The sequence below is a fragment of the Wyeomyia smithii genome, chromosome 3 (assembly GCF_029784165.1).
Source record: "Wyeomyia smithii strain HCP4-BCI-WySm-NY-G18 chromosome 3, ASM2978416v1, whole genome shotgun sequence".
NCBI classification, from domain to species: Eukaryota; Metazoa; Arthropoda; class Insecta; order Diptera; family Culicidae; genus Wyeomyia; species Wyeomyia smithii.
This window is the reverse complement of record NC_073696.1, coordinates 273,593,704-274,170,419: the sequence shown is the minus strand read 5'-3', so window position 1 is coordinate 274,170,419 and position 576,716 is coordinate 273,593,704. Positions and strand designations below refer to the sequence as shown.

At 39.6% G+C, this 576,716-nt stretch overlaps 3 protein-coding genes and 1 long non-coding RNA gene across 6 annotated transcripts; 2 read left to right on the top strand and 2 right to left on the bottom strand.

The window, feature by feature from the left end:
* Positions 1-94,476: 94,476 nt before the first annotated feature.
* On the bottom strand, positions 94,477-98,832 carry LOC129729307 (uncharacterized protein K02A2.6-like). Its single transcript, XM_055687815.1, has 2 exons — positions 96,281-98,832; positions 94,477-96,205 (listed from the first exon to the last, which is right to left on the bottom strand). Exons 1-2 carry the CDS (start codon positions 98,830-98,832, stop codon positions 94,477-94,479), a joined length of 4,281 nt encoding a protein of 1,426 aa, XP_055543790.1.
* Positions 98,833-172,499: 73,667 nt separating this feature from the next.
* Positions 172,500-574,743, top strand: LOC129731789 (probable serine/threonine-protein kinase MARK-A). Of its 3 annotated transcripts, XM_055692097.1 has the most exons (12): positions 172,500-172,625; positions 172,714-172,944; positions 340,593-341,633; positions 449,314-449,420; positions 462,773-462,889; positions 463,178-463,324; positions 528,018-528,090; positions 528,210-528,734; positions 557,785-557,886; positions 557,975-558,110; positions 558,186-558,384; positions 569,713-574,743. In XM_055692097.1, exons 3-11 carry the CDS (start codon positions 341,543-341,545, stop codon positions 558,313-558,315), a joined length of 1,428 nt encoding a protein of 475 aa, XP_055548072.1. In that variant the 5' UTR covers positions 172,500-172,625; positions 172,714-172,944; positions 340,593-341,542; the 3' UTR covers positions 558,316-558,384; positions 569,713-574,743. The 3 variants fall into 3 exon arrangements, with proteins under 3 accessions (XP_055548072.1, XP_055548073.1, XP_055548070.1); XM_055692098.1 differs by lacking the exons at positions 172,500-172,625; positions 172,714-172,944 and adding an exon at positions 225,951-226,858 and having other exon boundaries at positions 558,207-558,384; XM_055692095.1 differs by lacking the exons at positions 172,500-172,625; positions 172,714-172,944 and adding an exon at positions 225,951-226,858.
* LOC129731791 (uncharacterized) lies at positions 197,388-197,927 on the bottom strand. The gene is made up of 3 exons (XR_008729088.1): positions 197,842-197,927; positions 197,749-197,780; positions 197,388-197,531 (listed from the first exon to the last, which is right to left on the bottom strand). It is a non-coding gene; the product is annotated as an uncharacterized LOC129731791 (long non-coding RNA).
* On the top strand, positions 322,129-323,667 carry LOC129729305 (uncharacterized). The gene has a single exon (XM_055687814.1). The coding sequence runs from the start codon at positions 322,129-322,131 to the stop codon at positions 323,665-323,667; it is 1,539 nt and encodes a 512-aa protein (XP_055543789.1).
* Positions 574,744-576,716: the final 1,973 nt, after the last annotated feature.

Here is a 576,716-nt window from a genome sequence, read left to right as displayed (position 1 = left end):
AAGATACCTCGCTCTCAACTTAGCGAGTGCGGTGCATGGGCGACGCGTACTTGAGACAGCTTGCGTGCAAAATCTCGTGAGCTCGTCTCGCTTGGTTTGCGCTAATGGTGCGAGAAGGAAATTGATTTTGCGCAGAAGGATACAGACAGGGGATTTTATGTTTTTTGACGTTGACTAACGTCTATATCGAAGTTAGGCCCCTGAATTTGAAAATCTAGTAATTCAACCAGGGAAAACCAGAGAAAAGTGGTCAGGTTTTGAGCGCTTATTTTGCAGTCATCTATAATCAGGTTTTCGAGGTTTTGGCATCAATCGATCAGAAATTCTTTTACGGTTAAATTTATGTAACAAAAACAAACTATTGTTTGAGATACACTATTGAAAAATTGGTAATTAATATCGATTGTCTAAATCATACCGCGCAGCCAATTACTACCTCTCTTCCCAAGCACAGTCGACACTAACGGATACAATCGATCTGACTTTGTTGTTATTGTTGTTGTCACTTTCTGTTTCCGATGTTTATGCTGCTGCTAGCGGAAAAAACCTTGCAAATATGCATTTTTTTGTTGGTGTTAATATTACGACAGCGGCCGGCGCCCCATAATTCTGATTCCAAAACCGCACCAGTGACATGCGGACGCAAGGTGATAGCAGCTGAAAGGAGGAAATACAAAATAGTACCGGTCATCTCATGCCGGTTTCACCCGTTATGCTGGTGGCTTTAGTAGTAAATGGCTACTGCAAAACACTTAAATGGCTGGAATTCTGGACGGACTAACCAGGAAACTATAATCGGCAACTGGCATCTTTTGGTGCCTCGAAATTTTGGTACAGAAGCGGCTGGTTGAATTTTCTGTTTTACTAGCGGAAAAAACCTTGCAAGAATGCATGTTTGTGTTGGTGTTAATATTACGACAGCTGCCGGCGCAGCTTTCAAAAACATTTTTCTCTACCATTCCATCATCTATGTAGCCCCTCCTTCTTTCCAATTATCTGACGAAGCCTTGGTATAAAACGTATCGTTCGAACATTTCACCCCATCAGTCTCATTATTAAGCCGTACCGGATACATACGGACGCTCGGTGTTAGCAGCTAAAAGGAGGAAAAACAAAATAGTACCGGTCATCTCGTGCCGGTTTCACCCGTAATGCTGGTGGCTACTGCAAAATACTAAAATGGCTGGAATTCTGGACGGAAACCAGTAAACAAGAAATCGGCAACTGGCACCTTTTGGTGCCTCGCATTTTTAGAATAGAAGCGGTTAGTTGAATTTTATGTTTTACAATTGCTACTGCTAGCGGAAAAAAACCTTGCAAAAATGCATGTTTGTGTTGATGTTAATTTCACGACAGCGCTAGGTGTTAGCAGCTGAAAGGAGGAAAGACAAAATAGTACCGGTCATCTCGTGCCGGTTCCACCCGTTATGCTGGTGGCTGTTGGTAATAAATGGCTACTGCAAAATACTAAATTGGCTGGAATTCTGGACGGACTAACCAGTAAACGAGAATAATCGGCAACTGGTACCTTTTGGTGCCTCGAAATTTTGTTACAGAAGTTTTTTAAAAGAAGCGTTGCAATTCCCTCTACTATTTGGTTCAATGGAATATAAGAATACGGTAGTCAACGTCATGCGGACGACCGCATTGAATCTTGAATACCACCCTCCTACTTTTTTTTATTTACGGTGTTATAGCAGCATGCATCGAAACACCGTTAGAATTATCAATGATATAACCTAGTTCATTTATTTATCAATTCAAAATTCTATGATTAATTCATCCGACTTTAGTTAACATGAATTAAGAACGTTTTGTTACTATACTTATTATGCTAACGGAACGAAAATAAGTAATATTTTTCTTTTCACCGGATGCAGAGTATTACGTTGGTAAATAGAAGTGTTTCTTTCGTCGGTTTAGATGTCATTGACTATCTTATGATAGAACTCTGTTTTGTAGTTCTAAGGATAAAAAATGTGGTTTGAAATTACAACATAAGTTTTTCGGGAGTTAAAAATAGTAAAACCATTAAAATTGTTTATATTCTCTAGTACATGTTGATGTTGGATAGAATTTTCGAATTGAGTACACTAAAGTCGCTTTTTATGCGGGGGATACATGCCGCGTAAAAAACCGCGTAAATTCCGTAATCCGCGTGAAAAAACCCGCGTAAATTCTGCAATCCGAGTGAAGAGGAACCGAAATACGCACGAAAAAAAATACCGCGTAAATTCCGGAATACGCGTGAAAAAACCGCGTAAATTCCAGAATCCGCGTAAAAAACACCGAAAAAATTCCGGAATCCGCGTAAAAAGCGACCTTAGTGTATAGATATTGCAAATCAGGTTCTGAAGGTTCGTGATAATCTGATCTTAGTAATATAGTTTTGTGAATTCTTCCGATTAATACACCTTCAGAAGGGTTTGACGGCATATATCGTATGTAGGTACGGTAGGCAGCCTATACACCAGAGAGACGCAGAGACACTCACCGTTAAGGCAACTGCCAACATCAAAACGGATAACGGCAATGCAAAATTATACAGCTCGCCCGTTTTGATGTTGACAGTTTCCTTAACGGTGAGTGCTTTGTCATTTCTCTAATATACAGGTTCACTAAGGTACAGTACGGGCGTCTCGCTCAGTTCGTAGTGCGATGAAACATCGCCTTGCGCATCACAATCCGAACCGAAAGAGAAGCGAAAGAGCAACCTGCAAATTGCATGTGACGTGTCTCGTCTCGTCGCACATACATGGAAATTTTACGAGCGAGAGAAAGATTTCTCTCGTCGCTTGAAATAAAAGCGCGTGCACAGAAAGTCTGGCTTCCACAGTGCATGATGTCCGTGTATCTTAATTCCCCCAATGTTAGGGCAGCTCAAAGGTTGTAATTAGCAACCGATTTTGAACCGCAAAATGCTTTTTTCAAGGTAAATAAAAAAAAATAATTGAAGGTTAATAATTTTCTGGCATCAACACAAGCAGACATTCTGTGCGGGATCCTAGCAATCAAATTCTGTTGTAGGCTGCGATCAGCATAATCGACATTGAATAATAAGCTGTCCTCTTAGAACGCACTATGCAGAGCTAATATGAAGTCGATTCAATCAATCAGCATAAACAGAATTTCGTCGTCTCCCAGCTGCCAAGTTGAACATGATGCAACACGCAACAGCAAGCAAACGAAATCGCTTGATGTTACAAACCAAAATTAGATACGGGTTAAAACCGTTGCGTGTGTGAGAGCACCATCGGTGTTTATTCGCTGGATAAAAAAATCAAATGCGAATTGAGGAATAATTCGTCTAAAGAACATAAGGAAATGGTAAACCTGAACTGAAAGGCGTGGCCTATTACGTAGCACCCTTCGGCTATAAAAGAAATGTTCTGGGAAAACTAGCTACATTTATCAGTCGGATGATGAGCTGGATGGACCGTCCACAACGTTGACAGCAGTAACAGAAGATAACAGCGGGTTGCGCCTGTGGCTGCCTTCAAGTTAAACAAATCACTTGCCCTGTGGTTGGTCACCACGTCTCAGGCCTCTGCCAGGCTGACTTTCGTACGATAGCGGCGGTATTAGCGGTTGATGCATTTGCCAACACTTACTCCAGTAAAGCCGTGTCTAATTTTCAATGTGAAAACACCTTTCTATTGTGGTGGCCGTGCGCATTAGGCCTCTGCCAGGCTAAACGCGAAAAGCGGCGCGAACCGATTCGCCCGGCCGTAGGTGAATGTACAGTCGTAAGTAAAGCTGTGTTAAAGTATTCTACTTCAACCTTGCGGTCGTGGTTTTGCACACAACCCTCCTGTGATTTTTTTCTTTTTCGCTTTGAAGAGAAGATCATTTGGTTGGATTTGTCGTCAAATTTTATTCCGTAACCGTGAACGATGCGCGCGATCTATTCCATCTGAGTATAACAGCACGTTACTAGGACGAAAATCTAGTGTATCTGAAAGAGTGCTGCGATCATTGGAAGTGAAAATTGAAAATGATTGGCTGTAATTTTCGAAGAATTTTGCTGGGGAAAATGACTTTTATCAGCACTGATCCGGACAAACGGCAGACCCTTCGGTTTTGAAAATATCAAAGTACATTCTGGCATGATAATAACGACAGCATCAGCAGCTTGTTGCCTTTTTGCTGGCAGCAGGCGTGAGAATGCGCCATGTGTCGGTCTAATGACGAATGGGGGTTAGCGGACTGTTTTTGTTAATTTTCCCTATTTAAATAAACAAGAATGGATGCATTGAATAGAGATAAAAACATTTAGAGTTTTTTTTAACAACTTGAACTTTGCTATCATAAAAAAAATACAACAACTGGTCTACTTCCGATTTAAACAGAGCTAGAAAGTTTCATATTAAAAGATATTTTTACTGACAGTTTATCGCAGCTGGGAGATCTGAATCATAAACAACGTTTGTTAATCTATCAAAAAGGTGATTTCCACGGTGATCAACGTCTTTTAAATGTTTTTGTTTCGGTGTAGCACACAAAACCCACACCGGAAATAGAACTGAAATCCCAGCTCCTCCAATAACCATATTATTGCCGCTTTGTTGGGCCTGTTTTCTACCCATGAATTTGTTTGTTGTATGTTCCCTCCATATTATAGCATTCCATTCTTTTACGAAGTCTATTTACTGAAATAGTCTGCCTTAACTACTGGCGAATGTCGGCGGTTATCACTTCGTTTTGGCAAGCAATTCGAATGGAAATTCCTGTGGCTTATTTTTTTCTCGTTTTTCGGTTTCCTCGTTCGTTTTTTTCTTCAAGCTTCTTACAAGATTTTCATAACTCTATGTGTCGGTATGAGAAGCTTCTGTTTGTCTGCAGTATCAACCGGGCAATAGGACTCGAAAAAATAAGACGCAGTGTGAGGTTTGGCACAAAATGGTCGAACGCCGTTATTCGTCCTTTCTACTCTATCCATGCTGGAAGGTTCTTTAAGAAAAAAGGAACGAGATTGTTGAGAACAGAAAGAAATGAAGCAAGCGCGAGTCTCGTAGTCTGCGAAAGCTTCTTTCGGAACGAAATGTTCCTCATGCTTCATCTGGCTTTGGCTCCGCTGTAATCGTCTTATGGAAATATTTAATTTCTTTCGTGGGATTGATGAACCAGGTCGGAAATAATTCATGGCATTATTATGATAAGGGAATTTACCTTTCTTCATTGGCCAATCAACGAGGGCTTTGAACAATCAATTTGCATTTAATTATTCGGACAATCAATATTTTTTTAACCTCACAATGTTCACGTGCGTTTTGTTATGGGTAGAAAAATGCTTTGCCTTTTCATATCCATTTGATTGTACCACATCTAATTTTGAAATACGTAATTGGCATTTTTGCCTTCCTCGATGTCCGGTCATCATTTCAGGTGGCTCACATGAAGACCGAGCCTGGTCCGCAGTTGAATTGTCACAGTGATTTTGACGAGGGATAATCGAATAATTTCGGCTGAATGCGCTTCGTTTATTTTATTCGGAACAAAATTTAATTCAAAATGAATATTTATTGTTTCCATCGTGTTTCAATCGTGTACTAAAGTAGTTCAACTCATGTTACATGTCCGAAAGAGTTCAAACCGGGTTCCAAAATCATGATAAAGAACGATCAAAGTCATAATGTTTTGTAAATAAAAAAGGACAGTTGTGGGTTGTCCGACGAGAGCAGGTAAATCATACGCAAAGTAAACTGACAACACAGCGTAGTGGTAGGATAAACGGATAATGGAAAAGTTTAGAGGACTCCGGTTAGTACGCATCACAGCCAACCAAGGTTCAGAGCAAATAGCATAACTTCAAAGGCAGCTGTGATAAAATATGATGAAACATGTTCCCCACCGCTTCCATCTCTCCCGACAGCAGCAGCATCAGCAGGACTCAATTATCACTTTATAAAGGAACCAATTCTGGCCCCAATCTGCGCCGATAATGAGAAATCTCGGCCTCCCACAATGACCCGGCAAAAGTGGCCGTCGAGATCGATCGAAGTGTAATAGGCAGAAAATATTCACCCACCCAGACGATCCCTCTCGGGAAGGGTCTATTTCCTTTCGAAAAAAAAAAAAAAAAGAAACGAAATCAGCCTTCTCGAGAACTGCGTCTTTGTCCTGTGCCGGCAAGTGACAGTGCAAAACAATTTGCTCCCCGCTTCTGCCAGTTTTACTTTCTTGATTCTCTCATCCGCCCTCCTGCCAAGAAACAGTGATTTTACCTCTCGTTAGAACAGATGACAGCCGAACGGTGAGATTTCAATCTTTTTCCCACAACAGGGCAGGAAAATGCCAGCTATTGTTGATGAACGTTTTGTTTTCTCGCTTGGAAAAAACGCCAACCCAAAAAAAAAATACAGTTAATAAAGTGGAAATCACCGAGATTGACTGGCCCCTCAATTCTGCTGATGTTCCGTGATGGGTCGACATCGACAGCGAGTGGGTCTCGTAAGTCTTCTGCTTCAACTTACTGCTAAAAGTGAAATGGGTGCTAATCTAGCAAATGTGTCTGTTCCGGATCTGTTCTCTTCTGTTGACGGAGAGAGTGTCTCAAGAGGGGACGCAGTAATGCCGGAAATGGTAAGGACTGTACTGTTTGAAGTGCAAACAAGAAGAAAAAAAAACCTAAATTAATCCAACTATCGGTCAGACCCAGCCTTTCTCATTCAAACTTATTATTTGTAAAAATAGATTTACATGAACGCTTCAATTCAATAAATGTGTATTCACTTTTTGGGTTCTAGAAAAATGATGTTGTAATATAAGTATAAAATATGAAATTTGTCGTAATGTAAATGCTCAATAAATAGCGAAATAAAAGTAATAATTCTTAAATTCGAACAATTCAATCACGAGCGATATTGGGAACATTTAAATGGTACGATAGCACATTCAAATTATATTGTGGCCACATATATTGATCAAAGCAGGTATAGTTTTAAATAGCCTTTGAATTTCTTTTCTTTTTATAACTTTTGAACCACATATCAAATTGTTATGAAGTTTGTTATTTGTAAGTTTGAGAGATGACTCGTTCGTATGACCCTAGTAATGTTCAAATAAGTCGTGTAATCTTTGAGATAATAGAATTTCGTTGTTTTACTAATAATTTAATACATAACGGTTGCTTAACTTCGATTATAATCAAATGAAATAGGAACGTACAGGGCAGCCAAAATTTTTCGAAACCACGTGTTCAATCATAATTCATCAGTTAACTCTTAACTAGCCCGCTCATCTGATAATAATATTAATCAAATCGGTTGTGTAGTTTCAGAGATAATGAAGTTTCGTGATTTTCACAATTCGGTACATTACAGACGAAGTTAAAGTTCTATTACAGTAAAATTCAATAGGGTTTTATGAGTCAGCTAGACCTTTCATTTGCCATCTCTGAGAAAAGTTAGTGAGTTTTTGTATTTTTCGGAATATGTTTAAAAAAATTATTAATTAGGAATAAAATATTCGTGCTGAAGAAATAGCAAAATAAAAGAAATGACTTTGAATTTCGTACACTTGAATCACAGTACCGGGAACGTACGAATAGCACAATACCAAATTTAAATTTTGTTGAGGCCATATGTTTTGATCAAAGCAGTTACAGTTTTAAATTGTCTGTGAATTTCGTTTCTTTTCATAACTTTTGAACCACATATCAAATTGCTATGAAATTTCTTACTTGTGCGTTTGAGAGACAACCTGTTCAAATGACACTAGATATGTTCAAATAAGTCGTATGATCTTTGAGATAATAGACTTTCGTTGTTTTTATAATTTAATACATAACGGTTGGAATAAAGATACGATTATAGTCAAATAAAATGGGAACCTATAGGAAAGCCAAACTTTTCATTTGACACTCAGATTGTTGAATTTAGTCCAGCCATTTTCGGGAAAACGAGTGAATTTGAAAAGTCACCGGAACATGTTTCTTTTCACAATTTTTGAACCACGTGTTTAATCACTATAAAATTCATCAATGAACCTTTAACTAGCCCGTTCATTACCAATATTGATCAAATCGGTTGTGTACTTTCTGAGATGATGAAGTTTCGTGATTTTCACATTCTGGTACTTTACAGACAAACATGAGTGAGAATAAACACTCTCCAGAACACGTTTCTTTAAATAACTTCTGAACCGCACGTTCAATCTTTCTGGAACCTAAAAGTTAAGGGTTTTTAAGTAGTTCGTTCATTTAAAACCAATTTTGTTAAAATCGGTTGAGTAGTTTCTGAGATAATAATGTTTCGTAATTTTCACGTTTTTGAACGTAACCTCTAAACTATAATCCGATTGCAATGAAATTCAATAGGGTCTTATGAGGCAACTAGACCTTTCATTTGCAATTAATTTCATAAAGATCGGTCCAGCCATCTCTGAGAAAATCGATTGAGATCGGGAGAGCGTTACACACACACACACATACACACACACATGAGCACACACATACACATACAGAAAATGCTCAGCTCGTCAAACTAAGTCGATTGATATACGAGATTCGACACTTTGGAGCACTTTTATACCTTTGGTTTTTCCAGTGATTGCTATACCTTTCTAGGAGAAAGGCAAAAAGAAAAGGAATATTTGCTCGAGACAAAGAAATTAAAGGAACGGTTGCCGTTTCCCGCAGGGAGAACGTCAACGCTTGTTGACAAGAAAAGTATGGAACGAGCTTTGAACAAACATTGAATTGATTAGAAGGTTCAAGTTATATGATATTTACTGGGCTCGAATTTTTGCCGTTTCATCAAAATGGAGGTTTCTACCGTTTTGTTAAAGTCTTTCTCTGGTGTCCACAACTTTGTTCAATAAATGAATTTGAAACATATAAGGATTCATCAAACGAAAAATAACATCAACGATTTTTGGCACAAATTATAAAACATAGTATGAACAGGTTTCAACAACAATAAACATAAAACTTTTGACATTGAAAGTTTTACGAAAATGAATACATTTGTGAAGGAGAAATTCATATATAATAAAACGATCTCTCATGTTGATCGATCTATTTCAATTCATAGCATCACTACAACTAAAATGCGCAATCACTGGTACCAGAACTGACAAAAATGCTATTTATTTTTCAAAAATGTCATAAATATAAAAAAAAGGGCAGCGTTGTCAAAAAAGTTCCTCCTTCTCACGAGCAAAAAGGTTTAAAACCCCTTAAAACGCTTCGAAATGCTCCGGTCGTGAAACAATAGGGTATTGTTTTCGAGTGGTGAGAAAATTCTGTATCGAGATTCGGTTGATAATTCTTGTACTTTCTTTAGTCTTTGGCTTTGCCTCGCGTCCGCAATCATCATATGGCTGGACAAGATATCCACCTCGGATCTATATCTTAGTGGGAACTGATCTCGAGGGTCCATCGGTAAGATAAATGGATCAGGTAGCGAACAGAAATTGCCCGAATGGCTGTATCTAGAGCGCTTACTCTTTTCACAATTGCTTGCTAATGCTGAAATTTTTACGAGAGGTCTTCATTATGACACTCTTTTTAAAAAATTTGCAATATAAATTCTCCTACCTTGCAAATCCTCAATTTTTTGTTTTGTTTATTTATTCTCCTATTTGATTATCCAACCATTAAGGTCATGATGGTTTTTCTGGGGTAGGTAAAAGCCCACTTGCGATAACCTAGAACCAGTTTCAAGCGGTCGGTAGAACCCAACCAGAAACACTAATCTTTGTATATACAATCCCATTTGACAATAAGCTTTCATTGTTTAGCATTCAACATTCGACATTTAACAATTAGCATAAGCATATGTTCGAATTTAAAATATGGCTTATCCTATTTTTGAAAGTAATACCAAATATACAAAAGTCAAAATGCACATACAAACTATTAAATAACCTACGTAAGGAGATAGCTTGATTCTGTTACGCCAAGGTAAAAATTGTGCACCTGTACAAATTAAATTCTGCTGATCCATAATTTAGCGTGCGGACTCCAAACAGATGATTCCAGTACTGCACGTACAAGCTAGAAGTTTAAGATGAAACGGTGTTGGAGCCACAAATGGCCGACTTCGAGCCATCACTTCGAATTTTCGAAGGCTGTGGTGAAGCAAGTATAAAATAGTGTTTTCATAGGGAACGCATTAATCATTTCCAAATCTTGTGGGTTTGAAAATTCAAAGTGGTGGCTTCAACGCCATTTCACCTTAAGGCTTTTATGTAATATAGTTTTCTGGAATCGCTAGCGTTTTGCGTTATCAAACACAAGTTTATATTCATACACATATTCAAACACACTAACATAAGAGGAAAGGGAGCTTAATCTAACTTAGCCTATTCAAATTGAATGTTAAGCACCGTTTACCCGCGGTAACTCGGGATTAGTAAGTAATACAGCCGAAGAAGGGAAAAGTTTTAGCCAAAACTTTCCTTACTATTGTCTAAGCGTATATACAATTTAGGTTCGCAAATTCAATGCATTTACAATAAGGTACAGTAGACCTCCGACAGTCACGAAATGACTGATATTGAGGTCTTTGTTATCACGGTTTGTTTGCATTCAGGATAGTTCAATGAACAAGATATTACTCAGTTGATTCAATTTACAAAACATTTGACAAATTCAATATGTAAGCTTTAAAAGCTTTTTTAAATTTATGGAGAGGAACAATATTTGAAATATTTGAAGGTAAGTTAATGAAGTTTACTATTGCACTGTACATACACCCTAATCGTAAGTAGTTTGTTCTTGGTGCAGATACTCTTAAATTAATAATTGCTCGTGTCTCATATCTATGGACGTCTCGATTTCTCAGAAGATTTATATTATTCTTGATGAGATTATTTTTGACTTTGTAAATAAACAGTACTGCTTCGTAAAATTTAATTTGATTGAAATTAAGCATGTTATTATTCAAAAACAAGTCGGTTGTTCTTGTATCAGGATTATTGTACTGCTTCCAAAAAAGAGTTCGCATAAACTTATTTAATGTAACTGTAATTTTGTTGATAACGTATGCTGGAGCATTCTGCCAGACAATATTCATGTAGGTTAATTGCGAATAAACATGAGCATAGTACAAAGATTTTCTCTCTCTGGGTGGCAACATGTAGCTAGTTCTTCTGAGCATACCAAGGAATTTAACTAATTTTAAGTGAATACTATCTATCTGATTATTCCATTTTCAATTTTGTTTTATCAGTAACCCTAAGTAAGTATGAAATTGAACTCTTTCAACTCTGTTAGCACCTGAAACAAGATTAAAATTTATTGACTCAAAGCGGTCAGTGCTAGAAAAGATCATGTACTTAGATTTAGCTGCATTTATTGTTAATCCGTTATTATAGAACCAGATATTTACGATGTTCAGATCATCATAATTGTTCTAAACTATCAGTATTATATATGAGAACGGAATCGTCTGCATACATTTTGAGCGTACCTTTCAAAGGAAGTTTGAATATGTCATTGACGTATATTATGAACAGGAGCGGCCCTAATGTTGAACCTTGAGGCACTCCAAAATTTGTCCTATATTCCTGACTACTGTGCCCTTCCAGTTGAACTACTTGTGTTCTTCCTTGTAGAAACGATTTAACTAGACTGTGAGCATTTCCTCTTATTCCATAATTATAAAGTTTCAATAGAAGGTTGTAATGTGGAACACAATCAAAAGCCTTAGAAACATCTAAGAAGATTGCCGAACAAATCTTCTTCTGATCTACACCTGTCTGAATATCATTAACCAAACTTGCAACAGCGCTTGTGGTATTTGAACGAGGCTGAAATCCGAATTGGTGTTGATCAATCAAATGATTGATAGTCAGAAAATTAAGCAATCTTGTATGAATAAGCTTTTCGAACGGTTTCGATAAGTTTGACAGTATGGAAATAGATCTATAGTTTTCAACATTTGACTTGGTTCCTTTTTTGAAAACAGGAGTAACTCGTGCTTTTTTTAGCTGATCAGGAAAAACACCTTCTATTAGAGATTGGTTGAAAAAGGTGGTTAAAGTAGGGAGACTGAAATCTGCGTTTTGTTTCAAGAACTTAACCGGTATCAAATCTAAACCAGTGGAACAGGAACTTTTCATATCACAAATATATTTCCCTATTTCAGTAATCGAGGCTGGCAGCATCACAATTGGAAGGCGTGATCCCAGAGATTTTTCGCCTCAGAAAATCTCCCGGTGTCGGCTAGGATTGAATCTAGACCAGTTGGGTTGGTTGTGAGTGGATCACGCCACCTCACAACCATCGACACCTATGTCGGCGGTGGGATTCGAACCCAGGCGTCGAGCGTGGTTGGCAAAGACGTTACCAACCACGCTAGGCCCCCGCTATACGCGTTGTTGAGGAACGAATATCCATTCGACTCAACCATCGACTGATACTGAGTTGAAGAAGGACTCAATAAATTGATATTATAATCACCTACGCATAACATTCTACTATAGTTCTCTAAGAAATCAAAAAAAAAATTATACTAGATGCTAAGTCGGCATGAGGTGGTCTATAAATAACTGCTATTTTAAGTTTTGGACATCGAAGCTCCACTACAATCAAACTACCCTCAAGAAACTCTTCGCTTTTTAACGTTTCAAAATCAATCGATCGATGTATAAATATACACGCACCACCACCAGTTCTGGATGTTCTCGGACAGCGTACTTCAATATAATTTTCAAGTTTACAAAAGTGCAACTCTTCAGGTTCTACGCGTATCTCAGTAATACAAATAACATGTATAGTCGTCTGGTAATTCGATACGTATAATTTTAACTCATCGGTTTTGTTTCTGATAGAATTGATATTGATTGATAGTAGATTCAAGGTAGAATCAGTAAATATTTCATTATGCGTCTTATAAGTAACAATAAGATTATCATTTAAATTAACATTGTGCAAGAAATCACTTTCGCTTGTATTCGTGTTGAAGAGGAATGAAAAAACAGCAACAACAACGTCGCCACAGCAGCAGCAGCAGCAATGCCAATCTACGATCGTCTAGGAGAGCCCAGTTTGTTTACATCCTCCACAGTATCAATAATGTGCACATTAGCATTCTCATCCTTCTTGCAGTAGACGATTCCCTTGTTGCACCAAACATACTTGTAGTTATGCGAAGAACGGAGAGATTTGGCTGCATGAAGGATCATCCTTGTACCCCTGGTAAGGTTTTCGTTGACGTAGACTTGAGTGTGTTGAATTTTATTAGGAGACGGTCGGCTTGATCCCGCACCCGCAGTTGTGGAATAGTCGAAACCAATTCCATCCAAGAAAAGAGATTTTCCTTTGCGTGCTCTTAGAATATCGTTGCGGACTTTGCAGTTGTTGAATTCAACATGTATCATGCCATTTTTCATACGTCTGGCCTATTGATTAGTTCACATTAGTTAGTAGTAGGATTGATTAGTTCACCGATAATTGTGTAGGTAGTTATAAATTATTGGATTTTCTTTTTGGGAATCCAATAATTTTGAAGATTTTTGTAGCATCGCAGAAAAGGTCAACGTATCTCTGCAGCTTACGGCAGTCAGTAACTGATCTCATTGCCAAACATAATTTAAGATCATCGGCATAAATCAGCCTGCATTATAGCGGCAAAACAAATCAGATATCATTGAAAAATAACAATAAAAGAAATGGACCAAGCTTGCTCCCTTGAGGCACTCTAGATAAATTTAAAAAAACTGTAGGACTCAGCATTTCCCAATTCCACCGATAGAGATCGAGCTTTGTGATCTTGATCCACGCAACAAGAGAAGATGCAACTCCAAATCTTTCAACTTTCGCTAATAGGATAACATAATCAACGCGATCAAATGCTGGCTTCTGTGTATATTGCATCCACTTGCAATCCCAGCTCCTTCGCGCATGGTTCGTTGTTGTCGATCTTCCTGGCTAGAAGCCATGCTGGTCCTCAGGAATAAACTGTTTAGTAGTATGTGACAGAAGGTTTACGAATAAAATTTCAAGCATGTTGGAACCTGCACAAAACGAGGTTAAACCACGACAGTTTAGAATTTTCTCAATGTTTGAGCACAGTTGTTAATCATTATTTAAAGTAAATTATTCATATTTCTAGTAGATAACATGTTTACTTCAAGGAGAACGTTTCTGGGTTCTGCGCCCCAGTGAGCCATCTAGAAACAGTACATAAATACGGTATAATAAAACATGGTCAAACGAACGAACAAAACGGAAAAAAAAATTAAATTAACAAGGAATTGCCAAACTGAGAACTGTTATCCGGAAATGCTACCCCTCTCCCACCTAACCTTAGTTGACTACCTCAGCCACTTTCCAGTCTATCGAAAGCAGCCTTTCTCTTTGTCATAATGGATTCCTGCGACCCAGGAGTATAAGCCCTATGGACCTGGGAAAAACAGACAGCAACACCAGTTCAGATCAAGAAATCGCAAAAAGATCTGTTGCATACACGAAAGTAATAAATCGCAAAACCAAACATAAGAAGCAAAACTCTAAAGAACTATCAAAGCCAAAGATGCATCGATGGACACTGATGCGATAGAAATCGAATAATCAGTGCAACAAACCATTGAACTGCCTTAAAATTTTCCCCTAGTTACTCCTCGCCCTGAATCAATTCCCAAACCCTGCAATGTTCTCACCTATCAAGCCCATACGCATTAGGAAACATAAAAGAAGGAAACTGTAGAAAGATGACGACCAGGACGAAAAAAGCATTATTGCCTATCGTCGTAAAGCACGTTACAAAAAGAGTGGAAGACCAGCTGTGGCATCCAGAACCCTCGCCTGACGGGACCCGCAATGTTGTTAACATCCGTTCACCGTGAAAAAACTAAGGATTAAGGAGGGAAAAAATGAGAAGTAGAACGAAGTCCCCGAATGAGAAGTAGAAGCAGGAAATGCACCAGATAAAAATAAGTAGTTCGTTGAACTCGTCGAAGTCGCAAACCAAGCTAAACCTGGTGGTTTAGCATTCCCGTACAGTCTCAGATGGAAGCTCAGCGGATCTGTTTAGGCCAGCATGACACTCTGGAACGTCAAAAGGCAATATTAAACTTGAACCCTCATGGATCTGTATTCCATCCAGTAAAAGGAATCGGCCACCCTTGGCAATTCAGTGGAACATTAACACAATGCCCTGCACCAGTCTTTGTGTTGCAAGAAATCCACCGAGTTTCTCCAAGTAGCATGGACAGAACTGTAGATGCAAGAAACAGTTAGATCCATAGACAAACTAACAATATTTACCACTCGGTTGTCCATGGAATTCTAGCTAGAATAACAAAATCGACACCGATGTACCAATTGTTACAACAAAAACTTTCACACCACTAGCACTTATGATTGCCAGTATCTACTCACCATTCCAAAGGACATTGCGAGAGGCAACCCAGCAAATCCCTGAGGCTCGTCTTCGCCTTGTTGACTTTAACAGTCATCCTCTACAGTAGGGTAACATATAGGTGAACAAACGCGGATTGATTGTTGCGGATGCAGTAGAGGACGCCAATCTTACTGTATCAAACGAAAGCTCTTCTAGATTATTCGGCTAGGGTGGAAAACTTGCGGAAACCTGATGGGGGAGCGTCTACACATCGATTTGCATCCCTACCCAGGGTGGGGAAATGTACTGGTACGCTACAGTATTCACACGACAGCAGCAAGATTTTTGTAGTTACCACTGTGGAATGAAACACTACGCGACAGTAGCCGCTACCGAAGTTTCATACGATCTGCTTTATCTCTTGCTTTTTGTCACGAATTCAATATGAACAACAATTCTCTCGCTCACTTATCTTTATATTGTTGTCATTGTATAGACAATCTTTGGCTCGGGTGTTATTGACTGTAGCTGTCTGTGCTATTTATTGCATTTACTACAAATTGAAGTAACATGAATTTACTTAGCATCGATTTTTGTTTGGGTCCGAGGACGTTAATTGAATTTATAAGATTCATGCTTTTATTGTCCAGCTTCTGCCTAAATATGCTAAATTTGGATGAGACTTTCGCTGCAGCGAACTAGGTATTTTCGAATGAAAAAGTTTAGAAGTTGGGATTCAAATCTTCTGGTACAAGATTGATGATATTTTTCGGCAGTACATTTATAGAAATTATTTATTTTACATCTTATTACTGTACTAAACTGTCGCATGATTGCTAATTATTGTCATTCACATAATGCGACAGTCGAGATATCGAAGCGGCCGGAGATCGGCACAAAAGAGAATCGTTAACCATCCGTGTTGGCTTCTAGTTACACGATTCTCTCAAATAGAGAAGCGTACAGTTCAACGCTGCTGTCGCAGTTTGCAAGAGAGGCAACAGTACTTTTCGATACGGTGTCATGCAAAAATGTCAACTGTTCGACATACTGTCCCTACCAACAATGGTTATTTGACCAAGGAGATTGGACCCTTTTTGGTAACCACATATCAACTGAAATTCGAGACAACCAACCCGACAGCTTTCCCTACCGTTCATTCGAGCAGAAAAACTAGCGATTCCTAAAAAAACTGGCCATTAATGTTCCATTCGTCATTCAAAGAACGGTACCCCGACGGGTCGTAAACGGACATTCTAGCAACCGTGAACGAGTCAGCAGTGATCTTACTACCACCTTTAACATGATGTCAACTATAACTTCGGGACGCAACGTGCTAAGCTTTATGGAAGTCCTCCATTCGTTCGACCCAGTCAGGCCTTTCGCAGCCAGCGATCAACATAGCCGTCCCGATCCTGCGGTCGGAAAAAGTGTTGGGATTTTCCAGGATGCCAGCTCCGGCAAGTGTTCTTAGCAAAACGTTCGTGGATTACGCAATAAAATCGACGAAGTGTTCATCGGTGTGGTTGAATCCGAATTCGACATTATCGTACTGACTGAAATATGGCTAGACGAAACAATCTACTCAGCGCAATTGTTTGGCGGGAATTTTTCAGTATTTCGTTGCGACCGGAGTTAACAAAACAGCAACAAACCACGTGGCGGTGGCGTACCTACTAATTGCTGTATCAGTAAGATTGAGTTCATATCATGTGTCAGTAAGATTGAGTGTATATCGACCCTATTCCTATCTGTAACACGTTCGAGCAGATTTGGATCAGAGTGAAGCTACCGCAACAAACACTGAGTGTTGGCTTCCCAACCGCATAGGTGACCAAATTTGCATCACGGACCACATACGCACTGAAAATATTTTTTCGTTATTCTCTGCACGCACATTTCGTAAACATGAAATTCGTAGATTGTACAGCACTTTTGCTGGATGTATAAAACATTCGTACTGCAAGTTATCAAATAGAATTGCAACTTTACGCATAATTTGTACAATTCACGAATGTACTTTCATACGGACGTGGATAACAACGAACAAAAAAAACGGGAGCACGAGTATTTACTTGAACGAAATTTTTGTGTTCTGTTATTTTTTATGCAGCGTTATGCAGCGTTTGTTTGTACGATTGATTGCGTTCATTTCTTGAACTTTTCGTTACGTATACAAATAGAGATCTGCAACCATTTTGACAGTTCTAACGAAAGTATGTGCCTTCATATTTAATACTCATTAAAGATATACCACACTGCAAATATTTTTTTCGTTATTACACTCACGCACATTTCGTAAACATGGATTTCGTTGAGTGTACAGCACTTTTGTTGATTTTATAGAACATTCGTATTGCAAGTTATCGAATAGAATGGCAACTTACGCATAATTTGTCCAATTCACGAATGTACTTTCGTATGAACGTGGATAACAACGAGTAATTACTTTTTTTTTTATAACTCTAATATTTATTTAGGCCCAACCGCGAAGCATAACGGGGCCGAATGTCTTTTGGAGTAGGGAAAAGCCAGCTTGAGTAGAGCCTGTATCCCGACTGCTCATAAAAGAGCTAAAAAATGTTTTTATGAAAATAAATTTCGATTTCGAATATCATACCTCAATCATAAGAATATATTAGTTCGTATTAAGCCTTTGGAGCCATTAAATCAAAGGTCCAATGTGTCGCTAATATTTACTAAGAGACCAATCAGAAAGGTCCTATGTGATAAGGAAAACAACATAGGTCCTATGTAACAAAACCATCAATAAAACCTGGAAAAAGGATTTTAAACGTTAGAAAAAGCATTGAAGGTGCAGACAACATTCTTTCTTTACACTTAAGACCATAAAAAAGATTAAATTTTATTTCTGTAGAAATTGGCATTTGAAAAAGATCTACAAAACTTCAAGTTCATTTTTCTCTGATTAGCATCGATGTCAGATAGGACCTTTTGAAATGTTTCTCTAGATATCTGCTGCTTGCGCATCTCTCCTGGATGGTTTTGTGAGCTTCGTGCAGGTTAATCATGTTACAAACAGAAATTCTCGCCTACTTGACTTAGTCTTGGTCAATGAATGTACGTTTGCGGCGTTCGGGAAACTGCTGAGCCACTTGACTTCACTTGATGCTGACCACCCCGCAATTGAAATGACTGTTCAGCCCTCCGCACCTATTGAATTTGTTGAAACTCTGGACGCAAATAACCTGTAGAGCTAATCTCACGTCCCTCAGTGCGGCACTCATGCGTGTCGATTGGTGTCGCTTAGAGTTGTTCGAAAATGTTGACGATGCGGTTAATCACTTCACACATATTTTGGAACAATTGATATCAGACTCGGTACCTGTCCGCCAACCTCCTCACCACCTTGGGGCAATGCATATTTGCGACGTTTGAAACGTCTCAGATCTTCTACTTTACGTGCCTATAGTAGATGACGCTGCCCACTCTCTAAACAGCAGTTCAGCTTGGCCAGTAGTAATTACCGCTCTTATAATCGTTTCTTGCACCGACGACATACCTTGCACAAGCCAGCAAGCCTTCGTAAAAACCCGAAACTGTTCTGGTCATTTGTGACTTCTAAGAAATAAGAGGAAAGTTTACCAGTATGCATGTTCTTAAAAGACGAAGAAGCAAGCACATCGCGCAAAAAATGCGAACTTTTTGCCGTGCATTTCAAAAATACGTTTGATTCGGTCATCGCTTCTGGCGCAAAGATAAACGCTGCTATCGAAAACACTCCAAGTGCTCTCCTGCAGTTGTATATCTTCCACGTGACCGATCGTCTAGTTGAAAAAGCTATAAAAAAAACTGAAATATTCGTGTTCTGCTGGACCTGATGGGATTCCCTCTTGCGTTCTCAAAAAATGCATGGCTGCGCTTATTCAATTTCTAGTTATTATACTGAATCTTTCCTTTCAGCAGAAAACATTTCCAACGATGTGAAAGAAGTCGATAATGTTTCCAGTACACAAAAAAGGAGACAAACGAAACATTGAAAACTATCGCGGAATCACGTCACTTTAAGGCATTGTTTGTTTGTAACTCCCAATACATTTCCGTGGATCAGCATGGCTTCTTTCCCAAAAGATCTGTAGCAACGAATTAGACTCAATTTGTCTCATTTTGTTTGAGCGGTCGGAGAACGAGTAGACAATGTTTACACAGACCTGAAAGCTTCTTTCGATCGAGTCGACCACGGAAAACTACTGTGTAGGATCAAGTAATTTCTGGGTTTCTGGTGATCTCATGAAATAGATCATACCTGACGGACCGCGATCTCTGCGTGAAAGTTGGTTCGGAAGAGTCGGAATATTTCACTTTTCTCTCCGGCGTCCCACAAGGAAGCAATATAGGTCCCCTGCTTTTCACTCGTTTCATCAACGAAGTCTCCACTTTACTGCTACCTGGGTATCGCCTATATATAATATAATATAAGTCTTTAGCACACTATATGAAATACCAATCTTTGGCAAAGTTTCAGATAGTGTATTTATAGTTCCAGAAAAAAATATCACCGCATGCTGAAAAAATCCTCTTGAGATAAAGTTAAAAGAATAATTGTAAATTACAATGTTTTCAAAAGTACAATTTCTAACTATTTAATTTTTTTACAAAATAATGTACATTAGTAGCTTAATATTGATTCTTGTACGAACATGGTAGAATTGAAAACAAAAAAATTTAAATTATAAGTTAACAACTTTTTTTTTTCCTAAAATTTTTTCTCAGTGAATATTTTTTTAGAGAGGACAAAATTATAATCCAGAGCTTCACTGAAGACACTATACCAGTTAAACAAACCGTTTAGAGCCAAAAATATTTTTTATCATCAATAGATACTTTGCGCATCCCATAACTTAATGTCCTGGATTTTGTGGTGACGTAAATCAAACGTCAGAACTATTTTCTGCCCGTGCAGTGAGCAACGCGTGAAAATCGTCAAACGACAGAGGGTCCAGATCCCGTTTCTCTGGACCCGAGACAGAGGTTGGTTTTTCCCTTGACAGACGGCTCAAAAGCATGCCAAAGGATTCGATTCGGCATTCATGAGAAACTTGAAAACAGACTTTGCCATCTTCCGGACATTATAGACTGTTCCGAAAATTATAAATACATCTTCTTTCGTGAATAAAACAAAAAATACAGGATTTTCCGGGTCATTTTATTCTGAAATATAGATATTAAGTGGTTTCTTTCCAGTTTCAATTCAAGTTGGGATTATTTTTCGTAGGATACGCGAGTTCTCTAACTTTTCTCTTAACACTACTCATAAGCTTTTGCACAGTGTGTTCTCCGACCATTTTTACCATTTAAAGCCAATCTTTTTTAAATTTTTCAACATTGTCCGCTGGTTTGACATATTTCCTCAGCTTTGCCTTGGTCAAGGCCCAAAAAGTTTCAATAGGGCGAATTTCAGGGTAGTTTGGAGGATTCATCTCCTTTGGGACACATGTGACATTATTTGTTTTATACCACCCTAGTGCATCCTTAGAGTAATGGCAGGAAGCAAGATAGGGCCTAAAGATTGGAGGATTGTTATGCTGCTTAACCATGGGTAACAACCTTTCCTGCAAACACTCTTTCACGTAAATTTTACCATTCATTGTGTCATTCGTAGTGAATGGACGAGATATTTTCCAACATTCACAAATGGCCTGCCAAACCATTACCTTCTTGCCGAATTTTTCGGTGTAAATGGCTTTCACTGGTCCAGGGACATCCTATCCCTTCGGTGATGTATAAAATTGCGGTCCTGGCAGAGTCTTATAGTCCAATTTTATGTAGGTTTTGTCATCCATGATAACACACCTCATTTTTTTGGTCAGAAGTTTGTCATAATGCTTCCGAGCTCTCGGTTACACAGATTCAGCTTGTTTTGGATTTCGTTTTGGCTGCTTCTGCTTCCGACGGGTCTGCAGACCCATTCTTCCCTTGGCACGCATAACGTTACTCGCCGAGGTTCCAAGCTTTCTCGCCACATCTCGTACTGATACTGAAGGATGCCGTTTGTAGTATTCCTTAACCTTTTTGTCCATTGTGGAATCAACAGGCCCGGGTTTCCTAACACGTCTTGGGGCATCAGTAAATGTGCACTCTTCACAATACTTCCGCAATGCGGTTTGAACTGCTCCGACACTTATACCTTCTTCTCTGGCTAATTTTCTTATAGAAATACCACTCACGGTGCCCCATTTGTGCTCAATCCGCTTTCTTTGCTCGGTAGAAAAGCCACGCATTTTCAAAATTTCGCACTAAATGTTAGAAAATATGACAGCATCTGTTTCTTTTGGATGTAAACAACAGGACGCAGCCAACGTTTGGTTGAATACTGCACGTTATTTGAAATGACGGTTGATCGTAAGTGTATTTATAATTATCGGAACGGTCTATACCTCGGTCTTCACAGCGGAATTAACGCAATTTTTGCAGCAGCTATAACACCATCTAAATAACTTAATGCCATTTAGGCACTCGACACCAGCTCTGCCTATTATCCTTGGATCAAGGCAACTCAGAAACAAAACCGGAATGCAAAGATATCTGGGTACCAGGGTAAAATATGATGTATACAAAGGAAATCCCGTGCGAGGACGTAAAAAAATGGCTGAAAAACAAATTGTACAAAATTCTGAAATTAAAACAACACTGGATTGACTGGAATGACCAAAAAAGCTACAAAAAAAGTTAAATTTTGTCTCGAACTTCGAACGGGGCACATTCGCATCACGCACAACATAGGTAGTACCGGAGACTTCAGGAAAACATGCTTCATATGTAATGTAACAACAACGACAGAACACATCCTTTGCGTCTGTCCAGAAAACGAGGGACCTTGGTGTACACACAACATATCCAGAAGTATCAGAAAAACATTGAGCAATGATACAACAGCGGAACTCCTAAATCCTCATCCGATTCCTAAAAGATTCCGGATTATACGAATCTATAAGTGTAAAAGAAAAAAATATGATTAAACTAGATTAATATAAACCTTCATTCTGGTTCTGGCTGAAAACCTCGAAAAATACAAACAAAAATATGCCAAAAATGTCAAATATGTTAAAATGCCAAAAATGTCAAACAATGCAATAATTTTGGAACTGTTGAATGTCTATTTTATGTTTAAGTCAAAATTCTTAGTTCAAATTGGCGTTGCAACAAGAAAACCTAATATCCATTATGACATCCATCAACGAGTTGAATAATGACACAAATTAGAATTTCCATCTAATTCACACGTGGCTTGTTTTAAATGATCGTGGGACGATCGAATGCCACATTTGCTATAACCTAATACACCACTTGCTGGTTTGCTTGTTCATTCGATTATGTCACGTGTCGGTTTGGTATGCATTCTAGTAAACAAACATTGCGGCTTTTGCGGTTCACTCCACCATCCAACAGCAATATAGTTTGGTTTGGTCAACCGTTCGTGACAAATTACCCACTCGAGAATACCTCCAACACAACAATTGAGTCGCTCGGCAATCACCCGAGTCGAGCAAAAGTTCGATTTGTTTGAGGTTTTCTCGATACCTCTCACTGTTAGCATTTAAATGGCCAGATTAGCATCACAAAATTGTTATTCTTGTGTTTTTTTTTCATGGGCATGGCATAAAAAGCTTTTATTGCCTGCTGAATTGACTCCGAGCGTAGACAGACATCGAAAGCAGTCAAAGATTTAAGTCAAACATTAAACCAACTATCAACATCAGTAAAAGTTTATAATCACATTCTAGCGAAGGGAGGGGGTGGGGAGTTGAAACGACCGCCAGTAATGAAATTTCCCGTCGAGACAATAAAAATGAAAAACAACCATCCCGCAGTAGATTGCATCAATTTGAGCTTCTTATCGAATTTCGTGCAAACGCGGAAGAAAGGCAAAAGTTTGAGAGTATTGTTTTTTTTTTTCAGTTTTCCCCTCTCACTTGCGTTTCCCCAGTAACGGCGATAGCGATAAGAAGCCACATTAATGTACACAAGCGAAGAAAAGAGGATTTTCGAGCCAGGCGGAAACTTAAGAACAACAGATTTCACATAAATATAGTTGGACGGGAGATTTCTTTTCACTTTTTGCACCCCAAAAGACCTGCATGGGAAAAGTTTTATTTATAGTTTTACCTTTCATGTAACGTGCAGGAAAAAAGAAAATAAAAAAAAATGCCAGAAACGGTGCGTTTTTCAAACGAAGTAGTTTTACTGCAGCTGCAGGAAGGAAAACTTCCTAATGCTGCGCTATAATTTCGCGATTCTTTCAGTTTAAAGGAATTGTTTCATAGAGTTGGGGAATGATTCAATTTAAATAGTCAGTTTCCAATGCTTATAAATGACGTGCAACTGGACTTTGATTGATAACAGTATTAGAGTGTAGTAAATCTACCGATTGTTTTAGACCGAATTCACCTCAACTGAATGCCCACAAACATATATCGCACAGTCACTAGTCGGAGCAGAGCGGATTGAATATCTTCTACCTACACCAGCACTCGAATGGCAGGGAGAAGAAAACTCAAGAAAACCTCCCGAAGCTCCTCGAATGATTGCGAATGCATAATTCATCATAGCATCTCCTTTGGCTTATGAGACCAACTGCCTGCAAGGGATCCGATATTACTATTTGAGAAGCGTTCAGGGATCGATACGAATAATTCAATAGATTCTAATTTCCAACTCGTCCGAGAAGTTGCACCTTTTCCAAATATATAATACGACGCATTTGATTGCAGCACCACCGCCTACGGTAGTTTATCAATTCGCAATTAATCCAAGAGGAACCGCTGCATGATAATTAGATTGTGGTCTAATCTCAGCTTCCTACACTCGTGGAAGCATTGTGGGCGAAGGAAGGTATTCTGGTGACATCTCGGGGTGCTGTGATTAGGGTGGATCCAAATTGATTTTTTCAAAGTGATCTCTACTGATTGTTCAGAGAAATGGAAGAAAATGTTAATCTTACAGTCCCACCCGATGACGGCGTTGATGATGATGAGTGTCCTTGCTGGTCTCCGGTGCTGACCACCGCAGACGTGATTAATGCTAGTGGCATACACAGTCACGTTTGTGCGGAAGACATACGCAGCCTATATTTAGCTAAGCTGTAATAACACACTTGGAGTAAGTCGTCATTATCGAAACCATCGAAACTACTCAATTATTGCCGGACACGGGAAGTGTGTCAATCTCACAGCAACCGGAAAGATAATAATAGCAATTCAAAGCAGGGTCAGTAATCTTAAGCCACCAATTGAAGTAGTCCTTCCAGCATTGAACTTAATGAGCAAGTTCACTTGTTTCGGATCTGAGGCTTCATGTTTATCTTTCTTAATTAAATGTCCGTTGCCTGTTGTGAAGCTCACATGGTTAGGTAAATTGAAAGATTAAAGCTTTTTAATCCAGCGAACAATTTCTATGCGAACTCTCACCTAAGTAGACGCCTTTTGGTAATGGCTAGAGGCACCAAAATTCACAAGAATGGCAGTACTTTTCTCGCTTTTGTCGACCAGTGTTATTAGTTGCGAAAAGAACCAACCAAGAGTTTAAATCCTGAATTTGACTACATATTTGCTGAATTTCAGATCAAAAACAAGAAAATCTAAATGGCAGATGCGACTCTATTATGCGATGTGATCCTTAAATAATCTCAAAACGCTCTCCTTTATTTCTCAACTTATCGAGAAAGAAGCATCAAAAAGGCAGTTAGAACAACTAAAAAATGACTCAGACTTTCGCGCCGTCCTTCCAACTATGTCCTCGATTGCGTTTTAAAACCTTTGCAGCTCACCGATTAATGCCTTCAAACGACCGTTCGTCATCCGGTCGGTCATTGTGATACTAAGAAGTTTGTCCATCTACAAGAAAACCAATGAACCGTTCCATGGGAGTCCTCGTTCCTCCGCATTCTCACACAGCGACGCGGGAAACTTTCGCTCCCAGTCCCGGGTCCGAGTGGCATCAAAGAAATGCGGTCAACCGTATCGACGGGAAAAAAATGCGAGTTTGAGCAGTCTGGAAGCGAGAAAAGTACCTTTGGACACGGGTTCTGACAAAGTTGGGTCCATCGGGTTTTTCCAGCCCGGGGATACTGCGGGAGTGACATCGGGACCGGACTTCTCCGAGTGAAATGTTGCAGAAAATCGAACGTCTAAGTTTCTCGAATTACGTCCGGTGGATCGATGTCCGATTCGCACAAGGTGGAAGGAATAAGTTGCAGAGCAAATCTCCCAACAAGTCATTATTAATTAAATTTGCAACAGTAAAACAAGCTACTTATAATTAAAATTCATTCTAATTGCAGTACTTACACAAGGGAAGGGTAATTCGTAATACTTTTCCGTAGGTTCGTGTACAAACAGCCATAGTCACTACCGGAGCAAAGATAGACGCGTTGGTGAGAAACGAAATTTTCGCGCAATTTGCTTGCTTTCCATGTTTAACTGCAATTTGCGGCACTGCTTCAGTGTTTGGGAAAACGAGTGGAAATGCATTCACCAGATGGTACGCCATCGGATTTGCTTGTCTCTGGTCGTCTTTCGAGTTCCCCGCTTCCCGCGGGGAGAACCGTAACAATGAACGCTCAAAATTGCGGTAATTTTAAGCCTTTTGAACCTTTGCGTGGGTGATTTTTTTTTAAACCCGAAGACAACAAGAGTAGCAAGCGATTAAAATTGAAAGTCTTTTGTTTTTTGCTCAAATTGCCAACGATTCAACGATTGCTTCCGCCCGGTGGCGTCCTGTTTCGCCCAGTGAAAATGTAATTTCCGTTTAATTTTGCAGCCTTTCGCCTTTCGCCTGTGCAGTGCAGCTTAATTTTCGACACTCAATTACGAAACGGAGAAAGCGAACCTAACCACCCACACCCACTATTAGTGGAAACGATCTTGCAACACCATTTATATACGGCTTCGACATGCCGCACATTTTGGTAGAGTTGTCGTATGTGGAGCGAGTTTTTCTTCTAATAATGGCCAGTCTTGCGAGAAGCGAGAGCAATCTGAGGGTTGCTATGCCATGTTGCTATGTGGCGCGTTGGCTTCACATATTGTAGAGAACGCTGAGCTTTACCAAGACTACGAGGAAAATGAAAACACATTTCGAACAGGTTGAATGTTGGAACTGTCTCGAAAGGGGTGTTGCTTAGCCTTGCTTCTAACTGGTGTATTTTGAATTCATAATATCGAGAGGAATAAACAGAATTGGATTGCATTGGAAACCAAAAATGGTTATATTTTAGGTTCACCATTATTGGAGTCTTTTTCAACGCTAAAAAAGATTTTTCGGAAATTCCGTTGGCAAATTGTGAAAAAGTGTTGTCAGCAAGCACGATAGTCCCGAAGGGAAGTAGCGAAAAGTTAATTTGCAGTAGTGACTGATGTTAGTTAAGATGGACATAAACCGGTTACCTAGCAAACCAGAAACTGGCAGCAGTTGCTACTGACCGTTTCGCTAAAAATCCAGAGCATTCATCACATCGGTTATTTTTTAACCCCGACAACCGTCAGCCAGTCGCTCGAGAATAATCTATTTGGAGAGTGTCTGTTTACTATTTTCACCTTGCCGGGGAAGTGAAACAAACATGCTTCCTTTCGCAAAGTAATTACTTAAAGTAATAGGAATATATATAGTTTGCTTGTCTTTCAGTCACGCGCACGACAAACGAAAGTAACTCAAATTGCCTTTTCCCAAGCAAACTCTGAACCTGAGGTACACTAAAGTTTGTTATTTTTTTTAGTGTAGCAACGCAAACACTCCTGTTCTGACTACAAGTTACCTTTGCTTTTAGTCCTCCACTCACCTTCTCTCGCCTGGTATGCAGAAAGTCGCAAGGAAATCAAAGCTAACTGCGTCTTAACTAATATTCGGCACACGTGTTAAATCAGCACATGGCTATAGGTTCTGATGCAGGTGCATCGACAAAAACCGCCGAAAACGTAATAAAGGGCGGAAGGCAGTTTTAAGATGTAAGAAAGACATACTATCAAAGATATAAAGCATGTAAATGAAATTTAAAGTTAACCAAACCACTGTCAGTTGTTTATGAACGTTACTTTAGTTCTGTAATGTCAGGTTTTAGGTTGAAATAAGGCAGTACTCGTTGTAATTCGTTGATGATAGACTATGAAAAAGTCAAGAGCATGGTGGGGATTATAAATCTTTTTGATCGAGAAAATAAGCAGTATGGATTTTTTTCAAGTGTGTAGCAATTTTTATATGAATTGAAATTGTATTTTTCAATAGTACAGTTATTCGATAGTAAAAAGGTTTGTTTATTTAAAAAATCAATTACGACCGAAGACGTTAATAACGAACATTTATAAAAATCTTAAGAAACCGACTGTAACTTTGCAGAGCCATTTTATGTAAAACACCATATCGAGTTTCAAGTTTAGCTTATGGCGCCGTGAAGAGCCGCACTTGAAATCTATCCAACTTTCTCCATATTACTCAAAGCTCTAGCAAAGTTTAAAAATAATGTTCTCAAGAAGTTGTATTAATTAATTTTTTTCGGTATATTAAAAATTGAAACGACATTTAACCTACACAAGACATGCTGAACATATTGTACTCCAAATTAATCCAGACTACGACGTTCAAGATGTACGGGGAAAGTTATAATTATTTTGCTGATACGTGAAAATTTTAGCTGTTTTAAAAAAATCTACAGTATAAGATAAACCCATTCCCGACGGCTGACACTCAAACTTTGATTCAAGCTCAACAATTATACTTTGATGAAATTATTCAGTATGGTTAGAGAACAGATTGATCTTTAATATGCAATACAGTTTGTGTCAATTGTATATATTGTTGATGAGTAATAAGAGTTTGAATTTCTTTTTTTTAAATTAAAACTGATTTCTCTCCGCCGGGATCGGGTTAAGCTATTGGTCATTATTTTTAAACACTATGTAAAATCTGAACAACTGTTTTGATTCAAGATATTTTGGAATATCGACATAACCGAAATTTTCAAGGTTTTAAAAATTAAACATAGGTTTACCTATTATCCTGCAAATGCGCTACAGTAAGCCAACTTTTTTTAATTTTTTTTTATCAAATAATATTTGCTCCTTTATATGAAAGAAGACGAAAATAAACAAGTAGACAAAGGTTGTGGTGATGGGATGAAGATTGTTATGTTGTTACGCAACACTAGAAAAGGTTTCTGTGATGGAACGCAGTTTTTTTTTTTTTTTTTTCTTCACATAACATTTATTTGACACGGCACAAATACAATTTAATGTTTAACGGCGCCAATTATATCTGATGACTTAAAAACTAAAGCAAATTTTTTATCCTCGCTGCCGACTACGAGCTGAAATTAAGTCTAACTTAAAACTAGCATGGGATTTCCAATCAGTGTTTTGTTGTTCAATGGTCGTCTGATAATCGTCGAATGGCATGTATGGATTCGTTCTGCTGAGCCACGATGTCGTGAGTTGGGACAGAGGCTCGTAGTCCTTGGGTCCTGGTTCTATTGTGCGGGGTCTGGTTGCTGGTTTTGTGCTTAAGGTTCAAACGTGTTCTTGTCGTTTTGTTGGGTGTAGACGGAGGGGAACGGGACTAGACTGGGGCGTGGATGGATTTCAGGAAAACGTATATAAGGGACATGTAGGATAGGTCACGGCTCGCCAAGACATCACGAACAGGAACAGCCGGCTGTCTACCCTCGGCCTGCAGGGAAGCTATTAATTTAGACCTGGCGTCACGGTGTACAGGGCATGACCAAACCACATGCTCTATGTCGTGATAACCTTCACCACAGGCACAGATACCACTTTCCCCGAGCCCAACACGACGGAGGAGCGCGTCAAATCTATAGTGATTGGACATAAGCCGGGACATCACGCAAATGAAATCCCGACCTACATCCAACCCCTTGAACCACGGGTTCGTCGATACTTTGGGGATTATGGAATGTAACCACCTTCCCAATTCCCCTCTGGTCCAAGCATTTTGCCAACTGATGATCGTATTCTGACGTACAAGTGCGAAAAATTCATTAAAGGCAATTGGTCTTTCATAAATATCACCGTTTGTTGCGCCCACCTTAGCCAAAGAGTCCGCTTTCTCATGACCCGGTATCGAGCAGTGAGAAGGGACCCACGCTAAGGTAATCTGAGTAGATTTTTCGGATAAAGCACTCAGATGTTCCCGTATTTTCCCCAGGAAATACGGAGAGTGCTTAACATCTTTCATCGATCGGAGAGCCTCAATGGAACTGAGACTGTCCGTAAAGATGAAATAATGGTCCGTGGGCATTTTTTCGATAATCCCTAGGGTGTACTGAATTGCAGCTAATTCTGCGACGTAAACAGAAGCAGGATTATCGAGCTTATGGGAGACGGTTAAATTGTTATTGAAGATACCGAAGCCAGTGGACCCATCAAGAAGTGATCCGTCAGTGTAGTACATATTGTCGCAGTTGATGTTTCGATATTTATTGGGAAAAATTTTAGGGATCTGCTGCACGCGTAAATGATCCGGGATTCCACGAGTTTCTTCTATCATGGATGTATCGAAAAACACAGTAGAATCAGAAGTATTTGATAAGTCGACACGATTTGGAATATTCGAAGAAGGGTTAATATTTTGGGACATGTGATTGAAATACAATGTCATAAAACGGGTTTGAGAATTAAGTTCGATTAACCTTTCAAAATTTTCAATCACGGGACGGTTCAAGACCTCACATTTGATTAGAATACGAGAAGACAGGCTCCAGAAGCGGTTTTTCAATGGTAGTACTCCAGCTAAAACCTCCAAACTCATCGTATGGGTCGACTGCATGCAACCTAAGGCGATACGCAAACAACGATATTGTATTCGCTCCAGTTTGATCAAATGTGTGTTTGCTGCGGAGCGGAAGCAGAAACACCCGTATTCAATAACAGACAATATCGTTGTTTGGTAAAGCCTTATAAGGTCTCCTGGATGGGCTCCCCACCATTGTCCGGTTATTGTACGAAGAAAATTCACTCTTTGTTGACATTTGTTCATCAGATACCTCACGTGACAACCCCAGGTGCCTTTAGAGTCGAACCAGACACCAAGATATTTGTGTACCAAAACCTGAGAAATCGTTTTACCCATTAATTGTGTTTGAAGCTGAGCAGGTTCATGCTTCCTAGAAAAAACTACTATCTCAGTCTTCTCCGGAGAGAATTCGATACCTAGCTGTAAAGCCCAAGCAGACAAATTGTCCAAGGTATCTTGCAATGGTCCTTGCAAATCGGCAGCTTTGGCTCCTGTAACAGAGATTACACTGTCGTCTGCAAGTTGTCTTATCGTGCATGAATTTGCCAGACATTCGTCGATGTCATTTACATAAAAGTTGTAAAGAAGGGGGCTTAAACATGAGCCCTGGGGAAGACCCATGTAGCTAATGCGAAAAGTTGCCAAATCGCCATGCGTAAAATGCATGTGCTTTTCGGACAACAAATTGTGCAAAAAATTGTTCAAAATTGGAGAAAATCCTTGTCGGTGAAGTTTACCCGAAAGAATGTCAATAGAAACGGAATCAAAAGCCCCCTTAATGTCCAAGAACGCAGACGCCATTTGTTCTTTACGAGCATACGCCAGCTGAATATCTGTTGAAAGCAACGCAAGACAATCATTCGTCCCTTTGGCACGGCGGAAGCCAAATTGAGTTTCTGATAGTAGACCATTTGATTCGACCCAGTGGTCTAAACGACGGAGTATCATTTTTTCCATCAATTTCCGGATACAGGATAGCATTGCAATCGGCCTATAAGAGTTGTGATTAGAAGCTGGTTTCCCTGGTTTTTGGATGGCGATCACCTTCACTTGCCTCCAATCCTGCGGTACAATGTTTTGCTCCAGGAACTTATTGAACAAGTTCAACAAGCGCCTCTTGGCATTGCCGGGTAGATTCTTCAACAAGTTGAATTTGATTCTATCTAATCCAGGCGCGTTATTGTTACAGGACAGGAGGGCAACTGAAAGTTCTGCCATCGTAAAAGGTGATTCTATCGCGTCGTGGCCCGGAGACGCATCGCGAACAATATTTTGCTCAGGAACAGAGTCCGGACATACTTTCCTGGCAAAATCAAATATCCACCTACTTGAAGACTCCTCGCTTTCGTTGACCGTTACGCGATTCCGCATTCTTCGGGCTGTGTTCCAAAGAGTGCTCATCGATGTCTCCCTCGACGTCTCGTTCACGAACCGACGCCAATATCCACGTTTCTTTGCTTTAGCCAAGCTTTTAAGCTTGGTATCAAGCTCCGAATACCGTAAATAGTCGCCAGGTATACCTCCCGTCTGGTAGGCCTTAAACGCGTCGGATCTTTGCGTGTAGACATCGGAGCACTCTTGGTCCCACCACGGAGTGGGAGGCCGTTCTTTGATCGTTACGCCGGGATATTTCTTCGTTTGGGCTTGCAACGCGGCGTCGAGAATCAAGCCCGCGAGGAGGTTGTATTCTTCAAGTGGTGAATGATGTTGAATCGACTCGACCGCTTTTGAAATCATTTCCTCGTATAACTTCCAATCGACATTTCGTGTGAGGTCATACGGAATGTCAATTGGTCGCATGCGAGTTGACCCGTTAGTAATTGAAATAAGAATAGGCAGATGGTCGCTACCGTGAGGATCGAGGATTACCTTCCATGTGCAATCCAACCGTAGCGACGTCGAACATAAGGATAGATCCAAAGCGCTTGGGCGCGCTGGAGGTTTCGGGATACGTGTCATTTCACCGTTGTTTAAAATAGTCATGTCGAAGTCATCGCAAAGGTTATAGATTAAAGAGGAGCGGTTATCATTGTATGGGGAACCCCAAGCCACGCCATGAGAGTTGAAGTCTCCCAAAATCAAACGTGGCGAGGGAAGAAGTTCTATTAAATCAAAGAGCAGCCGTTGCCCAACCTGTGCTCTGGGGGGAATATATATTGAGGCAATACAAAGCTCTTTACCTTGTATTGTCATTTGACATGCGACAACTTCGATGCCTGGAATCGAGGGGAGGGTAATACGATAGAAAGAATAGCACTTTTTAATCCCTAAAAGTACTCCTCCATATGGGGTGTCTCGATCAAGGCGAATAATATTAAAATCATGGAAGTTGAGATCAATATTTGAAGTAAGCCAAGTTTCACAAAGGGAAAATGCATCGCATTTGTTTTTATTTATCAAAACTTTAAACGAATCAATTTTTGGTAAAATACTTCTACAATTCCACTGTAAGACAGAGATAGAATCCTTCATATACGCAGTTGAATTAGGCATCGAAGGATACAATCGCTGCAAGGAGAGGCCATTGGGCAGTCAACTGCTTCAAAAATGATCTAACTGTTGGGAGGAATGCTGTAAGAAAAATTTTAATTGGATCGGGTACATTGAAAGTTTCAAAAATCCAGTCCACAATGTCAGAAAATTTCATTAATCCAGAGTTTGTTTCATCAACTGGGAGTGTAAAAGGAGCAACTGGGGTTTTAGATGTTCCTGGCAGTGCTGGGAACTCCTTCTGGGACTTTAAATTTGCCAGCCCAGGAGGAGTTTGCTTCGGTTTTTCCGCAGCACTGTTTGGTTTGTTTGTAACTTTCATTTCACTTTGAGAAATCTTAGGACCTTTTCTGGGAAGTTTAGGAGAGGAAATATTTTTCCTCTTTCTAGACTCCCCAGGATTGGCATAGGATGTTCCCGCTGGTGAATCGTCAGAATCGGTTTCCTCAGAGGGCAACAGATCGAAGGGGTTCGAAGTAACGGGAGAAGTGGTAACGGTCTTCTTCAGCATGTCAGCGTAGGAACGCTTTGAACGCTCTTTGAGAGACCGTTTTATTTTATCCCTGCGCTGCATGTACACCGCACATGTCGAGAGCTCATGCAGATTTTCTCCGCAGTGAATACACTTTTCAGCGTTAACACTGCAAGAATCTTCCGCATGAGACTCCCCACACTTGCCACAACGTGCCTTATTGCAGCAGTAGGCGGCTGTATGGCCTAACTGCTTGCAATTCAGGCAGTTCATGACGCGGGGCACGTAGAGCCTCACAGGGAGACGAACCCGGTGGATCGAGACGTGGCTTGGTAGTGCAGACCCGGCGAACGTAACTCGAAACGAGTCTGACGGAGTGTATACTGTTTTGCCACCGATGATCGATGCTGACCGCAATTGCTTGCAGTCGAGCACCTTTACTTCGGGACACGTTTTGTTCTTAAAGCACCCTTTGGCACTTTGCAGTATACACTCGACGGACAGACTCGAATCGGTTATGACACCGTCGATCTCCACGTCTCGTGCGGGTATGTAAACGCGATACTCGCGTGTGAAGAGCTCAGAGCAAGCTATATCGTTGGCCTCTTTCAGGTTACCGACCACGACACGGAGCTTGTTAGGCCGGACCTTGGAAATTTCGGTCACGCCCTTGTACTCCTTCGTCAGGTCTTTAGAAATCTGCAAGAGGTTCAACTGTTTCGATTTCGGTCCCGCCTTTGGCCGAAAATAGACAGTATAGCTGCCCTGGGCTCCGTCTGGGTAAAGCCTGGGGCGAGGGGGGACTGAAGAATGAACAGGGGAGGGGGTAACAGAAGGGTCAGGGTCAGAGGGGTTCGGGGATGGTGGCGCGGGAGGCGAGGGATCTACATCCATCGCGCTATGTTTAGCGCACTAGCGCTGACAAGAACACGTACCTTTTTATTTCTCCCTTCCAGTAAGGTTGGTTGTCCGATCGTTCGAAGTAGCAGCCGTTACAGCCAGCAGCACCAATACAGCAGCACCAAACAGCCACCAGCAGCGAGCCAGGTGTGAGATCACTCCACACAGCGATACGACTCGCTGACACTGATGGCTTCTTCTTTTTCCTCGTTTGTGTCTCGTCCACTGCTGTAGCACAATCCAGCCAGCAGCCAAATCGGCTTACGCACCAGCTGGCAGTCACGATGCGAAACAGTTGCACAAAGGAACGACCTTGAACCCGGATTTATTTCACTCGACCAGGCAAACAATGCCAACACTTGTTCACACGTCTTTTGTTTTATACTCTATCGGACCGATCACCAAACACGTCCAGTACTGATGCGTGTTCGGCACAGAATGTTGGAACGCAGTTGACAGATGTTTCATGCGCGTCATTGATCATGGGTGAAGTTATATCGGAGTATTAGAGAGTGATTTGATCTACTCATCAATGATTAAAAGAGGACAGTACTCAGCTATTCAAAGCTTAGGTAATAAAAAATTGCAATGACAAACTTTTGCATGTGTGAATATTTTTTTGAGCAATCCAGTATTTTTTCATAAGCAAGCAATGGTTTTTGTAAATTTTTTTTTCAATTACATTTATTTTAATTTATTTTGAAAGCTTAGTTTAAATATAACATATTCAAGTTATAAAATTAAAAAAAATAAATCTTTAGAAAACAATTTCCCGAAAATGGAGAAAAAGTCTTTAGATATTGGAGAAAACAGTGGACCCGTAAAAAAGCGAGATGCAGAATCGTTTTATGGTATGCAATCAATCCACGCGTTTTCATGATCTACTGAACGATTTATCGCAGTTTAGATAATTTATTAAGTTTTAAACCAGCGTTGGCCATCTGCATCGAATTGTCGATAGTGTCATAGTTTCATATTGAACTTCAATTCGATACTTCAAAAAATAATTTATTGTTTTAGATTAAATGCAAACTTTTAATAATCCAAAATGCATTTGAAAGTGGCTAGCCACTACGGGCCAACTAGTTACTTAATACTAATAACAAAGTACACAACAGATGCACTGCAGCTGCTTCGCCCGTTCGGGTTTATACTTTTCCGACAGGTTTGACGGCTCATTACGAACCTGGAGCGAAAGTTTCGAGCTATTATAAATGTATTTACCAGCCATTTGACTTGTTAGCTCTATAGTGCAGAATGCTTTTAGTCCGAACGGCGGTCTCTGAAGAAGGTATAAAGTTTTATAGTTGCAAAAACGTAATTTATTCCAAAGTATACCTACAGAAATCACAATTCCTACAAAAATAAAACCCTTGATATTAATGGTTCAAAGACAATTCTAAGTTAACAAGTTTTTAAAGTGTAAGTTTTAAGTATATTGAGGTTCTCGCATACACAGTTATGACGGTCAGAATACATATAAATTTTTTTAAATATTTGTGAATTCAAAGTTACAACTATCGAAAATAAAAGAAAGACTTGTGTCTCAAAGGATCTTGAAATAAAAAAATAGAAAATTTCAAAGAATTAAATAAATCAGGTAGGCAACAGAAGATTGGAAGATGAAAAATACTTTTATTTGTCTGCATCGGGATCGAAGAACGATAACGAATGGTTCAAAGATCAATGCGCAAATCCAATCAAGAATGCCAAAGTACTCAATAAGTCAACATATAAAAAATAAAAACGAGAGATCAAAGTAAAAAATAAATTAAAAAAGACTAGTAAGTAAAAAAGAATAGACAAAGAAGTCTGAATAGTAAAACTATCAAAAAAGCGAAAAAAAGTTCCGAAAATCGGAAGAAAGTCCGAAAGATCGAAATATCAAAAAAGATCGCGAGAGTCTAATCTAAAACTAATCGAAATCTAAAGAAACATAAAAATAGAATATCCAAATGGTCAATGAGTAAACAACGGCAAAGGAGTCAAAAAAGCCTGCAGATAAAAACAGTTGAATATGTCATGAGACTGAAATGAGAAGTGAAATTACGCCAAAGATGTCAAAAAAGTATAGGAAATCAAGAAAATAAACATCAGGAAATAGCCGAAACGATGAAAATAAAGAGCAAGATCGCGCCAAATGACCTATGGTCGAATATCGACCATTTTTGATTTGAATGAAACTTTGCACAACTTTGCACAGAATGATTTTTGCTGAAAAACAAAATAAAAAAAAATTCAATTTCAAATTCAAATGTTTATTTTTAATTTTTTTTGGCCAAAAATTTTTTTTTCGTACAGTGTATATTTTTATCAGCTTCCCCAGCTGGTCTCGAGGTACGATGGTGGCCTAACAAGCCAGTTGTCGTAGGTTCGAGTCTCGGCTCAGGAGAGACTGTTAGTGTCAGTAGGATCGTAGCGCTAGCCCCGCAATTGTCCTGTACACTCAACAGTTGGCTGCGAAGTCTGTGTATAGTAAACAGAAGGTCAAGTTCCGAATCGGAATGTAGCACCAAGGCTTTGCTTTTTTTATATTTTTTTTATAATGCATTTTTGATTCGCTACAACTCATTCTCACACCGTTTTTCTATGCAACCAACGGTTTCTGGGCTACAATGCTTCGAATAAATCCAATGCCAAAAGGCATACGTCCTTTTAGAATGTAACTCATGGGTGTAAAAAATTTCTCCACCTGTGAAAAATGCTCATTTTGCTAAGCCAAATACGGGTGCAAAGTTTCATTCAAATCAAAAATGGTCGCGTATTTCCAGACGAATTGAAATGATTTTGCTCTGAAGTCAAAAAGGTTAAAAAATCAAGAATGTGAAAAACGAAGAAAAAAATTGAAACTATTGGAAATGTCAAAAAAAGCAGGAAGTCAAACGAAGGTGAAAAAACTTATCTAAAATCAAAACATGGAAACACAGAGAGAGTTAATAGCGACGAAAAAATACAAAAAACGCCAAAAAATAATTATAATTTTAGGGGCCGCGAAGCCAAAAGGGTTCAGAGCCACTGCTTTAGATGCTTTCAAGTTTTTTCCTTGTTTTTAATTTTTGGCCTGCCTTCATCATTTGTAACTTTGAAGTTTTTTTTTACTATTTTATCATCCTTTCGGACTTTGAAAAAATTTGTCGTTCCATTATAAAAATAGAAAAATATACTAAAACGCCGAAAGTATCAAAATCTGAAATCTTCGACTCATTATGTCGAAGAAGCCAAGAAAGCTAGAAGAAGCGACAAAAACTAGAAAATTCATGCCAAAAGATGAAGGTGCAAAATAATCAAACAAAAAACTCCCTAAAGTGAAAATAAGAAGTCAAAAATAATTAGAAAGTCAAACAAGAGAGTTAATAGCGAACAAAAAGTACAAAAAAATTCGTCCAAAAATGTCAAAATAAGTAAACCTTGAAAAATAAAACAATGTCAACAATAAAAGGTAAATTAAACAAATAAAAAACATGCATAAAGTAAAAAAATAAAGGCCATGCAAGTAAAAAAACATATTGAAAAACCAGACATGTGAAGAAATAAAATATATCTTAAAAACTAAACAAGAAAAATATGACAAAATAAAAACAAAAAACTCATATGAGTCAAAGAAGTCAAGAAAGCTTGAAAAGACAACGAAAATTAAAAAAAGTTTAAAAAGTCAAAAACACCTGGAATATTTGAAAATTTTACATCAAAATAATTGTAAAAGTTCAAAAAAGGACCATAAAAAAATTTCAGAAAAAAAATATAAAATTAACATTTCTAAAAATCCAGATCCCCAAAATTTTTTCCAATAAATATCGAAACATCAACTGCGACAATATGTACTACACTGACGGATCACTTCTTGATGGGTCCACTGGCTTCGGTATCTTCAATAACAATTTAACCGTCTCCCATAAGCTCGATAATCCTGCTTCTGTTTACGTCGCAGAATTAGCTGCAATTCAGTACACCCTAGGGATTATCGAAAAAATGCCCACGAACCATTATTTCATCTTTACGGACAGTCTCAGTTCCATTGAGGCTCTCCGATCGATGAAAGATGTTAAGCACTCTCCGTATTTCCTGGGGAAAATACGGGAACATCTGAGTGCTTTATCCGAAAAATCTACTCAGATTACCTTAGCGTGGGTCCCTTCTCACTGCTCGATACCGGGTAATGAGAAAGCGGACTTTTTGGCTAAGGTGGGCGCAACAAACGGTGATATTTATGAAAGACCAATTGCCTTTAATGAATTTTTCGCATTTGTACGTCAGAATACGATCATCAGTTGGCAAAATTCTTGGACCAAGGGGTAACTGGGAAGGTGGTTACATTCCATAATCCCCAAGGTATCGACGAACCCGTGGTTCAAGGGGTCGGATGTAGGTCGGGATTTCATTTGCGTGATGTCCCGGCTTATGTCCAATCACTATAGATTTGACGCGCATCTCCGTCGTGTTGGGCTCGGGGAGAGTGGTATCTGTGCCTGTGGTGAAGGTTATCACGACATAGAGCACGTTGTTTGGTCATGCCCTGTACACCGTGACGCCAGGTCTAGATTAGTAGCTTCCCTGCAGGCCGAAGGTAGGCAGCCGGCTGTTCCTGTTCGTGATGTCTTGGCGAGCCGTGACCTATCCTACATGTCCCTTATACACGTTTTCCTAGATCCATCCACGCCCCAGTTTAGTCCTTACCCCTTTCCGCCTACATCCAACCAAACGACAAGAACACGTTAAGACCCCGGATCCGGAAACAGCAACTAGACCCGCACGATACTCTCAGGTCCCGAGGGAGACAACCCAATAGTCCGTAATATCTTGGCCCAGCAGCGGAACATATTCAATATGCTGCTTACCTATGGCGATGGAAAACCATCAAACAACAAACCAGTGCTTTTCATGCAAAACATTCTAGCTTAAGTTAGATTTAGTTTCAGCTCGTAGTCGGCAGCGAGGATAAAAAATTTGCTTTTAGTTATTAAGATACTTTAGAAAGTAAGCTACCAGATATAATTGGCGCCGTTAAACATTGAATTGTATTTGTGCCGTGTCAAATAAACTATAGATGAGGAAAAAAAAAATTCTAAAAATCACTTGTGCTGTGTCAAATAAATGTTGTGTAAATAAAAAAAAATCCTTAAAACCACAAAGTTTGGAATAGCAAAAATAACAAATTAAGCTGAAAATTTTACAGCGGGGGTCTAGTGTGGTTGGTAACGTCTCCGCCAACCACGCTCGACGCCTGGGTTCGAATCCCACCGCCGACATAGGTGTCGATGGTTGTGAGGTGGCGTGATCCACTCACAACCAACCCAACTGGTCTAGATTCAATCCTAGCCGACACCGGGAGATTTTCTGAGGCGAAAAATCTCTGGGATCACGCCTTCCATCGCATGAGGAAGTAAAGCCGTTGGCGCCGGTCCGTTAATAAACGGGTCGTGAGTTAGGGACCTGGGTGTGGAGTCGCCTCCCTGGGCGTCGGTGATTGGCCACAACAGTGGCGGAACTAGACCGACGGAAAATAAGCGAGAATAAAAAAAAAAAAGCTGAAAATTCACAGAAATAATATGAGAACAAAGAGCAGGAAAAAAAAACAAAGTCCAAAAATTCACAAGAATCCAAAACGATCGGAAATATTAAAACAATTATAAAAGTCACCGAGCTAGAAAAGGCAAATTAGTTAGGACAAGTAACAAATGTCATTAAAGGCTATCAGGAGAACAATATTATAAAAATGGCAAAAGCGCTCATGAATTTAGAAAAGCTGGAAGTGAGAAAGTACAGACTAAATGGCCATCCACATTCCACGTAGACAGATTTTTGACGGTTACCCTCCCTCCGAGGGCAATCGTCCAAATAAATTTTAAAAATTTGGTATGAACTGTCGACATTTAACAAATCCTCTTCCATCCCCCTAAGCTGTCCACGTGGAATGTGGATGTGCCCTTATTGAAGTAAAATTCAAGAGCTCAATGAGCAATGAACAATGAGCAAGAAAACTTATGAAAGCCAAATAAATCAAGGAAATGCAAAAAACCAAAAGTAGAAAAAAATGTGAATAAATGCTGTAAATGAATCTAAAGCGTCAAATGAAGTCAACAAATTCGTGAAAGTCAAAAAGTCAAACAAAAGTAGAATAAAAACTTATTATAGTAGAGATTAAAAAATCTATTAAGCAAACAATGTGTGCAGTAGGAAAAACGAAAAATAAGCGAACTGGAAATATGATACAGATTTGGAAAAATATATTTTATATTTTTTTAAATCTAAATCATTTTTCCAGTTTGCTCATTTTTCGCTTTCCCTACTGCACACATTGTCTGCTTAATGAACTTGAATGTTAACGGGTAAAAGCTGTTGTTAAAAATAGAAATTTAGTTCGAAAAATTTAGCCCTACAAAGCACCTTCCGTTGTGTCGCACTTGTAAGCACGACTCAAACTGACTTTGGTCTCGATCACACAGGTCTATGAGAGTTATCAGCATCAGCTAACTCTCCTGTGTGTGATGAGACATTCCTTTCAGTCGTATAAATAACGCTTGAACAGCAGTGTGTGTAGTTAGGGATGAGCAATAGAATAAGTCGGCAGTGGAATGTGATACGCATATAGAATGTGGAACAGTACCACCGTCCCCCGTAGTTTAATTGGTCAAAACACCATGCCGGAGACAGGGAGATTGCGGGTTCAAGTCCCGTCGGGATGCGGTATATTTTTCCAATGACGCGGTCATATTTGACACAGGTCATATTTTCAGTTCGCTTATATTTCGCTTTCCCTGTGCAGTTTGTCTGAAAGTCAAAAACGTCAAAAAAATTTGAAAATATTTGAAAAAGGTAAAAAATTCAGCAAGCAAGCAATATAAAAAGTATATGAAAAAGTCAAACTAGTTTCCAAAACAGAAACCTAGGCTCATAAAATATCTTAAAACAATCATAACCGCCACAAAAGTAGAGTATGAAACAAATTTAGAAACAAGAATGAAATAAATAATATATGATGAGATATACATTGTTTTTTCTCTTCATCGGGATCAAATACGATAACCGGAAGTTAAAATTTTATTCAAAAAATTTAATCGCAGATGCCAAAGTACTAAGTGAAGTCTTAAAAATAAAAACGTGGCAAAAAGTCATAAGAGTAATAAACTGAAAAAAAAATTGAGCATGACAAAACAGTAATAAAAAGAAGTAATAACGTTTGAAATTCAAGGCTTGAATAAAAAAAATGGAAAATTTAAAATTTTATAATATATCGAAACATTGAAAAGGTAGCGAGAATCAGAAAACGTCAAAAAATCATGGAAAAATCAAAAATGTAAAAAACTCAAAAATTGAATAGAGTCAAAAATTTATAAAAAATCAAGAAGGTTATTGATAAAATAACATAAAACAAATGAAAGTCTAAATAGAACAGTTAAAAATCTAAAATGATAAAGAGAAGTTAGCTTCAAATCAAGTAAAACAAGCAACAGTATTGAGAAGTCACCCATTTGTGATTAGCCACACAAACTCATTATTTACTAACGCTTATCATAAATACTTAAGCTACTAACAAACCCCCCTTTGAAAAAAGTCAAACATTTTTTTTTTAAAGTCTGAAAATAGTAAAATAGTAAAATAGTAAAAAATAAATAGTAAAAAAAATCTTCAAGGTTACAAAAAATAATGGCAGGCCAAGAATTAAAAACAAGGAAAAACTTGAAAGCTTCTTAAGAGCACAAAAATACGTCAAAAGTGTGAAAATAAGTAAAAATCATTAAAATCCAGTAAGGTAAGAGAGCAAAATAAAGTAACAAAAAATAAAAAAAAAGGAATTAAAAATCCCCAAAAAGTTGAAAAGCTTTAAGCAAAACAGAAAGAAAATTGAAAGCGTAAAAAAGGACAAAGATTCTTCAATTATATCAATAAATAAAAAAAACTACTAAGAAAACAACGGAACAAAAATAAGATAAAATTCAACAAAAAACCTCTCAAAAAGTAAACAAAAGAAACATGAAAGTGAAAAAACTGAACAATAAGAAATGTGAAGAGATAAAAAATAAAAAAATTAAACCAGGAAAACATTGACTGTAACAAAAAAGCGTAGTACAAAATTGTCAACGTATGTAAAAAATAAAAGTCATGTAAGTAAAAAAAGTAGAAAAAAGCAACAAAAAGGAGAAAAAAAGCAAAAAAGTGTGAAAAATGGAAAAATCAAAAACAGCCACAAAATTCGTAAAGCCCAGAAATTAAAACAACTGAACAAATTGGAAAACGTAAAAAAAACTCCGACACTTAATAAAAACAAACATCGTAAAGCAATTCTTGCTCTAAAAATAATAACGAACAAAAAAAAAGTTAAGTCAATTAAATGAAGAAAGTGAAAGAAGTAGTGAGAGGAAAAAAATGTTTAGAAAAGAAAAAACGTTGAAAAAGTTTAACAAGCCTGAAAGTCAAAAACTTTGAACAAGTACAAAAATGTCGAACAGAAGTGTTACGAAACATTTAAAAAATAAAAAAGACAAAAAAAAATCAAAAATTAAAAGAGGTAAGCGGTCAAAATGAGAAAAAAAAACCTCAGAAAGTTAACTGAATCAGAGAATAATAAAGGGTTAACAAAAATTAATGAAAATTGACTAATAATAAGTCAAAAACATCTGATGAAGTGAAAAAAAATGAAAGTATAGTAAGTCAAGGAAGTAAAAAAATTTAACGATAAAGAAAAAAAAAGTAAAAAAGCCAATAATACCAAAAAGAAGTCAAAAAATGAGAAAAATTTGAAAAAATCAAACAGTAAACAAAGCTAAAAATCATGAAAACGTTGAACATGTTTTTCAAAAAGGTTTTTGATAAAAATAAAAATTATTAAAAAAATCGCACAAGCCACAAAGTTAGTGGATACAACAAACATGAAAACAAAAGTAAAACATAAAATGAAATATATATAAAAAAATTGATTTTAATCTGGATGAAAAAACGATAACCGAAAGTTTAAACATTATTGAAAAAGTTTTATCGAAGATGCCATAGCACCAGAAGTCCAAATAAATTAAAAGATGGCAGAAAATTCATCAGAACCATAAAAGTCCAGTGAGGAAAGAACAATTAAAAAAGCATACAAAAAAGGATATTTTTAACGCAAGAAAGTTAGGTATACTAGAAGAAAAACAGGGAGAACTTTGAAAGCGTCAAAAAGGTACCAAAATAAAGGTTTCTATAAAAACCATGGAAGAAATGAGAGGTAAAATAAAATACTTGAATCCCGCAGAAGTAAAAAAATTGAAACCAGGGAAGTAAAATAAATATTGGAAAACTAGAAGAAAGAAAATGTAACATAAAAGTTGCATAAAACATAAAAAGTAGAAGAAGAAACTGCATTGCAGTGCAAAAATGTCAAAACATCATAAAAATCAAATAAATCAAGGAAGCTAGAAAAAGTAACTAAAAGGAGAAAAAAGCATGAAATCAAAACAAATGGAAAGTTCAAAAACTTTAAACAAAAACACTCAGGAAAACAATCAATTGTCGTGAAAGTCGCTTAAGTTAAACAAGTAATGAAATGTTAAAAAAAAATAAAAAAGAGCAAAAATACCTAGAAAACAAGCCTGGATGTCGAAATGTCAAACAAAAGTAACATGAAAACTCTTCTAGGTAAGAATAAAAGCGCAAAAGAACTCAAACTGTAAAAAATTGATAATTATCATAAAAGTCATGCAATTAGAAAAGAAGAGGTTAAAATAGTTAAACAAAACTCACGAAAGTCAAAAAATCAGCGAAATAAATAAATAAACAAAAAGCCTTTTACTAACACCAAGTCGATAATGCTTGAAGAAATGAAAAATATTGAAAAACTAAAGAAAAGCAGAAAAACCTAAATTAATCCACCTAGCGGTCAGACCCAGTCTTTCTCATACAAACTTTTATTTGTAAAAATAGATTTACATGAACGCTTCAATCCAATAAATGTATATTCACTCTTGAAAACCATTGATGTTGTAATCTATATATATATAAAAATGCAATCCGGTATGTCTGTCTGTCTGATCCATATAGGCTCGAAAATTACCGAACTGATCGGCGTGAAAATTTGTATGTAGGGGTTTTTGGTGCCGATAAAGGTTCCCATGATAGTTTGAGACCCCTCCCTCTTCTGGAAGGGAGGGGTCCCATACAAATGAAACATAAATTTCTGCACAACTCAAGAACAAACCAAGCAAATGAAACCGAATTTGGCATGTGGATGTTTTAAGGGGTAAAAAATATGTCCATAATGTTTTGACACCCCTCCGTCTTTTGGAAGGGAGGGATGCCATACAAATGAAAAACACAAATTTCTGCACATCTCGAGAGCTAACCAACTAAATGGAACCAAATTTGGCAGGTGAATGTTTTAGTGGTAAAAAATATGTTCCATAATCGACCTTAGGCAACATTATGGATTGTAAGATGGCAACTTCCGGTTTCTGGAAATCAGCCTAAAATGGACGATTCCCATTAAATATGAGTATCTCCGGAACCAGAAAGATGCACAGCAGCTAAAAATTGATCACAGACACAATCTTGAATTTTAAGATGGTGACTTCCGGTGTCTGGCAAACAGCCGCAAATGACAGAAATACCATTCAATATGAATGTTTTCGAAACCAGAACTACGCCCAGATGACAGAAATTGATTTCACAGGCAATTTTAATGTTCAAAATGACGACTTTCGGTTCCTGAAAAACAGCCTAAAATAACCAAATACCATCCAATATGAGTATACCTGGAAGTAGAATGATGCAATGAGCTAACAATTGACCTAAGGCACCGCTTTGAATTGCTAAATGGCAACTTTTAGGAAACAGTCGAAAATGACCGAATAATACTCAATATGAATATTTCTGTAATCAAGATAATGCATAGAAACCAAACATTGACCCTGGACACCATTTTGAATTTAGAGACGACCACTTTTAGTTTCTGGAAAACAACAAAATAACTAAATACCTCCCAATATGGGTATTTGCAGTGCCAGATTGATGCCAGAAAATCTGCTAAAAATGACCGAATACCACCCAATATGAATATATTCAGACTTAAGGCGAAGTACAGAAGCCAAAAGTCGAGGATATTGTCATTTCGATAAACCCAATAATTTCAAACGATTTGTTATTTGACTTTGATCTTACCCTATGGCCGATTCGTCGTGCATTTGCAGACTTTTAACACATCGCAAGGAATCAGTTAAATTGGAACGTTCAAATAGTACGATACTACATTTAAATTATGTTGAGGCCACATATATCGATCAAAGCAGGTATAGTTTTAAATAGTCTTTGAATTTCTTCTCTTTCCATAACTTTTGAGTCACATATCAAATTGTTATGAAGTTTGTTATTTGTAAGTTCGAGAGATGACTCATTCGTATGACACTAGTTATGTTCAAATATGTTATGTAATCTTTGAGATAATAGACTTACATTGTTTTATTAACAATTTAATACATAACAGTCGCTTAAATTCGATTATAATCAAATGAAGAAGGAACGTATAAAGCAGCCAAACTTTTAAACCACGTGTTCAATCATAATTCATCAGTTACGCCTTAACTAGCTCGTACATTTTATATCAATATTGTTCAAATCGGTTGTGTAGTTTCTGAGATAATGTAGTTTCGTGATTTTCACATTTCGATACATTACAGACGAAGTTACAGTCCGCTTACAGTAAAATTCAATAGGGTGTTATGAGGCAGCTATCTATTTCATTTGACACTAATTTTGTGGAAATCGGGTCAGCCATCTCTGAGAAAAGTGAGTGAGTCCAAGTAGTCTTCGGAATATGTTCCTTTTCTTAGCTGGATTTCACATTTTTAAACATAACAGGCAAAGTAATAGTCCGATTGCAAAAAAATCAATAGGGTCTCAATAGGGCAACTAGACCTTCCATTTGACGCTGATTTTATGACAATCGGTTCAGCCATCTCTGAGAAACTTGAGTGAGATGAAACAGTCTTCAGAACACGTTTCTTTTCATAACTTTTGAACCACAAGTTCAATCTTCATTAAATTCAAAAGTTAAGAGTTTTTAAGGTAGCCCGTTTATTTGAAATCAATTTTGTTCAAATCGGTTGTGTAGTTTTCGAGATAATGATGTTTCGTGATTTTCACATTTTGATACATAACCTCTAAATTAAAAATCCGATTACAATAAAATTTAATAGGGTCTTATGGGACAACAAGACCTTACATTTGCAATTAATTTCATGAAAATCGGTCCAGCCATCTCTGAGAAAAGTGAGTGAGAATAAAAATCTGCACATACACACACACACATACCCACACACACATACAGAAAATGCTCAGCTCGTCGAGCTGAGTCGAGTGATATATGCCATTCGGCCCTTTGGAGCACTTTTATACTTTCGGTTTTGCAAGTGATTGCTATACCTTTCTAGGAGAAAGGCAAAAAGTCATATAACATTCATTAAAGTAAAAATTAAAAAGTCAACAAATCAACAAATTTTTGGAAACAAATGAAAAAGCTTATCTTGGCCGGGGACCTGTGGGATAAGCGATGTCGATCGGCTAGCTCTCCCACACGGTTGTGATATCGGGTTCAATTCCCGATCAGGTTCGAGGATCCTTACGAGGAGAAAATTTTCTCGACTCAGCACTGGGGCACGATGTATCGTTGTACTTATCCTACAGTATGCAAAATGTACCAAAACCAATTTTTTTCTTCATTCAATACCAAACCAATATCGATAACGAAAAATGTCAAAATAAGGGAAAGAAACTCATAAAAGTCAAACAAGTCAAGATAGTAAAATAAACAATAAAATGTAGAGAGAAAAGTCAGAAAGGAGTAAGTGAAGTATGAAAGTACAAAAAGCCAAATAAAGTAGGAAAGAAAACCAGAAAATAAGGAAATCAAAAAAGTTTGAAAAGTTACAAGCAAAACAAAACAAAAATTGACAGCGACAAAAAGTACAATGATACTAAACTAAACAGCGGAAACTGACGAAAAAAACAATAGAATCATGTCAAAAATGTAAAATTAAACAGAAAAAAATTACAAACAAAGATAAAAGAATACATATAGAAAAATATTTCGAAATTGAATACTACTAAAGTAAGCAAAAGTATCAAAAATAAGCAAAGGCAGAACATGAAATTTTAAACATGTCTAAACAATCCAAAAACAAGTTCTCATATGACATATAGGTCAACAAAGTGAGAATGTCAAAAAAAGTAGAAAAGAGATGAAAATGTTATCAGATTGAAAAATATTCATAAAATTCAAAAAAGTTTAAAAAGTCAACGAATTTAAAAAAATAGAAATAAAATACATAAAAATATCAACAAAGTAACCGAAAAAGCAGGAAGTTAGACGTGGTAGTGAAATTGAAAACAGAAATAGAGTTTCAATTATTGAAAAAAAAAACAATATTGAAAATGGCCAAATAGGTAACAAGTTTATAGAAGTCAGCAACAGTCAATCAAAAAAGTAAGAAAAGGAGAAAGGAGGAGGAGGAGGAGAAAGGCAAAAAAAAGTAAGAAAAGAAAAACAAAATTCAACGGAAAATAAAAAAACAAGATGAAAACAAAGCTAAAATAATCAACAACACTGAAAATATTGTGGCCAAAAATCGAAAACATCAATTAAGTTAAAGAAGTTAAAAAATGTCAATCGGAAGTGGGATAAAAACCTTAAAAAATTTAATAAAAAACTCATTGAAAAAAGCAACCAAAACTATGAAAAAATGAAAAAAGGAAGAAAAGAAAAAACTGAGTTTTAAGGATTCATCAATGCCAAATGTCAAAAACAAATAGTAAAGATAGTAAAAATATGAGAAAAATTCACAAAAATCAGAGGAGACATACAAATGACAGAAAAAGAAAGTTTTCGAAAGTTAAATTGTGTATAAGAAGAAAATAATGAAAATATCTGCTTAAAATGTTTCAAAACTTAATTGCAAAATAACAATCATTCAAATTAATTGTGGACAACAATAGTTTTTTTCAGATTGCAACTGCATCTATTGAACAGTCGGAATATATAGATTCGGTTTAATGCCAAGTTACCTATCGGTATCCGTTGTTTCCGTTTGCTGCCACCAGCAGACTAACAACACGATAGTATGCAATCCATTTTAGCTACAAAAGAAGGTAGATAGGTAAAGATTTTAGCGATAGAAAACTCTCCTTTGTTAGTGTTGGCTGATGATTAATTATTTCCCAAATGGAGATGCACGAAAGTTATTCCCTGTATTTCCGTTGAAGGGTGCCAACTTGAGTGATTGACTTTTAATAGTCTTCTTTACTACAAGCCATGAAATCTATACGAGAAGTTTGTAGAAGAACCTTTGCACGATTATTGATTAGTGAAGTGCGGAAACATAAAACCGTGTCGTTAATAATACGAATGATGAGGATTGTGTGGAAAATTTCAGCTCTTGGAGCTGGTTCGAACATAGGCAAAACGGTTTCTTACTGCTACCAACAGCGATACAAAATATAAACGAAAATCAGCTACACCATATGAAGTTCATTCATACATTTCGGCATTCATTACGCTTCGAGAAACCAAGTTTGCTGGTGTGAAATGCAATTTCCCCAAAGTCTTTCATCCAACCAGTGAGCAGAGTTTTCCTGTAGTTGAAAACTAATTTACCTCCCTTCGTCGTGCCACCCTGCCGTCATCGGCTGAAACAAGTGCTCCTGGGGGATTGCAGCCACGTAATCTTTTGTTCTACGTTGAAAATGAATTTCAAGCTTCCGGCTTCGGTTTACTACTCTGAACTTTGAACCGCGAGCACCGAAAGCTAATTCGATTGGGACCGAAAACTGTAATTCAATTCTCGGTTTCAAATCCTTCGCGAAACGGTGAAACTAACTCTAGCATCGGGGTCGGGTCGGTTCAATCAAGTGAATAAATCGAAGCACAAAAAAGGCTTGCCTCGCAGCTCGAAAAATGCTAGCATCTGTTGCTTACAATATAGGTGGGGAGGCGTATGCTGAAAGGCTATACAAGTGCAAACAGATAATATCGCAAAGTTACACTCCAAACACGGAATGGGCTCGTTTCCAGCAAAATGTCCAATCAGTGATGATGATAAACATCCGCGCCCAAACACCGCCCTTGATTCTGACAGCTTCGCGGGATAAACTACATCCACCTGTTTCAACCTGGGACCTGGGCTGCTGCTGGCGGCATACACGGAACACCAAACGCAGTGGGACTTGATACCTTCATCCCGGTGGAATCTCACATCGGCCCCGGCCGTTTTGAATATGCATTAGCGTAGTGCGATGTCTGTGGGTGGTGCAAAACCATCAGCCACCATAAAAATATACGTAGTAATAGCATTCTTTCTGCATATCTAACGGGCGCAATCGATCAACGGAGGTGCGGATGGGGGTGAGGAAAGCTGGTCTGCTGGAGGGTAAAAATCATAAAACCATTCACTGTGCTGTGCTCTTCAGGATGTGCAACAGCGAAAGCGTGTGCACGCCTGGCTTCAATCGGAACAAACGGAAAAGGAAATGTGAACACATGCTGGCAGTGCCCGGACATCCAAGCCAACCTTCGCCCGGAAACGAAACTATTATTGTATGCAAATGTCTTGCTGTTGGTCTGTTTATTTTTCTACCATGTGTTCCTTCCCCGGAAGGAAGAGGCTGCAAAACATCGGTTTTTGTGTGTGTGTGAATTTTTTGTTTTATGCTACTCAACTGTACGCTTTGAAACAAGATCGAAACCAGAAGCATCATAGATCTCCTTCAGAGAAAGAAAGGAAGCGGGGATGAGATGATCCTGTTAGTGATGATGATGACGACGAAGCTGGTGGTAAAGTAGTTGTTTTATTTTCCGTGTTAGCATAATCGAAACTTTTCTGCTGTTTCAAGTGGGACCGAAGATTAAATGGATTTTAGATAAATTCGATTGCTACTGGTTTAATTTGAATACCTAATTGTGTGTGCTTGATGATTGAAACTTCTCCATGCATTTGCTGATGAATTTTGTGAAATGATCAACGCCAATTATTTATGCGAGATGAATAAAATTTATATCTTGATAATGTTATCCGTGCACCGTAGAATTAGATTCGATAAATTTATTTTTACTGATGGAGCTGTTTTGTTTATGAAATAAATACAAATGAAATGAAATAAATGGCCACTGAAGCTTCCACAATTCCGTTCAATATTAATTTCATTCTTATCATTGAATTTTTGAAGATAATGGGAGTCATTTCCTTAATGACCTTTAGAATGTAGGCAAATTCCGCTAGACATAACGTTGTCGTAATAAAATATTACGTTATTTATTATGTAATTCACAACATCAGGCTGCGAGTAGAAATTAGATACCACTGTAATCAAGATATGCTCCCCGGAGTCGCCCCAAGTAATTTAACATTGATAGTTTATTAAAATTAACTGCCACTCCTGGAGTGAGACATCGGAAATCAGTGTGCACGGGCGATAGTGTCCGGATAGATATGTCCCACCAGTGACCAGAGAAGCTCGGTTTTCCCATGCATACAAATCGAAAGCCGTAAACTTTGGCTCGTACACACACACACATAGTAAAACACAACACAACACAGTCCATGTCAACCGTGGATAGTCTCAGTATTGGCTACAGTATTAGCTGAGAAATGACAAAAATCTGCATACCGAGGCTAACCGGCCATACTTCAAATATTAATATTGTAGCTCAGTTGAAATTTATCATCGAAATTTATTACATGGGAAACGGTGGCGGCTACGGCCATCGTTTGGACTTTGTCTATCCGTTTTGAGACTGCTGGACTGTACACTGGAAACATTCAACCTGTATAATTAATCATTCAATTCGATTGCATCTAATCACTCGCCTGTATAACTTGAAGGAGAATTAATAGAGCTGCTTATCACATCCGTTTCGACTACATTGTGAGAAAGAATTGAAAATATATCATTGATGGATTACCGCTCGTACCAGAACGGATGACACACAATCGAGCACTTACAATATTGCACCGATAGAGGGCGCAAAGAGCGAAAACAATTTCACACTTCAACGGATCAAATGTTTGCTATCGGTACCTGGACGCTCGGATGCGCTTTTTCCGTTTCAGGAAGCTCCGATGATTTTTTCCGGACTTTTCGGCTTGGTGTTGTGTTCTGGAGGTTGCTGATGGCCGAAAGGATGCAGCTTCTGTTGTCTGGGTTACAGTATGCGCTCACAACAATAACACCTACTATTTACAGAAGAGTTTTCCGCTACCCGTTCGAGCAACGCTATAGCAATGGCTTCTTCCTGAAGCTGGAACTTTGGACACAACTTTTCCGCTCCACTAGCGGTTGTTGAGATGGAAGTTAGAACGGGAACAAGTGACTGAGGGATATTACAGTGTCAATCTAAACATCCTGACAGGGTGAATTCTTTCGTAACGTCTTTTGGAGCTCCTTCGGGTCTGAACAGTTGAAAGTTTAATATTTTATTTACTGTTATGCTTTTGGGATATAAAAAATGTTGTTAAGTAATTTCCGGCAAACTTGGTGCACGAGCTGGGATCGTTTTGAGATTTTTAAATTGACGCAGTCAGATCACACTTTGAAGCACAACTTGTAGATAGTTTTAAGCAAGAAACAAAACCATCGAGCTTCTCTCAATGTCCTAGGTCAGAAGGAATTTCTTCAGCATTTACGAAAATGAAGTTTATTTTATCTGCGTAAATCTAATTTGTCACTGAAATCCGTAAAGCTCTTAGAAAGATATAATAAAGCAGGTTTTAAATATTGGAATTACGAGTTCTCTTCATCTTCTTGTAAATTTCAAAATTCTTAAAACATCTCAAAAGAATTTATAAAATTGAAAAAGAAGCCAAAAGGGTAAATTTTTTTAGAAAAAACTAACCTAGAAAACATCACACTTTTTAAATTTTTTACAGCGTATATTTTTTGAAGAAAACTACATTATCTGCATCTTTGTCGTAGACACTATTCCGATCAAACAAACCTTTTAGGCACATTTAAAAACATTTTTTATTATTATTTATTATTTATTTCTACCATTTATCTGACCAATGTCTTAATAAATACTACAATATTAGAGTTAAGTTCATAAAATGTTCGTTCTTTTAATCTTCTGCACGAATTTATTCACGGATTCGTTGAAGTCAAACAAGTGCTCAACACAAGCAAATGCTCTTACACAGGCGGTGACGGGCTCATTATAACCGAACGATGTGCGATGAAAAGGGGTCTGCAGAAATCCAGTTGAACGCAGAGCGCGTTGTGATGCACGAAAGTTCACGAGAGACAAAAGCTTCGGTGAGTCGATTTCTCCATGGAGTAGTTTAGCTATAAACACAGCTTGATGCAATCGGCGACGGTGCTCAAGTGTATCAATTCCGATCAAGCGGCAGCGATCTGGATACGGAGGTAAGTTAGCAGGATCACGCCAGGGGAGCTCACGTAATGCAATACGGGCGAAGCGTTTTTGGATACGCTCAATCCGCAAGTTCCAAGTAAGTTGGTTAGGAAACCAAACCAGATTGCAGTTCTCGACTAGTGGGCGTACTAATGAACAGTAAAGCGCTCTTAGGCAGTGCGGATCATTAAAATCACGGGCGAGTTTAGATATGAAACCAAGCTGGCGTGTAGCATTCGAAATTATCGTTGCGTGATGTAGGTGGAATGTAAGTTTAGTGTCAAGAAGAACACCTAGATCCCTTACATGATCAACCCTCCTCAGTTCCAATCCGTCGATGCGATAGTCGAAGATAACAGGGTTTAAAATACGATGGAAGGTTATAACTTCGCATTTGGTTATACTAACCACAAGCCAGTTTTTTCGACACCAGCTGGTAAATACATTCAAGAAATTTTGTAGACGACGGCAGTCTTCGATAGTTCGAACTTCCAGAAACAACTTCAAATCATCTGTATACACCAGCTTGCAGCCATCACCCAGCAGCAGTGTCACGTCATTGAAAAAAAGTGCAAATAGCAAGGGCCCCATATTACTTCCTTGGGGAACTCCTGACTTGTTAGTAAACTGCGATGAAATACTAGAACCCAGTTTTACGCGTAGAACTCTTCCTCGTAAATACGAGCTCAACCATGCAACGAGCTGGTGGGAGGCACCTAGGCGTGAGATTTTACGCAGGAGTATTGAGTGATCCAAACGATCGAAAGCCGCTTTGAGGTCGGTGTATATCGCATCAACTTGAGCTTTTTGTTCCATCTGTGAGATGCAAGACGAAGTGAACTCCAACAAATTGGTACAGACTGAGCGGGCCGGCATAAATCCATGCTGAGTGGTTGAAATATAGTGCTTAGTGCAGGAGAGCATATAACCGCTTACTATGATCTCGAATAGCTTAGACCCAGCAGAAAGGCTAGTGATGCCACGATAATTTCTAACATTTTGCCGGTCGCCGGATTTTAAAACGGGAAACATCAGCGACTGCTTCCAAACTGCAGGAAACTTTCCTTGCGTAAAAGACTTGTTAAAAATGTGGCATAATGGAACAGCAAGAGTGGTATCACAACGACTAAAAACAACAGCAGGAATTCCATCAGGACCTGCCGAATATGACCGTTTCAATTTTTTTGCTGCAGCCAATACCATATCGGTCGTAATCGTAAAGGTACTTAGGTCGACTAAACCGGGGGGAACACCAGATGCCGCTGATTCAGCCTCGGAGTCAGAGGCAGCTTCATCAGCAAAAACGGAAGCGAAGAACTTTGCAAACAGCTCACATGACTCGGATTCCGATGTTGATTCATCATTGTCGAAACGTACATTCACAGGTACGGAAGAACATTTCCTTTTGGTGTTAACGAAGTTCCAAAAGTTTCGCGGATTCCTTCGAAGGTCGGTCTGCACCCGTAGCACATATGACCTGTACAGTGTGCGATTCAAACGACGATATTCATCACTATGACGTTTAAAATCAGACTTCGTAAGCGCAGTTTTCAATCGGCGATATTTGCGCTGAGAGCTATTCTTTAGCCGTTTCAATTCACGTAACCAAAGAGTTCCCCAAGCAGGTGAATTAGGGCGCTTCACAAAAGGCAGATTAGAATGTAACCACTGAACAATTACATCACAAAAACGGTGAGTCAATTCGTCAATATCGGTGCAGGTTAGCAGACTCTCCCAATCGAAGTTTAATAAATAATCAGACAGCGCAGCAAAATCTATCCTACGATAATTTAGCGATCTATTTCCTACCTCAACACGTGCACGAGCTATATCGCTACTGCAAGTGACAGGCAAAGTAATAGTGAGGGGCGGATGGTGTAGATCGACAGGAAGCAGTGGCACAACGCTGCGTTCAGTCGATACTCTGCAATTAGATGGACAAAACACTAAGTCGAGTATGCGCCCTAGATGGTTTCGCTGGAGATTTGTTTGGCATAAATTGTAGAAATCCATGCCGTCTACCAATGTAGCACTAGTTGCAGGGAGATGAGCTGAAATAACGGCAGAGTCGACAGTCCATTCTAGTCGCGGTTGATTGAAATCGCCACAGATCAGTACGATACTGTTATCACCTCTTTTATCGTACAGCTCACCCACAGAAGCGATGTGCTTCTCGATGACGTCAACTTTGTGACTTCTGTCAGGCGGAATATATACACCGCACAGTAGCAGCTTCGTTCCTCTTATTGTGGTGCTAACACATACTTGCTCTAAACAGTTACCATTCACCGTCTCGATCAATGAGCTAGCATGACAATGTGCCACCGCAATTAATACTCCACCAAAGCTAGATTTGTTACTGTTCTGGGAGCTGCGGTCACAACGAAACACGTTGAATGATGATCCAAAAAGCTGAATAGAATTGATCCGATCGTCCAAGCCAGTTTCAGTTAGAATTATAATGTCAAGATTACAGTCACGGGTAGCCAGAAATAGCTCATCAATTTTTGTACGCAGTCCGCGCACATTCTGGTAGGCGATTTGGATTCCGCTTTCATTAATGACGTCACGCTGCAACACAGCATTTTTCAGTGCAAAAGAGTTAGAACTAACAGACAGATACTCGCCTCTGGTGGAAACCCGAAGGTTCCCACCGTCCACAAAAGTACGCATTAAATCTATATCACATCCGTCCTGAGTCAACGGTACGAGTTTTTTGGTTGGTCAATAAACTCGCGGAATAGTAAGCCTGCGGGCCACGAAGCTGCATTCAGAGCTCGATCCTTCAATTCGGGATCCAAGCTAACTTTGGAAGAAACGAAGGACAGTGTGGTGACATCTTTGTCCTTGGGTACAAGCCGTATAACTTCTACAGAATCGGGAACATCCAAGCAGCGAGAAACAATTTTCTGAATGTCATTATTCGAGGCAAGCGGATTTAAACCCGAAAGATACAGCCAAAATTTATTCGAAACGGCAGCCGGGAGAATAGAAGGAACAGAAAGATCACTCAAATTTATTTCTTTTGTTCCACAGTCTGGAGCAGCCGGGATGGATGGCTCGCGCTCATCTCGTCGACGTTTTGCACTTCGTCTTGTTGGCCAAATCGGCGTGTCGCATAGAGACGGAGTAGCGGGGGGCGGTTTTGGCCTAGTAGCAAAATTATAAATTTTATTGCTCAATGCTTCAACAACACCGCACAGCTGTTGAAACTGCGCGGACAGATCAGGCTGAGCGAGTGGCTGTGATTGTGTTTGCATAGTTTCGGTTATATAGGAGCTAATGCTGCGGCCTTTTAACTCATTCCTGCAGGTGGAGCAAACCAATAAAATTTTCCCAGAGGCAAATGCGTCTTTCAGCCCGCGAGCGTTAATGCCACAACACTGCTGGTTAATATGCAAGTAAGCTTCGCAGAATCCGCAGCGTAGTGGCTCGAGGTCGTTTATATCACCTTTGCACTCGCAGCATTGTTTTTTCTCCATTGCGCTTTGTGTGGTATTTCGTTGCTGTCGAAGAGACACAGGCAAGCAACTAAACTTGACGATGAAGCTGGTGCTAACGGTGATCGAGCGCGCCGAAAATTCAACAGTATGCATAAACAATCAGCTGGTGCTGCCGAAAAACACTGTATAAACTCAAATTAATCCACGAAATGTTTATATTCCACTAAAATCGGATAGCTACTGAGTTTAACTGTACGTTTCAAAAACTTTTTAACCGAAAACAGTAATTATTCACCGCGGAAAAATGAACTTTTAACGCATCAAAAACAAACGAACCGTTGTGTAACAGAACGAACGTTGGAATTTTTAGCATCATTTAGTTTGTTTGTGCGGTATGGTGTCTTCGACGAAGTTGTAAATAGTAATTTTACCCCTCAAAAAAAAAAAAAAAAATAAAAAATAAAATAAAATAAATAAATAAATACTGTAAAAAAAAAGAAAAAAAAAGTTTTTCTTGGCAAATTTAATTATTTTTATTTCCTATTTCTCCAAGACCAGTAAACTGTTTTTGGTCAACTTATATTGTGTAATTGTGTAAATATTTAATTTATAATTATGTTTGTTTCTTTTTCGAAAACAAAAGCCTTGTTATCTCACGGTGTTTATTTTTTCTGAAAGGACAAAAATACTGTCTACAACTTTGCTGAGATATAAGACTGATGAAACCAAACGTTATGGCTTTATTTTATTCTTTTTGTGGAATTTTTTTTTCCATTGAAAAATTTAACGAAGAATACTTGCTCACTTTACCAGGAGGTCAGCATCTAAATGTATTGAAACTCTTCAATGCGCAGTTTGCACAAATATTCGCACATGTGAACTTAGCGGCTCCATCGCTTCAACAATGAATGGAGACGGACGGTTAACTTTGGGGAAAAACGTGGTGGCAGCTTTGGACGCATATCTAGCTGAACTTCTGGCACTTAAACTCACAGGAACGGTTCAAGCTGGGCAATCATCTTTCATTTTCTTTAATTGGTTGTGCTCTAACACAACACAAAAGCTTTAGTCAGTCAGTTATCATGCGGTTCAGTAAAATATCTCTAAATCGGTTAATTGGCAAGGTAGCTGAACCTTTTTGCACAAAGTTACTTAAAATTCTCCCAGCTGGTCTCAAGGTGCGATGGTGGCCTAACAAGCCAGTTTATATAGGTCAAAGTCCCGGCTCGGGAGAGATTATTAGAGTCAGTAGGATTGTAGCACTGGCCTCGCAATTGTCCTGTGCACTTAACAGTTGGCTGCGAAGTGTTTGTATGATAAACAGAAGGTCGAGTTCTGAATCGGAATGTAGCACCAAGACTTTACTTTGCTTTGCTTATAGACTGTTCCGAAAATTATAAATACATCTTCTTTCTTGAATAAAACAAAAAATACAGGATTTTTCGGGTCATTTTATTCTGAAATATAGATAATAAGTGTTTTCTTTCCAGTTTCAATTCAAGTTGGGATTATTTTTTGTAGGATACGCGAGTTCTCTAACTTTTCTCTTAACACTACTCATAAGCTTTTGCACAGTGTGTTCTCCGACAATTTTTACCACTTTAAGCCAATCTTTCTAAATTTTTTCAACATTGTCCGCTGGTTTGACATATTTCCTCAGCTTTGCCTTGGTCAAAGCCCAAAAAGTTTCAATAGGGCAAATTTCAGGGCAGTTTGGAGGATTCATCTCCTTTGGGACACATGTGACATTATTTGTTTTATACCACCCTAGTGCATCCTTAGAGTAATGGCAGGAAGCAAGATCGGGCCAAAGATTGGAGGATTGTTATGCTGCTTAACCATGGGTTACAACAAATATCTTAAAATAATAATATAGTTCACTCTCGAATTCCCCATATTTTTCCGTGAAGACAGACAGGGAAGACCCCCTCTTGTGGTGAAAAAGGTAACTAAACTCATTGCACAGTGGTACAGTGAGGCAATTTAGGCGGACATGAGCTTTTCGTTGCGATTTTGGTTTGCGGTTTAAAGCCATAGTTTTTGTAAAAAGTTGTTTCTTATACACAGTCCTCTATTTATGTGCAAATGAAAATTAGGGTGGTCCTAAAATCAACGAAATAAAAACAAACTAACTTGTTTTTATTTGCATAAATAATTGTAAACATTCTTGGCAAACTTGTAGATCAACTAATTCTAAGTAACTTTGTAAAAAACCTTTTTGTAGACATTAAATTTGGTTTCCAAAAACAGTCTTTTCGCTCTATTTTTTCAATTCAAATTTAGAAACAAAGTTTTCTTCGGTAACTTTAATCAAAAATACGCCAATTTTGACGAAAAAACATTGTCGATATTTTGTACAGATGAAGAGTTTTCACTATTTCTATTTTAAAAATAGGCCCTTTTAAAATATTGATGTCTCCGTTTGGGGCAAACATAAATAATATTTTGTGGTATCATTTGAAAGAACAAATATTGTATAAATATTGTGAAGAAATTCCGAAAGTTGCTTAAAATTAGTTGATCTACTACTGTGTCGATGAATGTATACCTTTATTTCTGCGAATAAAAGAGTTAGTTTTTTTATTTGGTCGATTTCAGGACCACCCTAATTTTCATTTGCACATAAAAAATAGACTAAATATAAGAAACAAGTTCTTAGGAAAAAATTTTACTCTAAAACCACAAAATCCCATCGAAAAACTCATGTCCGCCTACATTGCCTTACTGTACCACTGTGCATTGTTGTTGAATTTCTGTGAGTGTGTGACATTCTCACACACGAAACTGAATTTACTCAATTTTAGATTTAGTTGACTCAATTTCATACTTTCACAGAAAAAAATATGTTGTAGATTTCGTGCGTATATTGTTTGTATGTAAAACTAACGCCATTCCGGGAGTTAAATATTGATAATATAATAGATGTAGCTTATCGAGGCACTAAGAAGAAATATTCAAATAATCAGGCCACGACGTGTAAATGGTAAACTAATCCCAAGTTGCTATAGACGTGGTTCCCTGTGTAACTTCACTAGCTCAGATCACGGGATAGCAACTACGAAATGTGCGGCCGTCAAGCCCAAGCTCAATAATCAGGCCACGAAGTGTACAATTAAATGAATGTTTCAATTACCTCGTGGAAAAGATAAAAGGAGAAACCGCACAATGGTTTTCAATAGTCGTATATGGTTGTTGTGCAACTTTTAGCTTAGATAACACTTGAATGTTCTATCAATTTAACAATTTTAGTATGGATTCATATAATGTTGTAATTGGTTTGAAAGCTTTATTATATTATATATAAAAGATATTCAACAAAACAAACATAATTAGTGATAACAACTGTTATGCAAAAACTATTATTTAATGTTTAGTTTTCTTCGTTTTGAAAGTATTTTTTGTTTTTTTTTTCCCTACGAATTTTTTGCTCTCGAGTTCTAATCTTCGTATTCATCACTTGCTTTAACCAGCATATTTATGTATTTACTAGCTGACCCGGCAAACTTCGTCCCGCCTATTTTTGTGTTCAATTTAATAATTTTCAACATTCCAAATTCATTGATTTCTTGCGGTTTTATCGGAATGACAACAACCTCGACTTTTGCCTTTAGTACATCACCTCTATTCCGGAAACACTCATATTGGGAGGTATTCAGTTATTTTCGTTGTTTTCCAGAAACTGAAAGTGGTCATCTTCGAATTCAAGATGGTGTCCAGGGTCAATGCTTGGCTTCTATACAATATTTCGTTTACGGAAATATTCATATGCAGTAGTATTCGGCTGTTTCCCAGAAGTTGAAAATTTTTAGCTCCATGCATCATTCTGGTTGAAGAAACTCTCATATTGGGTGGTGATTGGTCCCTTTAGGCTATTTTGAAGACACCGGAAGTCGTCATTTTACAAATCATAATGTTGTCTGAGGTCGATTTGTAGCTTCAGTACATCATAACAATCCCGGAAATACCCATAATGAGTGTGATTTGGTCTTTTGCCACTGTTGTTTAGGAACCGGAAGTCGCCATATTGGATTTCAAAATGGCATTTGGAGACAATTTCTGGCCTCTGAGCATCATTCTGGTTAAAGAAACACCCATATTTGGTTGTTTTTTGGGTCATTTTCGGCAGTTTTCCAGTCACCAAAAGTCGCCATTTTACAACTCAAAATGTTGTCTGAGGTCCGATTTGTGGTTTCAGTGCATCATCACGATTTCGGAAATACCCATATTGGGTAGTATTTGGTCATATCTCACTGTTTCTCAGAAACCGGAAGTCGCCATCTTGGATTCCAAAATGGTATTCAGAGACAATTTCTGGCCTCTGAGCGTCATTTTAGTTAAAGAAACATCCATATTAGGTGGTATTTGGTCATTTTCGTCTCTTTTCCAATCACTGAAAGTCGCCATCTTACAATTCAAAATGTTGTCTGAGGTCGATTTGTGGCTTCAGTGCATCATAACAATCGCGGAAATACCCATATTTGGTCATTCGCCGCTGTTTTTCAGAAACCGGAAGTCGCCATCTTGGATTTCAAACTGGCATTTGGAGACAATTTCTGGCCTCTGAGCGTCATTCTGGTTGAAAAAAAAAAAAAAAAAAACACTTATATTAGGTGGTATTTGGTCATTTTCAGCAGTTTTCCAGTCACCGGAAGTCGCCATTTTACAACTCAAAATATTGTCGGAGGTCGACAAACGTACAAACCGTGGAACACCACCCATGGATTGCCTCATACATAGGCGAACTTTATTATTATAAAATATTCGGCCGAGTCCACTTCACAATAAAATGTGCATTTTTTTTCAGTGTACCCATTAGGGTAATATTATTGTCAAAAGTAACTCTTTTTCGCATGTCGTGTAGAACAAAATCAGAAGTGGCGCACCTAGCGGTCGAAAAGGTGACTAACGCTTCTGTCATTTTCAATTTGTCTTCATAATTTCACGTAAGTGAACTAAATTAAGATATTTGGTAACAACCTTTTCTGCAAACACTCTTTCACGTAAATTTTACCATTCATTGTGTCATTCGTAATGAATGGACGAGATATTTTCCCACATTCACAAATGGGCTGCCAAACCATTACCCTCTTGCCGAATTTTTCGGTGTGAATGGCTTTCACTGGTCCAGCGACATTCTTTCCCTTCGGTGATGTATAAAATTGCGGTCCTGGCAGAATCTTATAGTCCAGTTTTATGTAGGTTTCGTCATCTAGGATAACACATCCCATTTTTTTGGTCAGAAGTTTGTCATAAAGCTTCCGAGCTCTCGGTTTCACAGATTCAGCTTGTTTTGGATTTCGTTTTGGCTGCTTCTGCTTCCGACGGGTCTGCAGACCCATTCTTCCCTTGGCACGCATAACGTTACTTGCCGAGGTTCCAAGCTTTCCCGCCACATCTCGTACTGATACTGAAGGATGCCGCTTGTAGTATTCCTTAACCTTTTTGTCCATTGTGGGATCAACAGGCCCGGGTTTTCTACCACGTCTTGGGGCATCAGTTAATGTGCACTCTTCACAATACTTCCGCAATGCGGTTTGAACTGCTCCGACACTTATACCTTCTTCTCTGGCTAATTTTCTTATAGAAATACCACTCACGGTGCCCCATTTGTGCAAAATTCACTTTCTTTGCTCGAGAGAAAGGCATTTTCAAAATTTCGCACTGAATGTTAGAAAAAATGACAGCAACTGTTTCTTTTAGATGTAAACAACAGGACGCAGCCAACGTTTGGTTGAATACTGCACGTAATAAACGGGGTTGCAATGTAGAAAAACTTTTAATCACTCTCGAATCTGTGCTAACATGGAAATAATCGCTTTATCATATGAAACAGCATCGCGTGTAGAAGAAAGTATTTCTCTAGAATATTGCTATCGATTTCTAAATCCGATTTCCCCCTAAATTCGTTCCCTAGCAAGCGTAAACTTGGCGCCTCCACCTGTTCAACAGTGAAAGGAGACGCAGGGTTAATTATCGGGGGAAATGAAGTGCTTGCCTAGTGCTTTGTTTTACTGATTTCGTGCTAAGTTAATAGTTAAGTCAATAGCGTCCTCAAATTTGATTTTAGTTATACACTTTATTTGGAAAAGTTTCTAAGTATTTTATTGCGCTTTTTTCCGAATGGACTATTGAGTGATCAATTCACTTAAAAGTGTTAGGAAAAATTTATTTTTTTAGAACAGCGAGATATTCAGCCAGTGTCTTTGAGAAAGTTGTGGCAAATGTTTCTGCCAGCAACTTTGTGGAAGGTGTCGAATTTGTGAAGCTGTGACAAAATTTCATATTTTTCATTATAACTCTTTCCCATGATTTTCTATGTTTTTATGACCTTCTACAATATTGTGTGATTTTTATGGGTTTATATTTTTGCTGAAGCATATAAAACTTTACACATAGAAATAACAAAGTTATTTGAAAAAGTACGAATTTTTATGCAAAAGAATGTTTTCAATAAAACAATCAAAAAGACTCTTTTAGACAAATGGTTTTATATTCTTTTGGAAGTAAAAAAGACGTGCTTTCACAGTGTCAAATAGTTATCTGCGTATTTTCGCGTACGAATAAGTAATTTAAAGTTAAACTAACCCTTGAAAACCCGTTAATGTTTGAATGAGTTTTGAACTATAGCTAAATCAATTGTTCAGCAGAAATATGTATTTTTGTTTGGTTAATTAATTTTTAGAAGGTATAAAATATGTAGAAAATCCAGGTAAAAAGTTATATTGAAAATTATGATTTGAGTGAACTTTGTATAAAAAACTTTATATATCTTTTTTAACATAAGAGTTTGATATTAGACACCTTCGACAAAGTTGCTTGCAGAAACATTTGCTACAATTTTCTCGAAACACTGGCTGTTCTCACTGTTCTTTAAAAATAAATTTTTCATATCACTTCTAGGTGAATTATTAACTAAATCGTCTATTCTCAAAGAAGCGCAAGAAAATACATAGAAACTTTCCAAAGAAAGCACATCAATAAAATCAAATCTGAGGACGCTATTAATTTAGAGCACGAAATCGAGAAAAAAACACAGAAAAAACACTGTAGCTTGGTGTCTCCATCAGTTCAACAGTGAAAAGTGAAAATCGTGCGGCCGAATAACTTACCCATTCGACAAAATAAAAACATTCACGCCTTCTGATCGATAATAAGCTGAATAGGTTATGAACTTATTTTCCATAATCAACCTAGTTTGAAGGTTCTACGTTTATGTTTACGTACAATCTGTCAAGAATACTTACTTTACTTTTAAGGCTTTAAATCGCTGCGATCTAGAGTGGTTTACCGGTAAAACAATAACCGGTAAAATCGTTAATACAGGTATTTTTCTCAATACCGAAAAACCGGTATTGGAGAGACGAAAAAACCGGTATTTTCGGTATTATATTTAATCATTTTTCAGGTTTATGTTTAAATAGTACAGAGAGAATGACTTGCATTTTTTCGCGGACATGATTGTCATTACTTCCACAAACTATGATTTTCAGAATTTTGTAGTTGAACAAGTAGGTTCAAAGACTACGAGCCGCCCCTGGGTTGTATTAACCCAAAAAAAAAATACCGGCTTTTTACCGGTTTTCATTTTTATGAATACCGAAAAACCGGTTTTTCGAAAAGTCGGTAATACCGACCACCCTACTGTGATCCTATGCCGAATCCAGAATACGTCTCCACATAAATTGGCCTTGGGCTGCTGCTCTCCAGTCTCCCAATACACCCGCTGCTTTGGCATCCTTGTCGACAGTACACATCCAGCGCGTGCGAGGTCTATCTCGAAGTCGTCGGCCTCTATCCGGTTCTCTGCTGAATATTATCTTTGCCGGTCGCTCATCCGCCATCCCTGCTACGTGGCCAATCCACTGTAACCTGCGCGTTTTATCAGCTTGATAATATCAGCGTGTTTGTATACTTCGTACAGCTCGTGATCCTTGCGCCCGCACCACACCACATTTTTTAGCTTGCCACCGAGTATTGATCGCAGGATTATACGCTCGTTGATTCCAAGGGCTCGTTGATCGGCCTCGTTCCACGTCCACGATTCATGTCCGTAGAGCGCCATCGGGAGGATCAGGGTCCTATAGAGTGCAAATTTCGTACGGATCTGTAGACTACGGGACCTAAGCTGGCTACGCAATTCGGCTCTTCATCTCGCGGCTCACCTCGCTGTCACATGTCACGCGAGTACCAAGATAAACGAATTCGTCGACCACTTCTCCATCGCAGCACCAACACCCGCGGAACTACCACATTCTCTGTTAGCCACCATGTACTTCGTTTCGGCAGTGTTTATGGTGAGTCTAATTCTTGCAGCGTCCCTTCTGAGAGCCGTAAAGGCGAAGCCTAGAAGCATGTGAAACTTCGTGATGATGGTGCTGCTCCTCTGCACACCTGGCCTTCGTATTGCACCTTCTGAAGCTATGTTGAACAGCAAGTTCGAGAGCCCGTCACCTTGCTTCAGACCATCTAATATCACAAACGCGTCCGGAAATTCACCCGACCCGAATGCGGCGGAAAGAAATCAGTTTCCTTCTTAAAAATGATGTCTTCATTTGAGCAGACCTGTTGCTCAGCCAAACCATATGCTCGCGATATCTGGTGAATATGACGGGTAAGGTTCCCATTTGAGCGTTTCTATGTAAGTTTTAACGCCTTTGGCAGTATGAGGCTAAGAGTTGCCTTGCAGTAGAATCATTTATTCGTGCCTCTGCTCGGATTGTGGACGTCGTTCGCGCAACCAGTGTTATGAAAATGGCTGCAAGACAATGACAGCAAATTTTTAACTAATCCGGCTCTCATTGTATTGCACAGCTCCCTCTGCTCCCCACACGTTCGGTGAACAATCCAACTAGCATTGGCCGATATCGTATCGATACTCTCGGTATCGATACCTTTGTGACTTAATATCGCTATTTTTTATCGATGCAAGCGACTTCGAAATCTAGCTGGATCGATACTTTTGCCCCGATATTTTTCTGATACTGAAGGGAAGCCACAGAGAACAGACGTTCATCTTATTTTCAAAAAAAGTGTGTAAAAACTTGCAACCGTCATTTACCAGCAAGTGGTAATGCTCCCGCTACGTGGCGCTCTCGTCACTTACAAACCAAGCACTGATATCGATAAAACATCGATACGGGAATATATAGGCAGTGCAACGGGGGAACTAAAAGACAGATGTCGTTAGTGTATTATCGTATTTTTATTCAAATTTTTACCCACGATTTTCAAATTTCTTAATATGAACATGAATGTCTGTTCTCTATGGGGAAACCATAAAATCGAAAAATTTTGTTGATTGCTACAAATTGTCTAGCAGATACGACCAGGCGTGTTCATGGGCTCTGCAAACAGCGCGGAACTTTGATCTGCGTACTTTTTCTAAAAAACACCAACAGGATTGAATATACCCACGGACTTCTAGACGGTTTTTATGCCTCTTGCGAGAAAATTTTTCCCGCAGTTACAATACTGTCTATACAGAACAAAATCGGAATCGCCGAGTCGTTCAACCTACAAGAATTTTGTAATAAATCGCGTAGTATCCCAATAATTATTTAATGAAAATGCAGCAACGCAGCTCCAAAACACATCCAGTTTTGATTATGGCAATCGTGGTTTAAATACACCCAAGTCTCTTTTATCTTTTGGGTTTTGTTCCTAAATTATATGAAAACGCGAAAAAAAAAAGACTAAACTGAATTCTAAAGATAACGTAGAAAACCGTTCTAAAATGTATGAACTATGTTCAGTCATAAGTTCTTGTTGCCTATTTAAAGTATTGTTAATATTGTTGAGCTGTAACTTCTTTCTGTAATAAATCATCTCGTCAACTCTGTAGAGATATTTTTTGCAAAAAGGTTGACAATAAAAATTGGCCGTATTGAAGAATTAGAAAAAAATCACAAGAGAGTTATGTGCAAAGCCATGACCGCAGGTTGAAGTAGAATACTTTTACGAGAAAGATAACCCAGCTGCTTGCATGTCAGTCATTTTTAATAACCATTCATTATGCTCTTCCAAATACATTTAGTAGCTTTGAAAAAGGCTGATTGCTGCAATTGCAATTTTCATTCAATTATTGCATAAATGCTTCATGGTCAGATAGCGTGCGGTATCCGCTCTGACATAATAAATTATTCGAACGTTGTGGAATGATATAACTCGAAAAATAGGTGTGACTTAATTATTTCCAGTTATACCATTCTACAACGTTCGAAAAATTTTATTTCGTATGTCGTAATACTAATGTACGGAAAATACATCTCATTCATTCTGGCTCAGAGCGATCGTTTGATAAGCCCCGCCTTAATTTTCAGTTCCTACAGTTTTTCCTCAGTTTCGTAACACAGATGTACAAAAATGATTTCTTATGGACATTCTGTCGAGCCGGACTGATAGAGCTCTCATTAAGGCAAAAAAATAACATGTACTGTGTCGTGTTGTGCGGCTTGGAAGAAGAAAATGTTCCCGTCCCCGTGTCGCATGAAAACAGATTGTTGCGTGTTTGATATTGCCGATGGTAGACATGAGTATGAAGATCGAAATTCTGCTGTGATGTCAAACTTTAACTGTCTTCTTCAAGACGTTACATCGTTGTTAGTAAAGTGCTGTGAATTTTCTAAAACAGACTCAGCATCGTGAGCAGAACGTGCCGAACTTTTCTGTTTGAAATTGGATTTGTTTCGTATATACCGCTCGTTATGCACAGTATCAACAAGTCATAAAAAACATCACACTGCTGTGCATTTGCAGCAGCATCAAACCTCAGTGGCAGTTTATTAATAACCATTCATTATGCTCTTCAAAAAACATGTAGTAGCCTTGAAAATGGCCGATTGCTGTAATTGAAATTTTCATTCAATTATTGCATAAATGCTTCATGGTCAGATATACCCGCTGCAACTGCTACGCTATGCGTAGCCATGCCACAGTTGTGGCCGCTATACGCTGCCATTGGTATCCGCTGTCCCTGCATCCGCAGGCCTAGCTGCTATCGATGCTGAAATCCGCTGCAACTAGTGCGCTCACACACACAACATTTATTTGACACGGCATACTAGTGCTAGTGCTATCGCTGGTATCCACTGCACTGCTACTGCTGCTGCTAAGGGGGGACTGCTGTTGTCGCTGTCTAGAACTATTATCGTCGGCTTCGTGCAACACTGGCACAACTCAAAATTTTGCATTTTTGAGTTTTTGATGGCAAACGATGCGAAATCTAATTAATTTTCATCCCACGAAACCTTGTTTCAAAATTCTCTAAAAATGAGTACAAGTGCCTTTGCTGCATAAATTGAAATTTCTCCATGAAGTTAGTAAAACTAAGGTTTTAACTTGGACAACGTGCTCATAATATGTGCATAATAGACCTAAAAGTGTTAAATGAGGATTGATAATCTTAAACTTTAACCCTCTAGTGCCCAATGCCGCCATTTGGCGGGCTTCAGTCAAACCTCTAAAAAGCATCAATAAATACTTAAAAAGTGTTTATAATGCTTCATAGTGATTTTACCGAAGCCCGTCTAGAAATTAACTTGGGCACTAGAGGGTTAAAGTTTTCTTGAAAATCGAAAAATAAATTTTTGACGCAAATTTTTAAACGCGTTTTTCTCCAAACTATGATTTTTGAGTTGTGCCAGTGTTGCACAAAGCTGACGTTGAGAGCTGCTTCGGCTGATACAGGCTCTTATATAGGCCTAATAGCATGTTTTCAATTGCAAGGTATATGATTCAGTCGACCGTGCTTGGGAAGCAATCATATAACGACCAATCAGAGGTCGATTTTTCGTTTTGACAAGGCTTGACTATTTTCAATAGAACAATAGTTTGAATGATAAAATTACAATTATCTTCATTTGAGAAGAATCTTAGAAGATTTTCCAATCTATAGCTGGAAATCCATCGAATATTAACCGATTTATTAGCATTTGAAATTGGACATATTTTTCACTTTTTTCGGTTTTAGATTTTCATTTCACATCCCTATGTAGCCGAACTTCCTGAGAGAAGTATTCTACTTCAAAACGGCAGGTAGAGTATCGATACAGCTGGTATCGATGCTCCGTGCTCGATATCAGCCTGGCATCAATGCAACAAGGGGAAAAATATCGATACTTGAGTATCGATACTTTTGAAGGTTTTGGCGCCCGACAGCAACTGACGACAGCACACATGCAACTCCAAACGGGCTGTTATTTTTCATCTCCTTATGAATGTTGGTTCTTTCTAGCTGTGGCAAATGACAGTCTATAATCTTCCGACATCCTTCAGCACGAATCCGAGCGGGATATCAGGTGATTGTGATTCACGACAGTAAGACGGATGAAAGAATGAAAGTGAGATGGTGCGAAGCACGTTTGTTCGTACGTGGGAAATAATATCAACAATGGAAACGGTTTGCTTTGTATTCAATATGACACCGGCCTGTGAAAAAGGAGAATCTAAAAAATGCGAGTCGATGACAGCCGCAGCCGATCAGCAGGCTATAGAGAAAACCCTTCAAATTATCTTGGTTTTTGCATCAACCGATTGGAAAATCTTTTACGGTAAAGTCTTTGTAACAAAAACAACCAATTGATTGAGATACACTAATGAGTAGCTGAGTAGCTCTAGCTTGCAGAAATTTAGTCTCAATTGTATGACCGATTATTGGATCGAGAGGACAGTTGATTATAACTGGAAACTGGTTCAACCCGCAGCCAGCAAAGCAGCAGCAGAATTTAGAGCTGCAAGGCTGAACAGGCGACTTATTCGATCGCAGCGTTCCACCGCAGACGGACAAACCAGTGAACTGCAGCATTGCTGAACATGTCCGGACATGTTCATAATATTGTCCGGATCTGTCGCGTCGTGATTGATTTGAGCAGCAGCGTTCGTTATTGTCTTGTTTGCTTACTTGCAGTGCATGCGAATAATAACAACAGAGCTGAAATCACGCAGAGTCATTGATAAATGGCAATCGAAAATTATGCTGAATCAAACGAACTTGTCTCTGTTTTGAGAAATACCAATGCATTTTGAAACGTTCTAAGTCATATTTGAATGATAGGTCACTCACCAAAACTTTGACAGCGATAACAACTGCGTAAAAACTTTATAATTGAGTTCTTGTTTTTTTGAAGTTACTGAATTTATCATAGTTTCCTAAAATACATGAAGTTTAATACTGGGTTGGAGCTTAACTAGTATGAGTTTCATCCGTTTAAGGGTTAATATCCAGCAAAAAAAATTATTTTGGCCTTTTTTTTGTTGGCTTAAATCATGCTAAAACTATCCTAGAATTAAAATCTACATCGCCCAAGTACTGATCTTAACACAAAGCTCGTTTGAATAATTTTTTACCGAACAACTTTGAGGCTAACCCCGGATCCGGAAACAGCAATCAGACCCGCACGATACTGTCAAGGCCCGAGGGAGACAACCCAATATGCCAGTCCGTAATATCTTGGCCCAGCAGCGGAACATGTGCTTACCTATGGCAATGAAAACCATCATACAGTAAACCAGTGCTTCTAATGCAAAATATTATAGCTTTAAGTTACATTTAGTTTCAGCTCGTAGTCGGCAGCGAGGATAAAAAATTTGCTTTTAGTTATTAAGATACTTTAGAAAGTAAGCAACCAGATATAATTGGCGCCGTTAAACATTAAATTGTATTTGTGCCGTGTCAAATAAATTATAGATGAACAAAAAAAAAAACTTTGAGGCTCCAAAATCATATTTTTTGTTTATTTTGGCGATGCTCGTTTTTTTTTAATTTTGAGGCTTTGTAAAATAGTAAAAGTTACCTATGATGGATATCGTGTTTCAAATTCGTCGCTACATCAAGTTTCGACCGTTACACAGTGGTTTAAAATACCAATTTCGCGAACTTAATTCTGTAGTGCTTTACTTTAGGACTATAGCAAAAAAAATAAAATTTCAACTTTTTTGTTTCTGCATGAAACTCAAAGCTGTCCTCAGCAAAGTCATAGATAATTTCATTACAAACAACTTTGCTAACGAGACATTTGCTCTATGTACTACAGATTTAAAAAAAAATTAAGTTTCGTATGACAATGTCCTTAAATTCAGTTTTTCGCTTCTAATATTTTTTTCTAAATACAATGTTTTAGAAAATTTTAGGCCTTATCATTTTCAAAAAATTAAAATAAAAAGTTTTCAGAAGAAATTTGATTTGAAGAAATTTGAAGCCTTTTCGGATTCCAGTCGGTCCGATTTCGAATATTGCTTCGGGAGGCTCAAGAAAGACGGTGAGACACATTGACTAAACTTTGCACAAACTCTCGAGGATGATAGCATTCTTTTGAAACTCCTGCTAAAAACCCGTCTTTATTTATTATTCTATTTCCATCTGACCTTATAGGTCTCCATGAAAGTTAGTGGATGGGGAAAAGCCTATTTGAGGCCGTCCTCATGTAGGCATAAAAACCCCATCATCTTTTGATAAATATACATAAAATTTTACGTTACAATGAGTCAATAACAAAACGACAAACAGTTCATATCTAACATAGAATTAAATCAATAATACATTGGGTACAACTTAGTCATTACATAAAACATTAATCCTATTATTAAACAATATGGTCAATTATAAAATATTCGACATGTACACTTTCTGAAGAAATTTATGTGACGGTTCGCCGAACTCGAAGATCTCCTCTACTGGAGCGAAAGCTCGAACACATGCAGTGACAGGTTCATTATATCCGAACAAAGTGCGATGTACATTGGGTTGAAGTAAACCAGCAGATCGAAGTGACCGTTGCGGTGCACGAAAGTTCAGCAAAGAGAGGATTCTCGGGGAGTCGACTTCGCCATTTAAAACCTTGGCCACAAACACGGCTTGTTGAATTTTCCTGCGTCGCTCAAGCGTATCAAGATTAATAAGGCGACACCTCTCGGAATACGGAGGGAGATTAGCAGGATCACGCCAGGGAAGATTTCTCAAAGCCAACCGGATAAACCTCTTTTGTACTCGTTCGATCCTTAAAGTCCAAGCAAGTTGATAAGGAGACCAAATCAAACACGCATTTTCCAATAATGGTCTAACAAGTGAGCAGTATAAAGCCTTTAAACAGTACGGATCCTTAAATTCACGTCCTATTTTACTAATAAAACCGAGCTGTCGAGTTGCCTTGGAAATAATAGATGAGCGGTTCAAGTTAAAATTCAGCTTAGCGTCAAGTAAGACACCGAGGTCATTCACGTGATCAACTCTTTTGAGTACGTGTCCATCAATCATATAATCGAATTGAACAGGTTTCGCAGTGCGATGGAATGTCATGACCTGGCATTTTGCAATACTAACTATGAGCCAATTTCTGCGACACCAATTAATAAAAACATCCAGCAGTCTCTGTAATTCACGACAATCATCTACGGACCGCACAGCCAAATACAATTTTAAGTCATCGGCGTAAACCAGCTTGCACCCAGCTCCTAATAGCAATGTCACGTCGTTAAAATAAAGAAGAAAAAGAAGCGGCCCCATATTACTGCCTTGTGGTACTCCAGAAGTGTTAGTAAATTCTGAGGATAAACAGGAACTTAGCTTTACTCGTAGTGTTCGACCACATAAGTAGGATCGTAGCCAGTCAATGAATTGTTGCGACACACCAAGTCGAGAGAGCTTCCGTAAAAGTATTCGGTGATCAATCCGATCAAAAGCTGCTTTTAAATCCGTATAGATCACGTCAACCTGTGCCTTCTGCTCCATATGCGATATACAAGTCGAAGTAAAATCCAAAAGGTTTGTGGCGACAGAACGTCCAGGCATAAATCCGTGTTGTTCGCAGGAAATGTAGTTTTTCGTACACGAGAGGATTCTTGAGCTTACTACAATTTCAAACAGTTTGGACGAAGCGGAAAGACTGGTAATGCCCCGGTAATTTCTTATGTTTCGTCGATCCCCACTTTTAAACACAGGAAACATGTAAGACTGCTTCCAAATCATCGGGAATCTTCCTTGTTCGAATGATCGATTAAATATGCGACATAAAGGTTCAGCTAAAACGGCCGCACAGCGGGTATAAACCACTGCAGGGATACCATCCGGCCCCACAGAAAACGAAGTTTTAAGTCGTTTCGCAGCAGTCACTATCATATCGGCAGTGATTTCGAATGTGCTTAGGTCAACTAGGTCAAGCGGTACATCCGCAGAAGCAATTTCAGCATCCAACTCGGAAGCAGTGCTGTCGGCGAAAACAGAAGCGAAAAATTTAGCGAACAACTCACACGACTCCGGGGAACATGCTGCTTCAGTGCCATCGAGGTGTACATTAGAAGGGATTAGTGAACATTTTCGCTTCGAATTTACAAAATTCCAAAACTGTTTAGGGTTCCGGCGGAGGTCTGTTTGTACCCGCATTACGTAGCTTTTGTACAAACAGGCGTTCATTCGACGAAACTCGATGCTGGATCGTTTATAATTACATTTAGTCTCAACTGTTTTAGTTTTTCGATATTTACGCTGCCAAGCATTACGTACACGCTTTAGTGCATGTAGTCGCGGAGTAGCCCATGGAGGGGAAGCAGGCTTATTCACTAGTGGCAAATTTTGTCTCAACCATTGGCATAAAGTTTCACTGAACGAGTTGGCAAGATCGTCAACGTCATTGATTTCGTACAGAGTCATCCAGTCGAAACTTTGTAAAAACTCAGTAAGAGCCGTGAAATTAATTTTACGGTAATTCAAAGTTCTCATACTGTCCGCTGCCGAAACCGCTGTCGTCATTCTTGACTCAGATGGCAATGATATAACAAGCGGGGGATGATGCAGATCAACGGGAACAAGTGGGGCAACACAAGTATCGACCACACATGTTTTCTCGATAGGACAAAAGATAAGATCGAGCATGCGGTCGAGGTGATTCAACTGCTGGTTCACTTGGCTTAGGTCTTCACAGCCGTAACTATTTAATTTTTGATATTTATTTTTCTTTTATCTCACTTTTGACAAGTCTAATTCCGACAATCCTGTTCTGACAATTTGTTATATATTCTATATCCAAAATAATCCTCAAAGATAGGATCGACAATCCGTTCCGCCCATTATCTAGCAATCTAAATTGCAATGATTAATATACATTTCATTCATAAACAGGAGCAGTTCTTCAAAGTTCTTTCCTCTTTCCCCTTCTGCCGTAATAAAAACAAAACAAAACAAACTTTCAAGCCCACTTCCGCATGGAATGCGAAATCGGTGTTTGCGGAACGTGACGAATGGTAATTCCTGGGGATCCCAGCTGCTTTTCGCGGCGTTGATTTGCATGCCATCCAAAAGGAGGGTGAAGTGGTGTGTGCATGCGCGTGTGTGAACAGGCTCGACGCGACGTGCCATCATCAATCAAGATTGCCAAATGATGATCCCGAAAGATTATCGGAAATTGACGTTTCCCGAATGAGTTTGTTGGTCGAATCGCGGAAAGGCGGGTGGGTTTTTGGACTAGCTGCGTAGTCTAATGTCATTATGTTGTATCGCCTAGCAGTTAGTTAATGGTCATAGGAACGATGGTCAGCTATTCGCACTTTGCTAGTGTTTACAGTGAATGAATTCTGTCAGATAACGGAAATGATAATCCAGATAAATGATCTGACACATAGCATCCAAACCGTTTTCCCACAGGACCGTTTGGAACCCTACGTGAGTTAATAATACGAACGCACTACGGGTGGGCGTTTGATAGTTTAATTGAACCCATTAATATCTCTCTGGAAGGGTGCCAAAAGATGAGATACGATTTGTGTTTGCAAATCCGTTGATTTTCGTGCAACAAAGAGCTTTGAACCGTAGGTTGTTATGATTTTCAGTCTCCTAACTCGATTCACAGTCTAATGGATGACTAAAAAATTGATCATTTTTTGTGAGTACGCATGACGACCCCTTCCCGGAAACCAAGTGAATTCCCCAGACAAACAACCGCATCGACAAAGTGTACTCGAATTGAACAAAACATACCCGGTCGAAGCCTCTCCCTCGGAGCCCCTTCTTCATATAAATACGTTTGTTTTCGGTAATTGTACTCACCGAGCGAACCTGCAGTAATCTTATTGAAGCTCTCCGAACCAAACCGGATCGAATATGCACCAAAACCCTTCCCAGTTGCAAGCATCGACTACGGAAAGCAAACTGACTCCCGAGCAACAATAGCCTCAACCGAATCGCTCTTGTTTCGCTTGATTTCCAAGCATCACAAAGTCAGAGCGAGGCTCCAAACAGCAACAGCACAATTTCAGTCGTCACGGTTTTGGTACGAAACCCGGTTTGCCTGTTTGCGGTTTCGTAAACAATGAGACAACAACTTGTGCGATGTATTCACAGGCCGGGTGATGCTCTCCACAGCCCACAGGTAGAGGTAGTTAAATTGTTTATTTGGTTCGAAACATTGCCGTCATGTAGATGTCCTGCAGCCGGTTAAGGTCGAGTCAGGCCGTTTATGTCCTAGCAATGTTAATGCAGATAAGCTCATTCGAGTCGGTCGAACTTCGATTCAACTGACACAATCAAATTACGACCTCATTCGATGTTGCTTTGAGAGTTCGAGAGATGGGCACTTTCATCGGGGGCTTAGCCCAGAGATACGGAAGACTTTATCGATGCGTAAGATTGCCGGTATTATTGATTCCTTTGAGCAGGAAGACATTAGCAGGGGCTGAGGGACACTTATTGATAAGCTATTTTGAGAAACGAGCTGCACAGTCGTTTGACAGTTGCTGCTAGTATTGAGACAATAATGAGTGTTAGTTGCAAATTGGTAGCTTTTGTTTGTTAAAATTGGGCATTTTTCCTAGAGGAAAAGCCTTCAATGGATTTTGGATATTGAGAATGGCAGTTTGAGAATGAAAATTGTTCAACTTAATTCAGGTACCCAGAATATGTTTTCTGCATGCTGAAAGAGGAAAAATTGACAATCTGAACAGAGAGATAACACGAATGCATTTATAATGTAAAGTGTCTTAAATTAGTAAAAAAAAGAGAGACAACAGACAATCACTAGAAAAAGTGGAAGAGGTTGTTTATAAGAAACGACCGCAAGGTTAACGTAGAATTACGACAGCCTGTCTTATGTCAATAATTTTTTGCAATAGTTTTGGAAATACACTCGATTAGGGTTAATCATTTCAATGGTGTGAACCGATATATTTTTCCGTATATGTTTCGTATATTATTTTTGCTTTAATGGAATGGAATGGACTAACTGGAAAAATAGGTGTAACTAAATTATTTCCAGTTATACCATTCTACAACGTTCGAAAAAAATTACATCTCATTCATTCTGGCTCAGAGCGATTATTCGATAAGCTCCACCTTTATTTTTAGTTTTCAAGTTTTTCCTCAGTTTCGTAGCACGGATGTACAAAAATGATTTCTTGTGGACATTCTGTCGAGCCGGACCGCTAGCACTCTCATGAAGGCAACAAAATAACATGTATTATTTCGTGTGGCGCGGCTTGGAAGGAAAAAATGTTTCCTTCCCCGTGTCGCATGGAAGCAGATTATTGCGTGTTTGATACTGCCGACGGTAGACATTAGTATGAAGGTGGAAATTCTGCTGTGATGTCGAGCAATAACCGTCTTCTTCAAGACGTTACATCCATGTTAATGAAGTGTTTGAATTTTCTAAAACGGACTCATCACCGTGAGCAGAACTTTTCTGTTTGGGATCGGATTTGTTTCGCATATACCGCTTGTGATGCACAGTATCAATGAATTGAATATACATCACACTGCTGCACAATTGCAGCAGCATCAAACTGCAATCAAAGTTGCAGTTTAGTAATAACCATTCATTATGCTCTTCCAAATACATTCAGTAGCCTTGAAAAAGGCTGGTTGCTGCAGTTGCAAATTTCATTCAATTATCGCATAAATGCTTCATGGTCCAGAAAGCACGCGATATCCGCTCTGAAATAGATTTTTCGCACGTTGTGGAATGGGATAACTGGAAAAATTGTTTCCAGTTATACCATTCTAACAACAACAACATCGCACGCTTAGTCTTGGGGCTAATAGCGGTCTCGATCAATTAAGATTAGTTGAGAGAGTTCGTTATCCATATTGTTTTTGGTACATTTTGTGTGTGTAGAATAAGTACAACGATACACCGTGCTCCAGTGCTGAGTCGAGAAAATTTCCAGCTCGAGAAGATCCTCGACTCGATCGGGAATCGAACCCGATATCACAACCGTGTGGGAGAGCTAGCCGACCGACATCGCTAACCACAGGGCCACGGGGACCACGGTTATACCATTCTACAACGTTCGAAAAAAAATTACAGGAAGGTTGTATGCAAAGCCACGACCGCAAGGTTGAAGTAGAATACTTTTACAAGAAAGATAACCCGGCTGCTTGCGTGTTAGTCATTATTTCTAGCAAAAAAACGTTGACCGTTCATTGGCAGTATTGTAATTTCTTTTTGTTTGATATTTTGAATGAAGTTCGTGGAATATTTTTAAATTTTGTGCAAATGAGAAGTTGAAGTGCTGCCGAATTGTAATATGCACATTTAGTACGACATCATTATTCGGGGACGGAACAAAGTTATGCAGAACGCGAATGCCGGCGCGATGCGGTTCGCCTTACCGTGGTGAAATGTACAGCTCTTTTTAAGGCGAAGTAGAGCTATACATTTCAACACATTTCGTCTTGCGTTCTGCATGACCGTAGCCAAACACTAAGCGACGCAATCACGTAATAATAATCAGAGTATGCATGTAGATGAAGATAATTAACTTTGGATTATAGCGCAAAACGAGAAAATATTAACTCTTCAAATAATCATTTGTGTTCTTCAAATTTCAGTTGTTCAATTTAATATCCGATGAAATGTTTGTTTATTATCTGATGAAACTCTTATATAGGCCAAATGATGCATTCCCAATTTACTAGGTCCATAACTCTGCCGACCGTGCTTGGCAAAGCGCAGTATAACGACCAATCAGAGGTCGAATTTTGTGTTTTGACAAGGCTTAAGAATTTTCAATAGTACAATAGTTCGAATGATAAAATTTCAATTTCGTGCATTTGGTAGGAATCTTAGAAGATTTTCTAATCGATTGCTGCAAAAACGAAGGAAATCCATCGAAAACTAACCGATTCATAAGCATTTGAAATTTTTCTCACTTTTCTCACTTTTTTCATTTTTAGATTTTCATTTCACATCCCTATGTAGCCGAGCTTCCTGAGAGAAGTATTTTACTTCAAAATTAAATCTTCATTAATTCATTTGTTGTCCTTATAAGTACAATTATTCAATTTATCATAGGATGTAGTGTTTATCTTACATCTCTGTGTTACCTTGACAGTAAGGACTAAAGCGCACGGTCAAACACAATAAGAAAGGTGTTTTTACATTGAAAACTAGACACGGCTTTACTGGAGGAAGTGTTGGCAAATGCATCTACCGCTAATACCGCTGCTATCATACGAAAGCGCGTAACATAACCCGAACTGTTTCGCCGTGCTGCTTCCACTTACTTCCACATCGGCCTCAGGGAAGTACCGGCTGCATCTGCATCTACCGCTGAGGCTGTCACTATACTGCTATTGGTACCAAAAGCTATTAACTCTTCAAATAAGTGTTTTATTTGTTCTCAAAAGAACAATTGTTCAATTCAAAATTGGATTTACGCAATCGCATCTCTGTAATATTACCGACAATAATATTCTCCTGAAAAAAACGATACAACTTTCCCATTAGGCCTCTGTCATAATAGACGCGAAAAACGACGCGAGCCGATTTGCTCGGCGGTAGGTTAATGTACAGCCATCAGTAGAGCTGTACATTAACCTACGGCCGAACGAATCGGTTCGCGCCGCTTTTCGCGTCTACTATGGCAGAGGCCTTAGAGAAAGTTGCTGGCTGATGTATTCACTTCATGCAAGCCTGCTGCTGCTACCACACTGAAACAGCATTTTAGTGAAAGGAGTGTCGTTGCATCAGCTGACCCTGCTACTATCGATGCTGATATACCCGCTGCAACAGCTATGCTATGCATAGCCATGCCACAGTTGTGGCCGCTATACGCTGGCCCAACTGCTTAGCAACTGCAACGCTATTCGCAGCCATGCCACAGTTGTGGCACCCACTGCACTGCTCCCGCTGCTGCTAAGGGAGGACTGCTGTCGTCGCTGTTCAGAACTACTATGAGCGGCTTCGACTAAAACAGGCTCTTATATAGGGATGGAAATAGGAATGATTTATTTTACGTACGTGGTGGAATGATATAACTTGAAAAATATGTGTGACTTCATTCTGGCTCAGAGCGATCATTTGATAAGCTCCACCTCTTTTTTCAGTTTCTAAAGTTTTTCCCCAGTTTCGTAGCACGTTTGTACAAAAATGATAACTTGTGGACATTCTGTCGAGCCGGACCGATAGCACTCTCATTGAAGCAACAAAATAACATGTTTTGTGTCGTGTTGCGCAGCTTGATTGAAGAAAATGCTCCCGTTCTCGTGTCGCATGGAAGCAGATTATTGCGTGTTTGATATTGCCGATGGTAGACATGAGCTGCTGTGATATTAAACTTTAACCGTCTTCTACAAGACGTTACACCCTTGGTAATGTAGAGTTGTGAATTTTCTAAAATAGACTCAGCATCGTGAGCAGAACGTGCTGACTGCTGTACATTGGCAGCAGCATTAAACCTCAGTTGCAGTTTATTGATAACCATTCAATATGCTCTTCAAAATACATTTAGTAGCTTTGAAAAAGGCCGATTGCTGCAATTGCAATTTTCATTCAATTATTGCATGAATGCTTCATAGTCAGATAGCCAATATCCGCTCTGACATACAAATTGTTTCGAATGCTGTGGAATGATATACCTAACTTGAAAAATATGTGTGACTTAATCATTTCCAGTTATACCATACACTACAACGTTCGAAAAAAAAATACATCTCTTCATTCTGGCTCAGAGCGATCATTTGATAAGCTCCACCTCTTTTTTCAGTTTCTAAAGTTTTTCCCCAGTTTCGTAGCACGTTTGTACAAAAATGTTTTCTTGTGGAAATTCTCTCGAGCCGGAACGATAGCACTCTCATTGAAGCAACAAAATAACATGTTTTGTGCCGTGTTGCGCAGCTTGGTTGAAAAAAATGTTCCCGTCCCCGTGTCGTATGAAAGCAGATTATTGCGTGTTTGACATTGCCGATGGTAGACATGAGTATGAAGGTCAAAATTCTGCTGAGGTATCAAAATATAACCGTTTTAATTTAAGACGCAAGAGCGTAAGTGCTGCATTTCTGTTAGCTGCTGCCATTCAGCACGAGAACAAGTGTAAATTATAACCGGTCCTTCTCAGGGCCACCAACACGTTCTTGAGGCAATGTTGAATTTTTACTCGCTTGCAAATGCTGAAATTCGCGGTTTTCCGTCTGTTACACACGATGAAAAATTTTAACTACTTCAATCACATAGTTGAAGAGCACCAAAAGGTGCTATTATATTTCACAACAGTAACAACACTGGCAAGTTTGTTCAATTATCATCATTCCGGATTCTCTAGTAGAATTGCCTGCCATTTCCAATAATTCTGCAGCTACCGAAAACTCCATAACAGCCGCCAGATAGACAGGTGCTTAAGTATCCACGCGCCCAGGACGATCAGCCAGAAATTGAAACCCGGCTTTTCTTTCTTCTTCACGATCAGCAACCAACGTCCGTGTGGTATCGGCACAATCATGAAATGAATTATACATAAAACAAAAAGCGCGCATTCTTAGTCAACTAGATATATTCTGTCGACCTTGTTAGGGAAAGAGCATTGTGCGACCAATCAGAGGTCGACATTTGCGTTTCGACAAGGCTTGACAATTTTCAATAGTACAATCGTTCGAACAATCAGCTTACAACTTTCTGCACTTGGACGGGTGCTCGATTGATTTTCCAATCGATTACTGCAAAAATAACGAAAATCGGTTGGAAACTGACTGAGTTTGAAACGGTTGAAAATGGACAATTTTTGTGACGCTCTCGATGTTTTTGGTTTTTGAAATTGGATCCCTGTGATGAAATTGGTTCCCTGTATATGTTGCCGTAAGACGTAATTCTACGTCAAAAATTGCCAACATTTTTAAATGAATTTAAATAGTTGGTCAAAATTATGGAGAAGGTAAAATAGAAGATATCCAATCTGGCATAAGAAAAGTTGTCTAATTAGTGGTTAGGATATTACTAGAAACATTTATTATGTTAAATTGTGCGATTATAACTGAATGGGGATGTGATTAGCAAAAATGTTCATCATTATTTATATCTTTTTTTTTTTTTTTTTTTTTTTTTTTTAATTTTTATTTATATCGTTATCTTTCCAATTGAACCAAAAATGTAATGCTAATGTAAGGGATGAGTTCTTTCTGTAAACTTTCTCTGCTGCCTATTGTTCTCCTAATTTTCTCGGACAGCATGCTAAAGTAAATATATTACGAACAATTCCGAGAAATAATGGGCATCGAAACAATTGGAATAGAGCAGGCACTTAGAATGTTAGTACTCTTCGTGCAACTAGGGACCCAAATAAAGCATTTTGTATGGTAGAGGCCCATAATGATCGTTTCTGCGTATTGGGCAGATTCTTCAAACAATAAAACCGACGTCGTAAAGGAGAAGTTCCACGAGTGGAGAGTGGCTTGAGATTATTGAACATCGCTGCGGTCAGGGGAATGGCCATCCGTAATACCTATTTACCCACGGAGAGGCCTGCTCTCATATGAACCGCATAGTGATCGACGGCTGGCAATTTTCTGACGTCATAGATGTGTTCTTTTCGGAGCCGAACGTCGATTTAGATCACTATCTCGTGGTAGGCAAGATTGGCACCAGGTTGTGCAATGTATTTAATTCTGGATCAAAAGAACAATACGTCTAAACATCCAAAGGCTATCAGCGAAATAAGTTGATGGATCGGTGAAACTGTTGAAGTATCCCTGAACGAGCGGTGAGTGCTCATCGACGACGCGATCAGTGAAACAGCACGAGAGGTATTAGGCATGGCAGTGAAAGCCATGTGTACTGGGTGGTATGATGCTGAATATCTAGAAATGACGGAGCAGAAGAACCGGGCCTACGCGCCTCCACGGATCTAATATTCCTCGACTTCAAATCGGCGCACGACACAGTAGATTAAGGTCAGATTTGGTAATTGATAACGGCCTGGGGGCCTCCGTAGATGACGTGGCTGCTGAGCTACAGATTAGGAGAACACAGCTACAGATTAGGGAAGCTAGAGTTGCCAAAAAAAGCTTTACCACCGTAAGAAACGTGAACACTACGATTGCGTCCTTGCGGAGGTTGACAATTGCTTCACTAGACACTACTAGAGGAGCTTGTATAGAGCGATTAACGGACCGTGCCGAGTCCTGTCATGTGTAATGAAATGGAGAGGAATCTGATTACCGATCAGTCGCAGGTGGTTAGGTGTTGGAAATAACGCTTCGAAGTAACGTTAACGGTGAGGCTCGTAAGAGAGTCGTTGTTGCAACTCATGCAGCCTTAAGAACTCCGTTGGCGAATAAAGCAAAATTGCCAGTCTCTGCGCCGACAGCTTTACACTCTCGTTTGCCTCCCAACCATCGAGACAGAACCGTCAGATATGATGACTAATTGAATTAGAGCAGTTGTAACCCGCACCCGTGAGAATTGAAAAGATTTGAGAGCAAGTTTGCGATCTAATAGTTTAATATCAGGCAGTATTTAAAATTATAATCGTTCAGAGCAACACTCGCGAGTAACTAAATTAAATAAATAAGTCTATAGAAATTCATTAAACTAAATTTAGTATAGGGAAAGACAGACAGTAAAAAGGAAAGTGCATACAAGAGGAAGTGATAAAAGAAACTTGTTATTTGTAAGTAAATTAGAAACATTTAAATTGATCCTTGAGCTAGAATAAATTTATTTGCAGTTGAGCTGCACTAACCAGTCCGCTACAAAAACCTCGTTTCGTTCTCCGTGTATCGAACAGTCGTCAAAGGGAGCAAAAAAGAAATTGGGGAGAATAACGTTGGACAAGGTTAGAAACGCTGGCGAAGAGTCTGAGGAAAAACTACCTACGGACTGATCAAAAGGGCTCATAAGCCCGATCCATAAAAAGGACATAGACTCGACTTTAACGACTATCAAGACATAACCCGCCTCAGTTCCGCGTATAAAATTCTCTCTCGTGTCCTGTTCCATGGACTGAGGCCGTTGCACGAAGCCTTTGTTGGTGAATGCGGTGAAGTGCGATTGCGATTGTTCGTGTCCTTGTTAAGTTGCGAGAACAAAACTTGCCGACAAATTAGCTGTTCAAAAACTTCAAGGCGGCGTACGATTAAGTGTAATGCTTCTTGGAAGGTGTTATAGAGCAAAATCGTTTGCGTTTTTGACTTAGAAAACTGACTATTTTTCTAAAAGAGCTATTTTCTAAAAGAGTGTATGGTTTATGGCATGGGATTTCATTTTAGACCATTCAAATCATGGTAGTTCACGAACCGTTTTTTTTTGCAAACTAATACTCAATTTTATTTACAAAAAAAAGAGTTGCATTTAAAATAAATCTCCGTGCATGTGAACATATTTCTGATGCTCTCTTGGCTTAAAAAAACTAGGAGCAGCTTCTGCGATCGTGCAATGGTTAAGTTTCGTTTTGGTAGATATATATATATATATATATATATATATATATATATATATATATATATATATATATATATATATATATATATATATATATATATATATATATATATATATATATATATATATATATATATATATATATATACGTTATACGTTATATATATACGTTATACGTTATATATATACGTTATATATATATATATATATATATATATATATATATATATATATATATATATATATATATATATATATATATATATATATATATATATATATATATATATATATATATATATATATATATATATACGGATTCGATCACAGCAATTGTTTGTTTTCCGAATATCCCGGGCGTTCCACAAGGCAGTAATTTAGTACCACTGCTTTTTGCGTTGTATATAAATGACGTATCGTTGGTAATACCAGAAGATTGCCTTGTGTGGATTTGCGGACGATGTTAAGCTGTTGAAGATTATGCGGAATATCGGAATAACTGCTCAGCGACTAGTCGACATTCTTCACGAGTGATATTGTAAAGCTATAGCATGTTTGGTCAAACTTTGACTAGAAATCACCAGGTTCGAGATTTGGGTGTCACATTGGATGCAGCGCCATCGCACAGTGGGGAATCGCTGGCCATCGCCTCAAAATCGAAAATGCGAATTTCATTTCAATTACATTTTTTCTTTAGTTATATACTATTGAAGTATCAGAATCCAAATTTTTAGAGCGTTACGACAAAATTTGAATTTTCTATGTTTTTTCGAAGTGTACCGAGTCAGCGTTTTTTAGCGTTTTTCTTGAAAAAAATGCAATGTTGCGAAATTTGCTGGAGCCTCAATGGTAACTTGAATCTTGATGACGTCCAAGAAAAAGTTGTCCGTAAAATAGTGGAAAATAAATCATCATCATTGGATAATGTATAATCTCATTTTATACTCAAAATAATTAGGCGGAATCAGAAAATTACGTATTTTTTGCAGAAAAAGCGTTTAAAGTTTGGACGGCAGGGTTTGGCACTATTGGCACTAGTTTTAAAAGATAGCTTGGAACAAATGCTTTCAAATGCATCTAGTCCGATCCTGCGCAGAGTACCCTTCTTTCGAAGAGAAACAACGGGTGTTCGGCACATATCGTATTTTAAAAATGTGAATTTAAATTGCACACTGCAAACCGTCAACAGAATAACCAATGGGTCGCATTAGTTCGATAACAACAACGTTTTCAAACATGTTCCAGTATGATTAATCACACTATTTGCATATTTACAAGTTTAACTCATCAATATTCCGATATTTAACGCAATATCAAAAACTAATCATTGTTTATGTTTTGGATCACCAGCACTGAGTATGAAAATCATGTTTTAAGTTTGTATCATACCAGTCACATGTAAAAACAATCGTGTAAACACAAACCATGACCTAATAAATCGCCTGGTAATTTCTACAGAGAGAATAGTGAATTATTATTTTGACGTTAGAAATTACATTTTGAAAACTCTCCTTGGGGATATTAAAACTGTAATAAAACTGAACACAAAAATGAAGATGAAGGTGATAAAAAGAAGCAATGTGAAATGTCACTTCAAAAAAAAAAGTCATAAATAATTTTCAACTTGAAGCATTTTTTTAAATGTTATTTTTTTTTTATTTTCTCAATAAACTGAATAATATTTTTATGTTTTTTTTATATCATATGAAAGTCTTTCAACCATCATGCATTTTGTTTTCCAAAAAGACCGACGTAAAATTTTCCTCATATAATATATTTAAAAAACATGAAAATTCCCCTGGCATCAAAAATACGCATTTTCATGCAAAAATAATACCGAGTTCGGACTCAGCGTCCCAAAATTATATAAAAACCATGTATTTTCCATGATTTGAAGAAATTTTTTTGCGTGGCCAGCATTTGTATGGAGTCGCCCCACTGTGCATCGTTTAGACCGTACCGCACGATCATAAAAACATATTAAAGGCGAATCGTCAACTTGAATTTATTCTTAAAAAGGCATCGGAATTTCGCTTTACTACTTTCTGGTGTGATCTGTTCTTGAAACTAATTCTGTAGTGCGGTATTCTTACAAAACAAATTGGATTGCAAGAAGAGAATCCGTGCAGCGAGAATTTGTACACTACGCCCTATGTTTTTTTTTTGTGCCGAAATCTGCCCATGCCTGCAAATGTGTGCAAAGTTTCATTCAAATCAAAAATGGTTGATTAAATTTTCGAGAATTTTTAGATCATATGGCGAGATTTTGCTAATGTGTGTAGAATCGAGGTATACCTGTATCTGCAACTTTGCTGAAGACATAATTCTGAAGCATTAATAACGATGCCACGTCCTTGACATCAGGAAAGAAAAAAGGGGTAATAAGGTCTGTACTCGATAAAAAATCACCATTCTAAGACGTGTGAAATTTTTTTGCCTTTGGGTAAAAATTGATGAAAAGCGGGCTGTAACTAGTTAGGAATGTATTATAAACATGTGAAAAATGTCATAACAATCGGTTCAGTGGTTTTTCAGATGTCATCAAAACAAGAAGAAAATCGTCAGAGAATTTTGCGCGTCGTCATGGGCAATCCAACAGCGATCATGAGATGGATAGGAAGGCAACTGGGAATCACCCATACAACTGTGTTTCAGGTGGTAAAGTCGTTTAAAGAGTTCTAGACGACCAAATGGAGGGCTGGAAGTGGAAGAAAATCGAAGACAGCTGACTCTGTGAAGGCTCGGAAGGTGTTGAATTATTTCAATAATCCGAACCTTTCGATTCGTGACGCGGCTTTGAAGGCAAAGTGTTCCGCCTGGTTCGTTCAGCAAACCATGAAACGAGCTGGGCTTCGTGTATTCAAGGTCCGGAAATCGGCGTGATCAACAAAACACAGCGGCCAAATCCCGCGCAAGGAAGCTGTATCGAGAGTGGTCAACGAAACAGATATGTGTGGTTATGGGTGACGAAAGCTACATCAAGGCAGACGCAAAGCAGATACCGAGGTTGGAATTCTACGTTGCCAAATCACGGTCCGATGTTCCGGAAGACACAAGAAAGAAAAAAGTGGACAAATTCGCCAAAAAAATACTTACTCTGGCACCGATTGCCTCCAGAAGCGTCTATTGCTCTTCCTGCGTCTCCATGGAGGCAAGACATTATTTTTCCCGGACCTGGAATTCGCCAGAGATTCTTCCGGTGGAAAGATTTTAGCCATAAAAAAGGTCGAAGAAATTGAAGAAAGAATGGATGAAAGTGACCAAAAGGTCGGTTCCACCTTTGCACAAAATGTAATGAGAGGCCTTAAGGGAAAGGTGCGGGCTTTCAGCGATGGAAAAAAGTTGAATAAAGTAATTATGCCGAAATAAATATCCAAAGTTTATAGAAAATCCGACTTAAAATAAATCTTTGACGAACACTTTTGCCTGGAGCGTGTTATTTTGCATCTTTACAATGGTCACAGGAAAGACATTTTCGTCAAAAGGGAAGGGAACATCGTTAGTAGGGAAAGTAACGTTAGCTTATTTACCGGTACCAAAACCGGTTAAGATCAATAGACGGTAGGAATGCTGTTGGGGCAACGCACAAGTGTTTATTTTGATAGAGCACAATATTGATGATCTTTCTGATTCGAGACCGATTTAAACCAACAGGAACCCAGAATGTTACTGGGGCCACGCACATGAATGTGTGCATTTCTCGCCAACTTGACTGAGAGACTGGCTACAGGTTCAACAAAACTTGTTGGGTGCTAAGGCCTTACTACCCTAAGCTACTTTGCAAATTTTTTGAATAATTTATTTGGAGTGCCTAACATTTAAAAAAACGGAAGAAAACCTCTTTTTCATAAATTGATATATCTAAACAATAATGATAGATAGAGAAAAATTTTCAAGGGATGACTTTCAGCAAATTGTGAAAGCTCTGTCACATGAAGCACTTTCAACTTGAAACAGTGTTAGAAAAACTATTTTTTTTCTCAGAGTGTCACTTAAGTTTGTTCAGATCAGTTTTAACCAACCTAACTCTCTATTTGACTAGGTAGTCTGATAAGTAAGAGAAAAATGAAACGCGACGACGTTTTGTTGGTCAAAGTCGGTTTTATTTTTCGACATGCTCTCCTTTTAGGTCGATACAACAAGTCCAACGATTTTTTAATTTTTGATACCATCCGAAAATTACTCGATGGAAGGTCTCCAAAATACCTCAGTTTCAGCTATGAGCTCGTCATTTCAGTAAAAACACTTTCCGGTGAGCCATCATTTCAGGTTATGGAACAAGTAATAGTCACTGGGGGCCAGGTTTGGTGATACGGTGGCTGAGGAATCAATTCGAAGCCGATTTCATGCATTTTTGCTAGTGCAACTAAGCATTAATGAACAGGCGCATCGTCGTTTTTTTTTTCTAATGCGGTCGTTTTTCGGCGATTTGGATTTTCAATCAATCCAATAATGATGAATAGTATGCTCCGGTTATGGTTTTATCATTTTCGAGATAGTTCACGAATATTGTGCCATGTGCATAACAAAATACGGAGGCCATAACCTTTTCGACGCATTGTTGCGTTTTTGGACGCTTCGGAGCCCGTTGGCCCGGTTAACCCACTGTTTTGCCTGTTGCGTTGACTCAGGAGTGTAGTAATGGATCCAGGTTTCATCCATGGTTATGAATCGGCGCAAAAACTGGGTCGGCTAACGCGAAAATAATGCCAAATTCTACTGGGAAGCCGTCACACGAATTCTTTTTTTGGTGCACTGTGAGCAAACGCGGCATTTATCGCGCGCAGAGCCTCTTCATGCCTAAAACTGAATGCATGATATTTTCCACGCATTTCAGTGACATGCGTACAGCATTAGCTACCTCTCTCAATTTCACTTTGGGATCATTCAACATCATGTCATGGATTGTTTTCGACGTTCTCTGGTGTAGTGACCTCCTTTGGGCATTTGTTCAGCATCATCTGTGCTCGTACGGCCCCAAGGAAACTGGGTAAACCACTTATGATCGTTCCAATCGACGGTGCAGAGTCCGGGTGATACTTATTCAGCTTGGCCTTGGTATCGGATATTTCTTGGGTAGATAGTAGTGTTTGATCAAAACTCGAAACTCAGATTTTTCCATATTAAAAAAAAAACTCGGAGATTAGTCGCTTCTCAGTGCTGTAACTTTAAAATGCGTGAACATAAATGGCTGGAGTTTTGTCGGGCGTCATTCGAAGGATTAAGCTCGACAAAAATTGTTCACTTTAGTGAATACTAATGCCATCTCTTAGAATTTTCAGGTACTTATCAGACTGTCTAGTAGCAGATTATTTTGAAAAAAATCTAAGATGACTGACTTTTTTTAAAACACATTTGGTTTCAAAATCAATTATTTCTAGTGTAGGATATAAAATTCAAATATTATATTAATCGTAACTCTAATGACAGTTAAAATAATTAACTAGAAGTCATCCGTTGACAACTTTTCTCTATCTCTTGCTTGTGATTACACACTCAGTTTAGAACACCTAAGTCGACAGAAATTTATTGAGTCTCAATCAAGTCGTAACTGATTGCGTTAACCGAAATCAGTAAATTTCAGTAGCTAGTGATGATATTCTTGTTAAATTTTTTTATGTGTTCAGTGAAAGCTGTTGGTTGTTTAATTTTTTTGTTTGTTTTTTTTATTAAAATTATTGAAGGGTTAGGTTACTCTCAAAGTTTTATTCATAAAAACAGCAACGAAATATCTCAACTCAGACTGCATAAAATATTTTCACCAGCTGTAGTTGAATTTCCACTCCCAGCTGGTCTCGAGGTACGGTGCTGGCCCAACAGGCCAGTCGTCGTAGCTTTGAGTCTCTGCTCGGGAGAGACTGTTAGTGTCAGTAGGATCGTAGCACTAGCCCCGCAAGTGTCCTGTACACTTGAAAGAAATACAAAACTCAACATCTTCTTATTTTTGGAACCGAGTCCAACCAACGAATAATAACAAGTATTTCTAATCAAATAGTGAAGTTCGAAAAATTTTGTGATGAGAAGAAAAATCGGAAAACGTGTTTTTTTTGTGGCGGAAGCAATAGGATGAGCTCAACACTAATCTGTTCGGTGTTCGGTACAATAGTAAGAATGCAGACCACGAAACTGCAAATCGAACGAAGTATAGCAAAGAAAAAGCAGTTGCGAAATTTATGACACATTACATGATTGATGAGTTTTCCACTTTTTCCTCCGTACCTATCTGAAGTAAGCAACCAGGTTTGTACCCACCGGAATTTGAATTCAATTATAGCACTGCGAGAAAATACCTGAATGGAGAGCCATGCGCCACCCCACCAACCCACGCGGTTCGGTAGCTTCGGAAACAGTTACCAGGTCTGTGTCTGCAAACGGTCAGCACAGGTTCACAGAGGGATGTATGAAAATAACAGTAAATCAAATGGACTGGGCGCTCTGTGTGGAAGTTAAGGCGTTTCGGAAAAGCTGTTTGAACAAATTCCGAATGAAGGAACGCTGCAAAGGGGGACGCCCACGTGCGCACTGTGCTGTGCACTGTGTTCAGCGGTGGCCCCCGCATCCACCCGGGTGCCTCCCGAGTGCAATGATTTATGAACTGCCAAGACGAAGTCAGTCAATTAATTGTGTTTATGAAGGTAGCCGAGCAAACATTTGCTTATTTGCAAGTACAATCAGTCAGTTCTCGTTTGATGCGAATGTAATTTGAAACATAAATTCAACTGTGTTTCGTGAAGTATTTATTTTTTCATTTCAACTCGCTGGTTGTAATAATTTTGTTCATTCTTTTTCATCACAAAGTTAAACGAAGTTTTGATTTCAAATCAGTGACGTTGATGTTTCGATAATGTGTTTACTTGTTAAAGTCTGTTGGGGACAAAGTGACTTATTATTTAATATTTTCTACAATTGTTTTTTTTCTGCAAATTAATGATGTTTATGAGGTTGCGCTCTGGTATTTTTATTTTATACATTAATTTGTTGAGTAATTCATTCCATTACCCTAACTTTTCTTTACCTCATTATGGGGTAGCATTAAATTCCGTGCAATGTTGAAGTTTATTACTGGAATTTCAACCCTCCGTAAGCTATCACTAATAGAAATACCCCAGAGTTTCCATTTCGAATGCTAATTTAACAACTTCATCTAAAAACATCGACCCTCAAAGGGGGGAAACGACAAAGTAATATCGTTAAAAATACAGAAACCCCAAAACTTTCCCAGGCATCTTGTATTCTACTCACAGACATCCGTATGTTATCGTCACTCATCAATTTAATAAAGTTTTTTATTATAGGCATGTTTTCTTTGTTTAGAAAAAATACAATAAGGGTGAGGGTGTAAAGCATTCGAGAGAGTGGTATGAAATATTGTTTTCAAGTTATCCCGCCTAACGCCATGATCCTTCAGCAGGAGTAGGCAGGATTGCACCAGTACAGTGTACAGTGTGGTCCCGTAAAACGCAATGATACATTGTTCACCATTTGGCGAAACATTAAAGTTTCATCTGGCAGGCGGATGAGCATCACGCCTACGGAATAAATAATTCAATATCATAAAACATACAAACAGCTGGGGACCAAACACAAAACATTCACTCGCGCACACACACACACACATGACCGAACCCACAGGCACGTAACTGCATTCAACAAATGGTGCCGCAAACGCAACAAAACTAGCTACGATGAGAAAGAGAGAGGTTAAGATCGAAGCAGCACGTAATCCCTATAACGGAGCAGCAAATCGTAACCCTTGACGGGCCCGACCACTCGGAGGTACTTTTTGCCTCGATCCTGTCCCACTGTAAACTCTGGCAGCACCGGTGCCGCCAGCCGCTCACCGGTGAATCATTGTTTTAATTAACGAGCTCCAAGCTCGACGGTACTGTCAGCAGGCACTTTAGATGCGATGGAAATGAAATCATAGCACTAAAGCTTCGAGAACGCACGAGAAACAATGTCATCCGGCGATAAAGGGGGGTGACGGGACGATTTTACGATTTTAATGAAATCCTATTTCGACGAATAGAGGCAGACAGGCAGGCACGCAGGAAAATAGAAATGGAAATGCTAACATTACCCGACTAAACCCCGATTCTCTGGCTGGCTAGCGCTGCTGACTGGGGGCCGACGACGTGCCTCTACCGGTATGCATCATTGCCGTAATCGTGCTCCAAAACACATGGCCCCAGCCCGGTCAGTTTCGGCAAGACCCGGGACAGGACGGGTTATTTTAATTCTAGATGTGATTAAATTTTCACAAAACTTATGTATACCATGATGACTGCTGTTGTGCGTCCCCCGAGTGTGACCGTCCCGGGTTTCGACGGCTAAATGGGGTACGCCTCGTGACAACGCAAATTGGAATTGATGGGCATTATCTGTTAATGAAAACTGCGAAAACCAGCCGGATGTGGTTTGGATAAATTCGCAAGTTGGTATTGTAATTCGCTTTCGGAGAATTGTTATTACTAATTCAGTTTGTCATTGTTGTGGTTATTGGGTTGGAGTCTCTTTCATGGTAGGTCACATATTTTCAGCTTATTTCCTTTCTGTAAGATTTCAAATCTTTCACCACGATGTTGTATAAGACATACCTTATTTCCCGTGTAGAAACGTGATGTTTGCTCGAGTGTCGTAATTAACACCAGCCACCCAATCCAATGGAGAGGCCAGATCCTACAATCATCAGTTTGGAGTAAAAAATTCACACTGTCGTAACTTTTACTTCCAAGCCACCAGAACGAGGACAGGTGAGGAGAAGAAAACAAACTGGCAGTGCCTTTTTGAAATTATTCACCTCTCGGACGAAGACAGCTTGTGCTCCCAACAGTCTCGACACTCGTCCCAGTCCGCGGTGGAAACGAATTGAAACTTTTATTTGACTTGAATTTTCTTTCGAGCTTTCCCAAGCAATTGTCAACTGAGGAAATAGCTACTCACTCGACGAGAATGATAATACCCAAACAGTATCACGGCGTCAAATCTGGTCCAAAGAAGGATCTGTTATGCTGCCCGTTTCTAGGAAGGGCGGTGGGAAATTCGAAGGAAAGTTTAAAGCTCGAAAAGTCTAAATGCAGTGCCAGCGTATTATTGCACAGTTAGGTGAATAAACTCGATGCGCGATGGCCGCCAGGTTCTCCAAATTCAAATTTAGAAAAGTTTTTTTTTTAATGGCATCACGTAGAGGGCATACAGAAGAGAAATACTGGCGCGAGTTTAAACCTGATTGAGTACACGGCAATGCTGTTAATACAAGTAGAATACGGAGCTACAGATAATCGTAAATCGTTGGGAAGATGCAATAAAATAAACAAAAACGATAAATTTAGACAGTTTTATTTGAGTGGTGAAATAGGTTGGGTTTATAAGCATGTTATTAAAACAGAAAACAAACAGACAGACAGACAGACAGACAGACAGACAGACAGACAGACAGGCAGACATAAGGGCGTTAAGTCTATAGAGAGTTAGATGATTAGGAAGCACTTTCGAGCTAGCCAAAACGTGGTGACGTCCAAAACAGCTAACTTGACTGCTAGTCGACCAATAACCCCCGTTGAAGTTTCAACAAACGCTTGATTAAGTCTTCCGTCCTTTCCCGGGAACATTTTCTCGATCCGTTCTCGTAGCCATTTATTCCATTGGTGCCTCTTGATCGGTCGACTCGAGAGTTATGAAAGTGAGCGGTCTGTAATTGGTTATAGCTTCTGCTTCAAGAATAACAATTTCTAAGGTCTCGTCATCTGGTTTGCGATCTAATTCCAAAACTGCCACAATTGCTACTTTGACCGATCGAGCAAGTCTCCCATACGGGACGCAGCCGATGGGATAAATTACCTACTAGTTTCTGTACTTGTGAATGTCCAGGTCCGATTCCTCCGATCAATTTCTTCTTCGAGCTCACGTGGATGGCGATTATCCGTTGAAAGTTGCGATCAACTATTCCACTTGGTGGCTTGGTCGTCGACATTACTATTACAATTTACTGGAGACCCATCTCAACTCCGTGGGATCGGTGGTTGTTAGGATATCTCATATTCGACAGGCAATGAATTCATTGTAACTTCGGTGATCGGATCAAATTCAGGGTAATACCTTAACTGAATCTCTCCAGAGAATTCTTTGAGAAATCGGCTGGTGGTAGTTTTGAAGAGTTTCCAACAGTCGAGTTCTAAGAACCATGGCTTTCAATTCGAGTTTTAGCAGGGCGACCTTCGTTTTCCGGGGAAATTCCGTGTAGTTCCTGGGCCGAGGAACAAGTCGTCCTGAAAGTGGCAACGACCTTGATATAGACTCGCGGAATATAAACCGTTCAGTCTGGCAGTCAGGAAACAGTATACTAATCTGGTGAAACATCTCCATTAAGTCTCGGCAAAGGACTTTCGGGAGTGGAGTCAGTAGATTCGATCCCTTTGGGAAGTTTGGAATTGAAGGAGGTTTCCCTACTTTCGTCTTTGCGTCCAAAATTAGCCTTACCTTGTCCTGCTTCTTTGAACTAGCTACGACACCTCCCAAGCAGCAAAATTTGTTTCGATTATGAATTTTGTGCATCACAGCAACAAATTCTTATGCGAAACCAAGTTGCAGCTACGTTTAAGTTTCTTATACAATAACAAAAAAAGCGCAGGAGGCGGAGCCAACTGCAACATTTTCGTTGTTTCAACACAAGTTACAAGAATGAAACAGAAATGTGTATGAACTTATGCGTGGAATTTGATAACAACATGGTAACTGCTGCATGGTCAAATTTTAGAAACGAAGATGTAGCGTAGCAGAAACTTGGGCGAAATAATTACATGGCGTTGTTGTAAACAAAAGATTTATTGTATAGCGATTGATCTTTGATTATTTCCAAAAATTTGATGAGGATTCAACTCCAGTTATCAATTTCTATTAAATTTTTACGTTTCTACTATTTACGTCGTTTGCTGTAGAAACTCTTGCAAGTTTATGGCTCAGTATTTATTTTGCTGCTCTAATTATGCTCATGCTCATTCTCACTTTTTAATTTTGCTCCTTGAATGCATCAGCACTTCATCGTGATAGTAAAATTCAAATCAATTTATTTCATTTGGTTTTAGAGACCAACATTTTTCTGCTAAATTGTAAAAATGGTTTTTGGATGACTTCTAGTCCAAGTATCAGAGGCGCGATAAAATAAAAGGTCATTGGTTAGTCACCTGAGCAATGTTAATATTTTATTAACATTTTAAACGTTACAAAGGTGTAATATCACCCTCTCGAGTGTTGTAAAGATAACAATATTTGCAAAAAGTGCTGTAATGAACCTGGATGTGATGATAAACAGCAACATTCCCGTATGTGAACTGCTCGCCTTGCCTTGAAGGACATCAGTATGAACCTCAGCAAAAAGTTACAACGCAGTACATAATCTCATCTCAGAAACAAATATAAGGCGAACGATCGACCAAAAGTTGCTGTTACATGACTTGAGAACGTGACAGCAACTTTTAGGAGTATTGTTGTGTGTTTGTTTTATGTATCTGGCAAGCATCACGTTGGCAACTCATATGCTCCGCCCACTAGGTCACTTGGTCTATCCAGTAGATTTTCAAATGACGTTTCCACGTTCCAACAACAAATTCAACATCGCGAATTACGTTGTTGGTGTAAAGATTTTTGAAGCAGCGATGCAATTTCATTAGTGCAACAAATGATTACAATTTATTGTTTAATCATGTTTCAATTGTTGCTTGGGCTAGAGGAAATCTGGTCCCGCACTCGTCTAGCCAGCAGTAAGGTTTTCGTTCAAGAGCTTCCAGTTGCCGAACAGCCATCGGATCGTCCACCTTACAAAGCAATCCCATTTCGAAGCGAAAGCCATTGATCGTTCGTCGTGTAGTCAAGCGGTTCTCAACCTGGGGTACGCGTACCCCTAGAGGTACGCGAGAGCCTTCAGGGGGTACGCGATAACGAAAAATTCGATTCATGCGTTTGTCTTCCTCAGACTCTAGTTTTTCATTCTGTTGGGATACTCAACTCGTGATTACACACAACACGAGAAAATATATCTTTATTTAAAATTAACGAGGTGTAACGAGATTAACAAATAGGACATGTGTCCTTGTGCAATGCGGATATCAGAGTGAGTTTATCTTTACGCTTACGATGACATAGCCACATCCGGACGTCTATCACTCTGACGGATGGTAATTGCGTTTTGGGTAACGCTTGTCGCAGCTAGGGTGGTCCCTGCAATACCTCCCCCTTTTAGTAGTACAGATGGTACAGATGGATGGTATCTCACGGGACGCCTCCGGCTGCGCGAGGATTGGCGAGTTACTGATGGTTGACGTTGCAGTTTCTGTTTCCGGTTAGGGCGAGGATTAGAGTTCGGGGGCAGTCCCTCTGGTTGCACTGGCTTGTTTCCGGGAGGCGCATACGGATTCGATTGGAAGATCGATTCAGTTTCGTCTGCTGAACTTCGATCCAGGCCCCATGACTCTAGTAGAATGTCGAGTGGGACTTGCGTAGGCTGCCTCTCATTAGCTGTTTCGGCTTCATCCGACTCACATCGCTTACGGAGTTGGTTACAGTGCGATCGAATTAGCGTCTTCTTATGCTCCAACCAAACGTTGTAGATCACGTTCCCAATGCGTTCGAGAATCTGACCAGCTTCCCAGCTCCAACTGTTGTTCTTGAAGACCTTGGCCCAAACCAGGTCCTTAGAATTGTACCTGATTTCTTTACTTCCATGCTTGCGGTTGTACTGGTCGTCCTGCTTGGAGTGATCTGTTTTGTGAAATGCAGTTGGTGGTCTGAGCAGATCGAGCGAAGTGCGTATCGTTCTACCAAGCATTATCTCGGCAGGTGATTTTCCCTCGGGAGCGCTTCGGCAGGGCGTAGAACGGTAGCATAACAAGAAGGTGTTGATTGCTTCGGTGAGACCCTCTCCTCCCGCCGTAATTTTCTTGAGAGTTAGCTTGAACGTGTCAACGAATCTTTCTGCAAGTCCATTGGATTGTGGGTGGAAAGGTGGCGTCTTCAGGTGCAGTATGCCTTTGGTGTCACACAACCCCTCGAACTGCCCGCTGATGAACTGGCGTCCATTGTCGCTAACCAGTGTCTCCGGGTTTCCGAAGCGAGCGAAGATGCTCTCCAGAATTTCAATGGTAGCTGGTGATGTCGTTTGACAAGTTCGGACGACCTCCGGCCATTTCGAGTACGCATCGACCAGGATGAGGTAGTACCAACCGTCAACAGGACCAGCGTAATCAATATGCAGTCTCTGCCAGGGCTTTTCGGGTACGGGCCAGGACTCCAAGTTGGTTCTAGTGTTGGTTTTGGCAGCCCGAGCACACTCGGTACAGGAAAAAACAAGTTTAGCAATGCACGCGTCGATTCCAGGCCAGTATACGTAGCTACGTGCCACCGCTCTCATTCGCTCGACACCTGGATGGCCCTTGTGCAACAACTGGAGGACCTTCTTCTGGTACTTCGAAGGAATTACCAGTCGCTCACCGTAGAGAAGGCAGCCGGAAATGACTGACAGTCCGTCTTTACGAAGATAGAATTGCTGGTATGAGTCGGTGACGTCTGTCTTCTTGGTCGGCCAGCCTTGCTGGACGTGCTGAAGCACTTTTTGGAGGACCGGATCCGCTCTGGTTTCTGCCTGGATCGACTTGAATGTGAGCGGGAAGACTTCCAGCGATTGATTAACGACATTGTGGAACGTATTTTCCAGCTCGATCGATGCTATCACGTACTCCTCATCAGGCCGAATGTGGGTGTTTATCAGCCTCGATAGAAGATCTACATAACCAAAACTATCGGTCGACACGTATTCGATGGAGAAGTCGTAAAGGAGAAGAGTCAGCGCCCAACGTTGCAGCCTGTTGGCGGTTTAAACGGGGATTCCCTTTTTAGATCCGAATATGGCCAACAACGGTTTGTGGTCTGTCTCCAACGTGAAGTGTCTTCCGAAAAGCATTCGATGGAAGCGCGTTACAGCGAAGATCAAGGCCAACCACTCCTTCTCGATCTGGCTGTAATTTGTTTCGGCTGGGGTTAGGCTTCTGGAGGCGTGACAAATTGCCTTCACGGTGCCGTCGGGAAACCGGTGTGCGATTCTGGCCCCGATACCGATTGAAGATTCGTCGGCAGACACCACGATGTCCAATTGAGGATTGTAGTGGGTCAGCACCAGCGGAGACATCAGCAGTTCCTTAAAGCGATCGAAAGAATCTTGACACGCCTTGTTCCATTCCCACTTGGTTCCGGCTTTCAGGAGTTGGTCCATGGGATACCGTAGCTTCCGCATTCCAGGAACATACTTGCCATAGTAATTTACGGCTCCTAAATACGATCTCAGCGACGGCAGATCGATTGGTGGTGGCATGTTGGCAATGGCGGCGACCTTGTCTGGATCCGGTCGAATGCCATCGCTATCCAAGATCTGTCCCAGATATTTGATTTGACGCATGCTGAAGCTGCATTTCTCGATTCGAACGGTGAATCCGTACTCCTGGATACGATTAAGAACCAGCTCAAGATTTCGATTATGCTCCTCCTCTGTTCGGCCACCCACCAAGACGTCGTCCAAGTACCCACTGGTGCTTTTGAGTCCAGCGAGCATTGCGTCTACCAGTTGCTGAAACGCCCCCGGAGCTGATTCGATGCCAGGAGACAAGCGAGTGAACTGATAGAGCCCCTTGTGAGTGTTGATGGTGAGAAGGTTTTGGCAGCTTTCATCCACCTGGACCTGTAGGTAGGCATCGGATAGGTCGATATGGCTGAAATACCGACACCCCGACATCTTCGCAAAAATATCCTCAGGCAGCGGTAGCGGATATTGGTTCGGCTCGAGGACGTCGTTCAAACCAGTAGAGAAATCCGCACAGATGCGAATCCGTCCGTTTGGCTTCCGAACGACCACTATTGGCGCCGCCCATTCGGAGTAATCAACCGGTTTTAGCACGCCAAGTTGATGTAGTCGTTGGATTTCCTCTTCGACGGCTCCCTCCATGCTGTAGGACACGGGACGTTTCGGCCGGAATATCGGCCTAGGATTTCCTCGTAGTGGTAGATTGACCTTGGTTTTGCAGCACAGTCCCATACTGCTGGTGAAGACGTCAGGGAACTTTGATTGAATTGCCCCTACGCCTGGTTGGAACTGGCTACTGATTTGGTTGCAGAACGAGTTGATTGGAACGTCCCATAGGCCGAAGTTGTCCATCCAGTCGGCACCTAGAACTGATAGAGAAATTTCCGGAACCATGACACGACACAAACCTCGTTTGGAGACACCGTTGATTGATACGTCACACCAGAACTCGGATGCGATGTTTAGCGGTTCTCTGGATGCTGTCACCGCTTGGCAAGAAGGCGGAGATGTTTCTGGTTCTCCAATCTTCTTCCACATTTCGGCGGTGATAATGCTGATGTCCGACGCCGAATCAACTTGTAGTCGGCCCGGAACATGGTTTATCCGCAACTCCGCAAATTTCCTCCCCCGGCTAACTGTGTTTACGGAGACCACCTTGGTTGACTTCTGGCTCCGTGCATTCTTTTTCGCATCGCCAGATGATGATTTTGCAGCGAAGCAGGCACAGTAGCCCTCTTTATGCCCCTTCTTTCCGCACTCTCGGCATTGATGACCCCGAAACTGGCAGTCCTTCGAATAGTGCACTCCTCCACACGACCAGCACGGAGAACGTGGCTGATCTGCCCTGGTTCCATTACCCGCAGCAGCCGATGAATGACGTGACGGCTTGACAGGTTTGTTGGTGTTGTGCTTCACAGCTCGCACTGTTGCTGAAGGTTTTTCTACCAGCACGGTATCGTTTTTGAGGTTCGTCAGGGCTCTGCAGTCCTCCACGATCTTCGCCAACGTTATCTCTGACGATTCGTTCAGCTTCGTGATCAGCCGCATCCGAATATCGGAGTCCTTCGAGGACTTGAGGCCACAAACAAAAACTAGGCACTTAAATTGCTCCTCGGATAGGTCGGCAAGTTTTAAATCCACACAAGCACGGTTTACCTTGCAGGAGTATGACACGATGTCCTCTGTTTCATCTTTGACGGTCTGCAAGCACTGATACCGCTGATGAAAGATCGAGACGGTAGATCCGAAAAGCGCTTTTAGCTCCGCGGTAGTTTCGGTGAAGCCAAACTCCTTGGACAGTTTTGGGAGTATGAAACTTGTGTACCGCTCGTGCGCCGCTGGGTCGAGTTTCCTCATAAGGAGTCGAACTTTGGCGGAATCGTCTAGCTTACTGGCGTCTTTATCGAATAGCTCCTCGTAACGTGAATACCATGAATCAAAAGTGCACCCTTCGTCCGGAGCGTATCGAAATTCGGTGATGTTGCCGGCTAGTGCATCCAGTGCTACGTCATCGCGGGAGAACTCCTTTAGGCATTTTTGGGTTGCTGACATCTCCTGAGATAGATGAGCGATCAGCTGCTGCTGCTGCGTCAGGATCTGCAGCAGGGACTCCTGGAACAACTCTGGCGTCGTCATCGCAGCTAACCTCCAACTTGATGATCAGTCTCTCGTCGACGAAAAATCACTTTTTTACGTGCAAAAACCCGCAACTGACTCGTTTTTTTTACTCGTCGCCAAAATGTTGTGATATTCAGCTCGCGATTACACACAACACGAGAAAATATATCTTTATTTAAAATTAACGAGGTGTAACGAGATTAACAAATAGGACATGTGTCCTTGTGCAATGCGGATATCAGAGTGAGTTTATCTTTACGCTTACGATGACATAGCCACATCCGGACGTCTATCACTCTGACGGATGGTAATTGCGTTTTGGGTAACGCTTGTCGCAGCTAGGGTGGTCCCTGCAACACATTCGAAGCGGACTCTCCTGCACTCTCTAGTGCGAACTAATCGCTCATTTGCTTGTTCATCCTCTGATCATGAGAAGGCACCCCCGCTACGTGGAAGTTGACGAGAACTTGAGGGAATACACCCGTAGATACTCCATCCTAAACGGCACTTGGTCCCAAATAGAATAATTTTTACCCACCTCATGTAGTTTAAGTGGACAACACATAGCCCGAGATGGTCAAGCCCCGTTGAACTTCGGTTGATGAAGCTCGTAAACGTTTACTGGCAGGTGTAAAAATCGTTGAGAGAGTTCGCGATTTTTAAAAGTCTATGATGAGTTTATCTACTAACTGTCCGGGCACGGACTAATGGATACCTGGAAGTAATTATTTTTCCCCGAGATTTTGTTTCGATTCTCTTGACATTTTCTGTCCATTAAAGAGTGAGTGCTTTCTTAGGACCCGACACACCAACATTGTCAGTGACGGAATCTTCTATCAGTTTGAACGATAAAATCCCATCGATAAAGGCGAACACCATTAGTGATTTCCCTTTTCCCTTTTCCGAAGAGAGTGACCGCTAAAATGCAGAAGAGCGGCCACAAAATGTTACGTGGCTTGCCAATACGTTGACGAGATCTTTTTTTGTTGTTTATTTTTTGCTCTCTTCTTTTTTTTTTATTTCGGTCTTTATGACAGTTCTGCAGTCAGCGAGCTGAAGTGGCCAACAATTAATCAATTGAAGCGTTGCATTTGAACAGCGCTACTGCAACGGGGGGTCCGTCACCACATTGTTCATAGCTCTGTGAGCTTTACCCACGAAGAGCAAATATAGAATTCTGAGATCTATCGTTTTGTACTATTATGAAAAAAATTTCAACTTTCAACATATTGTCATCGTAAAAAAAGGTTAATAGACTTACCAATGATAAATCAACTTCTAACTGTCACTATCTATTACTATTTGCTCAAAATGTTACAACCGTCTCCGCTTCAATGACGGGATTCTGTTAGTTTATCTGTGATGCTGTTAAATATGGCCTTATAACTTGAATCAGGAATGGTGATAAAATTAAAATTGAAGAAAAACGCAAAGCTCGCGAGAATTATTCCGCCAAAGGTAGGTTTCACTGTCGCCGTTTCCGTTTATATCCACATTCAGCCATATTATTGGGCAATAATTTCAGCACACGCCGATAAGAGCACATTCGTGCTCGTTAAGATTTCAAATCATAGAAACGATATCAAACAGAAAGCCTAGGCTACTTTCGATTACTCATCATGCCATTGTTCAATTGACAGACTTTATTGGACCCTTGTGACAATCAAAACTCGTTTAAGTCCTATCTTCTGAGTGGCACTTTCTGACATTTAACCGAGTGCTCTCGATAACGAAACAGAGTCCATGAATTATCAGTTCCGCCGAATAGGGAGAAAGGCAAACGTAGATCCTAGCATTTACCCACCTGCCTCTCCCTACAACCCCTACATCAACCTACACAAATAGTACAACAACATATGAAGCAATTTGAAAAGAAAGCAAATTCATCGTAGTCGGATCCGATGCCAGGATAGTGCTTTGATATTTCAAGAGCCGTTCGCCTGTTCACCGGCTGGAATCCATTGCGTGTCGACCCGGGCAAAACTGATGTCAACCATATCTAAACACACACACACTCATGGCAATGCCAATATTTGGCTTTGTTCCATCTTGTATCAACTGTTGCTCCATTGCAAATTGCTGCTGAAGCTCTTGTTTCTCTTTCCCAACGAGCGATGAAACGTCAACGTGCGATGTGGGTTCTAACTATGAGACTCTATTGGTTCGGTGTCCATCGTCCACGCACCCTCACACGCACGAGTGACTGACTGACGGAAGATTGGATGGCTCGATAAACGAATGATTTATAGTGGGGGGACCTTACTCGACTCTACTATGGTCTCACAAAAAGTGCACGAACTGTAGAACCGCTTGTTGTTTGCGTTCTCGATGAGGACAATTGGCGCTGCATGGAGACGCTCCGAGGATGGATTGGTAAAACTGAGCTCAGAGCCCTGGGTACGGGAGGGGTTTGAAATTTTTCCACAAAAGAAGTTAAATATTGGTTGCACTTCGAGTGATGATGAGAGTTATAATAAACAGAAAAAAACGTTTAAAATCGTTTGAATTCAAAAAAACCCCTCCTCATCGCACGACCGTGACAGATTTCGTAAGGCATACTGTTAAGGTTCCTTTCCAAAAAAAAACAATCTCAATTGTACTGGAAGCTAGTTTAAGAAAATACAATGTATTTAAAAGCATGTTGACCTGAAAAACCCATTACAGATGTGATTTCCGCTCTTCCCCCTGAGAGTACAACAATTCATCAGCCATATTTCCATGCTTCGAAGGATGTTTATACCCTTGCGTGGCAGCAAATGGTAATTTACAATAAATCTAGCGTATTGACGTGAACCTGATTCCACCCCCACAAGGTATGAGCTTCGGTCGCTTGCCTGCATGCGGAGTCTTAATAGTTGTCTTTGTTATTTCCCAGGTGGTCTTCGAAAATGATATTTTTTTGAATGCCTGCCCCGCTTGCGTTCGCACGCTCGACTGCAGCGTTACCCCTACCTTCTCTACATATATGCTGCTGCTGCTGCTGGTAATGCTACCCGTGAGGACCACCGCAAAACATGATGCCAAGAAGGATTCAATTTTGCTCCCATTGACAATGGCAATAACTTTCAATCGCCAAGAGTTATGGCTTCGATCGGATAAAGCGCTAGAAGATCAGCTCGGCATCTCCGGTCTTTGTTTTGGAGCAGGGAATTCCAGGCGGTCGTATTTTGCGGACTGTTTATGGCCCGGGAAAAGAGTGATATGCACGACGTCTTCTTCGTATGAATTCCCGTGTAGTTATGGGCAAACATGATTGCGCTGCTTTTTCCAATTTTTTAGGGGATAGAAAATTTGCGAGCTGTGATTACAAAGTAGGATCGTTTTACGCGCTGCTTATTTTGGCCATAAGAAGAAAGTTGTTGTTTAAGCTTCAACCGATTTTACCCAGTCGATTTGGGTGTCATCATCCTGAGCACCGGAGAAACTATATACAATCTGCATTCTTTCTACACCTGCGGTGCTTTGTCTGCAAACAAGGAACGGAAAACAGCGGAACGGGTGGTGGGTGGCTTCCAAAAAGGTATAGATAAGAAATTCAATATCCTGTCGATTGAAAGCCCCGGACAGATGAAATATACGCTCTGTTTTCCCACAATTTGGCGCCGTTGGCATCGTCTCTTGTTCACATGCACTCAGCTGCTTGGTTCCGACCGAAAACGGTTAGCTATGACGCTTGGTGTGGTACGTGAAAGGTAAGCTGCTGCTACTGCTACTGCTGCTATCCAGAAGACAGTATAACAACGCCGGCTAGTGTGTTCATTGTGGAAGAGCGAACAATTTACTGCTATTCCTCCCCCTCCCGTATTTTCACACACACACACAGCACCCACCCACGGGTACTTGTACGTGCTAATGGACCGTTTGTTACCCACCAATGGCGCTTTGGTTAACCGATCGGACAGGGAAAATAAAACGGAAATGCGCTGCGAACCTCGGTTCCCTACTTCCGATGGAGTGTGGTGAGTAATGAATGCTTGGATTTAAAGTGTCTTTATCCGCTGCTCACTAGAGATAAAATAAGGACAATCACGGTGAAATGGGATATCCTTCATTTACTGTTCTCGAAATTATAATTGGAGGTTGAGTACACTTATCGACAGTCTAATCCTCTTATGATGCGGTGTCAAATTGGCAATTTAAGAGGCCTGACTTTGACGATAATGAGCCATTAATGTGATTAGCCAGGTAAGTCTCGCTCGTGAACGATGGACATTTCTCCCGGTGCTGTAATGTGTCGGCCTTTTAAAGCTGAAGTCAATTATTTACTTGTTGATTTAATCTACTTACCTGATTGCAGCTTAATGAAGCCGTAATTGAGAGTAGAGGCTGGGAAGGTAGAATTAAAATATTTACTCAACAGGTTCGACTGGCGCCAATTTGGCGCTGACGGCTTCATCAAAATTGATTGCCTTTAATCTCAATCAGCAGTCCGTTATAGGGAAGTTCACCAAACAGTTTCATTTCACCAAAATGAAAAACGAATTGATACAAAAGTTATGAAACAACAGTTTTTCCACAAACTAATCCATATTTGAAGTAAACAATTCCTTGAAGGTCATTCCGCGTCGAACACTCGACAGAAACGGACGTGCAAAGTGGTCGTTCTATTACAATCCGGTCCGTGTGTACGAATAGCCAAACAAAAGAGTGTATTATTCGCGCTAAAGGCCAACTAGATTGTGAGTTGTGTCGATACGTTCTGTACCCGGCTCACAACTTTGGCTGTATTGGTGCAAAATACCAGCTGCAGTTTTGATCTGCGCACCGTGAATAGATCTTTTTAATCCAAGCCCATCAGTTGACAGTCGAGTCCGTGTCGCTGTGCTGAGTGATCTCACACCCGGCTCACTGCTGGTGGCTGTATTGGTGCTGCTGTACTGGTGCTGCTGGCTGCTTTGGGTGCAGCTTCCACTGCTGGAAGGAAGAAGTAAAGAGGTACGTGTTCTTGTCAGCGCAAGTGCGCTAGTGCGCTACATTTAGCGCGATGGATATAGATCTCTCGCCTCCCGTGCCACCATCCCCGAACCCCCCTGACCCTGACCCTTCTGTTACCCCCTCCCCTGTTCATTCTCCAGTCCCCCCTCGCCCCAGGCTTTACCCGGACGGATCTCAACAGGGCAGCTATACTGTTTATTTTCGTCCAAAGGCAGGAGTGAATTCAAAGCGTTTAAACATACTGCAAATTTTTAAAGACCTGACGAAGGGGTACAAGGCCGTGACCGAAATTTCCAAGGTCCGACCTAACAAGCTCCGTGTCGTGGTCAGTGATCTGGCACAGGCCAATGCTATCGCTTGCTCTGAGCTCTTCACACGCGAGTATCGCGTCTACATACCCGCACGAGACGTGGAGATCGACGGTGTCATAACCGATTCGAGTCTGTCTGTCGAGTGTTTCCTAAAAAGCGCAACCGGTTGCCTCAAAAATACCGAAACACATGTTAAGATTTTGGATTGTAAGCAATTGCGGTCCATGTCTCTCGTCGGCGGTAAAAAAGTTTACACTCCGTCAGACTCGTTTCGCGTTACGTTTGCCGGATCTGCACTCCCTAGCCACGTCTCGATCGACCGGGTTCGTCTGCCTGTGCGATTGTATGTACCCCGTGTTATGAATTGCACCAATTGCAAGCAGTTAGGCCTCACAGCCGCCTACTGCTGCAATAAGGCACGATGTAGCAAGTGTGGGGAGACTCATGCGGAAGATTCTTGCAGTGTTAATGCTGAAAAATGTATTCACTGTGGGGAAAACCAGCATGAGCTCTCCACATGCCCGGTGTACATGCAGCGCAGAGATAAAATCAAGCGGTCACTTAAAGAGCGTTCAAAGCGTTCTTACGCTGAGATGCTGAAGAAAACCGTGACCACTTCTACCATACCATCGAACCCCTTTGATCTGTTACCCTCTGATGAAACCGATTCTGACGATTCATTAGCGGGAACATCTTATGACAATCCTGGGGAGTCTAGGAAGAGGAAAAATGTTTCTTCTCCTAAACTTCCCAGAAAAGGTCCTAAGATTTCCCAAAGTGTAATGAAAAGTACGAACAAACCAAACAGTGCTGCGAAAAAACCGAAGCAAACTCCTCCTGGGCTTGCAAATTTAAAGTCCCAGAAGGAGTTCCCAGCACTGCCAGGAACATCTAAAACCCCAGTTGTTCCTTTGGCACTCCCAGTTGATGGAACAAACTCTGGATTAGTGAAATTTTCTGACATTGTGGACTGGATTTTTGAAAATTTCAATGTACCCGATCCAATTAAAATTTTTCTTACAGCATTCCTCCCAACAGTTAGATCATTTTTGAAGCAGTTGACTGCCCAATGGCCCCTCCTTGCAGCGATTGTATCCTTCGATGCCTAATTCAACTGCGTATATGAAGGATTCTATCTCTGTCTTACAGTGGAATTTTAGAAGTGTTTTACCAAAAATTGATTCGTTTAAAGTTTTGATAAATAAAAACAAATGCGATGCATTTTCCCTTTGTGAAACTTGGCTTACTTCAAATGTTGATCTCAACTTCCATGATTTTAAAATTATTCGCCTTGATCGAGACACCCCATATGGAGGCGTACTTTTAGGGATTAAAAAGTGCTATTCTTTCTATCGTATTAACCTCCCCTCGATTCCAGGCATCGAAGTTGTCGCATGTCAAATGACAATGCAAGGTAAAGAGCTTTGTATTGCCTCAATATATATTCCTCCCAGAGCACAGGTTGGGCAACGGTTGCTCTTTGATTTAATAGAACTTCTTCCCTCGCCACGTTTGATTATGGGAGACTTCAACTCTCATGGCGTGGCTTGGGGTTCCCCATACAATGATAACCGCTCCTCTTTAATCTATAACCTTTGCGATGACTTCGACATGACTATTTTAAACAACGGTGAAATGACACGTATCCCGAAACCTCCAGCGCGCCCAAGCGCTTTGGATCTATCCTTATGTTCGACGTCGCTACGGTTGGATTGCACATGGAAGGTAATCCTCGATCCTCACGGTAGCGACCATCTGCCTATTCTTATTTCAATTAATAACGGGTCAACTCGCATGCGACCAATTGACATTCCGTATGACCTCACACGGAATGTCGATTGGAAGTTATACGAGGAAATGATTTCAAAAGCGGTCGAGTCGATTCAACATCATCCACCACTTGAAGAATACAACCTCCTCGCGGGTTTGATTCTCGACGCCGCGTTGCAAGCCCAAACGAAGAAATATCACGGCGTAACGATCAAAGAGCGGCCTCCAACTCCGTGGTGGGACAAAGAGTGCTCCGATGTCTACACGCAAAGATCCGACGCGTTTTTGGCCTTCCAGAAGGGAGGTATACCCGACGACTATATACGGTATTCGGAGCTTAATACCAAGCTTAAAAGCTTGGCTAAAGCAAAGAAACGCGGATATTGGCGTCGGTTCGTGAACGAGACGTCGAGGGAGACATCGATGAGCACTCTTTGGAACACATCCCGAAGAATGCGGAATCGCGTAACGGTCAACGAAAGCGAGGAGTCTTCAAGTCGGTGGATATTTGATTTTGCCAGGAAAGTATGTCCGGACTCTGTTCCTGAGCAAAACATTGTTCGCGATGCGTCTCCGGGCCACGACGCGATAGAATCACCTTTTACGATGGCAGAATTTTCAGTTGCCCTCCTGTCCTGTAACAATAACGCGCCTGGGTTAGATAGAATCAAATTCAACTTGTTGAAGAATCTACCCGGCAATGCCAAGAGGCGCTTGTTGAACTTGTTCAATAAGTTCCTGGAGCAAAACATTGTACCGCAGGATTGGAGGCAAGTGAAGGTGATCGCCATCCAAAAACCAGGGAAACCAGCTTCTGATCGAAACTCTTATAGGCCGATTGCAATGCTATCCTGTATCCGGAAATTGATGGAAAAAATGATACTCCGTCGTTTAGACCACTGGGTCGAATCAAATGGTCTACTATCAGATACTCAATTTGGCTTCCGCCGTGCCAAAGGGACGAATGATTGTCTTGCGTTGCTTTCAACAGATATTCAGCTGGCGTATGCTCGCAAAGAACAAATGGCGTCTGCGTTCTTGGACATTAAGGGGGCTTTTGATTCCGTTTCTATTGACATTCTTTCGGGTAAACTTCACCGACAAGGATTTTCTCCAATTTTGAACAATTTTTTGCACAATTTGTTGTCCGAAAAGCACATGCATTTTACGCACGGCGATTTGGCAACTTTTCGCATTAGCTACATGGGTCTTCCCCAGGGCTCATGTTTAAGCCCCCTTCTTTACAACTTTTATGTAAATGACATCGACGAATGTCTGGCAAATTCATGCACGATAAGACAACTTGCAGACGACAGTGTAATCTCTGTTACAGGAGCCAAAGCTGCCGATTTGCAAGGACCATTGCAAGATACCTTGGACAATTTGTCTGCTTGGGCTTTACAGCTAGGTATCGAATTCTCTCCGGAGAAGACTGAGATAGTAGTTTTTTCTAGGAAGCATGAACCTGCTCAGCTTCAAACACAATTAATGGGTAAAACGATTTCTCAGGTTTTGGTACACAAATATCTTGGTGTCTGGTTCGACTCTAAAGGCACCTGGGGTTGTCACGTGAGGTATCTGATGAAAAAATGTCAACAAAGAATGAATTTTCTTCGTACAATAACCGGACAATGGTGGGGAGCCCACCCAGGAGGCTTTACCAAACAACGATACTGTCTGTTATTGAGTACGGGTGTTTCTGCTTCCGCTCCGCAGCAAACACACATTTGATCAAACTGGAGCGAATACAATATCGTTGTTTGCGTATCGCCTTGGGTTGCATGCAATCGACCCATACGATGAGTTTGGAGATCTTAGCTGGAGTACTACCATTGAAAAACCGCTTCTGGAGCCTGTCTTCTCGTATTCTTATCAAATGTGAGGTCTTGAACCGTCCCGTGATTGAAAATTTTGAAAGGTTAATCGAACTTAAGTCTCAAACCCGTTTTATGACATTGTATTTCAATCACATGTCCCAAAATATTAACCCTTCTTCGAATATTCCAAATCGTGTCGACTTATCAAATACTTCTGATTCTACTGTGTTTTTCGATACATCCATGATAGAAGAAACTCGTGGAATCCCGGATCATTTACGCGTGCAGCAGATCCCCAAAATTTTTTCCAATAAATATCGAAACATCAACTGCGACAATATGTACTACACTGACGGATCACTTCTTGATGGGTCCACTGGCTTCGGTATCTTCAATAACAATTTAACCGTCTCCCATAAGCTCGATAATCCTGCTTCTGTTTACGTCGCAGAATTAGCTGCAATTCAGTACACCCTAGGGATTATCGAAAAAATGCCCACGGACCATTATTTCATCTTTACGGACAGTTTCAGTTCCATTGAGGCTCTCCGATCGATGAAAGATGTTAAGCACTCTCCGTATTTCCTGGGGAAAATACGGGAACATCTGAGTGCTTTATCCGAAAAATCTACTCAGATTACCTTAGCGTGGGTCCCTTCTCACTGCTCGATACCGGGCAATGAGAAAGCGGACTCTTTGGCTAAGGTGGGCGCAACAAACGGTGATATTTATGAAAGACCAATTGCCTTTAATGAATTTTTCGCATTTGTACGTCAGAATACGATCATCAGTTGGCAAAATTCTTGGACCAAGGGGGAACTGGGAAGGTGGTTACATTCCATAATCCCCAAGGTATCGACGAACCCGTGGTTCAAGGGGTTGGATGTAGGTCGGGATTTCATTTGCGTGATGTCCCGGCTTATGTCCAATCACTATAGATTTGACGCGCATCTCCGTCGTGTTGGGCTCGGGGAGAGTGGTATCTGTGCCTGTGGTGAAGGTTATCACGACATAGAGCACGTTGTTTGGTCATGCCCTGTACACCGTGACGCCAGGTCTAGATTAGTAGCTTCCCTGCAGGCCGAAGGTAGGCAGCCGGCTGTTCCTGTTCGTGATGTCTTGGCGAGCCGTTACCTATCCTACATGTCCCTTATATACGTTTTCCTGAAATCCATCCACGCCCCAGTTTAGTCCTATCCCCTTCCGCCTACATCCAACCAAACGACAAGAACACGTTAAGACCCCGCATCCGGAAACAGCAACTAGACCCGCACGATACTCTCAGGCCCCGAGGGAGACAACCCAATATGCCAGTCCGTAATATCTTGGCCCAGCAGCGGAACATATTCAATAAGCTGCTTACCCATGGCGATGGAAAACCATCAAACAACAAATCAGTGCTTTTCATGCAAAACATTCTAGCTTAAGTTAGATTTAGTTTCAGCTCGTAGTCGGCAGCGAGGATAAAAAATTTGCTTTTAGTTATTAAGATACTTTAGAAAGTAAGCTACCAGATATAATTGGCGCCGTTAAACATTGAATTGTATTTGTGCCGTGTCAAATAAACTATAGATGAGGAAAAAAAAAATTCCTTGAAGGCCTTGAAAAAAAAAAACATGCCTTGGGCTTAACGTGAAAAGATGCACACCACAAAAGCTTTTTCTCAGCCGGCCGACCCTCTTCGTTTTTTGCTGAAGGGTTATTATCGGAAAATGATTGACATAAAATATTAGACATAAATATTAGCGAAATCTGGAAGATAAATTCATCTAGGTTAATTTAAGTGAACTATTGCAAATAATAAGGTTGTAAAAAAAAAAACAAACAAAAAAAAACGCTTGCATATTTTTCCAGTTTGACCTCTAGGATAAAACCTGTGCTGACAAGTGTAAAAAATATTTTTATGGAAAAGTGTACCTCTTTTTTAAACTCCCAATTCGAACAACCTTCTTCAATGTATTTTAACAATGTGTAGTTTCAATGGAAAAAATCAGTTTGTAAAAAGTGTGCTTTTTGAAACATGCGTCATTTTAATGGGAAGTGACCACACCGATCATCACAGATTTTGCTCAAATTTGGGGTGTTCAATAGATTGTTTAACTCCCTCATTTTCTTATCTAGATTAGATCGTAAGCCATGAGTTCTAGATAGATTATACTATCTTGAGATATTGTAATTATATTGATGATCAGTGTGTTTCCGGTTGTGTGGTATAAAAGAGAGAGTGGTGAGAGGCTCAGCCTCTTTTTCTGATTGGACGTTACTAAATAAAGTTACTTAATAAAGTTATTATATGAAATAAGAAAATAAGTTGTTCGAATACGAGTAAGAAGAAATTATCATTGGCGACGAGGAAAAAAAGCAGCAAAAGCTGCAGGAAGCGCGTCACATCGTATCGAAGTTTCAATAAAGCACGTCATTGTGAGTATTGCTGGAATCAACGGTCGCTTAATAGATTAAGATGACGACCAAAAAAGAAGATGGAGAAAATTCTTCACAAGCCGTAAAACTGATCGGGACACTGAAGAACTTTATACCAAGTGCGGACTTCGACGATTATTTGGAAAGAGCGGAGAACTTCTTTGAGTTGAACGATATCAAGGATAATACGTTCAAACGAAAGCTAATCGTGCACTACATCGGGTTGCCAGCGATGAAGAAACTACAGCAGCTCCTATAACCCAAAACGCACAAGGAGGTCACATACGAAGAGGTGATTGAAAAGTTGAAGTCATACTTCAGTCCCAAAATGAACCGCATGGCCCAATCAGTGGAATTTTTCAAGCGAACCCAGAATGAGTTTGAAAAGGTAGCAGATTTTGCGGTTGAGCTACAGGCACTCTCAAAACATTGTGAGTTCGGTGAGTTTCTCGATAAAGCGCTGAGAGACAAGGTCATAGCAGGCCTTTCGAACGCCAAAATCCAAGGGGACCTGTTGAACAGTTCAGACGACACCACGTTTTAGAAGGCAGTGACGGTAGCAAAAAATCTGGAGTAGATCGAAGCGGACATGATGAAGATGAAAAGCGAACAAGAATACGCCAATCGGATCAACGCTGGACAGTACTCGCGACGCAGCCGTTCGAAAACAGGTGGCCAGGAAGACGGCAAGCGCAGCCAGCATAGAAGCCCGGCGGCGTGGGCACAATCCAGGAGAAAGACAAAAAATCGTGGCAAGAAAGACCTAACCTGCTACATCTGCGGTAAGAGGGGACACTTCGCCAGAAACTGCTGGGGGAAACGAAATATGAATGGACTGATGAGCAGCGACGAGGAGGCGGTCCAGTGGGGACCGACAGTGAGGCGGAGATGCACCACGTGGCTAATCATCCACTGTTCCGAAAGATATGACTAAACGGTAAGTGGCTGAATTTCGAAATCGACTCAGGCGCTTCATATACAGTTTTGAGCAAGTACCGTGCTGGATCGAAACCCGTACAGTATCGAAATCCGTACACCTTGACGTTTTTCTTCAATTTTAAGCATTATAAAAATTAAAATTCATATGTTAGTTACATGTATATGTCCGTTGAGCTGTTGGCCTTCTGTTTGTGGTGTACAGAAAAAGACCAAGTCAAAGGCTAAGGCCGATCAGAATTTTGATTATGTAAAACGTACAGCGTGTTTACCAACACGCGCGAAAGCAAAGCAAATAAATACCGCTGAGCTGGACTCGAGCGGCAGAAGATTCTTGATACAGTTCGTTGATCTCTGATCCGAAATCCTTGGAGTTCACTGACCTTATTTTACCTAGTTGTGATATATTAAAATTGGCGACGAAGTCAATTTGGTACGCGTGTGCAAAAATTTAGTAGCTAGTGAAATTGCTGATTAGTTGTGCAAAGGCACGCAAAAGTTTGGATTTGTTTGATATTTGTGAGGCACGGCAACGGCCGTAAGTGATTTTATAGAAGGAAAAAAGGGGACAAAAAGGTCAGTTGTTGAAAATTTGAAAAAATTCGGGCACAACGGTGCTAATTTTTGTGAAATGAATAAAAAAAGTGTGATACTCTGAGGGAAAAAAAGTGCTAAGGCAAAGGTCTTTTAAATAATGTGCAGGCGAAGGTCTCGATTTTAATTGCAAAGGCAAAATATAGTGCAAATTTAACGAAAAGAAAGCAAAGGTTTTAAGAAGAAAGTGATTTGAAAAGTATTAAAAAAAAAAAAGAAAGTGTGTGCAATTTAAAAAAAAAAATCATTGGATTCGCTGTGTTCCTCCAGCGGGAGAAGTTTTATTTTAATTTCATTACCCGTCGGCTGTGTTGCTCAAAGTGCATTGAGTGCCAGTACTGAAACATTACGGCAACGGTGTAAGCGAGATCGACTGGAGAGCGTGTGAGTTCTGCGCGCTAAATCTAAAGGTTCTACGGGAGATTTGTCTATTTCGATTCTGCTTTGCGCTCCTGCTCCGATTCTACAGCATACAACACTATATCGATCGTAAACGGAGAGCGTGAGAAGGTTTGGTAAATTACATCGACTCTGGTAAGCGACTTTATTTTTCTCTTTTGTGACTCGTTAGGGTGACTCTACTTTTCATTAGTGCTGCAGATTTGGTTGAAATGGCTTCGAACATTGTCGGTTCGATTGAGCCCTACGTCCCTGGTGCTTCATTCACCAATTATGTTGAGCGGTTTGGGTTCGTATTTCAGTACAATAATGTACCGGAAAGCTCACAGAAAGCTTTATTTATAACGCTTAGCGGACCAGCAGTGTTTGAGGAACTCAAACTGCTGTATCCGGCGAGAGACTTATCCACCTTGCAATACGCTGAGATAATTAAGAAATTAAAAGAACGTTTTGATAAAAAAGAATCAGATCTTATACAACGATTTAAATTTTACAACCGCGTTCAAGGGGAAGATGAGTCCGCAGAGAATTTCGTTTTGGCTGTCAAGCTTCAAGCGGAATTCTGTGAGTTTGGAGAGTTTAAAGACACCGCGATTAGGGACAAGCTTTTGATGGGAGTTTTCAACAAAGATTTACAGCAGAAAATGTTAAGCGAGGAAAATTTGACGTTGGCTTCGGCGGAGCGCATGTTAGTGAATTGGGAGTTGGCAGGATCGAGAGCAAGAATGATAAGTGGTAGAACAGAACAGGTGGCTTCGGTAAAAAACAGATTGGGTAGGCGAGATGAATATTTGAACGAACGAAATGGTAGAAATAGAAACAGAAGTAGAAGTAGGTCAGGTTTTCACATGAGAAATAGAAGCAGGAGTAATAACAGAGATAGAAGTAGGAGCAGATCGAAAAAATATAATTACAACAAACCGGTAGTCTCTTGCTATTTTTGTGGAAAACCAGGACATATTTTGAAGAGATGCTTCAAATACATCAACAGTCAACGCAAACCAACTGTTCGTTTTGCCGATGAGCCTCAACCAGGCACTAGCGCTGAATCTAACTTGGAACAATTGTTTAGCAGATTCAAGCCAATGTTGGACGATTCTTCAGATGACTCAGGTGAATTCACATGTATGATGGTTTCAAACAAAACAAATTTTAATGAGCCCTGTTTGATTGATGTAAAAATTCAAGATCGTTTTGTTAAAATGGAGGTTGACTGTGGTTCGTCAATCACTCTTATGGGAAAGCGTTTATATGCAAAATTTTTTGATTTACCATTAGAAAAATGTGAGAAGAAATTGGTCGTTGTAAATGGGGCTGAATTATCGATTTTGGGCAAAGCTTTGGTTGATGTTGAAATTAATGGTGTTCATAGCCGTTTGGAATTGATTATTTTAGACAGTCAGAATGATTTTCTTCCTTTGTTAGGGCGCGTGTGTTTTATTCTGATTGGAGAAAATCCTTTAAAAATTTTTCCGCCATAAACAATGTTGGTACCATAAACCAGTGGGATAAAACAATTTCAAATATTAAAAGGCAATATCCTAATGTTTTTCTTAAAGATTTTTCATCTCCTATTGTTGGGTACGAGGCAGATTTGGTGCTGAAAGAGGATACACCTATATTTAAAAGGGCTTATGATGTGCCATACAGGTTGCAAGATAAGGTCATAGAGCATTTAGAGATGTTAGAACAGCAAAAAGTTATAACACCAATTAAGACTAGTGAGTGGGCCTCCCCTGTAGTAGTAGTGATGAAAAAAAATCAGGAGATTAGGATGGTTATCGACTGTAAGGTGTCTATAAATAAATTAATCATTCCCAACACATATCCGCTTCCCGTAGCACAGGATTTGTTCGCCAAGCTTTCTGGGTGTAAGGTGTTTTGTTCTCTTGACCTTGAAGGCGCATATACTCAGTTGGCTTTGTCAAAGAATTCCAGGAAATTTGTAGTAATCAATACTATTAAAGGTTTGTTTACTTACAATCGTTTGCCTCAGGGAGCATCGTCTAGCGCGGCAATTTTTCAACAGGTAATGGAGCAGGTTTTGGCTGGTTTAGAGAATGTTTCGGTTTACCTTGATGATGTTTTAATTGCTGGAGTTGATTTAGATGATTGTCATAAAAAACTTTATACCGTATTGGATCGACTAAACAAGGCAAACATTAAGGTGAACTGGAAAAAGTGTTCGTTTTTCGTATCAAATTTGCCTTATTTGGGACACATTATAACTGATAAGGGGCTGCTTCCTAGTCCTGATAAAATTTCTACTATTAGTAAAGCAGCCACCCCAAAAAATGTTACGGAGCTAAAAGCTTTTTTGGGCCTTATTAATTATTATGGCAAATTTGTTCCACATTTGTCCTCTAAACTTTTTTGTCTGTATCAGCTACTTAAAAAAGACGTAAAATTTGAGTGGGATAAAAAATGCGAAGAGGCTTTCGTAGATAGTAAAAAGGCTTTGTTGGATGCAAATATTTTAGAATATTACGATCCAAAGAAACCAATTGTAGTTGTGACAGATGCATCAGGATATGGACTAGGTGGAGTTATGGCGCACATAGTTAACGGTGTAGAAAAACCAGTTTGTTTCACTTCTTTCTCTCTAAACAAAGCACAACGTTCTTACCCGATCCTACATTTAGAGGCTTTGGCTTTAGTAAGCACAATAAAAAAATTTCACAAATTTTTATATGGTCAGAATTTTACGGTGTACACAGATCATAAACCTTTGGTTGGAATCTTTGGGAGATCTGGTAAAACGCGATTTATGTAACTAGATTACAACGGTATATTTTGGAGTTGTCAATTTATGACTTTAATATATGTTACAGACCAACTGCTCAAATGGGTAATGCAGATTTTTGCTCGCGTTTTCCTCTTGACTTAGGTACTCCTGAATAATATGATAGAGAATTCGTTAAAAGCATAAATTTTTCTCAGGAAGTTCCCGTAAATTATACCAAGATTGCTAAGGAAACGAGTCGTGATGTGTTTTTACAACGAATTATCAATTATTACCAGAATGGTTGGCCTGAGAAGATAGACAAGGAATTATTAAATGTCCACTCTAATAGACACGACTTAGAACTGATTGACGGGTGTCTGATCTTCCAGGACAGAGTTGTTATTCCAAGAAGCATGCATAGAGATATTTTAAAACTGTTACATGTAAACCATTCAGGAGTTGTAAAAATGAAGCAGATGGCACGTAGATCTGTGTACTGGTTTGGTATCAACGCAGCTATAGAGGCTTTCGTTCAAGCATGTGTATCGTGTAATAAGATGGCAATAGTTCCCAAAAGCAAGACACAAACGCATTGGGTTCCTTCGGTTCGTCCGTTTAGTAGAATACATGCCGATTTTTTTTATTTGGGTCAAAAGATATTTTTGTTAATTGTTGACAGTTATTCTAAATGGATCGAAGTAGAATGGATGCGTTATGGAACTGATGCAACCAAGGTTATTAGGAAATTTGTTTCTCTTTTTGCAAGACTTGGTCTTCCGGATGTGGTAGTGACGGATGGTGGTCCACCCTTCAATTCATCTGTTTTTGTATCATTTTTGGAAAGGCAAGGAATAGCAGTCATGAAAAGCCCTCCTTACAATCCCTCTAGTAATGGGCAAGCCGAAAGGTCGGTAAGGATTGTTAAGGAAGTGTTCAAAAGGTTCCTGTTTGATGAAGATGTTAGGCAGATGGATACGGAGGATCAGATTAACTTGTTTCTGATAAATTATAGAAATTCTTGCTTGCCAAAGGATGGAACTTTTCCATCAGAGAAAATATTTACATATACACCAAAGATTTTATTGGATTTGATTAATCCAAAGAAAATAAATAAACCAAAGATTAATGACGATTCTGTTGATGATAGAAAAATAACAATCTGTGATATTCCTAGTTTTAAGCAAACAAATTTGGTTGATCCAATTGCTCGATTGAAGTTAGGAGATAACATTTGGTACAAAAATCATAATATTAAAGACTCTTCCAGATGGGTAGAAGCAAAATTCATTAAACAGTGTTCTCCTACAATTTTCCAGATCAGTATTGGAAACGTGGTGCTTAAGGCGCATCGCGAGCAATTGAAGGTCCCAAAAACAACTAGTGTAAGGCATAATTTGACTGTTCCGTGCAGGAGGACCTGCAAACGTGAAAGATCCACTTCAGGTTGCGAGTTCTTTGGTTTCTCTGACGATGTATTAGAGAACGACCTTAAGAGATTGCGAATGGATGATGGTACTAATAGCGCAGCAGGATCATCGGCTCCGAGACGGAAGTACAGAAGAGAGAACATGAAGGTAAAACAAAAAAAAAAATGAAAATTAAAAAGCTAAACTGAATGATTTTGGTGATGTGTGTCAAAGGACACAAATGAAAAAAAAAAATAAAAATAAAATTAATTGTTAATGAAAAGATATAGGTGTCAACGGGCACTATCTGAAAATAAAAATAAATTGGTTAGAAAAAGATATCGGTGTCAATGGACGCTATCTGAAAAATAAAAATTAAAATAATTAAACAATTATATCTATTAGCATATTTTACAAAAAAAAAATTGTATTATAAATAAGAGTGTCAATGGACACATTCTGAAAATTAGAATTGTATATTGTGTCAATGGACACATTTTGAAAATGGAATTATTATTATGTAACAAATTTTACAAATTAGAGCGTTAAAGAACGCAATTCAAATTATATACAAAAATTATTTTAATTATATTTTTTTTTAATTATTTGCATTGTAAATGCATTCAAAATCTAAAAGAGGAAGAATTGTGGTGTACAGAAAAAGACCAAGTCAAAGGCTAAGGCCGATCAGAATTTTGATTATGTAAAACGTACAGCGTGTTTACCAACACGCGCGAAAGCAAAGCAAATAAATACCGCTGAGCTGGACTCGAGCGGCAGAAGATTCTTGATACATTTCGTTGATCTCTGATCCGAAATCCTTGGAGTTCACTGACCTTATTTTACCTAGTTGTGATATATTAAACTGTTAAATTAAACTATGCGTCAGTAGGCCATGAAATAAAAATAATAAAAATAAAAAATCAATCGTGCATCGGTTTCAGTTGTCATTTATTTGTATCGTTAGAGAATTTACTAAAAAAACGTTCTTCGGATGAAAAAGTTTTTCAAGTGGGATATACGTGTTTTACTCTGTGAATCTTCTTAAAATTGATGGAAAAGGTAAGTCTTCGTCATTTTCGAGCTGTATATTGTCTGGTGAATAGGGTAAATTGTATTTATTCAACAAAAACTGTGACGTACGGATTTTGATCCTTGTTAATTGCTTGAATCGAAATCCGTACAGCGTGTGTATCATGCATATATTGTTGAACTTTCTTCTTGCTTTCAGCATATAATGAAAGAAAACAAGTATAAATATACGGCAAGCAATGTCGAAGGAGCTGTGACTGAGGTGCGCTAGGGAAAGTCGTACCGGGAAGCTTCGAGAGGCTCCGGCGTTCCGGTTGCTACAATAAGGGGTGCCGCAACGAAACGCTACGAAAATTGCGCTATTTCAGCTGATATAAAAAAATAGAAAACCGTGTGAAACTTTAGGAACCAATTGATCCTCAAAATATATTTATTCGTAAATTTAAAGATAAATTATAAGTAAAAGATGTTCATTTATGTACTTCTATATCTATACGGATTTTGATTTATTTCTGTATGGACTCTAATCCAGTCTATGTCGCGTGTGTGCGAATTTCGATTCAAAAGTGTATGGGTTTTGATTCAGACAAAAAACTGTGTACGGATTTCGATTCAAAACATGTTCTATTTAAACATGATTTTTTCGAGTTTCAGAGTGATTTTAATCATTTTGCTTGAAAATAGTGATAAAATATAAGTAGACCTATAAGTAAACATGTCAGTTAAAAGCAATATGTGATTTCTTGATTTTATATTGACCGTCGAAGATTATCATGTGCTTAGGTGTACGGATTTCGGTCCAGCACGGTACGATTATTCAGAGAATTTTTCTAATTTGCGACTTCGAAGAAGTGAGGTTAAATTGAAAGTGATTACGGGAAGCGTTTTGAAGATCGCGGGGACGATTCAAGTTGAGGTTAAGTGTGATGATAGTCGATTATTCGTATTACCGTTAATTATTATCGATGGAGATAGATTTTGTCCGTTAATGGGTCGATACTGGTTAAATGTATTGTATCCCGAATGGCGGAATTTCTTTTGTTCACGGATTGGGTGAATGTGTAAAAACAAGTGGAACTGTGAGTGACCAAGAGATCGATCGCGAGAAAAGTAGATTGTTCACTGTGACGGTAGTGTGAGAATTTGTATGGATTGTAGAGTGACAGTGAACAAGGTCATTTGTAACGAGCATTATCCGTTACCCAACATTAACGACATTTTCGCTTAATTAAGTGGTTATAAGTCTTTCGCTAAATTGGATTCCCAGGGTGCCTATATGCAGATCAAGGTCACCGAAGAATCTCAGAATTATCTCGTAGTTAACACCCACAAAGGTTTGTACGCGTATACGAGATTGCCGTTTGGAATTTCGAGTGCCGCTTCTACTTTTCAACGGATTATGGACGAGATACCGGCGGGCATAGAAGGTGTTAAGAGTTATCTAGACGATATTTTGATTGGGAGTGAGACTATTAAAGGATTGTTTGAAAATGTTTATAAAGTGCTTGATCAGCTGCTAAAGCACAAAGTAAAAGTTAACTGGAACAAGAGTAAGTTGCTAGTGCAAGAGATTAAGTATTTAGGGCACAAAGTTTCGGAGAAAGGTCTCAGTCCGTCAGATGAGAAGGTCGAAGCCATCGTTGATGCCCCACGTCCCAGAGATGTTTCGCAACTAAAATCGTTTCTAGGCATGATCAATTACTGTTCGAGGTTTATCCCTAATTTGTCAGTGAAACTTAGTCCTCTTTATATGTTGTTGAAGAAAAACTCTCGTTTTGAATGGAATGAAAAGTGCGAGCAAGTGTTTGGGGAGTGTAAGAAGCTCTTGCTAAGTAACAACCTGTTGGAATTGTATAACCCTGAGTTGCCTATCGTGGTCATTTATGATGCGAGTTCAAATGGGGTGGGCGCTGTGTTGTGTCACAGAGTAGGCGAGATAGAAAAGCCGGTGTTCTATGTTTCTAGTACTCTGTCTGCGTCGAAAAAGAATTATCCGAATCTTCATCGGGAAGCAGTTGGGATTGTATTTGGGCTAACTAAGTTTTTCAAGTACATTTACGGTAAAAGATTTAAAGTCGTTACCGATAACAAGCCGTTGGCTAGTATCTTCAACTTCAAGAAGGGAATTCCGTCATTAACCGTAACGAGATTGCAAAAGTACGTTCACATGTTGTCTATTTTTGAATTTGAAATTGAGTACCGACCGGGTTCGAAAATTTCTAACGCAGATGCTCTCCGTAGGTTGCCGATTCAGAGAGAAACAGGGTTAGAAGATGTCGCTGATCTGCGTTGGGTGAGTGACGAAGCGGAAATCGTCGATCTAGAAATGATCGGTCGCGCCACTCAGGAGGATCCGAGAATGAGAGAACTTTTTACGTGTATCAGAGAGGGATGGAAAGAGAGTTCGGTGCCGGCCGAATTAAGATTTTTCTTTTCGAATCAAAGCTGTTTGTCACTGTACAAGAACTGTGTGATGTATTCTGAGAGAGTAGTTGTTCCAAGGTCTTGTAGGATACGAATCTTAGAGTTGTTGCACGGATGCCATCTCGGTGTCGTGCGCATGAAACAGGCAGCTCGAAAGTTTGTGTTTTGGCAGGACTTGGATAAGGAAATCGAAGAGTTCGTCCAGCAATGTGAGGTGTGCAGTAGTATGGGAAGATCTGTCAAGAAAAAGTTTTCAGAATGGCCCAAAGCTCTCCGTCCCTTTGGTCGTGTTCATTTGAACTTTTTCCAATTAGCCGGGAAAACGTGTTTAATTTTAATTGATGCTTACTCCAAATGGATGGATATTAGGATGATGCCGGAGAAGGATGCGGAAGCATTGATCGACGTACTGAATTAAGTGTTTAGGGTTTTTGGCAAATGTGATACCCTTGTCAGCGATAACGGTCCTCCCTTCTTTAGTAAAGCCTTTTCGATGTTTGCTAAAATGATGAGAATACAGTTGTTGCATAGTCGCCTGAGAGCAATGGACTTGCAGAGAGAGCAGTACAGACTGCTAAAAGTGGAATTAAGAAATTACTGGTCGATCCGAAGTTTATCCATCTAAAATCGAGTAAAATTATAGAAATGTTTTTGTTTAGCTACCGTAATCGCTATAGTCAGGCAATGGATTGCACCCCTGCTAGTTAGGTTTTCGCGTTTACTCCCAGAACGGATCTTGAATCGAATTTGAAGCCACAAGATGGAAAATTAATAAGTAAAGTTACCTTTAATTTGGATATCAATGACAAAAATTATGTAAAAGAAACGGGTGAAAAATCTAAATTTAATGTAGGAGATCTCGTATGGTACAAGAGTGAGTTCAAAAGCACCAGATCTTGGCTTGAAGCAAAATTAGTTGGAATCAATATATATCAATATATCAATATATTGGAATCAATATACGTTTTATATCGATATTAATGGGGTAGTAAAGTTAGCTAGCCGAAATCAGTTGAAACCCAGAGTGGTGAAAAGAAATGATTATATTTATCCTAAAGTTGAGAGAAATGTGAGCGAATTAAAGCAATCTAATTGGAGCTCACGAGCTTTTATTGTCGATATACCCGAAAAACTGAGAACACTGGAAAAACACAAGAGCAGTGTAAGTGCGGAACCACCGAGAGTTCCCAGAACCAATATAGAGATTCGAAAGAGTAAAAGAGTAGGGAAGAAACCAGTACGGGACGCTAATCTGACGTAATGGAATTTAGGCAGGGAGGTGTTAAATAGATTGCCTAACTCCCTCGTTTTCTTATCTAGATTAGATCGTAAGCCATGAGTTCTGGATAGATTACACTATCTTGAGATATTGTAATTATATTGATAATCAGTGTGTTTCCGGTTGTATGGTATAAAAGAGAGAGTGGTGAGAGGCTCAGCCTCTTTTCCTGATTGGACGTTACTAAATAAAGTTATTATATGAAATAAGAAAATAAGTTGTTTGAATACGAGTAAGAAGAAATTATAAGGGGGAAATGTTCATCTGGTGTCACTTTGGAAAAATCCCAATTTTGGTGTCGATTGGAATATCCCTCGCTCTGTGGTTGCAAAATATCGCATAATTTGGTCAAAACCTCCCTGTCCTCTGTTTTACATTTTATAGACATAAGATGTCCGAAAAATACTTGTTGGTGATTTTTGAAGAAAATAAACCAAGGAATCTAGAAAAAATAATATTTTTGGTCGGAAGTGTTGCCAGATTTTTTTATTTGAAAACTAAGTTTATATTTTCGGCAAAACAACATCAGTGTAATCTTTCAGCCATATCGAAAATGACAATTTATAAAATAAAATTAAAATTGGGACATTTTTTGGAATTGCTCTGAAGTGGGGAGGCTAGTGATATTAATAAGATGAAAATAGTAGTCTAATAGAATACAGTCTACAGTGTTTTTTCGTTATTGCACAGATTGATGGTAGGATTTAACTTTTTATATGAATTTATAGTTTATCGAATTAAAAATGAAAACCTTTTTTTAGATGTTGATCATTACACCATGACTAGTTTATCATACATCGTTGAATTAAAATCAATGCTCAAGGGAGGTCGAAGTAAACCGCGACCGCCTATGGATGCGATTTTTGTGTCAGTTTGGCTATTGAAAATTTATTAGGAAAAAAGGTGACAAACGCCATCTGCATTGGTGGATTGATCAGTTTGTTTCTGCCCTATAGGCAGCGGATGGTTTGTTCTCGCTGGAAGATTTCAGCGTTTTCAGTAAGCACACGATTAGTCGACAGAAAAAAGCACGAAATCCAAAACGTAAGCAAAGTTGCCAAAATCTGCAGAACAGGGAGGTTAGATTTTATTATTATTTGATAGGATTGTCTATTGTGGAGCGCAGACTGGAAAATTATTGGGAGCTTGTGATTCTCTTCTCTTTACAATCGTGTGTATTGTAGTCTGGATAGACGGCAATGTCCTGTCAAGCGCATTCAGTGTTTGTTTTTTTTTGTGATTTTCATTGTGACAAGATCGGCGTATATTTTTACAATCGTGCAATCGCCTGCTAAAATTATTTAAATACGATATCAAGTGTGTTTTCGTTTCCGGAATTGATATTACAAATTTTACAAATTATTATTATAAATATTTTAAGTAAGATGCTTCAGGTGGTGGATCGTTTTTGCCCGCACCGCTCAAATAGATTAGCGGTATTTGGCCATAAAGATACTCATCGTTCGTTTTCGTAATGAGTTAACCTAGTGCGCAACTTCGACCTCGTCACTTACCACGGTCACATAACTCTTCTTTTCGGTCGCAGTCGTGGAGATTCAGAGCTAAACTAGATCTGCGACGAAAACGAATATTACAACTGTTGACTGTAAAATTCTTGCACATTGAAGATGGTAAACTAATCTCAAGTAATCGTACACGTGGTTCTTGTGCAACTTCACTAGCTCAGATTCATCACGGAGGAGTAACTTCGACATGTGTTCTAAAGTTTAGTTCAATTCCAATTCATTTTCAATGTACAACAATTCAGTAGTTTACATTTTGTTCAGATCTATAACGGCGTCGAGATCATAAGGAAGGAGGTGTAACAGTCGTTGTTGTTGGAGACCGAGTTTACAGTCTGCATCTTCACGGCTGCGATGGATTGGAGGGGTTGTGTCGCCGTGGTAAGCAACGGAGTCCAACGATGTCTGTCTGTCTGTCTGTCTGTGTTATTGAAACTATCAGCGTAAAAATGTGTATGTAGGGGTTTCTGTGGGGTCTTACGATGGATTGCGACCCCATACAAATGAAAAACAAATTTCTGCATAACCCGAGTGATAATCAAGAAAATGCAACCAAATTTGGCATGGGGATTCTAGAGTACAAGAAATGTTTTCACTCCAAAAGGACCTCAAACACCATTCTGAATTTTGAGGTGGCGACTTCCAATTTCTCGAAAACAGCCGAGAATACTGAATACCATTCAATACAAGTATTTTCAGAACCAAAGTGGCACCCAGAGGCCCGAAATGAACTTTACTTGTCATTTTTATTTTGAAGATGACCCAATACCACCCAATACGATTTTTGCGCAATCGAGATGATGCAGGGAGGCCAAAAATTCACCTCAAATACCATTTTTGCCTCCAAGGTGGCTTTTTCCGGTTTCTAGCAACAGCCTAAATCGACGCTTAATTTGTTAGCTGTGAACGTTATATTGACAATCAACAAATTTCATGCAGTTCATTTCACGTTGTGGGCAAACCATGGGCTATGGTTGTCAAACCGATGCTATTTAGGGGCCATCCACATACCACGTGGACAGATTTTTAACGATTATTAAAAATTAATCATCAAAAAGATTTATCTAGTTTCAGTTACACTTCAACTGTCGGTTGATAAGCAATGTCAAAGTAATTTGATAATAAAAATACCTTCGAAAAATCAGGTTCTTCACAAAAAGCACGAGAACTGTTCTGATGCTCCGCATCCAAATAAATTAGTTGAAGAAGCGCTGCGAAAAAAGTGAACCATTAAGCCTGTCGACCTGTCCGGTCCGGTCCGGTTGCGAAACGTGAGGTGTATTTTCTATTAAATAGTGGCAGTCTTCTCGGGTGCCACTTTCCAGCGCAGATTATCGCAACCGTTTGCGCTCGCAGTTTACTCGGAGTCTTTTTGGAGAGGTGTCATCCGGTAGTCGATACGTAAGAGCGCAATCAGTCGTATAAAATACCCCAGCTTAGTGGTGGAGGGTTTGCTCGTCCTTTTGGCTGCACGCGAACACTTGCTGTCACAGAGTGAAAAGCAAGTTTTCTAAAAATTGCCACTTTCAATTTAAATCAATTTCGTCTGCCGTTCTCCGGTGGTTCGATAAAATATTTACTCGTGGTTCTCAGCCTGAGACCTGAGATAGATGCTGCTGTAAGATGTCTCCTGGGGATGTTATAAAATTGATGGAAAGATTTTCACTCGCTCCGCTTTTCATGATAGAAGTGTCAATGTTCTGTAGCTAACAGACAAAATCAGTCTGCAGATATAATACAGGGATATAATTACAACACCGTGCTTCTTTATTACCACTGGCATGTGCTTTACAAGCACGGGTCGTATCGATTTCATTCCGAGGTACTCCGTATAAAAATACTGTGAAGCCACAACCCCAACCCCCCAAGAGCACACATCCATGTCGCGAAATAAATTGTAATCTAACTTTGCGTCTAATTTGTGAGCGTACAATTTATCATCGGGCAGAGTATGTAATTTTGAAGTCTATAACTTTAAAATTAATGCTATAATTCAGTTTTAAAATTACTGCTCGCTGCTATGCGTCTTAATTTGTTTCATCCACCGCATCGCAAAATGCCACGATGGAGTGCCACTCGCACTATTGTACCCGGCTAAGCAAGCCTCAAACGCACATGCCGGAGGCAGACAAACGGATGAGCTCCTACTTAGCACATGAGGAAGTCTCGGGACATCATCATCATTTATACACGCACGATGTATTGTATTCATTCGCGACTCGCCGTTTATGGCCTCGTTCTGGAACATAAATCTGCGTAGCTGACTTCCGGCTTTCCGCACGTGTGTTCGAATAGCGTGTCAAACGCCGCTGCTCGAGTGGAAAATGGTTACTGACTAATATGCGATGTCTTCTAGCACATAGGGGGAACTAGATGAAAAAAATTGGGTCCAGCTGAATTTTTCTCTGTGGTATAGTGGGGCATCGAAATGTCAATTTTTTATACCAGCATTAATACTACCGAGGGGCTATACAACGATGCAATAGCATTTTTACTTTTCTAAGTTCTTACAACATTTAGTGAAAATTTTAGGAAGAACCCAAAGTCGAGCAATTGATGATAAGGCTAGTATATGTTCGCGAAACTTGTTCATACTGTTCATACAGAACAGTCACCAGACTATTGGATAAAAAACCAAAATCTTTTAGTTTTATTACAAGTGCGGTATAGTATGTACTTATAAACGAAATAATAGGATGTAGGTACTTATAGCAACTTAGAGTTGCATTTTCGGGATAACCATGACTAATTGGAAGGAAACATTTGCATCTTTTTGAAAAATGAAACAAAAACCTGTCGAAACACCCATTTTTGGGTTAGCATGTGGTAGAAAACAGCAAAAAAACCCTAAATAAAGTAAAGAATACTTTGAGCCCAGTATGTTTTGAAGGTTTTGAGTAAAACAGCGATGTTCACACATAACGCGGTTGTAGACCTTTTCGAACTTAATAAATTTCACGCGTCAGCCGCGGAAACAACACCAAAAGCGTGAACATACTCATGCATTAAATACATCTTAGATTTTAATCTCCTAACAATATTTGTGCTCACTAAATTTACTTATCAAAATTAATTTATTGGAGAATTGGAATTTGGGTTTTCAAATAAAATCTCAATTTACAAACTTATATAGTTGTCGATGGTACTAGAGTTTCCAAATACATAACCCTTTATTTCATTTCAACATCATACCACAAGCGGTACAAAAATTTAAAATCAGTTTTCTATTTTCGGCAGTATTTCGATGATTAATAAATCAGTTTATGGAAATATTTTTTAGCAAAGTTATTTTATCGAAAAGATGAAAAAAAAATCAATTTTTGCACCCCTCAGATGGTTGATGCCTTCAAGCACTACTGAAATATTATTCAACTTGCAAGCAGTGCCGCCAGATTCACAGAATTACTTATACTTAACTGATAGTTCAAAACCAATAATGATGACTGTTATTTGTAGCAGATGACGTTTACTGTATACGGATTATAAACTACTTGTAATCGTTTAAGAGGTTAAGCTGAATTGATGTATCCTAATTGGGTGCTTCATAGCTTATAGAACTACTGTATAAATGTCCAAAAATATGGAGATAAGTCGTCTAAGTCAATCAACAAATCTTGCAAAATCAGAGATTATCCCGCCTGATCACCAGACATATATAATGCACTTCAGTATTGGTTACATATGCCTAATGATAATGGTTACTTGAGTTTTAATGAATAGGCAAAAACAGTACATCACTTTGGACTTAGAGTAAAATAAGCTTAGGAGCTCTCAAAGATTTTGCATCGGGTGCACCGATTTATTGAGTTATATTGATGAAATCTACAAAATGCTAAGTACTCAAGTATTGCCCGTTGCAACAATTTTCAGACTATCACGCGACTTCGTACTGATAATTTATTATCCCGTGCTCACCAATACATTGAAACGATGATTGTCGATAGTAAATATTTGTTTATGTTTACATTCGTTTTGTTTTTTTATCTTCTATCAGTTTCAACTCATATTTTTTGCTAATGGTTTATTTATTTTAATAAAATGGATAATATTCTACAACACGTTTCTGGAAAGCGGTCTTCCGTTAATACAATATATCATGTATTGTACGGATACTTCTTCCTTGGACTGTCGAAGACAACTGGCCGTTATTTATAAGAAACACAAATCAACCATAACAAACTGGATCCGTAGTTTCCACCAAAATGGATTTCTCTCACGAAAGGACTACGAAACGGATGCGAAAAAGTTCGGAAGTGAAAAGCGGACGTGGTTGGTCGAGCTATATTCTTCTCAGCCTACCCTTTACCTCGATAAATCCAAGAAACTCTTTGAGCGACATTTCCGTTTGTCGATTTCGACCTCTTCCATACGCCGTATTTTACACCAGGAGGGAATGACGTACGAAGTTCTGGGATGGAGGGCCATACAAATTCGATCAGAAGAAATAATTCGGCTCTGTAAGGAGCTTCAGCTTATCAGATGGGACTACCATAATCTTATTTTCTTAGATGAAGTAGGTGTTGACAACCGATCAACGCTTCGATCACGCGGATATGGAGTTCGCGGCCAACGGCTGATTTGCAGAGGTTAATTCATCCGACAACCGAGAATGTCCTTGCTTTGTTTCCTCGGAGTTAATGGAACCAAGGAAGTTTACAGTACTGAAGGTACTTTCAACAGGGTCAAGTTTTTCGAATGTGTTCGCAAGTTCTGCCTAGAATCCGAAGAAATATATCGATATCCCGGATACCACTCTGTCTGGATTTTGGATGGCGCGCGTATACATTGTGATGAAATGATTATTTCTTATTTGCGCTCTTTGGGAATCTACACCGTATTTCTTCCGGCTTATTGCCCCTTTTTTAACCCTATTGAGGTCGTATTCGGAAATGTTAAACGGGCAATGAAGAAGGATAACCCGGAGAAAGGAAAGCGTGAATACAAACTGTGCATTGCAGAGACTTTTCAAGCATATTCCAGTATTGATCTTTTCAAAAAATGTGGATATATTCGTGGTGGAAGATTTGATCTCAGTTTGGGACTTGAACAGGATCTCATTCAACTCGGATTTGAAGACAACGCAGAGAAAAAGCGTAATTTGTAATGTTTTTCTATTAGCTTACTAGCTAGAATCGGTCATCATAACCAAATCAAACCACCATGATAAAACATTTAATTAAAAAAAAAACATCTTTGATATTACAAACAAGAGTCCTGAAATAGTTAACAATACCAATCCAATCAAAGTTAATTTTTTTTTACTCTAAATTCAACCATTTTTCTCCGTGTTCATAACATGTGGTCCACATCCTCTACGTCTATAACTTTGCTAGCCAATGAAGCACTAAAGGAAGATTCATCGACTAGCACCGTCTGCTCCGCCGCTGATATGAATGATTCTCCCATTGCAGCTCGCGATTCCATCAACTCGATTTGGTTCTTCAGAAGTTTCATTCCTTTGTTGACATTCGATAGCATGCCTACCAACTGGTCATAACTACGCCTAATCACCAACACATCGTCCTGGTAACCTTGATTAGCACTGTGGGCCATAGAAAAATTCCTGGCAACAGATTGTAAACGTGGCTGCTCCTTCGTTTGAAACAGTTTGATTTAATGAGCAGGGGGTGCTTCGTGAATCATCGTTTCTTGAACGTGCGATTCCGACACTGAAATTACATTGGCCCACATCATCCACGCAATATGATGGGCTTCCCAATAATGACCATGTATATCACGTAGCTTTTTAGCAAGAGCATCTATTGTGGAGTTGGATGCAGCACCGGATTTGTCAGCTGAGCCTTTTCCCAGCAAAAGTTCCTGATCAGATTGAAATACAGCTTTGTTGTTCACAGATGTTGAATAAACATGAAGTAGCAAGTGTATTTCCTTAGTTCTCCAGTTTTGGAGAATTGTCTCTGTTAGTTGATCAGGACGAAGGGTTCTGTGGCTGGTTTTATCGTTAAAAAGAGGCAAATTTCACAAAATCTTCTTCTTCCGGGCCTATCATTTCACTCCAAACTGGTTTTCCAATGCCACTTTCATCGCAGTTAAACAAACCTTCCCGTTTAAGGAATTTCTGTGACAGCTGCCAGCAGTTCTTGATGAATTCTATAACAGAATTACCAGCGACACCCCATCTTCCGACCTCTTTTCCCGAGCTGTGTCCCTTGAAATTACGTGTGGCCACTAACAGCCAGCAACCATAAAGACCAGAAGGTAATTTGTCTTGGGCGAATCCTTCACGCAGCGGCTCGTTCTCTTCCTCATCCGATTCTGATTCCAAAAACTCCGGATCGTAGTCGACGATAGTTGAAACTAAAGGATCGTTAGTTATCTCTTCTGCCTCTCCAAGGTAATGTTCATCGAGAAACAAAATTTTCTTGGAAACGGAAGTGGAGCGGCTGCTGGGTCCAGCTGCTGCTTCCTCATTTTTCAACCGTTGGTTTTTCGAGCTTATTTTTCTGAAAAAAAAAAAAAACAACTGCCGCTTGTAAATTTATAGTAAAACACATTTTGTTGTATACTTACTGTTATAAACTAAGTAAAGTGTAGCAATCAGCACTCATTTACGAAATTTTTATAACCTCCAAAAACAGCACGACTAGCCCGGTTAATGCCATCGGAGAAACGTCAAACAACTTTGTGTGCAATATGCAAACAGCGCATGTTTGTGTGACACGCGGAAAAAAATCACGCTAATAATTCTCGCGGTGGAGTCTAAAGAGGTGGAATTTGCGCAATATATCGTTTAACTTTTTTGCGTGTGGCACACACTATTGCACACTTTGTACAAGAACCGGTTTGTTTAAAATTTTAGTATAGCTCATTTCGTTAACTTTTCCCGCTCCTGAATACACCAGCACAAAGAAGAAAACCACCAATACTGCCAGTCAAATATTGTCAACGATGGTTTGTTTTGACTCTCGTTCGGCTGATCCATCATTTTTAAAGGTGATTATTTATCTTCTACTGTTGGTAACAATCACCGCCATTCACTGTCAGTTCAAAAAACTTCGTTTTTCGTTAAAAACTGAACATATGATAAATTTGACAGCAGCTTTACTAGAGTGGTTCGCGAACACTGCATGTACAGAAAAGTTGACCCACAAAATCGAAAACGACATTAGTGATGTACTTATGTTTGTAAACATTTCTTTTTGTTGAAATTAAAACTGTAAAACCCAAACAATATTCTTTCAGTTTTCAAAAAAATATTGTGAGCAACACTGCTCTTGAACGATCAACTTCAAAAGACAAGTATAAGGGCATCTTCAGCGGTGGTGCAAATCGATGTTTTGTTCTATTTTTTTTTTGGAACAAACTCAAATTCACTGAAGCACCGCTATTGCAAATTTTGTTTTAAAGGTATCAGATTTAAACTGGGGTGACATTGCGCATCTCGTTTCGAGTAAATCGTACCATTGATGAGCGTTATGTTAGGTTAGAAAATAGAAAAATTCGTTCTAATCGAGCTGCACAATGTCACTCCTGAAAAACTTCAAAACTCGTATACGTTTTGATCTATTTTTGTCACTTTTTGATCTAAAATTTGAAATAAATCGTTCTAAAACCCTTTGCACGCTACCACCGATTGCGGGTGTGCAAAATGTCATATTTTAATTGAATATTACATTTTCAGCTATTTCCATATAAGCGTTTTGCGAGTGATGTGGGATAAACAAAACAAAAATTTTTCACATCAATTCACAATTCATTTTTGTGGTTTTTCCTAAGAAGACGATGCACAGCTCACGCCTTGGTTCAACTATTTGGTTTGCAACCATCAGCCACTAGGTAGCCAAATACGTTGGCTATCTAGCCTTCGTTAACCGCCTCAATTGTAGTGTGACTACCAAGAACGATCAGTGTCGAGAGGCCAAAAAAGTGTTCCCCGAAGACACTGAAATGAAAACTTTAAAATGCAGGCTTGTTACAATATTCTCAAAAACGAACCCAAGTTTAAAGAACTGCAATATTCGACGAGATTGATGAAACAAAAAGGGAAGTCGATTTTCTACGCGATCAAATATTTTTCGCTTACCTTCGAAGTTCACTTGCAGCAGATATTTTTCGATTGTACTAATCCATCCTGAAAAATTTCACTGACATTTGGCTTAAATCATCAAATCCATTAAGTGGATATAAAGTGGCTTGCCAAAGTAATCGCTCAATGTACGTAAAAATTATCGAATTTCCGTTTGTTGAATATTGAGTGCTTTTTATAACAACTCTCATGGGAAACTAATAGCATGGGGTATTGAATCATTCACAGGGTGTCTGCGGTTTTAAACAACAAAATATACAACAGCAGAGAACGTAAAGTTGGTCTATATTAGTTGGTTCTTTTCAGGTTTCGCTGGTTAAATCTAGTATAAAGTTGTAACGAAAATAGACCGCTGAAGATGCTCTAACAGGAACAAGTGCTGCATGTGAGTGTTTTTTGTCACAATTCAAATTGACAGATCGATGCCCCGTTATACTAGTTATACCACTTTCATAGGTTTTAAAAGAGGCCAGTTTTTGAATCAATTTTTGTTAGCAGTTCCCCTTATGTGCTTCTAGGCTATTGTTATCACGTTTGTGTCGATGAAATCGAAATGTTTCTTCAAATAGTGTAATTATTCGAACCGTATTTTATAGATTATCGTTTTCCATTAAAAAGAGTACTCAAAAGTCTATTTTCTTACATCATCCTCAACTAAATCCTTCTTGCAGTGCTCCTCTAAAAGATGTTACCATAGAGACCCTAATCAAAGATCAAAACTTGGCCCGCAACACGTGTCGACTTTGCTAGCGGCTGCCACAGCCAACAGTATCCAGTGGCTTCTCAACACAATAGCTGCTAAGCGTAAAATTTATTTCACCCGATGCTGTGCGGAGAGAGAAAAAAATCTATGCTGTGCATGATAGAAGAGAAGCAGTAGAAAAAAAAAACTGCCGGTAAACTTTTCCAATGATACTTTTTTGACACTCGTTCCGGTTGGCGGGGGGTGAAGTGAAAAACCGTAGAAACATCCAATAAGAAAGTTTCCTGAGTGACCTATAAGCGAGAAATTCTAGACACAGACCAGTGCGGTTCGAACATTCTTCTTCGCTCTCTAATCATTACGGAAAAGGTCATCTCAGAACTTTCTTAAACCTACATATCAAGCGAGAGCTCTCGTTAGGCGGGAATTTTGTCAGCACGGATCTTCTAATGACACGTACACGTACTTTCGGAAGGAAGGAACGTACAAAGTGGCTATCCCGAATTAAAAGGGTCGGAAGAGAAGATTTTTCCACAATTTGTGAGTCAAGAAAAAAAAGAGAAGATTGTGTCATAAAGTTATAAAATAACATCGGTATTACAACTCGTTGGAAAGAAGAATTCAACTGTCACTGAGCATGGACCGAAACAGCACAACGACGACTGGGTAAGTGACATCAGCTGGGGCTGCACATCCCGGCAGATGAAAAACCCCTTCCGGGCGAAATGTGTTAAAACGAGTGTCTTTCTTGAGAATAGAAAGGTACACAAATTTCAGTCCCGTGGGAGCCAGCCCCTCGCAGGATGGCTGTTGTTGGTGACATGAAGAGGTGCGTGTAATATGGACCGGTTGACGCCTAATCGGACAGCAGAGATATGACGCAGCTACACCAGCATGTCTTGCAATACCAGAGCAATGCTCAAAGACAGCGTTAGTGTGAAGGGGCAAGCGGGTAGAAATGAGTTATGCTGTAATTCAAGATCGTCCTTTCAATTTCTTGATTCTGTGTTTATTGATTTCTCGAATCCTAGATTTTTCGGTTCTTTGTATTGTGATTAATCGATGTTTTCACGTTTAGTTTTGTGTATTAATGTCTTTTTAAATTTTGACTTTGTTTATAACTTCTTAGTTTTCTCTCGCTCTCTTTGACTGTTCAGCTTTTAGGCTTTTTTCAAACATTTCACTATTGAACTATTTTACATTTTACTAGGTGGAGGCTCTTCCCCGAACGGAACTAGACGGAAAATAAGCGAGAAAAATGACTTTTTAGTTGTTTAATTTTTTAACTTTTTTGTCTGTTATTGATTTTTTTTTGGATTTTTTGACGTTCTTGATATTTTTGGTCATTTTTTTACTACATTTTCAAAATACTTGAGGAAGAGTCATTGAGTCGATGGCTTTTAATTAAGTAATTACCGTGCTTACGCCACGCTTTTGGTTGTTTTTTTTTTTACGTTCTGGGCTGTAGTTTTTTTCCACTCTAGACATTTTGCCTTTGTGTTTTTTCACTCTTTAACTTTTTACTTTTTGATTTTTTAATATCGAAATTCAACTCTAGGACCTTTAAACTTTATTACTTTTCGATTTTAAATTTTTTTACACTTTTTTGGTGTTTTTGGTGTAGCATAATTGAACCCATTAAATAATAACATTTCCTTTCCTAATTTACGATTCTATAAACTACACACTAAAATCAACAAAATAATCAGTTTCCATTTTATATATGAATTATAATTTTACATTCGAGGTCTATTTCAACTGTTACAATTTCAAATTTATGGTGTTTCGGCTTGCAGTCTTTTCTTAAAAAATCAAAACAGAAGTTTGTCTACTGTCCTACGTTTCGGCTGAGTGTATTTAGCCTTCTTCCGGGAATTAGAACCTATAAATCCCGGAAGAAGGCTAAATACACTCAGCCGAAACGTAGGACAGTAGACAAACTTCTGTTTTGATTTTTTAAGAAAAGACTGCGAGGCGAAACACCATAAATTTATAACTTTACGCGTTCCAACTGCATAGCTGCATGACGCACGCACTGGGCGACGTTCGGTCATGCACCAATATCCACCAACCATTATTGGAATTTTTAATAAACAGACTAGAGTTAACCAGCGACGAGAATGGTGTCTCAATTAAATGAAAATGTCCTATGATTCTGATATTACAATGTTGCTTTTGATTTTGTATCGTTTTTGCGTTTTTTTTGCGTCTTCTGTACGTTTTTGACTTCTTGAAGGTTATTAATTCTTGATTTCCGTTTAGCTTTTACTTTTTGACTTCTGAATATTTTACTCTATAACTTTTATGTTATTTTATTTTGTTTCGGCTTAGCAGTCTCAATAAACACAGCGCTGATCTCTATGGGATCATCGCCAACGTTTCGATCTGGTTGGTTGGGATCTTCATCAGGGCCTAATATGAAAAATTTTCCATTACATAAAAGCATAGTAAATCGGACATAGATTACATTTAGCTAACAACAAAGCAAAAAAAAATCACTCGACACTAATCAGCTTGTACAGGAACCGCAAATATCCTACGTGTGGAAGTCAGGTTCTAAAGGGGGGAATTGCACTGCGTCTGAAACATCTATTCCAGCTCTATTCTCACTTTTTTAGCTAATTTAACACTTTATTTAAATGTTTTATTGTGTTAATTAGCGGCTGCGTTTTGGGTCCAACTGTTTCCCGCAAAAGAAGGTGTACGATGAGGGGGTTGTGTTTGTGTTTGTGTTGGGAGGGGGGTGTTTTTTAAATTAGCACACATTTTTGTTAGCTAAATGTAATCTATATCCTATGTTTTTATGTTTCTATGTTTTCATGTAATGAAATAAATTTTTAAATAGGCTCACAACCAACCGGATCGAAACGATAACCCCATAGAGATCAGCGCTATTTTCATTGAGATTGTTAAGCCGAAACAAAAACAAATTTAGTGTCACTCTCGAGTCCCCGTGTAATATTTTATGTTATTGGCTTTCCGAAAACCAAATTTTTATTTTGAAGACTGCTTGGCATTTATACTTTTTACGCAGTCTGTTGTTTTTGAACTTTGACTTTTTGTCTTTTCTGACCTTTTGTCATTTCTAACGAGTGAATGTTTTGATGTTTCTGGTATTCTCGACTTGAATTTCTGAATTCGAAAATGCGTGTTGTAAATTAAGGCCATAAATTTGAGTTTGGGAATTTGGGATCTAAACGAATAATTTGAACTCTAAAATGCTCGTCTTTGGATTTATCAGCTTGGGAACTAAAAAAGTGACGGTTTGGATTAAGAGTTTCCAGGCCGAATGGCCTATCGATTAATTTTGAGTGGCTTCGATTTAAGTGAAATTTTGTTCACGTATCAGGTTCGGGAAACTGAGTATTTCTCACAGGCGAAATTTATTTTAGAGTCGAAACAATTCCCTTGAATATATAGATGAAGTTATTTTTTTAACAATAACATTCATGTATAATAAACGCAACAATAAAATTCAAAAACGAGAATTGGTTTTTTTGTGAAATATTCCTTGACAAATAACACTGGGCAACCGGGTGTGGCCCAACGCTCACACTGGAAAAAATAAAGATTTGGTGCCCCTTTTCAGGAGACCTAAATGAGTTTTTCTCGTAAACATAACGTTGAAGAGACGAGCCCGGCGTACAATTACTATGCGACACTTTGACGTAAGTAGACGCATTTCTACACTGACTAGAGGCACCAAATTTCTCCAGAAATGGTTAAGAAGATATAACCGTTCTAGGGCAACTAGTTTGAGCTTTAGGGCAGCATTTTTTCGCTTTTGTTAACCACTGTTATCCCTGGCGAATGTCAGATATAGGATTTCTATTGCTAGATTAAGAGATTTCAGTTTAATAAGTCTCTTAATTCTCTCGATATTTGTATCTGAGATTGACATTTTTGGGTCAAGGAACTGAGATTGGCATTAAAATATGCAACTGACTGCTCGGTAGGAGAAGTGAGTGCTTCTTAGATAAACTTTCCCGCGATAGTAATCCATGAACAACCAAGCTAGGATAGAATGAAAACAACCTGACAAGCAGATCGTTTAAAATTTGATTGTGAAATTTGATTTCATTTTTACAGTGTCTTCAGCGAGTTTATTCCATTAAACAAGGCCTTTCTTTTGCCGTTTTCGGTTTTATGTTCAACCCCCCTAACAGTTAGATATAAGAATTATTTTTTCTCATTTTCAAAATATCAGATTACTTTCTTCACCTAAATTGCGAATTGCTGAATATTGCAATCCCCTATCTGTTCTTTGGATTTTTTAGAGGAACACCCTTCAAAGCTGTCTTTTCTTGTTCATAACTTTTTCTGTAAGCGTCGAAAAAATTCAAGATGTTCTTTATGACGTTATCATTTTGTATCTGTTATTATTCATCTGTTGTAAATTAAGGCCATAAATTTGAGTTTGGGAATTTGGGATCTAAACGAATAATTTGAACTCTAAAATGCTCGTCTTTGGATTTATCAGCTTGGGAACTAAAAAAGTGACGGTTTGGATTAAGAGTTTCCAGGCCGAATGGCCTATCGATTAATTTTGAGTGGCTTCGATTTAAGTGAAATTTTGTTCACATATCAGGTTCGGGAAACTGAGTATTTCTCACAGGCGAAATTTATTTTAGAGTCGAAACAATTCCCTTGAATATATAGATGAAGTTATTTTTTTAACAATAACATTCATGTATAATAAACGCAACAATAAAATTCAAAAACGAGAATTGGTTTTTTTGTGAAATATTCCTTGACAAATAACACTGGGCAACCGGGTGTGGCCCAACGCTCACACTGGAAAAAATAAAGATTTGGTGCCCCTTTTCAGGAGACCTAAATGAGTTTTTCTCGTAAACATAACGTTGAAGAGACGAGCCCGGCGTACAATTACTATGCGACACTTTGACGTAAGTAGACGCATTTCTACACTGACTAGAGGCACCAAATTTCTCCAGAAATGGTTAAGAAGATATAACCGTTCTAGGGCAACTAGTTTGAGCTTTAGGGCAGCATTTTTTCGCTTTTGTTAACCACTGTTATCCCTGGCGAATGTCAGATATAGGATTTCTATTGCTAGATTAAGAGATTTCAGTTTAATAAGTCTCTTAATTCTCTCGATATTTGTATCTGAGATTGACATTTTTGGGTCAAGGAACTGAGATTGGCATTAAAATATGCAACTGACTGCTCGGTAGGAGAAGTGAGTGCTTCTTAGATAAACTTTCCCGCGATAGTAATCCATGAACAACCAAGCTAGGATAGAATGAAAACAACCTGACAAGCAGCTTGTCGACAGGGGAAAAATAGTCGGTGATTACGGTTGACGTTGGTTTTATGGTGTTTACAATGTTTATTACTGCTGGAAAAATGCTGTTTGGGAAGAAAAATGCTTCATGGATAAAATTTGAATTATTACACCCATGGTATAACAGAACAGATTTTCTACATCAAAGCAAAGTCTTGGTGCTATATTTCGATTCGGAACTTGACCTTCTGTTTATTTATACACCGACTTCGTAGCCGACTGTTTAGTGTACAGGACAATTGCGGGGCTAGCGCTACGATCCTACTGGCACTAACAGTCTCTCCAGAGCCGAGACTCGAACCTACGATGACTGGCTTGTTAGGCCAGCATCGTATCTCGAGACCATCTGGGAGATTTTTTTTTTACTCAAATATAACAAAAATTTCGTATTTTTTTCCTGTATGGACTTACATCACTGCAACTAGAATCGTTGACCTATTGTGCATTTCCACAAAAAAACGGGTAACCAATTTAATGGTCCATTTTTTATTTGGCTGAAGCTGTCATTTTGTGCTATTGCATGCAGTGGTTAAAATTCGAAAAACCAAGATCGTTTAAAATTTGATTTCATTTTTACAGTGTCTTCAGCGAGTTTATTCCATTAAACAAGGCCTTTCTTTTGCCGTTTTCGGTTTTATGTTCAACCCCCCTAACAGTTAGATATAAGAATTATTTTTTCTCATTTTCAAAATATCAGATTACTTTCTTCACCTAAATTGCGAATTGCTGAATATTGCAATCCCCTATCTGTTCTTTGGATTTTTTAGAGGAACACCCTTCAAAGCTGTCTTTTTTTGTTCATAACTTTTTCTGTAATCGTCGAAAAAATTCAAGATGTTCTTTATGACGTTATCATTTTGTATCTGTTATTATTCATCTGTTGTAAATTAAGGCCATAAATTTGAGTTTGGGAATTTGGGATCTAAACGAATAATTTGAACTCTAAAATGCTCGTCTTTGGATTTATCAGCTTGGGAACTAAAAAAGTGACGGTTTGGATTAAGAGTTTCCAGGCCGAATGGCCTATCGATTAATTTTGAGTGGCTTCGATTTAAGTGAAATTTTGTTCACGTATCAGGTTCGGGAAACTGAGTATTTCTCACAGGCGAAATTTATTTTAGAGTCGAAACAATTCCCTTGAATATATAGATGAAGTTATTTTTTTAACAATAACATTCATGTATAATAAACGCAACAATAAAATTCAAAAACGAGAATTGGTTTTTTTGTGAAATATTCCTTGACAAATAACACTGGGCAACCGGGTGTGGCCCAACGCTCACACTGGAAAAAATAAAGATTTGGTGCCCCTTTTCAGGAGACCTAAATGAGTTTTTCTCGTAAACATAACGTTGAAGAGACGAGCCCGGCGTACAATTACTATGCGACACTTTGACGTAAGTAGACGCATTTCTACACTGACTAGAGGCACCAAATTTCTCCAGAAATGGTTAAGAAGATATAACCGTTCTAGGGCAACTAGTTTGAGCTTTAGGGCAGCATTTTTTCGCTTTTGTTAACCACTGTTATCCCTGGCGAATGTCAGATATAGGATTTCTATTGCTAGATTAAGAGATTTCAGTTTAATAAGTCTCTTAATTCTCTCGATATTTGTATCTGAGATTGACATTTTTGGGTCAAGGAACTGAGATTGGCATTAAAATAGGGAATGAGCTTAGTATGAGGATCGCGTTTGTTAATGGAATCAGTATTGGAAATATTATTGGAATAGGATAGAAATTGGAATTGAAATTCGGATTTGGATTCGATTGGGATTGGAATTTTGTTTATTTGAAATCCAAATGTAGGCTGAAAGCCCGTTACCCATTCTTAATAAAAAAAATTTTTACAGTCCATTCTTAATAATAAATTTCTCGATACACTTATACTGGTTAGTTGCATACATAAATATAATTATAAAATTAATAAAATTACGTAGACTAGTCAAACATAAAAGAAAACACTAATACAGTTATTCAATGAAGTATATACAAAGCCCATGTTTCAACACTGAGGTACTCATGTCGATACTGATGATCTGCTGCAGTGTGTTGAAGGTATTCATAAATCGAGTAGTTGGCTCGTTCTGCGAATAGTTTCTGGATCGGAAAGGAGGGTCGAATGTTCCTCGTTGTCGAAGCGTGACTTGGCTGTTGTAAAAGATCAATCTTTCAGCAAGAGATCAGTACGTCCGGATGGGATTAGAATTGTAGTTGGTATTGGGATTGAGATCGAGATTGGGATTGCAATTCGGATTGAGATTGAGACCGGGATTTGGATTGGAATTGGAACTATAAATTGGATTGGGATTGGGTTTGTGGTCGGGATTGGGATTGAGATCGGGATCGGGATGAAAATTGGGATTAGGATTGGGATGGGAACTGAGATTGGGGATGGGATTAGGATTGGGACTGAAATTATAATTGGAATTGGGAATATGATTAGGATTGAGATTGGCATTCGAATTGGAATTAGGATTGGGATTGGGACTGGAACTGAGACTGGGATTGGGGATGGGATCAGAATTATAAATGTGATTGGGATTGAGACTGGCATTGTGGCCGGGATTGCAATTTTAATTTCGTTTGGGATGGAGAATGGGATTCAAATTGGAATTGGGATTATGAATAGCATTGGAATTGAGGTTGTGATTGAGATTGGGGATAGGATTGATATTAGGATTGGGATTGGGATTGGGATTGGGATTGGGATTGGGATTGGGATAAGGATAAGGATTTGGATTAGGATCTGGATTGGAAATGGGATTGGGGTGTGGATCGGGATTGGGATTTGGATTGGGATTGGGTCTGGAATTGGAATTGCGATAGCTGAAGCTTACAAAGGCAACGAAGCTGTCTTGTGTTGCATGGATTTTGTTCGTTCGAACAGGACAGCCCAATTTGATCATTTCGAGGATGTCCTATTGATTTGGCCTGTGCTGTTGACGGCCTGCTGATCGGCTGCGGCTGTCATCGATGATATTGGCGCACTCCTTCGTTTCACAGTTTTTCAGGGGCCGATGCCATAAAGAATATAAAGCAAACAGTTTCATATGTTTCCCCATTGTTGACATTTGACGTGTTTCGCACCACCTCGCTTTCATTATAGTATCGGGGATGTCACGCTGTAAAGGGTGTCATTAGCGACAGCTTGAAAGAACCAGCAAGTTTAAGCAGTATAAGAAGATGAAAGATAACAGTTCGTTTGGCATTGCATGTGTACGCTGTCGTCAGTGGCTGTCGGGCTGTGTACCGAACGTATGGGAAGCAAGGAGAGTTCTTTTGAACTGTCAGCTGAATTGCTAACATTTTACGTTTTTAGCTTTTCGATGTTCTCGTTGTTTTGACTTATTTTTTTTTAAATTTTTTTATTGTTCAATTTTTCGATTGCTCGACTTTTCGATGTTTCTGTTTTTTTTATTACTTTTTGAGTACTAATTTTTTTAATTTTTATTTTGTAGCTTTTTGGCCTTTTATTTGCTTTTGCTTTTTTTATGTTTCTGATATTTTACGTTTTGATGCTTTTTTCTTTTTGAAGTTTTTGATATTTCGACTGTTTGACTTATTGACTTATTGATTTGTTTGGCTGTTCTTTTGTCATTTTGTCATTTTGCTTTTGTCACTCTCTGAGTTTTGATTTTTTCACTCTCAACCTTATTTTAACTGTTTAATTTTTTATTATTGTTAAACATCCATGAGTCGATGTTCTATGTGTCGATATTTTCCTATACTCGATGATATTTTCAGTCCCTGTGATCTACCATACAAACTCAATCCCTGAGTCGATATTTCTATTACTTGATGCCTCCTTCGCTCGATGGTCCTGCATGGTAATTTTGCTAGTTGTTTGGTTTCTATGAGCCGATGTTATTTTTAAACTCCAAGTTCTTCTGACTTGAAAGAGTAAATGACATCTCAATTCGCGCTGAGGATGAAGAAAACTAATAAATGAAGAAATAATGTGCTGACTGTTGTCCAAATATGATAGGCTAGACCGTATTTTTAATAAATTTTGTTAGCGGAACTAGACGAAACAACAACCTCTAGAGCAATTAAACCGGAAGCTTGACAGTTAGCAAAAAATCTTGCTTCTTAGTAGTTAAGGGGCCATCAACATACCACGTGGACAGCTTAGGGGGGGGGGGGGTTTGTGTAATGTCCACGGTCCACACAAAATTTTTAGAATTTATATGGGCAGTTGTCCACGGGAAGGGGGGGGGGTTAACATCGTTAGAAATCTGTCCACGTGGTATGTGGATGGACCCTAACTGAGTTTATGATCCGGACAAGAAATCATTTAGAAGCAGAGGCGAACCAGCTGGAAGCCTCTCAAGTAAAGACATTATTAAATGCAACTCATTTCAACATCTGCAAATTTTGACACATGATATCAGAAGATGCTAGATTTATAGTCAAAAAAATCAAGGGATATATAAAAACGGCCCTATTTCTTATAATTATTTTTAACTTCCACTACCAAAGAAAAAGTTATTTTTTTTTTAATTATTTAAGAATTCCAAACGATCAACCAATATCATAAAATAAAATTTTTGTCAATATCAAACAAATTCGCAGCTATATTAAAAACAATCGGTCCGGATCGATTCGCAAAGCGACATGTACTGACTCTAGACACCAGTTGCTAATGAAATTGAATAAAAATCTGAGTTTGAAATAACAAAAAATAATGTACACTACTGCATTCTATTGTATGAATCATTGACGCCTTAAAAATTCATTCTATAAGTCGATATTTCTTTGAGTCGATGGTCCCTTCGATATCGACTCCTGAAGGTTTCACTGTATTTAAAATTTTAACTTTGGCTTTTCAATGTTTCAACTTGTTAAATTTTAAATTTTTTTATTACCGGTTAAATTTTTAGATAGTTTAACATCATGATTGTTTAACATTGTGACTTTTTGTATTTGTCTTTTTATTCTTTTACCCGTTTACCATTTCAGTTTTTGAGGTTTTGTCATTTTGTATATTTGACTTTTCCACGTTTTGATTGTTTGACTTTTTAGCTGTCGATTGTTTTTGAATTTTCTGATTGATTTTCTTCTGACACTTGATTGTTTCAACATTCATGACTTATTGAGTTTCGACTATATGATTTTTTTTTGATGTTATGATATTTGTTTTTTGTTTTACTTTTATTGACTTTTTGGTTTTTTTTAATTATAGAAACTTTGACGTTCTGACATATCACATTTTGACTTTTTTACGTTTTTGATGGTTTCGACTTTTCCGTTTTTTGATTCATTAACATTTCGATTTCTTGACGGTTTTGTTTTAACTTTCTGACTTTTTATTTATTAACACATTGTCGTTTCATTCATTTCTTTATTGTTTCAAAATATTTCACTTGGGGAGCTTCGTAGCCGCAAAGTTACAGAGTCAGCTTTGATAGGCGGTTGGTCGTGAGTTCGAATCTTAGTAGAATCAGGCCATTTGGTTGTCAGAGGACTTAAAAATAGGTTCATTCTCAGGCTACTCCACTACATCAAGCTGAATTCTATAGTACCCCGGCTGAATTACATCCTAACAAAAATAAGTCCCTCTTTATAATAAAACTGGTCCGAGTAACGTATAGTAGTACTCTTCAGGGAATTGTAATTATGGTGCGGTCTTGGCTGGAGGAACAAGGTTTTGATAAGGCTCCTTCCTCTAGACCAGCGGTTCTCAACCTGGGGTACGTGTACCCCTAGGGGTACGCGAAAGAAAAATCAGTAATGGCGGATAAAGCAATTTTTCTTATAATACTTCATTTGTTGTTCAAACTTGCTCTTAAATCATGAGCATAGTAATCAAACAAACTATAATTCAATTTGAAATCTGAATTAGACTATTACAACACGATCTACCACTACTCTATCCCACTGTGCCAGTATATTCCGAGTGGAGGGGGGGGGGGGGGTTGCAATTGATTTGAAAAATATCGCCAAGAGGTACGCAAATAAAAAAAGGTTGAAAACCGCTGCTCTAGACAAAATAAGTCCTTCTTATAATAAAACTGATCTCAAGAATATTTATCCTCTCTAGGGAATTATAATTGGTGAATTATAATTGGCGATATAGGCACGGGGAACGAGGTTTCGATAAGACTCCTTCCTCTCGACATACTAAGCTCCTCTTAGAATTAACCTCGCCAGAGAGGAACGTTGGGTATAGTCTCACTCCAGGGAATTGTAATATGGCGATATTGGCAGGATAGAAAGAGGCTCGGTATAGTAGAGTAGCAAGCTTGAAACGAAAGGGTAAACTCTCACACACAAGCACGGATATAAATGAAAAGCATATCATTTACTTCAATAGTGATACTGCCAATAATATGAAGTGCGGAGTACAGAAAACACCTGGAAAATATCACAATAGATCAAATATCTCTGGTCGCAGTGATGAGTTCACACAGAAAATAAAAAATTTGACTAATTTGTTTGGCCAGATTTTTGATGATATTCTTAATGTTTGACTTTTTCATGTTTTGGACATCTGATATTTTGATCTTTTCAACGTCTTGAATCTATTGGGTTTTTCCATCTTTTGTTTTATTTTTCGCTTTTTAACTTATTGACATTCTGATTTACCTTTTTTAATATTGAATTTTCTGACTTTCCGATTTTAGACCTTAAAAGTTTTCAAGTTTCGAACGTTTTTTTCATACTCCTTGACTATTCTCGAAATTTGTATTTTTAAGACTTTTGTCAAGTTGATTCGTTATTATTCCTTTGAAATTTCAAATTTTTAAATCTTTAATTTTTTTTGCTTTTTGATGTTTTGTTTTTTTTTTTTTTGATATTTTTATTGTTTTTCATATTTTTCATCGTTTTTTACAATATATCGGATATTTTTGACTTGATAATATTTTGAATTTTTTATTTTGTGACTTCTCGACTCTATGATTTTTTTCTCACTTTTTGATTTTTTAACTTATTGACATTTTAATTTTTCGGCTTTGTGATATTTTAGCAGTTTTGGAAACGATTTTTTTACGTTCAATCATTCCAAAATTTGAAAATTTGTTACCTCTATTTTTTTTAAGAATAGAGGGCCCCACGATAATATCTGCCCCGGGCCTCCCACCACCAAAATTCGGCCCTGCCTACCGCTCAAACTGGAAAAATATGAAAGATTACGGCTTTGTCATGATGTTTGTGAATTTTGGTGTCGCTAGTGAACTCGAAAGTGTGTCGGAAGACCGTAGAGTTATTGCTCCACGGGTTCATCGCTTCTAAGTTTGCTTATGAGAATTTTTCATCCATCCAAAGATTATAGCTTTTTAACCGTTTCCGTGTGAATGTTTTTTTTAGCGAAAATGCGTAAAGTCTTCAAAGACTTATATGATATTTATTTGTAAGTAAGCAAACGTAGAAGCGACAAGTCCGGCGAGCAATTTCTCCGCGGCCTTTTGACGCACTTCCAAGCTCTCTGGGGGCGCCAAAATTCACAAAAATAGTTAAAAAGGTATATCCTTCCTCTTTTTATTTTGTGCTCAAGGGCATAATGTTTTTCGCTCTTGTTAAATAGTGTTAAACTTTTTTGTTCCATTCTTGGATTTGATGGTTTACAATTTATGCTTAATTTTTTTATTATATTTTCCAATTTCTACAGTTTTTGAATTTATATATTCTTCATTTTTAGATTCTTTGACTTTTAGTCGTTGAAACTTGTTTGTAGTTAATCAGTTTGTTTTATTTCAGCTTTATATTTTTAAGCTCTTATATTTTTATGTTTTTGATCTCGGGGAGCTAAAATTTTAATTCCAGCTATAAAATTTTATGAGTTGGTTTGATTTTTACTTTAATTTTTTTCATCTTGGGTAATCGCTCTAATATTCATCTCAACTCTCATAACACACTTTTCATAGTAAAAATAATTTTAATTTTACCTCTCGATTCAACCAAGTAGAAGAAAGTTTTACTTTGGAAATAAAATAGTAAATTTTGACGGTGAATTGGACAAATAAGAGTGATGAGATGAATACATGTGTTGAGATGAAATTAGAAGCGGTTCCTGCATTTGTTATATTGTAATTGAAGAAAATAATCTGTTCTCATTCACAGATAACCACGAGCCTCCATCATATCACGTGCAATGGAAGCGCATGGTACTTGAATAAACGATGAAAACCGGTTGAAAATTAATTAAATTTATTGTTCTCAAATAACCACGCGCCTTCATTACCTGACATGCGATGGAGGCGCATGGTACTTTGATGTACAAAATATTGGCAATACTTCGATTAATAATAAATTTCAGTTCAGATCTTAAGTGATTTCACGGAACCTAGTTTTACAGCTAAGTTTCTTAAGTTCAGATCAATTTCGCGTGGAAAAAAGATTTTGTTTACGAAGTTTTACATCCGCCTCAAAACACATTTGCCCCTTTAAAATCGTAACTCATCGGCGACTCTGTGCTATCTGTCTACCGGCAGAAGTATCCCCGTAGGCGAAGTGAAAAGAACGTACAAAGGAAGCAGATAAACAATCCTTTATGCTTCGTTAGGTGCGTCTTAAAGAAGAGAACATGGGTATTAACGTCATGTTCAATGGAGAATATGTTTTATTCATGGGTGATATCCCCGAAGAGACTCACTGTTATTGAAATAGTGCATTAGTCATCGTTTTAGTCGAACATGACCCAACAACAGGTGTGGCATGTTAATTTCCGGATCCAATCCTGTAGGTAGAGTGCTTCGTTTGTTCTCGACAAATCAAGCCAAGCTTACACCTTCTTTTATTATTCTACGCTCACGTCCATATTTCAGATGAGAAGGATTACACCTAGAAGCGAGAACCCAACGAAATGACTTTTTCTATTCACCGACTATTACCACTTCATCTTGCATGTTTTGTGAATTCGCAGAAAACTTTACCCATAGTAATACAATCCGATGCCATTCATCAGCACCGAGGCAGTGAATCGAATTAACTCCTCCCGCGTCCCGCTCGGTTTACAAAGACTTCAACTTAGCGCGGAACGATTGCAATTAAATTTCAATGATAGCGCTTTTGGGATACTTGTAGTTCGCTCTGGTCTTGTTTTTCGCAGTCACGCAGTGGGAGTACGCCAAAGTTAACAGAGAGCAACTTTTCCGACACTTTCCAAGTATTTCGCCTTCTTGCGGTGGCAGACTAGCCAGAACTTGAATGGGTTCATGAAACCACTAATAATATTTTGTAACAAACTTCTTTACATTAAACATCTTCAGGTTTCAACAATTACAAAATCCCGATTTACGTTCGAGCAATTGAAAGAAAATTAATCATACCGAAAGCACGAGCTAGCTACAAGTTAAAAGTTTCCCAAACAATACCAAATGTTTTCCCATGGTTGGCTAAGGCCAAAGCACCAGCGGATTGCAGGATAGTACGCGCGTGTTAATCAAGATATAGGAAGACGCGCTAATGACGCGACCGACATCGTAAATTTTAATTAAGTACAAAATAAGCGAAATATTACCTCCTCCTCAGTGATGCTGGCTTTTATAATTATGGCGGTTAGGATGATGGTAATGATGATGACGATGATACTCGTCGACAACGATGATGGCCGTAATGATTATGGTGATACTGATGATGATGATGATTATGATGAGACGCACGATGCAGTGGTTTATAAGTTTATAAGTGGGATGGGACAGCAAAGAACTGTCATAATTGCCAAACTAATTTACTTTAACGAGAAGAGGACAGGAAAATAATAAGACTGGCCCCTGTTGGCGGTGACAAAGTGGGCGAAAGGGCGAACTTCAGAATTTCAGTTATCGAGTTACTGCTATATTTCTAATATCTAACGTTCTTTTTAGTGTTCGTTGTTTAGAATTAACTTGATGAACTTATCCATTTCAGAGAAATTGAAAATAGATCACAATTTACACTTCTGGTTTGAAAATAAGATGTATAATGTTTTTTTAATATGTTGTGTAGTAAAAGGTTTATAGTCTTACACACGCTTGAAACAGATTACCACTCGCCTCCATCATCGAAAATGCGATGTAAGCGCATGGTACTTGGATGTACGATACAAACAGGTTGAAAAAATGTTTCCTTGCAAATTCATCAACAATTTTCAGAAATGTTACAGAACCGAGTCTCAATATTGTTTTTGTGTTGCAAGAAGCAGAACTTATTTGCTAAAAAAACAGTTGACTTTACAAAGATTCAACAAATTTGATAAATTCTAAGTTAGTTAATCTTTTCCAACAACAAAAACCGACTTGCTAATTTCACTTCTGAATGATGGAAGCTATCCAAACGGTAAACCAGCGCCACTTTGCATCGTCTCATATCGTTTTTCATCGTCATTCCAGAGCGGTTAATAACTTAATGTAGCATATTACAACACCAATTGCTCCCACTTGCTCTCAACATACAAACCGCTTAAGCACACATGTTAAACTAAATACTTCTACTGCAATAACTTTCCATCGTAACTTTCCAAACGATCCAGAAACAAAACTTTTGACCCACATAAAGTTTCTTCCCTGCCGTCCAGACCCGGACCTAGTGCTTGACACTACAGAAAGCAGCAACGAACGGAACGGAGGACATTAGGGAAAATCAACAATGACCAGTGTTATTCTGGAGTTTATCATTTAATTGTTCAGGATGACCATCATTAAACTTTACTCCACAATTAAGTTGAAAATCAAGCAGGTTGCATTCGAATATTCCGAGTGTTAAAATATCCGTGTATTTCAGTAGGGAAAGTTTTCCTCATCAAAAGACAAAAAAACCAAAGCAGCATCCAAGCAGCCATTGACTGCTGGTTTCTATGCAATGCGTTACCTCACCCATAAGACTCCGTCACACACACACACACATACACCCACGCACACTCACACAGCGCTTTGAACCTTGAAGTAACTGTGCGGTTTGTGGGTTGTAATTTTATCAGTTTCGTTCGTTCCCACGTTCCCCCGTTCGTGCGGATGGCGAAAGTTTCGGTTGCATCGTCTACCGGTTTTATAGCTATCTACGGTGCAACTTTGTCTCACTCAACTGACGAAAGCCCTTTTATTTCTAATAGTTACAAGCTGTAGTAAGCTAACTTTCCGCTGTTGTAAACTCGAGCTGGCACCACCGGTTTGGGTGCTGCCGCTCGAACAGGTTTGGAAAAAATGCTGTGCTGCTTATTACATCTTTACTCTTATAATGTAAAAAAGTCACTCTTAGTGCACATAACCAATCAGGGGTGAAACGAATTCGATCTGAGGGTGTTTTTTTTGGGATAGTGATTATCATCGTAATCGGGTTACCGACAGAAGTGACCACAGCTGTGCGCGAAGGAATGTTTTGTTGGGGGGTTCAAGTGTTAGTGTTGACTGGAAATCGGAATTGTTTTTTTAAGCCTAGAATTGAAAGAAAAACAAATACTGCAACTCAAAATACAGTAATCATCCGGTTTCTCACCAAATTTTAAAAGCTTCAAAATATTCAAAAACGCCTTTTTTATTGTACAATGACGGATGACAAAACCATCAAAACCAGAGAAATGACTCAGTTTTTAATGTAAACTATATCCAGAATGATGTTATTCTACAGAGATTTGTTCAAGAGTTTTAAAATAATGAATCTAAATAGAAAACCAGCTAATTGATGATTGTTCTCTAGCTAATGAGTCACATTCTCTTCGATTCCACAGTGACCAGGAACTCAATAAAAATCAATATGGTTTTTCTTAGTCAGCTGTCGAAGCGATAGGATGCATTCCCACACTAGTTGAGAGTGGCAGAAAAGATTCGGGCTTCGAGTGCTGCCTGACTATCGCAAAAAAGCAATTATTTGTATATCGGTACTTTCTTTCTAGACACGTACACGCGCATTCCATTATCATGTATGTTTTCGCCTGATATACTATTGTTCAGTGTCCCAAGGAGAAATTATTCTATTCATTCCTGGACCTGTGAATCCCGCTCTCGCGGAATCATCCATTTTAAAACCGCCTGTGTAGAAGCAGCCTTTCCGAATCCTTGGCCCATTTTGTTCTCAACTTTCTCGTCCCTTCGCTAAAATTCTGTAGGAAATTTCGAAGATTTATGTGAAGATCTTTCAGTATTCTTAGGTGTTATGTTAAATCTTCCATTTTAGGTTAGCTTGACGATTACCCCCTCTCGCTCACAAGGTTTATCATTAAAATTTATAGCTTCACGAGAAAATTCAAGCTGAACACTTTGTAGACTAACTAAAGTTACTGTCAACTGTAGTATTTTGAAGAAAATGCCCAGTGATGCTCTGAGGCAGCATATAAAAGTTTATGGTAAGCACAACAAACTATTTTATGTCAATATATGATGATTATAATTCTTAGTGCTTTAGAGTCACCATGAGCGGAAAAGGGTTAACCTGAGAGCGCTTTTTTGCATTTGGGGCTTTCTATGCAGTACTTCTCATAGCTCCACAATTTGGGGCAAATCTATGGATTTTACTTAGCTTAGCTTGAGCGGATAATCCAGTCGTTTTGATTCACCATACTAACGTGGCGTAGGTTATTCTTGGTCTGAAACCCCAGACTTTTTTAATGGTGCCTTCAAGCCGCAGTTTAGGAATAATGCATTTTTTGACGTTGGACTAACGTCTATATTGAAGCTAGGCGCTTGAATTTAAAAATCTAGTAATTTAACCAGGAAAAATCAGCGTAAAGCGCTTAGCGCTTATATATTAGTCATTTCTTTTCAGAGTATCGAGGTTTTGGCATCAACCGATCAGAAATCCTCTTACGGTTCAATTTATGTAACAAAAACAAGCTATTGCTTGAGATATACTATTGAAAAATTGGTGAATAACATCGATTGTCTAAATCATATCGAGCCACCGATCACTACCTCTCTTCTCAAGCACAGCGACACTAACGGATACAATCGATATGACTTTGTAAACGATTTGTTGTTGTTGTTGTTTTACTCGAGTTCACTGTTTCCGATGCTTTTTTACTTTCCTTACCCGTCTCTATTCTTCTAAACTCCTCCCTCTTTTCATATAACTGACGCAACCTTGATATATAAGGTACATTGCACCCAGAAATACCAGATGTGCAGATTAGTCTGCAAAACGCAGATTTTTATTGATTTGCAAATAGTTTCTGCAGTTTTGTGTCAGAGTCTCCCTATATTTGCGCAGAATTTCCTCAAAAGGTGTGCAAATTTTTGCAGACTTTTGCCTCTGCGAGCAAAAGTTGTTGAATCGCGGAAAGTTTCTTTTTTGATTCCAAGCAGATTTTTCCGGTTTTTCGAGCAGTTGCAGACATTCTTCTACATTCCAAAACTTTACCGGTATCATACGCAGGCCATCGAGTTGAATTTCTCATTTGTGCGTTGACCGGTAAAGCGGGCTGTTCTTTCTGGAGCAGCAGAAAACGGGTGGTGGCAAATATTAGTTCCTTATAACTTTTAAAAATATGGATTAAACTAAATGGCCTCACGGCTTTCGGAGGTGTTTTATCCCGTCTTCCGGTTTTTGGTATGAAAATAACTCTAGTTTGTATGTAATTTAGTATTAGACTTACCTTATACATCTCCGTAATAATTGGAAAAAAACTGCTTGCTTTTCTGGAGAATACCTGGCCAGAGACTTGTTTAATTGAAAAGAGTATATTGTCAATTTTGCCTGACTATGGAGCAAGCAAGTTCTTGGGATTTGGACCGAGTAGCATTTGAGCTTAGATGTTCTCCAAACTGATCTTGATCCTCATTATTATTCGAATATGATCCTGGGAAAAGATTTTCCATCATAACACTAAATAAGTGTTTGCTGAGAATCTGTGGTGTAAGGGAAGTCAGCCTTTCTCAGACAAACTAAACCATTTTATTTTTGTTCTTTGAACAGGGCTTTGGCTCCTGCGTGAGAGCCACGTTTGTATTTTCTTTGGTAAATCTTTGGGAGAGGAAGTCAGTCGCTACTCTCGCATGGTGCAGATTCACCTGTAGAAATTTAATGTCTGTTTTCATTGATGTGTTCGGATTCTTTGAATTTATCCGATTCCCTAGATCGGAATGACTTCTATTTCCTCCTTTTTCTCGCGTTTCGTTTCAAGTCTAGTTACTTCTCGACTTGACCTTTCTTCCTTGTCAGATGCTTATTTACTTCACATACTTTTCTTCACAGTTAGAAAAATGTGTCTAAATTTATGTCGAATCGCATATAAAGAAATTCCACACAAATTTAAATGATATTACTTATAATTTTCAAACACAATCTTGGTTTACGTCAGAAGCAACGCAATTTAAATGAAGGTCAGTGGTTAACCCTAATCTTTTTGATGCCGGTTTATCCAAACTTGAAGTGCAGCTTAAGTCCCCAATCAGATAATTTGCGCTTAGATGCGTCGTCCACTGACAGTACTGAATTTCTGGCTTAACAAAATACCAGAACCATTCACGATTGTTAATCAAGCAATCCAAATGTTTCTCCTGACTAAGACACAGCACGAGACCAAAAATGTATTTTCATCGCAAGACACGATGTCTCTGGTAGAAGAAACTAATTCGAAAAACAAAATAAAAAATAATATCGCTCTAATACTCCTAATTCAAAAGCTTGAGTTGTCCCTTTCGAGATGCTACTGAAATTGAAATATTCAATCGTTTTTTTCTAGCGTTTTAATTACCAAAAAAAAAAAAATGTCGGAAAAAAATTGTTTTAGACCCGCCGATAGAACATTTCAATTTTGGAAGCACATTGGAGGGGGCACTTTAAGCTTTTAAAAAACGGGTATTAAAGCAAGACACTTTGAAAAGCTATACTTTTATCGCAAGATACGTGACGAAATCCCGCAGGAGTAACGGGGCTGCCGTTACATCTAAACCCCCTCTGAAAGGCTGATCGACCTCTAGAAGAAACGACGGTTAGATGGTCCGTCATGCTGCTCGCTAGATGTGCTTTGCGCTTTTTATAACATCTGTCCAAAAAGGAAAGGGTTAGTCTGGCCGCCGAGATTCTCATCGGTTGGTAGTGATGTCATTCTCGCCAAGTCAAGTCAAAATCGAGGCTAGTTGTTTACAAGCGGTAAGTGTTTGTCGTTGATTGGCGGTATTTTGTTTGGTTCATGTTATCATTAGTGCCACCGGATTTATTAAACAATGTGGTCACACTTAGCGCCCTTGACCGTATGGGCAGGGTAAATTTATAGTGACATTTTGCTTGTTTGGTTTTGTTTATGTGTCGTATCTTGTGGAAATTATTTCACCTATCGCTTTGCAGTTTGCGTTATTCGTCTTCGCATTAGAATTGTGTTTTGGCTCGACCGTGAGCCGCATTGATTAAATTTTGTCGCTTGTAGTTGACTTTGTTGCACTTCTGGCCTCCTCGCGGCTGACAACTGTAGTATGCTGCTCGTCTCTTCTCGGTAGCATCGTGTTCCTGAACCCCATTGATCATCGACACCCACCGTTCAACTCCCTTCGCAACCATCTGCTTCGTTCTGGCCGCTCCATGCTAGTCATCTTAAACATCCTAATTGCATAGATCTGGATCGTGCTTTTGTTGTCGTTGTAGTCCTGGGTTGTTTCTTAAACACACTAAATGTTTCCTAAACTTAATTTTTTTCGGGTTAATAATAAATTTTTCTTTTGCACATTTTCTCTCTTGCTATTTAATTTTAGTTAGTTTTATTTTCTACTAGCTGACCCGGCAAACTTCGTTCCGTCCATTTTTGTGTTTAAGAGGTAATATCTACCAAATGCTCAAAAAAGCAAGGCTTTTTCAAGAATTTTTCTAAAGGACATTTGAGATCCAAGATATATAAATAATATATCGTTGGATTAAGCAACTCTTGGAGAATAGAAAAAAAAAATATTGCTGCTTATTTTACAAAATGGCGGCTGTGCAGCAATTGCCGTAAACCGCTTTTTTTAAAGTTGTTCCGCGGCGAGCAGTAGAAGTCGTGCCTCCACCTATCACTAAAGCAAAAATTTTCTCATTATCTGCATAAGTGTCGCTAGTGAAATACACATGATTATATTTTTAGAATTTTTTTTCGCAAAATGGCAACGGTTTGAAAAAAACCTAAATTAATCCACTTAGCGGTCAGACCCAGCCTTTCTCATTCAAACTTATTATTTTTAAAAATAGATTAACATGAACGCTTCAATCCAATAAACGTGTATTCACTTTTCGGGTTCTAAAATAATGATGTTGTAATAGAAGTATAAAATATGAAATTTGATGTAATGTAAATGCTCAATAAATATCGAAATAAAAGAAATGACTCTTAATTCCGAACAATTCAATCACGAGCGATACAGGGAACATTCAAATGATACGATACCACATTCAAAAAAAAAAAAATTTAAATTCGGTAATTTTGATAATTTTATAGTTACCAAGGTAATTTAAATCATTCCACAGAGCGAAAATATTAAAACAGAGTCAGTAAAAAAACTAAAACGGTTAACATTTCCAGCAACTTTCTTATTCAGATTAAAAGCAACAAAAAGTTGATGGTCAATAAAATAGGTGTGAGACCTTTGCTAAGGCCTATTATTAAAAACAGTATTTCAAAACGACAGTATTCAAAACGAAATTAGTATCCAGTATAACCGTCATTATTCTGAAGCACTTCATGCACTCTCCTGCGCATAGAGTCTCACCAGCTCCAAGTAAATATTTCGAATGCCATGCATTGATTATCGTACACCAATCAGGCCTTTTAAGGGCCAACTAATTGATACTCGAAGAAGCATTTGAATTTTTTATGTTATTTGATCGTTATTATTATAGTCGTTATTATATAGTCTACCAATACCTGACACGTTTTTAATTGTATTGAATACCATTCGTCCTGAACTTTCCCCCAAAGTTTATCCTTGCTAGATAAAAACTGACCTGAAAGCTTTTTCTTCAACTCATTTCAGAGGTTTCTATCGGGTTTAGATCTGGAGACTGGCTTGGCCAAGGAAGAACTGCTACTTTATTTGTATCAAACCACGATTTTAGCAGCTTCGATGTATGTTTGAGGTCATTGTCTTGCTGGAAAAGCCATTTAAGAGGCATATTTACCTCTGCGTAAGGAAGCATTGCTTCCTCCATGACTGTCTTGTAATCGACAGCAATCATTGTGTTTTTAATTCGGAATATAGGACCCACACCATACAGAGAAAAATTACCCCAAACCATGATATTACTCCCATCATGTTTCACAGTTTTCTTCGTGAAGCGAGGATGAAATTCTTTTCCTGCAGGTCACCGAACATTCCGTTGGGAATCCAAACCAAATAAGTTTATCTTGGTTTCGTCGCTCCACGAAATGTTCCGCCACTTTTTCGTACCTTCTGCACCTTGCCAGGTACGATGTTCTGAGGCAAACTGTTTCCTTATTTGCAAATTTCTTTTTTCTCAACAATGGCACCTTCCTAGCGATTCGCCCAGGTAGTTTCGCTTCTTCTAATAGGCAACGAACTGGTCTAGCACTTACAACGTTGTCAATTTGAAAGCAAATCGATCTAGATGACGCAAATGGACCAGCTTTCGCCAGAAGTACTATGCGATGGTCTGTCCTCAGTGTGGTTTTCCTAGGTTTGCCTCGCATTTCCGTCAATTTAGCTGGCTTCAAGGTGTTGGTGACGAAATTTTCGGATTAGCGATAGTTTTATATGTTTCACCCGCATCACGAGGTTTTCCTACCAAGTCTCTTTCCTGAGAAGTACAGTGGCGATTTCTGCCCATTTCAGTTATTCTGACAGCGAAATTAGAAATTGTTGACGTTGAAAATGAAAAATTTAAAGCTGCAAGATTGATTAATCCTACCAGTAACAGGAGATCAATTGAAAACCAGCTAAAATCAAACACACACCTATTATTTTGACCATCAAGAACTATACTGGTGATGAAAATGGCGTCATTTCACTTGACACCATCAGATGAAGTGCCACATACACAGCGAAAAAATCAAGCGGATGGATGGATGAAGGTACGGTGCAAACATGACGGCCGCTGTGATAGTAAAAGTTTGAGTGCTGCAAAACGAGTGAATTTGAAAAGTCACCGGAACATGTTTCTTTTCACAATTTTTGAACCACGTGTTTAATCACTATAAAATTCATCAATTAACCTTAAACTAGCCCGTTCATTTGAGATAATGAAGATAATGAAGTTTCATGATTTTCACATTTCGATACATTACAGACGAAGTTACAGTCCGACTACAGCAAAATTCAATAGGGTGTTATGAGGCAGCTAGACCTTTCATTCGACACTTATTTTGTAGAAATCGGTTCAACCATCTGTGTGAAAAGTGAGTGAGTTTATGTAGTCTTCGGAATATGTTTCTATTCATACCTGGATTTCACATTTTTAAACATAACAGGCAAAGTAATAATCCGTTTGCAAAAAAATCAATAGGATCTTATGGGGTAATTAGACCTTCCAAATGACACTGATTTTGTGGAAATCGGTCCAGCCATCTCTGAGAAACATGAGTGAGATTAAACTCTCTCCAGAACACGTTTCTCTAAATAACTTCAGAACCGCACGTTAAATCTGCATGAAACTCAAAAGTTAAGGGTTTTTTAAGTAGCTCGTTCAATTAAAACCAATTTTGTTAAAATCGGTTGAGTAGTTTCTGAGATAATGATGTTTCGTGATTTTCACATTTTAAACATAACCTCTAAACTTAAAATCCGATTGCAATGAAATTCAATAGGGTTTTATGGGGCAACTAGACCTCTCATTTGCAATTAATTTCATGAGGATCGGTCCAGCCGTCGCTGAGAAAATCGAGTGAGATTGGGAGAGCGTTACATACACAAACATACACATACACACATAAAGAAAATGCTCAGCTCGTCAAACTAAGTCGATTGATATACGAGATTCGACCCTTTGGAGCACTGTTATACCTTTGGTTTTTCCAGTGATTGCTATACCTTTCTAGGAGAAAGGCAAAAAGTTCTTCTTTGACAAACAAAATCGACTTTAATTGTTTATAACTTTTGTTGTTGTTAATCAATCGCCAAATTCGTGTGTACTTCACTAGATAATCTAATGGAGAAGCTACGGTTAAAATTTCAAGTCAATCGGATGTAAACGCGTTTAAAGTTTCAAAATGCTATAAATCTCAAGAATCGCCGAAGATTAAGAATAAAAATTGACTTCATATTCAACCACTACTCTCTTCCGATCCTTTGTTAGCGGTGTGAGTGTTGTGTGAGATTTCCCATGTTGGATTCGTTTCTTTTTATCATAAATGGCTTGTATGGTTCTTCTGTTATATCCATTCTGCTCACCAATATCAAAAATATATTCCATTTCGTTTTTCTTACCTTCATTACTGAGAGACAAAGATTCCATACGGTGGATCATATGGTAGAAAGAAGCCATTTTATGCTGGGAGGAGTGGTTATAAGTGTTATTATTACTCGCTTAGTGTTATTATTACCCGCTTAGTATAAGTGGGTTTCCTAAAGATTTCGAATTCAAAGTGGTTGGAGTTTTTAACAACGACTACATCTAAAAATGGAAGCCTGTTGTTTTGTTCAATTTCCAAAGTGAACTGGATATTTTTATGACTACCATTCAAAATTCCTAAAAAACTTTCCAAGTCACCCTGTTGTAGAATATAAAAACCTAAATTAATCCACCTAGCGGTCAGACCCAGCCTTTCTCATTCAAACTTTTATTTGTAAAAATAGATTTACATGAACGCTTCAATCCAATAAATGTATATTCACTCTTTAGGTTCTAGAATATTGATGGTGTAATCTATACATATAAAAATGCAGTCCGGTTTGTCTGTCTGTTTAATCAATATAGGCTCGAAAACTACCGAACCGATCGACGTGAAAATTTGTATGTAGGGGTTTTTGGTCCCGATAAAGGTTCCTATGATAGTTTGAGACCCCTCCCTTCTCTGGAAAGGAGGGGTCCAATACAAATGAAACATACATTTCTGCACAACTCAAGAACAAACCAAGCAAATAAAACCGAATTTGGCATGTGGATGTTTTAAAGGGTAATAAATATGTCCATAATGGTTCGACGCCCCTCACTCTTATGGAAGCACATGTTCCTGCACAAATTTCTGCACATCTCGCGAACTAATCAACTAAATGGAACCATATTTGGCAGGTGAATGTTTTTAGTGGTATCAAATATGTTCCATAATCGACCTCAGGCAACATTTTGGATTGTAAGATAGCAACTTCCGGTTTCTGGAAAACAGCCAAAAATGGACGATTCCCACCCAATATAATAATATCCGGATAAAGAAAGATACACAGGAGCTAAATTCGACCACAGATACCATTTTAAATTCTAAAATGGCGACTTCCGGTTTCGAGAAAACAGCGGCAAACGACCAAATACCACCCAAAAAGGGGGGTATTTTCGGAATCGTAATGATGCACTGGAGCCACAAATCGACTTCAGACACCATTATGAATTGTAGGATGGCAACTTGTGGTTTCTGGAAAACAGCCAAAAATGGCCGGTGTCCGTCTAACTTGAGTACCTCCGGATCTAGAATGATACACAACAGCTGCTGAAATCGACCAAAGACCCCATTTTGGATTCTAGGTTGGTGACTTCCGGTTCCTGGGAAACAGCGGAAAATGATCGAATTAGACCCAATATGGGTGTTTCTTCAACCAGAATGACGCTCAGAGACCAGAAATTATCTTTTATACCAAATACCATCCAATATGAGTATCTCTGGAACCAGAATGATGCAATGAGCTAACAATTGACCTCAGGCACCATTTTGAATCGCTGAATGGAAACTTATAGGAAATAGTTGAAAATGACCAAATAATACTCAACATAGATATTTCCGTAATCGAGATGATGCATAGAAACCAAACATTGACCCTTGACACCATTTTGAATTTAAAGACGACCACTGTTATCTTCTGGAAAACAACCAAAATAACTAAATACCTCTCAATATGAGTATTTCCGGTGTCAGATTGATGCCAGAAAATTTGCTGAAAATGACCGAATACCACCCAATATGAATATATTCAGAATTAGGGCGATGTACAGAAGCCAAAAGTCGAGGATGTTGTCATTTCGATAAAACCAATCATTTCAAACGGTTTGTCTTTTGACTTTGATCATATCCTATGGCCGATTCGTCGTGCATTTGCAGACTTCAAACAAACCGCAAGGAATCAATGAACTTGGAACGTTCAAATAGTACGACACCACATTTAAATTATGTTGAGGCCACATATATTGATCGAAGTGGGTATAGTTCTAAATAGTATTTGAATTTCTCTTCTTTCCATAACTTTTGAGCCACATATCAAATTGTTATGAAGTTTTTTTATTTGTAAGTTTGAAAGATGACTCGTTCGTATGGCACTAGTAATGTTCAAATAAGTCATGTAATCTTCGAGATAATAGACTTTCGTTGTTTTATAAACAATTTAATACATAACGGTTGCTTTAGTTCGATTATAATCAAATGAAATGGGAACGTATAGGGCAGCCAAAATTTGAAACCACGTGTTCAATCATAATTCATTAGTTAACCCTTAACTAGCCCGCTCATCTGATAATAATATTAATCAAATCGGTTGTGTAGTTTCTGAGATAATGAAGTTTCGTGATTTTCACATTTCGGTACATTACAGACGAAGTTACAGTCCGATTACAGTAGAATTCAATAGGGTGTTATGAGGCAGCTAGCCTTTAAATTTTACACTCATTTTGTGGAAACCGGGTCAGCCATCTTTGACAAAGTGTGTGAGTTTAAGTAGTCTTGTGAATATTTTACCTTTCATAGCTGGATTTCACATTTTTAAACATAACAGGCAAAGTAATAGTTAGATTGCAAAACAAATCAATGGGGTCTTATGGGGCAACTAGACCTTCCATTTGACACTGATTTTATGAGAATCGGTCCAGCCATCTTTGAGAAACATGAGTGAGATTAAACAGTCTTCAAAACACGTTTCTTTTCATAACTTTTGAACCACAAGTTCAATCTTCATAAAATTCAAAAGTTAAGGGTTTTTAAGATAGCCCGTTCATTTGAAATCAATTTCGTTCAAATCGGTAGTGTAGTTTTTGAGATAATGATGTTTCATGACATTTTGATACATAACCTCTAAACTAAAAATCCGATCACAATGAAATTCAATAGGGTCTTATGGGGCACCAAGACCTTTCATTTGCAATTAATTTCATGAAAATCGGTAAAGCCATCTCTGAGAAAAGTGAGTGAGAACAAAGATCTGAACATACACACACACATACATACAGAAAATTCTCAGCTCGTCGAGCTGAGTCGAGTGATATATGCCATTCGGCCCTTTGGAGCACTTTTATACTTTCGGTTTTGCAAGTGATTGCTATACCTTTCTAGGAGAAAGGCAAAACATCATCAACATACCTCCACCAACGATCTGGTAAGCAGTCTTTTTCATTTAGTTTATTTTCTAAATGTGCCATAAAAAGCTCACATAAGAAAGGTGAAAGCGGATTCCCCATCGGTGCTCCTTTTGTTTGTTTGTAAAATTTCACACGAAATGAAAAATAATTGTCTTCCATGAAAAGTCGAGTTAACTTCAAGTAACTGCGTACTTTAGTTTTCCAACATAGGAAATCTCACACAACCCTCACACCGCTAACAAAAGATCGGAAGAGAGTAGTGGTTGAATATGAAGAAAATTTTACACGTCGACTACGAAAAAAATTTAGAAAATTTGGTATTGATATTATCTACAGTAGTAGAAATAATCAAATTAAAACAAAGTTGGGGTCTACTGAAGACACTATTGACAAATTGCATACAGCGGGTGTTTATAAAGTTGCATGTCCACATTGTGATAAGGTTTATATTGGCCAAACTAGAAGAAATTCAGACATCCGGTTTAAGGAACATACTGCAGAACTTATAAAGGCTGAAAAAGACTCAGAAAAAAGAATAACTCACCATTTCAGATCCAAAATAGCCGAAAATATTTTTCATGAAGATCACGCCATGACTACCGACAACATTAGTCTAGTTCGATCAGTAACATCCCCTTGGAAATTAGATGTCGCAGAAAGTTTATAAATTTTCAAACCAAACCCCGCTAGCCTCCTTAACAGAAATCAGGGTAATCATTTCTCTTGGCTTTTTAAATTACTACCTAAAACTCCCAGACAAGGCATCACCAGGCCGCACATTTCTTGTCCCATTCGTTTACCTACTTAGGTATAAAAATTTAGGAGCTTCGCTATTTTCTTTTTCATTTTCTATTTCTCGCAGTCCAAATAAGCACTGACGAAGGCGCTAAGTAAGCGTTGAAATACGTATATGCAAGTGATAGGTGAAAAGTGATAGAATTAAATCGTGAAAGTGGATAAAAAGTGTAATATGTAGCAGAGCTGTTTGCCACCTGGCTACAGTGGAAGTATTTTCGTTACGTTCACACATTAGGTTTTTCCTCTTCTTCAGATTTCTTATTTTCTTGTTGTATTTTGTTAGTGATTTTCAAAACAGGTTCCAAATATCTGTTTTCCTTTATCAAACAGTTTTCTAGAGGCCTTTCTAAGTTATTCTAGAATCTCACTTTCATCGCGTTCGACTCGAGTCTAATAGCTCATCGTCTTTGCCTTTTTTCGTTGTCGGATTGTTCTATTAGGTTCAAAACCGTTTTGTTATCATTCACCACGCTCTTCTGAAAAAAAAAAAACGGAGATAATTACTAGTTTTGGGATGTTGTTTTCATCCACCACCATCAGTTCAACTGCTTCCTCATTTTCAAGGTTAGGTGTGATTGCCTTAAGCCAATCCGCTGTTTATATGTCCTAGCATCTAACAACTATACGCTTATATATTCGGTATCATCTGCTTTCTCCTCCATAACCATAAGCTTTTCTAGGATAGATTTTGCTATCTGTTTGGTTATGGAGAGTTCTGTTCTGGGGTAGTTTATCGGGAGAATTCCTACTATGACATGTTTTAGCGTTTCGCTGTGAGCTGCAGGACAATTAGTTCTGGCAGCTGGTCCTTTTGAAGTTCCAGCTGCTCCTATTTTTATTGCCTCCAACCTTGCACCAACCGAACTTCAGAAAAGGTTTGCTATCATTACTAGAGGTAAGAAAAATGGTTCACTAAAGTGAGCGAATCGGAGCGGAAGAACCAGTTCTTCTGAGAGCGATCAAAAGATTTCGTTCTTTCAAAGAGCTGACTCTTCTGACCAGCGGTTTGTTTACATCTATGCAGATTCAGAAGATCAGTGAACCAGCTCTTTCGTTCCACTTTTGCCATCCATTCTTGTGCGTACTCGGCGTTGGTTAGCCCGTAAGCCTGTGTGAATTGTGGCAACGTATTTTTTTTTTCTTGCTCTCGCGGCTGTTAAATGGCTTATGCATAGGAGAGCAGACTATCGTGGTCCCCGTGGCTCTGTGGTTAGCAATGTCGATCGACTAGCTCTCCCACACGGTTGTGCTATCGGGTTCGATTCCCGATCAGGTCAAGGATCTTCTCGAGCTGAAAATTTTCTCGACTCAGCAGTGGGGCTCGGTGTATCGTTGTACTTATCCTTTGGCAAAATGTGCCAAAAACAGTATCCAAATATCCAAAAAAAGCAGGGTTACTTCACAGTACCCGTCCATCGTGCCAAGGTAAGGTTAGGTCTAAAGACATATAAGAAGCAGAAAAAAGACATATAAGAAGCAGAAAAAGACACTTCGAGGAAAATCGGTGCGCGTAATAATGGACGATAAGACCAATTTCAAAGTTGACTACAAAATCGCTTCCGGGTGGTCACGGTTCGGGATGACTAGACTGTAGACGAGGCGGGAAAATCAATGTGTACCGAAAAGTTCGCTAAAAAGACAATTGTGGCATGTTTTCCGAGCCATCAGACACAATGAATACCACTGTTCAGGTCCGAGAGTGTCTCAATCAGCGTTTGCTGCCCATGATCTCTCATCATGACTATCCAGTGCTGTTTTGGCCGGATTTGGCATCAGTGCACTTTTCAAAGGACGCGGTGCCCTGGTACCAATTCACCGTAGTTATTTACATGCCAAAGGAGATAGATCCGCCAAATTGTCCCCAGGTAAACCCAATCGAGACTGTTTGGGCTCTTGCCAATTAACTCAGAGCATCAATTAAGATTCCATCTATAAATTCGCATGAGACTCATCGCTAATCAGTTTGTGCTGAAGCTGATGGGCAGTCTTCGATCAAAAATTCGATCATTGTCCTACGATTGAGTAGAATCAAATTTTGAATCAATGCACTGTAATAGAAAACCTTGGAGAAAATAAAAGTGAAATAAAAATGTAGTTTGCTGTTAAATTGTGTTCATACTATTTATTTTAAATCGGGTCGAAAAATTGTCCAGAAACGCCGTCAATGATCGGAGAGGGCATAATCTGCTTTTCGACTCGGTGCTGTTTCACGTAATGTATCCAATTCACAATTTTACAATTTTTCCAAAACTACCAAGAAAATATTGGCAGCAGTGTCTGAACTTGCAAACCAACAAGGCAAGCTATTTAATAATAATTTAGCTGCCATCAACAGAGTGGTTGAAGAAATTTCCGCTAAGACATCCTGAAATTTCGAAGTAGAACCGCTGAACAACTTCGGAGATATTTTGAGCTCGTATACAGCTTGTTTGAGAACGATGGAAAATTGGATCTTCTTAACCGACCAGTACTTATTTATAAAAAATTTCCTGATCATAGTAAATTCAGTGAATAATTAATGTGAAATGGCTATACAGGTCGGACTCGATTATCCGGAGACTCTATTATTCGGGGGCTCGATTATCCGGGGCACGATTATCCGGAGTATTTTTTTCATCTGTATTTCTATAATGTAGTTTTGTCTTCCAGGATATTGGGAGTTTCCGGGAGTCATTGGGACTACCGCTATTGGTCAACCGGTTTCGGATTTATGGCCGGAACATATTCCAGTAATATGATGGCCATAATCAATGCAGTACTAAACCACAAGCAGGCCTGTCCCGGTTGTGTTCCGGATACTCCTGGATTATTGAACCAAAACACATCAAGCGAAATCAATAACGATTTGAAATCCGCAAAGTTGCCCATTAGTGGCCAAATCGGTTGTTACAGGTCACTCAAGAAATAGAAAAAAAGTCATAAGTGTTATCAAAATCGAACAGGGTCTGCATATGAGACCCCTCAAATCTTCTTAATATTCAAGATAATAAAAACAAATAAATACATAAATCATATCTAATTCTATTATATTTTCTGGATAATATTTCCTTTAATCTCTTGAAGCAAAAGCTGTCTTTTTAATGGTCGTTTTGGTATATTTTATTTCGTTTTTACATCTTCGAGATAATCAATATAACATAATTCATCATTACGTATATATAATTAACAAACGCCGACAAGCAGTATGAAGACAATTTTCAATTCATATCGTCTGCACATGTATTGCGTACCATACATTATATTAGAAAACTCACTGATCTAGATGAGAGATATTATAAATAAAAAAAAATAAAAATGTCTCGATAATCCGGTGGGTTCGATTATCCGGAGCGAAAAGTTTTTCAAAACTCCGAATAATCGAGTCCTACCTGTAGTTACAAAAATCTGAGAAATGTAAAATTAAAATTTTGTTTACTGCTTGTTTACTGGTTGGCCTAAAATAGTATAAACCATGGATTCGTAATTTTTGATGATAACAACATTACAAATAACGGTTGTTGATTGAAAAGTACTTTTTTTCCTGTTGTTGATATCAAAAACCGACGGTCATGATGAACAGCTTGAAATATTAAACCTTTTTTGAAAAATTTGAATGCATTCATGTATATCTTTATACTGAAGTTAACAATATGTATTTGGTTGAAACCCTCCCCACAATAAAAAACCTATCCACGACCACGGTAGCCACCGTCAGGAATTCAGGTAGAATCACACGGGACTGCTGGCGGAACGCAAGCCTAGTCCTAAACAAATTGGAAATTTAATTCAATTTCACCTTTCTTAACGGGGAACCGGGTACGAGAGACGAATCGAATATTGATGGCACCAAGAAAGCCTACACGTATTGCTCGGGAGGGGTTATCCGTCCGAACCGAACGGATATTGGTTTTATCCGTTGAATGGAATTTGAAAGAGGTTCGCTGGTCCGACAATATTAGCAAACCTGGAGTTAGGATATTGGACATGATTTAGAAATCATTCGCAATAAAACAGCAATTAGAAGCTGCCAGCAGCAAACAAATCAAACGAAACAGACTTCCTTTGAGGATTTAATAATGCTAGAATGTAGAACGACAACTTTGTAGTGCTTGCGAGGAGCATCACCAATTGGTATTCCCATGACGTTTTACGCTTTCTTTCTCTTCTTTCACATCCTGTTTCCCGTTAAGCGTCAAGCATCAAGTACCATCACAACTCTTCCCCACAGGGGATGCGTGTTTGTTGACTGACGCACATAGGAGTATTTGACCCAAAAAGTTGGTCAAAAGTCCGAAATACAAAATACACGATTTCCATTATTTTTAATTGATTTCAGTTGAACCATACCCTCATGCTATCCCAGAACCGATTGGTGTCTTATCACATAAACTGTTATATTTCTAATTTATTCCGCAGTGAATTGGTCAGTTTGGAAAATACGTGCTACTGCTCGAGTGGCGTAAAAAATTGAAAAATTTTGTCAAATAGTTTTTCCCTCTCACAGGACATAATCTACAAGATAAGTAAAATGTTTTGCAATATTTAAAACGTTGAATGCATAAAATAATCATGGATTGTTAACGAAATAAGTGATTGTGAAAACCGACCGCGAAAAATCCATAATATTGTGAAATTAATTATATGATTAAGTAACCTTCCGCGCAAGTCCCGTCGAAGCTTTATTCATTGACAGAAAGGTCAAAGCCTCCTGTAAATATACGAAAAGAAAAATCTTCCTCCTGGTTCCTCTTATTTTTTTATTGACATTTTATTAAATAAAGATTTATATGGAAATTTCTAAATCTTTGTTTTATATAATGTGTAAAAAGACACTAAAAAATTAAGTAAGCGAATTTAAAGTAATACTTTATATGTTAGGTGACGTTTTGAATGGATGTCACCTTTTTTGTGTTGAGTATATGAAAATAACACGTTTTTGATATAAATCTATCCAATTACTACCAAAATAGAGCGACTTGGACTTTTGGCCAGTTTTTTGGCCCAAATACTCCTTATGTGACGCTACGTTTTACGGAGACTAAAAGTTTCACTCAGACGAGCAAAAAAAAAAATCCAACGAATCTAGGATCGATGTAAGCGCATGTTTCTTACTTCTCCGAATCTGTTGCAACTTTACAGCGCGGAAAAACAACACCTGGCCGTATGCAGTATGGAACACATAAATTTCGCCCTCGGAGAATTTCATATTCATGTGTGCAACCCATAGTTGGTGGATGCCTTGTGGGAAATTTAAACATTCATCTGCAGGCAGGAGAGTGACGATGGGTGACGGTAAACTTTCGAACCACTCACCGGGAGCCATGAGGGAGCGCATCAAGTTTCAGGATTTATTATTCAAACCCTGCACTGTCATCCGGTACGAAGGGTTCCCGGTTTGTGCATACGATGGTAGTACACTATCGACTCGGATTTTCCCAGCCTCAAAAATGATCAGCATCGTAGTGACAAACAACAAACATCTTAAAGAAAATTTTGTGCTAGTGAATTGAAACTCAATAATACCTGAAACATTGTAACATAAACTTACTGCCGGTTATGTTTCTGTAAAAAAGTTCTCCAACTATCGCACTGTTGGATGCTTCCGACTCTGTTGCGTGCCCCCCAGCAGAACTGAGGGTAAAACTTTTCGCGAACGCCGAGCTGGATACAATTGCATACGAGCTGGATACAAGTGCATACGATAGCTGCAATCAAACGGCACGGAGCTCGGATCCGCCCTTCTGTGACTGTGTCGCGACAGGAAATTGTCTCATTAACGGAATGAGAAATGTTAAAATGTTTGAGTTGCTGACATTGTTGCCGGTTGCCGTGTGCCTCATGGAGTGTACACACAAAGTAGACTGCACCCGTGTAATGTAAGCTGCATCTCGTACGGTTACTGTGTGGAGCGTGCACTGCAGTTGGAACGGATCACAAAAATGGGGTTTTTTCCTTTTATCTGCTGTTCGTCTGAGAACAAACTCATTTTCGGATGTGAGAGTGTGCTGCTGCTCTGCTGTGACTTTGACTGTTTTACTGGAAATGGGACCCCGGGAGTCTTTGATTGTTATGCACCAGGAACTTCAAATTAACTCAGCGCGTAGAGTTCGGTTTTAAAGGTAAAGCTTGAATTTTGAAGTAGAATACTTCTCTCAGGAAGTTCGGCTACATAGGGATGTGAAATGAAAATCTAAAACCGAAAAAAGTGAAAAATATGTCCAATTTCAAATGCTTATAAATCGGTTAGTAATCGATGGATTTCCTTCGTGCTTGCAGCAATAGATTGGAAAATCTTCTAAGATTCTTCCCAAAATTAGATAATTGTAATTTTATTATTCACACTATTGTACTATTGGAATAGTCAAGCCTTGTCAAAACGAAAAATTCGAACTCTGATTGGTCGTTATATGCTTGCTTCCCAAGCACGGTCCACAGGATCATATACCTTGCAATTCAAAACATGCTATTTGGCCTATATAAGAGCCTGTTTCAGCCGGAGCCGCTCATAATAGTTCTAGACAGCGACAACAGCAGTCGTCCTTCCTTAGCAGCAGCACTGGCCCTGTGGTTGGTCACCACGTCCCAGGAGCAGCGCGGTTTTCTCAGCGTGTGTCCCCAGACAGCCATTATTCCCCCCGTGTTGGGGCAGCATGATGATTGCCATCAGGAAATCCAATTTCGGAAATCAAAATGCCTTTTTTAAGGCAAATAAACAATTCATTGAAAGTTAATAATTTTTGTCAACGCAAGCAAGTATTCTGTGTTGCATCCTAGCAATTTAAATTTGTCGCACCCGTCTTATTTACTGAATGTGAAATAGCTTCCACAGTGCATGTTGTCCGTGTATCTTAATTCCCCCAATGTTAGGGCAGCTCAAAGGTTGTAATTAGCAACCGATTTTGAACAGCAAAATGCTTTTTTGAAGGCAAATAAAAAAATAATTGAAGGTTAATAATTTTCTGGCATCAACACAAGCAGACATTCTGTGCGGGATGCAATCAAATTCTGTTGTAGTTGTCTAATTTTTACTTTATTTAGTAAACTCCCCACTGTAGGGGCAGCGCAAACGCTGCGATCAGCATAACCGACATTGAATAATTAACTGCCCTGTTAGTACGCATTCACAAAAGCAGTTAGTTCGACTATGCAGAGCTAATATGAAGTCGATTCAATCAATCAGCATAATCAGAATTTCGTCGTCTCCCAGCTGCCAAGTTGCAACATGATGCAACACGCAAGAGCGAGCAAACGAAATCGCTTGATGTTACAAACCGCAATAAGATACGGGTTAAAACCGTTGCGTGTGTGAGAGCACCATCGGTGTTTATTCGCTGGATACACTATCTACTGAACGCAATAATCTGCTTACATGCGACATGGGGACGGGAACATTTTCTTCAACCAAGCTGCACAACACGACACAAAACATGTTATTTTGTTGCTTCAATGAGAGTGCTATCGGTCCGGCTCGACAAGAAATCATTTTTGTGCATCCGTGCTACGAAACTGAGGAAAAACTTTAGAAACTGAAAAAAAGAGGTGGAGCTTATCAAATGATCGCTCTGAACCAGAATGAAGTCACACATATTTTTCAAGTTATATCATTCCACCACGTACGTAAAATAATTCATTCCTATTTTCATCCCTATATAAGAGCCTGTTTTAGTCGAAGCCGCTCATAGTAGTTCTGAACAGCGACGACAGCAGTCCTCCCTTAGCAGCAGCGGGAGCGAGCAGTGGGTACCATCGATAGCGGATAGCGGCCACAACTGTGGCATGGCTGCGAAAAAGCGTAGCAGTTTCAGCGGATCTCACCATCGATAGCAGCAGGGCCAGCAGATGCAGGTACAGCGGATACCAATGGCGGCCACAACTGTGGCATGGCTACGGATAGCGTTGCAGTTGCTCAGCAGTTGGACCAGCGTATAGCGGCCACAACTGTGGCATGGCTATGCATAGCGTAGCTGTTGCAGCGGGTATATCAGCATCGATAGTAGCAGGGTCAGCTGATGCAACGACACTCCCTTCACTAAAATGCTGTTTCAGTGTGGTAGCGGGAAGCATCAGCAGCAGGCTTGCATGAAGTGAATACATCAGCCAGCAACTTCCTCTAAGGCCTCTGCCATAGTAGACGCGAAAAGCGGCGCGAACCGATTCGCTCGGCCGTAGGTTGATGTACAGCTCTACTGATGGCTGTACATTAACCTACAGCTGAGCGAATCGGTTCGCGTCGCTTTTCGCGTCTATTATGGCAGAGGCCTAATGGAAAAGTTGTATCAGTTTGTTCAGAAGAATATTATTGTCGGTAATATTACAGAGATGCGATTGCGTAAATCCGATTTTGAATTGAACAATTGTTCTTTTGAGAATAAATAACACATTTATTTGAAGAGTTGATAGTTTTTGGTACCAATAGCAGTATAGTGACAGCCTCAGCGGTAGATGCAGATGCAGCCGGTACTTCCTTGAGGCCGATGTAAGGGTAAATGGGAGCAGCACGGCGAAACAGTTCGGGTTATGCTTAGACGCGCGTCATTTCTCGTTGTTGATATTCCCCACATGAAACGACGCGCTTTCGTATGATAGCGGTGGTATTAGCGGTACATGCATTTGCCAACACTTCCTCCAGTAAAGCCGTGTCTAGTTTTCAATGTGAAAACACCTTTCTCATTGTGTTGACCGTGCGCCTTAGTCCTCACTATCAAGGTAACACAGAGATGTAAGATAAACACTACATCCTATGATAAATTGAACAATTGTTCTTATAAGTACAACAAATGAATTAATGAAGATTTAATTTTGAATTAGAATACTTCTCTCAGGAAGTTCGGCTACATAGGGATGTAAAATGTAAATCTAAAACAGAAAAAAGTGAGAAAAATTTCAAATGCTAATAAATCGGTTAGTTTTCGATGGATTTCCTTCGTTTTTGCAGCAATCGATTAGAAAATCTTCTAAGATTCCTACCAAATGCATGAAATTGCAATTTTATCATTCGAACTATTGTACTATTGAAAACTCTTAAGCCTTGTCAAAACACAAAATTCGACCTCTGATTGGTCGTTATACCGCGCTTTCCCAAGCACGGTCGGCAGAGTGATGGACCTAGTAAATTGGGAATGCATCATTTGGCCTATATAAGAGCTTCATCAGATAATAAACAAACATTTCAACGGATATTAAATTGAACAACTGAAATTTGAAGAACACAAATGATTATTTGAAGAGTTAATATTTTCTCGTTTTGCGCTATAATCCAAAGTTAATTATCTTCATCTACATGCATACTCTGACTATTATTACGTGTTTGCGTCGCTTAGTGTTTGGCTACGGTCATGCAGAACGCAAATAACGGCGCGATGCGATTCGGCAAGACGAAATCTGTTGAAATGTATAGCTCTACTTCGCCTTAAAAAGAGCTGTACATTTCACCACGGTAAGGCGAATCACATCGCGCCGGCATTCGCGTTCTGCATAACCGTAGCCTTTGTTCCGTTCCCGTGTAATGATGTCGTATTAAATGTGCATATTACAATTCGGCAGCACTTCAACTTCTCATTTGCACAAAATTTAAAAATATCCAATGAACTTCATTCAAAATATCAGACGAAAAGAAATTACAATACTGCCAATGAACGGTCAACGTTAATTTACTAGAAAAAATGACTGACACGCAAGCAGCCAGGTTATCTTTCTTGTAAAAGTATTCTACTTCAACCTTGCGGTCGTGGCTTTGCATACAACCTTCTTGTGATTTTTTTATCTACCTAAGGAACGAATGAACTATTCTATTTTGTTACTGTGCTGTACAATCATTACAATAAACGTTGATAAACTTATTAATTTAACTATATATTTTATTAAGTGATTGTTTTTCTGCTGGAGCATAAAGTTGCTCTTGAAAAAGAAAAAAAATTATGTGGTAGAAAATAAACCAAAACAGTTCTTTTCAGGTCAGCAACAGCTGCGTCCTACTGATTCGTTTTACGTTAGTAATAAAGCTCTGTAGTACGCTTGTGAAACTCGCTGAAATAACATAATTTGGTACTAACTTGATTCCTGGCATAATAAATCTTTGGGATTACTTTTCGACATACTTCCCCGGCCGAAAATTTCTTTCCCCAGAACATGGCAAATCGAAACCGAATTCTACGCGGGAGCAGCAGCACCGTTACCGAGTAATCAATTCACTTTTATTCCCGCCCGATAATGAAGGGCGAAACGCTCGACGCTCGACTTCAACCCCTTTTTTTCCGCTTGCTGCTCACGTTTGGTGCCGGCACACAATATCGGGTTGCAAGCACAGTAATGTCGAAGTTTCAGCTCGAATGGAAATTATTCGTTGAATATTTATGACTTGCCTCGTGTCTGTCAGTGACTAGAGAGAAAGAGAAAGGCTACGGTCTGCACGTGGGTGACAGTAAAGGCACACTCTGCGGGATAATTATCATAATTTTCATCCATCCTAACAATGATAGTAACGATCTGTCTGCCCGGTAATAGGAATCTAATGCGATTGTTCGTCGGGAAGGAAAGTTTCCCTGGAAACGGCAGTGCCGTTGATGGTGAGTGAATTTCGGCTTTCATTTATTCATTTGATTAATCAGTGTAATGCTACGGATCTAAATCGGTCCGTTTTGAGAATTACTGTGATGCATGTTGTGGTTGCTCCATGCAAGGAATTTTTATTGCTCGGAAAGCGATTTGCGTATAAGAAATTGGCAGATACTGGTGAACAAACAAACTTATAAATCTTGTTAGCAATACATTAGAAACATACTAATCCTAGCACCTTGCGTCGCCAAAAAAGTTGGCCGAATTGCGATGGAAAATCCGGGTTGAAACAATGTGATTAATTTCTTTCCGTCTTTATTGCACGAATTTATTTTCAGCTAATTTAATTCTCTTTCGCTAACAGTCCTGAGTGGCGGATGGGAGCAAAAAAAAACCTTTCTCGATTCTTCCACCATCAGGCATTCTCCTAATTACATAAGTATGCCATTGTGCTAGCGATGAGCGCCCGTTTCGAAAAAGGAAAGCTTTTTTCCCTCCTCGTACCAGACACAGTTTCCGGCTATTCATTCAGCTCAGCTCCAAAAACAGCTGGCCGGCAGCGGGTAGGTGAAGCATTTATTTTTCCTCTTTTTCGGCGAGTCGCCAAAAAAGTCTGCGCTTGCTTTCTTCGGCGGTGGGATCTGCTTTTACTGTTATTGTTGTAGTGGTTGGTGAGGGTCGGAGGAAAGGTGAGAGGAAAAAATCACCCAATCACCGTGGTGATGCAGCAGCTAATGCGCGGTAATAAAGGAGGTTCCCCCCAGGCCACTGAATGCCATCCCACCATCATCATCATCCATTTGACTGTGTGCCAGAGAGGCCCTAAATAGGCGAGAAAAAGAAAGTCTCAATGAACAGTTTTCGCGCGACCACCGCGGAAGAATAGGCTAATCGCAGAGGATTACTTATAGAGGATGCTCTTCGAATTACGGTGAGACGAGATCCTTACGAGCCATTGACTATTCACAATTGGTGGCAATAAGTCGCTAGGCAATGTTCAGCTACAAAGTCGTGCGCAGGATGTTTTTGAAAAGGGGAGGAGGGATTGGTTTATTCTACAATGATCTAATTGCTTAAAAGTTTTTTTCAATGGTCTGGTTTTGTTTTTAGAAACTCACAAACCCCCCCTTCCATCACGGATATATACTAAAAGGTCTTGAATATTAATTAGTTAGATGACTTTTCGCCTTCTTCATTGTCTGACATACACACAGTAAGTACCGAACTTACTCACACGAAATCATGCAACTTGCATAAGGTAGCACAAAAAAAGACATTTTCCAAATATCGATAAGACACATTGAACAGAGCCGCCTGAGGGTGTGCTTTTTTCTCTCGGGTGACGGATATCACCAGGATTTTATTATGAGCCTTAAGAGTCGTACTTGCCATGAATGATGGGCAATTGAGTGTACGAAGTGCGAGAACTGATAAAGGTATACCGTTTTCCAATCGGTAACGAAGAGCTTACCTGCACAGAAGAGGGCAAAATAAAATGTTTAACCGTACAGAGCACGGTGGTTTTATTCGTCCTCAAGCTATAATAAAAAAAGAAACGATTAAGGCCGTGAAAACATCAAACATCGCGCACTTTCGGCTGAAGTTAAACGAAGATGTTTAAAGCAATAAACAGACGACATAAAATCCTGCCATCCGCGAAACGAGCATGAATAACTTAGCAGCAGCAGCAGTAGCGCCACTCCAAGTACCATAATCCCAAAAGAGTCTGTCAGCTTGAGGGGAAGCGGAGGAAATCGCTCCTGATGACATTTTCATTTCACCAACTGGACCGCGAATAGAGCGAGCAAATATTCGCGGGAGTAAAAAGGGCCTCGAAAAATGGCTCAATTCAGCAACTCTTCTGCGTCGCTAAACGTTCGCAATTAATTGCCCGGACCAGGAACGATGGCGACGGCGTACGTTGGCTTTGGTCAGCACCGGGTGATGCCACACGGATGCAACTGACTGCTCGGTAGGAGAAGTGAGTGCTTCTTAGATAAACTTTCCCGCGATAGTAATTCATGAACAACCAAGCTAGGATAGAATGAAAACAACCTGACAAGCAGCTTGTCGACAGGGGAAAAATAGTCGGTGATTACGGTTGACGTTGGTTTTAAGGTGTTTACTATGTTTATTGCTGCTGGAAAAATGTTGTTTGGGAAGAAAAATGCTTCATAAATAAAATTTGAATTATTATACCCATTGTAAAACAACAAATTCTCTACTATCAAATCAAAGCCTTAGTGCTACATTCCGATTCAGAACTCGACCTTCTGTTTATTTATACACCGACTTCGCAACCGACCGCATGTCAAACAGTGGGAAGAAAAGACCACCACAACGATGCGGAGATTCAAGCAGAAGAAATGAATGATAGAAATATCAAATGCATTCAAGTGAATCTGCACCACGCAAAGGGAGCAACCGTTGTACTTTTGAAGCGATTCACGGAGAGCAAACTGGATGTTGCGTTAATCCAGGAGCCATGGACATATAACAGTAGGATACAAGGATTTCCTTCAAACGTATGTAAGCTAATTTATGACGATTGTCAGCCCTCGCCGAGGGCCGCAATCGTAGTAAACAGGAGAGCTAATTTCTTTCCAATTACAGAATTCATTTCAAGAGACTTGACAGCAATCACGTTGGAGGCACCAACGACCCACGGCAAAACTGAAATTTGTATCGCGTCGGCATACTTTCCAGGTGACGTGGGAGAAGTTCCTCCACCAGAGGTCACTAGATTGGTTTCTTACTGTAAGGAACAAAACAAAGCTTTTATAATTGGATGTGATGCAAACGCCCATCACACGATTTGGGCCAGCACAGACATCAACAACAGGGGTGAGTACCTTTTAGACTTTATATCATCACAAGGGATAGATATATGTAATAAGGGGGATAAACTAACTTTTGTAAATGTATTAAGACAAGAAGTTCTTGACCTTACACTATGTAGTCCGGTGATATCCGGCAGAATAAAAAATTGGCACGTATCAGATGAAGAATCTTTATCTGACCACAAGCAAATCTTATTTGATTATGAAGCAAATCAAGAACGCACTGGGAGCAACAAACTGGGAGCTTTATAATTCAAAGCTAATGGCAGCTTTGAACAGCTTCGGAGGATGTTCCAAATCATACAGAGAGTTGGAAGAAAATTCCAAATATCTCTCAAATTTGATCCAACAGTCTTACCTTGATTGCTGCCCTGCAAAGATACGCTCTACAAATAGAGAAGTACCTTGGTGGAATCAATCTCTACAAAAACTTCGGAAAAAAACTCGGAAACTCTTCAACCGGGCTAAACGAACCCAACAGTGGGACGAATACAAGCAATCCCTCACCGCCTATAATAAAGAAATAAGAAGATCTAAAAGGATTCACTGGAGGCATACATGTGAAAACATTGAAAATACTCCAACAGCCGCCAGGCTGCAAAAAATCCTTGCGAAAGATCACTCAAATGAGTTGGGTACTCTAAGAAAAGAAGATGGTTCTTGTACTAGCTCTGCTAGAGAAATATTAGAGTTAATGATGAAAACACACTTTCCTGGGTCGATCATTAACTCAAGTGAAGACCAAAGTACATCTGTATCAAGTACTGGAAATCTTATAACCAGGACAGAAATTCACGAAACAGTGAATACGATGACTGGGCTAGTAAGAACTAGGGATGATGCAATTACTTTGGCCAACCAAATTTTTACCGAAAGTAGAGTTGAATGGGCAATAGACTCCTTTGAACCCTTCAAGTCACCTGGTAGAGACGGAATCTATCCGGTACTACTACAGAAAGGTAAAACAGTTCTGATGCCCATTCTAACACAACTCTTTCAATCCAGCTTAATTCTAGGCTATATTCCGGAAGCGTGGCGACAAGTACGGGTTATTTTTATCCCTAAGGCCAACAAAAGGAACAAATCTCTGCCAAAATCCTTTAGGCCAATTAGCTTATCGTCAGTCGTTCTCAAAACAATGGAAAAAATAATCGGTGAGCACATCAAATCATCATATCTTTCTAAAACTCCTCTTAGTAAATATCAATTTGCTTACCAGGAGGGAAATCGTCGGTAACTGCACTCCATACTATAGTTACAAAACTAGAAAAATCTTTTGCTGCAAAAGAAATTTCCCTTACGGCGTTCCTTGATATTGAAGGGGCATTTGATAACTCGTCTCATGACTCAATGGCTGCTGCAATGGAGAAACGTGGTTTTGACAATTGCATTATTCATTGGATAAGCGAGATGTTATCAAAAAGAGAAATAGCAGCAAGCCTTGGTAGCTCTAATATAAGTGTAACAGCTATAAAAGGGTGCCCACAAGGAAGGGTGATATCTCCTCTGCTGTGGTCATTAATAGTTGATGATCTTCTAAAAAAATTGATGGAAGAAGGCTTTGAAGTAGTTGGATTTGCTGATGATATTGTCATTATTGTTCGTGGCAAGTATGATGATATCATCACAGACCGAATGCAAACTGCCTTAAACATTATTTCCTCGTGGTGCGATAGGGAAGGCTTAAATGTAAATCCTTCAAAAACCACTATCGTCCCATTTACACGTAGAAAAAAGACTAGGCTTAATGATATTATGCTAAAAGGTGAGCTTCTTAAACTCTCAGATAACGTCAAATACCTTGGAGTAACTCTTGACAAAAAACTTAACTGAAATACACATCTAGAGCGACAATAAAAAAAGCTACAAATACTCTATGGATATGTAATAAAACTTTTGGTAAACAATGGGGACTCAAACCGAAAATGATCCATTGGATATATTCGGCTAAAGTGAGACCCAGAATTACCTATGCTTCACTAGTCTGGTGGACAAAAACAAGGGAGAAAGGTGCTCAAGATAAGTTGGAAAAACTTCAACGGCTAGCCACTCTCTCAATAACTGGTGCAATGAGGAGCACACCCACCAAGGCATTGGAAGCTCTACTGTTTATGCTTCCACTGCACCAATTCATACAATTAGAAGCCGAAAAGAGTGCCTTACGGATCAAAAGATCATTAAGGCTCTTTGAGGGTGATTTAACGGGTCATCTAGGTATTCTAAAAACTATTCGTATCAATCCCCTAGTGATAAACAATGAAGACCGGATGGAGAAAAGATACAATTTTGAAAGACGATTTCGAATGTTTGAACCTGAGCGTGATGTTTGGGAACGCGGTGGTCCTGATCTCCGCCCAGGATCAATCATTTTCTACACAGATGGTTCAAAAATGAACAATCGAGTGGGAGCAGGAGTAACTGGCCCAGGAATAGACCTGTCAGTTCCAATGGGCCAATGGCCAACTGTCTTCCAAGCTGAAGTCCAAGCAATACTAGAATGTTCTGAAATATGCCTACGCAGGAAATACAGACACTCAAACATTTGCATGATGTCCGACAGTCAAGCAGCGTTGAAGGCTTTGAAGTCTGCGACATGCACATCAAAACTAGTTCGGGAGTGTGTTCAATCACTCCAAACACTGGGTTGTAATAATCAAGTAGACTTATACTGGGTTCCTGGTCACTGTGGAATAGATGGGAACGAAAGAGCCGATGAATTGGCAAGACTTGGATCGTCTCATCAGTTCATAGGACCAGAACCCTTCTGTGGTCTATCCGCTTTTTCCCTTAGAATGGAACTAAAAGCATGGGAAACTCTGAAAGTGGAATCCAACTGGACAAACACCTTCATCGGTAGGCAGTCGGAACGGTTCATCACTCCGAACGTTTCTATGACTCGTAAAATACTGGATCTTTCAAAAAAAGATCTAAGCACGTATACTGGTTTAATAACAGGGCATTGTCCGAGCCGTTATCATTTGAAGGTTATAAAAAAACTTCAAGATGATACATGTCGAGTATGTGGCATGGAAAAAGAAGACTCGGAACATCTGTTATGCCGATGTCCGGCAATTTTCATCAAAAGATATAAGTTCTTCGAGAGAGGTCTTCCCTCTGAAATCTGGAGAACAAATCCCAGTACGGTTGTGCGCTTCATACGAAGTATAATACCGGACTGGACTAATGCTATTGGCCAGACTATAACGACCACTTCCAATAGTGATACGTTATCCTGACTAAGCAAAATTAAAAAGGGGGAATATGTCACAAAATATCAAAAAATTGGTCGCAGTGACGAAAATACCCAACACGAAAAAAAAAAAACCGACTGTTTAGTGTACAGGACAATTGCGGGGCTAGCGCTACGATCCTACTGGCACTAATAGTCTCTCCCGAGCCGAGACTCGAACCTACGATGACTGGCTTGTTAGGCCAGCATCGTATCTCGAGACCATCTGGGAGATTTTTTTTTAAATTTTTTAATTCATTATGTGTTTTTTTTACTCAAATATAACAAAAATTACGTATTTTTTCCTGGATGGACTTACATCACTGCAACTAGAATCGTTGACCTATTGTGCATTTCCACAAAAAACGGGTAACCAATTTAATGGTCCATTTTTTATTTGGCTGAAGCTGTCATTTTGTGCTATTGCATGCAGTGGTTTAAATTCGAAAAACCAAGATCGTTTTAGATTTGACTGTGAAATTTGATTTCATTTTTACAGTGTCTTCAGCAAGTTTATTCCATTAAACAAGGCCTTTTTTTTGCCGTTTCCGGTTTTATGTTCAACCCCCCTAACAGTTAGATATAATAATTATTTTTTCTCATTTTCAAAATATCAGATTACTTTCTTCACCTAAATTGCGAATTGCTGAATATTGCAATCCTCTATCTGTTCTTTGGATTTTTTAGAGGAACACCCTTCAAAGCTGTCTTTTTTTGTTCATAACTTTTTCTGTAAGCGTCGAAAAAATTCAAGATGTTCTTTATGACTTTATCATTTTGTATCTGTTTTTTTTTTTTTTATTCTCGCTTATTTTCCGTCGGTCTATTTCCGCCACTGTTGTGGCCAATTACCGACGCCCAGGGAGGCGACTCCACACCCAGGTCCCTAACTCACGACCCGTTTATTAACGGACCGGCGCCAACGGCTTTACTTCCTCATGCGATGGAAGGCGTGATCCCAGAGATTTTTCGCCTCAGAAAATCTCCCGGTGTCGGCTAGGATTGAATCTAGACCAGTTGGGTTGGCACGCCACCCCACAACCATCGACACCTATGTCAGCGGTGGGATTCGAACCCAGGCGTCGAGGGTGGCTGGTGGAGACGTTACCAACCACACTAGGCCCCCGCTCTGTTTTTGTATCTGTTATTATTCATCTGTTGACAAGAAAGTTCCAGTTTTTCTTTAAAAATAGACATGTTTTGAGTCCATTTTTTTTTTTAAATTTGCAAATAGTAGCAAATCCGACTATATGCATTTGAAAGTTTGTCGAAATAACTGCGTTACTCATATGAGCTCAACAGTTTCTGCTTGTATCCAACCGAAAACAGAATGAAAGGAAAACGCCTCTTTTAACAGCCAGATTGAACAATAATGTCGTTTAGAGTTGAAATATTTACTACAATTCCTGTTGCCTTTATGTTTGTTAGACTTGATAGTTACAGAAGACGAATATTATATATATAGGCATATTACCGAGCAATCACGGTTTAATGGCAATTTACTGTGTCAGCAAAAAAATTATGAAAGCCATGTTTAACACTACCGAGATTTTAAATATCGTGTGTGGAATTTTTAGTTATGTTGAACTAAGAAGATTTATGAAAAAATGTGGAAACTGTCATTTTTTTCAGTGGTGCCGTTCTCGGCAATGATTTACGGAGACTCGGCAGTAAATTCTAAGTGTAATAAGATAATTGTTAAATCTGGCTGTTACGAGACGGAGTTTTTCTCCGATCAGTGTTCGGTTGGATATAACTATAAACTGTTGAACTTTTATGAGTACCGCAGTGCTTTCGACAAACTCACAAATGCATATAGTCGGGTTCGCTACTATTTGCAACCTTCGGAGAAATTAAAATGTCTATTTTCAGCAAAAAAACTAGAAATGTTTGGACAACAGATCCAAGCAATATATTCTTCAAAAATGCGGGGTTTTACAAAAAGAATAAAATCTTAGAACATCTTGAATTGTTCCGACGATTACAGAAAAAGTTATGAACAAAAAAATTATTTTGAGGGGTGTTCTTCGAAAAAATCTATTTTTTCTTGTCAGACGTACAGACAGAAGACAGAAAAAGCAATGTGGTATTTCAAAAATTATAAAAAATAATTTTTATATCTAACTGTTAAAAAATAAAAAAGAGCGTTAAAAGAAAGGCCTTGTTTTATAGAATAAACTTGCTGAAGACACTGAGTACATGAAATCAATGATTCACCGTCAAATCTAAAACGATCTCGATTTTTCGAGTTAAGACCACTGTGTATTAGTTAAAATTTTTAAAACACGACTCATTTTTAAGAAACTATTAAAAAAATTTGGGCATGTATTGATGATTACAACGGTTTGTTAGATCGGTGAGACGTCTTTCGAAAAGTTGCAGATAGTAATATTGTCATTCCATAAAAACTATACACACTAAAAAATATTTTTTTCTCTGTGTGGACTTATCGCTGCGACCAGAGACTGATCTAATGTGATATTATGCAGGTGTTTCTGTACTTTTTACTTGATATTATTGATAGTATCACTATTAAAGTGAATCATACACTTTTCATTTATATGCGTGCTTGCGTGTGAGGTTTTATTCTTCCGTTTCAACTTTGCTGGCGCTACTATACCAAGCCTCTTTAAATCCTACTGAAAGGAAGGGTATGTAGTGGAGAGCCTGAGAATAAACTCATGTTGAAGTCCTTTAACAAACAAATGGCCTGATTCTACTAAGATTCGAACCCACGGCCATCTGCTTATCAAAACGGACTCTCCCCTCAAGAGAAAACTTAAAAACAAATTTTTTCAAAAAGCTCATATTTTTTATATCTAATTTTATTTTCATGAAAACTACAAAAAAAACGACCTAAACATTGAGAACTGTTCGATCATGGAGAAATCAGGAAAAAGTACGTTACAATTTAAAAAAAAAAATTCTTATATTTTTTTTTGGAAGAACAAAATTATTATCAACAACTTTGTCAAAGATATGCTAATCAAACAAACCGTTTTGGCTGTAGAAATATTTTTATTACAAGTAAAGGTTCTATGGTTATAATATGGCTAAGATTTAAGATTTAAAGATTTGACTCCACGACCATTCGATTTGAAAGCGGACTCTTCAACCTTGTGACTACTCAGCTCCCCATCACGGTTTGTAGGTTTACTATTGAGCATTCATAAAATAATAGTAGTTTCAAACTACTAAATTAGTTGGTTTCAAATACTTATCACTTGGTTAGTTACTAACGAATTTTCTCCATTCTTGCAACAATTGGTTGGAAAATTTGCTAATAACCCACTCAAATGTAAAAAAATGTAGAACAGCGACACAATACGGGGTAAATTGTTACGTGTATGAGAATTCCATCGGTCTTCTCCAGTTGTTTACCAACACAAAATGAAAATAATTTTTCGTACATTAGTATAACATATGGGTCATTCCATGTCAAGTGTCCGAGGAAACGCATCGACCATCTCCAATTTCGACCAAAATTTGTGAGTCGATGTAATTTGGGCCAGAACTTATAAACACAAAGTGCTGTACCGATTGGTGGACCCCTCGGTCAATGGGACTACCTCTATTTTTTGCGAATTTAACCCTTTAACCTTTTTCAATTTGTGGATATCTCGGGACCCTGAAGAGCTACAGGTGATATTGGCATATCATTTTGAAGAGTTCAAGATGTAGAATCGAACTACGTGGTAATTTTTTTTCTGCAGTGTTGCCAACATTGTGTTTTTTTCGATTCAAAACTTAATTTGCAATTTCCTCGAAATACCCCCCCTCCGATTTTAATTTTGGCCACACCAATGTGAGATACAGCATTTACAAAATTGCAAGATTTTGGTTTTTGTCTACGCACGAAACACTTTCTACAAAAATTGCTGCTATCTTAATGGTATCCTAGCAGGCGTTTGTGTTATCGAAGAGATGTTCCTTAGAGGAGCATCCGTTAATGATGTAACGCAAAAAATACCATTCTAGAATTATTTTCACAAAAGGTTACAGGTTGTATCTCTGGAACGCGACATTTTGTTTTTTCACTAATAAGTGATTCCTATGTAAAATCGTCTGCTAAACACATTGGCGTGGTCAAAATTAAAATCTAAGAGGGGGTATTCCGAGGAAATTGCAAATTAAGTTTTGAACCGAAAAAAATGCAATGTTGGCAACACTGCAGAAAAAAATTTATCACGTAGTTCGATTCGACATCTAAAACCCTACAAAATTGTATGTCAATATCACCTGTAGCTCTTCAGGGTCCCGAGATATTCACAAAATAAAAAAGGTGTTTTGCTAAATTCGCAGAAAGTGGAGGTAATCCCATTGACCGAGGGGTCCACCAATCGATACAACACTTTGTACTTATAATTTTCGGCCCAAAATACATCGACTCACAAATTTTGGTCGAAATCGGAGATGATCGATGCATTTCCTCGGACACTTGACATGGAATGACCCATATGTAATAAAATTTCTTTGCGCCTTGTGAAACTTGGAAGAAAACTTAAAAAACTTAGAACTTAAAAAAAGGTGGGTTAACTTACAAAAAAAGTTAAACTGCTTACAACATGTGCCTAGAATAAACATCAGGAGCAGAAAGTATACTCGTGATTGGTTAGGCGCTGCTTTTCCAATTGATTTTATTCTTATTCATGTTTAGCTGGTAACTTCAAGTCGTCAGTCTTCTTGAAAGCTCGTATATCTTCCTCGAAAGTGTACAACCATTGGGTGCGGGGCCTACTCCGAAAACTACGGCCTCTTCCTGATCCTCTGCTGGGTATAGTTTTGGAGGCTTCTACGTCAGGCATTCTGGCTGAATGCCCAGCCCAATATGTCTATACGCTTGGCACAGCTCGTGATTCTAACTAGTAGTCAGGTATTAAGCTCAGCACGACACTCTCAAAAACACCGGTTCCCGTTAGCGTTCACAATTCATGACCCCAAAAGACAACTGAGAGCATTAGTGTTCTATAAAGCGCCAAATTTGTGCAAGACTTCAGTTGGATTAGACTCTGAAGAAAGCCCTATTTGCAACTGCAACTCGTCGTTTGACTTCTCACCTCATGCTGTTGTCATATGTCACGTTCTCTGCCAGCTACCATGTATTTTGTTTTGGCGGAGTTGATGATGAGCCCCAACCTCGCCGCTTGGCTTCTAAAGGAACTGAAGGCCTCTTTCAGAGCTTTACAGTTTATCCTGATTATATCGATGATATCCGCAAAGCCAAGAAGCATACGAGATTTTGTTATGATGATACCGTCTTTCCACAGACAAACGCTGACCTTCCGGAGATAGCATTTAAAAAGGCTTGCCTTACGCTATCAGACAATGAATAAACTAAACTAAACTAAACTAAACTAAACATTTGATTTTCGTACTGCACCTTCCGAAGCAATGTTGAACAGAAGCTTTGGAAGTACGTCCCCCTGCTTTAGTCCTTTCAACGTCACGAAAGCAACTGTTGTTTCGTCCGCTATTCGTACACATGATCCCACCACCGTCATTCATGTCAGCTTTAACAGTTTCGTCGGAAAACGTGTTCTAGTATTAACTGCCACAGCTCATTTCACTTAACTGATTCGAACGCCGCTTTGTAATCCACAAACAGATGGTGAGTCTGCAGGTTGTAAGATTTGATCCACCGTGGAGCGTCCCTTTCTGAAACCAGCCTGGTATGTACCGAGAAAAGGTTCTTTCAAGGGTCTCAAGAACAGTAGCACTATGTACGCTAAATGCAGCAATATGATACCTCTATAATTTATGCAGTCGAGTCGATGGCCCTTCCTTTAGATAGGGAAAATTGGGGTTTCCAACTAATCGTTTGGCAGTGGTTCATCCATCCTGATTTGTAGAAACATTCGGTGGATCATATTTGGCAGCTGCTCACCTCCCGCTTTCAGAAATTCTGCGGAAAATACAGAAAACTCATTGCTTACAATGTTGCAATACTTCAATGAAGATGGTTAATTCGACTATACAACAGCATTTAGAACTCAATGACTGCCACCAGTCAGTTTGTGGTTGTGCTCTAGTCGCACAGCTGCAATATGCAACACGCAATAGCATAATGAACTGTTGCGTGGGTGAAGGTGCGTTGAATCTTCTGCTGTCTGCGTTCATCCAACATGAGAATAATTCAGTTGTCTCCCTTCTTAGGAGCAATCCATGGATGATGCCATGAAAAATTTGAAAAAAGTTGACTTCCTCTGCTTCTCCTTGTCATAAGCTGCCACAGTCTTCACAATCACGCCAAGGCTTTATTAACTCATTGATGATTATAATAACCTACAGTTAGGAAACCTTACAAAAATGTATTTTTATTTGAAATTAGAACAATATTACTGAAAATTACTAAAAAACCAGTATAATGCAAGGATTCTGTTGATGAAATTGCATATAGACGTCAGGAAAACCCGAGTCAGTAACTGCCACATCAGTGACAATTTCTGAAAGATCATTCAATTTATTCGTAATCCAAATCTTTTCCACATGTTTCATTCTCGTAAACGTTTTGCCGCACTTTTTGTCCTAACCCTATTGTCAAAAGTAATCCTTGATGCATTGAGGTCAAATAAGTCAAACACATTACTAAAGACGTTACATATCGCCCTGATGGGTTCGTTTTGACCATATTTTGTACGATGGAATGAGAGGCACAGAAAGTTTCGCATTCTTCAATTTCTATAGGGCACATTTACGTTCATTTCAGAAAGGATTTTGGAGCGTCGATTTCGATAGTTTACAGTTTTCCTACGAATACGGCTCTGGACACGTCTCTTCTTTTTGCTAGTGTATCAATGCCAAGTGAGCGACATCGATTGACATAAGGCGGTTTTTGGACAGGATCACGCATTGGAAAAAATCTCAAAGCAAAACGTAGTAGCTTGGCTTGTATCGATTCAATTCGGTTGGTCCAGATATCAGTGTAAGGACTTCATATTATGGCAGATGTTTCCAAAATAGATCGAACTAGTGAGACATATAGCGATAGCAAGCAAAACGGACCAACTTTTTGGCGATTGTCATCATGAAGCCGAGCTTTCTGTTCGCTTGTGCAATGATATTAGAATAGTGTTGCTTTAAGGAAAGCTGTGAGTCAAGCAGTACGTCCAATTCTTTTAAATCATCAGCATAGATGAGTTTACTACCAGGTGGAATGACATTACAAACATCATAGAAAAAAAAAGGTTGAAAAGCAGTGGTCCGAGGTTGCTTCCTTGAGGAACACCCGACAAGTTAATGAAGCTATCTGACTCTGTGTTGCCTAATTTAATAAACGGAGTTCGGTGTACAATGTAGGAATTTTAACCACTGAGAGACGTTCAACTTTAGCCAACAGAATATTGTGATCAACACGATCGAACGCTGCTTTTAGATTGTACACTGGGGTCGCTTTTTACGCGGGTTGTTTTTATGCGTTTTTCTAAACGGGATATTTTTACGATAACGCGGACTATTTTTACTCGATTCGGAAGATTATTTGTACACGGTATCAAATAAGTTTAGCCTGCCCAGCTGGTCTCGAGGTACGATGCTGGCCTAACAAGCCAGTTGTCGTAGGTTTGAGTCTCGGCTCGGGAGAGACTGTTAGTGTCAGAAGGATCGTAGCGTTAGCCCCGCAATTGTCCTGTACACTAAACAGTTGGTTGCACCAAGGCTTTGCTTTGCTTTATCAAATAAGTTTAGTATGAGTGTATCTATTCTAATCTTTTAAATGCGGTACAACCAACCGCGTAAAAAACGACCCCAGTGTATATCCACTTGCATCCCCTTCTCTATGTTTTTATACAATGCGATGAAAACTCAAGTAAGTTAGTCATAGTCGTTCTACCTGGGTAAAAATCATGTTTTGTCGTCGACATAAAAGCAAAGCCTTGGTGCTACATTCCGATTTGGAACTTGACCTTCTGTTTATTTATACACAGACTTCGCAGCCGACTGTTTAGTGTACAGGACAATTGCGGGGCTAGCGCTACGATCCTACTGACACTAACCGTCTCTCCCGACGTTAACCTAGGAAAAACATATAATCGAAAAACAAACCGAACACGGAATCCAATTTCCAACCTCAAGAAAATGCCTCCACTTATCCACTCAAAACATAAGTACAAAAAGGACGCAGGTTACACATGGGTGAATTCGACTCCCCTTTTTCGTTCGAAATGCGTGTCCGTTTGATGTTACACTAGTTACCGCTGCTCTGATCAATAGCCCCTCATTGAAAAACATACCCAACACCAACCGTTATGAACAGCGTTTAACAAGATCTTGTTTATATTCAGGAAAGCAGACTTCCTGAAATCTCGCTCGCACAAAGAAGAGACAGTGTGCTTAGCGCTACAAGTCTCGTTTCTCATTCAGTCGCTTCGTGCTGTGTGCAGCGTGCGAGCGAGAAAACTTACCATTCGTACGAGCCATGTCTCGTCGCATGGGAATTTTTATTGCGACGTACACGAAGATATCTCGTCTCTCAACTTAACGAGTGCGGTGCATGGGCGTCGCGTACTTGAGACAGCTTGCGTGCAAATTCTCGTGAGCTCGTCTCGCGAGCTTGCCTCGCATGTTGCTTTGTGCTAATGGTGCGAGAAGGAAATTGATTTTGCGCAGAAGGAAACAGGCAGGGCATTTTATGTTTTTTTTCATTTACGGTGTTATAGCAGCATGCATCAAAACACCGTTAGAATTATCAATGATATAACCTAGTTCATTCATTTATCAATTCAAAATTCTATGATTAATTCATCCGACTTTTGTTAACATGAAATAAGAACGTTTTGTTACTATACTTATTATGCTAACGGTACGAAAATGCACCGGATGCAGAGTGTTACGTTGGTTAACAGAAGTGTTCCTTTCGTCGGTTTAGATGTCATTGACTATATTATGATAGAACTCTGTTTTGTAGTTCTAAGGATAAAAAATGTGGTTTGAAATTACAACATAAGTTACTCGGGAGTTAAAAATAGTAAAACCATTGAAATTGTTCATATTTTCTAGTACATGTTGATGTTGGATAGAATTTTCGAATTGAGTACACTAAAGTCGCTTTTTATGCGGGGGATACATGCCGCGTAAAAAACCGCGTAAATTCCGGAATCCGCGTGAAAAAACCCGCGTAAATTCTGCAATCCGAGTGAAAAGGAACCGAAATACGCACGAAAAAAAAACCGCGTAAATTCCGGAATCCGCGTAAAAAACACCGAATAAATTCCGGAATCCGCGTAAAAAAGCCGCGTTAAAAGCGACCTTAGTGTATAGATATTGCAAATCAGGTTCTGAAGGTTCGTGATAATCTGATCGTAGTAATATAGTTTTATGAATTCTTCCGATTAATACACCTTCAGAAGGGTCTGACGGCATATATCGTATGTAGGTACGGTAGGCAGCCTATACACCAGAGAGACGCAGAGACACTCACCGTTAAGGCAACTGTCAACATCAAAACGGATAACGGCAATGCAAAATTATACAGCTCGCCCGTTTTGATGTTGACAGTTTCCTCAACGGTGAGTGCTTTGTCATTTCTCTAATATACAGTTTCACTAAGGTACAGTACGGGCGTCTCGCTCAGTTCGTAAAGCGATAAGACAACGTGTGGTGCGCCGCAGTCTCTTACCGAAGAAAAAAAAAGAAAAGAAACCTCTCGTCGTTTCAGCGCGTGTACAGGAAGTCTGTGTACACGAGAAAGTCTCACGAGCTGTAGCGCACGAGCTGTATCAAGTATGTACAGTACGGGCGTCTCGCTCAGTTCGTAGTGCGATGAAACATCGCCTTGCGCATCGCAATCCGAACCGAAAGAGAAGCGAAAGAGCAACCTGCAAATTGCATGTGACGTGTCTCGTCTCGTCGCACATGCATGGAAATTCTACGAGCGAGAGAAAGATTTCTCTCGTCGCCTGAAAAAAGCGCGTGCACGGGAAGTCTGCAGGAAAGGTACATTTCCCGGAAACCCTACAGTTCATTGAAGCTTCCAAGTGGGCACACAAGTGCAAAAAGCGCAGAATAAGGATTCAAAAGCTGCTGGGAACAATAAGGAGGGTCAATAAATAATATTATCCCATGCAATAAAACTTTTGTTTATGCAAGAGTGTTGAACGAGATAAAACAATTTTTTTTCTCTAAATAATAGATAATCTCATTGGAAAAAAAAAGTAGGAGGGTGGTATTCAAGACACGACCGCATGACGTTGGACTACGGTATTCTTATATTCCATTAAAACAAATAATAGAGAGAATTGCAACTCTAGTATTTGCTGCAATTTTATCTAACAGTGCATTTCTGGATGCTGAGACGTTAAAACGTTATAAATAATAATATATACTAAAAGAATGGATATCTTTTATTTAATCGCTGTCATTTCATACATATTCGAATCAACCCTTTGTTTGCTGCACTACCAAGACAATCATTTAATTGAGCGAATTGGTAAAATTTTCCTATCTAAGCAAAAAGCAAACTTTACGAAACTATCTGAAATTGGAGCCCAGAACGATTCAACCGAAAATTTTAAATTTGAAAATTGTTTGACATTTAATCGATAAAACTCATGCTAGTTCCAGCCCAGCATATAACTTCATGTATTTGAAAAAAAACGTTTGGTTCAATAACTCAATATAGCAAGAGCTCAATCACACGTTTTTCGGTAGTTGTTATCAAGGTTTGGGCGAGTGACAGGAAAATATCTTAACTTCTTCAGTTGTGATTTAGAGCATTTCTAATTGTTTTGTTATTTTTCACGATAGCGACAAGTCTGTTTCTTTCTCTGTGTGCGAGAAACAAAATCAAAATAGCGTACCGAGAAACAAAAACGAAAATTTAATGAATGCTCATTGAGAAAACTTGCAACTCTTTTTACCAATAATTTATGATACTCAAAAGAACCCGTTTTGATCTAAATCAAATTTCTAGTAAATAAGTGTTGATCATTCATAGGTAGTAATTTTTCCTCGATGAATAAAGACTGGCTGAAGAAGCTAAAATCGCTGCTGTAAAATCAAATTCACAACTGTGTTCGTTAAGACGTTTTAATATTTTCAATGACAATAATAATCTTCGATAAACTCCCGCTATAGTTATTCACACACATGCTATAACTATCTAAACACGCGTTAAAACTATTCATACACACGCTGTAGCTATAGCTATCCATACACACGCTATTCCTTTCCATACATTCGATACAACTATCTATACACACGCATAAGCTATCCAACCATGTGCTATTACTATTCATACATACGCTATAACTAATCATTACACACGCAGCAGCTATCCACACACAAGCTATAACTATCCGTACACACGCTGAAGATATACACGCAATAGCCATACACACGCAACAGCGCCATCCCTATCATCGCAAATGTCATAGCAATACAGATGCACATACGCTATATGTGCACACTGCACACACACCCAACGTTTTCACCCAACGATATCTGAATTGGATTACCGCTGGTGGGGTCCAACTCAGATCGAAGGAGCACCGAACTGAATGAAGAAATGCAGCTTCCCACTACCTCCGCCGCTGCTGCCTGATACGCTCTGGTTCTGCTGCAGCTCAGTTTGGCCGCTGGAATCAGCCACCGCTGCTGATTATACAAGACCGGCCTGGTGGCCTTTCACTTGTTAACTGATGACTGCTATGAGACGACACAGGCTATTATATAGCCCAAAGCAAAAATCCATCCGCGAGCAAACAAGAAGCGAGCTTGTGATTGGTTGAATGTGCACGACTTTTAACACAACTTTTAACTAGTTTAGTATCGAAAACATATTTAAATTATTATATGACAATCTTGCGCAATATTTCCCCTATCAATCAAGCCATTGGTGTTTAGAATCTGTTCAGTGGTAATGATAAAAGAAGCATTTTAAAACGGTGTTGAAACACCTGTTGCAGCTACCGAAAGCGAGCTCGTTATTGGTTGAAAGCTGTGAGACTGTTTACAAAGTCAGATCGGTTGTATCCGTTAGTGTCGACTGTGCTTGTGAAGAGAGGTGGTGATTGGTTGCTCGGTATGATTTAGACAATCGATGTGATTTATCAATTTTTCAATAGTGTATCTCGAACAATAGGTTATTTTTGTTACATAAATTCAACCGTAAAAGAATTTCTGATCGGTTGATGCCAAAACCTCGAAATTCTGAAAAGAAATGACTGATGTATAAGCGCTCAAAACCTGACCACTTTTCCCTGGTTTTCCCCGGTTGAATTACTAGATTTTCAAATTCAGGTGCCTAACTTCGATATAGACGTTAGTCCAACGTCAAAAGAAACTAAATCACAGTGAACCTCCATCAGCTGCAGTCATCAATACCGTAATCATCCGATATGTCCATATTTATTATCGAAGGAATCCTCTGCCAGCTCAAGGACCCTCCACCGAAGAAGTTCATTCGAAGACGAAGACGACGGGCGAAACCTTCCAACGCGTGCAGCGCCGGAGATCATAACAGAATCATCCGGTATGATAGAGTGAAACCTCAATCTTATCAGCCGGCTATCAACGGCTGACGGTCTTTGTGTTTCACAAGCAAGTCGAGGCAAAATACGTTGTTACGAGAGGATACTATCATGTTCCGGCCAATGAGCTTCGGCCCCGTCAGACAGAATATGTGTATATAAAAAGAATGTGTATATAAAAACACAATACACCCATCCAGCGGAGAATCTGACGAGGGTCAATATCCTGTCAGTTCGAATTGCTCCGCCGGCTAAACTTGCCCACGACAACGACCACTTCGATGGCGACGACGACGACGACGACGGGGCCGGCAACGAAAAGAACCATCCGTTGCTGGTCAGCGCGGAATTGCAATGTTGGCTCATCTTCCGTGCGGCGGGAAATATGATTGAAAAAATCGGACCTTACTGGCCACGTCGTCGCACGCGAAATGTAAGAACAGGTTCGTGCCAAATTGCCTGCGAAAAACAATGTTTCTGATTGTTGAACTTTTTTTTCGGGGTGGCTTGGTTTCTTTCGCTTGGATTCTTTCGGGGTTTATTAACTGTTGTAATATTATGTGTATTTGTAATATATGTTTATATATATTTTGTTACGTCTTTCTTCGCTATACTGGATTACATTCCATAAAAACTAAAATTCAAAATTAATGTTGAGAGGAGCATATTTCAAATGTTTTTTTAAGTTTTAAATAGTTTATTTGACACGGCACGATACAATTTATGTTTAACTGAGCCAAGTACATTTTTTTTTTAATTCTAAATTAGCAGGGAAAAGAGGGAGGCCTTTTCTTTATTCTCGCGGCCGACTACGAGCTAGTGGGGATTTAAGGTGAGAGGAGGGGTGTTACAATTTTGTTTTTAATTATTTTATATTACAGAATGTATTCATTTGTACGTGGCTAACCAGTGATGTTCTGTTTGAGCAGTTTTGGTCTGAGGTGTCTGCGTAAACATAGAGATGCCGAGTCTTCATTTTAGTGTCTCCAGCCGGGTGTATCATTCTCTTTCAGTTTGTGACAGAAATTGTATTCTAGCAAATAGATAAAAGAAATCAAATTTTAATGCCAGCATTTTTTATAAACCCGTATAGTTGTGTCATGTACTGGAGATCACCGCTTCCCAGAATGTCTCTAACGGGTACGTTCGGTTGTTTTCCTCGGGCCCGAAGGGAATCTATAAGCTCAGACCTAACACCACAGTATTCGGTACACGACCAAACAACATGCTCGATGTCATGGTAGCCATTGCCACAAACGCAGTGATTACTGTCTACAAGCCCTATACGAAAGAGATGCGTGTTTAACGTATAGTGATTGGACATAAGTCTGGACATCACGCGAATGAAGTCCCGACCTACATCCAACCCCTTGAACCATGCTTTCGTCGATACCTTAGGAAAAATGGAATGTAGCCACCGTCCCAGTTCATCTGAGTTCCATGATGATTGCCAACTGTTGAGTGTTCTCTGACGCAAAATGCTATAAAATTCATCAAAAGCAATTGGTCTTTCATAAATATCGCCGTCAATAGCACCCACCTTAGCTAAAGAGTCAGCCTTTTCGTTACCCGGAATCGAGCAATGAGAAGGGACCCACGCTAAGGTAACCCGGTAATTTTTATCTGTTAAAGCACTTAAAAACCGCCGTATTTTCCCCAGGAAATACGGGGTGTGCTTCACAGGCTTCATTGATCGCAGAGCCTCAATGGCACTGAGACTATCTGTGAAGATGAAGTAGTGGTCTATGGGTAGGGTTTCGATGATTCCAAGAGAGTACTGAATAGCAGCAAGTTCTGCGACGTACACGGAAGCAGGAGCATCGAGTTTGTAGGAGGCGGTAAAATTTTCGTGGAAAACACCGAAGCCAGTGGACTCATCTAGATTAGATCCGTCAGTGTAAAACCTTTTATCATAACTAACATGTTTAAACTTATTGGAAAAAATCTTAGGGATCTCTTGGGGTCGCAATTCATCCGGGATACCAGAAATGTCTTGTTTCATGGTGGTGTCGAAGAATATAGCATTATTAGAAGTAGCTAAAAGTGCGACATTGGAGGAATCGTATGAAGAAGGATTAATATCTTGAGCCATATAGTCAAAATATAAAGTCATAAATCTGGATTGAGATTGAAGGTCGACCAACCTTTCGAAATTTTCAATTACTAATGGGTTCATAACTGTGCATCGAATTAGCAACCGGTAAGAGAGATTCCAAAAACGATGTTTCAACGGAAGAATACCCGCTAACACTTCAAGACTCATCGTATGGGTCGACTGCATGCAACCCAAGGCAATACGCAAACAACGATATTGTATTCTCTCTAGTTTTATAATGTGCGTGTTCGCGGCGGAGCGAAAGCAGAAACAGCCGTACTCAAGAACTGACAATATCGTTGTTTGGTATAACCTTAGAAGGTCTCCTGGGTGAGCACCCCACCAAGTTCCGGTAATCGTACGAAGAAAATTAATCCTCTGTTGGCATTTTTGTGTCAGATACCTAACATGACAAGCCCAGGTGCATTTAGAGTCGAACCAGACCCCGAGATATTTAGCGACTAAAACCTGAGAGATCGTTTTACCCGTTAGTAGGAGCTGCAGCTGAGCTGGGTTATGCTTCCTAGAAAAAACGACCAGCTCAGTTTTCTCCGGAGAGAATTCGATACCCAGCTTAAGAGCCCATTCAGACAAATTGTCTAAGGTATCTTGCAATGGTCCTTGCAGATCGCTAGCCTTGCCACCAGTAATGGATACAACGCTATCGTCTGCAAGTTGCCTTAGCGTGCATGAATTTGCAAGACATTCATCGATGTCATTGACGTAAAAATTATATAAGAGAGGACTTAAACATGAGCCCTGGGGGAGGCCCATGTAACTAATTCGGGAAGTTGTCGAATCGCCATGTGAGAAATACATATGCTTTTCTGACAACAAATTGAGCAAAAAGTTATTCAAATTTGGTGAAAGTCCCTGCGAATGAAGTTTCGCGCTTAAAACTTCTACAGAGACAGAGTCAAAAGCCCCCTTAATATCCATGAACGCAGAAGCCATTTGCTCTTTTCGAGCAAAGGCAAGTTGAATTTCAGTAGAAAGCAACGCTAGGCAATCGTTCGTCCCTTTGCCCCGGCGAAAGCCAAATTGAGTATTTGAAAGTAAACCATTTGTTTCGACCCATTTGTCTAACCGTAAGAGGATCATTTTCTCCATTAATTTCCGGAGGCAAGAGAGCATCGCAATCGGCCTATATGAATTGTGATCAGAGGCAGGTTTCCCGGGTTTCCTCCCTCCAGTCATGCGGAACAATATTTAGCTCAAGAAACTTGTTGAACAAATTCAACAAGCGTCTTTTTGCAGAGTCGGGTAGATTCTTCAACAGGTTGAATTTTATTCTATCCAACCCTGGAGCCTTATTGTTGCACGACAGGAGAGCCATTGAAAATTCCAACATCGAAAATGGAGGCTCTTCCGTAGTTACTAATAACGCGTCGCGAAAGGTTTTCTGTTCCGGTACAGAGTCCGGACAGACCTTTTTGGCAAAATCGAGTATCCAGCGATCTGAATACTCCTCACTCTCATTCGAAACGTCACGGTTCCGCATGCGCCTGGCGGTATCCCAAAGAGTGCTCATCGCTGTTTCCCTGGACAACGCGTTTACGAACCTTTACTAAGCTCTTCATCTGCCTGCCCAGTGCCTCGTACTTTCGAAGCAGGTTGACAGTGCCGTACTCCCGGTAGTCCTTATACGCCGCGGACCTTCGCGCGTACAGCTCAGAGCACTCTTCGTCCCACCATTTGTTGGGAGGGCGCTGTCTAATCGTTACCCCGGGTATCGGTTTCGTCTGAGCTTGAGTCGCGGCGTCGATTATCAAGCCAGCTAAGAACGCGTATTCTTCCTCCGGAGGAAGTTCCTCGTGAGTCTCGATAGATTGCGCTATAATAGACTCATAACACTTCCAATCAATATTACGTGTAAGGTCGTAGGAAATATTGATTGGGCTCGGGGAAGTTGAACCATTAGCAATTGATATAACGATTGGAAGATGATCACTACCGTGGGGATCGTTGATTACTTTCCACCGGCAATCTAACGCTAGTGATGTCGAGCAAAGGGATAGGTCAAGCACGCTTTCACGTGCTGGAGGATTAGGTACACGTGTCGCTTCCCCAGTATTCAAAACTGTCATATTGAAGTCGTCGATCAAGTTACAGATTAAAGAAGATCGGTTGTCGTCGTACAGCGACCCCCATAGCGAACAGTGAGAATTAAAATCTCCCAATATCAAAAAAGGCGCGGGAAGCAACTCTGCTATATCAGTGAGATGCTTCTGTTCAACTGCGCGGATGGAGGCATATATAACGAAACAAGGCATAGGTCTTTTCCATTCATATTCGTTTGAATGGCAACGACTTCAATATTCGAGATCGAGGGGAGGTCGATTCGGAAGAAGGAATAGCACTTTTTAATCCCTAAAAGTACCCCTCCACCGTGTGAGTCTCGATCTCGACGAATAATGTTAAAATCGTGGAAATTGAGTTGATCGTTTGAATTGAGAAAGGTTTCACAGAGCGCAAATGCGTCACAATTGTATGTATTTATTAAATGAGAAAATAGATCGAATTTGGGGATGATACTTCTGCAATTCCACTGTAATACAGTGATAAAATTCCTAACCTCTTTCGCCGTATTAGTCATCGAAAGATATGATAGCTGAAATGAGGGGCCAAGTTGCTGCTAGTTGCATCAAAAAGGTTTTCACTGTAGGAAGAAGGGCAAGAAGAATATTTTGTAGGGGATCTGGTATGTTGAATGTTTTAAATATCCAGTCCACAATATCAGAAAATTTTATGAACCCTGTTTCTTTTTTATCTTCTGATCGAGAAATGGGTGCACGAGGGGTTTTTGGTGCCCCAGGAAGCGGTGGGTACTCCTGGTTTGATTTAAAATTAAAACCGGGAGGTACTTGCTTCGGTTTTTCTTCACCGCTTCCTTTTTGTGTTGGCTTATTGGTCATTCCGCTAGGGGTTATCTTGCGACCTTTGCGAGAAAGATTAGGAGAGTTGATCATTCTCCTCTTCCTAGATCCTTCTGGCATGGCATAAGAACACCCTTCGAGGGGATCGTCAGATGTACCCTCATCGGTTGGCAAAAAGGAAAAGATGTTTCCTGTCGAGGGTGGCTCAGCACTCTTCAGCATTTCTGCGAAAGAGCGCTTTGATCGTTCCTTGAGGGAACGCTTTATTTTTTCCTCGCGCTGTTTGTACGCGGGACACGCCGAAAGGTCATGCCGAGTTCCCTCGCAGTAAAGACACTTTTCAGTATTCTCACTGCAAGCGGTCTCAGCATGATTGCCTCCGCACTTGCTGCAGCGTGCCTTGTTGCAGCAGTAGGTGGCTGTATGACCTAACTGCTTGCAGTTTTGGCAATGCATGACCCGCGGTACGAACAGGCGTACAGGCAGACGAACCCTGTCCAAAGAGATGTAGTTCGGCAGTGCGGATCCGGCGAATGTTACACGGAAGGAATCCGAAGGGAAGAATTTCTTCTTCCCTTCTTCGATGGATACTGAATGCAATTGCTTGACATCCAGTATCTTTACATCTTGAATCAGGGGGTTCTTGAAGCAGCCAACCCCGTGACGCAAAATGCCATCGACCGTGAGGCTTCCTTCGGTAACCACACCGTCGATCTCCACGTCCTTGGCAGGGATGTACACGCGGTACTCTCTCGTGAAGAGCTCGTAGCTAGCAATTGCGTTTGCTTGCTTCAAGCTACTCACAACAACTCGCAGTTTGTTCGGTCTAACCTTTGTAATTTCGGTTACGTCCGAAAACTGTTTTGCCAGGTCCTTGCCGATTTGAATTATATTTAGAGGCTTCTTTATGGGCCTGAAGTAAACTACGAACGGACCTTTCGAAGCATCTGGGTAAGCTTTCACCCGTGTTGCCGGTACCCTTGGTACGGGGCTAGGTAGCGGGGAAGGTAGAGGGGAATTGATGGGGGAGATCTCAATCTCTTCCCCAGTTGTTTCCACATCCAGGAATAGTTGCACCTGCATGTCGTCCATTTTGCGGGAGCGTTACGCTCTACCGCACACAAACGATAAATATTCGAATGTGAGGGGGGGTCAAGTAGTTGCTATTAAATTTTAAAAACAATTTTTCAAACTACAATGGATCAAAATAAAAAAAAGGCAGTAATACTAATACTAATAACAATAGTAATAATAATAATAATAATAATAATAATAATAATAATAATAATAATAATGATAATAATAATAATAATAGTAATAATAATTATAATAATAACAATAATAATAATACTATTAATAATAATGATAAAAATTCTAAAGTGAATACTTCACCGAACGTCTAAGTCACGACCTCACGGCTGATAGTAGGATTAATCGAGCGTCTCCGCAGAACAAACAATGACGATCCAGCTTCGTGTTGTGACACAGTGGCCGTATCCTACACGCGACCTTGTAGATGCCACTTGTAGTTGACTTCCACTCGCTCGATCGTATGGTGGTCCGTGCTGCTAGCGGGGTAACAGCGGTGCGGGAGAATTATTCTTGCTGATATATCAGCTGCGTATCGGATCACTGGCGGGGTAGCCTGCCCCTACCAGTGTGCAGAAGATGTTTCTGCCGATATATTGCAGGCTATTGTTATCGCACACAAGAACTAATCGAAAAAAAAAACACCCGTACGATAACTCGTGTATTGTTATTTTGCGAATCAAACGGAGATAAACAATCTGCGTCTAATCAAGACGAAAGCAAAACAACGAATGATATTTCAAATGTTAATAGCTTTCAAAAAATTATACGGATTTTTCTTCTCATTACATATTATCACATTTAATTATTGCTGTTTATTCATTAGTTTACATTCGGACAAACAGTCTAAATGAATACTTAGCAACTAATAACTGAAATTATATCTGCAACAAAAGATTGTAGCACGACCACAAAAAAAAAATAGAGGTAACATAAGAGTCGAACATATCGTCAGTTGGATTCAGTACAACTCAGCACAACTAAAAATTTTGCAGCTTGAAGTTTTCAACGACAAACGATACTGCCCATAATGCAAAAATTGGCTAATATGCCATTTTTACCAAAATCGAGAAAACAGTTTCTCGTGATGGTACACACCCTAAACAAGGTCCCTACGGATGCCGATTGTCGAAAAATGCATTTGGGAAGGCAGCAAACGTGAAACAATTTTGGCTAATATCCAAAATAATTGAGAAGTTGGATAGTATCCAACATCCAATACGAACCTGTGGCATGTTTACGAACCAGTGTATTATTACTGAACTGTGTTTCTTCTAACTTTCGAAAGTCAACTTTCGAAATCAAATTTGACGTTTCACGAAGAATATTTGAAGTTACAAGAATTTATTTGTTGTACTGAGAAACCCAATGATCAAAACGTGTGACTGTTTCCTTCTGTCATAAATCTTTATATTTGAAAAAATGATATTTAGCTCTTTGATTAGGAGTAACATTAATAAAGAGAAGATTCAGATTTCATTTTGGATTTGATGAGAAAAAATAGGAAAGTGGATTGTGAGATTACCGTGAATAATAATATTTTCGTTATATTATTATATTGCTGCATTGTCTTGTCGTCCTTTTCATCCTCACCTGTGCTTCCGTGTTGTTTTATTAAATTTAAAACCATTTTCATCACCAACGAGTACGATATAATTCACATCGTATGGATATTAGCCAAATTGCACACCGTTTTGTCAACTGACCTTTCGTTTATAATTGAAAAAACGGCTACTGTGTTAAAAATACGTGGCGGATGGAATTTTTCCTGCAGATTTCTCTGTTTCAACTGAACGGCAAGGTTCCAGCATATTTGAAGGGTGATATCTATTTATATAAAAGAGAAGTTTTGTATGTATGTATGTATGTATGTTCCAGCATAACTCTCGAAGGCCTGAACCGATTTCAACCAAACTTGGCATACGTGTTCTTTGTACAAAGGAAGTGGTCATAGAAATATTGGATAGGGGGAGGGGTCACCCTTAAAGAAGAGGGGGTCAAGAGTAATGAATTTTCATACATAAAGGAAACCTTTCATTGAAATTTGATGATTTTCGGGCTCTTGGTCATATTCGGAAACCGGAAGTTGGTGTCCAGAGACCGGAACATGATGTTTGATGCCATATTCAATCCAAGATGGCAACTTCCGGTTTCTGGGAAGCCGTTCAAAACTGTGGAAAACGCTCACAAACCCCCCAGTGTTGGTAATTTCGGAGCAAAAATGACTCCTAAGAACCGGTTCTCGGTGTCTGACGATACTTTGAAACTTGGGTTGCCGACTTCTGGTTTCTGGAAATCTGCGAGAATCAATAATTGAATTATATACTCGACAATATGGGTATTTTCGGAATCGGAATGACGTCGTCATACGAAAATCGATCATATATTTCCAAATATTGGCCTTTTTTTAAACGTAGTGACGTCTGTTTGCAGCCGAAAATCGGTTTTCGTGCAAATGTTTCTAGACAGGTGTTTCAAAACATCCAACCTGCTTTGATCCGTTTTTGGAACGATTTCTTGACATATTTCTTGCATAATTTGATAACGGAGAATCCAATCTAGCGTTTTGGACAAAAAATATGTTTGGAAAAGTTGCTGAAGCTCAACTATTACCGAATAAAAAATTTGGTTAATAGCATCGATCAAATAAGAAAAGAGCTCCTGAAATCCAGCTATTTATTTAAATACTACAAGGTATACAGCCCTAGGGTTGTATGAAATGGTGACGTGGGACTAAACACTGTAATTAGGGGATTTTTTGTTACAAAATATACAGAGTCTGCAGACAGAATCAATGTGTTTGCTCAGCGACTGTACGTATTTTTATTTTCAGCCTCCCTGGAAATCAATATTTGGAATATATTCAACAACACTCAAAAGAATATCATTTATATTTGGCGATATTATGCATGTAGTATTCTTTTTGTGCAAAAAATATGTATTTGACAAGGCACAAGCATATCGTGCTTGTTGAAGAAGCACAAAGAATTTCTCGTAATGCGTCAAAGTCAGAATTAACACTATATCCTCAAAAACAAAATCCAATTATACTTACGTTATCATAATGAATGGTTTTGTTTTATTTAACTGTAATTAAATCAAATCTATAGTATGGATCTTACTTTCAAAATAATATGGAAGCCCTTACAAAGGTTCATCAATTAGCAAACAGAAGACAATATTTTAAACAAAATTATTTACAAGTTCCAGCAAAAAATCGTAGCAATCCACAATTACATTTTTTTTTTGCTTGACAATTTTGTTTATTTGCCTACAACTATATTCGCTGTATTACGGAGACAGGAAATATACGTTTATTATGGTGAAGCTTTGAATAATCATATATCATCTAACAATTTTGAAATGTTGAAGAGATTCTGTACGAATCTCACTAAATAAACAAAAAAAAAATCACAAGCATTCGCAGGCTCTTACTCTTCTATAAATGTATATATTTAGGAATTTACTCTTTCGATACTATCCGGTCAAGATTATTTAGTGAAATCGAAGATAAAATTAAATAAATATCCGTTGCAAAAATTTACAATTCTTGCTGAGTAATTTATGGCAATCATATTTATGAGATAAACTTTCAATCACCATCAACAGCAGCATTGCAGTTTTTCCTCAATTGCATACTAATAGAAATGTACGAACAAAAGTGTACCACTGCAATACGAATAGTACCGCTGCAGTACGAATAGAAGTGTACCGCTGAAATGTACGAATAGAAGAGTACCACTGCAATCATAGACGACGAGAGACCTGCGGTTCTTTACTCCACTGGTACTGTTGCTTTTACCGGCATCTTTTCTTTCAAGACATCAGTTTTTATTAGGTTCTTCAGAACCTAACGCGCAGGTTTAGAAATTGTTCAAGGATGGGTAAAATTGTTCAAGGAAAACTTTTACCTTCGAGACATCACATTAGTCTAAGCTCATGGAAGCAAAAATAAATTGACCTATTGGGACGGGGAGACTCTGTCAATTTTTATTTCGAAATTGATACAGGGAATATCACAGGGAACGGATGGTGTCCATTCACGTTGTCTGTGCTAGGAATGCTCGCATGTAATTGGTTCACTATTGACGTAAATTTGTTATTGAAATTTTTCATCAATTTTACCGCTTAGCAATGAAATTAGAGTGATAATTAGCAAATTAGAAAATTGTTATACATTTTATCTATCCAACAACATATTGGTTATTATTATCCATCATGTGGTTATGCTGTTATTAGCGTTTGAAATCTGACGCAACATTTGCCCGTTTCATTTCCAATTTTACAGAATGCATCCCAGTATAGTAAACAAAGACGTGTCCCACGTCAAAAAAAGTTTGTTTGTATGTATGTATGTATGTATGTATGTATGTATGTATGTATGTTACAGCATAACTCTTGAATGACTGTACCGATTTGAACCAAACTTGGCATACGTGTTCTTTATACAGAGGAAGTGGCCATAGAAATATTGGGAAGAGGAAGGAGCAACCCCCAAAGGAGGAGGGGGTCTTAATTGGTCAGAAAATGAATTTTTTTCATGCATTACGGGAACTTTCTGAATGAATGCGATAGTTTTCAGGCCTTTGGTCATGTCTGGAGACCGGAAATTGATTTCCAGAGACCGGAACATGATGTCGAAAAGAGAAAGGGGCAGTTATCAAAGAGGGAGGGGGTCTTAATTGATAAGAAAGTCAGGTCTTCTAGTGCCCTATGGGAACTTTTTGAAAAGGTACGATAACTTTCATGCCCTCGGTCGGTCATGGACAGAAGTTGATGTCTAGGGACCGGAATATGATGTCCGATGTTTTTCTCAAACAAAGATGGCGACTTTTGGTTTCTGGGAAGCTGTATACAACTGTAAAAAACGTTTACAAACCTCCAAACATTGGTATTTCCGGAACCAGGATGACCTTTAGAAACAAAAAAATAAAAGTCCAACGACATTTTTAAAATTCAATATGGCGACTTCCGGTTTTAGCATTTTATGAAACATGAATATATGCTCTGCAAAATGTATATTTTCGATAGCAAGATGACGTCCAGAATCCAAATATTTATGTCCGGTGCAAATTTTTCAATCGTACATGGCGGATTACATTTTCTGGAAAGGTTACTAGAATACAGAAGAAGGCTTGGACGTAATATAGAAACGTTTTGAAATCAATTCCGCGATTTTTCCTTTTTGTCAAGCTGTGTAAAACTGAGTAAAATGGTTAAATAATGTCAATATTTGTAGAAAGAGGATTATGTTCAGAAAATGACCACGGGTGTACAACGGTATTTTCAAATTCAAGAAGAAAAATATTCAAATACTCCCTGACATTAGGTTCATAGGTCAGAGCTGACTCCCCGAAACCGAAAATTGGTGTCTGAACGTTTAGTATAGTGAGGGTTGTTTTTCTGCATTGGAAATTATTCAAAACTTGAGGAAAATGTGGAGATAGTCCCCGTATCTTCAAATTGTTAATTAATTCATAAATGTTCAACTATGAGGATGATATTGATATTGTTTACGCAAAAAAAGTAAAACGAGAAGACATAGCAAGCAATAATTTTAACTATCAGAGGTCAGCTTAGGCTATTGATTATGTAATTTCAGTGTAATTTGAGTTTATTGTAAGTTAATCGACACCGTCGAAAATGCTGATAAGGCAATGCATTTTCCAACAGAATTTTTGAACTCATTCGACCCAGCTGGAATACCTCCGCATCAATTGTTAATCAACGAAAAAGGTGGTATATAAGCAAGTTTGTAACTAAAATAGAAATATTATTTAAAATGATGGGTTGGAAAAATATATGGAAATATATAAAATTATAGATAAAGCAGAACTTTTTACACGAGCAAAGCCGGGTACATTCAGCTAGTACTCAATAAAAAAGTTGTCATGAACAGTCAAAATATGTTGTACCGACAAAAAACTTTAAAATGCGTTTTTCTCGATTTGATGCCCATGGCATATTAGCCTTTTTTTGAATTATGGGCAGCGTAGACTCCGGAGCCAGTGTTGGATCCTATTTTTGACCAATCTGTATAGAAACAAATGATGCCTGAATCAAGCTCCGCTTCTTTCTTTACATGACGATGTAGAGGTAGTAATCAGAGCATGGCCTCCAAGGCTTCCGTTGGTGTAGTGCGCATGGCGCTGGACTTTGTTAAGCTTTGACGTATGTCACCTCATGCACCTTTGGACATCACACGAGAGCGGCGTGGGTATTTCCTGGTCGTGCAAAAGTTATGTAGGACCAAAGAGCCAATCGTGGTTTCAACCCCCAGGTTTTACTGATTAGTGTGGTGCAGGCCCAAATTGCCGTTGTAGTTTTTTTGACTGTGTAGTCAAATTCAGCCGTCCAATTGAATATTCCCCAGGTGGTTCACATTTTTATAGAAGTTCAGTAAGAACCTATTCAGTGAAGGAGAAGACAGGGCGTGTTTCCTCTGTTTGGTGAAGGGGACAGTTTTAGCGGAACTCGTGTTAGGCCCCTCCTAAGTGCACCAACTTAGTGTAGTGTCTAGTGCCGTCTGAAGGGAGCTTGACATTGTTGAGTCATATTTTCCGCGAATTATGAGGACAATATCATTGGCATAGCCAACGATCTCATAGTCAAGCTGGGTTTGCTTGCTTGATAACGCATCGACCACCAGAAACCAAAGCAACGGGGAGAAGATTTCCCCTGGTTGTCAATTCTTCTATTCAGAAGAGCTGTATTGATTGAAACATAGGATGTATTGTCGTAAGCGCCTTCAATATCAAGAAATGCGCATAGCGCTGTCTTTTGATAGTTCGGCGACTTTTCGACGAGAGGAACTATGCCATGAAGAGCAGTTTCCGTTGATTATGTTGTGCTGTTCTTTATGTAGTGGTGAGTTCTTGAGGAACTCATTGCGTATATAGCTATCTGCGATTCTCTCCGTCAACTTCAGGAGTGTAGATGTAAGGCTTATAGGCCTGAAGCTTTTGAGCAAAGTTTTATCTTCTTTCCCTACCTTCGGAATGAAGATCACCTTGACTCACCGCCAGCTATCTGGGATATAGCCTAGGGTGAAGCTTGCACGGAACAGATGTATCCGTTCGGGCATTATAACACCATCTGATTTTTGAAAAAAGATGGGTAGAATGCCATCTGGTCCAGGAGACTTCATTGGTTCAAAGGAGCTTAATGCCCAATTGATTAAAGCCTCCGTGCACAGCCTTCCAGAGATCAGAATCGATATAGTGGTTAACTCTGTCAAATGCCGCTTTTAAGTTGGTATAGACTGTATCAAGTTGATATCCTTGTGGTATACAGGTGAGGCACAGTGATGTAAATTGTAGTAGATTTGTTACAATAGATTTGTCAGAAAGGAATGTATGTTGCTCATGCAAAATATATGATTCTGCTGCCCGCAAGAGTTCTCCGTTCGTTAGTATCTTGCAATGTTTTAAGCCAGTGCATGGTGTGACTTTTGCAGGCTTTTTTTTTAGTTTTACAACTTAAGGTATAAATTGAGGAAAAAAAATTAAAATCTTTTCTCAACACAGACATCAAAAAGATAGACGATCCAAATCCTGTGCACTTATGTGTCTTGAAAACTTTTTCTTCAAGTAATGTGGGTGTTTTTAAATCTTTTGGCTTTCTCAGTCTTCTTAAAAAGAAGTACATGACAATTCGACGTCTGATAAACTTCCAACGTTTCGGTCGTTCTGGTGGCCTTTTTCAAGGGCAATTAGTTGTGCCTCATTTATAAAAAAATTCGTTTTTCAAGTCTGGTTGTCGGTTCGGCCATCTCCATCAAAAAATTGCTAATTTTGGTCTCTCCAAAATAGTTTGTAGGCCGCATTTGCAATTTGAAACCCCATTCAGAATTATTTATTCTAGAAATTTTGTGTAGCTTCGTGTATCCTTAGTTTTAAACCAGATTTAGGACTGTCATTGATATCTGTCACTTCTGGCCCTGGGAAATGGTTTCACACTCTTTCGAGTTTTTCGAAGGGTATTATATCATTTCGAGCATAAGCTGGGGTAGTTTTCTGCATGAACCTTTTCCAAGCTGTGATATTAAGTCGAATTGGAAACACTTTGGGAATTTTAAGCAATTGCTTTTTCTTCTCTAGGTGAAATTTGAAATAATGATTTTAGCTGTTGATATTGTTGTCGAAATTTTGGGCTTAATTGGTACATTTTTTCTTAAAAATTTTCCGGTCTCCAATTTCAATCTTAAAAAGCTACTGTAATTTTCCGCAAATGGTGGAATATAGACTAGCAGCAAGCAGAACTGTTGCAAATTCCAGCACAGCAGGCGGTGATTTCAGAACAAAGGAAATCGGCTAACCGCGATCTAGTGATCTTAGATCACCTGTCGCAGCGCTAGATTTGGGATCTATCGTCTGTTATACAGGCATGTCCCCAGCTTTGTCAAAATCAAAACCAATTATCCTTTTAACCCTATCCCCGAGAAGAAAAATCAGATTTCACATCGAAAAATCATATTCAAACTCTTATTACTCAGCAACCGCATAATTAGTACAAACTATATTGCATGTTGAAGATCAATCTGTTCTCTAACTGCATAGAATATTTCCATCGTTAGAAATTTTAAGTAGGTTGAGAGACGAAGAGTGAAACAGTGGTTTCGTGCACTCGAATCACTCATCCTCAACCCGGGTTGCGTTGCAGTAGAGAAATGAGTGCAAAAGAATATTGAAGAAAGAGAATAGAAGAGACTCACTTAGGAGATGAAGTGTTTTACTGCTATGATTAGCGATGCCGCTTACCGTGCAACGCACGAGCTGTTTAAATTAACCGTTGCGTTGTTTGTCTTCTCGAAAAAGCCCCCATGCAATATTTTGGCTCAATTGTGCAGCAGCATTTTCCCAGAAGTATACCGCCGCGCTTAGCAAGTCAGTCAGTCAGACAGGCATTTTCAGCAAACCAAGAAAAACGCTTTTTTATGTAATTCCATAACATTGCTTCTTACGAGATGGGACAATATGTTTGGATGTTTTCCCGAAGTTTTTCGGAACAAAGTAATTGAGTTAATTTATTGTTACGATGCTTCGCATAGTTAGCTACCATTCCCGCTTATAACTCAATTTTGGTGAAAATGCAAATGGGACAGACCTGCTATGCGCGGCAGTATAGTCACGAAATTCCATTCCCACATACATATACTTGATGTAACTTTCTGTTGCATAGTCTATATTGTCCCGACATTCTTTCGCCAGAGAGTCATTTCATGCTACTTTGCGCATCGATCCTGATCGACCATTTTCGATTTCGCTGAAATTTTTCACAGTTGTTTCGTTTTGATAAAGAGGTCATTTTATGATATCAGTTCTTCATGTAGACTCGCGACTGCTGCTTCAAAAGGGCCTATTCAAAATGGTGACTGACAGATAAAAATTTCTATATCAGGAAAACGACTTGTTTGATAGAAATGGTGTCTTCAGTAAAGTTGTAAGTAATAAAATTGCGGTTTTCGAAAAAATACATACAAATTTTTTCCGTGCTAAATTTTCCAAATTGTCTCAAAATATTAAATAAAAATCAAAAAGTACTTTTTTTAACAATCTATTTTTTACACATTGAAGATGACAATATTAAGCATTAGTTTTGAAAGTAGCGTGGACTACATCAGGCGCAACTTTAATAGCGAAACCTGTTTCTGCTCACTATCCCAGCTCCCGGTTCTCTAAATCTGGATTTACTTGATATAGAAACGCACTGTATAAATTGGTTACCTTGTGTGTTTGTGTTATTTTCACAACCTTCTTATAACAGGGTTAGCCGGTGAGTTATGCATATTCAATTTTAACAATATAAAAATGCTCGATTATGGTACGAAAAGATCGCGTTGGATTGGTATCACGCTATTAGCGATAAATTTTTAACATTGTTATGTGTAGTTAGAAAAAACACCCAAAAATAAGTTCAGATTGAATATGTCAAAATACTAAAAGGTTCATAACTATTTTGTTTTTCATTTTACAATCTTAAAATTTCGACCGATAGTAGTACAGGTCGGACTCGATTATCTGGAACATCAAAAAAATTTCATTCCGGATAATCGAATCACAGAAAATACCTCGTTTCCCACGGGACAAACAACGACGACCGCATAGCAGCAAAAAAGAATAGCAATAAAGTTTTCAAAGCCAAGAACGAAAATAACGAAATGACCACGTGGTCTTTTTTCCAGACTTATAATTTATAGTTGCCACCAAGTTAAGAATGAAGCTTTTGCATTTTAGAAATATATAATGTACTGAAAGTTTATACCAAAAGACCACGAAAGACCACGGGGGCTAAAGAAAGTGATCAAAATATGACCACGTGGTTTAGGAACGGCCCCATTAAAAGTTTACTTTTTCGGCAGATGAAACAAAACATAAAATTTTTGATATCGAAAAAAAAGTTTATGCCAAATGTTTTAGCAACGGATCATTGAGTCAGTAGGTTTTCGAACTAGGAAACAAAAAGCCGAGAAGCTTTTCAGCATCCCAAAATCTTTGAATTGAAGTAGCTTTCGCTAAAAAAGCAAACGAATGTACATTTTACGCAAACGATGGAAGCAGACAACAGAAGATGCAGCGCACTCTTAGTTACGCTACATTTTGTAGCGTGTTGCATATTTCAGATATGCGACTGGAGGACAGCAAAATTTTGTTCCGGTTGCCAGGCATGAGGATGGAGCTTGAATTACTGCTGTAAAATCGAGTTTGCAACCGTCTTTGTTAAGGCGTTCTGCAGCATTTAGAATTAAGTATATTGAAAAGTATCATTATCATTTATGTTTACGGCACCGAAAATTATTTAGAAAACGTAAAGGTAGAAAAAAAAGATTTTTACCGAAAACTAATTGTGTGTCACTACTGTGTGTAGATGTCGAAATTTTTTCATAACATGATCAGCAGCATGCTTGAACTTTTTTTCAATACTTACATTCCAAAGAGGAAATGTCAGCTCAGATCTAGATAGGGTAGGGTACCTGAATGAAATAAGGTAACAACTTTCAAGGCATCTGAATAACAAATTTTGGCATTTTGTAATCATTTTGTTTTCCTCTGTTATCTGAATGTAGGATATGGGGTTTTGGGCTTTTGCTTGCCTGATAACTGGGCATCACATCATGTTATCATTTTGTTATCCAACTTTACTCGGGTAAGGAATGGTATTTTCGGCAGTGATAAGAAAAAGAATCTGAGGGGTTAGAAACAACCTACGAAGCTAATTTTATAAAAATTATAAATAGAGACGTAGTAAAAAGTAGGATGGTGGTATCCAAGACATGACCGCATAACGCTGCACTACGGCATTTTTCATTCCATTAAAATAAGTAGTAGACGGAATTCTAACTCTAGTATTTCCTGCAATTTTATCCAACAGTGCATATCTAAATGCTGAGTCGTTAAAGCGTTATAAATAATAATATATACTAAAAGAGTGAATGTTTTAAATTAGCGCTGTGAGGAAAACCTTAGCTCCAGCCCAGCATATAACTTCATGTATTTTAAGAAATTAAGTTTATTTAAATAACTTAAAAAAGCAAGAAATAAATAACATGCTTTTTGCGTAGTTGTTATCAAGGTTTTAGCGAATGACAGGAGAATATATATATTACTTCTTCTATTATGTATCAGAGCACTTCTATATGTTTTGTTATTTTTCACGATAGAGACACGTTTGTTTTTTTCTCTGTGTGCGAGAAACAAAAACAAAATCGCACACCGAGTAACAAAAACGAAAATTGAATGTATGCTCATTTAGATAACTTTACCGATAATTTATGGTACTTGACAGAACCTGTTTTTATCTAAATGAAATTTCTAGCAAATAAGTGTTGATCATTCATCGGCAGTAATTTTTCCTCGATGGAATAAAGACTGGACTGAGAAAGTTTCATTGAAAATAATAAAACGTCTCAACTAACACTGTTGTAGGTTCGATTTTACAACAGCGATTTAAACTTCCTCTTTTTTTCCCTGTGTGGGCTCATCACTGCGACCAGAGATTAGACCTGTTGTGATATTGCTTAAGTGTTTTCTGTACTCCGCACTTCATATTATTGGCAGTATCACTATTGAAGTAAGTGATACGCTTATCATTCATACCCGTGCTTGTGTTTAAGTTTTACCTTTCCGTTTCAAGCTTACTACTCTACTATACCGAGCCTCTGTCCATCCTAACAATATCGCCCACTTACAGTTCCCTGGAGAGAACTTTCATACGTTACTCACACCAGTTTTATTATAACAGGGACTTATTTTTGTCAGAAGGAGAGTCAACAGAGGTACTGTAGAATTCAGATTGAAGGAAAGGTACTTGGTGGGAAGTCTGAGAATAAACCCATGCTAAAGTCCTTTGGCAACCACCAAATGGCCTGATTCTACTAAGATTCGAACCCACGACCATCCGCTTACCAAGGCGGACTCTGTAATCTTGCGACTACGGAGCTCCCCTCCGGTGCTTATGATACCGGTAGAGTTTTGGAATGGGGTGAAATGTTCAAATCGTACCTTATATATCAAGGTTTCATCAGTTATTTGGAAAAAAAGGAGGAGTTTAGAAGAATAGGGAATAGTAAGGAAAGTAAAAAAGCATCAGAAACAGAAAGTGACCTCGAGTAAAACAACAACAACAACAACAACAACAACAAATCGTTCACAAAGTCAGATCAGTCACTTTAGTGTCGGCTGGGAAGAGAGGTAGTGATTGGTTGATCGATATGATTTGGACAAGCGATGTTATTTACCAACTTTTCAATAGTATATTTCAAACAATAGGTTGTTTTTGTTACATAAATTTAACCCTAAAAGAATTTCTGATCAAATGATGCCAAAACCTTGATATTCTGAAATAAAATAACTGATATATAAGCGCTCAAAACCTGACCACTTTACCCTGGTTTTCTCTGGTTGAATTGCCAGATTTTCAGATTCAGCCGCTTAACTTCGATATAGAATGTAGTCTAACATCAAAAATACCGTACTGCATCAAATTTCGAACACTCAAGTTATGATGCAACTGCTTGCACTAAAAAATCAAAGAAAACCCTGTTTTCTCGTCGATCGTCGGTCTAACATGTTGGTTATTTTATTTTTGTTGCAATTGAGTGCTATTTATATAGATTCAAACATGTTTTGTTTATCAAATTAACGAGAATTCAAAAATCTGCTTTGATTCAAATTTCGAACACTTCAATGTAATCACTAAGAGATAGATAGGTAAATCGTCTCAACACTGATTGTCACTTTTTTCAACGCCTGCTGATTACCTGGAAGTGGTCCTGCAGTGAAGAGTAACACATCACTGGGTAAAGGACCTTCCGAAGAACGAAATGGTATATACCTTATACTCATACTTTTGATTACTCAAGCTATAACAACGTGATTTTTATTCTAAAGTGTTCGAAGTTTGAGATTGTTCCAAGTTTTAGACAGAACGGTACACTCCTGATGGTATGATTTGTTGTTTTTTCACAATTTATCGCTCTTACAAAATTCAACTAGCAAAAAATTACCCCAATTTTGTCATATTAGACAAACGGTAAAATGAAATTGTGTATGCCCATTTAGCATTGATTTTTATATATAAATATGTGTGTGTGAGAAAGCAAACAGACAAATGTTCTTACTCCAGACCCGGAGCAGCAAAAGATTCAATTTGTCGTCCTTTACACAAACAGGGCAGGCAATACACATTACTAAGATTGCCCGTTACTATTGATGACATTAGGTGACGCTAGTGGCTACTAGCCGTACGCTCGGTTCCAGTCGATAAAAGTCAGACTAGCCGACCCGGAGAGCAACCCGTTATCGTCACAAAATGGCGATAATCGTTTGTCCAATCAGTACCTACTGATCGCTATCGAAAAACAGCCAATATCTATTCATTCGAACGAGCGCCGTGCGACAATCCTGGCTTACTTTGTTCGGCATATCGGGTAGGTAAAAAACAATCCGCCTCCTTTGCGAGTCTGGTCTGGCAGTTCATAAAAATAACCGTTTTCATCGCATTGTTTGTGCATGTAAGGTATGAGCTTGCTGTGGGTGTGTGTGCGTAGACGACGGTGTGCTTCGGTTCAGAAGAAGCAAATAGTAGCATTTCGAAACGATTGTTATCGTCACTGCTGACTGTTCTTCGGTTGGGGGGAGATGGAGGAGGTCGATCCTTCTGTCGTTTTATTCTACGATTATTGGAGCCAACCTGGCGCGCCGCACCGCACCACTCGCTGCACTGAGGGAATACATATTATATCTATATATGTATTTTTTGAAATCATTGCACATTTGCTGTCACTTTTTATTCGCCTAGCTATGCACTTAACGGGAAACAGCTTGGAGTTATGTTAAATTTTATTAAACGTCTCCATAAATTAAATTATCTACTTCTCGAAGCTAACATATTTTTTAAAACAATTTAATATGACTAAATTACTACTCTCAACACTCGTCCAATACTGGAAGATGTATAAAATTAGAAGGTAATCGGTGGAAGAATCGACGAAAAATGACACAATTAGGGAAGACAAACCCGTAACCCCTGACATATAAATCGGACGGCATCTCCATGGCAACAGAATGTCGCTCAGTGTGAAACAAAAAAGGAACGTAGATTTGCAGGTTGTTTGATAAATTGTCATCCCGGATGGACATTATAATGATGGAGATGCTGGGATTTGTTCCCCGTTGGACTGCCCGGGGCGAGGTGACATTTTGTTGACAAACAAAGCACTTATCCGGTCATGCTTGTAAGACCGACCTGGGCTCGATTTCGTTGTATTACCATCGATGCTATTGACAGGCTTTTTTTCCCGGCCGCTGGCTGGAGAAAGTTTGGGTGAATCTAAATGCAAAGAACGATGATCTGACATTCTGGCGTCCCCGAAACGAGACGTTTTCGACGTTTTTTTAGATGCCCTAAGGTTGGCTAATAATTTGTTTGTCAGTCGTAAATTAAATGGCTGTATTACTTCATCAAGCGTTTCCTATTTATGTTGGCTATTTCATGATTTGTTTTTCCATTAGGAAAAAATCAGTCACCCAAAAAACCAGTCAATCAATTAAAAGTTGAATGTTTTTCTTGTTGCTCTGAGACCCGAAGCTAAACTGTAACAACAGTTCGAACTGTTTTATTCACTATAAACTTTTTTTGTCCATTCCACACCACTCTCATTGAACAAATATCGATGGAAGTTCGATTCTCCTGCCCCTGGTGTCCATGTGTGTGCAACAAAGGGTAATATCCGTTTCGGGCAATCGAATTTTAATGGTTATTTCCTCGATACATGTCGTCTGCAGAATGCAAGCACAAGAACTGTGGCCAGTGCACTGTGTTGCTGCACTTTTCGAGCGATCGTTTCGATATGCCATAAAGGATGAACTAAAAATTGGTTCGTTGGATTAATTCTGCTGAGCTTGCAGTTATACTGAAAGCCTGCTTTTGGATTTTTACCAAGCGATAGCTGGGATTTTTTCAGAAAATATGGTAAACTATATTTTTGTGATTCCATTACTACTTATCAGTTTGTGGGTTAAATTGTCCATACTGGTTTAAGTGGTTATCTGATAAATTAAATAGTGCAAGCCATTTATGCAAAGTACCCATGCAATCGTTCAATTACCACGAAATCAACATAAACTGAACTCGATGCGTGTAAATCAGACAAGATACAGAAATAAAATAAATAATCATCATAGCATAAAATCAAGCATTACAGAAGTCAAAAAAGTAGCAAAGCAAATGAAATGACTCTAAAGTGAAATAGAGGAAAAACTGTCAAAAATGTTAAAAATGTTAAAACGAAATTTCACTTCTCAGAAAACACACGATTTATTCTGAAATTTAATCTCGATCCATTTCAAATATTAAAATTGCTTCTCTTTTTCCGGTTCACCTTGTGCAGAGTCCGGCATTCTGGTCCGTCTAAAGTGACCACTTTAAATCCCTTTTAATCGTCTTCATTGCGGGTGCAACTTTACTTCGCACATTTTTTATTCTCCATTGCTTGGACTCGTGCCCTAGAAGGGAGGAAAGCGGAATTACAAATAGCTAAGAAAAAAATGAACTAAATTTTCCTTTTCTCCCCGCGGTAAATTCAATCAGCTCTGAGAGCTTTGAACGGTAGTCCTGCCATCCTCTGCCGTACCCGGCAGATCCGTTGGCGTTTTTTTCCTCCACTTTGGTCGGGCAACGTTCGGACATTCCAGGGTACACATTCCAACGGTCAGGCAAGCCCAATACCCGAGTTGACTAGCCGGTTGCCAATGCTGCCCGGCCACCAATGTGGGACGTGATTGAATTCGTGTCCATTCCGGTCGAATCCGTTGGTAAATTTCGCAACCGGAGAGGGCTTTGTTGTGGTTGTGAAGTTTAGAAGCATTCACACTAAATACACGTAAAACCATGGGGACGGGCTAGTGATCCGCCTGTTGGGTTCGATATCGTAGGATTACCTTTAGTTTTTCATTAAGCAGCTTATTGTGTTTACATTTTTTTTATCCTATAAAAAGTTGATTTTTGATTGAGCGTTTAGTTTCCATGGAGACTCCATTTTTAGAGCATCGTTGAGCTCGTTGCGGTAATCGTCAACTTCCTCGTGTTCATTCTGTGCCGAACACGCATCAGTATAGGACGTGTTTGGTGATCGCTCCGATAGAATATAAAACAAACGACGCGCGAGCAAGTGTTGGCATTGTTTGCCTGGTCGAGTGAAGGTTCAAGGTCGCCCGCCTTTGTGCAACTGTTTCGCATCGTGGCTGTTTGCTGGTGCGTAAGCCGATTTGGCTGCTAAGTGATTTGTGCTACAGCAGTGGACGAGAATCTCAACACAAAGGAGAAAAAAGAAGAAGCCAACAGTTGACAGCGAGTTGTGTCGCTGTGCTGAGTGATCACACACCCGGCTCGCTGCTGGTGGCTGTTTGGAGCTGCTGTATTGGTGCTGCTGGCTGTAACGGCTGCAGCTTCGACCGTTCGGACAACCAACCCTGCTGAAAGGAGAAGTAAAGAGGTACGTGTTCTGTCGGCGCTAGTGCGCTAGATTTAGCGCGATGGATGTAGATCCCTCGCCTCCCGTGCCACCATCCCCGAACCCCTCCGACCCTGTCCCTCCTGCCAACCCTTCCTCTGTTAATTCTCCAGTCCCCCCTCGCCCCAGGCTTTACCCGGACGGATCTCAGGGCAGCGTTACTGTTTTCTTTCGGCCAAAAGCAGGACCGAAATCGAAACCGTTAAATATCCTGCAGATTTCGAAAGACCTGACGGAGGGGTACAAGGCCGTGACCGAAATCTCCAAGGTCAGACCCAACAAGCTCCGTGTCTTGGTCAGCGACCTGGAGCAGGCCAGCGCTATTGCTCGCTCCGAGCTTTTCACACGCGAGTATCGCGTTTAAATACCCGCATGAGACGTGGAGATCGACGGTGTCATAACCGATTCGAGTCTGTCGGTCGAGTGTATTTTGGCAAGCGGTTTTGGCTGCTTCAAAAATGCTTTGTGTCACGACGTAAAAGTAAAGATCATAGATTGCAAGCAATTGCGGTCTGTGTCTCTTGTCAACGGCACAAAGGTGTACACTCCGTCAGACTCGTTTCGTGTTACGTTTGCCGGATCTGCTCTCCCTAGCCACGTCTCGATCGATCGGGTTCGTCTACCTGTGCGATTGTATGTACCCCGTGTTATAAATTGCACCAATTGCAAGCAGCTAGGCCACACAGCCGCCTACTGCTGCAATAAGGCACGATGTAGCAAGTGTGGAGAAACTCATGCGGACGATTCTTGCAGTGTAAATGCTAAAAAATGTATTCACTGCGGGGAAAATCAGCATGAGCTCTCCACATGCCCGGTGTACATGCAGCGCAGAGATAAAATCAAGCGGTCACTTGAGGAGCGTTCAAAGCGATCTTACGCTGATATGCTGAAGAAGACCGTGACCACTTCTACCATAACATCGAACCCCTTTGATCTGTTGTCCTCTGATGAAACCGATTCTGACGATTCACCAGCGGGAACAACTTATGCCAAATCTGGGGCGTCTAGAAAGAGGAAAAATATTTCCTCTCCTAAACTTCCCCGAAAAGGTCCTAAGATTTCCCAAAGTGAAATGAAAGTTACAAACAAACCAAACAATGCTGCGGAAAAACCGAAGCAAACTCCTCCTGGGCTTGCAAATTTAAAGTCCCAGAAGGTGTTCCCAGCACTGCCAGGAACATCTAAAACTCCAGTTGTTCCTTTTGCACTCCCAGTTGATGAAACAAACTCTGGATTAGTGAAATTTTCTGACATTGTGGACTGGATTTTTGAAACTTTCAATGAACCCGATCCAATTAAAATTTTTCTTACAGCATTCCTCCCAACAGTTAGATCATTTTTGAAGCAGTTGACTGCCCAATGGCCCCTCCTTGCAGCGATTGTATCCTTCGATGCCTAATTCATCTGCGTATACGAAGGATTCTATCTCTGTCTTACAGTGGAATTGTAGAAGTATTTTACCAAAAATGGATTCATTTAAAGTTTTAATAAATAGAAACAAATGCGATGCATTTTCCCTTTGTGAAACTTGGCTTACTTCAAATATTGCTCTCAACTTCCATGATTTTAATATTTTTCGCCTTGATCGAGACACCCCATATGGAGGATTACTTCTAGGGATTAAAAAGTGCTATTCTTTCTATCGTATTAACCTCCCCTCGATTCCAGGCATCGAAGTTGTCGCATGTCAAATGACAAAACAAGGTAAAGAGCTTTGTATTGCCTCAATATATATTCCTCCCAGAGCACAGGTTGGGCAACGGTTGCTCTTTGATTCAATAGAACTTCTTCCCTCGCCACGTTTGATTTTGGGAGACTTCAACTCTCATGGTGTGGCTTGGGGTTCCCCTTACAATGATAACCGCTCCTCTTTAATCTATAACCTTTGCGATGACTTCGACATGACTATTTTGAACAACGGTGAAATGACACGTATCCCGAAACCTCCAGTGCACCCAAGCGCTTTGGATCTATCCTTATGCTCGACGTCGCTACGGTTGGATTGCACATGGAAGGTAATCCTCGTTCCTCACGGTAGCGACCATCTGCCTATTCTTATTTCAATTACTAACGGGTCAACCCGCATGCGACCAATTGACATTCCGTATGACCTCACACGGAATGTCGATTGGAAGTTATACGAGGAAATGATTTCAAAAACGGTCGAGTCGATTCATCATCATCCACCACTTGAAGAATACAACCTCCTCGCGGGCTTATTCTTCGACGCCGCGTTGCAAGCCCAAACGAAGAAATATCCCGGCGAAAGGATCAAAGAGCGGCCTCCAACTCCGTGGTGGGACAAAGAGTGCTCCGATGTCTACACGAAAAGATCCGACGCGTTTTTGGCCTTCCAGAAGGGAGGTATACCCGACGACTATATACGGTATTCGGAGCTTAATACCAAGCTTAAAAGCCTGGCTAAAGCAAAGAAACGCGGATATTGGCGTCGGTTCGTGAACGAGACGTCGAGGGAGACATCGATGAGCACTCTTTGGAACACAGCCCGAAGAATGCGGAATCGCGTAACGGTCAACGAAAGCGAGGAGTCTTCAAGTCGGTGGATATTTGATTTTGCCAGGAAAGTATGTCCGGACTCTGTTCCTGCGCAAAATATTGTTCGCGATACGTCTCCGGGTCACGACGCGATAGAATCACCTTTTACGATGGCAGAATTTTCAGTTGCCCTCCTGTCCTGTAACAATAACGCGCCTGGGTTAGATAGAATCAAATTCAACTTGTTGAAGAATCTACCCGGCAATGCCAAGAGGCGCTTGTTGAACTTGTTCAATAAGTTCCTGGAGCAAAACATTGTACCGCAGGATTGGAGGCAAGTGAAGGTGATCGCCATCCAAAAACCAGGGAAACCAGCTTCTGATCACAACTCTTATAGGCCGATTGCAATGCTATCCTGTATCCGGAAATTGATGGAAAAAATGATACTCCGTCGTTTAGACCATTGGGTCGAATCAAATGGTCTACTATCAGATACTCAATTTGGCTTCCGCCGTGCCAAAGGGACGAATGATTGTCTTGCGTTGCTTTCAACAGATATTCAGTTGGCGTATGCTCGCAAAGAACAAATGGCGTCTGCGTTCTTGGACATTAAGGGGGCTTCTGATTCCGTTTCTATTGACATTCTTTCGGGTAAACTCAACCGACAAGGATTTTCTCCAATTTTGAACAATTTTTTGCACAATTTGCTGTCCGAAAAGCACATGCATTTTACGCACGGCGATTTGGCAACTTTTCGCATTAGCTACATGGGTCTTCCACAGGGCTCATGTTTAAGCCCCCTTCTTTACAACTTTTATGTAAATGACATCGACGAATGTCTGGCTAATTCATGCACGATAAGACAACTTGCAGACGACAGTGTAATCTCTGTTACAGGAGCCAAAGCTGCCGATTTGCAAGGACCATTACAAGATACCTTGGACAATTTGTCTGCTTGGGCTTTACAGCTAGGTATCGAATTCTCTCCGGAGAAGACTGAGATAGTAGTTTTTTCTAGGAAGCATGAACCTGCTCAGCTTCAAACACAATTAATGGGTAAAACGATTTCTCAGATTTTGGTACACAAATATCTTGGTGTCTGGTTCGACTCTAAAGGCACCTGGGGTTGTCACGTGAGGTATCTGATGAAAAAATGTCAACAAAGAGTGAATTTTCTTCGTACAATAACCGGACAATGGTGGGGAGCCCACCCAGGAGACCTTATAAGGCTTTACCAAACAACGATACTGTCTGTTATTGAGTACGGGTGTTTCTGCTTCCGCTCCGCAGCAAACACACATTTGATCAAACTGGAGCGAATACAATATCGTTGTTTGCGTATCGCCTTGGGTTGCATGCAGTCGACCCATACGATGAGTTTGGAGGTCTTAGCTGGAGTACTACCATTGAAAAACCGCTTCTGGAGCCTGGGATCTCGCATTCTTATCAGATGTGAGGTCTTGAACCGTCCTGTGATTGAAAATTTTGAAAGGTTAATTGAACTCAATTCTCAAACCCGTTTTATGACATTGTATTTCAATCACATGTCCCAAAATATTAACCCTTCTTCGAATATTCCAAATCGTGTCGACTTATCAAATACTTCTGATTCTACTGTGTTTTTCGATACACCCATGATAGAAGAAACTCGTGGAATCCCGGATCATTTACGCGTGCAGCAGATCCCCAAATTTTTTTCCAATAAATATCGAAACATCAAATGCGACAATATGTTCTACACTGACGGATCAGTTCTTGATGGTTTCACTGGCTTCGGTATTTTCAATAACAATTTAACCGTCTCCCATAAGCTCGATAATCCTGCTTCTGTTTACGTCGCAGAATTAGCTGCAATTCAGTACACCCTAGGGATTATCGAAAAAATGCCCACGGACCATTATTTCATCTTTACGGACAGTCTCAGTTCCATTGAGGCTCTCCGATCGATGAAAGATGTTAAGCACACTCCGTATTTCCTGGGGAAAATACGGGAACATCTGAGTGCTTTATCCGTAAAATCGTATCAGATTACCTTAGCGTGGGTCCGTTCTCACTGCTCGATACCGGGCAATGAGAAAGCGGACTCTTTGGCTAAGGTGGGCGCAACAAACGGTGGAATTTATAAAAGACCAATTGCCTTTAATGAATTTTTCTCATTTGTACGTCAGGATACGATCATCAGTTGGCAAAATGCTTGGACCAGAGGGGAACTGGGAAGGTGGTTACATTCCATAATCCCCAAGGTGTCGACGAACCCGTGGTTCAAGGGGTTGGATGTAGGTCGGGATTTCATTTGCGTGATGTCCCGGCTTATGTCCAATCACTATAGATTTGACGCGCATCTCCGTCGTGTTGGGCTCGGGGAGAGTGGTATCTGTGCCTGTGGTGAAGGTTATCACGACATAGAGCACGTTGTTTGGTCATGCCCTGTACACCGTGACGCCAGGTCTAGATTAATAGCTTCCCTGCAGGCCGAAGGTAGGCAGCCGGCTGTTCCTGTTCGTGATGTCTTGGCGAGCCGTGACCTATCCTACATGTCCCTTATATACGTTTTCCTGAAATCCATCTACGCCCCAGTTTAGTCCTATCCCCTTCCGCCTACATCCAACCAAACGACAAAAACACGTTAAGACCCCGGATCCGGAAACAGCAATCAGACTCAGATCAGATACTCTCAAGGCCCGATGGAAACAACCCAATATGCCAGTCCGTAATATCTTGGCCCAGCAGCGGAACAAATTTAATATGCTGCTTACCTATGGCAATGAAAACCATCAAACAGCAAACCTGTGCTTTTAATGCAAAATATTCTAGCTTTAAGTTAGATTTAGTTTCAGCTCGAAGTCGGCAGCGAGGATGAAAAATTTGCTTTTAGTTATTAAGATACTTTAGAAAGTAAGCTACCAGATATAATTGGCGCCGTTAAACATTAAATTGTATTTGTGCCGTGTCAAATAAATTATAGATGAACAAAAAAGAAAAAAAAACTTCCCCGTGTTAAAAAAAACCTGACTTAATTGAGTGTAAATTTTCGAGCTACCACTTGCTTCCGCTCGAGTAAAAGTCGACGGATATTCAACTCGTTAGCAGTCACCAATTGAGCTTTAGCCACCGTCAACTTTCACGGTCCTGCCCCGGAGCAGAAGCAGCAGCAGTGCTTTGGGTGGAATCCTGAAAATTGTTAGTTTGCTTTGGTCGGAGGCTGTCTACAATTTAATTTATCCTCTTTCACGGCAATTGGGCGGACGGGTTTTCTGGCCGGTAGGTAGAAATCCCATCAAAATGCTTGGTGTTGAGTGTTCGTCGTGTTGCACGAGTGATAAAGTTTCACGTTTTGCCAGCGGACATCGGTGCGCTAATTGTTTCTGCTTCGAGGCTGCGTCTGCTTTCGAGAAGTTTTAGATTAGCGACTGCCGAAAACAATTGCTACATTTTTGTGTCTTACGAGCTTGAAAGAGTTGTATGCACGAGATTTATTTGTGGTATTGTTCTGCTATTATCGTATAAAACGCTTCCTGATTGAGAAGTTGTTTAAAGGTGGGAAAGATGCTATAAATATTTTTGGGATCGTTCTTCGACGGAAAAGTTCAACCTGATTAAAATAGAGTAACAATACTGACTGAAAAATAGGCAACAGAGAAAGAACATTAATATACGATTAAACGGAAAAAGGTAATACCACCGGAAAGAATTCATTAACTTCTGCCGAATTTTAGTTTGCGCATACATCTGATGTATTACATCACTGACCAGAAATGCAACAAAAACTATATATCGCAAACAAGTTTCAACAGTCAGAGTGCATGCAGAATAAAATAACATTTTACTTTAAATTTTAGCCCAAAACGAAAAAATATTAAATCTTCAATTTGTTATCCTTATAAGGATAATTGTTGATCAATTTCATATTGGATTTAGAGTTGATCGCATCTGTGTGCTATACCGACAGGAGAAATAAGGTTTTCTTCTGGTAACACAGTTTAAAACTGTTTTAACACTAAACTTTGACGACCCATTTATTCCTCAAACCGTTTGTGTGTTGTCAAAATACGACCACTCTTCATTAGAGGAACTGCTGGTTAATGCTGATGCTGGTTAAAACTGATGCTTCCCGCTACCGCACAAAGGCAACTTTTACTAAAGGATGTGCATGTGCATCAGCTGGGCCTGGCTCTATCGATGCTGATACCCGCTGCAATTCTACTGTTGCTATTCGTTAGCACAGCTGATGCTGCTGCTGTTATACATTGCTATCCGCTGCAATGCTGCTGCTGCTACTGCTAAGTAAGGACAGTTGTAGTTGTTGTTTAGAAGTAATGTGAGTAGTTTTCGCTCAAACAGGCTTTTATATAGGCCAAAAAGGACATTCCGAATTACTTGGTGTATATTCTGTCGACCGTGCTTGGGAAAGCAATCATATAACGGCCAATCAGAGCAATCGAAATTTGCGTTTCAACAAAGATTTTCAATACCCTTGCCATATAAAAGCTAGACAGTTTTCAAGGCTTGATAATGTGAAAACTTAATTTTTATGCAGATAAATGAAGGAAAAGATAATTCAGTACATTTTGAGGTATGGAGATGAAATCACATTTATAACTGTTCCATAATTTAAAATGAAGAGTTATTAATTTAAGAGAAAATATTAACTCTTCACCTACACATTTGATTCATTCTGAAAAGGATAATTTGCTGTTGATTTCAGTATCGGATAAGATGCTGATAAAATCTTTGCGTTATCACTGACAGTGCGAATAAGGTATTCATTGTAATAGATAACTCAGTGAAAAACTGTTTAAACACTTATAACTTGACACCTTATATATTTTGAACGCCAACTTTACAGAGCGTTAATGTGTTGTCAAAATGAGGCAACTTTTCATTGGATGCATCTACCACTGATGCTGCCCGCTACCGCACAAAAACAGCATTTTAATTTTTTTTATAATGGCGCTGCCACTATCAATGCTGATACCCTCTGCAACTCCTGCTGTTTCTGCTATCCGCTGTTGCTGCTGCTGATGCTATGTAAGGACTGTTTTAGTCGCTGTCTAGAACTAATATGAGCAGTTTCAGCTGAAACAGGCTTTCATATAGACCAAAGAGTATATTCCGAATTACTTGGTCTATAATTTCGACGACCGTGCTTGGGAAATCAATCATATAACGACCAATCAGATTTTCGTTCGTTCCGTTGTAAAAGGCCGTATCCAAAGGCCTCTAAGTTTGCTTACGGAAAACTTCATTTTTCGCTTTTATCGATTATCGATCCAGTGCCGAAACTAGAATACGTCGCCATGTAACTCGTTCTTGGGTTGCTATTCTCCAGTCGCCGTTAACACCTATGAAACGAGCCTACTCGTCGACAGCACACAGATAAACGAGTGCGGGGTCTACCCTGCTGAAATCACCAAGAGCTCGCCGTTCAGCCTCTTTCAGTGTCCATGCTGCACGGCCATAGAGGTCCACCGAGGGAATCAGTGTTTTATGGAGTGCTAGTTTTCTACGGGCTGGGCTACGGGCTGTGTGACCTCAGGTGGTTTCGCAAACCTCATTTATTACAACTGCAGCACCTACATCGGATACGCTAAAGCGTTCTCTACCAGCCACCATGTACTTCGTATTGGTAGAGTTTATGACAACCGCACCTTGCCTCTTGAAAGGCCCAAAAGCCTCTCCCATCGTTCCACGAATAATACCAACGATGTCAATATCGCAGCAAAACCTAGGAGGATGAAAACATCATTCGTAATGATGGTGCCACTTCTATGCACGTCAGCCCTCCGTATAGTACCTTCCAATGCGATATTGAACAATAAGTTTGACCATCTAACGTCATGCAACCTTCAACGGTGGCACGAATCAGTCTAATTAACTTTACTGGAAAACCATGTTCCAGAATAATACTCATAACTCTTTTCGTTTAACTGATTCGTACGCTGCCCTGAAGTCCATGAACAGATGGAGAGTCTGTAAATTGAACTCTTGAAATTTACCGAGGATTCGTCGCATGGTAAACATTTGGTTCGTAGTGGAGTGTCCCCGTCGGTAGTTGCCAACAAAGTTTAATTTAGATAGTATTTTGTCCTTCCAAGGAAAAATATGCCTTCAAAAAAAAAAAAAATGAATTTTTTTTCAAAAAATGATAGCTTTTTCTCTTGATTTCTAAATGATCGGACGGGTTTCATTGTTATGGTAATATTTTGTGGGTTTTATTAGAAAAATCAGATTTTTTAAAAACGAGCTTTTTCATTAATTTTTAATTTTTTTCCTAACTTATTTTTAGTAAATAATTTTTTTAAGTGTAATTTTTCGGGAAGACAGAATTATTATCTACAACTTTATTGAAGACGCCACACTAATCAAACGAACCGAAGCGCTTGTTTTTTATTTTATACTCATTTTTCACAATATTACGAACCACCCTATGCCGAATAAATGAACCACCCTAATGAAACATAATGTACTCGATGCAAGTTATAGTGTATATCATTATATAGGCTATTTCGAGAGACTAGCGATTAATTTCATTAAATAAATTTTAAAGATTTTAAGCTCCGCCTCCCACAATTGAAAAAACGACTAAGTCTCAGATAGTCGATTTTTGCAAAAAAAAATTAAACTCAGATGACACCAATTCTCGACGTTTCATGCGTTTTTGAGTCTTTTGGCATCAAAAAAAATTTTCGAAAACCGAAATTTCACGAACCCCCCCCCCCTTGGGTGATTTTTCGGTTTTCAAAAAGGCCAAACTTCAATCGCTTTGCGCAACCCATACGATGTTTGGCACCCTACTGAGCACCCTTCATCACACATTAATGACACATCGGTTTCCGTGGCCCTCTTAATGACACATCGGTTTCCCAATTAGCTGCAGTGGATGTGGTACATCAATGACGTTCTCCCGTGTTCAGCTACCTCTCCGCCTGAATAGCTGCGACCTCCATATTCACCATCCACAGCTGTCTCTAGCCGAGATAACTACGCGCGCTGGTTCGAGTGGGGTCCTTACCTTTCAAGTACCGAGTTTTCAATAATCGTTGACCTTTTTCGTTCGCCTGGGCCTATGCCAATAATTTCGTTCTTTTCTATTATCTGGATTGTTCGTAGTAGTTCAGATTCGGTATGCAACCTGTATGCCAAGGCTGCGAAACATAGTCTCGCGACGGGGCTGCCGCATTTCATGACTCAGCCGCCCACTCCGAATCAGACAATGTTGTACGCCGCCCCTAACATGGGGACAACCGCTTACGACCTTTTTCCAAGTCAGCAAACGACCAAAAGTTTCACCGGATGTTGGTTATACGATCTTCATTAGAGTTACCCATATCCCAGTCGGCACCTCGGGAGGTTGGGATAGGAGTTGCTGGACAGAGGTGACACGTGTTCAGCCATTCAGCAACCATCTATGTCGTGTTTTGTTTTAAATTCACTTCATACTTCAGAAAATTTAGGAAGAAATTTCGTAAAAATCAATAAAGCATTAATGTTTTGACTAATTTTTGATAAAAAAGCAAAAGGTTGAATCCAAAGTACGACCGCATGAGTGGCGTTGTTTGAGTACCTAAGTAAGTACAAAAACTGCAGAAGTACTTCTGTTTATATTTCAATAAATTAACGAGATGAACAAAACATTATCGCGAGACATCAGCTGGAAGAATCGTTCTGAGGGTGGAAAGGGTTATGTGAAATAAAGCTTAAACACTTAAATCATTTTTATGCGTTTTTTGCGGTTTTGGAAAGGGTTTGTGTTCATGCCCTTTTTTAGTAGATGACAGTTCTTTCGCTTGGGTTTTAAGTTTATTTCCAAATTTAAAGTCGTGACTATTCACGATTTTTTCCTGATTTTCATCGTGATTGTACCCTTTAGTATTTTTCAAAATTATTCAGGTCACATCTCATTTTACATGTTAAGGTTTTTAGCGATTTTCAAATTTTGTTTCGTTTTTCTGGCGGATTTCAGAGTTTACGTGTTTTATTACTCGGATTTAGAAATTCACGCGCACTTTATTGTTTATGCGTTTCGTTACAAGCCATGTAGCCTAGCGAAAAAAGTGACTCAAGTGGTCAAATGTTACACATAAAACTATTCGTAGAAATTGTTTTCAAAACAAAACTTCCACTACAGATTACAAAATATTTTAAATTTACTGTTCCGCGAAATATAGGACGTCAAAGAACAATTCGAAACTGATTCGATGGCGTGCACTTTTACGAATGAACATTCGCGGTTTTTGCTGGAGAACCATGGACAAATTAAGAAAAACGTGTATTTTCCGAAATATTAATAATTTTTCGAGCTTAAATTTGAAATAACTCGAAAACCGATGCCTTTAAAATGTTTACTACCAAGAGCTTTTTGATTCAAAATAACTTTTTGCATCTTTTAAAATCATCAGAATACAAATATTTTGAAAATTGCTTGAATTAGAATTTTTATAAAAAAATTAATCTACCATAAAAAAATTATTTTTCATTTCTCCATCCTGGACTTTTTTTTTAAAAGTTGCGTATTAACGTCAAGTTTCTTTAAAAAAAAAAATCAATTTTTTTTTTTTTAATTGAAACTTAATGTTTATTTTTAATTTTTTTGGGCAAAAAATTTTTTTTGTACAGTGTATATTTTTTTATGGTGCATTTTTAATTCTCTACAACTCATTCTCAGATGGTTTTTCTATACAACCAACGGTTTCTGGGCTACAATGCTTCGAATGAAACCTGTGCCAAAAGGCATACGCCCTTTTAGAATGTAACTCATGGGTGTAAAAAATCTCTCCACCTGTGAAAAATGCCCAGTTTACTAAGCCAAATACGTGTGCAAAGTTTCATTCAAATCAAAAATGATCGATATTCGACCATCGGTCATTTCGCGCGATTTGTCTCTATAGCAATACACGCAAGTCTCTGCAGCTTCGCTAGCTTTGCTCTCGTTATTGCCTGTTTTGTTTTGGGCCACCAGACAAAGGAAGCGTATGTTATTTTCGGGAGTATAATAGACTTGTAGATCCTTCTTATCATTTTTGGTTTTAGTCCCTTCTTCCTACCAACCGTTTTAGAACATAACCAGAAAGCACTGACCGCTTTGCTTATTGCACCATCTAGGTGCGCGTTCCAGTCAAGCTTCGCATCAAGGATTAATCCTAAAAATTTAACCCTTTCGCTCAATTGGATAATACTTTCCTTAAGCCTAAGGGGCATTAGGTTGAGTCTTCTCCTTTTAGTAAAAGGTACTACTACAACTTTGGAAGGGTTTATGTTTAAACCTTCTTTTATGCACCATAAATGGGTTACGTTCAGGGCATGTTGCATTCTTTCCGAGACTATGTTGTCAAACTTTCCCCTTACCACAATGACAATGTCATCAATGTCATCCACTAAAGACCATAACAGCAGCGAGAGTACCCCCCTTGAGGGCATCCTTTCGGCTAGCTTAGGCTCTTTTGAACAAATGTACTCGATGTGTTCTCCACTTTTATCAATGAGATCCCCAAGACAATTCCGGAAGAAAAGCATGCCTTCCGGACGCAGTCCTCCAATATCGACAACCACGTATGCGTTATAACAGACTTCAAAGTCTTCAAACTAGGATGAGACGTTTTGAAGGACCAAAACTTTATGTTTCCATCAGTCATCGGAGGGGTCCAATTTGACTTGTTATATGGCATTCCATCCGTCAAACCTCCAAACCAAACAATATCCACCGGATGTTTGATTGGGAATTTAATTATCAATTTCCTCGGAATATCCGCTAATTTCTTCCGTGAAATGAACCGGTCTGGGCGGACACACCATCAATGCTGAACAGTTTTGAGTCGGAAAGGATTATGTTTTTTTTTCCTTTTTCAAAAATAAACAAATCTTTTAGAAAGAGTCACTCGTAGCCTTTATTCGTTCCGTAAAAAAGTGGTATTTCATTCTAGCTCTGGAACACTTTGGTGATGTCTTCTATGATGATTCCTTGTGTCGATTTTACAGAAATGTAGGCTTCCTTGCAAAGTTTACTAATGGAACGTACCGGGCCGTGAAGAATCTCTGTTCGGACCGATTTGATCACGTTCAGCGTACGTATAAACGAAACGTCCACTTTTCGGGTTCCACTGCTTTAACCATCCTGTAGAGCCTTTTTGCTGTGATAAGCTGTGTCCAAATGACATCTCATTTGCCTGGAAACCTCTTCGGCGTCTTCAGGGTGTGCAACAAACCTGCAATACCTCCTTTGGTGTTCATTTTCTCAAATTTGCGATTGAATAACTGCGATGTTCTAATGCAGCACTTGAAAGTAAACGTAACGAAATTCGCTGTCAACAATACTAAGCTATTATTTTCATAAATTAACCCAATAATAAAGATCAAACTTTTTCGCATATTTATTCTGCCGCATCCTGTAAGCTTCTTTGAGATTTCTATAACTTCTTTGGTAATCAAGAACGAAACCCGGGTTAATCACTTCACACCCGAGACAAAAAATCAATCAAAAGGCTGGGCCCAAAGAGAACAAAAGTTTTTGAAGAAGGGGAAAACCGTTCCATTTGCTGGTAAGGGCATAGCATCAGTTTCCTGGGATTAGAGTACTTTCTCGTGTATGCAATTCACCTGATTTATCCCTTCCGGTTCTTTTTGGGCAAATTCTCTTGCAAACGAAATAAGGGGCTGTCCACATACCACGTGGACAGATTTTTAACGATTTTTGGGTTCGTCGCTTCTGCGTTTGCTTGCGGGAAAAGAACTTTTAAGTCTCTGCCGATTTTACGCACTTACGATTTGGCCTCCCAAAAACAATTTACAGGAACGGTAAAAAAGCTAAAATCTGTAATTTTTTCCAGTTAAAGCTCTAGGGCAATTTTTCGAGCCCAATAATTATACCAGATGCCTATCTATACTTTTTTCATGTCATGTGAGACAGTTGTAGGGATGGTTGACAACACAAAAATATTGATATTTCGTATCAGTTGATAAAATGTGATTTTAATTTGTATACATTTATTTACTTATTCTGAACTCATCATATTTGAGCCTCCCTCAAACAAAAAATTATGTACAAAATGCAATCACTCGAAAAAAGTTCGACTCGTTACCTACTGACTGAATGTTACTACAGTCAGGCACACAATTAAAAACTTTTTGATTCCATCCCGAGAGCAATAATAAAATAAACCATACAACGAGAACGCGATGAAACGGCCTAGTCTCGAGTTGGAAGCAAACTCAGCACACAACAATAATCTCCGAAGAAATCCAATTCCGATGAAATCACTGAAACGAAAATCCGGTGTCGGCATCCATCTCTCGCTATCCACACCACTTAGTCAGCCTCGCTTAAGGCTCCGAGCTAACGATTCGGTCCGTTTGCCGAAAATCGAACCTGAAGTGTCCGAAAATGCCCAGGCCGGAAGTAAGCGAAGCGCGAGTAGAGAGCAACAGCATATCGTTAAGGGCTAACGACTGCTATTCCGCGTCAGCAGTCAGTCAGCCTTAATGCTTCGTTTCCACTCTTCCTCTCTGTATTGGGTTTGTAACACGGCATGCCAAACGGCGCGACAAGTCAATGGAATGGCAAACCAAAACAACACTTCTCCGGTGGGGAGTTTTAGCCAAATTCACCACTTTTCCCAGAGCGAGAGAAATGAGAGAGTAAGTGAGCGCGCTCTCACAGCATCCGGCCTCCCACGCAGTTCAACAGATCCTTTTTGTGAATCACAACAGCATCCCGATTTCCGTCGAATTGGTTCCAACAGTTCTGTTTGGTCCTTTGAGCACACTGGATGCATCTTTCGAGTCTTTAAAACTATCCACGCAGTACTGTACTGGGCCGGTGTTTGTGTCTGTTGAGTTGAGCTAAAAAGGAAGAAGCAAACGATAAGGGCTAATTTACTGTTGAACGCTGAAAGCTTCCCAGTTCCCGCAGGTGCTGAAGTGCTTCTGCCCGTTCCGGTGTTGCTGGGGGACTATCAGGTGAAAGTGTTGCATCCGCGCTGTTTGCGTTTCGGAGAAGGGGAAAGAAACACGCGCTGTTGTGTTTTTCGCTTTCCGGTAGTAAAGGGTTCTGTTTGTGCCAGCTGTTTGAGGTGGAAATTTTTCGAACAAAAAGGCACCAACCAGAGGGTTGGAGAAAGAAATTGATTTATTCGCTAGCCGGAGACAAATCGCAAACAAAAAGGCGGTAAGGCGTGCTCCGCTAGCAATACTGAGGGTTACAGAATTGGGGGTGTAAAGTGTGATGCATGGTTGTTAGTTTGCCGGATTCCGTGCACAATCTGCCGCTTGACGCGAAAACGAAACTAGGCCAAAAGTGCAAGTGAGGGCGCTTTCGCTCTAGGAATGCGAGGTACGTGCGAAAGTCGGCGACATTCCGCTACGTAGTGTGATTGAAGAGTGGTAAACAAAAGTAGCAAAAAAAAAAAAAAAAACAAAATTCCCAAAACGGAAGCACAACAACTGGAATAACTAACGCTTTAGAGTGTGATCTTCACGAGCGACACCACGGCGACGACGACGTCGTCGATGAAAACGAGTGAACTTTGGTCGGAGTAGTGAAAACATTTAGTGCTAGTGGGGGAATTTTTTTTTTTTCGCTGAAGCTGTGAAGCATCACGGATGTATTAATTTTCACCACGACTGGCAGCAGCAGCAGCAGTGGCAGCATCGGTTGGGACGCAAGGTGAATTTAATTTAGATGCTAAATCTCGCTTGATAAACTTTGCAGTTTGTATTTGATGGCTCACTCAACTGCTGAGGGAGGGTTTATTATCATAATTGATTGTGCAGTTTGAGAGTGGGAAAAGTGGTTAATTCTTCAGTTTGGTTTGAAGAGTTTTATATCCAGTAAAATTAAAGATACTCACTCGTATCAACAATAATTCGTCAAGTAATATTCATTTTATTGTAGATGGAAATACTTCGATAGAAATAAAACTAAATTTGAAGCTATAACTTATTTTTAATGCTGTTAAAGTTATAAGTCAAAAGTTCTTTAATTATCTGTTTAATTCAAAGTATGCACCAGGTCGTAATTCAAGTATTCATGTTCATTCCATTTTACATAAACCCAACTAAAAACAACTGAAAAATCTGCATGAAAAAGAATGCCCAACAGAACAGAATTGCAACGTTGCTGGTGAAAAGTTTTGGGTAAGCGGAAAATGTAGGTTATGAATTAACATACCTTTGAATAATGTACATTATGATTCTACCGGTGGTACAGACATTTCTTCAGACATTCCTTACTTTCGGATTCCGAGAAATGATTTAGACGGATTTCGTGCCAACTCAACCTGATGTTCTTAGAAATGAATGAAATTTCGGGGGTGTGTCGATCTTACTAAACAAAGCCACTTTACATATCTCAATTTTCAGAATTTTATCTAGGCTAGCAGTTGAAAAGAGTTGAAGTTTCTCGAAACTTCTTGAATTTTCATTTAAAAATATTAATAACTACTGCACTAAGAAAAACTTTTGTTCAACAAACCATGCGTTTCAATGGCAGCACGGTATCAAAGCTCTATAACTAATCCATGAGAATTTTTATTTACCAGGTATTCGTTTACTTAATCTTGAATAGTAATTATTTTCTCCTATTTCACTGGGTTAACTGAAGAAAGTGAATATTTCCGGGTTATCCTCTAAGATAGAATATTGTTTGGCTCTAACTTGAATGTGAGAAATAGGAGGGAAAGGATAAAACCTGTGTGTTCCGACATTTTATTATATTGCTAATAAGAAATATAACAAAAAAAAGTGGTATTTGTATCTGTTTGTTTAAATGACCAGTGCTAGAGCACTGATAGAATTTCAATGGTATTTAAATTGTCTCAAGCAAGACTTGCTCGTTTCATCGTTCGCCCATCAACGGACGAATTTCATTATCGACTTCTCCGAATCGTTCGCGTTCACGCAGTCATAGTAATCAATTTTGTTATTGGCTCAGGCTTCTCTAAAAAACAGATATGAGACCAGAGACTGCTATAACCATCAAAAGGAGTGAGTCTTATTGAAACCTAGTTCCTCCTGCCAATATCGCGCCATAATTACAATTCCCTGTAGAGAACTAATATCCGTCTCTCTGGCCAGTTTAATTATAAGAAATACTTATTTTGTTGATAGGAAAGCCAATAGGGGTACTTTAGAATTCAGCGTGAAGGAAAGGTATGTAGTAAAAAAGTTAGGAATAAATCCATGCTAAAGTTCTATGACAACTAAATGGCCTGATTCTAGAAAAATTCAAACCCGCCTGTAAAAGCGGACCATGTAACTTGAAGCTACGAAGCTCACATCTATATCACATTTACTTGTTTTCTATTTTATTTTTGACATTCTTTTTAGTTATATGAAACATTTATGTATTATATTTGGGTTGTGACATTGTTCTCCTGAAAAGGCAGCATGCCTGAGCGTTTGTTCTCCATATTAGGGGCGGCTCTAACAGCGTCTGATTCGAAGCGGACGGCTGAGGTATGAAATGCGGTGTCTCACCAGCTACACCCAAGACGACAGCCCCGTCGCGAGACTAGGCATCGTAACCCTAGTAAGGCAGCATGCCGAAACAATACTATTACGAACAATCCAGAAATAATTACCAATCGGAACAATCGGTGTCGACCCAGGCAAGCGAAAAAAGACAATGGTTGGAAGGACAGGGAACCTGATAACCGATAAGACATTGGTGGTCATGAACGGTATTGAACGGCAAAGAGAATAGAGCAGTCGACAGAAACAGGGGAAAACTAGAGGAGGATGGACAAGCTGTTGATCCGCCGAGCTTAGACGAGGTAAGGGAAGCTTCTAAAGAGCTAAAAAACCACAAAGCTGCTGGAAAGGACGGCCTCCCAACCGAACTTTTCAAAACCGGGAGTGAGAAGCTGTTGCGTGTTATCCATCGGCTCAAACTACCAGCGGACCGGTTTGACGGATTCATTTTTCCAGTCTACAAAAAGGGCCATCGACTGCAGTAACCATCGACTCCTCAATTGTGCGTATAAGATTCTCTCCCGCATCCTGTTTCATAGACTGGGGCCGTTGCAGGAAGCCTTTGTTGCAGATTACCATCTACAACGGACCAAATGTTCACTTTGCGTCAAATTCTTCCTCCTCCTTCTTCTCCTTGTTATCTTTAGTAATTTTTTCTATGCTTTCAACGATGTGCTTGGTGACAGTGTACAGTTGACGAAAAACTAATGTACACTACGTTTGTCTGTATACCTGCAAACAAAGTGCAGCGCAGTCTGTCCTCTTTTTTGAATTCTCTCATTACATCACCTACACCGCGCCGCCTATGTTGCACAGAACTTAAACAAAAATCAAAAAAGTAATTTTTTTATTAAATTTTTAAATTTTTTAAATTTTTTCTAAACTATCACAACATGCTGCGAAGATAATCTATTCCAAGACTGCCCACATTACCGATAAACTACTGATTAGTAGTGGGTGTTGGAACTTCATATATAGCTATGGCTAAAACGTGTGCAAAATGCTCCGATGCTATTTCGGGCATCGATTTTGTTACCTGTCGTGGTTATTGCGGAGCGACATTCCACATGAGAGCAATTCTCGCTGAAACTAGGCCACTAGGTGCACAAGGTTTTTCAAATTTGATATAAATGCACTTAGTTATTAGAAATAGAGAAAAAATGATAATGCCTTTTTTGATTGATCGAATTTTTAAGAAAAGTTGAAATTTTATCAATTCTTGATGTATTCTTTGAGCTATATCTCTTCGTTATGTAAAGTTTTACAAGTAGCACTTTTCTGTAAAGAGGAATGATAGGGCTTTCATTTGAAGTCATCTGAATCCAGACCGCCATCTTGAATTTGGCCGGCATCTTGGATTATATCAGAAAAATGCAATTTTGACCGCGTTCGCAACTACCGATTTTCGATCTGAGACCTGCATTGGAAAGCTGAGAAAGACAGGTTAATAGAGTAGACAGGTTACTACGTTGATCGCGCGGTGTACGTTGAATATTTTAATACTCAGCTTGGAAAATAGGTTCAAGTGATGGGATAACACTGATGCTAACCAGTTTTTTTCTTGCATCTTATAGCATTTTTTCTCAGCTTTCCAATGCTGGTCTCAGATCGAAAATCGGTAGTTGCAAACACGGTCAAAATTGCATTTTTCTGATATAATCCACGATGGCGGCCAAATTCAAGGTGGCGGCCTAAATTCTGATCACTTCAAATGAAAGCCCTATCATTCTTATTTACAGAGAAGTGCTACTTGTAGTACTTTACAAATAGTACTTTACAATAATACACAATAATACAAATAATACACCAAGCATTGATAAAATTTCAACTTTTCTGAAAACTGTTACGCCCTTTGGTGACCAAGGGGTCAACAAATTCGATCAAATGAAAATGGTATTATCATTTTTTCTCTATTTCCAATAACTATGTGCATTTATATCAAATTTGAAAGACCTTGTGCACCTGGTGGCCTAGTTTCAGCGAGAATTACTCATGAGTACCTGTGCTGGCGTGTCACGCGCGCTACTAGGGTACTTTACTTCGCACAAAAAAAAATCTCTTTTGGATGTGTAACAATTGTGCCGAGTTGTTCGAGAATTCCCATTTTCGTATGCTGTCATCTAATGCATCCATTGCCACAGATGAACTCGCTAACTAACGCGATCAGTGAACTACGCGGCGAAATAAAACAACTACGCACGAAACCGAGTACCCAATTTTCATCATCTCTACGGAATCGTTGGCCTGCAGTGGATCAACACAAGGCTTTCAAGCGACCTCGAGAATCAGATGCGGCCCCAAGATCTTCGGACAACTGCACTGCCGGTAGTAAGTGGACTCTGGATAACTTCGTCGTAGCATCCGTTACCAATTACATCGAAGAAAAATTCTGGTTGTATATATCTAGGATTCGACCTGATTTCTGTACGGAATCTATGTCAACTATAGCGAAAGCCTATCTCGAGACCGACAACGACCCCGTTGTTGTCAAACTTGTCCCGAAGGACAGGGATATAAGCACACTTACATTCGTGTCCTTTAAAATTGGAGATGATTCATCCCTAAAGGCCAAGGCACTAGATCCGGAAACCTGGTTGGAGGGTACTCACTTTCGCGAATTCGAGGATTATAAGGCACAAAAATTTCGCGTACCGCTGAAAACCAAAAAATCAACGACACCGCTATTGCTATCCTAGGCTTCGTCTCCAGTAACGCCCATGATGGGTCTGAGCTAAACCCGGAACACCCCCTCGCAATTACACAACCGATAGAGAAATCATCATATTACTCCAAAGGAACCACTGAGTTCACCTATTCAACCCGTAAATGCCACAGTGACTGAGCCACCATCTTCGAGCTAGCGACTTGTATGGCTATACCGGGACGCACGCAACAGGGTTTAATGGGAGTCCCCTTTGACTCTGTCTCGGTTCTACCATCTTCGAGAATCGATAATGTCTCCGTTCTTCGTCAATGTTCCAGCCAACAGAGCCGTCCCGGTACTGAGTTCAGAGCAACAGAGGGGGTCTTTCAGCCTGTTATCTCAGGCAAATATTCGACTCAGGCGCCATTCGATTGCTCTTTGCTTCCCGACACCTTTTTAAATTTCAGCGCCGATAACGAGCCCTCCAATATTGGAATGCAGCTGCAACCGGGACGCAATGTGGAAAGCAATATGGAAGCCCCCGATTCCTCTGCCACAGTCGCGCCTATTGCAGCCAGCGCTCACCACAGTCGTCTCGGTCCTGAGGGCAGATGTGGATCGGGGGTCTTCCAACCTGCTTCAGCAGGCAAGTATTATTACGAATTCCCGTTTTAACTGCATTTCCGGCACTTCGAGCAGCACATCAACAACACGACCAACAAACAGCCTGCTTTCTAGCCGCCACCAAGAGGTCACCGTGTACTACCACAATATCGGCGGTATGAACAGCATTGTTGATGATTTCCGCGTTGCCGTCTCGGATCATTGCTACGATATCATAGTTCTTACGGAGACATGGCTGGATTCCCGCGCACTTTCTCGTCATGTGTTTGGAAATAACTACGAGGTTTTCCGTTGTGATAGGAGCACCGACAATAGTCGCAAATCTACTGGTGGTGGCGTTCTCGTGGCTGGTAATTCCAAGTTCGAAACCAAAACTTTAGTTGATGCTGCCTGTGAATTGATTGTTGCTCATTGCCAATCAGTCTTTTCAGTGTTGGAAACCGCAAAAGCAACAGACGAAGTTATGGTGTTCGGCGATTTCAATCTTCCCCGGATTTCATGGAGAGAATTTCGAAACGGGTTTCTTTTTCCGGACTTGGATCATTCGAGCATCCATCCTAACGTAGCTTTACTTTTGGATTGCTAGAGCTCAGCCACACTCATTCAAATTAACCATATTACCAACCAGAACAACCGTATTTTAGACCTCTGCTTTGTGAGAGATCAGGACACGGCCCCATATTTATGCGAGGCCCCTGCTCCATTGGTTAAAATAGTCCCCCACCACCCACCATTATTAGTAACTATAAACGCCGAATTGAAACGCGACCTTGACACTGCATCCGCTAGCGTATCTTACGACTTCCGCAAGGCCGATCACTAGAAAATCGCTGAGTTTTTCTCCAAGCTCGACTGGAACTCTATTTTTGACTCCGTCAATGCCGATGACGCCGCTCAAACTTTCTCCAACGTATTGGCCTACGCCATCGACCGATGCGTCCCAAAGAAGTGCCAGCAACCTGCGCTCCGATAGCCGTTACAAACGAGAGAACTTCGGCAGTTGAAGTCCCAGATGAGAACTGCCTTGAAAAAACCTACGCACTTCATAAGCACTGACCACTGACCGGATTCACAGCCGGTCGCTCCACCGCCACTGATTTACTTTGCCTCACTTCGTACATAAGTGACAGTATGGTGAAACGTGCTCAGACGGATGTCATTTACACTGACTTGACAGCTGCCTTCGATAAACTGAACCATCGCATAGCCGTTGCAAAACTTGACAATCTTGGAATCAACGGGAATCTTTTACTATGGTTTCAATCGTGCCTTACCGGTCGCCGTCTAACCGTTGCTATTAGGGATTGCCAGTCCTCTTATTTTGACGCTACGTCTGTAATCCCGCAGGGAAGTCACTTAGGACAGCTAATCTTCCTGCTCTATTTTAATGACGTGATCCTAGTTATTGAAGGACCACGGTTGTCTTACTCGGATGACCTCAAACTCTATCTTCTAGTTCACAAAATTGAAGACTGTCACTTTCTTCAACGTCAGCTAGATGTTTTTGCCGATTGGTGCCATCTGAACCGTATGGACGTTAATCCATCCAAATGCTCGATTATATCATTTTCGCAACAAAAAAAAAAACAGACTATACATTACAATTACGCTTTGCTAGGAACTGAGATCGAGCGCGTAAACCAAGTTAAAGACTTGGTGTTAATTTTGGATTCCCAGCTCACTTTCAAGCCCCACATTTCGTTCACTGTCGACAAAGGCTCTAGAGTTCTGGGATCCATCTTCAGGATCGCTAAGGACTTTACGAATTTCTACTGCCTTTTTTTTTGGCGGGGAAATCTGCAAACAGACACCTGAGAAGAGAACTCAGGGTGTGGGGATGAGACTAGGGAAGAGATGCTGGGGTAGTTACACTCGCCCAGACACCTACTGATCCCTGTCCCGACCCACTAAAACCCCTCCAGTCTCCAGCCCTGGTCTTCCCGGAACGACGGTTAAGTATTACGTCGGGGAGTGGCTTTTGTGCGTGATGCACCCTCTTTACTCTTATAACCTCCTAGCTAACTACCTGGAGACTGGTAATTAGCTACCACTGGCGTGTTGGTGGTTGACCCGCCACACACGTTGCAGCTCCAGAACAATCTGAGAGGCGGCCGCACAGACCGCGTTCCAGATGTCCGGGTCGTCGCACATCCTCCGGACTAGATTGTCCGGAGTAGTGCCAGGCCCGCTCACAGCCATCATGTTGCTCCTCGCTCTTGCGAAACGGGGGCATACGAAGAAGACATGCTCAGCAGTCTCCTCCTCCTCCACGCACTCGGGACACATGGGGGACACCGCGTGTCCGAACCTGTGCAGATATTGCCTGAAACAACCATGGCCTGACAGGATTTGTGTCAGGTGGAAGTTCACTTCACCATGTCGTCTCCCGACCCAGCCGGATATCTCCGGTATGAGTCGGTGCGTCCATCTGCCCTTTGTGGAGTTGGACCATTCCCGCTGCCAGCGGAGCATCGAGAATGACCTTCTGGTACCTCGTATGCCCCTTGTGTCACGTTGGTCGAAACACTCTCTGTCCTCCTTGATGGCGATGCTGATAGGCATCATGCCGGACAAGACACAGATTGCATCGTATGACACCGTACGATACGCACTCGCAACTCTCAGGCACATGAGTCTGTAGGTACTTTCCAGTTTACCACGGTAACTGTTAGTACCTAGCGCTCTGGACCACACTGGCCCACCATACCTAAGTATGGACGAAACCACGCTGGCAAGAAGTCTTCGCTTGCTGCCATAAACCGCTGAGCTATTGGACATCATACGAGATAGTGCTGCAAAAGCCGATGAGGCCCTCTTACAGGCATAGTCGACGTGACTCCCGAACGTGAGCTTGTCGTCCACCATAACCCCCAAGAGCTTCAGGGATCGCTTCGAGGTGATGGTGCAGTCTCCGACTCTGACCACCGCCTGTTGCTCCGATTTACGGTTGTTCACAACCGTGACCTCCGTCTTATGATGCGCGAGCTCCAGTTTCCTGGAGCGCATCCAGTCCTCGACCTTGCGTATACAGTGCGCCGCCGTCAACTCGACCTCCTCGATAGACTCGCCGTAAACCTCCAGCGTTATGTCGTCTGCAAAGCCGACGATCACAACCCCTACAGGGAACTTGAGTTTCAACACTCCGTCATTCATGACATTCCACAACACCGGGCCCAGGATAGAACCTTGCGGAACTCCTGCGGTAATTGGGACGCACTTCTGACCCTCCTTCGTGTCGTAAACAAGTACTCGATTCTGGAAATAATTTTCCAGAATCTTGTACAGCGACACCGGTACATGGATGCTCCTGAGCGCGAGCGCTATGGAGTCCCAACTGGCACTATTGAACGCATTCTTCACGTCGAGCGTGACGATTGCGCAGTAGCGTATTCCCCTTCTCTTGCGCTGGATTGCTACCTCCGCCGTATTGATGACGGAAGAGATTGCGTCCAGCGTGGACCTGCCCTTCCGGAAGCCGAACTGGTTACTTGCCATACCGTGTACACCCTCCATGTACCTCACCAGTCTGTTGAGGATGATCCTCTCAAGCACCTTGCCCGCGGTGTCCAGCAGGCAGATAGGCCTATATGCCGATGGGTCCCCTGGCGGTTTCCCAGCCTTCGGCAATAAGACCAGTCTCTGCCGCTTCCACCTGTCCGGAAAGAGACAGTCATCCAGGCACCTCTGCATGACTGCCCTGAACAACCCGGGGGCCGTTTTTATCGCCAGCCTGATCGCCAGGTTAGGGATACCATCCGGTCCCGGTGCCTTGCTCACCTTTAGGGATTTGGCGATCACGATGAGTTCCTCATTCGTAACCCTTGCCTCCTCCCCTGCCTCGACACGGCTGTCGTCGCTCACGGATTGGATGCTCGGCAGGTTGGCCGACCATCTCTGGTCTATGTCTGAGATACTGGAACGTCGGACGTGAGACTCGACCGCCGGAGGCCATTGGCAGAGCTGCATGCCACCACGGGTCGGCGCGTGGCGACCGCCGAGGTCACGTTATATGAGGGCGACCGCTGACAGTACCTAACAGCCCTGGACCAGCAGCGGGAGATTGCTTAGGGGTGGTGAGGGTCGGACGCCCCCTCGTTCAAAAGACGCCCCCTCGTTCGCGTCGGTCTGCTCCACGGGGCAGGTCGCTAAGCGAACGAGGCAGTCCCCGGGGGAAACCGCCCCCGGGAACACCAAGAAACGATTGGTCGTGCTACTCCCACGGGAACACACGCCAACCGGTTCAAGGTCCACCGCGGAAAAGGCACAGGTGGAGGCTACGGGCAATCCTTGGACTACCGTAGAGGGTAGGAAGCGTCGGGAAGGTGCGACGCGTCATGATGGCGGAGCAGCCAGAGGACCAAAAAAGGTCAAAAAGGCGCGGAGTAGGGGTGATGCCCTCATACTCAAGACGGATGGGTCGAAGTACTCAGAAGTCTTGAAGAAGATGAGGGGGGAAACCCAGCTCAAGGATCTGGGGGCGGATGTGCGGAGTATCCGCCGATCTCGCACTGGCGAGATGATACTTGAGCTCCGGAAGGACGCCAAGAACAAGGGGGCTACCTACAAAACGGTAGCCGAAAAGGTCCTAGGGAAGGAGGTGCAAGTGCGGGCACTCACCTCAGAAGTGACTCTCCAGCTTAAAAACCTGGACGAAATCACTGAGGGGTGCGACATTGCACAAGCCCTTAAAGCGAAGTGCGGGGTGGAGGTGGCTAAGGAGTCAATCCGCCTCCGCAAAGGTCCGGCGGGGACCCAGGTAGCTACCTTCCGACTACCGTCGGCGGACGCTAACCTGGCCCTGAAAGAGGGCAAGTTGAAGGTCGGCTGGTCGGTATGTCCTCTGGGCATACTACAGCAACCAGACATTTGCTTCCGGTGCTTCGAGGGCGGACATAAGTCCTGGACCTGCAAGGGGCCCGATAGGAGCCAGCTGTGCAGGCGATGTGGAGGTGCAGGCCATAAAGCAAAGGACTGTGGGGAGTCTCCCAAGTGCATGGTATGTTCCGGGAAACGGGACGCCAAACACTTTATGGGAGGCCCCAGGTACCCAGCCGGTAAGCCGGCTGCGAAACCACGGGCGTAAGGGTGACGCAACTGAACCTGAACCATTGCTTCGCGGCTCAGCAGCTGCTACACCAAGCAGCCACTGAGTCGTTGTCGGACATCGCCGTCATATCGGACCCCTACCGCATCCCTCCCGGAAACGGTAACTGGGTTGCGGATAAGTCCAGATTGGCGGCCATATGTACGACGAGCAAGTTCCCGGTTCAGGAGGTTGTCTCAACCTCAGAAGAAGGGTACGTAGTTGCTAAGGTGAACGGACTGTTCTACTGCAGTTGCTATGCTCCGCCACGTTGGTCTACCGAAAGGTTCATCCAGATGGTCGACCTCCTATCCATGGAGCTAACGGGCCTAACGCCGTTGGTGGTGGCGGGCGACTTCAACGCTTGGGCTGTTGAGTGGGGAAGTTGCTTCACGAACCAGAGGGGCCCGATCCTGTTGGAGGCTTTTGCAAAGCTCAACCTAGATCTGGCCAACGTTGGGAACAAAAGTACATTTAGCAGAAATGGTGCGGAGTCGATCATCGACGTGACGTTCTCCAGCCCAGGACTGATCAAGAACTGGAGGGTAGACGATGGCTACACTAATAGCGACCACCAGGCGGTCTGTTTTAGTGTAGACAACAACGAGAGGGGGCAAGCGACGGGTAGAGCCAACACTCCGACCGTTCGCGGGTGGAAGACATCGCACTTTGATGCCGAGGTATTCGAAAAGGCAATGAGAAGGGAGCGCGAGGGGGGCAGTTGGCTTCGCCCGACTGCTGACCAACTAGTTGCTATGCTATCGCGGGCGTGCGACGCCACCATGCCTAGGACTCGCCAACCTAGGAATGGAAAGCCACCGGTTTACTGGTGGACGGACGCGATAGCCGACCTTCGCAGTGCGTGCCTCCATGCAAGACGGAGGATGCAGCGTGCGCGAAACGAAGAAGAGAGGACAGAGCGCCGCGCAGCATTCAGTTCGGCAAGATCGATGCTAAAGAGTGCGATAAAGGCCAGCAAGAGGGCCTGCTTCGATAGGCTATGTGCGAGTGCCAATACAAATCCGTGGGGTGACGCCTACAGGATCGTAATGGCCAAGACTAAAGGCGCGCTGGCGCCTGCAGAGCGATCACCAGCGATGCTGGAGCGTATCATCGAGGGACTCTTTCCACGCCACGAGCCAAGTCCTTGGCCTCCGGCGGTCGAGTCTCACGTCCGACGTTCCAGTATCTCAGACATAGACCATATTTCCAGAATCGAGTACTTGTTTACGACACAGAGGAGGGTCAGAAGTGCGTCCCAATTACCGCAGGAGTTCCGCAAGGTTCTATCCTGGGCCCGGTGTTGTGGAATGTCATGTATGACGGAGTGTTAAAACTCAAGTTCCCTGTAGGGGTTGTGATCGTCGGCTTTGCAGACGACATAACGCTGGAGGTTTACGGCGAGTCTATCGAGGAGGTCGAGTTGACGGCCGCGCACTGTATACGCAAGGTCGAGGACTGGATGCGCTCCAGGAAACTGAAGCTCGCGCATCATAAGACGGAGGTCACGGTTGTGAACAACCGTAAATCGGAGCAACAGGCGGTGGTCAGAGTCGGAGACTGCACCATCACCTCGAAGCGATCCCTGAAGCTGTTGGGGGTTATGGTGGACGACAAGCTCACGTTCGGGAGTCACGTCGACTATGCCTGTAAGAGGGCCTCACCGGCTATTGCAGCACTATCTCGTATGATGTCCAATAGCTCAGCGGTTTATGGCAGCAAGCGAAGACTTCTTGCCAGCGTGGTTTCGTCCATACTTAGGTATGGTGGGCCAGTGTGGTCCAGAGCGCTAGGTACTAACAGTTACCGTGGTAAACTGGAAAGTACCTACAGACTCATGTGCCTGAGAGTTGCGAGTGCGTATCGTACGGTGTCATACGATGCAATCTGTGTCTTGTCCGGCATGATGCCTATCAGCATCGCCATCAAGGAGGACAGAGAGTGTTTCGACCAACGTGACACAAGGGGCATACGAGGTACCAGAAGGTCATTCTCGATGCTCCGTTGGCAGAGGGAATGGTCTAATTCCACAAAGGGCAGATGGACGCACCGACTCATACCGGAGATATCCGGCTGGGTCGGGAGACGACATGGCGAAGTGAACTTCCACCTGACACAAATCCTGTCAGGCCATGGTTGTTTCAGGCAATATCTGCACAGGTTCGGACACGCGGTGTCCCCCATGTGTCCCGAGTGCGTGGAGGAGGAGGAGACTGCTGAGCACGTCTTCTTCGTATGCCCCCGTTTCGTAAGAGCGAGGAGCAACATGATGGCTGTGAGCGGGCCTGGCACTACTCCGGACAATCTAGTCCGGAGGATGTGCGACGACCCGGACATCTGGAACGCGGTCTGTGCGGCCGCCTCTCAGATTGTTCTGGAGCTGCAACGTGTGTGGCGGGTCAACCACCAACACGCCAGTGGTAGCTAATTACCAGTCTCCAGGTAGTTAGCTAGGAGGTTATAAGAGTAAAGAGGGTGCATCATGCACAAAAGCCACTTCCCGACGTAATACTTAACCGTCGTTCCGGGAAGACCAGGGCTGGAGACTGGAGGGGTTTTAGTGGGTCGGGACAGGGATCAGTAGGTGTCTGGGGGAGTGTAACTACCCCAGCATCTCTCCCCTAGTCTCATCCCCACACCCTGAGTTCTCTTCTCAGGTGTCTGTTTGCAGATTTCCCCGCCACCTTTAAAAAAAAAAAAAAAAAAAAAAAAAAAAAAAAACCGCCGGAGGCCAAGGACTTGGCTCGTGGCGTGGAAAGAGTCCCTCGATGATACGCTCCAGCATCGCTGGTGATCGCTCTGCAGGCGCCAGCGCGTCTTTAGTCTTGGCCATTACGGTCCTGTAGGCGTCACCCCACGGATTTGTATTGGCACTCGCACATAGCCTATCGAAGCAGGCCCTCTTGCTGGCCTTTATCGCACTCTTTAGCATCGATCTTGCCGAACTGAATGCTGCGCGGCGCTCTGTCCTCTCTTCTTCGTTTCGCGCACGCTGCATCCTCCGTCTTGCACGAAGGCACGCACTGCGAAGGTCGGCTATCGCGTCCGTCCACCAGTAAACCGGTGGCTTTCCATTCCTAGGTTGGCGAGTCCTAGGCATGGTGGCGTCGCACGCCCGTGATAGCATAGCAACTAGTTGGTCAGCAGTCGGGCGGAGCCAACTGCCCCCCTCGCGCTCCCTTCTCATTGCCTCTTCGAATACCTCGGCATCAAAGTGCGATGTCTTCCACCCGCGGACGGTCGGAGTGTTGGCTCTACCCGTCGCTTGCCGCCTCTCGTTGTTGTCTACACTATAACAGACCGCCTGGTGGTCGCTATTAGTGTAGCCATCGTCTACCCTCCAGTTCTTGATCAGTCCTGGGCTGGAGAACGTCACGTCGATGATCGACTCCGCACCATTTCTGCTAAATGTACTTTTGTTCCCAACGTTGGCCAGATCTAGGTTGAGCTTTGCAAAAGCCCCCAACAGGATCTGGCCCCTCTGGTTCGTGAAGCGACTTCCCCACTCAACAGCCCAAGCGTTGAAGTCGCCCGCCACCACCAACGGCGTTAGGCCCGTTAGCTCCATGGATAGGAGGTCGACCATCTGGGTGAACCTTTCGGTAGACCAACGTGGCGGAGCATAGCAACTGCAGTAGAACACTCCGTCTACCTTAGCAACTACGTACCCTTCTTCTGAGGTTGAGACAACCTCCTGAACCGGGAACTTGCTCGTCGTACATATGGCCGCCAAACTGGACTCATCCGCAACCCAGTTACCGTTTCCGGGAGGGATGCGGTAGAGATCCGATATGACGGCGATGTCCGACAACGACTCAGTGGCTGCTTGGTGTAGCAGCTGCTGAGCCGCGAAGCAATGGTTCAGGTTCAGTTGCGTCACCCTTACGCCCGTGGTTTCGCAGCCGGCTTACCGGCTGGGCACCTGGGTCCTCCCATAAAGTGTTTGGCGTCCCGTTTCCCGGAACATACCATGCACTTGGGAGACTCCACACAGTCCTTTGCTTTATGGCCTGCACCTCCACATCGCCTGCACAACTGGCTCCTATCGGGCCCCTTGCAGGTCCAGGACTTATGTCCGCCCTCAAAGCACCGGAAGCAAATGTCTGGTTGCTGTAGTATGCCCAGAGGACATACAGACCAGCCGACCTTCAACTTGCCCTCTTTCAGGGCCAGGTTAGCGTCCGCCGACGGTAGTCGGAAGGTAGTGATCTGGGTCCCCGCCGGACCTTTGCGGAGGCGGATTGACTCCTTAGCCACCTCCACCCCGCACTTCGCTTTTAGGGCTTGTGCAATGTCGCACTCATCAGTGATTTCGTCCAGGTTTTTAAGCTGGAGAGTCACTTCTGAGGTGAGTGCCCGCACTTGCACCTCCTTCCCTAGGACCTTTTCAGCTACCGTTTTGTAGGTAGCCCCCTTGTTCTTGGCGTCCTTCCGGAGCTCAAGTATCATCTCGCCAGTGCGAGATCGGCGGATACTCCGCACATCCGCCCCCAGATCCTTGAGCTGGGTTTCCCCCCTCATCTTCTTCAAGACTTCTGAGTACTTCGACCCATCCGTTTTGAGTATGAGGGCATCACCCCTACTCCGCGCCTTTTTGACCTTTTTTGGTCCTCTGGCCGCTCCACCATCATGTCGCGTCGCACCTACCCTCTACGGTAGTCCAAGGGTTGCCCGTAGCCTCCACCTGTGCCTTTTCCGCGGTGGACCTTGAACCGGTTGGCGTGTGTTCCCGTGGGAGTAGCACGACCAATCGTTTCTTGGTGTTCCCGGGGGCGGTTTCCCCCGGGGACTGCCTCGTTCGCTTAGCGACCTGCCCCGTGGAGCAGACCGACGCGAACGAGGGGGCGTCTGTCTGCACCTCTTTAGATGCAGTCGCCCTCCCGGTCCTGGCCGCTTTCTCGGCCGCCATTTACCCGAGCTACGAGTTCTTCGTGCTCCTTTCTGGCTTCATCAATGGTGCTCCGAAGCAGGAGGATGCTCTGCTTCAGGTCGCCAGCGATGTTTCGCCTGTTCGCCAAGAACTCGATTATGGCATCGAGTTGTTCAGACAGCGCCGCCACTCTTGGCCGCGTGTCCATACACCTTTCGACGGCCTTGACTAGCAAGGGACCGTCTACCGAGATGTCTGGTGTGGACACCGACGGATTCGCCGTTTTTCCACCTCCAGACTTCAATTTCTACTGCCTTAAATCATTGTATTGCGCATTATCTCGCTCTCTACTGGAGTACTGCTCGGTTGTCTGGACTCCTCATTACAACAATGGCGTGGAAAGAATAGAATCAATTCAACGGCGCTTTTTGAAATTCGACGGATCGCTTCCGTTTACCAAGCTATGAAAGTCGCTGCTTATTAATTCGTTTGGAGCTTCTATCTATCCGTAGAGACACGGCCAGGGCATTGTTCACCACAGACCATTTACAAGGCCGCATAGACTGTCCCGCTCTTTTGAAACAAGTAAATAGAAACGTGCAACCGCGTGCTCTGCGAAACATATCGATGCTACGACTGCCTGCTCAACGAACTAACTACGGCATTTTTGGCGCAATGGTTGGTCTCCAAAGGTTATTCAACAGAGTATCTGCTCTATTCGACTTTAATTTATCTCGAACGCTTCTTCGTCGGCGATATCGTTAATTTTTTTCAGGATCTGACTAGTTCAAATGTCATATTGTTTGTAATATGTAATATTGTGTTGACTCTCTGAAATTATTTTAATTGTTATCTTTAAGTTACACCATTTAGGCACCCGCTCGCCTGTTGGTAAATATACCAAATAAATAAATAAACGCGAGTTTCACCCACATCTTAAATCTTGATTAAATTTTTTACTTACGTTATTTTTTTTTTTGTATTTTGCTATAAATTACGTATCTGCCTTTGATGTACATTTAGTGCTTGTCAATTTTATTTCGAGTATTCATTTAGCTTTGTAATACCAATTATACTTGCGTATCTTTTTGTAGATACTACTTATTTTTTTGACGTAGAGTAGCGTCTCCTAGGAAGTTCCGCTACAGGAGTGTAAAATGAGAGTCTAAGAACAGAAAAGGAGATGAAATTTGTCCCTTTTTAAATGCTTAGAAGTCGGTAGATTTCCTATGTTTTTACAACAATCGGTTGGAAAATAATCTACGCATTGTCAACACGAAAGATATTCAAAACAAAGCTAAAAAGAGAGATGGAGCCTCTCACAACAACTCTCCAAAATAAAAATCGGAAAAAGAAAGTAAGCTCGTGATTGGTTAGCCTCTGCTTTTCTTATTGATGATTTCCCCTTTCTTTGAATATTAATTCGCTGTTATTTTCAATCATGTTTAGCTGGTAACTTAAAATATGGCAATAGAAAACCGTTTCGAGAATGTAGCGCACATGGGAGCTCTACGTAACTTGCGTAACATGTTTGAGGCACGGGGATCAGTTAACAGTTTTTTTTTGCCGAGTAAATTAATGTTGAAGTTTTGAATATTCAGTGACAATTCGAACTAAATGCTATTAAGTTACAAAATTCAATAAAAATCCAGAGATCCAAGTGGACGTACCTTTGGAGCTCAAATCCAAAATATCATAAAAATGATGAAAATATTGTGTTTCGACTTGCTAATAATATACGCTTAATAAATACAAATAGGTTTGTTGAGAATGAAAAGTTTTAAAATTTGAAGTTTTCGCGGAAAGAAAAGGTAACATTTTTGACACTGATTTTCAAACACGTTTTTCTCTAGACAAACGATTTTGAGTTGTGCCAGTCTTGAATTCAACTGACGATATTATCAAATTATATCAAGGTTAGGTTGCAAATGTGGTCAAAATCTGCTAGATACACAGTGTCTGTAGCCTTACTAGTCGCACACCTGCAATATGCAACACACAACCGGCTTCGAATGCCAGAATGCAAGTGATGTTACAAACAGCTTTACATAGTTTCACGTCAACCTTACGGTCGAGACTTTGCACACTAGCTTCTGTTATCTGTGTACATCAATTATTCTTCACTATATTTATGAATTATTTGTCAAGCCTGCACGAAAATTTTGGATGGTGGGAAACCACATCAATATTGTGTGAAATTAGCGCAATTTTGGATTAAGTTTAAAACCTGGATAACGACGTGACTTGACCAGTTTATGTTCTAGAGAATTTTCGTAGTCGTAAGGTTACAGAGTCTACTTCGACAAGCGGGTGATCATGGGTTCGAATCTTTGTAGAATAAAGTCTTCTGATATCAAAGGACTTGAGCATGTGCTTGTTCTCAGGGTCCATACGGAAAAAGAAGCCAGGCTGAATAACTTTTATTTAATCTAATTCCAATAGCTTGTTTGAGGCGATGATATGGTCAATAAAGAAGATAAAAGTACAGTAAGTCTGAGGAAATACAAGCATTATAACACGTAGCAGGTAACTTCTCAAAATGTGCAAAAAGCGGAAAATAGGGCGAACAGCAAGAAACATCCGGACAATGCTACACAAAAATTAAAAATAACTAGTCGCAGCGGGGTCACTAATATTAGCAATGTTTTCAGTAGTTTTCAATCGTTGAACAAGTGTAACCAGCCATCGATACTAATAGTTTAGGTATACTGTCTAGGTAAATGGAAATGGAAATTGCTGTTTCCGTTACGGGCGGTGTTATAGGGGTTACGTGGACGGCTCAAAATAAACCACGATTTTTTCGGCGTCCCGAAACTGATTGTTCGCCCGAACCCGAAGTTTATCGGAACATTACTGCTTTGATTTATATTATACTAGCTGACCCGGCAAACTTGTGTTCAATTTAATAATTTTAAACATTTCAAATTCATTGATTTCATGCGATTTGTTTATATCATTTGAATTGATTGGTTTTATCGGAATGACAACATCCTCGACTTTTGGCTTTTGCACATCACCTCTATTCCGGAAATATATTGAATGCATTTCAGTTATTTTCGTTGTTTTTTAGAAACTGAAAGTGGTCATCTTCGAATTAAAAATGGTGTCCAGGGTCAATGCTTGGCTTCTATACATAATTTCGATTTGGCCATATGTAGTAGTATTCGGTTGTTTTCGGCTGTTCCCCAGAAGTTGCCATTTACAATTCAAACTGGTATCTGAGGTCAATTTTAAGCTCCTTGCATCATTCTGGATCCGGTGATACACATATTGGGTGGTATTTGGTCACTTCAGGCTATTTTTCAGAAACCATAAGTCGCCATTTTGGATTTAAAATGGCATTTGGAAACAATTTCTGACCCCTGAGCGTCATTCTGGTTAAAGAAACACTCATATTGAGTGGTATTTTGTCATTTTCGGCAGTTTTCCAGACACCGGAAGTCGCCATCTTACAATTCGAAATGTTGTCTGAGGTCGATTTGTGGCTTCAGTGCACCATAACAATCCCGGAAATACCCATATTGGGTGGTATTTGGTTATTTGCCGATGTTTTTCAGAAACCGGAAGTCGCCATCTTGAATTTCAAAATGACATTTGGGGACAATTTTTGGCCTCTAAGCGTCATTCTGGTTTAAGAAACACCCATATTGGGTGGTATTTGGTCATTTGCCACTGTTTTTCAGAAACCGGAAGTCGCCATCTTAGATATTGAAATGGTATTTGGAGATATGCCAGAAGAAGGAAGGGTGTCGAAACATTATGGACATGTTTGTTTCACCTAAAAACATTCACTTGGCAAATTTGGTTATACGAGTTGCTTGATTGGTTCTCGAGCTGTGCGAAATTTGAGTTTCATTTGTATGGGACCCCTCCCTTATAGAGAAGGGAGGGTTGTCAAAGCATTATGGATATATTTGTTACCCCTAAAAACATTCACCTACCAAATTTGGTTCTATTTGCTTGGTAAGTTCTCGAGATGTGGAGGAATTTGTGTTTCATTTGTATGGAACCCCTCCCTTCCAGAAGAAGGAGGGGTGTCGAACTAATATGGACATATTTGTTACTCCTAAAAACATCCACATGCCAAATTTGGTTCCATTTGCTTGGTTAGTTTTTGAGATGTGCAGAAATTTGTATTTCGTTTGTATGGGACCACTCCCTTCCAGAAGAGGGAGGGGTCTCAAACCATCATAGGAACCTTTCTCGGCCCCTAGAACCCCTATATACAAATTTTCACGTCGATCGGTTCGGTAGTTTCCGAGCCTATATGGATCAGACAGACAGACAGACAGACAGACCGCACTGCATTTCTATAGGTATAGATGTGTTTCGATTTCAGTCCTTGTCAGTGCATACATTCTTTGAACAAAATTTCTGAATTTGAATTTGAAAAAAAAAACATTTCATTTTTCTAGTTTAAAAGCCAATTTGCTAGTGATACCATACGAAAATCAATCCAACTTTGAAGAGTAGATATAACCACGGGTTCTAGTTGCGTCAGCGTGAATAATTTCGTAGAAAAACGACGAACGTGAATAGAATAACAAGAGTTGATGCTGGGTGATGCTTTATTTTTTTGAAATATATCCTTCGAGTGAAATAAGTGCTACATTTCAATTTATTTTCTTCGAACTTCACTCTTCAGATTATTTAATTGAAGTTCTAGAACTACCAAACAGACTCAAACATACAGTTATTATGAATCACTGCCCCTTGATAGGAGCATCCATAAGAGACCTGGTTCTTCACCCCCACATAAGATCACGAATACTTAGGGGAAGCAGAGAAAACTCATATGCATTCAAACATTTTTCATTACTGAACGTGCAAACAGAGCGAAATCTGGTGTTTGCTTTTTGCTACTGTAATTTTCAAGTTCTGGCTCACAACAAAGGCAAAACTATATCATTCTTTCCGCCTCGAGAGCATTGCATTTCCTCTCACTTACACACTGGAAATGCTTCCCAGCGGAGGCTCGAACTTATGACGGCTGCCTCATAAAGCTTGCAAATCAAGAAGGACTAGTTCATATTTAGTTTAGTGCGGTAAGTTAAATTTTGCTCTGACACAAAATCTCTCTCCAGCTGACATTTTATGGCAGTAAAAAGTACTACCTCGGCAACTGCCATCATTTGCCGGTGAAACAAGTAGAATAAATGTTACTAAATTGCAGCAGAAAAAAGAGCTCCTATTCATCACGCCCGCTGGTGAGTATTCCAAAAGGAACCGTTTTAGAGACGTTCAACATTGCGGCTGCTGCTGCCCAAAGTTGGTCCCTAGTACTCTAACAGCACAGCAGAGTACGACTAGGAACAGACAAAAAAATGTAGATCGTAACATGACGCTAAATTGGGAAAGTCGAGTGTAGGCAAAACGCACCAGCTTCTCGGTCTAGGCTGGGGAATAATCAAACCACCCAAAGCAGAAGAGCCATTTTTGCGAACTTCTGCAGGAACATTTGCCAACAGGCGGCGGGACTTCCGGATGGAAAACCTTTTTCCCCCTTTTTTTGCTGACAACACACGGTAAAAGATGACGAAACGAGCAGCCAACGTGATTTACGGCTCATCAATATTTTTCCAGCGTCGTGCCGATGAGCCAGTTGTTTCAAAATAGCAAAAATGCGAAGAATTTGGCTGCGGTGGCTTTTTGGCCGCAAGACAAACTTTGCGCTGTGCTGAACACACTCATCCTTCCACTTGCTGGGGTATACATAAAAATGATAGCATTCGCTGATGAAAACGAGCAAACGGTTTTCCGATCGTAGAAGATGGATTCCGAATCAAATCAATGGCTCTTGAGCGTGCCTGATTATGGCCAGGTTGAGTGATTGATTTTCGCTCGCTTGTCTTGCAATAATTTGTGTTTCAGTAACATTTCATAAAAAAAAAAATCAATCTAAGAGTCCGTCATAAAAAAAAACTTTTTCACCTCTGTAGTCTTGAGCTTCAGCTCATTATTCTGAAAATATTTGCATGTTACGCTCCACTGAAACTCACTCTACGTCGATGTAACTTCAGGTTATTAATCGAGCAACTTAACTTGTAGCTTATAATTCACCCGCAGCAATAAAAACACAGACCAAAAGTAAACTCCATCCTGTGCTCAATGAGGTCGGCAAGAGCGCCATTTCCTTTTTTTTTTTGGTGCGCAAAACGAAAGATGAAGATCGACCACTTTAAAAGAAGGATGTAAAGGGCAGCGTTTCGTTTTTTTTTTCTCATCAAATTCTAATAAATTTTTCCATCAGAGAATATTGCTCTTCAGGAAGCACGAAACCACCGAAACCGACAGACGCAGGCAATAGCAAATACTGGCAAATGGCGCGGCTTCCAGTTTCCGTCCGTTTCTCCTGCATAATTAATAATGATTAGTAGCAGCTTTGCCCCTCGTGGTTGAAAAATGAGGAAAATTTTATCATCGTTCGACAGTTTCCGTGGAATTTGGCGGTTGGTGAGGGGGAGGGGGGCTGCGCATACAATAAGACTTTAAACTCATCGCTGTGTTCCATAATTTTGAGGTAATTCGCAGCACTTAATTAATCATAACGATGCTCCTCGACTTGTGGTGGGTTTTCCTGGCGAAGGAAGTTTTTTTGCTCCAGTGCCCAGGCTAACGGATTCCATTCCAGCGCATGGTACGAGATTCCTTTTTGGAAGAGCAGCTGGAAAACTGTAATAAAAACTTTAGCAAATTTTCAGTCCTGATAAGCCAACGACGGAAGATGGTGTCAGCTGAAGAGGGTTTAAACGCGAAATGCGTTTATACAGTTTAACTTTATTTTGGGAGCGCAGCGCGTCTTGGTGTTACATTTCACTACGGTGGATCCGGTGGAACGATTAATAAATGAATAATTTGGAGTTTGAAATTAAATCTTTAATTGAAATTAATTTTGATGTGCGCGTCATTTTTGCCTTTCTCCTAGAAAGGTATAGCAATCACTTGCAAAACCGAAGATATAAAAGTGCTCCAAAGGGCCGAATGGCATATATCACTCGACTCAGCTCGACGAGCTGAGCATTTTCTGTATGTGTGTGTGTGTGTGTGTGTATGTGTGTGTGTGTGTGTGTGTGTGTGTGTGTGTGTGTGTATGTTCAGATTTTTATTCTCACTCACTTTTCTCAGAGATTGCTGGACTGATTTTCATGGAATTAATTGCAAATTAAAGGTCTCTTTGTCCCATAAGACCCTATTAAATTTCATTGTGATCGGATTTTTAGTTTAGAGGTTATGTTTCAAAATGTAAAAATCATGAAACATCATTATCTCGAAAACTACACAACCGATTTGAACAAAATTGATTTCAAATGAACGGGCTACCTGAAAAACCCTTAACTTTTGAATTTCATAAAGATTAAACTTGTGGTTCAAAACTTATGACAAGAAACGTGTTTTGAAGACTACTTAATCTCACTCATGTTTCTCAGAGATGGCTGAACCGATTTTCATAAAATCAGTGTCAAATGGAAGGTCTAGTTACCCCATAAGACCCTATTGATTTGTTTTGCAATCAGATCATTACTTTGCCTGTTATGTTTAAAAATGTGCAATCCAGCTATGAAAAGGAACATATTCCGAAGATTACTTGGACTCACTCACTTTTCTCAGAGATGGCTGACCCGATTTCCACAAAATTAGTGTCAAATAATGAGTCTAGCTGCCTCATAACACCCTATTGGATTTTTCTGTAATCGGTCTGTAATTTCGTCTGTAATGTACCGAAATGTGAAAATCACGAAACTTCATTATCTCAGAAAGTACACAACCGATTTGATCAATAGTATTACCAGATGAGCGGGCTAGTTAAGATCTAACTGATGAATTATGATTGAACACGTGGTTTCAAAAAATTTTGGCTGCCCTGTACGTTCCTATTTCATTTGATTATAATCGAAGTTAAGCAACCGTTATGTATTAAGTTATTAGTAAAACAACGAAAGTCTATTATCTCAAAGATTACAAGACTTATTTGAACATAGCTAGTGTCATACGAACGAGTCATCTCTCAAACTCACAAATAACAAACTTCATAACAATTTGTTATGTGGCTCAAAAGTTATGGAAAGAAAAGAAATTCAAAGACTATTGAAAACTACACCTGCTTTGATCGATATAGAGGCCTCAACATAATTTAAATGTGGTATCATACTATTTGAACGTTCCAAATTCATTGATTCTTCGCGTGTTTAAAATCTGCAAATGCACGACGAATCGGCCATAGGATATGATCAAAGACAAATAACAAATCGTTTAAAATGATTGGTTTTATCGAAATGACAACATCCTCGACTTTTGGCTTCTGTACATCGTTTTAATTTCTTCGGTCATTTTCTGCAGATTTTCTGGCATCAATCTAACACCGGAAACACCCATATTGGGAGGTATTTAGTTATTTTGGTTGTTTTCCAGAAACTAAAAGTGGTCGTCTTTACACTAGTAAGTAAGAGCAATAAGTGTTGTTGTCTGGTCCCGTTTACGTGTCCGTTCTATCAGTGTTGTATGGTCGTCTTTAAGTTCAAAATGGTGTCCAGGGTCAATGTTTGGTTTCTATGCATCATCTCGATTACGTAAATATCCATATTGAGTATTATTCGGTTATTTTCAACTGTTTCCTAGAAGTTGCCATTTAGCAATTTGAAATGGCGCCTGAGGTCAATTGTTAGCTCCTTGCATCATTTTGGTTCCAGAGATACTCATATTGGATAGTATTTGTTTATTTTAGGCTGTTTTCACAAACCGGTAGTCGCCATCTTGGATTTCAAAATGGTATTTAGGATAATTTCTGGCCTCTGAGTGTCATTCGGGTTGAAGAAACACCCATATTGGGTGTTATTCGATTATTTTCGGCTGTTTCTCAGAAACCTGAAGTCGCCAACCTAGAATCCAAAATGGGGTCTGTAGTCGATTTCAGCTGCTGTGTATCATTCTAGATCCGGAGGGAGATACTCATGTTAGACGGAAATCGGCCATTTTTGGCTGTTTTCCAGAAAGCAGAAGTTGCCATCCTGCAATTCATAATGGTGTCTGAGGTCAATTTTTAGCTTCTTGCAACATTCTGGCTCCGGAGATACTCATATTGGGTGGTATTTGGTCACTATGGGCTGTTTTTCAGATACCGAAAGTTGTCATTTTGGACTTTAAAATTGCCTGTGAAATCAATTTCTGTCATCTGGGCGTAATTCTAGTTCCGAAAACATTCTTATTGAATGGTATTTGGTCATTTCCGGCTGTTTGCCAGACACCGGAAGTCACCATCTTAAAATTCAAGATTGTGTCTGTGATCAATTTTTAGCTTCTGTCCATCTTTAATGGGAATCGTCCATTTCAGGCCGTTTTCCAGAAACCGGAAGTTGCCATCTTACAACTCAAAATGTTATCTGAAGTCGATTTGTGGCTCCAGTGCATCATTACGGTGGAAATACTCATATTGGGTGGTATTTGGTCGTTTGCCGCTGTTTTTCAGAAACCGGAAGTTTGGATTTCATGATTTTGACTCCATTTCGGATTTCATGATGGCATTTGAAGACAATTTCGATCGATTTTAGCTCCTGTGTATCATTTTAGATCCGGATATTATTATATTGGGTGGAAATAGGCCATTTTTGGCTGTTTCCCTAAAACCAGAAGTCGCCATCTTACAATCCAAAATGTTGCCTGAGGTCGATTATGGAACAAATTTATTACCACTAAAAACATTCACCTGCCAAATATGGTTCCATTGAGTTGGTTAGCTCTCGAGATGTGCAGAAATTTGTGTTTTATTTCCACTTCCAGAAAAAGGAGGGGAGTTCAATTATTATGGACATATTTGTTACCCCTTAAAACATCCACATGCCAAATTCGGTTTCATTTGCTTGGTTTGTTCTTGAGTTGTGCTGAAATTTATGTTTCATTTGTATGGGACCCCTCCCTTCCAGGAGTGGGAGGGGTCTCAAACTTTCATAGGAACCTTTATCGGCATTAAAAACCCCTGCGTACAAATTTTCACGTCGATCGGTTCGGTAGTTTTTGAGCCTATATGGATCAGACAGACAGACCGGACTGCATTTTTATATGTATAGATTACAACAACCATGTTTTAGAACCTAAAGAGTGAATATACATTTATTGGATTGAAGCGTTCATGTAAATTTATTTTCACAAATAATAAGATTGAATGAGAAAGGCTGAGTCTGACCGGTAGGTGGATTAATTAAGGTTTTTTATTTCCATTCAAACATGTGAGACGAGAAAGTTACGCGTCCGCAGTAATTTTACATTTTTATCGTTTCAGTATTTTTGACTTCTTTGGCAGTTTTGAGATTATTGAGATTTTTGACATTTTCAATATATTAGATATATTCGACTATTTGTCTTTGTTTTCTATGGTGCGGTACATTTTGTAAAATTGAAAATGAAACTGGCAAATGTCCGTGTAGATTTCATATCGTAATAACGGCATGGTTGTACGCGAACGCAAATGTACGCGAACAATGAACCAATCACGTGCGAGCATGTCTAGTGCAGACGACATCAATAAACACTAACCGTTTACTGTGATATCCTCTAGATCAGTATTAGGAAAAAATAAATAGAGATTTCTCGTTCCAGCGGGTCCATTTTTAATTTGATTTGATTTTTATTAGAGAGCCTCTAACCTGAAGCAAATTTCACAAATTTAAGAACTCTCTTTTCCTTGTCTTCATCATATTTTTCTTCTGATAGTTTCGTATTCTTGGCACTCGATGAGGGTGGGTTTCACCGAAAACTATGTACCGTAATGCCGGTATACATTCTGTTCCTGACTTTCTATCAGCCATCCATGAGTCAGGCGTGTATGTCCAATCCTCAATCGGGTTAATATCCCGTCCTTACAGGCCTTCGTAGATGATTCAATTCTTCTAAGTTTCACTTTCCGGGCTTGGTACCATTTCGCTTTCCATACTTCTTCCAAAACTGTCCTATATCACCGAATCATGTCCACTACTGAAATCATCCGATCGACTACTTCGCATACTCTACCTTTATTGGCCATCACATCTGCTTCGGTATTTCCTGGGATGTCAGTGTTTTGTCCTCGTACTTAATTGACTTTAGAGTATTTGTATTTTTAACGTTCTAAAGCTGTGAAGAGTACTCTAGCTTTACTTGGTGCTTCTCCGACTTCAAATTGACTCCTAATCGACTAGTCTACTACTGGTACCTTAAGATTCCAATTCCGGCTGATTGGTAACGGAAATGATTCTACCGATGGTAATTCCATGCCTGAAAGATCCATAAACCAGTGTTCAGCACGTTTGGTAACCAGCCATTTATAATTGAATTTGGATAGCACCCGATAGTTTCTGGTTCTGGATAGCAATTAGTTTCTGGTTTCTGGAAGCTATCCGGATTCAGCACACAGGGCTGGCAACGGACTGTTCCGGAAGGCTCCGGAAGTTATCCGTAGTAGAAGTTCTTCATCGTCGTAGACAAATATTTTTGCAATTTTTGGAATTCTGTTGAAGATCGAGTTAGTCCCTATGACAAAGAGAGTCATCGCCATTGATTCGTTCCATTTGTTCAAAAAGCGCTCCTCCGATTGCCACTAGGAAGTATCTCTGCTTGAGGAAGTTACGCATATAATTCAACATGCGCCCAAATAAGCTGTCAACAGCAACCAGTTAACTGTGTTTCCTTTTAGTTCATGCAACATCGATACTACCTTCGAGGTCATCCAGGTAGCGATCCAGACCTATACCCCGCTAAAACGCATATCGACGGAGCGAGGGTCCAATAGATGTCGTGCTTCAATAGTTTCGACCAACCTTTCATTATTGATCCTTTCCATAGTCTTTCCGGCACAGCGTGATAGGACGTTGGTCACCACCCATCACGGGGTCCTGTCCAGTTTTCGGTAACGAGATCACATTTCCTTCCTTTCATTCCTTAGGGATGCTTAATTCAAGAGAAACGGTTTTCGTCTTGAATGAAAAGGTGTCTCAGCATAGGGTATCCGAGCAAATCTGGTCCAACGGAGATTACATTACCTTGATCAGGGAAACGCCAGAGAATGCTCACGCATTTTTTTCCTTGTTACTTTAAAAGCAATAACGCAAAATAGCCCTTTAGGTAACAAATCTGTTAATCAAAAAGCAATAAAGTTTTTCTCCAGTCGAGTAACAACACATACTGTCATAGATTTTGCACGTGTTACGGAAGTACGACTATCTAATATGGTCGTTTCAATCACAGACAAAATTTACTCTGTCGAAAAATGCTTCCATTCCATCTCCAGTCAAGAACAAAACATACCGTCGCGTGTGTGGCACATGTCACTAGTTTCCTCTATCTCAAATTCATCCGGTGTGCGTGTATTAGTTTGTTCGTTGTACGCATACAGAGTAGAGAAAAGAATAAGACAATGGCTGCAAAGCAGCGTTTTTTTTCCCGTCATAGCGTATGCAAACGTCGAATGTGTCTTAAAATCACATCACGATCTGTAAACTGCGTTAGAGAAAAACACAAACATCTGCTTTCGTGCAAGCTATCTAAAACACACACTCATCTGGAATGAAATTCGCAACTCCTGGAAAATCTGGTCAAATGGTCACGGTGTTCCAAATACCGTTATTATAAAATAAAATACGCCATCAAAACTGTGAATGTCAGTTGGTTTGTATCACTGTCCTGCCCTTCTGAGCCAGATCGAGTCTCGAAAAACTGATTTTTTTTTCTATCCCACGTCTACGTCTGTGTGTATAGACTGTTTTACGAGACTTAACTTCATGAATGAAATTTTCAACATGAATGAAATTTTGAAACACTGAACAGCTGATGTACCGCACATAAAAGTTGATCAGCAGGTTCAGTGACAACTGTTTGTCAGTTCGTAAAATGATCTACAAACCACATGTAAATCATTTCAATGTTTATTAAAATATGACGCGCCCTTCTAATTAACAAACCATCAGGTGGGTCTACCCACATATATTGGTAATGCCTTGAACTTATGGTGGCTTCAATATACATATATATGAACAAGATTTACATGGTCGGTTCTTTCAATTCGATTTTTCCATACATTGCATTGCCACCCTAACATACTTCTTCAACCATACCTCCGGAACGTCTTGACCGATATTCACCAAACTTAACATACCTGTTTCTTACATACTGGAAGTACTCGAAAGTGTACGAGGAATGGGAGGGCAGACACTGAAAGGAGGGGAGAGGATTAATTCCGAACAAGTCCATGTACAATTTCCGCTTTTCAAAATGTGATCGTGATACAGTCACAAATGTTCTTAAGCAACTTGTTTTGATCATAATAAGCAGGAAAAATACCAAAAAAGTATTGAAAAACTGAAGAAAATATTTTTGTCCGCTTGCTTGCGTGAGAATGTCCCATAGTGCAGAGGTCACTGACACATAGTCCTGTCACTTCTGCGTAGAAAATACGCTTGATACCATGCTCCAATTCTGCGAAGAACACTTCCAATCGACTGTTACGCGTGACGAAATGGGCCGCTACGTTGGTCGTCTGCCACTCAAGGGAGACAAGAAGATTCGAAGATTCCAGCGAATGGAAAAAACGGTTCTTCACTAATGAATATCTTCGTAAAAGCTATTATGAGTTCATGGTGGAGTATGGAAGGTCGCCTGTCGTGGAGCTGCTTTCTTGTCGCCTAATGATTGCAGCTCTGTTTGCCACCATTATAAACTTCCGTCTGCAACGGCTCGCCATATCCGCCGATGCAGAGAAGATGTTCCGCCAGATGTGAGTGCACCCAGATGACCGTAAGTTCCAGCAAATTCTCTGAAGCAAGAGTCCGTCAGAACCAATCCACAAGTATCAGCTGAAAACCGTACCTTTCAGCAAATATCTTAAAATAACAATATAGTTCACTCTCGAATTTCCCATATATTTCCGTGAAGACAGACAGGGAACACCCCCTCTTGTGGTGAAAAAGGTAACTAAACTCATTGCACAGTGGTACAGTAAGGCAATTTAGGCGGTCATGAGCTTTTCGTTGCGATTTTGGTTTGCGGTTTAAAGCCATAGTTTTGTAAAAGGTTGTTTCTTATACATACTCCTCTATTTATGTGAAAATGAAAATTAGGGTGGTCCGGAAATCAAAGAAAAAAAAACAAACTAACTTGTTTTTATTTGCATAAATAATTGTAAACATTCTTTGGCAAACTTGTAGATCAACTAATTCTAAGTAACTTTGTGAAAAACTTTTTTGTAGACATTAAATTTGGTTTCCAAAACAAGTCTTTTCGCTCTATTTTTTCAATTCAAATTTTAAAACAAAGTTTTCTTCGGTAACTTTAATAAAAAATACGCCAATTTTGACGAAAAAACATTGTCGATATATCTACAGATGAAGAGTTTTCACTATTTCTATTTTAAAAATAGGCCCTTTTAAAATATTGAAGTCTCCGTTTAGGGCAAACATAAATAATATTTTTTGGTATCATTTGAAAGAACAAATATTGTATAAATATTGTGAAGAAATTCCGAAAGTTGCTTAAAATTAGTTGATCTACAACTGTGCCGATGAATGTATACATTTATTTCTGCAAATAAAAAAGTTAGTTTTTTTATTTAGTCGATTTTAGGACCACCCTAGTTTTCATTTGCACATAAAAAATAGACTAAATATAAGAAACAAGTTCTTAGAAAAAAAATTTTACTCTAAAACCACAAAGTCGCATCGAAAAACTCATGTCCGCCTACATTGCCTTACTGTACCAATGTGCATTGTTGTTGAATTTCTGTGAGCGTGTGACATTCTCACACACGAAACTGAATTTACTCAATTTTAGCTTTAGTTGACTCAATTCCATACTTCCACAGAAAAAAATATGTTGTAGATTTCGTGCGTATATTGTTTGTATGTAAAACCAACGCCATTCCGGGAGTTAAATATTGATAATATAGAAGATGTAGCTTATCGAGGCACGAAGAAGAAATATTCAAATAATCAGGCCACGACGTGTAAATGGTAAACTAATCCCAAGTTGCTATAGACGTGGTTCCCTGTGTAACTTCACTAGCTCAGATCCATCACGGGAAGCAACTACGAAATGTGCGGCCGTCAAGCTCAAGCTCAATAATCAGGCCACGAAGTGTACAATTAAATGAATGTTTCAATTACCTCGTGGAAAAGATAAAAGAAAAAACCGCACAATGGTTGTCAATAGTCGTATATGGTTGTTGTGCAACTTTTAGCTTAGATAACACTTGAATGTTCTATCAATTTAACAATTTAAGTATGGATACATATCATGTTGTAATTGGTTTCAAAGCTCTATTATATTATATATAAAAGATATTCAACAAAACAAACATAATTAGTGATAACAACTGTTATGCAAAAACTATTATTTAATGCTTAGTTTTCTTCGTTTTGAAAGAATTTTTTGTTTTTTTACCCCTCCGAATTTTTTGCTCTTGAGTTCTAATCTTCGTATTCATCACTTGCAGCTTTGCTTTAACCAGCATATTTATGTATTTACTAGTTGACCCGGCAAATTTAAAAATTTTCAACATTCCAAATTCATTGATTTCTTGCGATTTGTTTATATCGTTTGAAATTATTGGTTTTATCGGAATGACAACATCCTCGCCTTTGGCTTTAGTACATCACCTCTATTCCGAAAACACTCATATTGGGTGGTATTCAGTTATTTTCGTTGTTTTCCAGAAACTGAAAGTGGTCATCTTCGAATTCAAGATGAAATCCAGGGTCAATGCTTGGCTTCTATACATTGTTTTGATTACGGAAATATTCATATGCAGTAGTATTCGGCTGTTTCCCAGAAGTTGCCATCTTACAATTCAAAATGGTGTCTGAGGTCAATTTTTAGCTCCATGCATCATTCTGGTTAAAGAAACTCTCATATTGGGTGGTATTTGGTCCCTTTAGGCTATTTTCCAGAAACCGGAAGTCACCACCCTGGATTTTAAAATGACATTTGGAGACAATTTCTAGCCCCTGAGCGTCATTCTGGTTCAAGAAACACCAATAATAGGTGTTATTTAGTAATTTTCGGGTGTTTTACAGAAACCGGAAGTCACCATCTTAGAATTCAAAATGGTGTCTGTGGTTGATTCTAGCTCCTGTGTATCATTCTGGTATCGAAGCATCTCATATTGGATGGAAATCGGTTGGTTGAAGAAATACCCATATTGGGTGGTATTTGGTCATTTTCGGCAGTTTCCCATTTACCGGAAGTCGTCATTTTACAATTCATAATGTTGTCTGAGGTCGATTTTAAGCTTCAGTGCATCATAACAATCCCGGAAATACCCATAATGAGTATTATTTGGTCTTTTGCCATTGTTGTTTAGGAACCGGAAGTCGCCATATTGGATTTCAAAACGGCATTTGGAGACAATTTCTGGCCTCTGAGCATCATTCTGGTTAAAGAAACACCCATATTTAGTTGTTTTTGGGTCATTTTCGGCAGTTTTCCAGTCACCAAAAGTCGCCATTTTACAACTCGAAATGTTGTCTGAGGTCGATTTGTGGTTTCAGTGCATCATCACGATTTCGGAAATACCCATATTGGGTGGTATTTGGCCATATTTCGCTGTTTCTCAGAAACCGGAAGTCGCCATCTTGGATTTCAAAATGGTATTCAGAGACAATTTCTGGCCTCTGAGCGTCATTCTAGTTAAAGAAACATCCATATTAGGTGGTATTTGGTCATTTTCGTCTCTTTTCCAATCACTGGAAGTCGCCATTTTACAACTTAAAATATTGTCGGAGGTCGACAAACGTACAAACCGTGGAACAGCACCGATGGATTGCCTCATACATAGGCGAACTTTATTATTATAAAATATTCGGCCGAATCCACTTCACAATAAAATGTGCATTTTTTTCAGTGCGCCCATTAGGGTAATATTATTGTCAAAAGTTACTCTTTTCGCATGTCGTGTAGAACAAAATCAGAAGTGGCGTACCTAGCGGTCGAAAAGGTGACTAACGCTTCTGTCATTTTCAATTTGTCTTCATAATTTCACGTAAGTGAACTATATTGGTATTTAAGATATTTGCTTTCAGTCTTGCAAGTTCGTTATTCATGCTGCTCGCGTTCTAAACCAATAAGCTACCGACGAAGGATATAACTTTCCGGCCATGCCAGTGATACGAAAAGGCACCTACGTAGACGACGTTCTCTTCGACGTTCGACGCCATGATACGATAGTCAAAAATTGCAAGCAGCTGAGGGAGATGATAAAGTCTGGTGGCTTCGTTCTTCCGAATGGGCTTCCAACTGCAAGACAGTTCTCAGTCACCTCCAAGAAGAACTCTCGATTGTTCGCAAGCCGTCAAAGCCGGGGATGTTGTGGTTTCCTCACCAGCAAGACGTCTTCAAAATCAAAGTTCCTGTCTTACCAGAGCAAGAGGTTGTCACCATGCGGATTGTCGTGTCAGAGATGTCCCAACTCTTCGACCCGCTTGAACTCCTAGGACCCGGGGTCGTGAGTACCACAATGTTCATCCAGTCTCTCTGGACAGCACATATGTCATGGGACTCTGAGCTGACAAAAAAAGCAACAGTTTGGTGAAAGAAGTATCTTGTGAATGTTAAGAAACTTTTGCCGCTACAGGTTCCACTAAGGGTCCTGCAGAGCAAGAATACGGAACGCCAGTACTCAATACACTGCTTCTGCGTGTACATCGTATCAGCAGATGAATTTGGCCAACTCCATTTGCATTAACTCACGTCGATATCTCCTGTCGCACCTCTTCGTGGACAGTCAATTTCACGTTTGAAGCTTCGCGCAGCTCTTCTGACTACTACAGCCTACTTGACTTGCCTGGCCCAGAGCCAGGAATTCCCAACAGAAGTTCAATTGCACACTCAAAAGCAGTCCGAGGTCGCAGTCAGGGTCACATCGAGTTCGGCACTACAAAACTTGAACATATTCATGGACCATTTCGCACTACTTTGGATGGCGGAAGGTTGAAAAACTTAAACGCCCCGTTCGACACTCTTTTCCGATTCTGCTTCCAGCAAAACATAGTCTGAGCGTCCTCATCGCCAGGTAAGTACATCTACAGATGTTCGCTACCATCCATCAACGATTCTGGCCACTTCGAGTTCGTGGTTTGGCTCGTAAGTCCGGTGCAATCCTACCACAGGAAATCAGATTATGATACTTTATCCGTCGTTTCACCTCAAAATATCTCGAGCTTTTACGTACTCGGGGATAGATTACTGTGAAACGTTTCTGGTTGGTCCGTTAATTCGGAAAGATTCGACCGTTAAGGTTTGCCTGCATGGTGGTGAAGGCCGTGCATCTCGAGGTCGTCGCTGACTTGTTGTCCACCGCGTACATAAACGTCGTCAAACGCTTCGTCGCCAAATGTGGTCGGATTCTTGAGTTACACTGCGACAATGCAACCGCTAGCAGAATGAGTATCTGCGGCAGTTTCAGTCGGCGGAATAGAGTCTCTACTGTGCGGATAGCGGTATCACCTTCCGGTCCATTCCAGCCCCTTCTCCACACAAGGGTGGCACCTGGGAAGCTGGAGTGTATTCGTTTAGGTATCATTTTTGTCACGTCAGGGGAAAAAAAAGCTTGCACAATGGACCAGTTCCTAACGGTCCCTGCTCAAGTAGAAGTAGTCCTCAACTCTCGTCCACCTGTTCCTGTTTTTAATTCACCTGACGACTTCTATGTTCTCATATACAGAACAAAATGAACTACCTTGGGATACAGTTCGCATTCCTACAAACTCATTAGTTGTTGGTACAAAAACCATTTTTACGTAGTTTTCTCATCCCTTTTGGTCGGTCAAGTTTCTACAGTACCGGGAAGTGTCCACCGTCAGTTCGGTTAAATTTCGTCTCGATTTACCCCCGAAACGCACATATTAGACATTTTTGACATATTTACCATTTTCGACATATGGGTCATTTCATACAAAGTGACCACGAATACGCACAAACTTGAACACGACCATCACAGATTTTGCACAAAATTGGGGGAATTATTCATCTAGTGTCACTTTGGGAAAATTCTACTTTTGGTGTCGATCGGCATACCCCCCGCATTTTTTTTATCAAAAACACTTTTTACAATTTATGGACGAAAATCGTCCGAAAAACACTGATGGTTGATTTTTGAAGGAAATGAAGCAAAGAATCCAGAAAAAATATTAGTTTTGACGAAACACTCATCACCCTGAGGTAATATGGGCCAATCTTATGATATAATATTTTCACGAGAATAGTTTTAAATTTCGTTATTAATTCAAGGAGTGAGAAGTGTTTCTCATATTGTCATTCTCCTCAGTATGTGGAAAGAGCGGAGAAAAAATTCGATGCGCACTTCCCTTTCAGTAGGGTAATCGCTCCTATATTCATCTCATCACGCCTGTTTGATCAATTTAACGTCAAATTTTACCATATTTTCAACGTAAAACTTTCAACCACTAGACAAAATCGAAAAGCAAATAGATTTACTTTCAAAAATTTGTAGAAATTAAACGGAAAATTGGACAAATGAGAGAAATAAGATGAATATAGGTGCACCTAGCTGTTGAGAAGAATAATGGAGCGATTACCCTATGTGCCTGCGTGTAGCAATTGCTTCCACCAAACTGCTTCTTTCTCCACTCCAAAGTGTCTCAACCAACTTACAGAGAGACAAACACACTTCCAGCTCAGCCCACATCTGATAGAAACAAGAGGGGTGAATAACTCTACAGAGAAAACGCAGAAGTACACCACAGTGTCCACTGGCGAGTAGTCCGGAAGGTGAAAAAAAAACATACCGGGCAAAAGTGTAGTTCTCGTGTAGCTACACCATGAAAACGAATTCGACCAGAGTAAACTCGACCGGCATGAGCAACGTAGTCTATTTTTTTCTCCCAATCTCTTTTCCTCTTCTGCCATGCTCACGAAACAAACTGTAAAACGCACCGCAGATAGCTCTGCTGTGTAATTATTGTGCGTGATGTCCATACGTGTGAGAAAGTACACCATAGTTCATTGTCTCGCAAGAGAGAGATTTCAGATTTCACCGCGGTGCCTTCAGGAAGCTCACCAGATAAAAATCATCCGTCGTTCTCTTCTAGCTTACTTACTTATTTTTATGGCGACAGATCGTTGAGATCCTATGTCGAATCCAGAATAAGTCTCCACAAAACTTGGTCTTGGACTGCTACTTTCCAGGCTCCCCTCACTCCCGCTGCTCTGGCATCTTCGTCGACAGCACACATCTAGCGCGTGCGCGGTCTGCCTCGAAGTCGTCGGCCTCTATCCGGTTCTCTGCTAAATATTATCTTTGCTGGTCGCTCATCCGCCATCCGTGCTACCTCGTTGTCACCTGTCACAAGAGTACCAAGATAAACAAATTCGTCGACCACTTTGAAAGTATCCCCATCCATCTCCATTGCAGCAACAACACCCGTAGAACTACCACGCTCTCTGCCAGCCACCATGTACTTCGTTTTGGCAGTGTTTATGGTGAGTTCTCTTCTAGCATGTGCGTTGATTTGCTCTTTAGTGTGAGAGCAGTTGTTTTCGCAGTGCAAGATGTTCTCCTGCACTATGGAGGTTTGCTGAGGAGAAAAGACAAACATGCCACTCCGTTCTCACACACAGAACAAATAGAACTATCGTAGAGTAAAATTCGCAATCCTACAAACTTTCAAGTTGTTGGTGCGAAATCCTACTTTACGGTTTTTCGCGTCCCTTTAGGTCGGACAAGTTGCCACAGTACCGGGATGTGTCCACCGGCAGTGCGGATAAATTTCGCATCGGTTTACCCCCGAAATGCACATATTTGACATTTTTGATGTATGGGTCATTCCACACGAAGTAACCACGAATAAGCACAAACTTGGACATGATCATCACAAATTTTTGCTAAAAGTTGGGGGCAGTGTTATGAAAATGACTGTAAGACAATGACAGCAAATTTTCAACTGATTCAGCTCTCATTGTATTGCACAGCTCTCTCTGCCCCCCACACGTTCGGTGAACAGTCCGACAGCAATTGACGACAGCACACATGCATGGAGTCATACGGACTGTTAATTTTTATCTTCATATGTCTGTTGGTATTCATATGTCTGTTGGTCAGCCGATCAGCAGGCTGTCAACAGGAACAGGACATCTTCAAAATGAGCAAACTAGGCTGTCATGTCCGAACGCACAAAATACATGCGCAAGAATGAGCTGTCGTATGTAACACAAGACAGTTTCTTTGCCTTGTTTAAGCTGTAGCTGTATGTGAGCTCTCATGAATAGCTCATGCATGAGGCTGTTAGAGTGAAGAGAGAGAAATGTCGTCAGTATAGTTTCGCTCTCCGGTCATTTTCCTAAGCTCGGTTGGGGGAATTGTTTGTCTAGTGTGACTTTGGAAAGATCCCAATTTTGGTGTCAATTAGCAGATCCCTCGCATTTTTTGTCAAAACCACGAAACGTCCGAAAAATACTGATTGTTGATTTTCGAAGAAAATGAAGCAAAGAATGCAGAAAAATATTATTTTTGACCGGAAGTGTTGCCAGGTTGATTATTGTAATTAAAAGCCAAATTTGCATTTTTCGGCAAATGTAGCAAATTTTATTTTAATTCAAGGAGTGAAAAGTCTTTCTTTTGCAAAATTTTCCGAAAAATACGATGAAACTATAAAATCTGAAACAAAATTAACTGCATTTCCCGAAAAATGCAAATTAAGTTTTAAACACAAAAATCACTTACACTCACGGTCGGAAATATTATTTTTTCTAGATTCTTCGGATTATGTTCTTCAAAAATCACCTATCAGTATTTTCCGGGCGTTTTACGTGTAGGAATAATTAATTACGAAATTTTTCAACTATTTTCGTAAAAATGTTACATTTCGAGATTGGCTCATATTACCTCGGGGTGATAAGTGTTTCTCAGGTAAAATTTTCCGAAAAATACGAGGAAACTATCAAATATAAGATAAAATTGTATACATATGCGAATTTTTTTTTTAAATACAAAAATAATCTATCTGGTAAACCTCCGGTCAGAAATAATATTCTTTCTGGTTTTCTTGCTTCTTTTACTTTAAAAATCACCTATAAGTATTTTCCGTTATAGACGTCTTACGTCTATAAATTGTAGGAAATAGGAAAAAATGGTTTTGACAAAAAAAATGCGTTATTTTGCAACAAAGAGCGGGGGGTATCCCAATCGACTTAAAAATTGGGATTTTTCCAAAGTGACTTGAGATGATTTTAGATGAATAATTCTAAATTTAAGCAAAATCTGTGGTGGTCGTGTCCAAGTGACATTTGGTCGGCGTGCGACCAGACCGAGCCAAGCGCCTTTTTTTTAAAAAACTGAGTTATTAGCACCAGTGGATGTGCAAACTGATGATCTATGTTCCATTTAAGAATGAAATCATTTGAACAGTTCATAACCGTGTTATAGTAAAAAATCTCTGTTGCACTTTGTAAAAAGAACGAAATTGCGTTCGACCAGAGTGAACCATAAACACAGACATGGTATCTAAATAAAGCAATTGTTTGTGATTTAAAAGTTAACTTTGCGCTTTATTTTAATCAGTAACTGATTTCTCCGCTTCGGACAGCTCGTTAATACGACTGTCATCAGAATTAGAGAAATAAACAGCCAGGTGGTTTTTGTAGAGCCGAATTTCGTTTCAAACCATTGGTTCATTTCGAACCAAGTGCATTTTATTTCCATTTGATATTTTTCAAATAATATTAATTTTTTTCTTGTAACAAACGTCAGGACTGGGTCAATATACGTTAAATCAATAAAATTAGACAATACCCGCTTCAAAATACCAGAGCATTTCATATTGACACTTATCTTAACACTTAGCACTTGGTGCGCTTTGGCACCAGGAAATAGAGCAACAGAAATAAAGCTTTGCTTGTCTATCAGCTGTATAATTTCTTATACAGATTGAACTAAGAGATAAAGCAGCGTTGATATCTATGTATTACGTTTGACTAGTGAGAAAAATAAGCTTGTTAAATAGGCAAGTTGATTTGTTGTAGAAAATACGTTTGACCAGACCGAACTGAAGACCAACTTTTAAAATTTTTGTTCGACCAGAGTGAACTGAGTGCGTAGGTGTCAAAAATAAAAACCAAATATTTTAGCAATCATTGCTATTTTTCGTGTATTTATGATAAAAGGACATTCATTAAGCCCTGTTCATTACATATTTGCATTGAATTAATGATAAGTTCAAACACGATTAATTTATGGGTGGTCAAACTTCAAATGCTCATTACTCAAAACAATGTGTTTGGCGCTTGGCTCGGTCTGGTCGCACGCCGACCATTTACACTTCGTATAGAAAACTTATATTTGACCTTTTCTACACTTGACATTTTTGACATTTTTGACATCACATTGACATTTTTGTTATTATTAACAATTTCAACATTTTTGAAATTTTTGACATTTTAGACATTTTGAAATTTTGGACATTTTTGAAATTTTTGACATTTTGAACATTTTTTGTCATTTTTGATATTTTTGTCATTTTTGTCATTTTTGTCATTTTTGAAATTTTTGTCATATTTGACATTTTTGCCATTTTTGACATTTTTGCCATTTTTGACATTTTTGACATTTTTGACATTTTTGACATTTTTGACATTTTCGACATTTTTGACGTTTTTGACATTTTTGACATTTTTGACATTTTTGACATTTCTGACAATTTTTGCCATTTTTGCCATTTTTGACATTTTTGACATTTTTGACATTTTTGACATTTTTGACATTTTTGACATTTTTGACATATTTGACATTTTTGACATTTTCGACATTTTTGTCATTTTTGTCATTTTTGTCATTTTTGACATTTTTGACATTTTTGATATTTTTGACATTTTTGACATTTTTGACATTTTTGTCATTTTTGTCATTTTTGACATTTTTGACATTTTTGACATTTTTGACATTTTTGACATTTTTGACATTTTTGACATTTTTGACATTTTTGACATTTTTGACATTTTTGACATTTTTGACATTTTTGACATTTTTGACATTTTTGACATTTTTGACATTTTTGACATTTTTGACATTTTTGACATTTTTGACATTTTTGACATTTTTGACATTTTTGACATTTTTGACATTTTTGACATTTTTGACATTTTTGACATTTTTGACATGTTTGACATGTTTGACATTTTTGACATTTTTGACATTTTTGACATTTTTGACATTTTTGACATTTTTGACATTTTTGACATTTTTGACATTTTTGACATTTCATGACATTATTGACATTGACATGAAAGTTTTTGGATTGTTGACGTTTTTGAAATTCCATGACGTTTTCAACAATTTGGCATATTTAATGTTAATATATCAACATTCTTGTCTTTTCGGACATAGGGTGAACTAACCCTCTATTGCCCAGTGCCGCCTTTAGACGGGCTTCAGTCGAATCTCTAAGAAGCGTCAATAGGGTAATCGCTCCATTATTCAACTCAACAGCCAGGTGTACCTATAATCTTCTTATTTCTCTCTTTTGTCAAATTTACCGTCAAATTTCTACAAATTTTTCAATGTAAATCTATTTGCTACTCGATTTTGCCAAGTGTTTGAAAGTTTTGCGTTGAAAATATGGTAAAATTTGACGATAAATTGATCAAAAAGGCGTGATGAGATGTATATAGGTACTGAGATGAATATAGGAGCGGTTACCTTAATTACTTAAAAAATGATTATAAAGATTCATAGTGATTTTACCGAAGTTTGTCTAAAAATTAATTTGGGCAATAGAGGGTTAACCTATAGTGACTCAACTTTTAACCTTTAACCTTCAGGTTAACTCAACTTTTGCGAAAACTCGTGGGATTTTCAGAAAAATTCCATCAAAACATCTCATCCAGTAAATCTGTTTCAGAATCACGAGAATCTATATACATATAAAAATGCAGCTCTGTCTGTCTGTCTATCTGTTTTATATAGGCTTGAAAACTACTGAACCAATCGACGTAAAATTTTGTATATAAGGGTTCTAGGGGCCGAGAAAGGTGACTAAGATAATTTGAGACCCCTCCCCCTTCTGGAAGCGAGGGGTCCCATACAAATGAAACACAAATTCATGCACATCTCAAAAACTAACTAAGTAAACAAAACCAAATTTGGCAGGTAGATGGTTTTAGAAGTAACAAATATGTCCATGTTGATTTGACACCCTTCCTTCTTCTGGAAGGGAGGGGTCCCATACAAATGAAACACAAATTTCTGCACATCTCGAAAACTAACCAAGCAAATGGAACCAAATTTGGCATGTAGATGTTTTAGGAGTAGCAAATATGTCCATGTTGATTTGACACCCTTCCCTCTTCTGGAAGGGAGGGGTCCCATACAAATGAAACACAAATTTCTGCACATCTCGAGAACTAACCAAGTAAATAGAGCCAAATTTGTTAGGTAGATGTTTTTGGGGGTAGCAAATATATCCATAACGGTTTGACACCCCTCCCTCTTCTACAAGGGAGGGGTCCCATACAAATGAAACACGAATTTCGCACAGCTCGAGAATCAATCAACCAAATACAACCAAATTTGGTATGTGAATGGTTTTAGAGGTAACAAGTATGTCCATAGTAGTTCGACTCCCCTCACTCTTCTGTGAGGGAGGGGTTCATTACAAATGAAACACAAATTTCTGCTTATCTCGAGAACTAACCAACTAAATGGAACCAAATTTGGCAGGTGATGGTTTTTAGGGGTAACAAATATATTTATAATGGTTTGACACCCCTCTCTCTTCTGGAAGGGAGGGGTCCCATACAAATGAAACTCAAATTTCGCACAGCTCGAGAACCAATCAAGCGAATATAACCAAATTTGGCAGGTGAATGTTTTTAGATGTAACAAACATGTCCATAATGTTCCGACACCCTTCCTTCTTCTGGCATGTCTCCAAATACCATTTCGAAATCCAAGATGGCGACTTCCTGTTTCTGAAAAATAGCGGCAATTGACCAAATACCACCCAACTTGGGTATTTCCGGAATTGTTATGATGCACTGAAGCCACAAATCGACCTCAGACAACATTTCGAATTGTAAGATGGCGACTTCCGGTGTCTGGAAAACAGCCGAAAATGACCAAATACCACCCAATATAAGTGTTTCTTCAACCAGATTGACGCTCAGAGACCAAAAGTTGTCTCCTAATGCCATTTTGAAATCCAAGATGGCGACTTCCGGTTTCTGAAAAATAGCGGCAAATGATCATATACCACCCAATATGGGTATTTCCGGGATTGTTGTGATGTACTGAAGCCACACATCGACCCTAGACAACATTTCGAATTGTAAGATGGCGACTTCCGGTGTCCGGCAAACAGCCTAAAGTGATCAAATAACATCCAATACGAGTATCTCTGGAACGAGAATGAAACTGAAAATTGACCTCAGACACCATTATGAATTGTAAGATGGCAACTTCCGGTTTCTAAAAAACAGCCGAAAATGGCCGATTTCTATACAATATGAGTACCTTCGGAACCAGAATGATACACAGTAGCTAGAATCGACCACAGACACCATTTTAAATTCGAAGATGGTGACATCCGGTGATGGTGGGCTATTTTTATGGTTCCTGAAAAATAGCCCAAAGGACCAAATACCACCCAATATAAATTGACTTTAGACAACAGTTTGAATTGAAAAATGGCAACTTCTGGAAAACAGCCGAAAATAACCTAATACTACTACATATGGAAATGATGTAGAGAAGCATTGACCCTGGACACCATTTTGAATTAGAAGATGACCACTTTCGGTTTCTGGAAAGCAACGAAAATAACCGAAATGCACCCAATAAATATCCGGAATAGAGGTCATATACAAAAGCCAAAAGTCGAGGATGTTGTCATTCCGATAAAACCAATCATTTTTAAATGATGTAATCCAATCGCAAGGAATCAATAAATATGAAATGTTTAAAATTATTAAATTAAACACTAAAATAGGCGGGACGAAGTTTGCCGGGTCAGCTAGTCATTTATAAATTTCAAATTAAGGGTAAATTATTCTATAGTTGACCACTTCCCTATAGATTACCTCAATTTCTCTTAACCTAAATCAGATTTTTTTTTTAAAGTTTCTCATAATTCTGATGCAGATTGGCTGGATAAGATGTTTTTCAATGAAAGTTTTTTGAAAATCCCTCCAGTTTGCTCATAAATTGAGTTATCCTGGCCGTTGGCCCACATCTCTTTCAAAAATTCAGTTGAGCTCTCAATTGGAACAAGATTTTTTTGTTGATGTTTGTTTTTTGCCACTTGGGCTTCAAAAAAAAATTTTTTATGCTTCCGCTAATCGTACGTTCACTGCGGTGATGGGCTTATTCAATTTCATTTAAATGAATGTCTGATATTTATCTGCGGAACATGAACCACAAAGCAAATTTATATTCCTGTTCATCAGCTAGCTTCAACGTCGTAAATCATTATATGCCTCAAATAAGCTACCTTTATCTACCAGTTGCCAATATATTTGGCTGATTGTAAGGAAGTAAATTGGAAAAATATTCAGGAATGGGCGCTTCAAATTATTGTTTTATCTTTCCCATTTGAAAAATATTGCAGGAGATCATTAAAAAGTGCAATTAAATCAGTAAATCAAAGAAACACTTTCTGGTCAGTTTTCAACTGACATGAAAAAACTTTACCAAATTACAATCTCTCTCGATGCACCAACTGGCACTTTATAGATTTCCGCTTTTAAAAAATAGCATTTCCACTTGAACCAAATTACATGCACTGACTGCTCCATTTCTGTTGGTTGTTTCAATAAAGCATTTTATTGCTTTCGCTAAAGTTAATCAACATTTTACAAAAATAAAAAAACGGTACTCGTACTTGGCTGGGATGAATGGAGTTTTCCACATTGAACCCCGGTGATCGCAGTGCGCAATTAAAACTGCATTTTCCATGGAACGCAATAAATCCATTCACTGTAGCACGGCCAGCCAATCAGTGCATCTTTTGCAACGCGGAATCTGTCCGAGCGATGGGGAACGAAAAAGTTTAATTAAAATTAATTTCCCAATGGGGCACAGTGCAGCAGTACGGCATCCTGGCTTGCGGTAAACTGTGCCGTGTCTTTCGCTTTACCTTCCGGTTAAGGAGCGCTGAGATTCGCTTTGCAACCTAGTGCCAAGACACCAGCGAATATCGAGAGAAACTTGAAGCCGGTGTCTTGATCCGGATGTAATGGATGGGATCGTTGACTGACAGCCTACCTCTTCCTGTTTTGCAAAGGTAAAGTATAAAACCATCCGCCATTTATCACCGCATCTCGCAGCAGCAGCTTCATAATCCAGGGGGAACCGACTGAGAGTGCATTCCGTAAGCTGGAAGTGAGCAGTGAAGCCGAGTTTAAATTGATATAAATTGAAAATTGCTATTTTATAGAGGGTGATGCATCTCGTCCGCCCGCAAATCTATTCGAATGCGGCTCGCTTTCAGAAAGCGTCCGTATTGTAATTTATCTCATCAGATTAATACTTTGTAGAGCTGCTCGATACCGTTCAAGTTCCGGCTTTAAGTCCCACCGCAAAAACCCCGTTGTCCGGTTCTTGAAATACGACCGGTGCACTAAATTTGCAATGGTCCGAGGGAGAGCATAAAAAAACAGCAATAACCCCAATGTTGCAGGTGTTGAAATTGCATCCAGTCCGAAGTCGACAAAAAGTGGAACGATGGAAACGGCATTTTCCCTCGGGTGGGATTCCGGTACCTGAATCAGGCCGGTGGATTTTACTACGAGATTACATAGTATAGCACTGTACGGCGAACGCTTCGTTTGGGGTTTCAGTCGTGCGGAAGACAAGCGCGAAGGAAGGCGCTTCTGCCCCGTCCGGTGCCTTTGTGAGATTTATCATTAATTCAATGCTACACAGTGAAGTGGTCCTCGACCGACTCTCATCAGCGCAGTAATTGCTTGAGACTGTGTGCCGAGTGTTGAGAGTATCGAACCAGTAGCAGGGCTCAGGTCCAGAAGATGAGGATGACTATCGCTATATCCTTGTTCGCTTTGAGCTGCTGGAAGTTGTACTCATGAATAAAGTATACACAACTTTGTCGAGTGGTCTAGTTGTTCGTTTCGAGCTGCCGGAGATGGTGGTGAATCGATTCGATTGATACTCCAGTCCTTGGCATCGACTGGCCGGGCTGTTCAGCTGTCAATCGGTAATGTTGGGACAATTAGATTCGACCGAAGAACACGGAACGAATTCATTTCGATGGGTTTGGTGTGCTTTTGCTTTTCATCGGAACAATAGGATGGTTGTCGGTGGACGGAATTTAAATTCTTTTTGGTTTGGGTTTTCGTGAAATCCCTGTAAATTTGATGCCTACAAATAGTACATTTCGTCGATTGCATGGTAATGTATTTGCTTAAAGAGTGATGTTTAGAACTATTATATGGCGTAGCCAACATAATATTGATCAATATTAAAAGAGACAGGCCCATCTCTACTGCATTGAACTTCTAAGGAGCTAAATTACTTTATTTATTGGCGGCGACTTAATGAAGCTCTCATGAATATTGAGTAGCCCGAAAAGGGTGAGACATGGAGGTAGTGTTTTATCTGACAGATAAACACCATAAATTGGAAAGATATATAATTATTTCTCATCATAATCTCTATTCAATGATTCAATGCTCTTGTGAGTTAACATAATACTCATCGTTGATTATTTTTATCTCTTAAAGTTGATCTGTTTTCTATTTACTATTTTGGGTACAGAAATCAATGTAACATAAACTTTATGAATAAAAAAAATAAATACGGTCCGAGAAAATTCCTTCACGGTAGGTATTGTTAGCTACAATTCACGTGAGACCGAAAGCAACATTCAGCGCACGAAAGAGCGATTTCACCTTTCGTTCAGGTAGAGCTGGTTTCACTTCAATCGGATAATTAGCCTGATGAATTCAGTATCAATTAGTAGAAACGCTCGGCCAATCGAACCAACATGTTCGCCCAGCAAATTACATCCAACTAATTATAACGGCCTTCGACTGGCTGAGTCTGACAAGCAGCGATAAATTTTGCTATTTAATCAACAATGTCCGAGAACCAACCAAAAAAAAAAACCAAACTTGGGAAGTAATTTACGAGATTGCGCCCGGCGGAAAGCGGACCGTGCAAAAACTTTGGAGCGAGTGACGTGACCTGCTATCTGTCATGTACCCTAAACGTTACATGCCACAGACGTCGGGCCTATCGGAAGCACGGAATGATTGAGAGCCTCGGGCAGGACCCACATTGACTTGGGCTGGACTGAACGAAACAAATTCGTCTGCCAATACGTTTGTCCCGTTCGTGTTGATGTCACAAACACGAACCTAGGACGAATTTATTGATTTGGATGGTTATCAAAAAACGGGAAATTAGTTTAGTACAGTTTAAATACTGCTTGATAAGTCTATTTACCACACCGGGAATTTCTTTTATACCCTATTGCGAATCTTGATATCACAGCACCACTTTATGGTTAATTCTAGCTTCGAACGAGAACATTTCTATGAAAATCCCTCGATCTGCACGCTTACGCCCTAAGTCTCACGCCACATCAACAACAGCAATGAAACACGGATTCAAGTAAACATAGAGAAAAGAACTGAGAAGTATAAAAAAAAACAAGAACTGAAACTCTCCTCCCACGAAGCCGGCGGGTGGCGAGCTTAGAGCAAATATCATCAAACGTGAACACTTGTTTTCGTTTCTAGAGTTGAAGCCATTCAGTTTTATCGTTCTTATTACTATTGGGTTTTGAAAAACCGACGCTTTATTTGTTCGATGAATCAGTTCTCACTCGAAATATTCTTCCTCTTCCGAGAACCCTTGTGACATTGGTCGTTTCGGTCTGTTAGTTGAATTTAATATATTTTTTTCACTCTTATCAAACAGGAACCCTATTCCAGTTGTGTTGTTACAAAAGCAAACAAAATCCCCACGCTTGGCACTCGTAGATACGAGGTAAGGCTTCTCTCCACCCACCCACCCACTGGCAAGTGCTTTTTAAAGTTCACTCAACCTACATGCCACCCACGTGCGCTGCGTTGTTGTTACCGCTACTGGGGCTTCATTTAAAGATCATATTACACATTGTTGCGTCCCTTTTGTTGGCAAACTAAGTGAAAAAGAAAAAAAGTGAACTGGGGGATGGAAGAAAGCTTTGCCCAGTTTCATGGCTCAGTGTTCGCGAAACCACCCTGAAACAACAACGCAACGCAGTAACAGTAACAGTAACCGGGTGGGAAATGTTTAATCTGCTCGACTGATCTTGTTTGCCCCGTATGAGAGCACCAACCAGTTGATGGTGAAGCATCGCTGAATTTTCATCGATGCCAATTATCCTGTTCAAATGGAAATAAAATTTTCCGCCAGAGTTGGCTGACCATACCAGACGAGCTCGGGCCAGAGGCGATTATATTGTGTAGTCAGAAGTTTTATAATCATTGTTTTAACTGTTAAAGTATGGCATTTTCACACCAAACAATACAATGATAGGAAAACTTGACTGATTTAATATTTCAATATTTTTTATCTTCTTACATTTGAATTAAATATTCAAAAAAGCGGAAAGTTAGTGACCATCAACACTCACAAAGGGCTGTATCGATTTAACCAGATCTCCGCCGGTATCAAGTGCGTACCCGGTGCCTTTCTGCAGATCAAAGTCGCCATGTTCAGTGACCTCCCATGCACATCCCCGTACCTTGACGACATCCTTGTCGGTGGCCGCATCGCCGAAAAGCACAATCACAACTTGAACTGTGTCCTGCAGCGTCTTCAAGTGTACAAGTTAACGGTCGAATTCAGAAAATGTCGATTTTTCATGCGACAAGATGAGTACCTGGGCCAACTTCTTGATACGAAAGACATTCGTCTAGACCTGGACAATGCGAAGACAATCGTGAACCTTGTTCTGCCTCATGATGTTGGCCTAACGCCTGCCATATCCAGGATAGCCAGATAGAAAAGAAAGCTTTGGGTCTAGTTTGTTCGTCAGACTGATCACAAACCGCTCTTAGCAATCTTCAGGTCAAAGCGTGGAATTCCTGCAAGCTGCAGGTAGCCGCTCACCATGCTTCTGTATGAACACATATCGACGAACCATTCCGAGCACGCGGACATCCTCTCCCGCCTAATCAACTCACACATCAAGCCATTATTGCGTCGCTAGAAATCGAAGAAGCCCTCTGTAATAAAGTCTGCCAATCCATTTAGCGGAAGAGACCAACCTGGACCGAACATTGCAGAAGGTTATCGAGTCTATCTCCGGAACAATGCAGATGTTCAGCAGTTAGTTAACACGTCCCTAAAAACTGCAGCCAAAAGTGCTACAACGACTGCACAGGGGTCATCCTGGAACCGACCGTATGCGTTAACTGGTACGACATTGACAATCAAATCAGCGTGCTAGAACGTGCCTGCTAGGAGTGTGCCTCAGTCGCAAAATGATGAAGCTCGAATCATGACCGATCCCCGAGAAACCTTGGCAAAAGTTACAGGCTGATTTAGCTGGTCTAATCGATGACACATACTTCCTCCTAGTGGAGGATTCATACTTCAAATGGCCGGAAATCGTTCCGACCAAACACACCACTACCGCTGCTACACTAGTAGCGTCTAATTATTTTCACTCTCGTACAAGTTTTTCATAGAAACGCTGCTGATTGTTTTTCGCTTCTAAGTGTTCCGAATACCACAGAAGGAGACTGAATGATTATTTACCTTACCAATCAGACGAGAGCCGTGGTGGCTCGTGCTGTATCAAGAATTTGTCGCCATGTTGCTCGGTTTTGGGCTGTGTTTCGCCAGTTCCCCAGGCGTCTCATCACCCGCAAGTCTCCTTCGACCTGATCGAGCCATCGTGCACGCTGCGCCCCTCTATATCGGTGCCGGTAGGGTTGCCGAAGAGAAGTGATTTCACAGGGTTGTCGTCCGGCATCCTTACGACGTCACCGGCCCACCGCAACCTATTGACTTTCGCCAGGTGTGCAATGGGATTTTCTCCAAGCAGCGCGTGCAGTTCGTGGTGTTTGTGCGTCGTCGCACTCGATTCGATCGAAGTGTCTTCCGAAGTGAAAAGTATGCACAATTTCCTGCCTGGATGCGTCTCTGGATCTCTTTGCTGGTGTTATTGTCGGCGGTCACCAGTGACCCCAAATAGACGAGCTCATCGACCACCTCAAGCTACCGTCTACAGAGACTAGAGTTGGGAGGCTGATATTGTTCTCCTTGGAGCCGCTCGCCCGCATGTATTTTGTTTTCGACGCATTTATCCGCGGTCCGATCCGTCCAGCTTCGGCCTTTAGTTGGGCGTAAGTTTCCTCCGCCGTCGCAAAGTTACGCGATATGATGTCGAAGTCATCCGCGAAGCCCAGAAGCTGAACAGACCTTGTGAAAATTGTGCCCCTCGTGTCGATGCCCGCCCTCCGGATCACACCCTCAAGGGCGATGTTAAACAGCAAACAGGGAAGTCCATCACCTTGTCTCAACCCTCTGCGCGATTCAAAGGGACTCGAGAGTATCCCCGAAACACGCACGTAGCACATCACTTGCGCCATGGTAGCTCTGATCAATCGAGTTAGTTTATCCGGAAATCCGTTGTAGTGCATGATCTGCCATAGCTGTTCTCGATCGACTGTATCATAGGCCGCCGTGAATTCAATGAAGATGTGATGTGTGGGCACGTTGTACTCGCGACATTTCTGTAAGATCTGTCGGATTGACAAGATCTGGTCCGTGGTGGCACGGGCTCCCATGAAACCCGCTTGGTACTGACCCACGAACCTCCTGGTTAAAGGTGATAGACGACGGAACAGGATATGTGAGAGTATTTTGTAGGCGGCATTGATAAGCGAGATACCGCGGTAGTTGCGGCACTCCATTTTGTCGCCCTTGTTGTAGATGGGACAGACGACTCCCTCCATCCACTCGTCTGGCAGTTTTTCCTCCTCCCAAATCCTGGAAATGACCCAGTGCAGCGCTCTAGCCAGCGCCTCTCTTCCATGTTTCAAGAGCTTGCTCGGCAGTCCGTCTTTGCCTGCGGCTTTATTGTTTTTTAGCTTCCCGATCTCACAAAGAACTTCGTGAATATCGGGAGCTGGTACTCGGTCATCCGCTGCTGGTGCTCCTAGGTCAGTTCCTGCTCCGCTTCTGTTTACTGTTTCGCCATTCAGTTGTCCATCGAAGTACTCCTTCCACCTGTCGACCACCTCGCTGGCATCCGTGAGAAGGTTCCCATCCGCGTCGTTGCACATGTCGGCTTGCGGCACATAGCCTCTGCGGGACTGGTTTACCTTCTCATAGAATTTCCGCGTTGCACTGGCACGGTAGACTGAATGATTCAAACACGATAATGAGCAAAATCATTTCAAATCGCCTGGAAATACGCGAAAATTTAATCGACCATTTTTGATTTGAATGAAACTTTGCACACGTATTTGGCTTAGCAAACTGAGCATTTTTTACAGGTGGAGAGATTTTTTACACCCATGAGTTACATTCTAAAAGGGCGTATGCCTTTTGGCATAGTTTTAATTCGAAGCATTGTAGCCCAGAAACCGTTGGTTGTATAGAAAAACTGTTTGAGAATGAATTGTAGCGAATCGAAAATACATCATAAAAAAAATATACACTGTACAAAAAAAATTTTTTTGACCAAAAAAAAATTATAAATAAACATTAAATTTCAATTAAAAAAAAGAGTTGAATTTTTTTTTATTTTTTTTTAAAGAAATTTGACGTTAATACGCAACTTTAAAAAAAAAGTCCAGGATGGAGAAATGAAATATAATTTTTTTGTGGTAGATTAATTTTTTTATGAAAACTCTAATTCAAACATTTTTCAAAATATTCGTATTCTGATGATTTTAAAAGATGCAGAGAGTCATTTTGAATCAAAAAGCTCTTGGTAGTAAACATTTTAAAGGCATTGGTTTTAGAGTTATTTCTAATTTAAGCTCGAAAAATTATAATTATTTAGAAAAATACACGTTTTTCTTAATTTGTCCATGGTTCTCCAGCAAAAACCATACGTTCATTGGAATGCTTGAAAAATATACAATTCATTTTTTGACAACAAAACGACTGGGAGAACGGTTCTCAAGAAATGAGTTAATTGTTCTAAGTGATATAAATATATATAAGAATCAAATATTTATTTTCGAGTTTTATTATCTTAGGAACATATTTTTTTATGACATAGATACTTTACAGAACTAGTTTCACCTTATATATTATATACATCATAAGTAAATGATTCGTCATCTTTTGAAAACAGCTTCGTTTGTATCTTATTTTCTGAAATCGGAACGAAAGAGTAATACTTTTGCGTGGCAGCTATTATTATAGATTTTTTGAAAATATTGCTCCATTCTGTTACTCCTTGTTCATATTCTTTATATGATACCCAACTAAACGACATTTTTGATGAATTTTTATTACAATCATACAATTCTTTTGCGCTTGTAATGGGATGTTCATGTTCTTTAGCTAAACTTGCATTTCCTGCCATTCGTTTTAATATGCCACCAATTGCATCGCATGGGCCTTTACCATGAGAAGTCGCAAAAAAATGCCACTCTGCATCGACGTTATATTTTGTTTCAAACTTGCAAAGACTTGCAAAGTTTTTTCTATTTTTATATTGTGAGGCAGCTCCATCAGACATTCATATCGCTTTTTTCAACTCTATTGTTGTTTTCAAAAAACTCATTAATTTGGCAATGAACACCTGAACCGCAACAGTATTATGATGGAGTACTTCCGATATTATGATGAAGCTGATATTCTTAAGTGTTCCAGATTCTGAATAGTAAACAACGAAGGGATGAATGGTGGCTTGACTATCATTCCAATAACTACACGAATCACAAATTGATAAAGACGTATTAAAATGAGCTTTACTGTTCAATATTTTTAATTTTGCAATAACGTTTTCGTTTAATTTGCGTAAGCTTGATGAGCACCGATGATCAGGAAAGGGTTTACAGCATTTGGGCTTGGTGTATTCCATTTTCACTTTATTCATCTTCACAAGATGCAAACTGTTACTAACACATCTGGAGTAGTGCAATCGTATTTATATACGAAAACAGATATTATAGGTAACCCAGTAGTTATTAGTTGCGTACTTTACAAACAGTTATTATTAGTAAACAAGTAGGTAGTGTTGCACGACAAACATATTTTTTTATAAAACATTCGGCAAGGGGGAACGAGTAGGTAGGCTAAGGTTTAGCGCTTGAGTTATTTATCCAATCTTTTTGTTTTCAAACAATGAATTGTATATTTTTGATCAAGCATTCCAATGAACGTATGGTTTTTGCTGGAGAACCATGGACAAATTAAGAAAAACGTGTATTTTCAGAAATATTAATAATTTTTCGAGCTTAAATTTAAAATAACTCGAAAACCGATGCCTTTAGAATGTTTGCTACCAAGCGCTTTTTGATTCAAAATGACTCTCTGCGTCTTTTAAAATCATTAGAATACAAATATTTTGAAAAATGTTTGAACTAGAATTTTCATAAAAAAAATAATCTACCATAAAAAAACTACTTTTCATTTTTTCATCCTGGACTTTTTTTGAAAAGTTGCGCATTAACGTCAAGCTCCTTAAAAAAAATAAAAAAAAATTCAACTCTTTATTTTTAAATTGAAATTTAATGTTTATTTTTAATTTTTTTTAGTCAAAAGAATTTTTTTTTGTACAGTGTATATTTTTTTTATAGTGCATTTTTAATTCCCTACAATTATTCTCAGACAGTTTTTCTATACGACTAACGGTTTCTGGGCTACAATGCTTTGAATAAAACCTATGCCAAAAGGCACACGCCCTTTTAGAATGTAACTCATCTCCACCTTTTAGAATGTAACTCTTTCAATCTGTGAAAAATGCTCAGTTTGCTAGGTCAAATACGTGTACCAAGTTTCATTCAAATCAAAAATGGTCGATATTCGACCATAGGTCATTTCGCGCGATTTTGCTCTAATATTTATTGTATCCAGATTCACTTGCATGCAACAGTTTCGCGAGAATTTTTGAGAGATTATCGCTAATGATACCGTGCTAGATCGAAATCTGTACACTTGAGCACATGATAATCTTCGACGGTCAATATAAAATCAAGAAATCACATATGGCTTTAAACTGACATGTTTACTTATAGGTCTACTTATATTTTATCACTATTTTCAAGCAAAATGATTAAAATCACTCCGAAACTCAAAAAAATCGTGTTTAAATAGAACATGTTTTGAATCGAAATCCGTACACAGTTTTTTATCTGAATCAAAACCCGTACACTTTTGAATCGAAATCCGCACACCTTTAAATCAAAATTGGTATAGATATAGAAGTACAAAAATGAACATCTTTTATTTATAATTTATCTTCGAATTTACGAATAAATATATTTTGAGGATGAATTGGTTTCTAAAGTTTCACACGGTTTTCTAATTTTTTATATCAGGTGAAATAGAGCAATTTTCGTAGCTTTTCGTTGCGCCACCCCTCATTGTAGTAACCGGAACGCCGGAACCTCTCGAAGCTTCCCGGTACTACTTTCCCTTGCGCATCTCAGTCACAGCTCCTTCGAAATTGTTTGCCGTATATTTATACTTGTTTTCTTCCATGACATGCTGAAAACAAGAAGAAAGTTCAACAATATAATGCATGATACACACGCTGTACGGATTTCGATTCAAGCAATCAACAAGAATCAAAATTTACACTATTTACCAGACAATATACACCTCGAAAATGACAAAGACTTACCTTTTCCATCAATTTAAAAAGATTCACAGAGAAAAACACTTATATCCCAAATGAAAATCGTTTTTATCTGAAGAACGTTTCCTTAGTAAACTCTCTAACGATACAACGAAATGACAACTGAAACCGATGCACGATTGCTTTTTCATTTTTAATATTTTTATTACATGGCCTACTGGCGCATAGTTTAATTTAACAGAAGGCCAACAGTTCAACGAATATGTACATGTAACTATCATATGAATTTTCATCTTTATGCTTAAAACTGAAGAAAAACATCAAGGTGTACGGATTTCGATACTGTACGGGTTTCGATCCAGCACGGTACTTCACTAGCGACACTTATGTAGATAATAAATTTTTTTTTCTTTTTTTTGGTTTCTCTTGGAGTTGGGCACGACTTCTACTGCTCGCCGCGGAAGAAATTTAAAAAAAAGACGTTTCACGGCAATCGCTGCACAGCCGCCATTTTGTAAAATAAAAATGGTTTTTTTTTCTATTTTCCAAGAGTTGCTTAATCCAATAATATATTATTTATTTACCTTACATTTCAAATGTCCTTTGAAAAAATCATGAATAAAGCCTTGTTTTTTTTTAACATTTGGTGGATATTACCCCTTAAAACGTATCAATTGAAGTCGATACTGTTCTCCAGGAATGATATCGTCAGATTTTAAAAACCTTCGCAGTGTGTATTTTCGGCCGAGCCGACGCCGCAGAAGCATGACCGGGCTGTCCCAAAAACGTCGCAGTAATCATTCTACTTTTCGTCAGCCGTTACGATGCGACGTAGAAAACCCTTCCTTTTTTGTCGCTGGAACAGTTGTTCACAGGCGAATAAAACACGCTTAACGACCCTTAGATCAAAATCATAAGGGATTCGAGTTCTTTGTTTTTGAATTTGTTGCTAGTCGGCCAGAAGGGCCTACTATTCTAAACCCCCGCTCCCTGGTCGTTTCTCTGGAGACCGATTAGGGTGGATAATCATGACCTCTTTTATGCTCAAGCGTGAGGTCCTCTCCCTCAAGGTCGGCGGCTGATTGATTTTAACGTTCTTTTTGCACTTGTTTTGCCGTCTCTGTTTCCCGTCTCAACCCGTCCACTAAAATGAAGTCGTCCCGTTTATTTTCTAGCAGTTTTTCGAGTATAGTGTACTGTGAACTATTGGCCAATTTAAATACACTAAGCACACAAAGGGTTAATATTACCCTTTCTGTGCTTAGTGTATTTAAATTGGCCAATATTGGTTTTATCCCATGGGACTTTTAATATTACGGAGGTTTCTTATTTTATATATACACTACCCGTCATAAGTTTGGAATCGCTTTACTGAGTATTGCAAAACCCAGCTTGAATATTGCAACACCTCGAAAAGTTTAGCATCACTTAAAATGGTGAGATTTATGTTACTCTATCTTTTGATTCTGAAAACCTAGAGAGTTGTGGTCTTCAGCGAAGTTGCTCAGGAGGTTAAGAGCGTGTTATTGGCAGACAGTATAGTACGGAATTTAGCCGCAACACCGCGCTAGTGTGCATGTAGTTTAGAGTGTTTTGTTCCGAATTGACCTCGGCTGCAAACAGTTGCAGTAGACATACCTCTTATCCAGTGATGCCTCATTTTCGTCTGTATATCGGAGCTCAAAAAATCTTGTCACCTTGGTAAAATTTAAAAAAATCTGTATAAAAATTTGCATATGTACTGGACATATCCTTCTCGAAAAAAAACGCATTATAGCTTGTTTAACATTTTCCCCGTGACTCATTCATGCACATGTTTATGCGTAGCATATGAATATAGTATAACCTCCGACACGCTGAACCGCATTTGAGTTAATTTTTGTTTTTCAACAATTTACGACCCCATGGAAACCAGAAGAATCTGTATAAATCTGTATTGTTTCCAGAAAATCTGCAATCTGTATATGCAGATATCTGTATGAAAAATACGCAAAAAATCTGTATAAATGCAGATAAATATGTATATGTGGCATCACTGCTCTAATCCGATGTTGAAGGATTTGAACACCACAGAGGGTATTTCATATTACTGAGATCGCAGCAAGCTGCGACCGCGAGTGAATGTAAAAAGATTTGGCTTGTGATTTTTTTTGTGTCAGTTCGCAATTTTTTGCAGTTTCTCGTGCTTAAGTGCTTAAGAACTTAAAGAGAATTACAATCCCCATTTTATTCGTTGTTGTGCGTGGATTATTTTCGTTTATCACTGTTTCCGGACCGTCCATCTGCAGAGAAAGGGTGTAGTTATGAATATTGTTATGCAGTTTGAAATAAGGGCTGCAAACTAAGGGCAAGTGATGAAAGACGTGACCTGGAAACTGCAATCATAAATGTGTGAAGATTAGTGTACACTGTGCCAGACATGATCCAGTAAGATTGTGTGATGATTCCTGGAAGCAGCCATTTCATCCGGTGGCGGAGCGCTTCCTCGAAAGTGGTCACAATCACCAAGGAAGCGATGTGATTGTTTATGTACGAGTGGTGAAGAATAGTAACGGAATGCTTTGTGCGCTGAATGCTGACTCGATGTATAAGATAGATGCATTGTGTTTATATTTACAAAAACATTTATACTATAATTTCGCTCAGTGGTTGAGTGATTCTTTTTCGAAACTCGAGTAGATTTTTCGTATCTTCCGTGAAATATTAAATATAAGCTAGTTTTTTAGAATCTTTGCTAATATTTTCAACATTTGAATGACTTAAACTTTCACATAGTTTTGTGAGTATTTCGTTAAGCTTCATTTTTGAGATTGTTCTAGCTTTTGAACAATTATTGATTTTTGAGTGACTATTACAAAGTTTTGTAAATCGGGATTACATGAAAGCACGACTGTATAACTAAGTGTGTATGTTTCACTTTTTCGATTTTTCTAGCTTTTGGGCGGATGGTTTATATACTATGTTCCAATTATGACTAACTCGGCATTTTGTCAATAAACTCAATACTATATACCGGACAATTTGGATATCTGCGTTTTTGGATAGTTAAGGCTTTGTATGCATGACGCTTTGCCAATTTTTCTATTTAATGGGTAACATTCGCATCGAAATGTCGTGTCCCCGAGCGTCTGCGTCGGTAGAAGGGAAATTAGCGGTCGTGTGCAATGCTTCGGTGTAGACCGCGTTTCCGGCTCGGGAGAGTTTTTCTCATATGAACGTTTTCGAAATGAAGTGATTTCGCGGCCTACCCAGATACTTGTTTATGTCTCACGGTGACCATTTAGCCGAAAATTTCGTTCGGTAGATAAATGTCGTGACTAACGAAAGCGCGATTATACCGTCCAAGGAATCACGTCAGCCGACGTATACTCGGGATTGACAAATGGCTGGTTGCTACGAGTGGCAGGGGCTACTTCACGCGCGTCGTACGCAGAGGACCGTGGTGTTTGGTGGGAAAGATACTCATAGTTCGTTTCCGTAGTAAGCGCGCAACATTTTTATATTCCGTTTTTCAGGTGTGATTTTCATGGGTTCGTTTTCTTTTTAAAGCAGACGAGGTGAATACGAGAGACGTCGTTGGTCGATCTGTTAGATAGAAGATGTCCGGTTGACCGAACCCCTAGAGGTCCCGCGTTTATACCTTTAATGAGGCCGTATTATCTTCAAATAGATCATCAACGCGCAATGGCTTTCGGTATAAAGAGGATCACCCTACGAGGAGATGTCCAATCATTTGAAGTTGTCTCAATTCGGTCAAAGATCCAGTATCCTTGCGTACGATTTATTGTTGCGGTGTTACATTGTCAAACTGAATAAGTTCGAATTGCATTATGAAAATCATGGCGCGACACTTGTTCTAAAGAACCCGTAGCTCTAAATCAGCGCATCGTTTACCAAAGCGAACCCTGCTGTATACCTTGCCCTTTCTCCAACATCCCAGTGGTTTCTCGTGGAAGTGCAGAGGTGTTCTCGGCTTCCATAAAGCGAGTGTCACGTCAACATTTTCCTATACAAACTCCTCCTTTGACCTGCATTCGGATGCGGCCGGCGCCGATATTGCCTAATAAACAGATTAAGGTCACCAGTTTTTACACATTGAGGATGCATGTTAGTCCCAAGCATCATCTATTGGTTCTCTGTGTAATTACTGCTGATCTGGCAATAACGGAGTAGCAACCGCGGGCGGTCAATCATGCTCATGCTACTGCTCATGCTCACAGAGGGTATTTCATATTACTCTCCGCTGCAAGCTGGAGACCGAACACATAACGCCGTCGGCTTATATACAAGCCGAGTGGTTGTGACTTCAGTACATGGTGCGTGTAAGCCCAGAGTGTACGAGCAGACACCCGAAATGTATACACGAAATCAAAAACACTCGCCCTGGTGGTTGTCGAAGTCGTATTTCAATTAGAACACTGGGTGTTTTCGATTTGTGTTGACACTGAATTGTAATGAAATTAGAAATTAGATAGAATAGTTTGGAACACACATGCGGCGTATTTCGACATACTTGACCAGACCTGGTAGCACTAGCCGAAAACCGCAACTTTGTTGGTAGTAATAATCACGCTATAAGATGAAGTCTAAATACGAAAAACTGCATGCACCCTAGCGCCGCAGAGCGGGGTAGTTCAGTATTAAATACGAAAGTCGGTCGGTTTGTAGTGACAGCGATGGCCGAGTCGGTGAGTACAACGATTGGGTAAAGCTCAAGATCTGTCCTTTCTATGAGCTGATATGTTTGGTATGCCTGGTGTTTATGCTGGGCTACGTTCCCAAGAGAAATTCCAGGCTGCGAGTTCAATGTAGTCTCCGTTAGACCGCGTCTGAGCCAGAATACACACCGACGATCGCTTAGTCCTCCTTCTTCGTTTACGTACTGCATCAGTCTTCGGTTGATCATTCATTTCATGCTTTTTGGATTCGCAACAAGTTAGGGATATTGGTCGGTAGTGGGAGACTTCGCATCCAGGGGTATCAGATTTTGTAATAGAGGGGATCAGACTTCCATCTTTTGGGAATGGTTCATTCATGGTTTATCTTTTCCAGGAAAATTGAGAAATTCTTTTCACCGTAGACAGAGCAAAACGTAGTTCTTCTATCCGAAATGGTTGATTTACCTTCATTGCAATCCTGTCGGTAGGTATGCGGTAGGTAAGCTGACTATCCTATACCACGTGGCACACGTATCTGAATCTGAGTACATGCGGTTTTATCTTAGGTCTATACACATGCTAGTTATATACAATATCTTGGAAGAACTCTACTATCGATACTGGCTGCTCGGAAGCTCGGCAACCCATGCCGTCACATCGACGATACCGCTGTCTGTTGGCTGTTTCCGCATACCTCCTCCTCCCAGGCCGCAACCATTTGGGAATTCAGCGAACCTTCGTCGTCACACGGCTCGTTCGCTCGTCTCGCTTATCGGTCCGGATCCAAATGACTTCGCTGGCTGACGTACCATCTACGCTTGGTGTTGATGGTAAAGATGGCGTAGCTTGTAGGTCGATCGCTCGGAGGGCTTGCACGTGGCCAATGTACTTCCTCTGCGAAGAAGCGATATTCCAAATTCTGGGTCCTGATTCACTATCCTCATTTGGTCTTTGAGGTTCACGTGGTTTTTAATTTCACTTTCATTTTGTTCTAAATCTAGGTGGTACGACAGTGCGATATTCCTATGCCCCCTGTGGTAACTTTAGCAGTTATCTCCGACGGCTTCTAACCGAAACGGTTACAACGAGTTAATCATCCTCCTCCACAAGTCGTACTTCAGTGCGCTGGTTGTGGCCTCCTGTGGTATAGTGTTCCTAGCAGATCATCGGGGAGGAGCTGCATGTTTTCGCTGTCGTTAACTACCATCACACGCTAAGGGGTGTTCGCTTTGCAGGTTACGGTTGGCCCTAGACTTTCGCACTAGTGCTGGGACTTTTAACCGGATATATTCGTGATCCGGTTAGCCGAAGCTCGGATCACGGGTGTGTAAATGAATACTATTCGGATGTCCAGATATCCGGATACGGATAATCGAATAGTTGGATATCCGGATGTACTATCCGGATATCCGGATTTTTTTTCTGTCTTTTAAGCCCGTTCCAATGAAATGTAACGCGAAAAATGGCTTTTTCCACAATCCCTTATCGCCTCATAAGTAAATATTTACATAATTCTCATTAAACTATGTTTGGATACCAGATCCGGATATCCGACTATCCGAAAATCCGGATATCCTGTCAGATAATATCCGGATATCCAGCTGATCCGGATTTTGGATACTTGTCGGATATCCGCATATTTGAATCCGGATAGTCCCAGCACTATTTCGCACTAGAAGGGCCCTGTCCAAGGGCCGTCAGAGATTTTGGTTCCCACGTTATCCTACGAGTGGTATGGGGATAAAATCCGTGGGTCTGTCTCGCTGTTGTCCATCAGGTGTCAGGAGTGGCTGGTCCCGGTCTTCCAGAGACTTCCGCGCCGGCATTGGCCCGGTTACCCGGTTACCCAAGGTCATTTCGTTGTTATTTTCATGGAGCTGCCCCCATTTTGTGGGGTTATGTTGTTCTCAGCTGATCGGCTGTCATCGACTCGCACTTTTTCGTTTCTCCTTTTTCTTAGGCCCGTGGCATATTGAACACAAAGCAAACCGTTCCATATGTGTTTCCATTGTTGATATTATTCCTCACGAAATAGAAAACGTGCTTCGCAGTGCAGTTTTTATGGAATTTGCGAAGTTCGCACCATCTCACTTTCATTGTAGCATCGGCCTTACTATCGTGAATCATAATCACCTGACATCCCGCTCGCTCGGGTTAATGCCGAAGGATGTCGAAGATAATCTATTATTTGCGACAGATTGGAGGAACCAACAGACAAAAGGAGATGAAAAATAACAGCCCGTTTGGTATTGCATGTGTGTGTTGTCGTCAGTTATTGTCGGCTTATGTACCAAACGTGTAGTCTTTACATCAAGCCATCTGTTGACACGGCATCTCCGGTATATTGGCGAGATCTCCGCAACACACGCTTACGGGTGTTTATTGCATAGCATCGAGGTTGGATAGAAGGCGTATACGAACCTTGATCCATCCGAAAATTATGCTCCATGGTACTATGGTTCCGTCGACGGTCAGAGTAGGGACTTGGTAATCTCCATTTTTCCTGGTGATTCTCATCAGATCTTTCACGCATTGGTCATTCAATTATCAAAGCAATTTATTATTTGAGTACTCTGTAGACTCAGGACAATACACGACGCATCGACGCTCCTTGTACACGTGCACTGAGGTACGTCTGTAGTCGCAAGACTTGTGATGTCTGTTCGTGATCACCACTGAAATCTATATATGAGGTTAAGCTCCGGCAGGCATAAATTCGGTCGACTAACTAAGATATCCGTTATCTCCGTAAAGAGTGTAAACGAAATGACTTTATATATAGTTATTGAAAGTCCACTCCGAAATCACTTGGTTTACGTGAAAAATCTTTTCCGTATACACACTGCGTGTTATCGCGGCAGATCTGAACTCACGAGTTGTCACGGAACCCTCCCTTGAGAGTTTTTTTTTTTTTTTTTTTTTTTTAAAGGTGGCGGGGAAATCTGCAAACAGACACCTGAGAAGAGAACTCAGGGTGTGGGGATGAGACTAGGGGAGAGATGCTGGGGTAGTAACACTCGCCCAGGCACCTACTGATCCCTGTCCCGACCCACTAAAACCCCTCCAGTCTCCAGCCCTGGTCTTCCCGGAACGACGGTTAAGTATTACGTCGGGGAGTGGCTTTTGTGGGTGATGCACTCTCTTTACTCTTATAACCTCCTAGCTAACTACCTGGAGACTGGTAATTAGCTACCACTGGCGTGTTGGTGGTTGACCCGCCACACACGTTGCAGCTCCAGAACAATCTGAGAGGCGGCCGCACAGACCGCGTTCCAGATGTCCGGGTCGTCGCACATCCTCCGGACTAGATTGTCCGGAGTAGTGCCAGGCCCGCTCACAGCCATCATGTTGCTCCTCGCTCTTGCGAAACGGGGGCATACGAAGAAGACATGCTCAGCAGTCTCCTCCTCCTCCACGCACTCGGGACACATGGGGAACACCGCGTGTCCGAACCTGTGCAGATATTGCCTGAAACAACCATGGCCTGACAGGATTTGTGTCAGGTGGAAGTTCACTTCACCATGTCTTCTCCCGACCCAGCCGGATATCTCCGGTATGAGTCGGTGCGTCCATCTGCCCTTTGTGGAGTTGGACCATTTCCGCTGCCAGCGGAGCATCGAGAATGACCTTCTGGTACCTCGTATGCCCCTTGTGTCACGTTGGTCGAAACACTCTCTTTCCTCCTTGATGGCGATGCTGATAGGCATCATGCCGGACAAGACACAGATTGCATCGTATGATACCGTACGATACGCACTCGCAACTCTCAGGCACATGAGCCTGTAGGTACTTTCCAGTTTACCACGGTAACTGTTAGTACCTAGCGCTCTGGACCACACTGGCCCACCATACCTAAGTATGGACGAAACCACGCTGGCAAGAAGTCTTCGCTTGCTGCCATAAACCGCTGAGCTATTGGACATCATACGAGATAGTGCTGCAATAGCCGGTGAGGCCCTCTTACAGGCATAGTCGACGTGACTCCCGAACGTGAGCTTGTCGTCCACCATAACCCCCAACAGCTTCAGGGATCGCTTCGAGGTGATGGTGCAGTCTCCGACTCTGACCACCGCCTGTTGCTCCGATTTACGGTTGTTCACAACCGTGACCTCCGTCTTATGATGCGCGAGCTTCAGTTTCCTGGAGCGCATCCAGTCCTCGACCTTGCGTATACAGTGCGCGGCCGTCAACTCGACCTCCTCGATAGACTCGCCGTAAACCTCCAGCGTTATGTCGTCTGCAAAGCCGACGATCACAACCCCTACAGGGAACTTGAGTTTCAACACTCCGTCATACATGACATTCCACAACACCGGGCCCAGGATAGAACCTTGCGGAACTCCTGCGGTAATTGGGACGCACTTCTGACCCTCCTCCGTGTCGTAAACAAGTACTCGATTCTGGAAATAATTTTCCAGAATCTTGTACAGCGACACCGGTACATGGATGCTCCTGAGCGCGAGCGCTATGGAGTACCAACTGGCACTATTGAACGCATTCTTCACGTCGAGCGTGACGATTGCGCAGTAGCGTATTCCCCTTCTCTTGCGCTGGATTGCTACCTCCGCCGTCTTGATGACGGAAGAGATTGCGTCCAGCGTGGACCTGCCCTTCCGGAAGCCGAACTGGTTACTTGCCAGACCGTGTACACCCTCCGTGTACCTCACCAGTCTGTTGAGGATGATCCTCTCAAGCACCTTGCCCGCGGTGTCCAGCAGGCAGATAGGCCTATATGCCGATGGGTCCCCTGGTGGTTTCCCAGCCTTCGGCAATAAGACCAGTCTCTGCCGCTTCCACCTGTCCGGGAAGAGACAGTCATCCAGGCACCTCTGCATGACTGCCCTGAACAGCCCGGGGGCCGTTTTTATCGCCAGCCTGATCGCCAGGTTAGGGATACCATCCGGTCCCGGTGCCTTGCTCACCTTTAGGGATTTGGCGATCACGATGAGTTCCTCATTCGTAACCCTTGCCTCCTCCCCTGCCTCGACATGGCTGTCGTCGCTCACGGATTGGATGCTCGGCAGGTTGGCCGACCATCTCTGGTCTATGTCTGAGATACTGGAACGTCGGACGTGAGACTCGACTGCCGGAGGCCAAGGACTTGGCTCGTGGCGTGGAAAGAGTCCCTCGATGATACGCTCCAGCATCGCTGGTGATCGCTCTGCAGGCGCCAGTGCGCCTTTAGTCTTGGCCATTACGATCCTGTAGGCGTCACCCCACGGATTTGTATTGGCACTCGCACATAGCCTATCGAAGCAGGCCCTCTTGCTGGCCTTTATCGCACTCTTTAGCATCGATCTTGCCGAACTGAATGCTGCGCGGCGCTCTGTCCTCTCTTCTTCGTTTCGCGCACGCTGCATCCTCCGTCTTGCACGGAGGCACGCACTGCGAAGGTCGGCTATCGCGTCTGTCCACCAGTAAACCGGTGGCTTTCCATTCCTAGGTTGGCGAGTCCTAGGCATGGTGGCGTCGCACGCCCGCGATAGCATAGCAACTAGTTGGTCAGCAGTCGGGCGGATCCAACTGCCCCCCTCGCGCTCCCTTCTCATTGCCTCTTCGAATACCTCGGCATCAAAGTGCGATGTCTTCCACCCGCGAACGGTCGGAGTGTTGGCTCTACCCGTCGCTTGCCGCCTCTCGTTGTTGTCTACACTATAACAGACCGCCTGGTGGTCGCTATTAGTGTAGCCATCGTCTACCCTCCAGTTCTTGATCAGTCCTGGGCTGGAGAACGTCACGTCGATGATCGACTCCGCACCATTTCTGCTAAATGTACTTTTGTTTCCAACGTTGGCCAGATCTAGGTTGAGCTTTGCAAAAGCCCCCAACAGGATCTGGCCCCTCTGGTTCGTGAAGCGACTTCCCCACTCAACAGCCCAAGCGTTGAAGTCGCCCGCCACCACCAACGGCGTTAGGCCCGTTAGCTCCATGGATAGGAGGTCGACCATCTGGGTGAACCTTTCGGTAGACCAACGTGGCGGAGCATAGCAACTGCAGTAGAACACTCCGTTTACCTTAGCAACTACGTACCCTTCTTCTGAGGTTGAGACAACCTCCTGAACCGGGAACTTGCTCGTCGTACATATGGCCACCAAACTGGACTAATCCGCAACCCAGTTACCGTTTCCGGGAGGGATGCGGTAGGGATCCGATATGACGGCGATGTCCGACAACGACTCAGTGGCTGCTTTGTGTAGTTGCGTCACCCTTACGCCCGTAGTTTCGCAGCCGGCTTACCGGCTGGGCACCTGGGGCCTCCCATAAAGTGTTTGGCGTCCCGTTTCCCGGAACATACCATGCACTTGAGAGACTCCACACAGTCCTTTGCTTTATGGCCTGCACCTCCACATCGCCTGCACAGCTGGCTCCTATCGGGCCCCTTGCAGGTCCAGGACTTATGTCCGCCCTCAAAGCACCGGAAGCAAATGTCTGGTTGTTGTAGTATGCCCAGAGGACATACAGACCAGCCGACCTTCAACTTGCCCTCTTTCAGGGCCAGGTTAGCGTCCGCCGACGGTAGTCGGAAGGTAGCTATCTGGGTCCCCGCCGGACCTTTGCGGAGGCGGATTGACTCCTTAGCCACCTCCACCCCGCACTTCGCTTTTAGGGCTTGTGCAATGTCGCACCCCTCAGTGATTTCGTCCAGGTTTTTAAGCTGGAGAGTCACTTCTGAGGTGAGTGCCCGCACTTGCACCTCCTTCCCTAGGACCTTTTCAGCTACCGTTTTGTAGGTAGCCCCCTTGTTCTTGGCGTCCTTCCGGAGCTCAAGTATCATCTCGCCAGTGCGAGATCGGCGGATACTCCGCACATCCGCCCCCAGATCCTTGAGCTGGGTTTCCCCCCTCATCTTCTTCAAGACTTCTGAGTACTTCGACCCATCCGTCTTGAGTATGAGGGCATCACCCCTACTCCGCGCCTTTTTGACCTTTTTTGGTCCTCTGGCCGCTCCGCCATCATGTCGCGTCGCACCTTCCCGACGCTTCCTACCCTCTACGGTAGTTCAAGGGTTGCCCGTAGCCTCCACCTGTGCCTTTTCCGCGGTGGACCTTGAACCGGTTGGCGTGTGTTCCCGTGGGAGTAGCACGACCAATCGTTTCTTGGTGTTCCCGGGGGCCGTTTCCCCCGGGGACTGCCTCGTTCGCTTAGCGACCTGCCCCGTGGAGCAGACCGACGCGAACGAGGGGGCGTCTGTCTGCACCTCTTTAGATGCAGTCGCCCTCCCGGTCCTGGCCGCTTTCTCGGCCGCCTTCACCCGAGCCACGAGTTCTTCGTGCTCCTTTCTGGCTTCATCAATGGTGCTCCGAAGCAGGAGGAGGCTCTGCTTCAGGTCGCCAGCGATGTTTCGCCTGTTCGCCAAGAATTCGATTATGGCATCGAGTTGTTCAGACAGCGCCGCCACTCTTGGCCGCGTGTCCATACACCTTTCGACGGCCTTGACTAGCAAGGGACCGTCGGATTCGCCGACGGATTCGCCGTTTTTCCACCTCCAGACTTCGCCGCATCCGTCTCCGCCTTCTTCTGCGGAGACCGCTGGATGCCACCTCGTGCGAAGGGATTTGGTAACCCCTCCGCACCCGTCTCTTTTGTTTTTGAGTTCAACATTTTTGTTTATTGGGTCCCCCTACCAGCCGCTATCCTTATCCATAATGGAGTAGTCGCCTAAATGGTCCCAAGGTAGTCTATGCCGGAGCAGTGAGGCCATGGCTAGGGGCGGCTGCCATAGCGCCTTATGGGCAACTATGACACCCCCGACCGGCGCAAGTCAGGAAAAGACATCTGATCCTACTCCTGCCGGGTTCCCACCCGGCAATGGACTCGGAACGTACTGGAAGGCCTGCCAGGTTTTACGGGACGGAGACCCCTGCACCGGTTGTAATCTCGCCGTTTCAAGCCGTTATCACACGACATTACTAAGGGAGCTCGGCGCAGGTGCCAGCCCAAAATCATGGTACGAAAACGAAATCCGACTCTTATCCTACAGTGATGCGACCAGTTGCCGTAATTGGGAACATTATTGGCATCAGTCCCAATGGGCGGTATAGTGCATTTGGGTGGTGGGAGCGGCACTACTCGCTCCGTCGGAGCTGCTTCCGGCCAGTGTGGCTTTGTGAGAATTCAGCGGCCCAGTGCCTGAATCTCGCCACGACCTAGGCTAGCTCCCGCTGATGGTCCGGGACTGCTTGCTAGCAGTGAGCACTTCCGTGGCCTTCGGTAATCGCCAATTACCGACCCGTGGTGGCATTCAGCTCTGCCCTTGAGAGCTTCAAATGCTTCAAATGTCTTCTTTTTTTGAAGATTCTTGAAGTTCTTGTTAAGAAAAACATTTTGTCAACATTTGCCTACAGTATTTCAAAAATTTAAAACGCATATTTTTTAGTCAACTAGGGTAATCGCTCCATTATTCATCTCAACAGCTAGGTGCACCTATATTAATCTTATATCTCTCATTTGTCCAGTTTACCGTCAAATTTCTACAAATTTTTAAAGGTAAATCTATTTGCTTCTCGATTTTGCCAAGTGGTTGAATGTTTTTCGTTGAAAATATGGTAAAACTTGACGATAAATTGATCAATAAGGAGTGATGAGATGAGTATAGGTACTGAGATGAATATAGGAGCGATTACCCTATGATGAATATTTTTCACTTTATTTCAAAACGAGTTGTTAATCTATCAAACTCACTTATTCATAATACCAGAAATACCGTCATGAACAACTCAATTCTCAAAACTAAGAACAACTTATTGATTGATTTTGTTTCATTTCTATAACTCTCTCTTACTCATCATATCAACTTTCCTCATCCTTCGCTTATAGAATGATTATCTTCCCAGACAGGATAAAATCCAGGAAATAGATTCGTTTTTTATTTCAGCAGCGTAATTTCAAGTGTAATCCTCGCGTTCTCGTTTATCTTGACACCGAGATAAACTGGATGAAACGTTCAATATAGAGCTAAAAAAAAATAACTTCGAAATGCATTGAAATTAAAAACTGTCGGAAAGCTATCACGTTCCCGGCATTCGAACGAAGCGAACGAACGAACGAACGGAACGACCGGAGCGAACGAAGCGAACGTCTTTATTTGCAATGACTATCTCTATCCTCCCACCACCAGAGCCCGGTTTTCGGTTTACCCACAGCACTCACGTGTTATAATCAACTTTCGATCGTACTGCGCGAGGCATCAGAGGGCCAACAGCTGGGAACTAATAGCTCCCGTCTGTCACAGTCCCGTTGCACATCCGCGGGGCGTTGGCATTCCATTCCAGCCTTCTGCGAGTCGCTTGCTGAACAAGCTCTCATCACCTCCTGCCGTCGATCACGGGTTAATACGTGATGGCAGGCAGCTCAGCAGCTCGTCTGCTGGAATTGGATATGAGAGTCCGGATGGAACGGTTGGATTACCGTACGTTTCCGCCAGTCCCGTTTAAATAAAGGGTGCATAACTGATGATTAAATTAGAATAACCAACCATTAGTGAACTACATTACAGCACTAAATTTCGCTGGTGCAGTCCGCCAGAAGGAACCATTTTACCCCATACCGTTAGGTTATTTCCGTCGGCCGAATGCCACTGCTTACGCCGCGGGTCATCTGCTTGCCTGAAGAGGTCTTTTCCTGCCAGCCAGGCAAGCGGGGAATAAATATTTTCCCTTCTCTTGCGACCTGCACCAGAATGCCACTGTGACCCACTTCGGCTGCAATCAGTTAGTCATTGGCAACTGGTGGAAGAATCGAGCAAATCGGGTGCACCAGCAAAAGCCAAAACCAAAACTAAGTGACAACGTGGTTTGTCGTCTTTCTCAGTCTGGTCAAGGGTCGGTCGGGCTGCTGGCTGCTATCAGACTTCAATGTAGCAAAACGTAAGCAGCAGACTCTGCCGCCGGCGGGGAAACTCGTTTGAGCAGATTTAGAGCGTCGTTCGACGCCGTGCATGGCAAGCAAGTGCATGGAATTTATTCCTTTCAATATCAAATTACAGCTCGTTCCGCCCTCCAGGTGGTGGCAAGCGGAAACGATTTCCAGCCGGCGAAGGATCTTCTCGTTCGACTTCCACACTGGCTGATTCCTGCTGGACTAGACTGTCGAACGACGAGATGGCGACTGATGATTGCGCAACTGTACTTACCATTGAATAAATTTTGACAAAATCACTGCTTTCGTGAGCAAGTTTTTTCCTCTACTGGTTTCGGTAATCCGTATCCGCACCAGAAGCTGAATTACGTGGTTAAAGTGGCGGTGGTCTGGATCAAATTCAATCTTTGTTATTGATTTTCGTATCGACTGAGAAGAAACAGGAGGGCCAGCAGCACCGCTTCGGATGCAATTTCAGAAGACGCGACAAGTTGCGACGCGATGGTTGGCCGGATTGAATTTCGCCTACCGATAATTCCGGACAAATACTGAATGTTTGACTGGCTGGTCGGAAACAAAGGGCAGAAAAAGAGGCAGGGAATTCACAGAGCACAATTGTGCGACATTATTTATTCATCACGATTTCCCAGTGGTTTGTTGGTTGCTGTTTTGTTCGATTGATGCGATGAGAGTATGTATATATGTATGCTGGGAAAATTGGATTTCATTAACGATTATAATGAAATTGGATTGTCGTTCGGTTGATGACGTTGCGGATAGCGGCAGTGTTTTGATGAATCTGCGGTTCCTACTTGTTGCAATTTGATTTTCATTGTTTAACAATGCTTGCATTGTTGTGTTCTAAAGTTTTTCAAATTTTATTCCCCGCAAATAAATTGTTCGTTGGTAATGATGAATATTGTCCAAAAAGAATTTACCAAACTGCATTTTTTATAAATTGCACCGTGTTATTGGTCGATTTTCATTGTCTTCGAAATTCATAGATAGGCTTCATGGTTTTTATCATTCATTATACTGAGAATGAGATCAAAGCGTTAGAATTCGAGTATAAATTGGAATAGAATAATATTAATAAAATAATAAAGAACTGGAAATTGAATCTTCATAACACGCAGAGCATCTTTTTTTTTTCAAATGAAGAACATCAAAATATATGAAATAAAACACAAACGCCAATAATACAATTAACTATCTTGAATCAATATATTTATGTCAAAAATTGATTGACAGAAATTTATTTTTGACGTTGAACAGAAGATGATAAGGCACAGAAGCAAGAAGTTCCACGATAATGCTCCACATTTTGTTCGTCGCTTCAGCTGAATACCGGGAACATTACCGATTCCTTTAAACTACGGGGAAATTTATAACATTGCAAAGAAAGATTAAAAATTGCAGCAAGCGGTGATATCAAAGTTTCAATATATGTTTTCAAAAGAACAGTTGGAATACAATCAAGTCCAGGCAAGAAAGCTTGTTTTGGATTGCAGCAGGTATCGTTAGCAACATCTTCAGGTACCTAACACAACAACAAATAGGTTTGAGACGAGGACGAATTTTAGAAATATATTGGAGTCTAAGTTTCTGGATTATATCGGTAAGTCCTCACAAGTTTTCAATCAAAGAGCATCATAATTTCATAGCATCATAAATTCCTCGTCGAAAATCAAAGCTGTTAGGGCCAAACTCTTCAATAAACTGAGTTTTAATAGGTCTGTTAAGGGCAACCATTCTTGGTGGATGGTGAATGTCAATATTACAGAGAGGATCGGGAGCAGTGATGACCGAGCATGCTGGCAAACGTGCCGTTCAGGTTACAAACAGAGCTGCCAGCATTTCCAGCTGAATGTAGATTTTCGACAAATACATAGATAGTTGGTCGGCTGCGCTGCCCAAGATCCAGAGCGATTTTCTTTTCCTGTACGGACTTATCACTGCGACCAGAAACATAGATCTTTTGTTATATCGCCCGGGTGTTTGTATCCGCACTTTTATTATTAACAACATCATTATTGAGAGTAAGTGACATGATTGTTTCAATTCGTGCTTGTGTGTATGCCCTTCCTTTTAACGCTTATTATTCTGAGCCTCACTACCTCAGGCCAATATTATCTCCAATCACAATTTCCCTGAAGAGGTTTGAACTGAATGGCCCTCTGACAAGTTTTATTGTGAGAGGAATTCTAGTTTTGTCGAAGGTATTTGTGGATGTTTTGTAGAATTCAATGTGGAGGCTGAGAATAAACCCATGCTTAGTTCCGTTGACTTCGAATGGCTCTGGTTCTACTAAGATCCGAGCTCACACCACCCGCTTGTCAAAGCGGACTCTGTAATCCTGCGACTACGGAGCTCCCGATCGATTATAGTCTCCAAACAGTAGCAGATAGTCGTTTATATCAGTCGATTTAACAACTTTTTCAACTGAGTCTGTATGGCGATCAATAATATCAACTTCATTCCGCAAATGAGGTGGAATGTAAATAGTGCTGATTACGAAAATTAGGCGAAAATGAAACGAAAATAAGACGATTTGGTGTGAGTTGTTAAAAGTAAAATGTTAGTTGTTTTCCTGGTACTTTCCTGTTGATTGTTGTCAGTTAAATTTTTTTCGCCAAATAAACTTGTAATTTTGTTCAACAGGAGAGAGAGAGGAGAGATAGAGAACAGGAGAGAAAGATAACAGAAGAGAGAGAGAGAGGAAAGGGAGAGAGAGAAAGAGGGAGAGAAAAAAGGGAGAGAGAGTGAGAGAGAGAGAGAAAGAGAGAGAGAGAGATCGAAAAAGAGAGAGCGAGTGGGGGAGAGAGAAAGAGCGAGAGAGAGAGAGAAAGAGCGAGAGAGGGAGAAAGAGCGAGAGAGAAAGAGCGAGAGAGAGAGAGAGAGAGAGAGAGAGAGCGAGCGAGAGAGAGCGAGAGAGAGAGAGAGCGAGAGAGAGAGAAAGCGAGAGAGAGAGGGGGAGAGAGAGAGAGAAAGCGAGAGAGAGAGGGGGAGAGAGAGAAAGAGCGAGAGAGAGAGAGCGAGAGAGAGAGAGCGAGAGAGAGAGAGTGAGAGAGAGAGAGCGAGAGAGAGAGAGAGAGAGAGAGCGAGAGAGAGAGAGAGAGAGAGAGAGAGAGAGAGAGAGAGAGAGAGAGAGAGAGAGAGAGAGAGAGGATAGCGAGAGGAAGAGAGAGAGCTGCTTTTCCAATTTTATCAATTTTATCAACAGTCGTTTTTATGACTACTCGCCAAATTCACGCTCGATCATGCTTTTTTTTAAATTATAAATCAAGTATAATGTAGTCGTACAAAGTGTATGTAAAACATCATTTACACTTGTGCCGTGTGTCTTTGCATGTGTGTAGTTTTATGAATTCAATTTATTTAATCTTTTTCCTGGGGCAACCATGTGTCTCATCTGTTACAACCATGAAATACGAATTTCATTGACTTTGGAGTAAAATTTATGTATAATTGAGGAAGAAAATCTGTTTACAAACAATAAAAATAGCCCTACTCGTGGAACGTGGGTTTGGAAATTATAAAATCTAGCGGTTCTACAGTTTCACATAAACAAGCATTAGACTCTCCCAGCTATGCTAAAGAATGGGCAATACAAGTCATATTTATATTGCATGCTTAACTGCCGTGAGAAAGTTCGCGAAAATGCTATGGAAAAAATATTATGAACTAACTTTTTTTTGTTTATTCATTTTTATCTTGAACTTATATTCCATTGAACTATGGAAATACATCATTTTACTCAAAATATTATAAATTTCAATTGAATATAACTAAAATCTAACTTCACTAAATTCACGCGAATTTTTTTTACCGTAATAAAATCAAAAAATCACTAAATTCCGTGAGCTTCGGTCAGTCAGTCCTAATACTCGATGACAAACAATCAAACAGAGGAAATTTTCGAATCAAACCAAGACTCGGTTAGGCATTTACAGTTGTTAAACGCATCGAACACTTCTAGTGCAAATTCTGGGATTTTGCAACGTAAATTACGTATCGAGTATCGAGTGACGCTAACTGTTTAAAGCAAAACAGAGCTGGCTATCCGCTGTTCTCCCAAGAGTTGTACACAACAAAAAGAGGTCGCAAGTGCACGAGTCAACTGAGGGGGGGTTTCGCAGCTGTGGGGGCATAACGAGCTGCATTTACATGTACCTAGTTTTCAATCGTGTCCTTATTTCATCGCCTAGCACTGGGTCGATTGTTGCGATCCGTATTTTTTAACAAAGCTGCTACTTCAGGCAGTAATGTGTACATGGCACTTTTAGTGAGAATATATATTAGGGTTTATTGACCTAAAAAATGATTTTTGTAAAATTTCCGCTCAATCGGACATGATTTGGGAGTGCCTCAAAACGTTCAAAGTTTCGATGTTTTGACCCTCGAAAATGGACATTCCTAATGAAAAATCTAGTTTAAGATGCCTAATAAACGTTGAAGTAATTCACCAAACCACACAATTAATTTTTATTAGGCATTTTAAACATAATTTAATATTAGGAATGTTAATTTTCGAGGGTCAAAATAATGAAATTTTGAGCGCTTTGAGGTTCCCTCAAATCATGTTTGATAAGGATGAAATTTTACACAGGTTATTATTTTGGCCAAATAAACAAAATGTACATGGTCGGTTCTTTAAATTCGATGATGATGTTTTTTTCCAAACATCGCTTTGCACCCCCATATAAATAGATGGTAAACAAAAAATACTCCGGCTGTAGTTAACTGAAGAGTTGTTCAATAATAGGAGTACTAGAATCACCTCGTGTTATCGATAAATGAGAATCCGTAATGATGATAGATTAAACAAACTTGCAAATGTCAGAGTTGCGACACACCAATGGTACTTTTTAGCGCCTCCAAACTGTTCAACTGAAGAAGTTATTACTTTTTTGCCACTCGTCAAAACGTTGCCAATAGTTAATAAAGTGGCTTTTTTCGAAACCATTTTCTTTTTCAAAGTAGAATTCAGTTACACCCACACTGTTCTACAACTTTAAATGGGTGATTTTGGGGCTCTTAAAAGTGCCATTGGTGTTGTAGTTGATGATAGTGGCACCCGCATAGTCTGTTAATTTTCTGGTCCGAATGAATAAAAACAAATCTGGTAGGAAGAATGAAACAATTAAATTTGATAACTTGTACGTAACAACTTTAATTTTGCTTTAGCTTAGGATGCAGCGTGCTTGGCTAGCTCTCCTGACAACAACAGCGTACGAGAGTCCGAACTTGTTTGCTTTACCGTTTAACTGTGTCATTTAAACAAGATGCTTGTTGACGGTTGTTTCCAAGAAAGCAAAGGAACTGGCAACTTTGCTCGCCGTTAATAAACGGCTAATGCCGTGATTGCTGATCGGGGATCAGCTAATCTCCTTGGCTTTGAGAAGACAACGTCAGATTAGAAGGTGGAGTAGGTTAGCTTAGAGTAATTATTTGTGAATAAGATTGAATAATTAAGAGTTCATCCTGCGCGTAAATGAATAACATATTTACCGTTCTTATTATTATAAATATAACGTATATTTCTATTAAGCTAGCGCAGATAACTCATTTATAAAACCAATACAGTTTTCCGGATACAAGTGTGTAGGGCTCACTGATTTGTAAGTACAGGTCGGACTCGATTAAATATAGTCTCCGATTTTTTTCACTATATATAATCGAATTTTATATATAATCGCTTCAGAGAACAAAATTGTTGTATATTCATTTTCATAAATTAATTTGTTGTTTTAGAATAAATGAGAAGAATATTATTTTTGATTCATCACCCTAAAAGTTAGAAAACACATTTCTTACAAAAAAAATACATATCTTGTAGTTATTCCTGATGTAATTGCAGTCAAATTTAAAGAAAAATAATTGAAAAAAAAAATAAAGGTATATGTAGAGGCAACTTGTTTGTATTTAATTTCTCGAATTTTTAAAAATTAAAATTTTTCAATTTTTTTTAAATTTTTTTTTTATTTTTGAAATTATTTTTATTCAGTTATTTTTATTTCTAAATTTTTTTAAACAATTTTTAGGAATTCAAATTTTTTTTCTATTTTTTCCCCTGCTCATAAAGCGTTACGTATTTTGTAGATATTCTCTTACGATATATTAGCTTTAGATAAGTCATATTTGAAATTCAAGAAAAAAATTTTGTTGCTTCTATATATAATCGAGTCTAAAACTATATATAATCGAATCATATATAATCGAGTCAATATATAATGGAGTCTCTATATAATCGAGTACGACCTGTACTTACATATTTCTACTCGACTTAGCACACAACATTTATAAATTTATATTTATAGCTTTAAAGCTTTTTCTATAATTAAACTGCTACAAACATCAGTGCGGGCTCTTACTTTACGATCCGAAATAATAACGTTTATACAGTTGACAAAAAAAACTAATTACCTTGCGCATAGCGTTCATTCCTTTTTTCACATGCCTTCATTCCATCACCTACGCCGCGCTACCGTGTTTCTGCGTTAGTTCTTCTCGTAGGTATTCAAGATAATCACACGGCTTTGTTCATCATACATGCTGACGTGCCACTCGATGACGATTTCATCGACCCGAGAAATAACGATTGTTTTGAAATTTTGCGCGTAAAAGCGTGTAAATTCATTATCAAAGACAAAACCATCAGTAATTTTGATTGATTTAAGCAAGTGTGCACACCCATTAGCAAAGTCAAAAACCGTTTTACGAGAATAAGTTAGTAGGCAATAAACTCACATGATGGCGCATGAGTGTAAAGCAAAGCAAAGCCTTGGTGCTACATTCCAATTCGGAACATGACCTTCTGTTTGTTATACACAGATTTCACAGCCAACTGTTTAGTGTACAGGACAATTGCAGGGCTAGTGCAACGATCAGAGCTGCGATTAATCCAAGCAACATGCTGACTATGATGAGAGAGAAAATATCATCGCACTCGTTTCTTTCTCTCATGAATAGCCAGCAACCATCACAGTAAGCGTTGAGATCCGACAAGTGATTCAATATCTTGTCTCTTTTGTTGCCATTTTCGGCTTTTCATTGTCAATCGTCGTGAATATACAGAGTTCACTCGGAAATATCACTGCAATGCAAATCAAGGTGATTTTTGGAATATCAGAAATCGTTTCAGTAGCGTGATTATGTCAGTGCCAGCTTGAAGTTTGTTGCTATCAGGATTTAAATTTAAATTTGATCTGCTTTGCGGTCCGTGACGATCCCAACTCAAGATATGGCCACCAATGAACTAGGTTAATAATTTCAAACCAGTGGTTATGGGTGTCGCTTGATGGGCTGGCACAACAACCCCGAGTATTCGGAACACAACCGAAACAGGTCCGCATTTTTACATTTTTCAATGAGAGGCATGGTAGGATTTTAGGCACTTCTAAGCACTGCTTTGATCATCGTTGCCATGTTACTGAAACATATTCCGGCTATATATCCGAAACCAGTCGATTAACTCCGGCCATCCTCTTCGTTTAAAGAAAATATGAATGAAAACTAGGAGAAAAGCAAAACCGTTCCGAACCGAAATTGAACAGTTTCAAAGTTGAACCGTGCCAAAATTTAACGGGATCTGTATATAAATATACATACCCATACATATTTAAAAGTTTTATGTTTTACAACCCGCGATTCATTTTTTGCCGCGAACTAACACTGTTTTTAGTTTAACCTACAACAAGCACAATATTCAAGAATCAATTTAATAAACTCATGCTGTCAAAAAACAAATAAAAATGCAATATTAATATATGAGATCATTTGAAAAATATTAATAGAATTCTTTTTATTACAATTGGTGTTATGAAGAAGCATATTCTCTACTGAGAATAAAAATGAATGATCATACAGATTCAAAATGTACCAAACTAAAATACGCTCAGTTACAAAACGTATTAATAGTTGTTTATTGACAATGCTTTTAGTCGGCGTGTTATCAAATGCTCGAACGATTTCGTTATTTCATAATAGATAGATTATTACTTCTCATATCCACTGGGTGTCAATAACTCTGAGAAAACGGCGCTTAGTTCGGTCTGATCGCACGCCGACCATATATCAATATCATACATATCAACTGAAGAAAAATCATTGATTTTATGTTTGGTATCCTCATAACATCATGCTGTCAAAATGAAGTTGATATTTCTGCTGGTTCAATCTCAGTACAGCCATACCCGAATAATCGAGAAAGATAGCAAGAAAAAAATGAGAGTGAGAGTTGACGCTAAGAGAATCATTGTAACATCGCAAAATCTTTTGTAATGAACAATGCATCGTAGTTGGCTGATTCTGATGTTGCATCATTTTGGCGTAATGTCAGTAGAATGATATTGACTTTCCGCAGCTCTGGCTACGATCCTACTGACACTAACAGGCTCTCCCGAGCCGAGACTCGAACCTACGACGACTGGCTTGTTAGGCCAGCATCGTACCTCGAGACCATCAGCGGCGGTGAGTGTAACGTTTCTAATAAGGACGAAAACTTTTCAGGATTTTTCTTCGAACAGGCATGTCTGTTTATCTGTGTTACGGGTATCAGTTTTGTTCAACGTCACATCGCTTTTCCGTTCAATGGAATTTGTAAGTTACAAGGGGTGGAGCCAAGGGAAAAAAATTGTAATTGCAGAGATGTTGGAATCGATGGGGAACGCTAGAGATAATAGAACAAGGCGTCATCTGCAATTGGCAATCCGCAATGACGAGGGATTGAACAAGCTTTTATCCAGTATTACTACTGTCCAGGGAGATGTTTTAGAGTGGTACTTCACCCACAACTGTGTTTTAGCAGCTGTCAGCATTATTTCTGGTTGACTTTAAGCCAATCAAACAACGCTTTTCTTCAAGGTTACATATCATTTAGGGTATTATTATAAAAAGAGTTGAAAGAGAACTGAAATTTACCACTTTACAGCATCAAATTGATAAACCCCAATCGAGAGTAGTCCCAAACCAATTGTAAGTAATAAATTGCCATAAGAAAGGCTGTCGTAATTTTACGCTAACCTTGCGGTCGTGTCTTATAAACAGCCAACTAATTTTGATCTCAGATTTGTCTCTTATTATTTGTTCTCATTTTTACAATCATTATTAGTTTATTTATTGTATTTCTTTGCATTCTTAATGAGTTTATTTTTTTTGGCGTAGGACTACATCTTACTTTCGTTGAGCGGCATGCTGTGGAAAGTGTAGACCAAGCATTCATTAACTGAGAACAGGTTGAGTGTCCAATCGTACGTGCCATGAGCCGTTATAAATGTATGCATTATTATTTTCACTAAAAGTATCTTGAAAACTAATCAAACACCTTTAGGTGTAGGTGAAGATTTCCCCAATTTTCCGGTATACTATAGAATTTTTTCCTGATTGTAAAAAAATAAACTGAAAATCAATAAGTGAAGCTGTGGCTAACCAATCACATGCTATTAAAGCCGAAGGTCGTCACACGGGGTATTGAAACTATGTGAGCCAGAGGGGTGGATATACTTTGTTTGCCTTAATTTATAACTTTTTTTCAATTTGCTTGAATTGGTTTAGTTTTTCCTTAAATAAAAAAAAAACTAAACAACAGCCGTGTTTTCAGCTTCTGGTTGGTTTTTAGATGCTTTTTTTCATTGTGGATAGATAAACTTTTTTAGCATACTGTATAATTAACCCTTCTCGCTCATGATGACTCTAAAGCACCAAGAGTTATTTCATCATATCTTGACATAAAATAGTTTATTGTGCTTACGATTGTTCCATAAACTTTTATATGCTGCCTCAGAGCATCACTGGGCATTTTCTTCAAAATACTATAGTTGACAGTAATTTTATTTAGTCTACAAAGTGTTCAGCTTGAATTTTTTTCGCGAAGCTATAAATTTTAATGATAAACCTTGTGAGCGTCAGGGGGTTAATTACGTCAGGTTAAACCTCAGGCAAGACAACATCATTATTTTTGCTAAAATATTGGCTTAAATTGTGAAAAAATATCTTTTATCGTCGAAAAGTTTACCATCTATCGTCGTAAGTTATTCGGGTGTAGATTTTGCCTTTTTTTTTGTTCATCTATAATTTATTTGACACGGCACAAATACAATTTAATGTTTAACGGCGCCAATTATATCTGGTAGCTTACTTTCTAAAGTATCTTAATAACCTAAAGCAAATTTTTTATCCTCGCTGCCGACTACGAGCTGAAACTGAATCTAACTTAAAGCTATAATATTTTGCATTAAAAGCACTGGTTTACTGTATGATGGTTTTCATTGCCATAGGTAAGCAGCATATTAAATTTGTTCCGCTGCTGGGCCAAGATATTACGGACTGGCATATTGGGTTGTTTCCATCGGGCCTTGAGAGTATCTGATCTGAGTCTGATTGCTGTTTCCGGATCCGGGGTCTTAACGTGTTCTTGTCGTTAGGTTGGATGTAGGCGGAAGGGGATAGGACTAAACTGGGGCGTGGATGGATTTCAGGAGAACGTATATAACCCTAGTAACAATATTCGTTTTATCAAAGTTTTATAGTGCTTAATACAGCCAAAACAGCACTATAAAACTTTGATAAAACCAGTTTTGTTTCTTGCGAAGGGACATGTAGGATAGGTCACGGCTCGCCAAGACTTCACTAACAGGAACAGCCGGCTGCCTACTTTCGGCCTGCAGGGAAGCTATTAATTTAAACCTGGCGTCACGGTGTACAGGGCATGACCAAACAACGTGCTCTATGTCGTGATAACCCTCACCACAGGCACAGATACCACTTTCCCCGAGCCCAACACGACGGAGATGCGCGTCAAATCTATAGTGATTGGACATAAGCCGGGACATCACGCAAATGAAATCCCGACCTACATCCAACCCCTTGAACCACGGGTTCGTCGACACCTTGGGGATTATGGAATGTAACCACCTTCCCAGTTCCCCTCTGGTCCAAGCATTTTGCCAACTGATGATCGTATCCTAACGTACAAATGAGAAAAATTCATTAAAGGCAATTGGTCTTTCATAAATTCCACCGTTTGTTGCGCCTACCTTAGCCAAAGAGTCCGCTTTCTCATTGCCCGGTATCGAGCAGTGAGAAGGGACCCACGCTAAGGTAATCTGAAACGATTTTTCGGATAAAGCACTCAGATGTTCCCGTATTTTCCCCAGGAAATACGGAGAGTGCTTAACATCTTTCATCGATCGGAGAGCCTCAATGGAACTGAGACTGTCCGTAAAGATGAAATAATGGTCCGTGGGCATTTTTTCGATGATCCCTAGGGAGTACTGAATTGCAGCTAATTCTGCGACGTAAACAGAAGCAGGATTATCGAGCTTATGGGAGACGGTTAAATTGTTATTGAAGACACCGAAGCCAGTGGACCCATCGAGAAGTGATCCGTCAGTGTAGAACATATTGTTGCAGTTGATGTTTCGATATTTATTGGAAAAATTTTTAGGGATCTGCTGCACGCGTAAATGATCCGGGATTCCACGAGTTTCTTCTATCATGAATGTATCGAAAAACACAGTAGAATCAGAAGTATTTGATAAGTCGACACGATTTGGAATATTCGAAGAAGGGTTAATATTTTGGGACATGTGATTGAAATACAATATCATAAAACGGGTTTGAGAATTGAGTTCGATTAACCTTTCAAAATTTTCAATCACAGGTCGGTTCAAGACCTCACATTTGATAAGAATACGAGAAGACAGGCTCCAGAAGCAGTTTTTCAACGGTAGAACTCCGGCTAAGACCTCCAAACTCATCGTATGGGTCGATTGCATGCAACCTAAGGCGATACGCAAACAACGATATTGTATTCGCTCCAGTTTGATCAGATTTGTGTTTGCTGCGGAGCGGAAGCAGAAACACCCGTACTCAATAACAGACAGTATCGTTGTTTGGTAAAGCCTTATAAGGTCTCCTGGGTGGGCTCCCCACCATTGTCCGGTTATTGTACGAAGAAAATTCACTCTTTGTTAACATTTTTTCATCAGATACCTCACGTGACAACCTCAGGTGCCTTTAGAGTCGGACCAGACACCAAGATATTTGTGTACCAAAACCTGAGAAATCGTTTTACCCATTAATTGTGTTTGAAGCTGAGCAGGCTCATGCTTCCTAGAAAAAACTACTATCTCAGTCTTCTCCGGAGAGAATTCGATACCTAGCTGTAAAGCCCAAGCAGACAAATTGTCCAAGGTATCTTGCAATGGTCCTTGCAAATCGGCAGCTTTGGCTCCTGTAACAGAGATTACACTGTCGTCTGCAAGTTGTCTTATCGTGCATGTATTTGCCAGACATTCGTCGATGTCATTTACATAAAAGTTGTAAAGAAGGGGGCTTAAACATGAGCCCTGGGGAAGACCCATGTAGCTAATGCGAAAAGTTGCCAAATCGCCGTGCGTAAACTGAATGTGCTTTTCGGACAACAAATTGTGCAAAAAATTGTTCAAAATTGGAGAAAATCCTTGTCGGTGAAGTTTACCCGAAAGAATGTCAATAGAAACGGAATCAAAAGCCACCTTAATGTCCAAGAACGCAGACGCCATTTGTTCTTTGCGAGCATACGCCAGCTGAATATCTGTTGAAAGCAACGCAAGACAATCATTCGTCCCTTTGGCACGGCGGAAGCCAAATTGAGTTTCTGATAGTAGACCATTTGATTCGACCCAGTGGTCTAAACGACGGAGTATCATTTTTTCCATCAATTTCCGGATACAGGATAGCATTGCAATCGGCCTATAAGAGTTGTGATCAGAAGCTGGTTTCCCTGGTTTTTGGATGGCGATCACCTTCACTTGCCTCCAATCCTGCGATACAATGTTTTGCTCCAGGAACTTATTGAACAAGTTCAACAAGCGCCTCTTGGCATTGCCGGGTAGATTCTTCAACAAGTTGAATTTGATTCTATCTAACCCAGGCGCGTTATTGTTACAGGACAGAAGGGCAACTGAAAATTCTGCCATCGTAAAAGGTGATTCTATCGCGTCGTGACCCGGAGACGTATCGCGAACAAAGTTTTGCGCAGGAACAGAGTCCGGACATACTTTCCTGGCAAAATCAAATATCCACCGACTTGAAGACTCCTCGCTTTCGTTGACCGTTACGCGATTCCGCATTCTTCGGGCTGTGTTCCAAAAAGTGCTCAACGATGTCTCCCTCGACGTCTCGTTCAAGAACCGACGCCAATATCCGCATTTCTTTGCTTTAGCCAGGCTTTTAAGCTTGGTATTAAGCTCCGAATACCGTATATAGTCGTCGGGTATACCTCCCTTCTAGAAGGCCAAAAACGCGTCGGATCTTTGCGTGTAAACATCGGAGCACTCTTTGTCCCACCACGGAGTTGGAGGCCGCTCTTTGATCGTTACGCCGGGATATTTCTTCGTTTGGGCTTGCAACGCGGCGTCGAGGATTAAGCCCGCGAGGAGGTTGTATTCTTCAAGTGGTGGATGATGATGAATCGACTCGACCGTTTTTGAAATCATTTCCTCGTATAACTTCCAATCGACATTCCGTGTGAGGTCATACGGAATGTCAATTGGTCGCATGCGGGTTGACCCGTTAGTAATTGAAATAAGAATAGGCAAATGGTCGCTACCGTGGGGATCGAGGATTACCTTCCATGTGCAATCCAACCGTAGCGACGTCGAACATAAGGATAGATCCAAAGCGCTTGGGCGCGCTGGAGGTTTCGGGATACGTGTCATTTCGCCGTTGTTTAAAATAGTCATGTCGAAGTCATCGCAAAGGTTATAGATTAAAGAGGAGCGGTTATCATTGTAAGGGGAACCCCAAGCCACACCATGAGAGTTGAAGTCTCCCAAAATCAAGCGTGGCGAGGGAAGAAGTTCTATTAAATCAAAGAGCAGCCGTTGCCCAACGTGTGCTCTGGGAGGAATATATATTGAGGCAATACAAAGCTCTTTACCTTGTATTGTCATTTGACATGCGACAACTTCGATGCCTGGAATCGAGGGGAGGTTAATACGATAGAAAAAATAGCACTTTTTAATCCCTAGAAGTACTCCTCCATATGGGGTGTCTCGATCAAGGCGAATAATATTAAAATCATGGAAGTTGAGATCAATATTTGAAGTAAGCCAAGTTTCACAAAGGGAAAATGCATCGCATTTGTTTCTATTTATTAAAACTTTAAATGAATCCATTTTTGGTAAAATACTTCTACGATTCCACTGTAAGACAGAGATAGAATCCTTCATATACGCAGTTGAATTAGCCATCGAAGGATACAATCGCTGCAAGGAGGGGCCATTGGGCAGTCAACTGCTTCAAAAATGATCTAACTGTTGGGAGGAATGCTGTAAGAAAAACTTTGATTGGATCGGGTATATTGAAATTTTCAAAGATCCAGTCCACAATGTCAGAAAATTTCACTAATCCAGAGTTTGTTTCATCAACTGGGTGAGCAAAAGGAACAACTGGGGTTTTAGATGTACCTGGCAGTGCTGGGAACTCCTTCTGGGACTTTAAATTTGCAAGCCCAGGAGGAGTTTGCTACGGTTTTTCGGCAGCACTGAGAGGAAATATCTCTCTAGACGCCCCAGGATTGGTATAAGATGTTCCCGCTGGTGAATCGTCAGAATCGGTTTCATCAGAGGACAACAGATCAAAGGGGTTCGATGTTATGGTAGAAGTGGTCATGGTCTTCTTCAGCATCTCAGCGTAAGATCGCTTTGAACGCTCCTTAAGTGACCGCTTGATTTTATCTCTGCGCTGCATGTACACCGGGCATGTGGAGAGCTCATGCTGATTTTCCCCGCAGTGAATACATTTTTCAGCATTAACACTGCAAAAATCGTTCGCATGAGTTTCTCCACACTTGCTACATCGTGCCTTATTGCAGCAGTAGGCGGCTGTGTGGCCTAGCCGCCTGCAATTGGTGCAATTCATAACACGGGGTACACACAATCGCACAGGCAGACGAACCCGATCGATCGAGACGTGGCTAGGGAGAGCAGATCCGGCAAACGTAACACGAAACGAGTCTGACGGAGTGTACTTTTGTGCCGTTGACAAGAGACACAGACCGCTATTGCTTGCAATCTATGATCTTTACTTTTACGTCGTGACACAAAGCATTTTTGAAGCAGCCAAAACCGCTTGCCTAGATACACTCGACCGACAGACTCGAATCGATTATGACACCGTCGATCCCCACGTCTCGTGCGGGTATATAAACGCGATACTCGCGTGTGAAAAGCTCGGAGCGAGCAATAGCGTTGGCCTGTTCCAGGTCGCTGACCACGACACGGAGCTTGTTGGGTCTGACCTTGGAGATTTCGGTCACGGCCTTGTACCCCTCCGTCAGGTCTTTCGAAATCTGCAGGATGTTTAACGGTTTCTATTTCGGTCCTGCTTTTTGCCGAAAGAAAACAGTAAAGCTGCCCTGAGATCCGTCCGGGTAAAGCCTGGGGCGAGGGGAGACTGGACAATTAACAGAGGAAGGGTTGGCAGGAGGGACAGGGTCGGGGGGGTTCGGGGATGGTGGCACGGGAGGCGAGGGATCTACATCCATCGCGCTAAATCTAGCGCACTAGCGCCGACAGAATACGTACCTCTTTACTTCTCCTTTCAGCAGGGTTGGTTGTCCGAACGGTCGAAGCTGCAGCCGTTACAGCCAGCAGCACCAATACAGCAGCTCCAAACAGCCACCAGCAGCGAGCCGGGTGTGTGATCACTCAGCACAGCGACACAACTCGCTGTCAACTGTTGGCTTCTTCTTTTTCCTCCTTTGTGTTGAGATTCTCGTCCACTGCTGTAGCACAAATCACTTAGCAGCCAAATCGGCTTACGCACCAGCAAACAGCCACGATGCGAAACAGTTGCACAAAGGCGGGCGACCTTGAACCTTCACTCGACCAGGCAAACAATGCCAACACTTGCTCGCGCGTCTTTTGTTTTATATTCTATCGGAGCGATCACCAAACACGTCCGATACTGATGCGTGTTCGGCACAGAATGGGGTGTAGATTTTGCCTTCTTATTTAAAGAAGTTTTCCAATCAATATCGTTTACGTAAAGTTAAAACTTAAATCAATTAGATCAATTCGATAACAATAATCAACCGCTAATTATGGGAGAGATTAACATAGTAGGTGCAATTTATGACTACACTAGCTGAATGTACCCGGCCTTGCTCGTGTAAAAATTTCTGCTTTATTTATAATTTTCTATATTTCCACATATATTTTCCAACCCATCATTTCAAATAATATTTCTATTTTAGTTATAAACTTGCTTATATACCACCTTTTTCGTTGCTTAACAATCGAAGCGGAGGCATTCCAGCTGGGTCGAATGAGTTCAAAAATTTCGTTGGAAAATGGATTGCCTCATCAGCATCTTCGACGGTATCGATTAACTTACAATTAACTCAAATTACACTGAAATTACATAATCAATAGCCTAAGCTCACCTCTGACAGTTAAAATTATTGCTTGCTATGTCTTCTCGTTTTATTTTTTTGTGTAAACAATATCAATATCATCCTCATGGTTGAACATCAGTCTTCATGAATTAATCAACAATTTGGAGATACGGAGAGTATCTCCACATTTTCCTTAAGTTTTGAATAACTTCCAATGCAGAAAAACAACCCTTACTATACCACATGTTCGGACACCAATTTTCGGTTTTGAGGAGTCTGACCTATGAACCAAATATCAGAAAGTATTTGAATATTTTTCTTTTTGAATTTAAAAATAGCGTTGGACGCCCGTTGTCATTTTCTGAACATAATTCTTTTTCTAGAAATATTGAAATTATTTAACCATTTTACTCAGTTTTACACAGCTCGACAGGAAGCAGAAATCGCGGAATTGATTTCAAAACAACGTTTCAATATTACGTCCAAGCCTTCTTCTGTATTCTAGTAACAATTCCAGGAAATGTAATCCGCAATGTACGATTTAAAAATTGGCGCCGGACATGAACACACTAAAGTCGCTTTTTACGCGGGGGATACGTGCCGCGTAAAAAAACCGCGAAAATTCCGGAATCCGCGTAAAAAAAACCTGCGTCAATTTTGCAATCCGAGTGAAGATAAGCCGAAATTCGAGCAAAAAAAAATACCGCGTAAATTCCGGAATCCGCGTAAAAAACCGCGTAAAAAATCCGCGTAAAAAACCGCGTAAAATGCGACCTTAGTGTATTTGGATTCTGGACGTCATCTTGATACCGAAAATATGTAAATTCTGAAACCGGAAGTCGCCAATTTGAATTTAAAAATTGTCGTTGGACTTTTATTTCTGGTTTCAAAAGGACATCCTGATACCGGAAATACCAATGCTTGGAGGTTTGTACCTTATCGTACCTTTTCAAAAAGTTCCCATAGGGCACAAAAAGACTTGAATTTCTTATAAATTAAGACCCCCTCCCTCTTCGACAGCTGCCCCTTTCTCTTTCAGGCATCATGTTCCGGTCTCCAGACATGACCAAAGGCCTAAAAACTATAGTATTCATTCAGAAAGTTCCTATAATGCATGAAAAAACTTGATTGACTGACCAATTAAGACCCCTCCTTCTTTGGGGGTTGCTCCTTCCTCTTCCCAATATTTCTATGACCACTTCCTCTGTACAAAAAACACGTATGCCAAGTTTGGTTGAAATCGGTACAGTCATTTGAGAGTTATGCTGGGACATACAAACATACATACAAAGCTTTTTTTTCAAATAAATAGCTTGATTTTAGGAGCTCTTATCTTATTTGATCGATGCTCTTAACCAAATTTTAATTCTGTAATAGTTGAACTTCAGCAACGTTCCCAAACATATTTTTGATCCAAAACGCTAGATTGGACTCACCGTTATCAAATTATGCAAGAAATATGTCAATAAATCGTTCCAAAAACGGATCAAAGCAGGTTGGATGTTTTGAAACACCGATTTGCGGCTGCAAACAGACGTCACTACGTTTCAAAAAAGGCCAATATTTGGAAATATTCCGATTGCGAAAATACCTATATTTTCAAGTATATAATTCAATTATAAATTTTTGCAGATTTCCAGAAACCGGAAGTCGGCAACCCAAGTTACAAAGTATCGTCAGACACCAATAACCGGTTGTTAAGAGTCATTTTTGCTCCGAAAATACCAACATTGGGAGGTTTGTGAGCGTTTTCCACAGTTTTAAATGGCTTCCCAGAAACCGGAAGTCGCCATATTGGATTGAAAATGGCATCGAACATCATGCTTCGGTCTCTGGACATCAACTTCCGGCCTCCAAATATGACCAAGAAGCCGAAAATCAACAAATTTCAATGAAAGGTTTCCATCATGTATGAAAATTTATTACTTTTGAACCCCTCCTTCTTTAAGGGTGACCCCTCCCCCTATCCAATATGTTTATGACCACTTCCTTTGTACAAAGAACACGTATGCCAAGTTTGGTTGAAATCGGTTCAGGCCTTCGAGAGTTATGCTGGAACATACATACATACATACATACAAAACTTCTTTTTTATATAAAAAAGATAGTATTCTATTATATTAAAGGGAAATAATCAAATACAATTGCAGCACTGGTGCAGCATAAGCCTAGCGTAGGATAATTCATTCGGTACAAAAGGATACATCAGTGTGGCAATTGATAAATGTTATTTTTTCTTCTACAATTTAATTAACCAACCGGCGTTGCATTTCAATAGAAACACACACACATCTAAAAGCGGCTAATTGGCATGAATTTCCAAAACCGCAGTATTCAATTGATGTTTCGGTTTTTTTTTCTATGGAGGTGGTTCTGGTATTCAAAACTATTGCAGCAGTATTTCGGCTTAGTCGAATATCGAATTAGAGCTGAGGTTCCGCCTCCTACTGCTGATTTCCGCTGACAGAGTAATTTATTGCCGTCAAATCAATCAGCTTAGTGACAGTTTCCATGGCTGTTGAATTCGGTGGAAATTGATTTATTGCGAAAACAATTCGCTTCCGAATCGTTTGTATTCATATATTTGAATAATCGGGCGCCTGTCGGTGGATGATTTAGGATCAAAGTCGGGCGAAAAATGTTCTACCATAGTGCAAAATAAGTAATTTGTTGGTATGATTATTTTAAGACTCACGTTTAATCAATTTATTATTTTAATTCAAGCTGTAAAAACCACATTGAATAATGCATGTTATGCAACTATAATTGAATAATTAACCAGTAAATATCAGCCAAATTTAAACTGAAAATTCACTCAAAGTTCGATAGGTTTATATATTAATATAATACATTTGAATGAATATTACACACAAAAGTCATCGCTGAAAATCATTTTACACCCCCTAAACGGATCAATCGTCTGTGGAGAATTCGGAAGATCAAAGTCCAAACACCGAAGGTTAGGCCGATAAATCCTCCTCGGCGGGCTCAGCTGTACAAAATGAGATGAAATATGAGATTTGACCCTCGGGATCACGGACCGATGGATAAATATCAGCTTTCCTGTTTTGTTTGCACGTATTTCATAACAGCCAAAACTTTTGACAAATGCAACTGCCTGTGCTGTATTAATAAATTGCCTCCGGGCAAACAACTTTCCCGAATAAATCAGAGCTAAATTGTTACGCGTTGTTTCGGTTGGGTAGTGGAACGGAGAGCAAAAAAAAAACCTTCCGTTTGTGAGAACGCTAAATTATGCAGCTCACCGTTGAGGCCACATACGGGGGACAAACTTTTAATACCGCCAAATTGAGTGTAACCAAACTGCTGTCGGTGCAGCAGCTGCCGATAGCGGGTCGGCTTTTAGTCCTTCTGGTGGTCCGGACAACATTCGCCGTACCCTGCCAGCCAGCCACGAGGCACGTACGGCCTTTCGGTATTCGCAGGTGAAACGACCAGAACCGAGAATGCCATTACGAGGCATTCCAACGGCACGGTCGATAAAGCGTCGAACGGCTTCCCGCCTAGTGCTCGGAATGACTTTAATTATTTAGAGTTGCCGTGGGACCGCGGAGAGTTCTTCGAAAACCGCCGTCACCGTCCCGGAAGGGGTCCCAAGGGTAAATGACTTTCCCGATGAAAGCTGCAGCGCTTCCGGCCGAATAATGTTTTAAGTTTGCATTAAATGTTGGGCCCAGATTGCATCTCGGTATGTGTGTATGTGTCATGGTGAGTGCGCCCGCGTGAGGAACTGCGAGGAATATTTTACGGTCGGTAACGGTAACGGTTAATGGTTTTTGTCGTGGCGGTCTCAGATATTTTGACGATACAAGCAAGCAAGCGAGTGGTTGTACGACCAAACTCGAGCGTATTTTAATTGATGATTTTATCGGAAAATTCGATGCGAATCACTGATTGCAGCTTCGAGAGAGCATCTAATGACCTCGTTATAATGCATTCAATTTCCTTGGGTAAATTTCAGGAATCTCAATTATTGAGCATATTTTTAACATCGACAGATTTTATTCGGAATGTTGGGTTATTTAATGATCAATAAACATTTCCGAAGCCAACAAAAAAAAAAAAATTCAATCGTGCCCCAATCATTCGGCTTGTTCATTCCTTTTCGCAAATATTGCCCTTTCAAATCAAATTTAGGCTCCATTCCTGCTTCCATTTGGCAGGCAAACGCCTACAGGGAAAGAAACCCGGCAGGATAGTTGTTGTCGTGTGTCAATACGTACGGCAAACAGTCCAAAGATGGGCTGCTCCAAATGTGCCACCAGTACATCGAGAGGATGCCATCGAAAATCAATATGACAATTTGGACGGCATTCCAAACCACATTCCGCTTCCGAAATGGCCAAAAAACCTAACAAGATGCGCTCGCTTGATCCGATCCGGTTCCTGGGGGTGTTTGAATGGAGGGGGCGGCTTTGATTGGAAAGTCCCAGGAGCGGCACTGTTTGGTGCAGAAAAGCGAGCCGAATTGATTTTCACAACTTTCCATTTCCGTTCCGATCGGGACGGTTTTGAATAAGCCTGCTGTCGCCGTCGGTCTCCGGATCTGATTGGCAGCGGGACAGGTTCATAGTAAATTTAATTTAGTCCCAGTTGGAAAATTTCCTCCATTCCATCGAGTGGACCGTGGCTGACTGGGAGAAGTCCAAGTCTATTTTCTGTCTCCTTATGCTTCGTCCGCTCCGACGTTGGCTTTAAGCGAGACGAACATTGCTCATATTCGGATGCCGGCTGAGTTCACTTACGTGTTGGGGCTATGGTGACTGGATCGGAAGTGGACAGAGGACCCTGATGAAGGTTTATTGTCACGACTCAGCTATTTTTTTATTATACGCTTTATTGTTTCGCTTTCGCTTGTTTCAGCATTTCCTTTAAGATACATTTTTGTTCGACAGGCAACGAAACTTGGCTTTCACATTTCAACCTGTAACAAATTGGAGAACTTTGAAACACAGCAAAAGTTTCTAAGCTGAAAATTAAAATGAAAACTATAACTCTTTCTATTGTTATTTAAACTTTGCTGCAACTAAATTGCACCCGGAAAAGTGTTATAAACCGGTCGAGTAATAACTAAGTTCTCTTGGGGTGGAAAACATTGCAGCGTTCGCGGAAATGTGCTCCTATAAACGAGGACAATAAAGCTTTTCTACCGTCTCCGTGAGTTTGAATGACAGTCCTACACTTGCTCGATGTCAGCGGATGAGAGGAGGTTTCATTTTCCTGACCCATAAACCTAGCCAATCAAGCGTGGAATTAGGTGGATTTAGGACTTTATTATTCAGTACGGAGTACGTTTCTTTTTTTTGCATTTATGGCAGATGGCAGCAGTTATTTCACGGGAATCGTTCTCTGGATAGTATTTGACCAAAGGTAGAAAGTTACGATCGTAATCTTCGACTCTTGCATGAATTTTAATTCTATGGAAGCAGATAAAAAGCAAAGCCATGGTGCTACATTCCGTATCGGAATTCGAGCTTCTGTTTTATTATACACACACTTCGCAGTCAACTGTTAAGTGTACAGGACAATTGCGGGGCTAGTGCTGCGATCCTACCGACACTAATAGTCTGCCGCAAGCCGAGACTCGAACATACGACGACTGGTTTGTTAGGAGTTACGATACCTCCTGGAAGATTAGATACAGATACAGATCCTAAATTTAAGATTATCATTTCGATAAAGGTAAGGTTGTAGACACTAGTGTTCCACTTAAGAGATCAAAATTCAGACTTCAAAGCAAAATTTTTGGAGTTAAAAAGTCGAAATTTAAATTTGAAGTTAATTGATCAGTGTTACGATTAGGGATATAGTGTTCTCTTTGGGGACCACAATCCAAAATGCAAAGTATGGAGTTGATACATTTAGAATCGATAAATTTAAAGTTTAAATTTGAGTTCGAGAAGGTCTCAAATCGATGATCGAAAGTCATAATCGGGACCCATGGTTTATAGTTAAAAGTTCAGAATTTAGAGAATCGAAATGAGGAGTCAGGAAACGAAACTTTGAGTTGAGAATTTTATCTTCGGACTTAAAACCCAAAATATGAATTTAATTTTAGAATTTGGTGTTCATATACTCATATACTGAATTAAAAAAAAAAACACGAAAAACGAACTAAAGATCCACAGATATTTGATTATTTCAAAACCTTAAGTTATACACACCTATTCTTGAACTCAGAAATAATAAAAAAATCCAGTTTGAATGCACTTGAATTCCAATTCACAGATACAGAATCATAAAAATCGACCACTGATGTATTGCTATAATAATTTTCGTTCAATAATGAGAATCACTAAACACATCTTCCAACTGTCGAAACCAAGACGGAGTTACTGTGCACAAGCTGTGCTTTGGTTCATATTCCGCTCTTCGTCAATTTAAAGCGAGTTAGTTGAAGAAGTTTTTATACACAACTGGTTGTAAATTGAATATTTTGTGTTAATTAAGTATAGTAATTTTTGAAAACAACAAGAATTTTTAGCATTTCCCATTTAATTTTTGCCTCTAAGACAAGGTAAAACAAAGTACCGAATGGATTATTTTTACATCGGAATTGACTATTGTCATCTAGAATTGTGTTGACTTAAATCAAATTTTGGGAAGTTCTCCTGAGCCTAGTGTCCGTTAACGATAAAAGATATTTCTAGTGTCTGAACGGTTTGTTTGATCTTTGATAAAGTTATAGATATTTTTTTTGTTTCGTTTTTCAAAAAATCTTTTTGTATTTCTTCTTACTCTATCATTTCCGAACAAGCATAAACGTTTAGCTAATAACGTGCTGATGCTGTAAGAAAAATTAGGTCTTAAAATATTACTTTTGGAGATATTCAACCATATTGAGGTGCGTGTCAAACTTCACACTTAAAACGTACTGCCGCGTCTCGATAATTTATTACCCAGAATGGCATCACTATGTGCTCGGTTAAAAGAAAAGATAGCTGTCACATTTTCTCGTGCATCTCGGTTCACCTAAAAACCAACATGTCAATTTTGCCCCAATCCCCCTACAATACTTAAATAGTATTATCTCGACGTTAGATTAACTTATTTGAAATCTGTTGATAAGTATCTGTATAAGTAAGCGATACTCAAAGATACTGTGTTATTAACATCAACAGACACAATTTGGCTCTAATGATTACACTTTGAAATATTCAAAAAATTGCTGCTAATCCTAGTGCGAGGAAGATGGTAGTCAAAACCAATAGATACACTATCGAAAACACGCTGAAGCCTCGTTAGCACCATAATTTGGACGACGGAAAGCTTTGCCGAACCAAGGCTTACGAAAAAATATGACAGTCGTAACATTTTGTTTACCGAGCCCTCGGTGGTGCCGTTATTGGCTATAAATTACCGAGATTCGCCAGAAAATTCTAAGCGTGTTTGAATGTTTAGGTCCTATCCGTTTGTGTTTTCGGTTTCGGGCGATGCTTGGTATTCCAGAACTTGCTTGAGTCCATATAAGGCTTTCTCAATCCGCTTACCTCTCTTGGATTGTTATGATCTTGGAATCCCTCGGGCTGTTACATGTATATCTCCTCACTGTTCAAATCGCCTACCAGAAATGTACTTAATTACAGTATCCATTTCGAAAACAAGGAGATTCAATAGGACGGCCAGCGCAAGCAGACGTTGCGCCCGACTGGCGAGTAGTTTCCATTATGGTCCACTCGCTTTGCTTGTGAAAATCCTTTTAACTATCATGAGTCTCGCCTTGTGACGCTCGATGGTACCGTCCGGTTTGCGGCCCTTTGGAAGATCCTTACATGGTTACATGTCTCGTTGATCTTCAACGTGTTGTACTCGGACTTCATTGCCTCAAACCACTGGTCACGGTCGTCCTGGCCTAATGCCTCCTGCGCTGCTTCAGGATCTTTTCACACCTGCGAAAAATCATTAGGCGGGAGATGGTTGACGCTTGGATGGTAGGAAATAATTAACCTTGGACTGAGTGCTGCCTGGCTATCGAAAACTTGCTTATTTCTTTTCGGTTTACATTCGGGAGGTCTTGTGATTGGCCAATTGACCAATTAGAATGCACGGTGTTGACTTGGGATCCAATTTTAACCGTTTTACCTTCGGTACGTGTGCCATCGTTTTGACTCAAAATACTACAAGGTATACAGCCCTAGGGGTTGTATGCAATGGTGACGTAGGACTAAATATATAATATATGCTAAACTAAATATTAATATATGCTGCGTTAAACTGTTCATAGGTAACACTACCGTTTATTTTTGATAGTCGTTATTTTAAAACTAGCGATGCATGAATACATGAAAATTTTACACTAGTAGTAGTTGCGAAAATTCTCATAACTCTTATCTTCAAGCATCTATAGTTCTGAAAAGAGCCGATTCCATAATATTCAGTTAGAAATTCGTGCTACAGAACGCTGATAATCGCACCATGAATATTTTGTTGGCCGCGCATAAAATTTACTCTCTGCTGTGCCCTCCAGTAGCTGTGCCAGCAAAATATCCTGCATCGAACGATGGTAACTGCTGCTGCCGTAAGCAAAATAAAGGTGTAACATGTTCCGCAGTGCCTGGAAGTTGACTCGTATGCAGCTCTCGTTTCTCAATGTCGCGAAGCTTTAACAGCTGCACTGCACACGCTATTGTGGAACAAACTAAACTGAAGCTGAATTTTCCATACGCAGTCTTTTGTATCGAGTTCAGCGTAGATTTTTACCATTAAGGCGTGGCCACGCAGCTTAGACAAAGACAAACAAACCAAAACACTTTGTTGAGTCAAAATATGTAGGCAGTGGAATTTATTTCGTCCATGCAATTGTTATCTGTGCTTGGGAAGCAAGCCAAGAACAAGGGAAATGTATGGGAAAGCTTGACCTTGGAACTTTTCACCTTTTTCCACCATTAAGCAGTAACGCAACAATGTTGAACATAATATCAAAAAATTGTTACACATTTTATCTATCCACCGACATATAAATGACTAAGATGCATTAAGTCGTTCGCTTGCTATAACCGTTTGAAATCTGACGCAACATTTGCCAGTTTCATTTTCATTTTCACAAAGTGTAATCTAGTATAGAAAACAAAGACGTAGTCCTACGTCAAAACGCGTAAATTTGACGATTCTAGCTTTGATAGTTTCTAATAAGAAGCGTTGCTTCAATATTAGGAGGCTGTCAGTGGTCAATGCAATTATAGCACTGCAAAGTTAGCTCTCACGCTATAAAAATAATAAAATTTGTCACAACGTAGGGTACACAGCGGCTAGAAATTAAGATACGGTCTCTTTCCCATCGAGACGCGAAGCGGTTCGGATCTCAAATAAAAGTTGTTCTTAGTGATCGTTAGCTTAATTTAAATCCTGTGTGGTGCTTAACGAGAACAAAGCCGAAAACCCCGATTCTGCTCTGAACATTGGTGCCGTGACCAGGATTGGTTTTCGGCTTTTTAAATTAAGTGTCTTATCCCGCGTTATCTACTCGCTGCTGTGATACCGCATTTGCGATTGCCGCCTAATTGATGCTTGAATAGAAATTTACGAGCTCCGACATTCTACGCGCAATCTTCTGCGACCACATGTTCCTCGGGCGGATCCTTGCCCAGCCGAAGCACGTTTAAGCAGGAATTTCGAAGGTTGCTACTGCACTTCTGGTATCAACAGATCGACGCTCAACTGCAAATCCAGTTTCATCGAATAATTAAATACAAGGCATTGAACTAGCCTTGCGAAGGTTAGTACCGCTCCAACTACTTTATATTCCCCTTTCGGTGCTTCCGTGCTCTCTCATTTTCCGTCTAGTGTCGGCGATTCCGTGTCCAAAATGGCAGACGAGCGTACAAAGCAGCAGCTTATCAATCGGCGAACAACACTTGTCGCGTCACTAGGAAGAGCGGAGCAGTTTGTCGAAAATTATGCTGCGGAACGGGATGCAGGTCAAGTGCAACTACGACTCGAAAATCTTGATACCGTGTGGATGAGACTGGAGGATGTACAGACACAGCTTGAGGACTTGGAGGATACTAATGAAGGTATGGTCCTAAATCTCCAATTTCGTTCCCACTATGAAACCCGCTTTTTCCAAATAAAGGCTGCTTTGCAATCCCATGTCTCTAAGGCTAATCCTTCTACCGGCGCATTCCCACAGTCTGCATATTCTGGGCTTTCAGCAATTAAACTGCCAGTTATTTCGTTACCTGAATTTGATGGGGACTATAACCAGTGGCTGGCCTTCCACGATACGTTCGTTGCGTTGATTCACGACAACACAGAAGTCCCCGAAATCCAAAAATTCCACTATCTTAGAGCCGCTGTGAAAGGAGAGGCAGCTCAGCTTATTGAATCCATAGGTATCAGTGCCGCTAACTACTGTATTGCCTGGCAAACTCTTGTGTCGCGTTATGCCAATGATTATCTTCTTAAAAAGCGCCACGTTCAAGCGTTTTTAGATTGCCCCCGAATGAAAACCGAATCCGCTACTGCATTGCATACTGTCGTTGATGATTTCGTACGTCATACCAAAACCCTGCGTCAGCTTGGAGAGCCCATTGACGCATGGAGCACCATGTTGGAACACTTGCTTTGCCAACGTCTCGATGATGGTACCCTTAAAGCTTGGGAAGTTTTCGCTACTACGGCTGACAATCCGGACTTCAACTGTTTAATCGACTTTTTGCAACGACGCGTCCGCGTGTTAGAGTCGATGACCGTTAACCATCAAGCTCTTTTACTGTCCAGCAACCAGCCGTCCAATAATCAGCCGCCCGCATTTCGCCGCTCGTCGACTAATAGAATTGCTACCCATGCTGTGACTGAAACCAATCAGTATAAATGTCATTCATGTGCTCAGCACCATTTGTTATTCCAGTGTCCACACTTTGGAACAATGTCCCTCTCCGATCGTTTGAATCTCGTTAATGATCTGCACCTTTGTCATAATTGCTTCAGACGGAACATACATTGCTCGCAACTGTCAGTCAAAATTTTCCTGTCGTCATTGCAAGAGTTGTGCAAAATGTTGCGTTTGAAACGCAGGAAAATCAATATTCCTATTTCTGGTGTGGGCCAATCCTCGTGTAGCGTTCGTCACGCTGTTAAAGCCAACATTAAATCCAGAATGAATGATTTCGCAATTGATTTGGAATGTCTTGTTATGCCTCGTATCACGATTGACTTACCTGCAACGATCTTACCTAGGGACAATTGGCATGTACCTCAACACCTCTTTTTGGCCGACCCAACATTCGATAAAACTGGTGCTATCGATTTATTGCTCGGTGCAGAACACTTTTTCACCTTCATTATTTCGGTAAACAAAATTGAATGCTTAGGAAAGCCAACCTTAATAGTGAGCGTTTTTGGGTGGATCGTCACCGGCAGACAGCAAGTGAGGCTCGTTTTGCACCCTGTGCTTTGTCATCTCACGATAAACGATAGCCTTTCTGAAGCTCTGGAGCAGTTCTGGCGCATCGAAGAAATTGAAGGCAAGCGACTTCACTCCCCCGAACAACAGCAATGTGAATCCCACTACACCAAAAATGTATCCCGTACGAGCGAGGGCAGATACGTGGTGCGATTGCCCCGTCAATAAAATTTTGACCACATGATAGGGGAATCCAAAACAACAGCCTTACGGCGGTTTCGCTACCTTGAGAAAAGATTATCCCGAGATCCTGATATGAAAAGACAATACCATCTCTTTATGTCCGAGTACCTAACGCTAGGGCATATGAGGCAAGTCTCTACAAAAGAATGTGAACCAGAGCATGTGTATTATTTACCGCATCATGCCGTCTTGAAAGAATCCAGTACAACGACAAAACTCCGCGTGGTGTTCGATGGATCTGCTAGAACGTCGACCGGATATTCCCTGAACGATGCGTTGAAGATTGGCCCGATAATCCAGGACGAGCTACTTACGTTGATTCTCCGGTTTCGGAAATACCCGATCGCGATGGTTGCGGACATAGAAAAAATGTACCGACAGGTTCGAGTGCATTCCAAGGATACTTCTTTGCAACGAATATTGTGGCGATTTAGTCACGACGAACCTATTTGTAGCTATGAGTTATTAACTGTAACATACGGTTTGACCCCCTCATCTTTTCTCGCCACACGAACCTTACAGCAGCTGGCCTTAGACGAAGGAAAAAGTTTTCCCCTAGGAAGCCTCGCGCTACGCAAGTCGTTTTATGTCGATGACTACATTGGAGGAGCAGATACGTTGGATAAGGCTATTCAGACCCGGTTGGAATTGGACAAACTGTTAGCTAAGGGCGGATTCCGACTGCGAAAGTGGACCACTAACAATTCAAAAGTATTAGAGGGTATCGACCCATCGCAAATTGGTGCCCAGACTACTCTGCAACTCGACCACGGTCAACCCACCACGGCGCTAGGTGTAAGTTGGGAACCAAATGCGGATAAGCTGCTTTTTCATTCCACATTAACGCATGGTTGCGATCCATTAACGAAAAGGGCCATTCTGTCATCCGTATCGAAACATTTCGACCCGCTGGGTCTAACCGCACCGGTAGTCATACGGGCAAAAATGCTGTTGCAGGATCTTTGGCTCCAACCCTGTGGATGGGATGATGAGGTTTCTGACAATATACGGAAAAAATGGGAATGTTACCACCACGATCTTCAAAAAATTTCTGCTTACAAAGTTAACCGTTGCGTAGTCCTACCCAACTCCACTATCCAATTGTACACCTTTGCGGATGCATCTCAACAAGAATACGGTGCATGTGTTTATGTTAGATCTACCGATCCCCGCGGGCATGTCCACGTTCAGTTGATTGCTGCGAAATCCCGGGTGGCACCATTAAAAAGGATAAGCATTCCGCGATTGGAGCTAGCCGCGGCCGTTCTTGCTTCCAGATTGCATAAAAAAGTTGTTCGCGCTCTCGAAATACTCAAGTTCGATTCTGTTTTTTGGTCGGATTCAACTGTTACACTAGAATGGCTACGATCACCGTCATTTGTTTGGAGCACCTTCGTTGCTAATCGAGTGTCCGAAATACAAAAGAACACGCAGGGATGCCAATGGAAACATATAGCTGGCACACACAATCCAGCTGACCTAATCACGAGAGGGATGAAAGTTGACGATTTTCTGCTCAGCGAATTATGGCACTAGGGACCTACCTGGTTAAAAATTCCATCGGTGGCATGGCCAATATCGGATCCAAGGCAAACAATCTCAGAAGACATTCTAGAGAGACGCAAAATGGTGGCGGCAGTCCAAAGCATGCAAGCCGTGAATGAAATATTCGGCAAATACTCTTCTTATCACCGGTTGCTACGAGTAACAGCATACTGTTTCCGCTTCATTCATGCCTTTCGACCGCCAATGTCGTCGGAGACCATAGTAAAACCAAAGCACCTCACTGTGGATGAAATATCGAACGCGCTTACAAACCTTATAAAGCTAGCCCAGGCAGACGGATTTGCAGAAGAATTGAAAGATTTGGGAAAAGGAAAGCCTGTTTCTAATCACTCGCATTTGCGGCTACTGAATCCGTTTATCGATTCCGACGGAGTCATTTGAGTTGGAGGGCGTTTGAGACTTTCTGAGCAGCCTTACCTTACCAAGCATCCAATCCTACTACCCAGTTCCCATCCTTTCACACGATTAGTTATCGAGCGTTTCCACCGAAAACTGCTTCACGGTGGCGGCAACGCAACGTTAGCGGCTATTCGACAAGAATATTGGCCCATTCTCGGACGTCGATCAGTCAACAATGTAATCAGAAAATGCTTCCGATGCACACGAGGCTCTCCCGTTCCCGCCAAGCAAATGACAGGTCAGTTACCTTTCCAACGAACCACTCCCGCACGTCCGTTTGCCGTCACTGGAGTGGACTACGCAGGCCCAGTCTATTTAAAGCCGATACATAAACGCGCCGCAGCATCCAAAGCATATCTAGTATTTTTGTTTGTTTCGTAACGAAGGCCGTACACATTGAGCTGGTAGGCGATCTATCTACTGCTGCCTTTCTCACTGCATTACGAAGATTTATTGCTCGTCGTGGTTGTCCGTTGCACATACACTCGGATAACGGTAAAAACTTTGAGGGTGCCCGCAATGAACTTCACGTTTTATACAAACAGCTACACGATAAAAATTATGTAGGAGAGATCGCAGAAGTATGTGCAGATCAGAGGATCCAGTGGCATATGACACCACCGAAAGCCCCACATTTTGGTGGGCTATGGGAGGCCGCAGTGAAGGTGGCGAAAAAGCACTTACATCGATAGCTAGGGAACGCCATGCTATCCTTCGAGGATATGGCAACGGTGCTTGCAGAAACCGAAGCAGCAATGAACTCCAGACCCCTAACGCCCCTCACAGAAGACCCCAATGATTTATCCATCCTGACACCAGCTCATTTTCTAATAGGCGAATCATTAACCGCTCTGCCTGCTCCTGACTTCAGCGCCAGTCCGATCGGCCGCTTGAGTCACTACCAGCGCCTTCAGCAACGAGTGCAGCATTTTTGGCATCAATGGAAAGCCGAATATCTACGGGAGTTGCAGAAGGAGAACAGACACATCGCACCAAACACTTCGTTTCAGCCAGGAAGAATGGTGATCGTCGTTGATGAGTTTTTGGCTCCTGTGAAGTGGCCGCTAGCGAGAATAGTCAGCGCAAGTCCAGGAGTAGATGGTCTTACTCGAGTCGTCGATCTTCGCACCAGCAGAGGTGTCATCCGCCGACCGATTACTAAAATTTGCCTATTGCCTTACGAAACCGAAAACGAGAAGGAAAATTAATTATTTTGTATCATTTAGAATTAAGAAATGTGATCGCGATGAGGATTTTGACAGTAGATAGACAGAGTGAAATTTAGGAATTTCAGGTGGCGGCTATGACAGTTTCTAATAAGGAGCGTTGCTTCAATATTAGGATAGCACTGCAAAGTTAGCTCTCACGCTATAAAAATAATAAAATTTGTCACAACGTAGGGTACACAGCGGCTAGAAATTAAGATACGGTCTCTTTCCCATCGAGACGCGAAGCGGTTCGGATCTCAAATAAAAGTTGTTCTCAGTGATCGTTAGTTTAATTTAAATCCTGTGTGGTGCTTAACGAGAACAAAGCCGAAAACCCCGATTCTGCTCTGAACAAGCTTCCCTCCCGTGAATTTTTCGAAAGGGGTGATGAAGATACACTCTGTCAGTGATCGATTGATCAAATATACAGCAAACACCTGACTCTCTCTTGAATCGTCCTGTTTATGCGTAGTCTTGTGACGGATACCATTCGTTTTTGAAAACTTTACGGAATTTTTATTGACGTATTCTCCACCGTTATCAGTTAGCCGGTCTGGGTTTCGGTGTTTGCCTTAAATTTCTTGAATATCACAAATACATCCTCTTTGAACTTCAGAAAATACACGAACTTCATTCTGCTTTCGCCATCGATAAAAGTAATTAAATAAATGTTCCCAGCGATTGAAGGCTTCTCCATTGCTCCGCACAAATCCGAATGGACTACCCCAGAATGGCAACCTCTGATGCATTCCTTCGATGCAGGGAACTCTCCATTCCCGTCACCAGTCCAGGTAATCGTTTCACGCTGTCTGCGTTTAGACGACCCAATCGCCGATGCCAATGATTCAAACATGCTACACATGTGCTCGGATGACCAACTTGGTTCAGTTGATGGAAACCGTCTTTTTCTCGCCCTATAGTGATGACTTCTCCCGTTGATTTGTTCTTGACCATACACGACTTCCTTGTGCATCTGCAACATAGATGGTCTCTGATGACTTCTTTGCTCCTTCAACATCATCCTTGCCCCTGCAAATGAGGTCTCCAGCTCCGGAATCCGAAGTCAGTTTAACTGCTGATCGGTTCTGTTTCTTACATACCAATACTGCCTCGTTTTGAATGTTCCGAGAACTATTCTCGCTCTTGGGAGACTGCGTCTGTGATTTCTGTGGTCATTCCGAGAATATTTGATTTGACTCAATCTGCTGTCCTCCTCATGCATCTATTCCCATGACCATGAGCTTGTATCGCTTCGGTGAACCCATCATGGGAACTAGTGACATAATTCATCATCTAGGGGAAATCCAATCTCCTACAGCTTCCGGCTTGTAGTCAAAATTTCATTGACAAACACCTCCAACGACGAAAAGTTGTCTAGTTTCGTTCTTATTAATGTCCAAAGTAGACAGATCTTACCATATTTGCCACTGTCCTGGAACACGGACTTAAGATTTTTCCAGGCATCTTGGGCTGATCGAGCATTCTGTGTAAGACTTGTACCTCTCAATGCTCAAGCAAAGCGCCGTTAGAGCACGCTCCGACCATTCATCGTTGATTTGAACGTCATCCAGAGAACTAACAGTTCTCCAGGTTTTCTGCTTTATCATGACCATACACATTAGTGGGGCGTCGTTATATGAAAAAAAAAAAAAAAAAAAAAAAAAAACGAAACTTGTTAGCAGCAAGCCAGAACCAATTTTTTTTTGTTCTATTCGGTGCCCCAAACAATCCTAAATTTATCAGAAGTCGGTTGGTTTTGTCTCCGCTTGACGCATTGCATTTCAAATTTGCATGAGTTTCTGTATGGAAAAGTGGCTAGGATGTCCCAAAAAATCGTTGAATTAAATTTTGAAAATCATTTTTTTTCTGCCAACACTACCGGCGTCAGACAGATTTCCATCAGGAAAAACCTCTGAAACACGTTATACATCCTATCTACGCCTGGAAATTAATTAACTTCTGATGGGAATCCTACTGATGTACCAGACCGTGGTAGTGTTGGCAGAAAACAAGATGTTCAGTATTTTATTCGATGTACTCAACTTTGAACAGCTACAGCTCTTCCTGGGGACATCCAAGTTCTTCAGTGTCTTCGGCAAAGTTGTTAGGCATCTGAAATGCTATACTTTAACATAATGTAGTGCATTAATACAACATTGCCATGCCCCCTAGAATGGTAAATGCAGAAAATAGGGTTTTCCAAACAAAGTTTCATACAAATTTGAAATGCAATGCGCCAAGCGTAGACAAAACCAATCGACTTCCGATAAGTTTAGAATTGTTCATGGCCCCAAAAGAAATTAAAAAAAACTTGGTTCTGGAAAATCGATCACTTTGCCCCTAATACACATACTACAGGCTAAATTGACCAGACTACCCGCGTTTCGCGGGATAGTCCCATGCAGAAATATGACCCGCATTCATCCGAAGTGTCCCGCGCGCCTGCGAAATGTCCCGCAGTTTCAATAAAATTGAACCCCAGATGTCACATAGGTTCTCTCTGACAATGTTCATTAAAAAAAGAAATTCACAAAAACATGCAAATATCAAAAGGAACATGCGAATTGTTCCGTTAAAATAGTAATAACCATTTTTCCCCTCTACGAAAAGAACATTATGCTTATAAATATGTAAATAGAATCATTGTTTTGTAAATATTGTAAATGAAGACAAATTTTTTAAATAATCACGAGTAATTTTTGACCATTTTCAAGATAACAACTGAAGCCATTCCCTCCCACTAAACAGAGAATTTAATTGGTATTTTGCGTTGAGCTCTAACTACAACACGCTACTCGGAATCCTCTGCTGGCTGATTCCGTCCGGAGCCCATGTTCGCTGATTCACCAAAACCGTTGACTTGCTCACTTTCGTTTGTTAACTTGCTATTGTTATGCTATCGTGGGCCCATAACCTGATTGAATATGGGGCCAGGATAGCAATGAGCAAACTGTTAAGAAAAGATATTTTATCTAGGTTCTATATTCTAAAATCCACATTTCGGATTTACAGTTTGAGAATAAATGTAAAAAAAGAACCTGAAGAGATCTCCAGTGCTGTTCTTGGATCCAGAAATTAGAATATTGATTCTAACACTCAAGCTCTGGTATATTCCATCCAAATTTCAGGACTCAGAGTTTATAGTATATGAATGTTAGAATTCCAAACTATGAGGCCTAAAATTTTAGAATTTTAGAAATGTTAGTGATCTGCGATCTTATATGTAACAATCAGGATTTCATAGTTCTTAGGGGTTTGTTTGAGGTGATAGAAGTCCAGAAAAAGAGGAATTGAGAAAAATAGGAATCTGCGATGCAAAGTTCATAATTCATAGTGGATTTTAAAAATTTAGTATCTACAATCTAAATTTAACAATACAGAATTACGAAAAAAGGTTTCTGACGTTTGATATTGAAAACTATAAAAAATGCACGATTCTCATCTTCATACTTAAAACTTTAAATCGAAACCCCAAAGTCAAAGAATCAAAATGCTGCGACCAGAAATCAGATTGCAACGCTAAGAAACAAGAAACAACAAGAACATCCCAACTGGTTTTGGGGTACCATGCTGATCTGAGCTAGACGTTGTATGTTCGAGTCCCGGATTGAGAAAGACAAGAATCAAACTTAGTTTGAGGTGTTTAAAAATAAATGAAAAAGAAAAATTCATCTAAAAGAGGACATTTCTGCTTAAAAAAGGTTATTATTGAAGTACAATTAGCTCATTGATATTGGCACCACGCGCACAATTGTGTGTGATTTTTTTTTGTATGGTTTGGACCACTGCAACCATTATTTTGATCTTTTGTGGTTTGTTTCAATAGAGCACAACGTGGTGTAATTTCCTCATTTGAGACCTATTTGAACCAAAAAACGTAGGATGCTATCGGGACCACACATAGGTGTGCGTAGTATATACCAGTGTGTAAGTATCAACAGCCTCAGCATTGAGCAGGACTCCCTGTTAAACTGCACCAGGGTCGGCTTACTTGAGGGCAATTTCGCGAGTTAGAGTAAATGCCCCGTTTCCATCTGCAGCACACTGTCCACCTGCTCGTTCCGTCCTCCTCCAGTTCCACCAAATTTCTGGACCAATACGTCCTTTGCAGGCGTTGTCTTGCGGCTTTTGCCGGCGTCCTTAGTCACCGTCGAAGGGTTCAACGTGTACTCGACGTTTTGTTACCAAAATACAGCGGGGTTCTGGGAAATATGCGTAGGATTTTTGCCTGATCAGTCACCTGGCAATTGGGCAATTGTTGAGGGGCAAGAAGAGGGCTTTACCTGCTGTTAGCTATATTCACACGCTTTTTTACCCTATGTGTTCACTTGTTATTTTAGTTTAGGTACTTGTCAGTTTTGTTTTCTCTGATCGCGACTTTCCACTCTTTAATCTGCTTAACAAGTGAGCGTTGTGGCTACAGCAGGTCATTGCTTCTTGCCCTAAGACATTGATCTCTCTATATTTTCGCCTGCTCTAGATTTGGTGCTTGTGTCTGGGAAACCGATGGATGGCGAGCTGCGTGCTTTAGGGTCTGGTGGTCTATCTGTGGCCTATATGTGTAGGTGCCAACCCACGACAATCACTTTCTGTATGAATTACATTTTATTCCTATGCCAGCGATTTGAAACTAGAAGCAATCCCCACCACCTTCGTTACTACTTAAACTAGTAATGCTCACAAGCGAGATGCTAAATCTTATACTAAAAGATGTGGATGCGAAGTGAATCTACATACCATAGGAAGGCTGTTGGGGCCATGCACAAATGTGTACTGTTTATTACAGCGGTTCCCAAATTTGTTGGCTTTGCGGCTCTTTTGAAAATGCGTGGCCTTTCTCCCGAGCAAAGAAAGCGAATTGTGCACAAATGGGGCACCGTGAGTGGTCTTTCTATAAGAAAAATAGCCAAAGAAGAAGGTAAAAGTGTCGGAGCAGTTCAAACCGCATTGCAGAAGTATTGTGAAGAGTGCACATTTACTGATGCCCCAAGACGTGGTAGAAAAACCGGGCCTGTTGATACCACAATGGACAAAAAGGTTAGGGAATACTACAAGCGGCATCCTTCAGTATCGGTACGAGATGTGGCGAGAAAGCTTGGAACCTTGGCGAGTAACGTTATGCGTGCCAAGGGAAGAATGGGTCTGCAGACCCGTCGGAAGCAGAAGCAGCCAAAACGAAATCCAAAACAAGCTGAATCTGTGAAACCGAGAGCTCGGAAGCTCTATGACAAACTTCTGACCAAAAAAATGGGGTGTGTTATCATGGATGACGAAACCTACATAAAACTGGACTATAAGACTCTGCCAGGACCGCAATTTTATACATCACCGAAGGGATAGGATGTCCCTGGACAAGTGAAAGCCATTTACACCAAAAAATTCGGCAAGAAGGTAATGGTTTGGCAGGCCATTTGTTAATGTGGGAAAATATCTCGTCCATTCACTACGAATGACACAATGAATGGTAAAATTTACGTGAAAGAGTGTTTGCAGAAAAGGTTGTTACCCATGGTTAAGCAGCATAACAATCCTCCAATCTTTTGGCCCGATCTTGCTTCCTGCCATTACTCAAAGGATGCACTAGGGTGGTATAAAACAAATATTGTCACATGTGTCCCAAAGGAGATGAATCCTCCAAACTGCCCTGAAATTCGCCCTATTGAAACTTTTTGGGCTTTGACCAAGGCAAAGCTGAGGAAATATGTCAAACCAGCGGACAATGTTGAAAAATTTAAAAAAGATTGGCTTAAAGTAGTAAAAATGGTCTGAGAACACACTGTGCAAAAGCTTATGAGTAGTGTTAAGAGAAAAGTTAAAGAACTCGCGTATCCTACGAAAAGTAATCTCAACTTGAATTGAAACTGGAAAGAAAACATTTATTATCTATATTTCAGAATAAAATGACCCGAAAAATCCTGTATTTATTGTTTTATTCAAGAAAGAAGATGTATTTATAATTTTCGGAACAGTCTATAGTATGTTGGGTACAAAAATATCATACTAGGCACTCTTCCGCTATCATCCTGTAGGGAGGGGAGCGTTTCGCGCAAACGTGTCCAAAACACAATTCTTCAATATTTGTTTTTAATCTGAAAAACATAGTTGAAACTCTTAGAATTGATATATTCTAGTAGCTTATGAATGACATTATTTTTGTACCAGATATCAATATTTAACAAGCGTTACAAGGCCCGTGTCACTAGGTTAATATTGACTGTTCGTTTTACCGAACAGTGGTCCAGTGTTTTTGGGGTGCCATGTAAATCTATTTTAATCCTTATGAAACATGACTTTATGAAGTCCGAATGAGCTGAAATTTAGCATAGGGACACTCTTCGAGAAAACGAAACTTCTGGGTCCTACCGCCAAACGAAATTTGAAGATCAAAATTTTCCCATACATTCCATTGGGCTCCTATTTAAGACAATTTCACAAACCTGCGCTATTCATCTGTAAAAATGTATTCTGAATTTTCCGAAGCTTTTGTACCACATAGAGAATTAATTTCAATAAAACCTTATTTTCCAGAAACCAACTTCACATTAATTTTTTTATCACACATTTGAAATACTCGGTTGTAGAAAGTCGGAAAAAATTGTATTCGCCTTTTTATTCTTGATAGCAACAATACAAACCTGTGTCGTGAAAATCGTTTTGGAGAAAAATCTGGTTCTAGGTCCGGTCCATAATAGGTTAAGAGAATCCCATATATAAGATTTGTGTTCCTCAGTCTCATATCGCCTTGCATGTCTTATTTATTTTATGGTTTTGATTTTATTTGAAGAGTTCGTGGCCCTCTTGCAGGCTGCGGACTCACTATTGGGAACCAGTAGTTTTTTGAAGGATTTTTTTCTATTTTTTATTTTCATTTTTGAAGTCGAGTTAAACCAACGAACATTAAGAATGCTGTTTGGGCTACGCACAAATGGGTGTGGTTTGTCTAATAAGATGTCTTACACAAATTTCGTAAGGCGTGAAGGGTGGGGGTGGGGGTTCATATAACGTTACTTATTGTTACATTGAGTAGAGAGGGGGGGGGGGAGAGTATATGAGACAGATAGGTATGTGATATTTTGTCAAAATTGGAAAGTGGGTACGATGCTGATAAAGAAAACCTTAAATAGGAATAGATGTGACAGCTACGAAGTGACAAAAGAAATTATTGCTCATCTCCATCAATTTAAACAGCTAAATGTTTTTCTTAATCACAGTCTTTCGAATAACAAAATAAAATACATATAATTAAAATATATTATTCTTAATCAAAATGCCTATTACAATTAAATCTTGTCTATGAGTAACCGTATTTCTCAGAGAATAGATCAATCATAGAAAAAACCGGAAAAAAAATCAAACATTTCAATAACTGCGAAATACCAAATGATGGATAAAATCATAATGAATATTCGAAGCTGCAAATGGGTTCGCTCAGGTAAACATCTGAAACAATTGGAATTTATCACTGACCACTGACTGGCAACGCGGTAATTTGATGCAACGAAATACTACAAGGTATACAGCCCTAGGGGTTGTATGAAATGGTGACGTAGGACTAATTATATAATATATGCTAAACTAAATATTGTTATATGCTGCGCTAAACTGTTCATAGGTAACACTACCGTTTATTTTTGATAGTCGTTATTTTAAAACTAACGATGCATGAATACATGCGAACTTTACACTAGTAGTAGTTGCGAAAATTCTCATAACTCTTATCTTCAAGCATCTATAGTTCTGAAAAGAACCGATTCCATAATATTCAGTTAGAAATTCGTGCTACAGAACGCTCCAGTAGCTATGCCAGCAAAATATCCTGCAGCGAACGATGGTAACTGTTGCTGCCGTGTGCAAAATAAAGGTGTAACATGTTCCGCAGTGCCTGGAAGTTGACTCGTATGCAGCTCTCGTTTCTCAATATCGCGTACCTTTAACAGCTGCACTGCTCTCGCTTATGCGTAACAAACTAAACTGAAGCTAAATTTTCTACACGCAGTCTTTTGTATCGAGTTCAGAGCAGATTTTTGCAATTAAGGCGTGGCTACATAGCTTATAGAAAGAAAGAGAAACAAACCAAAACATCTTCAATACTACTGAGTGATTTTCATAAGCATCAAAAGAAAGTTTTTGCTTTCCCGATGCGCAAATCACTCTGGTTCTTAGATTAAATAATTTTCGTTTCTAATATTTGACTGATAACGGTGTTCGAGTGAACACAAACAAACAATTAAACCGGAAAATCACTCAATTTAGCAGTAAAATATCTTGAAATGAGGGTTATGTATTGTTGTGATAAACTATTCATAGGCAACACTACCGTTTATCTTTGGTGCGTCCTGGTCGTTATTGTAAAAAATATTTAGAAATAGATGGACATTTCACACTAGTAGTAGTTGGGAAAATTCTCATAACTCTTATCTTCATCATCTTATAGTTCTGAAAAGAACCGATTTCATAATCTTCAGCTCGAAATGTATGCTACAGAATGCTGATAATCACTCCACCACCGGTAGCATCGATTATTTTGTTGGCCGCGTACAAAATTTGCTCTCCGCTGTGCCCTCCAGCAGCTGTGCCAGCAAAATATCCTGCAGCGTACGATGGTAACTGTTGCTGCCGTGTGCAGAATACAGGTAACATGCTCCGCGGTGCCTGGAAGTTGACTCTTATGCAGCTCTCGCTTCTCAATGTCGCAAAGCTTTTTAACAGCTGCACCGCACTCGCTATTGTGGAACAAACTAAACAGAAGCTGAATTTTCCACAGGCAGTCTTTTGTATCGAGTTCAGCGTAGATTTCTACCATTAAGGCGTGGCCGCGCAGCTTAGACAAAGACAAACAAACCAAAACACTTTGTTGAGTCAAAATATGTAGGCAGTGGAATTTATTTCGTCCATGTTATTGTTATCTGTGCTTGAGAAGCAAGCCAAGAACAAGGGAAATGTATGGGCAAGCTTGACCTTGGAACTTTTCACCTTTTTCCACCATTAAGCAGTAAAGCAACAATGTTGAACATAATATCAAAAAATCACAGGAGGGTTGTGTGCAAAGCCACGACCGCAAGGTTGAAGTAGAATACTTTTACACAGCTCTACTTACGGCTGTAAATTAACCTTCGGCCGGCGTATCGGTTCGCGCCGCTTATCGCATTTAGCCTGGCAGAGGCCTAATGCGCACGGCCAACACAATAGAAAGGTGTTTTCACATTGAAAATTAGACACGGCTTTACTGGAGTAAGTGTTGGCAAATGCATCTACCGCTAATACCGCCGCCATCGTACGAAAAATGACGCGCGTCTAAGCACATCCGAACTGTTTCGCCACGCCGCTTCCATTTACTTCCTTATAACATCCGCCTCATGGAAGTACCGGCTGCACCTACCGCTGAGGCTGTTACCATACTGCTACTGGTACCCAAAGCTTTTAACTCTTCAAATTAAGTGTTTTATTTGTCCTCAAAAGAACAATTGTTCAATTCCATATCGGATATGATGCAATCGCTTCTCTGTAATATTACCGACAGTAATATTCTTCTAAACAAAATTATCCTACTTTTCCATTAGAGAAAGTACCGCAAAAATCTCGCCCGATCGCTCGCGTTGGCGTTCAGCCTGGCAGAGGCCTGAGACGTGGTGACCAACCACAGGGCAAGTGATTTGTTTAATTTGAAGGCAGCCACAGGTGCGACCCGCTGCTATGGTCTGTTTCTGCTGAGTGCCGATATCTGCTGTTACTGCTGTCAACGTTGTGGACGGTCCATCCAGTTCACCTTCCGACTAATGAATGTAGCTAGTTTTCCCAGAAACACTCTGTTATAGCCGAAGGGTGCTACGTAATAGGCTACGCCTTTCAGTTCAGGTTTACCATTTACTTATGTTCTTTAGACGAATTATTCCACAATTCGCATTTGATTTTTGTATCCAGCGAATAAACACCGATGGTGCTCTCACACACGCAACGGTTTTAACCCGTATCTTATTGCGGTTTGTAACATCAAGCGATTTCGTTTGGTCGTTATTGCGTGTTGCATCATGTTACAACTTGGCAGCTGGGAGACGACGAAATTCTGTTTATGCTGATTGATTGAATCGACTTCATATTAGCTCTGCATAGTCGAACTAACTGCTTTTGTGAATGCGGTCTAACAGGGCAGTTTATTATTCAATGTCGGTTATGCTGATCGCAGCGCCTTTGCGCTGCCCCTACAGTGGGGGGTTTACTTAACAAAGTAAAAATTAGACAACTACAACAGAATTTGATTGCATCCCGCACAGGATGTCTGCTTGTGTTGATGCCAGAAAATTATTAACCTTCAATTATTCGTTTATTTGCCTTGAAAAAAGCATTTTGCGGTTCAAAATCGGTTGCTAATTACAACCTTTGAGCTGCCCTAACATTGGGGGAATTAAGATACACGGACAACATGCACTTTGGAAGCTATTTCACATTCAGTAAATTAGACGGGTGCGACAAATTTAAATTGCTAGGATGCAACACAGAATGCTTGCTTGTTTTGACAAAAATTATTAACTTTCAATGACTTGTTTATTTGCCTTAAAAAAGGCATTTTGATTTCCAAAATTGGATTACCTGATGGCAATCTTCATGCTGCCCCAACACGAGGGGAATAATGGCTGTCTGGCGGCACACGCTGATAAAAAACCGCTGAGACGTGGTGACCAACCACAGGGCTAGTGCTGCTGCTAAGGAAGGACGACTGCTGTTGTCGCTGTCTAGAACTATTATGAGCGGCTCCGGCTGAAACAGGCTCTTATATAGGCCAAATAGCATGTTTTCAATTGCTAGGTATATGATCCTGTTGACCGTGCTTGGGAAGCAAGCATATATCGACCAATCAGAGGTCGAATTTTTCGTTTTGACAAGGCTTGACTTTTTTCAATAGTACAATAGTGTGTATAATAAAATTACAATTATCTTATTTTGGGAAGAATCTTAGAAGATTTTCCAATCTATTGCTGCAAGAACGAAGGACATCCATCGAATACTAACCGATTTATTAGCATTTGAAATTGGACATATTTTTCACTTTTTTCGGTTTTAGATTTTCATTCACATCCCCATGTAGCCGAACTTCCTGAGAGAAGTATTCTACTTCAAAAGTGTTACACATTTTATCTATACACCGACATATAAATGACTAAGATGCATTAAGTCGTTCGCTTGCTATAACCGTTTGAAATCTGACGCAACATTTGCCAGTTTCATTTTCATTTTCACAAAGTGTAATCTAGTATAGAAAACAAAGACGTAGTCCTACGTCCAAAAAGCAATCGTTGAATGTGCATGACGTTAAATGCTTCCGATCACTGTCCAGTCCACGCCCCGCAACGCGCGATGTACAGTATGTAAAAAAATTATAGACACCCCCCCTGTACTGTTGCTTACCCAATTGAAAACTTGCAAATGGGCATGCAAATGGCTTTCTTTTCTCAATGGAGTTATTTATTTAGAGTTTATCTTTCATTTAATAACAAAAACAACATTTCATAGTTAACATTTCTCTTAACATAGTTATTTAAGTGAAAAAAGGCATAAAATTCATGTCAAAAAATTAAACACACCCTGGGAACTTACACGCTTAATATTTAGTGTGGCCTCCTTTCGCCAGAATCACGGCTTGGCATCGATCTGGCATAGACTCCACAAGTTTTTGGAAGGTATTTGGTTCGATTTTGTCCCATTCCTCAGAGATGCCGCGCTTCAGTACATTCAAATTCGTCGGGTTCTGTTCTCGAACTTTTTTCTTGAGAATAGCCCAAAGATGTTCAATGGGTATGTAAAAAATTAAAGACACCCCCTATTGTATCAGCACATTTATACAAAGAAACCTAGTTTGCTGCATAATACGACTATTTTTTCAAAACTGTCGAATGTCATCAAAGCAAAAGATAAATAAACTGTCACAGGAGTTTTTTGAAACGCTTTATTTTTCAGTGTAGCAGTCAAGAAACTCGATCATTCCAACATGTTATCTAAAAAAATATGCACACCCCCAGTCAAATGTCACTCTGTAGTCGCAATAGTTTTGTTTTGTAAATATATAGGCGGAAAACCTTAAAGTGAAAGTGTTGCTTGCTGTTGTTGTTGAAGTACACCTGCGTTTTTCTAATGTTGTGAATCAAAATGGGCAAAAAACGTGAAATACCTCTGGCCATCAAACAACTTATAATTCACACCATAAGTTGGGACATGGATACGAAAAAATTGCTGCTATGGTCGATCTGAGCAAGAATACAGTTGCTACCATTGTTCAGAAATTTAAGCGTTCCGGTATAGTTGCCCGCCAGAAGGGCCAAGGGCGGAAACGGAAAACAACAGCTCGAATCGATAGATTTATTAGGCGGAAGGTTGAAGAAAATAGACGGCTTTCCGCTACAAAATTAGCAACTGAACTACAAAACTACCATGATGTTACGGTACACCCTCAATTTGTACGAAACAGGATAAAAGAGATGGGTTTTGCTGGGCATGTCGCTGTTAAAAAGCCATGGTTGTCAAAAAAGAATATAAAACTCAGGCTTAAATGCGCCAAGGAACATGCAACTTGGACAGTTGATGACTGGAAACGTGTGCTCTGGTCCGATGAGACAAAAATCGTCTTATTTGGATCTGACGGGATCATTCGGTCCTGGAGGAAGCCACGAGAACGATTGAATCCAAAGTGTTTGCGACCTACCATTAAACACGGAGGAGGTATACTTTTCTACATGCAAATTATGAAACAAAAGAAGTTTAACTTTTGAGTTTTATTGTAGGACGGGTTATGGTATGGGGTTCATTGTCTTGGACTGGCTGTGGAACGTTGGAGTTCATAGGCAAAATTATGACGAAGGAAGTTTACTTGGACATTCTTGAACGTAACCTTCACGCCAGCGCCAGAAAGTTAAAAATGTCACGAAACTTCATCTTCCAACAGGACGGAGATCCCAAACATACCGCAAAAATAGTGTCGCAATAGTTTGTTAAGAAGAAAATCAAGGTTCTTGATTGGGTTGCTCAATCCCCAGATCTAAATCCCATTGAACATCTTTGGGCTACTCTCAATGTACTGAAGCGCGTCATCTCTGAGGAATGGGACAAAGTCGAACCAAATACCTTCCAAAAACTTGTGGAGTCTATGCCAGATCGATGCCAAGCCGTGATTCTGGCGAAAGGAGGCCACACTAAATATTAAGCGTGTAAGTTTCCAGGCTGTGTTTAATTTTTTGACATGAATTTTATGCCTTTTTTCTCTTAATTAACTATGTTAAGAGAAATGTTAACTATGAAATGTTGTTTTTGTTATTAAATGAAAGATAAACTCTAAATGAATAACTCCATTGAGAAAAGAAAGCCATTTGCATGCCCATTTGCAAGTTTTCAATTGGGTAAGCAACAGTACAGGGGGGGTGTCTATAATTTTTTTACATACTGTAAGTGGTCATGTGAAGAATTCTAAAATCGGTCTTTCCGAAGCTGCAAATGAAATCGTCAGAAAGGAAAAAAAAACAAAACTCTCGCGTAGCTTTTCGAAAAGCGCTAAGTATCATTGAGAAATAGTTTTTGTTTACTTTTTCTTTGATTGATAAAGTTTTTTGCATAATAAACTAAGCAGTATAATAATCGCTCGATTTGTGGTGAGAAATCGTTGAAATTTTTATAGCGACGCAGCAATTAATGAAACACAGTGACAGAGGAGAGAATCTTTCGTTGTGAAATTCAAGTCCTCAGATCTAATCAAACTCAAAATCGCTACAGTTGGTCCCGTATATTTTTGTTTGGTCCTTTGGGTGACATTAACTGAAATATGATGACGCAAAATTGTTTCTATGTTGTCAAAATCGAACTTTTTTTTTCGTCGTATTGTTCAATTTGTTTTTGGAATTCTCGGCAAATTTCACATATTTCAACACTTTAGAGAAAGGTTTTTTTTATCCTCAGTATCTTCATTGATCACCATTATTCTTCATTAAAAACTCCCTTGAAAAGAATTGAAATTCCAGAATAACAAACCACAGTCCAGATTGATTGAGGATTCAATTACTCCGTATCAATGATCCCCGCCGATATTCTCAAATTTCAATAAAGATAGCAAACGCTCAAAATTGGAAATGCAAGAACCTTAGTTCATACTATAGAAACGTTATTCTCGAATGCTCCACATTCAGTGGCCAGGAGCAAACATTTTTATTCCTTAACTAGAAATCCTAAACACAGATCCAATTGCGGAACTCAGAATCTAGTTTCCAATATCAGAAAGCAAAATGTCGTTAAAAATACCAAATTCCGAAAAAAATTACTAGACTCGATAAGAGTAGATACTACACAAGATGAGCATCGTAAAGATAAACATCATTCAATAAGAAAAATAATGTTGTCCTGAATTTTACTCGTAAAACTAACAGTCTATCACGCATTTTTTAACGTTAACGGCGATCCAGTAGTTTTTTATTGTGCTTAGAATAAACATCAACGTTTCTCTATGCTTTGTAGGTATTTTATCCAATCACTGAACATAATCATTTCACCCGAGTATATAACGTATAAAGAGTCAATTCATCGCATCGGTTCTTTTTATTCGATACCAGGTTTAATAGCACAATTTCCGGTTGTTCAATACCGATATTCATACCGATTCGTGTGCAGCTCCCAGCTTCGAGCGTGATGTCGTAATATTATTTATGGGTTTATTTGTGCCATAAAAGTGGTAATAATAAACTCCTAAACAATATCTCTATCGTCGATTGCTCAATAAACTGGTGAAGGTGATTCAAAGACAAACAAACGGTTTTAACATTTCATCAGTGGAGTTCGACAAGAATAGACGCTGATAATTTTTCGCTTATTCAAAAAAATCGAGAGGATGAAATTAAACATGAATTTCATATTTAGAAATGAATTCCATTCCGGTTGTGGTCTTTGATGTCGCTTTAATTTTTTTGAGTCCTGAATTACACAATAAACTTTCGCAGTAGTTTTTCTTTCTGCTCTGCGCTTCGTTACTCTTCCCGCATCGGTTGTTTTAAATTAGTTTCACCCGAGGTGAATTCGGTAAATTTCTCGACCGCTTTTTTGGCAATTACTGACTACCCAAATGGCACTATTGTTGTTGCCGTTAACATTCAAAGGACTCACTAACTAAGCTGACCAACTTTACCTTACTATCGCCGCAAAAATAAATTCCATGACCGATCCTTTCAGTTTGCGTCATGTCCTACAATAATGGTTCAGCGTTCAGCCATCCAACCACTAACGACTGTTTTTTTTTTTCTGTATTTTCTCTCATTTCAGACCTGGTGAAACTTTTCCTTCGTAGGAAAATTCTCACAAACACATACGCCGGGGCAGTGGGATAAATACCCTGAAGGAGAATAAACAACAACCCACTTTTGGTTTGTCGCCGGAAAAAAAATCTGAAACGCTACATCTGAACCTGTTTTCTACCGGCTTATTCAACCGAGAGCAACTGGTTGTTAGTCTTCATTGCGGTTACCACGTGCAAAGATTGAAAAAAAGCCATTTTACCAGTGTCCCGTGTTTTCCCTTTCAAACTTTCTCCATAACCATCACGCTAGGCTACGGTCGGCTATAATGATGTTAAATTTTTTTCTACCATCACAGCAGCAGCATCAGCAGCATCGCAACTCGTTAGTCTAAATCGGTTGAGCTACGGCAGAAGTGCAGAACCGCGCCTCTCCAAAGTGACGAGAATCCTGGAAGGCTCTGTGTGATAATTGGTGTGCAATTAATGTCATTCACGTCATCCCCCCGGGGGTTTTCATGTCGTGCAGATCAAAGCGGGCTAATTAGATCAACGATTCTGTAGGGTTCTAGATTTGCGAAGCTTAACTAGGTACGCGACTTCCCGGTGGTGGGAAAAACACAGGAGAAATAGAGATTTGTGGACAACCGTCGTCGCGTGTGTCTGTGTGTGTACGCACAGGGAATGTGAAATTGGTTTCGGTTTACCAAGGAAAACGCGAGTGAATTTGTGCCAGGTCGGTATCTGTGAGCATTCATTAAGCCATTGGCTCGAAGAATTCGACAGTTATCCGTGGGTGAGTGAAATTTCACACTGCGTTCGACACAGCGAGAAAGTGTCCTGAGCCTAGACCGGTGTCAATCCGAATAACCGTAAAACCGCACGACATCCAGCGACCGCAGAAGCGTTTCGGAGGAAGGAGAGGCCAACCGTAAAACACAATAAAAAAAAAACGGAATAGCGAACAAAGCGCAGCATAATGGAAATTCCAACAGTAATGGACGGAATGCTGAAAAACGCGCTTGTCCTGCACGATGACCGGTCCTCACGGAACAGCAATAGCAGCTCAGGTAGGCATTCGCTTATCATACTTGACAGGTGCTGGTGTATGTGACAGGCTTGGTTTGGGAATTCCGCGCGGCAGCCAATATTTTGGGATGAAATTTTTAAATTAAGTTTGAGCTCTAGTGGCTTATCTGTTGTATTACTGGGTAATCCCATCTAGCGGTGCATTTTCTAGTGTCAGATCATAGTTGTGCGCAGGATTGTTTCTTAGGGGTGATTTTTATTCAAATGTTTTTGTAGATTTTCCGAACAAATGCAGACAACTGCAATGATTGCTCATAATAACTGCTGAAGATAATGTCTAATTATTCTGTTTTTTTTTTTACACGATTTAAAAAGTAATAAATTGAATAAACTTTTGACCCAACTCACCCCTCCCGGTGCCAGGTTACGCATATTTAACAGATGCCACTGTTCGTGACAGTTGCGGTTCGGAAAATTTTCCATGTGACAGTCCAATATTTTGAGATAAAATTTTAAATTAAGTTTGAGCTCCGGAGGCTTATCAATTGCATTACTGCGTAATCCCACCCGCCGTGTGTAACTTTCGGAATCAGACAGCTTTTATTTTTCATTCTGAGCTAACATAACAAGCAAGAGAGCAAGAAAAAACCCAAACCCTATGGGAAAACGTTCTATTTCATTACGTTCAACAGTGCGCCGTCAATCATCGTTGGAAACTGCTCTCGGCGTTACTTTTTCCACCCAGCAAACACCCAGTAAACAACGTCGGATGGTTCCACAGCAAATAACGCTTCTGCTGTGGTTATGATTTCGGTTTCGTACGGACCGACGTTTCGCTTGCGCCAGGTGCCGGCGATTTTCCGTCGCTTTTACACCACCAACCGACGTAACCGTCCTTGTCATCCTAATCAAACTGTGATCCATCTGCTAATGCGCTAGCAAGGACTGTACATTCCATCCGATCCACGCCGGGGAGATTTCCCGAGACGGAATGCACAACAGAGGCACTCAGCAGCAAGTCAAACTACTTCTTCTTCTTCTTCGACTGCGCCACGGTAAACTTTGACGTTTGCCTTAGCTTAAGTGTGCAGAGGAAAGTTCTCCCGGATCGCAACCCACGGGATACTGTGTGTGTGTGTGTGTGTGTGTGCGGTGCGTGGAACAATATTTACACGCAGCCAGCTTCCGGACATGGACAGGGAAAAGTAAATAATCATAGCAGCAGCAGCAGCAGCATTCCAACGGTTAGTGTGCTCATCAAAATGTCAGCTACAGATAAACACTTTCGAATACGCTCGAGAGTCGAGTACGCTTGAAGCTCGGAATGGAATGCTGTCATGAGGCTGAGTGGATGGGGATATGTGTGCGCGTGTAAGTGTAATTGTGAAACCGAAGTTTTCGCGATACAGTAAAATATATGCTATATAGTAGTGTATATACGTAATCTTTTGCCCAAAAAGTCTGATCAAAATCAATAGTGATTCCTCTGATGTTTCTCGAACTGTTTTTTCTATGAACCGAACCGGCAAGAGGTCAAAGTTCACTTCGGATTTCGATTTATAGTTGGGCGAAAACAGGAGGTAAACAACTTTTGTTTGTTCTTTCGCTTTCGTTCTTTCAACAGCTGCTAGTTCTCAATTTTTATCTATTCAAATTGAAAAGTATTTTCAACACGGACCAGGAACTGTGTTTAGAATAGACAGTTTTGACACTTGACATTCAACAGAGACTTTCAAACGCGTTTAATTAAATTACCAATAGCTGACCAAATTACCTGGTTTGGTTGGCTCATTGTAGATAAAAGAAATTTATTAGAAAAAAAAACTCTACTGCAGTGGTACCACATTCACATTGAAAAATATAGTAAATGTTTAATATAAATAGATTATTGAATTGTTTCAGAATCAGTATTCAATTTGACACAATTTCTAACATTGTATTGTCTTCCAATTGGTCTGTGGCCTAATTTCCATTTTGGTCATTCTGTCGTCATCTAGAAAACTGTCTGCGGAATTTTAGGTTGAATTTGAAACGTTTATTCTTGCGTTTTTTCTTCTGCCCCTCGGGCGCAGATTTAGTTGGTACAAGTGAAAAGGTTGTTTGTTTGCTCGATCGTCCCTTCGTAATCGGTCCACAGCCCATGGTTTCTAGTCACCTAAATATGTTTGATTCAAAAGAGATGCTTTGATGTCTAAATTAAACATTTGAGGTTGAGTGTTGACAATTAGCTCATAATCATATTTACAACAAACTTTCGCATGACCGTGCAATCTAGGTTCAAATGATGAGAATTGTGTCCCAATCATTCACATTTTTCGGTCCTCTGTTCTTGTTTTCTATCACATTTTTTCGACATTATTCTATGTTTGTGTTTCTGTAATATTCAAACACTCCGCTGACAATTCCGATAGTTTTGACATTTCGAATCATTCAAATGCTTAAAACTTAGACTGTTTTCAACGGAATTCTTTCATTCTAACAGCAGTCGTCAAAACAATGCAAAATGTTCTTAGATTTTATTCATTCAACTAAGATTCTCTCAAAACTTCATAAAAATCATTGTTTTGACAATCATAGGAAAAGTTATAGACAAAAAACTGATTTTAGGGAGATGTGTTCCTCAAAAAACTCTATTTTTTCGTGTCAGATAGGACATCGCAGTATTCACGATTTTTGGGTTTAGATCACTGTGCACTGTGGGATTTACAAATAAATCTTTCCACCAACTGTTAATGTCTTGAAATATAGCCCTTGGAATGTGAAGAAACTATTTTGCAAGTTATTTCATAAAATGGTGGTTTAAAAACGTGCTTTACAATAAGTATTTCGTCGTTTTTATATCACTTTTTTGTACTTTACGACCTTCAAATGGGCATTACTCGAAAAAACAGGAGGGTTGTGTGCAAAGCCACGACCGCAAGGATGAAGTAGAATACTTTTTCAAGAAAGATAACCCGGCTGTCAGTCATTTTTTCTAGTCAATAAACGTTGACTAATCAGATAAATCGAATTTTGCGCTTCAACAAGGATTGACTATTTTCAATAATATAGTAAGTTACTTGTTATGGTTGGGGCTTGACAATTTTTAAATTTTGAGATGAAATTTATTCATCAGGTTTTAATTTCATCCTGGAAAGGACAATTTGTTGTTCAATTTAGTATTACATCTTTGCGTTATCACTGACAGTGCGAACAAAGTGTTCGTTATGACGAAGTAATCAGTGAAATGCTGATTTAACACTCAAAACTAGACGGCTCACGTGTTGTCAAAATAAGTCAACTTTTCATTGAATGCATTCACTAGTGCTCACTATCGCACAGAGACTGCATTTCACTAAAGTGCCTCACTGCATCAGCCGCTATCGATGCTGAGATCCGCTGCAACTAGTGTGCTATGCATTGCTACGCCACAGCTGTGGCCATTTTCCGCCATCGCTGGTGTCCACTGCACTGCTAGTGCTGCTGCTAAGGGAGAGATGCTAAACTTATCGATTGTTATCGATATTAGTAAGATATCATCGATAACTATCGATAGCCATATCAGCCGATATTTCCCATCCTTTTATACACATTTACAGCACATTTTAATTTGCAAGGTCTATGTTTCTGTCGACTGTGCTTGGGAAGCAATCATGTTAACGACCAACCAGATCAATCGAATTTTGCGCTTCAACAAGGATTGGCCATTTTCAATAATATAGTAAGTTGCTTGTTATTGGGGCTTGTCTAAATTTTGATTATGCGAAAAATTGATTTTTATGCAGATAATGAAAGTTTCGGCTGTCGTGTTCACGACTGAACGAAAAGATAATTCAGTACGTTAAAGTGAAATTATAATGTTTACAAATTAAAAAATGTGAATTACCTCATTAGAAAATTTTAACTCAAGTTTTTATTTCATTCTGAAAAGGACAATTTGTTGTTCATTTTAGTATCTGTTCAAAGCAGAATCGGGGTTTTCGGCTTTGCTCTCGTTAAGCACCACGCAGGATTTAAATTAAACTAACTACTGAGAAGATCAACGTTTATTGAAGCTCCGAACCGTTTCGCGTTTCGATGGGAAAGAGACCGTCTCTTTATTTCTAGCAGCTATGTACCCCACGTTGTGGCAAATTTAATTATTTTTATAGCGCGAGAGCTAACTTTGCAGTTCTATAGTTGCATTGACCACTGACAGCCTCTTTATATTGAAGCAACGCTTCTTATTAGAAACTGTCAGTATCGGATAAGATGCCGATCACATCTTTGCGTTATCACTGACAGTGTGAATTAACTATTCCTTGTGATAAAATAAACAGTGAAAAGCAGATTTAATACTCAAAATTAGACGGCTCACGTGTTGTCAAAATAAGTCAACTTTTCATTGAATGCATTTACTAGTGCCCACTATCGCACAGAGACTGCATTTCACTAAAGTGCCTCACTGCATCAGCCGCTATCGATGCTGAGATCCGCTGCAACTAGTTCGCTATCCATAGCCATGCCACAGTTGTAGCCGCTATACGCTGCCATTGGTATCCACTGTCCCTGCATTAGCTGGCCCAGTTGCTATCGTCTGGAATCCGCTGCAACTAGTGCGCTATCCATTGCTACGCCACAGCTGTGGCCGCTTTTCGCCATCGCTGGTATCCACTGCACTGTTAATGCTGTTGCTAAGGGAGGACGACTGCTGTTGTCGCTGTCTAGAACTATTATGAGCGGCTCCGGTTGGAACAGGCTCTTAAATAGGCCAAATAGCATGTTTTCAATTGCAAGGTATAGGATTCTGTCGACCGTGCTTGGGAAGCAATCATATAACGACCAATCAGAGTTCGAATTTTTCGTTTTGACAAGGCTTGACTATTTTCAATAGTACAATAGTGTGAATAATAAAATTACAATTATCTAATTTTGGGAAGAATCTTAGAAGATTTTCCAATCTATTGCTGCAAGCACGAAGGAAATCCATCGATTACTAACCGATTTATTAGCATTTGAAATTGGACATATTTTTCACTTTTTTCGGTTTTAGATTTTCATTTCACATCCCTATATAGCCGAACTTCCTGAGAGAAGTATTCTACTTCAAAAGAGCATTACTCGAAATGTACGATGATTTTGAAATTTCGACCAGACATTCTGGACGTCATAACGAATCAAATGGTGTACTCAGATTCTCGAAAACTGCAGCATGATTTGGTTTCCCCATCAGCTATCTTGGTATCTAAGAATAGAGCGTGCCCAAAATAATATTCGCTCGATTCGGATTATCTGCTCAGGCGTGATCCGGAAAACCTTGCACCGTATCCTGATCGTTGTCGGTTACCTGGTCTTGACTCACTTGAACGTCGTAGAAAATTCAGCAAGTTGTTGCCAAAGTTTTGAATGGCGTGATCGATTCACCGTTGCTTTTGTTCCAGCTTATCTTCCGTGCTTCGCATCGTACCCTCCGATCAACTGGCCTACTTCAAACTGCATTTCATCGTATACCTTCGGTTTCTACCAGGGCCGGCGTCACAATATTTTCCCAAGTGGATAGTTAGGAATAGGGAAGGTTCATGGGTGTCCTTCCGACAGTAAACCGGAACAATCGCCATGGCGAAAACATGCCTGTAGGCAAGTCTTTAGTTCTTTCTTCATTCTATTTATGAATTTTCGCGACAAACTCGTTAAAGTAGATCTTACACTTCAGTTTTGCTTAGAACTTTCGATGGGGCGCAGCTAGGGGACGCCCTTACGGTATTTCTTGATGAACGGCGCAACTTCCGGCAGGTATTTCTTATATTCAATTTCCCGTTCACGGCCAGTCCGGAGCGAAAAAAGAGCGGCTCTGACATCCCCTCTTAGCTGATTGTCAGCCACAGCAGCACGTCTTGGGGAGCATGGTGTGTGAATTCACCGCTGAGCTCACTTCCTTCGTGAAGTAATATTCTTCTTCCTCTTCCGCATTCTTTGGAGCTTCTTATCGCTCAGCTACCCTTCAAAGCATAGTTGTCCCAGCGTGCATAAGTTTTATGTTCGAAACCGGGGTTTCTTTCGATGCCATGATTGTTGTCCAATAGTGCCAATATATTGTAGAAGCCGAAACGGGCGTACACGGTGTCCACAAAGTGTCACACGAGATCCGTTTTAAACGCGGCGGGGTACCGTTCTTTAAACGCGCACACTGCTAAATGAAGTAGTTTCACTGTTCACGTCTTCACGGTTAGAGTTAGAGTTAATTTTTTTCTACTGACTCATGGGTAACTATGATTGATGCTGTATGGGTTGTTTCATTAGTGCGTGTAAGGGTAAACCCATGAAAAATCGACATTTTTTGTGCATTTTTTCAATGCAAACGTTAATGACAAACAGTTTTGTCTCCTAGAAAAAGTCTTCATCTAAAATTTAAACTTAACCGGACTTCTTCACTTACAGTGTCACCAGCGATAAAAATGCACAAAAGTAGCTCCTGAAGTATTCGAAATCGAAAAATCGCTTAGAAATGCATGAAATCTGTTCAAATATAGAATGAAATTTACTAAAAGATGAACAGCAGTTCATTAAATCACCTGAAATGTAAACCAAGCGTATGCAAATTTGAAGAACTTAAAATAAATAGAATTCATTTCTCTCTCTCTCTCTAAAACCAATCAGTTCACTAGTGGATGGCCACTAGGACGGTTCTATCTAAGTAGCAGCGGGGAGCATTAGTAGCGGCAGCGGTCAACAGTAGCAGGTATCAACAGCGGTAGTGGTAGCAGCGGCTCTGCTTTTTCCTCTAGTGAAAAACTATCTATGTGCGGTAGAAGCAGCATCAGCGGAAGGTGCAATCTCTGCCGTATTTGGGCAACACATAAATGGGAATGTTGGTAGGTGTAAGCAAAACAGCTCTTTTCTGAAAGCGGCTCTGAACGGCTCATGATTTACAATGGATTACGAGCCTTGACAGTCCTTGTTGTTTGGGTAAACTTCGGTGAACTCAAAGGACCGTGGTTCATTTTCGTGAGCCACCGATTCATATGAACGTCTCGTGAGCCGTTTGCCTATCTCTAGAGGTTGGCAATGAAAATCTGTCGGCTGTATGTTCTCGGCGTGAGAACAGCTTTTCGCTGTGTTATCAGAAGAGTGCCCACAGTGTCTGGGATGGCACAGAGTTGTGATCAGCATCATATTTCATAATAAATCAAACAAAAAATTGTCCTTTTGAGAACAAATCGAACACTTATTTTGAAGAGCTTTTATTGTCTCGTTCATCATTACACTTCATACATAATGTCAGAACGCCTTGACAGAATACAAAAGAGTGCGGCAGCTTGTGTCATCTGCTTCTATACGATACTAAAACGCATAATCAAGCCTTGAAAATTGTCTGGCCTTGTTGAAACGCAGATCTCGATTGATCTGATTGGTCGTTTATTGCTCGCTTTCCCCAACGCGGTCGACAGAATCCGGAAATGCATTCTTTGGGCTAAATGAGAGCCTTCCTTCGTCCAAAACAATCAGTTTACTAGTGAAAACTCACTAGGATATTCATAGTTAAGCGGGAGCGGGTACCAGCAGCAGTAGCTATGGGTATCAGTAGCGGTAGTAATAGCAGCGTCTGCGGTAGAAAGCAGCGGCACTACTTCTTCCTTTAGTAAAAAGCTGGCTTTGTGCGGTAGCGGCAGCATCACCTATGTTCGGTAGACAATGGTGCATTGGCCAGTGCTTCTTACAGTAAAAAGCTCTGTTTTGTTTTGGCAACATACACAGGGATGTTGGCTATCGAAATCTGTTAGCCATCGAATTTTTAGTCAGTAATCAGCATCATATATATTAAACATCGAATGAATGAATGAATTTAATTCATAATCAAACAGCTGCAACCAATGCTCAGGCATTGGTAGTGGCAGACTCGCATTTGCCCACCAGTGTTGTTTGTTTACCTTTTTTGATCCTTTATTTTTGGCTTTTCCAGTTTTGAGAAACATTACGGCATTTTAAGCGATCCATGTGAATTCATCACCTGTTTCAGACTAATGAAAAATATTACAATTTCGGTTTTTTTTATTACTTATTTCAGGGCATTTTTGACTCATTGAATTTTTAGATTCAATAAGGAAAATTTGAAAATATATTGGTTTCTTCCAGGCAGCATCTATATTCCAAAATAACTATATAGGGAAACTGCTCCATTATTCATCTCAGCCCAAATATTCATCTCATACAACATGAAAACACAATTGAAAACAGAAAACCTAAATTAATCCACCTAGCGGTCAGACCCAACCTTTCTCATTCAAACTTATATCAAATTGTTATGAAGTTTGGTTATTTGTAAGCTTGAGAGATGACTCTTTCGTATGACACTATTTATGTTCAAATGAGTTGTCTTTGGGATAATGATGTTCGTTGTTTTATTAACAATTTAATACATAACGGTTGCTTAGTTCGATTATAATCAAATGAAATGGGAACGTATAGGGCAGCCAAACTTTGAAACCACGTGTTCAATCATAATTCATCAGTTAACCCTTAACTAGCCCGTTCATCTGATAATACTATTGATCAAATCGGTTGTGTACTTTCTGAGATAATGAAGTTTCGTGATTTTCACAATTTGGTACATTACAGACGAAGTTACTATTCGATTACAATTAAATTCAATAGGGTGTCATGAGCCAGCTAGACCTTTAATTTGACACTAATTTCGTGAAAATCGGTTCAGCCATCTCTGAGAAAAGTGAGTGAGTTTATGTATTCTTCGGAATATGTTTCTTTTCATAGCTAGATTTCACATTTCTAAACATAACAGGCAAAGTAGTAGTCCGATTGCAAAAAAATCAATAGGGTATTATGGGGTAACTAGACCTTTCATATAACACTGATTTTGTGGAAATTGGTCCAGCCATCTCTGAGAAACATGAGTGAAATTAAACAGTATTCATAGGACGTTTCTTTTCATAACTTTTCAATCTATATAAAATTCAATAGTTAAGGGTTTTTAAGATAGACCGTTCATTCGATACCAATTTTATTAAAATCGGTTGTGTGGTTTCTGAGATATTGATGTTTCGTGACTTTTACATTTTTAAACATAACCTCTAAACTAAAAATCCGATTGCAATGAAATTTAATAGGGTCTCATGGGGCAACTAGAACTTTCATTTGCATATAATTTCATTAAAATCGGTCCAGCCATCTCTGGGAAAAGTGAGTGAAAATAAAAATCTGCACATACACACACAACCACACACACACACACGCACACACACACGCACACACACACACGCACACACACGCACACACACGCACACACACACACACACACACACACACACAAACACACGCACACATACAGAAACTGCTCAGCTCGTCGAACTGAGTCGAGTGATATATGCCATTCGGCCCTTTGGAGCACTTTCATATCTTCGGTTTTGCAAGTGATTGCTATACCTTACTAGTAGAAAGGCAAAAAGTTAAAAAAACTATTATTTAGGAGTAAAATATTCGTGCTGAAGAAATAGCGAAATAAAAGAAATGACTTTGAATTTCGTACACTTCAATCACGAGCAATACCGGGAACGTACGAATAGCACAATACCAAATTTAAATTTTGTTGAGGCCATATGTTTTTATCAAAGCAGTTACAGTTTTAAATAGTCTTTGAATTTCGTTTCTTTTCATAACTTTTTAACCACATATCAAATTGCTATGGAATTTCTTACTTGTGAGGTTGAGAGACAACCCGTTCAAATGACACTAGATATGTTCAAATAAGTCGTGTGATCTTTGAGATAATAGACTTTCGTTGTTTTTATAATTTAATACATAACGGTTGGAATAAAAATACGATTATAGTCAAAAAAAATGGGAACCTATTGGAAAGCCAAACTTTTCATTTGACACTCAGATTGTGGAATTTAGTCCAGCCATTTTTGGGAAAACGAGTGAATTTGAAAAGTCACCGGAACATGTATCTTTTCACAATTTTTGAACCACGTGTTTAATCACTATAGAATTCATCAATTAACCGTCAACTAGCCCGTTCATTTGATATCAATATTGTTCAAATCGGTTTTGTACTTTCTGAGATAATGAAGTTTCGTGATTTTCATATTTTGATACATTACAGACAAAGTAACAGGCCGATTACATTGAAATTCAATAGGGTGTTATGAGGCAGCTAGACCTTTCATTTGACACTAATTTCGAGGAAATCGGTTCAGCCATCTCTGAGAAAAGTGAGTGAGTTTATGTATTCTTCGGAATATGTTTCTTTTCAAAGCTGGATTTCACATTTTCAAACATAACAGGCAAAGTATTAGTCCAATTGCAAAATAAATCAATAGGGTCTTATGGGGTAATTAGACCTTTCAAATGACACTGATTTTGTGACAATCGGTACAGCCATCTCTGAGAAACATGAGTGAGATTAAACACTCTCCAGAACACGTTTCTTTGAATAACTTCTGAACCACACGTTCAATCTTCATGAAACTCAAAAGTTAAGGGTTTTTAAAGTAGTTTGTTCATTTAAAACCAATTTTATTAAAATCGGTTGAGTAGTTTATGAGATAATGATGTTTCGGGATTTTCACATTTTTAAACTTAACCTCTAAACTAAAAATCCGATTGCAATGAAATTCAATAGGGTCTTATGGGGCAACTAGAACTCTCATTTGCAATTAATTTCATGAAGATCGGTCCAGCCATCTCTGAGAAAATCGAGTGAGATTGGAGAGCGTTACATACACATACACACACACATACGCACACACACACACATACAGAAAATGCTCAGCTCGTCGAACTAAGTCGATTGATATACGAGATTCAACCCTTTTGAGCACTTTTATACCTTTGGTTTTTCCAGTGATTGCTATACCTTTCTAGGAGAAAGGCAAAAATGCATATTTTCTAAATAAATCGATCTGCTAATCCATGGAATGGATTCTTCTTAGTTCACTTTAGATTTCTCATAAGGTAGAATCCTCAAAAACTCACGTAAAAGCTCTAAGTTTGATATAATAGTCAGGCATCTGCACTCGAAAACTCATTTATTTCAATCACCTACCTCAGAAAACAAAATCCGCGCATTGTTGTGTACGGCAAAACGGGACTCGTTCAGCAGCCAACCAAAGTTTTTCTCATAACTAGCGGACCATTTTTTATTTTAATCACTAAACAAAATCACTCACTACACTAAGAATACTTTAATCTTTGAAACGTTCACCTCAAATTTCCAAAAACCAGCTTGAATTAGCAGAGATATATGAGATGAATTTCTACAATTCCTAAATTTCAAGTGTATGTATTTTCATCTGTTTTCACTGCCTTGAAGAGAATCAAAAGTTGCCAAATCGGTTTCTGTAAATACGACAAATCATTCTAAAAATGTTGAATTATTCCGACATAATTGACAAAAATGGGCAGCACTGCCGTGGTTACTTAGGTTACCATATTTGCACGTAAACAACTACAGCGGATATCTAGGTAACCTACTACGACGGGTAGCCACGTTCATTCATGATAATGTAATTCATTCATGATTAACAGTGCACTGCAGTATGATGAATATGGGGGCGTGTCGTGAGATGGATAATTGAGCAGTGATTTGAGTTTTGAGATTGATATGGAAGCATTGTGCAAAATGGTTTGTTTTACAAAATTCAGGATAAATCTAGCTAATTTTACTAAATAAACAATACTGAACGATTCTATAAGAGCACGTAAGCGTATTTTGTTTATTTGTTCAATGATCCGTGCATTCTTCGTGAATATCGGCTGAATGAGATGAATAATGGAGCAGTTCCCCTATTTTTGCTGTATATTTCTTCAGGAATTTAAGGTCTTAAAAGAAGAATGTTATCATGAATATGTTTTTGTTTTCTTTTCTGGCTCATAGAAACGGTTTTCGGCGATTTAAGTTTCTCAGAATTATCGTTTTAGATCTTTCTCGTTTCTTCAATCGGTTTAACCTGTCTTCAGATTTCGTTCAGAAAGTCTCCATTTGTATGTATGCCTTCTTACGCTTTTGTGGAGTTTATCTAAGATTTAAAACCATATTTGGATCTTTTAATTACCAAATTTAGAATATTGTTGTATCTCAGCAAACGTATTTTTGGACCTTTTTGAAATTACTCGTTTGCAGTTGACACCGGTACCGTCGAGTCGGTCACCCTATCATAACCGGTTCCACCGCTTGACTGATAAGCCTTGTCACGCGAATGATAAGCTGTCAGTGAGACAGGCAATCGTTGAATACAATCCAAATCGACAGAACGTGTTGGGCGGTGAAATATATTTCTAAAAATACTAGCTTTGTTAAGCATATTTGATTGTTATACTTAAGGTCTAATTTCAATACGTCGAAGGGTCTAAAGGTAGCTACAAATTAAATACATTTCCTTAAACTATATCTAACTAAAACCTGCTGGAAGCCACTTAGAATCTAAACTTAACCTATCTTTTTGGACGGCAAATCGTTTAGCCACGCGAGTGAAAGGGCCACTGAAACGTAAGATGCAATATAAATACTAAAATTTATACCTAATTAAAAGTAAGTAAGTAAGTTATGTTTGTAGTTTCAAAGAGGTTGAATAAAAAATCTACTACGAAAATCAGTGCGTTGCCTTTGTTTGCTGTCGCAACATTTGCCTTCCCCGGTTCATTGGATGGATTCAATATTTCAATTTTTTTCTGCTTTTTTATGTATGAAAAACAGTTTTCCACGACTTATATCAAATTAGTTAGGAATTGTTTTTACCTTGTCTTGTCGTTCGATATCTTTCCTTTAAATCATATTAAAGTAGTTCTCTAGTTACTTTAAGTTTTATTGGAAAGGTGTTCATTCCTTCTTTACGTTTAGTGTCCTTTTTAATAATTGCTGACCTAATTTAAATTAATTTTGTTTCTCTTTTTCACATTATTAATTTTTCTCACTATTTTTTGGCTAATTTCACGATCAATTTTCGGCTCCTTCGAAATAACTATCAAAAGTGTTCTTTAGCGATTTTAGACCGACCTTTTCTAATATTTTTGCCAAATTTCAAATGATTCAATACTCAATACCGAGGTCAATTTTACACGAGTTAATATGTCTTTAACACCTTTCGTTATTTGATTTTCAGTCTGGTAGAAAAAAAATATAATGATTAAAATAAATAAAAACCTAAAGTAATCCACCTAGCGGTCAGACCCAGCCTTTCTCATTCAAACTTTTATTTGTAGAAATAGATTTACATGAACGCTTCAATCCAATAAATGTATATTAACTCTTCAGGTTCTAAAATATTGATGTTGTAATCTATGCATATAAGAATGCAGTCCGGTCTGTCTGTCTGGGCCATAAAAAAAGGCTCGAAAAGCAACGCACCGATCGACGTGAAAATTTGTATGTAGGGGTTTTTGGTGCCGATAAAGGTTCCTATGATAGTTTGAAATTCCTTCCTCTTCTGGAAGGGAGGGATCCTTTACAAATGAAACATAAATTTCTGCACAACTCAAGAACAAACCAAGCCGAATCTGGCATGTGGATGTTTAAAGGGTAATAAATATGTCCATAATGGTTCGACGCCCCTCCCTCTTATGGAAGCACATGTGTCTGCACAAATTTCAGCACATCTCGCGAACTAATCAACTAAATAGAACCATATTTGGCAGGTGAATATTTTTAGTAGTAACAAATATGTTCCATAATCGACCTCAGGCAACAGTTTGAATTGTAACTTCCGATTTCTGGAATACAGCCTGAAATGAACGATTCCCATTAAATATGAGTATCTCCGGAACCAGAAAGATGCACAGAAGCTAAAAGTTGATAACAGACACAATCTTGAATTTTAAGATGGTGACTTCCGGTGTCTCGCAAACAGCCGGAAATGACCAAATAACATTCGATATGAATGTTTTTGGAACCAAAATCACGCCCAGATGACAGAAATTGATTTCACAGGCAATTTTAAAGTCCAAAATGACGACTTTCGGTTTCTGAAAAACAGCCCAAAGTAACCAAATACCACCCAATATGAGTATATTCGGAGTCAGAATGTTGCAAGGAGCTAAAAATTGACCTCAGACACCTTTATGAATTGCAGGATGGCAACTTCTGGTTTCTGGCAAACAGCCAAAAATGGCCGATTTCCGTCTAACTCTAACTGAGTATTTCCTGATCTAGAATGATACACAGCAGCTGAAATCGACCACAGACCCCATTTCGGATTCTAAGTTGGCGACTTCCGGTTCCTGGGAAACAGCCGAAAATGATCGAATAACACCCAATATGGGTGTTTCTTAAACAAGAATGACGCTAAGAGGCCAGAAATTTTCTTAAATATCATTTTGAAATCCAAGATGGCGATTTCCGGTTTATGAAAGACAACCAAATACCATCCAATATGAGTATCTCTGGAACCAGAACGATATATATATATATATATATATATATATATATATATATATATATATATATATATATATATATATATATATATATATATATATATATATATATATATATATATATCGTTATATATATACCGAACGATATATATATATATATATATATATATATATATATATATATATATATATATATATATATATATATATATATATATATATATATATATATATATATATATATATATATATATATATATATATATATATATATTTTTTTTTTTTTTTTTTTTTTTTTGTTTCAGGTGAGGGGAAATTTGCATCCAAACCCCTGAGGTGACCAACCCCCGGGACCACCGCTAGGTATTGCTTCGGGGAGCGGCTTTTGTGCTCTGTGCACCCTCTTGGTTCTATAGATCTCTTTGCTAACTTAGCTAACTAACCTGGAGACTGGCCGTTAGCTAACACTGGCGTGTCGGTGGTCAACCTGTCGCCTGTTTTGCAATTCTAAAACTATTTGAGAGGCGGCTGTACAAACCGCCCTCCAAATGTTTGGGTCTTTACACATCCTCCGAACTAGGTTGTCCGGAGTGGTGTCTGGCCCGCTCACTACCATCATGTCGCTCCGCGCATGCACAAAACGAGGGCACACGAAGAAGACATGCTCAGCAGTTTCTTCCGCATCCGCACACTCGGGACACATGGGGGACCCCGCATGCCCGAATCTGTGTAGATACTGCCTGAAGCAACCATGACCTGACAGAATCTGTGTCAAGTGGAAGTTAACTTCTCCATGGCGCCTCCCGACCTATCCGGATACGTCCGGAATAAGTCGATGCGTCCATCTACCCTTTGCGGAATTGGACCATTCCTGCTGCCATCTGATCATCGAGAATGACCTTCTGGTGCCTCGTATACCCCTTGTGTCACGTTGATCGAAGCATTCTACGTCCTCCTTAATGGCTATGCTGATAGGCATCATGCCGGACAGGACGCAGATTGCGTCGTATGACACTGTACGGTACGCGCTCACAACCCTCAGGCACATGAGCCTGTAGGTACTTTCCAGTTTTCGACGATGACTGTTGGTACCTAACGCTTTGGACCACGCTGGCCCACCATACCTAAGTATGGACGAAACCACGCTGGCAAGAAGTTTACGCTTGCTGTCATATACCGCTGAGCTATTGGACATCATTCGAGATAGTCCTGCAGCGGCCGTTGAAGCCCTCTTACAGGCATAGTCGACGTGACTCTTAAATGTGAGCTTATCGTCAACCATAACCCCAAGAGCTTCAAGGAACGCCTTGAGATAATGGTGCAGTCACCGACTCTGACCACCGCCTGTTGCTCTAATTTGCGGTTGTTCACAACCGTAACCTCCGTTTTATGGTGCGCTAACTCCAGTTTCCTAGAGTGCATCCAGTCTTCGACCTTGCGTATGCAGTGCGCGGCCGTCAACTCGACCTCTTCGATCGACTCGCCGTAGACCTCTAGCGTGATGTCGTCTGCGAAACCGACGATCACAACCCCTACAGGGAACTTTAGTTTCAACACCCCGTCATACATGACATTCCACAACACCGGGCCCAGGATGGAACCTTGCGGTACCCCTGCGGTGATTGGGACGCACTTCTGACCCTCCTCCGTGTTGTAAACTAGTACCCGATTCTGGAAATAATTTTCCAAAATCTTGTACAACGACACCGGTACGTGAATGCTCCTAAGCGCGAGCGCTATGGAGTCCCAACTGGCGCTATTGAATGCATTCTTCACGTCAAGCGTGACGATTGCGCAATAGCGAATGCCCCAACTCTTACGCTGGAGTGCTACCTCTGCCGTCTTGGTGACAGAGAGAATAGCATCCAGCGTGGATCAACCTTTCCGGAAGCCGAACTGGTTACTTGCCAGACCGTTTACACCCTCTGTGTACTTCACCAGTCTGTTGAGGATAATCCTCTCAAGCACCTTGCCCGTAGTGTCCAGCAGACAGATAGGTCTGTATGCCGATGGGTCCCCTGGCGGTTTCCCAGCCTTCGGCAACAGCACCAATCTCTGTCGCTTCCACCTGTCCGGAAAGAGGCAGTCATCCAGGCACTTCTGCATGACTGCTCGAAATAGATCAGGGGCCACTTTCATGGCCGTCCTGATGGCCAAGTTCGGGATTCCATCCGGTCCCGGTGCCTTGCTCACCTTTAGGGAGTTGGCGATCACGATGAGTTCCTCATTCGTAACCCTTACCTCCTCCACAACCTCTGCACGGCTGCCGTCTCTCACTGATTGGATGCCCGGCAGGTTGGCCGACCATCCCTGGTCTGTGTCTGAGATACTGGAACGTCGGACGTGAGACTCAGCAACCGGAGGCCAAGGATTTGGCTCGTGTCGTGGAAAGAGTCCCTCGATGATGCGCTCCAGCATCGCTGGTGATCGCTCTGCAGGCGCCAACACGCCTTTGGTCTTCGCCATTACGACTCTGTAGGCGTTGCCCCACGGATTCGTATTGGCACTCGCGCATAGCCTATCGAAGCAGGCCCTTTTGCTCGCCTTTATCGCACTTTTAAGCGCCGATCTTGCAGATCCAAATACTACACGGCGCTCTACCCTCTGTGCATCGGTACGTGCACGTTGCAACATCCGTCTTGCACGGAGGCACGTGCTACGGAGGTCCGCTATCGCGTCGGTCCACCAGTATACCGGTGACTTACCATTCCTAGGTTGGCGGGTCCTAGGCATGGTGGCGTCGCACGCCCGCGATAATGTGGCAACTAATTGGTCAGCACTCGGGCGGAGCCAACTGCCCCCCTCGCGCTCTCTTCTCATTGCTTCTGCAAATACCTCGGCATCGAAATGCGATGTCTTCCACCCGCGGACGGTCGGAGTATTGGCTCTACCCGTCGCCTGCCGCCTCACGTTCTGGACTACGCTATAGCAGACCGACTGGTGGTCACTATAGGTGTAGCCATCGTCTACCCTCCAGTTCACGATCAGTCCTGGGCTGGAGAACGTCACGTCGATGATCGACTCCGCACCATTTCTGCTGAATGTACACTTGGTTCCAACGTTGGCCAGATCTAGGTTGAGCTTTGCCAAAGCTTCCAACAAGATCTGACCCCTCCGGTTCGTGCGGCGGCTTCCCCACTCAACAGCCCAAGCGTTGAAGTCGCCCGCCACTACTAAGGGTGTTAGTCCCGTCAGCTCCATAGATAACAAATCGACCATCTGGGTGAACCTTTCGATAGACCAACGCGGCGGAGCATAACAACTGCAGTAGAACACTCCGTCCACCTTGGCAACCGCGTATCCTTCATTTGAGGTTGACACAACCTCCTGAACCGGGAACTTGCTGGTCGTGCATATGGCCGCCGTACTGGACTTATCTGCAACCCAATTACCGTTTCCGGGAGGAATGCAGTAGGGGTCCGATACGATTGCGATGTCCGACCGCGACTCAGACGCTGCTTGGTATAGCAGCTGCTGTGCCGCATAGCAATGGTTCAGGTTCAATTGTGTCACCCTCACGCCCGTGGTTTCGTGGCCGCCTTACCGGCTGGGCACCGTGGGCCTCCCATAAAGTGCTTGGCGTCCCGTTTTCCAGTACATACCAAGCACTTGGGAGGCTCCCCGCAGTCTTTAGCTTTATGACCAGCACCACCACAACGCCTACATAACTGGCTCCTATCGGGCCCCTTGCAGGTCCAGGACTTGTGTCCTCCCTCGAAACATCTGAAGCAAACGTCCGGCTGCTGGAGTATGCTCAGGGGACATACTGACCAGCCAACCTTAAGTTTGGCTGTCTTCAGGGCCAGAGTTGCATCGGCCGATGCAAGCCGGAAAGTGGCCACCTGGGTCCCCGCTGGACCCTTTCGGAGGCGAATTACCTCAGTGGCTACTTCCACTCCGCACTTCTCCTTGAGGGCCTGTGCAATATCGCACCTCTCGGTGATTTCATCCAGGTTTTTGAGCTGGAAAGTCACCTCTGAGGTGAGTGCCCGAATTTGCACATCTTTCCCGAGGACCTGCTCGGCTACCGTCTTGTAGGCAGCGCCCTTGTTTTTAGCATCCTTACGGAGCTCAAGGATCATCTCGCCGGTGCGAGAACGACGGATGGTCCGCACATCCGCTTCCAGATCCTTGAGCTGGGTTTCGCCTCTCATTTTCTTCAAGACTTCGGAGTACTTGGACCCCTCCGTCTTGAGTATGAGGGCGTCGCCCCTGCTTCGCGCCTTCTTTCCCATTTTTGGACGATTTGTCGCCTTCTCGTCGTTGCGCTTGCTGTCTTTTTGGCGCTTCCTTCCTCCCACGGTAACCCAAGGGTTTCCCGTAGCTGCCACTTCGGCATACTTTTCGGCGGACTTGGAGGCCGTTGGTGTGCTATCTCGCGGGCTTAGCACAACCAACCGTTTCTTGCTGTTCTCGGGGGCTTCCCCCGGAGACTGCCTTGCTCTTTTTGCGGCTGACCCGGAGGCGCGAACCGCTGCAAACGTGCAGGTGTCCGTTTGGACCGACTTCATCGCCCTTCCGGTCACCTCCGTTGCATTCTTCTCTGCAGCCACCGCTCTTGCCTTGAGCTCGGCGTGCTCCTTCTTCGCAGCATCGACGGAGGACCGTAGCATGTAGAGAGCCTGCTTCAGGTACTTCGTCGTGTTGGTGCGACTTTTCGCAAACTCGATTATGGCATCGAGCTGCTCCGACAGCGCTACTACCTTCGGTAGCGTGTCTCGCTGTCTTCCGACCGCCTTTATCAACAGTGGACCAGCCACTGCGATGTCTTGCGTCGATCCGGTAGGCGTACTGCCTTTGCCGTCTTCGCAGGCGTCCTTTACTGCATCCATCTCCGCCTTTCTCGGCGGAGACCTCTGGATGCCTCCTCGTGCAAACGGGTTTTTCAACCCATCTGCGCCCAATTGTTGATCTTTATTTTTTTCAATATTCATTCTTGTTAATTGGGTCCCCCTTCCAGCCGCTATCCTTATCCATACTGGAGTGGTCGCCTATCTGGTCCCATGGTAGTCTATGCCGAAGCAGTGAGGCCATGGCTAGGGGCGGCTGCCATAGCGCCTTATGAGCAACTATGACACCCCCGACCGGCGCAAGTCAGGAAAGGACATCTGATCCCACTCCTGCCCGGTTCCCACCGGGCAATGAATTTGGAACGTACTGGAAGGCCTGCCAGGTTTTACGGGACGGAGACCCCTGCACCGGTTGTTGTCTCGCCGTTTCAAGCCGTTGTCACACGACCTTACTAAGGGAGCTCGGCGCAGGTGCCAGCCCAGAATCGTGGTACGAAGACGAAATCCGACTCTTATCATATGGCGTTGCGACCAGTTACCGTAATTGGGAACTTACTGGCATCAATCCCAATGGGCGAATTAGTGCATTTGGGTGGTGGGAGCGGCACTATTCGCTCCGTCAGAGCTGCTTCCGGATAATGTGGCTTTTGTGAGAATTCGGCGGCCCAATGCCTGAGTCTCACCACAACCTAGGCTAGCTCTCGCTGATGGTCCGGGACTGCGTTCTTGTAATCGCCAAATACCGACCCGTGGTGGCATACAGCTCTGCCTAATATATATATATATATATATATATATATATATATATATATATATATATATATATATATATATATATATATATATATATATATATATATATATATATATATATATATATATATATATATATATATATATATATATATATATATATATATATACATATATATATATATATATATATATATATATATATATATATATATATATATATATATATATATATATATATATATATATATATATATATATATATATATAGTGTAGTTTCTGAGATAAAGAAGTTTCGTGATTTTCACATATCGGTACATTACAGAAGAAGTTACAGTTCGATTGCAGTAAAATTCAATAGGGTGTTATGAGGCAGCTAGACTTATTATTTGACACTAATTTTTTGGAAATCAGGTCAGCCATCTCTGAGAAAAGTGAGTGAGTTCAAGTAGTCTTCGGAATATGTTCCTGTTGATAGCTGGATTTCACATTTTTGAACAGAACAGGCAAAGTAATAGTCCAATTGCAAAACAATTTTATGGCGCAACTAGGCCTTCCATTTGACACTGATTTTATGAAAATCGGTTCAGCCATCTCTGAGAAACATGAGTGAGATTAAACAGTCTTCAGAACACGTTTCTTTTCACAACTTTCGAACCACAAGTTCAATCTTTATAAAATTCAAAAGTTCAGGGTTTTTCAGGTAGCCCGTTCATTTAAAATCAATTTTGTTCAAATCGGTTGTGTGGTTTTAGAGATAATGATGTTTCATGATTTTTACATTTTGATACATAACCTCTAAACTAAAAATCCGATCACAATGAAATTTAATAGGGTCTTATGGGACAACAAGACCTTCCATTTGCAATTGATTTCATGAAAATCGGTTCAGCCATCTCTGAGAAAAGTGAGTGAGAATAAAAATCTGCACATACACACACACACACGCACACACATACACACACACATACAGAAAATGCTCAGCTCGTCGAGCTGAGTCGAGTCGCTTTGGAGCACTTTTATATCTTCGGTTTTGCAAGTGATTGCTATACCTTTCTAGGAGAAAGGCAAAAAGAAATTCACGATCATCAAAAGTGTGTGTCTTTATGTCTATTGTATAAATTCAATTTGTTAAATAGTTGAAAAATCACAACTTCTGAGGTAGTTTTCTACTATTTATTATCTGTAGATGCGCAAGGAGAAGGGATTGGTATCCTATAACGAATCGAGTCCATTCATTTGTACTATATATTTTTATTAACTATTCACTAAATTTTATGTTTTATGAAAAAAATCATTTTCTGTTTTCTGTTTTATGTCTTTTCTCGAGTGTCTTAGATCCTTTACGAAATCAGTTTTTGTTTCTTTAAGCTTTCAAAAGAGTTTTATGCCTATTTGCCAGACACGACCTCCGTTTTATAGCCTTTACTAAGTTTTGAACATTTTTAATTTTCCTTCCTTTTCACCATAAAGTTTTAATAAAAGTATTTGCATTCGCGTATCCATGTGATTTTTCAAATACAGTTGAATACCTCTCAAACGACATTTTATTTTTAAATTTATAACGACAAATCTCGCTATAGCGATATTCTAAAAGGCCCCTCAGTTTTAAACTAAAATTCTTCGTTTTATTGCGACATTCCGATATTACGACCTCCCTTTCCCAGGCGAATCTCTCTATAACGACATTGCTAAATCAATAATGATATTCTAGACGCTACCTTCTGTTCTACATATACAAAAATTCTTCGTACACATTATTGAGACATTTCGCTATAACGATAGTCCCTTGCGATGTCGCTATAAATGGACTCGACTGTATTCGGAATCGTAGGTAGACCGTTATTTGACAAATTCTCAGCAGATTTCGGATTATAAATTGACGGAATAGAATTTCACCAAGGCTACAGAATCTCAAATTTTTAGGTAATCATGTTCTTGCAGAATTGAATTAAAAAAATCAAAATTTTTAAATCGTGAAACTTCGAGTCTAAAAGACGTTTAAAAATGTTATCAAAAAGAAAAAACTCCCAATCGATCGTACTTTGTAATACAGCTGCTATTAAGTAGCAATCGTTTAAATTGAACTTCCCTAGTTAGTGAAAAAAAAAAGTTATCTGCCGCATTTTTCTCAAGAGTCACCAGTTCTACATTTCCAGTGAACCGAAAAGCGATAAGAAAAATCAGAAAATAAATTATTCTTAAAGAAGGCGGAAAGAAACCTTCCCTTCGGTTAGACTCCATAGAAAAATCACTTCCTGCTCACTCAAATCCAGTTTTTTTTTCTAGCCCTCCTCGACATGGCTGCTCGATAATCTTTTTTTGTTCGTCTCTTCAGCCAAACAGTGGATGGCAGTTGAAACGGAAAATTGCACTCGATAGTAATTTATGCGAAAAGAGCTAGAATGAAATCGACTTCTTCGTTTATGTTTAGAATACTATCGAGCGAAATAATTCATTTGCTATCTGATGCTGACATCTTCCGGTGAAGAATTGCTGCGTGATAGAGAAAAATGTCCTCCGTCAAGAACCTGAAGGGCCGTCTCTCGGGAGCAAGAAAACTTAACTTACTTGCTCTAAATATCTAATTGTAAGCTAACAGCTGCTAGTACAAATGGCTTGCGAACTTTGCTGCTGGTCAACAAACGCCTATTTTAACTATTTAACCCGTGAGAAACAAGCAGCTGCAAACAGTACCCATTTTTCACGCAGCAACGAGGGTGGAATGCAAGTGCCCTTGGCACCAAATAACAGACCCCCCATCACCTTTCCCCTCCCCAGTTGCAATCTACACTGCTCATTAAATCCCAGCGCAGAGTCCATTCAACAGCAAACTCCGAGTGGGAAGCATGTTTTAATTACATCCTAATTGCAGCGTGTTTTCGCTCGTAAGTGACGCGCTGTTTGCTAACTAGTTTTCCCGCTTGCACTTCCCTTGGCAGTCCGGAGCGGGAGTCACACTCAAGTCAGTTCCGTCCGAGAAGAGAAAAAAAAACCGGTTCCCCTGTCCTTCGTTACTTTTTTTTTCTTTTCAGTGCAAATTCCGCACACGCTACGATTCCTAAAAGACTACTCCGAAGGAAAAATGCGAAATTGCTTACACTTCAAGTGGCATCGAAAAGCGTTCGTTCCGTTGCGCTTCGTTTCCGATGTCGCGTATTACGGAAGCAGGAGGCGTCTTCTGTTGCTATCACGTACGTACGTAGCAAATTGAGTCGGAGTCTGTATCGGATCGGAGCTCCCACGAGAGCACCAGAGGCACGTTCTGCCGGAAGCTATCGAAAGGAGTCGTACAAGAGGTATCTGCCGTGTATATTAGGTTCAGATATGATTCAATAAGCTACTTCAATAACACTGATAATAAATAGATTATTGCTTGAGAGAGTCTTCCGGTTGGAATGGGTGAAAACATTTCCGGTCATGTTGAGAGAAAAATGGGTCGATTGATCTTAGTCATCATGACGAAAACGATTGGGTGAATTATAAAATGAATTTTGTCTCCTCTTTCGGACGTTTTTAAAACTCTTCCATTTGCATCGGTCTTCGCTATCAGAGGCCAACTGTTTTTTCGAGACGAAACCGATCTCAAAGTGCTCTGGCTGGATCATTTAGACTGCGGTCTAGCTTATACATCAGAGGGCCGGTAACAGAACCCAGACGAGGTAGCGCAATTTGCATACGATAATGATATTTTGAGTTTGCCTCTGTACGCCCCGATGCCTCGGGTTTCGGTGTTGCTTTTTAGTACCTACCAAGAATTTCCAAGAGAAGTGCACACATATGCTGCCGTCGTCGTCGTCGTTGTCGGAGTGACGAAAAGAGCGTAGATGACTAAGCACGAAACTAGTTTTAGTATAGTCTGCCCTCAGTAGGTGTGCGAGGTGGGAGGCCAAACGCCAAACCACCTTCCGGCAGTCTGCGTCAGCAGCAACTGTTTCTAATATGCTCGAACCGTTGCTCGGGATGAATTTTCGACTCAGCATGTATGATAATGTCAAAGATGCTTCCAACGATATGGTACAGTTCTTGACTAGTTGGCACCAAAGTTGAGTTCACTTTTGAAGTGTGCAGATAATGATTTTGGCTTCGCTGAAATTGTTCGACCCCGGGGGGAACATCGTTTGCAGAATTGTAGTGAAGCATCGCGAAACGTTTTGGCTGTGATATTACAGAATTTGAGTTTTTCCATAACTTATTGATTGGATATATTACTGAAGTTGGGGTCGTATACAATGTATACGATCGGATACAATCAAGCGCTAAGACTTATTTTCAATCATATCTCATGATGGAAAATGACTGACTTACGATTCAAGAATTAGAATTGTAAGATAGGGTGGAATAAATGAATTGGATGTTATTGTATATCAATTCTAATGAATTACCATTATACTTTAGTACGTATATCGCCTCTAAAATAGTACATAAATGCTGTTTTTTGCGTGTCGAATGTGAGTTTGTTTAATATTTATGAGTACGAACATTTCAATCGAAACATGAACATACGTGATGACTGGGTTGACACGGCAAGCAAAAGTTATTCGCAAATTTCCTACAATACGTTGTCACGCTTTAATTATTATTGACCATATTCTGTCCAAGTTATCGATAGAAGATTTATCCGAAACCGCTGCTGTTTGACCTTCATCAAATATTGTACTAATCTTTTTTGAAATGCGCTTGACACTGTAAAAATATTTTAGCCCGTGTTGAATCAACTGATAGGTCTAGAATTTCTCATTTCTCTTAAATTGCCCGTTTTAAGTTGTGTTATAATTTGAAGTGTCATAACTCTCTTCGAAAAAGTTTCTTTTGGGGATAGGAAATTATCCCAGAACTTGTTGAACGATTCGAAAAACACAATATTGAATTCGTACGCAACACTGTTTGGGTCTAGATATTTTTTCTTTGCAATACATACATACTTTTAATCATTTAAAAAAAATTGCATAGACCAATAACGGTGCTGGCTACATCCTTACAGTCAGGTGGGGATATCGTCGATTTCGTGCAACATCGGCATGACTCAAAATTATTAGAAGTTTTGATGTCAAACGCATCGTTTGATACGGTAAAGTTTCTTTAATTGATGGTTGAAAAAAGATTTCAACTATACTTATTCGTATATTACGTGCATAATAGATTTCAATTTGGTTGAATTAGAATGGAAAACTAAAAATTTAAGGTTTTCGTGGAAATGAAAAAGGTATTTTTAAGCGCTTATTCGCTCGAAATAATGAAAAGCGAGCTGCATCAGTGACTATAAGACCACGGATGGAAGTTAGTGGGGAAGATATTTGATTTTCTCGACTCACACAATGTTATATATTTGTATAGCATGAAAACGTCTTATTCAAGCTCTACGTACATTTTTGTCAATCAAACTTAGCACAAAATTCGAATCTGCCGCCAACAAACGACGGCGGCGCTGCGAGCTTATCTAGTTTTACTTCTCGGTCGATGTTTTCTTTGTAAACTGGTTTAGTACCTGGTTCTTCTGTCCTTACGACAACAAAAACTCCGAAAATATAACGATACCGTGAAATAAAATAAAAGATATTGATCATACAACACTAGGTAATGTTAACGTGTCCTAAAATAAAACTTTTGCAAGCTCACGTGCCTGTTAGAGATAATCCTTGTGTGCCCAGTGCAGTTTTATATATTTTAAGAAAAACTCCTCTAACTCAGTTAAACCTAAAAAAATAATGATGAATTTACTCAAAGTAAACTTAATTAGGGGTAAGTTACGAAAAATTTGGAGAAGTGAGTGAAGTTTGCTAAAAGCTCAAAAAATATAATTTTCAAGAATAATTATTAAATTTCAGAGCTTGTTCTTGATGCAACAAACCGAATTGGAATCGGTCTAACAATGATTAAATGAGAGCAAATATAGTAAACTTCATCTATTGAATCAAAATGAATAGAGTTTAACCTGAATTATTGTTGGTTTTGCTTCCAAACTAGCTGTAACTGATATTTTTTAGTTTTGAAGTCATTATTTATCTTGAATATATCGAATAATGGTACATATCAAATAGAATGTATGGAATCAATAATCAATTTTACCCCTATTAATCTCATAGTACCTTTTAGAATTCTCGAATTTATTTCATAAGTAAACGATAGAAATTTCACCAATAACCATAGTGGTTTCTTTGAGCACATACCAGTCACGGTGCTCCCACAGACCGTTATTATAAAAAATGCACCAAAGAGTATGAGTACACCATTCGATTCGTTATGAAGTCCAGAATCTCTGGTCAAAATTTCAAAATCATCGTACGGTACAATTTTGAGTAATGCCCTTTTGAAGGTCGTAAAGTACAAAAAAGTTACAGTCGAATCCCCGACACTTGTCATAGTGACAAATCTCGCTATAGCGATATTCTCAACAGTCCCTTCTGTTTTATACTAAAATTCTTCCTTTTATTGCGACATTTCGCTATCACGACCTTCCTGCATACCAAAATTAATACCTGTCATTCTTTATTGCGCCAATAGTACAGTCGCATCTCTCTATTATGACATTGCTAAATCTATAACGACATTCTCAATGGAAGCTTCTGTTCTACATATGCAAAAATTCTTCCTATTATTGCGACATTTCGCTATAATGACAGTCCCTTGCGATGTCGCTATAAAGGGATTCGACTGTATCTGAAAACGACGAAATACTTATTGCAAAGGACGTTTTTCAAACACCATTTTATGAAATCATCTTCAAACTAGTTTCTACACATTCTAAGGGTTATATTTCAAGACATTTACGATTGGTGGAAAGATTTATTTGAAAATCCAACAGTGTACAGAAGAGATCTAAACTTGAAAAATCGTGATCGTTTTAGATTTTGTAACCTGTGCGGTTACAATTTTAGCATCGAGTGGGAAATTTACTTAATTATGTGTAACGCTAACGTAAAAATAACCCTAATTTTGGGTGCCGCTGCGAGAGAGTGTAAAGTGAAAATTACCCGCATTTGGGCACTCCCGCAGCAGCGTGTACTTGTTATGACAGTTCTCACCACTTGCGCTGAATATCGTAAATTCGTTTAAATTCGTTCGTTTTTTTGTTTGTTAACGATATTGTCGCGTTTAGTAGGGCCGATAATTTTTATTTTATATTTGTGAATTAATGTTTAGGGTTAGATAGGCCGGAATTTCCCTCTGGCTGCGGAAAAGTGGTGTGCTGAGTGCTGAGTTTGTTGTGGTCGGCAACATAGGCAGCCATCGCGGGATGAGTAGTTTAGCCTCGATCTCGGTACAGGACACACGTCGCGTTTTGTGTTTATTTTTGTGCGCGTTTTAACTGCTGTTTTTTTTTCCAGTCTGTGTCCTGTGTGTCTTGCGAAGGTTGTTCCGCGGATACGTGTAAGACCAGCGAAGGTTGTTCCGCTGGCCCGGGATTCGTGTGCTACGACTTGTGTTGGCTCGCCGGTGGTAAGCAGTGTTCGCTACCCCGGCTAAGTGACAAGGAGCGAAGGAAACCACCCCGCCGAAGTTTGCTGCAGGAGCTGTTGGTAACCGCCATTTCAACAACGAGCAGCAGCGTCGCCGCAGCCTCTCCTTCCCACCACAAAACAGCAAGAGGGAAAGGACGGAATAAACCGATAAGTTTTTGTTTATTTATTTTGTTTATTTTTTTTTTCTTTCTCAGTGTTCTAGCAAAGATCCGAAAGTCCGTTAGAGGTATCTGGCCGCCCTGTAAGGGTTTCGCCGGGCAAATTTAAGTGTGTACAGGGTGACCCCCTGTTACAATTTGACTGTGAAAAAATGATTTTATGCACTCAATGTCTTTAGCAAAATTGTTTCAAAGAACAAGGCTTTACTTTTAGCGTTTCCGGTTTTTAGATCAATCCACCTAACAGTTAGATAAAATAAATATTTTATCTAAATTTCAATATACTTGATTGCTCTCTTCAGCAAAATTGTGGAAAATTTAAAAGAAAAACAACAGCTGAATACTGCGATGCCCCATCTGTACGCTGGAAACGAAAAAAAGAGTTTTTTTGTGTAACTCCCCTACATAAAATCAGTTTGTTGTCTATAACTTTTTCTGTGATTGTTTTGAGTTTTAAACAGTTTATTTGACACGGCACGATACAATTTATGTTTAACTGAGCCAAGTACATTTTTTTTCAATTCTAAATTAGCGGCAAGTTCTGCGACGTACACGGAAGCAGGAGCATCGAGTTTGTAGGAGGCGGTAAAATTTTCGTGGAAAACACCGAAGCCAGTGGACTCATCTAGATTAGATCCGTCAGTGTAAAACCTTTTATCATAACTAACATGTTTAAACTTATTGGAAAAATTTTTAGGGATCTCTTGGGGTCGCAATTGATCCGGGATACCAGAAATGTCTTGTTTCATGGTGGTGTCGAAGAATATAGCATTATTAGAAGTATCTAAATGTGCGACATTGGAGGAATCGCATGAAGAAGGATTAATATCTTGAGCCATATAGTCAAAATATAAAGTCATAAATCTGGATTGAGATTGAAGGTCGACCAACCTCTCGAAATTTTCAATTACTAATGGGTTCATAACTGTGCATCGAATTAGCAACCGGTAAGAGAGATTCCAAAACGATGTTTCAACGGAAGAATACCCGCTAGCACTTCAAGACTCATCGTATGGGTCGACTGCATGCAACCTAAGGCAATACGCAAACAACGATATTGTATTTTTTCCAGTTTGATCAAATGTGTGTTTGCTGCGGAGCGGAAGCAGAAACACCCGTCCTCAATTACAGACAATATCTTTGTTTGGTAAAGCCTTAGAAGGTCTCCTGGGTGGGCTCCCCACCAGGTTCCGGTAATCGTACGAAGAGAATTAATCCTCTGTTGGCATTTTCGTGTCAGATACCTAATATGGCAAGCCCAGGTGCATTTAGAGTCACACCAGACCCCGAGATATTTAGCGACTAAAACCTGAGAGATCGTTTTACCCGTTAGTAGGAGCTGCAGCTGAGCTAGGTTATGCTTCCTAGAAAAAAACGACCAGCTCAGTTTTCTCCGGAGAGAATTCGATACCCAGCTTAAGAGCCCATTCAGACAAATTGTCTAAGGTATCTTGCAATGGTCCTTGCAGATCGTTAGCCTCGCTTCCAGTAATGGATACAACGCTATCGTCTGCAAGTTGCCGTAGCGTGCATGAATTTGCAAGACATTTATCGATGTCATTGACGTAAAAATTATATAAGAGAGGGCTTAAACATGAGCCCTGGGGAAGACCCATGTAACTAATTCGGGAAGTTGTCGAATCACCATGTGAGAAATACATATGCTTTTCTGACAACAAGTTGAGCAAAAAGTTATTCAAATTTGGTGAAAGTCCCTGCGAATGAAGTTTCTCGGTTAAAACTTCAACAGAGACAGAGTCAAAAGCCCCCTTAATGTCCAAGAATGCAGAAGCCATTTGCTCTTTTCGAGCAAAGGCGAGTTGAATTTCGGTTGAAAGCAACGCTAGGCAATCGTTCGTTCCTTTGCCCCGGCGAAAGCCAAATTGAGTATCTGAAAGTAAACCATTTGTTTCGACCCATTTGTCTAACCGTAAGAGGATCATTTTCTCCATTAATTTCCGGAGGCAAGAGAGCATAGCAATCGGCCTATAAGAATTGTGATCAGAGGCTGGTTTTCCGGGTTTTTGAATAGCAATGACTTTTACCTCCCTCCAGTCGTGCGGAACAATGTTTAGCTCAAGGAACTTGTTGAACAAGTTCAACAAGCGTCTTTTTGCAGAGTCGGGTAGATTCTTCAACAAGTTGAATTTAATTCTATCCAACCCTGGAGCTTTATTGTTGCACGAGAGGAGAGCCATTGAAAATTCCAACATCGAAAATGGAGGCTCTTCCGTAGTTACTAATAACGCGTCGCGAAAGGTTTTCTGTTCCGGTACAGAGTCTGGACAGACCTTTTTGGCAAAATCGAGTATCCAGCGATCTGAATACTCCTCGGACTCATTCGAAACGTTACGATTCCGCATGCGTCTGGCGGTATCCCAAAGAGTGCTCATCGCTGTTTCCCTCGACAACGCGTTTACGAACCGCCGCCAGTATCCGCGTTTTTTCGCCTTTACTAAGCTCTTCATCTGCCTGCCCAGTGCCTCGTACTTTCGAAGCAGGTTGACAGTGCCGTACTCCCGGTAGTCCTTATATGCCGCGGACCTTCGCGCGTACAGCTCAGAGCACTCTTTGTCCCACCACTTGGAGTGAGGGCGCCGTCTAATCGTTACCCCGGGTATCGGTTTCGTCTGAGCTTGAGTCGCGGCGTCGATGATCAAGCCAGAAAGGAACGCGTATTCTTCCTCCGGAGGAAGTTCCACGTGGGACTCGATTCTTTGCGATATTATGGTCTCATAAGACTTCCAATCAATGTTACGTGTGGAGTCATGCGCAATATTGATTGGATCCGTTGGAGTTGACCCATTAGCATTGGTAGGTGATCACTACCGTGGGGATCGTTGATTACTTTCGACCGGCAATCTAACGCTAGTGATGTCGAGCAAAGGGATAGGCCAAGCACGCTTTCACGTGCTGGAGGATTAGGTACACGTGTCGCTTCCCCAGTATTCAAAACTGTCATATTGAAGTCGTCGAACAAGTTACAGATTAAAGAAGATCGGTTGTCGTCGTACAGCGACCCCCATAGCGAACAGTGAGAATTAAAATCTCCCAATATCAAAAAAGGCGCGGGAAGCAACTCTGCTATATCAGTGAGATGCCTCTGTTCAATCCGCGCGGATGGAGGGATATATAACGAAACAAGTCATAGGTCTTCTCCATTCATATTCGTTTGAATGGCAACGACTTCAATATTCGAGACTGAGGGGAGGTCGATTCTGAAGAAGAAATAGCACTTTTTAATCCCTAAAAGTACCCCTCCACCGTGTGAGTCTCGATCTCGACGAATAATGTTGAAATCGTGGAAATTGAGTTGAACGTTTGAATTGAGAAAGGTTTCACAGAGCGCAAATGCGTCACAAGTGTATGTATTTATCAAATGAGAAAATAGATCGAATTTGGGGACGATACTTTTGCAATTCCACTGTAATACAGTGATAAAATTCCTAACCTCTTTCGCCGTATTAGTCATCGAAAGATATGATAGCTGAAATGAGGGGCCAAGTTGCTGCTAGTTGCTTCAAAAAGGTTTTCACTGTAGGGAGGAGGGCAAGAAGAATATTTTGTAGGGGATCTAGTATGTTGAATGTTTTAAATATCCAGTCCACAATATCAAAAAATTTTACGAACCCTGTTTCTTTTTTATCTTCTGATCGAGAAATGGGTGCACGAGGGGTTTTTGGTGCCCCAGGAAGCGGTGGGTACTCCTGGTTTGATTTAAAGTTAAAACTGGAAGGTACTTGCTTCGGTTTTTCTTCACCGCTTCCTTTTTGTGTTGGCTTATTGGTCATTCCGCTAGGGGTTATCTTACGACCTTTGCGAGAAAGATTAGGAGAGTTGATCATTCTCCTCTTCCTAGATCCTTCTGGCATGGCATAAGAACACCCTTCGACGGGATCGTCAGATGTACCCTCATCGGTTGGCAAAAAGGAAAAGATGTTTCCTGTCGAGGGTGGCTCAGCACTCTTCAGCATTTCTGCGAAAGAGCGCTTTGATCGTTCCTTGAGGGAACGCTTAATTTTTTCCTCGCGCTGTTTGTACGCGGGACACGCCGAAAGGTCATGCCGAGTTCCCTCGCAGTAAAGATAATTTTCAGTATTCTCACTGCAAGCGGTCTCAGCATGATTGCCCCCGCACTTGCTGCAGCGTGCCTTGTTACAGCAGTATGTGGCTGTATGACCTAACTGCTTGCAGTTTTGGCAATGCATGACCCGCGGTACGAACAGGCGTACAGGCAGACGAACCCTGTCCAAAAAGATGTAGTTCGGCAGTGCGGATCCGGCGAATGTTACACGGAAGGAATCCGAAGGGAAGAATTTCTTCTTCCCTTCTTCGATGGATACTCAATGCAATTGCTTGACATCCAGTATCTTTACATCTTGAATCAGGGGGTTCTTGAAGCAGCCAACCCCGTGACGCAAAATGTCATCGACCGTGAGGCTTCCTTCGGTAACCACACCGTCGATCTCCACGTCCTTGGCAGGGATGTACACGCGGTACTCTCTCGTGAAGAGCTCGTAGCTAGCAATTGCGTTTGCTTGCTTCAAGCTACTCACAACAACTCGCAGTTTGTTCGGTCTAACCTTTGTAATTTCGGTTACGTCCGAAAACTGTTTTGCCAGGCAAGGACCGATTTGAATAATATTTAGAGGCTTCTTTATGGGCCTGAAGTAAACTACGAACGGACCTTTCGAAGCATCTGGGTAAGCTTTCACCCGTGTTGCCGGTACCCTTGGTACGGGGCTAGGTAGCGGGGAAGGTAGAGGGGAATTGATGGGGGAGATCTCAATCTCTTCCCCATTTGTTTCCACATCCAGAAATAGTTGCACCTGCATGTCGTCCATTTTGCGGGAGCGTTACGCTCTACCGCACACAAACGATAAATATTCGATTCGATGTGGGGGAGGGGGTCAAGTAGTTGCTATTAAATTTTCAAAAACAATTTTTCAAACTACAATGGATCAAAATAAAAAAAAGGCAGTAATAGTAATACTAATAACAATATTAGAATAATAATAATAATAATAATAATAATAATAATAATAATAATAATAATAATAATATTAATAATAATAATAATAATAATAATAATAATAATAATAATAATAATAATAATAATAATAATAATAATAATAATAATAATAATAATAATAATAATAATAATAATAATAATAATAATAATAATAATAATAATAATAATAATAATAATAATAATAATAATAATAATAATAATAATAATAATAATAATAATAATAATAATAATAATAATAATAATAATAATAATAATAATAATAATAATAATAATAATAATAATAATAATAATAATAATAATAATAATAATAATAATAATAATAATAATAATAATAATAATAATAATAATAATAATAATAATAATAATAATAATAATAATAATAATAATAATAATAATAATAATAATAATAATAATAATAATAATAATAATAATAATAATAATAATAATAATAATAATAATAATAATAATAATAATAATTATAATAATAATAATAATAATAATAAAAATTATAATAATAATAATAATAATAATAATAACAATAATAATAATAATAATAATAATAATAATAATAATAATAATAATAATAATAATAATAATAATAATAATAAAAATAATAATAATAATAATAATATTTATAATAATGATAAAAATTCTAAAGTGATTACTTCACCGAACGTCTAAGTCACGACCTCACGGCTGATAGTAGGATTAATCGAGCGTCTCCGCAGAACAAACAATGACGATCCAGCTTCGTGTTGTGACACAGTGGCCGTATCCTACACGCGACCTTGTAGATGCCACTTGTAGTTGACTTCCACTCGCTCGATCGTATGGTGGTCCGTGCTGCTAGCGGGGTAACAGCGGTGCGGGAGAATTATTCTTGCTGATATATCAGCTGCGTATCAGATCACTGGCGGGGTAGCCTGCCCCTACCAGTGTGCAGAAGATGTTTCTGCCGATAAACTGCAGGCTATTGTTATCGCGCAGCACAAGAACTAATCGACAAAAAAAAACACCCGTACGATAACTCGTGTATTGTTATTTTGCGAACTCAAACGGAGATGAACAATTTGCGTCTATTCGAGACGAAAGCAAAACAACGAATGATCTGTGATTGTCAAAACAATAAATTTTACAAAGTCTTGAGGGAAGCTTAGTTGAATGAATAAAATCTTAGAATATTTTGCATTGTTTTGACCATTACAGACAAAATTATAGACATAAACTGAATTCAAGGAATTGTTCAACAAAAAACTCTTTTTTTCGTGTCCAACGTACAGATAGGACATCGCAGTATTCAGCAATTGTTTTTCTCCTAAATTTTTTCACTACTTTGCTGAAAGAAGCAATCTGGTATATTGAAAATTAGAAAAAATATTTATTTTATCTAACTGTTAGGTGGATTGATCGAAAATCCGAAAACACTAAGAGTAAGACCTTGTTCTATGAATCAATTTTGCTAAAGACAATGAGTACATAAAATTAATTTTTCACAGTCAAATCTAAAACGATAACGATGTTTCGAGTTTTGGCACTGTGCACTGTGGGATTTTCAAATAAATCTTTCCATCAATCGTAAATGTCTTGAAACGTAACTCTTGTCAGATTCTTTGGTGAATTTTTTTATAAAAACGGTCTGTGGGAGCACCGTAAGCATACATATACCATTCCAGAAAAAATCTACATGAAGCGAGTTAGTTGGAAAATATTTTTGAAATTGATCAATTTCACCACGTTCGATGGTACTTATCATGCCCAGAGCGGTCCTTTTCTTCACCATTCTTGATAACTTTACGATTTCATCATTTACACCATTTTTTTTCAGGGGAGTATGTTTTGTGAAAAATAATTATTCACTAATAATTATTCAAAATTTATTTTGTATGTTCTGCCACAAATGGTGACATATCAACACTATTACATTTATTTCAAATTTTATTTCGTTAATAGAAAATTGGAAACCTACTTGTTTCATTAGTTTAAAATTAAACTTTAACCTAATCTTACAGACTACAGGGTGAGAGGGATTAAAGAATAGACCAAACGGAATGGATTTAAATCAGGAGACATAGAAGGCCATTCTTCTTTAGTTAAATATCTCAGAAAAAGTCTGCTACAGAGTTCCAGTTTATTTTCGCTTCATGCGATGGAGCCCAATCTTGTTGTAGTTTTACCGAAATGTACACGAGCCCAAGTTGCCGCTGTGTCTGTTAAAAGCTTTTGGTAAACAAATTGATTGATTTTTACACCCTTTTCAATGAATATTAAGGGGGTTTTACCGGTAGCCGTAATTCCTGCTCAAACCATCACCGAAACTGGATGATGTGATCGACGGTGACGGTCAGTTTGGTGGTTATGAAATTGCTCCACAGTGAAAATTTTCTCATCTGTAAATAAAATTGTGCGATAAATTCTTTCAACAGAATCTTCAATTTCCGGTACCGATTTTCTTTCATCTTGTCATTTAGGTTATAAAAATTTGTAACAACGTATGACTCTTAATGCACACTGTTTCAAAAGAGCTTTCGTGGTTTTGTTTACACATAGCCAAGGTGAAAAATTGCATACACACTTAGATTTTATTGCCAAGAACTCAACAGCAGATAAATTCAGCGAAATTTTCTACAAGTTTTCGGCAGAATTTTCAAGAACTTCGGCAAACGAAATTAAATATCTGCTGGTTTAAGGTGGATCGATATATTTGCTGAATGTTCGTCGAAATTTATAGCTGACATTTATTGAAAAAATCGCCGAGCTCCATCAGCTGTTGGGAAGTTTGCCGAGATAAATTAAGTGTGTAGGTAAGCTCATTTCAACATTTGTCAAATCTTAGTTATACACTGAAACAAAAAATACAGACAATTAGGATTACGTTGTCCATTGATGTGAACTTTTGTAATATACAGACAATTATTCCTCACCCTGTATATAGTGAGCTAATCGTTGCAATTGAGGACTGCAACGATTTTTGTCGGAACTTATTGATTATGTTGTTTGACAAATTTTCTAATGTTTCCACATTAGTAAGCCTATGTAGTTTATTTGTACTAAACCAGTGAGGACACTTCAATATCATTTTCAGAAGTTTATCCTGAATCCTTTGAAGCATCTTCTTTCTGGTTGTGCAACAACTTGTCCATATGGTAACCATATATAACATTGCTGGTCTAACCATGCCCGGGTGCCCCGGAATGCCCCGGGTCTTCCGACTAAAGGGGATCCTCGAGTCCTAAGCCAGACATGAAGACAGCGTGGTGCCCTTTTATTTTGCTCGACACCTTTCAGCAAAGCGTTAAGTCATTTCAAAATTAAGAATTTTCTTGCCTCTTATTTTTTACGGGGATTTTTTAGTTACTGTGGTTTTTTACTCGTACCGCGCTTATTAAAAAAAAAATGTCGCGAATGTGCGAATTAACGTGGAACTAAATACGTTTAAGTATTTATCTAGTAGAAGACTTGGTAAAAAATCCCACCGTCTTTTCAAAAATTCAAAATGACGGTCAAAGAGGAAAATTTTAAATACTGGTTCTAGAGCGTCTCGAGTTTTTTTTTTCTAAAGCCCTTCTTGCTGGTTAACGTTTTGAATTAACGTGGTTTCTTTTACGCGGATGTTTTAATTAACGTGGTTGTTTTTAGGCGGATTTTCGAATGAACGCGTTTTACGAGGTTTTAATTACGAGGTACGTATCCCCTGCATAAAAATCCTGACTATATAAACATTTTATCTACTTATTGCACATTGTTTTGCCCTTCTCAATATGCTCCTTGAAAGTACGATTTATTCTTTCATCTTAACAACGTGATTATTGGTGGGTTTAAGAAACGAATCTTTTGGTTTATGAGGGAAAATAATTAATTGTGTTTTTAAGAAATCTTCCAAGTATGAAGAAAATATAACTAGGCTTATTCCTGTTACGGAACTGCTTGTATAAAATAGAGATTTCTCACAACCTGGTGGTAAATCAGTAAGATCAGAAGTAAAAATATTGTACTACACTGGGCTCAAGATACTTCCTTGAGGTACACCAGCTCTAACAGGCAATCTATTAGATTTACCATTAAACAAGTTAACAAGTTAAACAAGTTACCAAGTAACTTTGTATCATTGTTGTGATGTAAAAAGGAAAACGGAAATTGGACATTCCAGCCTTTATGCAAAACACTGTCGAATGCCTTTCCTATGTCTAGAAGAGCAGCTCCAGTGGAATAACCTTCAATTTTATTAGTACGAATCATATTAGTTACTCTAAGTAGTAACTAAGTAGTAGTCGAATGCCCATTGCGGAATCCAAACTGCTCATTTGCAAAAATTAAATTTTCATTGATATGTGTCATCATTCTATTAAGAATCATTATTTCAAAAAGTTTGGTTACAGAAGAGAGTAAACTGATTGGATGATAACTTGATGCTTCAGCTGGATTTTTTCAGAATATTTACACCATCAATATTACGAACAAGTACAACACTTAGTTAGCCTTGTTGCAAACCAGCTTCTTGTTTCACAACCAGAGACCCCAGCTTTGGTCTGCAACTGTTCAAATCTGAAAAAAAGTCTGCAAAATTCCGCATAAACTTTGAAAACAATAAGCGCAAATTTAAGGAGACTCGAACAAAAATATGCAGTGACTACAAACAAACTCCAAATGTCTGCAAGTGAGGCAACCCACGCAACTTCGCAAATCGATGCTGATCGGTCGTTTCCCGATTTCACTGGAACTTTTCACAGTTGTTCCTTTTTTATGAAAAGGTCATTTTATGATATCAATTCTTCATGTAGACTCGCGACTGCTGTTTCAGAAGAGCTGTTTAAAATGTCCCCCAAATGACTGATTCAATTTAATTTTGAGGGACATTAGGGCATCTTCAGCGGTGGTTCAAATCGTTGTTTTGTTCTATTTTTTTGGAACAAACTCAAATTCATTGCTGCACCGGTGGTGTAAATTTTGTTTTATACCAGATCTAAATTGGAAAAATTTGAAACTGGTATACGTTTTGATCTATTTTTATCACTTTTTGGAACAAGAAATAGATCGTTCTAAAACGCTTTGTACGCTACCAATAGGTGGGTAAAATGTCATATTTTAATTGAATACTTCATTTTTAGCTATTTACATATAAGCATTTTGCCTGAGTTGGGGATAAATAAAACTAAGATTTTTCATGATTATTCACAATTAATCTATGTGGTTTTTCTGAAGAAGAAAATGAACATGTTTGTCGTTCTTGACTTCAAGGAAATTGACTAGCGGGAGAATTCCGGAAGACCATAACCGTAGGTTCAACTACTTGGTTTGCAACCATCAGCCACCAGGAAGCCAAATATGTTGACTATTAGTTAATCGCCCTAATTGTAGTGGGTCTAGAGGAGGCCTCAAGATGCAAGAGATGCAAGATGTTCTTCGAAGACACTGAACTGAAAACGTTCAAAATGCAGGAGTGGCATTGTGCAGCTCTAATCGAACGATTTTCGCTATTTTCGAGCACGTCACATACTGCCAGTTTTGCTCAAAGCTCGAAAGGAGCTCTCAATGCCATTTGTTCCTCAGCTCATCTAACCTGCGAAGTCAAAAAAAAATGCGGAAAACGAAACATAACGCCCACCAGCGATCATTTAGTTTTGTTCGAGTTACTCGAAACGAAATGCACAATGTCACCCCAGGCTTGTTTCAATATCCTCAACACCGAACCCAAGTTTAAAGAACTGCAAGATTCTGAAAGATTGATGACATGAAAACGGAAGATGACAATCTACGCGATCAAACATTTTTCGCTATCCTCCGAAGCCCTATTTGTAGCAGAAATTTTTAGATCATACCAATCCATCCTGAAAAATGTCACTGACGCTCGAGTCAAACCGTCAAATCCATAAAGTCTTGTGGATTTAAAGTGTCTTGCCAAAGTTATCGTCAAATGTGCGTTAAACTTATCGAATTTCCGTTTGTTTAATATTAAATGCCTCATAAACTGATAGCATGGGGTATTAAATTGTTGACAGTGTGACAGATGTCAGCGGTTTAAAACAACAAGATATACAACACCGGTGCGGAGAACGAAAAGTTAGTCTATATTAGTTGGGTCTATTCAGGTTTCGCTGGTGTAAATCTAGTATAAAGTTGTTTCAAAAATAGACCACCGCTGAAGATGCCCTTAGATGTCAATGTTTGCAGGATGAAGCGTTGGGTAGTTGCTAGTCTAGAATAAAGGGTGAAGGATCATTTACTTGAATTTTCAAATGGCATCTATGGCCGATCTCCGGACGCTAGGTGTTGTTATATTCCCGAAAATACCCATATTGAGGACACTGTGTCATTTTTGGGTGTTTTTTAGTAACCGAGATGATGAAATCTCGGATATAAACACCTTGGACACTCTTTATCCTAAGCAGCCATTTTGTCCCATCATCGCTTCATCTTTGTCGCATCCGTAGTCTTAATTGTCACGAAAAATCGGTGGAAACGAATTCGCTCAAGACGTCACCTCGACCTGTGGCTTTAAAAAACTTTTCGCCAGCATAATGCATTCTCACGTACTTTTCGTGCCTCGTTAGAACCTTATTGTACAACTTTCGAGCACGTTTTGCCCTCTGATATCAGAATACGTGCGTTAGACGACAAATTCAACCTAAAGCAGCGTTGTTGTTAAGTCAACAAAAACGTGCCTATGAAAGAAGTTTCAACGAAGTATCAATACTATCTAAATTGTGTAATTTGCAAAAGATTTTTGTGTTACTTTCAATCGTTTTTGTGACTTTTACGTTGGGTTTAGTTTCTTTAGCTAAGTAACAGTTGTTATAGGATCCATAGGGACAAAAAAGGTGCATTCGAGCGAGAAAATAACTCCACAACTTTTTTCCTATAAAACCGAGTCTCAGTCTACTAGGTACATATGCAAAGCTTCATTCAGACCAAAAATATTCGATCCAGTTTTTTACTGATTTTCGTATAATTCTGGTTGGGACAGCTCAAACCATATATAATGTACAAGAAACGAAATTTGCTTCTCTTATTTTTGGCTCTGACCTCGCTAAAAATATATTTATTCGTTTGTTACTTTATTGTAGGTCTACTGCTCAAACTTGAAAAGTATAATTTTTTATAAAATCCTGTTTTTCTGAAGTGAATACGTTTGGGATCGAAATATTTTTAACACAATTTTTTTAAACAGGTACCCCACTATAAAAGTTACATAACGAAGGCCCCGCCTCCCACTTACTCAAAACTATCCAAAACTAGATATTTAAATGATCAATAATGTATTCTACGAATCCTACACTGAAAAAAATCCATATATTTATTTATTATATTTTATATATTTATTTATTTATCATTTTAGCATGTCGACCCATATCGTTTTTAAATGGAATTCACGATATTTCATTCGATGTGTTTTATCATTGAAATCTGAGTGTAAAAAGATTGAATTTGGTATGCATCACATGGCAAACCGAAGTGTAAGGCATTTTATTTTGTGCTGTGAACTAAAACGCAAGTGTATTCTGCGTACATATGAAATGTTTCCAAAAATGTGTAGATATGGCAGTAACGTGTCGATTTTTTAAAAAGGAAAAAAAGGTTTTGTCTTCCTTTAGAAGCCTTCATCTATTCTGATTGCCTCTTGGTTTTTAATCATCGAAACCTTTTATTCAGCAGTCGTCTACTTCTGAGTTTTTTGACGCATTTTCGTGGTTGTTTCCTTAAAAATATGGCTGGTTTCACGTTTTAGTTTGTAACTTTCAAACAGCACATCGATTCGTAATAAAATTTAATAATGATTATTGACACCTTAACACCTTCTAAATGAGGCCAAACTCTTTTGAAATTAACCAAGCTGAAAAAATCCCGAGCGTTTGTTTTTACAACAGACACGCACAGACTTTTGCTCAGTTTTCAAAAGTATTCTGATTGGTACGAAAGGCAAGAGAAGGCTATGTAACAAAGCGTAATGCTAGCGGGTACTCCCACTCCTCGTCATTATTATTTCGTACTTTTTGACAATTTGCGATTATGCGGGTCATTCATACAAACAATTGTTCCGAAGACTTTATTAAGCTAGGATGAAGGTGAAAAGCGCTATGGAATCAAGTTCCACTTTTTGCCTTATTGGACCACTGTGCAATGTTTTATTCGATTGACGAAATGTTGCCCAAGATTATTGCACTGTAATTGGAATATCGTAACGCCACCAAGCTTGTAAAAATTGAGTTATAAATTTTGCAATTTTTACCAATCACTAACAAAGCTTACCATAAATAAAGAATGTGCGAAAGTCAATCACTCACTTTGTTTAGGAAACCGGGGCGAGCAGACAACAGACAACAGAGGCTGCATAGACTGCAGTGGCAACAGATGTCAAATGCTTTTCAATTTGTTGCCTCTCAACGGTTTTTAAATACCAATTTCGTGAGTTGTTATTCACATTTATAAAAGTGAAGTATCACTATCAGTATAGTGGGTTATAATCAAGACAAAATCACAATTTCAATTTGATAACAAAATTATTCTCTCGCTCGCGATGTGCTTTGCGATATGTTTTAGATACCCATGATGTATGTGACCCCATCTTTTTATTTAAAACTATGCCGTACTCTCAGTTTCTCGAGATTCAGACATTTTATTTCGCATTAAGAATGTACGAAAAATGTAAGTGGCCTTGTTTCAAATTATTTCGTTCTCTCAGTTTCGCGAGATACAAAGACATTTTACGAAAAATAAATATCTCATTCTGTGTTAGCAACTAGCAAAACCGGACGTTGCCTTTAATTGCTGATAGAATGAATTTGCCTTGACATGTCTCATTATTTCAGATGTTTTGACTGTATAGTCGTAAAAAAGACATAAAAATTGCAAAAATCATTTGAAACTCGAAGAACTTCATTTGTTTTAAAATTGGATATCCCAATGCGTTGTGTCGAAGATACATTTCGCATGAAAAAATCTCATTGCTTACCACTTCAGAATGCGTATCTTATAGTCGACTTTATTTTCGCTGGCTTCAAAACATTTCAATAAAAAAATTTGAATGGTTCCATTTAAATGTATTTTTTTTTTGTTTTTTTTTTTTTTTTTTTTTTACTTGAGTGTTGCCCCAGATCAAGTGCGGAAGAAAACCAAAATAAATCACTATTCTTCTCGCACTCGATCAAATAACTTTTTTTATACGCTGATTACCAATTACTTTTTGGCTCTTACGCAATATTTTAAATCCGGCAGGTCTTTGATTTGTTTTTTTTTTTAATTTTATTTTTTTTGTTAGTAGCTTAAGTATTTATGATAAATATTAGTAAATAATGAGTATGTGTGTCCAATCACAAATGGTGACTTCTCAACACTGTTAGAAATTTGTTAGGATTTGTTTGCTTTCGCAATTAGGACTTTTCATTCGTAGGGATTTAAACCTACTTGTCAGAAAAGGGGAAGTTAACTTACAACTAACTTAATTGCTAACTTATTGGCTATAAAGAGAGCTTATCGTAGCAATTGAGGATTGCAATGATTTTTGTCGAAAATTGTTAATAATTTTATTTGACATAGCTTCTAATGGTTCAACACCAGTAAGTCTATGTAATTCTAGTGTACCAAACCAAGGAGGACGCTTCAAAATCATTTTCAGAATTTTATTCTGAATCCTTTGGAGCGTTTTCTTCCTTGTTGAACAGCAACTTGACCAGATCGGTACAGCATAAAGCATTGCTGGTCTAAAAATTTGTTTGTAAATCAAAAGTTTGCTCTTTAAACAAAGTTTAGAATTCCTGTTAATGAGAGGATATAAACATCTCGTATATTTGATGCACTTGGCTTGTAAACTCTCAATGTGCTCTTTGAAAATAAGTTTTTTATCATAAATTAGTCCCAAGTACTTAACCTTGTCGGACCAACTTAAAATAACCCCATTCATCTTGACAACGTGATTATTGTTTGGCTTGAGGAAAGAAGCCCTAGGCTTATGCGGAAAAATTATCATTTGAGTTTTAGAAGCATTGGGAGAGATTTTCCACTTTTGCAAGTAGGAAGAAAAAATATCTAAACTTTTCTGCAATCGACTGCATATGACACGAAGACTTTTTCCTTTTACGGAAATGCTTGTGTCATCGCAGAACAATGACTTTGTGCATCCTGGAGGCAAATCAGGAAGATCTGAAGTGAATATGTTGTACAGGACTGGACCCAAGACTGAACCTTGAGGCACACCTGCTCTGACAGGAAATCTATCAGATTTGGAATTCTGATAGACAACCTGCAGAGTTCGATCAGTAAGATAATTTTTTTTAAATTTTGATTAGGAAAATTGGAAAATTAAAAGTTTGCAATTTTGCAATCAAACCTTTATGCCAAACACTGTCGAATGCTTTTTCTATGTCTAAAAGAGCAGCTCCAGTGGAATAACCTTCAGATTTGTTAGCTCGTATCATATCAGTAACTCTGAGCAATTGATGAGTTGTGGAATGCCCATGGCGAAATCCAAACTGTTCATTTGCAAAAATTGAATTTTCGTTGATGTGTGACATCATTCTGTTAAGAATAATTCTCTCAAACAGTTTACTTATTGAAGAAAGCAAACTGATTGGTCGATAACTTGAAACTTTAGCTGGGTTCTTATCCGGTTTTAAAATGGGAGTTATTTTTGCATTTTTCCATAATTTGGGAAAATATGCAATTTTGAAGCAGCAATTGAAAATTTTCACTAAAAATTCCACTGTGCTCTCAGGGAGATGTTTGATTAGTATATTAAAGATTCCATCGTCACCAGGTGCTTTCATATTTTTGAAATTTGTAATAATTGATTTAATCTCATTCAAGTTAGTTTCAATTATTTCTGCAGGTAAAAAATTCTGGGAAGAAATTAAATCAAATTGACGTGTGACTTCATTTTCAATTGGACTCACAAAATTCAAATTTGAGTTATGAACACTCTCAAACTGCTGAGCAAGTCTTTGAGCCTTTTGTTCATTGGATACAAGAAAACGTTCACCATCTTTTAAAACTGGAATAGGCTTTGAAGGTTTCTTAAGAATCTTCGACAGCTTCCAAAATGGTTTTGAATATGGTTTCAATCTTTCAACTTTAGTCTCAAAATTTTGATTTCTCAGAAGAGTAAATCTATGTTTAATCTCTCTCTGTAAATCTTTATAAATAGTTTTAAAAACAGGGTCACGAGAACGTTGATATTGACGTCTGCGGACATTTTTCAAACGAATTAGAAGTTGAAGATTTTCGTCAATTATTGATGAATCAAATTTCACTTGAACCTTTGGAACAGAATAATTCTTGGCATCAACAATTGCACATTTTAATGCTTCCAAAGCGAAATCAATATTCACTTCGTTTTGCAAATCAAGCTCATTATTGAAATTTCTCTCAATATGAGTTTTGTATCTTTCCCAATCAGCCTTGTTATAATTAAAAACAGAGCTCATAGGGTTTAAAACTGATTCATGTGATAAAGAAAAAGTTATTGGAAGATGGTCAGAATCAAAGTCAGCATGTGTGATCAAATCACTACATACATGACTTTGATCTGTTAGCACCAAATCAATTGTTGAAGGGTTTCTTACAGAAGAAAAGCATGTAGGACTATTCGGAGACAAAATAGAATAGTATCCTGAGAACAATCATTGAATAAAATTTTGCCATTGGAATTACTTTGAGAATTATTCCATGAACGATGTTTAGCGTTAAAATCGCCGATTATGTAAAATTTCGAACGATTTCTGGTGAGTTTTTGTAAATCACCTTTAAAATAATTTTTGAGCTCGCGTGTGCATTGAAATGGTAAATATGCTGCGGCAATAAATAAAATTCCAAGTTCAGTTTGAACTTCAATTCCCAAAGTTTCAATAACTTTCGTCTCAAGATGGGGAAGAGCACGATGTTTCGGCGATGAATAACAATTGCAACTCCACCGCCGGAACCCTGAATCCTATCATATCTATGAACCACGTAATTGGGATCATATTTTAATTTTATGTTAGGTTTCAAAAATGTTTCAGTAATAATTGCAATATGCACATTATTTACTGTTAAAAAATTAAAAAGCTCATTCTCATTGGCCTTTAATGAGCGAGCATTCCAATTTAATATTTTAATTGTTTTATTTAAAATAATTGCTGAATTTTAAATTAGAAACAATTTTAATAGTAAAATTTGTGCCTATTTGAATGGCTTCAAACATTGATTTTGCCTGCAACATGGCGTTCATAAGATCGAACATTGCCTGTTGCAAAAAAGAAAGTTTACCTGCCGTAATAGGCCCCAGGCAGTTGACATTAGAAAAAATATTTTTAAATTCTAGCGTGTTTTGCTTACCCATATTAACGGTCATTTTCGAACTACCAACACTAGGCGGTATAATGTTCGAACTACCTGTAACCTGTGCATAAGTTAAACGGGTATGCAAAGGAGTAGGTAAACTATGCGTCACTGGTACGCTTGGAGAATTTTGTTTTGAAGTTGGTTTTAATTGAGAAATTGAATTTTGTTTACCTTGCCTTGCCTTAACAATTGCTAAACGGACTGGGCATTGATAAAAATTTGACATATGGTTGCCGTTACAATTCGCACAGCGAAAATGTTTACTCTCTTTCACAGGACATGTGTCCTTTTTGTGAGAAGAGTCTCCACAATTAAGACATATTTGGTCCATGTTACAGAATTTGGAACCATGGCCATAACGTTGGCAAGTACGGCATTGGGTGATATGCTTTTCACCTCCGCCATACTTCCTATAAATTTCCCACTTTACACGCACATTATACAAAGCATGTGCTTTTTCAAAAAATTTTAAGTTGTTAACCTCATTGCGGTTAAAATGAATTAAATAATTAACAAGGGAAATTCCAGTTCTCTGACTGTTTTCGCCTCGTGATTTTTGTTTCATTAGAATTACTTGGGTAGGGGCTATGCCAAGTAATTCTGTTAAAGTAAGTTTGATCTCATCAACGGTTTGATCGTTGGTGAGACCTTTCAAGACAACCTTGAACGGCTTAGCGTTCTTGGTGTCATATGTAAAAAATTTGTACATCTTGTCAGTTAAATACTGAACAAGACGATCACGACCCTTTACTGAGTCGGCTAATAAGCGGCATTCACCTCTACGGCCAATTTGATAGGTAACTTTAACGTCAGAAACAAACGTTGAAAGTTCCTTTTTGAATATATTAAATTCAGAAGAAATAGTTACCACAATAGGTGGAACTTTCTCCTTTTTTAAAGATTTTATATTTTGTATAGTTTCATTATTGGTAACTTCCATTTCACCAGCTTCTTGCTCAGGCAAAATATCAAAAGGATTGTCACTACAGACACTCGAAGTGTCAGAAAGAGATGCCTCTCTTTTCCTCCCCGCAGCGATGCGAGGTTTCTTTTTCCGTCCAGCCATTTCAGGTGATACGAAAAAAGTTAAAACAAATGTTAAATTCAAAAGTAGGTAGTCTTGAGAAAGACTGATGGTTCCATTTAAATGTATATTTCATTATTAAGACGACAGCAGAAATTTGGTGACAAATACTCGCATTTGTCGTCTTTGTTCCTAGTTCCACATCGATGAATTTAATTCAAAACCCACTTATTCTCACCGGATTTCGTAGACGGTAGCACGCACTGCAATAATATTAACGCTATCTTTTTAACAAAAGCGAGAGAAAATCACTAATCCCATCCGAGCGTATATTAAAACATTGTACGCCGGCAGATTAATCCCGAATTGTAGCACAAATCGGAAGCAGAGGCATGGAAATGCTTCGACGCTCTCGAATAACATCTCACTTGATGGAATCTCGTACAATGTAGCGGTGGATGATACGGTAGTGAAAGCTATCCTTACCGTGCCGTAAGTCCAACTGTGGAAGATGCTTCGCATCCCGGTAGGAAGCTGTCATCTTATCATGATTTGACTGACGTCAGCAGCTGTTTTTGGCAAGGTAAAAATTTTCTGCATAAACAAAAACCTCAGCTGTTACTCAACTGGGGAAATTGTTCAGTCTGTATCATCCCGAAGCTATTTCATCTGCTTGCGCCAAATTCAAACACAATTGCGTTTTCTTTCGGCGAACTTGGAATTGTTACCGTGAAAGTTGAGGCATAATTCAAATAAAACACCAACGCTTATTAGAGAACGCTTGCATTCAGGTAGAATTAGAAGCACCGTTAAACCACTCAGCAGAATTGCATTTCGTTGCCGGACGAATGGCTAAACTTTTGCACAGGTCGGTTTTGGGCTAGCCGCCTGCGAGGATCATCCAAGGAATAAACTCAAATTGAACTTTGAAAATTTAATAAGACTTGGCAATAACCTAGAAAGTTTGCTGTCTTCGAGCGTTGGCAACGAGAGCAATGATGACACGGTAGCTCAACTGGGCAGTGAAATAGGGGGGAAACCCCACCTAATAATGCTCTGAAATATGGAGGGAAAACGGGAAAATTCCCGTCATTCAGCTGGAATTTCGGTTGGGGGTAACGCTATAGAACCAATCAAATTAATATAATTCGATGGTATTCACGGCTGACTACCAGTAGTCGGAGTCCGTAGCCCAAACGCTCCCGGCTAAATCGAATTACGAGTAGATTACCAAAAAAGGGATCCTAATGAAACGAGTTCAGCTCGAACCGTTGATTGGAGTACGAAGGTCGAAAAATTTCAGCATTTAGCTCACCAAATACTGCGGTGGTGAATCGCCAAAGTTTCGCGAACCTTCCAGGAAAAAAAAGTCGAATATTCGTTTATATTAACATCTGTATCGAACTCGCAGCTCAGCTCTGATGGTTGTTATCGAACATTCAACGCTTTTATTTCTGTGAAATCGAAGCATTCTGCCAAATGAAGAGCCCTTTTCGGAGGGAGCACACATTATCATTCGGCAATAAATCACAGCTGATCCTTTTGCACTTGTGTCGGACGAACACATTTGGCTGCTGTTAGCTGCTTGTTCCGTGGTTCCCGTTACGAGTTTGGAACTGGAAGAAGCGGAAAAAAAATGTTGGGGAGTAATTTAACCCCGAAAATGGTAGAACCCAATTTAAGTAAAGCTTCGGAGGGTGGGTGGAATCAGGTTGCTAGTACGTGCTAGCAAATGATTGACGATCGAACAATAACCAGCGAGACAGGAGTGAATCGGTACACCACCAAAACTAATTGGTTTTCCAGTTGAATTCCCGATGCACTTGATTTTTTAACCACTTTCCGTTATAACAAAGGAACTAAATTTGATTTTTATGTGTTCATATTGACAGAAAAAAATTCCCGTTCGATAGGATCTTCAATCACAAGCAGTAATAATTAGCGATTAAGGGAAAGTGCGAACATCAATCGGAAAATTCCAGCAATCAAGCTGAGTGCTTTCTGTACTCAGTGGAAATTGAAAAAACAAACTGTATGATCATCTTTCCAGCACATGCACCCGTTGTCATCATTATTACCTCCAAACATCATCGTTAGCTTCATCCGTCCACGTATGTACATGCTAACATGCAAATCAGCACCGTTGTGTAGATCAAAATTGGATTTTCCCATTCCAACCCGGGATGCTGAAGGACGTAAATAATTCTCATAATCCATACATGTGCCGACAGCTACACATTGATAATTTTCGCTCGAACGAAGAGCGGATTCCAGAGCATATGAAACATGATGCATAAATATGCTCGTTTTGACACTGCCGACGGATATGTTTTGGGTGGTTCTGTTCAGCTTATAGCGCACTAAAAATAGGCGCACGTGAGCCTCTCATAACCACCCTAGGGCCAACGAAACCCACGATGGCTAACTGCGGCTCCGTGGTACGTTTACCAGTGAGCAATTTCGCCCAGCTGAATAATAGGAAAAAAGGAAGCACCTAACCAGCAGCGTTGGACCGAATGCGTTGTTACTGTTTTTGTCGCTTCAATGCGTTCTCCCACGCCGAAAGCGAATCCTTACAAATCCTACCAACGAACGCACACAAAGCTATTGATTTCAAACCAGACTACATTCAAAACGATTCGATCAAATTCCGGCCCAGCATGAAGTGGCTCGAAACGAATGATGAAAACTGAACAAAAAGGTGGGCGATTCAGCGAGCGAGGAACTGCAATCGAATCCTATTTCGGCGCAATAAATGCCACGGCTCAGAGGATGCTGCCGGTCGCGTACGTCTTTGATATCCGATAATGGGGTGCCAATTCAGAGTTTCAGTCCATTCGATCTATTTCCGGCGAATTGATATGTTTTAGGTTTCGTTCTAGAAATTATTGTTGGTTGTTGGTCGTGTTACATTTAGGTATTTGGAAATTGACGAAAAATTTTCAGTGACCCATGGATTTTTTTTGTGTGACTATTGCTCCTTACTTAATGTTAACTCAAAAGTAGTTCAGAGGGTAACCGATCAATATTATTGTTGGCAGAACCTAATCATATTATTTGCAACTAATAGTAAGAGTGGTTTTTGTAATTTCAATCACAAAACTCATCTGAATCTCGTATCCCAATCCCAATACACAATGGTCCAGTAACCGGATTGAGAAGAATATTTGGATCTAGAACTCGAAGTTCTACAGAAAAACTTTTTTCTACAAAATTGTTAAGTATAAACAACTCTACTTGAGAAACAACGGGAACTTTCGCTAAGTTCAAAGAAATTCGAATGTTGTGCGATAAAACCATGTTTAGAGAATAGTAGAGGTCTTTAAAGCATGCTATGAAACACGAATATCAAGTAATGACTCTCGTCTGGGACAATCAACTAACGACTAGCCTTAGCAATGACGGCTGATTGATTAAAGTTTTATATCCAGTGTCACTCCTAAGTCATTAATCTTCTTAAGCCTGTTGATTGCTGTGGTAGTTAAATATTACAGGCTAAGTGTTTCGATGAAACGTCATAACAAAGCATCTAGGGATACTAAACAACAGCTTGTTATGATGGCACTATTCTACAAACATATCTAGCAACGATGACAATCTTTTATGCACTTCACGACGAAATATGGAGTCAGGTCATCCGTGCATATAAGTTTACATACATCACCGAGCAAAATGACGAAATCATTTAAAAATATTGTAAAACGCAACGGTCCCAAGTTGCTTCCTTGAGGTACACCGCTTAAGTTAATAAACGGAGTTGAAATACACGCTCCCAATTTCACACGAAGCGTTCGGTCACTCCAATCTCCAATCCAATCCAACTAAGCCAATTAACTAGTTTGTCAGAGGTCACCATTTTTATTATTATTATTTATAATAATTTATCTGACAAGTTATCGTCTTAATGGATAAAAATTTGAATACTTTAACTGAACAGATATTAAAAAAGACTAACTTATAGCTGATATCAAATATTCGAGGTACATTCAAAATCGAAGTGTTTTGTTGAAGGCACGGATAATTCTGGGGATTGCACAGTGGTTTAAAAACGCGAAAAACGTGATCGTCAGCCTTTTTAGTATAAAAATGCCATTTAAATGCTACAGTGTATTTGACAAAGTTATTGTAGATCTCAAGGGGTATCTTTTGATGTAAATATATTTTTGATTAATTCATCTGGAAGTGAGATAAAATTTTTATTTTATTTCATTCACTTATCAAATCAAAACGAAGTCTTCAGCAAAGTCGTAGACAATCTTATGTAGAAAAACTTTGCTAAAGACATTTTGGTTCTATCTCTTGAAAATCGACCACATACGGGTAGTTTTATATACAGACATCCTTAAAGTTTCTAAAAATCGAAAAATACCAAATAACTTTTTCTGAGGTGATTATAGAGGCCTACTATGATCTAGATATTTTTTCATATTTAAAAAATTCATCATTCTGCCGAACATACCTTGGGAAAATTATCAACTGTTTCATAGTGTTTAGGACATTTTAGATAAAAAAAATGCAGATTTTCAAAATAAAATTTCTCGAAAAGCTGCAAAAACAAGTCTTCACTCGGAAGACGGGGATTAGTACTAGCTTCCCCAGGTTGTATCACTAGTTTCTTGCAGTCTCTTAAAGACTTGGGCGCGGGTGAAAAATTAATTTTTTTGTTTTTCGGCGTTTTTTCATTTTTTTTTTTCTTAAAAGATGTACAAAATCGAAACGATTTTTGATTTTTCATTAAAAAGTACGAATAGCATTTATATTAACGGCACCGTGCATTATTTGGAAAACATACAATATAGAAAAAATTGATTTTTTCCGAAAATAATTGTTATGTCACTAGTGTATGCAAACGCCAGGGTTTTTTTTTAAGAAAATCAGCAACATTCTTTGACGTTTTTCCAATGCTTGCATTCTGAAAAGGAAATGTCAGCTCAGAAACATATATATGATATTCACGATTGCTGGATTTGATTTCATCAAAAATGAAAAAAAAGTTTTGCTTGGAGGGACTACTTCCTTTAGAGGATCATCTGTCAGATCAACTCGATTATTGAGAAAACTCAAGGGATTTTTAAAAAACCTTCCGAAATGCATCAGCATCACGAGAAACATTTATGAATTGCTTAATCCTAATCCTACTCTCAATCTCAATTCCAAATCTAATCCTATCTCTAAATTAAATCCCAATCCCAACCTCTATCCCAATCCAAATTCTGTTCCCAATTTAAATTCCAATCCGAATCCTAATTTCAATCTCAAACTAATTTCTGATTCCAATGCCAATCCAAATCCAAATATCAATCCAAACACTAATCCCAATGCCTGTCCTAATCCCAATCCTAATTCCAATATTAATCCCATTCCTAATGCCAATCCCAATCCCCATCTTAATCCCAATCCAAATCCAAACCCAATCTTAATTCCACCTCCAATGTCAATCTAATTTTCAATCGAAACTCAATTCCAATCCCAATCCATATCCCAATCCTAATCCTGATCCCAATCCCAATTAAAACCTTATCCTAGTTCCAATTACACTCCCAATCTCAAATCCAATCTCTATCCCAATTAACCTCATTCCTAATCCCAATCTCAATCCAACTCCCAATTCCAAATCCTATCAAAAATTCGAATCTCAATTCCTATTTCAATCCCATTCTCTATCTCAACCCCACTGCCAGTTCCAAATCCAATCCCAATACCAATTCCACTCAGAAGCAAACCCAAATCCCAATTCCAAATTGAATCCTAATCCCAATTCCAATCTTAACCCCAATCTCAATCCTAATATCAATTCCAATCCGAATCTGAGTCCCAATCTCAATCACAATGCTAATCTCAATTCCAGTCAAAACTTTATCCCAATCATACTCCCAATCCCAAATCCAAGCCTAATCCTAATCCCAATACCAATTCCGATCAGAATTCGAATCCCAACCCCAATCCCACTTCCAACCCCTTTTCTAATCCTAATCTTAATCCTAATCCCAATCCTAATCCCAACTCCAATCCCAATTTCAATCCCAATCCAAATTCCAAATCCGAAAATCATTCTCAATTCCAATCCTTACTCTATCCCCAATTGCAATCTCAATCGCATTACCAATCTCAATTCTAATGCTTATTTCGTTCTCATTCTGGTTCTTCATCCTTAGTTTAATCCCAATTAGTTTGATCCCAATCCTATTATTACAAGCAATTCAAATCCCAATTTGTATCCGAATCCCAATAATAATCGAGGTGCTGATTTATTTATAAACTAAACCCTCATACTAATCCCATTCTCTAATTCAATGCCAGCCTTGGTTCCCTGATCCAAGAATCTCAATTTCAGAAGAATACTATTGAACCGAGAACTAACCACAAATCTCTAATACCTTTTTAGTTTCCAAAAAACCGGAAAATTTTTTATTACATTATCTTCAAATACAACATCTTGAGAACATTTCCACAAATTTTCATAAAGATCTGAGCAATAGGAAGAAAGTTAGAGCGATTTGCAACGCGCCTCGCCACGGCCGCATAAGCTAAACTTGAAACTTTACACGCGATTATCTCGGAATAGTTTTTTCCGGAAAATGACTTTGCCGTGATCCTGATTGCGAGAAAACTACTTAACCGATTTCCTTCATCTTTTTTTTTAAATTTTCGTTATAAAATTCGCCGGTCCTTGAACGATCGCTTTTTGAAACATACAGTTACATTTTGCCGCAAAAAAAAATTTTAATGCAATTTTTTGCGCTCAAAACGTGCATTTTTTGGGAAAAACGTTCCCGTTTGCACTGAAAACAAAATACTCATGAAAGCGATCGTTCAAGGACCCGGCACACATCTAAACTAATGAAATAATATGAGTTTTTTGATTTCGGTTGATCCGCTGAGTCTCTATCAGGATCACCGCAAGCCTCTGCAAAAAAATAGCGTTTCGGGGAAACGGCCATTACTCCAGTAATAATTGATATATCTCAAAATCAAACGTATTTTCTTGTTGTTGATAAACTGAACTTTCAGAAAAATACCACTTTGATGCAATGAAAATGGTGCTATGTACTTAAAAATAAATTCAAACTTCCCTCATTTTTCTCGACCAAAAAGGTATATAACCCCTTAAGTCTTAAGCTTAATCCCAAATCATATATCTAGAAACACAAATGTTTTATCACAAATTCTCTGTTTCAAATCCAAGTTTGATATCCAAAATCTCAAATCTAGAATTGTTTAATCCTTAAATCTCAATTCCTAACTATAAATCCTGACCCAAATTTCCGAATCCGGTGCTCACATTCAAGCGTTTCCAGTATGACCTGAAAAGATGTAAAATTTTTATTGATTTTGTTTTAATCTGGAAGAAGCGTTGCACACGTATTTGGCGTATCTGGATTGTAGAAATCTATTTCCATGAAAAATTGCAAAGTGTAGGGACAGTGGTAAATTGCGATTTCGCGGAAGCCGCTAATTCCGCAAAATCCGGCATCGGCCGCGAAATTATCAAAAATCCGCGAAATGCCGCGAAAACCAACAACACGGACAAAGATCAATAGGTACCTCGATGGCAACGGGAGGCCTTTTCCTACAAAACCAATGAGATGGAATAGTTTTACTGCTCTCCTACAACGAGATTTTGTCAGCCTGAGTTGAATTGTTTTCGGACGGTTCAGTTACTAGATCCTCTTTGAGCAAAGATTTTGGCGATTGGGGACCTGCATGATAGAATTTCCGAGTGTGCAAAATCGAAGTTGCGAGATATAGGGTAATCGCTCCATTATTCATCTCAACAGCTTGGTGCACCTATATTCATCTTATTACTCTCATTTGTCCATTTTACCGTTTCAAATTTCTACAAATTTTTGAAAATAAATCTATTTGCTTCTCGATTTTCTCAAGTGGCTGAAAGTTTTACGTTGAAAATGATGTAAAATTTGACGATAAATCGATCAAGAAGGCGTGATGAGATGAATATAGGTACTGAGATGAATATAGGAACGGTTACCCTACCTACTTAGTTCGAGTAGCAAGCATTTTTTCATTGTAATAATTTTGATAGGTATTCGAAACGCGGACGGTTTTTTTTAACTTTTCCGGTTGGCAAATAAATATTTATCGATTCCTGGAAACTCGGTAGATGCGGAATGCAGCGTGAGTCAGAATAACTGGAATAATTCGTGCCTGCTGACACCCAAATATGATTGTAGACAATTTGACACAGTAGTCCGTGCTGCAAAGAGTTCATAAATCGTACTGTTAAATTACCATATATTAAATTAAATAAAACAGTTTTTTTCATTGTTTTTACCAAAAAAATGTACTTTATTTGGCATTCTTTAGAAAACGGGTTGCCGTGAAATTACCGCGAAATTTGAATATTTTCTATTCTGCCACCCGCGAATTTTCAACTTTTTTGCCGCGAATTACCACTGTCTCTAATCATAAGCTACGTAATTTGAGATAACAATTAGAATAGTTTATCCATTATTAGAATAATTCCTAAAAATGTAAAAACTGAAAAAATGCGCCGGAGATTTTTTCTCTTGAATGCCAAATTTTCTATAGCAATTTTAACTTTCAATCACAAACCGCATATTCATAATCACCAATCTTCAATTCCTAATACAAAACCGTTGGTAATGGATTTCCAATTCCGAAGCGTTGGCTTTGAGATATGAGATCTATCATTGGAAGTTCAACATAGGTCGTTTAGTTTGAACAAAACTTAATGCTTTTATACTGATTTGTACTTGAAATAACTGAGCTGTCATGTTTTTTGAATAGATTTTTTTAGAAAAGAAAATTATGGATTGACTCAAATTATGTTAAAAAAATCAAAATTCAAGAACCAAAGACCTGATGTCATTTGAGAAGATTATTGTAGATAATTCCATTTTTTTTTTGCAGAAAACACAGAATAGTTACAGTCAGGTTTTTTTACGCGGGGGATACGTACCTCGTAAAAAACCGCGTTAATTAAAAAATCCGCGTTAATTCAAAAATCCGCGTAAAAAAACCACGTTTTTTAAAAAATCCGCGTAAAGTAGTCCAGCAAGAAGGGCTTTAGAAAAAACCCGAGATACTCTAGAGCCAGTATTTAATACAGTATTTAATTTTCCTCTTTGACGGTCATTCCGGATCTTTCGGTGGGCGGAGAGTATTTTTTGGACTATGTCTTTTACTAGATAAACAATTAAACGTTTTTGGTTCCAAACCCACGTTTGGGACAGGGAAGGGGGAGGTATTCTCCTTGGAATGCAGCTTGCCTAAGCGTCTGTTCCCCAGGTCAGGGGCGGCTCAAACGGCTGAACTATGAAATGCCATGTCTCGCCAGCTACACCCAAGACGGCGGTCCCGTCGCGAGACTAGGCATCGCAGCCCTAGTAAGGCAGCATGCTGGAAATAAACATACTACGAACAATCCAGAGAATGATACGAATCGGAACAATCGGTATAGACCTAGGCAATCGAAAAAGGACAACGATTGGAAACTTAGTACTTGGAATGTTAGGACTCTGCTCGAACCGGCACGCGCGGGCATCTTGATCAGAGAGCTACGGAATGCAAATGTGGAGGTAGCAGCCATACAAGAGGTGCGTTGGCCTAAAACCGGAGAACGTGAATTCCGGGCGGTTGATCCGACCGCGGGCACTTCTTTCAAGTATCACATCCACTACAGTGGCGGCGATAGAGCGGAACGAGGCGTCGGTTTCGTGCTACTTGGAAACCAAATGAAGCGTCTTATTAGGTGGAGGCCTATTAATGACCGTCTATGCGTATTGAGGATCAAGGGCAGATTCTTCAATTACAGCCTTATCAAAGTGTACGCGCCGACAAACGATAAAACCGATGACGTAAAGGAGGAGTTCTATGAGCTCCTCAAGAAAACGTATGGAGAGTGCCCACAGCACGATATAAAGATCGTCATCGGAGATACGAACGCACAAGTCGGACGAGAGGAGTTGTTTCGTCCGGTTATTGGTAGGGAAAGCCTTCACTCTACACACCAACGACAACGGCTTGAGGTTAGTGAACTTCGCCGCGGCCAGGGGGATGACCATCTGTAGTACCCATTTTGCACGACTGAACATTTGGAAGCACACCTGGAAACACCCCAATGGAGAGGTCTGCTCCTAGATCCTAGATCAGCATGTGATCGACGGTCGGCACTTTTCAGTCGTCATAGATTTGCGGCTCTTCGAGGGCCAAATATCGTCTCGAATCACTATCTCGTGGTAGACAAGATTCGTGTCCGGTTGTCCAACGTATTTAAATCGAGATCGGCGAGGAAGATACGTCTGGACATCCAGAGATTATCAGCGGAAGGAGTTGCTGCGAAGTATACTTATTTATTTATTTATTTATTTATTTATTTATTTTCGTCAATCATAGTAGACTACATCTTAAAAACTATTGCTAACATCACAAATATAGTTATGTAATTCTAGTGTTCAATATTTTTCTAAGAGCATTTCGTGACATCGTTAAATCAATAACTTCACAATATTTATTGTAAAGACTCATCATACTATTAACTGGCCCGGCCATGGCATATTCTGTTCTATAAGAATTTAATACGAAAATTTTTCGCGTTCTTAATGAGCGTGTAGGAGCATAAAAGTTGAGTTTTCCAAGCAAATTTTCCGAACTTATGCGTTGTGAAACTAAATCGTTGACAAGAGTTACCGAAGCAATTTCTCTTCTTTTTTCAAGCGTTTCTATATTAATAAGCATGCAACGCGATTCATAACAAGGGAGAGGAAATGAATTCCAACCTAGTTTTCTTAGTGCATATAACAAAAACTGTTTTTGTACGGATTCAATTCTATTGGAATGGACGTCTTGATAAGGCGACCAAACAACACTACAGTATTCTAAAATAGATCTAACATATGTAACAAAGAGAGTTTTTATAGTGTACGGGTCTACGAAATGATAACTGAACCTTTTTATAAAACTTAGCATACTGTTGGCTCTATTGATGATCGTATTGTAGTGATCAATGAATGTTAACTTAGAATCCATAATTACTCCTAAATCTCTAATTTGATAACACCTTTCTACAACTTGATGTGCAAGAGTGCAACTGGCATGTTCAGGATTTCTTTTTCTTGTGTAGGATATAATATTACATTTTTTACGTTGAGATCAAGAAGACTTTTTTTACACCAAATGTAGAAAATGTCAACCTCTTGTTGGAATTGTTGGATGTATGATTTGTGTTTTATTTCCATGTACAGTTTCATGGCATATATCAATACTTTGAGACGACTCAACACAAGGGTAACGTCATTAACAAATAAAATGAAGAGCAAAGGGCCTAAATGGGAGCCTTGTGGAACTCCAGATGTCACTTTTACTGGTACAGAAAGGTGTCCCTTAAACCTAACCGTTTGTGTCCTGTTCGTCAAATAAGTTTCAATCCATTTAAGTAGGCCTGACTCAAATCCCAGTTTTTTTAATTTGAACATAAGCATGGAAATATCTACTCTGTCAAAAGCTTTACTAAAATCCGTGTATAGAGTTTCCACGAAGTTGCCTCTGTCCATAGACGCAAGAGAGAAATCAACAAATTCAAGTAAGTTGGTAACCGTAGACCTCCCTTTGTAAAAACCATGTTGGTTACACGTTATGCGATTCTTTACCTGATTAAATATTTTTTGGTTTACGATAGCTTCAAAAAGTTTAGGAATACATGATATTATTGCAATGCCACGATAATTTTTGATGTCAGATCTCTTACCTGACTTGAAAATCGGTATAAGAAAAGATTTTTTCCAGACTGATGGAAACTGTCCGGACGTAAGGGATAAGTTGAAAAGCCAAAACAAGGGTTTTACGAAGGCAGGAGCAAGATTTTTCATGAGTGAGGGTGGAATTCCATCTGGACCTGGTCCTTTTGAAGCGTCCAGTTCTTTTAGTGTTGCGAGGATTTCTTGAACAGTTATTTGCTTAATAGATACGTTATTTATTTGTTCATGCAAGTGCGAGAAATACTCAAAGTCCCTGACTTCGTCGCTATTTTTATAAACGGTTTGAAAAAAACTCGCAAACTTGTTGCAGATTTGCTTTGAGTCAGTACTGGCAAAGTCTTCATATTGCATGCGAGATGGGAAGTTATTAGACTTCATTTTATAGTTTGCAAATTTAAAAAACTGTTTTGGGTCTGATTTAATGTTATTTTCCACCCTTGTGTTGTAGTTCTCATACGCAATAGATATTTTAGTATTCAGTTCATCACAAATGTTCAAATATTTGTCCAAATTTCTTTGGTCTTTAAGTTTTTTGTGAGTTTTATGAGCTTTTTGTTTCCTATTCTTTAAATTTTTGATTTCTCTGGTGAACCAAATGGGATCTTTTGAGCTAACCGTTTTCTTTTTTGATTTTGGTACAGTTGAGTCTAGAACACTATACAGTGATGATAAAAAATTATAAACCGCTTTGTTCATATCTATTTCATTTTTTAGAAGTGATTGCCAGTCGATGTCAGTTAATTTACGATTGATTAGTTCAAAGTTTGCTTTAGTGAAGTCATATTTATATTCAGGCTCATGATCAGAGGGTCGTGATCTCTCGGTATCAATCATTAGCGAGTACTCAATTGCAGTATGAAATTTTTCATTTTTCCATAGGGGATATTCTGCTTTGTCAACACTAAAATCTTCCGTGCAATTGGTGAATAAAAAGTCTAAAAAACAGTTTTGCTCATTCCGGATTGAGTTTACCTGATTTAATCCAAGTTGACTAAAACCGTCAAAAATAAATTGCAGAGTTTCGTTTTCTCCTACTACAGGAAGTAAAAGCGATTCATTACATCGTTTACAATAAAATCAGCATCATTTTGATTGAAATCTCCATATATATGAATTTTTGAGTTAGTGTGGGACTCATCATTCACTAGTTCTACCGTCCTTAAAAATTTTTCATATGATTGCTTTTTGGCAAAGTGGGGTGGAAAGTAAACAGATACGAAAATATGGATTTCACCCTTCAACAGAACTTTAACCCAGACATCTTCAAATTCGGCATGTTTCTGGGTTATGATTTGCTCAGAATCATGCTGAACCCCAACAGCCACAAGCACTCCTCCACCTGATTTCTTATCAGATAGTGATAGATCACGATCGCTCCTGAACACATTAAAGGAACTGTTGAAAACTTCTTCACTTTTAATATCTTCGTTCCAGTTCGTTTCCGTTGCTAAGATGATTGAGTATGAACATCCACTTATTCTGTTATTAATGTGATTAATTTTGAGTGCACTGCGCATCCTGTTGAAATTCTGAGCATAAATCAAAACTTCATTGACTACTGGCGTTGTTTTTTCTTTCTCTGAGCGTCACTGATTTTGAGAACACGAATGCTTACAATAACATCCATCACACGGGAAACTTGCTGATCTGAAATTATTGTTATTGTTATAGTTGTGGCTGCCAGCCAAATGGTAAGGACACGATACAGCTGAAGAGGTCGCGGGAGTCGTTAAGTTGAGCGGGCTCGTTGAAACGGTAGGCATGAAAGATGATTGTGACTCATTATTCGCTGGGTACGGATTAAGTATTTCGCCTCGTTGAAAAGAGATATGCTGGAGATTAGGTGGGGGTCGAGAAAATTTATCCTTCGCTGCAGCAAGAAGCACACGGTCTGGTGGTAGTTGGTTGTAGTAGCTGTTGTTAAGATTCCTGTTAAGATTTAGGTAACGATTCGGGATTTGATTGTTGTTATTATTGATGCTGTTATTGTTGTTGTTGGAGTTGTTAATGTTGCGGTTGTTGTAGATGTTATTATTGCGATTGAATTAATATTGTTGCGGTTCTGGTGGTTGTTGTTGCTGCGGTTGTTGTAGATGTTATTGTTGTGATTGTAGTTGTTATTGTTGCGGTTCTGGTGGTTGTTATTGCTGCGGTGGTTGTAGATGTTATTGTTGCGATTGTAATTGTCATTGTTGTTCAGGTGGTTGTTATTGTTGCGGTTGTTGTAATTGTTACCATTGCGGTTGTTGTTGTTAGTATTGTTGTTGTAAGCCTGTTGTCGTCGATTCCTCCTTCTTCTGGCTGCATCTGCATTCTTCAACTGTACCAAACGACGCCTTTTACGTTCATCATAATCTGTCCAATCCGCTTTCCAAACTTTTTTTGAACCTAGAAACCGCCAACCTGAATTATTGGCATTATCCAAATTAAGTTCTGTTGCCAAACTTGGAAGTGAAACAGGTCAAGCTATTGGGGGAGCGGCAACACTCGCTGACTTAGATCTTAGTTCTTCGATGCAGGATGACAGAGTTTTAAGTTCATCTACAATGTTTATCTCTAACGGATTGGTTTGTATTGTACAGCTGGTTGCTGTTTCTACAAACAGCTGTCCTAACTGAGAAAGTTCGTTATTTATGCTGGTCAGCGATTCCGTTAATTCGTTCCGAAGTTCGTTCTTGAATTCCGAAAAAGCAATGTTAACGAGCTGCGTCAGGTGATTTTTAAGTGTAGGCATAACACCAGCCACACTGTTGGCTTTGATGTTTGACGTTAGCGCTTGGTTTATTTGGATTAGTGACTTGTCGATACCCTCTAGAGTTTCTGGAATTGTGCTTGGTTGTTCGAGTTGGGTCACAAGTCGATGAATCACCTCTGTATTATCATCAATCAATTTCGTCAGCTTGTTCTGCTGTTTGGTCAACGTGTTCAATTCAAACGATGCCGTTACTAAAAGTTGGCAGGAATCGCAGCACGGTAGCAGAAATGCAGTTGGATCTACGGCTGGTTTATCTTGTTTGTCTTGTTTGTCTTTTTTAACGATACGCAGAGAACTTCTGCTTTTAGCAACTACTTCGGGGGGGCAAGATACTCCCACACAGGAGGCATGGAATTTTCGATTACACCCTCCAACACACGACCAGAACACTTCGGCACCGGAGTCTTTCGCGCAGACTTCGCAAATTTGATTCATTTTTACCGACACAAAAACATAACAAGCAAAATGAAAACTAAGCGAAAAACAATAATTTGATTTAAATTCGCGCGTGGATAGGAGCTAACAACAAACACGTCCAACTTGGTTGACGACGAACGAACTCGGAAAGTTGATAGACGAATCGGTGAACCAGCTGGGGTGGACCTGAACGAGCAGTGGAAGCACATCCATGATGCGGTCAGCGAAACAGCGCGAGAAGTGATAGGCATGACAACGGGAACCACGCGTAGTGGTTCGATGCTGAATGTCTAGAGGTGGCGATAGAGAAAAACCGAGCCCGGGAGGCAAAATCTGTCGAAAAGAGGCTTCACCGCCGTAAAAAACGTGAGCACTACGATCACGTCCTCGCGGAGGCGGAGAATTGCTTCACCAGGCACGACACGAGGAGCTTCTCTAGAACGATCAACAGAATCAGGAACCGGACCGTATCAGTATCTGCCATGTGCAATGACAGGGAGGGGAACCTGATTACCGCTAAACCGCAGGTGGCCAAGCGTTGGAAGCAACATTTTTAAAAGGTGTTGAACGGTAAGGAAGGTAGGAGAGTCGTCGAGGAGAACAGGATAGAAATTGGGGAGAACGGATAAGCTGTGGACCCACCAACATTGGACGAAATGCAGAATGCTTGCAAAGAGCAAAAGATTTGTGGAAGGACGGCTTATAACGGCCGAACTTTTCAAAGTTGGCAGTGAGCGGCTGTGTAGTGCAATTAATTAGATCATCCTAAGGGTATGGTCTAAGGTACAACTACCTACGGACTGGTTGGAAGGACTCATATGCCCTATCTACAAGAAGGGACATAGACTCGACTGTAGTAATTATCAAGGCATAACCCTCCTCAATTCCGCTTACAAAATTCTCTCACGTATCCTGTTCCAGCGACTGAGGCGGGTCTTCGAGCGTAGAATCCTGCGATCAATACTCGGAGGCAAACTAGAGAACGGGGTGTGGCGCAGGCACATGAATCACGAGCAGTACGAAGTATACAAACACGCTGATATTGTCAAGCTGATGAAACACGGCAGGTACTGGTCACGTAGCACGGATGGCGGATGATCGACAGGCAAATATAATATTTAGCAGAGAACCGGATAGAGGCCGACGACTTCGAGGCAGACCTTGCACGCGCTAGATGTGTGCTGTTGACGAGGATGCCAGAGCAGCGGGTGTAAGGAGAAATTAAAGAGTAGCAGCCCAAGACCGAGTTTTGTGGAGAAGTATTCTAGATTCGGCATAGGATCTCAACGATCTATCGCCATAAAAGTAAAAGTAAGTAAGAGCAAACCTCAACTCAAACCTTTCATAGTTTCACCTTTCATTCTTACTTTCAAATTTTATGTCAAAATTTCTGGTACCGAAGCTCACATTCGAGCGTTCGCAGTCTGTTAGGCTTGAAAACATGCAAAAATTGCATCGGGCAGTTAATAACATCTCCGCCAACCACGCCGGTGGCCTGGGTTCGATAATTTGGATAATTACTCTATCTCACCAGAACTACCGACTTCACCAGAAGATGCACCATTTGGGTTATAACGTTCCTTGAAGATTTTTTTCCCCAAAACACCGTCAAAATCAATAGAACTGCAATAACTCGGGTTAGTCTTAATAGATTTACTGAAAAATTAGATTATTACTGTAGCTCAATAAGAACTTTGGGAGCGAGGTTAAAAAAGGGAGGAATAATCTTTTATAACGAAAAAAAAACCATTTTCCTTGAAATAGACTTGGAAATTTTCACTGTTTTCTCTGATGGAAAAGGTACAAAAGCCGAATGGAGCGTTTTATAAAATAACTAAAAAGCTTTTATTAGATATCGAATCCAGATGCATCATTTAGAAACTGACTAAAAAGGACTAAAGTGGTCGTGGGCTCGAATCTTAGTAGAATCAGGCCATTTGGTTGTCAAAGGACTTTTTTTTTTCTTCATCTATAGTTTATTTGACACGGCACAAATACAATTCAATGTTTAACGGCGCCAATTATATCTGGTAGCTTACTTTCTAAAGTATCTTAAAAACTAAAAGCAAATTTTTTATCCTCGCTGCCGACTACGAGATGAAACTAAATCTAACTTAAAGCTAGAATATTTTGCATTAAAAGCACAGGTTTGCTGTTTGATGGTTTTCATTGCCATAGGTAAGCAGCATATTAAATTTGTTCCGCTGCTGGGCCAAGATATTACGGTCTGGCATATTGGGTTGTTTCCATCGGGGCCTGAGAGTATCGTGCGGGTCTAGTTGCTGTTTCCGGATCCGGGGTCTTAACGTGTTCTTGTCGTTTGATTGGATGTAGGCGGAAGGGGATAGGACTAAACTGGGGCGTGGATGGATTTCAGGAAAACGTATATAAGGGACATGTAGGATAGGTCACGGCTCGCCAAGACATCACGAACAGGAACAGCCGGCTGCCTACCTTCGGCCTGCAGGGAAGCTATTAATCTAGACCTGGCGTCACGGTGTACAGGGCATGACCAAACAACGTGCTCTATGTCGTGATAACCTTCACCACAGGCACAGATACCACTCTCCCCGAGCCCAACACGACGGAGATGCGCGTCAAATCTATAGTGATTGGACATAAGCCGGGACATCACGCAAATGAAATCCCGACCTACATCTAACCCCTTGAACCACGGGTTCGTCGATACTTTGGGGATTATGGAATGTAACCACCTTCCCAGTTCCCCCTTGGTCCAAGAATTTTGCCAACTGATGATCGTATTCTGACGTACAAATGCGAAAAATTCATTAAAGGCAATTGGTCTTTCATAAATATCACCGTTTGTTGCGCCCACCTTAGCCAAAGAGTCCGCTTTCTCATTACCCGGTATCGAGCAGTGAGAAGGGACCCACGCTAAGGTAATCTGAGTAGATTTTTCGGATAAAGCACTCAGATGTTCCCGTATTTTCCCCAGGAAATACGGAGAGTGCTTAACATCTTTCATCGATCGGAGAGCCTCAATGGAACTGAGACTGTCCGTAAAGATGAAATAATGGTCCGTGGGCATTTTTTCGATAATCCCTAGGGTGTACTGAATTGCAGCTAATTCTGCGACGTAAACAGAAGCAGGATTATCGCGAGCTTATGGGAGACGGTTAAATTGTTATTGAAGATACCGAAGCCAGTGGACCCATCAAGAAGTGATCCGTCAGTGTAGTACATATTGTCGCAGTTGATGTTTCGATATTTATTGGAAAAAATTTAGGGATCTGCTGCACGCGTAAATGATCCGGGATTCCACGAGTTTCTTCTATCATGGATGTATCGAAAAACACAGTAGAATCAGAAGTATTTGATAAGTCGACACGATTTGGAATATTCGAAGAAGGGTTAATATTTTGGGACATGTGATTGAAATACAATGTCATAAAACGGGTTTGAGAATTAAGTTCGATTAACCTTTCAAAATTTTCAATCACGGGACGGTTCAAGACCTCACATTTAATTAGAATACGAGAAGACAGGCTCAAGAAGCGGTTTTTCAATGGTAGTACGCCAGCTAAGATCTCCAAACTCATCGTATGGGTCGACTGCATGCAACCCAAGGCGATACGCAAACAACGATATTGTATTCGCTCCAGTTTGATCAAATGTGTGTTTGCTGCGGAGCGGAAGCAGAAACACCCGTACTCAATGACAGACAATATCGTTGTTTGGTAAAGCCTTATAAGGTCTCCTGGGTGGGCTCCCCACCATTGTCCGGTTATTGTACGAAGAAAATACACTCTTTGTTGACATTTTTTCATCCGATACCTCACGTGACAACCCCAGGTGCTTTTAGAGTCGAACCAGACACCAAGATATTTGTGTACCAAAACCTGAGAAATCGTTTTACCCATTAATTGTGTTTGAAGCTGAGCAGGTTCATGCTTCCTAGAAAAAACTACTATCTCAGTCTTCTCCGGAGAGAATTCGATACCTAGCTGTAAAGCCCAAGCAGACAAATTGCCCAAGGTATCTTGCAATGGTCCTTGCAAATCGGCAGCTTTGGCTCCTGTAACAGAGATTACACTGTCGTCTGCAAGTTGTCTTATCGTGCATGAATTTGCCAGACATTCGTCGATGTCATTTACATAAAAGTTGTAAAGAAGGGGGCTTAAACATGAGCCCTGGGGAAGACCCATGTAGCTAATGCGAAAAGTTGCCAAATCGCCGTGCGTAAAATGCATGTGCTTTTCGGACAACAAATTGTGCAAAAAATTTTTCAAAATTGGAGAAAATCCTTGTCGGTGAAGTTTACCCGAAAGAATGTCAAAAGAAACGGAATCAAAAGCCCCCTTAATGTCCAAGAACGCAGACGCCATTTGTTCTTTGCGAGCATACGCCAGCTGAATATCTGTTGAAAGCAACGCAAGACAATCATTCGTCCCTTTGGCACGGCGGAAGCCAAATTGAGTATCTGATAGTAGACCATTTGATTCGACCCAATGGTCTAAACGACGGAGTATCATTTTTTCCATCAATTTCCGGATACAGGATAGCATTGCAATCGGCCTATAAGAGTTGTGATCAGAAGCTGGTTTCCCTGGTTTTTGGATGGCGATCACCTTCACTTGCCTCCAATCCTGCGGTACAATGTTTTGCTCCAGGAACTTATTGAACAAGTTCAACAAGCGCCTCTTGGCATTGCCGGGTAGATTCTTCAACAAGTTGAATTTGATTCTATCTAACCCAGGCGCGTTATTCTTACAGGACAGGAGGGCAACTGAAAATTCTGCCATCGTAAAAGGTGATTCTATCGCGTCGTGGCCCGGAGACGCATCGCGAACAATGTTTTGCTCAGGAACAGAGTCCGGACATACTTTCCTGGCAAAATCAAATATCCACCTACTTGAAGACTCTTCGCTTTCGTTGACCGTTACGCGATTCCGCATTCTCCGGGCTGTGTTCCAAAGAGTGCTCATCGATGTCTCCCTCGACGTCTCGTTCACGAACCGACGCCAATATCCGCGTTTCTTTGCTTTAGCCAGGCTTTTAAGCTTGGTATTAAGCTCCGAATACCGTATATAGTCGTCGGGTATACCTCCCTTCTGGTAGGCCTTAAACGCGTCGGATCTTTGCGTGTAGACATCGGAGCACTCTTTGTCCCACCACGGAGTTGGAGGCCGCTCTTTGATCGTTACGCCGGGATATTTCTTCGTTTGGGCTTGCAACGCGGCGTCGAGAATCAAGCCCGCGAGGAGGTTGTATTCTTCAAGTGGTGGATGATGTTGAATCGACTCGACCGCTTTTGAAATCATTTCCTCGTATAACTTCCAATCGACATTCCGTGTGAGGTCATACGGAATGTCAATTGGTCGCATGCGAGTCGACCCGTTATTAATTGAAATAAGAATAGGCAAATGGTCGCTACCGTGAGGATCAAGGATTACCTTCCATGTGCAATCCAACCGTAGCGACGTCGAACATAAGGATAGATCCAAAGCGCTTGGGCGCGCTGGAGGTTTCGGGATACGTGTCATTTCACCGTTGTTTAAAATAGTCATGTCGAAGTCATCGCAAAGGTTATAGATTAAAGAGGAGCGGTTATCATTGTAAGGGGAACCCCAAGCCACACCATGAGAGTTGAAGTCTCCCAAAATCAAACATGGCGAGGGAAGAAGTTCTATTAAATCAAAGAGCAGCCGTTGCCCAACCTGTGCTCTGGGAGGAATATATATTGAGGCAATACAAAGCTCTTTACCTTGTATTGTCATTTGACATGCGACAACTTCGATGCCTGGAATCGAGGGGAGGTTAATACGATAGAAAGAATAGCACTTTTTAATCCCTAAAAGTACTCCTCCATATGGGGTGTCTCGATCAAGGCGAATAATATTAAAATCATGGAAGTTGAGAGCAATATTTGAAGTAAGCCAAGTTTCACAAAGGGAAAATGCATCGCATTTGTTTTTATTTATCAAAACTTTAAACGAATCAATTTTTGGTAAAATACTTCTACAATTTCACTGTAAGACAGAGATAGAATCCTTCATATACGCAGTTGAATTAGGCATCGAAGGATACAATCGCTGCAAGGAGGGGCCATTGGGCAGTCAACTGCTTCAAAAATGATCTAACTGTTGGGAGGAATGCTGTAAGAAAAAATTTTAATTGGATCGGGTATATTGAAATTTTCAAAAATCCAGTCCACAATGTCAGAAAATTTCACTAATCCAGAGTTTGTTTCATCAACTGGGAGTGCAAAAGGAACAACTGGGGTTTTAGATGTTCCTGGCAGTGCTGGGAACTCCTTCTGGGACTTTAAATTTGCAAGCCCAGGAGGAGTTTGCTTCGGTTTTTCCGCAGCACTGTTTGGTTTGTTCGTACTTTTCATTACACTTTGGGAAATCTTAGGACCTTTACGGGGAAGTTTAGGAGAAGAAACATTTTTCCTCTTCCTAGACTCCCCAGGATTGGCATAAGATGTTCCCGCTGATGAATCGTCAGAATCGGTTTCATCGGAGGGCAACAGATCAAAGAGGTTCGATGTTATGGTAGAAGTGGTCACGGTCTTCTTCAGCATCTCAGCGTAAGAACGCTTTGAACGCTCCTTAAGTGACCGCTTGATTTTATCTCTGCGCTGCATGTACACCGGGCATGTGGAGAGCTAATGCTGATTTTCCCCGCAGTGAATACATTTTTCAGCATTTACACTGCAAGAATCGTCCGCATGAGTTTCTCCACATTTGCTACATCGTGCCTTATTGCAGCAGTAGGCGGCTGTGTGGCCTAACTGCTTGCAATTGGTGCAATTCATAACACGGGGTACATACAATCGCACAGGCAGACGAACCCGGTCGATCGAGACGTGGCTAGGGAGTGCAGATCCGGCAAACGTAACGCGAAACGAGTCTGACGGAGTGTAAACTTTTTTACCGCCGACGAGAGACATGGACCGCAATTGCTTACAATCCAAAATCTTCGCCTGTGTTTCGGTATTTTTGAAGCAACCGGTTGCGCTTTTTAGGATACACTCGACAGACAGACTCGAATCGGTTATGACACCGTCGATCTCCACGTCTCGTGCGGGTATGTAAACGCGATACTCGCGTGTGAAGAGCTCAGAGCAAGCGATAGCATTGGCCTGTGCCAGATCACTGACCACGACACGGAGCTTGTTAGGTCGGACCTTGGAAATTTCGGTCACGGCCTTGTACCCCTTCGTCAGGTCTTTTGAAATTTGCAGTATGTTTAATCGCTTTGAATTCACTCCTGCCTTTGGACGAAAATAAACAGTATAGCTGCCCTGTTGAGATTCGTCCGGGTAAAGCCTGGGGCGAGGGGGGACTGGAGAATGAACAGGGGAGGGGGTAACAGAAGGGTCAGGGTCCGGGGGGTTCGGGGATGGTGGCACAGGAGGCGAGGGATCTATATCCATCGCGCTAAATGTAGCGCACTAGCGAACTAGCGCCGACAAGAACACGTACCTCTTTACTTCTTCCTTCCAGCAGTGGTTGTCCGATCGTTCGAAGCTGCACCCAAAGCAGCCAGCAGCACCAATACAGCAGCACCAATACAGCCACCAGCAGTGAGCCGGGTGTGAGATCACTCAGCACAGCGACACGGACTCGACTGTCAACTGATGGCCTTGAATAATACACTCTTTTGTTTGGCTATTCGTACACACGGACCGGATTGTAATAGAACGACCACTTTGCACGTCCGTTTCTGTCGAGTGTTCGACGCGGAATGAGTCAAAGGACTTTAGCATGGGTTTATTCTTAGGCTCCCCACCACATACCCTTCCTTCAATATGAATTCTACAGTACCCCTGTTGAATCTCCTTCTAACAAAAATAAGTCCCTAATAAATAATATAATAAAACTGGTTTGAGTAACGTATGAAAGTTCTCTCCAGGGAATTGTAATTAGGCGATGTTGTTAGAATGGACAGAGGCTCGGTTTATTAGAACAGTAAGTTTGAAACGGAAAGATAAAAATTCACACACAAGCACGGATATAAATGACAAGCGTATCACTTACTTCAATAGTGATACTGCCAATAATATGAAGTGCGGAGTACAGAAAACACTTGGGCAATATCACAATAGATCTAATCTCTTGTCGCAGTGATGGGTCCACACAGAAAAAAAATACACTAATTTGCGACCGGCTCCAAGTAGCAAGACGACTTCATTGAAAAATAAAATGAATAACATAGGTCCTAAATTGCTGCCCTGAGGAACACCTGAAACGTTAGTGAACTGTGACGAAAAATTGGAATCAATCTGCACACGAAGAGTTCTGTCGCACAAAACAGATCTGAGCCATTCCGCCAGTTTCCGGGAAGCACCTGCTTTTAAACCGGTGTATATAACATCCACTTGCGCCTTTTGTTCCATGTGAGGGATACAAGTTGACGTGAATTCCAACAGATTTGTACAAACGGATCGGCCAGGCATGAAACCATGCCATCAGAGGAAATATAACACTTTCTCCGTGCAAGAATCCCAAATAATTTCGATGCAGCAGAAAGGCTCGTAATGGCACGATAATTCCTCACATTCTTACGGTCTCCACAGCACAGGGGTGCCACTAGTTCTGAAGCACAGCGAGCAAAAACTGTAGCTGGTATACCATAAAATATTGAAATATTGAAGTCCTTCAGCAACCGTCATATCGATAATATCGTTTATCTTGACTCAATCTGGATTTTCGGCTGCCAATAAAAGGACATACCTGTGAGCGGTTTTGGTTGACGTTGCACGGTGTTGCTGATGATATCAATTGTTTTTGTTATTTAAACTGCTTTTTACCTTAATAAATTAAAATTAGGTGCCGAAAAATCTTATTTACATCGTATTATCATCATCAAACTATCAATCAGTTCTTGTTGCAAAAATTGAAAGTTATCAACTGATTACTGGATTAAGCAAGGTACATCAATAGCAAAGCTTTACAACTTTTTTGCAAAGCAGCCAATCTATTCTTCGTACACCAAACGCTGTACGTAGTAAAATACGTTCAACTTGTTTGCGTTCCCTACTACAGGTTAATAATGATTAAGCCACCTCCGGTGGATAAACTCAGATTATTCGCACGGGCACCTTCATGCACCTAATGTTGTGATGTTTGTAAGCAGTAAGCCCTAAATCTTGTATACTGAAATCGAAAGTCAAACTATCCGACCAACCGTTGCCCAACCGGGAGAAGCTTAAAAAAAGGCTAAAATAATTTCAAACCCAAAAAAACTTGTATTATCTTGTATCCTTCTGCTATCCTGACGATGCACGTCTTCGGCGAGAAAAAAATCCTCGCTCAGTTGATTAAGCAGTCTTTCATCGACGAAACAGCTGCAGAGCAGACTGTGTTAGCAATGGGCGATCTTTGAAAAAAAATCGATTCTCCTGCATCGATTTATCAAAATAAATAAAATCGATTCATAAGAAAATCGAGGCTGGAAAATCGATTCAACAAAAAATCGATTTTTGTTCGGTATAAGCTTTTTACGACCTTTTTTGGTTATATTTATGGAGATTTTGTTTTGTTTGCGTTTTCTGGTGTATCAATCATGCTCAACGAGTTTTCGTTCACAACATCTACTAACGATACGGCTTTTTTAGTTTATTGCCATCTTCTTTTACCGCGTGTACTCTTTTGGCGGTTTTTTTCTTCTAAGAATTTTCGTTGTCGTTCATCCCATAGACCATTTCACGAGACGTTTGTGAACTTGATTCATGAACGAAATTTTGACAGAAAGTTTGGAACCGCTGACATAATGCACGTGAAAGCATCATCAACGTCAGCAGGATCCGTGACACCTGTGGGTTCGTGAAATGGTCTTTTGTTTCGGATGCACTAAGAGCAATCCAAACCTGTATAATTGGGTTGTTTAGCTATTCACGGATTTCCGATTTTTATATATCATCCAAAAGAGTGTAACTTTCTAAGTAAAACGTGATTTTTCAAAACTTTATATCATTTTCCTTCGGTTTTTAAGAAAAAAACAAAAGCTCTAAATCGCTACAATGACAGTTGGTAGTTGGGCGATCTGTCATTGTAGCGGTTTCGAGCAAATTTCAAGCAGTTTCAAATCGTGATTTAAAAAGCGAAGGACAATGATATATATTTTTTTAAATCACGTTTTACTTAGAAAATTCAGATCTTTCAGATGAGAGAAAAAACTGATATAGCTGAACAACCCAATTCATAAAAAAATCGGAACATCCGCAGCACAAACTCAAATAAACAAAAATGGCGAGCGTGACACCATGCAGAACAGAATGCAGCACGGCATATGCACGAACATTTAATTCAACTTTTGCAATATTTGAGTTAACGAGTACCCCGCTACTCATAGTTGAAAAATAAGCGCATATGCCTTTTCTACCGAAATAAAAAAATTGGTGGTTGATAGTAAACACCCACAACGATAGTAAACAACATCCCTACGGAAGCCAATTTACAAAAAGTGCACTTGCAGAGGTAGCAAATATGAAAAAATGTTGGCTAATGTCCAAAATGGTAAATTCAATATCCAATGCAATGCAAAATTTCAGCTCAACCGGAATTTAGGAGTATTTGCTCTAAATTTCACTTTCTCGACTTCTGAATGAAAGCACAGTTTGTAATAGTTTTTTTTTTGTGCCAAATGTCTTATGCCTTGTTCACACTATAGCAGATATCACGTGATATCGCGTATCTTGAAACATACATACATCTAGTTTTCACGGAAAATTTGGAGTATGGGATCTAAAATCAAGATGAGCAATATTACATCATGTGAACGGGTTATTAGAAATACATAAAACGTCGAGGTCGGGTGTTATCCAAAAAATCGAAATTTTGCTAACTGTGAACATTGAACACTACTTCTAAATAAAACTGTCAAAGTCCATTGCCACCCCAATCTACACCAATCTGTTAGTAATGATTGTATACAATATATGTCAAACTTTCAAGGCGGACTTGTGGTCGGTAATTTATATTCAGTTCGAGGTGCAAACTTATCACGAGCCGTTCATATGAACCGGTTCTTAGGAAAGAGCGAAAGAACGAACAGCTCACGAAAAAGAACCACGGTTCTTTTAGCGCAGCAGAACTGTTTGGTTCGCGTGAACCCGAAGTTTACCGAGACAACACGAACTGTCAACGCTCGTGAATCATTGTGAACCATGAGTCAGTTCAGAGCCGCTCTTGCAAAAGAGCCGTTTCACCCACGCCTAATCCTTGATATATTTCACAACGCATGCGTATTAGCCAAATTTCATACGGGTTTGTCTATTGATGTCGCGTTTACAAAGGCAAAAAAATGGTTACTGCGTTAAAAATACTGGAGGGACTTAATTTGGCTGCGGATTGTTCTTTTTCAGCTCGACGACAAGGTTATCCAGCTTCCCTGACCTACAGAAAACGTCAAAATGGGCAGCGTGCCCTATCCGCCATTACCGTTCGTGGAAAGCTGGATATTCTGGAACCTTGTGGGGGTGGTGACATACTCATGAAAAAAGTTGCCATGGACGTAGACAATTTTTTTAACCAGCAAAAACATTTGAAATGCGTTTTCCTCGGTTTCATGTCTATTGAACTTTAGCCCATTCTTCAACTATGGTCATCCCGGTAAAAAATTGACACATTTTTCAGATCAGTGTCCGAGTTCCGAGCACACACTTCTTCCGAGAAGAAAAAAATTTTGTATACTATCAATGAAGAAACTTTCTTCTCTTCAAAAAAAAGGGTTCTCGGAATTCGGCCGCAGATTACGTTAGCAACAATAAATGCAATCACTATTGTCTTCAATCCGTTTTGCACAAATTTATTTTTCAGGCGAAAAAAAAAACGATCTTGCCATCCAAAGGATCGATTCAGTAGAAGATCGCGCGCAGAGAAATCGATTCAAAAAATCGATGGATCGGCCCGAAAAGATCGATTTTGCAAAAATCGGATCGATTTTGCCCATTGCTAGACTGTGTGGTTCGGTGGCGTAGCCATGTCGCGCACTTCAATCGGCTGACGGCTGCCAACGAAAGCAAGCATGTTTTTTTTTTCTAACATTTTCACCCACTCTGACATTTGCTGTGATAAGGATAACAATCCGTATTTTCGGTTCAATTAGATTTGGAAGTAGGTCGAAGTGACGCGTAAAATTGATGACTAAACGAAGGGAACAAGCTTTTCGTGTAGGTGTTCAAGCAGTCCAACCATTAATCATTGAAATATTCTGCGGAGTTAGTTGGGTTAGCATCGGCTGACTTGAAACGAGTGCGCCTAGAATCGATAAATGAACGTTTTTCCTTTGATTGGCCTCAATGATTAATCGTCGTCCCCCGCGGATGTGATTTATGGCCCGGAATGAATAGACATCTCATGCAAAAGATCAACATTTACTCAACGTTTACAAGATGACATTACAAAAACACTTTGCCAGGGCCGGGGGGAGTCTCCTGCCTGCTGGTATCCAATTTGTCACATTTAAATCAACATTTCGCTGCTAAAAGAGACATGACACCCCATATTGGAGTCTACCAGCGAGAAGTGCTGAGCGAAGTCACGTTTTATTTTTAAGCCCGATGTAAAGTAAATGCACTGGAAATTCGAACAACAACACAGAAGTAACGATACAGTGTAGGTACGAGTGCAATTGCCACCGAACTGCAATCTTACTGTCACTCTACTCCCTGTGGAAACTGTGGAAATGTGCAGCAGCTCCGAAAAGCGGTAGCCCAGAACCTCTCGGAAAGCTATTCATTTTACATGTTGTTTGCTGTTTTTGTTTACTCTTTGCTGAGATTGACATGCTTTCGTGTTTTGCACCGAAATTTATTGCGACCTAGAAGTCAGTTTGAGAGGGAGTAGTAAAATATGCAGAATAATGGTGTACAAACAGATATGAGCTGGAGTGTGCAGTTAGTTTTCCCAACCGTTGGAGAATATTCAGAGAATTCAGCGTTTCGCGTGAGTTAAAACAATAGCCGCTGTTGGTTGGGAGGATATTTCAATTACTTATTTTCGCTTGAATTTATGATTAGTTGTAGGAAAAAACATAAATTCAACTTTCGAACTTTCCTAACATGCTAACCGAGAATTGTTATTTTGCCAAAAACAAAAAACAATGCATGGAAATTTTTAACATTTAGCAGGACAGCGTGTCCGTTGAAAAATTTTGAATTTGCCGTTTTGAATTTATACTAATATGATATTTATGATTTTCGACTGTTATAAGTGGGCTTTTAAAAAATCAGTTAAATTTGTCAAATATTCATGATGTAACATGCAAGATTGATAAATCTAGGGCTCTTAGCGAACGCATTAATCATTCAAATAAAAGAAGTAAACTTTTACCATTGAACATCGCTTACCCACCTTTCACCGCACCGAAGCTCACCAAATATTTCACCCTGAATCGGATGTTTACTTGCCGGTCTGACCCTAACAGCCTTCTCGAAATCTTTTTTTTGCCTTTCTCCTAGAAAGGTATAGCAATCACTGGAAAAACCAAAGGTATAAAAGTGGTCCCAATGGCCGAATGTCATATACCACTCGACCCCTTTCGACGAACTGAGCATTTTCTGTATGTATGTGTGTATGTGTGTGTGTGTATGTATGTGCAACTTTTTTTTCTCACTCCCTTTTCTCAGATGGCTGGACCGATTTTCATAAAATTAATTGCAAATGAAAGGTCTAGTTGCGCCATAGGTTGCTATTGAATTTCATTGTAATCGGATGTTTAGTTTAGAGGTTATGTATCAAAATGTAAAAATCACGAAACATCAATATCTCAGAAACCACACAACCGATTTTAATAAAATTGGTTTCAAATGATCGGGCTGTCCAGAACCCTTAACTTTTGAATTTCGTAATGATTGAACATATGGTTCAAAAGTTATGTAAAGAAAAGTTATCCTGAGGTTGTTTAAACTCACTCATTTTTCTCATAGATGGCTGAACCGATTTTCACAAAATTAGTGTCAAATGAAAGGTCTAGTTGCCCCATAGGTTGTTATTGAATTTCATTGCAATCGGATTGTAACTTTGTCCGTTGTTCATGAAAATGTGAAATCACATAATGAAAGTAAACATGTTGACTTCCTGTTATCGATCACTGGCTAATTAAAAGGTAGAAAAGTGATCCAAATGGCCGAATGTCATATACTACTCGACTCAGTTAGATGAATCGAGCATTTTCTGCATATAAGCATGTATAGGTGTATATGTTTGTGTGTGGGTGTGTACGTGTGTATGTGCACCTTTTTTCGCACTCACTATTCTCAGATATGGTCTGACCGAACATATTTCAATGAAATTAATTGCAAATGAAAGGTCTAGCTGCCCTATAAGACCCTATGAATTATTGTAATCTGATTTCTAGTTTAGAGGTTATGTATCAAAGTGTAAAAATCACGAAACATCAATATCTCAGAAACCACCCTTCTGATTTGATCAAAATTAGTTTCAAATGAACGGGCTACCTTAAAAACCCTTAACTTTTGAATTTTATGAAGATTGAACATGTGGTTCAGAAGTTATGGAAAGAAACGTGTTCTGGAGACTATTTAATCGCACTCATGTTTCTCAGAGATGGCTGGCCCGATTTTTATAAAATTAGTGTCATATGAAAGGTCTTGTTGCCCCATAAGACCCTATTGATTTTTTTTACAAACGGATTATTACTTCGCCTGTTATGTTTAAAAATGTGAAATCCAGCTATGAGAAGAAACATATTCCAAGACAACTTACTTGGACTCACTCATATTTCTCAGAGATGGTTGACCCGATTTCCACAGAATTAGTATCAAATAAAAGGTCTACCTACCTCATGTCACCCTATTGAATTTTGCAGTAATCGGACTGTAACTTCGTCTGTAATGTATCGAAATGTGAAAATCACGAAACTTCATTATCTTAGAAACTACACAACCGATTCGAACAATATTGATATCAGATGAACGGGCTAGTTAAGGGTTAACTGATGAATTATGATTGAACACGTGGTTTCAAAGTTTGGCTGCCCCATACGTTACCTTTTCATTTGATTGTAACCAAACTTAAGCAAGCGTTATGTTTTAATTTGTAAAACAACGAAAGTCTATTATCTCAAGTATTACACGACTTATTTGAACATAACTAGTGTCATACAAATGAGTCATCTCGCAAACTTACAAATAACAAACTTCATAACAATTTGATATGCTCTTTAAAAGTTTTAGAAAGAAAAGAAATTCAAAGACTATTAAACACTTTACCTGCTCTGATCAATATATATGGCCTCAACATGATTTAAATGTGGTATCGTACTATCTGAACGTTCCCGGCATCGCTCGTGATTAAATTGTTCGAAATTAAGAGTCATTGCTTTTATTTCGCTATTTCTTAAGTACTAACATTACGTCAAATTTCATATTTTATACTTTAATTACAACATCAATATTTTAGAACCCAAAGAGTGGATAAACATTTATTGGATTTAAGCATTCATGTAAATCTATTTTTACAAATAATAAGTCTGACCGCTAGCTGGATTAATTTAGGTTTTTATTGCATGGTAATACATGTTTGAAATTATGGCACATTCCAGAAATACATAATTGTCGTTACAAACTAAGAGGCGCAGCAACGCGGGCTGGGTATCATCTATTTTATAGATATAGAAAAAGAAGAAGAAGATTTATCGCAAGAATTTCGCAAATCAACGTTATGCGATGAAACATTTACATTGGACATGGTAATGATCTATCGTAGTAGTTTTTGCGAGGTAACCAGTGCAGTTATTAGCTAACGGGTGACAACTGAAATTTTGTTGCTCTCCAGTTGTTTTTGCACACCAAGGAACATGAAATCATACAGAAATCTTCGACAGGACTTTTCTGAAGCAGATTCGTTGGATTGGGTAAAGAGTGTCCGGGACCAAATTGCATCACAAAAAAATTGGTATTTTCCACTCATTCAACCAATCGCCTTCTAACTTTCAGGTAGTAAAATAAAACAGGATATTTTATATATTTTTGCCTTTCTCCTAGAAAGGTATAGCAATCAATTGCAAAACCGAAAGTAAAAAAGTGCTCCGAAGGGCCGAATGGCATATAACACTCGACTCAGCTCGACGAGCTGAGCATTTTCTGTATGTGTGTGTGTATGTGCAGATTTTTATTCTCACTCACTTTTCTCAGAGATGGCTGGAACGATTTTCATGAAATTAATTGCAAATGAAAGGTCTCGTTGTCCCATAAGACCTTATTAAATTCCATTGTAATCGGATTTTTGGTTCAGAGGTAATGTATGAAAATGTAAAAATCATGAAACATCATTATCTCAAAAACTACACAACCGATTTGAACAAAATAGGTTTCAAGTGAACGGGCTACCTAAAATACCCTTAACTTTTGAATTTCATGAAGATTGAACTTGTAGTTCAAAAGTTATGACAAGAAACGTGACTACTTAATCTCACTCATGTTTCTCAGAGATGGCTGAACCGATTTTCATAAAATCAATGTCAAATGGAAGGTCTAGTTGCCCCATAAGACCCTATTGATTTTTTGTTTTGCAATCAGACTATTACTTTGCCTATTATGTTTAAAAATGTGAAATCCAGCTATGAAAAGGAACATATTCCGAAGACTACTTGAACTCACTCACTTTTCTCAGAGATGGCTGACCCGATTTCCACAAAATTAGTGTCAAATGAAAGGTCTAGCTGCCTCATTAAACCCTATTGAATTTTGCAGTAATCGAACTGTAACTTCGTCTGTAATGTACCGGATTGTGAAAATCACGAAACTTCATTATCTCAGAAACTACACAACGGATTCGATCAATATTATTATCAGATAAGCGGGCTATTTTAAGGTAAACTGATGAATTATGATTGAACACGTGGTTTCAAAGTTAGGCTGCCCTATTTTCATTTGATTATAATCGAACTTAAGCAACCGTTATGTATTAAATTGTTAATAAAACAACGAAAGTCTATTATCTCAAAGATTACATGAATTATTTGAGCATTACTAGTGTCATACGAACGAGTCACCTCTCGAACTCACAGATAACAAGCTTCATTACAATTTAATGTGGCTCAAAAGTTATGGAAAGAAAAGAAATTAAAATATTTAAAACTACACCTGCTTTGATCGATACATGTGGCCTCAACATATTTTAAATGTGGTATAGTACTATTTGAACGTTCCAAATTCATTGATTCCTTGCGATGTGTTTAAAATCTGAAAATGCACGACGAATCGGTCATATGATATGATCAAAGTCGAATAACAAATCGTTTGAAATGATTGGTTTTATCGAAATGACAACATCCTCGACTTTTTGCTTCTGTACATCGCCTCAATTCTATATATATATATATATATATATATATATATATATATATATATATATATATATATATATATATATATATATATATATATATATATATATATATATATATATATATATATATATATATATATATATATATATATATATATATATATATATATATATATATATATACTAGAATCACATGTTCCAGGGAAACAGCCGAAAATGATCGAATAACACCCAATACCGGAAGTCGCCATCTTAGAATTCAAAATGGTATCTGTGGTCGATTTCAGCTCCTGTGTATCATGCTAGATCCGGATGTTAAATTGGGTGGAAATCGGCCATTTTTGGCTGATTTCCAGAAACCGGAAGTTGCCATCTTACAATCTAGAATGTTGCCTAAGGTCGATTATGGAACATATTTGTTACCTCTTAAAACATCCACATGCTAAATTTGGTTCCATTTACTCGGCTAGTTCTCGAGATGTGCAGAAATTTGTGTTTCATTTGTATGGAACCCCTCCCTTCCAGAAAAGGGAGTGGCGTCCAACTATAATGGACATATTTGTAACCCCTTAAAACATCCACATGCCAATTTCGGTTTAATTTGCTTGGTTTGTTCTTAAGTTGTGCAGAAATTTATGTTTCATTTGTATGGGACCCCTCCCTTCCAGAAGAGGGAGGGGTCTCAAACTATCATAGGAATCTTTATTGGCACCAAAAATCCCTAAACAAATTTTCACGTCGATCGACTCGGTAATATTCGAGCCTATTTGGATCAGACAGACAGGCAGACAGACTTGACTGCATTTTTATATGTATAAATTACAACATCAATATTTTAGAACCTATTTATTTATTTATTTATTTCGTCAAACAAAAGTAGACTTCATATGTTTAAAAACTAACTTACATGCTATATGCTACTTATACTAGTGGGAGCAAAAAAAAAAGAGTTTATACATAATTGAATAATAATTTCTTCACTTGACGGATTATTACAATGAGAATGTTTTCTATCGATTTAAATTGCGCGTTGAGTTGAAATATTGTTTTAGTTTAGTTCTCGACACAGAAAAGTCAATTGCTTCACAGTGTTGGTTATACACTAACATCATTTGATTAATTGGCCCGTATTTAGCATAATAGTTTCGTTGATGATTTAAAGAAAACAAAGTCCGAGTTCGTAAATTTCTAGAAGGTACATAAAGATTGAGTTTTGATAATATTTCGGGTGAATCGACACGTTGAGATACGATATCGTTAACAAATGACATCATTGCGAATTCACGACGGGCTTTTAATGTTTGGATGTCAATAAGTCTGCAGCGTTCGTCATATGATGGTAGGGGAAATGACGTCCATCGTAGATTACGAAGTGCATATAACAGGAATTGTTTTTGCACTGATTCTATTCTGTTTACATGTGTTGCAGAAAACGGAGACCATACAATGGTACAGTATTCTGAAAGTGACCTGACATAGGAATTATAAAGTTTTTTTTATTGTGTATGGATCTTGGAAATTATAGCAGAAACGTTTTATAAAACTGAGCATGTTACTAGCCTTATTAATAATTGTATTGTAGTGATCAGTCTACATTTTTTAACGTTTAGCTGAAGAAGGCTTTTTTTACACCAAATGTAAAAATATTTTATCTCGTTACGAAAAATATTTACATCATCAGCGTTTTTAATTTCAATGAAAAGTTAAATATCGTCGGCATAAATAAGAATTTTTACATGTTTTAGAATAAAGGAAATGTCGTTTACAAATAATATAAATAGAAGAGGGCCCAAGTGAGAGCCTTGAGGAACTCCTGAGGTTACCTGAATAGGTTTCGATATTCTACCTTTAAATTTGACTGTTTGTTGACGATCTGTCAAATACGATTCAATCCATTTGAGTAATTGTGGATGAATTCCAATTTTTCGTAACTTGAAGAGAAGCAGGGGTATATCAATGCGATCGAAAGCTTTACTGAAGTCAGTATATAAGGTTTCAACATAATTACCTTTATCCATTGCGTTCAAAGAGAAGTTAATAAACTCGAGTAAGTTAGTTGTTGTTGAGCGCCCTTTGAAAAAACCGTGTTGCGTTGAGGTAATTCTATTTTTTATTTGGTGGAATAACTTTTTGTTTATTATTGCTTCAAAAAGCTTAGGTATACATTAGAATGGCTATGCCTCGATAGTTGCTAATGTCGGTTTTTTTACCAGATTTGAACACAGGCACTAGATATGAGTTTTTCCAGAATTTCGGGAAGCAACCGGATTCCAGCGACATATTGAAAATCAAGAACAGTGGGGAAGTTAGCTCTTTAGCTAAATGTTTCATGAATGCTGGCGGAATTCCGTCTGGTCCCGGACCTTTAGACGCATCCAGAGCTTTTAAAATAACTTCAATTTCGCGTGCGCTGACATGTTCAATATTGAAATAGTTGGGAAACTCAGGAAAGTTGGTGAAGAATGTATAGTCACGATCAGATTCGGAGAAAGTTGTATAATTTTGTTGAAAAAAATCAGCAAATAGATCAGAGATGTATGCCGGGTTCTCTTCAACTTTGTCATGCAGTTGCATTTTTGAAGGAAAATTTCCAGATTTTAACTTTGATCTAACATATTTGAAAAAAAAAAATTTTGGACAGGATTTGATTTCAAGCTCAGTCTTTAATGTGAACTCTTCAAACGCGTTACTAATGGCATCGTTTAATTCGCCGCAAATGTTAAGATAAGTTGTTAAAGCATCACGATTTTTATGAGTTTTGTATTTTTTATGTGCTTTTTGTTTTTTGTTTTTTAAGTTTTTAATTTGTCTATTGTACCAGACTGGGTATTTGGAATTGCCATGACGTCTTATTCTTTTCAATGGTATTTCGCTAATAAATAATATAATATTATATGTATAGATTACAACATCAATATTCAAGAACCTAAAGAGTGAATATATATTCTACTTTTAAAAATAAAAGTTTGAATGAGAAAGGCTGGGTCTGACCGCTAGGTGGATTAATTTAGGTTTTTTGTTCACACAACATTTATTTGACACGGCACATTACAAATTAATGGGGGGCTTCTCGAAATCTTTTGTCTCAGCAGGAAGCAGGGAATTCCTTCCCCCTTCTTATTCATCAGCATAGCAGTAATCTTTATAAATTTTCACTTTGAATAGTCCCGCAGTTTCCGACAGGCAGGAAGCAGTTTGACGGGATTAGAAGTGTTTAAATTTTCAAGACTTTCGCATTTCAAATTAAATGCCGGCACTCTCGTTCCGACGGAGTCACGTGCCTGCGAAACTATCGGCCCATCGCTTCCGGTGCCGAAGCACGGAGGCTTCGCGCTGGCAACCAAATCCTACCTTTGTCTAAACCATGCCAACCCCTGGAGGGCTGCAGGTTGGCAAACTTTTCTCGCGTCAAATTATAATGTTTCGAATACTTTTACCTAACCGCTAATGGTAATACTTTTGGCAGCAGGGAGTAGGATGATGACGACGACGCTGATGATGCTGATGATGATGGCGATGAATGAGCTTCAGAAACCTAAATTCGCTCCGCATATCGGTTTGGTGGTCCCTTTGCATCTACGGGGTGCGATTTAAAAGTTAAAATTATACCATTTGGTGTTAGAACTTCACACCCCAATCAGGCTCCTCGATATGAACAAGTTAAACTCGGGTTTTGTTTAGCTGGTAGCGCCTCCAACTGGGGGAGGAAAGTTTTCTTCTGCCTACCGTAATCAAGTGACTTGGCGCAATTTGCAGACCATTTTGGTTGCCGCTTTTTTCAATAACGAGCGAGCGAAGTTGTGGTTTGACATTTCACTGCTGATGACAGTCTGGAATCTCTGGCGAGTTCTCATTACTAAAGTTGACGTATTGTTGTGTAACGTTGAATTGCGCATAAACGAAGCGAACGTCGCATCGTTAGGATCGCAATCAATATTCAATTTTCGCAGCGAGCAAAAAGGGGTTGCAGATATTGGGTATCGCGCGATAAAAGGGTCGACAGTCGTTTGATTTCGCTGCGAAACAGGATACTGTGCGCAATCTCTTTCACCCGCGTAAACGTTGCACACAAATGGGGAAAAAATTCCACACGGAACTGGAATCAAATATTATAATTGACTTCCATTCGCGCATTTCGTTTTATTTTCCCGCGCTCAGTCAAGTGTAATTTATACATGGTACGGATATTTTTTTCACTGCTCTCGTGTTACTGCAATCGTGCAGCTATGGCATGGGAAATGTGGTTTTATTTTTCCATCGATGAACTCGGTTGGGGTGCATAAAAGTTTTTCTTTGCATTGGGGACATCATCATTCGCCGGTTATTGTATCATGTGACAACTATGGTCTTGATTGTTGAATTTTCTATTTTGTGAATCAACTTCACGGTTGTTGTCGAGGTTCATCACTGGAAAGCCAATACAATTTATGCCATGTTTGGTTGTTTGGATATAATTGACTATAAAAAACCATTTCATAATACTTGTGTCATCACTGTCAAACACAAACATGCAAATCCAAAAAACCATTTCTATGTCTTTTTGAAGCCGTTGCAGCAGTGGCAGCTGCTGTTTTTGACTTTTCCCAGAAGTGCAAACGTTTATTCGTAACAAAGCCTTCTCTTTGCACAAGTCTTCCGTCACCAATCGTCACCTGATACTACGCATTCATCTTACAGCTTGAAAAAAAAAAAAAAAAACACTAAAGTCCCATTCATCCCGGCATCCTTACGACGCCGTTTGTGCCCCGTGATTTCGATGATTTTTCTTCTCCATTCTTTGCGCCGGGTTAGTAAATGGAAAAACTTTTCTCAACTCGTCGTCGCGGGAGCAGCGGTCGCCGAAAGGAGAAACTTTTTCGCCCCGTGCTGCATTGGTATTCAAAATAGATTTCGTTAATGCTTAAAAATTCGAAGATTCTTCTTGCCAAATATTTGGCCTAGCGCCCTTTGCTGGAGAATGGCTTGGGGAGCGGGTGTCCCGCTTGCGGGGCAACGGCAGAAATCAAAATTAAAAATAAACGTAACGTAGGATGGTGCTTAAACTTTACTGACACTGTTTGTGATCGCAAAGCAACGAGGGCGAATGAAAAGTTATGAATTTTCAAGCAAACTCGTTGTAAGTTATACGCAGACTACGTGGGTGGGGGGGATGGACTGTGGAGCGGGGTATTATGTATCTTGAGAACCACAGTTAGGTTTATTCTTTTCGTTTGGACTTGAAGATAATGCTACGAGAAAAAATCTAATGCTGAAAAAATTGATTTTTTTTTTGTTTAACTCTAGTCAATAGCCATGGCAATATTGCAGTTGGAATTTGTATAACCAAACAACCACACCTGAAGAGATAAGTCTTCGAGGCGGGCAGAACTTTTCAGTAACGAAGTTTACGAACAGCAAGTCGTTCGATAGACTGGCAATTCTTTACTTTAAATGTTCTTAACAGTTTATGACTCTTTTTGTTATCAACTTTTGACCGAAGATTGTGTTTCTTACAGCAAACACTATTTGTTACCGCTTTTATTCAATTACACACTTTTCAAGTAGAATTAGTCTCATAAATAAATATAGGTAAGGGCAGGAAGCGAAGTTCTGTTTTTATAGGGAAGTTGTAGAATAAATACTCAGTTCGAGGAAAAAGATCGCGATAAAAATTAATAGAACAGCCAGGGAAAGCCAATGTCAAATACTGAGATCAAATACTAAAAAAAATATAGGGTTGAAGTAAGGAATGTGATTCACAACTTAATTCAACGCGGATTAGGAGTATAGGCAAATAATCTGTTTACCAGAAGAAAATATCTGAATCTCAGCACTTTAACAACTCAATTCCAACTTAAAATTGTTAAAGAATGAAATATAACTAAACTGGACAGATATCACCGAGAAACATGCTTGTTATGCAGATGAAAACCAAGTCCTAAATCAAATCTGAGAGTTTCAAAAAGTGCTTACATCTTCTGTAGAAAAAAAGGTAGACTCGCATTGAGTCTTAAGGTGCGAAATGTTGTTATGAACAAAGAATTCGCATCTGAGGTTCTGAAGAAAAAGTTAAAAAAAAATGTCAAATCCTCAAGAAATTGTTAAAAAAAGAAAATTAGTGAGATACAACTTCGAATTAGACTCTAATTTACTAGAAAGCGTACTGCGTAGCCTCTAGGTTATATGATTGTCATGATTCGAATCTTAGGAGAATCAGAGTTCGATATCAGAGGGACTTTTAATCATGGATTCATTTTATGGCCTCACTTTAGCCTCTCCCCTGTAAAAAAACCCAGCCTTACCTCGATGACAAATATGAATCTTTTTTTTTCGCCATATTTGTTGAAAATGAAGAGGTAAACTCGCTCTTCGACAACAATGATTGTTACACTTTCTCCCTGTTGTCGGTCTTACACTTAAGCAGAAGTCACTGAGCTGTTGTTCATTGATAGTAAAATACTTCCAGATAGTCATCTACTAAGTAGTTCTCGGTGCAACTTCTCTAGCTAAGATCCATCCCGGAAAAGCAACTACGAAATGTGTCAAAATAAACTTTTACTCCCTAGACATAGTTTCATTCATTCACAAAGTCAAACTGGAAAACAAGTAAATCAGAATAAGAGTTAGCATAACCGAAAACCCTTTTCAATTTTAGTTTAGAAATAATAGTAAGACAACAATCTGAAGGCAAGGAAATGCAAGTTCACGTTTGAAAATGAGGTAAATGTCTCAAAAAACTGTCGAACATTTGACTTTAAGTCACAGAAAAAAAACTCTTTCTGTGTCAAAAATGTGAGAAAATATAATAAAGACACTGAAAACACGAGCTAAAAGCTGATTCACATTGAGTAAATTAGGCGGCCGCTACAGATTCAAGTTGCTAGTATCCAGCACAGATGGCTCGCTTGAGTTGTTAAAAATTTACTAACCTTCAAATACTTGTTTATTTGCCTTGAAAAAGGCAATTTGGTGCTCACAACTGGATTTCCTGATGGCAACCTAGTGAGACAATTACGGCAGTCTGGCGACACACACTGAGAAGTGAGAAGAACCACGCTGCTCCTGAGACATGGTGACCAACCACAGGGCAAGTGATTTGTTTGATTTAAAGGCAGCCACAGACGCAACCCGCTGCAATCCGCTGTTACTGCTGAGTGCTGATACTGCTGTCAACGTTGTGGACGGTCTATCCAGCACCTTCCGACTAATGAATGTAGTTAATTTTACCAGAAACACTCTTTTATAGTCAAAGGTTGCTACGAAATAGACCACGTCTTTCTGTTCAGTTTTGCCATTCTCTAATGTTCTTTAGACGAATTATTCCACAATTCGAATTGTATTTTTGTATACAACGAATAAACACCGATCGTGCTCTCACACACGCAACGATTTTAACCCCTATCGTGTCGCGGTTTGTAACATAAAGCGAATTCGTTTGCTCGCTGTTGCGTGTTGCATCATGTTGCAACTGAGCAGCTGACAGACGACGAAATTTTGTTCATGCTGATTGATTAAATCGAGTTCATATTAGCAATTTAAATCAATTTTTGAAATATATTCAACACACTCTAAAGAATATCGTTTATCCTATTTGTCGATATTATACCAGTAGTATTTTTTTGTGCAAACAACATGTATTTGATAAGGCACAAGCATATCGTGCTCAACAAGCACTTAGAATTTCTCGTATTGCGTCAAAGTCTGAATTAACTCTATATCCTCAAAAACCAAATTCAATAATACTTACTTTATCATAATGAATGGTTTTCTCTTATTTAACTCTGATCAAATCAAATCTATTATATGGATCTTACTTTTAAAATAATATGGAAGCCCTTACATAGGTTCATTAATTGGCAAACATAAGACTCTTACGTAAGGCTCTTACTTCTCTCTGGATGTGTATATTTGGGAATTAACTCTTTCGATACTATCCGGTCAAGATTGTTTAGTGAATGTCGATTGCTCAGGTGAGCAGCAGAATACCAAAAAATCACCGTTTGCCTCACAGGTAAGTATAAGCACTAAATCAAGTAAGTTTAATCACTTTCTCCTTTCAGGTTGCAATCGAGAACGCGGGATGTAAGTGAAAACATTGTATTTGACTCAACTGGTAACTATATTAATTACATTAACTTAAATAAATTGCGTATAAAAATCGAATAATTTGTCTGCTTGCTGTTGACGAATGAAGTGAAGAGAGAGCGCACTGACTGTTGACGTTGTTTATATATCCTAGAGTCCGGAAGCAATAGATGGGCGAACTGGTTGGTAGCACTGCTTGAACCGGTTCTCTAGAATAATTTTTCTAGCAGTCGGGGTTGTAATTGGGGGCTGACGAATGATGACGTCTGATGGTTTCATTATGCACGAACATACTGGCCCCTCAGAAATGCCAATTTCTGGATGTTGTCCAATTCTGCTTCGATGACTGGGTGAAAATTACTCTCGAATGAGTGAAGACGTCGTAGCGTGTAGACATAATCTTTGAAGCTGGCATCCTTGTTGCGCAACGTCACTCGATCGATGATTGTGATGATGTTGTTGGTTGTAGGATGTCACATGAAAAAAGGCAAGAAAAGACCCGGTAGCGGGAATTGTGGAAAGTAAAGATTTGGACAGGTTCTCACCTTGTCCCCCTTGATAGAGGGCCCATAAATATTTTGATTCCAGGTGCTCGAAAAGGTAGGTATACTTCTAGGTGGAAGTTATGCTGACTCGGCTTGTTTACATTGTGGCGAAATCTTTTCTGCTGGTGGTATCGGCAACAAGCAAATTTTGGATACCGGCCTGGTAAATTGTCCCTCCTGTGTCTGCAACGTTACCACACGAGTTGTTCCATCGGGGCCAGGGTGCAGTTTGATGATTCGTCCAGTCGGCCAGCTGATCGGTGGAGCATTTTCGTCTTTGTGCGTGCGAGTTTGAAGCGTAGAGAGGTACTCAAGATGCCATCTTTTCCAGAGCTGCTGAAACAATTTCTGTGTTTGTTGCCACTGTCGAAGTCGGTTGAACGGAATGTCGGAGAGGTTGCTGTCTGGGACGGATTTTAACGCTGTACCGGTGAGAAAGTGACCTGGTGTAAGTGACTCCAAGTCAGATGGATCGTCGGAAAGTGGCACAAGCAGACGAGAATTTAGACAGCATTCAATTTGTGCCAGTAATGTTGTCATCGAGTCGTATGCCAGTGTGTGCGTACCCAGCACACGAACGAAATGTTTTTGAGCGGATGCAATTGTAGCTTCCCATAAGCCGCCGAGGTGTGATGCTCTTGGCGGGTTGAAGTGCCAACAGATGCCATTACCAGTGCATTCTTGTGCGACTGCCCTTCGATGACTGCTGCTACGGATGAGTTGTTTGAGCTCATTGGATGCTCCGAGGAAATTTCGGCCGTTGTCGCTGTAAATTTCGGCACATAAGCCGCGAAGAGAAACGAATCTTTGAAGTGCTTCGATGAATTTTGCTGTGCTAAGGTCGGATACCAATTCCAGGTGAACAGCCTTCGTTGCGAAGCACACAAAAACTGCCACGTATGCCTTGGGAGCAACTGCGCGCCGGTGCGGTGGTTTCAGCAGAATCGGTCCCCAATAATCGACACCGGTTGTAGAGAACGGTCGGGAAGCTGTTACTCGGGAAGCTGGTAACTCTGCCATAAACTGTTCCAATAGTTTTGGACGAGCTCTGAAACAAATTATGCATTGCTGAACGACCTTTTTGACGAGATTCCTGGCCCCTATGATCCAGTATCGTAAGCGAAGGACGTTCAGTAGCAACTGCGGCGCTGCATGCAGATGTTTCTCATGATAGTGACGAACAAGTAATGTCGAAAGATGGTGTGAAGCTGGAAGTAGAATCTGATGTTTGCTGTCGTAAGTCAGTTCTGTCTTACCCAGTCGTCCGCCGATGCGTAACAAGTTTGTTACATCTAAAAATGGGTGAAACCATCGAAGCCGCGATTTCACTGACACAGGTTGTGCCCTTTGAAGAGCCTTGTACTCTTCGCTGAATGTTTGCTGTTGAACCAGTCGGATGATTGTACTCTCTGCTTCCTTCCACTCGTCTGTTGTCTGGTAGGGAACGATATGGCGTGCTGCTGGTGCTAGGCGGCAATTATTTGCAAATCGCCGACAGTAAGCGACGACGTGGACCATCCGATCAAGACTGGAGAACTTGGACATGAGTTGGTCGACGGAAGATGGCTCAATGGTAGCGGAAATTACTGCAGCTGGTGTTCTGCGTTGCTCGACGGTGACTTCAGGGCTCTGACTACTGTCGTGAAATGGTTGAATCGGCCATTCGCAGCGGTCGCGTTTTAACCACTGTGGCCCGTGCCACCACAGGTCGCACTTTAGTAAAGTTTCAGCAGGTATGCCTCTGGAGATGTGATCGGCTGGGTTTTCCTGCCCGGCTACATGGTTCCATAAACAGTTTTGGGTGGCGTTCTGGATCAGTGAAACACGATTGGCAACGAACGTTGTCCAGGTAGAAGGTGATGCGTTGAGCCAACAGAGTACGATTGTAGAGTCCACCCAGAATAAACTTTCTGCTTCAATCCCAAGAGACAATTTCACTCGTTTATACAGTTCCGCTGACGATTCTGCCCCACACAGTTCTAGTCTGGGAATACTTGTTTTGGTTTTTAGCGGGGCCACCTTGGATTTGGCAGTAAGTAGAGATACTTTGACGTTACCGTCTGCATCTGTGGAACGTATGTAAACACACGCGCCATATGCGTGTTCTGATGCGTCGGAGAAATAGTGCAGCTGCATGCTGGTAGAGTTCGGTAGCAGGATGCAACGGCCGATGCGAAGTTTGTTAAGTAGAGTAAGTTGTGATTGATACGCGTGCCAGCGGTCCTTTATTGCTGGCGGGAGATCACTGTCCCAGTCCCAAGGATTGCCGTCGTCGTCTTTCAAGGTCCAAAGTGTCTGCATAAAGATTTTGGCCGTCGTTACTACTGGGCCAACGAGGCCAAGCGGATCGAAGAGTTTTGCTATGTAGGAGAGCGCAATCCGTTTACTTATTAGCGAATCCGCAGATGTGTTGATGGGAGGGATTTTATACCGGAGCTGGTCGGATGACGGTTCCCAGTGCAAGCCGAGAGTTTTGATGCACTGATCCTTGTCGCAGTCGAAAGATTCCTGCAAGCCGCGTTCTGCTGGTTGTACGTCCTCTAACACTGCTGCTTCATTGGATGCCCCTTTACGGAGTTCCAATCCACCCTTTAGCAGAACACCCTGAGTTGGTTCAGCAATGCTTTCGTCTCAGTTACGTCGCTGCTACCAGAAAAGAGATCGTCTACGTGAAAGTCCTTGCGTAGAACCTTGGCTGCTCCAGGAAACTCGTTACACTCGTCATCGGCAAGCTGTTGTAGAATACGGGTTGCAAGAAACGGAGCGCTGGCAGTACCGTAGGTAGTTCGTAGGTTTCAGTCGGACTATCGGGCGAGGGTCTCCACACAATGCGCCGCAAAGGTGTATCCCGGTCGTCTACCAGGACTTGGCGGTACATCTGCTTGATATCGGCGATCAGCATCACTTGATGAGTTCGGGAACGCATTATGATTGAGCGGAGGTCTTCTTGGACGGTGGGGCCCACCATGAGTGCGTCGTTGAGCGACGGGCCATTGGGTGTCTTGCACGATGCATCGAAAACGACCCGTAGTTTGGTCGTTGTGCTATCTTCACGTACTGCGGCATGATGCGGAAGATGATAGCACGGTGTTGGAGGATCTTCGTAGTCGGACACACGCTGCATGTGCCCTAGCGCATGGTATTCCTCCACGAAAGCACGATATTGGTGTTGCAAATCCGGGTTGCGCACTAGACGAGCTTCTAGTGGATGAAAGCGGCGAAGAGCGGAGCGACGGTTGTCGTTGAGCTTGGAGAGAATGTCCTGCTTGAGTGGCAGTCGAACCACATATCGACCGTCGGCGTTTCGGGTTACTGTCTGGCGAAAGTGTTCTTCGCAGGCTGCTTCTTCTACCGAGTAGCAGGGATCAGTGTCGTCTTCTTCGATGGACAGAATTTCTCCATCAGTGCCTGTAGGTTGTGCGTAGTGGCGAAGTTGGCGGTAACAGGAGCAGTACGACGGTTGAGGGTGGACACTACCCAGCTGAAAACAGAATTGACGAGAACAGGCAGGTCTTCACCTAGAGGAATTCTGCCAGCGACCTTAAACAAATCGAAGAAGATTTCTGCACCCAAAACCAGGTCGACCGGAGTGGTGCGGTGGAATGACGGGTCAGCCAGTTGAACACCAGGTGGAATCTCCCAGGATGAGACGTCAACGGAAGCGGATGGCAAGTCGATGGTAACCTTCGGCAAAACAAGAAAATCGAGAGTGTATGTATACTTGCCAAAGCGGGACCGAACCGTAGTGAGGAGTGTCTGGCGGGCATGTGCTGAAGACTGACCAATGCCGGCAATCGGTAGGTGAACCTTCTTCCGTTGTGCCTTGATTCGCTGCGAAAACGATTCAGTGATGAAGCAGCATTCACTTCCAGAGTCTAGCAGCACCCGTGCTGCGTGTTCGACTCCATTGTCGTCGACGACGATGATAATGGCTGTAGCGAGAAGGATTGTCCGTTGTCCTTGTCCAACCGAGGCGTAGCTGGAAGGTTCACTGATGGAAGCGGATACAGCAGAAGTTGACTGGTAGCTGGTAGATGGCGTTGAAATCGGGACTCGTGCGTTGGATTCTGCCTTCATTGGAGCATGTGTTTTGACCTTGTCGATGAACAGCTGTGTGTGATGCCTACCGCGACATTTTCGACAAGTACTGTTGGATGGACACTCTGCCGCTAGATGGTCCTTGCGTAGGCAATTGCGGCACAAGCGGTGACGGCGAACTTCCTTTTCCTAATCCTCAGAGCATAGCTTCGAAAACGTGGTACACATGTAGAGTGGATGGTGATCGTGGCAGATAATGCACTTTCGCAGCTCAGGTTGTGTTGCTGCGTGGCTGACTGTAGCTCGTTGGGGTGGTTTCCTTACCAGGTTAGTTGGCTGGGACTCTGTTGGGTTACCTTGGATGTTCTGCAATACGGTGACTCTCCTTTGGATGAATGCCGTCAGGTCCCTGAACGAAAGTGGGTCCTTGGTTGAAGCATACTCTTTCCAGTCTCTCCTCGTCTTGGAATCAAGGCGGCTGCTCAGCATCCGGATTAGCAATATGTCCCAAAACTGCACCTTTTCACCTAATTGTTGTAGCACTTTGAATTTAGCTTCAAATTTGTCTACCAGCGAACTCAATTCTGAAGCACACTCCCGTTTTAGCAGCGGAAAATCAAAAAGTGAATCTACGTAGGACTGTTTCAAGCGCTCCGTATTTTGAAAATGGTCAACGAGTAAATCCCAAGCCACCGTATAGTTATTTGCGCTTATAGGGATCGTTTGTATCAGTTTTAGCGCTTCACCTGACAACGACAACCGTAAGTAGTAGAATTTCTGAATGGTGGATATGTCCGCCGACGAATGTACTAGCGACACGTATAAGTCGTGAAAATTTAACCAAGAATCAAGATTACCGTCGAAAACCGGAAGTTTTACGTCGGGAAGACGAACGTGCGAAGATGACTGAGGGATATGGCTGGCTGAAGAAGCTGAGACATTCACACTGTTGGATTTATTGTTAGCCAAAAGGAAGCACTTGACTCGATAGTAGGCTGACTCGTACTCCGTCCGCTGCTCAAGTTGTTCATCTAGGTTGGACTCGTCTAGCGTTTCGAGTTCAGCCTGAACTGTATTTATGTCCGCCCAAAGTTTGATGATGCTCTCTAACCGCACTGGCACTTCGTTGGCATCGCGTTCCCCGTCGTACTCGTCTACAAACGCCTTGATGGCGTTGAAAGATGAAAGCAGGCTTCTTTGACGCAGCTTCAGCGTTTTTAGGCGACGTTCGGCAGCCATTTTGGTTGAAATCTGGAAAACAGAAGACCGCGTAGCGCAAACGAGACGTATGACGGGATTTGGAACCCTAATTACCTTCTAAAGGCAAGAAAATGCCTTGAAAATCAAAATAACAGCGATCGATGTCCCTTCTAGACGCTCACAGGTTGTACCAGCAGATGAATGTAAGTGGCAGCGGGAAAATGAATTTTAGCTGAGAACAGGCGGAGTTCACGTATATCCGGTCAAATACACGAAGGACCAAATGTCGATTGCTCAGGTGAGCAGCAGAATACCAAAAAATCACCGTTTGCCTCACAGGTAAGTATAAGCACTCAATCAAGTAAGTTTAATCACTTTCTCCTTTCGGGTTGCAATCGAGAACGCGGGATGTAAGTGAAAACACTGTATTAGACTCAACTGATAACTATATTAATTACATTAACTTAAATAAATTGCGTATAAAAATCGAATAATTTGTCTGCTTGCTGTTGACGAATGAAGTGAAGAGAGAGCGCACTGACTGTTGACGTTGTTTATATATCCTAGAGTCCGGAAGCAATAGATGGGCGAACTGGTTGGTAGCACAGCTTGAACCGGTTCTCTAGAATAATTTTTCTAGCAGTCGGGGTTGTAATTGGGGGCTGACGAATGATGACGTCTGATGGTTACGTTATGCACGAACAGTGAATATCGAAGATAAAATTAAATAAATATCCGTTGCAAAAATTTACAATTCTTGTTGAGTAATTTATGGTTATCATATTTATGAGATAAACTTTCAAATACCATCAGCAGCAGCATTGCAGTTTTCCCTCGATTGCACACGAATAGTAATGTACGAACAAAAGTGTACCACTTCAATACGAAAAGAAGAGTACTGCTGCAATCATAGACGACGAGAGACCTGCGGCTCTTTACTCCACTGGTACTGTTGCTTTTACCGGCATATTATCTTTCAAGACATCAGTTTTTATTAGGTTCTGAAAGAAGGTTGAGAAATTGTTCAAGAATGGGGATTGTTTCAAACTTTTCGGAAAACTTTTATCTTCGAGACATCATACTAGTCTAAGCTCATGGAAGCAAAAATAAATTGACTTATTGGGATGGGAAGACTCTGTCAATTTTAATTTCGATATTGATATAGAGATTATCACAGGGAACGGATGATGTCCATTCACGTCGTCTGTGCTAGGAATGCTCGCATGTAATTGGTTCATTATTCGTGTAAATTTGTTATCGAAACTTTTACCGCTTAGCAATGAAATTAGAGTGATATCTAGCATATTACAAAATTGTTCTACATTTCATCTATCCACCAACATATTTGTTATTGTTATCCATCACGTGGTTATTCTGTTATTAACGTTTGAAATCTGACGCAACATTGCTAGTTTCATTTCCAATTTTACAGAATGCATCCCAGTATAGTGAACAAAGACGTAGTCCCACGTCAAAACAAATAAATAAAAATCAAATTGCTAAAACTAATTCTACAAAGAATAAGAACACACCAAGAATTCCAAAAACTATCGAAAAATGAGATAATAATAGAAAACGAATGGATGCTTACTAGAATATATGGTATAATACAATAGGTTTAATAATTAACAAAACACGAGATAAGTAAGACAAATCGAAAACATTATCTCAAATCATTTCCAATATAGCCAAATTAATTAGTTCGGCTGGAAAAATACCAAAATAAGAATACATTTCAAATTTCGGCTTAAGCTACATGAACAAAACCAAAGAAAATAGTTGCCCCAGTTAGGGGTTGAAATTCTCCGAAAATACTGATTAAAACATGAAATAATTATATAAAATAATATGAATAGGGAAAAAAAATACCAGAGGTTAAAAACTTTAAAAAGGCATATTTTTACCGAGTAGTTCGTTTCTGACGGCCAAAATATTTCGAATCCATACAAAAATACTCATAAATGCCATACGTAAGTATCTAAAAGTAAAAATTAGCACAAGTCTGTAGCTAGAAAAAGTGGATAGTTTTATTGAGAAATTGTGGACAAGACTTAAGTAGAAAATTGATAAAACTCATGCTTGAAATTCTCGAAAAATGTTGAACAAAACATCAGAAAAATTATAAAAAAAACGAGATTTACTAGAACGAGAACGAGTGCTGAAAAAATGAAAATGAAACAACAATATGACCTCAAACTGAGAAATGAGAATTGAGAATATCTCAAATCGGCTCAAAAAAAGATACAAATGCCAACAAGCAGTAACGTATCAGAAACAATAATTTAATTTAAATTTAAAGTACCAAAAACCCTTCTAAAAGCAACTGGAAGAAACGATCCACTTCTAGAACAAGAAAGTAATGAAAAAATAATATAAACTTAAGCCATAAATTGTACAAAGAATAAAGTTCTGAAATGTAAGCTTTCTTTTAACCAGAATGAATGGCCTGAAATAAAATTACCCATTGAATTTTTTGAGAATTTTTTCATTCTCATTCAGAATCCGTTTACGAACATTCATTCAAGAATCCCACAAATCGATCTACAATACTCACACACACAATCCAAAAACTGTCAGTCTCGTTTTCAATCCAACTTGCATAACAAGGTTTGTCAGGTGTAACATTGACAAAGCGTAAAAAATTCCCAACAATAGAAACACACACACATTTCGACAGAAGCATCAACTCGTTCTTATTATTATGCATTCGCCTCTGTAGGCATGACAAACCTTTAAATTTTCCTTACTTCCCTCCGAGAGATACGTTCGTCCGGGACGCGTGGTTGGGGTGATTGAAACAGACAGTATCAACCATCCGTAGGCGGACCCCTCGGAAGTGAGAGCTTTATGTGCAAAACATGCAAATACAACTGATTTAGTATTCCAGCAACGCAGCCCATGGCTGACAGGTTGGCAGTTTGGTTTGGTTAGTTGGAAATGAGGGGGCGGAGGGAACTTCTTCCACGGCGGGTGCAGCGTTGAGCTTCACCCCATACCGTTAAACCATACCTCCCTAGCGGACTATTCTTAGTAGTTGGTTTTTCCGTACGGCTTCCTGCAACTAAATGCTTGATTTATAATACCCTGGAAAGTAACAACTTCTTCTTCTCCTTTTTCATCACCGTTGTCATCGTCTTCAGTGTGACCTGAATAAAAAAGTCCAGCAAAACTTTCGGTTGAGTTGGACTCACATAATCAAGCTGAAGTTTGAGGATATGTAATTTACCGAAGCGCAGACGAAAACCAATTTGTAGGCTCTAATAATCCTCAGATCCAAATTTCCCCCTTCGAGCAGATTGCTTCCCACAGGAAACCAACATCGTTCATTTTTTTTCTGGAAAGTATGAAACGATACAAAAAAAAAACAAACCACCAACGCCAGTGAAACAAGTGCTCATCTTTCATTCTGAGTGCGTGTGTTTTTTTTCTCTCTCTCTCGATGACACTAAGGCATTCTGGTTGGTTAGGTTAGACCTAACTTAGGTCACACCCCAATTTCGCTATTCCGAAGCACCTTTTCGCTGACGAAGCACATTACTGTTGAACCAAATGTTGAATCATTGCAACATAGATTTCAATAAAAAGAATGTTGTTTATTTCGCACGTCTTTCGACGGCTTCCGTTCCAACAACGTTTGGCATTTTTCCGTCACCAATTCAGGAAGGATGCGCGTGTGGGCGAACGGTTGACAAATGTGCTATTCGATAAGTATTGTTAGCCTGAATTCCCCCCCATCCAAATTGATGAATCATTTCGTCGGTCGGTCTGTTGTCGGAGAAATCGGTCCTATCCTAGCTCTCTAGCTCGAGCTTGAAAATAACAACCGATGAGAACTGATTTACCATTCCCACAGTGACCCTTCGTTGTCGAAAATGGGGCTCATCCTCTGCCGGGTGAGGATCGAATGATTTAACTCGCTTCGTTGCACCCAAATCGATTGGAATCAATAATGTACTTTAACGGTTATTGTCGTAGTTTGAAAGTGGGGAAGGATGTGATGTTTTATTAGGTGGAAAATTTCCCGGTCTTTAAACGATGGCTGTGCTGGCTGTATGCACGTTTCGTTCTGGTGGAATGTTGACAAACATTATTCGGGTTTTTACGATGTACTTTGCCAGTCCGTGACCGGACATTATTTAGCGGTTTTATCAATTGAATAGACAGTTGTGTTTGCACTTGAAGTATGTAGTACGAAGTGTTACCATTTGTAGGGAAATTATAAATAAAATTTGTATGTTTCCGCTTTTTAAATCTTAAAACACGATCTTCGGTAGTAAAAAATCACAGGAGGGTTGTGTGCAAAGCCACGACCGCAAGGATGAAGTAGAATACTTTTACAAGAAAGAAAAACCGGCTGCTTGCGTGTCAGTCATTTTTTAATTTGTTGTTCAATTCAATATCGGATAAGATACCGATCACATCTTGGCGTTATCACTGACAGTGAGAATAAAGTATTCCTTGTGATAAAATAAACAGTGAAAAGCTGATTTAACACTCAAAACTAGACGGCTCATGTGTTGTCAAAATGAGTCAACTTTTCATTGAATGCATTTACTAGTGCCCGCTATCGCACAGAGACTGCATTTCACTAAAGTGCCTCACTGCATCAGCTGCTATCGATGCTAAACCCGCTGCAACTGCTACGCTATCCGTAGTCATGCCAATGTTTCGGCCGCTATACGCTGCTATTGGTATCCGCCGTTTCTGCATCAGCTGGCCCAGCTGCTATTGATGCTGAGATCCGCTGCAACTAGTGCACTATCCATTGCCATGCCACAGCTGTGGTCGCTATCCGCCTGGTATCCACTGCACTGCTACTACTGCTGCTAAGGAAAGACTGCTGTTGTCGCTGTCTAGAACAATTATGAGCGGCTTCGACTGAAACAGGCTCTTATATAGGAATGAAAAACCTATCGATAGTAGTAGGAAATCATCGATAACTATCGATAGCCATTTCAGCCGATAATTCCCATCCTTACTCTTATACAGACAAATAGCGAATTTAAAATGGCAAGGTATATGATTCTGTCGACCGTGCTTGGGAAGCAATCATATTAACGACTAATCAGATCAGTTAAATTTCGCGCTTCAACAAGGATTGACCATTCTCAATGATATAGTTGCTTGTCATGATTTGGACTTGATAATTTTTGAATTTTGATTATGCGAAAAATTATTTTTATGCTGAAAATGAAAGCTTTTCGGATGTTGTGCTCATGACTGAAGGAAAAGATAATTCAGTACGTTCTGAGACACGGAGATGAAGCCAAATATATATCTGTTCCAAATTTCTTGAAAGTGTAAATTGATTTAAGAGAAAATATTAACTCTTCAATTAGGTTTTTATTTCATCCTGAAAAGGACAATTTGTTTTTCAATTCAATGTCTGATAAGATGCCGATAACAGCTTTGCGTTATCACTGGCAGTGCAAATAAAGTATTCCTTGGGGGAAAATAAACACTGAAAAGTTTTCCAGAACGTTCTTTTCGTTGGATGCATTTGCTAGTGTGCTTGCTATCGCTCAGAGACAGCATTTCACTAAAATGCCACACTGCATCAGCTGGCCCTGCTTATATAGATGCCGAGACCAACGTCAATCGCTGCGCTATCCCCGTTGCCACAGTAGTGGACGCTTCCGTTGCCATTGGTATCCGCTGCCCTGCATCACCTGGTCCTGCTATCGATGCTGAGAGGCGCTCCGCTATCCGTTGCCATACCGCAGCTGTGGCCGTTATCCGGTGCACTGCTACTGCTGCTGTATCCACTGCTGCTGCTAAGGGAGGACTGCTCCTGTTGCAGTCTAGAATTATAATGAGCGGCTTCGAGTGAAACAGGCTCTTATATAGGCCAAATTGCACATTTCAATTGGCAATGTCTATGATTCTGTCGACTGTGCTTGGGAAGCAATCATATAACGACCAATCAGAGCTCGAATTTTATCGTTTTGACAAGGCTTGACTATTTTCAATAGTACAATAGTTTTAATAATAAAATTACAATTATCTGCATTTGGGAAGAATCTTAGAAATTTTCCAATCTATTGCTGCAAGAACGAAGGAAATCCATCGAATACTAACCGATTTATTAGCATTTGAAATTGGACATATTTTTCACTTTTTTCGGTTTTAGATTTTCATTTTACATCCCTATGTAGCCGATCTTCCCGAGAGAAGTATTCTACTTCAAAATTCATTTTTTTATGCTATAATAATTGTGAGCGCCTTGTCTTCTCTTTATATTTGTAGGCTCCCAAACCTCTGACTAGGCTACTTATTTTTACTTACATCAAAGCTTGGGAATCAGAATTTTCTGTATAAAAACCTAAGAAATTTAATAGAAAATCAGTCTACTCTTGGAACCGCTGTTGCGTCCATCTATCTTTCTAATCTTCCAATTTTGGTGGTTCTACCCATCAAAGTGTTCAATCGAGTAATGTTTTCATAGAATAAATCATAGATTTGGGCTGGAAGTTAGTCTTTGATTCATCCGCACGGAAGATAAATAAATAATTGTCTCTAAAGACTATATATCTGACTAACTGCTACAGCGGTTTACCGCCACCGCTCCGTTGTTTTTTTTTTCAACCAATCAGAGTACAGCAGACAGTAATTCGCCCATAGGCCAAAATGAGAATTTGTTTCCTGGTTATGATCGATTGGGAATGACGAATGGACATGCTAGAAAATTGAAACAAGTTGGATGATGACAGCGCCAGAAAAGCTTGTTATTCTCAAAAAACACTTAATTCTGTTGATTTCATTAGTTTTCAAGAACAATACTGTACAAAAATGATTTATGTCCGCCCTTGCCATACAATTCGAACCACTGTGTAACGGAGCATTGTCATTATGGTGCGAAGATAGAGGTATTTGAAAATTTAGGATTTTAAGAATTTTAAGTAAAAGGATTGGTGTTTAGGATGTTGTGATTCTAGGATTTTAGCATATTAATATTTGGGGTTGCCACATACTACGTGGACCACTTAAGGAGGAGTAGGGGTACGCAAATATCCACGCTTGTCCACGGTAGGGGAAGGGAGTAACGATAAACCCATAAAAAAATAATTGGCCTGCAATAAAAAATCTACAGCTGTTCTAATTTTAGAGTCGTTTACAGCTGTATTTGTGATAGATTTAGCTTCTAAAATACAGGTATAGCTTTTTTAATCATATTCTTTCGTTAGCAGAGGTCTTTGGGGCACTTTCTACTAAGCTCAATTTGGAATGAGTTATGCCTTTGGTCTCATAAATCTATCAATTCACTTTTCGCTGAGTTTGTAATCATTTTTTGCTTAGCCCTTTTCTTCCAGAAAGCTTTTATTCTTCAACTATTTGGCTGAATTTACATCATTTTCTTTTTGACCTTTTCCTATTCATAGAATTCATATATATTCACATATATATTCACATATGATCATTTTCTTGTTTTTTTGTCTTTTTTTGCATTTCAGCAGCGTTCCTAAGCATATTAAGTCAGTTCGGAATACCTAATTTGCCTAACCCGTTGTCTAAAGGCTTTTGTATGATAATTTAAGAAGATTTTCTCTTCTGTTTCTTCTTTACATGCGAAACATTTTACAGCCCGTTTTGATTGATTTATGATCTTATTTTATTTCAATCGCTTCCATTTTTCCATTGTAGGTTTTTTCTAGACATCAGTGACGTTTTCTAATCATTTTGAGCTAGACTCAGTGATCATCTTTTTTATTTGAAAGAAGTGTTTTCAAATATTTTAATTTACATTTATTAGAGTTTTCATGCATTTAAAATTTAACCTGATATAGTTTTTCTTCAAGTTTAATATTTTTTCTGGTTAAGTTATTGGATACTAATTTGAGACCAATTTTTTAGCTGTTTTTTTTTTGTTTTAGATACGTTGCTCTACTAACTCGAACAGTTTTCTATTAAAAAAAAAATCATTTCTGTTGGGGCTTCTCCGCTGCTTTACGGAGGCATTTTGGCTGAGTTTTGATCATGTAAATTTCTGACCGTTCTGACTTCTTGAAATTTGAGATATGTTCGAGATGATTTAATTTTCATGCTTTTTATGCCGCGTTTGGATCCATAATTTTTGGTTTGTTGCTATGCGTGTGACAACATGCATGAAAATTTCGGAAATGACGATAGACTTCCAATTTGTTATAAGGAAAAAAACTACTGTACATTATTGGAATCAATGGCTAAATATTAGGGTGGGGAAAAATGATCAATTTTCCAGAACCAGGTTTTTTTGGTTCCATTCGGGGCCCCAAACAATTCTAAACCTACCGGAGGCCGATTGGTTTTGTTTCCGCTTGGCGCATTGCGTTTCAAATTTATATGGAAATTTGTATGGGAAAACCCACTTTTCTGCATTTCCCTTTCTGGGGAGCTCAGTTCAGGATTATTAATGCACCACACTACGTAAAAGTATAGTATTTTAGATGCTTAACAACTTTGCCGTAGCTACTAAAAAACTAGGATGTCCTGAAATAATGCTATAGCCGTTCAAAGTTTAGTATGTCGAATCAAATGCTGAAAATCATTTTTTTTGCCAACACTGCCAGTGTACCGCCGCAGGGCCGGCGGTTTTTTTTTTTTTTTTTTTTTTTAAGGGGGGATTTGTTAGTAGCTTAAGTATTTATGATAAATATTAGTAAATAATGAGTATGTGTGTCCAATCACAAATGGTGACTTCTCAACACTGTTAGAAATTTGTAATTTTAATTGTTAGGATTTGTTTGCTTTCGCAATTAGGACTTATCATTCGTAGGGATTTAAACCTACTTGTCAGGAGAGGGGAAGTAAACTTACAACTAACTTAATTGCTAACTTATTGGCTATAAAGAGAGCTTATCGTAGCAATTGAGGATTGCAACGATTTTTGTCGAAAATTGGTAATAATTTTATTTGACATAGCTTCTAATGGTTCAACACTAGTAAGTCTATGTAATTCGAGTGTACCAAACCAAGGAGGACGCTTCAAAATCATTTTCAGAATTTTATTCTGAATCCTTTGGAGCGTTTTCTTCCTTGTTGAACAGCAACTTGACCAGATCGGTACAGCATAAAGCATTGCTGGTCTAAAAATTTGTTTGTAAATCAAAAGTTTGTTCTTTAAACAAAGTTTAGAATTCCTGTTAATGAGAGGATATAAACATCTCGTATATTTGATGCACTTGGCTTGTATACTCTCAATGTGCTCTTTGAAAATAAGTTTTTTATCATAAATTAGTCCCAAGTACTTAACCTTGTCGGACCAACTTAAAATAACCCCATTCATTTTGACAACGTGATTATTGTTTGGCTTGAGGAAAGAAGCCCTTGGCTCATGCGGAAAAATTATCATTTGAGTTTTAGAAGCATTGGGAGAGATTTTCCACTTTTGCAAGTAGGAAGAAAAAATATCTAAACTTTTCTGCAATCGACTGCATATGACACGAAGACTTTTTCCTTTTACGGAAATGCTTGTGTCATCGCAGAACAATGACTTTGTGCATCCTGGAGGCAAATCAGGAAGATCTGAAGTGAATATGTTGTACAGGACTGGACCCAGGACTGAACCTTGAGGCACACCTGCTCTGACAGGAAATCTATTAGAATTTGAATTCTGATAGACAACCTGCAGAGTTCGATCAGTAAGATAATTTTTTAAAATTTTGATTAGGAAAATTGGAAAATTAAAAGTTTGCAATTTCGCAATCAAACCTTTATGCCAAACACTGTCGAATGCTTTTTCTATGTCTAAAAGAGCAGCTCCAGTGGAATAACCTTCAGATTTGTTGGCTCGTATCATATTATTAACTCTGAGCAATTGATGAGTTGTGGAATGCCCATGGCGAAATCCAAACTGTTCATTTGCAAAAATTGAATTTTCGTTGATGTGTGACATCATTCTGTTAAGAATAATTCTCTCAAACAGTTTACTTATTGAAGAAAGCAAACTGATTGGTCGATAACTTGAAACTTCAGCTTCGTTTTGAAATGGGAGTAATTTTTGCATTTTTCCATAATTTCGGAAAATATGCAATTTTGAAGCAGCAATTGAAAATTTTCACTAAAAAATCCATTGTGCTCTCAGGGAGATGTTTGATTAGTATATTAAAGATTCCATCGTCACCAGGTGCTTTCATATTTTTGAAATTTTTAATAATTGATTTAATCTCATTCAAGTTAGTTTCAATTATTTCTGCAGGTAAAAAATTCTGGGAAGAAATTAAATCAAACTGACGTGTGACTTCATTTTCAATTGGACTCACAAAATTCAAATTTGAGTTATGAACACTCTCAAACTGCTGAGCAAGTCTTTGAGCCTTTTGTTCATTGGATACAAGAAAACGTTCACCATCTTTTAAAACTGGAATAGGCTTTGAAGGTTTCTTAAGAATCTTCGACAGCTTCCAAAATGGTTTTGAATATGGTTTCAATTTTTCAACTTTAGTCTCAAAAATTTGATTTCTCCGAAGAGTAAATCTATGTTTAATCTCTTTCTGTAAATCTTTATAAATAGTTTTAAAAACAGGGTCACGAGAACGTTGATATTGACGTCTGCGGACATTTTTCAAACGAATTAGAAGTTGAAGATTTTCGTCAATTATTGGTGAATCAAATTTCACTTGAGCCTTTGGAACAGAATAATTCCTGGCATCAACAATTGCACATTTTAATGCTTCCAAAGCGGAATCAATATTCACTTCGTTTTGCAAATCAAGCTAATTATTGAAATTTCTCTCAATATAATTTTTGTATCTTTCCCAATTAGCTTTGTTATAATTAAAAACAGAGCTCATAGGGTTTAAAACTGATTCATGTGATAAAGAAAAAGTTATTGGAAGATGGTCAGAATCAGAGTCAGCATGTGTGATCAAATCACTACATACATGACTTTGATCTGTCAGCACGAAATCAATTGTTGAAGGGTTTCTTACAGAAGAAAAGCATGTAGGACTATTCGGAGACAAAATAGAATAGTATCCTGAAGAACAATCATTGAATAAAATTTTGCCATTGGAATTACTTTGAGAATTATTCCATGAACGATGTTTAGCGTTAAAATCGCCGATTATGAAAAATTTCAAACGATTTCTGGTGAGTTTTTGTAAATCACCTTTAAAATAATTTTTGAGCTCGCGTGTGCATTGAAATGGTAAATATGCTGCGGCAATAAATAAAATCCCAAGTTCAGTTTGAACTTCAATTCCCAAAGTTTCAATAACTTTCGTCTCAAGATGGGGAAGAGCACGATGTTTGATTCGGCGATGAATAACAATTGCAACTCCACCGCCGGAGCCCTGAATCCTATCATATCTATGAACCACGTAATTGGGATCATATTTTAATTTTATGTTAGGTTTCAAAAATGTTTCAGTAATAATTGCAATATGCACATTATTTACTGTTAAAAAATTAAAAAACTCATTCTCATTGGCCTTCAATGAGCGAGCATTCCAATTTAATATTTTAATTGTTTTATTTAAAATCATTGCTAAATTTTAAATTAGAAACAATTTTAATAGTAAAATTTGTGCCTATTTGAATGGCTTCAAACATTGATTTTGCCTGCAACATGGCGTTCATAAGATCGAACATTGCCTGTTGCAAAAAAGAAAGTTTACCTGCCGTAATAGGCCCCAGGCAGTTGACATGAGAAAAAATATTTTCGGTAGCAATATTAGCTGGAGTGATAGGTGTACAATTATTTTGTAGCGTGTTTTGCTTACCCATATTAACGGTCATTTTCGAACTACCAACACTAGGCGGTATAATGTTCGAACTACCTGTAACCTGTGCATAAGTTAAACGGGTATGCAAAGGAGTAGGTAAACTATGCGTCACTGGTACGCTTGGAGAATTTTGTTTTGAAGTTGGTTTTAATTGAGAAATTGAATTTCGTTTACCTTGCCTTGCCTTAACAATTGCTAAACGGACTGGGCATTGATAAAAATTTGACATATGGTTGCCGTTACAATTCGCACAGCGAAAATTTTTACTCTCTTTCACAGGACATGTGTCCTTTTTGTGAGAAGAGTCTCCACAATTAAGACATTTTTGGTCCATGTTACAGAATTTGGAACCATGGCCATGACGTTGGCAAGTACGGCATTGGGTGATATGCTTTTCACCTCCGCCATACTTCCTATAAGTCTCCCACTTTACACGCACATTATACAAAGCATGTGCTTTTCCAAAAAATTTTAAGTTGTCAACCTCATTGCGGTTAAAATGAATTAAATAATTAACAAGGGAAATTCCAGTTCTCTGACTGTTTTCGCCTCGTGATTTTTGTTTCATTAGAATTACTTGGGTAGGGGCTATGCCAAGTAATTCTGTTAAAGTAAGTTTGATCTCATCAACGGTTTGATCGTTGGTGAGACCTTTCAAGACAACCTTGAACGGCTTGGCGTTCTTGGTATCATATGTAAAAAATTTGTACATCTTGTCAGTTAAATACTGAACAAGACGATCACGACCCTTTACAGAGTCGGCTAATAAGCGGCATTCACCTCTACGGCCAATTTGATAGGTAACTTTAACGTCAGAAACAAACGTTGAAAGTTCCTTTTTGAATATATTAAATTCAGAAGAAATAGTTACCACAATAGGTGGAACTTTCTCCTTTTTTAAAGATTTTATATTTTGTATAGTTCCGTTATTAATAACTTCCATTTCACCAGCTTCTTGCTCAGGCAAAATATCAAAAGGATTGTCACTACAGACACTCGATGTGTCAGAAAGAGATGCCTCTCTTTTCCTCCCCGCAGCGATGCGAGGTTTCTTTTTCCGTCCAGCCATTTCAGGTGATACGAAAAAAGTTAAAACAAATGTTAAATTCAAAAGTAGGTAGTCTTGAGAAAGACTGATGGGAAATAACTTTCAGGTAGTCTTTAAAAGACACACTGACAAAACACAAACTTTGAAGCTATAGGCAGTCAAAGACCAGTCCACAAGCAACCGAAAAAACGTCTGATCTGTAGGACAGTTCAAGACGCACTGAGGGCCGGCGGTTTATGTGGGTAGTGTGGGTAGTAGTACCCATTCGGAAAATGTCTCTGTAGGTACTTACCCGCACGGAATTATCCCCCTCCATTGCTCACTACCCACTCGGGAAAATAATGTGACGCCGGCCCTGTACCGCCGTCAGTAGGATTGCTATCAGAAGTAACCTTTCGTATCGAATTTATACACTGAGCTAGACTAGGCAAACAAATTTAGGTCAATATTTGGAGCGCAAGTAGGATTTACAACATGTTGCAGAGGTTAATTATGATAGATATCTGATTGACAATGGTACACTGGTAGTGTTGGCAGGAAACATGATTTTCAGCATTTAGTTCGACATACTCAACTTTAAACAACTATAGTATTTTTTATGGACAGCGTAGCTCCTTAGTGTCTTCGGCAAAGTTGTTAAGCAACAAAAAACCTACCTTTCTAAGTTTTAAAACGTATGGTTTAAACCTTTCTGAGCTCTCTAGAGAGCAAAATGCAAAAAAGTGGGTTTTCCCATACAAATTTGCATAAAAATTTGAAACGCAATGCGCCAAGCGGAGACAAAACCAATTAGCCTCCGGTAAGTTAAGTATTGTTTGGGGCCCAAATGGAACCAAAAAAAACTTGGTTCTGGCTTTGTGCTATCAAGTTTCATTTTTTCCATATAGCGATTCCCCACCCTACTAAATATATATTAACGTAACCAACCTGCGTTACTTCGCGGTAGAGCTCGACGCTTCACGGGAGCTCTATCATCGAAGAGGGGGCAGATGTAACGACACTCCGTAACCCTTCATAGTTTCCTACATAAGGCGGCATATTTAGAACCCGGAAAGAAGTTGGTCTTCCACTGTATTCTTTCCATGAGGGTAACAAACACCACTAGAACACGGCCATCAGCCGTTTGATAGGTCGTTGGGCGAACCGTTGTGGTCAAATGCTCGCACCAAAATACTATTACAAATTAAAGTCAGAAAGCGAAAAAATTCTTCCAATATATGACATGATTCAAAATTGAACTTATAATGACGCAATTAACTACAGAATTTAGATATGAAATCAATAAATAATTGATGATTATTGATTGGTCACTGGTGCAACTAATCCAAATTGATGAATAGTAATTAAAATACGCTCAGAAAATCGAAATTTAACTGATTCAAACTGTAATCAAACTAATTCTTTGTTCACGTTAAAAAATACCACGATTGAAATAAAAGAGAGAGAACTTTGAAGTTTGCCCTTTGGTTTAAATTAAACTAATATGAGTTAAATAATGACTGCTTTAAGCATTAAACTTAGATGCATATAAATGAAATGCAAGTGTAAGAGGATTAGAAAAATAAGTGAGAAAAAATCGTAGAATATAATTATTTATGATCCTACGACTGAATTCAAATAAAATAGTTTGAAGTGCAGAATGAACTTGTATCTGTTATTAAAATAATTCCAGTTGGTTTACTTAGCAATAATTTTTATGCAATCTAACATACCTAGAAATAGTACAAATTACAATAAAATGTTAGATTACTTCATGCTTGAAGATGGCTGTGAGAAAGTAAATGCGTCCGGCAAAAGGATAGTAGATTTTCTGTAACAGTTTTAGAAATACATGTACATAAATAAGGCCTCTGTTGAGCTCGAAATGATATCATTCCTACGCAAGTCCACTGCAGGGATTTATTCAACCGTTTCGTAGCTCGTGCTTGAGTGAAAGGGTCCTTTCGACTTTTACTAGTGGGTACTTTTTTCTTCAAGTAGCTTATGAATGTTGTTCTTTACGAACTATCAGACGCCGTCTCTCTTCTTTTCTATGTTTTAAAAATCTGTCTCGGCTTTTCCGTGTGTTTTCCGGGTCTGTTGGAAAGTCATGAAAATTTAAAAATCATGCTGCCATGCCAACATGTTTGAAATATAAAAAAAACAGACTTTTGAGATCTAGTTGATTTAAATAGTTTAATAATAGTTATTCATTACAATACAATCACAAAATAACCTAATACAAAAATAATATATAAACACTACGAAATAAAATGAACTAATTAGCTATATAACCAAATGAATTTCAATTTTTCAGTGGTCGGGTAGTTATATTTATAGAAATTAGTCTTCGATTGGGCAATGATGTCAGTTTCATAGAATAACTCCGAAGATATTTATTCAACCGTTTTATTTTCCGTGCATGACTGAAAGAGTTCTTTCGGCTTTCACTAGTGGGATCTTCTTCCTACAAGTAGCTCTTGAGTCTTTTTTCATGCGTTGAGAAAATTTGACTATCTTTCTGAATATTAGGCGTCTCTTTTTTTCTTTATCTCAAAGGAAAAAAAATGTTTTCATCTCTTTATTTTAGCATTAGATTGCGTGGGTAATTGCTAGACTTTTTTTGTTGTTGTTTGAAAATAGATTTCTATAATTAAAGCAAGTAACGTCGTACGACAAGGATGGAATAAACTAAATCGATAGTAAATTAGTTGACAACACCATGTTGAACCCGAATCAATCATATTCTTGATAAAAGCTCGAGTAAGATAACATTGCACCCGCATTCATTCACACCCTACGAAGGTGGTTTAACTATGATTAATGTTTCCCGAATACGACACCCAATTTCTACAGTATCAAAGAAACCACAATCTACCAAAATTCAACATCTTTTGCTACATCGCTATAAATCCGGGAATTGTACCGTCATTCCTTCTGGCCTTTCCTACAGGATGAACAAACAGCCGCCCATCATCCCGCAGCATTCCAGCATTCTACAATACACGCCTCACATTTCAATGTCATTTAATGCCATGTTCTTCTTGTTCTCTTTTTCCATCTCCTTCCACCCTCTAGGTTCGCCGTCGGTGATACACGATAAGAAGAAAATGCTCGACATCACCCGGGACAAACCGATCAAAATTGCTGTCCGGGTTCAGGTGCCTGTCAGAGATCATCCCAAGGTGAGTTCTGTTACCATTGCAAATTTTCCTCCCTACTTTCCCATGGTCCTTATTGAGAAGCAGAGAGACAGACTTACGATTGATGGAAACAAAAATTGAGGGGGAAAACCGCTGACTCGGACTCTTTCGATGGACTTTGTAGTTTTCTTTTTCTTGTTCGAAAAAAGGTGAAAAGGGGAAATGGAATACTTTGATGTCATCATTCGGCATTCGAGTGGAGCAGATCCTGGGGGGTGTGGGCGAAATTAAATATTTCATTCCTGCACGTTACCGGTCTCGGCCAGGTAATGGTGAAATAAAGATACTCGAGAGTGTCTCAGCACTTGAGTGCTGGCTGCCCAGATAAGCGTAGACGATAATCTTACGTAGGAGGACGCGTTTATCTACAGCCTCGCTTCGGGTGGATCCTTAGTAAACGAATGACATCGACAGGAAGGCGTTTCGACCCACCGTTTTCCCCAGGGTCCAATTCGAAGGAAAATCCTACCATACACACACACACACACGAGATACGACAAGATGAACGACAATTTGAAAGCAAGTCTAATTTGTTGGCAATTGCCACCGCCGCCGGCGATACCGAAGGTGTAGGTAAAGTCGTAAAAATAAAGGAAAAAAGGCCCACTGGAGACATGTTTTAAGAGCGGGCGAAGCTCGAAAGTTACTCTAAACGCAGCCTGTATGGGCTTCGAAATGGCAAAAAACCACGGTCAAGATAAAAGAGTGCGGTTTTTCACTCTTTACGGTACAGATTTTATTCCGATAATATTTTTCTGTAAAGTGTCGAATGGCGAATTCAAAATTTACCACATGGGTATTTCAAGCGTGACAAAGGTTGGGCACTTTCAGTTCCACCATGTCTCAAAGAGTTAATGGGGTTCTCCACAAAACTCTTGGACAAACTTTGGTACCATCCACTTTAATCTTATGCCGGTTCAGCTACCCATTATCCCTGTTCTCTTCAGGTGGCGACGATAAACTGATGACATAATATGACTGAGAAGTCCCGCAACGTGGACTGCCAATTCATTGCGTGGGAGCAGCGCCCAAATCCGATCACTGCGGCAGCGGTCTTCCGAAAGGATAACATCTGCAAAAGGGGGGCCACCTTTCCGAGTGCCCCCTCGCACAGCTCATGGGATTATTGTTCTTCTGTTCCCTGAAACTCGAACAATACAATGGCGTCTCAGTCTTCTTTGATGATTAAGCAATCGATAGGCTCTAGCGACGCAAAACCAGAATCCATCGTTTGTCGCTTGAAAGGAAACGTTTCTATGCTGCCGGATTCCGGCTGACCAGAAGCAATTTGTTGTGCAACCAACACAAAGGAAGGTACCTTCCTCATGGAACGGATGCTTAACCAGCCTTTGTTTGTTCCTTCCAAAGGGGTTGATCCCCCCCATTCCCCGCTCATCTGATTGGTTTACGTGTCACATCAATCCCGAGCGGCTGGCTGTCGGTGTTGGTTTGAGACAGGTTCAACAAATACTTGCTTGATTGAGGTTTTCGTCGATCCCTTTTCTCGCTGGACGTCCGATTGCGAAATTTTTCGATTGAACTGCCGGGTGATTAACATTGTTGGTCTGGAAACCTCGGAATTGTTTGGGTTGTGTTGTAAAAGTTCGAATTTTACCGCTCTGGTAAGGCACAACTGATTTGAAGAGTATCTTTCAATTTCATTACAGAAAGTGGCAGCAAATTTCAGTTGCAAATTAAAAGCCGGGAATCAATCATTCGCTACGGTGTTCCGGTTTGTGCAATTAAAAACTACCAAGCAATTAAATCCGGGTTTTATTGGACAAGCTGTCATAAACGTCTTCCATTTTTCTTCCATCACGATACAAAGCGCGCTATCGAAATAGAATAAATTTGAAAGTTGTCTCTAGAATTGAAAATCAATTCGGTGCAGATGAAAATATATTCCATTCGTTGACGATGCAGGAAATGCTCTAACCAAGTTTACTGTGTTCGATTACCAGCTCATCTCGTAACTGACAGAAATTATTCTCACCAGCGCACAGAGTTTCATTGTGTGTTCTAAATTGATAGCGTTCTCACATTTGATTTTAGTCATGTACTTTATTGGGAGAAGTATTTTTATTTGCTTCTCTTAAAATGGACAATTTAGTGATTACTCCACCTAAAGTAATATGACCAATAGTGCAGTGAGATGCATGTGCAGTGAGATGTTGTAGCAGATGATGCTTTTGCTAGGAGTTTGTAGAGAATGTCAAATTACTATCTCTTCTATCAAAAAAGATATGAAGAGTTTTCTACGGAAAGCTCAATCAAATAATGATATCCAAGATTTAGTACCTATTTTGTAGCTTCTATAAAGTTATCAGCCACACAGAAATATACGTTTATGCTTAACTATAAAATAAAAAGAGATATTCAACCATTACTGGTTTTCCAAAGGCTAATTGAATTTTAAATATCTCATTCGAGTGCTTGGTATTCCGATGCCACGTTTATTCTATTTTCCGAAAACACGTTTATTCTATTTCCAAAATAATATAAAATCATTTGTTTCCTAGTTTTCTATTACTGAAAAATCTAATTTGGCGCCATTCATCAGATCAGTGCTTGTGTTTCTTTGCGAATTTCAGTTGGTTCGTTGTATGTTGGGGTGTAGATTAGTCTAGGTTTTGCTTTCGGTTTTGTCAATTTAATGAATGTGGGTGCGTTGAGAATGAGTTGAAAATTTTTGTACTAAAAGATCAATTTGATGATTTATCAGGTGGAAACTTAAATGATTTATGGTTGCTTATCCCCGAATTCGTTTTTTTTTTTGTCTTGTGATCAACTTTGAATTTCCGATGTTATATGCTTTAGCTCCATACTTCCCTAGATTAAAAAAAAAAACTATCGAACTATCTCCGACCTGTTGATCATACGGATAATCTTGTCTTTTAAACATCCGGTATCCACCAGTGTTTTCCACGAACTTGAAGAAAAATACGCAATTGCGAACTCCTTGGCTTTCGAAAGAAAATTAGTTTCAAACACTTACTGCGCCTGAACGAGCAAATCAAAATCGAAAAAAACACGCTCAAACGCAACTCAATTCAACAAAGCTAGTGATCTGATGCAGAGTGTTTGAACATGTAACAAGATATCACTACTAATATGTATGGTATTGGGTTATTTTCACTAAAACAAAAAAAAAAGAGCAGCCATTTTTGTTGATGCGGTTGAGCGAATGTACCGCACTGTACACCGGCATTTGAAAACTAGGGCTTCATCTTTGGCCTTGTTTTGTTCTATATTCTATGCTCTTAGACTTTAATCTTTAATCTTTGCTCTCTATTCTTTGCTTTCCATTCTCTGCTCTTTATTCTTTCCTTTAAATTTTTCGCTCTGAATTCTTTGCTCTTTGTTCTTTGCTCTTTCTTTTTCGCTTTTATTTTTTGCTCTTTATTCTTTGCTGTTTTTTCTTTGCTCTTTATTTTTTGCTCTTTATCCTCTACTCTTTATTCTTTGCTTTTTTATTTTCTGTTCATTCATTACTCTTCATTCTTTGCTCTTTATTCTTTGCTCTTTATACTTTGCTCTTTATTATTTGATCTTTATTCTTTTTTTTTCCTTGCTCTTTATACTTTGCTACTTATTCATTGATCGTTAGTCTTTACATTTTATTCTTTGCTATTTGTTCTTTACCCATTGTTTTTCTCTCTTTGTTCTTTGCTATTTATTTTTTAGTTGTTTTTCTTCGCCTTCTTTTTTTGTCTCTATTCTATGCTGTTTGTTCTTTGGTCTTTATTATTTTCTCTTTATTCTTTACTCTTAATCTTTTGACTTTTGTTCTTTGCTTTTTATTCTCTGCTACTCATTTTTTGTTCTTTATTTTCTGTTCTTCAATTTCTGCCTTTCTTTTTTGCTCTTTGTCCTTTGTTCATTACTCTTCCCCTTTATTTTCTGCTCTTCATCCTTTGCTGTTTATTCTTTGATTTTTATTATTTGCCCATTATTCTCTACTCCTAATCTTTTGTTTTTTATTCTTTGCACTCTATTTTTTGCTCTTTATTCATTGTTTATAACTATTTGTTCTATTTTCTCTGCTTTTTATACTCTGCTCTTTATTCTTTGCTCATTAGAGAAAGGAGCTCTTTATCCTTTGCTCTCTAGTTTGTGCTTTATATTATTTTGCTCTTTATTGTTTGCTTTTCACTCTCCGCTGTTAATTTTTTGCTCTTTTTTCATGCGTTTTGTTCTTTACTTTTTAGTATTTGCTCTTTATTCTTTATTCTCTGCTTTTAATCCTCTGCTTTTAATTCTCTGCTTTTAGTTCTCTGCTCCTTATCCTTCGCTCGTTATTCTTAGCTCTTTATTTTTTGGTTTTTATTCTTTGCTTTTTATTTTTTACCTATTATTCTTTACTTTTTAGTCTTTTCTTTTTATCGTTTATTCTTTGTTATTTATTTATTTCCCTTTACTTTCTATCCTTCATGCTAAATTGTTTATTTAATTTGTAATTTTCAAATTTGAATTTGGATTTTCAATTTTAGGTTTCGATTTTTATTTTTATTTTTTAATTTTGTTATTTTAGAGATTCGATATGTCTATGTTGGGTTGAATTTTCGAATCCAGGGTTTGATAGGGTATCGAACGTCTTCGTCAGTGGCTTTCTTCGGCCCCTATTTGCATAAGATTGCTGCAGAAAAACTGCCGAAGAAAACCACTGACGAAGCCGTTCGATACCCTTTTTAAAATTTTTGTTTTTAAAAGTTGAATTTAGAAGGATATAGAACGCAAGTTAATGATTGAAGTAATGGTGCTCGAGGCTTTCAAATTAAGAATTATATTCGGGATTTGATGTTTAAGACTTGAAATTAACATCTGTTATAATTTGAATTGCACTTCGAATGCTATATTTGGAATTTGTGATTCAAAAATTTCAAGTTCAAAAGCAATGAGTCTAGATTTCGCATTTGAGATGGTTGATATAATATTGAGCATTTGGATTCAGGATTTAGAAATTCAAATTTGAGATTTAGAATCCAAAAGCTCAGTTCTAGGATTCAAGCTTTAAGCACAGACTAACAGACGTAACACTGGAACCTAGCTCCATCACCACAAAAAAACGACCATTTCAAATTTCTAATTGAATAACAGTCATCACGCGCTAACGCCGTCTGGGGCGGTGTCATGCAGTCTCATACATACTTTGTTGTTCCCCATTTGACACATGCAGTAACGCTGGCGCTGATGTCGAAACACATGACGCAGCGCGAATACCACAGCAGTGTTACTACATAAAGTACTGGAATCATCCGAACGGTGATTTTATTGAAAAATTGTTCGGAGTGTTATGTCTGTTAGTCTGTGCTTTAAGATTGAGATTCTAGAATTGGGGTTCAGAAATAGTTATTTAGATTTTCAATCTCTGTTTTCTGATTTTCGATTTCTAAATTTGGAAATTTGGTATTCAGCATTTGAATTTTAGGGTTTGGAATCTGGTTTTGGAAATAAGTGATTTCAAATTCTAGACTAAGGTTCGGAGTTAGGTATTCCAGATTCTGAATTCAGGATAAATCGGCTTGGATTTTAAAAGTTAGGATCGATACCAGTGATCAATGAATATGAAATTTGACATTTAGTACTAAGCTTTGAGTTTGGGGATTTGAAGTTTTCGATTTTGGACCGATAATTGTTGTTTTGAAATCGAAATTGGGGCCTTAAAATTCTCAATTTGTGATTTGGAATTTGAAAACGGAGATTTTTTGATTCAGGATTTAAGTTTTGGTTGTAAAATTTGAAAATCAAATTTGAAATTTGGAATTCGATACACTGGGGTCGCTTTTTACGCGGGTTGTTTTCATGCGTTTTTTTTTGAACTGGATATTTTTATAACGCGGATTATTTTTACTCGATTCGGAAGATCCATTGTACTCGGTATCATATAAGTTGAGTATAAATATATCCAATCCAATCTTTTAAATGCGGTACAACCAACCGCGAAAAAAGCGTCCCCAGTGTAAACGTGATTCTAGGATTTGATTTTAAGTGCTACGAGTTAAGAATTTGGATTCGAGATGTTGAATTTTAAGTTTGTTATTTAGGGTTCAGGATTTGAGAATAGAGATTTGGAATTTGGGGCGCAAGTTTCAGGATTTGGGATATAGAGTTAGGATTGAGAGGTCTGGATTAAGTGTTTGAGAATGCTTATTTTCAATATCAATGTTTCCTGATCTTCGATTCTCGGTTTTCGATATCAGTTATCCACTTACTGTTTTTTGCTATCCTAATTTGTGAATCGGGATTTCGGATTCGGGTTTTGAAATTGGAGTTAATTGATTTTGCTTTCAAGATTGGTGTTTATGATTTAAAATCCAGAACATGGAATTTGGAATTGAAGATTTGAAAAATGAATTCAAATGAATTGTTCCAAAAAATTATTTTAGGAATTGAAACTTGAATTTCAATTGTCGAAATTTGGGATTAGGAATCTGTTGTTTGGTACTTCGGAATTCAAGAATTCAGGTTTGAGTTCTATGAGTTTTAAGTTTGAATTCAGGATGCTGGAATTGAAATTTTAGATTTGTAATTTAGGATTCAAGCATCTTAGAATTTAAAAGTTAAGTTTAAGAATGTGGAATTAAGATTCACAATCCGGGTTAAGTGGTTCAAAAATAATTAGCTGGATACTCGATTTTTGTTTTCTGGTGTCCTATTTCGAGTTTTGTATCTCGGATTTCCAGCTTCTGATTTTTGATATCTTCTTCTTATTTTTGTATTCTAATTTCTGGTTTTTGATTTCTCATGTCTAAGTTTACAATCATCATTTCTTATATTTCATTCCTGAATTTTCATTCGTGATTTTTCTGATTTTTATTTTTTGTTACCCATTTCTCCTTTCTTATTTCACATATCTCATTTCACATTTTTCGTTTCTCATTTCTCATTCTCCATTTCTTATTTCTCATTTCTGATTTCTTATTTCTCAATTTTCATTTATCATTTCAAATTTCAAATTTCTTATTTATTTTATAATGTTTCTCGTTTCTCTTTTTTCATTTCTAATTTCTTACTTCAAAGTAAGCATGTATTAAATTTTTATCCTTCATTAATTATACAGGTCGGACTCGATTATCCGGAGTTTTTAAAAACATTTCGCTCCGGATAATCGAGCCATTTTTTTATTTTTCAATTTTTAATATCTCTCATCTAGAGCAGTTAGTTTTTTATTGAAATATATTGTATACAATACATGTGCCGACTAAATAAACTGAAAAATGTCTTTAGACTGTTTGTCGGCCCGACATTTTCAAACCCGAACCCGGGTGTGCGAAATTTCTCGAAATCTCGAGTTTCTCGAAATTTAATGAAATTTATCGAAATTGAGAACACATTTTTTCTACAAATAATATCAACTTATGATTTCTCAACCAAATTTTCTGCTGTTATAAGCTCTAATTTAGGTCTGGAGTTGCTTCTAAATATAAGGCCTTAAAAAATTTTAAAAAAAGTCTAGGGTTTAATATATTTTTCCTAATTTCCAAAATTTTCTTAAAAAATTTTCACTCAAGTAGACTCTAAACATCTCTAAACCTCCTTTTTAAATACGAATCAACGAAAAAATGGACCTAAAATTCATAAATTTTAGTTATTTTATGAAGAATTTCGAGAAAAATTTTGTAAAATTTCAGGAACCTCGAAATTTTACACAGCGTTAGTTCTAAATGCTGCATTGATCATTGCCATTATATTACAGGAATATGTTCCGGCCGTAAATTCGAAATCGGCTGACCATTAGTGGTTGTCCTCATCGGCAACAAAAAACCATAATACATTGCTCTTAAAGGTTGTAGAGTAAGAATCGGTTAAAGGAACGACCAGGAAACTGCTAGAAACGAAGTGCCTAAACAGAACGGTGCACTGTTGTTACAATTTTGAACAAACCCGAAAGTCCACATTATAGAAATACAGGAAAAACATACTCCGGATAATCGAACCATTTTCTCCGGATAATCGAGCCCTGGATAATCGAGCCCTGGATAATCGAGCCCCGGATGATCGAGTCCGACCTGTATGTCATTTCCAATTTCTCATTTCTCGTTTTACGTTTCTCATTTTTCATTTCTTATTTCTTATTTATCATTTCTCATTCCTCATTTCTCATTTCTCATTTCTCAATTCTCAATTCTCATTTCTCATTTCTCATTTCTCATTTCTCATTCCTCATTTCCCATTTCTCATTTCTCATTTCTCATTTCTTATTTCTCATTTCTCATTTCTCATTTCTCATTTCTCATTTCTCATTTCTCATTTCTAATTTCTAATTTCTCATTTTCAATTCTCATTTCTCATTTTTCATTTCTCATTTCTATTTTTTCTATCTTTTCATTTAAAATTCCTCATTTCTCATTTCTCTTTTCTGATTTCTCAACTCTCAGTTCTCATTTCTCATTTCTGATATTTAATTTCTAATTTCTAAAATTTTATTTTTATATCTCATTTCTCATCACGTTTCTTATTTCGCAATTCTCATTTCCCATTTTTCTCATGTAATTTCTCGTTTTTCTACTCTCTTTTCTCAGTTTTTATTCCTTAGTACTCGTTTCTAATTTCCCGTTTTTTCATATGTCATCTCTCATTTCTCTTATGTCAATTCGCGTTTCTCTCTTTTTTAATATCTCATCTCTCATTTCTCATTTTTTATTTCTTATTCTTATGTCGTTTCTCGTTTCTCTTCTCTCATTTCTCATTTTTCTTTCCTCATCTTGCATCTCTCATATTTCATTTCTTATTTATTATTTCTCTTCCCTTATTTCTCATTCCTCGTTTGTTATTTCTCATTCCCCATTTTTCATTTCAAATATTTAAAATTTTTGTTACCATTTCTTTTTCTCATTTATCTTTTTTTAATTCTCTTTTTTCACTGATAAGTGGCGCTAAGTAATATTCTCCGATGAAGAAAAGTTTAATCTGGATGACCCTGATTGCTAAAGGTAATATTAGCATGATTTGAGAGGTGGAGATGTCACGTTTTAGGAGAAACATTGGTAGCAGAACAGCAATGTTAAGGGGTTCATTTTTTTCTGACTCTAAGTTACTATTCTGCTGGATTTTCATCGCGATCTCGTATAAGACATTTTTATAATTCATTTAGACGATCGAATGGCCGATTCGGCCATGATCCATGGATCAGTTCATGTATTGCGTTAATGAAAGGCACTATTCTCATAGGGTCGTCCTGCACTTCGGATTCTGATCCGATTAACAACCTCTGGGCAGGGGAAACAATGTACCAAGCGATGAGAGTTTTATTCTGCCTTCGAAAGCGTTCTTTTGTGACAGTAGTGGTATCTGCATAATCAAGACAAAATATGTTTGCAACTATGACGTTGCCGTCTAGTTTCCCATAGACGAATATTTTTTCTTTGCCATTCACCTTATTTCCGTGTTGACGATGGCATATATGGTTGTATATAACATTAGGTATGCGATACACACATCATTCAGTACACAGCCGCTCTATTGCCGAGTTTGCTTTTCTTTGCACGAATACTGTCGGTAAGGTGCCGAGCAGTCCATATTTTATCATTTACGCTTATTCTTCCTACAGCCTTTTTCAACAGACATTAAGCAAACTGGCACCAAAACGCACTGATTGTGTAGTGCTAACACAAACGGCTGTATTAAAAACAGCTTGTATAAAAACAGCTTTTTCTACATTCGCTATTCTAAAGACATCCTCCAAATAATGTCGAATCGACACACGAAGTATATTTTCCTCGTTTCCTTTCGTGATACTATGTTGCCATCACGATTTCAATCCGACTCCTAGCGTGGATTTGTATCACGTACAAACTGCAACAGAAAAAACATTCTGAGTAGACAGTACAAAAAAAGCTGTACTTTTGGGATGCTTGCCTCTGGTGCACAGTAGCTTCTAAGGTTTACGCAAATGGACGTGAATGAACTAAAAAATTTGCATTGAGCAGTGCTGGAATCAAATCTACCAACATATGATTCACAACAACGTCAAATCAATGGCCAACAGAACAATCAAAACTATTGAACGTGGTTTATTTTTGGGGAAACGGTGGTACACATTTGGGCACACGTAAATGAACAATTTTGAGAAAAAACATATTGCTTTTATTGAGAAATAGTTATATTTTCAGAGCGGCTAAACGAATGTATCAGAATATACATTAGATATCGGAAGATATCTGATATCAGGAATCGGAAATCGTTTATGATAAATTGATTTGACAACAGAAATCGTAAATCAAATTAATGATTTCTGATTTTAAAATCTCGGAATATTTACTCAAATTTAACTTAACTTAACTTTACTTAACTCTTGGTCGCAAATCGTAAATTCCAAATCCAACATCTAAAATCCTAACCTGAAACTCATTGAACTTAAATCCGAATTTCTGGATTTCTCTGTTTAAAATTTATATTCCAGACCCTGACACTGAGCTCCAAAATTCTAAATCCCAATTATAGAATCACTAATTCCAAATTTTCAAATCCTGAATTCTGCAAAAAACAAATTTTGAATCCCAAGTTCCGGCAAATTAAAAATTAACATGTTTGAAATTCCGGACTTTTTATTTTCAATACCAAGTTTCTGATCTTTATATCCCAAGTTTTTGATCCTGAATGAAAATTCGCCAACTCAAATTCGCAAATCCCTCATTTCGAATTTTAAACCTCAAATCCTAAATTCCAAACACCAATTTAAGATCCGAAATCAAAAACCTCAAATCCTAAACTTCAAATCCAGGATTTAAAATAACGAACCTCAACTTACGAATCACAAATGCGATCTTTCTCAAACCCTGAACCTGAAACCTGAAACAAAAATTTTCCTATTTCACAAATGTGTGTCCCGAATTCTAAATTTGAAATCTGAAATTTCAAGCACTCCCAAACACAAATTCGAAGTCACACATATCAGGTCTGAGAAAACCGAAAATTCCAAATACCTAAGCCCAAATCCGAAATCTTGAATCACAAATTCTAAATCCAAAATTCCGAGCACCAACTGATGAACTACAAATCAAATCAAAATCAAAATTAATTAAATCCTCAACAGAATCCCTATTAATCATTTCTGCATTCCGAATTCCAGATTCCGAATGCCAAATTCTAGACCTGAAAAATGAATCCATTCAAAAATTTAAAATTTAAATTTTTTAGTTTTAAAATATAACTCTAAACTCTTAGTAATAAAATCTGAATTTTCGAATCCAAATTCTAAATTCGAAATTATAAGTAACAGATTTCAAATCTCTCAAATTTTTATTCCCAAGTTCTAAGCTCCAACCCCAAGTTTCCGAAATCCCAAACACCAATTTTCCATCCGGAATCAAACATTTCAAAATCCAAATTCGAAAGCTCGATTCGAAAATTCCCATTCTAAAATCCTAATTTACAATTTAAAAATCTCAACATCTGAAAGCCAAATTTCTAAACTCAACTTGCAAATCACAAATCCCAGATTCCAATTTACAATTTCTTTATCCCAAACTCGCAAATCTTCCCGAATCATTAATTGACTCACAAACCCCAAATTCCTGACATAAATCTAGAGTTTTGAATCTCAGACCTTGAATTTGAAATGTCAAGCAAAATTTCCCAATTTTTAAGCTGAATCAGAAATCCTTTATCTGAAATCTTGAACAGACAATTTCGTGTTTTAGTTTTTAATTTAGAATCCCCAATTAAAATTCTTAAATTCTAAGTCTCGAGTGAATCTCAAAAATTGAATCCCTGACAATCCCCAAACTTAAATTCCAAATTACAACTCCGGAATATCAGATTCCATATTTCTAAAGCCTAATTCCAAAAACCTGTTTTTTCAAAATTTTTACTCTTTTTACTTAATCTTTTTTAAATTCCTAGTTGTTTAAAACCATTTAGTTTTTCGGTTTTTACTGTTTATATGTCTGTTTCAAAAGTTCGACAAAACGAGTACCATCAATTTTCTTCAAGTTAAACTTGTCTCGATGCTAGAGGCAAACAAATTGCGATGTCAAAAGTCACAGTGCTACATCTCTCCCACGGCTGCTACTATTGAACACAAAGAATATCAAAGTTCAAAACGTTCGAGCCGGAATCAGTGAGCGCAAACTATCATTACTAGCTGGCGGCGATGAGACTGGCAGCAAAGGACAGCGATCGAGTCAGCGAGCCGAAAACAATGACAAATACGGTGCAATCTATCCTCGGGAATGGATAAAACGTGCCAAAATTTATCAACAAATATGTCGATCCTCGGGAGCCAGGCTTCCGCGCAAAGTCACGATTCGAGTTGCAGAATTTTCATTTTTCGGATTTCCCGCGCACTATCGTGTCTCGGGTATGGAATGACGCGAACGACGCGCAGAAATATCTACCAACGACGACAGGAAAGCCGAATTCCTTCCGGGGGGAATAGGGGACATCGCACCAAAGAGTTTGCACTCCGGTGATGGTGCAAAATTCTATCACGGCTTCGTCAGCTGCATTCGTAATATTTCTTCGACAAGAAGCGTTGCAGCTGTGAATTCTAATGGGTGGACTCGAGTGCCTGCGCTCGGGAGAGTATTAAAATAGTTTATCGCTCAATAACTCTTTTCATTAGGACTCTTTAAGAGTAAGAAACATCGAACAATGGGGTTTTCATTACGTACAGCTCTACCACGAACGGTCATTATCGGTCATTATTACATAAAAGCAGCACATCGTCCAGCGGTGGATGCTTGTCATCATTCCGTCCCATGATACACGACGCACCTCTTGCTTGCTTCGCTTTCGGGCGACGATGAAGCAGAACATTTTTCCGTCATTTTGGACAGCCTCCGACACAACCTTCTCAGATTTCGGTCATACTTTGTGGACTTAGTAACATCAGTAATTTGAGCCTTGTTTTCTTTTTTTGCTTTAATTACTGACTACTGAGAGGGTGTTACCAACTACATAAACGCGAGTTTGTGTGAAAACCCCCAATGTGGTTTCGATCTGCTGCACGTTCCGAATTAATTGCACATTAGTTTTAGGATTTCATTCTAGGATTCCATTTCCAAATCTATTTTTCTGTGTTTTATGAGATTTTTTTATTAGTGTATTGAAAAAAAAAACAATCAAATTTGAAATAAGGCAACGGGGTTTCCTGAACTAGTTTGGCTAATGTAAGTGCAGCAAATAAATAAGAATTTTATTTCGTCCAAGTACCGCTTGATTTCCGGAATAATCGAGTGCAAGTTTTTAATCTAGGTTCGCTTTCGGAACGCACAAAATAGAGAGAAAAAACCCGCTTCGGGAACAATGAAAACTTCCCAGCAGCATGCGATGTCTCTACTTACTAATGGCCCCTGTTCATAGTCTTTTCCATTTCCTTATCTTTTGTACAGTTCAACTTTGTTGGCAAGCTGCTTGGTCCGAAGGGAAACTCGCTCAAACGACTGCAGGAGGAAACAATGTGCAAAATGGCAGTACTTGGCAAAGGTTCAATGCGAGACCGGAAGAAGGTTAGTGTGCCGTTATCTTTTTATTTTGCTGTTGTTGTGATTCGCCTATTGTTGTTCTGTGGGGGTGCCCGGAAAATTGCATTATAAAATTGTTAGACATTAACTGTTGAAAAATGTTGAACTATATCATTACTGGGATTAGCTGTTTTTTTTTTAAACGGTTGATAATTTCGTTAAAAAAAAGCATCACCCAAAAGTTTCTCGCCATTTTAAACCCACTATGACATCGCTTTAAGGTGAAATTATTTATCTTCTCCACTTTTCCCCACTGCCATGCACTCACAACAGGAGGAAGAACTGCGACTCAGTGGCGACCCACGTTACTCGCATCTTTCCGAAGATCTGCACGTCGAGATTTCAACCTACACAGCTCCGGCAGAAGCGCACGCCCGCATCGCCTACGCTCTGGCCGAAGTTCGACGTTTTCTGGTACCGGTAAGTAATCGCTCTTCTCTTTGGCTCTCCTCAGCAGGAGTTGGCTCTGGAAATTTGATTAACCCACATTAGATGATGTTTTCATTCTCTGCATCCGAGTGTTATCTTCCGCGGAGTGGTGTCACTCGTAAATTCTGCCTTCTTCGACGGGTGGAAAATTAGTTTTAATCAATTGAGTGACGCAGAGTAAAAAGTTTTAAGTTACCCTAATGGATAGTGCGTTTCCATCCCATTCCGCGACAAAGAAGACGCACGGTATTTTAGCCCGTGCGTCGAACAACAGCAGCTAATTCCCAATGATTATTATCTGATATCCCTCCCTAGACAATCATCCAATTAGTGCGAGGTACAACGTTGAAAATTAGAAACGATTCTGACATCAACAACGAAATCGAACAATAAACCGTTAAACAGTGAGCAAGAAATCGATTCTCGTTGTGTGGGTGTATTTGGCATGTTTCATAGCACACATTTGGAGAATAATGACTTCATTTATCTGCCGCGTTCGGACAGAAAGTCACGGGTATTAGCATTGTTTGGCCATTGTACAACACGACATGACTCGACACGACGGCAATATGGCCTATAAACTGTAATGTGTTTCACGATGATGATGATGATGATGCTCATGGTTATGCTGATGCTGGTGCTGTCTATTACGAGCTTCCTTCAGAATTGGGCTGGAGTGTTTAAAATGGCTGAAAAGTACGTTCATAATAACGAGGGGGGACGAATGGCGGGTGTTTATTGAGGAAGTCTGCGGGACGAATATCAGCTGAAGTTCAACAGGACAGGAGACTAGTCTCACTTGTCGGCTTAAAGGTGTCCGCTTGCAAAGCCAAAAATGTATGTTTGTTGGGAGGAAAGCAAAAGGTAATTTGTTTTGATGATGTTTGCTCTTAGACAAACGGCAACAACTGTTACCAAATTGTTACTTATAGAAGTCTGGTCATATGATTTCTGGCTGGTGCAAGTTGGTGGTCTTAAACGTAGCAGATGTTAAGTTTTATTATTTTTGAGAAACATGTAACCTAGGATCATTTACAAAGCGATTACGATTTGTAATTAAGATTAAGTTGAAGCGCACTGTAAGGATGCTTTTTATTGAAAAACCTTTTCACAACCTGAAAACCTGCAACAGTTTTAAAACAAGCTTGAATCCAACTCGTTTATACACACATGAGAAAGAACAACATTTATGAAAAAACTAATGAGGAAACAAATAACTGAATGGGAACGAAAAAGAATGTTTCATATTCTCAATGTAGAACCTTTTTAGTCGACTTATCAAGAACAGTTAGTTTGACATAGAAAATGTTTTTTCCTCTTTAAAAGTACTGATATTAAAATTAAAAAAATACACTGGTTAACAAAAGTGAATGAAAATTTGCTCTAAAGCTCAAACTGGAAAAATGTAATATTATGGCCTTTTACCCATTCCCATGAGTTTCGGTAACCCTAGCGAGCTCGTAAGTGTGTCAAACGGCTGTTGATTAATTGTTCGTCGGGCTCGTCGTTTCTCCGTTTGTCCACGGGGAGAATGTTCCGAAGTTTCTGAACGATTTTATTTGTGAATTTTATAGCAAGCGGTTCACAAGTGCCAAAACCAGTTCCAGATTAATTATGATAAACTTTAAATATGGTCAAGAAAAGCAATAGAAGAAAACAACTTACTGTATCAAACTCGAAGTTACTGAGAGTATTAATTTTTCTACGCCGGATAACATTTCCAACTTTAGTCTAAAAATCTAAACTGCTGAGTTAAGTTTTACTCCGAACTACTCGAGAAAAATGTAAACAGTTTTATTTATAAAACTTGCAGAATCGACGAAATAAAATAAAAAGAAGGGATGAAAATTTAAAACACATTCATCGAGAATAACAGGCCTTAAAAGGTAAAACTATCAAGAAATAAGATTAATAATATCGCATAATTGGACTATGAAACAAAGGGCTTCAAACGGAATGAAAATGTGGTAGTAATGTGTGGAAATACGTTTTTTCTCAGTCAGTTTCTCACGGATTTCATGTGGTCCTGGGTCCATCAAAATGCGAAAATTGTGGTTTTTTGAAGCAAATTATTATATTTTATCTCGACCAATAAATTCCGTGAACAAGGCTAAATATCAGATGAAACTTTCAGTCTCAGTTCTAATCAAACTGACAATCGATCACTATCCCTTTTTTCTTCAACTCAGTCGGCACTTAAGTATACAAACGGTTTGATTTATAAACGATTTGTTGTTGTTTTCCTCGCTCAAATGCACACGCTATGACTCTCAGTAGTTACATATAAAAGCTAGCATGCAGAAATTTAGTGTTCATTGTTCATCCAATCACTGTTACTAGACGATGATTCATTCGATTAGTGTAACAAGTATGTTGATGAATTTTAAGTCATGTATAAATTTTTCGTCGATTTTAGAATTTATAGTTGATCTACAATAAGGATCATGGATAGTTGGCTGATTAGGCACAATAACACCTTGCGTACAAGTTAGCCGTTTCAATATTTACTCTTTCTTCAGGCTTTTATTCGCGATTACGCAATCCAAATCTCAAGCACGAATCAGGGATTTACTTGCTTGTTCTTCTTGAGAAAACCTAGACAGTGTAGGTAAATAAACTTGAGAATCTAATGGTGGAAAGAGATGATAACTTAAGCTTGAACTTGCTGTAGAAGTTCGTTATAAAATTTTCGGTTTTGAACGAAACTTCTCAATTCAGCTGAGGATCATTTCAAATTTGCTTCGATCATTGCGTATCGAACAGTGTGTGTTAGAGTGAGATTGTCTTTAGGTAAGCTTATTTTATCAAATGTTATTTATTTCAGAGTTAGAGAAGTTTAGTGGTGGAAACTTTGCAAGCGAGTTCGGTAAAGATAACGTAATGTTATGATTGAGTATTATCTGTAACAGTTGTACCTAACCACGTCGAATTAAAGTTATACAGTGCCTTTCCCTGTTTCAGAGTTATGTTCAGTATATTCAGTCAGTTCAGTATTTATCCCAAGCAGCACTTGTAACATCTTTTTAAATGATAATGTTCAACATTTGTTATAATCATGTTGTATTGTAGTTGCATGAAATTTTGCTGGTTGCTATATTGGAATCCTGAACTAATGCTCAACTCGATGTTGGTTTTAGGTAGTTTTAAGATTTTTCAACACATTATTCAGACATTCGCTACGTATAAGTATATATTTAGTGACGAGAAACATATTTTTCACAAATATGCTGCGCTTATTCTTTTTGGAACTTTATTTTTACTAATAAATAACAATATGGTTCAGATAACATTTAAAAGACGCGTAGTTAACAACAGCAACAGCAATCAACAATCAAATTCACATAAGAAGTTAACGATGGAGCAAATGGCCAGCAGTGGTTTTTCAGTTAGAAATAATAAAAAATTATGGAAAAGAATAAAACAGAATGGAAGTTTCAGGAGAAAAAAGTTGGAAATAGTGCAAGATAATAAAAAACATTCACCATCGTCACTGGTTTGTAGTGGATCTGTTGATCGAATCGAACTGTGTCAGTCTCCAGAATTCTCGTCTCAGGAAAACCCATCAGAAGTACAAGAATATCCAAGGGTCCCGGTTATCGTCGACAGACCAGAACATCACAAAGAAAATGTAACTGACGCTCTAGACAATGGGAGTAGTAGCGAAGAAGATTGTATCAGTAAAGTCAATGTATGCGGGCTAGAGCAAAATATGTATGATTTCCGCGAAGAATTACGAGATTGGGTTGTATCATATCAAATCAAGCACTCCGCTTTGAATCCACTACTTTCTACTTTACGACACCATATACCGGATAACGTTCTTCCTACGGATTCCAGAGCACTTGTGGAAACTCCAAGAAGAACTATTGTACAATCAATTGATAATCAGAATGGAAAATACTGGCATTATGGGTTGAAAAAAATTTTAACAGAAATTTTGACAGGTGTTGATAAATTTAACTCAACAAATTCACTCAACATTAACATAGATGGATTACCGGCCTCCAAAAGTTCCTCGATCTCTTTGTGGCCTATATTAGTAAATATTCATGAAATGAGACGAGATATTCCGCCTTTTATTATTGGAGTTTTTGCTGGAATAAGTAATTCTCACTTGTAAATGTATATTTTTTCAAAGTAGTTACCTAGTTTTATACAATTTAAGGTAAACCTAAAGATATCAATGCTTTTCTTGAACCTTTTGTTCAGGAAATTAATGATGTTCTAGCAAACGGTATAGTAGCTAATGGTGTAAATATATCATTTAAACTGAGGTGCTCCATATGCGATACTCCAGCCCGATCAATGCTTAGAGGTAAATATATAAAAATTCAATTTCATAAATAATTTGCATTTACTTTGTCTTTGTACAGGTGTGATTGGTCATAACGGGTATAGCTCTTGCTTGAAGTGTGCTACTGAAGGCGAGTATTCATTTACTGCTAACACGATGATTTTCCCGGAGTTAAATGCACAACTTCGCAATTATGAAAGCTTTCGTGCCAGGAAGTATGAAGGTCATCATAAATTTGATAGCGTTTTGCAAAAAATCAACGATTTAGATATGATTAAAGATTTTCCAATAGGTGATGCTTTACACCTGATTGATTTAGGTATTACGAAACGGTTTTTAAGTGGCTGGAAAACAGGAACAATGAACAATTATAAAGCTAAATGGTCAACAAAAGAAATTGAGCAGGTTTCAAACTTTCTTAAAATTACCAAGTTACCCAGAGAAATCAGACGTCAAGGTCGAGGCTTAGAGCATTTATCGCGTTGGAAGGGAACAGAATTAAGGTCATTTTTCATGTATACGAGTGTTGTTGTGATTAACAGGTTTTTTGTTGAAAAAGATATATATTTCACAATTTCCTTAATTTGTACTGCGCAATTCATATTTGTTCTAGATACGATCAAAGCAGGGATAACTACTGTATTGCACGAAATATGATATTTGATTTTTCAAAAGGGGTCAAAATACTATACGGGCCTCAAATGTTTTGCAGTAATATGCACAATCTGGTACATCTTGTTGACGATGTTGAGAGATATGGCCCACTTGAATCATTCGACGCTTATCCTTTTGAGTCTAAACTGTATAATTTGAAAAGAATATTACGAAGTGGCAATTTACCTTTGTCGCAAATTTCGCGAAGAATAACTGAAGAACAATCAATTACACTTAAAACAAAAACGATGCATTCTCGACGAAACAGGCTAAACCCAACTTTGAAACACCGCTGCTCAAACTTATGTGATGTTGATCCAAAAATTCAAACACTTTTAGATTTTTCCTTTCCGTCAGTCTATATCTTTGTTCATTTTGAAGATTTTTGTATTAATACTGAATCGTCTTCAGATAGTTGGATTTGTACGAAAGACTTTAAATTAGTCTCTGTAAAGTATATTATTAAAATGTCTACCGATAACTCTATTCAACTATGTGGAGCTTCTTTATCAAATATTAAAGATTATTTTTTTAAGCCTGTTCGATCATCTTCTTCACAGAATTATTGTTCTAACTTAACATTTAATGAACCTGCATTGTTTGATTTAAAAGATTTGTATTGCAAAATGGTAATGGTATGTACCCAAGACAACAACATGCCCAAAGCCGTATTTGTGCCACTTATTCATATAATCCAAGAGCACTCGTTTTAATTAATTCAAATTGTAAACTCTCGAAGCAACTCGCCTGAAAAAGACTATGTATTGTTTTTATTGAATATTTATTTGTTAAAATAAAATAAATCAATCAAACTTCAACTAAAAATTGCACACGCAGGCTTTTCTCTAGATTTCCAAACTTATTCGTCAAATCATCAGCGCTAAGATAAGTTTACCCTAACGCAAGGTGTCTAATGACACTAAATTTTAACAAAATTGATTGAGTAACAATTTTATTGCATTAGCGAACAATAGTCTGTTGACACATCTTCCAAATCCTGGTCGTTCGAGTGTACCACTTCTTCTGTGCTTGCGGTATGTAATAAATCGTTGATCTTTCTTTTGCGCTTACACGCAACCCGTTTCACTGATTGACCGGAGCCATATCGTTTCACCTCTGTTACTTTTGGTCTCAAAAAATCACTGAAAACCTTCTCGTTCCAATCCTTGGTGTATTCGAAATCTGCAGCTTTAACTACACGGTTCAAAAATTCAACTATGTGGGGAAAACTGTCCCTGAAACTTTTATTTTTCGTTGCTTCAATCGTATTTTGTTTAACACGACTGTTTCCTTTCCATGAATAATCCAATAAAACCGTGGGATTCATCAATTTTCTTATAACAGTTCGAAAAAAGGGAGCTCCTTCTTTTTTTCCTGTGAGATTATAGACTGTATGGAAATATCTGAAATATTTGCCTTCGAATTCTGTATTTTTTAGACACTCTTCTAGCGCGTGTAGCTCTTCATCAGTTTCAATTTTTTTCATGCTTTCGAATTCAGAAAATTTTCAGCTTTGGCTACATGTTCTTTTTCCCGTGCAGGCTGCTGATACTCCAAAAGTTTGTTTATATTTGCCATAAAGCAAAGTATTTTCTCCAAAACTGCTTGCTGTGTATCGATTTTAGCCTCAATTTGAGTCAACCTATCTGACTCATGAATTTGATAATATTGCTGATCGTTTACCTCATCGATATCGTTTGATTGATCTGTTTGTACTAATTCCGTCAGGCGGTTCATTGATACAAATAAATTCTGTTTCATCCTGCACATAAAATTCTGCTTGACTGGAATTTTCTATCTGAAAAAATAATTTAACTGTAGACAAAAAAAAAAAACAAAAAAAATCTTCCAAAACATACTGCAATCGAGTCCGCCTGATCGTTTGATGTATGAAAATTCCTATCCGCTTTACCCATTGCACCTTCTGGTATAACAATATTTGGTGTTGGATTTATTTCATTTAATTCGAGCTGTACATCAGTTATGCACAAATTATTCGCTGCCTGTTAAACAGAGTCTGATCAGAATGTGAAACGTAGAAAAATAAATCAAATGAAAATACCTTGTTTTTTGGCTTCAAGCTGTACAAATTCATTGGTATTTTTTCCAGCTTTTTCGGCGGTCGGCATCGCGTTCCTCGGCTCTGTTGTACGGCGTCGTCGGAATCCGTTATCTCTTCCAAATACTCAATTAGTTGCTCGGCTTGTTTATACGAAGAGCGATGTCCCAAAATTTTGCATTTTTGTGTTTTCCATTCCTTACCGGGATAAACCTGCTCATTCCTGGATAGAGTAATAAGGTTGTTCGATGGCCATTTCACGGTATCTTCCGACACCCAAAGCGAGGGAACAATAGTTAAAGCAGGTTTCGACAACAAAGTTTTTCTCGTTTGTACTACTGAAAACGCCATTTTGTACTGTGTCTGATTCGTACATCAGAATGTTTTTCCAGACAATACGCCAGTGCAACCAGATGTTTTCATTGCTCGTGAGCATTTAACTTTGTGTGTTTCACAAAAAATTGTTTTTATCTAGAATCATGCATGATAGGTTGCAAATAATTCAAATAGTTTGCAATCTTGCACGGTTTTATCTACAGAGAACAGAATAACAAGCAAATGATAAAAAGTGTGTGTGCACAAAAATAAACCTTCCGAATTAAACCTCTCGTCATGCTGTGATGCCGCTGCCGTCGACAGCACAGCAAATATATTTCAACGTCAGTACCAAAGAGAGTGAAGAGTACATACACTGATAAGCATGCAGATTGTATAGTGACATTATACTTTGGTAATATCAGCATGACGAGGGATTTATTTCGAGCGATATTTTGTGGCACGCACGCATAGTTTTAAAAACTTCATTCAGACTTTTTATGTGACGCTTGTTAATCTGTTCTATGTGTTTTAGCTGCGTAATGTCTACATCTGTCAAAATTTAGTGATGGTAAAATGAGAAACGAAGCAATTACAGTTAAAAAAAGTTTTAGAGTCACATCGATTTGCTTGATTGGTTTGATGACTTCGACAAAAATTAAGACAGTAATTTGAACAGTAACTTGATGTTCCGGTTTCTGTGCTGACATAAATTAAAGTATTGCAGTATTGTAAGGTAGTGTTCTGAATCTTAGTTAAAACTTCATGTTTTTATAACGCGGTTAGTAAACGATATAGCTACATTATGTTGCACCTCGTTATTCCGCGGATATATTATCTTGATAAATGCAACAAGAAATATAACTAAAGCAACATTGTGTTCGGCCATATTTTTTTTCTAAAAAGTAAAACCTTTTTAGAAATCCATTTTCAACTCAAATGTATAATACACGAATATTTTCCAAATAATCCTCAATGACTGTTTTTTCCAATGCTAGTATTTGATGAAAATTTGTTTACGGTTGCATATTTTCAATAAAAAAGTGTTTTCAAACTTGCAAAATAATATTTAAATCCTCGAGACCTTTCAAATTACCATTTAAAAGAGGCGCTTGGAGAAATGCGCACTAAAAGCTTCAATTTCACGATAAATTTTGAATCGCATAACGATTAACTTCTTACAGAACGAGATTTACTTAAGTTGGATTTCACTTCCATACCTAAGACTTTCAACAACGTAAATATGTCTATGCTACTTTGCATGATGCACCGCAAAAAAGGGAACACAAAAAAAGAAATTTTATTCTTCTTTTCTTAAATCCACGTACTCTATGATTCAACAGGTTATTGATGATTTGTGTTGGTTTGTTTCATTGATGGATATGAAGCAATAAAATATACTTGATTGTGGTTGTAGTTATGCAACATGATGTTATGGTTAACTAATTATTAACATGAATGACACTATAAAACTGTGTTATACTGATGTACACTGAAGCATCGTTGTGACTTTTGGTTACATATAGGCTCCACCTCTTGCGCTTTTTCAGTTACTTTACAGTTGAATTGAAGTAGTGGATGTAATTTTGCACCATTAACGCAAGTTGCATTAAGCGTAACGTTGCTTGCTATGTAACAACGTGTGCTGCTTGGGATTAGCCTAGCTCGCCCTGAGGCGGAGTTTGTGGCCGGGCAAGCCACAACAGGCAAGTGGTTCTCTTCGAAGTAGCGCTAAAGTCGCTTGCTTTAAAATAAGGAGAACGGGACCGCCGATTTGGGAGCGTATTTTGAGGCCGACTTCACCACCAGCAAGCAGAGCTGCGTCAATTTGCAGCGCAGCAGGCGGCGATTTCATATATGCCGCCGGTTTTGTATAACACTGACACAACTCAAAATTCATAGTTTCGAGAGAATTGTGCTTGAACTTAAGCGTTAAAATTACCTTTCCATTCTCAAAACAAACTGTCAATTATTAAGACTCCTAGTTTTCATTGAACTTGAATCTATTATTGGCATATTATAATATAGTTGTAGTTTTGCAATTTTTTATTGGGAAATTTTTAAGTAGTAAAGGCACCTCGGCACCTCGGTCTTTGTGGGATATAATTCAACAGTATCATTTGCCATAAAAAACTCATCCATGCACAATTTTGAGTTGTTGCACGAAATCGATGATATGTTTGTCTATTTTCGTGTTTTGCTGCAACAAACATTTATTCGGTTGGAGCCTGACACCGGCAAGGCAAAAAGTGGAACTTATTCCATAGCGCCTTTCACCTTCATCCTAGCTTTAAAGTGTCTTCGGAACGATTGTTTGTATGAATGACCCGCATAATCGCAAATTGTTAAAAAGTATGAAAAGTTTACTATACTAAAAATAAAAAAATACCTTTTTTGTGTTAAGAGATAGAAGAACAGTTTATTCAGCAAAGTTGTAGAAGATTCAAAAATATGAAACTTTGTTGAACAAACGAAAATCCTATCTTTTTTCGGTACAAAGTTATAAAGTATATTACATGAAAGTTACATGAAAGCTAGTTTTTTGTACTTAGCTTTTGTTGGTTACATTTTACACGAAAGTATTGTTCGGAGAAATTGTTAGGGCATACAAAACACATATTGTTGTCAAAGGTCGTATATCTCCAGGACTTTTCCCCACAAAGTTATACCATATCTTAGCTTATTTTTTCTATAATTTCAAGAACGTATAGGTTAAAAAGGGGCAAGTGAAATCATGTTACTTTTCCTTGAAGGTAAGCTTAAGTACTATAAAATCCTTAAGATTCCATTTGTCCCAATCCACCCGTATTAGTGTACGGCGAGCATATGTTACAGTAGGTTTTCATGTATCAAAAATACAAACTTTTTTGTGTTAAGAGATAGTGGAATGGTTTATTTGGCAAAAATATGAAATTTTGTTGAACAAAAAAAATTTCTATCTTCATTGAGTACAGAGTTACAGCGTATATTCTATGAAAGTTACTTGAAAATTAGTTTTTTGTACTTAACTTTTGTTAGTTACATTTTACAAGAAAACGTTGTTATAAAAAAGCATTTGGCATACAAAGCCCACGTTTTTGTTGAAGGCCACACATCTCCAGGACTTTTCCTTACAAAGTCATAGCACGTTTCAGCATATTTTTTCAACAACTTTAACAACGTATAGCATAAACAGAGCCGGATTTAAGGGGGGGCCCAGGGGGCCCAGGGGGCCCGGGCCCCCACATTTTTAGGCCCCCACAAAACGAGAAAAAGTTCTTTCCTCTATCAAAAACGAGATTCAATCAAAAGTTCAATTTACAGTAAGAAAATTTGAACAGACCATTTCAATCTGAAACTTTCCTTCAGTGTTATTTTTTCGCGAGCGCCAATATCACAACTACATCCATAAGAGTTAACCTTCGATTCTCTTGGAATGACACACATTAACACACCATTTGATTCGAACCAGCGCGCATGGGAGATCAAGCAGGAAAGAAAATATTCCACAAGTTTTTTTAATGCATTGCTGTTGATTCCGAAAATAAGTTTACCTGTCCGAATCAGGGATACTAGATTTGCGTTGCAAAATGCAGATTTTCAGAGTCCGTGTGCAGATTTTATTGGCCTGCAGAAGTGTGTAGTTTTTTCTAGTTTCTGTAGATTATTGCCAGCGTAGCCTTATGTTTGCGCAGTCTTTCTCAAATTGTGAGCAAATTTTTGCTCGCGGATCGCATTTTTTTTCAAATTGCGGTAGGTTTTAATTTTTCAGATATCGAGAAAAAAATTCCGGATTTCAAGAAGTTGCATACATTTATTTATTTGAGCCTAATGATCTCGAACGCAACTGAAGAAAGGTCTTTAACGAAGATGAAACTGATTGAAAATAGGTTGCGTACGACTATGAAGAGTGAAAGGCTGTCAAACTTAGCATTGTTAGGTTGAGAGTACAATATTCTGAAGGAGCTGAATGTTGATTATTCAATCAATAAGTTCTCTGCAAAAAAAAAACTCGTAAGAAAAAATTCTAGCAAATTTTTGGTAACTTTTCAATAACAAATAAATGTTTTTAACTCGTACGATAAAAAAACGGGTTTGTTTTATTCTGGGGCCTCCACTGTAAACTGGGCCCCGGGCCCCCACAATCGTAAATCCGGCTCTGAGCATAAAGATAAGGTAGATTGGGACAAATGGAACTTATAGCAGTTCTAAGCACTCGAGCTAAACTTCGAGGAAAAGTATTAACATCATGATTTTTCTTGGCCCTTTTTACTTTATAAGTTTTTAAAGTTATCGAAAAAATAAGCAAAAATATGACATAACTTTGTAAGGAAAAGTCCTGAAGATATCTAGCTTATGGCAAATATGTGTGTTTTGTGTGTCCTAACAATTCCTTTGAACAAAACTTCAATGTAATATGCGACTAACAAAAGTTAAGTACAAAAAAAAACTAACTTTTAAGTAAGTTCCATATAATATACTTTATAACTTTGTACCGAAAGAAGATAGGATTTTTATTTGTTCAACAAAGTTTCATATTTTTAAATCTTCTACAACTTTGCTGAATAAATTTTTCTTTTATCTCCTAACACAAAAAAGTTAATTTTTTATTTTTAATGTAGTAAACTTTTCATACTTTTTGACAATTTGCGATTATGCGGGTCATTCATACAAACAATTGTTCCGAAGACACTTTCAAGCTAGGATGAATGTGAAAGGCGCTATGTGATTACGTTCCACTTTTTGCCTTATTGGACCACTGTGTGCCGGTTTTGTAAAACACTGAAACTACTCAAAATTCATAGTTTCGAGAGCATTGTGTTTGAAAATTAGCGTTAAAATTATCTTTTTCCATTCCTAAAACAAACTTTCAATTTTCAAAATTTCTAGTATGCATTGAACTTATTGAATCTATTATTAGCATATTTTAATCAAGTTGTAGTTTTGCTATTTCCCAAGAACACACGTTGGTATAGAATAGTTGACGTTACCTATTCCATGACATCTCTATCACCACAAAAGCGCAAAACATGAAGGCTAATAGAACAAGTACCGATAACAGCATGAAAGCAAGCCAACTTGATAGAATTAAGTGGCAAAATACATCTCGAGACGGCAATGCGCAAATCCGTTGCTATGACAACTGTTAACTAGCACATGCGCAAATATGTTGTGTCGGCGCAGTGCAACTAGATCGACAGTAACTTCTATCAGTGGCAGTTTTAATTGATTATAAATTGATGACAAAAAATAATTTTCAACCTTTCAAAAAGAGTTGTTTTTTTTTTGCTTGAGTATTAAAATAGTTTTCGCATAGTTTCAACGTTATCTGGATATAAAATCTAACAAAACTAGAAAACGTTGTTAGATATACAATAACAAAGACTGAATTAATATTGGTTACACTGCAAGCGTTTTGTTTATCTTTTGATGGCACGTTTTGACCCGCTTCGAATAAATATAGAAATCGTTCATATAATTTAAATATTAATTTGATCAAGTATTTTTAAGTTGAGTGTTGAATGCTACGACTGTTGTACTAAGGAAAAGCATTTTACAGGTACGTAATGTTGTTATTAGATGGTGTAATGTCTTACGAAAAGACCAAGTGATAATGATTGTTATTCTTGAACTCATATTATAAAAAAACATCTTCAAAACCAGAAAAAATGGGCTTGTTTTCGAAATACGGTTGTATTACTGATGAAAAACAACTTCAAACACAATACATATAATAACACAAGTTTTTAATTGCGCTTGTTGCACACTTATATGACTACTTTCGTTGTAATCTATTTTCTAACATGTTTTGTGTGTTACTTGGGTTTTTACTAGAAAATTTTCAAGTAGTGAAGGTACCTCGAAAAATGGGTCTTTGTGGGATGAAATGAAACAGTACCACTTGTTTTTTATTTTAGGGATTTTAACCGCGGTGGTCATTCGTTCCTAATGGGAACTCATCCATGCACAATTTTGAGTTGTGCTAGTGTTGCACGAAATCGACGATATATTTGTATATTTTTGTGTCGAAAGCACCGCAATGTGTGCAGTGGGGAAAGCGAAAAATAAGCGGACTGGAAATATGATACAGATTTAGAAAAGTATACCGCATTCCGACGGGAAGTGTTTATTTTTGAAAATTTTTCTTCGAGGTAACACCCGATCTCAAAATTTCATGCACTTCGTAGACATTTGGCATCAAAAAGAATACACTAAGGTCGCTTTTGACGCGTTTTATACACGGGTTTGTACGCGGATTGCAGAATTTACGCGGTATTTTTTTCTCACGCGGATTCCGTAACTTCTTCACTCGGATCCCGGAATTTTCGCGGGTTTTTTTTTACGCAGAATCTGGGATTCACGGGGCACGTATCTCCTGCGTAAAAATCGATTTTGGTGTACACCATTGGCGCCAATCTTGGAAATTTCTCAGTAAGTCGATTTAAAAAAATAATCGAAATAACACTAGATCTCGACATATATTCTGGGCTAGTGTATTTCTCAACATCTGCACTTTAGCTTCAGTTTGGAACTTATCGTGCTCGGCTTGCTTTCGTGGGGACAGCAAACCTACGAAAGTCTAAACATGGCTGCTTTGCCGGTTTTCTTCGGCACCATCTCAACCATAAACTTGTTAAAGGTTGAGAAATTGACGAGAAAATTATTGTAATTGGCACACAACAACCGATGTCCGTCCCCTTTTCCAAGTTCCTCCATTCTACCACCTACGCCACGCTGCCTAGTTTGTAACACGGACGGTTGGGACCGAAGCTTGACTTGAGAATTGGAGACTTATACGTGACACTCTCTCTCGAAAGAGACCACTCATCTTGGTGTTCTTGCTTAACTAATAAGTTCCTTCTTATTTTGGGCGAATTTTGATTGAACCAAGATTTTCCATAGCAGAAAATGACCAACAACACGATGATATCGATTCGGCCAAACAGATTCTACATGCCGTTTATCATCACTGAAACGATTTCTTGCGGTTACTATCTTGGAATGTTTCAGATTTCAAGCCAACTCTGCTTGCTTACAACCTTAAGCGTACCGAAAATGAACTAAAATACCAGAAGGTGAAATTGATTGAAACCAGGAATCAACTAGGAAATAAGTTTCGGTTAAAAACCATGTATAATCATCTGCATTTTACATTGTATTTAGGCGCTGAAAAGTCGGTGCTCTGTCTGAATCTGACCTGGGATTTTTGATTGTCCGTTTTACCGGTTCATCAAACGGTAAAGAAGAACGGACCCCGATATTCGGTCATGTTCAAGTGGCTCATTAATTTGATCCGGGATATTTAAGTCGAAGCCGAACAAAAAAGATAACCATCACGACGTATTTCGAACCTAGAGCTTTTTAGCTAAATATGTGGAGGGGAATTAGACTGTTCGATGTACCCTCTTTACCACCGATTGGTGTGGGTGGAATTTGTTTTTTCGAAAAACGATCATGCGTATGACAAAGGTTAATGGAACGTAAAGCTTGATCCAATAATTATTTGGTCGCACAAAATCTTCGTTGAAAAAACACAAACATCAAATTTATTGGCCCTTGAAGGAAAAAATACAAAAAAAAAATTCGTCTTAGTTTCGGATGAATTCACGCACTTTTCGTTTTATACTCGATCCGCCATTCTCTTCCACCATCTATGTAAATTAGTTTTTTTGTTTATCGTTTTGCTACTTTTCTTCAACTTGCTCTTGATTATCGCCCAATATTATTCAATTGGACGAAAATCTGGGCAAATTAGTGCGTTGATAGCTAATTCGATTATATCAATTTTATTCTACCTGTACCAATCCATGGTTGTGTAGGGCAACTCCTGTTTCCCCAACAGGAGCTTGTGATATTCTTCGTCAAATCACCACAAGTATTCATGTACACGTGGTCCTGTGACCACGCGAAATGCTTGAATAAACAAGATTAAATTTATTATTTGTAATTACCTTACGCTAAGGAGGAGAGCTAAGAGAGGCTATTAATTAGTGCTCTCGATCTCTGAACTTACTTGGGTCGCTCGTGCGCCGCTGAGTGCGCCGCGTGATCGTAATTACAGTCAAACACAGCAGAAGGCTGTGTACTAGTTAGCTCAAAATCTGTTTGAATTTTATCACCCGGTAGAAGATTTGATCTAGCTACGTCAAAGTGACAGACTCCTGAAGGTAATTCTTCACAAAAGAAGGGGGTGCCGTTACAGTTGTAGTGGCAGCTGGCCAAGTCAGGCCAGTACTTCACCAGGCCATCATGTGATTGGATGAACGGCAAAATCCGCTACTGAAGGCACTGGTGCTTTTTACGGGAGTCACTTCACGGTGAAATCAGAGTGAAGTGAACAAAATCCTATTACGGGACTCACTTGAGTGAGAGTGACATCTGCCGCGGAATCTGAGTTATATCATATCAGTGAAGTGAGAACGAAAAGAGCGACGTTTCGCGTAGAATTATTACACGACCATTTTGAACGGTGAAATTATTCCACGAAGATGCCATAAGCCTTAAAGTTGATTGATTTGTGATCTAATGGTAAATATTGGATTTATTTTTCAGTAACGAGACGAATCAGAATTTGATCCGTGCCTTAAAGCGGTGAAATTTTCATTTTTTTGCCCAATGAAAAAAATGTAAACTAGTTCGGGAAATTTTCGATACCAAAAAAAAAAATTTTTTTTCATGCCGAATGTCTTAGAAATGCAGAACACGTCAAGATCAGGTGATATCTAAAAAAAAACGAAAAAAAACGACTTTCTGGGACTTAGAGATTTTTGAGCTCATTTCACTTGGCCTATTCTCAATTTCACTTTACTGTCAATCTCACTCCACGGAGGTGATTTTTGTTACCTCACTTGAGGTGGAATGGGGAATAGGTCTAAAAAAGTAAAGTGAGCGTGAGAGTGAAATATATTTCACCATGAAGTGACTCCCGTAATAAGCACCACTGTTCCTTGTCCACCTGATCATTCACGGTTTATCCGGTGACGAAAACTTTGGTTTTTTGCCACAGCTGCAGATCCCCTGCCACTCGAACTTGTCAGCAAACACGAATTTAAACCGCTTGGCGACAACACCCTTGCCCTTGGACATATAAAATTTTTGTCCTGGGAGCTGCGCGAAATCCATTTCAACAGATGCCTCATCATCCAATCAAATGCAGCCGTCGAATTTGGTCAAAACTTTCTCTAACAACATCCTAGCCCGACGTTTTGCAACGAGATTCTGCTTGAGGGTCTTGTTGGGGTGTTTGCTGGCATGGAACGGCCGTAGGCCTTAACGCCGACATATTCAGCGAACAGTGCTGTACGGTGCCGAGAACTTCTTAGCCAAATCGCACAGGGTGATCCCAAGGTTCGTCCGTACTGCTCAGTAGACTTTCAGTCGTAGCTGCTTGTCAATCGTTTTACAATTCGATTTTGATACGCACATAATAGAGGTTAGAATTTGCACTTAACTATCGCCTCGAGATTTTTAATATATATTATATATTAATTATTAAGTAATATATTTTTACACGGTTTTTGCATGCACGATATAAGCACTTCTTACTTTCACTCTTTAAAACTTACAACTTACGGAAAAGAAACTATTTTTAGTAATTCCCTCATTTGAAACTTTTTAACTTAATTCAGAAACTTTTCAATCACACCACTGCATTATAGAAGACCTAGCGTTCCAGTTTCTTTCGCGGTCTAAAGATGTGGAGGTTCCCTCAGATAAATTAAGGTCTTGGAAGTTATCGTTGCCGGAGCTACGTAATATTTCAAGAAATTAAAACGAAAGTCCCACCCGAACTCATTACAATGTACTTTCAATTAAAGATCAATATTCTTGGAAAACAAAAGCGGAAAACCCTTTATTGGATTGTATTTGGCAATTCTAGAATGATTCCTAACACCGGAAGTGGGAATATCGAATTCAAAATGATGTTTTTTCACGCCCTCTAAGCATCACCCCGGTTCCAAAAAAACCCACAGTGAATATTATTTGTCTGTTAGGTTGGTTGTTATTTGGCTGTTTTCTAGAAACTGGAATTGACCTGTAAAATTGATGTGGCATGCTGCCACTACAGTTTAGAAGCACTGATTTCTTAGAAAAGCACATCAATCCATTCAACTGTCCTCAATTCCGTCCAATTCAGAAATATTATACAACTGTCAAACATAAGTTGAAGAAGTGTTGAGAGGTGACTCGGGATCAAGATTTCATCGAGACCAAAGCAAATACATATATCGGCTATTTCTCCTTTAAAGTGCAATAAATAACTTTCATTTATGTACCTACTTAACTTTTTTTTTCATTGAGACGCTTCCGAGATGAATCGGCTTCTTTGGCGCCCAAATATTAAATGATTCAAGCTTTATATAACTTAAGAGCTTCTTTTTTTTATTGGTGTAAATCAAATTCCAGACAACCTTTCAAGTCACGTCACCTTCCAGCTATCGAATAAAAACCTGTGAAAACCGTCAGACCTAATTTCAAATTCACAACTGACACCCGAGAGGCATCAGATGCGGGGACTTAGATGAAACAAAATATGCTCATGTTTTCCAGGCAACACAAACAAACTAATACAATACCGGGTGAATAAATTCCATTTCCGCGCCCAGCGTTTCACGGTAGTAGAACGGACAACATTCATCCTGCCTCTCACACTCTCCCCCACCAGCAACACGTTTATTATTCTTTCGCATCGGAAGAAGTGAAAAAGGCATTTCCATGCTGGTGACCTGCTGTTTTCTGTGTAACAGAATGTTACATTTTTCCTCTCCTTTTCCCCATGACAAATTCACTGCGATGATGGCAACGCTGATGCTGACGGTGGTGAAGGCCATTACCATATCAAAGCAAAGAAATAATGAAAAAGAAGAGCACTAGTGGGTCAAACATTCTGTGACAACGCCGGTGTATGGCGAAGGAAAAAAAAGAAGCTGAGGCAGAAAAGGTCATGACGGAAAAAGTGGTTCAGAAACGCAATTTTTCCGACTGGAAAACTCCGTTGATTTAGGGCTTTTTCCAGGTAGTTGTTTGTGTTTCTCTGTGAGCGACAGTTTATTTTCATCTCATCTATGCGTCGGAGCGAGTTGGGAATCAATTGTTTGGTTCGGGAAATCAATTAACGAGAGTGAAAATGCCGCTGTCCAGAAATGAATTTGGGGGCGGAAAATAGCCGCCTCCGGGACATCAAATTCATAGTGCTGCCATTACCGAACTTCACCAATTGGTGAATCTAACTGCCAAATATGACGACCGCCGGAATAACTCATCTCCGAGGCGTATCATAAAGAGTGCCACAAAAAATGTCATACATGGAAACTCAATTTATCTTTTCACTCGTTCGGCTATCAACCGGTCTGTGATGGCCGCAGGCCCTGCGTCGCCCCTCACTGTAATTCCATTATGTCTAATCGCCCTCATCACTCTTTTCCGCATAAATCCAAATGATGTATAACACCATCAAGCCTAGAACTATTACTGCAGAGAATCCTTTTCGTCAGCTGCTCGTCACCGCAAAGCATCTAATGCTAGTGAAATCCTACCACCCCATGGTGATGAAAGTGAGCGAAAATAAACGAGAGCACCAGCAGCAGCAGCTTGGCGATAAATTATTAACTTAATGCTAAAATACCAGCCAAATTTATTCGTTCTCTTTAGTGTGTACTACTAGACAGATAAAGAAACTATCCAAGATTGATGAGATGGACCCAGCAGTGGTCCATTCTTCGTCATCGTTACCGTTGTCGTCCGAGTTCGTCTCTTTTGGCATTCATTGTGTGGCACTCCATAAAGTGTGACTCCGTAGCTCAATTTGTCTTATATTTTTGACAACTGGCACTGTCGGTTCCGTCCCGTTTGTTCCGCTTCATAACGATAGACTGCACATTCACAACTTTGCATTATGAATTGTGTGTGTGTGTGAGTGTTGAGGAAAGAGCAGTGGGATGAGCCCAGGATGCTAATCCTCGAGCTATGGACGAAAGAAGCTTTGTCTGGGATTAAACATGCTCGAATGTATTGCTCTAGAGTAATGAATTGTGTTCACAGAGCAATGCCATTGTGCATGAGAGGTGGAATAATTTTAGTTGTTTGTGGTACAGCCGCGTAAAGTATGAATTGAAAGAATTATCACTGCATACAGTATGAAAACTCAATAAAAACGATCGGTAAGAAGCTTTGAAGACACAAAAATCTTCCAAAATTCTAAATCGAGAATCATATTAAATAGATAAAAAGTAAAAAAAATTGAAACGTTAAAAAATGAAAAAGTTGAAAATTTAAAAAGTTGAAAATTTAAAAAGTTGATAAGTTGAAAATTAAAGGGTTAAAAAGTTAAGAAATTAAAAAGTTCATAAGTTGAAAAGTTAAAAAAATTAAAATTCTTGAAAAATAAAAAAAGTTGAACAGTTGGAAAACATAAAAATAAAAATTCAAAAGGGCATAAAAATAGTGTTAATGATTCGATAATTTAAAAAACTAGTCAAGAATCTAATGTAAAAAAACACGACTTAAAAGTTAGAAGTCAGACGATAAAAGTTGAAATTAGAAGTAGAAAGTTACAAATCAAGAGCTAAAAATCAAATAAACAAAAAGTCAGAAAGTTGAAGAAATAAAGTGATGAAATTCAAAGAATTCAAAAATCAAAAAGTAAATAATTGAGAGATTAAAAGGTCAAAAATCCACAAGGCTTGGACGACAAAATCTGTAAACGGTAAATAGAAAAGTCTTCATATCAAACAATGTAAGAAATAACCTAAAAGCCAAAGAAGAGTGAAATGTGGAAAATGACGAGTGAAAAATGATAAGAGATAAGTGATAAGTGATAAGTGATACGTGATAAGTAATAAGTGATAAGTGATAAGTGTTGAGTGATAAGTGATAAGTGATAAATAATAAGTGATAAGTGATAAGTGATAAGTGATGAGTGATATGTGATAAGTGATAAGTGATAAGTGATAAGTGACAAGTGATAAGTGATAAGTGATAAGTGATAAGTGGTAAGGGATAAGTAATAAGTGATAAGTGATAAATGATAATTGATAATTGAAGTGGAAAGTAAAAAGGTGAAAATCAACAGTCAAAAGTGATAAGTCGAAAGTCAAAAGTCAAAAGTCAAAAGTCAAAAGTCAAAAGTCAAAAGTCAAAAGTCAAAAGTCAGAAGTCAAGAGTCAAAAGTCAAAAGTCAAAAGTCAAGAGTCAAAAGTCAAAAGTCAAAAGTCAAAAGTCAAAAGTCAAAAGTCAAAAAACAAAAGTCAAAAGTCAAAAGTCAAAAGTCAAAAGTGAATAGTCGAAAGTCGAAAGTCAAAAGTCAAAAGTCAAAAGTCAAAAGTCAAAAGTCAAAAGTCAAAAGTCAAAAGTCAAAAGTCAAAAGTCAAAAGTCAAAAGTCAAAAGTCAAAAGTCAAAAGTCAAAAGTCAATAGTCAAAAATCAAAAGTCAAAAGTCAAAAGTCAAAAGTCAAAAGTCAAAAGTCAAAAGTCAAAAGTCAAAAGTCAAAAGTCAAATGTCAAAAGTCAAAAGTCAAAAGTCAAAAGTCAAAAGTCAAAAGTCAAAAGTCAAAAGTCAAAAGTCAAAAGTCAAAAGTCAAAAGTCAAAGTCAAAAGTCAACAGTCATAAATCGAAAGTCAAAAGTCAAAAGTCAAAAAGCAAAAGTCAAAAGTCAAAAGCCAAAGGTCAAAAGTCAAAAGTCAAAAGTCAAAAGTCAAAAGTCAAAAGTCAAAAGTCAAAAGTCAAAAGTCAAAAGTCAAAAGTCAAAAGTCATAAATCGAAAGTCAAAAGTCAAAAAGCAAAAGTCAAAAGTCAAAACCCAAAGGTCAAAAGTCAAAAGTCAAAAGTCAAAAGTCAAAAGTCAAAAGTCAAAAGTCAAAGTCAAAAGTCAAAAGTCAAAAGTGAATAGTCAAAAGTCAAAAGTCAAAAGTCAAAAGTCAAAAGTCAAAAGTCAAAAGTCAAAAGTCAAAAGTCAAAAGTCAAAAGTCAATAGTCAAAAGTCAAAAGTCAAAAGTCAAAAGTCAAAAGTCAAAAGTCAAAAGTCAAAAGTCAAAAGCGAAAAGCGAAACTTGAAAAGTGCCAAGTTAAAAGCAAAAGGTGAAGAGTAGATAGTGAAAGAAGCAACGTGAAAAGCGAAAAGTGAAATGTAAAAAGTGAAATGTGAAAAATGTCAAGTTAAAAGTGAATATTGAAAAGTGGAAAATGAGAAGTGAAATATGAAAAATAAAAAGTGAAAAATGACATATGAAAATTGAAGAAGTGAAAAGTAAAAAGTGAACAGCGAAAAGTGAAAAGTGATAAGTGATTCGTGATACATATGTGATTAGTGAAAAGTGAAAAATGAGAAATAAAAAGTGAAAAGTAAAAAGGGAAAACTGAAAGGCAAAAAGCGAACAGTAAAAGAATGAAAAGTGAGAAGTAATAAGTAGAAAGTTAAAATTTAAAATTTAAAAGTTAAACGTTATAAGTTAAAAGTTAAAAGTTAAAAGTTAAAAGTTAAAAGTTAAAAGTTAAAAGTTAAACGTTAAAAGTTAAAAGTTAAAAGTTAAAAGTTAAAAGTTAAAAGTTAAAAGTTAAAAGTTAAAAGTTAAAAGTTAAAAGTTAAAAGTTAAAAGTTAAAAGTTAAAAGTTTAAAGTTTAAAGTTAAAAGTTAAAAGTTAAAAGTTAAAAGTTGAAAGTTAAAAGTTAAAAGTTAAAAGTTAAAAGTTAAAAGTTAAAAGTTAAAAGTTAAAAGTTAAAAGTTAAAAGTTAAAAGTTAAAAGTTAAAAGTTAAAAGTTAAAAGTTAAAAGTTAAAAGTTAAAAGTTTAAAGTTTAAAGTTTAAAGTTTAAAGTTAAAAGTTAAAAGTTAAAAGTTAAAAGTTAAAAGTTAAAAGTTAAAAGTTAAAAGTTAAAAGTTAAAAGTTAAAAGTTAAAAGTTAAAAGTTAAAAGTTAAAAGTAAAAAGTAAAAAGTAAAAAGTAAAAAGTAAAAAGTAAAAAGTAAAAAGTAAAAATTAAAATGTAAAAATTAAAAAGTAAAAAGTAAAAAGAAAAGTCAAGAGTAGAATGTAAAAAAGGAAAACGTAAAAAGTAAAAAATATAAAGAGAAAATTAAAAAGTAGAAAGTGAAAAAAGGAAAAAAATACAAAGTACGTAATTAAAAGTAAAATGATTTTTTACCAAAACGTAAAAATTGAATAATAAGTAAAAAATAATAAGTATTAAGCTAGTTAAGATTGACGGTAAATGATTATTGATGTGCGATAAGTGAAGAGTGCAGAGATAAGAGTGAAAAACGAACAGTCAATAGTAAAATTCTGGCTTTCAGCACTTTTTTGAAAAACTGTTGTATTCAATTCCATTGAAAACCACCTATTAAAATAAGCTCACCATCTTCGAATAAACCAGATAGCGATAAAAAAACTCTACTAAATATACTTTCCCTCTCTCAATCGGTTGTAATTCACCTCACGAAAGCGCTTAACATTTTTATACCTTCCTATCTGCACACTCTCCCACTGCGTTTGTCGGCTCAAGCCGAAAGCCAGTGTCAGACATTGGTTTTAGTAACATCGTAACTCGAAGATTTTTGTTTTATTCTCGAAGCAGAAAAAAGCACGTCTGCCTCGATGCCGAGCGTTCGGAGCAGTTGTAGCGACCCCCACACCCTTCTTGCACATTAATTTTTTACGCTGATACATCTTCAAGTTGTGAAATTATGATTTTAATTTATCTCGCGACATGCCACGCAGGCACGTTTTGGGAGGCGCGCCAACGCAATGCGCAACGCATGACCCCTAAATGTTACACCTGCTTTCGCTATTATGCTTCGTCGTCTAATTTGATTGGGAAGCGCGTAGATGAAAGGAATTTTTCACAACGCGGCTAGCAGAGTGTGAAAGTTTCACTCTATGATAACAAGTTGCACACATTTGTTATGTCATGATATTCCCGGGACCGGGCGACATGACGTCGGGAAAATAGAATTTAATTTTCGCGTGAAACGTCATTATAATTTCTCTGCCACGTTAAGTTAATCAAGTGTTTTGCTTTGTTAGGAAAAATTTAAATTGAAAAATTCAAAGCATAAACGGTACGTAAGCTGGGACGTTTTATTATTCCATTGTGCAGCGTAGAATACGCTGAGCAGCTCTAAATTACGCCGAGATTTACGGTAAGCTGCAACTAGCCGCGCTCAAACGTGCAAATTTAGTCACTTTTCCTTTCCACAACCACTAAATCACACATGGTCCCGCACGTCTAGCTTACCGGCAGCGGACTACACTGAAATCCCTAACCGGTTTGCCTCGCTCGACCTCCGGCTAGATAGGCCAAAGCAGGTGGATGTGCGATGAGGCTCATGCATAATTCATACCGGTAGTCATCTTTCTTTCTTTTTTTTCGCAGCCTTTTCCTCATGTGTTAGGGTCACACATCGCACCTCGGCTTAAGCTCACCAACACCAGACGACAGTTATTTGATGTTTGAACGATAAGCACCAGTCCGACGGGTTTACGGTCGCGTCAGGGTGCCCAATCAACCCAGGAGGGGGTGGAAGGGGTTCTGGAAAAAGCGCTGGACTGATGAATGGGCGATCAGATTGACCGCAACCGCACTCCCATAAATCAGATCTGCAAGGGCCGTGCATGTTAAAGAGCCGATGTTTGGAATCAGCCGGCTATAGGAGGGGCTCATCAAGTAATTAGATTGTAGTCTCATACTGATTTATCTAAAGGTAATTTGTAGGAGGGCTGCTGGAATTCTGTGTGAATATTCTCGATATTTACAAACCGTTCATCATGTCTGCCATCCGCCGCCGTAGGCCTATGGATGTAGGAAAGGTGGTTGTAATTGGAGCTCTTCAATTATAATTGGGTTGTTTAGCTATTGACGTTATTTTATTTGTGCGGTATATGAAAAAGGACAACATTCGACAATTTTTCCAGCCATTAAGTTTTTACGATCCTCTGAATGAATTTCAACGCATTACATAAGTCTTGCGTCAAAAAATTACCATTTGAGGCAGTTTTACAGAGAAATAGTCACGTATTGCTAGCCTTAGAAGGATAGCGGTCGGAAAAAATAGATGGTTTCTCTGCAGTACTTGACACAGTGTGTCGAACAGTTGACATTTTTGCACGACACCGTATCGAAAAGTTTTGTTGCCTCTCTTGCAGACTACGACAGCAGCGTTCAACTGTACGCTTCTCTATTTGAGAGAATCGTGTGACTAGAAGCCAACACGGATGGTTAACGATTCTCTTTTTTGCCGATCTCCGGCCGCTTCGATATCTCGACTGTCGCATTGTGCGAATGACAATAATTAGCAATCATGCGACAGTTTAGCACAGTAATAAGATGGAAAAAAAATAATTTCTACGTATGTACTGCTGAAAATTATCATCAATCGTGTACACCAGTAGATTTGAAGCTAACTTTTAAACTTTTTCATTCGAAAATATACTAACATATACAATAACCGTCCTCGGACCCAAATAAAAATCGATGCTAAGTAAATTGATTCAACTTCAATTCGTTATAAATTCAATAAATAGCACAGACAGCTACAGTCAATAACACACGAGCCAGAGATTGCCTATACAATGACAACAATAAAAAATACTACAAGGTATACAGCCTTAGGGGTTGTATGAAATGGTGACGTAGGACTAAATGTATATATTATATGCTGCGATAAACTGTTCATAGGCAATACTAGCATTTATATTTGATGGTCGTTATTGTAAAACTAACGATGCATGAATACATGAAAATTTTACACTAGTAGTAGTTGCGAAAATTCTCATAACTCTTATCTTCAAGCATCTATAGTTCTGAAAAGAACCGATTCCATAATCTCCAGTTCGAAATTTGTGCTACAAAACGCTGATTATCGCACCATCGGAAGCATTGAATATTTTGCTTGACCGCGCATAATAAAGTTTGCTCTCCGCTCTGCTCTTCAGTAGCTGTGCAAGCAAAATATCCTGCAGCGTACGATGGTAACTGTTGCTGCCGTGTGCAAAATAAAGGTAACATGCTCCGCAGTGCCTGGAAGTTGACTCGTATGCAGCTCTCGTTTCTCAATGTCGCGTACCTCTAACAGCAATACTCAACTCGCTATTATGTGACAAACTAGACTAAAGCTGAATTTTCTACACGCAGTCTTTTGTATCGAGTTTAGAGTAGATTTTTGCCATTAGGGCGTGGCCACGCAGCTTAGAGAAAGACAAACAAACCAAAACACTTTGTTGAGTCAAAATATGCAGGCAGTGGAATTTATTCCGTCCATGTTATTGTTATCCGTGCTCGGAAAGCAAGCAAAAGGGAAATGTGTGGGAATGCTTGACCTTGGAACTTTTTACCTCTATTCACCACAAAGCAGTAAAGCAACAATGTTAAACATTATATCAAACAATTGTTACACATTTTATCTATCCACCGACATATAAGTGACTAAGATTAATTAAGTCGTTTGCTTGCCATAATCGTTTGAAATATGACGCAACATTTGCTAGTTTCATTTTCAATTTCACAAAGTGTAATTAAGTATAGAAAACAAAGACGTAGTCCTACGTTAAAAGAAGTGAGCGAGAGAGTTGTTGTTCATATTGAATTCGTGACAAAATTCAAGAGATAAAGCAGATCGTTTGAAACTTCGGTAGCGGCTACTGTCGCGTAATGTTTTATTCCACAGTGGTAATCACAAAAATCTTGCTACTGTCGTGTGAATACCGTATCGTACCAGTACATTTCCCCACCCTGGTTTGACGAACGTCGCCTCAGGAACATCGCCAGGAAAGTATGCTGAAGCAATAATGATTTCGGAATTCGGTTTGCACCTGAACCATGATCGTGACGAGATCTTGTGTGATGAACTCTGTAATAGGAAAACACTTAATATTTTTGTAAGCTAATACAGCAGCTCTTTGGGAGTCGTGCTTGTCATCGTAGAATAACTCACACTTAGTTGTTTGGAACGAAAAAACTTTCTCGAAAGCACACTGGATGCTGCCTTCGCGTAGTGGAGGTTTATCAGCAGAATTTCAATGTTCTGCATCACAATGCTTTTTTCTGCTCTTTTCGGACGTTTGGGAGAGTCGGAATCTCTTCTTGTTTTGTTCAGGCTTAGAGGATACAGAAATTTCTCTACGACAAGTACTCGAATTCGCCTTAGATCCAGGGGTGGGCTGGTTTTTCCCATGAATCTTCTCACAGTTCCCTAAGCAATTTGAGGGAATCACTGGTTTGACTCCACTCGGCCCTGAAACTGCTAGGAGTTCAAGATCCATGGGCGTCTGAACACCACTGCGAAGAGTCTCTGCTTTACCAGAAAGCACATTATCGTTTCCTACATCATCACGTGGAACCGCAGGATTGGTACTACTGATTTAAGGGATTGTTGATGCACTTTTCGTGGAGATTTGAGACTCTTCACCGACAATTTCTGGATCACCTTTGAATGCGCCAGTACTGGTTTGCCGAATTTGTGCATCCGCTTGCGGTTGTTGGCGTGGCTTAGGATTTACTTTCCTAAGTTTCGTTTCGCCAAGGCGGAAGTTTATGACGAAATTCTTGCTCACGAGTTCTCGCATAGAGGTTTCGTCAACGGTTAGCATCCACTCTGCATGGATTTCATTAGGATTGAATCGTTGCAGAATGCACCATTTATTGGTAATGAGATTATTCTGGCTCCCAATGAGTTCACGATTTCTCTCATTATCGAAAGATGCGCTTTGTGGGAAGAACGCATGAATAATTTCCGGACGCGGAATTTCGTTTGCGCCCAGAGCAACTAGAAAGTTTTGGAACCACGGCACGGGTCGCTTGACAACTTTCCTTGGGGTTTTAACCATACAGTCTTTACGTAATACTATACGTAACAACTATACAACCATTCTCCTTTGGAGGCCTTGGACCCTCTGCTCTGGATCCTAATAGTCTCATGGTCGTAAGAACATACTACTAATGGGATCCGTCATTTGCAGGCAGAGTTAACCACTGAGTAATGAGCATTTTTCATATAAAATCTTATCACGAACACGATTGAATCAGGAGTTCCCAGATCTTTTGCTCGGTGGAGCACTTTTTCTAGATTGAACATTTGGCGTTTTGCATTTTCATTGTGTAAATTGATTCATAAATGCAGTTTGGTTAACAAATTTTGACTGTAGTGTAAATCTAGGCTCTGCGGGGACATGTCACTTCTAGCGTGAACGTCCCTATATTAACCACCTCGGGGTGCTAACTGGGATACGAGTAACCTCAGTAAAGAACTGGTTGCAGCCCCGGTGGGAATCATGGTCGTGTGCTAACTTAGAAGAGTACAACTGTGTCTAATTTAAAATGTAAAATCGGTACTTAGAATATGAGCAGTAGACTCGAACTAGCACGCGTGAGCATATTACCAGAGAACTGCGAAATGTGAAAGTGAAAGTCGCAGCTATCCAAGAAGTGAAAGAGATTGTTCGATCCCAGCGATAGATCCTACCGGTGGAATGACTTCCACATAACATCTACTGCAGGTGAACGAGGCGTTGGAGCCCTATCTATGACTGCTTATGCGTGTTGAAAAGCAATGGCAGAATTTTCAGTCACAGACTGATCACTGTATACGCACCGACAAGTGACAAATCTGATGATTTTAAAGCATGCGGAGAGTATCCAAAAAATGATATGAATATCGTCATCGGGGACGCAAGCGCATATGTTTAGTTAAGATTAATTCTACCAGCTCGTGTTCGCGCGATGGTTGCAGCAAATTGTGTGACACGCCAGATGAGGGAGACATATCGGGAGGCTATAGAAGCCGAAGTGAGTCGCTACCAACGCAAGAAACGCGAGCACTGCAAACGATCTCTTATGGAAGCTGGGTATGGATCTCAGACACGACACTAAAAGTTTTAATAAAGTATTCAGCGAAATCCGAAACTGAACTGTACCAATCCCTAACAAGTGCAACAACACGAAATGAAATCTGCTATCCAGTGAGACACCAATGATCATACATTAAAACGTTAGTGGTTCAACGGCGAAGAGCTGTCGATAGAAACAGAAAAATTGAAGAAGATAGACAAACTGTAGGTTCGCCAAGCTTGAATGAAGCTTGTGAAGAGCTTATAAGCCACAAAAAACCAGAAATGGACGGCGCTTCAGCCGAAATTTTCGAAGCTGAATACTGTGAGCAGCTGTGGCATTGCCGCAGCTAGAACCTTTTACAAAAGTTTGTGTCCTTGATTTAAAGATACAATAAAATTTCAATTTCAAATACAAACATAACTTATTTGGCATCACTGCCCCCAAAATTGGATTAATTTTATTCCGATATTAATTTTCTTAAAAAAATTAGGAAGTAGCAGTCGCCCACAATGTCCGTTAAGTCATCCAAAAATAGCAATCTGTTAGATGAAAGTTGCGCGAAGACTGTGAAATCGATTGTGAATTTTTTCCTCTAGTTCGATTTTTATAGATTATTCTGACTCGATGTCGAAATTACAATTTAAATACTACTGTGCCTGATCCTAGAGGTAAACATGATACTACATATTTCAATTTGACTCAAACTTAAGAGAACTATGTCGAACAGGGGCACTTATGACTAATTACTCATCTATCTGATCAATTGAAAGCCGTAAAGCATGTGCGACCTAATAATGTTCGTCTTAATCAACTTGACTCTAAGGGGTAGTACGTGAAGCATTAGAAAGACTATAATCATGCTGGAAGAGTCAGTTAACGCGAAAAAGTTTAAACGTAAGTCAACTTCGCACAACTGTTGTTAACTCCAACTAGTATTAAACAAGTAACCAACAGCTTTTGTATAACTAAGGATGTATCTGCTGTGAAAATTGCACCAATTTCGATGCAATAGTTTTAAAGATATGTCTATTTAAAAGGATTATTGACCTAAATTTCAAATGACAATAACTTTAAAACTTATTCAAATTCAATAAAAATTGGAAAACCAACTTCCCGAGTAAAACTCTTGAAGTTTTTAATACTTATTTGAAAAAAATTGACATAGCGATTTTTAGTGATCCGTTTCACGAATTCTGACCCCTATGCAATATTCTTTAGTTTTTATTTTGCATATTGTTTATGTGAAACTTTGGTACCTACCGATTGAAATATTTCTTAATCGACATTCTATGCACACTAAACTGTAGAGTAATGTGAGCTTTTATCAAAACTTCTTTCTTAACTTCTCGAGTAATACGTTTCCCCAAGTAATTTTTGCCCCAAAGTCAATGAAATGCGCCTAGAACGAATTATTTTTCTCAAAATTATAACACAAACAAATTGAAACAGATATGACACTTTTTTGCCCTATACACCTTGAAAATAGATTCTAGTTTATTTCACGTAAAAGTTTGTTTTACATACAAAACCTTTCGTTGTTTTCTGTAACGAAACCAATCTACTATATAAAAATGGAATTCCGTAACGCTTGATCTTATTGATATTATTCTCTCAGTCTCTGAGGTGTACAGTACTCATCATCATTTTGAATCGTTCTAAATCAAAAATGATAAGCGATGACATGTAGGTTTTTTAACATGAAAATGTTCGCTGATGTTCAGGAAAGACATTTGAGCAAAAATAATAGGTATCTAATTACTAAAACTTGAGATATTATTCACAAAACTACGTAAAACGTGCAAAAATATGACTTTTTATGCTTAATTCGTCTCCAAATCAAAATTCGAAGCGATGACATGTGATTCTTTTTCCAGTAAAATGTTCGTTGATGTTTAAGAAAGACATTTGAGAAAAAATAACAGGTATCTAATTACTGAAAAACTTGAGATATTATTCACGAAACTACATAAAAGATGCAAAATTATGACTTTCTGTGCTAAATTTGCCTCTAAATCAAAATTCAAAGCGTTGACATATGATTTTTTTTTTCACTAACATGTTTTTTAATGTTCAGGAAAGACATTTGAGAAAAAAATTAGTATCTGATTACAAAAACTTGAGATATTATTCACAAAACTACATAAAAGATGCAAAATTATGACTTTCTGTGCTAAATTCGTCTCCAAATCAAAATTCAAAGCGATGACATGTTAGTCTGTTTTTCATTAAAATGTTCGTTGATGTTTAAGAAAGACATTTGAGAAAAAATAATAAGTATCTAATTACTAAAACTTGAAATATTATTCACAAAACTACGTAAAACATGCAAAATTGTGACTTTTCATAGTTAATTCGTCTTCAAATCAAAATTCAAAGCGATGACATGTGATCCTCTTTTCATTAAAATGTTCATTGATGTTTAAGAAAGGCATTTGAGAAAAAATAGTTCTCTAATTACTAAAACTTGAGATATTATTCACGAAACTACGTAAAACATGCAAAATTATGACTTTATGTGCTAAATTTGCCTCTAAATCAAAATACAAAGCGATGACATATAATTCTTTTTTCACTTAAATGTTTGTTAATGTTCAGGAGAGCCATTTGAGGAAAAATAACAAGTATGTGATCACTGAAACTTGCGATATTATTCACAAAACTACGTAAAACATGCGAAATTATGTTTTTTTTTACTTAATTCGTCTCCAAATCAAAGTTCAATGCGATGATATGTGATTCTTTTTTCATTAAAGTATTCGTTGATGTTTAAGAAAGACATTCGAGAAAAAATAACAGGTATCTGTCTGGTAATCAAACTCGAGATATAGTTCACAAAACTACGTGAAACATGCAAAATCATGACTTTTATGCTGAATTTGCCTCTAAATCATTCGAAACAGTAATCTGTGATTTTTACTATAATAAAATGTTCATTGTGTTAAGGAAACATATTTTAGGGAAAAATAATAGGTATCTGATTATCTGTCTGATTATTTGAAATTTAAATATTTTCCACAAAACCACATGAAAAATGCAAAACCATAATTTTTTAGGCTCAATTTGTCTCTAAATCAGAATTTAAGGTGATGACATGTGATTTTTTTCAATAAAATGTTCGTTGATATTCAGAAATGACATTCGAGAAGAAATAATAGTTATCTGATAACCGAAAATAGAGATATTATTCACAAAACTAAGTAGAACATGCAATATCATGAATATTTTGGCTCAATTTGTCTTTAAATCCAAATTCAAAGCTATGATATATGATGTTGTTCCTTTAAAATGTTTGTTTTTGTTCAGGAAAGACTTTTGAGTAAAAATAACAGATATTTGATTACTGAAAATTGAGATATTATTCACAACACTACGTTGAACGAGCAAATTCATGAATATTTGAACTCAATTTGCCTCTAAATCGAAATTCTAAGCTATAATATGTAATTGTTCTTCATTGAATTTTTTGTTAATGTTCAGGAAAGACATTTTAGGAAAAATAATAGGTATCTTATTGCTAAAAGTTAAGATATTACTTTAAAATTTTTAAATTTTCTGCATACAGAAAAACACATCGAATTACTCTTTTTGAAATTTATAAATATTATACAAATAATACATGCAAAATTTTGACTTTTTAGCATGAGCTTAGTTCGCCTGTATTTTTTTTTTCAATAAAATTTTCGTCGTTCCTTCAACATCTGCAAATATTTTCTTGCAGAAGAATTTCTGCTTTTATTTACACAATTACAATTTCTGATGTTTTCGTAGTTTTGTGAATAGTATCACATTACGGGATTCGAAATACTTTTTTGCTTTTTTTAAAACTAGATTTTGGGACATTTGGCTGGAAGAAAGGCCCTATTTCATTGGTTTAATCTTTTTTTTTAATTTCTACGTAGTTATGTGGATTAAAACGTTAACTTCTTCTCAGACGTGTTCCTTGGACACCAACAAATATTTTCGTTACAAGAATTCAAATGTTATCTCTTTAGATATGATTATAGAGGAGAACTAAGCATGGATGGTTACGCTAAATTCTTCTTACTTTGATTTCTTTCTTCTGAAAGTTACATAAAAAGAGGTTTTACTGTGAACGATTGACGAATATCCGGTTATCACCCGAGTGTGGTATATTCGGAACTGTGATGACCCCACACAACATTTTCCAAAATAATGACTTCTGGTTTCAGGAAAATAACCTAAAGTGGCATTTGGCCAACCAGTTCAATACTTCCGAAACTTCCAAACTACATATGTCATTTTGAAACCCGAAACGGCGACTTACAGTTTCTGTGAAACTGTTCTGTTCTGTGCGTTCTCAGAATGTTAAAATACTTAAAAAGATGATGGACATATAAGATGAGAAATATTTTTGAATTGAGCTGTGCTAATAATGCAATGAATCATAAAAAATGATTTCTAATTTTGAAACTTTTGATCCCGAGCATCGCCGGGAACGTTCAGCTAGTACGTAATAAATATGAAGGTACTTTCGTCAGAACTGTCAAAAGTGAGATTTCAATTCGTATACGTATCGAAATGTTTTAAAAATGAAAGCAAATCTCAATTGTACAAACAAACGCTGCATAATGTAAATAGTACGCAAAATTAGTAAGCTTACGCAATTACATATACATTATACAAAATCAAAAATAACAGGACACAAAAAATTCGTTCAAGTAATTACTCGTTGTTGTTCACGTTCGTACGAAATTACATTCGTGAGTTGTACAAATTATGCGTAATGTTGCTATTCTATTCGATAACTTGCAATACGAATATTCTATACGTTCAACAAAAGTGCTGTACAATCTACGAATTCCATGTATACGAAACATGCGTGAGTGGAATAACGAAAAAATATTTTCAGTGTGTGAGTATATGAGTCGACATTCAACTTGTATCTCAGATTATTGGGTAACCGAGCCAAATTTGGAATGACAGTATGCGGTTGCTCGGCTGCTGATTAGACGCGTTTACTAATTTTGGTTTCATAATCATTTCGACTACAAACAGCAAATTGAATCATTTCCCAGAGGAATTGGCACGTTCCGCCAGTCAGTAATTGTTTGCTACAGCAATTTCCTGTGGCAGCTACTGAGCTAACATTCCATAATTGTCGATACACTACCACAATTTTTGTGCTTACAGTTTCCAATTGTGTTCCAGAAGCGTTTTTTTTTCCTGTGTAACATCAAAACTCAAGACACCCACAGAACCATCCAATTTAGCATAAATATTTGATTCGCCTCACGCTCGCATGACGTTGTTGTCGGCCGTTCGCTATTTCTGGGAAGCAGAAGGCGTCGTCTGTGTAGATATTTATCACGATTATAATTATTATCAATTTGGCAGCAGTGTCACCTTTGTGCTGTGGGGGAACGTGAACAAAATAAAGTCGTTGACACCTGTTGCCTTGGGTTAGGATTCCGGAGACGAAGGAACAACAACAGTACCGTGAGACAAGGAACACAGCAAGAACCAAGGCAAACTAGACTCTTCTAGTGCCCAGGATGTTTGTAATTACGTATGATCAGCAGCAGATTATGGCCCAAATTTATCGTTCATTTACGCCCTCCCAACTCCAGTCCAGTATACCCATATGATGTGAAAGTTGCGCCATGTAACAACAATATCGCACGCTTAGCCTTGAGGCTAATAGCGGTCTCGATCAACTAGATTAGTTGAGAGAATTCGTTATCGATATTGTTTTCGGCACATTTTGTATGTGTAGGATAAGATAAGTACAACGATACACCGTGCCCCAGTGCTGAGTCGAGAAAATTTCCAGCTCGAAAAGATCCTCGACTCGATCGGGAATCAAACCCGATATCACAACCGTGTGGTAGGGCTAGCCGACCGACATCGCTAACCACAGAGCCACGGGGACCACTGGCTGACAGTTGCGCCATGTGCCAATGGCTTTTCTTTGCAAAGAAGTTGGGATCTTGAAATGAAGAAAAGTTCAGAGAAGAAGGTGAGCGAATTAAATGCTGTCGATGCCGGCACAAGCTGTGTTGCTTCGACCTTTTATTTGAAGGACGCCAATTTGGCTTATCTTGAAATCTTAATTTTTGCTTCCAAGCATTGAAAAAATCGAGACTTTTAAAATTGCTAGAGAAACGATTCTCACTTTTTCGAATAAACAACCTTCACAAGTGAACAGGTTTCGAAAGGTTTTTTTGTGACTTCGCTGAAGGTTGCGGGTGAAAAACATTTATGTCATGAATTATGAATGAAATCATCGTAAAAGCGCGGCGTACGACCGAAGGAGATAAACAACACGCAATAGCTTTCGACAGGCGCCGTTTACTGTCGCGCTGACCGGTTGATAAATAAAGCAAAACAAAAAAGAGCAAGGAAGGTCACCATCGCTGACGATATAAATCGCGAATCTGCCGTTTTATGATGCCGTGGGTCGTCAGTTTAAAAAGTGACAAGGGGCTTGGAATAAGTAAGTTGAACAACGTCTTTGAAGTTTTAGTACCTACAGGACTTTCAATTTCTACTTAATGAACTTTTAATTTAGGCCAAATAGCAAAAAGGTTGGACGTGATTTCACATTCCTTAATAGAGAAAAAATCTCTTTTTTTTTTAATGTTTTTTTTTTCTCTCGACCATTTATTTATGTCTACTTTAATATTGGAGTAGGTAATCCAATTGCTTTGAATGAATTTTAGCATGAGAGGGTAAAAGTGTCATTTAAGGATAGCCCTCAAGAATCCACATTGATCATTTATCACAGAGGATTATTGAATACCATTTATCAAAACACTCAAACAAATGCATCGGAAAGCACAACTTCTTGTGAGTATTCCGTTGACGATCATACCAAACCCATTCACCATTATCGTCGTGTCGCAGTCAGCATTATCCACCGATTGCCAGACGAACCTATTCGTTGTGCTATTCATACCCTTGCTTAGCCGGAGACGATTCATGCTCAATTTTATTGTTCCCCCTTTACATTCTCAGCATCGCTTCAACTTGAAGTTGAATCACAAATCATTCACACGAAACTACAATAAACGTCGTGTAGATGGACATATTTGTGCTGTACGATATTCTTGGGCGACGATGCTCTGACATCCTATACCCTAGTCGGGTTTGCAGCTGGATCCGAATAGTGGTCATAAAATATTTCCCACCTAAGATGGAATTTTTGTCAGCTCAGTTGAACAGTCACTGTTGCGCTCCACCCCACTCTCCCACTCGGTAGTTCTGGTTTTGTTTGGTCGGGTATCGATTTGATGAAACTTGCCACCGGTGAAGTTTTCTGGAGCATCTGACTAACTCAGATAAGTGTGTATATGTTTCTCCTGGTATCGTCGGAAATACAGTGACATTTGAAAAGTGGTAATTCGACTAAATCGAAATTTTGAAGCATCCTTTTGCTGGTAGTATCGAAACACAATTTTACCCTTCAACTAGCGTGTTTTCCATACCAGATTTTCTATTTTCCAAAACGCCGCAATCAAATGCTTTTTCCGTCTGTAGAATGCGATTCTCATACATTAACATGAAACGAGACAAGTTTGAAGTGTTCTCCCGCCATTGATTGTCCGGGCGAAGGAAAAAAATCAGAATCCAACCAGTCGGTCTCTCCGGAGGAGAGTAAGACCAATTTAACGAATTTGATTGAAATTCTATTAAGTGTTCTCCACCGGAGGGTTATTGGATGATTGCAGTCGGTTGAAGGGTACTTCCAACAACTAGATTTAGACCTTTGAGAGCGAATGGTGTATTGGAAAAATATCTGTTACAAACTTTTTTCGGTTCACCCGTCTTGTTCAGTCAATCATGCGCAATTCGCCAAATTGAGCGTAAAATATAATGATCTTGTCTAACAGGCGCAATTTACACCCCGTCATTGTTCATTAAATTCGTTAGAAAGTTTGTGTTCTAGTTTGGTACTCGCTGGAGCCTCACACTTTGGTGTACCAAATTTGTACAACGTTTACAGTGAAGCGCCCCGAAATGGCGGAACAGACAAAGTTTGTTAGTTGGATCAAGTATCTCATTAGTAGTAGAATATGATGCTTTCCATTATAAAAAAAATCCCGCTTTGCGGGATTTGATGAACGCATCCCGGTTCGGGAGGGAAGACACATCAGACCGGGAAATCTTTTTTATTAATAAGATCCTTGAAACAGTGGAGTGTTAATGGTGTCAAAAAGATTTCAGAGTATAAAAACATAGCATTTTCAGTATCAGAAAAATAAATAAATTACCATGAAGCAACCACGGTATTAGCAAAAAGACGCCACGCTTCACTGAAATCTCCTCAACATTTTTAGTTGATTTTTGTTCTTTGATATAATAGTCCCCATCTAAAGTAATGCACCTATGTTTGCCGTCCCATATTGTCAATCAAGGAAACCAGAAATAATCGCCTTGAGTTGAATTTGGAAGGTGGGAATCAATTCGGAGCTCAGTTTCTTCAATTTTTTAGTCGTATCGCGAGCAGAATTCTCTGGGGCGTTGTTCTGGTGAAAATGGACTTTTACCTTCGCCTTATGCGACTGTTACAATGTGATTTCAACGTGCGATCAATCCTATAACGTACTTCAATATTGTTAATCGATTGTTTTACCATGATCAATGCATTTGATCATTGTTATGCCTCGCGAATCCCAAAAATATACTGGCCTACACTTTACCGGCTGACTGTTGCGTTTTTGAGCACTTTGGACGACTTTCGCTGCCGACTGCCGATTGAACTCAGGAGTCACGAGTCGCAGTGCTATTTCGCTTTTATAAACAGTTGTTTTGAACTCTTCTCACAAAGTCTCGCACAGTTTTCTCACGCTTTATACTTCGACTTTATCAAAAGAATTCCAAATCAATAATTATAATGGTTTAACCATTTGTGGGAATTTTAGTGCACCTAGTTATCGTTAAAGTGCGTCAAAAGTTTCGAGCCAATCCAACGTGAACATTAACCGTGCGCCTTCTTTCAGTGATAATTCGGTGGAGACGCCTAGTTAAAAACTGCACAGCGTTCTTGGTCGTAAGTTCAGGTGGACATTTATACAGAGCTCAATAACTCAATAACAAAAATTCTAGAGAAAAACTTCATTCTACAGAGTTGTTACATATGATAGGGCTATTACTTTTATGTAAATACAAAATTTTCAATGACGTAAAAGAGCAATTCCACAAAAAAGGGTAACCAATTTAATCGACCATTTTCGATTTGCCTGAAACTTTGTGCTATTAGTTTAATTTTCTGGAACACGACTCATTTTTGAAAAGCTATTGAAAAATGGTATTTTGGGAAGGTATTGATGATAACAAATATTTTTAGAGCCAAAACGAAATGTTTGATCGGTGTGACGTCCTTGGCAAATTTGTAGACAACAAATTCGTGTTTTCACAAAAAACAAACACTCAAAAAATAGTAGGAGGGTAGGTGTATTATGTCTAATCACATTTCTCAGTTTTCTTGATTAATTCAACCAATTTAAGCTCAACATCCTCCAAAAGTAGGGTATTTTGGTTCTTTATGTTGCCGAAGCAGATGACCGGAATCGGTAAAACGGTTCCTGGAATATGACCAGAACATGTGCCGGTAATATAATGATTTTTTTTTTTTTTTTTTTTTTTTGGTAAGAATTTGTTTATTTCTATGTTAAAAGCTTTAACAGATACTATTTACATTTCAACAATCTAATTCAAACTCTAGTGAAGTTAGGTCAATATCATTAGTATTACAATGTATAAGAAAGCTTGAATATTTTGCAAACAATGTCAAAGTTTTAGTTTTTATTGTTTTTCGCAGGTTTCTCAACTGTGGTCTCAAGAGTTCTCCTATCTGAAGTCTGCGCCATCCGTTCAGCAGCATGTTCACCTTCCGTTGTAGTAAACTCCAGGCTGGTTCCACACGCCTGCATTCGCTCAGTTTGTGCTCCAATGTCTCAACAGCGTTATTGCAATATAAGCAATTTTCACCGTCGGCTCTGTTCATCCGAAACATCAGCTTTCGGTGTTCAAGTTTTCTATTGATCAATAGAAACAAGACACTCCTTTCGCTTGAATTAATGCCTCGTATATTTCTCCAAATCAGCCGCCAATCTGCTGTGGGGTAGTCATTGGACACCGTGGGTGAATCAGTCTGTTCAACGTAGTAATTATGAAGCGTTTCTACGGATATATTTTGTTGGACATGTGGAGGTAGTGTTCGAAAATTTAAAATTATTTTTAAACAAGGACAATCTATGGGTGGGGTAGGATTTGCTTGGGAAAGAAAGGACATATAGAAAGGGAGGGAGTTCATGTCATTCATATGCCGATTGATTAGAAGCGCTTTGCACTTGAGTGCCGGTAAATGTAGTTTCAAACCACCTGCCTCCTTGCTTCGCGCCAGCTGTTGCATTGGTACACATGCCGTAATACCACGCCACAGAAACATTCTCATAGTCGAAGTCAGTTTTGCCGTATGGGCGGCAGTTGGAGTGAGAATTGATGCGAGATACCAGATCTTTGACGTTATGAACGTGTTGAGGAGTATAACTTTCTGGTATAAGTTGAGTGTACGGAGTGAGTGTAGATAAATCTGCCTGGAGAAACTCAATACGATCGCATCCCAGTTCAGTTTATTCATCTGCCGAATGGAGTTAGCGAAGGTCACTCCCAACACACGGACGGTGTTTTCGTTTCGTAGCCATGGCACGGTGAGTGGCATGACATCGGTATACCCCACTGATAACGAAGTAGATTTCTCCAGGCTCAGTTTTGCTCCCGAGACGCGTTCAAAGCGTTGCAGTGTTTCTCGTATCTGATCCATTCTTGTTAGGCAAGTGCATATCACCGTCACATCGTCGGCATATGCGACAACGAGATCAGACTCACAGATCTCTTCCAGTCGTTTGAGCAGTGGGTGTAAATAGATCACGAACAGGTGCATTGAGAGCGGATCCCCTTGGCGAACCGATCTCTGGATGGGGAAGGCTGCTGAGAGATGTCCATTTATCAACAAGCGAGAAGACGAGAGCTCTCCGATCTTTTGAAGAAGGCGCACGAGATTCGGGTTAAACCCGAGCGAGCACATGTTACGAAAAAGGAAAGATCGGTCCACAACGTCGAAAGCATGACGAAGATCGAAGGATGCCAGCAAGCCACGTTGTTTACGTTTAATCAGTTGTGCGACACGATCCTTCATAGCGAGAGTAGCCTGGAAAATATTTCGGCCAGTGTTAGCGCATTTCTGGCTCTCGGTAAGCACGTGGTGGGTGCTCATGACACTCTCCAGACGCTGTTTGAGAATGCGTGATAAAATCTTGTAGTCGAAATTTAGTAGCGAGATCGGCCTGTAAGCGCTCGCTGTTTGACCATTGCCCTTCTTTTTGAGGAGCACGATCACACCATCAACGAAATCGGCCGGAAAGTTTCCCGACAAAGCCTCGTTTATTACGAGGGTGAGCTCTCTCCATATCACATCGAAAGTTTTAAGATAGAACTCTCGAGGCAGGGAATCTCCACCGGGGGATTTATTTTGGCTGCTAGATTTGATGGCTGTGTAAATTTCAGCCGCTGTTATGTCGTGCATGCAGGACTCACTTACCGGATCGTTTTCTGGAATCATTCTCTCGCATTCGAATGTGTTCTCCGTATCTTCTTCCGTCTCACCCACAGCATACAGAGATTGGTAGAAGTGAAGCATGTGCCGTTCGATTTCGGTAGCGTCGTCGATGAGTTGGTTTTCTTCGTCGCGTAGCTGTGAAATATTTGTTTTTCTTCTGCGTCTGTCGCCCAGCTGGAACATTGATATTGGTTCTCCCGCTATAAATGATTCATTTAAGCGCATAAACGCCTGCGTGAAATTGCGCTGCAGAGTTAGCATTTTCGCTTTCACCCGGTTTATTGTACATAGCATTTCTGGGTTTTGGAAATAGCCATCGTACGCTTGCCGTAATTCTCTATATAAACGTTGATGTTTTTGATGAAAGTCATCAAAGGCCAGCTTCGATTTCCAACGGAAGAAAGATTTTATTCTCGGTTTAGCGTACGATAGCCACCACTGCATCCATGAGGGATAGTTTCGTTTCTGACGAGTCCAGTATTGCCATTTAAACTGCAATTCGTTTATGTTTTCTGTTGTCAACAAATGGGGACGTAGGGACCAAAAACCGCGTCCTGGCTCATGGCCTGATAGAGGAAGGCAAATGCGTGCTGTTAACGCCTTATGATCCGTAAAACAACACACATGCGCATCGGTTGACCTTAACATACCTCGTAGTCCTGGGCTAACATAGATGCGGTCTAACCGAGATGATGAGTTGTGTGAAATGTAGGTGTAGCCAGGGGTAGTTGGGTGAAGTTGTTCCCAAACATCGAGAAGGTTTAGCTGCTGCACAGTTGCAGAAAGAGCGGGACTGTGGTTGCTTCCAGTAGCATCACATCGCCGCACAACACAGTTGAAATCACCTCCTATCAATGTGTGTTCTGTAGGATGACGAATATAGTAAGCGAGAGTACTATTGAAGAGACGCTCTCTCTCCGCTCGTAGGGCCGTACCAGATGGAGCGTAAACGTTGCAGATGGTTGTGTTTTGAAGCCGTATTGCGATTATTCGTTCGTCGAGACTCTTCTCAACGTTCGAGAAACCCTCTACGGGAGTAATCTATATTACACAAAACGTTGTACCCAGGCAGACTGATTTGATCATTTTCTACTTCCTGCAAAAGTGCAATGTCTATGCTCATTGTTTGTAGAAACGTCCTAAGCGCGTTTAGTTTTGTTGAGTTTGTGATGGTGTTTATATTTATCGATGCGATGTTATAGCTAACGAGATCAATTAAATATTATATAGTCTAAAGAGATCTATATATTATCAACTTCAATCTCCTCAACTTCTTCGTCGTCAGCGTTGTTTTGTCGCGATTTCTTGCCTGGCGGCCGACCAATTCGGCGCTTGCTGCTTCCTGAAGCTGATGAACAGTCTGTGTCATTTCCATCGGTTGAGGTAGTTTGTCGGGTAGTCATTCTGTTGGTAGTAGCTACCATTGCCGGAGGAGCCATGAGCGTCACGAGTTGATCGGAAATGTTCGTTTTCGCGAACTTCAGATCGATAGTGTTCGGTACAGAGAGCTTCGTGTGAGCTAAGGGCAGCTTCGGAGCTACCGGTGCAGGTTTAGCTATGCCTGGTCTTTGAAATAGCAGATTCGGTTTTGGTTTTTCATTTTTTCCTCCCTCTCCGGGCTTGGGACCGAAAGGTTTGGCGGCTGTGTTTTTCTGTGTAGTAACAGAGGGTTTCGTGGCGGATTTTTGTCCCGTTTGTTTTGCAACATTCGCGTATGTCTTCTGCACCAGCAGCTTTTTATTCTGAACACACGAGATGCCGTTGTGAATAAATTCGCTGCAGTGGCGACATGTTTGCAACTGGCCGAAGTACGTCACACTTGTCGTTTGTCCATCAATCGTGATGTAGCTTTCAATATTGCGCTTTACCATCATGCGCACTATTTTGCTTCCCGTCGAAAGACCACCGAAGCGATATTTACTGTCCCATACGTGATCGGTTACCGACAGAACCTCACCGTAGACACTTAGAAATTCGGCAATTTGCTCGTTCGTTATGTCTTCGGACAAGTCCGATAACTTTACTTCTACCGCTCCGTCCTCCAGTGTAATCCGAAGCGTGTAGATTTTGCCATCTACTTCGGTTTCGTGCTTTTTGTCGTGTTCTGCTACGATCTTCTGCGCCAGCTCCAGGTCAACGACCTTCACAAAAGCACATCCAAGTGTCTTACTTGGTTGAAGACGAAGCACCTGTTCGTACTGTAGACCCAACACGGTACCGACAAACTCGTGAAGCTCTTCAAAGGACGGCTTTTTCGGTACGTTCGCGTAGTCGATGCGAAACGTGTTTTCGCGTCGAACACTCATCGCGCAGATAAACGCGGTGAAAAATCACTCAAAACGGTACTTAAACGAAATGGCGTTGTTAAATAGCTTGCGTATGACTTCCAGAGAAAAACACGTCTGCTTTCTTCGAAAGTTGAGCGCTAACTGATAATGATCATGATCTAAGCAGTATGTTGAGAACAGCAACTCGTTTCTAAATACCTGAAAAGAAAAATTAGAATTTACTATAAAATAAAATCCAACACAAATCATCCCAGAATTATACTTACCTACATTTACTTACTATGATTCACTTTCGCTATGAAATGCACACACGGAGAACGGAAATCATTGTTAACATTGTATAAGACAGAACAAATAGAACCATCGTAGAGTGAAGTTCGCATTCCTACAAAGTTATTAATAGTCGGTCCGAAACCCATTTTTCTCTTCGCGTATTTTTTTTTTTTTTTAAGGGGGGATTTGTTAGTAGCTTAGGTATTTATGATAAATATTAGTAAATAATGAGTATGTGTGTCCAATCACAAATGGTGACTTCTCAACACTGTTAGAAATTTGTAATTTTGATTGTTAGGATTTGTTTGCTTTCGCAATTAGGACTTATCATTCGTAGGGATTTAAACCTACTTGTCAGGAAAGGGGAAGTAAACTTACAACTAACTTAATTGCTAACTTATTGGCTATAAAGAGAGCTTATCGTAACAATTGAGGATTGCAACGATTTTTGTCGAAAATTGTTAATAATTTTATTTGACATAGCTTCTAATGGTTCAACACCAGTAAGTCTATGTAATTCGAGTGTACCAAACCAAGGAGGACGCTTCAAAATCATTTTCAGAATTTTATTCTGAATCCTTTGGAGCGTTTTCTTCCTTGTTGAACAGCAACTTGACCAGATCGGTACAGCATAAAGCATTGCTGGTCTAAAAATTTGTTTGTAAATCAAAAGTTTGTTCTTTAAACAAAGTTTAGAATTCCTGTTAATGAGAGGATATAAACATCTTGTATATTTGATGCACTTGGCTTGTATACTCTCAATGTGCTCTTTGAAAATAAGTTTTTTATCATAAATTAGTCCCAAGTACTTAACCTTGTCGGACCAACTTAAAATAACCCCATTCATCTTGACAACGTGATTATTGTTTGGCTTGAGGAAAGAAGCCCTAGGCTTATGCGGAAAAATTATCATTTGAGTTTTAGAAGCATTGGGAGAGATTTTCCACTTTTGCAAGTAGGAAGCAAAAATATCTAAACTTTTCTGCAATCGACTGCATATGACACGAAGACTTTTTCCTTTTACGGAAATGCTTGTGTCATCGCAGAACAATGACTTTGTGCATCCTGGAGGCAAATCAGGAAGATCTGAAGTGAATATGTTGTACAGGACTGGACCCAAGACTGAACCTTGAGGCACACCTGCTCTGACAGGAAATCTATCAGATTTTGAATTCTGATAGACAACCTGCAGAGTTCGATCAGAAAGATAATTTTATAAAATTTTGATTAGGAAAATTGGAAAATTAAAAGTTTGCAATTTCACAATCAAACCTTTATGCCAAACACTGTCGAATGCTTTTTCTATGTCTAAAAGAGCAGCTCCAGTGGAATAACCTTCAGATTTGTTAGCTCGTATCATATTAGTAACTCTGAGCAATTGATGAGTTGTGGAATGCCCATGGCGAAATCCAAACTGTTCATTTGCAAAAATTGAATTTTCGTTGATGTGTGACATCATTCTGTTAAGAATAACTCTCTCAAACAGTTTACTTATTGAAGAAAGCAAACTGATTGGTCGATAACTTGAAACTTCAGCTGGGTTCTTATCCGGTTTTAAAATGGGAGTAATTTTTGCATTTTTCCATAATTTGGGAAAATATGCAATTTTGAAGCAGCAATTGAAAATTTTCACTAAAAAATCCATTGTGCTCTAAGGGAGATGTTTGATTAGTATTTTAAAGATTCCATCGTCACCAGGTGCTTTCATATTTTTGAAATTTTTAATAATTGATTTAATCTCATTCAAGTTAGTTTCAATTATTTCTGCAGGTAAAAAATTCTGGGAAGAAATTAAATCAAATTGACGTGTGACTTCATTTTCAATTGGACTCACAAAATTCAAATTTGAGTTATGAACACTCTCAAACTGCTGAGCAAGTCTTTGAGCCTTTTGTTCATTGGATACAAGAAAACGTTCACCATCTTTTAAAACTGGAATAGGCTTTGAAGGTTTCTTAAAAATCTTCGACAGCTTCCAAAATGGTTTTGAATATGGTTTCAATTTTTCAACTTTAGTCTCAAAATTTTGATTTCTCAGAAGAGTAAATCTATGCTTAATCTCTTTCTGTAAATCTTTATAAATAGTTTTAAAAACAGGGTCACGAAAACGTTGATATTGACGTCTGCGGACATTTTTCAAACGAATTAGAAGTTGAAGATTTTCGTCAATTATTGATGAGTCTCTTCGCGTATTTTCGCACTTCGTCTGGTCAGTCAAGTTACTACAGTGCCAGGAAGTGTCCGCCGCTAGTCCGGATAAATTTCACGTCGATTCACCCCCGAATCATTGGTGCCGAGACCCGGGAGAGTGAAGTTGCAACGGAGCTAACCTCTACACCACGTGAGTCGGAAGGTTCCAGTCATCGATTGTCGTCCCCCAGCGGTACGGAATTAGCTATTCAGTTGGACTATTAGCAGCAGAAGCATCTTCTCGCTGCCACCATCGTCGCCGCATATTGGCCAACCTTGTATCAACGAAGCTAACCTCTTCGCCACGTGTGTCGAAATCTTCTCGTCGTCGATTGTCGTCCGCCCGGCAAGTAGCAGCAGAAACATCTTCCAGCTACCAAATCGTGTCGCGGATAGGCTAAATTAGCAACATCGTTGTCGTTGCCGTTCGTCAGAGGTAAGCAGAAATTTGTTGCCCAGCAACAGCAATCATCAGCGTCGTCGTGGTCATCGCCGATCATATTCGGCCAGCCAACAGCATCAGTAAGGGTGGCAACAGTCATTATCGCTGTCGCTCGTCATCGATCGTCGAGCAGCAGCTGTGTTCCCTAGTGGAAAGTGGTACGCCCCTGGCAGTGGATCGCAACCAAGTCGCTTCTTCTACCCCGTCGGCGGCAAATCATCACCATCTTCGACAACACAGTACTAAGCCTCTAATTACTCGGATAGTAATATCAAGTATCTAGGTCGTCAGCCTCAATTCATCAAGCGACACCTCAAACGACTTGGCACTAAAACTAGTTCATTGGTGGAAATATCTATGAAAAATCACAGGAAGGTTGTATGCAAAGCCACAACCGCAAGGATTAAGTAGAATACTTTTACAAGAAAGATAACCCGGCTGCTTGCGTGTCAGTCATTTTTTCTAGTAAATAAACGTTGACCGTTCATTGGCAGTATTGTAATTTCTTTTTGTTTGATATTTTGAATGAAGTTCATTGAATATTTTTAAATTTTGTGCAAATGAGAAGTTGAAGTGCTGCCGAATTGTAATATGCACATTTAATACGACATCATTAAACGGGAACGGAACAAAGGCTACGGTTATGCAGAACGCGAATGCCGGTGCGATTTTTTTTTTTTTTTTTTTGGGGGGATTTGTTAGTAGCTTAAGTATTTATGATAAATATTAGTAAATAATGAGTATGTGTGTCCAATCACAAATGGTGACTTCTCAACACTGTTAGAAATTTGTAATTTTATTTGTTAGGATTTGTTTGCTTTCGCAATTAGGACTTATCATTCGTAGGGATTTAAACCTACTTGTCAGAAAAGGGGAAGTAAACTTACAACTAACTTAATTGCTAACTTATTGGCTATAAAGAGAGCTTATCGTAGCAATTGAGGATTGCAACGATTTTTGTCGAAAATTGTTAATAATTTTATTTGACATAGCTTCTAATGGTTCAACACCAGTAAGTCTATGTAATTCGAGTGTACCAAACCAAGGAGGACGCTTCAAAATCATTTTCAGAATTTTATTCTGAATCCTTTGAAGCGTTTTCTTCCTTGTTGAACAGCAACTGGACCAGATCGGTACAGCATAAAGCATTGCTGGTCTAAAAATTTGTTTGTAAATCAAAAGTTTGTTCTTTAAACAAAGTTCAGAATTCCTGTTAATGAGAGGATATAAACATCTCGTATATTTGATGCACTTGGCTTGTATACTCTCAATGTGCTCTTGAAAATAAGTTTTTTATCATAAATTAGTCCCAAGTACTTAACCTTGTCGGACCAACTTAAAATAACCCCATTCATCTTGACAACGTGATTATTGTTTGGCTTGAGGAAAGAAGCCCTAGGCTTATGCGGAAAAATTATCATTTGAGTTTTAGAAGCATTGGGAGAGATTTTCCACTTTTGCAAGTAGGAAGAAAAAATATCTAAACTTTTCTGCAATCGACTGCATATGACACGAAGACTTTTTCCTTTTACGGAAATGCTTGTGTCATCGCAGAACAATGAATTTGTGCATCCTGGAGGCAAATCAGGAAGATCTGAAATTGCCGGTGCGATGCGATTTGCCTTACCGTGGTGAAATGTACAGCTCTTTCTAGGCGAAGTAGAGCTATACATTTCAACACATTCCGTCTTGCCGAATCGCATCGCGTCGTTATTTGCGTTCTGCATAACCATAGCCAAACACTAAGCGACGCAAACACGTAATAATCGTCAGAGTATGCATGTAGATAAAGATAATTATAATTAATTTGGATTATAGCGCAAAACGAGAAAATATTAACTCTTCAAATATTAATTTGTGTTCTTCAAATTTCAGTTGTTCAATTTTATATCCGATGAAATGTCTGTTTATTATCTGATGAAGCTCTTATATAGGCCAAATGATGCATTCCCAATTTACTAGGTCCATAACTCTGTCGACCGTGCTTGGGAAAGCGCGGTATAACGACCAATCAGAGGTCGAATTTTGTGTTTTGACAAGGCTTAAGAATTTTCAATAGTACAATAGTTCGAATAATAAAATTGCAATTTCATGCATTTGGTAAGAATCTTAGAAGATTTTCTAATCGATTGCTGCAAAAACGAAGGAAATCCATCGAAAACTAACCGATTTATTAGAATTGAAATTGGACATATTTCTCACTTTTTTCAGTTTTAGATTTTCATTTCACATCCCTATGTAGCCGAACTTCCTGAGAGAAGTATTCTACTTCAAAAAAAAAGTCATGAATAGAGAACCGTTCAGTTTTGGCATGGTTCAATCTTGGCAGCAGGAAAATTCTGCCGTGTCGTGTTGCAATTGGAACGGGGACTGTATTTTGATTATTTATTTGCAGCACTCTATTTTAGAAGAAAAAATTATCTTTTTAACGTTGATGAATACCTTTCATTCTAATACAGTCAATTTTTTTCAATACGCGAAAACGCAAGCTTCAATACAGACCTAAATTGAGTACGATTTAGCAAAAATTGAACAATATTTATTTGTCTTGTGAACGATGACTCACTCTCCGATCACCAAGCGGCAAAGATGTCACATAATAAAATTTTCCTGCAGTTACAAGTTCGTGGAAAAAATAACGATAAAGAATTACAGTTTTTAAACAAAAATGTATATTCACAGAAAATATAAAAAGGACATGAGAAAAACAGAGTGTAGAGTTAAACAAAAAAAAACGCATTTTACCTGTACAATGAACCTAATTTATGTACCCGGCATCTGCCTCTACCGACATGTACAGAATTTTGTTGTCCCCGGTCCCCGGAATTCTGATATTTGCTACTATACGAAACAAGAAGAAGAAGGAGATAATTCAAACGGCAAATCGATTGTGTTCCAGATCGCAAATCGATACCTACGCGTAAACCGAACACGCCCCAATTGTCCATCATTTTATCGATCCAACGACATATTGATTATTGTAATCCATCATGTGGTTACATCAGTATTACCGTTTGAAATCTTTCATTCCAACATTGCACCTTGGTTTTAGTTTCCGCAGAATGTATCTCGCTATAGTGCGTTTAGACGTAGTCCTACGTCAGCAAAAGGGATTAGTATGCCGTTTCAGGAAAAGGATACAAATCCAATTGTTTATATCCTAAAACTTCACGGCCTGAAAGTAGTACACAAAAATGAAGACAGTTTACGGGACCTTTTGGGCAACCTGAAGGATAAGATCCCTTTGTTGAAAGGTCCGGATCGTAACTCTAGCACTGCTTTTGTCCTGTATTCAACAGTTGGTTCAAAAAAAAAAAATAGAAAGTTGAAGTTCCAATAGCGAAATGTGTAACAGAAGAAAATCCTCACTTGTTCAAACACGCGTTTTATTGATTAAATTCTAGTTGGTGAGGAATTCAAAGTAGCTGAAACAGTTGAAGAGGTTGTTTATAAGACACGACCGCAGAGGTAACGTAGAATACGACGACCTGTCTTATGTCAATGTATTTCTTGGAATAGGTTTTGGAATACACTCATTTGGGGTTAATTATTTAATAGTCTCTTTTTTTCTCCAGATGACGTTTACCTCTGTAGCCGGCACCGCGGTTTCACTTACTGCCGTATCCAAAACAAGAATGAAATTGAATTGTTTTGAGGCTGTCTCAGATATCTTAATTTAGGCAGTGGCTACGAAGAGTCTATAGACAAGGGCAAATAGTGCATTCCCCATCTATGATATAACAGTTCAAATAACAATTTTCTGCATTTTCCGATAGCGTAGATAATTTTACAACTGATCGCTGCAATTAGTAAGACTCGCGCGAAAAATTTTGTGATTAAGGCTCACTTGCTCAGAAATTCTTCAGATTAACTTTGAGGTTAATTGTGTTTGTCAATTCCATTTATTGACTGAATTTTTTTTTTCAACATGGAAATTTTTTTATTTAGTTTTAAATGATTTAAGGTGATAATTCAATTATACATGAGGAGATTCATTAGCAATTATGTTTGAAAATTTCAATCGCTATACTGCTAGCCACACACGCTATATAGCAAGCCACACATGCTATAAACATGCACAGATACGCTAGACATGCACACGCTATATAGCAAACCACGCACGCTATTTAGCAAGCCACCCACGATATAAACATGTACACACGCGCTACAGACATGCATTCACGCTATAAACATACCCTGTACCCCCGCTATACAACTAGCCACGCACGCTATATAACAAGCCACACAAGCTATAGACATGCAGACACGCTAGACATGCACACGCTATATAGCTAACCACGCACGCTATACAGCAAGCCACGCACGCTAGCCACACACTTTATATACTAGGGACACACGCTACAGGTGTTCACACACGTGGCTTCTCAAACCACCTGGCGGTGCGAGTCTCTTTCAGTTTCGGGTTGTATTCACCCAACGATATCTGAATTGGATTACCTCTGGTGGGGTCCAACTCAGATCGAAGGGAAGCCGAACTGAAAGAGGTAGGAACTGCCGCTAACCACTACCACCGCCGCTGTTGCTTGCTGCTGATCCACTTCGCCTGCTGCAATCGGTATTGATGCAGGGTGGCCACTCAAAACCCGAAACTAAATTTCCGGTTTTCTCCCGGTTTTTCCCGGTTCGTTCAAATATTTTTCCTGGTTAATTGTACTTTTGAATTCTGTAGTTTTCCATGCAGTTAAGGAATAAAAAAGCGTAACTTTCGATTTAAATCTTAATATGCTCTAAGTCACTTCTTGACGTGTTCAGCCTTATTGAAATCAAGAGATATAGTCGCAAAAAATCTTCAATTATCTTATAAACAACGCATATAATACTCATTGCCGAGGAATTCTAGGCCAAATTAAGTTTGAAGGAATCGTTTTTACCTCAACCAGTTAAGGTTCAAGATATAAAAGAGTAATATATAAAAGAGTATTTTCATTACACTTAAAACACGTTACTTCAGCAGCTCAACTTCGTGTCCTCCTCCGGCAACCTGTACTGTATCGTACACCAAGCGCTGCGCTACAAGTCTGTCTTTTTCCAAATTCATGAATACGCACTCCTTGTTCACGGAGAAACCTCGCTCCAACGTGGCATTGTCATGCGATAGAATCAGAATCTTCTTAAGGGGTTATATACCTTTTTGGTCGAGAGAAATTAGGGAAGTTTGAATTTATTTTTAAGTGCATAGCGCCATTTTCATTGCATCAAAGTGGTATTTTTCTGAAAGTACAGTTCATCAACAACAAGAAAATACGTTTGATTTTGAGATATACAGATTATTACTGGAGTAATGGCCGTTTCCCCGAAACGCTATTTTTTGCAGAGGCTTGCGGTGATCCTGATAGAGACTCAGCGGATACACCGAAATCAAAAAACTCATATTATTTCATTAGTTTAGAAGTGTGCCGGGTCCTTGAACGATCGCTTTCATGAGTATTTTGTTTTCAGTGCAAACGGGAACGTTTTGAGCGCAGAAAATTGCATTAATAATTTTTTTGCGGCAAAATGTAACTGTATGTTTCAAAAAGCGATCGTTCAAGGACCGGCGAATTTTATAACGAAAATTTAAAAAAAAAGATGAAGGAAATCGGTTAAGTAGTTTTCTCGCAATCAGGATCACGGCAAAGTCATTTTCCGGAAAAAAACTATTCCGAGATAATCGCATGTAAAGTTTCAAGTTAAGTTTACGCGGCCGTGGCGAGGCGCGTTGCAAATCACTCTAACTTTCTTCCTATTGCTCAGATCTTTATGAAAATTTGTGGAAATGTTCTCAAGATGTTGTATTTAAAGATAACGTAATAATTTTTTTTCCGGTTTTTTGAAAACTAAAAAGGTATATAACCCCTTAATAAACACAGTAAAGTTAGGAAGTTTCTTGCCTGAAGCAGCTATCAGATCTCTACAAAAAGTGTCAAGATAGGAAGTCAGCAATGTCTTCGTCGAATGCATACTCAATAGTTGTGAGTATTCTTGGCGACAACTATCAGCTACAATTTACGCGAGATTATCGTTGTGAACCATTTGCTCTAGGCAAAATTCGAGCCATTTGAATGCTACTTCCGGGGAGCTTACCTTGGTCAAGTTAGCTTCCAAGAAAAAGATGAATAAAAACAAGAACTATTTTATGCACTGTAAGATATGTCAGCCATCTTTTCCGGGTCACAGGACTAGTCTTTTTTTGGTTAAGTATTCGAGGAAACTTACTTAAGAAATTTTGATCTTGTTATCGCCATGAGATGGCTGACAAAAAATGGGTTTGTATGGCACAATCCCACCCCCACTGGCACAATCTCACCCCGGCTTGTAATGTACAGTGAAATTCCTGTTTTTTTTCTCGGTTTTTACCGGTTCCGACGATTCCAGGTTTTTTACCGGTTGAGTGGCCACCCTGTGATGTCCGCTGCTGCTGATTGCTGCTAGTAAACTGATTTGCTTGAGAAGAAACAGTCTCTTATATAGCCCAAAGAGTGCATTCCCGGCTAACTAGGTACTCCATTCTGTCGTCCTTTTTAGGGAAAGGCAGCAAGCGACCAATCAAAAGTCGACATTCGCGTTTCGACAATGTTCAACAATTTTCAATATTACAATAGTTTGAACAATCAGATTAAAATTTTCTGCATCTCGACGGGTGCTTAAATGATTTTCCAATCGATTGCTGCAAAAATGACAGAAATCGGTTGGAAACTGACTTGGTTTAAAACGTTTGAAATTGGACAATTTTTGTGACGCTCTCGATGTTTTCGGTTTTGAAATTGGATCCCTGTAATTGTTGCCGTATGACGTATTCTACGTCAAAAATGTTGAACATTTTATATGAAAACTCTAGATGTCTAGATGTTTAGAGCAACATTTCGAAATATAGCTCGATAAAAATATTCAATTTTCGCTTTTCCAAAAAATTCTTCACACCTTGGCGAACTAAGAGTCCACCAAGTGGAACATGTTTAAGTTCAATTACTATTTTTTCAGTGTGTTCACAAGTATTTTAATGAAAACAATTGAAAATAGTAGGATACCACTCCAAGGAACGACTGCATGACGTAGGACTACGGTATTTTTCCATATTTCGATGCTTCAGAGAGATCGTCTTCTGCCGCTCCTTCGCATGCTTCTGAGAATTGCGCTTATAAATCTTGTTCATATGTTGGTAATCGGTAAAATTGTTCTTTTTTTATGTTCAAAAGGGCAGATTAGTGCCATTTTTGATAATACAGAAGACGCGCTCCTGACAGCCAGAAAATGTCAAAATAGGTAATAAATTCAAACTTAGCGAAGATACGAGACATTCCGAGGGTTGAGATGTTCGTACAACTTCTCGATATAGTCAGTTGAATTCAATACTGGCACAACTCGAAACTTTGCAGTTTTGAGTTCTTAATGGCAAACGATGCAAAATACTATTGAGTTTCATCCCACAAAGACCCGTTTCAAAATTGAGAAAAACATCCGGAGTTATAAGTTAATGTGGCTTTATAACACAAATCTAAAATTACCAAAAAATGCGAAAAAATGAGGTTACAACTCGTATAACTTGTTCATTTTGTGCACATAATAGACCTAAACCGGTTCAATGAAAATGGTCTTAAAAGTCTTAAAAAGTCTTTTAATTTGGACTTTTCACGGAAATATTTGATACAAATTCCCAAACGTGTTTATCTCTAAACTATGAATATTGAGTATTGAAGTATTGGATTCAACTGACGATATATTCGTTCAATAACTAAACGAAACTGCTTTGGAAACTGCTATAGCTGTAAAACCGGTATACAAAAATCTGGCGTCCGTATGACACCGGTATGGTCTTGGAATGAAAATGTGAAATGTTCGAATGGTACTTTTTTTTATCAAGGTTTCATTAGTTACTTGGGAAGAGGGTGGAGCGTAGTAGAATAGGAAATAGCAAGAAAATAAAATCATTTATGAAAACTGCACCGGTCGCTGTAGAAAAATTAACACCAAGCAAAAAAGCGAGAATTCGTTTGTAGGCTATATTTTTGCCGCTTTTTAGCAACGTTTATTAAGAAAAAATAAATCAATTGCTTATTTCAATTATATAACTTTGGGGCACCAAAAGATGCCAGTTGCCGATGATTCTTGTTTCCTGGTTATTTTGGGCAAAATTTCCAGCCATTTTCGGCACTTTTGTAGCTACCAAGTACTCTTCAACAGTCGCTGAGATTCTTTCTTTTCGCGATCAGCACCATGCATCCGTATATTCACGGTACGGTTTTGGAATTAAAATGATTGTAAAATGTTTGAATGGTACCTTTCATAAATTTTCAGTAAGGGTGGCGTGTAAACTAGAACAACAGTAAAACAACAACAACAACAACAAATCGTCCCAAAGTCAGATCGGCTGTATTCTTTAGTGTCGGCTGTGCTTGGGAAGTAAGGTAGTGATTAGTTGCTCTGTATGATTTGGACAGTCCATGTTATTTGCCGTTTCTTTCCAATAGTGTCTAAATCAATTAGTTATTTTTGTTACAACAACTCAATTGTAAAAAAATATCTGATCGACTGATACCAAAACCTCGATAACCCTGACCACTTTTTCCATGATTGAATTTCTTGATTTTCGAATCCATGCACCTTAACTCTAGATAGACGTTATCCTACGTCAAAAAAAAAACATTTTTGAATACCTCGTGCAAGAGGCCGTTCAATAATTTTTTTTTAGTTTTTAAATAGTTTATTTGACACGGCACGATTCAATTTATGTTTAACTGAGCCAAGAACATTTTTTTTAAATTCTAAATTAGCAGGAAAAAGAGGAAGGCCTTCTTTTTATCCTCGCGGCCGACTACGAGCTAGTGGGGATTTAAGGTGAGAGGAGGGGTGTTACAATTTTGTTTTCAACTATTTTATATTACAGACCCGTTATTATAAACCCGTATAGCTGTGTCATGTACTGGAAATCACTGCTTCCCAGAATGTCTCTAACGGGTACGTTCGGTTGTTTTCCTCGGGCCCGAAGGGAATCTATAAGCTCGGACCTAACATCACAGTATTCGGTACACGACCAAACAACATGCTCGATGTCATGGTAGCCATCGCAACAAACGCAGTAATTACTGTCTACAAACTCTATACGAAAGAGATGCGTGTTTAACGTGTAGTGATTGGACATAAGTCTGGACATCATGCGAATGAAGTCCCGACCTACATCCAACCCCTTGAACCATGCTTTCGTCGATACCTTAGGAAAAATGGAATGTAGCCACCGTCCCAGTTCATCTGAGTTCCATGATGATTGCCAACTGTTGAGTGTTCTCTGACGCAAAATGCTATAAAATTCATCATAAGCAATTGGTCTTACATAAATATCGCCATCAATAGCACCCACCTTAGCTAAAGCGTCAGCCTTTTCATTGCCCGGAATGGAACAATGAGAAGGGACCCACGCTAAGGTAAGCCGGTAATTTTTATCTGTTAAAGCACTTAAAATCCGCCGTATTTTCCCCAGAAAATACGGGGTGTGCTTCACAGCCTTCATCGATCGCAGAGCCTCAATGGCACTGAGACTGTCTGTGAAGATGAAGTAGTGGTCTATGGGCAGGGTTTCGATGATCCCAAGAGAGTACTGAATGGCAGCAAGTTCTGCGACGTACACGGAAGCAGGAGCATCGAGTTTGTAGGAGGCGGTAAAATTTTTGTGGAAAACACCGAAGCCAGTGGACCCATCGATAAGTGATCCGTCAGTGTAGAACATATTGTTGCAGTTGATGTTTCGATATTTATTGGAAAAAAATTTGGGGATCTGCTGCACGCGTAAATGATCCGGGATTCCACGAGTTTCTTCTATCATGGATGTATCGCAAAACACCGTAGAATCCGAAGTATTTGATAAGTCGACACGATTTGGAATATTAGAAGAAGGATTAATATTTTGGGACATGTGATTGAAATACAATGTCATAAAACGGGTTTGAGAATTAAGTTCGATTAACCTTTCAAAATTTTCAATCACAGGACGGTTCAAGAACTCACATTTGATAAGAATACGAAAAGACAGGCTCCAGAAGCGGTTTTTCAATGGTAGAACTCCAGCTAAGACCTCCAAACTCATCGTATGGGTCGATTGCATGCAACCCAAGGCGATACGCAAACAACGATATTGTATTCGCTCCAGTTTGATCAACTGTGTGTTTGCTGCGGAGCGGAAGCAAAAACACCCGTACTCAATTACCGACAATATGGTTGTTTGGTAAAGCCTTATAAGGTCTCTCGGGTGAGTTCCCCACCATGATCCGGTTATTGTACGGAGAAAATTCACTCTTTGTTGGCTTTTTTTCATCAGATACCTAACGTGACAACCCCAGGTGCCTTTAGAGTCGAACCAGACACCAAGATATTTGTGTACCAAAACCTGAGAAATCGTTTTACCCATTAATTGTGGCTGGAGCTGAGCAGGTTCATGCTTCCTAGAAAAAAAACTACTATCTCAGTCTTCTCCGGAGAGAATTCGATACCTAGCTGTAAAGCCCAAGCAGACAAATTGTCCAAGGTATCTTGCAATGGTCCTTGCAAATCGGCAGCTTTGGCTCCTGTAACAGAGACCACACTGTCGTCGGCAAGTTGTCTTATCGTGCATGAATTTGCCAGACATTCGTCGATGTCATTTACATAAAAATTGTAAAGAAGGGGGCTTAAACATGAGCCCTGGGGAAGACCCAAGTAGCTAATTCGAAAAGTTGCCAAATCGCCATGCGTAAAATGCATGTGCTTTTTGAACAACAAATTGTGCAAAAAATTGTTCAAAATTGGAGAAAATCCTTGTCGGTGAAGTTTGCCCGAAAGAATGTTAATAGAAACGAAATCAAAAGCCCCCTTAATGTCCAAGAACGCAGACGCCATTTGTTCTTTGCGAGCATACGCCAGCTGAATATCTGTTGAAAGCAACGCAAGACAATCATTCGTCCCTTTGGCACGGCGGAAACCAAATTGAGTATCTGACAGTAGCCCATTTGATTCGACCCAGTGGTCTAAACGACGGAGTATCATTTTCTCCATCAATTTCCGGATACAGGATAGCATTGCAATCGGCTTATAGGAGTTGTGATCAGAGGCTGGTTTTCCCGGTTTTTGGATGGCGATCACCCTCACTTGCCTCCAATCCTGCGGTACAATATTTTGCTCCGGGAACTTATTGAACAAGTTCAACAAGCACCTCTTGGCATTGCCGGGTAGATTCTTCAACAAGTTGAATTTGATTCTATCTAACCCAGGCGCGTTATTGTTACAGGACAGGAGGGCAATTGAAAATTCTGCCATCGTAAAAGGTGATTCTATCGCGTCGTGGCCCGGAGACGCATCGCGAACAAAGTTTTGCGCAGGAACAGAGTCCGGACATACTTTCCTGGCAAAATCAAATATCCACCTACTTGAAGACTCTTCGCTTTCGTTGACCGTTACGCGATTCCGCATTCTCCGGGCTGTGTTCCAAAGAGTGCTCATCGATGTCTCCCTCGACGTCTCGTTCACGAACCGACGCCAATATCCGCGTTTCTTTGCTTTAGCTAAGCTTTTAAGCTTAGTATCGAGCTCCGAATACCGTATATAGTCGCCAGGTATACCTTTCTTCTGGAAGGCCAAAAATGCGTCGGATCTTTGCGTGTAGACATCTGAGCACTCTTGGTCCCACCACGGAGTGGGAGGCCGTTCTTTGATCGTTACGCCGGGATATTTCTTCGTTTGGGCTTGCAACGCGCCGTCGAGAATCAAGCCCGCGAAGAGGTTGTATTCTTCAAGTGGTGGATGATGTTGAATCGACTCGACCGCTTTTGAAATCATTTCCTCGTATAACTTCCAATCAACATTCCGTGTGAGGTCATACGGAATGTCAATTGGCCGCATGCGAGTTGACCCGTTGGTAATTGAAATAAGAATAGGCAAATGGTCGCTACCGTGAGGATCGAGGATTACCTTCCATGTGCAATCCAACCGTAGCGACGTCGAACATAAAGAGAGATCAAAAGCGCTTGGGCGCGCTGGAGGTTTCGGGACACGTGTCATTTCACCGTTGTTTAGAATAGTCATGTCGAAGTTATCGCAAAGGTTATAAATTAAAGAGGAGCGGTTATCATTAGAAGGGGAACCCCAAGCCACGCCATGAGAGTTAAAGTCTCCCAAAATCAAGCGTGGCGAGGGAAGAAGTTCTATTAAATCAAAGAGCAGCCGTTGCCCAACCTGTGCTCTGGGAGGAATATATATTAAGGCAATACAAAGCTCTTTACCTTGTATTGTCATTTGACATGCGACAGCTTCGATGCCTGGAATCGAGGGGAGATTAATACGATAGAAAGAATAGCACTTCTTAATCCCTAGAAGTACTCCTCCATATGGGGTGTCTCGATCAAGGCGAATAATATTAAAATCATGGAAGCTTAGATCAGTATTCGAAGTTAGCCAAGTTTCACAAAGGGAAAATGCATCGCATTTGTTTTTATTTATCAAAACTTTAAACGAATCAATTTTTGGTAGAACACTTCTACAATTCCACTGTAAGACAGAGATAGAATCCTCACATAAGCAGATGAATTAGGCATCGAAGGATACGATCGCTGCAAGGAGGGGCCATTGAACAGTCAACTGCTTCAAAAATGTGCTAACTGTTGAGAGGAATGCTGGAAGAAAATCTTTGATTGGATCGGGTACATTGAAAGTTTCAAAAATCCAGTCCACAATGTCAGAAAATTTCACCAGTCCAGCATTTGATTTTTCAACTGGATGTGCAAAAGGAACAACTGGGGTTTTAGATGTTCCAGGAAGTGCTGGGAACTCCTTCTGGGACTTTAAATTTGCAAGCCCAGGAGGGGTTTGCTTCGGTTTTTCCGCTGCACTTTTAGGTTTGTTTGTACTATTCATTTCACTTTGGGAAATCTTTGGACCTTTTCGGGGAAGTTTAGGAGAGGAAATATTTTTCCTCTTTCTAGACTCCCCAGAATTGGCATAAGATGTTCCCGCTGGTGAATCGTCAGAATCGGTTTCATCAGAGGACAACAGATCAAAGGGGTTCGAAGTAACGGGAGAAGTGGTCACGGTCTTCTTCAGCATGTCAGCGTAGGAACGCTTTGAACGCTCTTTAAGAGACCGTTTTATTTTATCCCTGCGCTGCATGTACACCGCACATGTCGAGAGCTCATGCAGATTCTCCCCGCAGTGAATACACTTCACAGCGTTAACACTGCAAGAGTCTTCCGCATGAGTCTCCCCACACTTGCCACAACGTGCCTTATTGCAGCAGTAGGCGGCTGTATGACCTAACTGCTTGCAATGAGTGAAGTTCATGACGCGGGGAACGTAGAGCTTCACAGGGAGACGAACCCGGTGGATCGAGATGTGGCTTGGTAGTGCAGACCCGGCGAACGTAACTCGAAACGAGTCTAACGGAGTGTAAACTTTTTTGTCACCGACGATCGATACCGACCGCAATTGCTTGCAGTCGAGCACCTTCACATCGGGACATGTGTTGTTTTTAAAGCATCCTTTAGCACTTTTCAATATACACTCGACGGTCAGACTCGAATCGGTCACGACACCGTCGATCTCCACATCTCTAGCGGGTACATAGACACGGTATTCCCGTGTAAAAAGCTCGGAGCAAGCTATATCGTTGGCCTCTTTAAGGTCATTGACCACGACACGGAGCTTGTTCGGCCTGATTTTTAAAATTTCAGTCAAAGCTTTAAAGTGTGACGTCAGGTGTTTCGAAATCTGTAGAATGTTTAAAGATTTCGATTTCGGCCCCGCTTTAGGCCTTAGGTAAACTGCCACCGGAAGAGTCGATCCATCTGGATACAATCTGACACGTGGGGGAGCTGAGGAATTAATATTAGGAGGGCGGGCAGGAGGGACAGGGTCGGGGGGATTCGAGGATGGTGGTGCGGGAGGGAGGGGGGGGGTCTACATCCATCGCGCTTAACCTAGCGCGCCGATGGGACAGACAAGAAGCACGTACCTTCCTTTCTTTTTCTTCTTCGTGTTTGAGTGCACTGCACTCACCACCAAATCGTTCGACAGCAGGCAGCTACAAAGCGACACAGTAACACAAAGGCGCTCGACCTTGCGATACATCAATCTAGACAAAAGACACCGGGACCGGTCAAAAAATGCCACCACTTGCACACACGTATTGAAATTTATCGGAGCGATTTCGAAGCACAACCGATGCTGATGCGTGTTCGGCACAGAATCATAATGTTTTAAATATCCAGTCCACAATATCAGAAAATTTTATTAACCCTGTTTCTTTTTTTATCTCCTGATCGAGAAATGGGTGCACGAAGGGTTTTTGGTGCCCCAGGAAGCGGTGGGTACTCCTGGTTTGATTTAAAGTTAAAACTGGGAGGTACTTGCTTCGGTTTTTCTTCACCGCTTCCTTTTTGTGTTGGCTTATTGGTCATTCCGCTAGGGGTTATCTTGCGACCTTTGCGAGAAAGATTAGGAGAGTTGATCATTCTCCTCTTCCTAGATCCTTCTGGCATGGCATAAGAACACCCTTCAACGGGATCGTCAGATGTACCCTCATCGGTTGGCAAAAAGGAAAAGATGTTTCCTGTCGAGGGTGGCTCAGCACTCTTCAGCATTTCTGCGAAAGAGCGCTTTGATCGTTCCTTGAGGGAACGCTTTATTTTTTCCTCGCGCTGTTTGTACGCGGGACACGCCGAAAGGTCATGCCGAGTTCCCTCGCAGTAAAGACACTTTTCAGTATCCTCACTGCAAGCGGTCTCAGCATGATTGCCTCCGCACTTGCTGCAGCGTGCCTTGTTACAGCAGTAGGTGGCTATATGACCTAACTGCTTGCAGCTTTGGCAATGCATGACCCGCGGTACGAACAGGCGTACAGGCAGACGAACCCTTTCCAAAGAGATGTAGTTCGGCAGTGCGGATCCGGCGAATGTTACACGGAATGAATCCGAAGGGAAGAATTTCTTCTTCCCTTCTTCGATGGATACTGAATGCAATTGCTTGACATCCAGTATCTTTACATCTTGAATCAGGGGGTTCTTGAAGCAGCCAACCCCATGACGCAAAATGTCATCGACCGTGAGGCTTCCTTCGGTAACCACACCGTCGATCTCCACGTCCTTGGCAGGGATGTACACGCGGTACTCTCTCGTGAAGAGCTCGTAGCTAGCAATTGCGTTTGCTTGCTTCAAGCTACTCACAACAACTCGCAGTTTGTTCGGTCTAACCTTTGTAATTTCGGTTACGTCCGAATACTGTTTTGCCAGGTCCTTGCCGATTTGAATAATATTTAGAGGCTTCTTTATGGGCCTGAAGTAAACTACGAACGGACCTTTCGAAGCATCTGGGTAAGCTTTCACCCGTGTTGCCGGTACCCTTGGTACGGGGCTAGGTAGCGGGGAAGGTAGAGGGGAATTGATGGGGGAGATCTCAATCTCTTCCCCATTTGTTTCCACATCCAGGAATAGTTGCACCTGCATGTCGTCCATTTTGCGGGAGCGTTACGCTCTACCGCACACAAACGATGAATATTCGAATGTGGCGGGGGGGTCCAGTAGTTGCTATTAAATTTTAAAAACAATTTTTCAAACTACAATGAATCAAAATAAAAAAAGGCAGTAATACTAATACTAATAACAATATTAATAATAATAATAATAATAATAATAATAATAATAATAATAATAATAATAATAATAATAATAATAATAATAATAATAATAATAATAATAACAATAATAATAATAATAATAATAATAATAATAATAATAATAATAATATTAACAATGATAATAATAATAATAATAATAATAATAATAATAATAATAATAATAATAATAATAATAATAATAATAATAATAATAATAATAATAATAATAATAATAATAATAATAATAATAATAATAATAATAATAATAATAATAATAATAATAATTATAATAATAACAATAATAATAATAATATTAATAATAATGATAAAAATTCTAAAGTGAATGAAACGCCTTAGTCACGACCTCACGGCTGATAGTAGGATTAATCGAGCGTCTCCGCAGAACAAACAATGACGATCCAGCTTCGTGTTGTGACACAGTGGCCGTATCCTACACGCGACCTTGTAGATGCCACTTGTAGTTGACTTCCACTCGCTCGATCGTGTGGTGGTCCGTGCTGCTAGCGGGGTAACAGCGGTGCGGGAGATTATTCTTGCTGATATATCAGCTGCGTATCAGATCACTGGCGGGGTAGCCTGCCCCTACCAGTGTGCAGAAGATGTTTCTGCCGATAAACTGCAGGCTATTGTTATCGCGCAGCACAAGAACTAATCGACAAAAAAAAAGAAAACACCCGTACGATAACTCGTGTATTGTTATTTTGCTAACTCAAACGGAGATGAACAATTTGCGTCTATTCGAGACGAAAGCAAAACAACGAATGCCGTTCAATAATTACGTAAGCATATTTTCCCACGTCTTCAGGGAGGGAGGGGGCCTCCCTTGTAAGACATCGTAAGATTTTTTTAACCCCCCCTCCCCCTAGTATGATCTTACTGCCAGCATATATAGATTTTTATTTTAGTTTCATCATTATAAAGTAAGCACAGTACTTCATTTCGTCTTCTGTCCTTTATTCGAGTAATTTCGCAATTTCTTTTTCATGAATTTTACCGTCCACGCTGTCATGAACATGGTTATTTGAACAGCTGCATTAACAATGTTTTTCTTACGTAAGAAAATCAATTCACCCCCCTCACTCCCTTGTAAGATAGCGTAAGAAAATTGCACACACCCCCCTCCCCCCCTATTTGCTTACGTGATTATTGAACGGCCCCTAACTAGCGGTCTAGTTTTAGCGTGAATTGACCTGTCAGTGGACCCCATCTTAATTGCTAGGCTCTTAACGAAGCAATTATTAAATAAATCACTAATTAACAACTTCCGCCAATTTTTGACAGGGTTAGTAACACTATTAGCTTCGCTAAAAAACTATATGAATTGTATATGAAATTTGGAAGTCATTTGGAAAACCTCTAACGTTCTAGAACATTGTTCGGAACTATGATCGATACAATTGAAAACTATGTATATTATGCATACCTTTATACACTACTACTACTGCGATTTTTTTTCTGAGGCGGTCCCCGGGCAGGAGAGCATAACAAAATCATACCTCTTCAATAACATATTTAGCTATGAGGACTTATCGTGTTTTTCGAAAGATATTCACGTTTCAAACATGCATATGAAAGTATCATAAAATTTTGATATCATATCTCGCTATGCCTTTAATGAGATTTTTGAGTTGATTTAAAATATCTCATTAAAAGTAAGTTTTTAGGTGAAAATTATTCGTTATTGATTATTTATGATATATCAGTTATGCATTCTGTGTTCAATAAGTTGAAAATATCTATATCGGTCATTTTCGTGATTGTTAATGCAAATTCTTGGTTTGTTATTGAAATATCAAGCTTTGTTATTCATATAGTCTTGGAGGAACAATTATTTATTATTTTTTGTTTATTATTTTTTGTTATTTTACCAACTATGTAAACCTTATTAAGATCAAAATGAGGTGTATTTCCAATATCTGGTTGTGATATTATAATGATATTTTCTCCTGCCCGGGTCGCCATTGTCATTCTCTATTTATGATCCACGAAAAAAAATAACTACAAGCAAACGTACTAGATATTGCATATAGCAAAAACTGTCTGGGAAGGTGGTTATATTCCATTATCCCCACGGTATCGACGAGCCCAGTCCGTTATATCTTGGCCCAGTAGCGGAACATATTACATATGCTGCTTACCTATGGCAATGGGAAACCATCAAACAACAAACCAGTGCTTTTAACGCAAAACATTCTAGCCTTAAGCTAGATTTAGTTTCAGCTCGTAGTCGGCAGCGAGGATAAAAAATTTGTTTCTAGTTATTATAGTTAGTTATACTTTAGAAAGTAAGCTACCAGATATAATAGGCGTCGTTAAACATTAATTTGTATTTGTGCCGTGTCGAATAAATTATAAATGAAGAAAAAATAATAGCAAAAACTGTGAACAGTGTTGTAAATTTGTCATCTCTAGTGTGTTTTTTCACGTTCTTCACACTCTCGTTAAATCATACTTAAAATTGAATGGAACAAAATTTCCTTTTGTAATAGACAGCTAGCTAGCATCTCAATCTTTATTGCTTTGCTCCGGTAGAAGACAAGCAATTGAAAAGCGGTTCACAGACAGGTGTTGAATTCAATCTATTATACTAGTATAATACTAGAATTTGCTCTTCATATGATACTGAATACCTCTGATCTTCTAATCGGGGAGGATACAGCCTTCAGTGACTGGTGTCACTTCACAATGCAATTTTCGTCCAGTTGAAAGTTTGGCTCTACCCAACATATCACAAAACAAAACAGAAAATCGGAAAAATATGCTAATAATTGCAATGAATTTGTACATTTTTTCGTTTCGATGTAGGGACAAAATTTGAAAGCCATTTGCAAACATTCTAGAGCATTGCTCAAAAACTATGGATGATATGATTAAAATTTGTACTATGCTTGTCTTTATGTATTACTTTACTATTGCTGTAAATTACTTCCTGACACGGTCGTCATTTTCATTCTCTACATATGAACAACGGAAAAAATACAAGCAAACGTATTGGATGTTCTTTCATCCCATAAAACCAGAACTTCAAACACATGGCACACCAAGTTTATCATCTAAATCTTTCGAAGCAACACTGGAACTGGAACCGGACCTTCGGTTTTGCCAAGAAGCTGGTTCCGGAAATTAAACCAGCAAAACCGCACAGGTAACGAACCGGCGGCGGCGGTGTTGGTCGCTCGACAATGAAAAATCCGACTTTCAATTTCACAGTCATTTCACTAATGAATACTTTCCGAACGAAACGTGAGCCAAGCCCGGCTAATTACCAGCTTGGATGAAATGGGAGCAATCCTTCAGGATTCGGTTCGTTTGTTCGTTCCGCTCGCCCAAACCGAGCACAGCAGATGCATTTCGATATGATGTCGATGCTGAGGAACGGGCTGCTGGCGGATGTTACTGGCATATTAGTTGGTTTCTTTTCAATCACAATACTACTATTGCCTACTGTTTCGAAAGTTCCGGGAAGTTTCGTTCCGTCCAATCGTGTGCAGGTTGCATATAGGTAGAAGAACACACAACACACCGATAGAAGGAAACGAACGAAGAAAGAAATATCAATTTATTTCGTTGTGTTTTGTTTCTGTTTCAGAGAAAAAGGTTGTTCGGTTTGGTTAGTATTTGTTCCACCACCTCGTCTAATGTGGAAACGTTTCATTCACCGGTAAAATTTCACTCCCCGTACCTTTGTGTGATGTGTGCATCTGGCATCCCCAATCCATGTCGGGGGGTTGTTTAGCCGCAAAGCATTCTGTCTGTTTTCGTATATGCATATGCATATGCATAAATACCACTTCGAAGTTTCCGTTTGCGCTAACATGCTCGTTAGTGGTTTACATTTAGCACTGGGAAACAAATTGAGTGACGCTCGTTGTCCTGGCACGGGATTCGTTGCCTGATGTTATGCAATCCGATACCCTCAACGGTATTGGCAGCTGTGGATTTCACTCGAAACGTTTTCAATTTGCAATTTGCAGATTAAATAGAATAAATTTCACTCGAACCAGTTATTTCACTGTTCATTCAACTTTTAGAGTTTAGTTATTAAACTTTCTAATTTTTAATCGAATTTCCAGACCTCCGTCGTCGACCCAATCACTTTGTTAAACATTTAATCCTACATTTTCCACTTTGTCTCTCTTCCAGGACTACCACGACGACATCCGACAGGAGCAGATGTGGGAAATGCAAGCACTAAACTCGGCACAGAGCGGTGGCGGTAAGACCTTGTTAGCTAATGCCCAAAGCTTCCACTTCGTGGCCAGTGCCACTGATGCGTGCACGTAACCGTTCACAATTTGAATACTCAATAATCCTCTCTTTCTTCTATCCAACTAGTTTCGAACGGAGGAACCAATGGGAGCTGCAATGGGAACAACGTAAGCAACGGTCATAACACCAACGGTTTGCCGAACGGGAACCTGACACTGAACGGTGGTAATCCGGATATGATGCACCACCAGCAGCAGCAACAGCAACAGCAGCAGCAGCAGCAGCATCATTCTCATCATAATCCGAACGGTGTGGACTCCTTATCGAACGGCGGCATCCTGGCGGGAAGCACTGTCAGCACAGTGGGGGTTCCAACAACGACTTCGGCCTCGACGACGACCGGTCCGGAAGCCAGCAACGGACAGCCACACAATTCCACTGCCGCCTGCAACTCCGTCACACATCACCATCATCATCATCATCAGCAGCAGCAACAGCAACAGCAACAACAGCAGCAGCATCATCACCATCATCCTCATCATCAGTTCCTGTCGAGCAGTGCGGCCGATGCTGTTGCGGCGGCAGCCAGCGATTTGAGCAATCTGATGCCAGTTGATGTCAACATGACTTCCGCTAATCACTTCGTGAACTGTAAGTTGAGCTTTGGTGCCACTCTGGCCGGAAAATGCTAGGATAATTTCAGCAAAGGGGATAGAGGGTCCAGGAGGGGGGATGGATTAGTGAGAATGTCGGATCCGAGAGTTTGTGAAAGGATTAAACGTTTCCTGCTGGAAGCTAGGATTTAGTTTCTTTTTTAGGGATAAGTTTTCTTTAATGCATAATTGGCTAGGCTGGAGCAAGTCGAGCTAATTCGATGATGTCGGTTCTTGATGTTTGTCGAGAATACATTACCATAATTGGTCGATCTTGATTGCCGAAGAGTTCACTTGAATATTAATGTGCTGTTTGGAAGCTTTAAAAGGGGAATTCAATTTATCGTATCACTGAGTCTGTCATGAAGTTTTCTGTAAACATTGAAAAGTAAAAAACTTATAAAGTTGCTTGCACTTTTGCTGCACTGAAAATTCTAGAGATCAATCAATTTGGGGAAAAACCTAACAACATTAGTAAATCTCTTCGATACATGTTAGCCAAACGGGGCTTCTAGAGTTTCATAATTTTACACTTTTGGTTTTTTAGACTTCTAGACTTTTAAACTTTTAGCCTGCTCGGTCCATTGATTACTTATCACACTACGACTAGTTTCTCCATGCCGTGAGCCATGGCTGAAAACCACGAGAATTTATTATCTATATGCCTAACACGCCGACCACACACTGCTCCAGTCGGCGTTCGTATATTCACTACCCTACGCCGTCGGGGTAGATTTCGATTTTAGGATCACCATTTGACACACTTTGAGCGGTGTAGCACAAAAGAATCATTGGTTCTAGTTGTGGAGCTGGAAGATTTACTCCCGGTTCCACCGCTTTTAATGATGCTTAATTAACTGCTGCAATTGTTGATAGTGTTGCAACCGATTCGTAAGAACATGTGTAGTCTGGAGCAGGTTTTTAAATTAACCCGGATCTTCCGACAGCGGGATGACCGGGCGTTCATACCCGCTACGAGCTGTGTCAGGACCGTCATCATGTCCTCTAAATCGGATGAGCGACGTGTTTGCTGATTTTACTGTCGCCGATATTGGGTGCTAGCGGCGGGATAAACTTCCAGTTGATACCACGCTGGGACGTTTCCGTACCGTTTTTGCTGTTATAGATGGGTCAAGCAACAGACGGTGGACCTTTCGAGGACCGTGAAAGCTTAAGAATTGTACGGGACTTTGAAGATTGGCCAGGAAGTTGTGAGACAAGTATAGGGTTGGTTCGAAAGAAGCGGCCATACATCGATGCTTAGCAGATCTGACCCTAGTTGCCAGATAATACCTAGCATCAACCGGGTGTACCATCTTCTCGATGGCAGTAACAAGAGCCACCAAATGCTTACGTAACCGTAGAAGCAGATCAGAGAGTGGTTTCTTGTCTTGGCCGAATTTTCATTGTCGAACTTGACACTTTGAAAATAAAATGATAGCAGGTGATCCGTTTATCGCGCTTCAGCTCCTCCTTCGGAACGATTGCCCTGTGATTTTGGTCCAAGTACGTTGTAACGCTTTCGAAGCTCAGTATTCTTCGCAATGCCATGTCCTTTGATTCGCCGATGATCTACTCGAAGCCCTTTCGTTTCAGCAGACGCATCGCTCCGTTGAATCACAGGAGAAAATTGTCTGAAAAAACTCTCAACAATCTTACACTTCCTGTGTCAGTTTCAGCACATTCTGCAGCTCTTCAAACGTCCAAAACCGCACGATCTTCTCTTCCAAGCTGGTTGTGTTCATCACTGCGTGTGGCAGCAAGGGACAGGTTGAGCCCTGCTTCTCAAATCTGCGTTGTTTGCCCTCAATCTATCCTGAGACGATATTCGCAATGAGAGGAAGTACATCGTCCATCATAGAAGTACTCGGAACCAAGATCCCCACACGGCATGTCGGACGGAAGTTTCTGGTACCGATTACCGATTAAAATTGTTGTTGACGGTAGGTCCTCCGTAACCTTGTTGATCACAAGACACAGAACCGTTGAGCTGAACTCGCGCACTGCCAACATCAATAATTGACAAACTGGATTTCTTTCTGGGTAGCTTTAAAACTAACACAGCCTCTCTGGGATGAGATTTACTTGTGATCCACTGTAGGGTAATGCTCTCGCCGTGTGCAACCTCCCATTACATTCCTTCACAGATACCAGAACCGTCAACGAGAGTGTGGGCTGTACTAGCTCGATGGTTAAAATATGATCGTATTTAGTGGCTTTAAAAAAGGCAACGTTCGCCTTAATACCTGAAAAAAGCGCACCGCAATCCAACCTTTTTTCTATATTCTTTCATAATACCACATCCGCGGCCCCGCCTACTTGTCGCCTTAGTCCTCTCCGTAGGTATTTATATATTTTGGGTGTAGGGTGTATATTTTAAAACCGGTTCCAGATCACTTCACTTTATTCTTCGTGTTTCTCGTGATTACGCTCCTAAGAAAACGCAGAGCCAGTCCTAAGGCTTGGTTAGTAATACACATTGGGAAAAAATGAACCCAAATTCCCACTAATTAGAAGCCGCTGGGCTGGCAACCTGAAACATAGGATTTCTTATGTAAAATTGGTCAATCAATCGATTGGTGCTAGTTTCATACTGTGCAGAGCACGAGAAAAGGTCTATATTTCCAAAAACACGCAAAAATAGGGTGAAAAGGGGCAAAATAGACCATTTTTCGTGCCCTGCGCAAAATTAAACCATCGCCAATCGATTTATCGACTAGTTTTACATAAGAAATGCTATATTCCAGGTTACCAGTCTAGCGGCGATTTTCAGTGGAATAAGTGGAGCCCACATATCCACTACATAATAGCCGCTGGACCAACAACCTGAAATATAGCATTTCTTATGTAAAATTGGTTAGTAAATCATATTATGCAGGGCACGAAAAATGCTCTATTTTGCCCCTTTTCACCCAATTCTTGCGTATTTTTGGAGATATAGACCTCTTCTCGCGCCCTGCACAAGATGAAACTATTACCAATCGATTCATTGACCAATTTTACATAGGAAATGCTTTATTTCAGGTTGCCAGCCTAGCGACCTCTAATTAGTGGAAATTTGGGTTCTTTTTTTTCAGTGTGCAATGGTTTCAATCTAATGCTTAGCCATGGTTTTAAAGTAGAATTCAACGGACTACTTCCAACTACTTTACATCTGCTCAGAGTACCTCAAGGAAGTGCATTAGGGCCTATTTTATACGTTATATAGATTAACCGATTATTTACCAGGTGTTCGCATAACTGAGATAAGCAAAATATATTCCGATTTTTGCACCTGATAACTGGGAATAACAATATCAATATCGCACGCTAGCCTGAGGGGTCACGGGTCGATATACCGTGTCTAGGGCTGAGTCGAGAAAATTTCCAGCTCAAAAAAGGGTGAATCGAACCCGACATCACAACCGTGTGAGAGAGCTAGCCGACCGACACCGCTAACCACAGAACCACAGAAACCACTGGGAATGTTAGGTATGGAAAAAAAAAAATTCTACTCGGTACCCCATCTCTCTCTAATTCCGTAGAGAGGGTAAGCGTTTCACGCAACTCATATAATTCATCAATGTTACACAAGCAAATTTTTTGAGTGGTGGTAAAAATTCAAACAACTTGAATTGAATTAGCGGATGTTTGCTGTTTTGGCTTTCTCAGTCTTTTTTAAAATCAATGATCATCTCATCTGACAATCTAAATTGATTGCCCGACGTTTCGGCCGTTTTGGTGGCCTTTTTCAAGGGATCATCACAGCCGAACCATAAACCAGACTACAACACTGCAAGACTTCCGACAGTTGGAAAACAACCGTTTGAATAAATACGACACAACTAATTTACCTTTAATAAGGCCACCAAAACGACCGAAACGTCGGGCAATGAATCTAGATTTTCGTGAACTTCTTTCTAAAATGTACTCAGAAAGGCAAAACAAAAAACATCTGCATAATTACTACCAGTCGTTGAACTAAAGATATAGTAATATTGCATGTAATCGTGATCATGACAGCGAGACGATTGAACGCGTACGTGGGATGATATATCGTGCAGCCTCTCTACCAAAGCCAGGTAGAGTCATACAACTCCATTTCTACAGGTAGACAGACATTCAATGTAATCTTACGTTGCATAATCTGAAATAGTGTATTTTTCAGACACCCCTTCACCGGAATAAAGTACTGGTACTAGACACCTTGTTTCCAAAGCGAAATAATGACGGCTACGCAATAAGTGGGCAACGAAAAAAGTCATTTTTATAACTACAAGTGACAGGAACAAAGACAAAAAGTAAAAAGCTAGAAGAAAACCGGAGAAGAGAATTGTTTCGCTCCGGTTTTCCAATAGGTTAACCTTAGGAACAATCTGTTTAATAAAATCAATCGAGCAACAGAATTGATTACAAGCAAAGGTCTAAAAGATTACCTTAGCCCTCTAGTGCCCAGTGCAGCCTTTAGACGGTCTTCTGTTGAACCTCTGAAAAGCTTCAATAAGAACTCAAAAAATGTTTATAAAGCTTCATAGTGATGTTTTCGAAGTCCGTCGAAAAATTAATTTGGGCACTAGAGGGTAAACCATTAAAATTTGACTTCGGGGAGTCGTGCCTCAAAGCGATCAACGTTACACCCTTCTGATCGACGAATAAAAGCACGAAACTTTCGATATCAAAATTCTTATTTTTGTGATTCCAAAGGTATTTTTTTCTGGTCTGCATGAAATTAAAAAAAAGCTAGAAGAGTCCAAAAAAGTCATTTTTTTTTCAGAACACCCTTTCGCGATAACAATTTTGCGTGAAGACTTTCTTCGAGAAGACAAAAATTTTGAGCTCCGCCGCTGAATAGAATCCGAAGGCCAAAATTTTACCATGCATTCCATTGGTATCTACCCTTCAAAAAGGTCAAAAAAGAAAATGATCCCAAATTGAGCTCAGAATAGCCGTAAACCTCTTTTAAAGGCCAGAAAAGACCAAACAAGAATGGTCCCAAATTGAGCTCAGAATGGCCGAAATTGGCTTCTAAAGGTCAAAAAAGGTCAAAAAAGAAAATGATTCCAAATTGAGCTGAGAATGGCCGAAATCGCCTCCTAAAGGCCAGAAAAGGCCAAAAAAAGAAAATGATCCCAAATTGTGCTCAAAATGGCCGAAATTGGCTTCTAAAGGTCAGAAAAGACCAAAAAAGAAAATGATTCCAAATTGAGCTTGGAATGGCCGAAATCGCCTTCTAAAGGTCAGAAAAGGCCAAATAAGAAAATGATTCCAAATTGAGCTGAGAATGGCCGAAATCGCCTTCTAAAGGTCGGAAAAGGCCTAGGAAGAAAATGATCCCAAATTGAGCTCAAAATGGCCGAAATCGGCTTCTAAAGATCAGAAAAAATCAAAAATGAAATTGATTCCAAATTAAGTTCAGAATGGCCGAAATCGTCTTCTAAAGGTAAGAAAAGGCCAAAAAAGAAAATAAGAAAATGCTTCCAAATTGAGCTCAAAATGGCCGAAATCGGCTACTGAAGGTCAGAAAAGGCTAAAAAAGAAAATGATCCGAAATTGAGCTCACAATGGCCGAAATTGGCTTCTTAAGGTCAGAAAAGGCCAAAAAAGAAAATGATCCCAAATTAAGCTCAGAATGGCCGAAAAGGCCATAAAAGAAAATGATTCAAAACTGACCTAAGAATGGCCGAAAACCCCTTTTAAAGGCCAGAAAAGACCAAACAAAAATGATCCCAAATTGAGCTCAGAATGGCCGAAATCGCTTTCTAAAGGCCATAAAGGCCAAAAAAGAAAATAATCCCAAATTGAGCTCAAAATGGCCGAAATTGGCTTCTAAAGGTCAGAATAGGCCAAAAAAAAATTATTCCAATTGAAATCGCCTGCTAAAGGTTAAAAAAGGCCAAAAAAGAAAATGATCCCAAATTGAGCTCAAAATGGCCAGACGGCTTCTAAAGATCAGAAAAGGCCAAGAATGAAAATGATTTCAAATTTTAGCTCAGAATGGCCGAAATCGCCTTCTAAAGGTAAGAAAAGGCCTAAAAAGAAAAAAAGCAAATGCTTCCAAATTGAGCTCAGAATAGCCTAAAACCCCTTTTAAAGGCCAAAAAAGACCAAAAAAGAAAATGATCTTAAATTGAGCTCAGAATAGTTGAAAACCCCTTTTAAAGGCCAAAAAAGGCCAAAAGAGACCAAAAAAGAAAATGATCACAAATTGAGCTCAGAATGGCCGAAATCGCCTTCTAAAGGCCAAAAAAGGCCAAAAAAGAAAATGATCCCAAATTGAGCTCAGAATGGCCGAAATCGCCTTCTGAAGGCCAAAAAAGGCCAAAAAAGAAAATGATCCCAAATTGAGCTCAGAATGGCCGAAATCGCCTTCTAAAGGTTAGAAAAGGCCAAAAAAGAATATGATCCTAAATTGAGCTCAGAATAGTTGAAAACCCCTTTTAAAGGCAAAAACATGCCAAAAGAGACCAAAAAAGAAAATGATCACAAATTGAGCTCAGAATGGCCAGACGGCTTCTAAAGATCAGAAAAGGCCAAGAATGAAAATGATTTCAAATTATAGCTCAGAATGGCCGAAATCGCCTTCTAAAGGTAAGAAAAGGCCTAAAAAGAAAAAAAGAAAATGATTCTAAATTGAGCTCAGAATAGCCTAAAACCCCTTTTAAAGGCCAAAAAAGGCCAAAAAAGAATATGATCCTAAATAGTGCTCAGAATAGTTGAAAACCCCTTTTAAAGGCCAAAAGAGACCAAAAAAGAAAATGATCACAAATTGAGCTCAGAATGGCCGAAATCGCCTTCTAAAGACCAAAATAAGAAAATGATCCCAAATTGAGCTCGGAATGGCCGAAATCGCCTTCTAAAGGCCATAAAAAGCCAAAAAAGAAAATGATCTCAAATTGAGCTCAGAATGGCCGAGATCGCCTTCTAAATGTCAGAAAAGGCCAAAAAAGAAAAAGATCCCAAATTGAGCTCAGAATGGCCAAAATCGCCTTCTTAAGGCCAGAAAAGGCCAAAAAAGAAATGATCTCAAATTGAGCTCAGAATAGCCGAAAACCCCTTTTAAAATCCAAAAAAGGCCAAAAAAAGAAAATGATCCCAAATTGAGCTCAGAATGGCCGAAATCGTCTTCTAAAAGTCAGAAAAGGCCAAAAAAGAATATGATCCCAAATTGAGTTCAGAATAGCCGAAAACCCCTTCTAAAGGCCAAAAAAGGCCATAAAAGGCCAAAAAAGAAAATGATCCCAAATTGAGATCAAAATGGCCGAAATTGGCTTCTAAAGGTCAGAAAGTGCCAAAAATGAAAATGATCACAAATTGAGCTCAGAATGGCCGAAATCGCCTTCTTAAGGCCAAAAAAAGAAAATGATCCCGAATTTAGCTCAGAATGGCCGAAATCGCCTTCTAAAGGCCAGAAGAGACCAAAATAGAAAATGATCAAAATTGAGCACAGAATGGCTAAAAACCCCTTTTAAAGGCCAAAAATGGCCAAAAAAAGAAAATGATCCCAAATAGAGCTCAGAATGGCCGAAATAGCCTTCTAAAGACCAAAATAAGAAAATGATCCCAAATTGAGCTCGGAATGGCCGAAATCGCCTTCTAAAGGCCATAAAAAGCCAAAAAAGAAAATGATCTCAAATTAAGCTCAGAATAGCCGAGATCGCCTTCTAAATGTCAGAAAAGGCCAAAAAAGAAAATGATCCCAAATTGAGCTCAGAATGGCCAAAATCGCCTTCTAAAGGCCAGAAAAGGCCAAAAAAGAAAATGATCCCAAATTGAGCTCAACATGGCCGAAATTGGCTTCTAAAGGTCAGAAAAGGCCAAAAAATATATGATCATAAATTGAGCTCAGAATAGCCGAAAACCCCTTTTAAAGGCCAAAAAAGGCCAAACAAAGAAAATGATCCCAAATTGAGCTCAGAATGGCCGAAATCGCCTTCTAAATGTCAGAAAAGGCCAAAAAAGAAAATGATCACAAGTTGAGCCCAGAATGGCCGAAATCGTCTTCTAAATGTCAGAAAAGGCCGAAAAAGAATATGATCCCAAATTGAGTTCAGAATAGCGGAAAACCCCTTCTAAAGGCCAAAAAAGGCCATAAAAGGCCAAAAAAGAAAATGATCCAAAATTGAGCTCAAAATGGCCGAAATTGGCTTCTCAAGGTTAGAAAAGGCCAAAAAAGAAAATGATCACAAATTGAGCTCAGAATGGCCGAAATCGCCTTCTAAAGGCCAAAAAAGGACATAAAAGAAAATGATCCCAAATTGAGCTCAGAATGGCCGAAACCCCTTTTAAAGGCCAAAAGAGGCCAAAAAAGAAAATGATCCCAAATAGAGCTCGGAATGGCCAGAATTGCCTTCTACAGGCCATAAAAAGCCAAGAAAGAAAATGATCTCAAATTGAGCTCAGAATAGCCGAGATCGCCTTCTATATGTCAGAAAAGGCCAAAAAAGAAAATGATCCCAACTTTAGCTCAGAATGGCCGAAATCGTCTTCTAAAGGTCAGAAAAGAGCAAATTGAGCTCAGAATAGCCGAAAACCCTTTTTTAAGGCCAAAAAAGGCCAAAAAAGAAAATGATCCCAAATTTAGCTCAAAATGGCCGAAATTGGCTTCTAAAGGTCAGAAAAGGCCAAAAATGAAAATGATCACAAATTGAGCTCAGAATGGCCGAAATCGCCTTCTTAAGGCCAAAAAAAGAAAATGATCCCAAATAGAGCTCAGAATGGCCGAAATAGCCTTCTAAAGACCGAAATAAGAAAATGATCCCAAATTGAGCTCGGAATGGCCGAAATCGCCTTCTAAAGGCCATAAAAAGCCAAAAAAGAAAATGATCTCAAATTGAGCTCAGAATAGCCGAGATCGCCTTCTAAATGTCAGAAAGGGCCAAAAAGAAAATGATCCCAAATTGAGCTCAGAATGGCCAAAATCGCCTTCTAAAGGCCAGAAAAGGCCAAAAAAGAAAATGATCCCAAATTTAGCTCAACATGGCCGAAATTGGCTTCTAAAGGTCAGAAAAGGCCAAAAAAGAAAATGATCCCAAATTGAGCTCAGAATGACCGAAAACCCCTTTTAAAGGCCAAATAAGGCCAAAAAAAGAAAATGATCCCAAATTGAGCTCAGAATGGCCGAAATCGCCTTCTAAAGACCAAAAAAAGAAAATGATCCCAAATTGAGCTCAGAATGACCGAAATCGCCTTCCAAATGTCAGAAAAGGCCAAAACAGAAAATGATCCCAAATTGAGCTTATCATGGCCGAAATTGGCCTCTAAAGGTCAGAAAAGGCCAAAAAAGAATATGATCATAAATTGAGCTCAGAATAGCCGAAAACCCCTTTTAAAGGCCAAAAAAGGCCAAACAAAGAAAATGATCCCGAATTGAGCTCAGAATGGCCGAAATCGTCTTCTAAAGGTCAGAAAAGGCCAAAAAAGAATATGATCCCAAATTTAGCTCAGAATAGCCGAAACCCCCTTTTTAAGGCCAAAAAAGGCCAAAAAAGAAAATGATCCCAAATTGAGCTCAGAATGACCGAAATCGCCTTCTAAAGGCCAAAATAGAAAATGATCCCAAATTGAGCTCAGAATGGCCGAAAATTCCTTTTAAAGGCCAGAAAAGACCAAAAAAAAAAATGAACCCAAACTGAGCTCAGAATGGCTGAAATCGCCTTCTAAAGGCCATGAAAGACCAAAAAAAAAATGATCCCAACTTGAGCTCAGAATGGCCGAAATCGTCTTCTAAAGGTCAGAAAAAGCCAAAAAAGAAAATGATCCCAAATTGAGCTCAGAATGGCCGAAGTCGCCTTCTAAAGGCCAAAAAAGAAAATGATCCCAATTAAGCTCAAAATGGCTCAGAACGGAAGTCGCCTTCTAAAGGCCATAAAAGGCCAAAAAAGAAAATGATCCCAAATTGGCCGAAATCGAAATAATGCAGAACCCTAATATAAAAAAAAAAAAATTGAGGACCAAATGCGCTTGAGGAAGTTATGGCAGCGAGTTACGACTTTAAGATTATTATTTCTTTTTTTTTACTTTTCAACTCTTTTTTGAAATTTAATTTTTTTTTTAAATTTCAACTGTTTTTATTGTTCTTCTACTTTTCACTTGACTGTTTCAACTTCCTTCTATCAGTTTTACTTCTTTACGTATTGAGTTTTGAACTGTTTAACTGTTATCTTTTTGCTTTATGTATTATCGAGCAAAAATAAAATCAGATCAAATGACCATTTGGTTTTTTTACGATATTGCAATTTTTTGGTTATAGTTTTTATTTTGGATATTTCGAACATTCAAACTTTTGTTCTTTGAGTATTTTATTCTTCAACTTTTTAAAGTTTAGACTTTTCAGTGTTTCAGCTAATCATTTTTCCGATGAACTAGTTTCACGACTTTTTTTATTTGATGTTTCATTTGATGTCTTTTTACTCCTCTTCTCTTTTATTGTTTATTCTTTCAATATTGTTGACTTATAAAATTTTATTATTCTGTTACTTTTTCAGTGATTTCGCCTACAACTGTTAATTTTCCAAAGTCAACTCTGATTTGTAATTTGATTTCTAAAGACGTGGGAGTATTTCACCACACTACTTACTAATTTTACCTCTTAACTTATACCCTCTACTTTCTATTTTTTACTTTTTACTTCCTCTTCTCTACATTATAATATCTACTCTCTAATTATTGTCAAATGGGGTAACTTTGATCACTATAAATTTTTTTTGAATTTTTGATTTGTTATAAAGAGTGCTCGGGAGCTTGGGTTTTGTCGTTATTTTCACTGGTTTTATTTACATATCTAAACACAGTTAATGAAGACATCAGTACATTGCTACTGTTCATGCAAACAGATGAAAAGTAACAAGCTGCGATACGTAAAGATCTTTAGTTTTGTTGCCAGATTAGTTTCATGATCACAATGATTTTTATTATTATTTTTCCTTTCTTTTATCGAAGGCAATGTTGAGTCCCAATAATCTCAACAGTCTACTAGGGGCCATCCACATACCACGAGGACAGATTTCAAACGATTTTGATCATCCCCCCCGTGGATAACTGCTCATATAAATTCTAAAAATTTTGTATGGACATTACACAGTATATTCTGAAAATATATATCTGATATATTCAAAAAATGATCCATTGATCATGTTTTTCTCCACTTTCAAATGTTTGTACATCGAATATTATCGTAAATTGGATTTATTGTTCACGATTTCCGTTTTTGAATTTACGTTTCACTTTTTTATCATCGATTTTTAGGATTGATGCTTCATTGAATTTAGAGCTATAGATATTTTTTGACTTCTAACTTAGCATATTGTACCCTAATTTTGTACGACTGGTTTTGGTTCTCCCGTCTTCCGTCTACTTACTGAGATTTTCGAATTAGTTTTAAATTAAACCCTAACGACAAACAAATTTAGTTGTGCATATTTTCGCTGGTCTAATAATTAAAGTGCTCCCTATTGAAACAAAGCAACTCTGCCGACGTCATGTGGTTAGCTTTTCCATCATCACGTCACATCGAAAGTATAAAATCGACCAAACTTAATAACTACCCCCAACGAGAGTCCCCAAAATGCTTACAACAGCAGCACTCCAATTTGTCGAAAACTTCCATTTACTGCAACTGGTAAACAAAATTTTCCGACAATTGTTTACCGCGTGCTAATTGCTAGTGGAGATAATTGAGTCGCCCTCGTTACAAGCGTGACACACGCGCCCAGGGGGTGGCAAATCAACCACGCGGAAAAACTCACCGGTTGTTGTAAATCCCTCTCCACCCCTCGCAGCGGTATAGTTTGTCCTCATTAGTATGCGCACAGCAAGCGTCACCATCCACCCGGATGGCGATGAGAAGGCATTCGAACGTACCAAAGAATCGCTTTTCAGTTACTGCAAACAACCTAAAACGTAATGGAAAAACATTTTTTCCGCTCTGTTTTGACAGACGATGGCGACGCGTGTCTGTTTACTGGACGCCCCCCGCCAGGAAAATCGTTTATGAGAGCAACGTCCATTCTCAAACTCATTTTATTGTTGTGACAATTTGTTTCTGATCAAAGTTTCGCTTGAACGAGGAATGAAAACTGTTGTTCAAACCACATCACTGGCGGCATTCTCATTTGCATCTGCGTAGGGAAACAAAAAAAAACCGATCCTCCACCCAAGTGACGCCGACAGACGAAAAACCGGTAAGCCGAACTGAGCCATGAGATAATTGAAATTGCTAATTGCCATCGGGGACCAGTCGGAAGCCAGGAAATTCGCTGGTTAGCCATCGTTTTATGAAAATTTATCTCTGTTTACTTACTATCCGGTGGGGTTTTTTGCTTCTTTGTTCCAACCCATCGAGCCGGTCCAGCTTTACTGCCTGGGAGTCATGGAAAGGATTAATTCAAGTTTGCACTAAATTCGGTCCGACGGTTGGGTTTCAGTGAAAATGGATAGAAACTTTGAGTCCCACAGGTGCTTGTGTAAAGTTCGCTTTAATCCGTTCCGAAATACCATCTCTGGTGATTCAATCAACCATCAACCATCAGCCAGTGTCCAGCAGTGGCACGTAGTGTGGTATTAAAGTTTGAATAATGTAACCGCTTCAATAGATTACATGTACTAGCATCCCAGCAGTTGGACAAACTCCGGGTCCAACGATCCAACTGGCAATAACTTGGCGTTGAGGGGAAAGCCTGGGAGTTTCCTGTGACCGAACTCGGAGATGATAGAATACCCCAAGTGGAGGTAATAAAGATGTGATGTGAACTTTTGGCCCCTGGTGGCTGCTGCCATCGTTGTCGTCATCGTTCGCTCGTCGGTTGGTTGGGCGTTGCGTACATGGCGGCGCGGGTTGGAAGTGCCTTTCACTCGCTAGCTGGACATATTTTACTGCCCCGAGGTCGGGACTTCGTAGGTGACACAGTTTGCATACCAAATGAGTTCGTTAAGGTTTGCGGCTTGGGTCGTTTCTATAGCATGGTAGGGTGTTCGGTTGCGTAGCGCGGGTGGTGAGGGTATCAGCGTAATGAAAAAAATAGCATGCTAACAACCAATTAACAACTTTTACTGCGAGAGTTACAACTTGGATGCAGATCCGCAATACGCTTTTTGCCTCGGGATGAGAAATTATTCTTCGACGAAAAAAGAAATGGCTTTAGATTGTTGTTGAGAATAACATTTAATATATCTTTCGTTAGTTTCTTTGAAAGGTGTTTTTTATGCAATTGATTTTGCAAAATTGGTGCATTGCTTGTGATGAGATGATAAACCGTGTAGAATTAACTTAACAGAAGCTTCCTGTTGGGTGACAAGAATTCATTGCAAATGTGTTCTTTGATTCAACACATTGCTTTCAATAATTTTCACTCTCATGCAAGTTCTCCTGTGCAATAGTATTTGCGTAGTATTCATATCAAATTTTCGCTTTGAACAAGTTTGTTTTTCAGTTACAGAATAAAAGTCAATAATGACTTTCATTAAGTTTTATCATATTATCGGATTCCATCCGCATTAAATAACTACTTTATCGACAGCAGAACCTAGAGATGTACAAACAAATCCGATTGTTTTTCACCGTGGACGCACAAACGTTTTTCCGCATGAATAGGTCAGGATTCAAGTATTTTGTGGAACTTTCTTAGAAAAATTATATATTATTATTATAAGCATCAACCTAGCGCTGAAGCAAATAATTTATTGCACGCAATTAATTTAAAGATATTTGGCAAAAAAAAAAAACAATTCATAATGTAGAAATTGAAAACATTGGTTAAACATCGCTTTTCCTCCTTTTTTTCAAAGTTCATATCGGCAGCAAGTATCTGACGAGTGCGGGGTTAACCCCGAAGTCGACAGTCTCTATCGGGATTTCTTCTAAACATAGGCTTTGCTGATCATTCCACCGGTATTTTAGCTGTATGCCCAGCCCACTGGAGCCTACCGTATTTATCCACTAGACTATATTCCCCAATTGGTATGTCTGGTACACTTCAAGGTTGAGACGTTTGCGCCAAACATCTTTTTTCAGTTTGTCGCAAAACAACATAAATTCGTCGATCAGCCTCTTTCAGTTACCACGCTTCATGGTCATGGCCATTGCCACCAGGAGAATCAGTGTTTATTTATTTATTTATTTCGTCAATCATAGTAGACTACATCTTAAAAAACTATTGCTAACATCACAAATATAGTTATGTAATTCTAGTGTTCAATATTTTTCTAAGAGCATTTCGTGACATCGTTAAATCAATAACTTCACAATATTTATTGTAAAGACTCATCATACTATTAACTGGCCCGGCCATGGCATATTCTGTTCTATAAGAATTTAATACGAAAATTTTTCGCGTTCTTAATGAGCGTGTAGGAGCATAAAAGTTGAGTTTTCCAAGCAAATTTTCCGAACTTATGCGTTGTGAAACTAAATCGTTGACAAGAGTTACCGAAGCAATTTCTCTTCTTTTTTCAAGCGTTTCTATATTAATAAGCATGCAACGCGATTCATAACAAGGGAGAGGAAATGAATTCCAACCTAGTTTTCTTAGTGCATATAACAAAAACTGTTTTTGTACGGATTCGATTCTATTGGAATGGACGTCTTGATAAGGCGACCAAACAACACTACAGTATTCTAAAATAGATCTAACATATGTAACAAAGAGAGTTTTTATAGTGTACGGGTCTACGAAATGATTACTGAACCTTTTATAAAACTTAGCATACTGTTGGCTCTATTGATGATCGTATTGTAGTGATCAATGAATGTTAACTTAGAATCCATAATTACTCCTAAATCTCTAATTTGATAACACCTTTCTACAACTTGATGTGCAAGAGTGCAACTGGCATGTTCAGGATTTCTTTTTCTTGTGTAGGATATAATATTACATTTTTTTACGTTGAGATCAAGAAGACTTTTTTTACACCAAATGTAGAAAATGTCAACCTCTTGTTGGAATTGTTGGATGTCTGATTTGTGTTTTATTTCCATGTACAGTTTCATGTCATCGGCATATATCAATACTTTGAGACGATTCAACACAAGGGTAACGTCATTAACAAATAAAATGAAGAGCAAAGGGCCTAAATGGGAGCCTTGTGGAACTCCAGATGTCACTTTTACTGGTACAGGAAGGTGTCCCTTAAACCTAACCGTTTGTGTCCTGTTCGTCAAATAAGATTCAATCCATTTAAGTAGGCCTGACTCAAATCCCAGTTTTTTTTAATTTGAACATAAGCATGGAAATATCTACTCTGTCAAAAGCTTTACTAAAATCCGTGTATAGAGTTTCCACGAAGTTGCCTCTGTCCATAGACGCAAGAGAGAAATCAACAAATTCAAGTAAGTTGGTAGCCGTAGACCTCCCTTTGTAAAAACCATGTTGGTTACACGTTATGCGATTCTTTACCTGATTAAATATTTTTTGGTTTACGATAGCTTCAAAAAGTTTAGGAATACATGATATTATTGCAATGCCACGATAATTTTTGATGTCAGATCTCTTACCTGACTTGAAAATCGGTATAAGAAAAGATTTTTTCCAGACTGATGGAAACTGTCCGGACGTAAGGGATAAGTTGAAAAGCCAAAACAAGGGTTTTACGAAGGCAGGAGCAAGATTTTTCATGAGTGAGGGTGGAATTCCATCTGGACCTGGTCCTTTTGAAGCGTCCAGTTCTTTTAGTGTTGCGAGGATTTCTTGAACAGTTATTTGCTTAATAGATACGTTATTTATTTGTTCATGCAAGTGCGAGAAATACTCAAAGTCCCTGACTTCGTCGCTATTTTTATAAACGGTTTGAAAAAAACTCGCAAACTTGTTGCAGATTTGCTTTGAGTCAGTACTGGCAAAGTCTTCATATTGCATGCGAGATGGGAAGTTATTAGACTTCATTTTATAGTTTGCAAATTTAAAAAACTGTTTTGGGTCTGATTTAATGTTATTTTCCACCCTTGTGTTGTAGTTCTCATACGCAATAGATATTTTAGTATTCAGTTCATCACAAATGTTCAAATATTTGTCCAAATTTCTTTGGTCTTTAAGTTTTTTGTGAGTTTTATGAGCTTTTTGTTTCCTATTCTTTAAATTTTTGATTTCTCTGGTGAACCAAATGGGATCTTTTGAGCTAACCGTTTTCTTTTTTGATTTTGGTACAGTTGAGTCTAGAACACTATACAGTGATGATAAAAAATTATCAACCGCTTTGTTCATATCTATTTCATTTTTTAGAAGTGATTGCCAGTCGATGTCAGTTAATTTACGATTGATTAGTTCAAAGTTTGCTTTAGTGAAGTCATATTTATATTCAGGCTCATGATCAGAGGGTCGTGATCTCTCGGTATCAATCATTAGCGAGTACTCAATTGCAGTATGAAATTTTTCATTTTTCCATAGGGGATATTCTGCTTTGTCAACACTAAAATCTTCCGTGCAATTGGTGAATAAAAAGTCTAAAAAACAGTTTTGCTCATTCCGGATTGAGTTTACCTGATTTAATCCAAGTTGACTAAAACCGTCAAAAATAAATTGCAGAGTTTCGTTTTCTCCTACTACAGGAAGTAAAAGCGATTCATTATCATCGTTTACAATAAAATCAGCATCATTTTGATTGAAATCTCCATATATATGAATTTTTGAGTTAGTGTGGGACTCATCATTCACTAATTCTACCGTCCTTAAAAATTTTTCATATGATTGCTTTTTGGCAAAGTGGGGTGGAAAGTAAACAGATACGAAAATATGGATTTCACCCTTCAACAGAACTTTAACCCAGACATCCTCAAATTCGGCATGTTTCTGGGTTATGATTTGCTCAGAATCATGCTGAACCCCAACAGCCACAAGCACTCCTCCACCTGATTTCTTATCAGATAGTGATAAATCACGATCGCTCCTGAACACATTAAAGGAACTGTTGAAAACTTCTTCACTTTTAATGTCTTCGTTCCAGTTCGTTTCCGTTGCTAAGATGATTGAGTATGAACATCCACTTATTCTGTTATTAATGTGATTAATTTTGAGTGCACTGCGCATCCTGTTGAAATTCTGAGCATAAATCAAAACTTCATTGACTACTGGCGTTGTTTTTTCTTTCTCTGAGCGTCACTGATTTTGAGAACACGAATGCTTACAATAACATCCATCACACGGGAAACTTGCTGATCTGAAATTATTGTTATTGTTATAGTTGTGGCTGCCAGCCAAATGGTAAGGACACGATACAGCTGAAGAAGTCGCGGGAGTCATTAAGTTGAGCGGGCTCGTTGAAACGGTAGGCATGAAAGATGATTGTGACTCATTATTCGCTGGGTACGGATTAAGTATTTCGCCTCGTTGAAAAGAGATATGCTGGAGATCAGGTGGGGGTCGAGAAAATTTATCCTTCGCTGCAGCAAGAAGCACACGGTCTGGTGGTAGTTGGTTGTAGTAGCTGTTGTTAAGATTCCTGTTAAGATTGAGGTAACGATTCGGGATTTGATTGTTGTTATTATTGATGCTGTTATTGTTGTTGTTGGAGTTGTTAATGTTGCGGTTGTTGTAGATGTTATTATTGCGATTGAAGTTATTATTGTTGCGGTTCTGGTGGTTGTTGTTGCTGCGGTTCTTGTAGATGTTATTGTTGCGATTGTAATTGTCATTGTTGTTCAGGTGGTTGTTATTGTTGCGGTTGTTGTAATTGTTACCATTGCGGTTGTTGTTGTTAGTATTGTTGTTGTAAGCCTGTTGTCGTCGATTCCTCCTTCTTCTGGCTGCATCTGCATTCTTCAACTGTACCAAACGACGCCTTTTACGTTCATCATAATCTGTCCAATCCGTTTTCCAAACTTTTTTTGAGCCTAGAAACCGCCAACCTGAATTATTGGCATTATCCAAATTAAGTTCTGTTGCCAAACTTGGAAGTGAAACAGGTGAAGCTATTGGGGGAGTGGCAACACTCGCTGACTTAGATCTTAGTTCTTCGATGCAGGATGACAGAGTTTTAAGCTCATCTACAATGTTTATCTCTAACGGATTGGTTTGTATTGTACAGCTGGTTGCTGTTTCTACAAACAGCTGTCCTAACTGAGAAAGTTCGTTATTTATGCTGGTCAGCGATTCCGTTAATTCGTTCCGAAGTTCGTTCTTGAATTCCGAAAAAGCAATGTTAACGAGCTGCGTCAGGTGATTTTTAAGTGTAGGCATAACACCAGCCACACTGTTGGCTTTGATGTTTGACGTTAGCGCTTGGTTTATTTGTATGAGTGACTTGTCGATACCCTCTAGAGTTTCTGGAATTGTGCTTGGTTGTTCGAGTTGGGTCACAAGTCGATGAATCACCTCTGTATTATCATCAATCAATTTCGTCAGCTTGTTCTGCTGTTTGGTCAACGTGTTCAATTCAAACGATGCCGTTACTAAAAGTTGGCAGGAATCGCAGCACGGTAGCAGAAATGCAGTTGGATCTACGGCTGGTTTATCTTGTTTGTCTTGTTTGTCTTTTTTAACGATACGCAGAGAACTTCTGCTTTTAGCAACTACTTCGGGGGGGGGGGGCACGATACTCCCACACAGGAGGAGTTTTGTAGATTGGAAGTTTTGAACGGGTTTGCAGGCTACGGAACCTTATTTGATTACGCAAACCGTAGAAAGCCTAATTGCGGCCGCTATCCACCTCTTTATCACATGACTAAACTCATTTTCGCCCCTCACCAATGTACCGAGGTAAATAAATTCGTCGAATAATTCAAATGATTCCCCCAAACTACGCTCCTGCCTGCTACAAGAAACAGATTAAATGAGAAATTCTATTTACGCAGCTTCCCTCTTGAGAGGTTCAAAGATCTCTTCCACCGCTATGAGGTTGATACAATTGATGTCCATGTTGTCCGCAAAACCTAGGAGCATGTGAGACTTCGTAATGATGGTGCTAATACGATGTTGAACAATCAGTTCGACAATCCGTCACCCTGCTTTAAACCATTTAACGTCAAGAAAGTGTCGTTGTCATACCGGCTACGTACGCTGCCCTAAGGTATATGGACTCACCTTCAAGTTGAATTCTCGAAATTTATCAGGAATTTATTGAAAGAATGCGGAAGAGAATTTTGAACACAGTATTAAGAAGAGTTCCCAAATGGTCTCGAGGTACGATGCTGGCCCAACAAGCCAGTCGTCGTAAGTTCGAGTCTCGGTTCGGGAGAGACTGTTAGTGTCAGTAGGATCGTAGCGCTAGCCCCGCAATTGTCCTGTACATTAAATAGTCGGCTGCGAAGTCTGTGTATAAATAAACAGAAGGTCGAGTTCCGAATCCGAATGTAGCACCAAGGCTTTGCTCTTTAATGAGAAGAGTTATGCCTCGAGAATTGCTGCAGTCTAAGTGATGGCCTTTTTTTATAGATCGGGTATATGAAACCTCAAACCACTCCGAGGGCAATTCTTCATCAGATCACCTTCTCTGTCGTTGCACATGACCGAAGCACGTTTCAGGTTCTTAGTCCGTTAATCTTCATGTAGCAACTCCTCGCTTCGTGCCTGGAAAAGCAGCTCTCCGCCCCCGCAAGAACATGCTCTTATGCTGACGTTTCTTTCGGCGATGGAGTCTCATTTCAGCGGCTGTAGGTGCTCGATATCTCAATCCTCTCCGCTGTGGCATAGCTGTACTTCTGGCGTGGTTATTCTCATCCGTTGCTCGCTGGCACTCAGCATCGAACTACTCATTGGACGTGGTTATCAAAGCTGTACCCAACCCTTCTCGCGCTGTAGTGCTGATCGTACTTTGGATATGTCTCCATTGTTTGTTCAGGTCCCCTCCAATCATTAATTCATCGACTTTCTGCAAATACTATATTTTGCAAACATTTCTCTAGGAGGTTCAACCGTATCTTTCTCACTGTCCTCAATTTTAGTACCTCGTTCAACCGGGCACGGATCTTGCATACTACGTTTGGTCCTCTAGACGATCTTACGTCCGTAACATCCGAAAAGTGCCGACGATCGATCAGGACATGGTCAATCTGACGGCAGGTCATCCCTGTGTGCATCCAGGTGTGCTTTCGAATTCTCTTGCGTGTACAAGATAGCCATGCCTCTAGCTGCCGTGCAAATGATTAGTCTCTGGCCATTATCGTTCGTTGTAGAGTGGATATTTAGTCTGCCAATTGAAGCGGAAGATGTTCGATGACGAGGTTCATGTCGTGTCCTGGGCACTCATTGTAGTCTTTTCAAGGAGATCATAGATAGAACTCTTTTTTCTCGTCATTAGATTTCTCATTAGCCCATGCGTACTCATTGATTAGGCTATTCTCAACACCTTCATATTCACCCCCCGCAGCTTTCTCGGGTGTGCCGGTTCGAGTAAAGTCCTTACATTCCAGGGATAGCCTGATCCATGTTGGTTATTCCGTTCCGTATTGTTATTTGAATTGGTCGTAGTAATTCATATTCGCTATGCTGCTGCCTTACTAGAGCTGCGAAACCTAGTTTCGCTACGGAACTACCATCTTAGATATAGCTGGCAAAGCACCGCATTTCATGAATCAGCGACTCGCTCCGGATCAGACACTGTTGTACGCCGCCCCTAACATGAGGACAATGCCTCGTACAACTTCCCTTCGCAGTCAGCATACGACCAAATTTTCCACAGGGGGTTGGTTGCCAGTGCTGATAAAAATCATTTTCCCCAGCAAAATTCGTCGAAAATTACAGTTATAAATTTTCAATTTTCACTTCCAATGATCGCAGCACTCTTTCAGATACACTAGATTATCGTCCTAGTAACGTGCTGTTATACTCCGATGAAATATTTCGCGCGCATCGTTCACGGTTACAAGATAAAATTTGACGACTAATCCAACAAAATAATCTTCACTGTTCCCTCGTCGAAGCGACAAAAAAACAAACAACAAGCGTTATCAAGACGAAAAATCAAAATTGATCCAAGCAAAAAGAACCCAAGAGAATAGTGGTCAAAATGTAACCCCGATTTGCTCTAAGTTTTTTGCTCCAAACGTGATTGGCTGAATTTGATAACCCAAATGATCGCAGCATTTAACACAAATATTCGTTTGCTCTGTTTTTGTTCTTTAGTGCCGGTTTGTTTTGGCTTAACATGAAGGAAGTCGGTAAGGGTTCTGGTTGCTACTGTGCCGTTTTGTTCCCCTCATTTTCGATTATGATTTGAGACACCGGGAGAAGCGGTGGTTGTTTCTGGTAGCTGGTGACACGTCATTTTTAATATGGAACGCCAGTTTCTGTTGGCTTAATATTTTTGTCCATTGTTGTCGGCAATCACTATTTCGTTTTACTAAGCCAAAATTAACCTCACCGAAACACTTTTTCACTGGCACTGACTGGTGACTTGACAACCTTCGTTAACGAATAACGAAAAAGCGAAGAAAGAATATATCAACATTGCATGAAAGTGAAATATTTCATCGGTACAGTAAAAAGAAATAATCTGATTTTATTGTCTTGTTCCCATCGCATGAAATATAATGAAGTGTTTTTACAGTTCACTTCATGCAAAAAGCGTGCACGCGTTTATGGTTGCTTTTTTTCAACTTTCACTCAAGAGTGTTAACAAAAATCAATCCTGTTGGTTACCAGATTTCTGCTAAGATTACTCGTATCCCCGGTTGTCACCTCGTGAATGACGGTTGTTGATCCGAGGTGGATGACTACACTAGGATCTCACGTAACACGTGCCCATCCATTTACCAGCCAATTTGTTAATCGGGATGATGCACAGGGGTCATGAATTGACCCCATTTATAATTTTGAATCGCTTCAGGGCCGTTAAACTCTTTTCATAGAGTTATTTTGTTAGTGTTGGATAATTCAGTATTGTCGTAAAAGTCGAAAAATGAACATGAGGATTTGAAACTTTCAACTCAATTTTATTATTTGCTTTTTTTTTCAATTCTTTCACTGATTTATGAGCATTTTTCAATGCGAAAAATATTTCTTTTTTCATTTTTGACGTAGAATTACGTCTTACGGCAACATATACAGGAGACCAATTTTAACCAAAACCATCGAGAGCGTCACGAAAATTGTTCAATTTCAAACGTTTTAAACTCAGTCAGTTTCCAACCGATTTCCGTCTTTTCTGCAGCAATCGATTGGAAAATCATCTAAGCAACCGTCCAAATGCAGAAAGTTGTAACCTGATTGTTCGAACTACTGTACTATTGAAAATTGACAAGCCTTGTCGAAACGCAAATGTCCTCTGATTGGTGGCTCAATGCTTTTTTCCCTAACAAGGTCAACAGAATATACCTATTTGACTAGGAATGCACGCTTTGTGTTTTTTGTATAATTTATTCCATGACTGTACCGATACCACACGGACGATTGTTGCTGATCGTGACGAAGAAAGAAAAGCCGGGTTTCAATTTCTGGCCGATCGCGCTGGGCGCGTTGATACTTAAGCACCTGTCTATCTGGCGGCTGTTATGGAGTTTTCGGTAGCTGCAGAATTATTGGAAATGGCAGGCGATTCTACTAGAGAAAACGGTAGAACTAGAATCATCGGCGAATGGTCATCCGAAATGATGACAATTGAACAAACTTGCCAGTGTTTCTATTGTTGTGAAATATAATAGCACCTTTTTGGTGCTCTACCACCATGTGATTGAAGTAGTCAAGAGTTTTCATCATAAATTCAACATTGCCTCAAGAACGTGTTGGTGGCCCTAAGAAGGGCCGGTTGTAATTTATACTTGTTCTCGTGCTGGATGGCAGCACCCGAGATCTGGGGCCGTCGAGATCTGGGAGACGTAACAGCTACTGAAGGAGTGGAAAGAAGAGGTTATCCGCCCTATCTACAAAAAGAGCGATGAACTAAACTTCGAAAACTATCGAGCGATCACAGTCCTGAATCCTGAGGTCATCTTCCAACACCTGTCACTAGGCGTTGAAAGATGATCTGGGCTTCAAGAAGAACCGGATACGACTGACGAAACCTTTTCATTACGGCAGATCCTCCAAAGCTCTCAATGCATTAAAAGCATACACATGTCAGTCGAAGTTGGTATGGGATTGTATTCAATCCCTACGACAACTAACTGTAACGAACGTTGTTTATCTATACTGGGTGCGTGGTCACTGTGGTATATAAGGAAATGAAAAAGCCGATCTCTTAGCAAGAATTGGTTCGTCAACTGCATTCGTCGGGCCGGGGCCATTCTGTGGGGTATCTTCGACCTGTTTGAAATCAGAGCTCAGAGGCTGGGAATCAATGATGATTGATGTAAACTGGAGGGCTCACTCCGAAGCAAGACAATCTAAACTATTCATTACACCATGTAATAGAATCACATGGAACCTACTCAGCATGAATAAAGCTGATCTGAGTACGTTAAAAATTGGGTGAACTGACAGATGACTCATGTCGTTTTTGTAATTCTGAAGTAAAAACTCGGAGCACTAACTGTGCCCTAATCCTTACGCCTAACGAGATATGGTCTGCTGAACTAATGAAAGCAAGAAACTTCTTCAAAGAAGTCATACCTTCTTGGGGTGTGCATATGAATTAACGCGGGATAAACCACAATATATCTAACAAATGGTAGCAGTGGTCATTGGCTCCTACAGAAAAAGTTGAAGAGGTTGTTTATAAGATACGACCGCAAGATTAACGTAGAATTACGACAGCCTGTCTTATGTCAACAATTTTTTGCTGTGATGTCAAACTATAACCGTCTTCTTCAAGACGTTACATCCTTGTTAATGGAATGTTGTAATTTTCTAAAGGGGACTCAGCACCGTGAGCAGAACGTGCCGAACTCTTCTGTTTGAAATAGGATTTGTTCCGTATATACCGCTTATTATACACAGTATCAACAAGTCGTAACAAACATCACACTGCTGTGCATTTGCAGCAGCATCAAACCACAGTTGCAGTTTAGTAATGACCATTCATTATGCTCTTCAAAATATATTTAGTAGCCTTGACAAAAGCCGATGGCTGCAATTGCAATCTACATTCAAATATCGCATAAATGCTTCATGGTCAGATAGCGTGCGATATCCGCTCTGACATAATAAATTTTTCGAACGTTGTGGAATGATATAACTGGAAAAAGAGGTGTGACTTGATTATCTCCAGTTATACCATTCTGACATGTTATTTTGTTGCCGATGCAGTGAGCTGGTTAATTTGTCGGGACCCATTTTTATAAGTTTCGCTCCGATGACTTCCTTTCCGGCAGATTTGTTGTTCTTGAGCTACCAGATCGCATCCTTAACCTCGTCTTTTGTTGGGGGTGGCACATCTTCGTCGTTCATTGCACCGACCGCGTCTCTTCCGCTGTTGCTGCGCTCTCTTGCATGAGACAAGGCCTTTGCGCGATGCGTTGAGTTTTCGGTAGAATTTTCGTGTTTTGGGTGTGTGTTGCAGCTACTAGAGCTCTTCGCATTCCTCCTCCTCCTGGTAGCGTTTTTTTTTTTTCTTGAAGAGTTGGACTGGCTGCCTCCATTTCAATCTATATCGCTCGACATCCTGACGGGTGGCCCTACGCTGCACAGTGGTTCGAATTGTATGGCAAGGGCGGTCATAAATCATTTTTGTACTGTTTTGTTCTTGAAAACTACTGAAATGAACAGAATTGAGTGTGTTTTGACTACAACAAGCTTTACTGGGACTGCCATTATTCAACTTTTTTCATCTTTCTGACATTCTCATTATTTTACATAATAGGGTGCCAATATAAAATAGGAAAAAAGTTTGACCAACGAATTTTAAAATGCGGCAGCTTTTAAAAGTTTTGCCTGCTCGAAAAAAGTCTCTCTGCAAAATTGAAGCTCAATCGGGTTTCGTTAAATGACCCGTCAAGCGATCAAAGTTTGACTTTTCTACTTTTAGAAAAACTTCAAAAAAATTTGATATTGTTTAAGAAATCTCCCGTATTTCAATATCAAACATCAAATTTCGAATGTGGACAAATTTTTAGGAACAAATTTTAAAATTTGAGCTGAATTCACCACAACTCTCCTAAGAAACTATGTAAAAAGTATAAAATTCAAAAGAAAAAGTAACCATCGCTTGCCATCGACTTTGATGCAAATATATGCAGCTGGAACTTTCACCAAATCTTTTTTAAGTCCTAAATCTTTCGTTTGATGATGATTTGGTGACAGTATCTTGCACGGAACACATTTAAAAGTTTACATTAATTTTAGTATGAGTGGCGCTCTTTGACCTTATAACTACGTTCTCTTTTACGACTAATTATGATTAAAGTTTAGCACATACCTTTCCAAACAACACCGTAATAGCCATACATACCTGTTTTCTGAAGGTTCATGATGAAAATATGAGGCAATTGAATTTTTTCCACAACATATATATACACAGTGTAAAAAACACGTACTGCTTCAGCTGTTTTTGCAAAATTCTAGCACCTCCACTTATCCCGTGCTCACAAGTAAACTGTTCACCAACTAGGCAAACGAAACGGTTCATCTTCATTCTCAGGTTCATAAGCGATCCATTGAATCGATAATAACCAGGAAACAAAATAAAAATTTCTATTTTTAGCCTATAGACGAACCACTGTGCGCTGCATTGTTGCTCACGCTGCGCTCTTCTCGTCCAATATCTGTCGGCATTCTTCGTCTAACTACTCCCCAGATAACCAGAAATCGTATAAAAATGGCAATACAAAATCGTATGAACATCCAGTTTCAATTGAAACTGTATAAAGTTCATGTTATAACCAATTCAAGTTATCTTTCATCATATATGGGTCGTACAGTCCGTGATATATGACTGCATATTGTTCCTCGTATAAATGCACACAAAAATTCAGGTTTCATCGCAGTAGAGTTGTCTACAGTGCTAAACTTAATTGCAGTGCAAAATTGTAGGATTTTTAATTTATGTGATTCACTTTGATATTCATATTCCTTGAAAACTCCTATAACAGTTGTAAGAGGATTACTAATGAAACACGAAATCGTTGAATAGTAAAGAATGATACCATTTTTATGTCAAATTTAATTTTAATTAAAATGTCCCTTTCGGCAACTCTGGTTTCTAAAATCTAGTTCCTAAAAGATTTAAAGAATTGGGTATAATCATGAACGCAGTATTGACTAAAAGCAAAATTACTCAAAAAATGCCACATATACTCGGGTTTCACATAAACATGGGCAACGCCTTGATAGATATTTAATGTTTGTTGCTTGCAATTGCTTGAATCGCCTAACAGTTGAAAAGAAGGTTCAAGCAGATCGCATGTTATTATTCCTTCGCATATGAGGCAATATTGAGTTACATATTGACATCAGAGTCTATAAATAGATTTGGGTCAACATTGAAGACAAGAAGTGACATTATATACGATTTACAGGGTCATACGATTGAGGCGTTCAACGGTACTAGATAGAATCCGTTGACACGCAGCATCGTAAAATGATTCTGAGGTTAGGGTATCAGAGCAGTGAGCGGAACGTTGGGGGTTCGAGGCTGAACACAGCCTTATAAAATATAATAAAGAAAAATGCCGCATCCAACCTCAATTAATTAATGAACTAATTATACATACCAAAAAATGTACTAAGATAATGGTACGCGTACTTCTCATTAAAAAAAAAAATATAAATGAAATTGTTGCTACTCAATTTCATGTTTTTTTTTATTAGTTAGAAAATTTAGGTTGTATATAATGCAAAATTTATTCGCAGTACAGGTTACACACTGCTGCGTTTTAGTTCGTAAAGCATCGTAAAAGAATCAGAATACGGGTGAAACGGAATTGTATGTATGCTTGAATTATGGCAATAGAAAATTGTACTAAGTATCAAACAAAGTTTTTCATACCTCAGATTTAATGCAAAAGGAAATTGTTATAGAATTGTAAAAAATGGAATAAAAAGTTGTATATCTTTAACTGCGCGAACCATTTTGGTACGTATATTGCCTCCACTTTGGTACTTATAAGCTCATATAGAACGTTATGTACAACTTTATCAGATTGTACAAGGGTGATTATATCTCAACAACAACTGAAATATACGGACCAAACTGTTGGCTGGGTCGTTACGCTATTCTGGAAGAAGGTGCTACGTACGTACGTGGTAAAGTCGATTAGTGAAACGTTCAATCACCGGACTATACTACTTCTCCTGGCCAACCTGAGCGTTGTAGTCCCTGACGATGATCTTGACATTATGTTTTGGGCAGCGTTCGTATTCTCCAACTGCCCGTACAATTCGACTTTGTCATCAGCGAATAGCCCGACACCTATGCACGTTAATAATACTAATGTTGAAAAAACGGTCTTCAGTGCTTCACTTGCATATTCTAGGACTGATTGACCACCACCCGATCATCCGCTTTTGGCATCTCGCCCATCCCTATAAAAGCGGCTCCCAGCTCATGTGTGCTTCCACAGCCCTGATAAATGGTATGACCATCCCTGTACGTACGCACCATCGTCACTTTTTCCATCGTCCCTTACCTCCTGCAGCGCTGCGATGTTGAACTTGTGGGTCTTCAATTTCTCGGAGTATCCCTTCGGCTACTTCCTAGGAAGTTGAGAGATCGGTAGTTCCTCATTCCAAGTACCCAATCGTTTGCCCGTTTTCGTTGCCTCGATTGTTCCAGTTAATAATTAACATTATTACGTCTGTTGCTGTTATTTTTCGATGGTGCGGACTTACGTCAATTTAAGAGCCTGCTTCTGCCTAAAAAGGTCATATTAGTTTTGGATAGTGACTACGACAGTCCTTACTAAGCAGTAGCAGCAGTGGCAGCGGATAGCAAGAGTAGTAACTGCAGCGGGTATCAGTATTGATAGTTGCAGCGCCAGCAGCCTCACTGACTTCATTAAAAAGTTGCCTTTGTGTGGCAGCGGTAGCCGTAGTGGCAGGGCCAGCTGGTGCAGTGGTACTAACTCTATTAAAAACCTGCCTTTGTGCGGTAGCGGGCATCAACAGTCAGCCGGCAGTTTCTCCAATGATAAGTTTCCGTGGTATGGTAATAAACTAACGTTTTGCGATGCTGGCATTCAAAATATATGGGTCGTCAAGTTTTCAGTGTGGAAACAGTCTTTCGAAAGAATGCCTTGTTTCCACCGTTAGGTATAGCACAGAGATGCGATCAGCATTATATCCGATATTAAATTATACAACAAATTGTCCTTTCGAGGATGAATTAAATACCTAATTGAGATTTTTTTGCGATGTCATTGGTGTAATATTCTATTTAATATCGATAATAAATGTATCACTCTGATGTTCGCTAGCAGCAGCAAAAATATGAATCAGAAATGCAGTTCTGGCAAACTTTTTACATGACTCCTATGAAAAATATTGACAATACAAATTTTGTTAACTATTTCTCCTATAATATTATTTATATGCCAATTAGAGGTTTTCGAAATAATAGAACATTTATTGTTTGTTTTGTGAGGCAGTCTTTAGAAAAATAAAAAGAAAGCAAAGCCCCTTTAACTAATGATTAAATTTTTTTACAGAGAAATTTGTTCATTTTATGTAGCAAATTGTCGTATAAATTGTTGTGACTTCACCACTCCTGTTCGTTCACCCTACTCACACCCGGTGCCCGGTAATCAAGACGCTCATTTTTGCACATTCCGGCGCACCATATTTTAGCACCTAATGCGGGAAGAAACTCTCCAAAGCGAACTGTGTAACTTTTGTAGTAGGTACAAGCACCGGCGACAACCTAAAACTTATAACGTGTAAGTTTTACGGGATAATGGAATTTCCTCGTGCTTCTGCTGGGTGGTTCGGTCGTTGGTGACCGATGGAATCATACAGAATAAAAAGAAAGGAGTTTCTCCCTATTGCCATGCAAGATGTCGATTTTATGATCAATTCGTAAAGTTTGACAGTTCACGAACTGCGCAAAACTACTGACATTGAAAAGAAGTGTGATATTCCTGGTTCAATTCTTGGGATGGTGTTTTATTGTATGACACGAAAATATGCTTAATATTTGATATCCCTTCACAGTGGTTTTATAGCTTTCTATTCCGGCAAGCTGTTTATCGCAAACCGGAAATACACCGACAGTAGTTGCGCTAGTTTCGTTGCCCGGAAATGTCTACAGCAGATGTTTGTTTACTTTTCTTTTTACAGCCCTGCCAACTACCGACATCGAAGCTCAGACGCTGGCTTTTGTGGAATCGGCTAACGCTTTTCTGCACCCGGCGCTGCGAGGTGTGAAAACAGTGAGTTTAGGTAAGTGTAGTTTGCATTTCAACCTAGCACCAAGCTTCTCCATCGAATCGGATAAATATTTTGCTTTTACGTTTGAACACGTTTGCAGCCAGAAAACGACCGCTGCTGGGTGGTCCCCGATCCAGCATGAATCCGACAAAGCGTACCGTGATGACTCTGATTGCCCGCGCCCGGACGGCCCAAGCGATGCACGGAGGAAGCCGAGCGGCGGCACCAATCGGAGAGTGAGTGTCGATTCGTATTCTGTTGTTAATCTGTTTAGCCTTTTTCCACCTAATCTGCTAGCGATAAACATTCAGTCCCGTTTTGTCTTTGGCCAGACCGATTCAGGTGATTACATCACCGTTGATTCTTCAACCGCCGCTGGATCTGCTGCAAGCCAACGGGACCGGAGCTATGCAAAAGGAAAACATCCTGCAGGGGGCCTAAACAGGATGGAGACGCAGGTGGACAACCGAAGGAACATTGCTTTCAATGTGTTAGTAGGATAGACTAGAGGTAAGAGGCGAGTTCATGTGTGGAAAAAAAAATGTTAAGACGCAGATTAAATTTGCATCGTTTGTCAAATGAATGGTCAGCCGGCGTTTTCCAATTGAAAGAAGCAAAGTCAGGTGACCGCAAATCTAGCCACTTTTCCGTGCGGAAAAGACGAATAGAATGGATTGAGTGAAATATTCATGACGCCTTTTTACGTCTCGTCTTCTCTTTCACTGCCTCTCAGCTAAGCTCGGTGTTCAATTGAAGCACGCGGCAAAACTTTTGTGCAACTGTATAAAAAGCCGCTGCATAAACGTCGAAAGCGAAAATTGAATCGCACCACAAAGAACGAACAGTGAAAGCTGATTTTATACAGTTGAGAAACAAGCTCCTTTTTTGCAACTCGCACTGCTGCTGGTGTTACGAGAAGTTATCCGAAGTTTCTATGGTAATAAATCAAGTTTGAAGGCAAGTTTTGCTGCCAGCAAGGTGCGTCATGCCCGGACTGATGATTAATTAGAGGGTGAACTTTGTGCTAAGAAGCGTGCTGGGAGATTGAATAATTGAGGGTTTCGTTCGCTTTGTTGCGCCGGAAGTATTAGTTTGCGAGAAGTTAGTCAAGAAGAATTTTATTTTCAGAATTCATGCTTTTTTCACATCACCGAAACCAGGAACTTTTCCTGGTTTCGAAATTTGTGCGAATTGAAAGAACGCAATAATTAGGCTCGTACTTTTGCGTTTAAATTTGATAGCTTTTTTGTTTTAAGTTTCGCAAAAATAGGTTATACTCTAGAAAATAATTATGTTGGGCTCGTGCCAAAAAATTTTGGAGTCCGGATACCAAAAAAGTATCATAGACAAATTTGAACACGGAGCTAAATTTCAAATCAATTTCTAAACATTCCTTCACACATCGTTTGTACCTCTGTAAGCAATTACCAACCTGCTCTCGCAGATTCAACAAACTTCACAAAAACCCCGTTATTTACAACCCCAAGAAACCACAAACACCTGGCGACTGGTCTCTTCATTCGTCCATATATCAGCACCCGTCCAGTGGCGCTAACTGAGAACGACGAGTCATTGTGCGATTGTCCACTTCCGGACAGAAGGAGGAAGCGGAGGAGGAGGAGGTGGGGTAAATAAATATCGATTGTGTAGATTTATGTGCACAATTTATTCAATGCTTTATTCATGCTGTGTGCCTCACCGGACGCCAGTCTGGACCGGCGCTGGCCCGGCAGCGAGGTTTTCTTTCTTTTCGTTTTGTCCAGCAGGGTGCCTGCCTGCACACAGAACTGCATCCGGGCTCGGTTAGAGTCGCTGCTGGATTCTAAGGGTGCGGTGCAAGCACGGTGCAGCTTTCTGCCGTCAAAGCCGGAAAAATCATAAAATTGAATCGTAATTGGACCCCAGTGGGGGAGGCTGGAAGAGTTTGTTCGGTTGGGCATGGAATTGTTATTCTATGTGTTTTTCTTTCGTTTTTTTTCTCTCTCTTTTTGCATGCCACCCGGAGAGTGAAGTGAAGGCATCGATAAGGAAGCATGCATTACTTACGGAATTGGAATTGTAAAGTTTCACAGGCGGGAGAAAGCCATTGTCCGGGAAAGATATAGTTCAGAGAAGTTATTGGTGTATGGTTATCATACGGGGAAGAATGGAATATCAATATGGGTTATTTGCTTTCTTTGCCGCTGGTTTATGGGTAAACTTCGAACGAGTTTAGAAAAGAAAATAATTGGCTGTCATATAGAGCTGTGCATATCTGTTCCCTATAGAGCTCTGAGATCTGATATACCACTTTTCCAGACTAGATATGTTCGATGTGGATATATCAATCCGAAGCAATAATAGCAATTTTGAAATGCTGCACTGTTTCAAGAATGCTACATGCCTTCCGGGTTGGGTGAACATGCAATATGAGAGACTTGTTTACTCAATAATTGAAACTTAAAAAACAAATTTTCGCCGTCAAGTTTTTGAATCATGGTTTTGTGCTACCACAAAATTGAAGTCAGAAATCGAGTAAGGTAACTGACATATAATGTCAGTGGTATTAAGTGCAAATTATTAAGCAAAATTCCTGTGAATATTCTTCAAAACAAAAAAAATAGTAAAAAAACAAAGATAAATCATATTCCAAAGTTTTCGAAATTTTCAATTTTTTTTTCAGTTAAGTCATTGTTATTGAAACTTTGGCCGTTGTAAACAGCTTTAAAATTTTCTATATTTTAGATATACTTGACTTGTTTGGGATTTTGTACATTATTTACATTTGTGATTCTTTCAACATTTCTTACATTACACTCTGGTCGGAAAAAGCGAAAAAATGCCCCAAAGCTCGACTTGAATGAAGCAAACGTTGACGCGATGAACCCGGTGGCCTTTCGACGCACTACTATTCTGTGTTGACCATTGTTATCGATATTTATTATATAGGTATAAGCAATTTTGCAATTTTGGAAACAAATTATTCGATTTTGTCCAACGTTTCGACATCAGTTGGCGCCTTCATCAGGATCGAAACGTTGGCAAAAAAAATTTTTTTTTCCAAATCGCACACTCACACTTAAAGCGAACAAGTAAAAATGCTTCAGACGGCTTTTGAAAGTTTCACTGGATTGGGAAAAATCGAAAAAATGGTACATTTGGTTCGTGTAAAGTTATGCCGTAAAAAGATTCGGCACATTCAAATTCATTCGCTCCATAAGGTTGGGGGAGTCAATGCTACCAAGCAACAACTTGGCAGCAAACAACACTCTAGCTAAAGAGTTTCCATATCAAAAAGACGACATCGTTCCTCGTAGGGTGGCAAGTCTTTTGGGTTACTTCAAGGAAATGTAGCTTCGATTCTAGTAGTTTATGTATGGGCTCCAAATTATTAAAGCGGTCACCAATACGTAGCGAACAAGGGCGTAGAACAGTGATCGCAGGTAGTAGGGGTCAAGAAAACATTTGGCAGCTGTAATGATAAATACTAGGTTTCCATTTGCTTCAGCGTTAATATTTGAGTTATGATCTCTATACGAAACCTGTGCGTCCAATAAAACTCCAAGATCTCTAAAAACTCACATTCTGGCGACCGGACATCCAACAATTTTTGTAACCCATAGATTTTTTGAAGTAGAATACTTCTCTCAGGAAGTTCGGCTACATAGGGATGTGAAATGAAAATCTGAAACCGAAAAAAGTGAAAAATATGTCCAATTTCAAATGCTAATAAATCGGTTAGTATTCGATGGATTTCCTTCGTTCTTGCAGCAATAGATTGGAAAATCTTCTAAGATTCTTCCCAAAATAAGATAATTGTAATTTTATTATTCACACTATTGTACTATTGAAAATAGTCAAGCCTTGTCAGAACGAAAAATTCGACCTCTGATTGGTCGTTATATGCTTGCTTCCCAAGCACTGTCGACAGGATCATATACCTTGCAATTGAAAACATGCTATTTGGCTTATATAAGAGCCTGTTTCAGCCGGAGCCGCTCATTATAGTTCTAGACAGCGACAACAGCAGTCGTCCTTCCTTAGCAGCAGCACTAGCCCTGTGAAATAATTGAAGGTTAACAGTTTTCTGGCATCAACACAACAGACATTCTGTGCGGGATGCAATCAAATTCTGTTGTAGTTGTCTAATTTTCACTTTATTTGATAAAAACCCCCCACTAGGGGCAGCGCAAAGGCTGCGACCAGCATAACCGACATTGAATAATAAACTGCCCTGTTAGTACGCATTCACAAAAGCAGTTAGTTCGACTATGCAGAGCTAATATGAAGTCGATTCAATCAATCAGCATAAACAGAATTTCGTCGTCTCCCATTTGCCAAGTTGCAACATGATGCAACACGCAACAGCGAGCAAACGAAATCGCTTGATGTTACAAACCGCAATAAGATACGGGTTAAAACCGTTGCGTGTGTGAGAGCACCATCGGTGTTTATTCGCTGGATACACTATCTACTGTCTACTGAACGCAATAATCTGCTTAAATGCGACATGGGGACGGGAACATTTTCTTCAACCAAGCTGCACAACACGACGCAAAACATGTTATTTTGTTTCTTCAATGAGAGTGCTATCGGTCCGGCTCGACAAGAAATCATTTTTGTGCATCCGTGCTACGAAACTGAGGAAAAACTTTAGAAACTGAAAAAAGAGGTGGAGCTTATCAAATGATCGCTCTGAACCAGAATGAAGTCACTCATATTTTTCAAGTTATATCATTCCACCACGTACGTAAAATAATTTATTCCTATTTTAATCCCTATATAAGAGCCTGTTTTAGTCGAAGCCGCTCATAGTAGTTCTGAACAGCGACGACAGCAGTCCTCCCTTAGCAGCAGCGGGAGCGAGCAGTGGGTACCATCGATAGCGGATAGCGGCCACAACTGTGGCATGGCTGCGAATAAGCGTTGCAGTTTCAGCGGATCTCACCATCGATAGCAGCAGGGCCAGCAGATGCAGGTACAGCGGATACCAATGGCGGCCACAACTGTGGCATGGCTACGGATAGCGTTGCAGTTGCTCAGCAGTTGGGCCAGCGTATAGCGGCCACAACTGTGGCATGGCTATGCATAGCGTAGCTGTTGCAGCGGGTATATCAGCATCGATAGTAGCAGGGTCAGCTGATGCAACGACACTCCCTTCACTAAAATGCTGTTTCAGTGTGGTAGCGGGAAGCATCAGCAGCAGGCTTGCATGAAGTGAATACATCAGCCAGCAACTTCCTCTAAGGCCTCTGCCATAGTAGACGCGAAAAGCGGCGCGAACCGATTCGCTCGGCCGTAGGTTGATGTACAGCTCTACTGATGGCTGACATTAACCTACAGCTGAGCGAATCGGTTCGCGTCGCTTTTCGCGTCTATTATGGCAGAGGCCTAATGGGAAAGTTGTATCAGTTTGTTCAGAAGAATATTATTGTCGGTAATATTACAGAGATGCGATTGCGTAAATCCGATTTTGAATTGAACAATTGTTCTTTTGAGAACAAATAACACACTTATTTGAAGAGTTAATAGCTTTTGGTACCAATAGCAGTATAGTGACAGCCTCAGCGGTAGATGCAGATGCAGCCGGTACTTCCTGAGGCCGATGTGAAGGTAAATGGGAGCAGCACGGCGAAACAGTTCGGGTTATGCTTAGACGCGCGTCATTTTTCGTTGGTGATATTCCCCACATGAAACGACGCGCTTTCGTATGATAGCGGTGGTATTAGCGGTAGATGCATTTGCCAACACTTCCTCCAGTAAAGCCGAGTCTAGTTTTCAATGTGAAAACACCTTTCTCATTGTGTTGACCGTGCGCCTTAGTCCTCACTATCAATGATAAATTGAACAATTGTCCTTATAAGGACAACAAATGAATTAATGAAGATTTAATTTTGAATTAGAATACTTCTCTCAGGAAGTTCGGCTACATAGGGATGTAAAATGAAAATCTAAAACTGAAAAAAGTGAGAAAAATTTCAAATGCTAATAAATCGGTTAGTTTTCGATGGATTTCCTTCGGTTTTGCAGCAATCGATTAGAAAATCTTCTAAGATTCCTACCAAATGCATGAAATTGTAATTTTATCATTAGAACTATTGTACTATTGAAAACTCTTAAGCCTTGTCAAAACACAAAATTCGACCTCTGATTGGTCGTTATACCGCGCTTTCCCAAGCACGGTCGGCAGAGTTATGGACCTAGTAAATTGGGAATGCATCATTTGGCCTATATAAGAGCTTCATCAGATAATAAACAAACATTTCATCGGATATGAACAACTGAAATTTGAAGAACACAAATGATTATTTGAAGAGTTAATATTTTCTCGTTCTGCGCTATAATCCAAAGTTAATTATCTTCATCTACATGCATAATCTGACTATTATTACGTGTTTGCGTCGCTTAGTGTTTGGCTACGGTCATGCAGAACGCAAATAACGGCGCGATGCGATTCGGCAAGACGAAATCTGTTGAAATGTATAGCTCTACTTCGCCTTAAAAAGAGCTGTACATTTCACCACGGTAAGGCGAATCGCATCGCGCCGGCATTCGCGTTCTGCATAACCGTAGCCTTTGTTCCGTTCCCGTTTAATGATGTCGTATTAAATGTGCATATTACAATTCGGCATCACTTCAACTTCTCATTTGCACAAAATTTAAAAATACCCAATGAACTTTATTCAAAATATCAGACAAAAAGAAATTACAATACTGCCAATGAACGGTCAACGTTTATTTACTAGAAAAAATGACTGACACGCAAGCAGCCAGGTTATCTTTCTTGTAAAAGTATTCTACTTCAACCTTGCGGTCGTGGCTTTGCATACAACCTTCTTGTGATTTTTTTTCTCGTGAAGGATACCCATTATTTCTGTACGCCGTAATGATAAGTTGATTTCAAACACACTGTTTCTCAAATATTTCAATTAGTCGTTGGAGTTTAATGCAGTCTTCTACTGATTTGGCAATGATGAAGATTTTGAGGTCATCATCATACGTTTGCTCACAGCCAGTGGGTAGGAATAGGCAGACATCGTTAAAGAGGATCGAGTACAATAAAGGTCCCGAGTTGCTTCCCTGAGGCACCCCTGAACTGTTTGTGAAGCTGTAGGAAAGAGTCGATCCAAATTTTTTGTTCAATTTGCTGTTAACTATATAGGATCCCATCCATCTAGCGAAGTGAGGAGAGGTAATTAGACGCTCAATTTTAGCTAGCATTATTTATGGTCTACACGATCGAAGGCCTTTAGATCTTTATAGAATATGTTGATTTGATTCCGTCTTCCATAGCCATTCTTCCAAGAAACTCTGGTGAAATGGATGATCTGACTGCGGCAAATTTTATAGCTGTTGTTATCTTTCGTTTCTGGTTTTTTTGACATGTGATTTTGTATGTGTTTTTTTTTTTTCCTGTATGGACTTCCGCACTGCCACCGGAATCGTTGATCTATTGTGAGATATGCCTGGGTGTACGCTGTATCCCGCACATCTATTATTAGCAATACCGCTATTGAGAAGTGGCATGCTTATTATTATTTTTAATGTGGTTTTAGGGAAGTTTCGTCGTGCGTCCTTCTGGCCAGTTTTAATATAAGAGGAACTTATTTTTGTTGAGGGGAAGTGCTTATACTTAAATTGAGATTCATCAGGTTGTTCTCCAAGTACGTAACTACTCGTTGTAGATCTTGTGTCTTATCGGAAATCACATATCCTGCAGTTAATCCAGCGTACAAAATTGCAGAATCGTCAGTATACAGGCGAGAGTCTCCGCATAATCTCAGTTCTGCAATATAGATGTGGAAAAACGGAGGTCCGATGTTGCTACCTTGAGAAAAACCACAGGTTACATCGCGGAAGTCACTTTTACTACTAGTTGTTGAAGGGTCGACAAGTAGCTACGGATGAATTGTTCGGCAGACCTCGCACTCTATTACTATTAGTACTATTTCTCGGATCAACTGCTCCAGAGGTGTCATTTACTAAATCCAGTACTGCGACTTCTGTAGATGCCTCCATGCCTAAAACCAAGTTAGTGTTGCTCCAGGATTTGAGTACTTTTGAAAAAGTCGTGCGTGAAGAAGTTTCTCAAATATTTTGTCAATTGCAGGTTAAACTAAGATGAATCTGTAATTTTTGGAACCTTGAAATCGCCCCCTTGAACACTGGTAAGGATAGTTTCGAGCATGAAGGGTACACACCGATACAGACTCTGTCAATGAAACATAACATTACAAGGATCTTTTTCAACGCGAAAACTGGGAATTCATCGACGCTTGTTTCTTTAACTCTATCCAGGTTAAAAGTAATTGAGAGAATGTCGGTTTAAGTAGTTGAAAAGCAAAAGTATTGGCCACACTTTTTGGTTCATTGACTTTTTTTCTATTGAAGAGAAGGGATAGCTGCTTACGGATACTAGAAATGCAACCCAAAATATCAATAATACGATTTATAAAACATTGATGTTAACAGTGCACACTGGGCCAGAAATGAAATCTAGCAGAACGAAATTAATAACACTCTTGGGGTTTGACCAATCGGTTTACGATCTTCTAAAAAGTTTCTTGGTATAGTTAGGGCGTCATTTTGGATGTTTGGATTGGTTCGGAATTTAGCCGCAAAGGTAGCGTTGTGATGCCAACTTATTTCCCTTACACGTTAGAGCTTTGCGGTATTCGACAAAGTTGTAGAACTCTAAATTCCATGAAACTTTACAGAATAAACAAAATTTCTAGCTCTTCAAGTTTTAGAGATCTACGAGTTTTTGTAAAATTTGTCTGAATTTCACGTTTTTATGTAATAATTTTATGAGTTCACCCGAGTTAATTTCTTACAAAATTTTTCTCGAAAGAAATTGAATAATTACGTCGTTTTCATCCAAGTACAGAAGTTTCTGAAGTACTTAAGTGAAAATAATACACAAAATTTGAAAACAATACATAATTTTGTGAAGTAGATATCCCAGCGGGTAGCAAGTATAAGCAAACCACGATTTTTTCTAAAAATTGTCCATCAAAAAATCATTATTGTCTGTCTGTCTGTCTGTCTGTCTGTCTGTCTGTCTGTCTGTCTGTCTGTCTGTCTGTCTGTCTGTCTGTCTGTCTGTCTGTCTGTCTGTCTGTCTGTCTGTCTGTCTGTCTGTCTGTCTGTCTGTCTGTCTGTCTGTCTGTCTGTCTGTCTGTCTGTCTGTCTGTCTGTCTGTCTGTCTGTCTGTCTGTCTGTCTGTCTGTCTGTCTGTCTGTCTGTCTGTCTGTCTGTCTGTCTGTCTGTCTGTCTGTCTGTCTGTCTGTCTGTCTGTCTGTCTGTCTGTCTGTCTGTCTGTCTGTCTGTCTGTCTGTCTGTCTGTCTGTCTGTCTGTCTGTCTGTCTGTCTGTCTGTCTGTCTGTCTGTCTGTCTGTCTGTCTGTCTGTCTGTCTGTCTGTCTGTCTGTCTGTCTGTCTGTCTGTCTGTCTGTCTGTCTGTCTGTCTGTCTGTCTGTCTGTCTGTCTGTCTGTCTGTCTGTCTGTCTGTCTGTCTGTCTGTCTGTCTGTCTGTCTGTCTGTCTGTCTGTCTGTCTGTCTGTCTGTCTGTCTGTCTGTCTGTCTGTCTGTCTGTCTGTCTGTCTGTCTGTCTGTCTGTCTGTCTGTCTGTCTGTCTGTCTGTCTGTCTGTCTGTCTGTCTGTCTGTCTGTCTGTCTGTCTGTCTGTCTGTCTGTCTGTCTGTCTGTCTGTCTGTCTGTCTGTCTGTCTGTCTGTCTGTCTGTCTGTCTGTCTGTCTGTCTGTCTGTCTGTCTGTCTGTCTGTCTGTCTGTCTGTCTGTCTGTCTGTCTGTCTGTCTGTCTGTCTGTCTGTCTGTCTGTCTGTCTGTCTGTCTGTCTGTCTGTCTGTCTGTCTGTCTGTCTGTCTGTCTGTCTGTCTGTCTGTCTGTCTGTCTGTCTGTCTGTCTGTCTGTCTGTCTGTCTGTCTGTCTGTCTGTCTGTCTGTCTGTCTGTCTGTCTGTCTGTCTGTCTGTCTGTCTGTCTGTCTGTCTGTCTGTCTGTCTGTCTGTCTGTCTGTCTGTCTGTCTGTCTGTCTGTCTGTCTGTCTGTCTGTCTGTCTGTCTGTCTGTCTGTCTGTCTGTCTGTCTGTCTGTCTGTCTGTCTGTCTGTCTGTCTGTCTGTCTGTCTGTCTGTCTGTCTGTCTGTCTGTCTGTCTGTCTGTCTGTCTGTCTGTCTGTCTGTCTGTCTGTCTGTCTGTCTGTCTGTCTGTCTGTCTGTCTGTCTGTCTGTCTGTCTGTCTGTCTGTCTGTCTGTCTGTCTGTCTGTCTGTCTGTCTGTCTGTCTGTCTGTCTGTCTGTCTGTCTGTCTGTCTCAAAATTCAAAATTCTTCCCCAGTCAAGTAACAACACACACTGTCATATATTTAGCACGTGTTACGGGAGTACGACTATCTCATAATGGTCGTTTTAACCACATGCAAAATTTTTCTGTCGAAAAATGCTCCCTTTTCATCTTAAGTCAAAAAAAAAAAATTCACACACCATCGCATATGTTGCACGTGTTACAAGTTTCTTCAATCTCCAATTCATCTGGTGTGCGTGTATTAGTTCGCTCGTTGTATGCATACGGAGTAGAGAAAAAAATATGACAAGAGCTGCCAAGCAGCATATTCCCCGTCATAGAGTATGCAAACGTTGATGATTTCAGACTTGAAATGCGTCTTGAAATGACATCACGATCTGTAAGCTGCGTTAGAGGAAAACAAAAATATTCGCTATCTTGTAAACTACCTAAAACACATACTCATTGGATCATGGAAACTCATTTGGACCTGTTTGAAAATACAAAACTCGTGCCCATCCAGAACAATATTCGCAACTTCGGCAACTCTGGTCAGACAGTATCACATATTTCCATTTCAAGTAAACACTGGGGGACGAAACGAAAGTGTTTCTAATTAGACATTTGAGGTTGACGGTTGAGATTCTGATTATGTGTGGATGAAGGGGACAAAAATGAACCTGATCAATACATCATCAATACAAATGTAGCGAGTGAAGTCTTGCTAACACATGAATTGCGGTGCTTGGCTGTATGTTCTCCTGCAGAAACACATACAAGAGTGTGGCCGTCATAATTTTTGTTACTTTTTGGTTATTACTCTTTGTGTATAATGCGGAGTCATAAGACACAATAAGTAACAAAAAATTGCCATAAAGTAATAAAATGTTCCCCGTTTGCGTTGGGTGTATAATATTAAATTTGCTTTATCTCAGTGGCGTGGACAAAGGATAGATTTTTTAGTACATTGTAAACACAGCGCGAGATTGGAGAAAACCGTGGCTATTATTGTATTTTTCGTGATCAGGTTGTCCAAATAATTTGTCCGAGTTTCATGTTCATTGTCTCTCAATTGCCGTGTTGATAATGATTTAACCTTTGATTTTACTCGACAATCTGAAACATTTCTACTATATATTTTTATGTCTCGAAACGTTTGAAGATACGTTTTTCTTACCGAGGACTTCTTATTCACCCATTCTCGCTCGAAACAAATGTCAACTCATTCATCCCTTCAGAGAGGGTAATTGTTATCTAGGGCCGTTCTGAGCATTGATAATATAGCATAAAGCGGCCTGGTCATTGTCCGAAATTTATGACTGTTATTTGTTTATTGTTCAAGATGTTAAATCCGTTTTTTTGCGTTTTTTGCAAGCTAGAAAAATATTATGACGCCCATTTACACTTCCATTCTCTAATCTCAACGTTTTATTCGACCTCTTGGCCAATTTTTCAGGCACACCCTTTTTGAAGGGGGGATAAAACAAAAATTTTTAAACACCAAACTATTTCAACCAAATATCGAGATCTCACAACCGCTTCCTTTCTCGTTCCAATTGCAGGGATATTTTCTACAAGCTAGCAACGATTCCCGACGGCGATACTGACTAAGCGTTACTACTTGATATCACAACCCAGTGAACACACCAATTCAATCCCCCCGAAGAAAAATCACTCACCCAGCATCAGCAACAAGTAATCATAATGGCACAAACTGATAAGTGAAATTATAACAGATAAAAAAAAACATTCGAATCATATTATAAAACTTGTTCAGGTTTCAAATGACAACAAACAACCAAACAAAACATTAATCACACCACCCACAACGACCGAGAGCGGTAGGAACGCAAGCAAGTTCCGGCTTTCGGATATCTTTATTTAATTTTGTGCACTGAACCAAAGCGAACGGGAAAGGTGGAAAACGAAACTTAGAGATTTTTACATGTTAGAGCACCAGTAAAGGAAAAAAAACAAATAATTTATCGAGATCTCGGTTGATAATTTCCGTATCTATTTTACAAAGATAGAACAAAAACAGAGCAAGAGTATTTTAATACCGCTACACTGGTAGGGAGAGCATTCAATAAAACGAATAAAAAAGCAAATATAAACCTATCAAAACAATACACAAGTTATCACAAGTGAGCATTTACATTTTATAGTGGTAAAGTAAATCCGTAATTTTTGGTACTTTGCTCAAAATGTCACAACAAGTACACGCTTTTAAAGTACGTGAAAAAAATATTTTATAAACATCATCAGTGGTAATCACAACCAGAGCAAAGAGTATTAAAAGTAGTATCAAGCACCATTCAATTGCATTGTTAATTTCCACACGCTAAAGTAGTGAAAAAGAAGAAAAAAAAAAACAAATGTTGGCATAATCTGTAGTGTGCACCCGCACCAAACTAAAACTAAAAATCCGTGCTAGTCGCTTAGCCTGTTCTAGTATAAATTTGAAAGTTGCTCTACTGCTAAATGTTTGTGGTCCGTAAACCGGACGTGTTTAAAACCAAACCAAAGTAACTCCCGTTGGCGCGGTTAAAGCCTGAAAATATAAAACTAAAAAAATCAGTAATTTCTCGGTGTACGTGTTGAATCTATCGTTTCCTGCTAAACTGATGATATTTTATTAAAGCAAACTGTTTGAATGAAAATATGCATAATAATGTAACAATAATAATGATATAAAAGAAAGTAGAAGAGGCCAAGCGGTGGGCAATCGGTCGGAAGGTCTTGCGGGTATCCGACGAGAAAGAAGGGTGTAGCTATTCAGAACGGAGTCTGACAACATGTTTAACCATCATAATCGGATAACAGTTGAAGAAAGAAAGAAAAAAGGTGAAGTTACGATGCGGTATCAATCAGCAGCAGCAGGCAATCCGCTGCGTTTTGGGTCTCCCGGAAAGTGGAAGGTAAGAATTGCGTTCTTTTTTTTTTATTTCACAATTTCCACCAGACCAGCTTCCGCTCACTTCCGAGAACCGGAAGTGTAACACCCCGATGATGATGATGATAACCAGGATTTTATTTGGCCAATAAAATGCCGATTGAAACGATGGCTATCAATATTCCGTACGAGGAAGGATATGGATCAAGCTTTTTTTACTGCTGAGCTGTTTAACCCTGCCCGGGCTAGGGCGCTTCGTGGGAGGACTGGGTTAAGGGAATAAGAAAGCTTGGTCGTAACGAACAGTTTTTCGGGGGAAAATCGGGAAACATACAGTTTTTGGAATCAATATGTTATTTCAGCTGACGGACAGTAATACCATTAATTGATTTAAGGGGAATCGTTGGAAACGATTTTTTTTTTGTGTTGCACGAGATTAACGAATTCGAGTTTTATGGAATTATTGTTAACATTTTGATGCATATTTTGACGTAAAAAATTCAATTCAGCTTTTGAAAGTTCTTTTTTCGTGGTGACACCGAAATTAATGAATGAGGAAATTAATATAAAACGCCGTTGCGCTAAATACACAAGTGCTATTCTTGTTGATATTGGCATTCGTTGCCAGTAAACTCTTTTTCTAGTATCAAAACAATCGTACCCCTGGAAAAAGAAAGAAAAAAAACTGTTGGAAATATAACCCGTACCTCAATTATTTGTGCAAATCCAACCGGTTTACTGTTTATTTTCGTTCGTTTCTCTGGTATTGATTTTCCATCCTCTGAATCCAGCAGCAAATTATTCGGGGTCATCAAATAAAAGTATTTATTTTTCGCTTGTTTTTCGGGAGCTGTGGTTAAAAAAAAGTATCACCCTTTTCGATTTTCGCTTTTGTGCGATACAGGCAGGTTCCGCGATTATTTGGCACCTTCCTTTGTTTACTTGTAGATATCAAAACCATCAAGTAACGGAACAAAAAATTGTTAGGATACTGAAATGTTACGATGTGAAATAAAATATTAAGCGATAGCTGACAGAGTGTGCCCCAATTGATTTGGATTTTGAAGTGCTTGTTTCCAGTGTAGGATCTTATTAAAAATATTTTTTATGAAAAATTCCTAATTTTCTTCCTTGACCATCCTTTGATTATGTTAGTGATTCTTGGATGCCATGTTGGAATACAAAATTTGATTGGAGACCGATTCTAGACTGACCATTTTTCGGTGAGAAAACGGGCCAAGTGAGACATTGGAGAAGATTGATTTATCCCAAGTAGAACAAATTTCGTGCAGTGGATTATGATTTCTGGAAATGAAAGCAAGCAATATGTGAGAAAGAAGACCAAAACATTGTCTAACAGTTTTTCATTGCTATGACAATCTCTACTTTCAATCGCGACTTTTCTCTGTTCTGCATACCGTTGACGATAGAAAATGTCCTTTTAGAGGTTTCAACTGAATGGCCCTCTGACCAGTTTTATTGTGAGAGGGATTCATTTTAGTCAAGAAGTATAATTCGAGGTTCGGTAGAATACAACGTGAAGGAAGGGTTAATAGGGAGCCTGAAAAAAAAACCATTTTCAAGTCCGTTGACATCGAATGGTTCTGATTATACTAAGATTCGAACCCACAACCACCCTTTTGTCAAGGCGGATTCTTTATCCTTGGGGAAATTCTCCATGCACATGCAATAGCGATTATAGAACACAGCGCGAACACAGCAGACGTAAACTAACAGTGGCAGTAGATCCGAGCATTACTTTTATTGAATATTTGCTCAAAATGTTGTATCTGTCTGTGTAAAGGTGTTCTCCAAAGTCTGGCTTTCATTTGAGTCATCAACTTCTCAGTTCCACTACCACCGGTCGCCAAACGCGAGAAGGGCAATAGGTGCTTGTAACAGTAGATTTAATGATTGCTTTGATTGTACCCGTCGTGATGTACGCTCATCTTGCCGCACCCACAGATGACCAGCTAAGCCAAGGTTTTCTTGGGTAAAACTTCCACCCCGGAAACTGTTTTTTGACCGCCAAGTGACGTGTAAAGGCTGTAGCTAGTGAGAGTTTTTCTCAGCTTTTAAATGAAACCAATAGAAGTGGTTTAAGTGGTATACATTTGAAATCAAAGCCACTTCGGAGAACTTGTTAACTTGTTTTGTTATTTGTTTCTCCATGGTTTGCCGTTTGTAGTGTTTTTAACTTCTTGAAAAAAATCTGAGAAAGCTCAAATGAACACAGAATCCGTGATAGTTGCAATCCGTTGGGCTCAAATATGCTACGAAATTGAAAATATGTTTAGCTGCCAGGACTTTGTTGAAGTTAATGACTGCATTTTGTGCCTTCCTGGTAGTAACGCGGAGCTGGAAAGGATATTCTCTTTTGTAAACGGTACACTTACTTACTTGCTTACTTTTCAGGTGAAACATCCTGCAGAATTTCGCCTGTCGCCACAATGTTACGCTAGTCCAGTTTTTTGAGCGTTCTACGTTTTCAAGATCTTGCTCCACTTCCCAGTCAATCACAAATCGTACATCGGTGTATGAAAATTATCACAAATATATCTCAACGAAGTCGAAATCGTATAACACGCTTTTTAATATGCGCAGAAATTCATCTTCAATTGTATATCATAGTGGAGTCTTATCGATTTACGATTGTAGGCTTAGAGTTGTAAGACAGTGTAAAACAAATCACTTTCTATCGAATATTATCTTATATAAATACGTATATACGTATATTGCATACTTTTATTCCTCAGTACGTATATCGCCTACAAAATAGTACGTATATGCAGTTTTTGCACTTCAAATGCGAGTTTGTATGATATATATGAGTGTGGATATTGGAATCAAAACATTATTATACGTATGAAAATGTTGACTAGGATTGGTCCAAACACCTAGTCCGTTGCACGCCTCTACGCCTTGTTCCGGCCGGATTCGAGACGGATATCATTTTTGAGGAATTGTTGTTCAGAAGTCTTACTTGTCCCGCCCTTTGTACCCTTCAAAGCTTTACTGTGCTCGCCGTGAAGTTGCGCCAGCTCGTGGTTCATTATTCGCCGCCATATGTCCTAAGTACTAAGGTGTGGTAGGATGGGGTTATCTGCCCTATCTATAAAAAGTTGAAGAGGTTGTTTATAAGACACGACCGCAGAGGTAACGTAGAATACGACAGCCTGTCTTATGTCAATGTCTTTCTTGGAAAAGGTTTGGGAATACACTCAATTGGGGTTAATTAATTTAATAGTCTCTTCGCTCCAGATGACGTTTACCACTGTAGCCGACACCGCGGTTTCACTTGCTGCCGTATCCAAAACAAGAATGAAATTGAATTGTTTTGTGGCTGTCTTTTGTAGCAAGTTGCACTAAGATATCTTAATTTAGGCAGTAGCTACGAAGAGGCTATAGACAAGGGCAAATAGTGCATTCTCCGTCTATGATATAACAGTTCAAATAACAATTTTCTGCATTTTCCGATAGCGTAGATAATTTTACAACTGATTGCTGCAATTAGTAAGACTTGCGCGAAAAATTATGTGGTTCAGGCTCACTAGCTCAGAAATTCTTCAGATAAACTTTGAGGTTAATTGTGTTTGTCAATGCCATTTATTGACAAGTGAATATTTTTTCAACATGGCAAATTTTTTATTTAGTTTTGGATGACTTACAGTGATAATTAAATTCTACACGAGGTGATTTATTGGCAATTATATATATATATATATATATATATATATATATATATATATATATATATATATATATATATATATATATATATATATATATATATATATATATATATATATATATATATATATATATATTAGCAATTATGTATATATGAACATGCTATAAACTATACCACACATGCTATAAACTATATAGCATATATAGCAAGCCACGCACGCTAGCCGCACGTTATATAGCAAGCCACACACGCTATATAGCAAGCCATGTACGCTATATAGCAAGCCACACAAGCTATAGACATGCACATGCACGCTATAAACATACACACACACTATACAGCTAGCCACGCACGCTATATAGCAAGCCACGCACTCTAGCCGCACGCTCTATAGAAAGCCACACACGCTAGCCACACGCTATATAGCAAGCCACGCACGCTAAATAGCAAGCCACACAAGCTATAGACATGCACAGACACGCTAGACATGCACACGCTATATAGCAAACCACGCACGCTATATAGCAAGCCACACGCGCTATAAACATGCACACACGCTAGATAGCAAGCCACGCACGCTAGCCACACACTATATATATTAGGGACATACGCTACGGTATGTGCACACACCCTATATATACATACGCTGGATGATGGTGGCTTCTCAAATCAGCTGGTGGCGCAGTCTTTTTCAGTTTCGGGTTGTATTCACCCAACGATATCCAACTCAGATCGAAGGGAAGCCGAACTGAAAGAGGTAAGAACTGCAGCTAACCACTACCACCGCCGCTGTTGCACGATGCTGATCCACTTCGCCTACTGCCATCGGTGTTGATGTTCGCTGTTGTTGCCTGCTGCTAGTAAATTGTTTTGCTTGAGGAGAAACAGTCTCTTATAAAGGTGGTGGTGGTGGTGGTGGCGGTGGTGGTGGCGGTGCCGCACTTTCAGTTTCGGGTTGTATTTACCCAACGATATCTGAATCGGATTACCGCTGGTGGGGTCCAATTCAGATCGAAGGGGAGCCGAACTGAAAGAGGTAGGACTGCAGCTAACCACTACCACCGCCGCTGTTGCTCGCTGCTGATCCACGCTGTCTTCGCCTACTGCCATCGGTGTTGATGTCCGATGCTGCTGCCTGCTGCTAGTCAACTGATTTGCTTGAGGAGAAACAGTCTCTTATATAGCCCGAAGAGTGCATTCCCGGCTTACTAGGTACTCCATTCTTTCGTCCTTTTTATGGAAAGGCAGCAAGCGACCAATCAAAAGTCGACATTTGCGTTTCGACAATGTTCAACAATTTTCAATATTACAATAGTTTGAACAATCAGATTACAATTTTCTGCATTTGGACGGGTGCTTAAATGATTTTCCAATCGATTGCTGCAAAAATGACAGAAATCGTTTGGAAACTGACTGGGTTTAAAACGTTTGAAATTGAACAATTTTTGTGACGCACTCGATGTTTTCGGTTTTGAAATTGGATCCCTGTATTGAAATCGGGTCCCTGTAATTGTTGCTGTAAGACGTTTTCTACGTCAAAAAAGGCGACAAATTGGACTGTGGGAACTATCGTGCGATCACCGTCCTGAACAAAGTGCTGTCCCAAATAATTTTCCTCTGCCTCTCACCCCTAGCCAACAGATTTGTGGGGAGTTATCAGGCCGGCTTCGTGGAAGGACGGTCTACGACGGACCAAATTTTTAGCATACGGCAGATCCTCCAGAAATGCCATGAATACAGCACCCCTACACACCACCTATTCATCGACTTTAAAGCCGCGTATGACACTATCAACCGAAAAGAGCTATGGAAGGTCATGGACGAAAACGGCTTTCCGGGGAAGCTGATTAGATTGATAAAAGCTACGGTGGATGGGACGCAGTGCTGTGTGCGGATTGTCGGGTCCATTTGAATCCCGCAGGGGCTCTCTCCTGCCTATTATTCAACATTGCGCTACAGGGTGTAATGAATCGAGCGGACAG

Bases quoted from the DNA above. Each gene is read 5' to 3' on its own strand.
- LOC129729307 (XM_055687815.1), bottom strand. From the start codon at position 98,832: ATGACGACGCCAGAGTTGTTCCAGGAGTCCCTGCTGCAGATCCTGACG. The intron at 96,206-96,280 runs GTTGGAGACAGA...AACCGCCAACAG, and splicing joins CTTTTCGGAAGACACTTCAC to GCTGCAACGTTGGGCGCTGA.
- LOC129729305 (XM_055687814.1), top strand. From the start codon at position 322,129: ATGATAGGGGAATCCAAAACAACAGCCTTACGGCGGTTTCGCTACCTT.
- LOC129731789 (XM_055692097.1), top strand. From the start codon at position 341,543: ATGGAAATTCCAACAGTAATGGACGGAATGCTGAAAAACGCGCTTGTC. The intron at 341,634-449,313 runs GTAGGCATTCGC...TCCACCCTCTAG, and splicing joins GAACAGCAATAGCAGCTCAG to GTTCGCCGTCGGTGATACAC. The intron at 558,111-558,185 runs GTGAGTGTCGAT...ATAAACATTCAG, and splicing joins GCGGCGGCACCAATCGGAGA to TCCCGTTTTGTCTTTGGCCA.